The sequence below is a fragment of the Saccoglossus kowalevskii genome, chromosome 8 (genome assembly GCF_978046115.1).
Source record: "Saccoglossus kowalevskii chromosome 8, keSacKowa6.1, whole genome shotgun sequence".
NCBI classification, from domain to species: Eukaryota; Metazoa; Hemichordata; class Enteropneusta; family Harrimaniidae; genus Saccoglossus; species Saccoglossus kowalevskii.
The window spans coordinates 11,895,335-12,472,050 of record NC_140648.1 but is presented as its reverse complement, the minus strand read 5'-3'; the positions used below and the strand labels follow the sequence as shown (position 1 = coordinate 12,472,050).

At 34.9% G+C, this 576,716-nt stretch overlaps 29 protein-coding genes and 3 long non-coding RNA genes across 40 annotated transcripts in view; 14 read left to right on the top strand and 18 right to left on the bottom strand.

The window, feature by feature from the left end:
• Positions 1–823, top strand: part of LOC146739311 (uncharacterized) — an 8,335-nt gene extending 7,512 nt beyond the window's left edge. The window contains exon 9 of the mRNA XM_085502896.1: positions 414–823. Coding sequence (XP_085359022.1) covers positions 414–512 — 99 coding nt within the window. The 3' untranslated portion in view covers positions 513–823. The remainder of the gene's footprint in view (positions 1–413) is intronic.
• Positions 824–6,497: 5,674 nt separating this feature from the next.
• LOC146739310 (transmembrane protein 130-like) lies at positions 6,498–24,511 on the top strand. Its single transcript, XM_085502180.1, has 7 exons — positions 6,498–6,755; positions 9,124–9,453; positions 14,230–14,414; positions 15,612–15,750; positions 19,703–19,787; positions 21,283–21,497; positions 21,821–24,511. The coding sequence occupies exons 1-7, from the start codon at positions 6,623–6,625 to the stop codon at positions 22,153–22,155; spliced, it is 1,422 nt and encodes a 473-aa protein (XP_085358306.1). The 5' UTR covers positions 6,498–6,622; the 3' UTR covers positions 22,156–24,511.
• Positions 24,512–24,684: 173 nt separating this feature from the next.
• LOC102810220 (F-box and WD repeat domain containing protein 10B-like) lies at positions 24,685–58,236 on the bottom strand. Of its 2 annotated transcripts, XM_078012855.2 has the most exons (11): positions 58,120–58,236; positions 56,785–57,518; positions 40,380–40,840; positions 35,684–35,925; positions 35,223–35,258; positions 32,744–32,947; positions 32,125–32,246; positions 31,294–31,442; positions 30,298–30,440; positions 29,297–29,455; positions 24,685–28,173 (listed from the first exon to the last, which is right to left on the bottom strand). In XM_078012855.2, exons 2-11 carry the CDS (start codon positions 57,317–57,319, stop codon positions 26,484–26,486), a joined length of 3,741 nt encoding a protein of 1,246 aa, XP_077868981.1. In that variant the 5' UTR covers positions 57,320–57,518; positions 58,120–58,236; the 3' UTR covers positions 24,685–26,483. The 2 variants fall into 2 exon arrangements, with proteins under 2 accessions (XP_077868981.1, XP_085358305.1); XM_085502179.1 differs by lacking the exon at positions 35,223–35,258.
• A 1,857-nt stretch (positions 58,237–60,093) lies between these two features.
• On the bottom strand, positions 60,094–64,455 carry LOC144359957 (uncharacterized). Its single transcript, XM_078012850.2, has 3 exons — positions 63,943–64,455; positions 62,061–62,132; positions 60,094–61,861 (listed from the first exon to the last, which is right to left on the bottom strand). Exons 1-3 carry the CDS (start codon positions 64,445–64,447, stop codon positions 61,794–61,796), a joined length of 645 nt encoding a protein of 214 aa, XP_077868976.1. The 5' UTR covers positions 64,448–64,455; the 3' UTR covers positions 60,094–61,793.
• A 2,273-nt stretch (positions 64,456–66,728) lies between these two features.
• On the bottom strand, positions 66,729–94,127 carry LOC100377042 (uncharacterized). The gene is made up of 4 exons (XM_002738966.4): positions 93,496–94,127; positions 81,869–81,998; positions 68,606–68,723; positions 66,729–68,230 (listed from the first exon to the last, which is right to left on the bottom strand). The coding sequence occupies exons 1-4, from the start codon at positions 93,701–93,703 to the stop codon at positions 67,916–67,918; spliced, it is 771 nt and encodes a 256-aa protein (XP_002739012.1). The 5' UTR covers positions 93,704–94,127; the 3' UTR covers positions 66,729–67,915.
• Positions 94,128–99,093: 4,966 nt separating this feature from the next.
• On the bottom strand, positions 99,094–108,031 carry LOC100376892 (queuosine-tRNA galactosyltransferase-like). The gene is made up of 12 exons (XM_002738965.4): positions 107,863–108,031; positions 107,460–107,582; positions 105,764–105,863; positions 105,151–105,215; positions 104,290–104,355; positions 104,013–104,108; positions 103,399–103,494; positions 102,862–102,986; positions 102,377–102,512; positions 100,391–100,459; positions 99,597–99,671; positions 99,094–99,306 (listed from the first exon to the last, which is right to left on the bottom strand). Exons 1-12 carry the CDS (start codon positions 107,887–107,889, stop codon positions 99,226–99,228), a joined length of 1,059 nt encoding a protein of 352 aa, XP_002739011.1. The 5' UTR covers positions 107,890–108,031; the 3' UTR covers positions 99,094–99,225.
• An 11,425-nt stretch (positions 108,032–119,456) lies between these two features.
• On the top strand, positions 119,457–135,737 carry LOC100376741 (meteorin-like protein). 2 transcript variants are annotated; one of them, XM_002738964.4, is made up of 4 exons: positions 119,457–120,165; positions 122,746–123,182; positions 130,653–130,709; positions 132,919–135,737. In XM_002738964.4, exons 1-4 carry the CDS (start codon positions 120,026–120,028, stop codon positions 133,248–133,250), a joined length of 966 nt encoding a protein of 321 aa, XP_002739010.2. In that variant the 5' UTR covers positions 119,457–120,025; the 3' UTR covers positions 133,251–135,737. The 2 variants fall into 2 exon arrangements, with proteins under 2 accessions (XP_002739010.2, XP_006821826.2); XM_006821763.3 differs by having other exon boundaries at positions 122,743–123,182.
• A 2,199-nt stretch (positions 135,738–137,936) lies between these two features.
• LOC146739309 (uncharacterized) lies at positions 137,937–138,833 on the bottom strand. The gene is made up of 2 exons (XR_014930151.1): positions 138,773–138,833; positions 137,937–138,503 (listed from the first exon to the last, which is right to left on the bottom strand). It is a non-coding gene; the product is annotated as an uncharacterized LOC146739309 (long non-coding RNA).
• Positions 138,834–160,062: 21,229 nt separating this feature from the next.
• Positions 160,063–164,011, bottom strand: LOC144359961 (uncharacterized). The gene is made up of 2 exons (XR_013422105.2): positions 163,923–164,011; positions 160,063–160,379 (listed from the first exon to the last, which is right to left on the bottom strand). It is a non-coding gene; the product is annotated as an uncharacterized LOC144359961 (long non-coding RNA).
• Positions 164,012–169,139: 5,128 nt separating this feature from the next.
• LOC100376590 (diacylglycerol kinase epsilon-like) lies at positions 169,140–182,828 on the bottom strand. The gene is made up of 9 exons (XM_085502895.1): positions 182,676–182,828; positions 181,795–182,551; positions 178,940–179,083; positions 178,313–178,458; positions 177,816–177,870; positions 171,630–171,818; positions 170,529–170,659; positions 169,955–170,066; positions 169,140–169,788 (listed from the first exon to the last, which is right to left on the bottom strand). Exons 1-9 carry the CDS (start codon positions 182,702–182,704, stop codon positions 169,642–169,644), a joined length of 1,710 nt encoding a protein of 569 aa, XP_085359021.1. The 5' UTR covers positions 182,705–182,828; the 3' UTR covers positions 169,140–169,641.
• A 174-nt stretch (positions 182,829–183,002) lies between these two features.
• Positions 183,003–191,500, top strand: LOC100376437 (leucine carboxyl methyltransferase 1-like). The gene is made up of 9 exons (XM_006821762.3): positions 183,003–183,117; positions 183,272–183,360; positions 183,791–183,912; positions 185,721–185,865; positions 186,455–186,557; positions 187,342–187,564; positions 188,548–188,639; positions 189,486–189,583; positions 190,012–191,500. The coding sequence occupies exons 1-9, from the start codon at positions 183,065–183,067 to the stop codon at positions 190,035–190,037; spliced, it is 951 nt and encodes a 316-aa protein (XP_006821825.1). The 5' UTR covers positions 183,003–183,064; the 3' UTR covers positions 190,038–191,500.
• Positions 191,488–219,521, bottom strand: LOC100376284 (uncharacterized). Of its 2 annotated transcripts, XM_085502178.1 has the most exons (22): positions 219,256–219,521; positions 216,233–216,323; positions 215,308–215,421; positions 215,126–215,158; positions 213,012–213,107; positions 212,505–212,587; positions 211,800–211,913; positions 211,586–211,636; positions 210,061–210,131; positions 204,174–204,246; positions 202,212–202,264; positions 199,912–200,108; positions 199,741–199,799; positions 198,557–198,620; positions 198,259–198,412; positions 197,362–197,581; positions 197,013–197,036; positions 196,268–196,497; positions 195,998–196,086; positions 195,162–195,296; positions 194,957–194,988; positions 191,488–194,343 (listed from the first exon to the last, which is right to left on the bottom strand). In XM_085502178.1, exons 1-22 carry the CDS (start codon positions 219,268–219,270, stop codon positions 194,221–194,223), a joined length of 2,121 nt encoding a protein of 706 aa, XP_085358304.1. In that variant the 5' UTR covers positions 219,271–219,521; the 3' UTR covers positions 191,488–194,220. The 2 variants fall into 2 exon arrangements, with proteins under 2 accessions (XP_085358304.1, XP_077868980.1); XM_078012854.2 differs by lacking the exon at positions 215,126–215,158.
• A 3,235-nt stretch (positions 219,522–222,756) lies between these two features.
• Positions 222,757–256,996, top strand: LOC100376129 (sorting nexin-8-like). The gene is made up of 13 exons (XM_006821773.3): positions 222,757–222,822; positions 222,941–223,068; positions 231,084–231,216; positions 238,180–238,373; positions 244,013–244,130; positions 244,442–244,563; positions 244,940–245,020; positions 245,727–245,847; positions 246,470–246,642; positions 248,307–248,375; positions 252,645–252,797; positions 253,017–253,166; positions 253,718–256,996. Exons 1-13 carry the CDS (start codon positions 222,801–222,803, stop codon positions 253,859–253,861), a joined length of 1,608 nt encoding a protein of 535 aa, XP_006821836.1. The 5' UTR covers positions 222,757–222,800; the 3' UTR covers positions 253,862–256,996.
• A 632-nt stretch (positions 256,997–257,628) lies between these two features.
• Positions 257,629–266,387, bottom strand: LOC100374489 (DNA polymerase delta subunit 2-like). Its single transcript, XM_002738950.3, has 11 exons — positions 266,312–266,387; positions 264,267–264,488; positions 263,717–263,838; positions 262,913–263,036; positions 261,239–261,353; positions 260,822–261,017; positions 260,047–260,127; positions 259,404–259,561; positions 259,140–259,267; positions 258,314–258,415; positions 257,629–258,060 (listed from the first exon to the last, which is right to left on the bottom strand). Exons 2-11 carry the CDS (start codon positions 264,466–264,468, stop codon positions 257,891–257,893), a joined length of 1,398 nt encoding a protein of 465 aa, XP_002738996.1. The 5' UTR covers positions 264,469–264,488; positions 266,312–266,387; the 3' UTR covers positions 257,629–257,890.
• A 217-nt stretch (positions 266,388–266,604) lies between these two features.
• LOC100374335 (uncharacterized) lies at positions 266,605–270,083 on the top strand. Its single transcript, XM_002738949.4, has 5 exons — positions 266,605–266,785; positions 267,181–267,452; positions 268,005–268,391; positions 269,038–269,136; positions 269,427–270,083. The coding sequence occupies exons 2-5, from the start codon at positions 267,230–267,232 to the stop codon at positions 269,714–269,716; spliced, it is 999 nt and encodes a 332-aa protein (XP_002738995.2). The 5' UTR covers positions 266,605–266,785; positions 267,181–267,229; the 3' UTR covers positions 269,717–270,083.
• A 1,857-nt stretch (positions 270,084–271,940) lies between these two features.
• Positions 271,941–344,206, bottom strand: LOC102805227 (zinc finger ZZ-type and EF-hand domain-containing protein 1-like). The gene is made up of 75 exons (XM_085502177.1): positions 344,038–344,206; positions 336,468–336,583; positions 332,240–332,321; positions 331,713–331,784; positions 330,979–331,123; positions 330,651–330,712; positions 328,622–328,745; positions 328,123–328,228; positions 326,919–327,128; positions 325,802–325,933; positions 325,521–325,652; positions 324,917–325,033; positions 324,292–324,398; positions 323,054–323,134; positions 322,561–322,659; positions 322,150–322,241; positions 321,859–321,914; positions 321,472–321,561; positions 321,025–321,087; positions 320,470–320,629; positions 319,892–319,993; positions 318,771–318,806; positions 317,036–317,145; positions 316,548–316,671; positions 316,141–316,291; positions 315,960–316,030; positions 315,194–315,298; positions 313,664–313,729; positions 312,814–312,973; positions 312,596–312,723; positions 312,119–312,241; positions 311,022–311,194; positions 310,497–310,662; positions 310,064–310,175; positions 309,625–309,776; positions 308,731–308,819; positions 307,896–308,017; positions 306,928–307,007; positions 305,057–305,135; positions 304,392–304,465; positions 304,181–304,282; positions 303,372–303,472; positions 302,943–303,107; positions 302,426–302,551; positions 301,942–302,072; positions 301,267–301,421; positions 300,726–300,919; positions 300,296–300,409; positions 300,091–300,134; positions 299,387–299,503; positions 299,021–299,122; positions 298,150–298,341; positions 297,610–297,746; positions 295,900–295,982; positions 295,044–295,226; positions 294,546–294,717; positions 294,250–294,381; positions 291,422–291,533; positions 289,939–290,009; positions 289,435–289,554; positions 288,679–288,975; positions 288,202–288,302; positions 286,828–286,977; positions 285,703–285,753; positions 285,393–285,471; positions 285,093–285,188; positions 284,589–284,765; positions 282,164–282,307; positions 281,631–281,802; positions 279,862–279,949; positions 277,016–277,072; positions 275,757–275,876; positions 274,470–274,662; positions 274,044–274,115; positions 271,941–273,529 (listed from the first exon to the last, which is right to left on the bottom strand). Exons 1-75 carry the CDS (start codon positions 344,092–344,094, stop codon positions 273,437–273,439), a joined length of 8,769 nt encoding a protein of 2,922 aa, XP_085358303.1. The 5' UTR covers positions 344,095–344,206; the 3' UTR covers positions 271,941–273,436.
• Positions 344,207–344,238: 32 nt separating this feature from the next.
• On the top strand, positions 344,239–358,664 carry LOC100375982 (CMP-sialic acid transporter-like). The gene is made up of 5 exons (XM_006821758.3): positions 344,239–344,269; positions 347,475–347,812; positions 349,258–349,477; positions 350,350–350,526; positions 352,864–358,664. The coding sequence occupies exons 1-5, from the start codon at positions 344,254–344,256 to the stop codon at positions 353,124–353,126; spliced, it is 1,014 nt and encodes a 337-aa protein (XP_006821821.1). The 5' UTR covers positions 344,239–344,253; the 3' UTR covers positions 353,127–358,664.
• Positions 358,665–365,190: 6,526 nt separating this feature from the next.
• Positions 365,191–404,700, bottom strand: LOC100374187 (E3 ubiquitin-protein ligase SMURF2). Its single transcript, XM_078012853.2, has 15 exons — positions 404,553–404,700; positions 385,565–385,603; positions 384,389–384,497; positions 383,120–383,256; positions 380,449–380,626; positions 379,419–379,852; positions 378,062–378,311; positions 377,833–377,974; positions 373,323–373,541; positions 371,399–371,577; positions 370,730–370,867; positions 369,900–370,020; positions 369,388–369,589; positions 368,887–368,971; positions 365,191–368,385 (listed from the first exon to the last, which is right to left on the bottom strand). Exons 1-15 carry the CDS (start codon positions 404,605–404,607, stop codon positions 368,286–368,288), a joined length of 2,388 nt encoding a protein of 795 aa, XP_077868979.1. The 5' UTR covers positions 404,608–404,700; the 3' UTR covers positions 365,191–368,285.
• Positions 404,701–410,969: 6,269 nt separating this feature from the next.
• On the bottom strand, positions 410,970–416,304 carry LOC100375835 (uncharacterized). Its single transcript, XM_002738958.3, has 6 exons — positions 416,164–416,304; positions 414,049–414,272; positions 413,442–413,578; positions 412,971–413,141; positions 412,137–412,387; positions 410,970–411,648 (listed from the first exon to the last, which is right to left on the bottom strand). The coding sequence occupies exons 1-6, from the start codon at positions 416,278–416,280 to the stop codon at positions 411,367–411,369; spliced, it is 1,182 nt and encodes a 393-aa protein (XP_002739004.1). The 5' UTR covers positions 416,281–416,304; the 3' UTR covers positions 410,970–411,366.
• Positions 416,305–416,318: 14 nt separating this feature from the next.
• Positions 416,319–432,458, top strand: LOC100375687 (uncharacterized). Its single transcript, XM_085502174.1, has 8 exons — positions 416,319–416,503; positions 422,554–423,401; positions 424,045–424,341; positions 425,033–425,128; positions 425,475–425,606; positions 427,865–427,969; positions 429,485–429,614; positions 430,295–432,458. Exons 2-8 carry the CDS (start codon positions 422,573–422,575, stop codon positions 430,344–430,346), a joined length of 1,641 nt encoding a protein of 546 aa, XP_085358300.1. The 5' UTR covers positions 416,319–416,503; positions 422,554–422,572; the 3' UTR covers positions 430,347–432,458.
• Positions 421,545–422,351, bottom strand: LOC146739308 (uncharacterized). The gene is made up of 2 exons (XR_014930150.1): positions 422,164–422,351; positions 421,545–421,670 (listed from the first exon to the last, which is right to left on the bottom strand). It is a non-coding gene; the product is annotated as an uncharacterized LOC146739308 (long non-coding RNA).
• A 6-nt stretch (positions 432,459–432,464) lies between the features above and the next one.
• On the bottom strand, positions 432,465–436,348 carry LOC100374036 (coiled-coil domain-containing protein 166-like). Its single transcript, XM_002738947.4, has 7 exons — positions 436,091–436,348; positions 435,745–435,798; positions 434,994–435,048; positions 434,629–434,773; positions 434,211–434,290; positions 433,902–434,078; positions 432,465–433,165 (listed from the first exon to the last, which is right to left on the bottom strand). The coding sequence occupies exons 1-7, from the start codon at positions 436,228–436,230 to the stop codon at positions 432,896–432,898; spliced, it is 921 nt and encodes a 306-aa protein (XP_002738993.1). The 5' UTR covers positions 436,231–436,348; the 3' UTR covers positions 432,465–432,895.
• A 201-nt stretch (positions 436,349–436,549) lies between these two features.
• Positions 436,550–441,569, top strand: LOC102806831 (uncharacterized). The gene is made up of 5 exons (XM_006821755.2): positions 436,550–436,818; positions 437,846–437,981; positions 439,450–439,589; positions 440,257–440,340; positions 440,607–441,569. The coding sequence occupies exons 1-5, from the start codon at positions 436,564–436,566 to the stop codon at positions 441,558–441,560; spliced, it is 1,569 nt and encodes a 522-aa protein (XP_006821818.1). The 5' UTR covers positions 436,550–436,563; the 3' UTR covers positions 441,561–441,569.
• A 2,861-nt stretch (positions 441,570–444,430) lies between these two features.
• On the bottom strand, positions 444,431–470,909 carry LOC100375541 (TOM1-like protein 2). 3 transcript variants are annotated; one of them, XM_002738957.3, is made up of 13 exons: positions 470,798–470,909; positions 466,972–467,056; positions 464,859–464,937; positions 458,936–459,217; positions 458,533–458,784; positions 457,454–457,532; positions 453,767–453,894; positions 453,073–453,259; positions 449,895–450,018; positions 449,548–449,635; positions 448,911–448,973; positions 447,428–447,491; positions 444,431–446,148 (listed from the first exon to the last, which is right to left on the bottom strand). In XM_002738957.3, exons 1-13 carry the CDS (start codon positions 470,847–470,849, stop codon positions 446,000–446,002), a joined length of 1,632 nt encoding a protein of 543 aa, XP_002739003.1. In that variant the 5' UTR covers positions 470,850–470,909; the 3' UTR covers positions 444,431–445,999. The 3 variants fall into 3 exon arrangements, with proteins under 3 accessions (XP_002739003.1, XP_085358302.1, XP_085358301.1); XM_085502176.1 differs by having other exon boundaries at positions 453,073–453,154; XM_085502175.1 differs by lacking the exon at positions 448,911–448,973.
• A 223-nt stretch (positions 470,910–471,132) lies between these two features.
• On the top strand, positions 471,133–482,452 carry LOC100313649 (LRRC48-like protein). Its single transcript, NM_001168109.1, is given in 12 exon segments — positions 471,133–471,204; positions 472,670–472,871; positions 473,502–473,618; positions 473,886–474,052; positions 474,439–474,585; positions 475,061–475,180; positions 475,824–475,936; positions 478,190–478,364; positions 478,958–479,089; positions 479,896–479,966; positions 480,427–480,550; positions 481,349–482,452. Coding segments are annotated over 11 exon segments (1,572 nt in total). The 5' UTR covers positions 471,133–471,204; positions 472,670–472,711; the 3' UTR covers positions 481,595–482,452.
• Positions 482,453–483,196: 744 nt separating this feature from the next.
• On the bottom strand, positions 483,197–491,403 carry LOC100375388 (ATP synthase mitochondrial F1 complex assembly factor 2-like). The gene is made up of 6 exons (XM_006821753.3): positions 491,232–491,403; positions 490,401–490,591; positions 489,648–489,745; positions 485,723–485,916; positions 483,728–483,843; positions 483,197–483,455 (listed from the first exon to the last, which is right to left on the bottom strand). Exons 1-6 carry the CDS (start codon positions 491,323–491,325, stop codon positions 483,312–483,314), a joined length of 837 nt encoding a protein of 278 aa, XP_006821816.1. The 5' UTR covers positions 491,326–491,403; the 3' UTR covers positions 483,197–483,311.
• Positions 491,404–491,534: 131 nt separating this feature from the next.
• On the top strand, positions 491,535–499,796 carry LOC100373881 (glucose-induced degradation protein 4 homolog). 2 transcript variants are annotated; one of them, XM_002738946.4, is made up of 5 exons: positions 491,535–491,757; positions 492,542–492,709; positions 493,191–493,292; positions 494,181–494,311; positions 494,574–499,796. In XM_002738946.4, the coding sequence occupies exons 1-5, from the start codon at positions 491,611–491,613 to the stop codon at positions 494,635–494,637; spliced, it is 612 nt and encodes a 203-aa protein (XP_002738992.1). In that variant the 5' UTR covers positions 491,535–491,610; the 3' UTR covers positions 494,638–499,796. The 2 variants fall into 2 exon arrangements, with proteins under 2 accessions (XP_002738992.1, XP_085358299.1); XM_085502173.1 differs by lacking the exon at positions 494,181–494,311.
• Positions 499,797–504,398: 4,602 nt separating this feature from the next.
• Positions 504,399–511,755, top strand: LOC100375236 (kelch repeat and BTB domain-containing protein 8-like). Its single transcript, XM_002738955.4, has one exon. The coding sequence runs from the start codon at positions 504,641–504,643 to the stop codon at positions 506,546–506,548; it is 1,908 nt and encodes a 635-aa protein (XP_002739001.1). The 5' UTR covers positions 504,399–504,640; the 3' UTR covers positions 506,549–511,755.
• A 3,149-nt stretch (positions 511,756–514,904) lies between these two features.
• LOC100375092 (acyl carrier protein, mitochondrial-like) lies at positions 514,905–519,152 on the top strand. The gene is made up of 5 exons (XM_002738954.3): positions 514,905–515,119; positions 516,236–516,364; positions 516,898–516,985; positions 517,948–518,050; positions 518,824–519,152. Exons 1-4 carry the CDS (start codon positions 514,949–514,951, stop codon positions 518,037–518,039), a joined length of 480 nt encoding a protein of 159 aa, XP_002739000.1. The 5' UTR covers positions 514,905–514,948; the 3' UTR covers positions 518,040–518,050; positions 518,824–519,152.
• Positions 519,153–521,600: 2,448 nt separating this feature from the next.
• LOC144359955 (15-hydroxyprostaglandin dehydrogenase [NAD(+)]-like) lies at positions 521,601–531,955 on the bottom strand. 2 transcript variants are annotated; one of them, XM_085502171.1, is made up of 8 exons: positions 531,789–531,955; positions 526,432–526,584; positions 525,763–525,889; positions 525,438–525,544; positions 525,245–525,341; positions 523,624–523,700; positions 522,954–523,099; positions 521,601–522,145 (listed from the first exon to the last, which is right to left on the bottom strand). In XM_085502171.1, exons 2-8 carry the CDS (start codon positions 526,528–526,530, stop codon positions 522,019–522,021), a joined length of 780 nt encoding a protein of 259 aa, XP_085358297.1. In that variant the 5' UTR covers positions 526,531–526,584; positions 531,789–531,955; the 3' UTR covers positions 521,601–522,018. The 2 variants fall into 2 exon arrangements, with proteins under 2 accessions (XP_085358297.1, XP_085358298.1); XM_085502172.1 differs by having other exon boundaries at positions 525,820–525,889.
• Positions 531,956–533,128: 1,173 nt separating this feature from the next.
• LOC100374942 (15-hydroxyprostaglandin dehydrogenase [NAD(+)]-like) lies at positions 533,129–538,593 on the bottom strand. Of its 2 annotated transcripts, XM_085502893.1 has the most exons (8): positions 538,402–538,593; positions 537,069–537,195; positions 536,726–536,832; positions 536,533–536,629; positions 534,931–535,007; positions 534,400–534,545; positions 533,978–534,092; positions 533,129–533,569 (listed from the first exon to the last, which is right to left on the bottom strand). In XM_085502893.1, the coding sequence occupies exons 1-8, from the start codon at positions 538,498–538,500 to the stop codon at positions 533,531–533,533; spliced, it is 807 nt and encodes a 268-aa protein (XP_085359019.1). In that variant the 5' UTR covers positions 538,501–538,593; the 3' UTR covers positions 533,129–533,530. The 2 variants fall into 2 exon arrangements, with proteins under 2 accessions (XP_085359019.1, XP_085359020.1); XM_085502894.1 differs by lacking the exon at positions 533,978–534,092.
• A 6,471-nt stretch (positions 538,594–545,064) lies between these two features.
• On the top strand, positions 545,065–547,946 carry LOC102809423 (15-hydroxyprostaglandin dehydrogenase [NAD(+)]-like). The gene is made up of 7 exons (XM_085502692.1): positions 545,065–545,163; positions 545,405–545,471; positions 546,249–546,355; positions 546,454–546,550; positions 547,020–547,096; positions 547,524–547,669; positions 547,820–547,946. The coding sequence occupies exons 1-7, from the start codon at positions 545,065–545,067 to the stop codon at positions 547,944–547,946; spliced, it is 720 nt and encodes a 239-aa protein (XP_085358818.1).
• Positions 547,947–576,716: the final 28,770 nt, after the last annotated feature.

Below are 576,716 nucleotides of genomic sequence, written 5' to 3'. Positions count from 1 at the left end.
TTTGATAATTTGTGTTTTGAGAATCAAAATTGGAAATTGCGTACGAATTAAAACATTTAATGTGAAAAATGGAAAATACGCTTACAAAAAAAAAAAGATCTTTGTACAAATTACGGACGAATAAAATAGCAAGATTACATTTCACACCTTGCCCATGTCTACGATTTTACGTTTTTTATTTATTTAAATTACATTATTACAGCTTACCCCTTGCATTGCTCACACGCGAGGCGTCCAGGTAATTTACCCTACCAGCAATGTAGCAATGTACGTGGACTATGAATATTAACAAATATAGCGACGTCTTTCTATCGGAGCAAACGGAATCAAGCACTCAGTTGAATCTCAAACTAGTAATACAGTATTACTAGTCTGAGGTTTAATTCCATTTCTAATTGTTGTTTTTTTTACAGAAACTCCCAGCAGATTTGAACAGTGCTGCTTCGACCGTCCTCAACACATACGTTAATTTTTTTGTCCTCGCACTGATGTATGTTATACTCAAATATTGATATCTGGAGTTTTTTTTAGTTTTTTTTTATTTATTTTGGGTAACGCTATCCCTATTCATGTAATTATTTGTGTTTTTATCAGTTTCAACCTATCAGTTATGCAATTATAGAAATACTTTTTTCTAATTTCATGTATTATGACTATCTTTAATATTTTTTTTAATATTGGTTCTACGTTTGATTTATTAGTTGAAAGAATACTTATTCTTCTATGCTTTAAATTATGAAATTTATTTCCACTACTATATCCAATATTTTGTTACTGAAAATGCTGACGTATTTATGTGAAGAATAAATATTAATTATATCAATCATTATTGTAAATTTCATTTCCGCTACAATGGGGAAGCCCAAACAGCTCTACCCAGGGTCATATTCAAAGAGAATATAATGCCGTTGCCGAAGCCACTGTACCCAAGGCGGGTGGGGTAGTATACAATGAAGAGGCCAAAGCCACTTTACCCAGCGGGAAGGCATACATTTGAATTAAAAAAGTCCATGGTCGTAATGTAAAACTTTCATATATCATGTTATGATTTATCTGGTTCTTTGTACTTTCCAGTCAGCTGATTGGACATTGATCAAACCATGTATTCCCAAATGGCCAAAACAAGTATTGACAAACAGAAAACGAAATTCCAATTTTAACAGTTTGCAATAGGTCATACGGTCTACAATTTTTAACTAAAAGTAAGTTATCCTGCCAATTAAACCTTGCCTTGTTTCAATTAACACGTAACACGTGGTTGTTTGGTTGTTTTTCAAAGAAATTCCATGGTAGAAACCTCCCATAAACCCGAAGTAGCTTCGCCTTACAGCCAATCTGAATAACTCTATGTACAAAGTCTTCCCAAAAGTATCTGTAGTTTTGAGACGTATGGTGCATCATAATTTCCATCAATACACGTACAGTAAAGGGCACAAAGCTGGGGCTTTATTTGTATAACATTGTAAATACCGATCATCAGCTTTCATTTAAAATCAATTTTTTAGGTCACTTAATCAAAATGTTTGGGAAATATTGATCTAACTAACAATAATTAGAACTGACGTTAATGTCACAATATCATTCTGATTGGTCAATTTGAATTCTAACATCCATTTCGATTTATGAAAATGTTTATGAGACGTTTATAGCGACCCCCAGCTTTTTGCCCTTCACTGTAATAGTCGTAACGTAACCCTTACCCAATGACATCTGGTCTTGCCATACTGTTTTTTTATATCAAGATTCATTAAGGGACGTCCGATATCATTGCATATCTTAGTATTACGTGCAATTACATGTGAAGTTATGGATGAAAGGGGAAGACCGGAAAAACGAATTAATGCTTCCAGATGAAAGAGCTCCACAAATGTATCACTTTTTATATTCTCTAACTTTTCATCAATATTATGTGATCCACGTCGAGCAAAAGATTATGGGTATAGTATTACGCCAGATGAAAATTCACAAAAATGATACCCGGATGTTCAGACCAAGACATCTGCTCGATGAGCGCAGATGACGAGTTATTCCAGATACAACATTTGCAGATAAATTCACAACAAATGAAATTATCAAAAAATCATGGAGCTAAGTACTGTAAAATACTTTATTTTAGCAGGAATTAATTTTCGCTGAAAAGGCTTTTTGCGTGTTTTGCATGAAATTTATTTTCACTGATTTTTGACGAGTTGAATGTAAAATATAGGACAAAGGGTAGATTTTATTTTCACTGAATCATTCCTTCAGGGAAAATAGTGAAAATTAATTTCAAGCAAAAATACAGTATTTTACAGTAGTGGGATTGACGATTCACGAGTTTGTGACGTAATCTGTTGCGTCTGAATCGTGGTGCAGACAAGACCAGACATTGTCTAACAGGCATTGTGTATTCACACTATACATGTTGATTGAAATATACACAAAGTACATTAAATTCGGCCAGTCGGCTACATGTAAGACTTGTTTTCACATATTCGCACCATAGAACCCAGCATGTGAATATCATCTCATAGATTCTATATGCTGTTGGTGCCTTTTCTTGTCACAATGTTTATTTTTTCTAAAAATATCTTGTTTGAAAGCAAGAACTACACGACCAAACACAGTGGTCGATGTGAACGACATTGCCTTCACCCATATACGTCATATGACGTCACAGAGTCGTTCTATCACTAGAGGGCGCGATTTGTTGAACTGGTGTGTAATGTGAAAAATGATCGACTACCCGAATGCAGACTTACGGACAGGTCTTGCGAATATTATATTAATAATTGCCCTATATGCACTTCTTTTTCACTACAAGACAATTATGGCCACTGAGCGATGTGGAATTTCCAATGGTATGAATTCCTGGTATACCGTCCACCTACATTTGCATAATTACATTCGTCAATTTCAGAGTTTTTATTGAGTTATTACAGTATTTTGGACAGGGTTAAACGACCTTGCCGTAGAAAGCACTTTCACTTACGAAGATTGAGAATCGATAAGTCACTGTATTTGGAAGTCTGGTGAGCCAGGTAACAGAAGGGGCAATGAACACTGTTTTAACATTATGTCGTAAATTGTGTTTGCACACTTTACACTGACACGGACAATGTTTACCAATCATCCATGTTGTTTATGGCCACTTGAATTGATAAGTTATGAATTGAATTGAATTCAATGTTTATAAAGTAAACACAAATATTATGCTTGGTGAAGGTCATTCATAGATAAGGTGGACATTTCAGTATATAAATCAATATCATCCACATATCATTATCAATGTTTTTGCTGGTACAGTTTGAGAGTTTGTAAGTTTTACTATATTTTAAAATAATACTGATCTCAGCATTGTGTGTGTGTGTGTTATCTAACTATTTTGGGGGGTTATTTCGCATTCCTATACATGTAGGGTGTAACACCGTCACTAGTCAAGTATTACTATTTCTTGGCCAGTGCCTTGAGCAGTGGTATTGGCGTGATATGATTGATAGGCGTCGACACTGTCTCCCCCATATAACTCAATTCTTAAATATTAGTTTTATTCGGAGCAAACCTTTTTGTTACAGTGGCTGCGACACCGAGGGGCAGAGGGGGCGGTCGGCCACTCAAAAAATATTTGGGGCGTCCCCACCCAAACCAAGCTGGAACCCTTTGTGTCAGCAAAATGTGCCCCTCAATATGCAGGAAATATCGTTTCAGAGGGTCTAGATTTCATATCTCGCCTCCTCGTGCACAATTTCGTGCCGCCGCGTCTGTCTTAGCTGTAGGATCGAAGACAATGTCACTCTTAAATTACTTGGTGTCCCTCAATCGCAGACATTTCACAATTTCAGACGTAAACATTCTAGGTATATTCGTTTACGCGTATACGAAAACTTTAATTTACGCTGTACCACTCCTCTAGAAATGTAATCACTTTACTGACTTTAGCCTCACCGGGAGGGGGTAGTCACCTCGTATACCCGTAGATAGTTAATACAATGATAATTAATGTCGTTCATTAGGAGAATCAAGGTCTGTGCTGACATGCTTGCCAGAACGATATTCTTTCCCAAGTTGATTCACTTGCATTTCTGTGGGAGGGGTGCACTGAAATTCAGCTTGAAAATACTTTGTTAGCTGTATGTAATATGGATGTCAGTAACCATTGCACTAGAAACCTCGTTTTTACATAAACAGAAACATTGTTGCACTATTGTAAACACGGTGTTTATCGAGGAAATAATCCGTCATATTATTAATTTACACTCACTGTAACCGTTATTGGTGACTACGTCGAGAGGTCGTTTCGCCCCTCTCAGGTGTAACCGGAAGGCCTTTTAACGAATGGGTAATAGACATAAGGAATCTCTGAATTGTTGTCTTCTGACCGTGCATCCGCGTACTGGAAGAGTAACAATTCAGTATGGTATGTAGTTTTTTCTATGGCATTTGGAAAGAATGGTGTGTATGCCGTTGTGTTCCTGGAATTTCGCTAAAATTGTAGATTGTTGATCTATGTTTATTCGTTTCTAATAGAGGGAAATTGACAAATTTGACCCATGATTGATATATTCAGAATGTTGATCCATGATCATTATGAAAAATCAGAATAATAATCCATGATTGTTTTAACAAAATCAGAATGTTGAATCCATGTTTCATGTTAAATTCAAAATGTTGATCTACGTTAGTTAAATTTTAGATTTTTGGTTTATGTCTGTGGTAAAATTTTACTCAGTCTTTAAAAAGAAGTGGAATGTTTATGTATCTTATGTATGGGAGTATTTATTAAACTGTAAAATACTTTATTTTAGCTGGAAATATTTTTCGCTGAAAAGACGTTTTGAATGATTTCAATGGAGTTTATTCACTGATTCTTGATGAATTGGACGTAAAATTTAGGGGAAAATGTATATTCGCTGAGTTTTATTTTCACTGAAACATCACTTCAGCGAAAACAGCGAAAATAAAGTATTTTACAAAAAAAAGTAGTCACTCGAAGGCTGAAAATCTAAATAATCACATCTATACCATTTATTATAATATGATTTTACCGCTACGCTTCACTTAAAAACTAAACATTTTTTTTGTAAATATGGTGTAGCGACGACAAATCGAAAAAATAGTGCTGATCTATTTATTTGGGTTGTCATCCCCCAAGTGACTAGGTTCGCAGCTAATTCTCTAAGCCTCGACTAATTACTGCCGGTGGTGGCGTGATTGGGGATCCAGAATCACTGGTTTGGCGTCACAGTCCCTCACTGTGGTTCAGTATTTAAAATGATAACTATTAATTGTTGATACTATTAACATATGAAAGCGGGGGAGTCGTCACCTGCGCATGCGTCAGATGGCCATAGCGTGTCATTGTTTACAAACAAGCGTCTACCCATGAGCCTTTGCGTTTTAGCGTGTATTGTCATCATCGCCTTGGACTCAATTCCCGCGCGTGCGCAGGTGACGACCCCTCTGCTTTAAATTTATAGGCAATTTCAGTCATATTACATCGGATGTATCCATCGTCTTTCTAGTAAACTCCAAAGAGTTATAATAAATATTGACATCCGTCCATTTACATCATGTGTATGTCCGCGTACAGCCCGATTAATTACCATAATTGTTTGACCTGCATTCGGGAACTGACGTCACCACTTGGTCACGTGGTCGTAGTAAATAATCACGTGTCAGTTGTGTCAGCGTTATGCGCTTTCACATCCCACACAATGATCTCATGGTGGGTCAAAAATAATAATTTTTTTTTAGTCAATAGGGAAATGATTTGAACTTGAGAATAACGTCGATTTTGTTTTTTTTCCCCGGCCTATGTGCTAATCGTTCTTGTTTGGCCTCAATAGTATAATGATATATACTTATTTACATTATTTCATGTAACTGTATTGTAGTAGATTTTAGATATCTAACTTGTTATGTTTATTTTAACACCTTTATTGCATTTCATAAATCAAAATAGATATGTAATTCATTCTATAAGGTTGTAATAAAGAATTATCTTATCTTATCTTATCTTATATACTGACCTCACATGTACATAAAAATATATATGAAATTTATGCGATGAAAACAATTCGTTCACTAGCATTTTTCAAGAATATTTTTGGCAATCCTATCGATTTAGACCCATGCCACGATGTACGAAATACTAAGAACTAAACTGTTAATCTTTTGGAATAATTTTCACATGCATCCATGTTAAAGTCTTATAATGGAAGCCAAAAGTATTTCAATAAGAAGAAAACGTGTGAGAATAAAATTCCACATTTTTAAGAATAGTTTGGGCTGTACTAGCTTCTATTGCCCCCCCCCCCCAAGTTCCACCGACTAGAATCATTTTAACCGTCCCTAGTTTGTGTGTGCAAATAGTGCATATATTTGATAACTGGAGGTGTTCGATTTAAAATAATCCCAACGTACGAGTATAAAGTCGAAACACTTAAATACGCCACAGACAAAGTACGTAAACAGAAAAAGAAATCCGGATGTCCGCGTAGCTCTGTCCAATCACGGCACGTCATATTCACGTGACAGTGAGTGTGTATGTTGAAATGTCCGTATAAACGCCTGTGTCTGATAGTGGTATTGAGCATTTGGTGAAAATGCATCCCTGTGCAAAAGAAAGGTGATCTATTTTAATATGGTGGAATGCTATGCGATTATTATATTACTACTGACGTCGTCGGTAGATGGGATACAACGCCGTGACTGGCTTCAACGTGAACATCATGGAGGTAGCGGACAGGAACATAACAATGACAAACCAGATTCAGGTCAGTGTATCGGGCTTTTTATTTGGATATAGTTAGATAGTATAGGCTCTAATCCTTTCACGGTGTGTTGTGCTGTGTATAAATAAACCTGAAATTAGTCGAGGAGAATTAGTTCAGGGTAAAAATAATATTTATTGAACTAAATGCAATTCAGTTTCGAGCACTTCCGGGTTGAAGGATATTAACGTGTTTTGATGCGTTTAGCCTGTTTCACATTTAGCGTGCCTAAGGCCTGCCCAATTTGTTTGTTTGTTTGAGTAACCAAGTTTACTGTGGCCGCAAGAAAGAATGGAACCGAAATATTGCAGTGTCTTGCTAATAATAGTTAGTAGCTGTATTGGTCACAGTATGTCCATTGTTTACTGTGTAATGTAGTTATTTTTTTATCAAAATATTGCTGTTCCATTGTTTCTTGCGACCACAGAAAATTTGGTTTCCTTTCACACAGTCAAAATGTCATTATATATGCCGGCCTAAATCGCTATCTTTTGCAATACAGACTTCTTACGTCAGAACTGTCCAAAATGCCCTAAATAGTCCAGGAACAATTGGTTCAATTTGATTTTGGATAGGGTAGTTTTGAATTGTTGATCGGTAAATCAATGACAATGATGAGCCCCGTCTGGACACTAGCACAAGACATAAATTGGAGAATAATCACTATGATTGTTGCTGTCAACCGCAAAGTCTCAAATTTCTATTAACACTGCCGTTCTCTCTATTTCAATGTCTCCTAAACGAGCTACGATCTACTCGTGTGCAATGTTGTCTTTGGAAGTATTGTTGAACATTCTTTAAATTTGGTCTTCCTTTCAGATAACGTCTTAACGATCAATTATTTTGTTTCCTCTACAATCCAGTTAACTCCTCTCCCGGCCATTGTTGTTGTGATTGTGAAAAGGTTTTGAAACTGGAGCAACAAAAGTGGCAAACTTAATTTGCATATTTAGTCAATGATAGTGGCAATTATGTAATATGACTATTGTTTATACTGTAGTTAGGCAAGCTCAATTTTGGTGATTTAGATTAGGGCCAGCCCTGGCACCCCTTCCCAGGCGTGGGTTATTTAGGTGAGCCTGAATATTCTGGTTCGTGTTCACAAACAAAATTATTAATTTTGGGTAATCTAATTTTCCAAAGTAAATGCAACTTTTGTGTTTTCATTCCCACTCGTCCGTGTAGTACATGTATATAACATCAATTATTTTGTAATTAGTGTTACCTAAATGTTTTCTATGGTATAGGCCAATCTTTTTTTAGCTCCATGGGCCAATCAATTGAAAGAGCACACTGACAACAGCCAGCACAATCACAGTCTCAATAGCATAATTGCAGGGACAATCATTAATTAAAAGACTTTCTGCACATACCTAGAACTCAACACAACGAGGGCGTGGAGATTTAGTTTGTTTATACTTGAGTGGAATTTGTTTCTAATACAAACAGATTATTTGCAATCACATCCGCTACTGTAAAGTACTTTATTTTCACTGAAGGAATAGGTCAAATGAAATCAAATGAAAATACCTTTTTTCCTTTATTTTACTTTCACCTCTTAACAAATCAGTGAAAATGAACTTCATACAAAACTGTTTTTTTATTTTTGGTGGATGTTTATTGGCTGACATAATCCTCAGGAGAAAATACATGGTGTGTGAATTCTTTGGGATGGGATCCATGCTTCAGACATCTGGTGGTAAAAATTAAGAATTTAATAGATGATAGTATGCAATGAGTGTGAAATGTGATAGAGATTTCATGAAAATTGAAAAACGAGACAATATATATTCCCAGAAATACTAATGCCTGAGAGAAAGTCTGTTAAATAACTGATTAGTGTCGGGCTGTTACTGCTTGCATCCTTTCTTTTTTACAAAGCATTACATTATGTACGTTTTCCATTTCCAAATGCTGTAATAATATCACATGTATTTGTTTATCTTATAGATTCTTAATTTTATTCAAGTTTCACTATGAGATGAGACTTTTGGGTTTATTGTGTGACATTTTTTGGCATTAATATGTGCATTTTGTGTGACACAGTGGTTGTAATTACTTCAGCTTCCATTTTAGTTTTGTTTGAATTTTATTCACTCCTATATTTTATTTACATAAATTCACACAAATTTGTCCTTGTTGCAATCAAAATTCTGCGGCTCGCAATTTTATGAAACAAGAATAAATTCTCAAATTTTTCCTCAACTCATCATTCATGCTACCATATATGTCACATGTTAGTCCTAAATCACCAATAAACCAAAACGTTTCTCACAGTGAACCATTATTAATGTCTAATTTCTTGTCATTAGTGCTTAAACTAGCAAATGTCAGTAAAAAAAATAATACTTATAATATTTCTTTTCTACAGTTGAATCTGAAGGGCAGAAGTATTTTTTAACAATAGAAAATGACAGTCCTGTCATCCTTGGTGCCAATGTAACGTTCTTTGCAAAGATTTCATTGGATAGAAGTAACCATGGATACAGAGAAGATGATCCTCAGTTTAGTTACTGGTGGAGAGACGACACAGGAACATATGCAGTTTATACTGGAGGTTTACAGACAAATTTTAGTAGAAAGTACGAGAAGAGTAGCGTTTTGGGCAAGACTCACGATATGCGGGTACAAGTTCGCGAGAAATCTTTTATTGATATGTCTGGACAAGTTTTAAATGGGAAAAGTCCATTCACTATTACAGGTAGGGTTTACAATGGTTTGTATCGCAGTGTTATTAGCTGTGTTGGTTATTATTGATTCGTTGACTTGCGTTCATGCATTCGTTTGTCTCCAAAGTCATTTCTTAGACACACATTAATCAATTTCCTTCATTCTGCTATTTTTGAAAATTCTTTCACGCAGATAGAATATGGTGAAAAGATTTTGAGGTTATTAAAAGACTTAGTATTAATAGCATGTTTGCAAATTTTAGTAATCCAATCATATTGCACAAACTAGTATCATTTTCTTATCTGTGGATATTTCATGATTATCATTATAATCAGAACTGAAATCTGATTGGACAGTGATGCTTCATGATATTTTTCAAATGAATTTATACTTGCCTTTACAAAGTCATTGTTTGCCTCTCAGAAACAAATTTTACAACACACCTCTTGATAATTTTAATTACATTGGCTACCATTTTGGTCACCTTGTAAAAAGTTTTTCTACAATTTTTTTCACAGAATCACTCATGTGCATTAATTAGTACATCGTATTTGCACTTTAGGTGATTTTCTGTTCATTGCAAAATTTCGCATGAATGGCGCAGACCAAATGCTGTCAATGTTGAAATGTGGATCATTTAAAGGGGAATATAGTGTTGAGACTCCCTAACTTAATCAAAATTGACCATCCTCAAATGTGTACAGCACATTAAACCTTAGAATACATAAAATCTACTTTTTATGTTTGATGTTGCACATAATGCAGCACATGTACAATTGTATGTATTGTATACTAGATCACTAAAAATAGGATCATTGATATATATGGTACAAAATAGCATCAGTAGGCAGTATGGTAATGAACTTGACAGTAGTGGGTAGTTTTATAGTTTGCATTCATTTTGTAATGTTTTGATTATTTCAATATAAGTGACTTAAACTCAAATGGAGATCTTTATGATAATACATAAGTAATGTTTCCATATCTTATAAATACTGGCACTTTATGATGATTACAAAGAGGGGGGCAAGGGAGGATTGCTGGTACAGGTTACAGGAAATAAAAACAGCATTTTACGTTTTTACAGGAAATAAAATGAAAGTTTCATTTACAGTAAAAAATTAGTTTTTTACACTTTACAGATAAAGCAAATTCCTAATTACATTTTATGTTTTTATAATATTTTTTGATAATTTGAGTTTAAGAATCAAAATTGGAAATTACGACATTCAATTCAGAAAATGCTTTATACGCTTACAAAAATTAATATCTTTGTACAAATTACAGACAAATAAATTAGCTGATTACATTTTACACCTTACCCATGTATACAAATTTACGTTTTTTATTTATTTAAATTACATTATTACAAAAATAAAAACAATTGATTACAGCTTACGAAAATACCCCTCTTACAACGATTGTGATTCTGATTGTGTCTCGTCAAAAAATATTTCATAGCTTGTACATTTTACTAATCGGCTATGCTTCTACTCATTTCTAATATCATATTAAATTGACTACTGTAAAAGGATTAATTATTCACTGGGTTTTATTTTTGCTTATTTCCCTGACTTGAAAATGCACTAAATTAAAATACAGTGAATATAAAAAATTTAGCAGAGAACACCTTATCTAAATGATAAAACTGTGAATTTAAAACCCACTGAATATGCCTGAAATGGTAAATAAGCGAAATTCAAACCCAGTGAAAATTAGTCATTTTACAGTAATCCAACTGATTGCTGTTTACCTTACATGCATCCACATAAATGTGCCATCAAGCTCACATTCTAATATTTCCTGTTTTTATTCGTGAAATATTTATGTCATTATGTTGGTATGTGTATTGAGAAAGACGGTTTCGATTTGTGTGGACATTGAATACTAATTAGATGAAGAAGGAAAACTGCTTTTTACTCAAATCAACCATTGATAAAATATTTGTCGCATTCTTGGCTAGATTTTCTTAAATTGTTACCCGTTAATTTAGTTTCCTTTAAAACAAGCAAAAGTTAATTACCAGTACTCCCATTAATGAGAAAGAAAAAATGACATCATTGTGTTCTACATAATGACAATGTTGTGCGAACACTGTACAGGTATACACACAATTTACGCCCCTTTGATCTATTGAACCAGAAGAGTTTATCACAAATAAATTACTCTAAAGTATTCCTTGAACTTTGACCCCCTGAAGTTTGGAGTGTGGCAGTTATGTGCTACTTGTGACTGTGAGAAGAACTTCAAATCTAATCATTATCTAATCTGCTTGAATCACCCACTCAGTCGTTTCTTTATTGGGCCACTGTAAATAAAGGTTTTGTTTATGTCCCAAATGTATTTTTTTAATGCGTTTATATTAAGTTTATTTTGAAATTTCTATAGTTGTCATCAATACTGTAAACTATTATCTGAGGGAATTAACACCGACTATAGTAGATTTCTGGAAAGCCACTGCGACATCCCTGTCTAAAAAACTCCCAATGAATCACTGCAACAAAATTTTCACTGTGATAAAACTCATAACTTCAAAAGTCTTGTAATTATAAACTGGTTTATTCATTATTTACTTTATAGTTTTTGACTCCCGTGTGCGAAGCACAAAAGGGAGTCTTTGCAGTTACCCTGTCTGTATGTCTGTATGTATGTATGTCACTTTTTTTGTTCCACCGTTATCTCAAGAACCACTAATCAAATTTTGGTGAAACTTGGTACATAGATGCTCTGGGATAATGCGCAGAGTTGATTAGGTTTTGGTAAAAATCTATGAATATTAATTACCTAATTTGCATGATAATTAGCTGATTTTTAGCTGTTCCAAGACTGTTCCACTGATATCTGAAGAACCACTCATTGGATTTTGATGAAACTTGGCACATGGATGTTCTGAACTAGTGCGCAGATTTGATTAGTTTTGGGTAAAAATCTATGAATATTAATTATCTAATTTGAATGACAATTAACTGATTTCAAGCTGTTCCATGACTGTTCCACTGATATTTGAAGAACCACTCATTGGATTTCAATGAAACTTGGCACATGGATGCTCTGAACTAATGCACAGATTTGATTAGTTTTGGGTAAAAATCTGTTAATATTATTAATTACCTAATTTACATAATGATTAATCAATTTTTGGCTTTTCCACTGATATCTCAAGTACTAATCATAACATTTCAATAAAACTTGGTACATAGATGTCATATGACACTGCACAGACCTGGTAGTGTTTAGGGTAATATCAGTACATATTAATTACCTAATTTGCATAATTAATCAATTTTCAGCTTTTGATATTTCGAGTAGTAATGATCACATTTCAATGAAACTTGGTACATAGTTACTTGAGGACTGTGCAGAGACCTAATTAGTTTTTGGGTAAATATTTGTGCATATTAATCACCTTATTAGCATAATTAGTTAATTTTCAGCTTTTCACCTGATATCTCAAGTACTAATCATCACATTTCAATGAAACTTGTGACATTTTCCAGGACTATGCAGAGACCTGATTAATTTTATAATAAATAATTGTGCCTATTAATTATCTAATTTGCATAATTAGTTAATTTTTTGCTGTTCTATGGCTGTTGTACTGATGTCTACAAACCACTCATTGGATTTCAATGAAACTTTTAAAGAGTACCCATCACATTTCAATGAACCTAGGACTATACACCATATTAGTTTTTGGTAAATCTGTATGCTTCTTAATCACTTAATTAACATAATTAATTAATATTGATATCTCAAGTATTGATCATCACATTTGAATAAAACTTGGAACTTAAATGCTCTAGGACAATAGACAGCCTGATTAATTTTGGGTTAAAATCTGTTCATATTAATTCTCTAATTAGCATAATAATTAATATTTTTTGGGTTCTAATCACATTTCAATGAAACTTCAAGTTGGTACATTGTACAAACCTTATTAGTTTTACACTTAAATCTGTTCATATCAGTTACCTGATTTACATAATTAGTTTTCAGCTATTCCATCAATATCTCAAGTACAAGTAATTTTGAATTAATTTTTAATGTGTCTTCAATACTCTCAGCACACGGGAGTTCTTTCTAAGCTTTCTTTGAATTGTTAATGTTTGTCGTGCGTCTGGTAAAATTCCTTCATGCCAACAGTACAAAATGTTCCTGATGTTTAAAATTTCATTCTGTGTTAATTTTCTTCCTACCAGATTGCGCTGATACCCGCCCATCCTAAACCCCACCCATGGGCGATATATCAAATAGTGGGCGATGTTTTGGTCCACACATTGCCTGACTGAACCAACAAAATTTTTTCTTGCATCGAGCACGCTATTTCAAATATGACGCTAAAAATAATTCACTGTGAAGTCGAAACACGTAAAAATGTAATGCTGTATATGAATTGTTGTTGTGTGAAAAAATGGTATATGCTTGTATTTTATGCATGTATTTATCACCAATTTCAAGAGTAAGAGTCGTAACTTTAGAAGGTACGAGTAGTACGACTCGTTAATACATTTCACTTACATTTTTTACATTATTCATTTTTATTCACACTTACCGGGGTAACTATTACCATAAAATCTGTATTAGAAGCTGCATCCCTAATAGAAGTGCACCAATTCTTTTTGAATAATAGAGAACCAAAAATTCATTATTTCTCATATGTGTAGATGCTCTAGTAGAAGCTGCATCCCCTCTGTTGCATTGTACCATTTTAATAGAAGCCGCGGTTTCTAATACAGATTTTACAGTAACACTAAACACATATTCTATTGAGTTTAGCATTTCATATCTAATGTTCTTTCATTCATAGAATATATCAATGGCGATATGAAGCTCATCCAGCCCAACTCAACGCTGCACAAAAAATGGACGTATGCCACCAATAACAGTATTGAGTATATAGCCAATATTTATGATCCGAGTCACTATTTTGACGATGCTTCAATGCTATTTTCGTGGGAGTTTGGCGATAATAATACCAAGGTTACGGAAGAGGTGAGTTTACATCATAAGAGCGAGGTGGTGTCTTGTGGGATTTGTTTTGTCACTGCTGTTGACAAAGAACATTCAGAAATATTGATTAAACACAAACGTCATGGGAATTGGATTTGTCATCAAGTCAGTTCTAATACCAACACGTACTGTAATTTAGTTGGTAGATTAACCTTAGCAACTTTTACGCTTTTGGAATAATGCTTTTTTTTCACACACCCACAACAGACTATAGAGTGGCATATTCTATCGCTTACTCATTTCCACATAAAAAAAAACTTTCGGTACTCCTGAGATTTTCCCATTAAACACATTTTTTTATTGTGATGTTATTTTTTACGAAAAAATGTCAAAGATATACTACAGAGAACTGTACTTGTGTAGATTAAATTTTAAGTTGTCGTCACATGTTTGTATAGGTAACATGCACTTTAAGGATGGTATTTATGTTTTTATGATGTATGTGACATATTCAACACTAAATACCAGTGTTGTTATGTTGTAGAATGTAGTTTATTTCTCACAATCTTTCTCTCGCTAATAATACAAGTAGAGTATTGTTGTTCTTAGATTGGTGTGCAATCAGGGATATATTAATTCAGATTTCAATTAAGATTCATGAACAAAACTATTTTGTGATGACCAAAAACACATTCATGGTGTGATAAACAGAAAACTTTTTCAGTCAAAGTTCAAATCAGTCTGGAATTTGTATCGCTTGAAATATATATTGTTCAGTAGACTTTATATCATTGAAACACCACAGTTTGGCCAAGCATCGACTAATTTTGGTTTGACATTCACTCTAATTTTACACCCGGTCTATGCTCATTTTAAAATATGCTATATTATTCACGTTTCAACATTTCAATCACATCGAAAATAATGTAGACTATGCAAAAAAAAATAGCCACGAAAATGTTGCCCTTTTTTTAAATACATTGGGGTGGATGTGCCATATGGGGACTTTCCATGGATCCTTTCCAATCAGAAATTCATGTGAATGCCATCAGCAGAGTAATTTGAAACAAATTCCAAATAAAGCACTCAAAAAAAAAATTGTGTGTTCTAAATAAAATGATCTGTTATTTTTTTTAGTGTTTTTGAGGAATGAATTTATTTGCACTAATTATGGTACCGGTATTACATTATAGACAATTTTTATTCTAATGATTTCTTTGACTTTTTTTTTCTTTCTAGCCTAGAGTTTCACATACTTATTCAAAGCCGGCTTTCTATCCTGTGGTCGTTGTCATAACAGCAGACTTACCTGCCACAAAACACTCTATATGGGAAACAATTAAGACTGGAAAGTTTAGCCAAACTATTAACTTATTGGGTAAGTACAATTCAGTAATGCTAGTCTTTTTTTTACAGCAGTGTCAAATTCTCCTGCTAAAGGGTTTAAACATGTGACATATACCCAAGAGTAAAGGCTTACTGTCACTTTATTAGTTGACACTGCAAATTGCCCAAATACATGCTGAAAGCAGAAATCTGATGTGTTGAAGGAGAAACTTACTCATAAACAAAAATTACCCAGAATTTATTAATTTTTCAATAAATTGAACTTATGGGCAAAATAAGGATATTGAGTTAAAAAAGTTGAGGGTCATCGTCTTAATTTTTGAGAAAATGTTGGTTGAATTTTAGAGGATAGTGGTCATTTTGACAGTATTATATAATGTTACCGTATTACCCCGGTCACGTGCCCAGGGGCCAGAATATACAAAATCGAGAAAAATTGGGGGTGGGCGCTTACCTGAGGACCACCGCAAAAAAGATTTTAAAAAGTTGTTTTTGTGATCATATGATAATGTCAAATAAAGGAATGCTTTCGTACCGGTACACTTTGTACAGGGCTTTTTGGCAACGACCGCAAACGTATCCGTGTCCAGCCATTGGTTGGCCACGTAGAGGTCAAAATATGCGTTCTATTTTTACACGTTAAGTTTGGCTCTTCCGTTTCACCCCCTCCAGAATGTTCTATTTTCGCAGTCTAATCGCAGGTTTTTCAAAAAACGTCGAAAAAACACAAGAATTAGTAGAAATGTTCCTGTTTTGGGCGGATTATTGATAGAGAATAATGTCTTTATTACAAAAATGCTGAAAAACCGTGAGTTTTTGCCTTAGTTATTTTTTTATTGGCGAAAAACTGCGAACTCAGCAAATTTGGTTGCACAACTTCCCTTTATCATATACACCCAGCGACACCGATGCCAGCTGACTGTGCTCCTGTTGTAACACCAAGAATATTACACAAACAAGATGGTAGAGTTTAATGCAATGTCCTGTTCTTTTTATTTCTGGACCAGTGTAAACAAAAGCAAAAACAAAACCTGTGTATAATAAATAAATAATACAAATCAGTATACACAACATAAATACATAAATATACACAACATAAATACATAAATATACACAACATAAATATACATAAATATACACAACATAAATACATAAATATACACAACATAAATACATAAATATACACAACATAAATACATAAATATACACAACATAAATATACATAAATATACACAACATAAATACATAAATATACACAACATAAATACATAAATATACACAACATAAATATACACAACATAAATACATGAATATACACAACATAAATATACATAAATATACACAACATAAATACATAAATATACACAACATAAATATACACAACATAAATACATAAATATACACAACATAAATACATGAATATACACAAGAGGCACATTACCATTCAATGCTATGCCAAATAGGCTGTCAATATTGTCAACAATATAAACAAGGTGTTTATATGCTGTTGACAACATCAGAATAACACATAAAGTAAGTAACCTCACTAGAAAATATATTGTATGGTTCACAATAGTTAACAATACTATAAATATGTAAATAAAGAAAACATTTACTGTGGAATACTTTATTTTCGCTGGAATTAATTTTCACTGAAAAGGCTTTTGGGGCGTTTTGTGTGGAATTTATTTTCACTGATTTTTGATGAGTTTAATGTGAAGTATAGGAAAAAAGTATATTCGCTGGATTTTATTTTCACAGAAACATCCGTTCAGCGAAAATAGCGAAAATAAATTCCAAGCGAAAATAAAGTATTCAACAGTATATAAATAATCCCACAAAAAGTACAAAATCAAAACATACCCTGACTCAGTCTAGACAACCGCCACTGTAAACAGCTTCAATCAAATAGTGTAGTTCAGTTTCAGCTAACAGTCTAGGCACGAGATGAAAATGCATAAATTATACACTAAATCAAATTTACATCAAAACAGTCATAAAATATGAAATCATAAAGTGCGTGGTTAGAAAATGCATCAAGTATCACTCAAATGTCATCAGGAGTTCATAAGTATCTTGTTCTATATCATAAAGAACAATAACAAATTTCAATAAATCTTGCAGTCCATAGACGCCATGTATAAAATCTGTCAACAAACTTGAAATGTGAATTTCTCATAAAAAACATGAAATACAATGCTGAAGAAAATACAATATAAAATACATTGCTTACCAGTGACATTGGCATCAAAATGAATGATTGATGGCCAAAATTAACTCAGAAAAGAAGAAGAATCTTCCGCCAACCTAGCAGAAGACAACATTCAAAAATGGACAGATGCTGAAACATGACCTTTGACCGGTCAAAAGAAAGTAAATGAAGAAATTGTTCTCTGATAAAAATAGTATTAAATCCAAGCATTGCATTATCAAAGATAATGAAATTACAAAAATAGGGCAGTTTACAATGTCAGAAAAATCATTTCACAGAAAAATCTCAAAATTATCAAAAATCGTCTCAAGAGGGCGCTGTGTTCAATTTCATGTCTCACACTGTTATGGATTCACAGTCAGCGAAGTGCTACGTTTTGAAACCAAAGCTAAGTGCTTCAAACCACTCATCAAGGTATGGATTATTGTAATATTGAATTCATCGTGAATGAAGAGAAAGCAGAACGTGTGCGCCACATGCTGTGTGGTTCATCTTACGTCATTAAGATCCAATGAGTTTTTACGTAAAAACACAAACAAAACGGCCTTTTCAGGGCCACCACACACTCCAAAAAGAGAACTGCCGTAACAAACACACTATTTAAATAAATCAAATGCGTTCGTTTTTGACAAATAAAACTTTATTGTTGACCCCGTTCTTGGCTAAAAATCACCCTGGGCGTTTAACCGAGGATGTCCCCAACATGTAACTTCTTGTGAAAACAGGGGGGTGGGCGCTTGCCCAGGGAGGGGCGCGTGCCCAGGATAATACGGTATTACCTATACCATAGGTTCCTATGGCAGAGATATCATATCATATCTCAAATTGTAGTCTGGTGAAATATGCTGAAAAAATTATATATTGTGAATGATGGGGTACTTTTTGATGTCCTATGGAATTTTTTTTAAAATAGCGAAAAATATTTGGAAAATATTTCTCAAAATACGTCACTGTAACACACAAAAGAATATTTCATGGTGCCACGGGACAGTAGTTTCATGATTTTACATAATAAAGCAATTAACACTCTCGTGCGATTTATGACGATGAGTAAGCTTCTACCTTGACAACTATTACAATTTTGAATAAAATCCAGTAAACAATGTCTGTTTGGCCTAAAAATAATGTGTGAACGTATGTCAAAATTTTTTTTAGTGGTAAACAATTAAGTATTGTATTAGTAAATTGCATTAGTAAAAAAGTAAGACATCCAATTAAGTTTCACTGGGAATTTGAAATTTGTATTTAATTAAAGAATCCTTTCGTCGCTGCACATCATTTTCAATATATGACTTTTGTGACGCGTGTAAAATAGTAGATTGTTTGTTTACACAAAACATGTCACTTGATGACTTTGCTACTTTAAAAGCAGTGTTACACTTGTAGCAACTTGTTCCAAACAAGATATCTTTCCTTAAGAATATTAGTGCGGGAATTGAGTCCTAAGCGACGATAACAACACATGCTAAAATTGCAAAGGCTCATGGGTAGATGCTTGTTTGTAAACAATGACACGCTATGACCATCTGTCGCATGCGCAGTTGACGACGGACTCCCTCACTTTAATAACAAATACAAATGCTCATAGATGCGTTTTCTCAGTTCTATACAGTCGTTGCGTCGCATTATGTTTGATATAGGTCCCATTGCAACATATACCATGCATGTAAAACACGCTGTTTGTTCACACATTCACAATTTGAACACACACAGCATGACAACTGTAACACTTCAACTCACACCAACTGTGTTTATCTTGTTTATTTCACAGATTCTGTTTACAATGTGTCCATCTTAGGCGTCCATAACACTATAGTGAATCATCAGAATAACTACACAGTGTTATGTAATGGAAGGTAAGAAAGTTGAGTTAAAATTAAATCTTGACAATTTAAGGTTTTATAATAGAAATTAAAAAAGTAATTTCCACCTCTTTGTGAGATCTTGTGTGATTCAGTGTCAGGTTATACATACTCTAAAAGTTATAATTTACAAGGCATAAATTTTAACATTTTTGTGTAATTTGTTTAAATATATATTAAATTAATATTCAAATGAGAAATTTAACTGATTTTGAATGAAATATCATTCTTAGATTACTGGTATCGTAAAATCTGAATTAGAAGCCGCATCCCTTCTGTTGCATTGTACCATTTTAATAGAAACCGTGGTTTCTAATACAGATTTTACAGTAGTATGTATCCTAGATATTCTTTGAGTTATAATTGATTTAAAATGTTTCTCAGGTCAGGAACTCTTTAGTGTCAATGGGAGAGAAGTGGAACTGGAGATAAATAACTTGCTAGTTATAGTGCTGTCATTAATGATAGAAAAGTGTCTTTTTTTTCATGAACATTCTGAACTAGGTTCACACAGAAGCTGGTAATCTTTTATTTAAAGCACAATGCACAGAACATAGGGATTATAATTAAATATGTGTTTTTTATATTATAAAGTGTAAGCTTAAGGTAGACATGCAGTTTACCTGACAGGTATTTTAATTAGTTAATTAGGCAACCAAGGACCTCCCTTGTCTACAAAACCATTTTTTTTCAGAAAGCTTATTGTATGAATTTTAAAATTGTGTAAGTATGTTTTTTATGGAGACTGTAGTTTGAAATATGCACAAAAATGTGTTTTTTTTGGTCAAAAATTATTTAAAAAAAAAAAATTAGCTTCTAAACCATGCCTCTGTTTCCTGTCAAAAATGGTTTACGGGTACATCTGTTTACTATGAAGAAAGTGCCGTCTTGAAAACTGTCTACCAGTTGTCAATATTGCAGGGCAGCAGCTCAAATTTCACTACTTCAAGTTTATGCATAAATTAACACCCAGGCTTATCGTCTGTACGATTGTTGTAACACTATTCAACCAAAAACAATGACCCGACGGCGTTTTCAAGATGTCAATCATTTGTGAAAATTTCAAAAGAAAAGGTCAAAGCGTCTAGGAGCTAATTCTGTTTAAAATTCTGGGATGTGCAGTAAAAATATGCTGAGATAATTGCTAATTTGCATATTTTATAGTTAAGTAAAAATATATGCTGATTTACATCGCCATTGGATTTAACAGAGTTCGACTAATGATTTCATACAATGCCATAAAAAATGAAAAAAAGTGAAATTTGTCAAAATTTGCTGCAAAATAAACTGCATCGGTACCTAAACTAAAAAATTTCAGCATTTTTAAATCTAATTTGGCAGTAGTATGATTTCCAGTAAATGAAAATATATTGTATTTGAGAAAATATACAAATGTAGTGATCTACCAAAAAATCAACTTCAAAAATATAGTTCTGTATAATTGTTTTAATAAATTTCTCAAAAATTGAATTTGCATTTTTTTTTCTAGTTTACCAATCAATCTGTGTTGGTATTTCTCAACTGATAACTGTGAAATATCTGTGAATGAGTCCGAACCAGTTATCTGTCAAAAAATAACTGAAAAGTGTGAATTTTATTTGGTGAACCACTACAACTCAACTGGAAGCCATTGTTTGCGTGTCCTAGCAACCAATGATGTCAGCAGCAACATTACTGCCCTTTTTGAAGTCAGTGTCAAGGAAGGTGAGACTCAATCTGCATTTTATCACACAAACTTTATTCAAAATTATAAAACAAACCTGACTATTATTTTATGGATTTGATTTTATAGATTCCCAGAATGCTTCACTTCTACAAGCATTATTGATGGAGACAAATATTGTTGATTCATTTTGCTTTTATGCAGTTATGTTTCAAAATGACAATTTTATTCTTTTTGATTTTATTTGATTTTATTCTAAAAATTAGCTCATTTTTTGATGATTTGTGAAAATGTTCATTTATTTAAAATTATTAGAAGTCCTTAAAGATGATTGCAAATTCATATATTTCTGTCATTAATTCAGAGCCTAAACCACCAGATCCTGCAGTAACTGCTTCAGTGTCGACTTTTGCTGGATTAACTACAGTTGGTGCAATCGTTGTCGTCCTCTTTGCCTCATACCAGGTTGTGAGGGCTCGCAGAATGAGACATGTGGAAGTAGCCGACTTTGACTTTATGGGAAGCATCTCAAATAAACGGTCCCCCTCTACGTCACCGGTATCATCATCATCATCATCATCATCATCTTCATCTCCATCATGGTTTCCATTCTGGGCAAAGAAAAAAGAGAGAAGTCCGCTGATTAATGAGTACAAAACAACTGCAGCAAAATACGAGTCATTCTTGGAAATACTTTGAGCATCTTTGTAATAAAAAAATGTATGTTTCTCATCACATGCCTCACATTCAAAGTGCAAGTGTCTAAAATAAAAAGGTTTCAAAATCTGAAACCCCCAAAAAGTGTACTCTTCAAAAGAAGAAGCCTAAAGGCCATGTGTAGTTTCCATGGCAACAAACAGACATCTATATCATTTATCCCTTTATATTTACATAACTATATAACTAGAGGCTTATTCAGCAATTATGAATCCATTCAATTTTAATTTTATAATGCACTGGTATAGCATAAACAAAAAATTGCTTTAAACAATCATGAATGGGTATTTTAAGTTTGCTTTCATGTAAACACCACTGTCCAGACTGCAAGAAGCTTCTCCAAAAGATGGCTGTCTGGGAAGTGGCGTTTGTGCATAGGTGTGTTAATTGATGTTGATTCAATTCCATCCAGCAAAAATATGAAGAGATTTTTCTGTAACAGTTTAAGTTTTGTGTTGGCCATGTCAATACCATATCACAGGCATCTTTGAAAGTTTACAAAAATGTTGTAAAATTTAAAACTCTATTGCAAGTTCATGTTGGTAAAATTAGCAATAATCATTTTTTCATAATTTTATAAATGCTATTCCAGGTCATTTTACTATGATAATATGCAGCCTCGATTCAAAAACAAATTTTTTTTGTTAAATCTTTGGAGATTCCAGATGGGGGTTTTTGACTGGTTTCTCTGCCTCCAGTTATTTGCTGCATTCGGAGAGATGAAGGCAGCCATGTTAATAAATGCAAATTGGAATAAAAATTATATTTCTTTACTTACCTGTTATTACATAATTTTCAAAAGTATATTCAAGGAATTGTTTATAATGCCAATCAACTTGCCAAGAATTATTACATATGAATTTACAGTTGGGTAACTGAGTTCTATTTATTGTGTTCTCTCAACAAGGTATATTGTTAATAAAACATGCATCATTATTACCAATTATATTTCAGTCAAATTTAATTTTTTTAAATTTGGTTTCATAAAACTGTTGATATATACCCGGTATTACATGTGAAAATTCAAGCACCGATGTAAATGTGTGATGTTTAAAATTGGTTCCATGTGACGCATACAATGCGTGAAAAAAAAAATTAAAAAAAATTATTTGTACGTTGCACAACGACTATGATGGTTGAACGTTTTCCAGTAATATATTGTTTATTTTTTAGTTCACAAGGTATTATCTCTCCCACAATATGTTACTGTGTGTATCAAAGCAATGCTGTAGATTTTATTTCCATTTTTTTAAAATTGTATTCACATGTGAACAGGACTACACGTCATACAGGACTACATATTTCATTTGTGGTTTTATTTTCAGTTCTTTAAATTATTATTTATTTATTTTTAATTTGCTCGGATAATTTTCATTTCTGTTCAGCTTGCGTAGTTCGATCAAAATATAGTTTTAACAACAAGACTGCAGGACAAATTAACATAATTATATGGTGTAGCATTTCAGTAGTAACAGGCGATTACACAGAATATAATGGGAGATATTACTGCCTGGTCATGAGAAATGGCGACAGCAATAATGTAACAATATTCCTTCTTAGGTATCATCTAATATTTCTCCTGAATTTAAAAAGTTGGACACAACTTGCCATAATTAATTAGTTTTTGATATGAAAGGCAAATACCGGTCAAGTTTGTTGAAGATCTGTCAACAGCAAAATGTATTAATTCATATCAAAAACATAGCTCACCTCTCTAGTCTGAACTAATACTGGTACAGGTAAAACTTCAGGAGTTTCTGTCAATGTACTGCCCTCTAGTGTTCAAATGAAGTTTTTTATTCCTGCCAATATACTGCCATCTAGTGTTGGACTGAGTTTGTTTATTATTATTGATATACTGCCCTCAAGTGCAAGAATTTTTTTTTCAATATATTGCCCTTTTACTTTTGTGATGCATGCATAATCTCTGCTAGTTTGGATATAGGTTTGCACGAGGGCTAGCTATTTACAAATTTAAAGACTAACTTTGTTTTATATGTTAAAATATTATTAGAAAATTATTTTCTCATTATATGCAACAAGTATAACTCTTTAAAACTATGTACAAAATGACAGACTCAATGTTATCAGGAAATATGCTCGAGTGTGGTCGTTACAGTCTCTTATGTCACAAACTCTTCGACGCTTTTCCATGTTTTATCGCATACTTATTTCTGTGGCGTAATTATTTCATTCGTAGAAAATTTTGTTCTCTGCAAATCCCATCATCATCGTTGGTTACAAAAATAATTTTAATGTTGATTTGAAAAGGTCATGTTTTTTCTCATAGAGCATGTGTATCAACTTAAAATAAAGACAATTTTTTTCTCAAAAACAAGATTAGTGACCCTCTGTTCTTTATTATTACTAATAGAATTATCTTCCAGTGTATTAAAAATTCAGTTTCTGTGAAGCTGCTTTGAATATCCTTAAAAATGAACACTTTTATAATGGCACTGTTAATTATATGTCTGCATGTCTCTTGAATGCCAAGTGATTAGACTGATAACATTTCCAAGAAAAACTTGCACAATTTTTATTCTCTATACACATTTGCCAACAACTTTATGCAAAGTTGAAATATTCACAACTACTCCAAATTAATAATAAAAATTTGGTAATGTGTGTGTGAAAAAAAAAACTGTCAAACATTTTGTTAATCGCAGAAAGTGTGAAAGCTATACTTTTTATCTAGCGGAGTTGAAATTTGACATTTCTATGCATATTTGTAGTCTTGGTCGGCTCCAAAGTACATTGTAGGTTTACTTCGTATTCACTGCGCAAAAGAAAAAAAAAATGTTATGGTGGCATTTAAAGTGTACTGTAAAACATGTCTTTTTAGCGAGAGAACTGATTCGCTAATGACCTTATTATCAATTCGAAATGGCTGCCAAACAAAGAAATCAACAATGACAAGATTACGTCATTTTACCACAATTCGCTAAAATTGCATGCCGCTTTTTCAACGTGTTTTACAGTATATAGTCTAGTACTGTGCGAATTAGTTACTGATACGAACCGGAGTGTACGCTCAATGCATAGCTCATTTACATTAAATTACGAGTTGGTTAATCATGTTTTTGTTGCAGAAAATGACAATGTTTTGCCAAAACAATAAAATAAAATGCATATATACTGAGAGTGTGAATGACCTGCATAGTTAGAACACATTTATAAATGTGACAACAAATCTTGAAACCTTGCTAAACAATTTGGGTTCAAAATGTAGTGCACAACAGAGTTTTTTTTTGTTAAGTAAATTAATAATATTCCAATTAGAAAAGTTAGATGTAGAGCATCATGGGATACCATGGTATTTCTGTACAAAGAACCAAATAAATTACTAATTTTAAGAGTATGGCATTAATAATTTTTCTAAAATAATATTCTGATTTTTTTTTTAAACAAAACATACTTTGTATGATGTAACAAGCAGAGTATTAGGAAATAAAACTTTCAAATTTGTTGCTGAATGTTGCCTTGGACGGAAACGTGAAATCAAATGAGATGCTTAGTTACATTTCAAGTTCATTGTAAATATCACCATTTCATTATACATTGAAAAAGATTAAATACAATGTACTGTACTCTACTACATTTTTTAGACAAAGTTCTATACAAAATCAGGCAGCCCAAACCCATTTGCAACAACCTGACGTATTGGTCGACGACACCGATGTACATGTAACTTGCAATAACCAACATTCATTGAGATTTCAGTGGAAATGCAAGTTGTACAGGATTAGTCATTTCTGAATATTTCTATATTAACAGCACTGAGGTCGTTGCCCTAATATTTACATCTACAGGTCTATCTTTCATTCCTCAAGGTAAGAACCTTGTTTCATACAAAATTATGAAAACTGATAATTGACAACACCAAAAAAAGTGTTCTGAAATTCTCAAAACTTGCTATACCAGTTTTGTATTGATACAATGTATCACCTAGTTAGTTCCTTGACCAGATTTATCCTCACAAAAGAACCTTCAGTTTCATGTAAGCCTCATTTTTGGTACATGCATTTGTAGTGCAGAGCTTACTATGTATCTGAACATAGTGAACATACTCGGAGGAGTTGAGGTCAGAATACTGCAATTCTTTCTAAAATGGGGGAAAATAAAGCTATTTTACATTTGTGAGAAAATTAGTATTTAAAAGCTCAGGTTGTAAGATATTAAGACAGTAGACTGAGTTTACCAAGTAATTGTTGTAAACAGGATAAAGCAGCATATAATTATCTAAAATTAATAAAATATAATTTGAATATTATTTATTAGGTCTTTGTTTGCATAATGAAGAGTTTTTTTTGTTAAAATTCTCCTATTTCAGGTGCTATTGGTTTTGGTCGCTTGCTAAAATCTTCATGCGTTAGTCCTTTAGCCTTCGACAGCCACGCAGCCCTCTGTTTCTTCCTCTGTCCCAACGATCTCTCTCGCATATATTGTTCTTGTAGCGTAGTGATTTTCTCAAGGTAATCTTCAGTTTGTGTTCGTGTTCTCAACTGGAACTCTGACGTTCCACCGACTTTGAGCGGGTCTTTGACCGATGCCAAACTGAATCGTGAGGATGCCGTCATGGGACGTGACGGTGGCCGCTGTTCATGCTGCACAGATTTTGGAGTGCCAACTTCAATTTTGCTGGGTCCATGCATAAACATAGGAACCATAATAACGGGTTCAGTATGTGTGGTAGACATTCCGTTCTTTTTTTTCTTGAATTGCATGCTGACACCAAATGCCGCCGGCGTACTCGGCAAAGCGCCAACGCTCTTAGATCTTCTCATACTGGGAGATTCATTGACTGTTGCTGTCACCTGCTCGCCTGAATTGGTGACTGTAGACTGTTTCACAACTCGGGACTTTGCAGTTTGTGGTCTGAGAAGTGTTGGTTTTGGAATTGTAGAGTTTACAGTCTTTGAAAACATACTAAGATGCGGCTTAGCATCTAAAGGCATGCTTTCTATAGGAGTGACAACTGTCTCAGACGTTGTGACCTTTCTTGAGACACACGACCTGTAAGACGAAACACTAGAAGAAGTAGACGACCGACTTGCCTGAATACTAACAGACCTATCTTCCCTGGACACAGTTTTTCTCTCAGGTGATGGTTCCATTTTATACTCTATTTCCTGGCAATTGTGTGTTGTGTTTTTCACAAGTTCACCAGTTGTATCTTTGGAAATTTCAACAGCGTTATGCACCAACAAGAGTCTATCGCTTGGTGTCAGTCGGTCCTTTACTCGTTGGTGTGATCGCCACACAGCTCTCGCTTCTGAAACAGAGACCACTTCATCAGGATCGGGATCTGTTCGACTTGCATAAAAACGTCCTTGCACACTCGCTGGGGCACTGTGGCCCCTCTCTGGAAGCGTTACACGCTTGGTTTGTGAGACCATTTTAGCACTTTGCGTTGAATACGCAGTAACTGGTCGCGAACAGCTACTCAACACGCTATCAGGTCTTGATTTAGCACTGCAAGATGGTGGATGCATCGATAATGTTGTAACGTGAGTGTCACAGGTGCCTGGCCGTGAATACATCTTAACTGATTTTGACATTGAAGTGGTGGGACGTGATGAAATAGACATCCTGGTAGTCTCGGCACTTTGTGGTCGTATTCCCTGCACATTATGGTACACGCTGCCTTTCAAACTATTTGTCAGTTGCACTTCACGCATCGTACTTTGAACAAGCGCTGCTCGTTTCATACTTTTAGCACTAAGTGTTCTGGTACTGTGAGGAATTTGGGTATACTTCAAATACACCATGGCGCTTGGCGCCTGCTCACACCGATTGTGTTGAATGATTTTGGGATTGGCCGATCCAGCACGCTCCATTCTATTTGCACGGACATAGGAATAATTGTGTTTTCTCAGCGGGGCATCAGCATAGTGGTTGTTGTATGTCAGTATCTCTATTTTGTCGCTATCAAGTGTGTAGTCCCAATCAACACGTTCAAAGTTAAACACTAGCAAAGTGTTCACTGTGTTCAGCAACATTCTGAAAATGAAGCAGAAACGAACAAATTAGACATTTTGAATTCGCTAAAATAGATAACATGATTATGATTACAAATCACTGTGGACATTTTTATTACCATTTTTTTCCCAGATCACTACGTGTGGAGGAGTATTTCATTTAAGGGAACTTTAAATTTCAATGTCAATGTCATTCCCGTTTGTACTTTGCTGAAGTGACATTAAAGACTCCAAATTAGGTCTTATCTTTGTAACAGTTTTGAACAAAATTGGTCCAGGCGTGCCGAGAAATGATGTTATGCAACAGTACGGTATTAATGACAAGAAAAAACGTAGCTTCCTTGTTACAACGCAAGTTATGATTATACCACAGTGAATTGTATTTAATTTAGAATCCTTCCACCTTCCATAAAATAGTCCCCATTGAACATCATTTTTTCATAAATAATAATAAAAATACATTGATCAAAATCTATAATAACATTTTGAGCGTCATTTTGGGTAAAACACTTGAAATTTGAGAAAAATGTTTGCACCATTTTTGCAAGAATAACAAGCAACCTCTCGGCCCTGCTGTTAGCAATGCACATTTCAATTAGAGAATTGAAGTACCTATATGTACAATATCTAAGCAATCCCTTTTGATGTTTTTAACAAAAAGCCAAAAATATCACTTTTTACCAAAAATGACAAAAATATTCACAAAAATTGTAGAATTAAAGATATCATCATGAAATGAACAAATCTAAGAGAGGTCTACCCAAGGTACATATACACCATTCAAGTAGCAAAGCAATCGGACTTGTAGTTTTCAAGAAGCCAAAGAAGTCAAGAAAGTAATAAGTGGCCTGACGGTCAAAATAGCCACTGTCTTACAAGAACATTGTGCTAGTCTGATAGAGGTCCACACAAAGTACCTACATATCAAGTATCAAAGCAATTGAGTTTTCAAGAAGAACTTGAAAATGCAATTGTTAACGGACGATGGACGGACTACGACGGACAATCACCTATATAAACAGCTCTGAACTGTCATCTAACAGCGGAGCTAAAAAGTTGATATGGACGACAAACAAGCACTCATATGATAAGCTTCGATTGACAAAGTCGACAGCGGAGCTAAAAAAATTAACTGGTCAACCTACCTGTCCCCACAGCATAGAATGGTATCAACCGGATCAGATCGGCTATTCCCTCTCATCACACGTAAGCATTCTCCTTTCAAAAAATTCCATATTCTGAGTTTGCCATCAGCACAGCCAGAAACTAATCTCATGTAAGACATCTCTATACACAACACTTCTCTGCAATATATGCAATATATATAAATTCATGTATTATTGTTCTTATCACATGACCATAGTTCATATACATGCACAGTTTAGTGTGACATATGGCTAGTACGATAAACGTCACAATATTCACAAAATATGTCATAATTTATGCAGTTGTGGAGAAAAAGAAATCAACAAGTATTTATTGTAGTGATAATATTCATTTCAATCACATAATGGCGTAATGCTGAACTTTAACCTCAATGTATCAATGACCTCTGACCTAAAATGGCTGATGAAATCTGATAAGAGTTCTATTATTTTAATAGAAAACATAAAACAAAAACATTCTTCAACTTTGTTGTATGATCAGTCAGACAAGTAAATTTTTAATTGTCAAAATAAAAAAAACTATAAATAGTTTATTTTTATTTTGTAAAAACTTTGATCAATACCTAGAGACAATGAAGAATTGTGTCTATTTGGACCATAATTAAAAAAGAATTCAAAGAAAAATATTTAAAAATGAGACTTAGGCTTTGTAAAGTTTTCAATGGTTGACTCACTATTGTGATTTTTCAGAAGTTCTGCAAGAATAGATGCCCTCTCTAAATTAATTACTGTAAAATACTTTAATTTCGCTTGGAACTAATTTTCGCTGAAGGAATGATTCAGTGAAAATAAAATCCAGTGAATATACTTTTTTTCCTATATTTTACATTCAACTCGCCAAAAATCAGTGAAAATAATTTCCATACAAAACAACAAAAAAGTATTTTAGTGAAAATTAATTCCAGCTATTAAAAATAAAGTATTTCACAGTATCATTACATATATGAAGAAATCAAAAACATGTTTTACAGTAGCCTTACTTTGGATGTCTCAGAGCGCTCAAACATCTTTTATGCACACCAACGTTACTCCACGTCAACGCGTAGCAATCTTTACTGGCTGTAATTATATGCCATTCATCAATCTTGACTCCTGTTACTGGCCCATGGTGACCATCAAGTCTCTAAACATGAAAACAGTGATTGAAATTAAAAAGTATTTAAATGATAAAAGTGGCACGAAACAGTAAGACTTTTTTTTTCTTTTTTGCCAACTCGCGAAAAAAAACATGGAGAGAACACAGTGCAGTGGTATGTATGAAAGAATTTGGCTGATAAAAAGTCTCTCTCATCTTTGGAAGGTCGTGAGAAAAATAGTTGATCAAGATATTTCTGAAAATTTGGATTTTTAAGCTTTTAACAACAATCCCTTCACAAAACAATTTGGAGATCACTAGTCTTGATTTCAAACTATAGTCTGTATTTAGTATTACCGCATAAATTATGGAACAAAATCATAGTTTTAATTGAAACATCTTATATAAAGAATTTCCCAGGCATGAAGAATTTTTGTTGCAATTGACGTAAATTTTTTTTGTATTCATGCTTTTCTCAATTTTTCACACTATACAACCATCATAAACATTTTTATTTTTATTCTCTTAACTCATAACAGTTTTCAAATGAATGAAGTACTGTAGAATACTTTATTTTCGCTTGGAATTTATTTTCGCTGAAGGGATGATTCCGTGAAAATAAAATCCAGCGAATATACTTTTTTTCCTATATTTCACATTAAACTCATGAAAAATCAGTGAAAATAAATTTGAAGCAAAACGCCCAAAAAGCCTTTTCAGCGAAAATTAATTCCAGCGAAAATAAAGTATTCCACAGTATGTATTTGTACTTGGAGTGAGCTGGAAAACTGGAATTTTTTTCAAAACGTTTTCCATCATTTCAGGTTTTTCATGCCAAGTTGGAAATAGTCTGACCATTACTGATTTCCAGAACTAAATACTGATCTAAATATGACAATACCTTTAGAAGTGATGCTGATGGGATATCCCACACTTTGACCCGTCCACCTTCACATCCGCTCACTACTCGGCCATTCAGTATTGCAACCGCTAAAACTTGATGTCTATGTTTAAACGTGCGTTGACATTTCCCACTGACAAAGTTCCACACTGAAAATGAATTTGAGAAGTTATTTGGTGTTGACTTTCAATCAATCTACATCACTGGAAAGAAAAATACTGTTAGCTTATTATATCATCAAAAATACATTTTTCTAAGTCTAGTAAAAATGTCATTAGAATCATAGTGATTTTCGTGAAATTTAGTTTTCACAAATTGTGATAAATGCCCTCAATTTATTAAAGGTACTACCATAAAATCTGTGTTAGAAGTCGCATCCCTAATAGAAGTTGCGCCCATTTTTTTTTGAGTAATTGAGTATCAAAAATTCACCATTTCTCATAGGTGTAAATCCTCTAATAGAAGCCGCATCCCCTCTGTTGCATTGTATCATTTTAATAGAAGCAGCAGCTTCTAATACGGATTTTACAGTAATTTAGCATATTGTAAAACATGACATTGCCATTTTAGGAAACTAAGCTTATCAAATGTAATAGTGAAATGTGATGGCCATTTTGAATTTATAATGACCTGATACCGACATCATAAACTAGCTAGTTAGTGACCACACTAAAAAAGACCAGGTCGAAAAAAAACTTAAGTAAAGAATTTATTTAATGATATTAGCAATGATGTTCACATGCTAAATATATCAGTCATGAAGACTGCCAAGTCAAGTTAATTTTATTTTTTGTTGCAAATGAAACCCAAACAATGTAAAGTTGTGTATACCTTTGACAGCGTTATCTTTACCGCCAGACACCACGCGATCATCGTCCATGTCTAGACACATGACGGTATTACGATGTCCTCGGAATATCTTCTGACATTGACCAGTGTCCAAGTTCCAACATCTGCAAAAACAAATATGTTGAAAGGTAAGCAGGAAGTGAAAGCAGAGAAAGAAAGTTATAAATGACACACGCAACTTCTACTGAAATATTTGTAAATTTGAAGCGAGGGAGTCGTCACCTACACATGCGTCAGATGGCCATAGCGTGTCATTGTTTACTAACAAGCATCTACCCATGAGCCTTTGCGTTTTTAGCGTGTGTTGTTATCGTCGCTTGGGACTCAATTCCCACGCGTGCGCAGATGACGACCCTCTCGCTTTAAATCAATAAAGATTTGTAAGCACATTTCTGTCCACATGGTCAACAGAAACAAAAACATTTTTAATCTTCATAATTTTTTTTTTTTTTTTAACTGCTTGGCAGTTTTTTACCTTTGTTCAATTTTGACTGATATCAAACCTAAATCTGATGCAAATTGTGACTTACAGACCCAAGTTTAATGCCTTGTCTATAATTGACCTTTGACCCTATTGGTGATGATGATGATGATGACCTACCTTATACTGGTATCATAGCTACCACTGAGCACAAAATTTCTTTCTTCATCAATGTAGACGCATCTAACAGAACCAGCGTGCCCGGTGATGACTGGTCCGACCTCTTTCCCAGAGATAACGTCAATCAGATGCACTTTGCGGTCGGCTGAACCCATGGCTACGAGTTGACCATAGTTGTAGTGAACAACCCGACCATAATCATCCCTATTGAAGAACAAAACATAATATTTGTGGTTTTTTTCACTCAAAAGAAATATATTCTTGTAGATATTGAACAAGTAAAAAAAAAATGTGTATAAGTAAACAAAAACTTAAATGCACATAAACATAGTAAACAAGTGCCACAAACAATAATAATTAATAAAGTGCCATAGTCGTTCTGCAGTGTGTACAATTTGTTTACATAAATACTGTTTACATGCATTGGATGTCACATGGGACTCATATTGAGATGTTATAAAACTACTTTTTTCTCAATGGTTTGTATGTAATTTACTACAAATCAGTGAAAATAAACTACATATCTCAACCCAAATTGAGTTTTTCAGAGAAAACTTATTTCAGCAACAATAAAGTAACCCACAGTATACATAGTCTCAGCTTTTTTTCAGTACATTTTTGTTGTTGAAAAAGAGTAAATTTTACTCTTAAGGTACACAGCTTTTCCTCTCAACTTATTCAATAACTATTGCTCAGCTTAATAATTTTTAATTTTAATAATTTTTAATACATACATAAATTTTAGGAATAATGTTTAAATAATGTAATTTTTTTTTTTTTTTGCAACAAATACGTTGAAATTCAAAACTTTTAACCCTAAAATTGGAAGCAGAATATTAATATACTAGAGAACATCAAGCAAAGTACTACCGGGAAACAAGTCTCTGGCACATATTAACCCTACAAATGTTACTAGCCATTTTTTTCGCACATTTTTATTTATTTGTCTGTAATTAATGGACATATATTTGCACATAGACCCTCTAACAGTTAGAGGGTCTATGATTTGCATTATGAATATTGGAATATGAATATGAGAATTTATTTTGGGAAAGGTGATAAAGTTGACTTAACATTTAAAGAGGTTAAAGGTCAATGGTTAAGGGTCAATGGGTTAAACAGTCAGAGAAAATTTGCCATACGTGCACAGCTGACTGCCACCATATACACCTCCTGGCTAGTTTGCTTATGTATGTGTTATTTCATTTTTTTCCAACAACAAGGAGTGTGTTGGTACTCTAATCAACTACAAAATGTATACAAATATTGATAAATGATAAAGCAAAAGTCATAAACACGGATAACAAAACATGAAAACACAGAACAATACAAACATGCAACATTTTTTTTTTCTCACAAAGTTATTCAATCTTTACATATATTTCTTACTTCCATGACCAGATTTTAAATCAACATGTATATTACAGTGCAATGACAACAACAACAAGTGAATCTGCATGTATATCTGCATAAACAATGTAAACTTTCACTGGGAATTATGGAAACTGAGGGTGTTCACTGATTCCAAGGTACATGTACATTGTATACCTACAGAATGGTGAGTAAACCAAAGTCGAAAAAAAAATTTTTGATGACCTTGTGCCTTGAAAGCATCTATTAAGTCGTTTTGAATTTCAGATAAACAAACAACATTTGATATCTGCCTGCTGGTACATGAAATTCGATGTTTTAATTTGCAATTTTGCATGTGATGAAATTTTGTGGTTTCATATCGAACTAATCAAAATCAAAACGTAGAATAATGCATGTTCAAGAAAGAATTCCAGCCTTATTATGTTGACTAGATATGTGCAGCTGTCAAACAACAAAAATTAGCAAACTACAATTAGGAAACACAAAATGTTTGTGTATTTTTTTAATTTTGTGCTTTTTTCGTGAAAAATGCAAAATTAAAAACATGTGATATTTAAATATTTAATTTTTCTGTAGTACCGTATCTTCTTCAACTTACAACCTAAGATTATTGAGTCAAATTTATACAATGTACAAAAGTAATTTGTATTTGCATGAACCATGATTACTGTTAAATTTCTAAAATGTGTATGTCAAGTTGTATGATCACTGAGGAACAAACATTCCAGGAATGCATGCACATGCGTTTCTCTGTCCGGTGTTATCAGGAAGTATGATCTGGTAAATGTGAATCATGCCTGTGACAGTGACAAGTCTGGGGTGACATGAAACTGATCATAGTCATGTGATATGCATGCTTCTGTGTGATTGGTTGAACCATGCAACATATGTAGTGTAGTTCTACTAGAAAATAAGTGCATATTATCAGTGTTATAATAAACAGTTAAAGAACATTTTATCGAAAAATAAACGTGATCATTGTCAAGTTCAAGTCATCCAGTGCATTCAAAATTCAAAACAGAATTTCACTTCAAGCGACAATACCATGCATGTCATTTAAGGGATTAGTAGTTAGTTTCAATTCATCATCGCGTTTGAGCCTTACCGCCTCATACAATAACGTCCATCGTAATACTGCCGGCTGTATGATTGGTAGTGAAATGGGAAACAGTTAATTTAGATCAGCATGCGAAAATGGGTTGCTATAGCAATAAGAAAAATTATCATCCATCCATTAACATGCTGGTAGAGTTATTATTTCATGCCAGAGTATAGTAAATTGATAAAAGTATTAATTTTAGGGATTCAACATTATAAACAATTATTAATTACAAAAAAAAATTTGCACAAAAATACCCCATGACAAATACAAACATCATCAGCCAATCAGAAAAGTTCTTTCTTCAAACAATATTTTCTATTATGATCTGACAATTACCCCTGTAAATAATGAAATATTCCAATCTAGATATACAATGTAGGAGAAACACAGTGGCTGACATAATGGGATATTCCAAAGCTGCAAGAAATAGGGATGTGCAGGTTAATCTTGGAGGGAATACTTACTGATCAGATAGGACCATCACATTATAAGAACCACAGTAGACATTCCTTTCTTCCACGGTAATTTCTTCGGTGAGAATTCCGCTGTACGACTGCTGGAGCGTGATCTCACTTTTGAAATGAACATCCTGACGTTCTTCTTCCAGATTCGGGGCAATATCAAACGACTCATTGCTCATGAGCCGCGGAACTGCCACCTGAATCTTCTTAGCGTAAACTGGGTTACATCCCTGTGCCGAAGCCCCCTGTGGATACAAAGACAAAAAAAACGGGCGGCTTTCCCTCAAGTAATTGTGCTTGTTTAAACTACATATAATTATGGTAAAACAAGGATAAGGAGATGTATAAATAACCCTAAACGCAAAAAAACTTATTATTATTTTGATTATTGTGTGTGCAAAGCGTGCATTCAAATTCATGTAAACAAATAATATATTTACATGTGTTGTATGGGACCCATATTAAACGAGGCAAGTTGCATAAACCTCAGCCCTTTAAGTGAAAATACATGCTCAATACAAGTCCCATATAAAATTCTTGGGGAAATTGTGTTGAAATAAGGACCACTTTTAGTCACTGAAGGTGACAGAAACTGAGGGGTCACAAAAATTGTCTCGATGACATATTATTGAATTCAAATTGCCAAACCATGTTATGGACTTATTCATATTAACCCATATTCTGACCACATCACCTGGGTAATGTGGTTTTGCTAGGTAACACAGTGACTCTACGAAATTTAATTAAATTCAAGTTCAGCTAAATGACTGGATTGGAGCGTATCTACTGTAATTTGTAAATAGTTCAACTACCCGGCAACAATACTAAATATTAGTTTAAAATGATAAGAATTTCTGTACTGAATCAAAAGAGCAGTCAACTTTTTTCTGATCAGATGATGTGATTACACTGTCAACAAAATATAATCTTCGGCCTCAAGATTATTGTTCCTTCTTCTGTCATCTTTTATCATTTTATTGTCACATTTTAGTTGTCCTTTTTCAATGTCATTGTCATATTTCATTTTTGTAACCTTTTTCAAGACAAACCTAAAAAACAAACTCACTCCCATTTAATAGAAAATGTTGATAACAATCTGTCAATCTTGGTTCAAAAAAGCGAGATAAACAAAATAATGCCAATAATTTGAAATATTTTTACAAATTTTGTTGGGAGAACTTCTTTTCTTGTTGTTCAATATCTAATTTAGGTAGAGCTTTAAACAATTTATCTCCCTAACCAACAACCCTGGAATGGTCAAATTTTGATTTTTGGCATCAACATGCACATATAAGATGACTATATTAATACTCCGATTTTTACCAAAAAAGTAACTTAACACCCAGACACAGAAAGTAATTATTCATGCAATTGTTCAGAGTTAAAAGATTTAAAGAAATTATAGTTAGTATTACGACAAATATTGGATACATGTGTAAAAATATGAGTGTGTGTACTACATTGGTGTGCACTTAAAACTTGAATCTTAAAAAGTCCTACCACCGACATATCTACTGAAATAAGACTATAGTGTGGGGCTATCATTCAGTGTCAACGTATAGATCTGATATGATATAGTGAAGTAGCCATTCAAGTACACCAACAGTAAAGGGACGGAACGTGGATAGTGATAGGTGTAGATAGGTGAGGAAGCAGTGCATGGTGGGTAAATTTAAATGAGTGATTTGTGCTCTTTGATTGGCTGCTGTGCAACTTACTGCTCAGTCAGTGGGTGTTTCTAAAACGTGGCTAATTTGTATATTTAAAGCTTGTGGTAATTTGGAATTTTTTTTTTCTGGTGAAGTCGAGTGTAAATGACAACTCTTTCACCGCCATTGTGTTGTTTTCAACAAAAATTTTCATAACTTGTGCTGAAAATATGAAAATCTGTTTTTTTAGTCCAAAATTAACATTGATATTGAAAAAAATTGGGTAAAAGAAGAAAATATTTGGCATTGAAATTTTTGCGCAAAATACAAATTTGGCGGTGGAAGTGCTACGATGGTGGAACCATTTATGTGCAGATATGTATGTTTTTTACTCACTCACATCAGAAAGATTAATATTAAGCTGATAGGAAGAAGAAGAGGAAGAAGAAGATGACAAAAACAATTAAGAAGATTTAAAAATTAGTATTATAGCAACACTGTTAATATCATGCTGTATGTACAAGAACTGTATAACACACCATTAAAACAAGCAAGAATTCTGATAGTAACAACTGCAAAGTTTGAACTGTTGAACGGCTGCCAAACTGTTATCAACATTTTGGGTTATTTTGAAAACAATGATTTATAAGATAGGGTATGTAACTTTCGTAATCACGTACGGTGATACATTTGTATGCGATGAAGATTTCAGGATTTTTGAATATTTGAAAGTGCTTCCATTTTGTGCGTATCAATCAAATGTACTTTTAACCAATAGCGTCACAGAATGCAGGAGACGCTTTCAAAAACAAATGCGAATAATTAAAGACATGACCAAAAACGGTCTGAGATAAACACAAACCATTTCTTCCACAGACTCACTAATTTGCATTAGGATTTCTAAAAGTGTAGGTTTCACTCGCGATCTATATGATCATATCGCAATTTATGTGACCTTTTCAATTTATGCGAAATCTTCATCATATATCACACCTTTGCAAACCCTGATTTTAGCAATCCTTGATAAGATTTACAAGATTCAAGTGAAAAATGCAATGTGCATGTATTTGGACAATTTTTGAATCAAAATTTTTCATTAAAAGGCTTTGTTAAATTTGGACAAGAATATGTGATATTTTGCAGTTGTTTCAGAAGTTGACAGTATGGCAGCCAAAAAATAATCTGAAAATCACAAAATTTAATTTAATATTTTGAAAAATCAGCAAACAGCAAAAAAAATATAAAAAATTAGACAATTATATCACACGGGGGTTAATGTGCAGGCAGCAAACAAAACAAATGAAATATGCAATAACCATGGAGGTACAAGTGCAGACTTTATGGGTGGGGTGGGGGTGAGATTAATGACAATTGGTAGGGATAGAGAACATATATGTTCTGTTGAGGCATACAACACTCAATAATATACACAACCACTAAGATCCTTACAAAGAAATAGCACGTTCTAAATTGAGAAAAATGGTTTGACCCCCAAACCCCCCAAATGAATCATACACGAAAACAACTCACAAAAAAAATTATAGTTTTAAAGTTTTAATATTTTAATATCTTTGAAAATGTTTAGTTTTGTTTCTGATGGCAGTATTGTTTTTCACACATGAGAGTCGGATTCCATTATACGAAAAGTCTGAAATTAAATACTTGAGGATTGGCTGCCGTAAACGAAAATATTTAATTTTGGAATATCGCATTTTAAGCATAACTATAAATATATCAACAAACACTGCATTCAATACAATCTGCTTTTCATAATGGGTTTACTTTCTAGACGTCAATGCTTTGCACACAATGAAACGGATATATATACATTTTCAATTTGACTTCAAAGCTTTTCGAAATGGCAACTTAACAACAATAGCAGCACAATAACAATTTATAGTGTTGTATATTATTGTTTAGTTATCTAAGGAATTGTACAATTGTGAGTTTTAAAGTAATTAGTTTTACTCAATGCTGCATGTACTTTACATGTACTTTACTAGGGAACCTATTTTTTCACTTAGTCATTACGCAAATCAGAAATGCAACAGGTTAAGGAAATGTCTGAAGTCAAAATTAAAAATTTTTGAACATAACATAATGATTCAATTACAGAATTTATAGCCTTACAAGTCCCTAGTATCTTGGTTATCAGACTGATGGTGATTTCATTGGTGTTCTCTCTAACACCAAAATAGCCGAACCCTAGCGACCATGAACTGGAACAGCAATGTTTATTGATGGGTGATTCCATTTATAAATGGGTAGGTCAGGTGGGCAAGGTTTGTCACACCTTCAACACAGCTGGAAACAGTCACCAATTATTTGCACAAGGCTGTTGCTTGTATTCACATTTCAGCTATGAAAGAAATGACCGAAACAACTTGAACAAAGAAGAAGGTGAAAATTAAGATGGTGGACAGAAATATTTTTATAATTTTTTTTTGAATGCAGGAATATTTTGATCATAGTTTTCTCACCCTACAAATATGTGCTTTTTTTAAAGCCATAATAATTTTATTTTCAACCTCATTCACTTGAGTTTTTATTTTAACAAATACAAAAACATTGTTCTTAACTAATTTAAAATTAAAAAAATGTTTGCAACCCAACTGTGGCCTAGCTATTGCATTGCAATATATCAAACATGAATCAAAAATTTATCTAAAATGTGTGTATACCATATTTGTTTTATTAAAAGCACATGCGTTTGTAATTGACATTTAACAATTGTGCAGAAAATAAAAATCCTTTTTTCTAAATTTCCTTTAAACTTTCCTTATTATTTAACAACATGTACATTTGTGCATTTGACTATCTGATCGCCAAGTAAACGTTAATATGGCATACCGTAGTTTATTTAAATTGTTTTCTTAGCTTATGTAAATTCTATAATAAAAATCATCCTCTCTACAAATGAATATAGCAAATTACTTTAAAAAGAAGGGAGCAAACCATTTCTCTGACAACAAAGACGACAGCTTCTGGTTTGAAAGGATCTTAGTGCGGTATAAAATGAGTTATTCACTACTTCATAATATCATACCAACCTGCATTAACATGACTTCCTCCCATATTGCTTGGTTGAGATCCCGATCACGGTGAACCTCCTCCACGATAACTCGCCAGTGCTTGCTGACGCACAGACAGTTATACAGGTTCGGCTGGTCCAGAAAGCTGAGAATGTATTTTGACAAGTGAACGGGCAGATGGCGAATAAAGTCTTTGTACTTCATGACGCCCAATATAGCTCTGGTCGTCGTCGGAATAACAAGGCACGTTGGGTCAATAGACGAGAATTCCGATTGGCTGTCTAATATGCTTGATTCGCCGTCGTCTTCGACAATTTCATGATCAGAATCCTCAGGGAATTCCTCAGCGAATGGATTAGTGACGGGGACGGAATATTCAGAACAGGCCAACTTTAAGAGATCTATTTCCGGATGCTCTTCAGAGTCAAACGAATATACAGACGCGTCCAGAGACTGCGTGTCCGCATTGCATAGCTCATCTGCAAAAGAACACATAATAGTACGTCAATAAAAGTTCCTCCAAACTAGTCGGATTTCAGCAGCATTGGACGCATGCAACACTACAATTTTCAAATGTCCTGGCGTTGTTTTTGACAACTGCACTTAATAATTGCCAAACAATGAACACTCAATGTCACTTAAGCCCAATAAAAGAAAGATAACCAAGAATTCTTCTGTATACAAATGACTGTTAAGGCAACCCACAGTCACAGCACTCATTAGTAAACAAATTGCGTCAAATACTAAGAAACTGCAGTAACAAGGACACAATTTTGGAAACGACATTAGGACGTCATTACCTGAAGATCCACCAATAGTATGTTAGACGTAACATCGATTTTCTAACAACACTTAGAATTATACCAGGCTGCAAGATTGATGAATTATGTTACCAAGTTACCATGTAAACAAAGTGTATGCTGATGTAGGCTATGATACATGAAACTAACAACTTTGGACTCAACCATTTTTTTTGTAGGTGAGCTTTAAAAAAATGACTGGAAATATGTGTTATGTGCAGTATTACTGACAAGTCAAGTGAGTGGACTAGACATTCAGATTTTTTTTTGTTTTTCTGAAATTACAGATGCAGAAGTTATCATTTCAATAAATTTGTAAATCAATATAAATTTTATTCCTGTTGGAATAAAAAAATACAATATTTACTTTCTCACAATCACCACTAGGGGGCAGTATGCACTCAAAACCACCTCCTACCAGAAGAGCAGCAACTGATACGTTGACCGAATAACTTTTCTTTCTTCCTCTTTTGACTCTACTTCAATAAGCACAACAATGTGTTTTATGTTTGTCAATAAAGTGCTATTTAATCAGCTTGCCACTTCTTTTCACATAAAGTCATCTAAAACCTTGATAAAAACTTGTAAAGGGAAATTGAGTTCAAATTCCTTTTTTCTTTGAACGACTAAAACCACATGTAAAACATTTGTATACAAGTGAAAACTATCCCCTTATAAAGTACCTGCTCAAAAGCAGGTCTATTACTTTCTCTAACTAGAACAAAAAAACAACAACATACAGATGAGAGCAAATTTAATAAAAGCAGCATTTTTTTTTAATATGTAATTTTTCGCACAATGTAAAAAAATTGCTGCCATTGTCAACTTCCACAAAATAGTTCCATGTTTCCTCTCATTAATCAGTGAGAATGGTTCAAAATTTTCTGATAAAAAATTAACAATTAACATGTTTTCTCTGTTTGAATTTATGAAAAACAACATTTTGTAGGAAGAAAATAGGTTCATGGATGGATCATGCATGTTGACATTGACACTTATTGTCATTTTTACTTCAAGTCTAGAGCCAATAAGTGTTGCATAGTTAATGATTGTGGAAAGCGATTGCAGTTTTCTAGTTACGATACACAAGGCTAACACACTATATTGACACAAGAGTTTCCTGAGATTTTGTAAAGCTATCCTATTTGACTGGAAAATTAGAATAAAACGTTTGGTTTGATACATAAACTAGTTTTTGAATTCTCAGTATGCATGTATTTTGGTTGATTTCCAATGCAGAACGTCCGCTTAAATAGAGCAAAGCATTATGGGGAATTGGCAGTCATTATTTCCATGGAAACGCATGTTTAGATACATGTGTATGTGAACCTCCTCTTTATTTGCTTTTTGGTACATGTATGACATATTTGATGGAACTTTCCGTTCACCAAAATATCAACAATATGTAGTGAGATTAAATTTTTCAGCATTTTTACAATACAGTGTATTCAGCCATATTTATTGTTAACAATGTTGATTTTCATTCCAAGCAAACAAATGAAAAAATTAATGTGTACATAAATTTCGAAAAAAAAAAATTAACAGAAACAATTTTTTATTTTTACCTAAACTCAGAATCTGCAAGTTATAGAAAAATAGTTCATGTTACCGTATTTATTCTATTAGAAGCACAGCTCAAATATAAGTGCAGGTAAGCTAACACTTGGATTTCTTGTATACTGGATTACTGAAATATGACTTGTTTTGCTTATAGACACACCTTTGTTATTTGTGTGAGCATATGCAAATACTAATGAAGAAAATACAGTATTTTGATCATAGGCATACCTCAAACTATTTATATATTAAAGCTCATGCGCTGATAATAGAGTAATTATAGTAATAAGAATTTATATTTAGAATTTATACAAAAGATATATGCAAAACATTGGAGAGCATTTCACAAAAATGAGAAAAAAATAAATTGCAATTTTCTACATTTCAGGATTCAAAAATTTATGCACAAATGAGATTTAGCAAAAAAACTTTTATTCAAAAATATTTGTTGGTTGGAAGTAAGTTTAATCCTTAATATTTATCACTGCTGAGAAAAACAAAATAATGAACAAATGAAATATAAATTTAGTTCAAGCTACAAGTAGCCCTTAAAAAAATAAACCACCAGAATCCATCAATGACAAGAACCCCTGGATGCTCCCATTGAAACGGTTTTTACAACATAGCTGTAAAATCTATTGAAAAACAAATTACGCAGGGCATATTGTTATAAAAACAACAATACCCTCCTGGGTTAAGTTTAAAGTACAAACACTAATAACAAAGAACCATATACTTATATGGGCTGCACTTTCTAATGATACCAAGACAGGACAGCTGTTATTGAAAAAATTCAATCAAAATCCAATCAACTGAATATGTCAAGTTCATCTTAGGACAAGTTTGCCAGATCAAAGATAAAGTCACTATTCATATACCAGAAATGCGTAACAATGACCACAAAATGCGATTGTTGTGTGTTTTTCAAATTTAGTTATTCTCGCTAGGCACGTTATTTTCTGATATGTTTTTGTTGTGAATCTCTATAAAGGGATAACAAATAAGTTGTCTATTTAGACCTGAATTTAATTTTACTAATATACATGTTCAGGATATGAATTTAACGGGCCAAGGTCATTCCAAATGTTGTCGCAAACCATTGACATCATCCACTTATAGTACTTTTCAAATGAAACAAAACAAATGAACATCGCCCTCAACTGTGATGAATGGAAATGTTACAGAACAAACAAAATATTTTAATAACATCATTTTTAAATTGAGGATACATGTTGTATTAATGAATAACCTTAAAAAGATATACGTAAAAATAATTTATTTATTTGGAAATTTACTGGGAACAGAAATGCAAATTTTTGTGTGAAGGCTGAAGTACTATTTCAATGCCTGGTGCTGTCCTTATGCTAAAAGAACATTACTGTAGGGTCAAAGTCCACAACCATGGCAACCAGCCAAGTTCATTTTCATTATTATATTCAATACTCTTTGACAATAATTTATAATGATGAATGCATTGTATGTCTTAAAATCAAATCCCTATCCATTATACCAGTCACCATAGCGACAGTGATTGTATTGGTTGTTATGGTAAACAAATCTTTATCCAGAGGATTATTTGATATTTATACAGGATATTTACAATCATTGTGCAGAGAATAAAGTTGGGATTTTAAAGCGATATAAGTTTAAATTCTTGGGATAAGTTTACTTATTTATGTTCACTGTTGTTGCCTAGCAACTGGTTAATAATTATTAAACTTTGTATAGGCTTTTAAAGACCATGCATTTTTCTATGATTGTTGATTTTGGATACTAAACAAAAATAATACGCTAATATTAATTTTAGGCTTCTTTAACTAGTACTCCCAGCAGTCCTAATAAAAATTCAGTTTAGTACATAAGGATATGAAAAATTAATTGTCAATGTCAAATATTATTTAAATAGGCAGTACTGTGATTGGAACAGAAAAAAAAGACAGTGAATTTATTATATTGGGTAGCAATAATTCATGATTTGTTGTTGTAGAATAGAATAGAATAAAATGACTTGTACATATTTCTGTTCTTGGAAATCAGAACTTTATTTTCACTATGTTTTCTGAAGTGCCGAAAATTGCATCTATTTTACAACAACTCTATATATTACACGAGTCAACCCCATTTTTGTTTTAAGCAAAAATTAAAGTCAGTGGAAGTATAAAATAGTCCACAATATAAATGTATATTATTCTCAGAAATTAACCCCATAACTAAGACAGTAATAAAGCTACAATGACAAGTTTTCATTACTGGCAACCATCCATCAAAATCCAGGAAAATAATATATTCCAAGACACCCATAGTTAAATTGACTGACTCAAGTAATTTATTTTAATGTCGACAGACAAGCTAGGATACTCTATTCTAGTCTTCAATATTCAGTCAGACTACTAGTCTGCAGGTCTGCTGATTTGCATAATTCAATTTAAACGTGTTTTAGTTGTCATGGAAACAAGCATAAAAGAAAACAGCTGTTGAATACCATAAGTTCAACCCAGGTTAAAATTCATACTGCAATTTGAAGACGCATATTTTTGGCATTGAATGTTGCAGCCTTAACAGTTGAAAGGTCATGATAAAATAACATATTGCTTTGCAACAATAACAATTCAACAACCTGAATGTGAAACAAGGACAATTCAAATATGTGCTATCAATATTATGAAACCCATCATGGAATTTCAAATAAAAATGTCATTAAACATTGATGTGATTGACTGGTAAAACCAATAAAGGGTGTTTTATCTCAGTAATTACTATTCATGATATCCATGTAGTCATCTAATTTGCATATAGTTGCTAAGGAGCGTATAAACATTACATCAAACTGGTTGAAGAACCATTGCTTGAAACGTCTAGCTACATTTTGTAATTTTAATAGTTACCTAGGACAACGATTACCAAATGTTATCTACTATATATGTATATCATGGCTATCATTTTAGAGAGTGGACCATTATTACAATGGGCAGGATGGGCAGGTTAGAATCAAGGGAGGTGAACATTTATGTTTAATGGAAATTGTGTCATTTTGTCCCCCTCATGTAGATTGTGTTTCTGATTCCTGTGTGGCTACCTACACCAGCAATAATGGTCTGTTCCTGAACAGATTAACCTTAACAGACCTTACCATCCCCAATAGAGATAATAGTCCATCCTTCAGCAGATTTTCCCACCCCCACAGAGATAATAGTTAGTCCCACCTGTTGCCTGAGTTTACAGACACAAAACACAAGAGAGAAATGTAAAATTAATTTTAAATAACACATAACTCTCAATTAAACACATCATTAGGACAGACTTTTTTTTATTCCTTGTTTCTTGAATAAGACAATTTTTTTGAGGAGGGTGGGAAAAAAATTAAAAAAAAATGTTTTTCTATTAGATTTGTGTGATTCTCAAAGAATTGTAAGTGAGATCATTGATCTGAGAGAAGAAATTAAATAAAATTTTATTCCATGTATAACCTTGTTTCTCATCTGCACAAGACTTCGGTACTTTGATCATGATACTCCCACCAAAATGCAACTTGGGTTTGTCAGTCCAACAGTGCATTATATTGTCATTACTTGTAGTCTTTGTCGAGGTAGATAATACCTTGTCCATCCCAGCATGTATTGTTATGGTGTAAATTTTCTCAAAAACTTATTGAACAATTTTTTTTTTGTGTGTGTACAGGTAATTCAGTTGAATTACTTTTCTGAGAAATTATTTAAAAAGTAATCGTTTATTTATTTATTTATTTCAAAACATATATTCATATAAATCAAATGAAACAAATATAGTTTTATTTGTTAGTTTCTCAGGTATATCTCTAATTCAAGTATTCTATGATGATTAATACAGTGTATGTATTAGCTTGGATAAATATAATGGCACGTCTGCTGTATTTTGTCAATGTTTTAGGGATATATTTATATCTATAATTGGACATGATGCAATTTTAATCTAATAAGTCAAATTTTGGTGATTATTTTAAATTTGGGACAGTTAAAGTCACTATAATGAATTTTCTTGATTAGAAATCAATTTGTTGGGGTAAGGAACACTTGTGTATCTATAAATTACTACATCCTGTAATATATGTTTTCAATATCAAACCCCAATACTGTAGAATACTTTATTTTCGCTTGGAATTTATTTTCGCTGAAAGATGATTCCGTGGAAATAAAATCCAGCGAATATACTTTTTTACCTATATTTCACATTAAACTCATCAAAAATCAGTGAAAATAAATTACATACAAAACGCTCAAAATGCCTTTTCAACGAAAATTAATTCCAGCGAAAATAAAGTATTCCACAGTACTTGAAACAGTGCATGTCAGAACAAGTCCCCAATCACCATACTATATATGTAGGATAACCCAAATGTGTTCTCTCTTTTGATTTGTATAGTGGGTTGATTGCCTACATTACAACAAACTATAAATTTACTATATTCATTAATATGAAAATTACAGAAAATTACAAAATAAAATAAGTAGTGAAGTCATTGAAAATTTCATCTATTTTCATGTACATGTATACACACGTTGAAGTTTAAATAATGATTGATTTTGTTGCTTGGATTTCGAAATATGCGAGTGTGAACAACACAAACACTGATATTTTCAGAATTACATCACCCACAATGCATTAGGAAATGTCATCAGCAACCAATAAAAAAAGCATACAACTACATGCATATTTATGTTTCTCGTTTATGAAAGGAACCTGTCTAGCAAACTGTCACAACAATTACATGACTCAGAAATTCAATATATACCCATTAAGAAACATTTTCTAATAACTATAAAGAAATGTAAAAAGTTCACAATGAACACTAATAAAATGCTGAATGGTTGTATTCTGTGTGAAACTAATAAATGTCAACAATGATTTGACAGTTTCTTGCATGCTAAAACTTTGTGAGTTTGTAATAGAGAAAAGAAGGCACCACCTGTAGCTGCTGCGTCTCAAAGGAAAACACCTTAACTGGACTTAGATAAAGCAGGGGGTTATAATATATACTGTTTCTTTGTCAACTCAAAGCATGGCTTATGTGTTTTTTAACAGTGATGCGTGCTTGAAAGCTCTTAGAAGCGACACAATGGCGAACGATAAATATTGCTTCCTGTATGCAAGCAATGGTACTCAGGTTTGGTGGTGGATGACGAAAAATGACAGGGAGAGGAAACAAATTGATTGAAAATTACTATCAAAGAAAAAAAAACATATATTTTACAGGGGAAGAACATACAATTGAATGAAATTGCAAAATTAAATGCAGTTATGTTTGCAAACACATAGTTGTTATAGAAACATAGGTGTTCTCAGTTAGTGAAACTGAAATTATTAAAGCTCAGAACATATCTACGAAATGGGCTATTTGTTAGTATTTTCAAATAAATATTTTTAATTAAAAAATAAAACCTGTGAAAAGGGTAACTTCTATACTGCAGATTGAAAGTTACCCAAATGGGTTATTTTTTTGTCATTTCATGTAGCTTGGAGCTTTATTTTCATGGAATTTAGTACATTTTAGGATGGCCTGTTAATTCTCAGTTTCAATATATTTGTTTTCATTCACTCAATACCATTATTAGATTAATCTTATGAGGAAAATCTGGCCACGTACATAGAAAAATGTCATGGCGTATACGATTTCCTAAAAATCTGATGTGTTTTTATTCCCATCAAATTAATCTGATAAAAGGCTGTACAATCTGAACTGATGTGTTCCATCCCTTCAGTGTGAATAGCCTTAATTTCTTTACAATAATGTGAAATAGTGCAAATTTAGCTTACAAAATTAAGTCACAAGCTCCTTTGCAAGCACAAATCTTGAAATAAAAAAATAGCTTTGTCAAAGAATTTTTGAAATTTGGCAAATTTTTTTTATCTATTATTTAGTATCCAACATTTTGAGGCATATTTTGACACATCAAAAATAGCTAAACATAATTTTTTTAACATATTATTCTCTGCAGCTATCTATTTCAGTATTACTGAAGACTCATTATATCTACCCCCGGTATATATTCCCATGCCTCATAAAGCCGTGTTTTATAGAAAATCGTTTAGTTAAACTTCCGTACCGGTATGTAGAAGCCATTGTACATATTAGATCCCGTGGGATAGTAAGTACATAAAACAGTAAATATAACGCAGGACAAGATCTCTCCTGATTGGCTACCAAATCGATATTGTCTGGCTGTGAGCCAGACAGCAATGCAGGGGACCATTGATTTAGGAAAGCTGGTATTGATTCTGTTGCCTGGTGATCTCCCGAATCTGCCACCACTACATAGTAACAGTACACAATCTGCATGAAACATTCAGAGACATGTACACATATAATAAACAACTCTGTGAATGTACAAACACTCAATCAATTATTATCAATCATTTATCGGCAGCATGTAGCCTTAAAAAAAAAATCATTCTTTAGAATTCTGGCAGGCAGTTTTTTTTTTAACCCAGCAACACATTTTCCAGATGTTTGAAAAGCCTTCACAGTATTGAAACATTCCAAGCAAGCAACAGAGCAACACATTTAAACAATAAAACATGCCTTTTGTTTGACTTTTTTTTTCAGAAAAAGACAACAAATAACACATGCAACTACCCGGCCAACACATTTGTCTTTATGCCAAACCGATGAATACAACCACGAAAGATAAATTGATGACCCGAATTTAAACCGATCGCTGGGATGTAAGAACTCTCAAGAGACTGCATTGAGGTACAGAAGTCTTCATGTCAGGAATCACTTAGTCGTGTTTTTTTACACGTTGCTAAGGGCTTTAATACACCCTTCGCTGCTTTCTCAGGTTTATCTTTTGAGTTGACATCACAAATAAAAGAATAAAAACGACAAATCAACTTCTCATTTTAGTTGGTTCTATACATTCAGGAATGACCCATTTCACAGTAGAGGGTGTTGGCTCAAGTTGATTTCAAAAATAATTTATATATGTGCAGTACAATGTTTTCAATACATTGACGGCTGTTGCTGGTTTTTTCCATATCGCTATATGTGGAGATTCTCACCAATTGATGCAGTAAATCCTACTTCGAGATAAGTTAAGACGGTGTTAATAGAACCCAGAAACACGATTAATTCATCCCTTAATTTCTATTAGAATATTTTATAATTGCATAGAAGTGAATATATAATTTATAGCAGGTCTAAATTTACCTTCTACAGTACTTGTCAAATAAAATTTAAGGTTTCTTTATAGTCTAACTACCTTATACAGTAGGTGATTTTCCGTTCACTATGAGATATTGTGTAAAATGGGCTAACTGAACATCTGTCGCAAAAATAAGATGATTTCATTTTGAACTTGAAGTACTTTTTTATAACTTAAAGTCAAAATGCCGATCATAGAGAGAGGAATATTACGATGTGATACACTTATTTCATCAAAATTGACCATTATTAAGTGTGGAAATAACCCCAAAACACTTCGTGTCTATTGAATCTCACATGATAATTTGACGCCACTACAACGCTCGACCTTTTTTTGTCTTGCCCTTATATTTCATTTCACGCAGGATCTCGCAGCGAAGAGAAAATGGGTTATTGTTGTCATGTTGACAACTATGAACTTGACAACTTATATTTCATTTTCAACATTATTGCCAAATGTATGAAAACACACAAGTACATGTACACTCGAAGCTCATTTCTGTCTAAAAAGATGAAAACACACATTCACAAGGTTATTTTTGGAATGGATTTAGTTGTGTAGTATCCAGAAAAAAAAAACAGCAACCAATATATTGAAACACTCTGAACAGTAAATCTGAAATAATGTAACCACTGAATCCAATCATAATGGGGGCCATTACAGAATTAAACTATTTCGGCAACTTTGAGCAATTACCGTATACTCATTGTTCCATTCACCGATGTGTAAAGCATATGTGTGGTAACGACGTCTTGACGAAATTATTCGTTACCCAGTGATCATAGTTCGGCTTCGAATTTACAAAGGGGCAGCTCGGTTTCTACCACGGCAGTTAGTAATTTTGTTGGTATGCATGTGGACGTAATTTTACCGGGACTAAATATGCATACAAAAGTTACTATTCTTAGTATTTCATGTATTTACATGTTCATGTAACAAAGTGCTGGTCACCGAAAGATTCAAACCGTTAATGTGATAAGTAGTATAATTTATTTTGTTCACAAATACACAAAATGTTTGCAATATTTTTATAATTTTTTCAAAATCAACCATTTTTGAAATACAACAAGTAGCAATAGCTATGAATAACTGAACATTTTTTTTCTAGAGGGGGAGGGGTAATTTTTCATGGTTTTCAAATGGAAATATTAGGAACAAATATTAGCTGACACTTGTCAGTACACTACACTTGTCAGTAAATTAATTTATCGTGAGATTTTTAGTAATTTTGAAAAAAAACCTCAATTTAGTACATTTAATAATGACAAGAGAGAGTATAGGATACAGTAATTATATTTAGTTTTTAATGTCAGTAAAAGAATGAGCATAATAGGCATCCAACTTATAAAATACAAATACCATTAGAGGGACACAACACTTCTAAAGACTTGACAGTTAGCATGATGGGGTGTACAAATCCAATAAAAGCATACAAGAAAAACAATGTTTCAAGCAGACGATCGCAATTATATTCCAGACACATTTCTTTTCGTTCACCGCCAGCATTATAAAGAATTACAATTACAGATTCGCCAAACTGTGACAGTGAATAAACCCAGCGTTAATTCAGTACATTATATTGTGTGACTGCCATCGAGTATGTGAGGTATTAAACCACCTGCATATCGGAATTATTCATCAACTCCCGCTGACTTCATAAATATTTGATTAGATTTTGTACAAAGGAGAAGGAAATTGTCATTTTATGGACAAATCCTCTCAAACACACCACAGTTATTGTTTCAGTAATTATTAATAAGGTGATGCTTTGCCTGACAAAGGGTTCAAAACTGTCGGGTACATTTGTCAGACGTTCATGCTGTAACTAAGGGATTTAAACAGAACAAATGGCATTGACGACGAGATTTCACGAATGCATAGTTCGTGCGGCACATGTGGAGGTAGCATCAACATTGCATAACCATGGAATGCAGAGAAATAAACAGAAAATAGTAACATAGATCCTCTTGTTTTCATCTCATAGTTACTTCATAGTTACTAGACAGGTTTATTAAGACTTGGTATTATAATACATGTACTCAGTATCGCCTCTGAGGCAAATCAGACGCATGCATGGGGACAAGACGGGTGGGTATGAATATCATCAGACAAAGAGAACAGAGTCTGAAATTCATCGTGATCTCTTCCAAGTGGAACGCTCGCTGGCCGACTTTTAATTGCTACAGCTGAAGTGTAACACATGGGCAAAACAATAACAGATCACATGCTGTACACTATTTGTCTAAGTTGGTTTACCAGGGGGTTTCTTGTTCCAAGCCGTCGCTTCATTCATGCTTCAGTTCAATTTCATACATAAACACCATTTACGCAAACATATCTTGAACGATGCCAGAGTCTCCTTTTACACGACCAATTAAATTACTTCTACTTGTTTTTTCATATCTTCCTCAATCGAGTGACATTTCTCTTCCACGGATCACAGTCAAAAATCACTTAGTGAATTTTTCTGAGTGCTCACATTATAGAGGTGAAATATCAATTCATCACATAGCATCAGGGGTGTGACTGTACCTTTACCCATAATGCATTGCTCTACATGTTCTGAAGATGTCAGGATTAAATAATTCTTTAAACACAAGTCTTAAGCCTGATAATCAGATTTGTTATAATGATTGACATGTTGTTGGTATGGCAACCACAAACATGGCCTGTAGAAAACATGTTTTCATAATGTAGCAAAGCTGTAAGCACCACTATTTGATTGCAAGGCATGGATAACAATTGCTATTGTCCGGTAAAGTTAATCTACTGTAAAATTACTAATTTTCACTGGGTTTAAATTTCGCTGATTTATCATTTCAGGCATATTCAGTGGGTTTTAAATTCACGGTTTTATTATTTTGATAATGTGCTCTATGCTAAATTTTACATATTCACTGGGTTTTAATTTAGCGCATTTTCCAGTCAGCGAAATAAGCAAAATTAAAACCCAGTGAACAATTAATCCTTTTACAGTAACCACTTAATTTCCACCAAAATGTTGGTGCAGCATTTTACAAAATTTTTCAATAATAATTTTTTTTTTATTTTGGGCCAAATGCCAAATACATGTATCATTTAAAATATCCAGCATACAATAAATGCAATTTGTTTGTGTATTTTCAGTTCTATTGGAAATGCGTTTCTAATAGAGCAAAACTGGTACTCATGATTTTCTTGATGAAAAAATTAGTAATATGAAATAAACATGCATGCTAAAAGCCCTACAGTCGTCATGCAGTATGCGTTTAAATTCTGCATAATGTATTTTACACACATTGTATATGTCGTTATGAGACCCTTATCAAACATTACGCGATGCGATGACAGTAACTGCTTTAATTTGTGAGTGTTGGCAAAAGTTTACTCTTATGGTCAACGGTTGAAGAGACGCTTTCACACTAGCAATACTAGCACCATCCACCATTGTTTAAAATAGTTACGTCACTAACTTTTTTTGAAAAATGTTTTCCTGTCTTCAGTTTGAACACAGCACAAAGTGCATCTTGAAGACAGCGGTAAGATTTAAAAACTTTTCTGCTCAGGAATATTCATAGAGAACAGCTAATATCACTAACAAACTTTACAACAATTTACAACTAATATTGTAATCTGATTAAAATCACATATTTTTTTTCATTTTTCATTTTTTTCATTTTTTTTTATTTATGACTATTTTTCTTCGTTTTATTTGATATTATTAATTTTTTTAAACATTTAAAATAATATTTAATAATTTTTAGATTTTATATAAACAAATTCATAATTATTATTATTACACTGTCAATGGAAACTAATATTTATTGATTTTTATATTTTCTGAAGCAGGTCATACTTTGTGTATAAAGGTGGGAGCTGATAACCACAATCTTGAAAACAAGTACATGTCGTCTGCTCCTGATAAGAATGCAACAACAAAGACAACAATTTTGATAATTAGGGTACAAAGAGACAATTTGTGCATTCTTTCTTAATCCCAAGTCAAACACAAGATGGACTTTATTCAAGCTGTACATGGTGCGATTTTGAAAACATCAGACGATAACAATAAACCATCTTGCTGTCTGAACAAAATCATAAATATTCAGACAAAAAAGTTACAGCCACCAGCATTGCATTCTGGGTATAAAATAATTACAGTTACAGGTTGCTTGGCAACCGATAATGCAAATACGTTCCCCACTATCTAAACATAGCATTCCGGTTGAAACGCCATCAGCAATGTTTTATGTTGAGTGAAGAACTATACGTTGCTGAAGCGGATGACGATTTGGCAGCACGACAAAAGAGAGGAAATGCAGGTTTTTCATGTTGAAATGTGACAGTTTGTTTACAAAGAGATTAGAACAACAAAACATGACTGATTCATACAGAAGGTATTATAGTGCCGGGGATTTAACATGTATGGATGAAATATTGTTAAGTGACCACATGGATTTCACCTCTATGGGGCTAACCAAAGACGTCAAAGAAACGAAGCGTGCTAGCTGTTCAGTTACAATGGCGAAATAACGCCCAGCAGTCTGAGGCACGTTGGGTGAAGACGGCAATTCAAATTAAAAAATGAATAAAAAGAAAATTTACAATTTAAATTGGACATAAATGAATATCTGGTCTGACTTAACAGCAACAATTATGTTATAAACTTAGGCATGGCAATACATCTGACACTGGAGTTTCCTGAAATGTTTGGATAAACTATTGCATATGACTCGGTATCAAGAGTGGTATTAGCACTAGTTTTCGAATTAAGAATCTCACTGTTATGTATTTTGACTGATTTTCACTTCCCAATGAAATTTAATATTAATAACAACTACATGTATGGAGAAATCCCAAAGTCATTACTACCGGTGTATAATGGGGAATATTCATTTCACTAGGTATAATTTTAGTGGATTTGATGTTGCAAGATATTCACTGGATTATGAAGAAAACAACAAATTTTATTTTAAATATTTGTGCAAAAATACAAACCCAGCAAGTATTTAAACCCTATACAGTCTTTCCATGGAAACAAGTTTGGATTCCGTTAACTCTTTTTTTCAAATCTATATTATCGTTTATTTGCTAGAACCTTTAACTCGGCAAAATATCAAAAATTTGAAGTGCTTTTAAATCTTCAATATTTTTACTACTTTAGTTAGGCGTGAACATTGTTTTATGATTAGGTTGAGCAGTTTAATATTAGATTTATTGTTGAAAATACTTTTTTAGGAGGAATATAGTATTCTTCCCTCGTCTGCGAAGCCTAGGTTAACAAATTTGATATATATGATGAATTAATCTTATTTTTGTGTTTTATGTTAAAAAATGTGTTTCTTTTATGTTGAATTCTGTTTTATAATGTTTGTTAATGTAGAAAAGACTGTTAGTCAGCTGTTTGCAATTCAAGGTAAGCTCGTCATTGCCTGGGTGTTTCAATATTATAATACTGGTATCGCCTGCAATTCAGAATTACATTTTTCGGTTTTAATTAAACATCGCCCAGTGAATATAAGTACTCTGGGCTTAAAAGATTTGTCTGCAATAGTTTGTCCTTGCCATTCGCTGTTTATTTTTAATCAAATCTGTGAGAAAAAAAAACAATTTGGAGATTCCTGGTCAGGTTTGTTTTAACTCGCTGTATCAATTGACATTGGCTTAAAATAATATGTTTTTAGTAACTCCACAAAAACGGGCAATTTTGACAATCACTCACAATTGCTGATGAGGATAAAAGGAGAGCTCGGTATTTAAAATAGAAGCAATCTGATGTATGTTTGTGTAAAGATAACTTAAAATCTACAAAATACAGTCTGAGTTTCTACTAGCAGGGAATCTTTGTGTTTTCCAAGGTCTGCGAGATCCCTACAAACATTGCACATCTAAGAAAGCGCATGGATTAGTGAAGACCCTTATAACCAAAATTAAAATCAATTATCAATGTCAAAATTAACCTTGAAACTAGAAATCAAATCAGTAAAGTCAAATGATTAACCTTCGGGTGCCACATATGTTCCTAACAAAATGTTAGTGCAATACTTTGCACATGTATATGTATTTTTCTATATATATTTTTATAAAATTGTGGACCAAATAAGCATAATTTCCTACTGGCAACAGGTTTTGGTCAAAATTTTAGAAAAAATATGGAAAAAAAATTATTTGGGTGTTGTTTTGTGAATTGTGACAAAAGTTGACTTTGATGCTCAAACAATGACTATAGAGTCAACATTTGTACTGTATTGAATATTTATTCCATTGTACAAAGGAGAGACACAAAATGTGCTTTGTATTTTTCCCCATTAATTGCTCAAAAATGAATTAAATTTCATTTATACTGCAATTACAAAAACTCTGACTGTGCCAGAATGAAACTCTGACACCATATATGTGCATGTGCAGTCCTTTTAATAACTTTAAAAAGAATTTTAAAATATGGATTTGGGTTTTATTTGAGCTTGGCATTCTTATACTATTCTGATGAAAAATATTATACTACAAACTGAACATGGAGCAGGGTTCTTCCCAGGCCATTATAGAGTATGGGTTCCTACTTTAATTTCCGAGAAAACAATAGAGCCAATTTAGTATAACAATGAATACAATAAAGGTGATTAACATACTCTATTGTTATGTATATTGGCCAATACTCTATGCTTTTTTTCTGGGGAGATAATGTAATCAATGTTAGTGATGGCTGGTTTTTGCAATTCAACTGTTGGACAACAAAGTGAATGCTTACTTATGAAGTGGAATAGTTGCATTTCGGGGAGTAAATGCGAGTTGAGACAGGAAAGCGAAAAGACACAGATACTTCATACCATGAATGGTAATAGAAATAAATGTGTCAATCGCTTGATATTATTGAATAATGAATTATTAAATAATGAAAATATCACTGACCTTCTGGAGCTGTGTGGAATGATTTTTCTTCCGATATTAACATCGTTCTTGCCTGTGTTCCCATGACATACAAAAGCTCGGGCTCCGCCATCTGCATCACACCTAGTAAAAAATTTGCTTTGGTCCAGTATTTTGAGTTCAAAAACCAGTGCCACGTTTCGGATATTTCTTTGTCAACGGTACTGGGATTAAGTGCCCTGTCACCACACATGTCTGCTTGGTCACCTTTCGACGCAGGGTTTGTTCGAGATCTTGCATAGGTGAAATCCTTGCACAGTAATGGTTTCAGTAGCCCAATGATGTATCGTATAAGATCAACACTTCGGAATCTCCTGACCAGACCTAGGACAAACCGCCGTTTAGTATATTCCCCAGCACGAAGAAACCATTCTCTAGTCGTGGCCAGTTTAGCACCAAGTTTGCACGATTCGCACTCGCCACACGTTGTCGCCATTCCACTGTAGACACATCGCAGCTGCAGTGCTTTCCCTAGGTTGAACTCAAAGTTTTCTGAATTTTCAGATGGATGCTTCATGACTGTTATTCTTAAAGAGTGCCCTGTTAACGACCTGTCAGCATTCCGTTTCCACACAATTTTGAAAATTTAGAAGGCCGTGAGAGGCAGACATAGCTGCAGAGAAATGCCCAAGTTTACCAACTTAATCCCCTCCATTATGCGAGAGGGCTCAGGTTTTGTGAACACGTTGGCGCTGTCTTTTCCGGGGATTAATTACCTGAAAGGAAATCATATATAAGGATTGTTTAACAAGAAAAACCTGTGCACGGTAAACATAACTAATATTTACTCTAATTATAACTATCGGTCCGTTATATACGTTTATATCTTCGTAATCGTGATAGCGTTTGAGCGAGTGATATTGATACCAGCGTGGGACAAAGTCATCGTCGAAGTGAGTGTGCAAGGCAACCGTACGGCAAGCAAGTGAAAACGCCACCGTGCATAGATCCACACACAAGTTTTGAGTACATCACCTTTTGCGGCAACCTAGTATTATTCGTGGATCGTTTGTCTGGAGTGCAGTCCACCAAGGCCTATTTATTTAGCGAGGTTAAAGTTAAACACGTATTTTTCACACGTTTCTGTGTCTCCAAAATAATACAGTTTATCTGACAGAGAGGCGAATATTAAGAGATTCGAACGCGGCGGGATTAACTAGTTCCGCCATTGCTAATCAAATAAGGGTGTCTCACTGTATCTGTGCTATCAACATGTGTAACAACATTGAATTGTTATTTCAAAACTGCGAAAAGCCTCGCATGGGGTACGGATTCAACTGTAATTGGACTCACAGATTCACTTGTTCATATACTCACCGATGTCGTCTAGTGAGGAGAGTAATATCTACGCGATCTTTTACTGACAGCGTAGGAACAAGCCAACTGTAAATGAGAAAAGTTGGACGGGCCGAGTGTTCGTTCGTTCGATGAATGGTTGACACTCAGCTAGTATGCAAATCTGTTACCAAGGGCGACTAGATCGCTTGTGTTGTTGTTTACATTACGTGTTATCTATTTCAAACGACCAATTGCAGCGTGGCGTGTCGCTCTTCTGACAAGTCGTAAAATTTGACCAAAGCGACAGGTTTCTTGAGGTCTATCTTCCGGGGATATAAAAAGATTTTTTTAAATAGAATGTCGTTCTGGAACGCGGTTACGGAATTAATGGAGGGCGCGTTGAAAGTTTAACGGCGCTCTTCCGTACTGCTTTGCCTAGATCATCGACAACCCCTATGACGAAATGTAAAAATAAAATACAATTTTCAGTGTTCTAACAATCATCGATTTCTTATTTCAGTAGATTCTAATATCCTGAAGCATTTATTTTATGATAGAAATGCCGTAATTGCCTGACATATTTATTCAACAAACTTCTAATGTTTGTTACTGTGAGCTTGTTTTATTAAGTTAAGTTACATCTCAGACAACTAGTACAGATTTTGATTAGTTGTCTGAGGTTACATAAATATCGCGCGAATGGAAAACAATGTGACGTCCAGGCCAGTCCAGTGTAGTCTGACCTATTGTCCCCAGCCACAAAGGGAATTGCCACATTGTGTCAGTGTTTGGGTTATGTTCAAGGTAAACCCATTCATTGTATAAACGATACTATTACTCTGCCCATTATTTAATGTTTTTAATTTGTGAACTACATGGTATTTGTTGGTGATTGACTTTATTATCTCAAACATCGCGGGAGCAGGTGGCAACGCAGAGCCGCAGGTGAATCCATGCCATAAACAAAAGTGTAATGTGTGGCTGACACTTGGTGGCGCTTTACTGGAGATAAGTGGAAACAGACGGATTACAGTATGTACAATCTGAACGGATTCAGCATCTGGCGGCTAATTGCATATTAATATGGTTTAATATATTAATTCGTCGTTATGCAAACTAAATATGCAGATTGTTGTAAGAGAACGTTTGTACAATATATCATTTTAATAGAATTTATGATTTCAAATTAACATCCAAGTGCATTTTCTACACTTAGCAGATTTTATGGTAGTATCACATTTTGTTGTGGTCTTAAATTAAATTAGCCCAGTGCCTAAGACATGTGATTATTACTTAACTTGGAGTTGGGATATAAAAAATTATGTTCTTTGATATGCAAATTAAAATAATTATTTATACGATTCTGAGTGAGAACTGGCCTTTCTAGCTTCTCCACAACTACGCTCCGGAGATCGGCGCAAAAAAAAAAAAAAAAAAACACGCCCAAATTATGACCCAGTGTTAGAGCGTCAGTTTGAGTCACGTACCTAGTACATGTTTAATTTCATTCAACATGCCGTATCCAGGATTTCATGCGTTTCATCTGCAAGACAAGCATGGGGAAAATGTATTGGCTGTTTGTAGTAACAATTCATTAGACAGCGTTATTTTATTTTTATTCCCAAAGTATCAATAACTGAATCGACTTTGGAGCTCTTTGTGAAAACAACACGGGACACTAATCGGGAATTTTGAACACAGCACGACATGCAGTAACAACCACTTCTTTTTTACTTGTAAATGGATATCGGTTATGCGTTTATAATACTGACAGTAGAGGGCGCTATACAAGAATGGATTGGTATGCGGGACGATGTGAAGTATCACATGTTTAGGGAAAAAATGGTACAGAATTTAATGGCCGACATGATCCCACAAATGAAAAAAACTTGAAGGACTGTATTTCTTTACAGCATTCAGGGTTTACAGACTTATTTGCCCCAAGAACCCAGAAAACGCCCTATATGGTAGTACATGTAATTTCTTTTCAAATTCATTCACAGTTCACACAGGTGGCAGACAGCAGTATTTTTTTATTTGAAAAATCACGTGTAAATTCATATCTGCTGCACTAGTCTATAAATCTTCTAAAACATGTCTTAAAAACTTTAAAATAATATATAAAACCATGACGATTTGTTTTGTTTTTGACTTTGTTGATATCATTGAAATTTGGCTCCACTTGTAAGACATCTGATACTCAAATAAAATCCCATAAACACAAATTTAATGATTTATAGGTGAAAATCATATTTTCTTGAAGGTCACATTAAGGTCACCGATTCCTATTGAAGCCAGTAAGTATCAAATAGCTGCCGACATTACTATTTTTTTTTTCAGCGTGTTTTCCACTGAAATTTCATTTATCCTAAATTTCAGTGGGTAATAACTGACCCCCACCCCCACCAACTCTCCCAGAGCTGCACATGTTAAAAAGCCCTCACAACACATTCTGCAACTTTTTATTACGATGACAAAGTTTTTTCAATATCTGAGAAATACACATCTTCATCAACCACGTTAAAGTCAGCTGATGCCACACCCCTATACTTCTACATCTCAATATTGTGTTCTATCCCCATTGCTATGAGTTGCACCAACTCTGATTGGTCGCATATAATCAGATCTAAAGTATTTTACTGAGGTCCAATACTAGTGATCTTGGTAGAATCATGTAAGGAGTTTGTAGGGGGGAATAGATTTTTGAATTCTGAGATATACCAGTGTTCTAAATTACTCCGACCCAGGCTGATGAAAATTTAAACTTACATGCCCAGTGATCTGGTAACATTTTCTTCATGGTCTGCTTCAATTACATTTTTGAAAATACAATTCCACTAAAAAAATAATCTTGGATGAAGTTGAGCGCCACCCAACTCTTATATAAGGATTATAAAATGAAGAACACAATAATTGGAAAATCTGTTTTGCATGTTAGCTGATTGTTATGTTTTTCCAGGATTGAGCTCTGGGTATCTGTCCTGCCTAAGAAACCACAGATGCTCAAAAGGTAGCTGATGTGATTCTCAGAGTTCTCAGATTAAGATGAAATACCACTTGCATCATTCATACCATTGTGGTCTTTGTCTCCTGCTAATTAAAGTGGCTTGGTTTGCCCAATTGGAATGGGAATGGAAGCATTCGAAAATAATCTTTAATACAGGGCTGGTAACTTTCTGGCAGCGTTGGTCAGGGTTCTCCCCTGCAGACAGAGAGTGCTGGACGGTATGAATATTCATGAGCTCATTAATATGCATTAGTATTCAAAATGGCCGCAGGGAATGAGTATTTCTTTCAACAGGAGTCAAAACACTAATGAGAACACAGGTGAAATTTGAAAGTTTTTGCCCTGGTATCTGGTACACAATTTTGAGAAATTCCAAACGCAGGAAAACCATAGTTTGCTTAAATTTGTGTGGACTATGATAAATATTTTTTGAAATGAAGCAGATATTAGATTGGACTACCAACAGAAGACTGCAAAACTTGATATAGGTGATGAAAGGGTTTAAAAGTTAAAAAACAAAGTTTGTGATCAGTTTGTCAACAGGAAGCTATCAACTCGTGAAATTGCACCATGGAAATATTGTAATTTGTCATGGTATTATCTTCATTATTTAAATTTAAGTGATGCATTCTCTTTTAATGACAAGGAAGACTGTTTATTACACAGGAACTCGGAACCGACTAGAGTCAGTAAATGCACTATCAGGTCATCGTAAACTGTCACAGTCATCATAATATACTCGTTTACCGGTAGTCCCTGTTGGTCTTGGGACTTCTAAAAATAAAATAAAAATTACAAAATTAATATTGGATCCGTGGAGTATTTGCACCGAATATCACTTTTTAACAACTGTGTGTTTTACTGTTAATATTGTTATGCACCAATTTCGATGTAGTTGCAATTACAGCTATGTAATGGTCACTGTGAAAATAATAATCTACACTAAATGCAATATTAAGGTTGAGTCTCCTACCTGTAGGGCAATCTTTTTGCAGGTGAATATCCCCATCAACAGTTGAAGCAATACCATAGGCCAGCATGCTAGCTGCAGATATGAAAAACAAGACATTGATAAGATACAGTCCAGAAACTAGTAAACAAAATAATGCAATAGTAAACAATACTTTGTCAACAATTTTGAATCAGAATGGAATGCATGTCAATAACATGATGTATTATGTGTAAAGTTTAAAATTGCAATAAGGCATGATAGGGAAATGGCTCCACTATAATAGCATTTTTCCGAACAAAATGTCCACCAATCAGCCATTTTAAATCTGTTTAGTCAAACAAAATGACGGGAATCAAGGTTTTAAGATGTTCAATGCATATACTTGAACAAAATTTGTCCATGAGTAGACAAAAATTGGTTCTGGAATTGCAGAAATGTCCAATTTTTATGTTTTTAGCATTAAATGGCAGCCATTTGGCCATCTTGAAAGTGGATTGTGAAATGAATGCATGTGCATATGTGTGGTTTGAAACAAAATGGATGCCAGTCAGCCATTTTAAAAACTGACCATAAAAACACAATAACAGGCCCATTAAGTTTGAACAGAATCTGTCAATGCATGACTGAGATTCATGTTCAGAAGGGCTGAAATATTCAATTTTGATGTATCTTAAAATTTGGCCATTATGAAACATATGTATGTGCATTATGTATATGACTTTACGTATGTGTGAAGTTTGGTCAAGTCATGTCAGAGATACCAGTGGATTTGTTAAACCAAATGATCTGTAAAAGAAAAACCTTCATAATCTTGTTATAAATTTTAAATGACGGTTGAAAATAACAATGGAGATGAATACTCATCATGAATATTACATAAACATAAATGTTTTAAATTTAAAAGTTTTGTGCGAAATTGTAGTAAAAATACAACTTGTAATATTCAATGTATATTCTGTGAACTATTAGCCTCAAGTGTTTTAAGTATACAATAGATAGGATCTATTTCCTACTTTACGATTGAGAGAAAGACGCAGTATGTATGAGTCCCCTCAAGCCAATGAAAATGTTTTCTGCAGATTTGAATGTGGAACGAGTTCTTTAAGGCTCCCTAGGCACACCATTAACTGAACCCTAAAACACCAGCTTCCAATGTAATTGAATATGCCCCTGAAGAAAAGTATATCCAATTGCACTGGAGGGGTCGGGTTAGGAGTACAGTTATGGGTGAGGGGTCCCCAAGGATGTCTTCACTTGAAAGTGACATAGGGTACTAGTAAATGTTTTATAGACTTCCATAAAAAAAAATTTCAGTGTATTCATGAAATATACACAATTACATAAGATTGATAAACAGATTGACAATACTGTGTTTCCCCGGTCGCTGCCCCTCACGGTACCCTGCAAGCTCAGTACACCATCATAGCATATCTGTTATGCACGGAACAGAGACGGAAGAATATACATACTGCCACAATGACCAAGTGTACATGGACTGCGGATTACAGATGATGGTGTGTATATGTCTCTGACTACCATCCTCGACACATACACAGTGCCTGTACGCAGGGACATTGAAGCGGTAGAAAGAAAAGGACATGGGGTTGTCGGTTAATACATACATTACAGCTATAACCACGTTGGTCATTACATGACCAGGGACACCACACTTTCATAAAATTAATAACAAGAGAGATACCCATTACACTTTGTAATTTGTCAAAATTCCTATATCAAGATTTTAAGTTAAGGTCAGAGACACTAAAATTATCCTCTTGATGGGCAGTAATTTATGTTACAGTTAATTTATGTATTATTATTTTTTTCAAGAAATGTAAACTTGAGATTGTGATGGGCCGGTGGCCTAGTATGGCAATAAAGTTTATTCTTTGTTAATACATACTTGATACTGCGTGTTCTTGCACTGGGCTCGGTTTTCTATGGAAAGTGTATCCTAGTGGTAACTCCAGAGTTTTTCGGATTTTACTCATGAAATATTTGTTTTTAACTTCCATCGTAGAAAACACACGGAGAAAATTAGGAACTATGCCACCTTCGAGTACTAACGGCACCAGGCGATCACGATTTTCTTTGCGGTTCTCCTGTAAATATTTTTCTAGTGCGTTGAGTCCTTCGAAATAACTAAGTTCGCTGGTGTTCGTATGGTAACTGAGAACCACAAACGTCCTTCTACTGACAGTCAGGGCTTCTTCGAGATTGTCAAAGTCGTAGACGCCCAAAATGGAATCTCTTTCCTTGAAATATCCACGCCTTGAAGGATTTGATGATTCTATCTCCTCGACGAATTTTTGCACCCAAGGCAAGTCTCTATCGTGATATAGCATACAGAAATCAAATTCGTATTCGGGTGGTTTTATTTCCTCCGGCTTTGGCCTGTGCGCTGCCATTTTACCGACAACTTCTTCCGGGTGCATGTCTATTGCACTCAGAGGGCGCTGTAACTTAAACATATCTTCTCAGCTTCAGCTACAGTTAGATTTGACCATGTGCGCTTGAATCAATCATATGGAAATTAGCCCTAGACTTGTATTAGGCTTATTTGTTTTTTCATTTTTTTTAAAATAATAATATGTGAGTATGGCGAAAACTGGTTACCGCGAAACGAACAATAGTAAATAGTTATAGTATATTATATTATATCGTATCTAATTGGGTTCTTAACATTGACAAATTCCTGCTTCTTTATATAGGGAGGACAGATACAATATGTGAATGAAATTGACCGATCATATCCAGCTACAGAACTGGCGCCACTCATCGCCTTATCAGGAGAGAGGGCGAACCTTCTAACAATAAAATGCCTTCTCGATAATTTACATGTAATGTTGGGCGCATTCGTATATGATTAATATGTAGGTAGACAATATATATTGTTTTATACCAAAAACTCTTTTGTGGAGCTCTTAGTTCGATCATGGGTCATTCAGTTGTCTGATTGTTCAATATAACCAGACTTAGCTATTGCACCCATTTATTAATTTCATAATTACGGTCACAAAAGGCGAAAAAACAATTACAGGAACCAATTTATTGAGACACCAATTTTTAATGAAATTATCATAAACCTTTGAGAAGAGGGATTGGAAACTTAGGCAAAACAACAAAGGAAATCGGAATGTTTACTGTTCGAGCTTAGTTATAGTAACTGTAATTTATAATAAATAAACTTACAGTCGCCATACTTGTTGAAACAATGTCATTTTGGAAAACAACGATCCTAAATTGAGATAACTCGTCATTATTGGCGTTATGTTCATTAATAAGTTATTTAAAAACTTTAAAAAACTCAGGAGTTTGTTACTACTTTTACCAGACCCCAAAATGTAATATACTTTGCATATTAGTCATATTTGTTGACCTGGGGAAGATTCGGGAAGAAAATCAGCTGCATTTAAATTACTTATTTAGTCTAAGTAATATAATTCTAGCCCAATTTACTTCAAAAGAATTGTCCAGTTTCTTCTTCTTCTTCTCTATACAATAATGTATCAAAATAGTTTTTAAAATGTCATTTTGTGCACTGGGTAAAACAAACAAAGGTTGCTGCAGCAGGGTCCTTTCTGTAGGCAATTACACTCAACTCTGGGGAATATGAAGCATGGGAATTCATTTGGCGTTTGTGAGTAATAGGGTTGACTGCCGAATCAGTCTACGTTGCGAGTATAATTCTCAGTTTTACTGTTACAAAACACTGGTCCGCCATATTGTTGTACACTGTGACTCATTAACAAGTCACGTTATATAAATAAATAAATAAAAAATACATACCCACATATACCTTTGACTTCTTGGAATATACCTTCCCAGTGAGTCGTGCCCTCGAGCGCGCCCACAATGTTTCTGTGACGTCAAAATGACGTACATGTAGACTGGTGTAAAAATTGTCGGTTAAATATACAATTCTCTGCCCTCTGTCGCAAAGTTGATCGTCATTACAATATAACAAATCTCTAAAATGAGTATTTTTATTTATTTATGGACGGGCAGTTCAAAACAATACATACGCTGTCACGGTGAATGGGGTCTCTCACTGATTAGCGTAGTATAAGCGCTTCGTCACCAGCTAAATTATTTTCCTGATTAATTTATCTTCGTAATTAACGCACTTTGTGATGTTCGTGTTATCGGTGTAGTATTAGAGAATTCTCGTCATTTTCTGTGTCTTTAGTTCCCAGTGCCCTGTTCGCGCCCTCTAACGACAAAGCGCTCTGTGATGTCAAAATGACGGAGATGTCATTTGTGCAAGCAGCGGTGTTCAAATCGACATTAGATAGATATTTCGTAATTGTATTGACAGACGACCACAGGTCAAACAAAATACTATCTGTGGGTGGCCACTTTGTACCTCAACCAATTACGCCAGGGAAGCGGATCATCGCCGGAGGGGGGCGGACATCCGGGAATTTTCACCGTCTGGCAACCATCACGGTGAAAACAAAGGCCGAACATTCTCAGAAAACGGTACTTTGGGATGGTTGTTGAGACTGCCCTGTACAGTGTACATTACCCGTGTGTGTAACATATATAAATTCGGTTGTTCAGGATTACTTCAAAGTTGATTTTGTAGAACGTAGAACGTTCTGTGACGTAGCTCCGCCCCGAGGATTAAATACTATTTTACAGTATAGCAGATCATAGTGTATGGACAATATAAACAAAACAGACAACTTTGTTAAGAAAAATACGTTTTACTCATCATTATTAACATTTTCAGGTATTGATTGACCAATTTCGACAAGTATGGAATTTACCTTCACGGTGACAGTAAATAAACGCAACGTGTTTCGGTCACACATCACACAGATACGTTAATAAACTACTTAATGATATAAAAAAAAAAAAAAAAAAAAAAAACATGTCTATCGAGAGTAGAATTCAAAATGTAATTTCACTTTTTTTATCAATAAGATTTTGTTATTCTCTCTGCAAGTTACACTGTGCATTAGTTAACTGGTGGAACTCGGGAAGCGTCTCTACTTGGTATTGCTTCTTATTTTATTTTCTGCAAGCGTGTTTACCAGGACACCGGCGCAACACGGTTGTGCCTCCCGTGGGTGGACACCCGACGAGAACATATGATGTCACAGCGCCCTCTACTCGTGAAATTTGCCAGAAATAGTGTTGTTAGAAGGCATATGCGCCAATGTAAAACCCGATTATGTGCTTGATTATAAAAAAAAAACATACACACAGTGTTCTTACTTTGTTCATCACGGGAGGTTGTGAAAAACACGACCGGCAGGTCAAAACATGAATCTTATGCTGGTGATGCGTACAAGTAACGCACAGTTTCCCACTCCATAGAGTTGTAATATAAAAAGCCCCAGTACAAATTCATTGGTCATTGGTGACTATTTTGAACTTGTAAACGGTGGGTTGTTATGCGATGCCCGAAATATAGCTGTCACAATTACCCTGACATAGCCACATAAACAAATGACGAACAATAGTAAAAACATTCACGTCAGAAACGGTCAGAAACATCAGAAACGATACTGAACAGTCGGCACAATACACCAGACGAATAAACTATGTGGATATTTTTAATTGAAGTAGAGCACTGTTTTAAACATCGTGTCACGGATTCATAGTGAAAATCAAGTGTTTATGTAGTCAGTACGTGATTCGACCCCAAAAGTTAGGGTTATCACATGCTATGATTATTATTGTTATTGTCTCCTGATTTCCCACTACTCGTCACGTCACCGTTACGTACAGACGTCTTTAACCAGAGACGAAAATAAATAGTTAGTTACTTCCGAGGAACTTGCATAGTTGCTAATTGTGTGGCTTTCTCGGTGGTTAATTTATTCCGTCTTCTGATGCCACAGAATTCCATGACGACAGCTAAGCACCTAAAACGCGTTTTCTGTTTTTACATTAGTGAAATGTACACAGCAATTTGCAATAAGGCACATGGAAGTGAACAACACGAACGTTGCCGTGGCGACAGAGATGGCATACACAATACCATAGGTGAGAAACCACTCGTTGTCAATATCCTGGTGCAGGTCTGTCAAAACTATGACCAGCCCTTCATAGAGTCGGCTTTCTCCTGAATCGTCTTCGACGTTGGGGTGATGGAAATAGTCTGTAGTGTGATGGTAGATCTGTCCTAGCTCGATATCGGATACCACTTTCGCCGTGTTCGGGCCGATTGAGATGTAGAGCTGCAGGAGGAAAAACGAAATACGCCAGTAAAATATTGTTGCAGGTGAAGAAAATAATCAGTGTGTTGGATTTTGAGACAGATTAATTTAAAGTACAGATCGTTCACTATATTTCCATAGGCAATTCTTCTAAATTTTAAAATAATTAATCATCAACCTATCCTATAAATCGCGCCCTCTGGTGTCGAAGAATATCAAATATAACGTAAAAAGGCCGACTGGTGGTCATCTTGTTTGAAAGAATACCAGAGCTATATCTCGACATGTATGTTCATGTTTAAACTTCATATATATTTTTTAAACTTGATAACTGCAGGACACTTGTTATTTTTCTTGTAATTGACTAACATAATGAGCCAAAGAACATATAATTACCTCTTTCTCGGTAAATGCGTAGAACACGACTGCGTTGTCCTGACACTCTTGACCATCAAACCACTCTCGTCTCAACTCCTCGGCGAAGTCATGCGCCCTCTCGCGGTCTGGAACATAACTAAAAGTAAGAGAAGAAAAACATGTATAAGGTTTATGAATACCGCAAAAAATGCATAATTAAAAATATTGAAAAATATGGAAGTTGGTTTCACTCAAAAATACAAATATAATGCAAATGCAGGACGCCCTAGATACTCTATGATAAACTTGTACGAGAGCGCCCTCTTGCACCGCACCAAAACCAGTTCACAGAGGGCGCTGAATATACAAACGTAAAGTTTTTTCCAATGAATTTTGTCAATATATTAAAACGTATATTTGCACGACGTCCTACACTTTCATGGCAATCAATTACAAATAAACTAGATTTCATTGGGATTAAAAATAACTTGGAATCAAAGGTAACATCATGTAACACTAAAATATGCATGCAGTAACACGGGATAAAAGTAACGCAAGAAATCACACGCACGCGGAGGAGAAATGTCGGTCACACGGTGTTGCAAGGAGTTTACCAAAAAATGGCGCAATATGATAAAATATTATAAAAATAATTATGATAATAATAATGAATGAGGATAATGTAAATTTCAATGAGTCGCCAACTCGCCTGGTCCTATTCTTGCTCGTTAGCTCACTCCCCCAAAGACTTACTTCTGGAGATGATCTGATTGGCGGAAATAAACATCTGTTACAATACAGTACACTGCGACCCAGTCAGTGTGCGCGGGCATGATGTTAACCTTAGAGTGTTAAAATGGCAACGTTTCCACGAAAAAACTTAATTATTTTCTGTAAAAAATCGGACATTTTTGGGGTCAAGGTTGATCGTAATTCCGGTGCGTTTTTTTTTCTCGTAAAATGGGCATGTTTGCAGCTAGTATTTTTGGCGCATCAAAATTAGTGATTAACCACATACTTTCTGGACAGGGTAATAACATATGCAAGTCACATACATTCAGAGCCATGAATTAGGGCGATACATACGCAGAAACAGCGTAAGCAATTGCGAGGTGGAGAAAAAAACAGCGGACACAGCTGTTACCCCGCTGTTACTGAGTAATCGTCCGTTCTCATAATATAATGCATGCACGAATCTATGATGGGACTAAACGACATCTACCAAACTTTGAATTGGCAAATACAAGACACGCCACGTTTTATGTTGTTTGAATTGTACCACCCTGTTTATTACCCATAATTCAGGCCATTCGACTATTCCCGTAAAACACTTGTATCTTTCTGTATATACTGACTGAAAACCGCAACGACAGTGTTCCCTCGTCAGTAAGGGGCCACAAATAGTGGTCTCGGAGGTGTATTGAACATAACCTCAGGAATATTCATATAGAAACTCCAAACACCACGCGTATTCATGATAAGGAGACCGTCCACTTTACTTTTAGAGGTCGACGGAATATTTAAAGGGCGGCAGTCGTCGTGCCGCGTCCTGTTCGATATGGGACTCATAGCGACGTATACAACGCGTGTAAAATACATTGTTTATTTACATGAAATTGGAACACGCGCTGCGCGACGACCACCGCGCTTTAAATCATCGGGGTGACTGGAAGAAAGTGATCAGTGCGATTTTTTTCACGATGTCTCGTCAGTACACTTTTATTTCTAAAATGTGCCAATACATTTTTCTGCAACATCTGCCATGCCATTTTTTTCGCGGGGTCTACTGAGCTTGCACATTTTCAATTCAACACATCTTTCAACCATCTTTATAATTAATATGGAGATTGCAGATCACTCTAGTATTCATATGCAAATTGTAAACTTCACCTGTCACGTGATCGAATGGAGATTCAATGTAAGAAAAAGAGCGATATATATTCTCTATCCTTCGGTTAAAGGTAAAACAGAGAAACTGACAGCAAGTTATTTTTTCAATTATCGGGCAGGTGTGTCAGGTCAGACAGTTTTCTTACTGTATCTATCCCACCGTCCATCTTAATTATCTTGCAAAACGTTCACAAATGAACTTAAATATTAAATTCTCCATATAAATCAAAACCAAAATAGACATCGAAGATACACAACCGCAAGCAGGTTAACGCTGTTACTGAAGCGGGACTCTCTTTTAATGTGCACGAGCCACGAACAAGGCAAATGATGTCACCAGCCCCGAGGAGATTAATTTTTTTATGAAAAAAACAAAAACAAAAAGGTGCCATTTTGAGAACTAATTTAGTTCAAGTAACTATAAAGTGAATATAGGGGAGGTGTTATTTATCAGATTGCAGGCGTTTCGGGATGACAAGTGCACAGTGCCGTCGACACGCATAGAAACTATTGGATTCAGAAATAAAACTTCGAATATAATTTAAAACATTTGCAAATTTGTTGGAATAAAATGCGACGATCACTGCCCTTAACACAATAAAGCACAACTGTGAAGGGAATATCACGATATGTTGCCCGCTTAATACGGAACGACGATGCTCCAGTCGCGCCATGCACGGCAGGGCGCGTCGGTTGTTTTTGTGATAAGACCACATTAAGGTCGATGTTGAAAACCGTGTGATTTACATATATATGAACATTTATTTCATATCGTCATCCACTGGAAACGTGACGTATGTCATCGTGATCAATTCTCTTGGTGATTGATTGTTATATCGTTTTTTTTGTTTTCAATTTCGTTTTTCTCACTGTCTTTCTCTAAGAAATTTACAACCAACTTGAATTTGACGTGAGTAAACATAATTCCATGCCCGCAGCGTTGAGGTAAACCAAATATTCCACACGAATCCTAATAACAGCTATAGGCAACACAACTCCGCTTACAGAAGACATTTGGGATTGTATTTTAAAATCTCGATCACCGACTGTGACGTCAAGCATAATGACGCCTTGCAGTGATATTCAGCAGTTATATGAAGTGTACGCACGTCTACTTGACAACGAAGCAAAAGACGATTTCGGGATTCGCGGCATTTATTGAATTTTGGTATCTATTAACATGAATTTTACTTAAGGTGATCATAATCAAACAAGCCAGTTTAAAAAAAGAAAACGTGAGTGGGGACAGAAGCAAAAAATTGTCAATTTATGCTATGAAATCTGAGCAGCAAAATGATTCTTAGCGGGAAGTGTGAAATCGAGCGGGAAAACCGCTACTGAATTCACGGCACGTCCCGATTCTACGGCCGTGCACCTGATAAACATCAGTGCGATAACTCAACCACTTTTTTTTTTTTTTTAAAGAAAGCTTTTTTCTCTAGAAAATTCTCTCATGCTGTTGTCACTGCAGTTAACCCGTGCATGTTTTTAACAATCGAAATGAAAAAAAGCACTTTACTTGCCACTTAAAATCGCTGTTGTGGTCACGAAATTGAATGGCCGCCAATAACCCATTAATCTAGGTCAGCGCGCGAATCGGGAATTCAATTCGTGTTCGTTGCTTTGATCTTTATTTTCAGTAGGGGTTGACCATTCAAATCTCAGAAAGAAGACCGGATTTGGAGAATATTTACACAGAGAAACATGTGGGAGAGGGATTGCATGGGACAAATTACAGGTATATAAAATATTTGAAAAAAAAAAAATATGATAATACACGAACATCATCCTGAGGGAAAATGGCGCACTGAACTAAGTGTTGGTAAAAAATAATTTGCACAACAGTTTGAACCAATTCCTCTCCCAGAATCGCTAATGTTCCACCCCTAAACTAGGTTTTCATTCGCGTTAAATGTAGTTTATAGTAGTGTGGACCTTTGCATGAACCTTCAGTGTTATCAAATTGATTCCTTTGTTACTTCGGCGTCTGACGTCATTAGCATTTGACCTGCGCACCTGCCATGTAAATTGGGAGACTACTCAGACAGAGGAATCGCGTTTTCCGGCAGAGGGAGGGGGGTTCTACTGAACACGCTTACAACATAGGCTGACATTTCGCTACCAAAAAGCAACTGTCTCGAAACATAAGCAATATTTATTTAAGACGAGATTCGAAACAACCCAAATATACATTTCTCGTGAAAATTATACAGCGCCCACTAATTCAATCTGCGAGATGTTATTATATTTCAACATTTTTGTGGGGAATTAAATATAATTACAAATGGTGTTATTTTATATATCATCGTTAATACATAATAATGTTTCCAATCAACACATACCTCAAATTACAGCTGCAAATGTTAGCATACCAACTGTAAACCTAAGGCTGACCTTTAACCCTAACCCGACTATACAGAATTTTTGAAAACATACAAACACGTGGCATCAAACAATCGCCACGTTGTCTTCTTGAATAGTTGGCGGGTGGGGGGGGTGATACTAATTCGTTTTCTCCGCTCGGAGAATCAGCTCAAATTATGTAAATTGTATGACACAACGCATTCATTTTGACCTTTGCCTCAACTGAATTCAAGTTCTACTTGGTTTCTCCCGGCACAAAGAGGGCGTAGAGAAGTCCTACACGGCAGAACTCGGAGTACAGTTCGTGAAAAACTGTGACTGCACAGAGAACATATGGCTGCAAGATGAAATAACAGTATATTTTCAGAAAGATTGAATTCGTAACCGAATACGGAACCAATGTTGTGTAGGTTCGGGATCGTTGTTTATCACTTTTTTATTTCTGTCTGAGAAATGAAAGCTTTAAATTTAACTAAACAGGTCAAACAGTTGATTTGGTAATATAAATCTGACTATAATTAATGAGCAATTTGGCTAGCAGCGATGTAAGGGAATGTTGTGATGTCTGGTACACGTTTCATCACAGTGAACGAGCCCTATACAGATAAGCCATATATACTAGGTCATTTTATGTCCATCTGCAAACACAACGCCGTTAACACTGGCAATGAAACCTGGATCCTTTTTTAATCCTGAAAATTCATAATTTTCGGGGGGAATCGACTATTCTCGCTTTAATTTCTAGATTTCTGCTAATATTTGCGGAGAAAATCAACATGACTGTGTTGATGTGTGTTATTACTACACGTACCCATGGGGTGCTGAGTATGATAAAGACTGCCCTTGCAAAGCCGTTTTATGTCCATCTGTACACGCGCCATTAATGCGAGTTCCATTAAACTCTGGAAATGAGACATAGTTCCGCTCTTAATCACAAGTTGGCTGTATTGTGTATTTTTTCCTTCAACTAGCAAGGAGGCGCCTACCGGGAAGCGAAAATGCAATATTTCAAAAAAGAAAATCGGTTGTGCTCGTTTTAATTTAAAGACTAATGCAGAAATCATCGGGAAATGACCACAAATGAGTTTCTGTGCGTTGCAATTTCTACTTCTAGGTAGTATAGTGCGGATTGTCCACGAGACCTGTTGAAATCGAGCACATTGCTTGTTTCTCTGTACGTGGATAAAGCTCTGGAAAAACGGATGTACCAATACGTAGTTTAGCACACCTATAAACAACTTAGAAAATGTACCTGTTGGAATATGTAGATCAACCCCCAGGAGCGCGTTCGAAGACACAGTATGGTTTGATGACGTGGGTTTATATCAATAGAGAAGCTGAATTGTTACGGACATCGAGTTACAAACAAAAATGACCACACCCATATTTTAGAAACCACGCCCAAATTGTAACCCGATTTTTAAGTAACTCGAACAATTCAGCATCCCATCATGATGTGATGATTAGTATATATATCTGTATACTTTGACATCGTACAAGCGATTAATTCAAGTACAGCGCCACAGTCGTCGTGAAGCACTCGTCTGTGTAAAAACTGTTTTCACACGCGTTGTATGCGTCGCATGGGACCCATATCGAGCGCGATGCGACGCGATGCGACGCGACGCGACGCGACGACGCTGTTTATCTCGCCATTCCTGTTGTAACAAGATACATGCAACTACTATTGCTCAAAACCATCCGTAAGCCTATTAGTAAGTAAGCAGGCAAAATTCTGGTACCAATCTGATACATGTTTTGAAGAGAAAAATCATCTGTTTTAGCATGTTCATCAGTTAGAAGGTCAAGTTCACACATGTAGATTATTAGCCCTGTATCCACGGCGTTGTCAGTGAACGTTGTTTATATTCGGTCGCTGACTGCCCACTCAATACCGTCATGGATGACAAAACGGGGTGGACAGATGAACCAAACACAAAGTAATAACAGAACCACTAAATTACAATTTGAATTTCGCGCAGTTTCATTAAAACATCGTGTGAGCCGCGTATCGAGGTTAGGTTACAGTGTCTTGTTAATTGCGTTCCCACCTCGTTTTGCTATACTAGCAGGATCCGGGCGGCGTTGAGTGAGATGTGGACACCGAATATAAATAACACTCACTCAGACAATGCCGTGCATCCAAGGCAACTACATTATATAACCATAAATTTTAATTTAAACGCTGTAAAATAATTGGAATTAATTTTCACTGAAGGGACATTTTGGATATTGTGTACTGTGGGGTTTATTTTTATTGATTGTGGACGAATTGAATGTAAAATATAGGAAAAAGTGTATTTTCACTGGATTTTATTTTAACCGAGTCATTCTTTCAGCGAAAATAAAACAAACTGAAAATAAATACTTTACAGTTTACCGTGATTCATCATCAATATGTATTTATGTCGAACGTTTAGAAATAAATCAGAGTCCGGTTAGATCGCGGGATGAACACCATCAGAGCGACGTTCAATTCTAGTTCCGCATGTAAAAATTGACGAAGGCTTTAGGAGGGTCGTCAGGTGCGCCCTGCTAATGACCAACACGTCGGTTTCTTTGACTCCAATGCATTGGGATACAGCGCTGTAAGATGAAACTTTCATAACAAAAGATAACCCGTTGTGCACGAGCTGTTATTTCCCGAAGACCAACCAGAGGGCTAAGGAAATACTTGCCATTTCATCTTTGCGTGCCATTTGAATAAATAAATGAATATTTACTGGGGCAATAAATACAATCTTTATGTGAAAATTCGCACAAGAATTAACAGGAAAGCACAAATCATTCGTGTTTAGTGATTAATGTTTTTTTAGCTGATCAGATACTCTCCGGTCAGAGTATTTTTTACCTCTACATATCGCTCATGTCAATACATGCATTTGGGAACCATTATATGAATAATAATAACGTCATGAAAAGCAAAAGAACAAATTATCTTCAGTTGTTTTTGAAAGAGCACATGGATCGTCTGTTTATACAAATATGTTGATTGGTTCTCTGCAATAGAGCCGGAAGCACGCTGGTTGGTGCATTTGCAAGCTACAGTGTGGGTAGCCCTGAGTACAGTCCTGTCGGCTGGCCTTCATTCACTGAACATTCGGCCTCCGCAGTGTACTCGTACTATCAAATACCATCTTGTTTTTGACGTATGTATAAACAAAACGTCGTTTCGTTGCGTAAAACTAGCTTTCGCCAACGTCTCAGTTCTGTAGGTCCATTTGTTCGGCCACAAGAAAGGTATTTATGATCGCTAGATTGGTCGATAGATGTCTTGGCTGATTATAATCATGAAAACTGCAGAAAAGTTCTCCGCCATAAATCTGTAGCCGGGTGTAGAATGCCCGGTCTATACGACTTCTCAGGACTGTGGGGGCCAAATGATCAGCGGAAAGAGGCCAACCTACATGACTGTACTCAGGGCTACAGTGTAGGCGTATTTCCAACTGCTTTCTTGTGTGGTATGGAAAGACGCCGGTGACGCAAAACGGCTGGGTTTTTCTTCTATGCTATCGATAAAGAGCCATTTGCTCGAAACGTCTGGCTGTTTTTAATAGTTACTTAGGACTACGATTACCAAATATTATCTTCTATGGGTTTTACGACGATCGTTTATTAGCGACATTGATATAGGGTTCTGGGGGTGCAATGTTCTCTTTTAATTAGCTGAAACTCGAAAGTCTGCATTTCAGCTTGTTCGATATAAAACACGATATACACATCATTGTCTCTTATTTATAGCATCTTGTGGAGAGAAAAAAATAAGAAAAAAAATGCCTACGTCACGGTCTTAGTTTATAAATGGCGAGATAGGGGAGCAGTGACATAATTACATGCATTACCTGAACTGTAAGGAAAGATCACGGAGCATTGAAATGTGACGGTAAATCACACTCAGGGGTTAACTTAAGTAATTGTGACCGTGTGTTTTTGTGAATGTTTTACAAGATCGCTGCCGTGCTATGCATATTTCATGACGATGTCAGAGTATTGCCGTAAATACTTCAGAGCTCAGTTGTTCAAAAAATCGATGAGGACAAGTATACACGTTGCGCGATTTATGTTACTATCCCAAGCTGGGCAGTAAATTGGATCGGCATATGCGTCACTTTGAAACAAGGGATAATGATATGTATACTAATTACTGCAAACACATTAAACACCACAGGCGTATTTTTCAATATTTGAGCATATTTAAGCTTGGTTTGCATTTTCACGAATGTTTCCACTTGATCAATGGGCTCTAGTGTAATTTTATACTTTCACGTAAATTTAATTCTAATAATTAGAAAACTTTGGTGATCAAGGAAGAAAACAGCGTTTTTTTTTTAAATCTGCATACAATATAATCATCTTACCTAACTGAACAGTGTAGCTGAAGAAATCACCGTTCATTGATTTCCACTACATATATCATATAATCATAAGTTGAGTTTTGGGTTAATTAGGCATGGTTCGCGCATATGGTATATGGTTCCACCTAACGTTTCTCAACACAGAATAGCTGAAATGAAATAGTATACACAACGATCACATGGAAAACGCAGGGTGTGTGTTTAATATTGCATTCGTGCATATTAATGAGTTAATTAGTATAATGTTTACGCTATGGCAGTGTTATTGGGTCTATATTACCGATAGTTTTCAACTTATTCGCATGACTTAATGTAACATATCTTTCATAAAATTCGTGCCCTCTAGCGCCGTCAGTGCGTTTGCGTGACGTCAACATAACGTAAAAGAGTAAAGGCATTTCCAATCGAATTAGAAAATGTTCATTATTTGTGTAGACGTTCGTCATTTTAAATCTAGTAATTGCTCAAACATTTTTATTGACGGACAAAAATGTGAAAGACGCGTTTGTCGACATAGAACGCAAAAAGGAATGGTGTATTATTTCACTTTTACCATCTCTCATTAATGAAGTTCATTTAGATTAAAAATAGTCGCTTCATCCATACTGTGCTAATTGCATTTTGTTGAAATAGTTTTTTTTTCACTCTATAGTAATGTTAACATCTGATCCCACGACACTAAACGAGCATCGTGCACTCACCCGTTCAGAAATGAAATATCGATTATTTGTTCTAAATGATACAAATAAATATAGATGGCATGATTTGAGTTTTAAAAAAAAGATTAGTCTCTGTACCCAAACATAAATTGCCTGCAATTGATTTTTTTTTTAGATTTAGAACTGTCGGTTCTGATATGATATCAATTTGATTTGTGTATTTTTTTCTTCACATAGGTCTATTTTACTCTATTTTTACTTTAGTGATTAACAAAATTTAAAAGGCTACTAGTAAATAAATAATAAAATTAAGTACTAGTACATGTAAAAAAAAATAAAAAAATATTATATGAATAAAAAAAAAATATCAACTAGGATCTGATTTTTTTAATTAGATTGATATGATGTGAACGTTCAGCGTATTGTCGGAATGCCTGCTTTCATTCATAAAACGTTATAGCACAGTCTAGAGGGACTGTGGTTATGGCAATGGTTACCAGGATGCTAGACTTAAGACTTTGAAAATGTTGCTACGCAATACATATTGTCAATCACGCACTATAAACGGCGCATTACGCTTTCTGTATAGTGCAATTGCGTTATGCGAAAAGATAGGGCAAACAATAGTGGGTGTCAGTGTCACGTGATTTTTTGCTGTCTGAGTACTTCATCAAATCCACCATTTTAGTCACCCCATAGGCTATTTGCGCGGTTCAGTGTCATGTGATATTTGTGTAAGAGTACGTCATCAAATCCACCATTTTTTTCACCATTTGTGGGGTTCAGTGTCACGTGATATCGGTATGATATGTCCGAGTAGTTCATCAAATTCATCATTTTGTCAGTCATGTTTGCAGCTAGTGGTCAAAATGTCGACCTACCACCCCAGGTATAATGTATCTTGCGAAACGACTCGAAATCCTGCAGACATTCTAGTCGTTGCGTTTAAAATTGAATATGCACGACCCAGTAACAGCACGTGCGCATCATGAAGCCTCCAATTGACCATAATATAAGTATCAATCACCCATCCATATGCACCCGGGGATTTGAACGAAGCAAACGATACTCAGTTGCATCGTTTAGCTGCAACGCTCCCAGCGCTATCCACGCATTACAAATACTGCACAATATCCCCGGAATGGCATCTTGAAGTCTTAGGATACTATTGTTCTTGTTGTTTATACAACTTATTTTCTATTGTTAATCCAGTAAAGGAATAAACTGAAAATAATCCAATCAACAACCCACGCTTTATTACATAAATCACGCACGCGCACCTCATCCCCCCCCCCGTCTGACGTCATCGTTTCGAAAATCATCACGCGTCTATATCTAATTACTGATACAATGTCTGTATCTGGGTCCGTCAAATTGGACGTGTCGCGTGGTAACTTGCATATGAACAGGATTCTCGAAGACTCGTTGTGGTGACACTCGGATGCACTCACTGCTATTAACTAGATTGTACTCCAAAATCAAATAACTTCTAGAGTGAGTAACTGAATATGGATGTTCTTTCAATTTGATAAAGTGATTAGCTTCATGTCGTATTAAGGAATGTCGTCCATGTGCATTCCATTCCGATGGTCTATTTTGTTTGAGACCTTTCAACGTCACGTAAGTACACAAAGACCGAGGATGTCAATAGACTGAACGAGTGTCCGTGCAAATATTAGTCCGCGTATATTCTCTGTAAAACAAATTGAAGGCGATGCAAGAATAGCTTGAAAAAAAAGAGATAAACAAGTCACATGTGTCGCCACGCGTTTTAAGTGGCAGATGCATTACGCGAGACATATGCAACTGAAATACTAAAAATAGCATAATGACGTGTTCGTTGTCCATATAGTAGATACTAAAATAAATCTGGGGAGAGAAACGCGGTATTTATTATATATTATTAATAACATGAGTATGTATCCAATCACAAATCGTCTTACTTAGGTACGGCTATAAAAAATAGAACTTTTAGATTATTTACCAGTGACATGCTACTTTGCCCGAAGGCCCTGATCAGACGTGATTATAGCGGAAGCAGTGTTTCGCGACAGGAAGTCTATAAGGCATGCTTTTTAAGACCCACGTTTCTACATTATGTAAATACGGTCCATCAACATTTCGAAAATTGCAATTACAAATATAAACGCCATAGTTCCTGTTTGAGATCGACACCTGAGTGACTGTTTCATTTAAACTGCAAATGTCATATCCGTCTTACGAGTGACTTACGAATGTCCTTGCACTTTCGGGCGTATAGGAAATAAAGTTTGTTGACCTCAGTCGAGTATCTGCATGTTTCAACGTACGGACTTGCCTAATATATCGCACGCCAAGTGAAATGCCACCCATACAAGAACTGAAGTCCACTCCAAGCACATACATAATGAAAAATAATTTCTCAGAAGATCCATATTAAATGCTACTACGTAAAATGAATCAGTTTGGAATAGATTACATGCCAATTTCGTTTTCGGACGACAAACTTTCATTAAGGGCAAGGCAAATAATAGTCTGCGAAATACTAGTAATGAATACACCGCTGCGTGACGCCCCTAGACACGAAGTGCTTCTGTGACGTATTGTTGAATGGATGAGAAAACACGGAACGTACTCAAAGTTATCTATGTTTTCTTTTAGAGTTTGCTGCTGTATACACTTATAGTTTAATCATTGAATTATTAGTGAGCATGCCGGCAAAGAGCATACGGTAATTAGCGAAATGTGCGGAAGTAACATTCATACATTTAGTGCACGTATTAATCGCAGACAGTGCACCTACATTAATCATTGAACAGCGCTGCCATTTAAACTGTGATTAATATAATTTGTAATTCTGTAAAGTATAATTCAGCGATTTTTCATTATACTTTTTCAACACCATTTATTTTGTTCTTCTCTTAAAAATGTTGCTGCAGAGGCTTAATATATATATTTGTCGGATTTTTATAATAATGTCTTCGTAAATTTTGCTCATAAAAATTATTTTAAAAAATAAATAAAATCTTATTTCACATTTATCCGGACACACTGACAGGAGCATGCGGGAATTAAACATGTGTCGTCATAAAGTCAACTTTAACAGGCGCATTATAAAACTGTTCTTACTAAATTGCTTCGAATTCCGAAGGAGTGTACAAGTTTAACCCCTCTACATGGACATGTAGTACTCATGCTGCCATACTCGACAGATTTATTTGCGCTTCGTGAACTGTCGAAACGGACATGCTACCTTAGGAGCCGTAAAAAGGCTAGGTTTTACGACAAGAACATGTCGACCTAGACGTAAACAATACAATCACGAGCCTAGTGACAATTTGTTTGTTCTATCATTTCATTCAGTTTGTGTTTGCAGTTTGTCACACAAATCACGCCCTTTTAAGGTAGAATGATACACAAAAAATATTGTCATTTTTTTATTTTTACATAGTTTATATATTATGTTACAAGGATGAAGAAAATATGGAGTAATCATACTCAATTTGGAGAAATTCGATCAATAAATTCAGTGAAAATAGCATGTTTTTTTCTGTTTTAGGGTATTCAAGTTTACCATTGTTTCCTATGGCAAAGATTTATCTCAATATTGTGCTTAATGATAGTATTAAGTATTAAGAAATTGACGACCAAATGTGTTTTCATTGTGGTCCATGGAAACTGCTACAAGTATCCACTATTACTGTTTTTCGCACAAAAACAGATTGACAGTGAACCAAAAAAATTATTATGATTATTTGAAGACAGATTTTGACACGAAATTTCGTCACCTCTATATACGCTAAAAAAAACAGATTCTATCTTAAAAACAGCTCAATATGATATCATCATAATGTTCTTCGTTCAACAGTTCTGAATGATAGATTGCATATAGATGCCGCAATACTCAGTTTACATTGATACACTCTTTCAGTATACAAACTGTCCACCAATCCACTGCCCTTATCATTATTACGTGATTAAACCTTACCGACTGCAGCATTAGCATGCGTGCACAAAAATATATAATGAAAGCCATTATATGGCCATGTACTTACTTTCCTTGGATCCCGATCCGACCAACTAACGCGATAGCTACTTGATACGCACCAACAAGAGAACAGTTTTTATCGCACTCGCATCGGGAGTTCCACCTAAGAACCTCCAGGGTACTATCTAACTGTTCGGCTGGAAAATACATTAAAAGAGAAATACAAGCATATAAACAAATGAATTATTGAAAAAGGTTTTAGGGACCTGTTAAATTATTGACAACAATCTGTTGTATTTCTTCTTTTCCTCTGAGTATTATCACCGTGAAATCGTCAATTTTCACGATATCAGCTTAACAATTCGTCTGACATCGTTAAGTCAGAAACCACGATCAGTGTCATTTCCGACGACTGTGGAAGATTGACACAGCTCGTTGAGGACTGGGTGTACGTGTCCAAACAGCGCACAGACGATTTCCAGAAACTAAACCAAAAAATGCATTTTTGGTGACGTTATTTGACCATTTGGAAGTGCTATTTAATATACAACAATGGCACCTGTTAGTAAATCATCAGATTTCTTGATGATATCACCCCGTGATCATAACAGTTCGTCGACATACACATATATACATTTTAATTTAAAACTCACTTAAATTTTCAATAATAAGTCGGTGTACGTATCCTGTTCAATTTACATCAATCTCCCTTTGAGTTCTTTCCACGAGAAAATATGATCACAAATACACAATATAGACGATTAGACAGTGACACGCCAATAACATGTAGTCAGTTACAAATGTAGATCGCTTGATTAATAACATACTATAATGAATTATTATTAATATTGTCATTCTAAATTTCTGTGTCTAATTTGTCTATTGTGCTATTTAAGACTGTAGTACCAGATATTAATGTAGGGAATTGTAGTTGGGTTTGCACCGCGTGTAGCGAAGAACGCAGGGTACTTGTAAATTGCAGTTTATTAACACGTTTTTAATTACATTATTACGTATAATCATCGACTCGACAGAAAATCATTACCTCTCAAAACCCCGAGCCATATTGCACTGAAAGATGAATGTTGGTATTACGTGATATCGGTTTTAATGCCAGGAAAATGGTGTTTCTTATTGAGTGCTACGTAAATAGTAAAATATATTAACTCTTGTACATCGTGTATAATGTATGTACCTAAATACTTGATAATACTACAGTTCTTTTATGACATGAGCGAAGTACGCCGTCCCTAGAAGTCGCGCCCTCTTACGATGTATCTTTCCGTGACGTAAGTGGGTACACGGGGCGCAGTTTATAGCACCGACTTCTTGTTTTAATTTGTGCTTGTCTATCAAAAAAATAATGTTTTAATGATTATTAAAATGATGGCCGACTACACAACCAAACAGGTGTCCGTGGTTTATGAACAACATTTTGCTTACACATATCTACCGCAATGTGACGTCACGGAAGTGCTTCGTAGCAGGAGCCGAACACAAACATTGAAGAAGTTGACAGTCTCTTTAAACGTCAGTACTTCGTTTTAAACGTCGGCACTGACACTCCGAATATCGAAACCTATTGAAAAAGTGCACTGTTATGCACTGAAGTCTGGTAATTAGGTTGGAGTAGTTTTATGGAAAGTTTACTGTAATCCGCCATGTTAAATGGTGCCTTGTAAAATGAAATTTTACGCATGGGCGATCGTATGCGTGGGAAGACGAAATTAACATACTTAGCTAAAATGTCATTCAGAATAAAAACCGACTACAAGCTCCGATAAGAAGTCGTGTTTGAAGAGTTTGAACACACCATTAGCTCTAATCCGACCCGCCAAGTGCAACTGTTGACACGAAGGCCAGGTTTAAACCGGGCGATAAAAGGATAAAATTATCTATCGTGTTGCTATAATATGAAACGTCTTTTCCGGTACACAACAACAATATAAAAGTATCTTTCAAGAGAATATTACAATGAAGGGCTTCCTACGTATAAATATTGAAACACTTTGATCCATGAAAGAAGGCCCTGGGGATAGTTTTAACAAGAAGATTACATACAGAGCCGTTGGTAGCCCTCGGCGCTCGTCGTATATACAGCCCCGAAGCGTAGGTTATCTGACAAAACCGTGACGTCATAAAGCTATACGAGTATGACTGTTTTCTCTAGTGTAACATAGAATATTATATTTAATATTCAGATAGGTATTTGTGATCTAAGCTTCGGTGAAAATAAAAGACATCCATATTTCTCGAGTTAAATCGTGATGCGGTTGTCATGGTGATACATTGAGGAAATTGTCTACACGGTGTCGGTTTTTTCATCTCCTCTGAAGTGAATGCCCAATTTACTACCACTCAGCAAAACAATGAGAGCTGTCGTCTCGTTGCCATGGTAATATTTTTTTGACGACGTCACTCGTTATATGTATGTAGTAAGTGGCACAAAATGAAGAGTTGTAACATACACCTGTAGAACTTGGCGATTGACGATCGGAACCAGCAAAATCATAATCGCTAGGTTCAGCACGATATCTCGTTCTGTATGTTTGTCGAAATCACTCAAAATTATTTAAATTAATATTGAGACAGGAGTAAAGATGACTTGTAATGCTTAATTTAAAAACACCGGAGCACGTGACCTTACGACGAGACGATACGATCGGGTAGAATATGGTGCCGATTGAAAAAGAAAATTTTTCTCTGACGTCATGCTGAATTTGCCATATCAAATGGTGCAATTCCCGGACTATCCAATCTAATTACAGTCAAATGTGCTTTAATCATGTGTCCCGGATATTAATGTTTCAGGTTGCGTTGTTGATTTTTAAGACGCGGTCGTACCATCATCGAGATCGCCGGCGTATTCCATGGCAATCGCCGACGTCTTCCATGGCGATGGCCGGCGTCTTACATGGCGATCGCCGACGTCTTCCATGGCGATCGCCGACGTCTTCCATGGTGATCGCCGGCGTCTTCCATGGCGATCGCCGACGTCTTACATGGCGATCGCCGGCGTCTTACATGGCGATCGCCGACGTCTTCCATGGTGATCGCCGGCGTCTTCTATAGTGATCGCCGACGTCTTACATGGCGGTCGCCGACGTCTTCCATGGCAAAGGCCGACGTCTTCCATGGCGATCGCCGACGTCTTCCATGGAGATCGCCGACGTCTTCCATGGCGATCGTCGACGTCTTCCATGGCGATCGCCGACGTCTTCCATGGTGATCGCCGACGTCTTCCATGGCGATGGCCGACGTTTTCCATGATGATCGCCGACGTCTTCCATGGCGATGGCCGACGTCTTCCATGGTGATGGCCGAAGTCTTCATTGGTGATCGCCGACGTCTTCCATGGTGATCGCCGACGTCTTCCATGGTGATCGCCGACGTCTTCCATGGTGATCGCTGGAGTCTTCCATGGTGATCGCCGACGTCTTCCATGGTGATCGCCGACGTCTTCCATGGTGATCGCCGACGTCTTCCATCCTAGATGGTCAATTACACTCTGAATTTCGACAATACGATGAGTTTATAGTCTGTACCAAGTATTCTATTTTATTCTATTCTAATTGAGAAGACAATATCATTCTGATAATCACCGCCTTGATTGACTTGTATAGTGCTGTAACGTTTACATTTGTTTGTATCACGCATAATGGTTCCAGTAAATGGACGTATTATGCTATTATTATTACGCCGTACAAGACAATTACATTAAACATATATAATAACGAGTATTGGTTGGGGAGAAGGTCACGTGACAGCTTATCATATTTACAGTTGAGTTGTTGGAGATAAAGTAAGATTGTTTTCTGACGGTTAGCATCAACAACGAGAATATGTAACTCATTCAAAGAATGCTCTCAGCAGATTGTAAATATAACATGCACAAAGACGTTGTTTACGGTAAAATATTTTGTTTAGATAAATTTATTTTATTTCTGCTTAGAGACTATTTTACGCGTTACGAGGTTTGAAAAGTGTATCACGTATCGTGCAACGCACTTTTTTGGCGTTGAGTGCACACTGACACGCGGATCTCTGATTCACGTCGACGAGGCGTGCAGGGGTGCGAACCAAATCGCTTATTGTCCCCAGATGTAGCTCTAATACTAAAAATAACTGGTGATATCAAGTAATCGCAATGAAAGGCCGATTAAATTGCTTCTGCTTTTTTCTTTCTTTTTCAATGAAAGCGGACATTGAGCACCAAATTTTGTCGATGTAGCGTAACATATTTAACACTGAATTACAAAAACGACGATATTATTTTTGAAAGAGCCAATTATCCAATACCCGGTTTTCCCAGCATAGATCCTATTATGGGATTGCTTTGTATTATTGAGTATAAAACACAATGAATGCTATGACGTCATCGGTAAACTAATTTCGCTAAATGAAAATAATTGAGAAACGATTTATGATGCATTACAAGTGGGTTACCCCCTGTATCACGCACCAGGGCGGAACCATTATTTCAACAGGGATGCAACCATATATGAATACAGTCTGTCCCTGTATTTTACCACAATGACAATTATTCAGCATTCAACTTGTACCCCACCCCAATTTGAAATGAAACAAGTTACGACTGTCGCTATGGATCGAAAACGGCCATCGTACGTCATCGCAATTACGTCATAGACATGGTTTTCTTAAATCACCGTTAATATCGCCACGGTGACGAGAGATGTGAGCTATTGATGTATATATCGAATGATATAAAACTGTGGTGTGCACGGATATCATAAATTAGGAAGCTGACACCCATTACTGTCGCCCTGACGATGTACATCTCCGACCAATTTAGTAGTGGCTGTAATCATGCAAGCACCTTAGGATGTTCGCGGAGATAGTTCTTAATAATCTGAGCACAACTTAACCGCCAGCCTCATCGAGGCGAAGGCGAATATATGATCGCAATTACATGCAATAAACTAAATAGTACAATGAGTCGAAAACCCGTTAAATAAAATGTTGTACAACGAATACTGGTTGAAATGATAACGAACCTGTCACATTTTGACTTCTCGCCAAAATAATGAGTCACTACCCCCACTTCTATGAATGATGCCGCTACACTCATCGCTAACCACTGACACGTACGTGTGGAAACACGTATATAGGTGTTAATTAGATATTTCGCCACGCGGGAAGAATAACAATGATTTTTTTTCTTATTCAGACGACTGATTCTCAGCGCCAATTTCCCTTTCCTGGCACGGTGTGTCATTGCTGTGAAATCCAACTGTGCTAAAATGACAAGATAATCGGAAATCCGCTTTTACTATAAAATTATAACTTTTATTGAGATTATTTATTAGTTTGGGAGTATTACGTGTGCATTTTACATTAATTCGTGGTTGTGATTTGTTACAGCAGAACGTACGCTACCGTGACGAGAGGACCGTAGTGTGCGCGGAAACATGCGCAGATTACAATTTCCTGCTTGTAGAGCGCACGATTATTTGGCATGATCATGATGACCTCGACATTTTGGCGCTTGTAAGGATACGTTTCTTGCGAATTCTATGAGTTTCTGATACGTAAGTTTTCAGTATTTCAGCAGTTGTTCTTAGTTACTGCACTGGTCGAAAATTCGAGGACATCACTCATTATCAAATCAAAATTTTAAAAATTTTCGTTGCTAATGAACGGTGTTGTGCACCACATTCAGTTATAGCCTTTAGGTTTAGTTATGTTCGGCGAGTCCGCGGAGCAGAAGAGCGAAACAGTAATGCATGTCATGATACATCGTTGTCCATACTGCAGGTGGTTTAGACGTTTTGACAGCAGAATCCATCACTATCCACTCAGTGCGCGAATTTGGTATAAGACCAATAATTTTCTTTACTTTATAAAATACTCTCAAAGTATTTTATAGGGACAACTCTACTTTAATGGATTCTGCCGTATGTGCTTATGGGCTTGTCGTGGTACTAATGTCTGAGGGTTACCATGGAAAATCCAGCCACGTGTTAAACACATTAAAAGGGCCATTATATTTATCAAGGTGGTTATTTGCGTCTGGACAGAAAAAAATACGTTATCATGTCGACGTGAAAAGAATAAGTACTATGGCGAAATTTGATAGTTAGTTGCGGATGCTCGTTACACTGCGCATGACAGCGTCTCCGGCGTTCTCAGCTCCGAGATGTTTTCTCGCTAAAATTGCGATCCACGAAGTTTCACATTTTTTGTGTTATTTTCTCAATTTTCGATTTTAATTTTGGAACAGATAGGCTGAACTTGACATTGCTGAAAGAATTGCGGGTCAGGTGATATTTCTGAAAATTCAATATACTAGTAATGGGAATAACATCATAATGTACAATGTACATGGTCACAGGATGTGTCACACAACCAGAGATGCTAGAAAGTGCTCCCGTGCAGAGAATTTAATGTACAAATGTATTGTAAAATATGTTATTTTAGCTAATTCAAGATGTTGCTGATTTAAAATAAAGTATATTTTCACAATGTGATGTTGACCCGATTGTTGACACTTTAGCTAAATTAAGATTCTGTAAATTCCCTAAAATGACATGTAGCTATTTCAACGTGTTTTGCAGTACTTCGATATTGACTAAACAACCAATAGAAGACAATTTCTGACTATTTAGAGATTGATTCAAAACTAATTAAATTATTTAATATGCATGATTAACACATTAGAGAAAACTGTCAGAATATTAAAAAAAAAAATTCTGAAATGTTTTAATTAGTATGCAAACTAGCTAATTAACATGTGAAAATTTGTTATTAAGTAGTATTAGACATTCAACCATGGACAATATCTATGTAAAAGTTGAACCCATTTGAGGAAACTACTATTAGGATATTAACAAAACATGTCGAAATTAGGTAATTAGTATGCAAATTGCTCCATCTCATCTAATCTAGTCATATCTGGGGTTCATCATAAAGTATCTTTGCACCAAACATGCATCCAAATCTATCCACCCATTGTTTTTCGAAGTATTTGGTGGAATAAGACGCATTCACACAGACAGACGGGCATCTGTACACGGCCGAAATAACACAAATGTTAAAGCGGGAGGGTCGTCACCTGCGCACGCGCGGGAATTGAGTCCCAAGTGACGATAACACATGCTAAAACGCAAAGGCTCATGGGTAGAAGCTTGTTTGTAAACAATGACACGCTATGGCCATCTGACGCATGCGCAGATGACGACTCCCCCGTAAACGTAAATGCATCATACAAAGTGATAGAATGTGACAATAAGTAAATATATAGTCTCTGTTTGTTTTAAAGATCATATTATGATTTGATAGCGGGTGGTTACGAAACCGGAAATTACTGTCAGCAGACATATTGTGTCAATAGTTGCATTTCTCCCGAATACATGTCGAGGGTTTCCAATCACAGACTACCATGACGTCATAAAATGATAACAATTTGGGTGCATGTAGTTGTTTCCCCGCAGCAAAAATCATATACAAGCGAAAACAGAAAATAAGTTAATAAACTCAAAGAACATTCATAGACACGTTGTTCGATCGAGTATACTCGAAAAGTGATAACATCGCATGTTCTCGAAAAGCTCTTATTTTGTTAGAACCTTTCCATTGTTATCGTCACGTTTGTAAGCCACTAATGTGCTGCAACGCGATAAAGATCCAATGAAAATCACATGCTCGGCAATTATCCTGTCAGCTGATTCAATTCACAATCATCACATTTCATGATGCAATGTGACGTGTTTGCAAACACCAGAGTTACTTGAATTAACAGAAGTTACATAATTACTAGTAATGTGTATTATTGTTATAACGTTATTTACAGTAAGTGCATGGGTTATGTTTTACGACTTCTGAACTTTGGTGACATTCGTTAGAAAGCCTCTCATCCATGTTTGGTTTTGCTGAGATGAAGGTTGGTGGAGAATTCCTTTTATAACTTTTTGTTCTGGTATTAACCTCCATGTTTGAACCTTAAATGCGTCATATTCGTGCTAGTAAGGCGCATGCTCAAATTAACAACATTCACGCGAATACATTCATTAGATCCATTATCAATCTTTCTTAATTTATATGTGCAATCGAATAGAATAAAATAGAATTATATGTCCTACATGCATTTCTACATGCGTTAGTACGCCGGCCATTTAGAATTACATTCTAAATTAGAATTTGATGACTCGACCAGCTTTTACAGTCTATAGCAAGCACATATGCGTTTTGGATGAACCCAGTTTCAGCAATGATGACTAATGTATTAAAAGTGAAACAGACATTGGCGTGGCCGCGAAATCAGACAAGGGTTAATTGACTAGATTCGGTGTGATTGGCTTATTGTCAGTGAATAGCGGTGGCGCCGACTTGCGAGTCAATGAACTTTTGGCAATTAAATTAGGATGTACATAGCAGATTTTGTTTACCCTAGATGAACTAAAACACGTTCGTCTTTTTTTGAAGGTGGGATTAATTTCGTACAAAGTTGACGTAAAATACGAAAGGAATTGAACATCCCCATTTAATAGACAGGGAATGGTGTAATTAAGAGGCAGTGGCTAGTGTTTCAGGCTACAATACGAAAACAAGCAGCCTCTCGGCTGAGATAGCTCCGCTGTTAGCAATGCACATTTCAATTAAAGAACAGAAGATATAATTAGAAAATGAACAATATGTATAGTATCAAAGTAATGGGACTTGCTGTTTTCAACAAGAATTCAAAAATATCATTTTTCACCATAAATGATTGTGGTTTTTAACAAGAAGTCGAAAATATCACTTTTTACCAAAAAATGACAAAAATAATCACCAAAATTAGAAAATTAAAGATATCATTACAAAATGAACAAATCTGAAAAAGGTCCACATGTAGTACCTATATATGTAATATCAAAGCAATTGGACTTGCAGTTTTTAACAAGAAGTCGAAAATATCACTTTTTACCAAAAATGACAAAAATATTCACCAAAATTAGAGAACTGAAAATATCATCATGAAATGAACAAATCTGAGATAGGTCTACCCAAGGTACATATACACTCAGTATCAAAACATTCAGGCTTGTAGTTTTCAAGAAGAAGTCGAAAAAGTAAAACATTGACAAGAACGACGGACGACGACCGTGACGGACAATCACTCATATGATAAGCTCCGCTCGACAAAGTCGACAGCGGAGCTAAAGATGAGGGGCATGGTTAAAACGGACATCTTCGATGAAAACAGTAAAGGGCTATTTTGAAGACATGCCATATAGCAGTGACCAGGCCTTTTACCGCAGTTTGTCCGTCCCTGAGGGAAGAGTATATTAGGGATTCAATTAATCATCCAATACTAGTATGCACGTGTGCTTTATTACCAATATGTCAACAGAATAGAATATAAGGACCGACACAACAGGCGTATCATCGCGACTGGTTGCAGCTCTGCACACATGGGTCACAGGGACGGAACTGTGCTGATATGGGCGTATGTGCATACACACGATTACAATGATAGCTCCCATTTATACAAACGTTGCTTTAGAGGAACCATCGACCTTATGAAGAAACTAAATCGATTGCTTCGTGAATGTCATAGTAAAAAAAGAACCAGTCTTTTAGTTTTAAGAAAGAAACCAATTTTGCGTTGAGATTAAATCTATGTGAATGTACACGCGTTCTTTGTCCGATTGATCTCAGCTGAGATAGCGGTTGGATTATTCGATTCGGATAAAGGCTAATCTACACGTCTGGGTAATTTTAATAGATTATTTACTCGGTAAATATTGTATCATCGCGGGAAACATCACATTGATGCAAGTTGCAGAATGGCGAGTCGGTGACGTCACAACGACGACAATCGCCTTGCAGGCATACTTAGCGGATATTCGATTAGAGAGATTATTAAAACGAGACATCGTTGTATTTTTCCCTCATTATTAGAATTTTTCTACTGTCTATTCAACAGCTAGCATTATTTGTCAGTACAGTATTGTGCGCCCATCTAACGATCCCAGTCGAGTCCGACGTCTGCTCAAACATAAACGTAGCAGGTAAACGCACTGTTTCTGTGCGTGATGATACTGGTTTATGGCAGAGGGAGGTGAAATTTAAATCTCCTCCTACGTATATTTACAGCAAGTCAAAAGGTGAAACCCGTGATGAACCCCGCCTTGCACAAAATATATCAAGCCATTTAATGGCGACAGTTTCCATAATTTGCCCGATCTCCTGTGACGGCGCTGATGACGGTTAGTGCAGAATTCCCGAGAAGCAGAGCAAATAAGCCTGCTATGTATAGCATGGACTGAGCAAAAACAGGTGACGTATGCGAATAAACCGGCACGTCGGTACGATAACCGTGCTGTATATGTATCGAATTGCATTGATATGTGATGCGTCACGCCCAATAACACTGGGAAGAATCAGCACATTAATTTCAGAATATCAAGAACATCAGTCAATACAGATAAGAAATAACGCAAACTATTCTGTAGACCGTAGACATGGGGATACAGTTGTGTTTGCTGTGGTTAATAAACCACAAAGCCATGAACGGATGTGCCAAGGGTAAGTTGAAAATGGTTTCGTAATGTTGTTTTTTAATAATGCATGTAAACATTAATGTATTTCAAGAGTAAAATATTAACAAATATATATCCCATAATTCATATCTCGGGCACGTTATTTCATTGCTCGAGGGGTATAATATACACTGCGTGAAAACGACCTGTATACAGCAAATTGGCCTTTACGGTATAGTTAAAAAAACGCCCGAATTTAATGATTTATAACACTGACGTGTTTGATAAACACCATTGAAAAAAGTATATTATTTGTACCAGTCTTAAATTATAACGGATTTATTCAATTATTCATGCGCATTATTGAGAAGAACTTATGAAATAATTAAGTGACAGATATTACAAGGAAATCCATACGTGACACATCGCGCGCAATTGGCCTTCAATTATCGACGGCGGTCTGAACATGCCACACTCGTGGCGTGCTGGTATCGTACACCACGTTTTTATGACAGTTAGGAGTTGAACTGAATGATATACGGCCATGTAATGAATCTCCCCCACCCGCTATGTGTGTCATGTCACACAGTTTGGGTGAAAGTACGCGAATAAGCACGAAACAATGCAATATATATACCGTAGACAGCGACAAACCAGTAATATTTAGAACATCCGTAAAACGATCAGAATGTGACTTGACTGTATCCCCAACATACCACGACAAATATGTTTTCACTGCTTCGTAGGTCAGAATATTATAATACAATTATAATCGGAAAATATGATGTTAAATAATCATTAAAACAGAATGAGTTAATTAATCCAAGTGTTTCTCATCAACGGTGGTGTTCAGTTTTCGTCTGTATACCTCCTCGATTTTGGCTCCAACATTTCGTATATCAGCCTCGATTATTGACTCCACTAGAAATAATGAGTTGCAAATAGACATATGGCGCATCTAATGCGACTGAATTTGTTAGCACTATGTGGGAGATCACGCCTCATTGTACGCCACCTGTATCAACAATTCCCTGAGAATTCTACTATTATGTAAATAAAAAAAAAACGATACTTGTTTCTTCACGTAGGAATGATAAATAAACAAGCAATTAAAAATGCCAAATACATTATAACGCCAACTAAATAAAAAAAATAAAAAATACTGTCCCGGTGAGCTCAACAGGTTTAAATTTAAAGCTCGACGTTTACATACCTTGCTGGAAATTCAATAGACCATCGGGGTCGCACACCCAAGATGTGTTTACGGGGACACCAATCCGGCCACACTCTCTGGGATTGAGCTGGGGGTTCGGGTAGTTGTAGGCCAGTCTCCCGTTGGTACTGGTACTGATACGGATAGAAGAGACCGTTGCAATCAAAGCCCAACAACAGGTAATACAAAAATAACAGCTACGTGCCATATACAGTTCTTCAAGGCGGCACACAAAGATAATTAGCTAATAGGGTCCGCTCACGAAGTAGCAGACCCGGAAATCCACTACGACGTACTCAAATAGGTTCGTTTCATCTGTTCTAAAGTCGTGTTTTCCTCGCTCTAAAAACAACAACACGGCGTCTCATCCACGTAAACGGTGGCGATAGTCGTACACAAGCAGATGATGGGCAAGACCATTGCACGAACACATTCCGCGACGATTCTATTGCGGGGCTGACATCGTATCGAAAAGCATCATCAGAGACAGGTCGGCTGCAGTCTCTTCGTCGAAACAGCTCCGCGGCCAATCGTGGGGGATACTATCGTGTATCGTGGCCAGGTTATTACACAGTCGTAGTTTGCGTCGACGATTTTGAGAAATGCTAACTAAACATGTACGCCAACGTGTACATTGTATGCACGTCACACAACGAGGATGTGTGCACTTTGACCCAACACGCACTGCTATCGACGTATCATTTCAGACCCACGATAAACAAACAGTATGTATGTATACGTATTCAAGTGGAACTAATTTCAATGAAAATTAAAAATGTATTAGTTGACGAGTATTATATTTTATTATTATATTTAATAATAACCAAGTATATTATTATTTCATGGCAACAATTTTTAATTGACGTCGGCGCTCCAATAACAACGATATACTGTTTGATTCTACCAGTGAATAATTTGTGTGCCAAGCGTCGTGCTTAATTTCGGTTGAGATGCGCAACGTCATTTTGAATTTTCAAGTTGGAATTGTCCTGCTTTCTGCCTCCACATATACGTTGAGTGTGGGATGGACGAGTACGAAACCGCACAAGCGACCGATGACGGACGTAGACTTCCATCTGCCCTCAATATATCGATTGGATTTTCTGATTACTATCGCTGGTGGCGCTCTTCTTAAACGAGCGCAGATGGCTGAGTGCGAAATTCGTTCGAATTAAATTGCATCGCCGTTATCTCTGTCATTGCGCCCACTGATAAGATGCTTGGATAAGGAATAATAATGATTGTCTAGTGTCCCGATATCTCGAGTGCACAATCTACAAGATAACAGGACGCCTCTTTTTAGCTATCTGATTCAACAGCATGTGAAATTAGTATCGTTATTTTTTCCGTGACAATTTGTTGAACTGCTTGAAGAAGATTACTCCACCTTGACAATACACAGGAGTAGTAACGTCATTAGACATTACGCCACTGCGAAGACTATTTGCTACTGTAAAATGACTAATTTTCACTGGGTTTAAATTTCACTGATTTACCATTTCAGGCATATTCAGTGTGTTTTAAATTCACGGTTTCGTCATTTAGATAATGTGTTCTATGCTAAATTTTACATATTCACTGGGCTTTAATTTAGCGCATTTCCCAGTCAGCGAAATAAGCTAAATTAAAACCCAGTGAATAATTACCCCCTTTACAGTATTATTATCGCGTATTCGTCTATCCACATTTCTTCTCAGCACACGTGGATTTAATAGTGATTGGACTTTAGTTGATATATTTGCCCTGCTATTTAATACCTACGGCTAGCATATTTTACCGAATTACTTGTATTACCGTGTCCATCAAATAATTGTAAATATGTAAGGATATATATAATCTGTGAATAACTTATTAATGATTTAACGTGGTGGCGATCAATCTTTCACCAAGCCTCGTCTCGCGCACCCAGACAACGTAATAATGTGCATGGGAGAGGGGAGTTCATTATATTTTTTTTCGCCACGTGTACCTTAATATTTTCTACCCACTGGAATATGGTATGCAATGGTACGCAATAAGGTGATGGTGTCGGTGTCATCCGTTGTTTTCCGAGTGAGGTTCGAGTCTACTATGATGACTAACATCTGATGTATTGTACGGCGTGTATTATATATATTATATTTATTAGTACTATATTTTTTTTTCATTATTTTTCATTAATATTAAAAAAACTAAAAAAAAAACTGACAGCTAATAAATAATAAATCAAATAAAGTATATATAAAAAAAAATAGAGCCCAAATTAGGAGCTTATTTTAATCAAATTTATATAAAGTCTAGTTTATTCAAGCTGTCCAGTACAACCATGGCCTATATAAATATGTGTTTTATGACTTTGAATATGCATTCAGGGTCCTGCACCATATCGTCAAGCCTCAAATCGTAAGTAGAACACAATGTGTTAATAACGAGATAGTCTTTCACCTTTTCGGAGAGGCCCTGTGTTAGGGTCATCCGTTGTGGTACTTAGTTTGGACCCTGGAAGCTTAATAATCGTTTTACCTGTCAGGATAAAGTCGTAATCAATACCACAAGTATAAAACACCGAGAATATTTACTGTTTAAAATTTAAGTGGACTTGAGGTTGCAGAGGTATTCACTGAGTTTAAAATTCACTAGTTTGTAGAGGAAATAATACATTATATTGTTTAATTTGAATATTTACTGGGTTTTAATTTAGCGCATCAATCTGTCAGCGAATTTACGAAAATGAAACTCTATGTACATGTACATCTTTGCGACAAGTCGCGCATCTGTGACGCAGCGCCTCTGTGACGTACTGTAGTGGGGTGAAAAAAAGCCGTCTACGGCGTTGCTTTGGCGTTCATCTGTTGTCACTGTTAAAATAAGTGTTTTCTATATTCCAAATTATAAACGACTACACAAACAAACAAACAGACATAGTTATATTTGTGGACGACACCAGTTTACGTCATTTTTCGCCACAAAAACACTTAGCCGCGAGAGGGCGTGATTTATAGAAAAACGCTATTGAATGATATAGCGTTCACAATAAATGAGAATAAGCGAGACTTTAAAACACGCAAATGCAAATGTCTAGTTCAGGGTTACCAGGCTATATTTCGAAGAAATGATGAATGTATTTCAGTGAAAGCCAACCGTTTGTCAATATTAGAATGCTTTTACTATTGGTTTTACTATTGAAGACATACAAACGTAATGACTAGTTGTCACGTGCGCAAGATCAAATAACGTGTAAATGCCGATGCTCCACAAATACATATTATATAAATCAATAATTGTAAAGATACGTTAAAACAAACGACAGAGCAAATCGAAATATGGTTACAGCGAGTGTAGCTATCCGCAGTACACACGGTGAAATAGCTTCATATCCCACACAATGTTACTTTCATATTCGTACGCTATTTGCTTTTGTATATTTCATTCATGTTATTATAATGTTCGCATATTCATTTGGTGTAATCTGTCCCAATTTTGTTACTCTACACTGCTGGAACAGATCGATGACTACAAAATTCTAAAAATATTCCACAATCCATTCACTGGTGTATAAATCCTACACAATAGTGTAATTGAATTTGTGATTAATTTATTCATTAATACAATATACGATATGCATTCACTTCGATATAATCTACTGTTATCTCTCGAACGCGTAGCTATAGTGACGTCATAGGTTAAAGGTGAAGGAATAATATGGCATGAGATTTATCTTACTAGGCATTTCACTGCTTATAAATATGCAATTATGCTTTATTAGTTCATTTACTATATATCTATTATATGTATTCGAATTTCAGGCATTTCAACATGTGATTAAAAGGTGACCAACCTTATCTTCATCTGCATACCTGATAACATTAAGACTGGTACATGGCAGTAAGACAGATATTAATTCAGTATGTACTGGAGGTTTTTAGAAACTAAAATTCACACTAATTATTTTTTTTATAGAAAAATTGTTTTAAACCATATCAAACTATATATTTTATGAACGCTCATAATTTATACTAATTAAAAATCGTTGGATGCAAGTGTATGTTTTTTACCAGAAATAAAATGAAACAAGTCTTTGTCAATAATGTTCTGTTTTTTAGTGACTGTCAACATTAGTTACATGAAGACAGGTCAAAATTACGGTTATTGAAAAGCATTCTAATCATGGACCATAAATCTGGGTCCAAGATTCTATAAAACAATATGGTAGCCAGTCAGGGAATTAGGAATTCAATCAGGAGGTACAATTACATGCCTCCAGGTCCATGATATTCATTGTATGGACCAAGTTTGGATACAATCAGTTAATGAGTAAGTCTATTTCTAAAACAAATAACCTGATGTGGAATGTAGATGTGATGGTTTAACTTGTTTGTTCCTGGCATTTGTATAAGCAAGATGATCAGCAGTCAGTCATCTTGGATTTGTTGGTGACAAAACTGCATGTGGGTTGGTCCAATATATTTGATTTATGTGTGAGGTTTGAATTTATTATTACCATCCCCACCCTTCTACTGTCATGCCATATATGGACACACATACATATATGTTGTGAATTGTGAAATATCTCATGGTAATTCTGCAATTGACATGGGTTATTGCAATTTTCTGTAGTTTTTAACAATGAAAAAATTAATAAAATTGGGGAAACAAAAAAAAACTGCGACAGCGTGTAACATATTAATGGGCCTAGGACTAGCATTTTACTATTTGAAATAAATTCTAACATGCTGTTATTCAAATTGCATTTTTTTTCGTGAGGATAGATTTGATGTCACCTTAAAATATCCACTTTTAAATAAAACTGCATTTCCAAAGCGACCCTACAAAGCTAATATCTCATAAAATGAAAGTGAAAACTAGGTCACATGGAAGGGACCATAGAAAATTACGATGCATGATGTACACCATTATGGGAAATGACAAATCAAATCATTAATAAGAGGTGGTCAGAGAGACACAATGTAGGTATTTGTTATTTCGCACAGTGTCCCATAAGTTGTCATCTTGTACCGTAATCTCCAATGTTCGCTTGATAAAATTAAATTTCAATAGATGACGTCTCTGGATGAAACCTAGATGCAAGTGATTTAATGTCATATATAGTGTGTATGTTATGATTTAATGCTCACATTTCAGCGATTGCCATTACTAATGACACAAGAAATGTTTTATTAGAAATAAAAATTGCCATGAAACAAAACGAAACAAAGATATTCTATCTTCTACCCCATGGACATATGAAAGGAAGCAGACATTAAAGATTTACTTCAAAAAAATAACTTTAAGATCTACAAAGCTCTTACACATAGAGGTGACAAGCATTAGCATAAAGTGATAGTAAATGATAGTAGCCAATGTATGAGTGCGAAATATTTTATTCAAATATTGCAGTTAGATTTTTTTGTTTCTGATATACATACAATGTATATATACCATTTGTAGTTCCGGTATTCTATTTTCTAATGTATCGACTTTGACCACAGTTGCAGATTGCCTGTGTGAGTTTCACTTGTGTTAGATGTGACAGTTTTTCCAAACCAGTCATACTGTACACAGGTTGCAGTTTAGGAGGGAGGGTGTTCATGTGAAGGCACAGCAGCATTTCAATGAATATATTTTGGTGGCAATTTATTCTCAAAACCTAAAAACTTGAGTCGCTACCTCAGCACATTGAAGATGCGATACAGATAGAAACTACATGTCTTGAAATCTTGATTCTATGGCAACCAAATGCAATTGTTCATTTCACCCGAAGTGATAATAGTCAATTCCTTCTTTCAAATTCATCGATGAGAGATTTGATTCAAAACCACCTCCAGTCAAATCCTGTTGAAATAAACAGATCAGTTAAGGAATAGCATCGTCAAACATCCATAGAGGGCGCTGTTGACAACTGGCAAAAACAAAATGGCAGATTATGTGAGAAGAACATAACCACAAAGGGTTACTAAAATCATGTCCCACCTGAACAAAATTTGACACATTTTTCATCATTGGATATGAAAGGATGCCATCATTACAATTTAACTTACAAGAAACATACCTTGATTTGTTAATCAATATTAAATTCATAAAACTATGAATGATAAATATAAGATTGAAGGACTAAAACTCACCAATTTAACACATATGATGAATGGTGGCTTGGCGTCACTGAAATGGAGGATAGGAATCTGTGGTTTTGGAGTCTCCTAGCAACAGAGGAGTTCAGTGCAGATTATGCAAGATGCCAATACAATTAATGATGGTAAGTGATGTGTCTTTATTCATATAATTACCCACTCTAAATACAATGAACATTTTTGAGAGTGGCAGCAATTTAATTATAATAATTTAATTAAAATCTTATAATTATTCATTGTTTTGAACAACATTTTACGAACATGATTTGCATGGAATATATTTTCACTGATTTCTGAGAAGTTGAATGTAAAATATTGAAAAAAGGGTATGTTGGCTGGATTTTATTTTCACTGAATCATTCCTGCAGCAAAAAATAATTCCACGTGAAAATAAAGTATTGCACAGTAATTTAACAAAAGACGGAGTATTTTTCCCACAGTGAGAACACAGCTTTATATTGTATACAAGTTCTGTTTAGGAATCTTTAAGTGTTTTTATTTTGAACTTGTTACCAGTATGTGTGTTCTTGTTTGACTAGTTTCATTTTATAATAAGATTTTCATAGGCTACTAAAAAACAACCACTGCCCAGGATGTCCAACTATTATGAACAGTTATTTAGGACATTGATTACCAAATATTTATTCATTTTACTATTTTATGGACATCATTTTTTGTAACAAAATCTAGAAGTAATGTGAAAAGTCGATGGAAGCCCAGACTAAATTTCTGTTTCATTCAGTTGTTTTAATAATTTTGTCAAAAACTCAGATATGTGCCAGACTCACTTGACTTTCTTCGTAGTTATAAACACCTTTCCTGATCTTCTTGATATCTACGTCACAAAAAGCAATAACCTTAAAAAATGAAACAAATTGAGGGAGTCAGTAATCATGCAGTAGATAATGGAAGTTAAATAGCATTTGTTTTCTATGAAGTCAAAACTTGACGCACGGTCACATCCTTCTTACTATACTGTTCAAATCCAAACATTTTAGAAAAAGTTATTAAGGACAAAATTACATTTGAATACAATTTTTTCATTAACAAGCAGCCTATCGGCTGAGATAGCTCCGCTGTTAGCAATGCACATTTCAATTAAGAACTGAAGACATCATTAGAAAATGAACAATATGTATAGTATCAAAGGATTCGGACTTACAGTTTTTAACAAGAAGTCGAAAATATCACTTTCTACCAAAAATGACAAAAATATTCACCAAAATTAGAGAATTGAAGATATCATCACGAAATGACCAAATCTGAGAAAGGTGTACATGTAGTATCTATATATGTAATATCAAAGCAATTGAACTTTTGGTTTTTAACAAGAAGTTGAAAATATCACTTTTTACCAAAAATTACAAAAATATTCACCAAAATTAGAGAATTGAAGATATCATCACAAAATGAACAAATCTGAGAGAGGTCCACATGTAGTACCTATATATGTAATATCAAAGCAATTGGACTTGCAGTTTTTAACAAGAAGTCGAAAATATCACTTTCTACCAAAAATGACAAAAATATTCACCAAAATTAGAGAATTGAAGATATCATCACGAAATGACCAAATCTGAGAAAGGTGTACATGTAGTATCTATATATGTAATATCAAAGCAATTGAACTTTTGGTTTTTAACAAGAAGTTGAAAATATCACTTTTTACCAAAAATTACAAAAATATTCACCAAAATTAGAGAATTGAAGATATCATCACAAAATGAACAAATCTGAGAGAGGTCCACATGTAGTACCTATATATGTAATATCAAAACAATCGGACTTACAGTTTTTAACAAGAAGTCGAAAATATCACTTTTTACCAAAAATGACAAAAATATTCACCAAAATTAGAGAATTGAAGATATCATCACAAAATGAACAAATCTGAGAAAGGTCTACATGTAGTATCTATATACGTAATATCAAAGCAATTGAACTATTGGTTTTTAACAAGAAGTCGAAAATATCACTTTTTACCAAAAATTACAAAAATATTCACCAAAATTAGAGAATTGAAGATATCATCACAAAATGAACAAATCTGAGAGAGGTCCACATGTAGTACCTATATATGTAATATCAAAGCAATCGGACTTGGGGTTTTTAACAAGAAGTCGAAAATATCACTTTCTACCAAAAATGACAAAAATATTCACCAAAATTAGAGAATTGAAGATATCATCACGAAATAAACAAATCTGAGAGAGGTCCACATGTAGTACCTATATATGTAGTATCAAAGCAATTGGACTTGCGGTTTTTAACAAGAAGTCGAAAATATCACTTTTACCAAAAATGACAAAAATATTCACCAAAATTAGAGAATTAAAGATATCATTACAAAATGAACAAATCTGAGAGAGGTCGACATGTAGTACCTATATATGTAATATCAAAGCAATTGCACTTGCGGTTTTTAACAAGAAGTCGAAAATATCACTTTTTACCAAAAATGACAAAAATATTCACCAAAATTAGAGAATTGAAGATATCAACATGAAATGAACAAACCTAAGAGAGGTCCACCCAAGGTACATATACACCAAGTATCAAAGCATTCAGGCTTGTAGTTTTCAAGAAGAAGTCGAAAAAGTAAAACATTGACACGGACGACGACGGACAATCACTCATATGATAAGCTCCGCTCGACAAAGTCGACAGCGGAGCTAAAAAACAGAAACACCCCCTGTGGCCACTAGAGGGCAGTCAACTTATGCTTGGGCACCAGAATAAATAAGTATACTCATCTTTTTTTTTTTATTGCTCACCTTTTTTTTATTTTTCTCTGTCAATGACCTGTAGAACTTCCTGCCTTGTTTGCCAGCATTCCATATGGTAAGAGAACCCCACTGAGAAAGAACCCTTTCCTGGATTGCAGACATTCGGATTTTCCAGATGGTATCACTGTCGAGAAGGGGGTTCAGGAAAATTCACTTAGATGTATTGTACAGATGAAAAATAATAATAGGTCAGGTGACCAAAGAAGAAAGGTCATGTGACCAAAGATGAAATATGCCATTCAGAATATTCTAAAACAATTTTCAAAATGTTGATTGAGTGCAATGTCTGTTCAAAATAGCATTACTGGCCTCGGTACCCTTCGGAATTTCAAGTCATTTTAATATAGAAAATAGTATACCCACAAAATAACATAGAAATACAATAAGTCTGTAGAACATAGCTAGAAATCATGGATCAAGGATAAAATTCAATTCTGTGGCTATCATTAATATCTATGTTATAGTCAGCTTACCAATGTACTGAGTGTGTTGCTGCCTGTGGATGATACCGGTACATCAGAAGGCATCTATCTACTCTGTACACACTACCACCTTGTTTTAGATGCTCTAAGAAGAATATTAAATCTTCTGGCACACCCTACAGAATAATAAATATTACACAGATTCACAATGTGTTTGTGAAACCAGGTTTGTGACGTTGAATGTAGACGTTTAAACGTAAGTCAGCAACACAGGATGTCAGCAACACTGTAGTTCCCTGCCCTTACTCATCAACCCTTGAATAACGATCATTTACAATGTACAGCTCCATTCATTCCCGAGAAACACTTCTATACACATATAAATATTAGAATTAAGCAAATCTGAAGACCAAAATGGCCGCCAGTCAGCCAAATTTGATCAAATAGAAATGTGCATATGTAAGTCATTATACATGGTGTTGTGTTAGCGATTGGTCAAAGCATGCCTGAAAAATGGTTCTAGACAAATGCACACATATTGACATAACTAAAATTATTAGTCAGAAATTCATATCCTATTTGATCCACCTTTCCTTCTTCATTAAATCCACCGACTTTATTGAACACTTCCCGTGAACAGAACCATGTTGGCATGATGACGGTCGGACCATGTGATGTGTAAACCTTCAAAACAAACACCAGATCATGATTACTATTCAGTCAAATATCTGCATTCAAGTGAAATAACTCATAATGGCATATCAAAGGATGGTGATCACTGTGTTGCATCAAGTTTGGTATAGATCCCACTGCAGCTTATGCAACACATGTAAAATATATTGTTTGTTTACAAAAAAAAATGCACATAACACTCACTGCCCCTTAAGTGAATTTGTATAGCGTGAGGACAATAAAGACCAATCAAAAGTTTAACACATTCAATATACCTCTGTAAAACTCTTCAGTTGAAAAGATAATTTATAAATATCTTTACAAAGTTAATATTGTATGAAGGCTAAAATTGTCCATTTTAAATCAATCACTCCTAAACAAAGTGTTCTTTCTCTCGTGCACCTTCATAAACAGATGAACCATGTTTTATATTGAGCCCTGCAACTATACCTGTTTCCCACTGAATGTTCATTAGAGGTTTCACATACAAACCATACTGTTCACATCTTATGTAATATACATGTACAAACCTGCATGATAAGTTGTTTCTGTGTCAAGTTATTGCACCACTTTGTGTATCGTTTGGTAGAATCAGCTGGAGAGCGTCTGAAACGGCACCCAATAATCTGTAGAAAAAACAATACAGACAGACAGACGGGTGAATTGAGAAACAGCTCAACAAATGTAAAGCAAACACTAAGTAGATTCATTTTCATATGTATGGAGACTGTTTGTGGTTGTGCGTAATTAGGTACAATGACAATGCATTTTTCAGTGATAAAATTTTCGTAAAAATTGTAAACTTACAGAACTGCTATGAATTTTTGCTTCACCATACTGTAGTTCTATTCTTTCTTCTTCCATCACGTCATCCTACCCGGGAAAAATAACAGCATTTCATGATATACAGCCAATGACTGATCACAGCACTAACTAGGTACATTGGTATGTATCTAACTAGGGTTTCAGTTTCTTTCATTCTCACAAGCAGATTATATTCTCATCATTAATAGGATAAATTTGTTATCACTAAGGGACGACGTCAAAGATGGATGTCGAATAAAAAACTTATTTGCTATAGTTTGGGGTTGGGGTTTTTTTACCTCAAAAAGTTTCCATCCTACAAAAACGATTTTATTTTTTAATGAAGTTAAAAACATTTTGGAGTATTTATAGTTTTTTTTTTCTATCCAATCATGGACAAAAATAACAGAAAATGAAAAAAAACACATCCAAGACAAGAAAATGGTTTGGTCCTAGTGTAAATATGTGCGTCAAATTAACTGCTATGCCATACCACTATCCGATTATCAATTTGTATTTAATGGTGAATGTAGTCTGACGCCATGGTCAATATTTATCAATTAAGTTTCAGTGGGGGGTGGGGGTGGGCGGTTTGAAAAAAACTAAAGGAATTAAGTTTTTTATCCTACATTGAACAGCAATGAGAACCAATTCTCAACACCTATTAGCATAGTGGAATTCCAGCACCACCCCACCACACTAAATGGCTTTGCTCAATGTCCCTGTATTACTCACTGCATCTTGGGAAAAAAGCAAATATTGAATGGTTCAGCCCAATGTCCTTGTATCACTTATAGCATCTTTGAAGACACCACCTCATATACTAAATGGTTCAGCCCAATGTCCCAGTACTGTATTACTTACTGCATCTTGAAAGCATAGAAACCTGCCATGACTTTGACCTACAGCTTTATTCTTGGCAAATCCCACTGAAACATCAAAATATTGAAAATCATTCACAATTCAACACCTAAGGCTGTTCACAGGCATTCAACTTATCAAATAAGAGTGAAAAAAGTGTTTCAAAAGTGTTACCTAATTGTTAATTCAAACACAAGTCATTTTTTTACCCAAAACAAATTACTTTAGCATAATTTCATAAAATAAATAGCAATTTCCTAATATTTCAGGACAGCCACAAGTACCCATCTAATAAATACATACACATTTTTGACGATATGTTTCCAACAAAATTTGGGGAACGACATAACTTTAAATGGCTCAAAAATGTTCAAAGGTGTTTGACAAATTTTTTTGTGAAAAATAGTTCATATCTTTTTATCTGTATTTTGTGAGCAACAGCATAAAATAAAGTTAAGGAAATCTGGTGTTAAATTTTAATGGTAGGAAACTGATTAAATACCCCTACTTGACAAGAACCAATAAAGACTGTACAATAGTAAAACAGCCAAAGTGGGACAGATAATATTGATTCCATGATTTTTTTAAATTTAAATGATCTGACATAATTTCTCACCTCCTAAGGGTGATTTTGAGTGATGACTCCCTATCACGACCGATATTCCAGCATCTTCTAGTTTGGGTTTCCATGACTCTAATATTTCAGCGGAAGTATCCTGAAATTAGTAATTGATAATATCAATATTTAAAATGATAGTTAACATTGCAATGGTTTTCGTTTGTAAGGAAATACTGAAAGAAAAAAATGGCCTAACTTTTGAATTTATGCTATTCTGTTAACCCTTTTAATGTTATCATTTGAATTTGAATGAAAGCCCAAGCTATGTGCCTCAATCACTGTATTGTTTATGCTCTTTTATTAATATGGGTCGCTTGCACTGTATATAAAATATTTGTAAATACATCAAACATGGACTGCATGATGACCACCGCCCTTAAAAACAAGAGTGACTTAAAGACATAGTTGAAATTCCTTTCAATTTTGAATTACTTAGCTATACCATGGAAGGTAGTGGAATATGACATACCGTAACATCGTTGATTTTTTAATGTGACCATAAAATATATTCGCATTATGAAACTACAGTCATCACACATGCGCACTGGGTTTATTTAGGTGTGAAAGCTCATAATACGTATTTCACAACCGGAAATTCAACAGATGAACGTTTAATTTCACAGATTTCACATGTTTTAATTATTAGCAACTGTAACAACAACAAGATTTTGGGTGTCTACAGCAAAAATTCCTAAAGACTCCTAAAAAAATATTATTGCAAAGAAAGTGTCTAGGCATGCCCTGCTTTCGGTACTCTATTTTTTGGTGGTGTTCGCCGATGCCCAGTTTTGTGCATCAAACCCACGCACTGACAATGGTACCATTGAATAATGCAATATTTATTGTCACAGGCAATCATTGATTATTAGTCACATCACCATTACAAATAGACAAAGATTCACGATAGTTTACCAGTTCTTCTTCAATAAAGTTTGCCAAGATCTCCGGAAACAACAGTATTCAAACTGGACGTCATTTTCAGTCTTGTATATGCGCTTCCCGAACATGCTCCGAATATTATCGAATGCTCAAAATTAGCGTAATCCACTGTAAGAAGGTGCTAAGAGCTAACAGAAACCAATGTTTGTCAATGTTTGTGAACAAATGCGTCGTGGCTCCTTTTGTTAGTACCTTCCATGACTATACTAATCAAAACCTGACATTTTGCACTGTTTATTGACTAAGTTATTATTTGTCTTAACAACAATAACTCCTGTCTATGGAGCTATTGAATTGTAATGTTTGATAATGTTTCAGAGATTTTTAAAGCACAGTGTTACAACAATAATATGGTTAGATACCAACATTTATTGAGAACACGTAAAATTTCCCAAGAGAAATTAAAACGGCATGCATGGTAGCATAACAAACAGAATATGGTGGTAAACACTATCAAACATATACGCGGACTGAGTTGTCAAAGCACGCACGATAATTGAGTCCCTAGCGACGATAACAACATACGCTAAAAATGCAAAGGCTCATGGGTAGTCGCGTGTTTATAAACAACTACACGCTATGGCCGTCTGCCGCATGCGAGGTGAAGACTCCCTCCGCTTTAATATTTTCATTACTCATTAGAAATATAATTTGCCGAAAGGGTTGTGAAAATAGTAAAATTTGTCGTGCAAACTTAATATAGTGATTTTCTTTTATTGTGATGACAGTGGGGTTAAAGGTCATACCAACTTACCGTACTGGAGTCGTTGAAAACAGACAGTTGTATCGTTCCACGAAAACATTTTGGCTGGAGTGATATGGACTGCAAACACTCGTCCAACCACTCTTCTGCATTGTAAACCGGCAATACAATGGTCTGGAGAGTAATTATTCACAAAAGTATTATATAGTGAGTGCAAAATTGGCGGGGTCCAGGATAGCTGCGGTTCCGGAGCTCTTTGGTGCGACCTACAATCGAATTTCGCCCTAACAATTTCATTTGGACGTCTTTTTTTTAATTTTGTAGTTGTAAGTCGAACATAGATGGGCCGGCCAGAGTCAGTCACGTAAATAATGCGGTCGGCAACATAGGGCTATGATTCCACAGCTAGGTCCAGGAATGCTACCAGAATTGTTCATACCATGTTCATACGTACCACGTCAATAGTGTCATGTTCTTCCATTTATGACTATCTCTGCGAAACACATACCACCATGATGCCTAGTTGCTTTCATTTACACAAAGTATTCTTGCTCACGGCCTTCAAAACCGACGTGAGAACGAACGAGGCCCAGCATAAAATAATATCAGAGTACAGGGTGTCCGCCATTACCGATTGCGCCCTCAACACGTAAACCATACGAACCACTTGTTTTCACAAGCACTATTGACACCGACTCTGTCCTAAAGCCGAGCCGCTATAATAAAATCATAACCTGTCCCTCATTAATAATAATTCTTTATTATTACCATACTATACTACCAGAGAGTTGTGATCGCTTAGACAAAATGTTGACAGTCGTTTTATTATATTGAAGTTTTTAATGTCTTTCAAATAATTTTTAAAAAATTCAAAATTCACGTTTAAACAATTGATAAGTTCTTAGTTCTTCTGTCCCATCTTCACGACAGTAGACTTGCATACAGTTCCTTGTTTAGTTGTTGTTGTTATTTTTTTTTCAATAAAATAAAATGTTATTGGAGTGTATAAATGTCGAAAGCCGAGTTACCGAGAAAATCGGTTGTTTTTTCGCGGTAGCCCCGATTTTCGTAGATGTAGATCCCCCTCCCGTTACAACGTCATTATAAAAAAAAAAAATAGAAATAGGGCATCTCCAATATAAAATCTAAAACTTAACATATGTAAAAACGTTCTGTTTAGTGTCATTTGTACTTTACAATACAGTATCTACTGTTGTTTTAGTCTCCGTTTCAGACGAAGTCCGAAATCGTAGAATTGCTTTGACTGATTACATTCAAACTTAACACACAGAATGTATGACGACTTTCATACGCACATCATTTGATAAAGCATCTGCTCGATTCAGTGAAAGATTTGCATACAAGTGCTATAGTGACTGGTAAAACCATTATTTTGTGATTCTAAACTGGCCAACTTATTCATGTCCATGCTGATTCAGTTAAAAGTTTGCACATAAGCAATATACTTATTGATAATATCAAAGATTGTTTATTTTGTGTGACTTGGTCAAATTTGTCTTTTGTGTTTCGCAGTCTATAAAATGTGTCCGGAATCATTTCTCGCAGATGAACGGGGTGACCGTTTACTAGGAATATACTCTTTCTTTGTTCCAAACAGTATCCAGTATCTTTACTCTCAACAATATCAGTTTACTAGCTGAGGACTGTGCTTCAGAACTAGGTTGTTCTCCCGCGGGGTCACTCTATATGCTGTTACTACCCCATGTGCGTTCCAAATTTAGCGGGAAAGCGAGGTGTTTTTCACCTTCTAAAGCGGGCCCGCGTGAGAAGCAAATAGGCCCCCCTTTAAAATGCTAATGTCTGCAATAGGCCCCAAGAAATATACTCACAGGGCTGCTGCGCCCGCTGTAAGCCCCCTCTTGCAAAAATCACTCCCATACACCGCCCTAGGCCCCGAATTGGCGGACCCATAGCCCCAATCAGTCCGCAAACGTCCACCTGAACTTTCCCACCGGGACATTGCCGCCACTTCCAACACGAGCAAACGGAGGCTTATTGTAATCAAAGAAACGAAACAAAACGGAACGAAACGAAACGGGATAACACACATAATATAAATTAAACTGTATTCAGTGAAAATGGGTTTTATACGCACAATATTTACAAAATTTTGCTGAAAATAATATTTAAGCAATAAACCACTGCAGCGGCCGGAGACGAAACTTGACCAGTATTTTTATTTATTTATTTGTAATTAGGAGCTGCAATAGAATTATTGGAAAAAGCACATATTATATAAATGAAAAAAAAAATTTTGAACTTAAAGTAAATACAGAAAATAAATCCAACCTACATAATCTCTTCTATAATCCATGACATCAATAAGAAACCTTTTCACAATTCCATCAGTTTACCTTTCAGTCGTGTATTTAACACCCTAAAACATTTGCCGAAAACAACGGGATTTTAATTAGTCATGGAAAAAAAATAGTTCCATGGTTTCGCTAATTAAAGATAATCGGAAATCTGCAATCACGCGGCGAAAAAAGGGTCTTACAGGTACAATAATTACAACTATCGGACGAAACTTGAGCAGTATTTTTACCTTTCAGTCGTGTATAAAACTTCATAAAACAATTATTTATAATTAGCGAAACGAACCATTCACTAATTAAAATCCCGTTATTTTCGACAAATGTTTCATGGTGTTAAATACACGACGGAAAGGTAAATATACTGGTCAAGTGTCGTCTGAAAGTTGTGAATATTGTGCGTGTCAGACCGATGTTTCGCTGATTACAGATTTTCGACGGATTATCTGTAATAGCGAAACTGCATATGCGTATTAAATATTATTATTTTCAGCAAATATTTTGATTACAGTTTAATTTTCATTATGTGTGTTATCCCGTTTCGTTTCGTTTCGTCGATTACAATAAACCGCCTACAGAAAATCACCCCCCCCCCCCCCGAATCATCCACACATCCGAAACTCCTTTCGCGCCTCGGCCTTATTCGCATTCAGCTCCTGCTTTTTACTGGGTTTTCTTCCCTGTATTCATGCCAAAGTCACTCGGAGCTGAACATAAAAGTGCGTAATGGTATCTGATGAAATAATAATCCTGGCAAAGTTGTGTGCATTGTATCAAATACATGATCATATTCACTATCATGTCAATAGTTCTCATCTTTCTTCATCAAACAAAGAATGACACCAACAGGAGTTGCATACTACACAGTAACTTGTTTGAGTTGATCACACTCCACTTGAGTGCAAAAAGAAGAATCCTCGCAATAGGGGGTAGAATGTTCTCAATATATGTCTGAAATAGGGGTGTTTTTTCTTCAATATGTCTGCTTTAGGGGGTACTAAATTTACACTGCGTCCGCAATAGGGGGTATGGTTTGTCAATGTGCTGGTGTCAATGCACATGGTGTAAGGTTTTAATATTGAGTGACCCCCCCCCCGGTTGTTCTCATTGTCAAGAAGAGCACATGGCTTCCCCAGTATTAAAACCAGCGACTTTCTAGTCGACTTTTCAACAAATACTGCCATCATCGGGCCACTATAGAGATGACTTTTGTTTTTAGGCCAATTTCTCCAGTAAACTATCATCCATGCATTTTATCTATTAAGGAATGTCCTGGCCCGTCAGCCAGAACAAAAAATCTAAAATAGAAACAATGCATCAAAAAACGTGAATCATAAAATGATAAGAATAACTAATGTTTATAAAATTGGTTCCTCGTAGCATGAAGGTATTTCGTTTAAATCTTAAAACGATGGTAATACGGGGTGAGATAAAGCACATTGACTACAATCATCATCACGGAATGTTATACTGAATGTATGCCCAGTGACCCTGTGAAGAAGCCTTGACGAAGATACCGCAGTGACTGGCTACACTCCAATGCTAATCCATTGTGACAGCCTGAGTCCCCCGCCGTAGCTAAACACAAAATCATTTCCGCGGAACACCGGTTTGTTTTGTTCTTGTCAGTGGTTTTCCAGAATGTAAACTCAAACATAGTACCGCCGTTAATGTCTCTTTTACTAAATTGACACTCCTCTCAAAATTGACTCAAACTATTCAGTAGTCAAACATTCCCCTTATAAAGCCCAACATAGACCCTCTAAAAGATGAGCCCAATCGCTGTCCCTGACACTCGCGGCGGAACAATTAGACATGCTCAGAATTATTTATGCTCGATTTGGTGCTACCGTAAAGATTTCAGTCTTTGAAATCGTCTGCCTTTTTATGGTCAAATATCAATACACAAATACATCCGGTAGAAAAATATAAGTTTGTTTCTGTTTCCATTTACTGTACTTTGCTGTACTCTCTGAAAATATATGCACTCATTTCGTCGCTCAATCAGTGTTGTTTACTCAAATACACAAGAAAGTATAATACCATTCTACTACATGTGTCAAACGTCGTCACTCATGAATTTTAGTATTCATGTGAATAATTTATGCCCATTTTAACATTTCAAAAAAAAACAATCGCTTTCATTTCAAAACCACAGATTGTAGGTCATGATACTTTACTAGTTTCCATGGAAGTGGTTATCTATATTTCATGATTTCAAAATATTGCATTACACGAATCATAATATCGAAATATCCACTTTATGACCGGTAGCTCAGCTCACGTGTACCATGGGCGACGAGTATCCCCGAGCAAGTATCGTTATCGCTACGGCGACGCGGTAGATTAGATTACTTTGACCCGTGGGGCTTTGCGTTACACACGTGTTACACGAGTCTTTTGGCAGATGTGCGGAGCGTACCGACTTGCAGAAGTAGTACAGTCGCATAACTCAAAGATAATTTAGAGATCGCACTGTCGTCTAATTTTGAGCTGAATCACTAGTATTTATCTTACTATGTACTGAGTCAGATGTGTGCCATTGGGTATTTATATTATGTTCCTGACTACACACACCTGTGTTCATCGTCCGAATCGCGCGATTACGCGAGCTCGATGTGCCCGACGTATTCTCGGGGGCGGAGCTACGTCACAGACGTTCCACGTTGCTAAGACGCGCACCACTGTACATGCATTTCTATGGACTCATTGCGCGCTGCTGTGGAACGCCGGTCGAGTCGGTGAAAATTCGAGAAAACAACACAAACTCAACTTTGAAGTAATCCTGAACAACTAAATTTATATATGTTACACACGTAGGGCTAATCTTGTTACACTGTTCAGGGGAGTCTCAACAACCATTCCCAAGTACCGTTTTCTGCGAGTTTTTGGCCTTTTTCACCGTGGGGGTTGCCAGACAGTGAAAATGCCCGGATGTCCGCCCCCGAGGATATACCAAAATACAAAAGAACCACTCTTGGTCGTAAACCTCGTGTGATCCTGGGAGTGTAATCGCTAAAGCTGTATTAATAATCGCGACGGTACTGTAATCGCTACATTTAACAGCGTACATAACCTGTAAACCTGAATTGTATTAGTTACATAACTGTACATATTACATCATGATTTGAACCGCCATTACACCTTGTTTGAAGGAAACATCAATCCAAACAACATAATGACCTCTAGGGGAAAAGCTCCACAAATGTAGGAGAATGCAATTTACATTTTTTTTATATATCACTTTTCATTCTCTAGATATTCAACTTTCATCCAATTTGAAGTTCAACTTTTGAAGTTATAGATGAAATAATTTTGTCAATTTCTGACAACAGATTCTATGATGTCATAGTTTACCCATAATCCTTTGCTTGAGAATCAAGATGGCCGACTACTGTAACATAATACCGATGAAAAGTTGAATATCTAGAGAATGAAAACTGATATAAAAAACTGTCAATTGCATTCTCCTACATTTGTGGAGCTTTTTCTTTAGGGGTCATTATGTTGTTTGGATTGATGTTTCCTTTAATTTTTTCCTCAACCATTAAAAAAGTTGGGCAAATCAACCACAATGGGTATAGCTTCCAACGACTGGATTATTGTGGATTGCGATGAGGGTTCTCGGCGAATACACGCATTAGAATTATTCTTTCAAGATCACGTGAATCATTGATGATAACAAAAACAGAGCTTACAATACACCTTTTGTATCCAAGGAAATTAGGCTTAACTGCTCACTGTACAATATGCAAGGTAGTTTTCTGAATCTTCTTGTTTCGTTTTCGTCGTAGCATAAGTCAGAAATTCAAAACACATGGCCGTTGTGACCTTTGGTTGATTTTTTTGTAACTCTATACTTTGAAAATTCAAAGTGCATGAAAGCGAAAGATAATTGTAGGGAGGGGGAGTGTCCCTATACCTCTAATGTGAACTGTAAGGGGCGGTGGACCAATTGTATATTAGACCAGAGATTTAATAATATACAGTTTTTCTTGTTTCGTTTTCATTTACTAGTTTGAGATATTATTGCTTTCTAACATTGCCATTCGTAAGTTGTACGATTGACGAGTGTGGTGAGGGGTGGGTCTCACTGATATATCGGCGGTTCACTGGTCGTCTTTCGCACGTTGTCTGTGACTTTACAATGAAGTGCTCGATTGCGTAAGGAGCTAGCTGCTTTACCGCGATAGGGTGACCGCCTGCGTATCACAATTTAACACACACACCATGCTTGGACGTTTGCCATTCCTTTCAAGTCACAACACGGCCTGTTTTATTTTCCTCTGGCATTTTTTTGTTGTTATAGAAGACATTTTACTTGGTTGAATATAGGAACCGTGAACGTATAATCGATTTGCATAGACGTTGTCATCGTTGGCATTAGCTCGCTTCATTGCAGGGCCAGACATTACGTACACCCCAGGGCTCCGTCGTTAAACCATTTGAAGATGGCGAAATGTTTAGGGGGCATGTCAGTGACAATTGATCATTACTATTTTTATTGCGTTTGTCGTGTTTTATGACTAGTAACGCAAAGTTAGACAACAATTCCCCCTGTTCGATTTAAGGTAATTGTTGTTAGTTACGCGCTTTTTGGCCTATTTTAATGGTGACTATTAAAAGTTTGTTTTTAACTGTGTTGCGCCGAAGCATGTTCAGCCTGCAGCCGGCGGCGAGAAAGGCGGAAAACAAGATGTACTGTAGAAGTGGAATGGGACGAGAAAGTATGTGTTTGCCCTGAAGGGTAATAAGTATTTTCCTGCTTTGCGACACTCGTTGTTTTCTCACCCAATGTCGTTGGTGGCGCACTATCTTGGGTATGGTGGATAAACTGAACACGGAGCTCAGTAAATGTATATCGACTGCACGGTGGTTGGATAGAAGAAATGTGCGATTTTTCGTGCGGCGCCAAATTTGTAATATTAAACATTGCATGGAACCCACAGGGAAGAAGAAAAAGGGGCCGTCCAAAAAACACCTGGCAACGTAGAAAAACTGGCACAGGAACGGCCTGGTTGGAGGAATCTTGTTCGTGGCCTATGTCCCAAGAGAGATGATAGGCATAATTAACTATCTCAACAATAATTCAATTTCATTGGTTTTCAAAGTACAATATGTGTTGTCAAGTTGTTTGGGGGTGTAGAGTCGTTAAGATGTTTACCGTATTTAAATAATTGAAATTGTACAGATTTCTTTCCACTTGTTTTTCTTTTTAAAATAACTTAAAATCCAATGGTCCTGAATTATACGGATTGTACGTTCCGTTCCATCCACTTTAAATTCCACTCTAACCCAACTGTGTTAGGACACATCCCGAGAGTAGGTTGGTACAATTTGGTGATCAAAATGTTACAAGCCAGCGAGTCTGATAAACGGTGAACACAATTTCTCCATGAAACAGATAAAGGTATGGTACATGAAATAAACATGGTGAATATAACTGTTAATAAATACTGTCATATTAAAAAAAATAAAGTATACACAAATTTGTTTTGAAAAAAAAACTGCAAATCAAAAACGACGAGGATTCCTTATCTGACTTAGGGAGCAAAATATATGTCTGAATTGCGAATTGTTCCCCGCCAGATTTTGCTCACCACTCATCAAAATTTTTGACGATATAGTATCGGTAATCGGGCGTCGGGATCAGTAACTTTGAATCGGACAACGAGACGCCAGATCTCATGAGTTGGGGCCAGGATCCCGTGATGTTTTTTGCAAATACTGTACGATATCCCAAGTAGAAAGCAGATACATGTATATTAGTCCAATTTATTTACTTATTTACCATATCATTGTTAGCCAGACTTTAATAGATTTGTGGCTTTCTAGTCATGATTAACGATTAATTTGAATGTGTTAAGTGGTCATGATGTGTATATTTTCGAGTTAGGAAAAATGTTTGTACCACCTAATTCTACGGTCTCCCATTGAGACGTTTTGTGTTGTAGAGGGTACTAAATGTAACTATTAAATTAACAGAACAGTCACGTATACATCGACGAGCAATTGTGATATAGAGGCAGGCACGGTGAGCCCGCAGCCGAGGTTCGTCGCTCCTTTTGTGTGTTAGCGAAATACTTATACAAGAGCAGATAAAAAAGATTTACAGTTATCTTTGCTTTGCCAAACTAAAGTGGCACCTGCTAGCCCCAACAGATAACCGCTATACGGTAGATGAATCCCGAGGTATGTTGCCTGCGGGCGTAACGAACGTTTGTCTTTGAAAACGTTGAAGATTAATGAGGCATCGTTTCCGCCTTACCCGCATCCAACTATTTACTGTATAGTTTTGGCTGTCTATCCCCATTCATTCTTCATTAATAATTTGTATGTCTACTCAGAATGTTGTCGGCGCGTGTCTCAGTGCATCTATTTTTGTAATTTTCATTTTGAAAAGAAAGGACTGATCTGCTATAAATCGTGACAAAGCTGAAGGGGTGTTCGAACAACGGTCATTGTCCTTAGTTACGAACGTGCATTTCACGCATCGCCGGAGAAAAACAAAAGAGTACTGTCAGAAGATAATCTGAGCGAGGGCAGGCTTGCCGTAACTAAATCGCTTGGCAATGGCATTGTGGGGTGCTTGTCGCGGTTTGCGTGGCGGAGTTTGCTCATTATCATTACCCTATTACAAATAATTTAAACGATCCCAAGGTAGTCACACATAATGAGTAGTTCGTACTAACAAATACTCATAAATGGCTTTCTCATTTTGTTTTCTTTGATCGCGAATGTGACTGTCGCTGGCCCTGATCGTTCGGAGAAAGTTCAACCTCATACTACTAATACTAGGTTCAACTTGAAAACATTTATAACGCGCGGCACTAATCTTCTACGCCAAATACTCATTTGTTCAGTCATTCGTTCGTTTATTTATTTATTTATTTATTTATTTATTTATTTATTTATTTATTTATTTATTTATTTATTTTAAAAGTGAAGCCTTTTATTTGGGTCCCATAATCGTGGAAGTACAGAGACGTGTGTATTTTAATAGTCGCAATGAACGCATCGAAGCAAGCGCGTAAGCGCATCTAGGTTATTTTTATCGGAACATAAACAGGGGAAATTACGTCAATGCAGGCGGGCGTTACACGCCTTCGATTATGTTTGTGTTCAGATGTCGTTTATGCTATGTTACACACCTGGAGTCTTACGGTAGATCATGATTGATTCAGTGAATTGATTGTGGAAATAGAACTGCAATTAGAGTAAGAAAACGGCTTAAAATGCGTACGTAGTTTGTTATTTAGCTTTTTATTTGCACGGTACTTGTAGTCAATGTCAAGCCGTGACACGGCGACACTTGTCGCGACTCGCCAGCACGGTGTTTCCATTTCCACCAACGATTCTATACAAATGAAATACAACTGAAAAAAGGCATACAATTATTAAACCTGGTGACACGGTATGTAGAAATATGACGGACTTCTAAGTATACTACCTGGGTTTAGGGAGAACCTTTACCTTTACTTTGATTTATTTACTGTATTTTTATTACTTTCTGATTTTTTGTAGTTATTAGAATTTTCAAATTTGTTTGTTACTTTTAGTTGCTTTATTTTACACTATTTTTACCTTACTGTATCCACAGCAGATTACAGTTGCGTAATAAACTATTATTATTATTATTATACTGTACATATTCATTAGTTAAAACAAACACTGACTTAATTACTCTATCTTATTTTTCTTCACGATAATCTCCGTAAACTTCGTTCTAAATTAGCACCGGTGAGGAAAAAAAACGTGTATCGGGTGGATGCGATACAACCATTGGGTGGCCAGTCGATGGGTCGACTATGGTCGGACCAAGAGCAAAGTTTCTATATGCTCTATCGTCGCTACGGCGCGCGGAGTGGCAAGTCCCGGGAAAATCCCACGGTATTGCCTGACAGATGGTAACTTGGCAGCGGACGACTTTTTTAAAATAAAACCCCTCCAGCTGCAATGGCAAACACAGAATAAGATGGATACAATGAAGGCACGTGACTTAAACCATACCCATCCAGTAAGTGTTTGTGATTGTGCACAATTTGGGGGCGCACGCCATTGTCAATGTGCGCACACGAATGCCGTATAATCCAGCACTTGTGTTCCTTCACATTTATTCAATAAATTTAAATAAATACGTGTTTGGCTTTGGCGGTGTTATAGTGCAGTGTCATGGGACACACTGGATTGTTCAAATTTGTTCGAGGCGACCTGTCTAAATTATTATTAATCTACCTATACTAAAGTGTGTGTGTGAAATGAATGGAAAGGTCAACAGTTCATTCTTGTATGCGTAATTACATTCATGTCTAATACAGTATCAACGAGCGGCTTTCGCGGTGATTCGTCTTGAATGGCTGAGAGACGCGGAAATGCGTCGTTCCCATCATTTTCTCGGCTTACTCTTCAAGCACGCCAAACTGACGTGACAGGTGCTTCACCCCTCCACGCAAAGAGTATTTTACTCTCGAATTCCCGAACCACTCGACTCGTTGTTTACATCCGTAGTTATAAATTAATCAAATATGATTGTTATTTTTATTCAACGAATTACAAATATGTCAATCTAATGAATTATGTTTCCATCGCAAAAGAATGTCACAAAACCCATAGGTTTGTGGATATTTATTTTATCACAGAATTTGCTGGAGGAAAAAGTGAAAACGCGTATGAGCCTGGTCGATTTCTGGTTTCTTCGACGACGTTGCTAAGTAACGTATGTAGCTGCTTATCATTTCGGCATTGAGGTATCCACATTTTATAACTGAATTACACAATGTGGAAACAAAGGAAAGGTTAAAAGCATAAACATCGCGTGTTCTGATGTGACGTAGTCCCAGGGTTCTACATCACCTCGTTTAAAGGCGCAACATCGGCGCAGTGGACCACTGCTGTTTAGCATTGTTGTTGTGGGAGGGACTTCTCGAAATCAAAAATCAAAGTGCTACTACCGTTTATTTTAGGGATTATGAACAATGATGATTACGTAAGGAAAACAAGACTAGAATTTTAAATAATTGAGGGTGACAGCAGAGTTGACCTTTAGTGGAAGTGTTAATTAGTACTGCTACAGATTCTGTCTGTTTGCCTAATAGAGCACGTTTTACGAAACAAATGCAACACAGTTGCGTTTCCCATGTGTGTATAAATACGACTATAGTTCACCTCTCCTATAAGTAACGTGAGTTGTAGAAGTCACGAAATTAACTTCATTATCCTCACTAGAAGCTGGTTTACATGCATTGACGTGATTACCTAAAACACTCATTATATAGAGAAGTTGTGTTGTTGAAATCGGACATCGCAATCATGGTCAGAAAGTTTACAATAACGCAACACACTGATTGAGCTGTCAGCGAATACGCTGCGCTAAAGATCTCTCATATCGCATCGGTCACAGTGAAAACGTTTGAGCGTGTGAGGGGCCAAGTTATGGTTGCTGTTTATGTCGTGCGACGTTACTAGTGATCTTGGCAAGTTGCCATCGTTCGAAATCTCTAGTATAACACAAAATATTGTTCTCTAAAAAAAAAAACAGAAAAAAAGACATAGACGCTCGATACAAACAGCTGTGTGAGATTTTTTTAATGAAAAATGTTGTTTCAGTGATTTATTTAACAGAATGGCAAAGTTTTTGATTATAACTAGTGGTTTCTAAATAGATTTTAGCACGTGCCGAAGCGCGGGCTCAATCGGGTGCCAAACCCATTGACGACAGACTGGCTCGGGGCCGCCAGTGCTCAATCATCGGGCGATTCCATTCACTATACGGTGTCCACTATTTGCAATTGAAGACGTGTTTTTGAAGAAATTGGCAGATTTTGTTTTAAAATATTGTCGAAAAATATCAATCCCAATATGAACCAGTAAAATATATCACTACTACATTCTATAACAATAATATTTCAAAATATTCTCAACGGGAAAATGTTCAAATGAGCACTCGTCAGTAGTTCAGCTATACACCCTATTTAAGAATGGTATAGCCCAGGGAGCGTAGAGAAGGAGGGCCGAAGTTTGTCGATAACATACAGTCCCACATAACGTGTGCTACACTTGTGAGTGCGTTCTCGCCGCTGTTTACTACAAGTTGATTTCTCGGGATTGCCGTTCCGGCGGTCTAGGATATTACTGTCATCTCAAAAACGATATCAGATGTGATGTAGTGCTGTTGATCGTAGCTACTGTTGTCGGAAGCATGTTGTAGTTTTTCCCCGTGCGTTTTTAAAACAAACTTTTTTTAAAAACTTTTTACTTGTGTACTGCGGAGAGGTACTAACCCCTATGAATGACGGGATTGCATTACTACTACGTGTGACCATGCCGAGTGTACGTACCCAGGCCGTGCTGCTGTGGTGCCTCGTGAGCTGTGTTGTCAGGGTGCACTGTCATTACACCAGCGATGAATGCGACTGGATTGGGAGGTAGGACAACTTCATTTCTGTGCTTACTTTCTTCTCAGTAGACCGTTTCCTGAAAAACAAATTATGAAGTCCGTTGATCTGCCTAGACGAACGAACAGGTATCATTTGAATAGGGCCCTATTCAAGCATGTAAATCAATCTCGATGTTTACGTGTTCGCACTATTTACAATTACATGCGACTCATGGTCTTGGTGTGATGTGGTCTGTGGCAATTTTGAGGTGTCTGGTAGGGAAACGCGGATCAAGTCGCTACAGTAGCTGTCAATAATATGTACAGAAAGTACAGGCTATATTGAGAGTCAGTAATTCGGAGAGAGACGCTGTTCCATGCACTACTGGAGGAACACAAAACGACCTGTTTTGGGCTTTCTTCTCTGGCATTTGCATTGGAGACCTGACTGACGTGTTACTTAGAACGACTTCGGCTTGCATCCCTCCGAAGTTCGGCGTATATTTTTCTTCCTGTTGATAGAGAGGACGAGATAGACCCCTTACAGCGAGGTGTTATCTCTTTGCTGATCCTGCCTTTGAACAGTGGTATCACCTTTGTTACCATCACAATTAAAAAGTTGTTTAAAAGCCTTTTGACACCCCCATTTGATCCCTGCTCACGGCCGGTGGGGTATCTCACCCATGTCACACACTGAGCCCATCGTTTTCTTTTTTCTTAGGCGCTAATTTTAAACGTTAACGGTCGGTAATTTTTAAAAGGATACTATTTAACGAAGGCGTGATTAATTCAAGATTCTGTACGTTTTACGCGAATGCGAATGATAGCGTGGGAAAGTAGGCAAATTAAACGAAGGCCACAATGGAAGTACGTTAATGGAATTGACATGTTTGACATGTTCACCAGACGCACGGAAAACGGTGTCACTGTCCGCGTTGTCTGCTAATCACCCGAAAAATCGTGTGAACCATCGTTGAAAGAGAAAAATTAAAAAAGAAGCAGGAAGCTCCACTCATGGCGATTTAATTCCATAATACGGACATAAAGAGGACGACCGCCCTATAAGTAAAGTCTCATCCACACTGGTTTTCACTGTTAAATTTGGGTCTAAATACTAAATTCGAGTTGAATACTAGCGCTAACGTTCACTCCTGTGTTCGAAATTAACATCTTCGGTTGAGAACGTCGCCAACTATTTCTAATTTTCAAAGGTCCGCGTGTGTGACCCAGACGAGGCAATGCTCAGTGATTGGCCGAGTGTGAATGTTATCAAGGTGTTTTGGAACAGCACCAGGAGTCGTGTAATTTAACTTGTAAACACAGATGTTCTACAAGGCATCCTTGTGAGTTTGTTCTGTATGCTCAAACCAGATATCCATGACTTGCTTCGCAACAAACATTGCAAATACATAACCACATAAGCTAACAGCCTGCACTACTCCCCCTCGACGAATTCAGCGTAACTGGTTACATATGTGAGAGCTGTTACTGCGTTATGAAATCGCATTTTCCCATGGAACTCCCCCATGGTTTGTCTTCGGTAACCATTACCCGCCCTTTTCTGTCTTGCCCTTTTTCGTGTGAAGTTGGAACACTAAGTCACCTAACGCCCAAAGTAAACAACCATTCTCAGCGTGCTCCGTCACCCGGAGACCAGCTAACCCAGCAGACCGCACATATATTTTTATTTGTGTGAATGGAAGACGTCTAAGATTTCTAATTGAATCGGGAAATCCGATCAGCTCTTATGAAAGGAGAGACTAATACAGTTGAGAGGAAAGCGCAATTTTCCGATGAACTTTTCAATTGGTTCTAATGAGTGAAACCGGTATCATTGGATTCGCTAACGGCGAAGAGCATTCCTACATTTTAACAAAGTTTTCGCCGATAATGATATTTTCCTGTAAACTTTGTTCAATAATAATATTCTTATGCGCTATGGGTTTTTGATGATTGTTCTAATCCTATCGAATCGCGTCGAAGTTTATTTACCTTCGTCGCTCCGATGAGCTCACTCGAATTATCTACGTCCGTGACCACTTAGAATTCCAGGAGTTATTCCAACATCGCTTTTCGGTACAACACGCTTTATGTAGATTGACAAGTTCAAGTTTGCGGGCAACCTTTTGACGCCTCGAATATCCATCGACATGTTTTTGACATGAGATTTCTTGTCGTCACTAAAGTGTTTAAGATTCTCACTGCTTGTTTTGTTCAGTAGCAAATATGGATGTAACAAATAATCGATACATTTCAGTTGTGGTTCTTCAAAATTTTAGGAATGTGCTTTCTCGTATATCCGTTTCGATAATTATATGTAAACTGTTTGTTTCCTACATTTATTTTAAGACTATTCACAAAGATTAAATTTTCTGTTCAAATTTACTGAATACTTCGTGCTAGATATACAACATCAGGGGCTGACCATTGGAAACTTGGGGGGGGGGGGGTCATGATGGTGCTGCTGTAAAGTATGCATGTTTTTTCTGTAAAATTTTCTTCTTCTGAATAATTTCTCTGAGTGGATTTTACAAAATCTATCATCACTGAGTTATAATGGTTAACTCTTTAGATTATTATAATGGACTGACTGAAGGCTAATGCTTATATATTTCTTTCATCTCAGTAGTGGCCTGTCTGAGGATCCTGATAATAAAAGTGTACAACAACTCTACTTGGGCTGCTCTAAGGGCCGAGTTGACTGGGACTATGCCTATGGTGCAATCCGAATAACTTTTCAGTATGGAAACTCGGGAAAGGATTTCCAAGGATGCATCAAACCTTCCAGTAAATTCACAGGTGCAAACATCTATGTAGAAGGTCGGACAAAACTGGAATATTTGATCCATCCCAAACTCCAGGATAAGGATCATAATAATGCCGAGGATGAGGGACTATGGAAGGAACTCCTCAGTAGGACGCATTGTTTTGAGTCGCGAGATGGTAGAGCGACTCTGTTTGCAGAAGCCATGCCCAATATGGATGGCAAGAGGAAAACTGTCTCGTTTGAGTATGATTTAAAAGTGAACCATCACCAACAGGGTAAAAGTCGGGATACGTTTGAAGGTAAGCTCATCCATAATTAAGAAGTGTTTTCTGTAGCAGTGTTCATGCGTACAAGCATGTTGGCCCTTAGTTTCTGCTGGAACATGTCATTCTCTATGTTTGAATTATCCCTGAAATTATCAACAATACACAGTTAATGACAATAGTCAAGCTGCATTGTTAGGTTAATTAGCTGTACCCTCCTTCTGAGTGATCAAGTTCAGTGCTCAATAGTAATTTTCCAATTTGAAGTAGGTGTTGTAAGTTGCACCAAATGCACCTGTACAAATGGAGAAATTACGATATCTTTCATCACAGCGTACTGCCCCACCCCACTGTATAATGAGTTCGAAGCTCTGCAGCTCACTCGGACCATATAGTACCACAAATACACTGCACGAAAGGCTGCTTGTCAAAAGGGGGCGGGGCAGAGTTGTATTATAAGCCCAATGCATAATGAGTGACCTGTTGCAAGCGCCTATCGTTTTACATACTCTTGCTTGTCAGGTGATAAGACTCTGACCTGTTGGGCAGATCATCGGTTCTCCGATTTCATGCTCCCCCTTTTACCTTACTTTAGCCAGTTGATAGTCTGGTTTCAGAGTAGAGTGTTTTTCGGTTGGAAAAGTAATGCATTGGCTTCAAAGGAATGGGATAAGCAGCGTGTGCTCTGGTAGCCTTTCATACCGTGAAAGGTAATCTACCTAACATTATGAATGAAAGAAAGCAGACTTTTTACTGACAAGTGCGTTGGGTAGTGTAACAGGATTTTCATCTTAACGATTAAAAGAGGTGATTGACTTAGCATGACTTAAGAAACAAAGGAGGGGAGGGTAAAGGGTACACTTGTAAAGTGGATTCAATCTGACTGAATAGCTTTCAGGTGTTAAATGTGTTTCTATGGAGATGTACTTTTTTAGGTCAGAGGTCATGTTATTTGAAGTAAAAGTTGTCTCTACGTAAAATGTTTAAACATGCCCTGGCTTTTCTTGATGCTGTGTCTTCAGAGAAGTTATTCATGTTAAATCATGTCACCGGGGATGTGGGAGTTTACATACACTTAAATGCCGATAAGATGCATAGTCCAGATAGTAAGATAATAACTAGTTAGGAAAACAAGTTTGGGTTCAAGTTGCTATCATCGTTGAATCCCAATACTTTGGAAATAATCAATTTGAAAACAATACTCACCATAAAAATAAAAGAGTAGCAAATCAATGAGATAGCCTTGGTGATCTCTTTTTTTTATGCAAATTAAGGCATTCAACTTTAATTCAACCCACTTTCTCATTTCTCAAAGAATACATTAGTCTTTTTCAATTTTCTTGTTGCAAGATTTAGTTCCTGTTAGAAATTCTCAACTTAAATATGGATGAATTATATTGTAAAATATATAATATTAATTTCCATTGAAGAGGAAATGCGCAAACTATCACTCAACCAATTACTACATGGAAATTAGGGACGGAGAATAATTATAACATCTCAAGTGTAGGTTATAGTGAAACAGTTTCCCAGGGGATGGTTAATTATATATAGTTCAACCCTGGGTGTTTTCCTTGTGAATGTACTACATTCAGTTTATCCAGTTTAGTGCATAAAGAATAGTCCATATTGTTCCCTCGTTTCTAGCTCACCTATTCATCTGAACGAACCCGTAGGGCTGGAAAGCGCGGGAAGAACACATTCACACAGGTTCACAATTAGATTCCCTATGTCCGTGTTTTCCTTGTAAATTGCTGCAGTTTAAGAAGAAGAGGGGATGGGAGAATAGGAGCCGGCGTGTAACAATAGCAAAGATATGTAGTCGGCTGTGAGAAAATATGCTCCATGAATGGAAAGACGCGTCAAGGTTTAACTGGTATGTTTCTTAAGCGCTTTAGCCTATGTCATCCGCAATTAGGGGTCCTTTAATGCTGCATATATAGGCCATTCAAGTGATGTACCCGGCATGAAATTGGGTCAGCTAATTTAATAACCATTAAATGGATATAGCAAAAATTTAACATTATTATATATAAAAATAATTCAAGATTTGCTAACAAGATTCAAAATTTATTTCAAAATCACAAATTTGTCGTTAGATTTCATTGATGGTAGATAAACTGGGTTCTTTTGAAATAAGTGTATTATATAGAGGGGTGGAATATTCTTTCCCAATGCCTCCTCCCCCTCCCCCTTTAAATGCCTCAACATCCGCCTCTTCATTGAGTCCTTACAACTGAGATCTATTTAAACTTATTTCAATGCATAAGTGTTTACTTTTGAGCACAATGACTATAAAACAGATAAGCCAAAGAGGAGCATTAGAACTTGCTATGTGCTCCTACTCTCTATAGAGAAAGCTTGAAGAATAAGCAAACATGCTCAACCTGGACCAGCTCACAAAGGGAGCAAAGAGAATCGCTTGAAAGAGATCGGTGTCTCTGAAGTGGGTGTGTCAGTGTGGGAAAATGTGATATTCATGGGAAACCTAGATGAGCTGAGCGGGTTTCTCAACATTCATGGCTTTTCTGAGCACTGACGCTGATAAATCTTTTACTTTAGTTCAATATTTCTTGCTCATTTTGAACAAAATATTTGAATATTGCTATATCAGGCCCCTGATTCAGATATTAGGACCCTGGTCCAAAAGATATCCCATGTATAATCAGTAGTCCGTATTTTCCCCCAACTTCTGTTCTGATTTATTTATTATAAAATTTGTTGCTATGGTAACTTTATCAGGTGGTGACAGGAGTATGTCTGGATGACTAGAGATGTAGAGCAGTGTTGAGATTTCATTCTGGTTCTAAAAGCTTTCAGTAATTCCATGGCCATCCAAATATTTAAATATCTTGTAGATGAAAGGACACAAACAAAAAACTGTCAGAAAAGATGACTTTTAATACCACTCAGTTGGTGATCAAAAAGTCATCTGGTTTTATCATAAGAACCCAATGGTAACACTCCCATGTTGATTCTGTTGATAATACCACAGTGGTTGCTATGGTTATAAAGCTTAACATCCTGAACATCCAAATGATGGAGAAATAAATCTTTTCATATATTGTTTCCACGGTGACACCCTTGGTAGTCTGCGTATGGTTTAGATTTCACCAATAGAGCAGAGAAGTTTACACTAGTGGTTTGATGGATAGATCGACTGGGATTGTTTTCTGCAGAGTGTCAAACAAAAAAATTCTGTCTAACCTATGTTCTAATTTCTTATCAGATGACTTCTTGTGTTCTCCTTCCTGTTAATGTTAAGCCTAAGGAGGGTGGCTTGAGATGTTGGGCCATCGAATGTCAGAGACTTCAACCAAATTGTTTTTAAAAAAATCCACCTGTTTACTTTAAAAGTATAGGGTCCTTGTCGATGTTTGACGACTTGCTATTTATGTTACATTTGATGCCTTGTCTGTTAATTTCATATTTTGGTTGTCATTTACACAGGTTCCGGAGCAAACATTGTAATCACTAAGTTTGCCCTTTAGTTCTCGACTTGTTACACCCAATCAGATCGTGTGAGAAATAAATCAAGTCAACTCGATGTTGGTGTGTGCAACCGCGATGCAGATTCTTTAACTGCTTGTTTACTATTATAAATTGAGTTCCATACCCGAGCATGTAAAAGAGAATGATAAACTTGCGATGAGAACAGGCTGTCTTATTTAGGTCATGCCTCCTAAGTTGACTTTCAATCGCCTAAATTGCAGAATATTTTTTTCTGGGTTTATCGTATTCAATTAAAAGTTGTATTTTCAATTACTTGCACTATCGATGATCAATGCTTATTTCACGAAAATCACATCTCAATAAAACAAACATTTTTGTTATGCTTATACTATCCTCCTGTATTGTTGATTTTGAGCTGAAGTTAAATAACGCATCCTTACCCAAATGGCTATTTCAGCTGATACAAGATCTCGGTTTATTTTCATTGTAGGCTGTGTAGTTGTTACATTTCTGAGTGAGATGAGAACCACTAGCAGTGGTCTGATGCTGTGCAAATAAATCAGATATCTCAGAAATGTTTACATTAACTGTCTGGTTATCCTGAAAGATTTCATTGCCAAAATGATAGAAATCATTGGGTATTCAAGATGGCCGACCATCTCATTATTCTTTCTTTCACCCTTCTGAAAATAAAACCTAAAACTGAAAAAAAAAAAAATTTGGTTCAACCATTCACCGCAAGCCAGTATGTAGTTGTCTGGATGTTATAAGGCGTTAACAAATGACACATCGATAAGTGTTTTAGTTTTACTACAAATATTTTTAAATACATTATTGACAATTTTAAATAGACGGGAGATGTTTAATTCATTTGTTTGTGCGAGTGGAAGTTGAGTGGAGTAGAGTCCCAGGATGTCTAGTAGACAAGTTGAATCACTGTGCAAACAACCTGACTACATTATTTGCCATTGAGGTACAAACTACTCGAACAACGGGATGTATATACGATTTTACTATCTGTTTCTCACGAGCAAATTTGGAGAAACTGACGTTTTCTTTTCTAGCTACAATACTTAGGTATGATCATGTACAGGATATGATAGATTTCCATTGGCGGTTAGCCTGGTAATGTTCTGGTATGTACTCAGCACAGTGTTATCATTTAATGGCTATCCAAAAAAAGACACTCTTAAAATACAAAAAAGATAGTTGAGTGAAGGAGCTGCCCGTGATATGTGATTTTAATACCTCGCATTTATATGGTCACAAAAATCAATTCTCAACATTTGTTGTCAATGTGATTATTTTGCTTTTAGTGCCTATAAATTCATGACTGCAATATTTGTCACAAGTTGTTTTTTTGGGATTTATAAATCATGCGACACTACCCCTTTATATTCCACTGCCCAATGCTCTCGTCATTGGCTTTTAGTCGATCAGTTACCATAGCAAGTTGCATGTTTTCCACAAGTACTGAATTAATGCTCCATATGACAAATGAGCTGCGCTAAGTGAAAAGTGTCTTAAACATTGAAATTTTAGATTTTACCAAATATTTAGTTAGTCGGTCTATATTTGTTGACAAATGGGCCATGGTCTGTGATTTTTCTGTGCTGTTAAACAGGTAACCATACAACAATGTAATGTGAGAAACTTTACATGAGCTATGGGGGCAACCTAATCCTGCCAGTCTGTCTGCGGCCAACAAATGAGGGGAAAATATTGACAGCAAGTATATTGTTTATTGGTCAGTTGTCTAGATACAAAACATTATTTATTTCTGGTTTGTCAATTATTTTTATTCATTTGTAGATTAGCAACTGACTAGATCTTATCACGTCACCTGAGCGTGTCCTGTAATATGATTTATCTTTTTAAATCTCAATTTTATCTCTTTTTTACTAAAACATTAGTACCTCCAATATCAGCCCTATTTATTATAATTAATCTCAGAATAAAACTGCCCCAGAATTTTGGCACATGGATGCAAAGTCATGACAAATTTTTTCAAAATTTTATATGGAGGACATAAACATAAAAAAAAAAAAGTTCATGGGGATAAGGTCATGTCAGGTCAAAGGTTATCTCTAGGTATGCTAATAACTGCTTATCCTGTTTGCTTGTAGCACTCCTGCAGTTGTAAAAAATGCGTGGCTATGACCGGGGAAATTCAGAAAATTTTACTGTTATTGATATAATTAAAATACTGAAGTGTTGCATTGTTGGTTTCAATAACATAAAACTTTCAAACATAAAGAGCTGCAAAACAACAAAATTTATCAAAAGATCCTTGTAGTACCCCTTAAGTTACTGAAGATTAAAGGTAACAAAAAAAACACACAAACAATTCAGTATGTATGATTGAACCCTGAGATTTAAGTTTGCCATCCACCATGATAATAAAACTTCCAAATTCGTTGGAGTTTGTGGCGTGTCAGCCTAGGATACGGTATGTGCAGATTGAGTCAAAGTACTCCAACGGAAGAGCTCAGTACACTTGCAAAACAAGTTGTATAGAAAATTCACTGCATTCCAGAGCAAGAAGGGCCGGGAAGTCTGCCATTCACCTGTGCTAACCATTGTAAAGCGGGTATTATATTTGGAATTCGGTTCGATGCAAAAAATGTCATTCATGCGTTCGCGTGTTTTTAACACCGCAGCATTCATGTGCTTGCTCCACCTTCCACTTCAGCTAATTTGGCGTTGACTACGTGATGAATGGTGCCCTCATTTTGGGAGAAATATTGTTTTTAAAGCGTGCAAGGTTTCTTGCCCCTGCTGCACAATAAACAACACAACACTTCACGGTACTGTGGGTCATTAGACCATCAATAATAAGTATGCATTCACTGTCGACATAACTCAGGTGTGTACAGCTTAGTTACCTATGGTGCAAACCGTCCTGCATACCCGCAGTCACAGTCATGCATAACCAATAAGGTGCTTCTTTCTTTTAAATGCAAACTTTTTTAAGATCCCTTGTCGGCCGACTGTCAGCAGCACTTCTGGTTACAAATGAAAATCAACGTAGCTCCATTCTGTATTGTTTAACCATGTGCTTTGTTTGCCAAGATACGGTAAATGGTACTCTCGGCAACTGACCCCCGAGGTCCCCTGTCACCACGTTGCGACAAGACCAGTGTACGAATACTTTCCTCTATGTTTAACCAGCTCCAAATCATGTTGACATGTAAAGACTGAACTTGTTTCTTTCAAAGGCCAAGATAATAGCTGAACATGTTCTATAAAATAAATTACCTTGGGTACTTTAGTATTTTTATATGACTGGCACGCTTACTTTAATGAATTGTAAGCATTACCCAGACATCAAATGAGACGGGGGGGGGGGGGGGGGGCAAGCATGTACTTGAGAGAGAAAAAAATTATTCTTTTTTTGTACTCGAGTGTTGCAGAAAAGATGCATCATGCTGTTATGTCCCAAGTTGTCAATTATAACTTGCTTCATTACAGACAGCAATTGTCATTTCATTGTCAAATTAAGGCCATTTATAAACTTAATCCTGCTGTGTTGGAACTTCTAAAAATCTAACAAGTATTTTCAATGTCCTTAAATTGTGGTGGGAAAGTTATTTTGAAATTCTTGTTTTATTAAAAATAAACATGATTTAATAGGATTAAAAAAAGTACCAGTGTGGTGGCATGTCTTAATATTTGCTACAAAAACAATGGCTCTCTATAGTGGATTGTTTTGGACCTGTTTCAGGGAATGCTTTCTTGTCCTCGAAAAACAAAAAAAAAAACAGATTCACAAAGAGGAAAGCCAATAATGATATGCATAAAGTTATTGATGCAAGTAGTACAATTCAAAATTGAAATAGGGAAAGATGACTCAAAGTTCAACTAAAGTACGTGAACTATCGTATATGCACAACAAATTTTGAATCGGGTGGGGGGGGTGTGTTCCAGTACCATTGTTATATATAATCAAAAAAATCTGTTTATTATTTTACTTTTCAGTTATATTCATAATGAGCCATGTAAAGAAAGTTTAGTGTTCTTATCTCACTATGGTTTTTCTCTTCTTGTCCGCAGACTGCAGGCCTTGTAACGAGACTGAACTCATGACAGCATTTTGTGCCAGTGACTTTGGTAAGTATTCACCCAAGCATAGCTGACGAATCAGATAAACAGTACAGTCGTGCATTCCATTCTGGTCATAAAAACAGTTGAATATTTTACACTTTATTTTTGGAAACCCATTTCAAAATATTGACAGTGATTGTTGAAAATACCTTCCCTGTTGTATTATGCAGTATGTCACCGTCTGATGGAATGCGTGTCCGCTGGCTTTAATAGAGTTGAAACAAAAAAGTTTTAAATGCATGTAATCAATGACTTTTTTTTTTATTTAAAATTTAGAAGAGCAGTATTAAAATTAAAACTGATACTAGAATTACAAGTAGTAACAGATTCTATAAAACTTAAAATTGATCTTGGTAAAGAAGTTCGTTAAGTCCTACTACAACTACAGAAGATAAGAACCCTGCTAAACCCCAAAGCTTAGCATTACTGTTATAGACTGTGATCACAAACATAAACAAATGGTACAGCCTTTGCATTACTGTTATAGACTGTGATCACAAACATAAACAAATGGTACAGCCTTTCTGTCTAATGTTACAAATACTGTTTGTGTATTTGTCTTTGAGCTGAACTTTTAATTTCCCCTTGCTTAACCAGTGAAGTAGGAGCATAATTTGTGAACGGCAATCAGGTCATCTTTCTTGACGACACCGTACTGAACTCGCATTGCTGTGTTGTGTTGTGTTGTGTTGTGTAAAAACTGATATGTGTTTAATTTTAGAAGGCAAAAAAAAAAAAAAAAAAGAAATACTACAAAAGGTGATTTGAGAAAATTTCTAAAGTTTTTGAGCCAAGCTTTCTTTAAATGGCAATTTACATGACAATTCTGCTCCAGGTGTAGTTGTGAGCGAAGCATCCTTCATTGAATTATTGTTTAAAAAAAAAAAAAAAAAAAAAAACTATGGGAACAATCAATGTAATAGAAATTTTGACAGCATGCAAATTTCAAGAATTTAGAATGAATAGTTGGTTTCTTAAGTAGTGAAGCATGTCTGAGTCTTTGAGGATCAGCAGTGTGGTGTAAAGTCGGGAACGTATGCCGAACACAATGGAAAGCTGTAGACACACACGGGAGGTGCTCCGTTGTTGATCGGGACAATTCATTACATTGTTCGTATGCCGCCTTGTCGTATGCACCATCTATTGTCTCGCAAATAAAGACACTGTTGACACGAGAAAAATCATCTAACACAGGGGTATAGATCGGCGTCAATCCATTCTTGTGGGGGGGTGTCCCAATTTTCAGTTCAGTGGCACGAGCCATTTCTGCTGCACAACTTGTACTGCAGAACAATTGGGCATCTGTTAGCAGGTGCAATGTATAGTTATCCAGTCATTGTTATTCATTGATTGTGGTCGTTGACAATACTGTGAATTTGACATTATTTTTTGAAAAATCTCAGAATCATAGTACAAAATAGTGAGATTGAAATTATTTGCCTGAATTGAGAATAAATATGCAGATTTTCAAAAACAGAAAAACAAAGCTCACTAACTTTCCTGAAGTTGTGGCCTCAAGACATTAAAGACCTGGCGTACTTCTATCAGGTTTTTGTCGCATGGTTGATTTGTTCAGTGATTTCACTATTCAAATGATCTGAGATCATGTTTCAACAGATCATTTCTTCTGGTGCATATAAAAAAATCTCTTAAGAGTAGAGCCGAGGCCGACAAGGCCAACATTCCCAATTAACGAAAAAAGTGATACAATCGAGGACAGACTCATTATATTTTTGTATGCTAAGAATTTGTTATTAAGAACTCAATCAAAGTGGTCAGATAAACGGAGATGTTTCTCTTAGAAAATATCCAGCTGGAATTAAGTAATTTATATGTATGACATTTATCAGAAGTGCTAACTATGTTTGGTATGAGACGAAAAGTTTTCGTGAACGAGTTTAGTACCGTAGTTGTTAACAAATATTAATAAAAATGTCTTTGCACATTTATCTTTTGTAAGTAACTTTCACAGCTTTTTGTCAACTGGCAAAATAAAGTAACATTTTTTTTTCTTGTATTTTTGACGATTATAATTATTTTTCTATTGAAAAACCCAACTTCATACAAAACTTTTGGATTTGGGATGATGGAAATATCAGGAGAGAATTTATAATCACACTTGAGTTTTCATAAGCTTTTGAAACTTCAGTCAATAGCTTGAATGTTTTTGTTCTCTCCTCTCCTTGACATTTTGTGTTCATTTCTCCATTTACAGTTGTCAAAAGCAAGATAAAAGAAGTCTCGGATGACCTCAGCGAGAAGGAGACAAGAATTGAGCTCTCCATAGGAACCATTTACAGCCAGATTGAAGGAGTTTTTACAAATACTAAGCACGGCAGACACACAGGAACCGTTTCCATGCCGTTACAGTGCGGGGTCAAGCATGGGAGTGGACATTTTCTCATGACGGGTAGTGTGCGGCTGGGCAAGAACCACCTGACGTGTGCGCCTCGGTTCTCTGAGTTCCGGAAAATTGCGAAAGAAATGACTGAGAAAGGACTCAATGAGTGTGATATGAGTGATGTTATTAACTCTCCAGAAAACTAAGAAAGAAAGTGAGAGAGACGCACAGACTCTTCAAATACCATGACAACACTGCCATTTCCTAAATTTTATTCCATTTTTTGTTGTCCAATATGATTAAGGAGCCATTGTACTTGCTATAACCACTTTAATGGTACTTTGAGAAGTTGCACCTGCAATGATGTCACTGTAATTGGATGCTTGCCACAGAAAGTGATGTCATATACTTTCATGCAAAAAAACCTGTTGTCAAGGAAGTGATGTCATTCAAGTAATGTTGGGGACATTGACATTGCAAAGACATTTTGTACACAAAGCAAAAACCTATGTTGTTCATTTGATTGTTTATAGTTCAAAGAAAAGAGGAAAATAGTTAATTAAATAATTCAAGGATTATTGTTTGTGTTCTTTCATCAAAAACACACTGAACTGGTGGATTTTTTGATAAATATCATTCTTTATTTCCACATTCCCACTTGGAAGAATACAAGTTTAGTCTAATCTGACAAACATTAGCTCAGAAGAAGAAAAAGAAAAAAAACACCACCACCAGTGGAGTTGTTATCACATCACAGGCTCTGTGTGATATTCATATACATCCCCATGCTCTCTAGAAGCTAGAAAAAAAAAACAGTATAATTGGAGTTTCTGCTTTTAGAAACAATGTCTCATTAAAACAGACTTAATTATTATGACTACCTTACTGCTAACCCACAGGGGATACAGATTCAAGGTCAGTTTGTTGTGATTTGTTGTCTCCAACTGTGGTTGGCAAGTGGTTTCCATGACTTGGGTACAAGTTTACATCATGTTATAACAAGCAAATCCATAACAACCAATTATGGTATCTTTATTAATGACCAATAGTACTATTTCTGACACTTTCTTTAAAACTTCCGGTGTTCCAAGATTGTTAACACTAATTGGGGATAGGAGTCTATGACAGGCACACAATTATGCACGTTTTTGACGGATAATTGGAGTTTCTGATATTTTTTTTAGACAGGGGGGTTTCTTTGTAGCTGATATGATGAGAGTATTAGCATGGGAAAACTGGGTAACAGGTTTTCCCAGTTCTTAACAAGTGATCTAAGCTACATTGTAACAGTCTAAGATACACTGTTGCAATAACTTATGAGTGCAATATGCTATGGAGGCGATGTTAATGTTCTTGTTCTTGTTAAATAGTTTTATTCTTCTTTAATCACGTCTATTGTTAAAAACAAATCTATATTCTAGATCCAGAGTTTTTTTAACTGAAAAACATTTCTGGTTTTATATTTACCAATCGTGTTCCTTCTTCTATCACTGCCAGTAATTCATGTAATAATTTTGATTCTATTTTTTTAATACAAAATCAAAAATGTTTTAGTTTTTTTGTTCAAAAACTAAATCTGTGTTAATATGCACATTTATGCAAGTTTCTATGCCATATTGTAAATAGTAAAGTTTTCTGGCGAGGAACTTGCAGAATGCAGAAAAAATTGTTCTTTCTGTTGCATTTGTTTTTTCATGTTCAACTTCCAGTTTGTGTTTAAGGGGTAGACAGATTGAAAATCTTGTGCAGTTAAAACACTTTCTTTATCTTCCAAGTCTGAATCTAAATGGTCCACCCCTTAAAATAAAAATGCTCATCATCGTTGAGATGAGGGGAAAACCAAGACAAGCATGTATCATCTCCTGGATTTTTATGTGACCAGTATGACGGGAACAATGTTAAATTAATCTGCCGATTGTCTGTACCATTCACTCAGTCGTCACCGTAGGTGTGATGCAACGCTTGTTTCAAGTGTTTGCCGAGTACCTGCAGGTCAGCTATGTTTGACTGTTGTTGCATTCCAATCTTTGGCTGAAAGCGTTGCATTCCAATCTTTGGCTGAAAGCTTATCTATTTTTTATCACATTATATTGATTCATTCATTGTGGTTAATATTTAGCTTGTGTGACCTTAAAGACATGTGTCATAGAATTGAACTTGGTGGTTTGAGGTTCCACAAAAACGGTGTATAGGTTTCTAATAAAAAAAAAAAGCTATCTAAGAAAACTTTTAATAACACTGGATAAAACTTGCTTGGTTTTCCTTCATCTTTGTGTTCAGAGCAACATTGAAGCGCGGCGGTCGTCGCGCAGCGCGTGTTCGAATTTCATGTAAATAAACAATGCATTTTACACACGTTGTATATGTCGCTATGAGTCCCATATCGAACAGGACGCGACACAACGACTACCGCCCTTTAATTAAGAGTGGTCATCTTTTTAAAGACTTCCACATTGTTAAATTCAACTGATTTGTTTGATGTGTTGCAAGTTTAATGCATGAAAAACTGTTCATTGTCAATCTGTTATTTTCCATGTTTTGTCTGAAATTACCAACTTTGTTCACAACTTTTCAGGGCTTTTTCTACTTTTTTCCTTTTCTTTATTTCCTTGGATCGTACCAAACGTGTGCGATACGATAAAATAATAATGTACATATTTGCCAAATTAAAACGACTTTAATTATTTTCAAAATGAATTGTTTTGTTGTATAGTATCTGAGTGTGTGATTGCCGTGCCCATGAAACCCCACTTCACTGTATATACTGTAAAAGGATTAATTATTCACTGGGTTTTAATTTTGCTTATTTCGCCGACTGGAAAATGCGCTAAATTAAAACCCAGTGAATATGTAAAATTTAGCATAGAACACATTATCTAAATGATAAAACCGTGAAAACTCACTGAATATGCCTGAAATGGAAAATCAGCGAAATTTAAACCCAGTGAAAATTTAATCATTTTACAGTACATCAATGTTCCTATTCCATAATAAGTTTTTGCCAAAAGAAATTGCATCTTCATAGTATCATATTCGATACCTATAAAAAATGTTTACATGCAGTTCAAATACTGTTGAAAACAAAACAATTCTACATTTTTTAAATTGTAAAAAAGGTATAATTGTTTATAATTTTTAAAATCAAAGCTCTCTGATAAAACATGGTTTGAGGGCCAACTCTAACATAGCTCAAATGATTCTACCTCAAGACAATACTTCCAGACTCTAAAATGCACTTTGAGCAAAATATTGGGTTGCCCCAGCAATTACACTGGCAATAGACGTCTGTTTGGACAGACAAAAATGACCTTGCGGTACTACAAAAGTACCATTTACATTGTATCCAGACTCCAAGACCAAAAATACTTTTGGATTGTTTGTTTCTTTGCTATTAGTCTTCCAGTGCGTGACAGACAGCCCTCCATCAAGGACCACAATGGTATATCAGAGCATCATTCAAGGCAGTCCTATATGTAGAGTTTTTTTCAATAGACTCTTAACCCCCCAAGGCATCGCAGTGATCAGCTTACCTGCATGCTTAATCCAACCCAGTGTGGCTGTGCATGTATTATTTGAGAATCCTTGGTCTAGTGCCACACAAGACATGAATTAATCAGCACATGTACTGCTTATATAGTTGGTTGTATAACTGAATAAGGGAAAAGTCATTTCATAACTGGGGAGTGGAGTGGAGGGTCGGCTCTAGCAATACAATTTCAGTTGTCGTATTTACTCTAAAAATACACCCCAGTGAGCCACCCCACTTCCAAACTTCCAAATATCCCATGATGCACCCTTAAACACGACCTTAGAAAGGTATGAGACTGTATATTTGCTATGATATCTTTCAATCTGCTATTCAGCCCCCAACATTCTGATTTGCCATTCTCTGAGTGTCCAGGCAGTTCCAACCAATGAGAAGGAGTGTTTTAAATTTTGTTTTCTCCCTGGACAGTTGATTATGATGAATTGAGGTAATGGACTGTCATTAATTAGTGATGTTACCAAATAAACTGCAACACTCTGTACTTTGTAAAGTCAACAACGTGATATAACTAATGGTACAAGAAATAAAACCTATATGACCTGAGCTTTATCTAATCAATGATAAATGCATTTAGCAACAAAATTCTTTATTTCCACGGACCCAGACTATGTTGACCTTGTTTTTTCTTTTGACGTGTGGCTTTGCATGCACGAGTGAAGACCAGCTACGTCAAGACTCTTTCTAATGTTGTCTTCTTCTGCAATAAACTTTTATCTGTGGTGAAGTTTTAAAGAGAAAAGTATTACAAGTTTTATTCATCATGAATTATTGAAAGTTGTTTAACATCATAATATTTGAAGGTTAACATCATTTCGGATTGGGGTGTGGATTGGGGTGTCACGCAGTCTGCGCAATAAATGCATTAAAAAAGTGGTGACAAGCAAACGAATATCATGTGAGAGCAACAAAAAAACATATGAAGCAAATAATCTAGCTGCACTATCAGAAAAGCCAACACCCCCCTATCATTTTACACCCGAGAGACAATACCCTAATACCATGGTTACCAAAAGTGTTCCATTTCAAGCTTAATCATTGTTGTTTTTTACCTGTTGGTGAAATATTTCTTTTGTTAAAAACCGCTCCTTTGTACGTCGGTTGCAAGGACGCAACGATGACAATGACACCCGAGTGTTTGTGAATCAATAGACATATAACAATAGATAACCACTTGCATGGGTGGAGTGCGGCCGGAGTGTGGCGTCTTGTTGACAAAAAAACAAACGTGCCTTAAAGGAGGAGGTGGAGCTATAATGGCTGGTGAATCACCCTATGTAAAAAAGTTAAACCATTTTTTTTTATCTTTAGCTAAACCTCCCTCCTCCTTAGTCAATTCTCAACTATGTACTATCTCTGTATTTCACAGATAGCAGAATAAGAAGACATTTTTGTATAATCTTATTAACAGGTTGGCACACCAAGCATTTATTCACGCCATGTAGTTTACAACCAGAGCGGCAATTATGATCACTTCCACTGGTGTTTCATGATTGAACTAATACGATAATTCGATTAGTAACAGGTTCTGATAGCAATTTTTGAAAAAAATATTGAATAACTTTTTCGACTTTTGTGTCAGCTAGTTGACAAAAGCAGACTTTGGAATTCAAATAGCTAATAACTCATTAAGATAAAAGATGTTGTCTCTCCATCAAATATTTTGGAATAAGAATCGAGTAAAAAACGTTAACAACCCAATGTTGTTGTTGATGACTGTCCAATCCATGGGTACAATTCATATCCAATCTTTACCATCAAGCCATGCATATAAAATATCTTGAATGTAGATTTCACGCCCGAATAATTTCATCACTACATCTCATCTTCCTTGACAAATTTATCAACAGGTGTAGGTTTGAGGCTTGACCTGGGATGACCTGCAGTAACTGTCTAATCCATCCTGAAAACAGAGCTGACAAGCAGAAGCAGAGATCAAGGTGTGAGCGAAATATGACGGATTTATAAGTTTTGATACAAGCCACTAACTTGATCATTCATGGAATTTTGGAATTGCATCAACAAACCCTGTTGACTATTCAATCAAAAAACATTTTTAAATACTCAGCCAGGGTGTTGCAGACTTAGCAATTAAATTTTCTGGGTTGGAGGCAACAATAGATTTCCTGCCGTTTTGTTATTATTATTTTGAAAAGACAGGGCAGAGTTTATTTTGAGACATACCGCTGGGTGATTACTCTGTCTCCAGTAACAGCAGCCTAACAGAGGACCGAACGGCAGCCAAGCACGGGTCAGCTCTGGCATTCTGCCAGCCAAAAACAAAGCACTTAGATCTGAAAGCTGCAAAATCAATACAGAACAAATAGAATTCTGTCCCTTTTTTTTTTCTTTGCCTGCTTATAGGGTGTTTTTTTGAAGGACACAGCACCTGAAGTGGACCTGATGGAATTTCTTTTTATTGCTGGTTTAATTGTCAAATAAACCCTGTCGAATTGTCAGCGACACAATACATGCTTCAAAATAGGGAATTTGTGCGCACGACTAGACAAAGACTAATTGTATGGTAGAAGAACCAAACCAGTTGCCAACAGTAATACTAACAGTAATCACTACCACTGTTGTGGTGAACACAATTGGTGTCGTTTCATTGTGTTTTTTTCATAAAAAGATATCGCCCAAACCCATCGACCATGTTCCCTGTATTAGAAACACACTTACGCATTTGATGAAGGTTAAGGAATAATGGTTCTTCATTTCACTTCTAGTACATATCATTTCTAATTTTGACAACTGCGGTATCATAATTGTCAATAATGGAAGAAATACAAGCATTTTTATTATAGGTGCTACTATTATAATAACAGTACAATGTTGGAAAAGCGATTTTAAGAAAAAGTAAAGCACATTGAAAAAGAGCTTCTAATAAAGGGGATATACCAGTATACAGTACATTAATTTTTATCGGATACAGTGTCCGTAACATGTCACATGTTCCTTGGTGATTGAAAGACAATATCATGTGTCTTATGGTTAATATGCTGCAGACTGCATGTACTTTTATTGAAAAAGTACTGTTGTGCAATAGCTTAAAAGTACTTCTATTTGAGATGTTCCTCTCTTCAATAAAGGGAAATACAGCACTCTGTTTTTATTCATTTTGTTGTTCTATTTCAGTGCAGAAATGATGACCAGTGTAACCAGTGGAAAGTTTGTTTACCAAACTCTAGACTGTCTTACAGATTTCCGGCTACTAGTTCAATGAAGTTAAGGCAAATGTTATCAGTAGAAATATGTACGTGGGAAAAAACAGCAACTTCAAAATTTGTGAGATGCAATATATATATTCTATCTGTTAGTGAACCTTTGGTTTTTAGAAATGAAATACTGGTTTATGAATTTTTGTATACTGGTGATTCAGAATTCCTGATGCTTGGATAGTTTGAGCTCCTGGTTATTCTGGGTATTTTGAATCATTGATCATAAGATATTCTTTGTAACTAGTTATTCAGAATTCCTGGTGCTTGGGAAATTTGAGCTCCTGGTTACTCTGGGTATTTTGAATTAATGGTCATCAGATCTTCTTGTAACAACCAAGCTCATAATTACGAATAACTTTTAAACTTTCCATCAGTTTCATCTTCATCAGCCGAGGTTCATTTATTCGGCCGTGGATGTTCTGCCGTCCGTTAAGCTAAAACATTTTATAAGATGGCATAATTTATATCTGATTAATAGATCCAACTCCTTGGTGCGCCCAATCAAATCATTAAATTTAACAGAGTTAAGTCAAATACAATTCTCCTAACACGATCACACATGGGTTCATATCCTCGGGGGCGGACATCCGGGCATTTTCACCGCCTGGCAACCCGCGGCGGTGAAAACAAAGGCCCAAAACTCGCAGAAAACGGTACTTTGGGATGATTGTTGAGACTCCGCTGAACAGTGTAACAAGATTAGCCCTACGTGTGTAACATATATAAATTTGGTTGTTCAGGATTACTTCAAAGTTGAGTTTGTGTTGTTTTCTCGAATTTTCACCGGCTCGACCGGCGTTCCACAGCAGCGCGCACAGAGCCCATAGAAATGCATGTACAGTGGTGCGCGTCGTAGCAACGTAGAACGTCTTGTGACGTAGCTCCGCCCCCGAGGATAGGGACATGAGCCATGGATGACCGACTTCAGCGAAATCATGCAAAACAAAATGATGCAGTTCCATCTCTCAAATTTGTGCGGATGCCAATAACATTAATGTTTCAATTGTTTCTAATTTGGTCAAACATAAGTCCTTTATGGTTAAAACATTACATAATATTCTTTCAAACCTCAAAACAAAACTGATGTTATCAACATCCTGGCTACACCACTGCGTTCATAAGTTCAAATTCATAAACGTAGAAACATAAGACAATGCATTCAAAGTTGTTCACTCTCTCTAAGCTGATCATGTTGACCCAGTTATGTGCAGTATAAGGCCATTCATTCACGCCAAGACCAGAAAGCAACAAATATTATCATTATATTTCTAATCCATCAGCCAAGTTGTCTCTAAATATAAATTGAGGAGAAAAGCTCGCCAATACTATGCAAGGCTTGTGAGAGCTGCTGGCAATCAGCCAAGTGATGCCACAGACAAAATGCGTAGTAAAATTATATACACACATGTTATGACATTTTTTCGGTGTGAAATGAAATGAACACAACAATTGCATGGAACATAAATGAATGAGTCACACATACCGTACTTCCTGCAGCTGTCTCATTCATGCTCCGAGGGCCATCACGTTTTGAATTTTTGATTCCCTGAAATATTCTTGATCATAAATCATTGCTGTGAATGCTGCAATAGTGGTCACTAATACCCTGGTGGTGGTTTTCATCAAACATTATGATCGGGTGTTGAAATCTTTATCTCTATGGACTGATCAAATGTTGTGGTTTCCATGGTTACCATAATTAATAAATCAAAAAAATGTTGCAGTAATTAACTGATAAAAAAGTGTGACTTGTAAACCAGTAAAAGTGATGAAGTTCAAGATGTGAAATACCCAATACCCGAAAAGTTCAAGAAGAATGAATTCTCTGTAAAAACATGAAGGATGTTGATCAATGTTATTATAGATACTAAACTTTCGGTAATTGTCGATAATCCAATATATGTATGGCTTTGGCTAAATTACTTCAAGAATCTTCTTGAATTTATGTTGATTGATTAACATTTTTTTTCGGTAAAAAGTTCCCAAATTTGTATTTACTAGCAAAGTTTTCAATTTTGAGGATATTGAGGAGTATTAGTTATGTCACTTCAGCGAAGACAGTTAATTATTCCACGTTTCACTGATATTCATGTTGAGCTATCAAGTACATGTACATATTGCAAACAAGTGTAATCTCCCAAACTACAACTTCCCAAAGTATTTCTTGGAAAAATGTTCAATGTTCCATGAAACTGAGGTGAACTTCCTGAATTTCCTGATGGGTATATTTGCAGTACATGTAAATAGAAGTTATATGGTATTTATGGACTTAAAACATGTTTCAATTATACCATTTGGCCTCTGTCACACCATCTCATAAAAAATACTGAGAAAAAACATGTACAGTAAAAGTGAAATTAAGCTTATACAGGAATTTCCTGTTTGTGATTTGCTGTTTTTTCAATTTAAGTCTCAATTGCGTGCATTTCGTCCATTTTTCAATCAAAAATGTCAAAGTAGATAGAGTTCAATATAAGAAATTCAGGTACTCTCGATTTATATTCACTCTTCATCATTTTTTTAATGAAACATTTCATTCAACAAAATATCAAGAATTTTATGTGCTTTTAACATTTTTTCATTTTTTTTACACGTTAGCCGCCTTGTGCAAGGTGCAAACAAGAGTCTCTACCCTTTTGGTGAAAGTGTTGCAAACACAGAGAAAGATATTAGGATATTACCCACTAAAGATATAGAGTGGGAAAATTCCATGTTACCACTGAACCCTTCTCAAGTGTCAACCATTAATTGGATGCGTTGCTAAGCAACAAAGCTACACAGCTGTTTTTCTTATACCAATACTTGATGGGGGGAAAAGCGGGAAAAATAAAGTGTTGCCAGTTGGTGGGACTCATAAGACCTTCATGTCAAATGTTACTTTTATTCACAGAAAAGTCCACATGCAGCTGATTGTATTTCATAACAATAAAGAAAATCAACCCCCACAAAGATTCCATGTTTATTATGCGAATATAGTTGGTGAGGCAGCTACAATGCAACTCAATGAGAGACCACTCATCATTGGCTCCCAAACTCAACTCCTTAATGATTAAGCCAAACATGGGATACCTTATTCATTTTATTATAATTTGATTCAGCCTGAGTATTGGTTTCCTCGGAGATGAGAATGGATGGAGTTTGTAATAACGTAAACAACTTTAATTTTTGAACTTTAAGCTTTTTGAACATTACAATTTTAATTTTGAGATAATCATGAAGCAATGAGCTTCACTCACTCGGGCTTCTTTAAGCAAGCGAAAAAAAAATGTTAGTCACATTTTGAGTCCACAAGTTTTTTCTGCCAAAATTGTGTGCAACATTTTGTCTGTTTGTATCTATTTTTCTATACGAATAATTTATTTGGACAATTTTGGACGAAATGGACATGATTTCATAATGGCTACAGTTTTTGATTAAAATTTTGGAACAAGGGGTTCTTTTTGTGAAAGTGACTTTGGCCCTCAAATAGTTAAATGTCAAAAGGTTAGTATTTTACTTTTATATGTTCATTCTTTCAGTGAATGAATTAGTAATAAAGTATCAAACATAACAAAAATGGCAACTTGTAAGCCTAGCGAGTGAGTAAAAACTCTCATCCAATCTGAGTACATCCTTGGCATACCTGTATCGGCACGCTTACGCAATATAATCCCTAACTACATAACATGTCTGCTAATTTAATCTGAAAATAAAGACTTTATTACCGAATATAAGTTAATTTCTTCCGATGAGAATATTCACACTCAATAAAATAGTCTTTATGTGAAATCCTCAAATCATCAGAACGATATAAGATCATCGTTCAAACGACAAAACTACAACGAGTTTCAACGAAAATAAAAAATTGTTAATAAAATCAATAGCTTAGTACCAGTATTACACATCCAATCACATCAGAGGGAGGGGTTATCATACACCTCTGCGGTTGTAGATTTGCTAAAAAAATATTTAGGTAGAAAATATAAATATATTTGTAAAGAAAAATTAAAATAACAAATTTATAGCAACATTATAAAAAACAATCAAGCTAAAAATTACCGGTAAGTATTAAGGGAAAAAATATTCTGCACATTTTTTGTACCAACTCCCCACCCAGAGTTTGTAATGGACAACCCCTGAGTCATAACAATTGGTGACTTTGATTTCAAGGTTTATAATAAATCATTAAAGTAGCCTTGCTTGTAGTTGCAGTAACACTAACCACCATCATATGTTTAACTACATATGACTGATATCATAAAAAAAACTTCCCGCCAAATGGAAGCCTTTATAATTAAGGACAATGTATAAAACATAAGTTCAAGGAATCCGGGCAGATACCAGAGAAAAAAAAGCGGGAAAACTTAATTGCTATGTAGGTTAACTGCCTAGCGGTATCAAAAAACTTCGGTTGCCGATTAAATTCTAAATATTTACAACAAGTCATCTAGAGTTACACACGTAAGGCACGATTAGTTATTCTAAACAAGTGTTTTACGAGAATATAGGCTACACTGGAAAAAAAAAAAAAAAAAACCACGCCTGGGGCAGAGTCCATGCTGCTGCTGGTTTCCCTCCAAAAGCCCCTGGGAGCACTGCATGGTTGCTTCTTTGCAAGGAACTCTGGGATATTACCAGGGATTGAATATATGTAATCATAGTAAAAAGTTTACAGGCAGTTTTTTAAATAACTAATTTACATCATTGAAGTCTACACTTTCAAAAACGTTATTGTTGTTTAAGCAGTTGAAGCTTTGAATGCCATTTTATTAATTTTTTACCAAAAATAGACATATTTTCCCAATTACGACAGGTTTTGATCAAATTTTTAAAAAAAATATGGAAAAAATTATAAAGGTCCATTTTGAAGTCAACTTTGGCACCTTAAGGTTTAGATATCAGCAAATTATCGCGACTAAATGTCGGGAATTGAATTACCGGGTGCGCCTTTAACTTCCTCCAATCCAGGAAAACTAATTAATACTTTCTCCATGTTCCACATATAGATTTATTCACACAGAAGAATTATTTTTCCCACGAGAATTCTCTGCATCATCATCATCATCCCAGTAACTGAATTGTTGCCTAATTAGCTTAAAATTCTTCCCACAGTCTCCAATGGCAGCTGGACATCACAGTTACATAAGGATTTAACTTTTCACATCTTGTAAAGTAAACAGAATTTTTTTTTTTTACTTTGATTTAAATGTTGACCAGTAGAAACTCATGTGGGGTGGGGTGTTTTGGGGAGAGGGGAGTAAACAGGGTAAATTTATTTAAAGACTATTTTACAATAACAGAAATTTGTAAATTACTGTAAAAGGATTAACTATTCACTGGGTTGGCTTATTTCGCTGACTGAAAAATGTGCTATTTAAAACCCAGTGAATATGTAAAATTTAGCATAGAACACATTATTCAAATGATAAAACCGTGATAATGCCTGAAATGGTTATTCAGCGAAATTTAAACCCTGTGAAAATTAGTCATTTTCCAATAGTTAGAGAAAAACAAAACCAAAAATGTGCAATATTATCCTGAATATAAATCTAGCTCAAAATATGGGGAAAGAATGTAATTTGCAGTTCTACTGGGACACCTTATTTGAACACATTATAAGGGTGGACCATTTGACATTTAGGGGCCATTTTACCTAATATGATGTAACGTTTTTTGTTTAAATCTGACAGATGATTATATTGAATCCAATGTGGTTAAAGGGGAACCTTCCAAGGCCAGGGATTGCACCAAAGAATCATGGGACACTATTGTTTAGGTTGTTTACAATGTTAATCTATCTCTTGTTATCCATTGTAATTTTAATCTAGAAAGTAAATTTGTTGTGAGATTAAGCTTAACTGGAAGTGCCCCTTTGAACAAATGGCCCCCCCCATTAAAACATCCCCCCCCCCCCCGTCAAATGTGCCTATCCTTTCCCATATTTCTAAATGGTCCATCCCTAAAAATGTTTGTGTACATTTACATACAGGGCTGCAGAACATCAAGTTCAAATCACCTTTGTAATGTCAGGATGCAAACACTTGACATTTAACCTGACAGGAAATGCTCTTTCAAGTGGGTATATCTGATCTATATACCATCAACAACTATGGATACCCTTGACAGTAGGACACTGTATACTTTAAAACTCTTTCAACTAAACCAATTTAGTCCCCCCACTCAGTAACAGTGTAATGTCCATACATTACTAGTGTATATATACATTGTGGATGAACATTTTACAAAAGTCATTAGAACTCCCTAAGACACCGGTAAAAATCACTATTTACTCCTAAAGGATCTTTAGAATTCCATGATTTGAGAGATTTAAAGTGTGATTTGGGAAATTTTGTCATGAAATTTGAACAGAGCCTACCCAGGAGCAGATTAACATTCAGGGACAGGGTAGTGTTGTGATCAGGGTTACGGAGACAGTGGGGTGAAGTAGCTTACAGGAACGGAGTACCGTACAGGGATGTGTTAGCACTCAGGGAAGGGGAACAGTTCAAAGACAGGACAACAAAAACTTACAGTACTAAAACATATCAAGAATATAGAAAATAAATTTTGAAAAAATGCTATATGTATTAACATCACATTCTTTCATTATGTAGAGTTTTACTGTTTGAAAATGTTGTTTTTAACATTTTTTTCTAATGTGTATAAATCCCTTTTTGTGCTTTTGCATGTGTTTTTAAATAGAAAGTTCAAAATATCAGAAAATGTGAAACTGCATTGTTTGAATTTTTTAAATAAAGAATATACCGATATATCATTTTTTTTCATTCATACTTTCATTATTAGCGGTATGTGTTGATGCCATTAACGTAAAACAATTTTTCAAAATGAAAAGTATGAAATACCATGAAAAAACTATTTTTACTTTCATTTTAGCTAGTATTTCTGCATATACCTTTCCTTGGTATCAGGTCGAAAAAGTCATTCACCATATTTGTCAGCATCTCTCAGTTATGTTAGTGCATGCGCTATCAATAGAGCAAATATGGTATTGTTATTGGTATGAATTTTAAATCCTAATTAACATTTTCAAAAAATGTTATGTTTATTAACTTTTTTTCCAGAGAGTGTAAATAATTTTTACAATTCTCCCATAATGCACTACACACATGCTGAGTGACATGTGACATTTATTTTTACTTGCATTGAATTTCACTATTTTGATATTTTGAGAAATATCACTGGATTTTAAGTTCACATCAATTTTACGATTTAGCAAATTCTACTTAAAAATAGGGATATTGAAAACCAGTGAATAATTGATATGTTTGCAGGAGTGAAAACTGTTAATTCAACTAGAATAGCCTAGCCTATATCAACACCACAGTATTGTATCATGTTTATACAGATATGTGTATATGTTTTTTATCAAGAAGATACAGAAACACTCAGTATTTAAAAAAATAAACCAAAAAAGTTACAAAAACAGTTAAATTTCACTGAAGATAAAAGATAAAATTGTCCTTTAATTAAAATTGAATACAACAGTCAGCTGGGAATCCTTAAAACTATTATTATCTTGCTAACAAATCTGGGCGGATATATTAAGTTACCATAACAACAACACAATTGTTTTGGCACACTTTTAATGTAAATATTGGATTGTAATTTAGAACAGAGACCTATAGTGTTTATCAACATGGACTGTTTACCAGATGATTTGTGCAAAGTTTGTTTTCATCAAAATTTAAAAAACACACAGACATTGGTATCAGGTCTTGATCAACATGTCTCAAAAAACACCAATTATAGGTCTCTGTTTGGAATTACCGTAGGCAGAAAATGGGGACTTATAATTTCACCAATGTGCATTCACCCATGTCATATCATACATTATTTATTTTTATGTTTAGTTTTATGATACTAGTACAATTCAGGATGGCCAACTATGTCAATAGTAAAATTTCATCAAAATTAAGCATTTGTGCTGTTCTGGAACCAGATATCAGTCATTCATGGACATATTTTATTCAAACTTAATTGCCATGTACAGTCAACATAATCGGCCATATTTTTTTCAGATCAAATTCAAAATGGCTCACTGGTGGCCATTTTGACTTAAAGAATGCTATTCCAGCACCATACCTACGACCAATCACATTCAAACTTTCAATACACAAACATTACACATCATACTATACATAATGCAGTCATTTTATGACTCTCTGACATGCCTTGACCGATCTAACTCATTCAACACAAATACACAAATTATTAACTGGCTCCAGAGTGTCAGTCATAATAGATGTCTTGTATCGGCTGTCATACCACTTGCAAGAACTATATAACAACATTGTATTGTAATCTACCATCACTAACCACACCAAATTCAACTGACACATTTAAATAGGTCAATGCTTTCTTCTGCAATTGCACAAAATTTATCTTTAATATAGGAGGTTAAATTTAAAAAAAAGTTGTCCTGATTCCCCGGCACATTAATTGTCATATTATTATTTATCCCAGTAAAATCATTATCAAACCTGTTCTAACTAAACTGTCATTTTTTAAAACCACCAAGGTAGTCTGATTTTTGGCAAATCCAGATCTTTCAACAATATGCAAGCATGTATTGAAACAAACAGTGTGGGTATACAGTGTTACACAGCGTTGACGAAGTTTTCAGATGCCGAAATTTAAGCTATTTTGGTCTGATTGTATGATTTGGTTCTCATATCATCTGCTTAAATTAAGACATCTGGAAATTTGTTGTGGTTTTAGAAAATGACAAGTTGAATTAGAACACACTACTATGGTAATGTATCATCAAGAGGAGGTGGGAGGGGAATTTTTGGAACATCTGAAATTTGTTATTTTATGTCTCATTCATTATATCGGGTAGAATTCCTTTCCTGGAGAAATGGAAGTTGTTGGATTACTTATTAAGATCAACTGATAATATCTTGGATATATCTTGAGCTATTGGGCAAATTAAAATGTATGAAAATTTTGTTGCTTAGGCATAGTTACTAGAATAACCATTTATCAAATACAGGGTCCATAGCACCAAGAGCCAAACGATTTCCCAGACTTTCTTGCATATTTCCAAGACATTTTGACCCTTAATTCAGGCCAACATTATAACCAAAGCTTATCAAAGTTCTGAAGATATGGTAGTTCCCTGGGAAAACGGGCCTTTCTAAAATGAATTAATAACTATGAAGAAATTGAATGACTTTTCAATTTTTTTTTTATTTTTCCTGTAATTTAAAGACAACTCAAAGACTTAATTTCTAGACCTCAAAAAAACCCAAAGACTTTTCACAACGCTATGAACCCTGGAATAAAAATAATCTGCAAGTCTATACTGTGAATGACTTTATTTTCACGAAAGACACATTTTAGTATTGGGGGAAATTTGAAATTTTATTGTGAAGTGAAGATTTCAAGGGAATCTAACGTTATGACAGCAAAACTAACGTTTGTGATGTTTCGTCCTGACACATGACTTTAACTTATCAAATGACAAAAATTTTCTTTTCTGCATTTATTTTTCTGCTTAGAAAACCTGGAACAACAAACGGTTCATTGAAACAGTTCTAAATATTTAGCATCAAATATATTGAAAACATATGTCTTCCGTGCATGCATGTATGCAGGCCTTGATTGGAGTAAAGTATTATTGAATGTGTCCAAACAAACCTCCAGATTTGTATATGTGTGGATTCCTTTCTTGCCTGTTGTTATGAATACAGTAGAGAAGTTTTTCAACAAAAAGACGGTTAAACTACAAAAGATGTTCTGAGGTGATGCCAGAAAAATGAAGCACGCTGCCAACAATATATACTTTCTATAGCCGCGAACATCTGGACCGCATGCAGTCAACTTGACTCGGTCATTATCTTTCTCATCAAAACCCTATTTACAGAACTCGCTTTCATTATAAACATACGATTCTAAATTCGACTCACAAAAATTTGAAATCAAAAATTAACAAAATACGCCTGAAATCAATTTAACATTGGTTTTTAATTGCACACTGCCTCCCTGTGACAATTGGGTCCACTTGCAGCTTAAAACAACACAAACAGGATTCTAAAAAAGCTACAGTGTAGACAACATATGGAGAAGCTGGAGACGTCTTCCCGCTAAGGAAAACAACTCAATGTACCTTGAAAACAAACAGAAATAAATTACTTTTATTTTTAACCAATCAATTTTAAAATTAATTCAACATTGGTAAAAGCATGGAGCTCCATTGTAAAAGTAACGATGATAAAAAAAGTTTCACAGGAAGTGTGTCTTTGGAATTGAAAATACCGAAACAAAGACAAATGAGTAGGAAGAGAAGGATTTTGTTATTATTGTTGCATTTGCAACCAAGATAATTAGTTATTAAGAGCAAAGGGGAGTTGGACAATCCAAACAATTCGCACAAATAGGACTTCCTGTTCGGCAAATTAAAGGACAGCAGCAGGATTTGTTATTTAAATAAGGCTTAAGTTTTTTGTTTGCCCTCGCAGTTGATCTATATATAAAGTAAGGTTTCAAAGTCATTGACAGCCAGAGATGTAGTTCAGCCATCATCAGTCATTAGAATTTAAATAATTAATTTATATAACTTTCTGTTGGTAGCGTATTTGGTCTATTAGTAGCACATTCATATGCATAATGATAAGAGGTGTGTCTATGGTCATAACATCAAAATTGAGCTATTAATTGTGTCTATTGTCAGATCTTAATGTTCCAGTACACATTAAAAACAATTTTGTTTATACTGGTGATGTGCGTCAAATATAGTATATAATTTAATGCATACATCATTTTGACATTATGTTTATTTATATTTCTGCCCATGATAATAGCCACCCCACCCTGTTTTAAAATGGTTAACTCTCTTGGATCAGATATGTTTCAAAAGTTCCATATAATGTATACCTTATACTGCAGTTAATAATTAAGGGAGGCAGTAAACAATTGTGCAAATTTATTCACTTTCACTGGCTATTTTAAATTCTGAAGAAAAGTTTTTGAATTTTATGTATTTTGACAAATTTGAAAACACTAGAAACTCATGGGCACCCTGACTTATTTTTTCTTTGTCATTCATTTGATGGAACCATTTATTTGGCATTTTTATATTTTATTTATATTTAATAGTAACCTACTACTTATGAACTGTTGAGCAATAAGGGATTGGTCAGTTACTTCGGCCTGGGGGGGGGGGGGTCGGCAGATTTCATTTTGCCAGCTGTAAATCTCAGTTGACCCACCCCCTATCAAATAAAAAAAAGTGGGTGACCCCCCCACATTATATTTTAAAGCTTAAAACATGCTGACACCCCCCCTAAAAAAACAAAGAAACATTAACAGTTTTGGCTCTGACAAAATGTATTATATGTGCATGGAAAATATCATGGTTTGCCGTAATTTTGACATAATTTTTAGCGTTTGCATTTAATAGACCTGTCACTGTTCTTTGTACTAATTGCTGTGTTGTCTTTCAGTCTCCTGATAATCTGATATCAGCAGCACATGGACTTGGGATGTGTTTAAAACTTAACTGTATAATTGGGGTTTTTGCCGCATTGCATAATCTGTTAGTTTTTTTGGCAACTTTAACCTCAAAATATTTAGCCTATAACATTTTTTACATCAACAAATTTATAGGCAATATAAGTAATTGTTATTATTAAGAACACCCCCCCCTAGGCCGAAGTAACTGACCAATCCCTAAAACAATGAAAACTCAATATTTTACATATCATAATTGTAGACTGTTCCAAATATTTATATATTTTGCTTGGCAGACAAATTCAGTTTCTCCAGAATTTGTTTTAACAGGGAAGTTCTTTTTGTTGAAATACAATCTTCTGAGGTAAGGCCATAAATAAATTTTGCTGATTTAGCATTTCAGGCATATTTATTGGGTTTTAAATTCACGGTTTTATCATTTAGATAATGTGTTCTATGCTAAATTTTACATATTCACTTGGTTTAAATTTGGCTGACTTAGCATTTCAGACATATTTATTGGGTTTTAAATTCACGGTTTTATCATTTAGATATTGTGTTCTATGTAAAATTTTACATATTCACTGGGTTTAAATTTGGCTCATTTTCCAGCGAATAATTAACCCTTTTACAGTATCCAACTTCAATTTACACTTCATATACTGTATTTTCTATTAGTAGTGGACATGCTTGCATACATGACAGAGATGTATGTGCATTTCAATTAGATAAGTGCTTCTAATAGAGCAAATACAATAACTGTTTTTTATATAATCATTTCTCACTTACATTTTCTCAAGAAAGATAAGAAAATTAAATATGATGTAATACTTGATCAATCAGTAAAACTATAATTTAATTTCAACAATGCACTTTAAATATTTAAACCTCAAATATAATTTTCCCATACACATTCTGTTTCTTAAAGGGGCATAAGCTGCGTTTTTCCAAATTTTAATCAAACACCGAACCAAAATGACCTTTGTGAAAGGAATGAGTAAACACATGGTAATAGGTCATGTAACATGTCATATGTTTATAATAATATGATGCAAGCAGCCGGAAAATCAATTTTCGGTACACCAAAAACTTTCCATCTGTCTAGGTGCTGTTTACATATATATGTAACATGAATATCCTAATATTTTACCCCATGCGTGTACCAAAAAATTCCTTTTCGCTTGGTAATATTAATCGAAAATTATAGACAAAGTGACAAAAAACATAGTTTATGGCTTTTTTATAAGTTTGAAGAAAGTTTAATTCAAATCTAACTTTTGTGCTTAAGTAAGTATCCAAATAATCCCTATGGGGGTAGCCTATTAGTTTGTAGGAATCACAGCCGAAATACGATATGAGAGCAAAGATGACAGCTGCAAACATACAGTAGCAAATTTCAGATTTTCAATTTACTAATAATTCAATTCAGTAGTAGACCCTGTGATGCCCATTTAATCACGTAACCTATACTCGTGTGAAATTGCACTACCGCCAAAAATGGTTGCCATGGACGACAAGATCATAGGTCAGGATGTGCAGCTTAAAGGCATAAATCGGATAATCTTAGTAGTTTACGAGACTGAGCGGGAAAAAAAGCCATCGGGGAAATAGCCATCAATAGTGTAGTGATTGAGTTCGTACAACTTAAGGGAGGGTATTTTATTAAAGATACAATGATTTCGAAGAAAACATGGATGTCTTTTTGTTAGTGATTTTTGAGATTATATTGAGGCTTATGGTAAATGATTAAACCCTAGTTTGAAGGATTTTACCAGGCATTTTATTTCTTTCGTAGCACGCTCACTGCATATCTATTGACCATTGCAAGCTTGGGGAGTTAAACAAAATCTGCACAGAAAAAAAATCCTACCGAAACAATGACTGAAAACAATTTTTTTTTTAAAGAAAAGAAAATATTCTGGAAATAAGAATCAAGCTCTAAAACCAAGTAAAGAAAAAAATTGCATATTTTGTCCACTGTCTCAAATATGCTGGTCAACCCCTAATGTACAGACAAATGACCTATATACCTGCTGAGAAGCAAGTAATATGCATCCCTGGCGGTTACTGTGAATGTATTAATTATTCACTGTTTTTTTTTTTCGCTGATAATTCCGCTAAATTGAATCTACACGAACATGTAAAATAACGATAAAACTAATTGTTTCCTTGACAAACTCGTAAAATTAAACACAGTGAGTATGCTCAAAACACCAAAATAGTGAAATTAAATGTCAGTGAAAATAAATCATTTTACAGTACACTAAGATGAGAATTACATACTTTAATCAAATTTAAAGGCTACAACTACTACAACTTAAAAAAACACATGATATTATCACGAGAAACAATAATTTGCCAATTCTCAGTTTCCTGCATGAGAATGTAGGTTTGTCTGGATGAATGCCGTGGAAATGAATCCAATGTATTCTCATTTTTGGTGTATTCTGTGAGTTCCCTGGGTACGCACTATGTGAAGTATGTTAAGCATTCCCAGGTTGAGCCATCTTGGTTATAAACCCAGGCAAAGGTCAGCGTGTTCCCAGCCCATAACTGCTGGACAGCCATACCATACATTGTTTCTCACTGCTTAAATCCATTGTTATCGTTGCCAATCATAATTCTCAACCACTGATGACAAGGAGAAACTATTGTCTCTTGTCCAGTCATGAGGGGAATGGCCATGTAATCTGTATGGCTGCCTGCCGTGCTTGTATTGGTGGGAATCTCCACAGTCACTGTTTGTCTGAAAGTCAGAACCGTGCTGAAACGTGTCGATTTTCTGGATGATTTGATGTGAATTTCACACCCACGAAAATTGCAACAACCTCCGTGCCAGTTTTCCCGCTCACTCTCTACCTGATCTCCATCAGTGTTGGCATGGAAATCAATGGGTCAACAGTGATGAGAATTTTATAAGGACTGCTCGTCATGGAAACTGGGCACATCTTAAAGGTGGTGACAGTTCATTTTGTTTTAAATCAAACCACAGACTAAACAGATCGTGCAGTAACTTTTCAACAGTTGTCTCTTCACTGAAATAATTTCTGTTCTCTGGAAATACCTTAACCATCATCTTCAGATTAGGAAGTGAGATGCTTTGCCAGGATCAGAGAATGTGAATCCTTGAAGATAATTCCCATCATTAATGACAAATGAGAAAACTAGCTGTTAATTTTCTCACACTCTATATTCATGGCATTGACATGCAGCTTGAAAACTATTTTAATTACCCCGGTATCCATTCTTTAGAACATCATAAAACGCCTTGCGTGTGACAATGAATTAAATGTTAACAGCAACAAGACAACATGGGCCCAACCCCAAAATATAAAATTATTTTTTTGTTATTTCAATATAAATTATTAACACATTATTGCTATCAATTAACGAAAAATGAACATTGTTTGATTATAACTAATTACTTCTTTCTGAGAATTCTGAGGAATAATTATTAAAATGACATAAATTCTGTAACAACTAAAGACATTTCAAAGTTGCTGCCATCTATATTTCCAATTTTTTTTATTAAATGTAATTTCTTATGCAGAAGCCAAGAATAAACTTTTTACAAATAAACACAGTGTTTAGTAAGTTTGGAACAATTTCAAATAAGAAACAGTAAGTTAGTGTTATAAGTTGGAAACCAGGCCAGTCTGAGAATTAAGAATGATGTGATTTCGGGGGAGATTAGTCACACCAGTCCTGGAGTCACTGCGGTGTTCTTATAATTTAATCCAAAGATACAGTGCCTTAGGCTGTGACCTCACTGTTTCTTTTTTAACTGGTAAAGTTCCCATGAGTGAAATGGATAGTGTTGACTGTCTGAATGAATGAATGCAGCATTTGGAGGGATACATGAAAGCTACAAGTCATTTGGCCAACCATTGTGTGTGAGTGGTAAAGTTGCATTTATAAAATGGAGTGTATTTTACTGGTATCTGATTGGATAATCAGTTAATTGTGACCAACGCCCACCAAATCTGTCTTAGAGGTGATTTTACAGTTGAACGCCTGGGGTGCATATTGTTGATCAATCAATGAAAGTCATAGCTTATCACCTAAAATGTGTCACTGTTTATGTGTATGTTGTGCTCATTGATTTACTTAAACAGTGCATATTTAAGGTTAAGATGACTAAGTATATACTGGTTTAGTATTTGCAACTAATAAAATTTAAAAAGTTTTGTGATTTATGGAAAAGTCTTTTTTCAATGTCAGTATGGTGTACTAGATGGTAAACAATCATGCAGTACCCGCAATCCCTTGCATTTTTATGTTTCTGCACTCATCAGGTAGATTTGTGATATCAAATGATAAGATACAACAATACTACACTATCGTGTTCTCCTAAATCAGTCTGTAAATAAGGTAAAGATAAGTTTCTAGTCAATAGTTTCTCCCTTGGCACTTTTCACAGATAAATAACCTCCCAAAGGGATAGATCAAATTTGAAATTCCACAGTTAGGAAAATGAAGTGTGGAGTTAAATGTTTTTTTCTTCACCTACTAAAATGTTATATACATTTAGTTTTCAGGTTTTTTAAAAATCGAATATCCATTGCGACTATAAAGCCAGTTTGAATACTTCCAAATCTACCCCAGGATTATAAATGGTCCATCCTTAACCTTAAACTTTACATACGTAGACTGAACACCCTGGGCCACCATATTAATAAAATAAATTTGTATTCACTGGTAGCGAGAGAAAAAAAATAGATGAATTAAATACAAAAATAAAGGTTGGAGGTGTATTTTTAAATCAATGTTTGATCTACCAGTAATTATTATTTCTAGCATGCCTTAAATCCTCTTGGTGAGCAACAAAAATGTAGAAGTCTGTAAATCAAACTGTCGGAATGGAACAGCCGGGATGAGATTACTTTGCTAGATAAACATCAACCCAGATTCCTCATTTCTCATGAGTTTTTAAAGATCAATTAGACAGTGATGATATATGAGTTCTAACACTGACTGAACATCTGATGAGAGAATTACCTGTGAATTCTAATCAAGCCAGATCAACAAGATCAGAAAAAATATTTATTTAATATTTCTATAGTTTCTCCAATATCATCAGTGAGATGGGCAAACTCCAACGGTAACAGTTTATGTCAACCAACACCTGTAATTTTCAGCCAAATTTTCAGTTGAAGAGGGGATATCGGGCTAATATGGTAGCTTTCCGTTTCAGTTGAAGATATACTGAATTTTTTAAAATTTAATAAGAGGAATTAATTAACATAACATTATGATGTAGATGTATATGAGAAATGTTCTAGTTCTCTGATCTCTTTTATCTCATTCACAAACACTCAAATCTTGAGAGAACCCAGAATAATCTTATTTTGTTTTTTAACAGATAAGAATTATCTTATCTTATCTTGATTGAGGGACGAAAATGAGAGATACAACACCATTGTGATTAAGAAGTTCATAAAAATTGATAATATATGACCTTCAACGCCCCCATGTCCTTTTTATCCAGATCAGGCCCTTACAATCAGACAGTAGCTGTGACTCTGGTCTGTCATCAAGTCCTCAGTGATATATGGCGACTTTGAATTGGGGTCAAATTATCTTAAAGACTGATGGTAGAAAAATTATTCTGTTTTGTTTAATGCCTGTGACATGGGATCGCAGTATTTAATTAATTCCTACCACACTGTGTATACAGACGTAATACAGCTGGTTGGAGTGGGACTGGGGTAGTACAATTATATGGGAGGGGTGTGGGCCATCCTTATTTAATAATAATTATCATTAATGTATTTACTTTATTACAAGCATATTATTAAATATTAGTATACATAAAACAAAAATTGAATTCATTGTAAGTTGGATGATTAAAATATGACTCATTTTGACCATAGACACACCTATGTAGTTCACAGAAATTTATACTCCTATCACAATAAACGTGTTCCTTTCATCTTTATAAATATTTCTAAATTTCAAAATTAAAACTTAAATTCTATTGGCAGATTGAATAACACACTGTACTCATTGATTGAAATATATATATAGATGATGGTAATGGGTTTGTTAAGCCAAGAGTACATATCTTGAACTTTTGAGAGTTTGCACAAATCAAACAAATCCCTGAACCTGTCTAAGTTTTTGATCAATAAAAATGAAATGAAACATAAATATTTTTTCTGAACCCTTTTTCTTCCATATTTCAAAATGGTAAACTTAGATGATATGTTCAGTCCATGTTGCCATGGAAATAAGTTATACCTGATTTCCAGATCTAGCGAATACCTATAAATACCATCTACCGTATCACAATCTCTTGCAAAGTCATTATATAATAAAGCAATAACATTATTTTGTTAAGATGATAGCGTTCCATCATGCGAAGTTTAACATTCTTTGCAGAGTAAGTGGATTAAATTTGAAAACTTCAAGATAAATACACTCACAGCAACTTTCATTAGATTAAATTTAAAGTGATGAGAGATAATTGAAAGCAATGACATGCTGACATTTTAAGAATAATGCTGTGGAAGAAGATGATCAGTAAATAATAAAATATGTGAAGAAATATACCTTATACCAAAATATGTTTGGATATTTAGAGTACCGGTAGTAACAAATTCCCACTTCCGGTCCTAGACTTAAAATACACCCGAATAATCACTTTTGAGATATAATTTTCGGTATGTGTTGGTTCTTGGATATTTCAGCTTCGTCGTCCTGTACTTCGTTTAGTAATACGAACTTTCCAGATTAGGTAAAAACGGATAGTTTCCCGATTTCGACACTAAAAATGCCTTGTTCATTCTCATAAAATATTTACTTTCAAAATTTCAGCAATACAAATTATTAATGAAATACATATTGTACATTTCAAAGCATGATGCAGTTATACCACATTAGGTTTGTTACATTTGAATATTTAATGGTTTTTTATTGAACAGCAAAGCAAGGTACCAATACTCACTGATTGTTTTTCATAGGTTGGCAAACCAATCAGGGCCAGTCTTGTAAGTGACTTCTAACTAACCTAGTACAGAAGCAAAGCACTTCGTGATTGGTTTTTATAGGTTCTCGTGCTGGGAAACCAATCTGGGAGAATCTTGTAAGTGAATTCTAACTATCCCAGTAAATTCACATTCACAAGTCAATCAGTAATTCCCGGTACCCTTCAATCCACAAACCACTCATATGGTACAGTGTATATGGAAAATATTTTTTGTGCTTACTGTACATGAATGTCATGTTAAAACAGAATAGAGCTATGAGAGTCTGTAGTACTTGAAATCACATCGTAACAACTGTTCCAGGCACACATGTGCTCTATTTAAGAGATTGTGCACTTCTAATAAAGAAAATATGGTACTGTCCTCGAAAAGATAAACAGAGAAAAGTAACATAACTTAGGACTAATGATAGTGCATAGGTATGTTAAATGGATTGTATTTGGATACAAATTAGCAAAGATACTACTGGGTATTATATAAACCAATGTGATGCATTGCCTGTACACAGCTGTTGTAAACAGCTAGAGTAAATCAATTTGATGTGTGTACGGATCCACAGGGGGCACATGGTACTGTTTATAAAAGTTTTTGATATATGATGTAAAATCTGTCAAAGGCTAAAAGATCTATTTTCCTGACAAGAGAGGAAGAAGTTCAGGCAATGATGAAACAATTACAACTTTTCTATAGTGAATTAAGATAGGAATCTTGCAGACAATTCTGTTTTTTTCCCCATTTAAAGATAAAAAATATTGGCTGACTGTAAGTTTATAGATTAGTTCAAGTTAAGACCTGGATTAAGCCATGATTTATTTCATCAAACTTGAATCTAAAGATAAGTTTAAAGTGACACAATCATTGATCACCTTGTTCTCACTTCTTTTGATCCACTGATGTCCAGCTGCCATTGGAGACTGTGGGAAGAATTTTAAGCTAATTAGGCAACAATTCAGTTTCTGGAATGATGATGATGATGCAGGCAATTCTCGTGGGAAAAATAATTCTTCTGTGTGAAAAATTCCGACTTTGGGAGATGGAGAAAGTATTAATTTGTTTTTCTGGATTGGAGGAAGGAAACCATATAATTCAATTCCCACTCCAATATTTATTAGAGACCATAAGAAAATTAAGAATAGATTAATGTGTTTTTCCTCTATTGGAAGACGGGGTGTGAATGGTGGGTTGGAAGGGGGTGGTGATAGGGTGGGTTTTTTGATCAATTGGAAGTATATGTAATTTTTCCACTCCACTACTTACTTTTTCACTGTGTAGATTTCAATGAAATATATATCATGACACATTACAGTGACTGTGGTGCCATGAGCAAAGTGTGGGATTATAGCCTCAAGTTGAAATGTGTGTAAGACAAATTACCAAAGCAGTGATTTCTCCATGACAACACATTTCTCTTGAATATAAAATAAAGAAAGTGAATTAGAAGAAAGTATTGTACGGACAAATGAAGCGGAACATAAACAGACAAGAAGCAAACAATGATTTCCATATTGGACATTTTCCAGCATCTTGCACCCACATAAAGCTTAGAGGGTGTGTGTGCCCTGCTAGATTGAATTACAAGTACACTTAGACTGATTTAGTCTGAGACTGCAAGGGGAGGAGCATGATTTGACTAGAAGCTGACCCTTAAAATGGAAAACACAAGAACATATCTCCAACAAATCTGATCTTTTTTTTCCAAATATTTGGATCCAACTGGGTCGAATTACAAGCAGATGATAAAGCTGATCCAATTAATTCGTTCATTAAATGTATACATTTTTATAGGGACTAAATTTCCCTTGCTGAAATAATTTGCATCTTCTTTTTTTCCTTGCTTAAACTCGATCCCTAGGGCTTGTATAGCAACAGAATGTTTCCATGTCTGTCCTGGTTTTGGCAAAGACTGTGACGATGTCTTCATGGGAAAATGCACTGGTACAAGAATGTTGATCCAGTTTCAGTCACTTTATTTTATTTTGAAATTTGATTTTCCTGATGAACTACAGATGTTGAACACACTCCGCTGTCATATTCCTCTAAACAATCAGCTGACCCCTGCACCAGCTACCATGGAGACGGTTGTGTAGAGTACTAGACCTGTCACTCGCCTTGCCTGCCCAGTCCATTCATAAGAACCTGCTTTGACAAAGAAATATTTCCATAGTTATAAAAATAAACAACTCAGAATCGTAAATCGACCATTCAGTACACCACCAGGGCACTATCCTGCTGTCCAGCCAACAAGATCAGTTCTCACCTGGCTTGCAGCCAAACTGCTGATAAATTAAAAACTATCTCAAATTACACAGTCAGTGTATTCCCCATGAATCTCAACATCTCCCAGGTGCTGCCAATCACTATAATTTGTCCCACCATGCACCAGGGCGCTGATCGATGTATCGCCGTGGCAACATCGCCAACCCAGCTTGATGTCCAATTTCCCTGCTGTTTGAGTGTTTTCTTGATGAATATCATTCTTCTAATGATAGTTTGATGGTGAATAAGTTGATAGAACAAGAGATCACACTCTTCAGACACACTCAGACACATCATGGAAGCAAAAACAAAGCTCCAATTTTGGTGAAGTGAGATTTCTGCCAAATGAAGATTGATGGGAGTACATACATGACAGCAGGTTTTTTTTTATGAGAGTAGAACAAAAAAAATGCAGCAGTAACATGTTTGCAAATTCCTAGATGTTAAAAAAAAGTGATCCAAATTAAGCTCATTGTTGGAACATAGTTTGGTATCTGATCAGGAATCCCTCCCTTCATGAACACATATCTACCATAAAAACATAATAAACCATAAAAACTTCAGAATGGAGGATAGACTCATAATGTGGATGATAATCCAAACAAACATAGGGTTTGACATAACAATCATTGTGTTAAAAGGAGTTGACCATTTGAGAGGGGGGGGGGGGTCTGCACAGACAAAAAATAAATTAAAACAAATTCTACAGGGAATATGACCAGGTAAAGTTATCAGCAACATTTTTTTTTCACTGCAGCATCATTCTAACAAAATTTAAATTTAAAACTATAAAGTGAAGACAGACAATTATTTGCACAGCTTTTCTACAATATCCCCTCCCAGAGATTAAAATGGTCAGCCCCTAATAGCCTGGGAATTTGCCATGCAATCAGAGCAATTACAAAAATTAAGATACATCGGTCTGGGGTTAATTACGTAGTATTTTACTTAATCTAAAGAATCCTCATCAATTCAACCAGCACATATTTTAGAGAAAGTCTATTTTTACACGAGGATTGTCTGCTGCTAATGAATCGTTTAACCTTAATAACGTGCAGTTAAAACAAGAATCAAAACAATATTCGCTAAAACGACATGAATCCATATCAAAGTGTTCATTAACAGTTGTCAATTGCTTTGATTCTTTTAATTACTTCTTTCAATAGCGAAGCCTCCAATACCATTCTTGTCTTACTGATCAGGTGTCAATGACCCAGCCAAGCTCAAAACTCAAATTAGAAATCCTAGCATGTAGAATGTAGAGTTACGGGTACTGTAAAGGGATTATTCACTGGGTTTGCTAATTTCACTGACTGGAAAATGCGCTAAATTAAAACCCATTGAAAATTAGGAATTTTACAGTATTTTGCCAAATTCTGATGCAGATAATTCCAGTTATATGTCCATCCTTCATCAAGCTTTACCCCTGACCAGTGTGTATATCACACTCAAATGTAACAAAAGGACCTGCTCATTCACTTAGAGAAAAACAATAGAGACAGAGCATAGCATCAAGAAGTGCCATTGTTCGATTCAGCTCCTCTCAATAGTTAGTCACCTTCTATCAAAGTATGAAGACATTCCCACGACAATTAATGAGATGATTATAATCGCAAATCGGAAAACAATTGCTACAGATTATTTAAGAATTTATCTAATAGAACAGTTTCTTCCCACACTCCCACACTCCCAGTATTAATTTCAGTCTCATTGATTGCCAATTGCAATAAATTACAACCAAGGAAAAGTTTTAAATGAACTCTATTAACATGACCATGAGTTATGAATGAAATCATCAAAATGAGGAAATTTAAACCCATACAATAATAACTTCATTTTCATTCTGTAATTCACACATCTTTTCTAATAACGAGAGGTCCGAGGAGGGGGGGGGGGTGGGTGAGCAAAATGTCAGCAGATAAAGAAACTTTGCTGTAAATGTTGAGTCAAATTTTCACTTGAAACAGATAAGAATCCACATATTATTTAGTATTTATTTTTAAGATTTCTTTAAAATATATGGTATACCATATATATACCACTATATTGAATGAAAAAAAAGAATATTACGACCCAGTCACATGACTCACTTGATTGGCTAATAGCAGTCAAGTAGAAGAATAGTTTCAACCAATAGGAGAAAAACTAGGACACACAATGCAAGACTTATCCTCTGTTTTTGGTCAAACCCAAAATGCACTTATCAAGAAATTTGGGATATTCCACAATGCAAGATCAGTGTATCTCTATGTCTCCACAAAATACACTTGTCACGAGGCCAACAATCCTATGGATATTTATACAAGAATTACTTGGTTTCCATTCCCCAGAACTGTGAACACTAACAATTTAATTTATTTATATATACACAGTACTGTCTAGAGAAATGAATACCACCCAAGTACGCCAACCCAGGAGTCCTGTTGCAAACATAACCCTGCCTTACCCGATGATGTATTTGTTTGTGCTGGCACTCTCTCCAGTACTGGTAACCTTGATTAACATGAAGGTAGCAGCAGACTTTGCTACTGTGCTCACTTGTGTCTTATGTTAACTGAAGGCCGAATACCAGCATGCACCATGTCAACATCCACAACAGCGAAGACCAAAACAAAGATGGACCCAAACTGAGACAGATTTTTATTTAGAACAATAACAAACTATGGGGTCATTTTAGGTTGTATATAATGAGTTACACTCACAATAGATGACTCAAAATAACACCATTGCATGGGAAAATTGAAAGATTAGTTTCTTCTTGACAAGTATTTGTGAAAAGCGCCCTCAATCTATCAATCACAGCAAAAAGGAATACTGTAAAATGGCAAATTTTCACTGGGTTTAAATTTCGCTGATTTACCATTTCAGGCATATTCAGCGGGTTTTAAAAATCATGGTTTTATCAATTAGATAATGTGTTCTATGCTCCATTTTACATATTCACTGGGTTTTAATTTAGCGCATTTTTCAGTCAGCGAAATAAGCAAAATTAAAACCCAGTGAATAATTAACCCCTTTACAGTACTTAGTTCGCACAATTTTAATCACAAATAACTTGATTCAGTTCACTGGTTGAAACCAAACAATTCAACTATTGAAATATTTTTTTAATGAGGAGAAATTTTTTATGAAATCAAGAGATTAGACCACCAGACACACTTGGAATTTTGTTAACGAAAAAAATACAAATTTTCAGTCAATTTCAGTAAATTTTTTCATGCAGACATATTGAATAGTAGCCCCCCCCTTCCAAGTTATGATTCACCAAAACTACCATTTAAAACTGCATACTCATAATCTAAATTCAAATCGGCTCAATTTATTTATGGGATTTTATCTTCAAACATACAATAGACTTAAGATCCATAAAAAAAAAAACATGGCCTGGTAAACATTCTGCAAGTGGCAATAAAAATAAATTACCTTGCTTTATCACACCTGTAGAAGGCTGAACCCTTTGTAGTAATCTTGCTATCCATGAATGATTTGCAACCTATTGACCCCAGATGACCCTTGACCTACTTGCACATGTTGAAATTTGTTAAATGGTTAAAGGCTTGACTGGAGTATACATATGCTTCTAAACAATAGGGATTATTTCCTTGCAAATCTCACTGTTGTATACTGCTCAGATAAAAGCATGTTTTCTTCAACTTATAGACTGTGTAGTGCTAAAGTGGATGTATACGACTATGATTACCACAGTGACTGTATGTTTTGAGTTTAGCATAGCCACACTAATAAACAATTGGCCTGGGTGACTGATTTGGGCCTTTAATAACAGTTCAATAATAGACAAGCTGAACATATGGCGCCCTCTATAGTTAGTTAGATGTAATACCATCCTTGGAAGGATTCTAGAAGTGTCTGGTGGAATTCGGTATTATCTTGAAATATAATTTTAATAAAGGGAACACATGCTGTGAAGCAACTCTTTCCAAATGATCACAGAGGTGCCCTGGCTATATCCACGGTGCTAATTAGTTTTTGGACGATATCCATCATACTACCGACTTTTTTATGCAAATATATTCATTATATAGAATAATTTGCATAATTTAGGGACAATGTTGTAGTTTTATTACAAGAACCACTTGTACATCAATCATTTCCCTAAACCTAAAATTAAAAAGAGATGGTCAGGTTTGTGACAGATACCCCAATAAATACAGTACTCTAAAATACTTATATTAGCTGGAATTAATTTTTGCTGAAAAGACATTTTGGGTGTTTTGTATGGAATTTACTTTTCACTGATTTTTGATGAGATGAATGTAAAGTACAGGAAAAAAGGTATATTCGCTGAATTTAATTTTCACCGAATCATTCCTTCAGTGACAATAGCGGGAATTAATCCAAGCGAAAATAAAGTAATTTACAGTAGTACGTATATGAAATCATGAACTGCACAGTGTTGTTTTATACATCATATTTATCTTGAACCAAATACAGAATTAACATTTCACTGGATACAAAAAAAGTCTGAAATAAACACGTAATAATCTTTTAAATGTCTAAATCAACTTTTGTTCATATACCTAACCGATTTTGATCAAGACAAGTATGCATGTAGACAATGGAAAATTATTTCCAATTTAATGATGACATTATTGAAAAACACCTAAAAATGGTTTAAAATGCTGCACAACAAATTTTACAGGAAAAAACGACAACGTACAAAGGGTGGAGACTGGAAACCATGCCGGGGATATATGGAATAATTTGGTAATCAATACATGTTGGTTTATTAAAAATTAATAAATTAAAATTGTTGTTTGTATGCTATGTACAAGTATACAATACATGAATACACAATGCATGACTGTGGGACTCACAACTCAAAGCTTTTTTTAAAAAAGAAAAATCCTATGCAGAGGTAGAGTGCTTCTTCGGCAAAAAAATATTAAAAATATATAAATATTTATACAAATAATGCAATACAAATATTAATATTTACTCTCTACAAGCATTTTAAAGGTTTGAACTTGTTGTGGTCACATTACTTGGCACGTCACATGACTAGTAAAAATCTCACCATGCACTGTATTTATCAGCGAAAAATTACAGTTTTGTTGGCAAATTGCACAAAATTAAATTGCACAAAATTAAATTGCACAAAATTAAATTGCACAAAATTAAATTGCACAAAATTAAAAAGAAAAAGAGATAAATTTAAATATTAACCAAAAAAACCAATGATACCTTGTTACCTCATACACAACATACCAGTTGTTACCTCATACACAACATACCAGTTGTTACCTCATACACAACATACCAGTTGTTACCTCATACACAACATACCAGTTGTTACCTCATACACAACATACCAGTTGTTACCTCATACACAACATACCAGTTGTTGCCTCATACACAACATACCAGTTGTTGCCTCATACACAACATACCAGTTGTTGCCTCATACACAACATACCAGTTGTTGCCTCATACACAACATACCAGTTGTTGCCTCATACACAACATACCAGTTGTTGCCTCATACACAACATACCAGTTGTTGCCTCATACACAACATACCAGTTGTTGCCTCATACACAACATACCAGTTGTTACCTCATACACAACATACCAGTTGTTACCTCATACACAACATACCAGTTGTTACCTCATACACAACATACCAGTTGTTACCTCATACACAACATACCAGTTGTTACCTCATACACAACATACCAGTTGTTGCCTCATACACAACATACCAGTTGTTGCCTCATACACAACATACCAGTTGTTGCCTCATACACAACATACCAGTTGTTGCCTCATACACAACATACCAGTTGTTGCCTCATACACAACATACCAGTTGTTGCCTCATACACAACATACCAGTTGTTGCCTCATACACAACATACCAGTTGTTGCCTCATACACAACATACCAGTTGTTGCCTCATACACAACATACCAGTTGTTGCCTCATACACAACATACCAGTTGTTGCCTCATACACAACATACCAGTTGTTGCCTCATACACAACATACCAGTTGTTGCCTCATACACAACATACCAGTTGTTGCCTCATACACAACATACCAGTTGTTACCTCATACACAACATACCAGTTGTTACCTCATACACAACATACCAGTTGTTACCTCATACACAACATACCAGTTGTTGCCTCATACACAACATACCAGTTGTTACCTCATACACAACATACCAGTTGTTACCTCATACACAACATACCAGTTGTTACCTCATACACAACATACCAGTTGTTACCTCATACACAACATACCAGTTGTTACCTCATACACAACATACCAGTTGTTACCTCATACACAACATACCAGTTGTTACCTCATACACAACATACCAGTTGTTACCTCATACACAACATACCAGTTGTTACCTCATACACAACATACCAGTTGTTACCTCATACACAACATACCAGTTGTTACCTCATACACAACATACCAGTTGTTACCTCATACACAACATACCAGTTGTTACCTCATACACAACATACCAGTTGTTACCTCATACACAACATACCAGTTGTTGCCTCATACACAACATACCAGTTGTTGCCTCATACACAACATACCAGTTGTTGCCTCATACACAACATACCAGTTGTTGCCTCATACACAACATACCAGTTGTTGCCTCATACACAACATACCAGTTGTTACCTCATACACAACATACCAGTTGTTACCTCATACACAACATACCAGTTGTTACCTCATACACAACATACCAGTTGTTACCTCATACACAACATACCAGTTGTTACCTCATACACAACATACCAGTTGTTACCTCATACACAACATACCAGTTGTTGCCTCATACACAACATACCAGTTGTTGCCTCATACACAACATACCAGTTGTTGCCTCATACACAACATACCAGTTGTTGCCTCATACACAACATACCAGTTGTTGCCTCATACACAACATACCAGTTGTTGCCTCATACACAACATACCAGTTGTTGCCTCATACACAACATACCAGTTGTTGCCTCATACACAACATACCAGTTGTTGCCTCATACACAACATACCAGTTGTTGCCTCATACACAACATACCAGTTGTTGCCTCATACACAACATACCAGTTGTTACCTCATACACAACATACCAGTTGTTACCTCATACACAACATACCAGTTGTTGCCTCATACACAACATACCAGTTGTTGCCTCATACACAACATACCAGTTGTTACCTCATACACAACATACCAGTTGTTACCTCATACACAACATACCAGTTGTTACCTCATACACAACATACCAGTTGTTACCTCATACACAACATACCAGTTGTTACCTCATACACAACATACCAGTTGTTGCCTCATACACAACATACCAGTTGTTGCCTCATACACAACATACCAGTTGTTACCTCATACACAACATACCAGTTGTTACCTCATACACAACATACCAGTTGTTACCTCATACACAACATACCAGTTGTTACCTCATACACAACATACCAGTTGTTACCTCATACACAACATACCAGTTGTTACCTCATACACAACATACCAGTTGTTACCTCATACACAACATACCAGTTGTTACCTCATACACAACATACCAGTTGTTACCTCATACACAACATACCAGTTGTTGCCTCATACACAACATACCAGTTGTTGCCTCATACACAACATACCAGTTGTTGCCTCATACACAACATACCAGTTGTTACCTCATACACAACATACCAGTTGTTACCTCATACACAACATACCAGTTGTTACCTCATACACAACATACCAGTTGTTGCCTCATACACAACATACCAGTTGTTGCCTCATACACAACATACCAGTTGTTGCCTCATACACAACATACCAGTTGTTGCCTCATACACAACATACCAGTTGTTGCCTCATACACAACATACCAGTTGTTGCCTCATACACAACATACCAGTTGTTGCCTCATACACAACATACCAGTTGTTACCTCATACACAACATACCAGTTGTTACCTCATACACAACATACCAGTTGTTACCTCATACACAACATACCAGTTGTTACCTCATACACAACATACCAGTTGTTGCCTCATACACAACATACCAGTTGTTGCCTCATACACAACATACCAGTTGTTGCCGAACATCACATATTCAAATTTAACTTTATGCATACACATTTGTAGGACATAGGTGGTTATTGAAAGACGAGTTTCGCAGATCGACCCACATCACTCATTGCGGTAATTCCAATCACAACTGTCATTTCACCATTAGATTGCGCTCTGGTTTGTCATTATGCATAATTTATTCAAATCTATGTGACTGCATAGCTTTCAGCACAAACACAGAAGCAATGCATATTACCACCTGTTGGACAGAATCTAATGGTGAAATGACAGTTGTGATTGGAATTACCGCAATGATTATATGGTGCACACTATAATAAGTTATCTGTTGATAGTGTGAAAGTTGAAATATGAAAGTTTGAAGAAAATAACAAAACTGCAGTATTCTGTGTCATTGAAAAAAAATAATTTCAACTCAACAGATAAAGATATACTATGACAATGGGGAATCAACGTCGACATTGATCAGAGAAAATATAGATTTGATTGCGATACAATTTACTTAAATTGATATATATTTTGTGATTTATATAAATTAATTTCATTTTTGCAAATTTGATATCTACATAATTTCTTTGTGTACACAAATATACAATTTTAAGAAGACTACACCACTAGAGGGCTCACTAACAACACATTCTTTTTTTCACTCTCTTGTAACATGAGTAGTGAATTTGGCATTGAATGGGGTTATAAAATTGGCTTGCTCAGGAGAGAATTTTTCCTATGTATTCATACAGTGGAAAGAGTTATATAAGGTTCTCACTCCTAACTGAACCCGAATCAACACTCCAACCCCACATGCAATTGTATAAGCCCTTTCAGATAACTATATGTCCTGAAGAGGAGTATACAAGTTAAATAGGGTAGGGAAACAAAAGAGGCAGAGTTAGGATTAGAGTTATGAATGAGGGGGCGCTCTTTTAGGGTTAAGGAATTCTTTCCAGTTCAGCCAATCAGTGATCAGCCTACATAACAATATGCATAGAAGATCAAACAAAGTGTTTGTTTCATTCCATGTGACATTAAATTCAATTCTTCAGAGGAATCTGTTTTTCTGGATCTTGTTTCATCAGCATTAGAGCTTGATTTTTGAGTCTAATATTGATAACACTTGGGACCTGCTCCCAAGGCTCACCATCCACCTGCATGGGCATCTTAGATCCTCTCAAAGTGATCTGAAAATAAAAGCAAATTTGATCCATTTAAACCCACAAACACTTTTCACAGAATATACAATAAATACATGCAGTTACACAAACTACTGGGTACATAAAATCTATATTGTAAAAACAAAAGATTCCACACATTGCCACTGGTGGCGCTGTTAATAAATTTTCTCACCTTGACATGTCTTGCTTGGCCTAGTCTGATTGGATCGGCTAAACCCACATGTAACTGGGCCATGTGGAATGACGAGTAGAGACCAACTACCTCCATTAGACCATCATTGGAACTGAAAAGCAAAATTTGTGTGAAAATGAATCGGATTACAGACACCATTTTACAATTATTATTACCCCTCACACCATCAAGTCAGGCAATTGCCATATCTGTGTCCGAGAAATATTTTGGCAATAGAAACCACCAGACTACACAACAATAAAATTTCCTTCATAATAAAATGTTTGTTGAATTAATACTTTAAAACTGAAATGCTGTCACCAATAATTTTCTGGAATTCACCAAGAACTAGACACAAGGGTACTGTTTGTCTGAACATGGAGGTAATCTGTCTTTTACCTCCATGGTCTGAACAAACCAAAAGACATTTCCACTGCTTCAGCTTTAATTTCCCAACCATACACCCACACACACACACACACACACACACATAAATACAGAAAAATTTCTCACATTTACAGTATATCTATCTAGCATTTAAAAATAGCTAGGTAATTCACAAACAAGAACTGACCTTGATTTAGGTATGTTATTACCACCAGTACTGGTTCCCCACAAAGCACAACCAGCACCCCAGCTATTGATGTTCAGAACTACGATACCTCCTATTTCAGGTAACTGAACTGCAGCGCCGTCCAATTCCAACTGCAATTAACAAATAAATTATGAACATTTTCACTAAAAGCAGACATCCAGTTCTTCTACTGTTGGATTGGATTGCTATACACTTCGCTGTTATATAACAAAATACTACGGGTACTGTAAAATACTTTCACGGAAAAGAACTTTTGGGTGTTTTGTATGGAGCTGGATGGCTATACACTTCGCTGTTACTCAGATTATGGAGTACTATAAAGTTGTCTCAAGAGGGCGCTATAACAAAATACTACTATCCTCGGGGGCGGAGTTACGTCACAGACGTTCTACGTTGCTAAGACGTGCACCACTGTACCACGTATTTCTATGGACTTTGTGCGCGCTGCTGTGGAACGCCGGTGGAGCCGGTGAAAACTCAAGAAAACAACACAAACTCAACTTTGAAGTAATCCTGAACCACCAAATTCATATATGTTACACACGTAGGGCTCATCTTATTACACTGTTCAGGGGACTCTCAACAACCATCGCAAAGTACCGTTTTCTGCGAGTTTTTGGTCTTTGTTTTCACCGCGAGGGTTGCCAGGCGGTAGAAAATGCCCGGATGTCCGCCCCCGAGGATAAAATACTTTCACGGAAAAGAATTTTTGGGTGTTTTATATGGATCTTATTTCCACTGGTTTTGATGAGTTAGATGTAAAAAGAAAAGAAAAAAGGTATATTCATTCATATTTTAACTGAATTTTTTTTTTAGCAAATAGCAAAGTGGAATAAAAGTATTTTAGAGCAACACTGTATTAGTGATGTCTGACAGGACAAAATGCTCCTCATACAAGAAACTAAAAGAAAATTAACCGATGACACAAACTATGTTTACTACACAAGTTTCCTGGCAGTGGCTGAATTTTATCAAATTAAGGCAAGATTTTTCTAGACATTATCAGTTTTTAAAAACTACCCTATATTTTCAATAAAATAAGATGCTATGAGCATTATCGATCTGTTTTTAGCAACTTACTGTAACTTTCTTATGAAAGTTCTTGCATTCCTGTTCCAGAAGCGCATCTCTAGCTCCAAAAAAGAAGTACCATATTTTATTGATAACACGATTCTTAAACCAAGATGGCCGACTCTCCCTCTGACGATGAAATTTCAGTGCAATTGATGCATCACAACCCAATGAGAAATAATTGGTCATTGACAGCGCCTAAAATGATATAAAAAACACACATTTTTACAGATATATAATAATCCTATGAATTTATTTATTAATTTCAGAAATTTAGATTTCTAGAGGTACTGACACAAAATAAAACAAGATGAGTTGAAAAGAAGCCAGCATCAGGAGTTTGGTGGCAAAACGAATAAATTTTTAATATTATGTCCCAATCACATTTGAAGTACTAAATAGATTTCAGGCTAGACCCTCAAAAACTTATTCCCAGGATCTTTCAAGATAAAAATATGTTTTTACAAAAACGCACAAGAAACTCTAGTTTTAACCAATAAGTGATTTGTGTAAATGTCATCCAGTGATCTTCCAAACAAAAAAACAAAAATTACATTTGAAAATTTTACAAGTTGGAAATTTGCAAGCAATTATTTTTTCAGGCCTGGCCTTACATAAACCCTCACACTAATCCTACTGGTCAAAGATAGAACAGCGCCCTCGGGTGACAGGAAGGCAGGTGACACAGTCCAGTAATAACAGAAACGAGGTTAACATTATTAACAGATAAGACTGGAATTATGCAAGTTTTTCAGATATTTAAAAAAAGTCAGTGCTCAAAACTTTAGTTTATATATGTGCACAAGTTGCACTTTCAGAAAGTAGTTTTTTTTTTTTTTTGTATACCGGTAATCTTTTTTGATTTTTCACACAACATAAAAAATATACAGTAACAAAAGCATACATACACAAAAAAAAACTGAAACAAAAACAAGAATGAGATGTTAGCTAATGTGGTGTTTTCCATTTTGTACCCTTCAAAGCCAGCTGACATGTTTTGTTTGTACTATTTCAATAGCCAAAAAGAAATTATTTACAATTACAAAATAACATTTTAACCAGTTCGCTTCCTTGGTATTAATAAAATTGAGCAATGTTGACTGCTGGCTTGAATGAGTGGCTATCCGTTAATCCAAATCCTAACTGGCTCCCATTTCTGATAATGATATAATATTTTGTCTCTATTTAAAGCAAGTTGATGTACTATATGTTCATGGTCTTTTATGTATGCCTTGAAACCAAAGAATGATAAGATTTTCGCTTCTCCCCTACATTTGTATATGTATTTTTTAAACTATAAAATAAAATGATTCAACATAATATTTTTCACCTCATAGATGCCAAGTGTAATATTTTGTACATTACAATCTGTATTTCGCATCTCGCATAATCACCTGCCAACTGGCTTGGCCTCCCATGGTAAACTTTTTGATCCATTTAAACTTTTGGGATTTCAGAAATGAATCAATTACTATGTCAGCAATTATTGTATTGCGTTTTACTTTGTCTTTACCGTTCCATATAAAATTAAACATTATTTGTTTTAATTCCTTAATAACTGTCTTTGGGGTTTGAACCATTGTTGCTACACAAACTGTGATATTCCAAATGTTTTCAAAATTTGTATTCTCCCGATGATAGACAGCGTCCTCTGGGACCATAATCCACAGATTTGTTTTAGTCGTTTTAATTTACTCTTAAAGTTCTCTTCAATAAATTTCTTGACATCATATATTAGATAAATTCCCCAAATTTTGATTCCATCAGTCCAGATTAATTTTTTTTTTGGTTTATGGCCATAACCCATGAGCAGGGCTTCTGTCTTATCCTCATTTAGTCTTAGACCCGAGCATAATCCATATTTATTAATAATACAAAATAAAATTTCAATTGACTTTTCATTGGTAAAACAGGTGATATCATCTGCATACATTGCTAACTTGATATGTTTTTTTAAAAATTCATAACCAACTACTTGTGGGTTTCTACGGATATTGATTGCAAGCAGTTCTATAACTACTACAAAAAGGAACGGGGATAGAGGGTCCCCTTGACACACCCCCCTATCGACCGGGAAATAACCAGTAGAGTATCCATGGTTCATAACACAGGAGGAGATATTTTTATAAAATGTTTTAACCCACTTAATAAACGAGTCCCCGAAATTAAAAGCCTTTAATGCTTCCACAATAAATCCTTTGTCTATAGAATCAAATGCTTTATGAAAATCCAGCGATAACAAAATTCCAGGTCTGTTGTATTGCTTTGAATACCACATGACATCCAATACTGTTCGCACAGCATCCCCAATAAACCTATCTTTTACAAAGGCACATTGATCTGAATGGATAATTGTTGGTAGAACTTTTATAATACGCTTTGCCAGAGCTTTTGATGCAATTTTAACATCCACATTAATAAGAGTTATTGACCTGTAATTTTGGAGTAATGTTTTATCTTTTCCTGTTTTCGCAATTAAAGTAATGACGCCTTGTTTTTGTGTTGCTGTTAACTCCCCCTCTAAGAATGATTTATTTAAGCTCCTAACCACATAGTTCCCAATTATATGCCAAAAAGTTTTGTAAAACTCTGAGGTGAGACCATCATTGCTGGGTGTTTTGTTATTTGGTAATGATTGCAAGGCCATATAACATTCATTTAAAGTTAAGTTACCATTACACAAGATTTTATCATTCTCACCGAGTTTTGGTATGTCACAGTTACGTAAAAAATCATTTGCATTTTCATCTAGTAAATTGACCCTTTTCGCGGAATATAATTTTGAATAAAATTGTTTAATTTGCCTATTTATATCTAGTAGATCAGTTGTATCTGTGTTTTCCATAGATAAACGCTTTACTGTTGTTTTTGCTTTATTACTTTTTTCTAACCCCAACAAAAACTGTTTTTCTCCTTGTTCGTACCACAGACATCTAGAATGCATTATCGACCCACAAGCTTTTTCATCGCAAATTTTATCAACTTGTTCCTTTAACTGCACGTAATAATCCATATTATTGCTGTTTAAATTTTGTTCAGTATCGCTGATTTCGAGCTCAAGTTTTGAAAGTGTCTTTTGATTTTCTTTGGCCTTTATCTTTGAAAACTTTTTTGTAAACAATCTAATTTTCTATTTTATTAATTCCTAGATTAACCTCTCGTCAGTGTCAGCGAACTCATTACCCCATTGGTTAATGTTGTTAGTTAACTGGCTCACATACTCCCTGTCGTTACATTAACTATTATTGTATTTCCAGTAAGATTTACCGAAACTTGACAATATACAAACCACCTGTCTATAGTGACCAATTTTATGCAGTTCAAAAAAATTGTGTATGAGCAACCAGTGCATAAAGACCACTTGTATAAAGTGACCACCCTTTCAGCAATATTTTTGAAGATCCGGCTTTGTTTAGAGACCAAAATAATAATTAGCATTCTATTTATAAACAATTTTTATTTGACTTGATCAATATAAATATATGTGGTTTTGTTACAACAGTACCATCTAATTATTTTCTTTCTTGACAAATATGTCAAAATGTATAAGTTGGCAATCCAAAAAAATAAACCTGTCCATAAAAAGACTATTTTAATGAAATTTCTTGGATTGTGGCATTTTCTGCTAGATTTATGAGACTAGTCAGGTGACCCAGTCATTTCCTGTATCTCCGTATGGTACACATGGAAAACAAGTTACTGTATTTCCTTTATACTGTATTTGCACACATGTTTATTTAGACTAAAATATTAACTCATTTTGAATACAGAAATACTTTTTCCAAAAACTTGTAAATACAATATATTCTTCTTACTAAAGGGGCAGATATTGTAGTTGCCAGCAACAAGAAGTTTGAATCTCAATATAAAAAAAAACAAGGATCAGTAAGGGACAAAAACTGTAAAAATTTCACCACCACCACCACCAACACCACCACCACCACCACCACCACCACCACCACCACCTTCTGCTTGCCAATAATACAGAATACATGTATATGCAAAAGTTGAAGGATATACTGAACAAAGAAAACCTTGAATTCAAATAAGTTATTATTGTCTACGACAACAAACAAGAACAATTTATCACTTATATAGCTTAGAGGAGAGTAGGAAATCAAATGGGAGGTTCACCGCGACCGGTACCAGTGGTCCTAGGAAAGGTGTGAAATACGTACTTAACAGTTTCCTTTGTGATTCCATGAGTCTTTGTTTCAAATAGCTGTTTTTAAATCGAGTAGGTTACGAGCATTGTTGGCATGGAAATACTAAGCATATGGTAATATTATCGGCCCACATATTTTATTAATATAAAAATCCATAAGTTCAATGGTGTATACGAATTGTTGCTGCGTGAAACAATGTTGTATTTTATGCATGTATTTATCACCAATTCCAAGAGTAAAAGTCAAAACTTTCGAAGGTACGAGTATTATGACTCGTCCATACATTTCACTTACGTTTGTTACACTTGAATAAAGTCTACCACATGAAAAGAATGTTATTTACGAAGTTTTAAATAGTCGAGCCTTCCTGATTCGAGCCTCTTGTTGATTTGACAACGGTGGGTATCATTAATGTTTATTCTTTGCCAGTATCGCATTCCAGACAAAAAGTTCAAGATCAGTATTTTAAACAAGAAATAGACGAACTAAAATGTCTCCTGTGTTTCACGTGCGACATGATTATTAAAAAAAAGCGGTCATGCACGTACGTTCTATAAATCTAACCTTGCACACATAATCTTGTATTGATGTGTTTTTTGGGGGTCAAAAACAACGTTGCCTTTCAGTTAACTCTTCGCGTTCATGGTATTTGTGAGAGTTTATTAATTTTTTGAACAAATGTTAAGTAACTGTATCGTTTTGCGTCAAACTGGGTGGCCCAAATTTAAATGTCGGTGAGTGAACTCATTGAGTTCATTGCCCATTGCCGCACGTAATTCAAACACATGGTTATTAGGGTTCAGTCGAAATGTACGTGAATAATGCGATCAAAGTTTATTATAGAAAAAGTTAACATTACGCATGATATTGTATGTTATTGTATGGTTACATATTCACTTTAATAGCCCGGGTTAGTGTCCCAACAATAATAAAAATAACTCAGTTTGCGTAATTATTATAAAAGCAATACATTGCAAAGTTGAAATATTTAGAGCCCGTGCAATACTGTAAACATATTTGCGTTATTAGAAAAGCAGCACACTAAGTAAACGATGTTGAAATATTGGATACAGGTTGTGTTATTACAGTACAGTACCGCCTGATATAATTACAATTTTACGAAATCGACGTGCGGACCAAGAAAGAAAAGGGTTGCTAAGGTAACGCGCCAGTTCAGTGCATGACTTGGGGTCAAACTTCGATCAACACACACTAGATGTCAGCATCGCCGCGTAGCAAGTTTCGCAACGTACTTGAAGTTCAATTGTGCCCCAAAATGATGTCGACGATCACTCAATTGTCGCAGCGCATGTTGTACCAAGTCCATGATACAGCCTGTTTCGACTTTGGCTTGCTTTTCCTTCTTAGTGCATGTTCTTGTTCACGTAAATTCGACCTCTCACCAATGTATTAAAACACTTTGACTTTATACTTATGCGTGATTATATTTGGTCTACGCGAAACATCTTTCTAAACATTTTCTGAGATCATGCATGATATATATTCACAAAATAATGCGATCATATTTTATATTATGTTGATCTCTACGTCTTTCGGGATCGTTTTGTGATTTTATTCCAAGGCTCAGGCAAATAAAATAATGTCAACTATTATAGACTAGTTTTCTAGCTTTTGGCTCAGCTAAATTGGTTTAATTTTTCATTAGAACTTTGTGATCCTTTTAATTTCCCAGTTCTTTGTGTTCATTAATGGTCTTGACAATAAGTGTGAATTGCTGTGCGAGCCCACCGCGGTCAGCCGGCATCATGGAATCTATGCATAAATTTGCATAAAATGCGGTCGACAGGCGAGCACCCACCACCACCGCGGTAATGACCGCGGTGCACCGCCCGTTTGATTTCCTACTCTCCCCTTAGTAAACAAAACAGGACAAGATACAAAGTACATTCTCTAAAAGAAAATATCAGTTTGGGAAAACAATCAGCTGTTAGTGAAATACCTATTCTTACGTAAATATCAAGTTAGTGTGTTGTGGGAAAAATACTGACGTAAATATTTAAATTCTTACCTTCACTGGTTTCCGAAATCCAAATCTTCGAAGATTGACAATATTCAGTGACCACCTGCATAAGAGGCACAGAAATGAAGATACCGGTACTGCAGAATACTTTATTTTTGCTATTTTCGCTGAATCGAATGATTCAGTGAAAATAAAATTCAGTGAATATACCTTTTACCATATATTTTACAACTCACCTAAAATCAGTGAAAATAAATTCCATACAAAACACCCAAAAAGTCTTTCAGCAAAAATTAACTCCAGCTAAAATAAAGTATATTACAGTAGTAATACTATTGTAAAAGGCTGGTGCCTCCCAGCTTTTTTTAAAAATCATTATCCTTATATTGTCCTGGAGTGCAATTTATTGTGAAATGAATACATTCTAAATATTTTTATTTTTGATTAGGCTTCTACCTTAACAAATAAAACGATTTGGATGGAAAGATACAGATTATGGCTCTTTAATTGTAGATAATTTCATGATAGGTCTTTATATATCTTACCTATCTATGGGGGTAACTTTGGCATTCACAATAGAATCCAACCATTCATCAAGGTTCTCTTCTCCACTGTACCCTTCACCCCATCCCAACACCCGTGCAAGGTCATTACCGGTACCAAGAGGTAAAATGCCAATATTTGGCCGTGTCTACAGAAAAAACAAAACAGTACAGTTAGTAATTTAAGTCACTGTCAATGTGATTATGGGTAAATTTGTTATCATGTATTTTGCTCCTAAAAAGTCAGGTTTAAGAGCATTTTGCTCCATTTTTTTCAATCATTAGCAGCATTTAGCTCTTAGGCTGAAGGTAAACAAAAATGACATACTGCCAATGAAGAGTAATGAGCTCAGTTCAGTCATCAGCTGTTCTTTCTCACTGTGAACTCTTAATCACATATAAACTGAAACACAGAATAATTACAAATATCACCTCATAAAAAATGGCTGGGTTCTTTCACATGTAGATAGTACATAGAACTGACCACATGTAGTTATATTGTTCCTATTTGATAAGAACATTAGTCTACCCAATTTAATAGTATTTTTGCTGCACAACTTCCCTAATGCAGGACAAACATGCAAACCATTTTATCATATGCTTAGGGGGTTAAATGACCACTTAACTTACTTGTAGATTCATACTATCAATTGCACCAAGCACCCAGGCAATGGTACCATCTCCACCGCATACCAGTATTGTACACGTCCTATGAGGGATAAAATTACACAACTCTAGCGCTTTCTCTGGAGGGACTTCAGATAAATCAACAACCTAAAAATACAAAAACCAATGTGAAATTCTCAGCAGTATAGAATCAGAAATATTTTACTTATAAACATAATTGTTCATTTTAAAGGGGAACCTTCCAAACCCAGAGATTGCATTAAAGAATCATGGGACACTATTGTTTATGTTGTTTACAATGTTAATCTATCTTTTGTTATTATCCATTCTAATTTTAATCCAGAAAGTAAATTTGTTGAAGTGCCCCTTTAAAAAGCAGAAAATTACTTAGTTTAGTACAGGATTTTGGAATACGTTTACAACAAAATGGCTGCCAGTTGGCCATCATGTCAGCTCATTTCATTAAACCAATAATGATTTAATTTTTAGCACTTAGCAAACATATACCCCATATACATTATGTGTTGGCAGTGTTATCATATTTAAATTCTGAAAAAATAAAAATAAAAAATAAAAACTCAATGACAAGAAGTATTGATCGTTGAAAAAAAAGGTTAATTAGGCTTCTGTGGCTTATCCACTGCAGAAACACTCTGTGGTTAAAAAATATTAGTTGAATATCACACACTTATTTCATGTTTACACTGTAGATCTGTAGAGTGCCACCTGTGTGAATGCCAGACAAATACAGACATGTATGGATTAATAAGGTATATGGCAATATTTTCTTGTTTAGAATGGATATTTTACAATAGCACATGGCTGACAAGAATGTCAACATTTTTCCTGTTATCTTTTTTTTGTAATTATTTTGTTAATTTTGAACCAAATGAACATAGGATTTGATCAACATTTAAAAAATGTGTTTTTTGTTTGCATAAAACGTGACAAATGTTAACTTTGACATTTAAAGAGTTAAAAATAGATGGTATTATCTCCCATTAAAGTATTTAAAGTGATTAGCACTGTAATTTGTTTCTTTAGTTTACACATGAATTAAAAGTTTAAATCCAGAATTATATTTAGTTTCAACGCAAGGAGAGAATAAACAAAAACTTTGGCTTTACATTAAGAAAAGATTTATTTATGTTATTCAGAACATTAACTGATTTATCTTTACTGATATAAGTATTTTAAGAGGATTTTCAGCTTATATCATACTGAGAACAAATGTAGCTCAAACTAAACAAAAAAGAAACAAATAATTTTTTACCATCTTTTCTCTAGATTTGTTAATGGTCAATCCCTTATTACAAAATGTATGCCACAATTGATAAGGTCTAAAACTTATTTTTTTTGCTGTCAGTATCTATGGTTATTTATGAGAAAAGTGTCTCCCTACCTATAAGGAAAGGCAATAAATAAACAGCAATTTATCAGTACATCAGTTTAGTCAATAACAGTGTCTGCCACATGGATTGGAAGCAAGTACCAGGGTAATATAAACCTGATAAACAGTCGTGCACATGAGGGGACACCAAAGATGAAGCCAGTATGTTTTGTAAAAGCTCTGCTTCACTGAGTGTGTAAACGATAAAGGCCGGATAATAGGATGTTTCTGTCTAATTTGCTGTACAAAATCCATGCAAATTTTATGCAGGCATGATTTTTTTTAATGAAAATTTACAAAATATTTATAAAAGATTTATTCTCGAGTCTTAGCGGGTTTCCTTCAAATAGTGGCTGATGTGTGATTGTTTTCATTTGAAATTTATAAAACATTTATAAATAATTTAAAAAATAGCCATGCCTTCATGGAGTTCACTGTAAAGTGTGCGCCTTTATTTAGATTTTTCATGAAAACTTAATTTTTTCTTATTTTTGCTAATTTTCTGTCAAAAACTTTGGGAAAAAAGCTGTCACATGCATGGTGGGTTAGTTGGGTAGGGGCTGTCAGTAAGAAATCAGTGCTGTGGTCTGACTACTAAAATCAAGCCATTAATTCAAGCTATTAAAAAAACATATCCGAACTTCATGAGATACATTTATAAACTCAACAGCAGGAAAATAATGTAAATAATAAATCTAGGTCAATCCCTTCAGACAGGTGTATTTCCATAACACAACCACCACATTAGCAAAAATCATGTTTAAGCATTGTTATGGCTAACACATTTTTTTAAACAAAAATTTCCTCAAACTTTGCTGAATTATTCTTTGTGATTTGATGTTTTATTTAGAGGTATCTAAACTAGTTTTTGAATTATGAACCTTGATTGTATGTATTTTTTCATATTTTCAAAAATGGCCGCCAAAGTGGGGTTTAAACGTTATAGGGAAATCGTAAAGTCATCATTTCTATTGAAACAAGATTGGACACCCACTATTTTTATTTGTTGTTTGTCATTTATTTATAGAACTCTGAATTGGTAGTGCTTTTAAAAATTCCACATTATTAAACTATTTAACTGTGTCCATCTTTATTGACATAGTGAAAGTAGCCTGGTACTCAAGTGAGTCTCAACATACGGAATTTGTAAAAAAAAAAAAACTTTTTGTCAACAATGAATAAAAATATAAGGTATTTCCAACATTAATTACTTTATTACAAATCAGTTTAGGAGAGAAACCATGACAACATGAATAATATTTTCTACTTTATTTCATCTAAAATTGTAATATACCCATTTTTGAAGTCATTTAAATTCAGCTGGTGCAGTGAACATGAGACGATTGTGTTCAGAACTACAACAATTACTACAACTATTAATTTATTTATTATTTCATTAATTAGTATAGTTATTCTATAGGTAATTTCATAAATTATATTTAAATTATTTATTAATTCTTGTACTCACCTGTACTGGGTTAAGCATAGATCTGTATGTACTGAGAATCTGTTCTCCTTCATTGTTCCCACTTTTACGATTACAGAAAACCAAAATCGGTTTCCAGTTTCTGTCATCAGGTGGGCTGACAACTCCCGCCACGCTCCAATGCCTGCGCCCCTTCCAACCGACTAGTGTTAATGATAGACAATATGGGGGTATGATCAAGTTACAATATTTCCCGAAATCGCATTCTGCTGTCTTGACCAAATATAAACAGTTGTCGTGAACCGTCCTCTGGCACCACACACAGCGATGGTCTGACAGGCGCGGCAGATTCCCGCATTCTGCTTTACACACGCAGCAGGCGGTGAATAGAGGCAAATTTCCTCGCACCCAGTGGTGTTTCATTGATTGTGTCACTTGCTTCGACAGCGACAACGCTTTGCACGCGAATAACCTGTCCGCTGCTGATAAGCAGATATCGTCTGCGCAAACACTGCACGAATCGCACACTCCGCCATGAGTAATGAGCGATTCGCAAACACTACAGTAGGTCGATCTGCGAAACTCGTCTTTCAATAACCACCTATGTCCTTTCGTGATGTCGCGTACGGGTATATCATGCAGACGTCTTCGTCTTTTACATGTTTTCGAGAGAGTCCAAATTACAAAGAAAACAAGGGCTACGCACAGAGAGATCTGGTAGGGATATTCCTCCCACCATTCTTGAATCGTCGAAACCATTTCTTTCAAAAAACGAAGATTTCTACATGGACTACCGACACTGAAATAAGACATCATTACAAATTACTACAGACAGACAGATCTTCGCGACGATATTAAGTGTTATACCTGTGACCTATAGATACGACAGAGGATAAAATAATGCATACGTTCAGATAACTCACCTGGTATCTATCTTATCTTCCCACGTCATCTTTAGTGACGTTTACCTGCCCTGTTCGAACTGTCATCTTTTCTTTCTGTACTGTCCTCTCTCGGATGGGATGTCCCAATACCACTTAGGTTGCTTGAAAATTGTTTGTCTGGTAAGTCGTGGTGAAACTCATTTTCAATAAACAGCCAATTCGAATCAAACATCTCATTAACATAAACAATTATAATAGATTAATGTAATCCATGAAACTTTCAAAGCGATAATTCCTACTCAATATGACATGATACGATATTGGCCGTAGGTATGCAAATTTATTGCAGCTTATTTTAATGTGCTGGGGCGTCCTAGGTGATACCAAAATGGCGTTATATTGAGGTGACGATATCGCTAAATGAAAATATGGGTGACGAAGCCATACAAGCAACAAACGATGACGCGGCATCGTGCAAGAGGTCAGTTTAAGTAACAAAGACAGCAACTAACTTAGACTGAACACTTTAATATTTGAATGTGTGTGTAAATTAGTGGTCTTTATGAAAACAATCGATAGCTCAAGAGGTTACAGGTGATGCTAATGTAAACATTTCTCGTGTGTGTTTTCTGTAGATTTGCTATCCAGCAGGGATACTGGAGAGACCCATATTTACAGTTCCTCGTAAAGGCAGCTGAAAGGAAAGCCCCCGAAATAAACAGAGGTGAATAAAAAATAATAAGTATGCCACAAAGATATTCATATTTCGTCATGGTTAAACATTAATAAAAATATGCTCTGTCCGTTTAGTCTTGGTAGTTTATTTACAAACTGTTATCTGTAAACTGAAAAATATATATTTCAGTGCCGTGTGGTACTTTTTTCAGATAAGAAACATAATGAAGTCTGCCATTTTATTTAATCTAGATATTTATATCTACGACACCACTAGTAGCTATCTGTAAATGATTTGATTTACTGCATAGTCGACACCACCGCGTGTTGTTTTTCTTTCCCATTTCTCCACAAGCTATACTAGCTGGAATCTACTACCACATTTTAGCAAATGACACATATTGGTACTTAACTACCCCCTTTCTGCCCAGGGACGATGTAGTGAACTTTGAAAACTTTATATCTCAATTATTCTGCAGGTTACTATGTCCGGACTCATGGTATCAAGTATTTACTAGAAGATTTTATAAAAAAGACAGAATCCAATTGTCAAATTATCAGTCTTGGGGCTGGATTTGATACTTTATTCTGGAGGTTAAAGGTCAGTCTGACATGTACAAGGCTAATTTTTTTCAAATGGTTAAGTTCAAGAGCAGTGATTGTCATAATCACATACATGTAAATACGTTATTTAAATACGTTACATTTTACGTAAATCTATAAACAACACCTTTCACCCACATACTTAGCGGTATTTGCCGGTATTTAGCATATTTGCTCAATTAAAAGCACATCTACAATAGAAGGGCATATAAAACAAAAATCATATTTGTTGTATGCAGAATCATCAGAATATTTTGACATACCTCTGTAATTTACATAAATCCCATGCACTACTAATAGAGTGAATAGGGTATATGTTATTATTGTCATAGTTGTGACTAACAACATTATTTTAATCTTGTTTTTATCCATCTTTAATGTTATAAATACTACAATTAAAAAAAATATCATTATGAAGACCAGAATCTCAAATACATGTACAAAGTGAACAATGATATACTTCGGGGTCTGTCGATTCGTTCCAAATCACATTCGTTCCAAGTCAATTCGATCTACAAGTCAATTCTTCACAAGTTCATTTGTCCCACAAGTCAATTCATCAGATTTAATTCATCAGATTAAGATTTAATACACCCTACATGCAACATAGAGTGATGAGTTAATAAATACAAATATGACATAGCTACTTGCAAAGTTCAGTTATAAGTTAATTATTAATATAATAAATACATATACGCCGTACACGCAACATAGAATTATTAATTGTACAGCATACAAGTAAGTATGGTGGTGCTGGGTAGTCATATTTCATGGTACTTTTAGTATACCAGTATAGCAAGCGTGTCAGTAACTATATACTGTTGGCCAAACCCACAACAGAAACGATTTCAACTCCTTGCACACAAACATAGAAATCTATATCACTCTGCCCAAGATCGTAATGCTGACCACAAAAAAACAAACATGAAATGGGACGAATGTGAATTACTGAGGTAGGACGAATTGACTTGTGGGATGAATGTGTTTGGGACGAATGTGGATTGGGATGAATTTACTGTGAATCATATACGGGTACTTCATGTCCAAAGCCAATGCACCCATCAGACACATCAGAACCACTGCATTTCTAAATGTAGCAAATAACACTCATTGTTTTGAGTGTCCATTTAGCATTGACATATAAACATTGGCATGATTGTTATCAGTTTTGAAATAATTGTAGTCAAACCAGTAGACTTGATGTCCTCAAAATAGGCAGTACTATCAACACATGTTCACAATCGTGCCAATGTTTCAAATATACTTCAATGCAAAATCAAAGAATGCAATTGTTTCAGCATAGCATTGACAAAAAAAGACTTCATGAGTGGTTCAATAAAATCAGTGTATATGCAAAATAAAGAAATTAACTAAAATAATATATTTATATATATTCAAAAAATTATACTTCTTTTGATACAAATATCTCTTTTCGTTTTGTTCTGGTATGTTTTGTATATACATGTTTGTGCACGTTGACTCAAATACTAGTCATATATACATATTGTCCGTAAAATCAATTTTAGTGAAAAATAATAAAAATCATTTGTACCTGTACAGTGTGTAGGGGACAATTGGGGTGTGCTTCTGAAAAACAATATTCTTCACTCAAACTGATTGGGTAGCATAATAGAGGCTTGAAATCCAAAATGTTTTCAACTATGTTATTAACATCTGCATAACTTCAGTTTACAAATATCAACCCAACCTGTTGTTGTCTAGTCAGTGTAATGTTGTGTTTGAGCCTCTTTACGAATATAGAAAATATCTTGTTAAAAATAATGCTGTTCTCAATACCCACCTCAGGATGAAGGTCTTCTGCCAAAAACTTACGTTGAGTTAGATTTCCGGGCTGTAACCTCCAGAAAATGTTATTACATCAAAAGTAGAAGTCAGTTATTAGATCCTCTAATGGAATCTTGTGATGGAGTAAAAAATAAAATATCTATAGGTAAGATTTCTCATCAAACATCAATTATACCTGTATGTCTTGATTTGATTTCACAACAGTACAGGGTGCATGGTTTTTTTAAAGGGCGGTAGTCGTCGCGCTGCGCATGTGCTACATCTGATATAAATCACAAATATGAAGTTTGACCTGGGGGCGACTTATTACTAATTACCGTTAGTGGTTCCTTCAATACCTTCCAATCACCTGAAAATTCCTAATTAAAGCTTTGTAACGTCTCAGTTTGTACTCGTTGATCTGTGCAACAGTCAAAGTCGCCATCTTTGTTTATATGAGACCCATATATCACGTGCGGCGCGACGACTACCGCCCTTTAATGATATTTTTGTACCTGATGTTTTTACATGGAAATCACTGCTGGCTTTCCGGATGTTTTTTTTTTTTCTGTGCTGTACTCTGATTTATACTGCTGAGTGAACAGTAAGTTATGGGAATGATGTGTGATAGCATCATCTTTTCATGCAAAATAAAATGTTTGCTAAGTTACCATCAATGAATAGTTGAACAATAGTTCTACAATCACAATCACTAAGACACTAACTGCAAGTTGTCTATAAAATTTATATTGTAGAAAACGCTGAATTACACTCGCCAAGATACCATATTATGACTGCAGATTTGAGGGATGTAGCTGATGTGGAAAGTAAACTCACTGAAGCAGGTATTGATAAAAAGTGAGTACTCAAAATCAACTGTTATAAATGGAAAGAAAACTTTACTCTTAGGGTTAACAACACTTATAAACTTGTGAACTTATAAAAATAAAAATAAATTAGGAGCTGTTAAAGCTATATTGTCAGAAATATTTTGTTTTGACACATGAAATAGTCTGTGCTGTATAAAAATTGCAACAATTGTGGTAATCACAAAATACATGGGTTAAAAATTGTTAGCAAACAGCTGAACATTGCCAAGCATTTATGTATATTAGGCTGTGATCAAGTTTTCAGCATCTTAGGGCATCAACAAGTTTATCGAAAATCATGCAAAACTGGCGTCTCTCTAATGCCATCTACTTAAATCAATCGAAATTCGATGAAGTTGAGGGGATTTGTTTAAGGAACACCCACTTTTTAAGTTGTCCTGTCCTTTTCTTTCTAAATGTATACATGTTAGAGAAATCTGTCTTTTAAAAAGTCAGGATAAACCACACAAAAAACTCACCTCTTTGATCATGGGAATACAACCTCAAATTTGCATGAAACTTGTATCACATCTAGTAGTCTGATATTGGCAATCATTTCAGAAGTTTGTTCAATTACCTGCCCATACTGTTTACATGAAATCATTTTGAATTTAGAAATTGTTATTTTATAAATCACATCCACAGATAATCTTAAAGACTGTATAGCAAATGTTTTATGAACCATTTTGTATCAAGAAACTACTGGTAGATCAAATTGATATAGTGTGCAGGTTTCTACTACTGCTAACTAAAAACCACCTGTTTACTTGCAGCTTACCTACAGTGTTCATATCAGAGTGTGTTTTAGTTTACATGACAGTACAGAAATCCAGTGATTTACTCAAGTGGATTGGCGATTCTTTTCCCACCGTGTTGTATATCAACTACGAACAAGTGAACATGGCAGACAGGTTTGGTCAGGTCATGCAGCAGAATTTACGATCACGTCACTGTGAGCTTCATGGTGTTGATGCATGTGCTAGTATGGATACTCAGGTAAGAAATAATACAGTTTTTGATAAACTTTATATTTATAGAGTGAAACAGAATGCAAAATATTCTGTATATTGGTTTCAATGTATTGGTGTTTTCAGTTTCTGATTCATATTATCTTTCTGAATGTATTCAAATTTTTTTTTCAGTTATAGTTATGGATAAAACATTTTGAATAGTTTTGTGATGAAATCTATGCATATTTATAACCTAATTTTCATAAATTATTCAACTTTCTGATATCTTAGTAACCACTTATTAGATTTCAATAAAACTTGGTGCATAGTTTGTTGCTCTTGTTTTAATATTTCTAGAGTTTTTTCACAGTATTAGGTTTTAAGTAAACTTCAATACTGTGGGTCAGACATGTTTTACATTGTACATTTCATAGGCTGCTATATTAGCTGACAGATTTCTTGTTCAAAATCCAGTCTTAAATTTGTTAGTGAAGTTTAAACATTCCCTATTCTCACATACACTCTCAGCACATAGATTTAAAATATAATTCCCAACTCATATTGTTTCATTATCTTTCAAAACGGGAAGATTTAAATGGACCATGTTTTAGATTTTTGACATAGTCACATATGTTAACTCCACAAATAATATCAAGTTTATCTAAACAAATTGTCATCCCAATTTTTTGTTGCAATATGACCTTATGTAGCAATCTATCAACAATTATCAGCAATTCCAAAAGATTTTCATGAAACCTTATGTCCATGTTGTCATGACGATGTAAAATACATTGTTTGTACATTTCAGTAATAAAAATATGAACTGATATCATTCTCTTATACACATAGTGTATATATTGTTTGAGTTGCACTTTTAGTGACTGACAAAAAAAAAAACAATTGACAGAATCAATTTATTAGCCGGTCAGGTGATTTGTATAAACCAATCAGTGATGAGTCATGTAAAGTACAAATAGCCAGTATAATTTTTTTTTAATTCTGAAATTTGTTCATGATTCATGATTCCAGAAAAACAGATTTTTATCAGTTGGTTGGGAAGGTGCTGATGCCATGGACATGATGTGTGTTTATCATAAACTACCTCCAGCTGACATACACAGGTACTTTGCATCATTATCTGTCTCCTTGTCTGCATATTCATTCAAAGTTGGTCTCTTTTTCAAGCAATATTCAGTTTTAATTGTGGCATGTCTTTCATGATATATAGCGATATGATGATATAATTTATTTTAATATGTCAAGAGGTCATTAGCATATTGTTATATATTATGAAAACTTGTCTAGCTTTAACAGCTGGCACATAAAAATAATTTATTTGCATTCCGTCAATCTTTTTAACAAAAAAAATTGAGCCAAAACCAATTATTTAATTGGGCATAATTTATTCCTATCTCATGATGCATATTAGACTGTGTTCATCAACTGTACCTATTCTCGGGGACGGTGCTACGTCACAGACGTTCCACGTTGCTAAGAGGTGCACCACTGTACCATGCATTTCTATGGGCTCTGTGTGCGCTGCTGTGGAACGCCGGTCGAGCCTGTGCAAATTTGAGAAAACAACACAAACTCAACTTTGAAGTAATCCTGAACAACAGAATTTTATATATGTTACACACGCACGGCTAATCTTGTTACACTTTGTTTGTTTTCACCGCGATGGTTGCCTGGTGGTGAAAATGCCCGGATATCCACCCCGAGGATAGTTCATTGCTTTTGATGAAAAAGTTTTCCTTTCTGAGGCTGTCCCTCCAACAACAGTTTCCACACTAGGACAAGCTCCAACCTTCCTATCTCACTATTTACAGTTTCCTATGAGAGACTGTTCCTCTCTCTTCATTATTGACTGATCCTGTCAAGCATCGCAGTGCTTACTATCCCACATCAAATAGATAAGATTATTTGTATTGATATAATTGCATCACTTCTATAATTTTCAAATATAGGATTGAACGTCTTGAATTCTTGGACGAGTTAGAACTCTTACAGCAGTTGTTCCAACACTATTGTATTTGTTGGGCGTACAAAGACAAAGCCAACATAGGTGAGAAATGAGATGTGTGCCTAGTTATAGAACAAAACAGTAAATCACTACACAATGATTATCTTATTTCCTTGCTGATTTACTTCTTTACAAGCTGTCAAGCCATACTTTAAGTCACATATTTCTGATGTCTTTGGTTATCACAACTTTTTAGATTGAATGATAATATGTGACTGTGTTATTCACAAATTACACTTCATAGATCTAAATTTTGTTTCCTCATCAGTAGTAATACTATATATTTACAATTTTTACTATCACAACTTTGATGCAGTGAATCTTGGGATTGATACTCGTGTATGTCATACTCTACCTGAATTGCAACTGTTAGAAAATAAGAGACTCCAGATGTTTTGTTTTTTTCATTTGTATAGTTACATAAATTAGGGCTTTTATACTGGATTTGTTTTCTCTCAATTATTTTTTAGGTTTATCATCAATCGGCTTTGCATAAAGCCATACCACCTGATGATGCACCAAAGAATTCAACATTCTTTGGTGCATTATGGATGTGTGTCACCGTATATGTGGCTTGACTTGTCTGAAAAGGCTACCTGTTCTCATCTTGTATCAACCAATCTGTATGCAAGGTGAATGCAGAACATATCTTGGGTCATGAAGTGTAATCTTGCACCATAGCCACATGTCAATTCAATGGATACATTTTCAGTACACCTCAATTAGTGATCTACAAACGTACATGTAGTGTACCTCCCAACCAATTTACAGTGGAACACCAGCCCGCATTTCAAGACCAAATTTGATACTCTAGTGTCAGTTTTAATCTGTGATATAGTCCACCATTAGTAACTTCAATGATGACGTAAAACTTGGTGATTCTCCCTCCCTTATATTCATCTAGTTTTTTTTAATTTTTAAACTAAATTTTTAAAGATAATTTTTACACAACTTGAAATTGAAGCAGAACTGTTATTCCCAGCATTGATAAATTTACGATCATCCCCAGTGGATTAAGTTTGATTCATAATTCAAACCATTATAGCTACCATTGGCTATAATGGTAAAATCCACTATTAAAACGTATCAACAAATTTAAAATAAGGTCATATACATGTCTGGTCACATCTAATTGAAAAGGGCAACTGTATTGGGATGATTAAACATAGCTCATCTTTACTGTGCATGTTTCATATATGTATGTTTCGCTCTACAATTCAAAACATGAATAAACAAGTGCTATATGATTGTATTTTTATTTATCGATTCCCACTTCAGAAATCTTATTTACAGCTCTTTGCTTGACTTTCTATGCAATGCAATCACCAATGCATATACTAGTTGTAATGCTGAGTGTATGTTGTCTTGGCTACTCTTGGTAAACTTTTTTTGAAGCACACATCTTATTACAGCGGGTACAAACAAGATTCGTACAGGGAGTTAACAAACTGCCCAGGAAAGTCTCCATGAATATTGCAATATAGCGAGGGACTTTGTTTGTGCTATCAAATGATCCAATATTATGAAAACAATTTGCTTACATTTTGTGATAGTCTTACTTCCCCTGGCACCTTAATTTTGGACTTGAATTTTAATTAATTTTTGTCCAGGTACTTAATATGAAGTTGTTGTCTTGTTTTCATATTGCAATATTGATGCGACTACAGAAAGAATGTTGTAAATTACCAGTACGAATCTTCTTTGCAGTCATCTCAACTGTCTTGAAGGAAGTTGATAGGGATATTGTAAGGGAGTTTCCCAGTTGCAAGTTAACTTGCTGTAATCCTTTGAATGCAATAAATAAAGGTTGTCATCACTTTTTTTGAAATTTTTTTTAAAAACAATTGTGTGGGTTTATATTGTGTTAGGCCTTCAAATCTGTTGCTGTGTATGTTATATATTTATATATTTGTAAATTTGGTAAGGTTGAAATAAATTGATACTGCTTGATTTAAAAAATATTCTGTTTATTTTCTCTCGTGGGCTGGCAAATCGGAAATGGGACAAATGATAACATGCAAATATAAGAAATATTGATAGTATAATAAATTTTTTAAAAAAAGAAGAATTTTATTTAAGTACTTTTTACATATATTGTCTGGAACATCATTTTATAAATCAAAAAGAGGAAATTAAAATTTGAAAATATATGTATAATATAAAACAGACCTGTCTGCAAATTCATAAAAGAATTGTTTTACAAGGAAAAAACTATATTATGACCAATTACAATATATTGAAACTAAAGTTAATAAACTTGAAAATCCTTGAAACTGAAATAAATTGCAAAATAATATTGCATGGAAAATAAAATTGGTGCCATCTTACACTTTTATTGGTTGTCTGGTTTGCAATAGAATCACCTGTAGTTTATGCCGAGGCTACTAATACAGCAAATATGGTATTTTAAATAGACTGTGTATCCACCCTCTAAAGGTCACATGCAACATGCCAAACGAAACTGGCAAACACCAAACTATAATTCTTTCAATACAAACAGGCAACACTCCTGGACACAACCATTTTTCCTGGAGGTGATAAACAGTATGTTTTTAAATTTTTTTGTTATATCTATGTGTTGATGAAAATTCAATTTAGAATATTATTAGACGTTATCCATATTCAAATTACAACTGTGGAATATATCTGTTCTCAAATATTTCATGTTGCAGATGGTGCTCTGTGGACAGTTGATTTTGTGGCGAGTAATTGCATGAAATATTAAAATGATGATTTTCTTTTATCTTATGAGTATTCTACACTAAAACACGAATTATCATGTGATCACAAGTATAAAATTTGATTTCAAATTCAAACAGCCCCTATGAAATATAATATAATTTTCGATATGCAAGTTTTCAATCACAATAAATCTTCCAAGGGAAATTGACATGGAGATAGCGGTTTTCATGATCAGTTTATTTCGGTGCCCGCAAAACAAAAATGGAAGTACGATGTTCAAAATGATTCAAAGTACCAGGATGTGTGACCTTGAGAGAGGGGATGTCATTGAGGTGCATTTGCAACTTTTTATGGAAATATTTTGGTTACAAAATACACTATATACATAATATAAAAGTAAGTCTGATAGGTGCAAATCATCTGATTTAAATGTCAACAAAAATTCTCGGTTCTTGAAATACCACCATAAATTCTTGAAGTAGTAAATTTGCCGGCATCAACATGATTGTATAACAATCATGTGTTTCTCATTATTTAATTTTTCAGTAGTGTCTATATATATATAACAATAATTTACAAACTTGTAAACGCCAAAACAATTTTGGCAATGTCCAACAGACGCTAATATGCAAATTATCCAGCAGCTGTACTTTGATACTGTAAAACATGTCTTTTTAGCTAGCATGTTATTTTAGCTAATTTAGCTAATTCGCTAAATTAAGATGTCACTAATTAGAATAAAGTATATTCTCACACTAAGATTGTTGGCACTTTAGCTAAATTAAGATTCAGTTAATTCATGCATGGAGTCAAATTCGCTAAAATGGCATGTAGCTATTTCAAAGTGTTTTACAGTATACTACGTTCAATCCCTCTGTAAAAATATGTATGCAATGTATATAGAGGGAGTAAAATACATCATTTGTTTAAGTTTGAACATGCATACCCTTATTTTGGACACAGAGTAAATGAAAGTGGTACAGTGAAACATATAAGACTCCCTGAGTTTTCGGTGAGCAATCAGTTTGCAAATAAAATAGATCCATATCAAAAACAGACTGTGACTGTTTTGAATCTTGGTACTTCAGATATCGAAATATTGATATCTTCAGCACCATATGTATAGAAGAATCCCTTCTCTGTGATATTTGATAGTGTGTATTTATCTAAGTAAAGATGCTGGATAATCTGCAATGTTAGCAACGTTTATTGGTGAAAAAAAAAAAAAAAAGTATGATATAAAATTTATACACTTTGTAATTTATACATCTTTATACAAAGAAATATTTATACAGTGAAATTTATGGAAATAATTGGAAAGGAAAGAATGTTTAACTTTATCACTAAATATACAAATGTTGCATTATATTGCCTACAATCACTAGTAAATTGCAGTTTTCCACCACCTTGTGGTCAATGTGAGTCCCAGTGACATAAACATACAAAAACACGCAAAAAAAACAGATTGTTTACAAGAAATTTGTCATGTGCTGCACAGCGACTGTTGCACTGTAAAAATATAAATTACATTGATTTGTAGTTGTGATCACAGGTTACTATGGTAACAATTGTCACCAGATACTATATGTACTGTATTTGTTCGGTTATGCATTAAAAAGGTTTCAACACATAAATGTACGGTCATATTATAACAATGATGGTCTACTTTTAAAGTCAGAAATAATCTTTTTGGCCGATATAAATGCATTTATAAAAGAACAAATATGGTATTTGATTTTCACATGATAGCCAATAAGTCACAACCGGCATGTACACTATGCACCCAAATCAATGAGATAAGGGATTGTGTACGTACTCAATACAGCTCACGTTCAAATGGGCTTGACATGGAAAATGGTCTGCCACATCCCCCCCCCCAGGATGCCAGTAGATACAAAACTTGTTTCAATTTCTTTTTACTGCAGAACTTAAACTGCAAAAAGTATCAGTAGAAATTCTATCAGAATAAATTTCATCTTCACAGATTCTTTGCTTCATTAAAATAATTTAGATTTGGATTTGTAGCTGGAAGTGGCAATCACAAGGTCATCATCACTGTCGTCTTCGTCAGACTCTTCAATTCTTTGACTGTATTGGCCAAGTTCACCTCTCAGCGGACTCTGTGTTTGTGAATTACGGAGGTAATGTTACAGACAAACGCAAAAAGTTCAACACATATGAAATGGAACATAGATCACACATTGGACATTAGTATTAAACACATACCAAAAGAAGATACGTTGGAATTGGTGTAAGGACCAATTTAAATCTAATAATCACAATTCACAAACAACAGCGACAAATTAGAATTACAAGCAGCAAGTCTTGTTAAAATGAAATGAAAATGACAGAACAAGATATATTTACATGAAAATGATGCAATGATGCTGAGATGTAATTCAGGGTTAAGAGATAAATGCATACTTGGTACAAAATGCAGCACGCCACACAATGATAGAACATTAGTAAGGTCATTAGTAAGAGTAAAAAGGTAAAATACATTACAACATAAAGAACACTCAAAAAAGGAGAGATGTGAATATACAATTGATGATATCATGGACACACATGTAGACAGATACACAGCAGGGTGTCATGGTTACACAGCAGGTTGTCAGAATTACATGAAAGGGACAAACAAACAAATGTGGAGTGAATTGCAGCAAGTTATTTCTTTTTACCAATGCCAAAACATCCAGATTTTTTTACAACAGGCACAGTTTCAAAACTCACCTCACGCCCCGATTTAGAACCACTGGATCGAGCTGTTGGAGAAGAAAAACGGGAAATCAAAATTTAAGTCACAGATTAATAAAAAATAAAAGTAAAAAAAAAAAAATTAAATATAATTTAAAACACACAAAAAAAAACTCAGGGTCTATGTATACAATCTGTAATCTCTCTATACACCCTAATAAGAGTAAACAACTTGACCAACCTGATCCAGGTCTATTAGACATGCCAAATGATGATGTTGTTGTTTTTGTTCGTGAATTCCTGGTTGGTGTGGACATGATTAAATCGTCATCAGAATCAGATTCGGAATACGCAGTAGTTTTACTTCTGCCATAACCTATATAACCAATATAAAAACAGTTTTCTCTCCCTCAATTAAACTTTGAAATTTGATTAAGTGCAGTGTTCATAGTGACACAGCATGCTTGATAAGGGTCCAATGAAGTACATATATGTTATTATAAGGTTATTACGAAGATACCTCAAAGAATGCATGAAGACAGTACAGCGGCAGTATCGACCGACACGCAGCGGAGGTCGATGCGACAGCGCACTGTCTGAGTGCATACTTTGAGGTATCTTCGCAATAACCTTATTATTATACATCTTTTTCTGCAAGGATACATCATGGGAATGCCAAAATCTAAAAAGTTTAGAACAGAATTAGTGAACTTCTTTGTATGGAGTCTGGTCAAACCCTGGTGGCAGCCATGTTTGTATTTATTATTAGAGGACGCTTACGTGTGTAATTATTCCATATTTGGAATTTGCATTTCCCAATATGGTAGGATGAAAATACCCTGTAAAATACCGCAAAATTATGGCACGCTGTAACTTATAACTTTACAGTGACAGATGTATAATAATTGTAAAATACATTGTTTTTGTACATGAAATACATACTTCTCAAACCTACAGAAATTAACAGACAAGGGTGTCTGTGCAATGGAAACCATTTCAAAATTATATGATGACCAATGTCTTTTATAGATGATACAATCAGCAATGACATATCTATATAATTATTTTTAGGCTTACCTGACTGACTTGTTTTCTGGAATGTCCCTGAACGAGATTTAGAAGTGCGTATGTAGGAATCTGAATCAGAATCATCTAAAGGTGGATGCCTAGAAAATATAAACTTAGAATGTAAGGTGTTTCCTGATTGGTTTGTCAGTTAGGAATTTGGGTTTGATAACCAATCAAGATGATCTTAATGACAGCACTTTGAATATAAGACAGTTCTGATAGATCAAGCAGGACATTTCATAGGAATTATCTAATCAGGAAACAAATTGAATATTTTACCTGGGACTATTTTTGTTAATCTGGTCCTTTCGTGACCAGTGACCTCTCATCGCTGATTGGATGGTGGTAGCGGCATCATCTAATCCGCTTTCATCATCTTCAGATATGTGACCATGACTGCGACCAGACATGCTGCGACTTGGTGAATGTCGGCCTGATCTCTCCATTTTTTGCAACTGTTCTTTGCGAGACCAATGTCCCCTAACTGATGACTGAATGAGTACAGCAGCCTGGCAAGACCAAAAAATAAAGTGAAACGTGAAATACAACAACCAATACAAAATGTTTTGTTTTGTTTTTTGCCAGGCTTGAACTTTTACATAAATGCACAACTTTATAGTGAATCAAACACAGCACATCTCTTGAAGGCCCATCTCTTTACTAGATTTACTTAGAGACTTTAAACAGCTTACTATAAGCTTGTAATTAATTGTTTATAATAATTTATTTCATGATATGATATGATATGCATACGTAAATGACAGAAGTGTGCATATGATCGAAATAAGTCAAATTTTAAAGATGTATGCAATATAGACAATATATAGAATATGTACTTCTATTGGAAATGCGTTCTAACAGCAAATATTGTACTAATTTTTTACTCATAAACACTGAATAATTCAAATACAAGTTAAGTGATCCAAAATGCAAATTTTGCAAAACACAATGTTTTACGTTTTCCAATTTTCATACGACTACTGGTATTCCAGTTATATCACATAAATTTATCCAATAAACTTACATCATCAAGTTCTTCATCACCTTTCTGAAAATACAAATAAAAAATAAATAAATCAGTTCAGAAATATTTCACACATTGTTTTCAGGATGCAAATTAATTACCATTACACTTTAAAGCAAAATACAACTCACTTAATTTTTTTTCTTCAAAAATATTTTCCTCAAAAATATAGAAAAATACATAAAAATAGACAAAAACTTGGCTCCAATATTTGAGAGTTGATTTAACAGTTTAAAGTAAATACATAAAGTGTAGGCTACAATAAAAATACAAGAAGAATTGGTTTTGGTCAGTGGTACAAGAAGCATAAATGCATAATGTAATCCCCTTTCCTCTCTCTCACACCTACCCTCTCCTTGTGTCTTTTCCAGTTTCTCTGAATTGTGGCTGCTGAATGTTTTTGTCTCAACTCTTCAACTTTTCGGTTCCGCTCTTCTTCCTCTCTTCGTCTTTTATTTGTAGAGGATGATGAAACAGAGCTAGCAGAACTCGGTCGCTGTCTGGGTCTTGCAACTGGCTGTTCAGCCTCTCTTCGAGATAAATCTTGCCTCATATTCTGTATTTCAATTCTAAAGTAAGAGAATGAACTTGAGTTTTCACTCAAATCAAACGTCAAAACAGGACAAAGGTCGGAGCATCTTAGTGATGTCACAAACACGAAAATATTTGTGGGGTATTCCCATGCTTACAATTTTGTTATACATGAAATGATGCTCATTCTCGCATGCTTCTCCGTCATTATGGAATCAGTTACCAACAGACATTCGTTCTGCAGCCAGTTTAAACATTTTCAAATCTAAACTCAAAACTTGTTTCAAAGAGCATTTCTGTGAACTGACAGCGTCATTGGGCATCATCGTGATGGATATTAGGCGCTATACAAACTCTTTATTATTATTATGCTCAATTTTGAGAAGTTAAGTTATCTCAATGGCATATTCCACTCTGACATTGGGTTTTAAAGATCATTTGATTTTTGAGGCAATTGTTTAGTCTGCGTTTTTCACACAATACACAAGACCTTTCAGTGAATAGAAAATCACCTACTGATTAAATATTGAAGGTGTACACACACATGCATGCGCTGTAATTTACAAAATTGGCAATACATACACGGTAAATTGTTCAAATACTGAGGATAGTTGATCGTAGGGATTCAGCTTAACCCTCGGATGCATTAATTCTTTTACTGAGCAAACATGAGACCCTTGTGCTGAGAGCAAAAAACTATGTGCCAGTTACTTACTCTTTTTCTTCTATTTGTTGTCTGAGTTTTGTTTTATCAGTTTTAAGCCTAGACACTTGCTCTTCTAATTTCAATTTCTCCTCAAGTAACTCTGTCTCTCTCTTATCCAGCTGTTCAACTCGCTCAGATAAACCACCTTTCAGCACAATTTTACCTAAAATATGAGAAGATTATAACAGAAGTGTTTTTGGTTATGTTTTACTGACAACGAATTTCAGCACGAAAACTTCACCAATCTATAGAAGCAATTTTGAAATTTAATTAATAATAATAATAATAATAATACAATGTACTTTACCTTCCACATTGTGTGAACCTCTTTTAGCATCATGAAAGGAACCACTTTCATACCTTTGCAGTTCCTAATCAAAATATAGTGACTGAATTAACAAAGAGTTTCTAGAAGTTTTTAACAGGCTTATGTCATTCCATGTGACGCAATATACCTGACTGTCTTTACAATGTCCTTAATAATAGTCTGATATTCCTTCACAGGCATAGGCATATATAGAAGTCTAATAAAGAAGTTGTCATCGTTTCGACATAGAAAATGGGTATAAAAGTAATAACCATAAAAACAAAAAAAACTTACTTTGAAGTGACACTGTCATTAAAACTATTATATTGTTTTGTTATTGTTCTTCTGTTCCATGATTGTTTTTTTTTTTAAATTGTGCACTACAGTATATACAGTTGTAAACTTAACTTATGGCAGGGGCTCACGGCCGTAATTTGGATAAGTACCATATTGTCACAAACAACCTTTAATCACAAACAAGCAGGACAAATACTGTGGAATACTTTATTTTCGCTGGAATTAATTTTCGCTGAAAAGGCTTTTGGGGCGTTTTGCTTGGAATTTATTTTTACTGATTTTTGATGAGTTTAATGTGAAATATAGGAAAAAAAGTATATTCGCTAGATTTTATTTTCACGGAATCATCCCTTCAGCGAAAATAGCGAAAATAAATTCCAAGCGAAAATAAAGTATTCTACAGTAATTTTGATGACTCTGTCAATTTTATAGCATCCTGGTTTTTATCAGATCTCTAAGAGATTGTTCGCTGTTAATAAGTAAACATATATTGTTGTGAGGGTTCTTTCCACAATTATGGTATGCACAGTTTTAAATACAGTGTCACTTCAAGGCAAGTTTAACTGTAACCCCCCACTACTAGTACTGTATAATGACTAATTTTCACTGGGTTTAAATTTCACTGATTTAGCATTTCAGGCATATTCAGTGGGTTTTAAATTCACAGTTTTATCATTTAGATAATGTGTTCTATGCTAAATAGTCAGCGAAATAAGCAGAATTAAAACCCAGTGAATAATTAACATCTTTACAGTAGTTGTGTCTAACTTCCAGTTGTTAACTAGTCATAGATCATGAGAATAATCTGTGAGCAAAGGAATAAAAGAAATATATGCGAGAATATTGCAGATGCGGGGCTATGAATCATTATTTTGACTCGCTATTACCTCTTCTAGCTCCGCCACGGCTGCCAGGAGTTCTTTCCGATTCATGTCTTCATAGTCAACTGAAAAATAAACATTTCACAAATAATCAATTCACTTCACTGAGAAATATTGCTTGAGATCGTCAATGCAACTTTCATGGTCGATATCAATTTATGCTGTTTTCCGACTTACATTTGCCCTTCTTTTTCTTTACAGCCGTTTTCTTCCCCCTCGGTGAGGTCATTGTACCTTCCATGGCCGATTCTAAGTCCTGCTTTAGAAACTTGTTATCGGATTGAAGTCGTTGATTTGTCTCAGTCAGCCGCAATATCGTAGCGTTCAGGGCCTTCACCTTAGACGCCTGGTGACTAGCCGCAGGTTGGTCACTTCTATATAAATATAATATAAAAAAAAAATTTTGCTAAAAGGATACATGACAAATCTTATTGCACAGCAAAGGTACAATAGATGAGTACAATAATATCATTAAGCAGATAGCTGCAGTTCATAATAAAAGGCAAAATTTGCTATAGTGCCAACAAACATATTACCAGCCATGCCTTAAAGCGAGGTGGTCGTCGTAAATGTCATGTAAATAAACAATGTATTTTACATGCGTTGTATACGTTGCTATGAGTTTCATATCGAACAGGATGCGACACAACGACTGTCGCCCTTTTATTTTATACCAGTCTCTAAAGTCTCTCAATTTTTAATTTAAAATGGCTTTCAAAGAGCTACCATTGTCACCATAGAAACAAGCGGGAGTAACCCTGTCTTATTTTATGAAACTGTCAGGTAACAGAGGCAATAATAGACCAATTTCCTTTCACTGCGAGATCCTGTGTTATATGTGAAATCGAACATAAAAACAAACAAACAAGGTCATAGTGTCGTAGTGGCAACAAACATTACGTGGGATTCGACAAACGCGAAAGTATTTGCGGGGATATTTCCATGCTTAATAATGTGCTGTACACATTTGATGATGGTCAATTTCGATGAAGTATGGGTATCTAAACACAATAATCTTTTTTCAAAGATTGGTCTTTCAACTTTGAGCTCAAAATCAAATCGTTTGATTTTTGTACGCGAGATCTCACCGTTGAACGAAAAATGACCTATTGCTAGTAGTAGGCAATATGGACAAAGTGTATCCTGGTACCGACTGGTTTTCAAGTGGAGAAAATATAGTATCAAAGGGAATGCTCCTGAAAATTGTAGCAAACTATTAAGGGATGGGTATGAGTGATATCAGACGTCATAATCTCAGCATACAAACAGTGCGATTGCTGTGAATTACTATCATGAGAAACAAATTTTCATAAAGTTAGTTGAAGAAAGTTGCACAGCGACCTATATGGAATTTTAAGTCTCTGTGAACATCTTCATATAATGTTAATTTTAAATTACACCAATAAGCATAACTTGAGCTGATCAATTATTCATGAAAATGTTTAATTCTAACAAACAAACAAATAAGTAAACAAATACAGTGACACCCATATTTATAACTGCTGTGGCATTGAAATAGCAATGGATTTGTTCTAGCAATATACTAGAAATCACTGAAAAGCAACAGCGAAGTCACATGATTGGAATTGCTGTTTTCGCATGTGCACATTGTCTAAATTTTATCTAATTTACATATACAATGATGTTCTATATTTATGTCAATTACATTTTCAGTAAGATTTTGTAACCGTGACAAACGTTATCATCAAATTATGAACACTTCTGACAGCAATGGCAGAATAATAAAGCTGAAAATTAGGAGATACACATTTACACATGTGTATATCAGCACTGGCTAATGTTTGAATCTAAATGACTAAATAACATGATACTAAAGCATCATTGTGCCACGTCATGTGCAGAACAAATCCCATGCAATACATTTGTTGACACATAACTTGAACACATGCTGCACGGTGACTGTGACGCTTTCATGTGCAGAGACATCATGAATGAGGTGCTTATCACATAATACAATGAGACAGCTGGACAACTTATGACCATGACTTATGATGATAACACCTAAGCATGCCCAGCAGTGCTCCAATCACATTTAAACAGAAAAGAACCTGCTTTACCTTTTTCTACATAAATCATATAGGAATTAATGGGTACAGGAAATCATACCACAAAACGGTCACAGAATATGGAGATATAGAAAAAAATAATGAGAAAAGAAATTATATACTCTTGTACATCAAGTGTAAGCCTCACAATTTACAAGCTCTCACATATCCATCTAAGTTTCTCACATTTCACAAATGTTTGTGATCACTGCTAATTAACTGTTTTTTGTTATATACTCTATATATAAAAAGTGTTTTCAAAATTCAGTATGCATGCTTATCAACATACTGCCCTCTAGTGGTGACAGTGGGCAGGACATGTGTTTCCCAAATGTTCTCAGGTTCATGGCCAGCAATGATGTGCCATGTGTCTGAACAGCTTTAATACTGACTGAGAAAGCATTAACTTACCTCCTTTGTGTATGTTCATTTCCATGTGCACTGCGACTACGTAGTCTCAATATCTGGAAACAAAGTAATCAAACAGATTACATAACACGATTAACACTCTCTCACAACATCTTATTATTATATTACAATGGTTATCTCTCTTGACTGCCAATCACAAGGTTGTGAGTTTGAGTCCTGGCTATATCGTGGTATGGTAAGGTACTTTATAACTTCTACGAGCAAGTTTTACCAAACAATAAATGGAAATCTGGTTGGGAATGTAATAATCTAACTTCACAAACTATGGTTTAAAATATTCAAATCCTTGCATTACCGTACTTATCCGGGTAAGAGCCCATGCCTGGACAAACGCCCACCCCCCACTTTTGGCACAATAAAGAAGTTGAGGTCATATCCGGGCACACGCCCAGGGGGTCTTTTTCTACACAAAACAAAAAACAAAAAAACTATTTTCTATTTGTTGACTGTGGTTGTATTAATAGTTGACTTTCTTGAAGTCTGTCGTGATACTTATAATAAAAATTGTTAATTGCGCAAAACAAAGCGTAAACGCAAAATAGCTGTGACAGCTTTCTGCCTTCAGGGCAGCGCGTTCACCGCTGATTTTTTTCAGAATCATAGCAGTCAGCAAGTCTATAAAAATAAATATTAAAGCAGAAACGGTAGTTCTCTTTTTGAAATATGTTGTGGCCCTAAAAAGGGCCGGCCGTTTGGTTTGTGCTTCCTTAGAAACGATTCAAGCAAATCGTACAAGTGTCGCACTCGTTCGGCTTTAGCGTCGTCGACAATGAAAACAATGTTGCAATATTGTAGCAGCCCGTACCTGGGAGAAAGGTTGAAATCACGTTATTTTGGCTTTATAAATATTTTGTAGCAGCTTGCGAATCCATAACTGGGCCAGCAATTTTGCAATGTCACGCCGAAAACTGCCAACTTTTTTACCATCTTTTATCACCGCTATTGCATTTCTGTCATGAAAACTATTCTTCTGTCGTTGGATAAAAAAAACAACTTCCTATTTCATATCCATATAGTGAGACATTCCAACCGCCAGAACTTGCTGAATGATAACTTTCACCGTGATTAATAAGCGTCGAGTCTGATAAGAAAGCAATGTCACGATTTGACCTTCAAGATGAAATACAAGTAGTGATGTCATTCTTAGCCAATCAGTAAAGCAGATGCATAAAGGTCAAAGATGATTGCTAGACTGTAAACAAAAGCATCGTGTGCCATGGCAGCAGAGTGACCCCATTTTTTTTGTCTCTTTATTATGATTAGACATGAATGAAAAGTGCCAAGCTGACAGACTGCGAAATCCGTGGATTAAAAGTGCTATGTCCAAATTGTGTGGGAACTTCAGGAATAAGTTGTAGGGATTTTGTTCGACGGCTACAGTGGCACCGACTTGAACATTTGAGGGTTTTGAGTTTGACGAAGATGGCAAAGAACGTACAAATAAAGATCTGAGAAGTTTTTTCAAACAGCTATGAATTTTTATAATTTTTACTGTGTAAATTTGTAGATTATTATTGATCTTGCATGACGGTTGATTCGTAATTTGTCGAGACCGGAAATCATTTTACGCAGTTTAACCCCTGACATTTTAATTCATTTTGAGTTCACGCGTATTGGTCGGCGGGAAAATCCTAATTCAAATGATTTCTCACTGTTGATTTTTATTATTTCTGGTTTGTTTGTCACATTATAAGCAATACATTATTTTTGTTTTACTTCTAGTGTTGCATATTGTTCATTTATTTCCGTTGCATGTTTTCATTTGTCGTTCTATTCCCTGGCAAATGCCCACCCCTTCTTTTTAGCAATTTTCCATGTTCAAGACCCTGGGCTTATACCCGGATAAATACGGTATATGATTCAATATGGCGTCTCTATGGTAGATTATCGCATGTACCTTGATTGTCCAAAAAACAAACCTTGTAAATGGATAACATTGCTCACCTCAGAATAATACATCTCATTTTCAATCCTCATCTCTTCCATCTTTGTGCTCTTCAAATCATTTTGTAATTTACTGCAAAAACAAACATGTTATGATAATAAAGTTTATTCATTGGACAAACAACCTATTTTCGGACAGAACACAGTCAATATTACAATCAAGCGTTATATACAATTTGTATTTAGAGTTGCATGTGAGGTACATGTGGGATTCATGTTGGATGCATGTGAGGTACATGTGGGACGCATGTGAGGTACATGTTGGATGCATAGGAGGTACATGTGGGATGCATGTGAGGTACATGTGGGATGCATGTGAGGTACATGTGAGATGCACGGGAGGTACATGTGAGATACATAGGAGGTACATGTACATGTGAGATGCATGTGGAATGCATGGGAGGTACATGTGGGATGCATGTGAGGTACATGTTGGATGCATGGGAGGTACATGTGGGATGCATGTGAGGTACATGTGGGATGCATGTGAGGTACATGTGAGATGCATGTGAAATACATGTTGGATGCATGTGAGGTACATGTGGGATGCATGTGAGGTACATGTTGGATGCATAGTAGGTACATGTGAGATGCATGTGAGGTACATGTGAGATGCATTGAGGTACATGTTGGATGCATAGGAGGTACATGTGGGATGCATGTGAGGTACATGTTGGATGCATGGGAGGTACATGTGGGATGCATGTGAGGTACATGTTGGATGCATGTGAGGTACATGTAGGATGCATGTGAGGTACATGTTGGATGCATGTGAGGTACATGTTGGATGCATAGGAGGTACATGTGAGATGCATGTGGAGTGCATGGGAGGTACATGTGGGATGCATGTGAGGTACATGTGGGATGCATGTGAGGTACATGTGAGATGCACGGGAGGTACATGTGAGATGCATAGGAGGTACATGTGAGATGCATGTGAGGTACATGTGGGATGCATGTGAGGTACATGTGAGATGCATGTGAAATACATGTTGGATGCATGTGAGGTACATGTGGGATGCATGTGAGGTACATGTTGGATGCATAGTAGGTACATGTGAGATGCATGTGAGGTACATGTGAGATGCATTGAGGTACATGTTGGATGCATAGGAGGTACATGTGGGATGCATGTGAGGTACATGTTGGATGCATGGGAGGTACATGTGGGATGCATGTGAGGTACATGTGGGATGCATGTGAGGTACATGTTGGATGCATGTGAGGTACATGTAGGATGCATGTGAGGTACATGTTGGATGCATGTGAGGTACATGTTGGATGCATAGGAGGTACATGTGAGATGCATGTGGAATGCATGGGAGGTACATGTGGGATGCATGTGAGGTACATGTGGGATGCATGTGAGGTACATGTGAGATGCATGGGAGGTACATGTGAGATGCATAGGAGGTACATGTGAGATGCATAGGAGGTACATGTACATGTGAGGTGCATGTGGAATGCATGGGAGGTACATGTGGGATGCATGTGAGGTACATGTTGGATGCATGGGAGGTACATGTGGGATGCATGTGAGGTACATGTGGGATGCATGTGAGGTACATGTGAGATGCATGTGAGATACATGTTGGATGCATGTGAGGTACATGTAGGATGCATGTGAGGTACATGTGGGATGCATGTGAGGTACATGTTGGATGCATAGGAGGTACATGTGAGATGCATATGGAATGCATGGGAGGTACATGTGGGATGCATGTGAGGTGCATGTGGGATGCATGTGAGGTACATGTTGGATGCATAGTAGGTACATGTGAGATGCATGTGAGGTACATGTGAGATGCATGTGGAATGCATGGGAGATACATGTTGGATGCATGGGAGGTACATGTGGGATGCATGTGGGGTACATGTGGGATGCATGTGAGGTACATGTGGGATGCGTGTGAGGTACATGTGAGATGCATGTGAGATATATGTTGGATACATGTGAGGTACATGTAGGATGCATGTGAGGTACATGTTGGATGCATAGGAGGTACATGTGAGATGCATGTGGAATGCATGGGAGGTACATGTGGGATGCATGTGAGGCACATGTGGGATGCATGTGAGGTACATGTGAGATGCACGGGAGGTACATGTGAGATGCATGGGAGGTACATGTGAGATGCATGTGGGGTACATGTGGTATGCATGGGAGGTGCATGTGGGATGCATGTGAGGTACATGTGAGATGCACGGGAGGTACATGTGAGATGCACTGGAGGTACATGTGAGATGCACGGGAGGTACATGTGGGATGCATGTGAGGTACATGTTGGATGCATGTGAGGTACATGTGAGATGCATGTGAGGTACATGTGAGATGCATGTGGAATGCATGGGAGGTACATGTTGGATGCATGGGAGGTACATGTGGGATGCATGTGGGGTACATGTGGAATGCATGTGAGGTACATGTGGGATGCATGTGAGGTACATGTGAGATGCATGTGAGGTACATGTGAGATGCATGTGAGGTACATGTGAGATGCATGTGGAATGCATGGGAGGTACATGTGGGATGCATGTGAGGTACATGTGGGATGCATGTGAGGTACATGTGAGATGCACGGGAGGTACATGTGAGATGCATGTGAGGTACAGTCAAACCTCGTTAGTGCGAATATCAAGGCCCCAGGTGAATATATTCGTTATAACCGGTGTTCGTAATAACCGATCACCACTAGAGGGCGCTTTACAGAAACAAACTAATTACCATAAGTCAGGGTAAACAAAACTATGGCGCCATTTTAAACACTAGACCAAGCATTAAAAACACACAAATAGTATTGAAATAAACGTTGTCATGTTTATTAAAATAATATTAAAATGGAAAATACAAATGTTGAATTCGGAATGCTTCATTCTCTGTCCTAAATCTTCGGCCTTTGCCTGGAGGATAGGACCGCTGATTGGGACATTCATAGAACGGGCACTGGTAAACCATTTCCGCAATGCCTGCTCAACGTCGTCGACTGCTGAAAACCGCATTCGCTTCCGGCACGGCTCAATTTTGTTGTGTTCGAACATCTTCAAAACATCAGTTTTTTTCTTTAAAATCGTTGACAGTGTACTGGGTTTAACATCAAATTTTCGACAGACATCGCCGTGACGAATGCCCGACTCAATCGCTTTGATCATTTGGACTTTACAGTCCAACGACAAGGCACGCCGTTTGACACGAGTTGACATTTTGAAGTCAGGACGGAAACTGGCATCTCACTCGTAGTCGGCGTAATTTATCTAAAATTTACAGCGTCCATGCTTCACACTTTTTTATTGTGAATCTTAAAAAACTCGAGCAGCAAGGGCGTCGAAAGTGACTAGACACTGGAAGTCACGTACACAAAAGATTTTCATGCCCAGTGAATGGCTACATTGTTTTTATTTTACGCTGCACAGCTCAAGCCCACTGCCAACAGCGGAAGCGTAACACCGTGTATTTGGCGGTTCGTTTTAGGATTTCGCAGCTGTTTGAGCGAATGAAATGTTCGCTATAGGTGTTACAGACCATTGTTTTTCAGAGAAAATCCTTTCGTACTAAGCGGGTTTTCGTAATAAACGAGTTCGTTCTAAGCGTTGTCAATTACCATAGGGATAATGGATTTTCAAACGGGACTTCGGTGTTCGTTCGTTGTAACCGGTATTTCGTTGTAACCGAGTTCGTATTAACGAGTTTTGACTGTACATGTGAGATGCATGTGAGGTACATGTACATGTGAGATGCATGTGGAATGCATGTGAGGTACATGTGGGATGCATGTGAGGTACATGTGGGATGCATGTGAGGTACATGTGAAATGCATGTGAGATACATGTTGGATGCATGTGAGGTACATGTAGGATGCATGTGAGGTACATGTGGGATGCATGTGAGGTACATGTTGGATGCATAGAAGGTACATGTGAGATGCATGTGGAATGCATGGGAGGTACATGTGGGATGCATGTGGGGTACATGTGGGATGCATGGGAGGTACATGTGGGATGCATGTGGGATGCATGTGAGGTACATGTGAGATGCACGGGAGGTACATGTGAGATGCACTGGAGGTACATGTGAGATGCACGAGAGGTACATGTGGGATGCATGTGAGGTACATGTAGGATGCATGTGAGGTACATGTGGGATGCATGTGAGGTACATGTTGGATGCATAGTAGGTACATGTGAGGTACATGTGAGATGCATGTGGAATGCATGTGAGGTACATGTAGGATGCATGTGAGGTACATGTGGGATGCATGTGAGGTACATGTTGGATGCATAGTAGGTACATGTGATGTACATGTGAGATGCATGTGGAATGCATGTGAGGTACATGTGGGATGCATGTGATGTACATGTGGGATGCATGTGAGGTACATGTGGGATGCATGTGAGGTACATGTGGGATGCATGTGAGGTACATGTGGGATGCATGTGAGATACATGTTGGATACATGCGAGGTACATGTAGGATGCATGCGAGGTACATGTGGGATGCATGTGAGGTACATGTTGGATGCATAGGAGGTACATGTGAGATGCATGTGGAATGCATGGGAGGTACATGTGGGATGCATGTGAGGTACATGTGGAATGCATGGGAGGTACATGTGGGATGCATGTGAGGTACATGTGGGATGCATGTGAGATCCACGGGAGGTACATGTGAGATTCATGTGAGGTACATGTGAGGTACATGTACTTGTGAGATGCATGTGGGATGCATGTGAGGTACATGTGGGATGCATGTGAGGTACATGTGAGATGCATGTGAGATACATGTTGGATGCATGTGAGGTACATGTAGGATGCATGTGAGGTACATGTGGGATGCATATGAGGTACATGTTGGATGCATAGAAGGTACATGTGGGATGCGTGTGGGATGCATGTGAGGTACATGTGAGATGCACGGGAGGTACATGTGAGATGCATGGGAGGCATATGTTGGATGCATGTGAGGCACATGTGGGATGCATGTGAGGTACATGCAGGATGCATGTCAGGTACATGCGGGATGCATGTCAGGTACATGTGGGATGCTTGTCAGGTACATGTGGGATTCATGGGAGGTACATGTGGGATTCATGGGAGGTACATGTGGGATGCATGGGAGGTACATGTGGGATGCATGTGAGGTACATGTTGGATGCATGTGAGGTACATGTGGGACGCATGGGATGTACAAGTGGGACGCATGGGAGGTACATGTGGGATGCATGTGAGGTACATGTGGGATGCATGTGAGGTACATGTTAGATGCATTGGAGGTACATGTGGGATGCATGGGAGGTACATGTTGGATGCATGGGAGGTACATTTGGGATGCATGTGCATGTGAGGTACATGTGAGATGCATGGGAGGTACATGTTGGATGCATGGGAGGTACATGTGGGATGCATGTGCATGTGAGGTGCATGGGAGGTACATGTGAGATGCATGGGAGGTACATGTGATCCAAAATAATTAGTTTGGGTGGAAATTTAAGTACATCCATAGACCTTAAAATACAATTAGCCCATTTTAAAGAGGTCATTTACGTAAACATATCAAATAGAGCAAATGTGATGCTACAGTTTGTCGATAAGCCCTAAAGCCATTACAAAAAGACTTCTTTTTAAATCACTTTTTTTCTCCTTTTGAATATTTTGGTGACAAAAGAACGTCACAGGTATTTAAATTTGTCACAAACCAGCATGTGACTCACACTGATACACTGATATCTATGAATGAGTTTACTCAAGATAGCAAGCTATCATAGCTAAGTTGTGTAACAGTCACTTTCCATGACATATAGGTAATCCAGCACACTAGTATGTGACATCTAGCTGGTTTATAACAATCTCACATATTATTATTAGTTAAGTATATACTGTACATGCATCTTACCTCAACTGGGCTTCTTTGTCTCTCAGTGTCTGTTCTAATTTTAAGTTTTTCTGTTTTAGACTATTCACAACCTACAGAAATAAATAGTCAATAGAACTTACATTAGTTGTAGTGCAGTGAAGATTTGAATTTAATGTAAACAAGTCATTGAAAATGACACAGTCCCCGTTAAGTTCTCTTTCTGCTCGTCATATTAAAGTGGAGGGGTTGTTGCGAGCATGTCCTTGAAACTTGAGTTCCAAGTGGCGTATACAACAGATTGTTTATTTACATCAAAACACGTGTTTCGTGTCATAGTAATATGGCCAAAATAAAAACAGTCGTTATTCAGCCATCTTTGATCTGATTATGAAACACACTGATATGTATGATGTGTGTGCCAAATACGAATGAAAATGGTACATAAATTGTGAAAATATAGTAGTAAGGCCAAAAAGTCAGATGGCTGTCAATCGGCCATTCTTGACCAGATTTTGAAACGAATTGTCATGGACATGCATCCTAACATGTATAAAGTACATGTATGTGCCAAATTTGAATGAAAACTGACAGAGCACGTCCAAGATACTGCATAAAAAAACAAAAACAAGATGCCTGCCAGTCGACCATCTTTGATCCAATTGCAAAATAAATCGTCATGGACATGTATCCTAACATGTATAATCTATGTACCAAGTTTGAATGACAACTGACAAAGCATGTCCAAAATACAACATTTTCAATAAACAAGATGGCTGCCAGTCAGCCATTTTGAATTGAATCGCTAAACCACTGCATGTGCATATGTCCCACATAAGGTACTAGGCACATGCAAAGAATGAACGGAATCGGTCCACAGGATTCTGAAATATGACGTTGGATAGACTGACACACGGACAGACGGACACACAGACGGTCGGACAGACAAACTCAGGAACTCACGGACGGTTGGGGACATGTATCCTAACATGTATGATCTATGTACTAAATTTGAATGAAAACTGAAAAAGCATGTCCAAAATACGACATTTTCAAAAAATAAGATGGCTGCCAGTCGGCCATCTTTGATCCTATTGTGAAATAAATCATCATGGACATGTATCCTAACATGTATAATCTATGTACCAAGTTTGAATGAAAACTGACAAAGCATGTCCAAAATACAACATTTTCAAAAAACAAGATGGCTGCCAGTTGGCCATTTTGAATCGAATCGCTAAACCACTGCATGTGCATATGTCCCACATAAAGTACTAGGCACATGCAAAGAATGAACAGAATCGGTCCAAGGGATTCTGAGATATGACTCCGGACGGACACACGGACACACGGAGGCTGAATTATAAGACTAAAAAAACAAACATGCATTTTACATGTGGTGTATAACATGGCACTTTAAATAATTATTCAAACTTGACAAATTGATATATGATCTATTATGATTCAGTTGACACAAAATGAAATCTGACAGACATAGAAAAATCAGATTTGAACATTATGTTAAATACTAAATAGACAAGATAATAGGATATGCATGTAAACTTACAGCGCCTGCATCTGGCTTTTTCTCATTCATAACTCTTCTCAAGTCATCGCACTACAAAGCAGAAAAAATGGAAATCTTTACATGTGAATGCACACATGTTACCATTAGTACAAATAAATTAACACAAAACCCATAATTACATGTACACAACTCTTAAAATGATGTTCAACTCCTTCTCTTGCTTTCTTTCTCAAACAATTGATGAGGTGAATACCTTGCTGGGATCCAAGAGTTGTTCAACTTGCTTCTGTTTTTGTACGCTCTCTTTTTCCAACCTTCTGTTTCTTGTTTTCACGATTTCATTTTCCTCTTTCAAACCATTGATTTGCTAAAAAAAAGTGAAGGCATTTATTATTTTGTTTTAAACATAGATCTAGTGATTTATAATACGATAAGTCATTGCTAAAACTAGTTGCCTCTAGCAGTTGTATGATGTCCAGTCACACTGGAGTCAGAGCAGTGCCCCTCCCCCTCTCCCAAAGAAATAAAGAAGCTTGACAGCTAATCTGCATAATAATATACTAGGTTAGTGACCTGTCCTGAAAGCATTGTTATAATAATTACGGTGAGTGCTTTTGTTTATCCAGAATCATGGAAACAGAGGCCCATGCTCTATAACGCTGTTGGGGGAGATCTCTGGGTCATAAGGCATGCAGAATGGCAAACCTGAGATCTGAACATATGGAAGAGATCACATTACATGAGACATGTAAACAGGGATCATTTGCTTTATGATACTGTATATCACTTTTATTTTGCCATAGCAATAAGCTGGGCTTCTTTGGGACTGATTGTTACATATATCGCAAAATGTCCCAGTGACGTTTATGAAATGACACCCCCATGAAAATTTACACCGTAACATATTCAGGAACAGAAAAGGTGAAAGTACAGAGAACGGCATTTGCCAAGAACTTACTCTTTTCAAGTCTATGATATCATCGTACATTTCTTCCTGTGGCTTATAAGTAGGAGCACTCCCTCTACCTGATCTTGGTGTTTCTGAAAAATATTGAGTAACTATGACAATAATGATTACTACTATTTCTTCACTCTAACCTTTCCAAGCGTCCTTAGCATGTTATTGGTTTGTAAAGTTAAGTAGGACATGCAATGTGATCTTCATCACCTATTGGTCATACATTTTTTGAAGTTGAGCGAGTATAAGAAATGTATTAAATAGGATAGGAAAGTGATCTGTAACTACTGAAGCCACTATTGGTGTGTTAGTTTTCATATTAACACTACTAACAACAAACCAAAGAAAGTCTGACTCGCTGGAGTGAATCAAATTTTTAGAGTTAATAAATGGACCCTATTTGCAAATGGTTGCTGAGATATTGTTGTATTGAGTGACAGAGCCACACAACTTGTTTTTGTTTTTCTACTGGAACAGTGGACGCTATAAATCAATTGTGGTACTCACTGCCGTTGAGAGCATCTAACTCCCGACTGGTGTTCATCATGCCAGCAGACTTGGGTCGCTTTGTCATGTTCATAGTTGGACTTTGTGTTGTTAAGTCTGCAATGAGAAAATGTAACAAAAAATGTAAATTTATTATTACCGTATTGTTATTCATTATATTAGTGTATTCTGAGATTTTTTCTTTTGGTTTTCCATGAAATGAGCAAGCTAGCAAAACAATTCAAACAAAACCATGCAATGGATTTCTTTTTGTTTATTAAACTGAGCTGGAAAACTTACCACTATTAAAAAAAATTGATCATTGTCATATTGTGACATCTTTTAAAAGGTATTTAACTTATTATTGGTTCCACTCAAAATATCAGAAGTTCCTAAATAGTCTGATCAAAATATGTTATTATTTATAGTTGGCCAAGGAAAATATTCATGATGCTAGTCATTGCATGTATCAGTTAACAGTTGTAAAGTCTGAATAAAAGTAAAATTTTATGACCAAAAATTGTTAATTTTTTTTACTGGCTTATAATCATTTATGATATTATATGAAGAATTTTCCCTCAAAGAGACAATCATGTGACTAATATGTGAATATTTTGATGTAACCCTTCTTCTAATTCAAGTCTTAAAATAAGTCACAAATTATGTCAAATGTGAATAATCATGCAGTGCTTTCATAGTGGTCTACAACAATTGAACAAAATATTTGACAGATTTTGAACAAAATTTATAGTAAAATGACAAACACAAGAATTTACAACAGATTAGGAATGATTGAGATGAGCCAAATTGTTAGTACAGTATGACAACATATACAGGATAAACATCATTTTCCATATTAACATCGTAAGAGTAAAGCTTTGAAGAAACTGAAATTCAAACTTTTGCAGACCTTAATATAATAATTGTTGTCAATCATTAGTTAGTCAGCAGTCATGGGGCTGTATTTCATGTAAATAAGCAATGTTTTTAATAAGCGTCACATGGGACTCATATCAAACATGATGCGACACAATGTCTGTGGACATATGTGCATGTGTTTCTAATACTGTGAAATACTTTATTTTAGCTGGAATTAATTTTCGCTGAAAAGGCATTTTGGGTGTTTTGTATGGAATTTATTTTCACTGATTTTTGACGAGTTGAATGTGAAATATAGGGAAAAAAGTATATTCGCTGGATTTTATTTTCACGGAATCAACCTTTCAGCGAAAATAGCGGAAATAAATTCCAAGCGAAAATAAAGTATTCTACAGTAGATCAATATCATATTTCCTTTCTTAGAACTCCACAAATAGTATTATTACATGCAAGTTTAAATTGTTGTTTGAATTGCAGTTATTCAACAATGACATCAGAATAGCAATTCAACCATATTGATTTCAGATACATGATACATGACGAAATTGATACTTTTACAAAAAAATTCTTAGTTGATGCCATGGACAGTAGAAAGAGGTATACAGATAATATTTAATATTTTTCCAGTGTACTTCTTATATTTTAGTTTTCTTATTTTTTGTTGTTGTTGCTACTTTTAGATGTCTTTTGTTGTTGTTATATTTTGTTATCTTAGTTCATGTAACTTAATTTCTTTTTGTCTATCAAAAGTTTTTTTTATCCACAAGTCTTTGAGTGAAATGTATTTTTTTTATTTGGTGCAGCTCCTAGTTTACATAGTGAGCCCCTGTTACAAAAGGGATGCAATAAATAAATAAATAAATACATGTATGTTACTATGGAAACATCAAATGAAATACATGTAAAAAAATAACATTCATGGACAGAAGTTCTGAAAACCACAAGAGACCATTTTTTTTACAAATTTGGTAAATTATTGGAAATGCCAGAGAATTTTACAGACATTATGAAAATATGTGGTTGCTAAAATTAATTAAACGGCTATGAAAACAATAAAATTGGACTCCAGAATTAAAATGACACTACTAATAGAGGAAATACAGTAAACAATCTTTGTTTTGGCTTTGGGGAGGCAGCATCATGCATCAGTAACCCTCTTTTCATCTGCATGCAAACATTGTAAATAAATGAAGTCGAGCACAATAGGTAAAATAAAAACACCACAAGTATGCAGCACACTACATGCAATTACTGACCAGTACGAAGTAAAACCTTACGACTTGAAAAATCTAGACAGGTAAATAAAAACATTCAGACTTTAATGATGTTTATTTATTACAACAACAAACTTTCAAATTAATGTTGCTTTGGAAAATGAATTCATCATCGTAATTCAAAACAATCATAAGTTTAAAAGAAAATGAAAAGTTATACTTACACCCTGTTCCTGATCGCATGCCTTCAATCCAGAGATCCCTTGCAGTTTTATTGCGGGTGTCTACCACTTTCCTACCCTTGGTAGAAATACCTTTAGATTGTCCATAAGGTGAAGCTGAAACAAGAAAAGAATAGACAACAATTTATGCGTGATGTATTGTCAATGTTGGCACATTAACCTTTTCACCACTAGTACCTTCTTTTCATCACAAAATAGTCCTGTTTATAGTCTGCATATTTCTTCAGAAGATTTGAACGAAAATAGCCAAATTTTTAAAGGAAAAACTAAAAATTGACACAAATTATTTTGGGCAAGAAACTCTGGTGGTGAAAAGGTTTCAATTTTCCGCAATTTCATGTTTTTAAAGAATTCACAGGAACAAATTTCTGTCTTAATGACCCCAGTGAATTGTTCACTGCTATAATTTTTTGATTTTCCTAAAAAAAATTTCATTTGCAAAATTAAAGCGAATTATTGTACAAAAAAAGATGTTGCAGCCATAGTCATAGCACATATTGAAGACCAGAAGGAATGCCTTGTGATCCTGTTTTTTTGGTGAGAAAGCAGAAGTACCAGTAAGTTTTTTATCCAAACGAACAACAACAAAACACTTTATAACGAGCTAACTCCAGTGAGGTCACTGTATAACACAATCGGTATATGGGCAACACTGAGTAAGGTGTGTTAACAGACAATACCCATCGCTTCAATGACACCCAATAGGTACATGTATGTGTTGTGACTTCAAAACAGGGTTAGCATCACCCCTGATTGGTTTCCCAATTGTTCTGATCTCCACCACAGCACTGTCCAGCACCAGAAAGGTAATTGATTCAAGTGTTGTCACATTGCAGAAGCTAAACGATTCATTTTCTCTCAATATAAATTGTTACAATCATTCTCAGTCAAGTTAAACACTATTTACCTGTTTTCCTCTTTCCTGTCTTTTTTCTAGATTTCCGTGGGACGTACTCTTCTTCTTCTTCAGAGTCAGATAACGATAATGGGTCCAATTCCTGAAAGTAATACATCAAAGTTGTGAAAAAGGTGCTGCAGTGATAAAACAATTATAACTTTATCTCCATTCTCTACTAGAACATCTTCTAATATAAGTGCTTGGTGATTTAAAGAGTCTTGTAAAACATGTTCAAATGTTGTATCAACAAATACTGTATTTTAAACACATTGTATGTACACTGTATACATTACAATGGGTCTCATATCCAACACAATGCAGTGTGAGAACTGTAACGCTTTATGCAGAATCAAAGTCTCTCTATCATAAAAATACATGTAGGGACTGTGGCAGAATGTACCATAATTGTCTGTTAGAAGTACAGTGTGATTATGGTATACCTACTAAAACAAACATTCCATGTGCCTTTAAATATGGTATATTATTTTCAATTTCAATATTTTAATCAAAACTAATTAGGATATTATATACTGGAAATGAAATATGATACTATCAGTATAACGTATGGTTTTGTGTTGAATAGCCTATATTAAATGTCTCATCCATAACACACTAAATGATGTTGCCATGGCAATGGAAACTGTATACACGTCATTCATACAATGTCCCAGTAACAATTATTTAGGATGATGGATGTAATTTCAAACTTAATTTATAAGCGCCACTTTACATTACGCATCTTCTTTCCATATTTTTTGTCTCGCTGTATATGCTAATTAGCGTGCTGTCGTGAGCCCAACGCGTTCTCTTTTAATATACATACTCTGAAGTTGTCGGGGACTCCCGCTGAGCTAACGGCGACCACTTCGGAATTGTCGGGAGAAAATTTGAAGACAACGGGACTACGACAGTGGGAATTCTCTTTACACAGGGCTCTCGCTGGCCTAAGTCTTACCAGACATTAACCTAATTATATGCACTAAAGACACAATATGTTCTGGACTGTCAGTCACAATATTATGAGAATACTGTAAAACCATTTATTTTCATTGACATTAAATTTCACTATTTTGATGTTTTGAGCATATTCACTGTTTTTTTAATTTTATGAATTTGTCAAGGAAACAATGAGTTCTATTGATTTTTTTACATATTCACGTAGATTTAATTTAGCAGAATTTACTTATCAGCGAAAATAACAAAATTAAAACCCAGTCAGTGAATAATTAATAAATTTACAGTACCTTAAAGTAAGAATGAAAGCGACAGTCAGTCAGTGTGGTGATCATATCAACAGACGTGAAATCAAGTACTACTCGAGTGATAACTTTATTATTATACATCTTTATTATACATGCTTGAACTCATGATTTAGTGAGATACAACAACCAGAAATGTTGCGAAAAATATTTTACAAGATTAATGTATGTGTGACAATTCGTGTTCAGTGAAGTAATTCCATTCACAGCAGGCTACACAGTTGCTATGTCTGATGTAAGAAATGATCAAATGTGATGTAAATTAATGCACTTTTTACAAATATGAAAGACATTCCTAACACATTCAAATGCACCTGAACCCCTTATAAACACATTCTACAGGGTTTTATGGACGACTATATTCTACTATTTTCACAGCCTCGGTCCCATCATAGACCTTTTCTAAGGTCTATGGTCCCATGTGATACATATAAAAAACAACTACTGTAAAAAGGTTAATTATTCACTGGGTTTTAATTTTGCTTACTTCGCTGACTGGAAATTGCGCTAAATTAAAACCCAGTGAATATGTAAAATTTAGCATAGAACACATTATTCAAATGATAAAACCATGAATTTAAAACCCACTGAATATCCCTGAAATGCTAAATCAGCAAAATTTAAACCCAGTGAAAATTAGTCAGTATGTGAAATACAGCCTCATGACTGTGTTGCTTTGACAGTGGAAATACTGTAGAATACTTTATTTCAGCTGGAATTAAATTTCGCTGAAAAGACTTTTTGAGTGTTTTCTATGGAATTTATTTTCACTGATTTTTGACAAGTTGAATGTAAAATATAGGAAAAAAATGCATATTTATTGGATTTTCTTTTCACTGAATCTTTCCTTCAGTGAAAATAGCGAAAATTAATTCCAAGTGAAAATTAAGTATTTTACAGTACAGTATGTTTCGCTTTGCTGACAGACTAATAATTGACAACACTGCATATATTATAGTTACATTTGTATAATCAACTACCGAGGTATAACTTATAAACTCAAAAATAATATTCCAGCTAGGTTAATTACTAGTTTCAAAGTATAAATATGATTTGAAAATCAAAAATGGAACACAATTCACCAAATCTGAGGTCCAAACAATCCAGAAAATTATTTTACCTGTACATGTATTCATAAATGTATTCCTCACTACAAGACATCTAGGTATATGTATTATCCTACGTCCATGGTATCATGAAGCGAACAACTATTAAAAACATCTTAGTGATAATAATATTCTCGTCAAAATTTTGTGCATGTATGATTATATTATATTGATTATATTTGTTCAGGGAACACAGGTATATATTGTTTTTATTATCTATTTATTCTTTGTAATTTTTTTGTCTATAATCAATAACTCAGTAATATAAGTGATTGCCAAGTCCAATATCCAGAATCATGCCCAGAAAAACGCCTATTAAATCTACACACTGCATAGTACGTTTACGCATCCAGAAAACGGTGAGAGAGGGAACAGGATATTCAGCGGTCAGAATTAGCCTCTTTCTGTCAATAATGGTTGTAAAAGTTTCAGGTATTCTTAATTTGACACAATACATCAGGAGCTGTCAGTTGTTTGGGAGGGGTGAAAACGAAACTAATAAATATTGACAAACACCCTTTACAGAAGTAAATTAACGCCTCCACTGACATTAGATCCCGGGTGTTATTGATGTATACAATATTAATTCCCCGGAAATAGCAGAATTTATAATTGAACATGAATTTGTCGTCAAAGATGAGAGATGACTGTCGAAAAAGAAACTGACCTCTATCTGTGGCATGTTTACAACCTCCCCTGTTACACGGATCGGCGAAATAAACCAGGTACGAGCCCTACGCCGCGGATCCCACGACAATCAGCCGTAATCTGTGATTTAGGTGTCGATTCCAGATGTAAAACAGCCGAGTACAGCGTCAAGTATTGCAAATTCCCGGGTAGTTACCGCTGATCACACACAGTACTCACTCTCCATATTTAGTTGCTGTTGGAGTTCCCAAACACAAGGTATGTGATTTACATAGTCTCATGCTCGGATCTCGCGTGAAAACGCGGCAACTTGCCCGTTTGACCCCAGATTCGCGATGTGGCATTTCGTCACGGTACGAAGAGCAATACGATACAAGTTATTTTTTTATGAATACACTTCATGTATATGTATAAATTCTACAAATAATTTTAACTATTGTTTCCACTGTAATAATTGGTAATATAAATATATATAATTTGTTTCATGCGTATATATGTTTGTGTGTACGAAATTTTGTCTAGATTCGTAGAAACATGGAACTATAAAAGGGGTTTATAGTTCCATGGTAGAAATCAGGATCTCTTCTCGGTCGAAAATATAGAGGAACCGATATGTCTATTTTCCGTCTGGGATTCTATGCTATTTGGAGACGGCAACCATCAACAGCTTGCTATCCACACATCTCGGTCTTATGGGTAAAAATAACACCAAAAATAACTTCTAATATTCATACTTAATAACAGACTATAAATCAAAAAAATTGGTTCAAATATTGTGACTCGAAAAGTATGGTTAATGGACATTACGCCAACAACGACGAAAATTAGTAAACTTGAGTGCTTCGTTTTTACTACCTGCAGCTGCCGTATTATAAAGCAATGAGTGGTGCGGGGATAATATTCGGGTGGTTCAATGTTTCGGTAATTTCTTGCGTATTGCGTAATGCGTTGTGTATTCGTCACCTTGCAGGCCGATCAACATGCACAAACTCAAGTATTATCTTCTAATCTTGGGGAGTGAAAACCTATCGTCTGTTTTACATCTTGAAAACCCGAGAATTGCTTTGGGTCCATGAATCACTGATTCCAGTTCATTTATTGGTATATGCAGATAATATTGTAACATTCTTTTGTTCTAAAAAGGCATGTAGCATGTTCTTCAAAGATGTTGGTTTGAAATGGAATTTATCATAAAATTTGGTTAAAACAAGATTTTTTTGTTTATAGAAAAAATATTAACAAACTGTAGACCATTACAGATACTTGAAATAAAAGCTGAAATTTGGAAATCTCGAGTACTTTTACTCATTAAAGTTATAATTAACATTTAAATGTTATACAAAATATTTTACATTTTTGGGCACGCATTCTTGATATGGAAAAAGAAAGTTCATGCAGCTTTTAACAGTGAAATAAGTCATGATAAATAACTTGAAACTGGTCAGGGAATTGTTAAAAAAAGCTTAAGCTTGAACAAAAAATGTACAAAAAATATACCCAAAAGTAATTTTTAGATTGAGGGCTTTATATGTTAGCTACTGGCAGAATTACTTAAATAAATATAATAAATGTGAGGGGATAAGCTATAAAACCGTAGCTAAAAATGATTGCTTTTAAAAATGTCTCAACCGGAAAACTAAGAAATTATAAAATGCTTTAACAAAAATAAGAATTTCTACAAATTTCTTGCCTATTGAGAAAGGCCGATATTAAAATATACCAAATCACTCAGATTACTACAGAAAATGTGTGAAATGGAATAATTCATTCTAGATGAAATGCATACAATTATAAGCAGATATAAGCCCCCAATTACGTACTTTTGATGTGACGTGTGTTGTTTTGATAAGAGTGTTACGGCGATTTTGCCAAGTTCGTATTTTACATTTTTTAAAGATTGGTCCAGGAATGTTTACAATCAATACCGCATATCTTATCTTATCTATAAATTGATAATTATGCAACTTATGTTAAAATTTCGATATACACATTTATTAGAAATATGACAACTCATTCAGAAACGCCCATGAAGCATACATTGATGACAAAAGTTCAATGTCATAGCGGCTTTTATGTTGTAATGATAATATCATTACCATTATAAGTATAGGAGCTTAGTATGTAGATTTCAAATTTCTAGTGTGACAAATATGTTAACACAAAACGCCGGCGTGTAGCGCCCTCTATCGCCGACGTATTTATTTCAATCGAGTAATTTATATGAATTCTAATTTCTTCCATGTGGTTTTGCTGATATCAACTTATTAATAATGCTAATAATATTAATAATTTGTAACAACTAACAAAGAACCCCTTTTAAATTTACTCACATGTTAGTGGCTGGATGATTTACGTCTATGCAGAAATATTATTCGAATCATTGAACTATGGCAGTTTGTTAGTAGTCTATGGCACAGAAAAGAGCACCAAACAACGACGTATTTGCCGAAAAAAACTTGTTGAAACCAGCAAATTACAACTTGTATAGTAGTACATATTTGGTTGTTCTAAGTAAGAACAGAGGTACCTCTGGTAAGAACTATTCAAAATAACTCATACAACTTGGTGTAAATCTATGGAAACCTCCACGTCACAAATTAAAAACAGATTCAATCACTCATCTAGGAGTGACAATCGATTACAATATGATGTCACATGGAAATCTCATATTGAGTAAAATTGTCTTCAAAATTGGCATTATTATTCCCAATTTTTGTTCCCGGTCCATCCTATCCACCCTAAATATTAGTGTATAGCAATATGGTGGAATACCTACAAACATAATCCTACTTTTGCAGAACAAATATTGTATGTCGAATAACTCCATGCCTTATACAATTTCACAAGTTGCTTCTTCGTTTTCGATCTAAAAAATAGATGTTTTACCCCACAGCTACCAAACACGAATACTCGTAGAATGAACCTTACTCTAAACCCAGTCTATCTTTGCCTATCAGCAACAAAACACCGAACAAAACAAAACTGCTCTACCTTAATAACATCTTTTACAATCAGACACACATTAAAACATTACTTATTGAATAACTTAGTATAATTATGTGTTTTGTCTTAGTTGTTTACTCTATTATGTAAATAATAATTTTTTTAATTTTCCATAACATTTATAATTTTCGAACCACGTACTACAATGAACTACATACGTCGTTCACATCAGGCTATTCTTAAACTATAGTTATTATTGTTTTTTTAATTGAATGGTGGAATAAACCTGGTTGATAAATTGATATATATATAACTTACTTACTAACTTATATATATCCATTCACCGGCTATATTCGCACGGAGGTGTCAACGGACGCCGACTACGTAAATCAGGATAATCTGTAACGTCATCCCATCTTGAAATATTCAACGTATAATGTTTCAGCTGGCATTGTCAAGTTTTAATGGAAATCATTAGCAACATTTTCATTGTGTATATAATAAAATGTATTATTTTAATTCTTTTTTTATAAACTTGTAATTATGAATCTTGTTTGAACAATGAAACTGGGTTAAAGGTCACCAGGACGATGATGAATATCACGTGAACAGTTCCACAAAATGGCTGCCGATTTAGCATTTGGTAGGTGTAACCAGCCGACTGTTTCGTGCGGAATTATCACTTTTGTATTCGTAGTTAACGCATGTCGTGCCGTACTACGAAAAGTATAATATTGTTACATTCATCGTGCTTTTTACAGGTTCCGTGCCTCCGTATTATCGGGAGGTTTACAATATAGTGTGTCCCACTCAAGAAAGCAAGGTGGACCGTGATATGTTTGTGAGGCTGTTGATGAAGTCAAGTTTGCCAAAACAGACCTTGTCCGAGGTAAGCTCTCGCTAGAAAGTTCAACGACCATGCGTATTTTCGCACCCGACGTGTACGTAAAAGCTTGCGACTCCGGTCGCCACAGTTTGTTTTCTGTTAAGATTACAGCAACAGCTTGTTTGTGTAGTGCTTACCCATGTTATATGCGAAATGTATTATAGATTTCAGTGTTGTGGAGGACACCCCTATCCTTAGATAAAAGTTAACTAGAAAATTATACCAACAATCATATGATATTGATATACTTTGTTTTTATTCTACACACATATCATATTTTCAACCCTAACGACGTACTCGCCACCGCCGGCCGGAAATAAACAAAAAGAACCACTTATCTTTATGAAGCGGTGCTTCTATTTAAAACGATGTATTTGTTTATCTTTATTTAAATATGTCACTGGTAACAAGTTGCTTGGACAATTACACATGTTGATTTAATGTGGAGACAAGTCATGTGCTTTTTGACACACCCCCTCTAAGTTAATGCTATGTATGGTATTTTGATCTCTGGTTGAAGGTCATGTGAGATTCGTATATCATGTATTTGTTTTCAATTACAATAATCATTTTACCAAAGTTTTCTTTACCCTGGTAAACTTTTCTTTGAATTTTTAAACAATTTCATCTTTAAATACTGTGGTGGGGTGGGGGATATACAGATAAAAAAAAAGGCAGATCGTCTGTAATCATATTTGTTATATGGGGAACACTACTTTACCTAACTTACTACTTTACTAGGGTGTTGTGGGTTCAACTACATATTTGCTGTGAAATGTTGATACGTTTCTTAAGTATACTCTAATTAAATACACACTCAGATTTCATTCCTAGAAGTAACTAGATTACGGCCACGCTGAGTTTTTTCAGCTGAGATTTGTTTATTGTTTACCAAGTTTGTCACCAGTGTTACTAACAGGACTGTCTATGGTTTAATAATCCACCTTGCAATAAATGCAATTAATTACTATAAATGTGCTTTTAATAAAGAAAATATGGTATCATCTTGAGGTAATATAGAAATTAATAAGTTGAATAATCATAATTAGGATATATTGAAATTTGAGCCGGATAAAAAGATGTTTATTTCAACAGTTTGGTTATCACTAACATTTAATTTTTAGATTTAGTGAAATCATCAGATGGCGGCCATTTTTAAAACTTGTGGTTTTAAAAAATCTGGTTATGGACAAAAATATGGAAATACTTTTATAATGACAGAAGCAGGGGTTGAAATTCATAATGGCCATAAACAACCTTGATGATTCACCGAAAATAAACACTTGACGCCTTTTATAGTAGTCAGAAATTCTCACCACAATTTTAATTATTCCAGTGTATTATTAAAAATGTTTTTGCCTTGTAAAAATACAGGTATGATGAGATTCAATAGCAAATTATTTTAGTTCTCTATTGTTATAATATAAAATGTATGTTTTTGTTGATGTAATTTTGCTGTTACTTGTGGACATCTAGTCCTCATCAAAATAATTGATCCAGCATGGAACTAATTATGGGAGTTTACGTTGCATGGAACTCATATTACTAAATGATTGTGTTTTCAAACCAAAATATGCCATTTGACCCCATATTGAAATGTGTACTTTTGATTTTGGTGATACATGTATACAAATATAATACAACAGATGTTTGAAGTATGGCTGTATCACCCCTGTATCATTTGTTTTCTGGATGTCTCATTTTGTATTTAGCATATTTATTATAATGTCGCATTCAATTCATCTGGGACTATATTAAGGCCTTTAATTGTTTTCAATACAGCGAGTCAATATAATTGGTTGCAGTCTGTCCACACACTCGCTTGTTCCATTGCAGTGATGGTGGTATAATAATCTATAGGGTAAAATACGTCAACAAGAGATTGTAGGGTGTGATTGTGATTTTATGGTAAATCTTATCGAAACTTGTGTGGTTTTTAAATGTAGATTAATTTACTGTTAAATACTTTATTTTCGCTTGGAATTAATTTTCGCTATTTTCGCTGAAGGAATGATTCAGTGAAAATAAAATCCAGCGATATATTTTACATACAACTTGCCAAATGTTGAAACTTTTGTATGGAAAATAAATTCCATACAAAACACCAAAAAAACTTTTTTTTAAAGAAAATTAATTCCAGCTAAAATAAAGTATTTTACAGTATTCATTAATCATTTGTCATCCTTATATGCAATACATTCTTAAAATAACAGCTTTTGTGTAAGTTTATTTTATCCAGTGTATTGGAAAGTTTAATTTTAAAATAACATAAAAATGGTAGGTAAATAATAACAAGTCATTTTTAGTTTTTTAATACTATGTTTTACTGTTTGTTAGAATTTGTTGTCTGTGTAAGAAACTAATGAATCATAACAATTCCAGACTACAATCAATGATATATATAACTTCACATATTAAATCTGTTCCATATTTTTTTATATTATCTTCTCATAATCTATTTCAATCAAAATCAATGAGAGTTTGGAAATATTCTTGTTTTCCAAATTTTACATTACAATTTAGCAGGATTTGTACTATTAAACCCAAATTCTATGTATGTTTTTTTGTTGGGGGGGGGGGGTACATAAAATTACTACAATATGACTAATTATACAATTCTTTTATGGCAGGACACACTCAAAAATGCTAGCACTACCTCTAAAAATGGAAACAAAATTTAGCTGAAATTTTCGTGTGAAAAGTAATTAAGAATTGATAAATGATCTGGTTGTGATCATACTTTAATTAAAAAGATATTCATGTATACGCTGAGTAAATTATTACAGTCACTTTAGAGTCTAATTAACAGTGTTGTAATCACAATGTGATATTATACAAATCTTTTTTTCAAGATGGCAAAATAGATGCTACGAAACACAACATGTCCATTGTCACATTTTCCCTTGCTGAACCTAATTTGCATGTTTGTAGTTACTGTAGAATACTTTATTTTAGCTGGAATTAATTTTCACTGAAAAGACATTTTGGGTGTTTTGTATGGGAGTTAAATGTAAAATATAGGAAAAAAGCTATATTCACTGGATTTTATTTTCACTGAATCATTCCTTCAGTGAAAATAGCGAAAATTAATTCCGAGCGAAAGTAAAGTATTTTATAATAAACGTCAAATAATAACTCAAAGTGAATATTTTGCATTGACTGCTGTAATTACTCAAGTCTGAAGACTTGGTACAGAAATTTATAAAGTGTCTTGTGTTCAGACTGTTTTTTATGAATGTGAAAATGAAAAATATGATTAAAAGATTACTGAGGATGCATAATGATTATGTCCTAATATAAAACATCATTAATTGTCTTTAAATGAAGGCGTCATTGTGTCGTATGTGACGCCAGATATATTTCCCATATGAACAAGATTGTTACATTACCACTGAGCTCACACATGGGGAAAAAACAACTTTGTTGTTTTGTGCAGATCGGAGCTTCTCAAGAAACGAGACAGTACGATGCACTAGTAGGTAAATTACACGATTTTTTTTGCAATGCCCTTCAGCGTTTACACTGCCGCTTTCTCATACGAATTGAAACTGAGACTCGTGCCATATTGAATTCTTAGTAAACCATGGTTGTTTGTAGAAAAGTCGTTCAATTTATAAACAGAAATTTTGTTCATGGAATGTATGACACGACGCCTTTAAATATTCATGACTTGTTGTAAAGTTAATTGACGTCGGATTCATTTCACGTTTTGTGATTACCTGTACTCACTTGAGCTTTGGCTTTGGAAATTAAGGCATGTATTGAGTAGTTATCATGAATTGATTCCAAACAATAGGGGATACTTGTTTGCTTCATTTGAAACTTTAAATTTTTCCCGTTATTCGGTGTTCTATCTACCAGAGGAATGAATTTCTTACATTGGTATATTGGTGTATAGATTTATTCTGCACGTCTACATGTTTTCTGGATTGATCTAGCCATATCAGTAGACTGTAGATACACTGATATTGAATAAATTTTAGTGGATTTAATTCATGGATTCATTAGGTTTTAAATTCACTGATTCATGAAGGAAGCTGTATTGTATTTTGTTGTTTAATTTGAATATTCACTAGGTTTTAATTTTATCATATTGTTGTAACTATCGGCAAAATAAGTGAAAATAACTAGCAAATAATTAATCCCTATACAGAACTATATTTGCTATGTGAGAAGCGGATGTGCTTAATACATAAATGACGTGAAAAATGGGTAGCATAAACAAATCTGTGCGTTTGGTGTACTTTAAAATGTGTCTCTATGTAGATTTGTTTTTATAAAAGTGAAAATACAGTAAAGCTGTGTGGGAGCATCTCCTGTCTCTGACTTGAACTGTATTTGATTGCGCTCTAAAAATCACATTTCAGGTTCCATGGTGATATGTATATGTAATTGTGGTGAAATAACTATAAGCAGGAGTCAATTCCAAGTTAAAAAGAATTTTCTTTTTATCAGTTTTAGTCTGAAAATATATACTCCCACCCAAACACATATGCATTACTACTTTTAGGAATAAAAAAAATCATTGTACAGTTACAAGGGGTCTGTTTTTTAGATTCACAATTGAACTACCGGTTTATAAGGCTTCATCTACATTGGGCTTTGATTATTATATTTGACATTTTATATATAAAATTATTTCGCATATTTCACTAATCAAATTTATGTTATGCAATGTATTTTAAAATTTATTGTTTCAAACACAACTTCATTGTGACCACCACCCTTTAATATTGCACTACAATACGCATATACATGTACATGTACTTAGTAATCATATGTTCATAGTTTTCTGTTGTTATGATTGTTTCCATCACCAGTCTGAATATGCAGATTTTTTTATAGAAACTACTTACCGATGTACTCATTTAGTGATTTGGGCTTTATTATAAAATGAATTGAACATATGGATTCACTTACTGTAAAATACTTTATTTATAGCTGGAATTAATTTTCGCTGAAAAGACCTTTTGGGTGTTTTGCATGGAATTTATTTTCATTGATTTTTGATGAGTTGAATGTAAAATATAGAAAAAAAAGGTATATTGGCTGGATTTTATTTTCACTGATTCATTCCTTCAGCGAAAATAGGAAAAATTAATTCCAAGCGAAAATAAAGTAATTTACAGTAAATGGTATGCTAAAATAAAAAGAACAAATATTACCGTAGAAATTCTGTTGACCTTTAGGAAGTTTGGATAAATTGAAGATTAATATGACTGAATACTTCAATTGATATGAATTCTTGCATTTCAACAAACTTTTATTAGCTCCGCTGTCGACTTTGTCGAGCGGAGCTTATCATATGAGTGATTGTCCGTCGTCGTCGTCCGTCGTCGTCCGTGTCAATGTTTTACTTTTTCGACTTCTTCTTGAAAACTACAAGCCTGAATGCTTTGATACTTGGTGTATATGTACCTTGGGTAGACCTCTCTTAGGTTTGTTCATTTCATGTTGATATCTTCAATTCTCTAATTTTGGTGAATATTTTTGTCATTTTTGGTAAAAAGTGATATTTTCGACTTCTTGTTAAAAACCGCAAGTGCAATTGCTTTGATATTACATATATAGGTACTACATGTGGACCTCTCTCAGATTTGTTCATTTTGTAATGATATCTTTAATTCTCTAATTTTGGTGAATATTTTTGTCATTTTTGGTAAAAAGTGATATTTTCGACTTCTTGTTAAAAACCGCAAGTGCAATTGCTTTGATATTACATATATAGGTACTACATGTGGACCTCTCTCAGAATTGTTCATTTTGTAATGATATCTTTAATTCTCTAATTTTGATGAATATTTTTATCATTTTTGGTAAAAAGTGATATTTTCGACTTCTTGTTAAAAAACGCAAGTCCAATTGCTTTGATACTACATATATAGGTACTACATGTGGACCTCTCTCAGATTTGTTCATTTTGTGATGATATCTTCAATTCTCTAATTTTGGTGAATATTTTTGTCATTTTTGGTAAAAAGTGATATTTTCGACTTCTTGTTAAAAACCTCAAGTCCGATTGCTTTGATATTACATATATAGGTACTACATGTGGACCTCTTTCAGATTTGTTCATTTTGTGATGATGTCTTCAATTCTCTAATTTTCGTGAATATTTTTGTAATTTTTGGTAAAAAGTGATATTTTCGACTTCTTGTTAAAAACCAATAGTTCAATTGCTTTGATATTACATATTTAGATACTACATGTAGACCTTTCTCAGATTTGTTCATTTCGTGATGATATCTTGGATTCTATAATTTTGGTGAATATTTTTGTCATATTTGGTAAAAAGTGATATTTTCGACTTCTTGTTAAAAACCAAAAGTTCAATTGCTTTGATATTACATATATAGATACTACATGTAGACCTTTCTCAGATTTGTTCATTTCGTGATGATATCTTCAATTCTCTAATTTTGGTGAATATTTTAGTCATTTTTGGTAGAAAGTGATATTTTCGACTTCTTGTTAAAAACTGTAAATCCGATTGCTTTGATACTATACATATTGTTCATTTTCTGATGATGTCTTCAGTTCTTTAATTGAAATGTGCATTTCTAACAGCGGAGCTATCTCAGCCGATAGGCTGCTTGTTTTATTCCTTGTTTCTTGAGTTTTTATAAGGCATTTTTTTGGAGGGTGAAAAATAAATAAAATTAATTCTTTTTTTCCATGTGATTTCCATTTGTGTGATTCTCAAAGAATTGTAAGTGAGATCATTGATCGGAGAGAAGAAATGAAATAACATTTTATTCCTTGTATAACCTTGTCTCTCATCTGCGCGAGACTTCCATACTTTAATCATGATACTCCCACCAAAATGCAACTTTGGGTTTGTTATGCGGCGGGCGAAAAAAAAATGAAGATAAAAACAAGTTTTTTTAGCAATCTTTTGCACTTACAAGTCAGCGGGTGCGAGAAATTACGCTGAAATAAAATTTTATTTTTATTTTATTTTCGGCTCCTGTTCATTCGGCAGGTTCGCGAAACCAGGGATAATAAAAGTCTGGCCTAACTTGTACTTAGTTTCCAGTCTGAAAATAGTTTCCATTTATTGGCAAACAAGAATTCAGTCTGGGAGAATCGTCTAGCAGCCAAAGTCTCGGAACATTGTGACATGACCTATTACAATGGGAAGATATTTCCCATGATGCATTGTACCTAAGAGCAGTGACATGCTCAGTAGTGATAAATTTGATGCAAACTGTCAGAGACTTGGTGCAATTGAAAATTTAATATCACTTTGTGCATATGATAATATCGAGAGATAACAAAATACAATTTTTCTGAAATATACGAGTCTAAATTATGAAAACAAATTTTGTGAATATTTGTTACAAGGACAAGAAACCAGCCACATATTGAACTGAAGTAAATCATGTAAAAATCATTATAGCTCATTTTTATGTAATGGTACACAGTGTACTGAATTATTGTTTATGGTAGATCAATCCCTTGCTGACGTCAACGCATTGCGTTTTGTGTTCAGCTTTTTGACCATTTGTGTTCGACCCAAAATATTGAAGTAAACTATGAAAACGGTGAAAACAAGTCTGAAAAGCACAACTTTCTGGTGTGCTACACAGTATATGCTGATAGAGGACACGATTTCACATTGGCAACGCACTAGCATTGTCTATGGAAGCACTTACCATTATTTTAACTCTTAAAATTTTCTTGAAAACTGTTTTCTTTGCATGAATAAATGATTAATCAATTAGAATACCTTTCTCTGAAATTCATCATTTATTTATTTCAACCAAAGGAAACACATTTTCTTTGTTCTATGGTTAAATTTATTGTGTTTTGTCAAAGATTTGAGGATGTATTTATCTGTATTTAGATGTGATGTAATTTTTAGTCCCCGTTCGGGTTCATTTCTTGACCATGATGAAAACTGACTACAGTCGGGTTTCATTTTCACTTCTTGTTTCCTTCCTAGATATGTCATTTCTTGACCATGATGAAAACTGACTACAGTCGTGTTTCATTTTCACTTCTTGTTTCCTTCCTAGATATGGGATGTTGTAGACAGCAAACAAGGTTATCTTACAAGAAATGGTCTGTACAAAGCACTCGCACTTGTTGCATTGGCACAGCAAGGAAAATCAATCAATGAAAAAATATTGGAAACATACTCAGACCAAGGTAACTTTCATATATATTATGCCTATTGCTTGTGTTTCATTGTTTCTGTTTATTTATTTTCTGTTTTTTCTTTGAATTTACGTTTCTTTCAATTATTGTGATTGTGCATGCGTATGTGTGTGTGTGTGTCCATGTCTCATATCTTATACATGCCTGCATCGATTACATTAAAACTTTACACGTAGATCATACATAATATTATACATATGCATATCAATTCATTTCATGGTCTGATTCAAGATCGCGACCATTTTTGTTCTAAAAAATCATTGAAATCAAGCATTTCTGACATCCCGGGAACCGGATATTGACTGTTTACAGATGGTTTTCGTTCAAACTTGGTACATGAATTGGACATTATGGGACCTTGATGCACGTCATTTCGTTTTTCAGATAGGATTCAAAATGGCTGACTGGTGGCCATTTTGTTTTAATGAATGCGGTTCTAGAGCCATATCTCTGACATGCTTTGATTGATTATATTCAAATTTTATATACATTATACATCATGTCATTGTCTTTTTGTTTTAAGGTGGAGATGCAGTTTATCTGACAGGTATTTTAATTAGTTAATTAGGAAACCAAGATGACCTCCCTTGTCCACAAAATAATATATTTTCGGAAAGCTTATTGTATGAATTTTAAAATTTTGTTAGTATTTTTTTTTCATGGACACTGTAGTTTGCAATGTGCACAAAAATGTGCCTTTTTGGTCAAAAGTGATTTTAAAAAAATTAGCCTCTAAACCATGCTTCTGTTTCCTGTCAAAATTGGTTTATGGGTACATCTGTTTACTATGAAGAAAGTGTCGTCTTGAAAACTGTCTACTAGTTGTCAATTTTGCAAGGCAGCAGCTCAAATTTCACTACTTCAAGTTTATGCATAAATTAACACCCAGGCTTGTTGTCTGTACGATTGTTGTAACACTGTTAAATCAAAAACAATGCCCGACGGCGTTTTGAAGATAAACACATTGTCAATCATTTGTGAAAATTTCAAAACAAAAGGTCAAAGCGTCTAGGAGCTATTTTTAGCTCCGCTGTCGACTTTGTCGAGCGGAGCTTATCATATGAGTGATTGTCGTCCGGTGTCCGTCGTCCGTGTCAATGTTTTTCTTTTTCGACTTCTTTTTCTTGAAAACTACAAGCCTGAACTTGGTGAATATGTACCTTGGGTAGACCTCTCTCAGATTTGTTCATTTCATGATGATATCTTCAATTCTCTAATTTTGGTGAATATTTTTGGTAAAAAGTGATATTTTCGACTTCTTGTTAAAAACCGCAAGTCCAATTGCTTTGATATTACATAAATAGGTACTACATGTGTATCTCTCTCAGATTTGTTCATTTTGTAATGATATCTTCAATTCTCTAATTTTGGTGAATATTTTTGTCATTTTTGGTAAAAAGTGATATTTTCAACTTCTTGTTGAAAACCGTAAGTCCAATTGCTTTGATATTACATATATAGATACTACATATGGACCACTCTCAAATTTGTTCATGTCATGATGATATCTTCAATTCTCTAATTTTGATGAATATTTTTGTCATTTTTGGTAAAAAGTGATATTTTTTTTCTTGTTAAAAACCACAATCATTTATGGTTAAAAATTATATTTTTGAATTCTTGTTGAAAACAGCAAGTCCCATTGCATTGATACTATGCATATTGTTCATTTTCTAATATTATCTTCTGTTCTTTAATTGAAATGTGCATTGCTTACAGCGGAGCTATCTCAGCCGAGAGGCTGCTTGTTTTTTAAAGTTCTAGGATGTGCACTGAAAAGAAGCTGAGATAATTGCTAATTTGCATAACAATTCACTCAGTAAGAAGTTTACTAATGCTCATAATTAAAATGGCTGTAACAGTTCCAAAGTGAAATGTATTATCGTATTGTTAAAAGTTAAATATAGTGCATAATATGGAGATCCCGTCATTTCTTTTTTTCACCATGTTTCTTTTTTATTATTTATGTACAGCCTTGCTAAATCTTGCTAAGCATTCAAAAGAGAGAATGTTTGCACCTGTTGCTAAATCTTGCTAAGCATTCAAAAGAGAGAATGTTTGCACCTGTTATCTATATTTTAAAATCGTTTTTTGAGTATGTTCCACTATTCACAATTCTACAAAATGTTAACAGTCCATAGCCAAGACTGTTTGGATAATAAAAAGCAACAAAAAAAAATTTCACTCCCAAGTGCCCACGAACCTGCATCTCTACCTTAATTAATGCTGTTCCAGAGCAATATCTCTTAGTACATGTATACTCATTTAACGATCAGATACAAGATGACTGAATGTCGATCATTTTAATGTTAAAAAATCATCACCAAACATCAGCTTCTGGATTATCATATCTCTGACACGTTTATGTTCCAACTATATTACTACATTATAAACAAAACTATATATCTTAAATTTGAACTGTGCCATGCATGGCTTGTGAATTTCAGTTTTACCGTCTATATGTTGATGACCCTTAGGTCATCCCACCTTTTATTATATGGGTGATTTTCAACATTAATTTACTGGTACTTACACTCTATAATCACAGCCATGTCAAGTGTTACCTGAATAGAGGCAAATTCTTTCATTGTAGCGATACAATTTTATTGGTTACAACCAACTTTTGTAAAAAAAAAAAAATGTTCAGTTGCTAAATATACATTCAATAAAATATCCAACATATGGAAACCCAAATATTTATAGATATATGATAAAAAAAACATAGAAATATATGAGCTTGTTAAAATATTTTATACTCATAAACACTGATATTCAATTTAAGTGAAATTTTTCTTTTGCCTCGTCAGCCATTTCAATTGATAACAACTTGAAGTCAGCCCATGGCATAAATACTTTGTATTAAAATAACTGTGGCTGACCATAGAGGATATTGTTAATGTGCCCCTGGCTTAATTGTTTGATATTCCAGTCTCAGTTAATGTTGATATCGCAGAAACTTGAACATTGGTGGCATGTTTTTAGTTTGTTGCACTTGAAGATTATTTCCACTGTGATTTTGATATACCCCCGGTACAATTGTAAAATACTTTATTTTTGCTTGGAATTAATTTTCGCTATTTTTGCTGAAGGAATGATTCAGTGAAATTAAAACCCACCGAATATAACTTTTTTTCCTATATTTTACATTTAACTCGCCAACAATTAGTGAAAATAAATTCCATACAAATGTCCTTTCAGCGAAAATTAATTCCAGCTAAAATAAAGTATTTTACAGTATTTCGCAAATGTGCTCTTGTATCTATAAGGTCATCATTGTTATCCCTAATTTGTTATGGTTTAATCTGATTATAAGATAGATAGCTGTCAAGTTTTTGCTGTATGTATATACTTGTACAAAATATTACTATATACTTTTGACACGGGACTGTGCTTTTCATTATATTGTTTGTTATAATACATGCATTTCTATGGGTGTCCCACGGGATTCAATGTTCAATAATACATGCATTTCTATGGGTGCTCCACGGGATTCAATGTTCAATAATACATGCATTTCTATGGGTGCTCCACGGGATTCAATGTTCAATAATACATGCATTTCTATGGGTGCTCCACGGGATTCAATGTTCAATAATACATGCATTTCTATGGGTGCCCCACGGGATTCAATGTTCAATAATACATGCATTTCTATGGGTGCCCCACGGGATTCAATGTTCATTTTAACAACAGCATAAGTATTATGTTGTTTATATTTATTAATAAATCATTTCGTAAATTTTCATTTTTCACATTTTGTTGTATAATAAATTAAGGGACGACGTCAAAAGATCGATGTCGGATAAAAAACTTAATTCCTTTAGTTTTTTTCCAACCCCCCCACCCCCACCCCCTACTGAAACTTAATTGACAAATATTGGTCATGGCGTCAGACTACATTCACCATTCACCATTAAATACAAATTGATAATCAGACAGTAGTATTGCATAGCAGTTGGTTGTCGGGTGGGTGTAGAAAGAGTTTATAAATGCACCTCATTTGACGCACAGATTTACACTCCAACCAAACCATTTTTCTGTTTTTTCCCCTTTTCGGTTAGTTCTGTCCATGATTGGATAGAACTACAAATACTCCAAGATTTTTTTGACTTCATTAAAAAATAAAATCGTTTTTGTAGGATGGAAACTTTTTGAGGTCAAAACCCCCCACCCCCAAACTAAAGGAAATAAGTTTTTTATCCGACATCGATCTTTTGACGTCGTCCCTAACATTTCTACATATAATATTAAAATGTCAGAGAAATGCAAAATCACCTTTTGTCATTTTTCACAAAAATAAATCTGTATCATTTTCTCTCGCATATTCATTTGGTTCAAAATTAAATAAAAAAAATGAAAGGAAAATCATAAATATGCAAAATGTTGCATAAAAACGTTGACAATAAAAATAAAAAACAACTTCCAAATGGAAAAAACTAATGTTTACAATAATCTGACACAAATTTGAGACCTACCACCACTGGCCATTACTACTTCTTAGCTCCGCTGTTGACTTTCTTGAACGGAGCTCATCATATGATATCCGTGTCAATGTTTTACATTTTCGACTTCTTCTTGAAAACTACAAGCCTGAATGCTTTGATACTTAGTGTATATGTACCTTGGGTAGACCTCTCTCTGATTTGTTCATTTCATGATGATATCTTCAATTCTCTACTTTTGGTGAATATTTTTGTCATTTTTGGTAAAAAGTGATATTTTCAACTTCTTGTTGAAAACCGTAAGTCCAATTGCTTTGATATTACATATATAGGTACTACATGTTAACCTCTCTCCGATTTGTTCATTTCGCGATGATAAGTTTAATTCTCTAATTTTAATGAATATTTTTGTCATTTTTGGTGAAAAGTGATATTTTTGAATTTTTGTTGATTGTGTCTGATTGTGTTGATACTATACATATTGTTTATTTTCTAACGATATCTTCAGTTTTTAATTGAAATGTGCATTGCTAACAGCGGAGCTATCTCAGTCGACAGACTGCTTGTCTTCCACAACTAATATGTCAAGTATTTCACCAGCATTGACAGTATTTGCCACAATTCACAATTTAAATAAAAGTTGATAAATGTGTCGGCTTGAATAAAAATTGACATTAAAATTCTAAAAAAAAATGTTTGAGAATTCTAAATGTCGTGTGGAAAAGGCTGCTTCAGTGACGGGGTTAATTGTATTTCTTTTATTCAATTGAAAATATGTGAACCATTCCAAATGATATACTTTAGGACCTCTCTAGAGTGTAGAAAGTTCAACATTTAAAGTGACTCCTGCTTTGTACATTTCACTCTTTTATACTCGCATGCTTCTTGGAAAAAAGGAAAAGAATATTTCTATCAGTTTTAGTGATAAATATATACAGACAAAAACTATAAAGATATACATGTACAAGAAACATTATGCAATATCATTTCATTTCTTGCAATTTCAAAACTTGCAATGCTTTTGATCATTTTGTCATTTCTGTTTTTATTTACTGGGAGATATTCATGTATGAAATGTTGTTTCACTAAAATCTCATTAACAGGTTTACTTTGTTTTTAGACACTAAATCTACCAACATCATACAATATCACACTCGGTAACAAACACAATTTTTCTATAGACCAATAAAATATTACTAAGGAAAAGTGTTGATGTAGCTTCAATCAATAATTTACAATGTTATTCTCAGTTCATTAAAATGAAATGAAAATCGAAATGTATCAAATTGCTTTCTTTAATTATAAATAACTTGAACCATTCTATTACTGTCAATATTTGTCTACAGTAATAATTGTGACTCAACACACAATGAAAATGTTTTTTTTTTTGTAATTTTATTGAAAGCTTTGCCTGGTATTGACATATCTCTGCATTATGAGATCTCAAATGGCATTATAAACAGTTCTATTATGTACCACAGCATCCCCCCCCCCCAGCCTTAATCACAAGATATAAAGGGTAATATGTTGTGGTGTTGTCGTCTTCATCGTTAACTTCGTGTGGCAAATAGTTGATATGCCTTTGTTGTGTTTTTTATCACATTGCACACATTTTTATTTGGCCCACCTTTTAGCTCCGCTGTCGATAAAGTCGACACAGCGGAGCTGTTCATATTCCTGATTGTCCGTCGTCGTCAACTTTACAATTTCAACTTCTTCTTCGAAACCGCAAGTCAGAATGTTTTCAAATTTGATATGCAATTACCTAGAGTAGTTCTTTCTCAGATTTGTTCATTTCATGTCAAAATCTCAAATTCTCTATTTTTGGTGAATATTTATTGTAAAAAGTGATATTTCCAACTTCTTGTAAAAAACAGCAAGTCTGATTGCTTTGATATTGCATATACAGGTACTACATGTGGAACTCTCACAGATTTGTTTATTTTGCGATGATATCTTTAATTCTCTGATTTTGATAAATATTTTTGTCATTTTTGGTAAAAAGTGATATTTTCGACTTCTTGTTAAAAACCACAAGTCCGATTGCTTTGATATTTCATATATAGGGTACTACATGTGAACTTCTCTCAGATTTGTTCATTTCGTGAGGATATCTTCAATTCTCCAATTTTGATGAATATTTTTGTCATTTTTGGTAAAGGGTGACAATTTCGACTTCTTGTTAAAAACCTGATTGCTTTGATACTATACATATTGTTTATTTTCTAACGATATCTTCAGTTCTTAATTGAAATGTACATTGCTAACAGCAAAGCTATCTCAGCCGACAGGCTGCTTGTTTAAAATTGCTGAGAAAATTGACAACATTTTTGTTTTCCTGTACTCGACATAACTCCAGCAATAATATTACAGTTAATATGACAGTAATATTACCAACCACACACATGGCATTTTAGTTCCTTCATCCTTACTTTGAGATTTAGCCAAACCATCATTATATGATTTCCCAGTGCTTTTGGTTCCTACATTCATTCTCATTTTTTTTTTTCAGAGTTACCCAAGCCATCATTAGGTGATCTCTCAGACCTGAAATCACTTAGTATTCAAGTGAGAAGAGAACACAACCCTAACTTACTGGGTTATTCATACCATGAACTATGCGACTTAGACAATATAAAAGTAGAACTAGCACCAGAAAAGAGAGGATTAATTTTAAAACATAACGAGTATGAAGTCACTAGCCAGGTGAGTCAACTATTTTTTTTTTTTAATGTTCGTGATGATATTCTTGCTGAAATCATGTTCTCTTCAGACCACCACATTCCTAAACAGTGTAAACAAATGTCTGTGTTGATACTAGGATTTAAATGAACATTGTTACTGCAGAGTAACCACTCAAATTGTACTCGTGTGATTCACCATGCATGATGCTCAAAGCAAGAAGTAAAAGGTAACATTAGTCGACAATAATTTGGAAAATGTGGAAAATTTGTAGCTGTGTATTCTTATTATCTTTAAACAAAGTGAGAATGACCTTTGTGAACATTCGGACAAAATTAAGAAAATTGTCGGTAGCCAAAATTGTTTTCAGTATTGCTCAATTCAGACATATTTTGAAATAATTAAAATGTCAGGAAATGAGTGAAAAAAATATACAATTTTTTTTTTAAATAAACATTTTAGCCTACATATGTATTCCTATCTTGTAATCACATTAATTAATTCCATCTGGCGGCTGTTTTCCTGCATGTAAATATTAATCTTTATAGAGTGATCGTTGAAACAATACGCATATCAATTAAGAAAATATATGTATATGATATTTAGTATTCATATACACTGCTTAATTGATATAATTATGAGATATTTAGTTATTAGAAAGACATATTTTTTACAGCAAGTCACTGAAGTATTAGGGCAGCCAGTTTGCAAGCTTGCCAGCGAAATGTCTAAATGCTTGGGTTTTGACTGAGCAGTTGGCTTTCAATTATTGTTGGCACCGGCTTGTGGCTACTGTAAACAGTAGGTCAGCGAATCCGAAATGTTCCTATACATCATGGAGACAAGTTGAAATTTGTTATCTCCAGTTGTTACATGTTTATGTAATAGTTGCTACAAAAATTAATCATCTTTCTCATAAACAGCTGTATTTTGTACTCAGTCCACAGTATTAATACTTTTCGTATGAAGTAGCATACTAAACTAAAATAATCTAGCCAAATCGTTCCATATATTTTTTCAAAATTAAACTAGCTCAAATTCTTCCATATTTTTTGTCAAAGTTAATTTAGCCAAAATTGTTCCATATTTTTTGTCAAAGTTAATTTAGCCAAAATTGTTCCATATTTTTTTAAAGAAATTATAGAAAATAATAAGAAACATATTGTAGGATTGAATTGGTGAACAAAACGATGTCCATCAAAGTGTTAAACATTTTTCTACATTTTGTTGAAATGAAACAATTTCTATATTAATGTTTCAGTTATTAAAATGTTTGTTTTATTATGATTTTGATCACTTTTTCCAAATCTCTTAATAAAAAGTGGTTTCCAGCTCTGAAATAGCTAAGCAACTATTTTTTGCTTCTCACTTTATAGAAAAATAATTGATTGAATGTTAAAAATAGTGTGGCATTTCCTGTTGCTGAACTTACTCTGTGTTTTTCATCACCACTCTGTGTGTCACGGTAATCTTAGTTCTTAGATTTGACACCTGGCATCTTCACTCAAATGCTATTGATGGAGCAGTAACCTTCTGACCTTGGGGATTCTTCCATCTCTGGTTTGACTTCAATTGATAGGCTGGGCACATACACATAGGATTAGATTTTGTATCCACTCTGTATTGCTGTAACATGAACTCTTCAGGTTCTGACACAAACAGTAATATTTTAAATTCAAAACATGGAATTGGTTGAACTGGTGACGCTTAATACTTGTGTTTATTTCATTGTCTGTGTCAACCTTAAAAGAGTTTGTATATAAATGCCAAATGCAAATCTACTAATTTAAAATAGCCATGAATATTTAAACAATTTACTCATTAGATGTTCACTCATTCACTTGTTAATATATGATATCCATTTCTTTGTATTCTGTGGTACCTAAAATTATTATGAGCAACTTGCGTTCCATTATAGGGAGGCAATACAGATACCGGTACTAGGTAATTTGTTGTATACATGTGAGATATTACATAATAGTTGTGTTGTCCTAGTTGTCACCTATGCCACTATCTGTCTCTTAGTTCTTTGTTTTAGCGCCTGTCAATTAATAAGAGGTCTCTCAATAACAACGGCGGGACATCTTCCGGGACTGTGAAACAGCCTGTCACCGAAAACAAAGAAGGGTGCTGAAGATAAATAGATAGGCGCTACAAATTGAAGAGGGGCGCAAATAAATTAAAGAGCTCTTAAACCCCTCGTGGAGAACACTGAATACTCAACTAACAATACAATGTATTTGATCGAGGCGGGAAATGTGAATGCAGGGCGCTTGTTGACCGATGCAGGGCGCACGACTACCTATGCAGGGCACACGTCTTCCTATGCAGGGCGCTGCGCCCTGCTAAAACCCCTCGTGGAGAACACTGAATGTTTGTATTCATATTTCTGCCTGTTATGTAAAAATACGGCTATTTATTGTGATTAGATTTGTTGTCATGGTTACACAGACAAAGTAAAGAAATAATAAGGGTTAATGTCCTGTAATGTTCTCATAACACCATTAATTAGAGCAGGTTGTGATAGAAATTGATACAGTTGCTGAAGGCATGTTCCTGTTGAATTGTAGGAAAAGTCGTATCAGTGACAGGATGTCTACCAGTAACCCAGGGCACAAGTGAAAGACTACTTGTCCCAGTCTACCAGTAATAGACAACTGTTGGGAATAGACATGATGCAAACATTACTATTACATAACCACAGTATTATCAGATACAAGGCCGAACGGCTTAATCCTCTCGACACCTGGGTCACATTTAAGTTTATTTGCTATTTCACGTGCTATCACGTGCCTGTACTATTATTTAATCGTAGATATCTTAGTGAATAAACCAGTTGTTTTTTGACTGCAACAGTGAATACGTACATACCATCCCTTCTCAACCACAACTACCTGTCCCATTCTACCAGTGATTGACTACTTGTCTCAGTCCTACCAGTGATAGACTACCTGTCTCAGTCCTACCAGTGATAGACTACCTGTTCCAATCCCCCAGTGGTTGACTGCCTATCCCAGTACACCAGTGATAGACTACCTGTCCCATTCTTCCAGTGATAGACTACCTGTCTCAGTCCTACCAGTGATAGACTACCTGTCTCAGTCCACCAGTGGTAGGCTACCTGTTCCATTCTACCAGTGATAGACTACCTGTCCCATTCTACCAGTGACAGACTACCTGTCTCAGTCCTACCAGTGATAGACTACCTGTCTCAGTCCACCAGTGGTAGGCTACCTGTTCCATTCTACCAGTGATAGACTACCTGTCCCATTCTACCAGTGATAGACTACCTGTCTCAGTCCTACCAGTGATAGACTACCTGTCTCAGTCCACCAGTGGTAGGCTACCTGTTCCATTCTACCAGTGATAGACTACCTGTCTCAGTCCTACCAGTGATAGACTACCTGTTCCAATCCCCCAGTGGTTGACTGCCTATCCCAGTACACCAGTGATAGACTACCTGTCCCATTCTTCCAGTGATAGACTACCTGTCTCAGTCCTACCAGTGATAGACTACCTGTCTCAGTCCACCAGTGGTAGGCTACCTGTTCCATTCTACCAGTGATAGACTACCTGTCCCATTCTACCAGTGACAGACTACCTGTCTCAGTCCTACCAGTGATAGACTACCTGTCTCAGTCCACCAGTGGTAGGCTACCTGTTCCATTCTACCAGTGATAGACTACCTGTCCCATTCTACCAGTGATAGACTACCTGTCTCAGTCCTACCAGTGATAGACTAGCTGTCTCAGTCCTACCAGTGATAGACTACCTGTCTCAGTCCTACCAGTGATAGACTACCTGTCTCAGTCCACCAGTGGTAGGCTACCTGTTCCATTCTACCAGTGATAGACTACCTGTCCCATTCTACCAGTGACAGACTACCTGTCTCAGTCCTACCAGTGATAGACTACCTGTCTCAGTCCACCAGTGGTAGGCTACCTGTTCCATTCTACCAGTGATAGACTACCTGTCCCATTCTACCAGTGACAGACTACCTGTCCCATTCTACCAGTGATAGACTACCTGTCTCAGTCCTACCAGTGATAGACTACCTGTCTCAGTCCTACCAGTGATAGACTACCTGTCTCAGTCCTACCAGTGATAGACTACCTGTCTCAGTCCTACCAGTGATAGACTACCTGTCTCAGTCCTACCAGTGATAGACTACCTGTCTCAGTCATACCAGTGATAGACTACCTGTCTCAGTCCTACCAGTGATAGACTACCTGTCCCAGTCCTCTTGTGGTAGACTACCTATCCCAGTCCACTATTGGTAGGCTACCTGTCTCAGTCCACTTGTGGTAGACTACCTATCCCAGTCCACTATTGGTAGACTACCTGTCTCAGTCCACTTGTGGTGGATAACCTATCCCAGTCCACTATTGGTAGGCTACCTGTCTCAGTCCACTTGTGGTAGATAACCTATCCCAGTCCACTATTGGTAGGCTACCTGTCTCAGTCCACCCTTGATAGGCTACCTGTCTCAGTCCACCCTTGATAGACTACCTGTCTTAGTCCACTTGTGGTAGATAACCTATCCCAGTCCACTATTAGTAGGCTGCCTGTCTCAGTCCACTATTGGTAGACTACCTGTCTCAGTCCACCAGTGGTAGACTACCTGTCTCAGTCCACCAGTGGTAGGCTACCTGTCTCAGTCCACCAGTGGTAGACTACCTGTCTCAGTCTACCAGTGGTAGGCTACCTGTCTCAGTCCACCAGTGGTAGACGACCTGTCTCAGTCTTCCAGTGGTTGGCTACCTATCTCAGTCCACCAGTGGTAGACAACCTATCTCAGTCCACCAGTGGTAGACAACCTATCTCAGTCCACCAGTGGTAGACAACCTATCTCAGTCCACCAGTGGTAGACAACCTATCTCAGTCCACCAGTGGTAGGCTACCTGTCTCAGTCCACCATTGGTAGACGACCTATCCCAGTCCACCAGTGGTAGACGACCTATCTCAGTCCACCAGTGGTAGACGACCTATCTCAGTCTACCAGTGGTAGACTACCTGTCTCAGTCCACCAGTGGTAGACGACCTATCCCAGTCCACTATTGGTAGACTACCTGTCTCAGTCTTCCAGTGGTAGACTACCTATCCCAGTCCACTATTGGTAGACTACCTGTCTCAGTCCACTTGTGGTAGACTACCTATCCCAGTCCACCAGTGGTAGACTACCTATCCCAGTCCACCAGTGGTAGACTACCTGTCTCAGTCCACCAGTGGTAGGCTACCTATCTCAGTCCACCAGTGGTAGACTACCTGTCTCAGTCCACCAGTGGTAGACTACCTGTCTCAGTCCACCAGTGGTAGGCTACCTGTCTCAGTCCACCAGTGGTAGACTACCTGTCTCAGTCCACCAGTGGTAGGCTACCTGTCTCAGTCCACCAGTGGTAGACTACGTGTCTCAGTCCACCAGTGGTAGGCTACCTGTCTCAGTCCACCAGTGGTAGACTACCTGTCTCAGTCCACCAGTGGTAGGCTACCTATCCCAGTCCACCAGTGGTAGGCTACCTATCCCAGTCCACCAGTGGTAGACGACCTGTCACAGTAGGCTACCTGTCTTAGTCTACCAGTCTTAGTCTACCAGTGATACTAGCTTAAACTGCCACAGAAAGTATGTGTACTACTTGTTGAATATTTTATTCTTTTTTTTCCAGGCATTTAAATCTACAGCAATGCGACGTTACAATGATTTTTTAGCTTTTCAAGAAATGTTACTGCAGAGATTTCCCTATCGACTTGTACCAAGGTTACCACCAAAGAAAATGCTTGGAGGTAAAGGACCGTACATGTATTTTTCTTGTAGCAGCTCTGTGATACATATATTATTAGTTCACAGGTTTCTGGTATATTCTGTTCAGTTGCCTCAGTCGGCTTTCCAAGTGACAAGAAAAAGAATGATGTGTAAAAAAACAATGTACAGCCATTAAATTTTTGCAACGTATACTGTACTTCGTTTTTCAAAAGTCACATTAACTTTGAATTTATCTTCACAATTACAGTATTTTGACTTAAGACAGTTTCTCATTATGATATTTTTAATTTATCATAAATCTTTATTCTAATCTTCAACTTTTTTTTTTCAGCTGATCGTGAATTTATTGAAGCGAGAAGGAAGTCGCTGCGTAGATTTCTAACGTTAGTTTCTCGTCATCCAGTGTTTCGTGATAGTCCTATTCTTAAATTTTTCTTCACGTTTCAAGGATCTGTAAGTATTCTGAAATTGATATTTAATAATTTTATTATTTTATTTTCATTGAGTCTTGTTTATTGTGGAATGTGCATCCAAATTTTGTATAAACAATGTATTTTACTCACAATTCATGAGACTCATATTACATACAGCTTTTTAAATAAATTCATTACAAAAGTCTACGTCACAAAAGGACAGTATTATATGCTAAAACAGGAACGAAAGAAAAGACATCATGAAGGAAAATAAATCTCCATTGCAGTTTTAACCATTTCCCAGTGTGATATGTTTTCTAACTTTATACTGTCAAACTGACGAACGTGTTCTGTGCACTAACAGCTTTTTTAAATATTCATCAGTTTCATCCAAATGTATTTTTTCTCATCTATAGGATATGCAACATAAATTGAAAGAATTATTTCGTGGAATTCCAGATGAATTCATGACTAGTTGTCTGGCAGCGCAAGCCAAGGTAATGAATGTGAACTTAACTCTTTGAAAGTCAACATTTATCAACTTTCACAAAATAAACCACCGCAATTTTGTCACTCTGTGCAAACAATTGAAATTTCCAAAAAAGAAATTATAGAAAATGCATAAAATTCTGCTGTTCAAAGTTTAAATACTACTTCTGATGATTGCTTAGATATTACAGTTATTAGAAATGATGTGAATATCTCTAGTGTTGTAAACATTCAGGGATGAAGCTTTGGAAACCAACTGTGCTATTTTTATTCATATTTATTAGCTCCGCTGTCGACTTTGTCGAGCGGAGCTGATCATATGAGTGATTGTCCATCGTCGTCCATGTCAATGTTTTACTTTTTCAACTTCTTCTTGAAAACTACAAGCCTGAATGCTTTGATACTTGGTGTATATGTACCTTGGGTAGACCTCTCTCAGATTTGTTCATTTCATGATGATATCTTTTTTTTTTCATTTTTGGTGAAAAGTGATATTTTTGAATTCTTGTTGAAAACAGCATGTCCGATTGCTTTGATACTATACATATTGTTCATTTTCTAATGATATCTTCTGTTCTTTAATTGCAATGTGCATTGCTAACAGCGGAGCTATCTCAGCCGACAGGCTGCTTGTTATTCATATTTATTATCATGTTCTCAGAAAATTGCTCAAAAATGGATTTTAAAAAATGATTTGAATTCAATTTTCTACAGGACTTGGTTCCCCTTGATACTCAGCTTCAGTTTGGGAACGCCAAGGAACAAATCCGTGCCATGTTTTCGGCATTTACAAAAATGAAGGAAATGGCGGAGCGAATGGCAAGAAGATCAGCAGGTTGGTACAATCCTTTCATCATAAAATTATTGCAATCTTCATCAATTTATTGTTGTTTTCTTCTTATTTTAATGTTAACTTTCAGGTTATTGTTAAAAATTCACTGTCACTGCCATAGCAGCAACATTGCCAGCTAAGTTGCTTACTTGTTTGAAACGTGCATCTCATGATTAGAACTGTGCGCCATTTTGCACACGTTTACGAGCATTATGACACGCACCAGACACACCTAGGACTGTGTTCAGTACATAAATTTTGTTTGCATGATTTTACCTTTTATTATAGAGCAATTTACACGATGAATTTATTTCCTGAATGAAATAAATCGAAATGCAATTGCATCGTGACCTTTTATTTATATTCAACGTGTCTGAGTCCCCCACTATTAGTTTGATGTCTCCAGTCAAGGTTGGTTTGATCCAACTTATTGTAATCATGTAATGATCTCCATGCGCGCATAACAAACCAGTCAGCAACTTAGCTGACTATATTGCTGTTTTGATGTTCAGAACAATATGATGGTGACAGTAATGATGACCAACATTTGGTATTGAAACAATCACATAGAGTACTATATCAAGCCATGGCCCTATTACTAGTATAACGTTGTTTTCTTTTGTAGAACAAGCTAGTGATATGTTACTAGTCTGTAAAGAATTAACTTATCTTTCGCAAGACACACCACCTTCGTCAGCCTGGGCATGCGGTAATAACGACACATGGTCTGATTTGAAAAGAGGATTTAAACCATTATCTGTGGAGTTTGCTGGCATTGCAGATAAATGTGCACAACAGGTGAGAGCATCAGGTGTTATCTCAGATATGGTATGTTATGTTCAAGCTACGCTCTGATCCCACATTTATATGACCAGGAATGTCTTTACAAACAATGTATATTTGAAACAAGTTGCTGTGTATCCAATGTTTGTAGTGTCATAGTTTCTATGACTATTAAAATGATGGCCATCTTGATACAACAATGAGGACTAATCGTCAGGACTAATCACTAGATGTGTAATTTCCATTGTTTCAAACCCATGTCTGCATTTTTGCTTCCTGACTCTTACCCTCTCACACTCATGGAATGGACCTACACTTAGTATGGTCTAAGGGACAACCAAATTCACTACGATTATACAAACTGTCTCTAGTAGAAGCAGTGCCTGCTGTAAAGGGGGTAATTATTCACTGGGTTTTAATTTAGCTTATTTCGCTGACTGGAAAATGCGCTAAATTAAAACCCAGTGAATATGTAAAATTTAGCATAGAACACATTATCTAAATGACGAAATCGTGAATTTAAGACCCACTGAATATGCCTGAAATGATAAATCAGTGAAAATTAAACCCAATGAAAATTAGTCATTTTACAGTATTCTTTTTGAACAATTGAGAACCAAAAATCTCTCGTATATGTAGATGCTTTAGTAGAAGCTGCATTCCTTCTGTTGCATTTTAATATCATTGATCCGTTTCTTTCTTGAAAACAAAGTTTGGATCAGTTGTGCTCATTTTGCTTGTAATGTTGGAAATGACATAGCAAACTAAATAGTTATAAATATTTTAGTAAATCTTTCAAATGGACAATGAATATAGATTGTCTTTTGTTGCCTTCAGTCATCTCAGAAAGCGCATAATTATTAGCCCATACTATGGGGCTGATAAAGCGGTAGATTTAGTATGTACTAGACATTTCCTAGCCCATACTAGGGATTCACACATGTTTTCTTAGTACAGGCTAATGATTTTGACCTTCTTTGCTCTGAGAAAACACAAATATAGTATTTTATAGTAAAGTAAAGGAGTGGAAACAAAAAGGGGCGTGGTCATAATCATGTTTTTAACCTAAAATATTCTCATTGGAGATAGTTGGTTGCATGGTTTTATCAGCTGTTCCAACTGAAAGGATTATCTGTGATGGTTTTACATTCATTTGATCTATTAATGTGCTCATAAATGATGCAAATCCACATCAGTTGTTTGTGACATGTTTCCAAATTGATTGCTGGATATTAACTGTAACAAAGTTAACCGATGTGTTTAGCTCATTAGCATATGTTGCATTATGAATTCATTTCTTTTTCTCAGAACCATTCATCCATCATGGTGCTTGTACTTTTGCAAGACAAAATAATAAGACATTATTTAAAATATATTTCATATGCAAATTAGTTATAATTTGCCACCCAATGAGGAGAAAAGTGGGAGGCTGCCTGTTTCTGTCAACCAGGGCCATAAAGAGAAATGATTATGGTCAATTAAGTTTTCAAAAATATGTGCTTTGATGTTTTATAAGAATTGAATTTTCTTTTTATTTATTTTTTTTTGGTAAAATTCTGACAAAAACATAAAAACCAAACTGTGTGATGATCTCATTAACTGATGTTTATGAACACAGACTATGAATAGTTTGCAGTTTTTAAATCGCACTTACAAAGTATTTCTTCTTTTTTTTCCAGAGTGCAAGAGAAGAGGACACTGTAGTGGAAATGATGAATTTGTTTTTAGATCTTCTCACATCATTTAGGGTAGGTTCAGAGGTTAAAGGTCATGTGTCAAAGGTCACATGTGCCATAAAATCAGTACTTTCAGATGTATTTGCATGACACACTGCATATTGTAGTTGCATCAAGAATCAACTGAACTCTGTATTAAAATAATTGATTTACTTTAAAATCTGCACTTGCTGTGATTTCAAAATTGCAGCATTTACTTATCTAGTTTTTCAGTTAGTTTCTTCGAATCTATGATTATATTTCTAATAAGGTGAATATTAATCGTGGTGTATTAACAGCGGTGTATATTAAAATTTTTAGCTCCGCTGTCAACTTTGTCGAGCGGAGCTTATCATATGAGTGATTGTCCGTCGTCGTCCGTCGTCGTCTGTCGTCGTCCGTGTCAATGTTTTACTTTTTCGACTTCTTCTTGAAAACTACAAGCCTGAATGCTTTGATACTTGGTGTATATGTACCTTGGATAGACCTTTCTCAGATTTGTTCATTTCATGATGATATCTTCAATTCTCTAATTTTGGTGAATATTTTTGTCATTTTTAGTAAAAAGTGATATTTTCGACTTCTTGTTGAAAACCGCAAGTGCAATTGCTTTGATCTTACATATATAGGTACTACATCATGTGGACCTCTCTCAGATTTGTTCATTTTGTAATGATATCTTTAATTCTCTAATTTTGGTGAATATTTTTGTCATTTTTGGTAAAAAGTGATATTTTCGACTTCTTGTTGAAAACCGCAAGTTCAATTGCTTTGATATTTACATATATAGGTACTACATGTCGACCTCTCTCAGATTTGTAAATTTTGTAATGATATCTTCAATTCTCTAATTTTGGTGAATATTTTTGTAATTTTTGGTAAAAAGTGATATTTTCGACCTCTTGTTGAAAACCGCAAGTCCAATTGCTTTGATATTACATATATAGGTACTACATGTGGACCTCTCTCAGATTTGTTCATTTTGTAATGATATCTTTAATTCTCTAATGTTGGTGAATATTTTTGTAATTTTTGGTAAAAAGTGATATTTTCGACTTCTTGTTGAAAACCGCAAGTCCAATTGCTTTGGTATTACATATATAGGTACTACATGTGGACCTCTCTCAGATTTGTTCATTTCATGATGATATCTTTAATTCTCTAATTTTGATGAATATTTTTGTAATTTTTGGTAAAAAGTGATATTTTCGACTTCTTGTTGAAAACCGCAAGTCCAATTGCTTTGATATATTATACATATTATAAATTACATCACATACCAAGAACATCACGCATGGGCGGCGGTGTTGCTGTTTTGTCAAAAACCAACCTGAAAATTGCCAAGGAAAAACAACAACTTATTGTTAAATCATTTGAATATATGCAAGTGCACCTAAGCTCCGATACTGACCACTGGAAGTTGATTATCATCTACCGTCCACCACCAAGTCAGAAGAATAAATTTAAAGCTAGTCAATTCTTTGATGAATTCACCACTCTATTGTCGTACCAATCTCTTTCAGCCGGCAAACTTTTGATTGCCGGGGACTTCAACTTTCACATGGATAATAAGAACGATATTCATTCCGCTCAACTAAACACAATTCTTGAAACTGCCAATCTCATCCAACATGTCGCCATGCCAACACATCATAAAGGTCATATCCTGGACTTATTAATAACTCGTTCGTCTAATGACATCACTGACATCATTATTAGCGACCTTGCCATATCTGATCATTATGCTGTTATATTCAAACTTCCCCTGACTAAACCTTGTGCCGAAAAGAAAAGTGTTACATCACGTAAATACAAAGACATCGACATTACAGAATTCTACAACGATCTCCGTACTACTTCAGTTATTACATCACCAGCTTCAACTGTATCTGCTCTTATTACTCAATACAACTCTTCACTGTCAAATGTGTTGGACCGTCATGCTCCAGAAATAAGAAGAACTGTGACAATCAGGCAAAATACCAAATGGTTTACAGAAGAAGTTGCATCTATGAAAAGGAAAAGAAGAAAGGCTGAGCGACGCTGGCGTAATACACAGTTGACGGTGCACAAACATATCTATTTAAGTCAATGTAAATCTTTGCATCGATTAATCAACTCCAAAAAGACAGAATACTACTCTACATTGTTAGAAGATAAACAATCCGACCAGAAATCCATGTTCACCATAATTAACACTCTATTACACAGGAAACACGAATCACCTCTACCAAAACACGATTCAACCCAAGAACTTACAAATAGGTTTGCTACATTTTTTGCTCAGAAGATCCAGGCAATATGGACCGACCTGCAAAAGAGTCAGCCAAACAATAGACAACATGAACAATGCAGAACAATCATCAGCCCACTAAAAACTTTCCAGCCTGCCACCAGAGATGAAGTTAAAGATATTGTAAATAATTCACCTAATAAATCATGTGGACTTGATCCTATACCAACTTTTCTCGTTAAGAAATCCCTGGATGTACTACTGCCAAGTATCACTACTATTGTCAATTCATCGCTTTCTACAGGTCACGTTCCAGCCCTTTTTAAACTAGCTCTTGTTTCTCCTCTTCTCAAGAAGTCACATCTTGATCCTGATGTCTTGAAGAACTATCGCCCTGTCTCAAACCTTACATTTCTCTCAAAAGTCACAGAGAAAGTTGTCGCTAAAAGATTGATCTCTCACTTGCATTCCAACAGTCTTATTGAATCTATGCAATCAGCATACAAACAATCGCACAGCACAGAAACAGCTCTAATACGCGTTCAAAATGACATACTCATGGCACTTGATCAACAGAAAATTGTGATGCTTGTTTTATTGGACTTATCTGCCGCTTTCGATACGGTTGACCATTCGCTTCTTCTAGAACGTATGTCAAGTGGTATGGGTGTGGCAGATACTGCGCTATCCTGGTTTGAATCATATCTCTCAGATCGACAACAAAAGGTTTGCATCCGTGGATCAGTATCATCACTACACAAGCTAAAGTATGGCGTGCCCCAAGGATCTGTACTGGGTCCTATCCTTTTCACTGTATACACATCACCACTTGGTGACGTAATCCGGCATCACAACATTAACTTTCATCTCTATGCTGACGACACACAACTATATTTATGTTTCAAGACCAAAGATATTGACATCAACATTCAACATATGGAAAGTGCGATCAAGGATATTCATAATTGGTTAACATCGAATTTCTTAAAACTCAACTCGGACAAGACGGAACTGTTACTTTTTGGATCTCGACCAAATCTGGCCAAGTTAAATTTACCATCTATACAGATTGAGGGTTGTACCATTGTGCCAACAACATCTGCTCGTGATCTTGGCATTGAGTTCGACAAGCATATGACCATGGAAAATCGTGTGAATAGTATTTGTAAATCATCATACTTTCATATACGCAATATTAGTTCCATCAGGAAGTACCTAACTAATGTAACCACAAAACATTTAGTACATTCATTTGTTACATCAAGGATTGACCATGGAAACAGTCTCCTCTTCGGCATTGCCCAGACGAACATTCGTAAGCTCCAACTCGTTCAAAATACTGCGGCACGCCTCATCACAAGGACCAAGAAATTTGACCATATCACTGAAGTTCTTTACAACTTACACTGGCTTCCTGTTCAACAATGCATTAATTTCAAGATCATGTTAATCGCCTTTCGTGCAATTCACAACACCCTACCATCATACATTTGTGAACTGTTTGCATCTTACAAACCTACCCGCTGTCTACGCTCCACTAATAATCTTCTCCTGAACGTTCCGAAAATTAATACTAAATCTCACGGTCAACGCGCCATCTGCCATGTTGCACCTGCCTTATGGAATGAACTACCTCTACATATCAAACTATCTGACAATATTGACGTTTTTAAGAAGAAACTTAAAACTCATCTTTTTATACAGACTTTTGAAACTCAGTAGTTTTTCTTTGTTGTTGCTATTAATGTTTTATTCATGATTTAATATTTTTATTTATTTTTTGTCTTGTAAAGCGCCTATGAACATTTATTTTGGATATATGGCGCTATATAAGTGCATACTTATTATTATTATTATTATTATATAAGTACTACATGTGGACCTCTCTCAGATTTGTTCATTTTCTAATGATATCTTCTGTTCTTTAATTGCTATGTGCATTGCTAACAGCGGAGCTATCTCAGCCGACAGGCTGCTTGTTTGGACATGGTATATATCAAATATATCATATCCTAGATGGTATCAAGCATTATAAAGTTATTGTGATAATCACTATTTTTTTTTCACAGGACTTGTGTGAAAGACATGAAAAAGGTGTGTTAAAAGATCACCAGACTGCCTTAGCGAGGATAGGTAATATGAAAAAGAAAAAGATGACTGCAACCATAAAAGGACAGGAACAGGCCGGTACTGTGGAACAGTTGGAGTCCAGAATTATTGAGGTAATTGTTCTGTGTGTCTCATAGTCGACAAACTGGTGTTTCTTAGTAGCTGATCAGTTTACTCCAGCCAGCCAGTCAGAATGATACTTACTGCATGCTCATTGATAGATCAATCCACTGTTTTCTCTGAATGCAAATCAACAATGTGTACTTTCAGATGTTATCCACAATCAATTGATCAGCCGATTTCACTTTTAATTTGATCTTTTTCTCACACAGCAAGAGAGTGAGATCATGAACATGGAGAACAGGAATTACTTTTCATTACATTGTTTACAAATGGAAACGCAGTTAATACATGCCAACGTGGAGGTCATTGCTGAAATATTTCAATTATTGGTTCATATTGAAGTAAAAGGATCACGAGAAGTGAGTAAAAATGTTCCTACATCCCTTCTGTTTGTTCTTAAAATATGCCTGACTTTCAGACATCAGATTTCCATGCTTATGAAAGCCAGCCACCATTGCAGGTAGAACAGATTGTTATTACCTTAAGGCTTCCAGCAAGTTTGCTTCGCAACAGGAGGTTGGTAGTTGAATCCTCCAGGTTTTATTTTATAGAAAAAAAAACTGCTTTATGACACCCCCCCCCCCCAAGATGGAATTAAGTGCCACAGATCGATTGTTAATTTCCTTATGCAAATCAGCACAAAACTGGCTTGTGATTGGCTGAGGCTGCCAAGCCCACTTTAGCCTCAAACATGATTGGCTCTGGTAGGAACGCCCACAATTGACCTTTCGAGGAGGCAGGCAGCGGATTAATTTCTCTGCATTTAAAACATGCTAATAATTAACATAGCCAAAATAGGCATCTGTATGACATTCTGTACCATTAGTTAGCATAACAGTGATATTTCTAGCGGCTAAAATTTTAACTTAATAATTTATATTGTTTTTTTTCCCTAATTTCTACTTCATAGATCAATTCATTATGGGAAGATCTTCAACCTAAAGTCAACAACCTTATACCACGGGATGTCAGTAACGCCACTTCTAACCCCGGTAGTCCCGTCACGTCACCTCTCGCATCGCCAACATCAGAACGCGTACTCTCCTTTCCTTAGAACACAGGAATGGTATCCATGTGCAATTTGTATGATAGTTACAGATCAACTTTTAAAGTCACTAGCGAAATATGTTTATTTTAAAAAGTGAAGGAAGAGAGGTTAATTAGAGTGCAGGGGGAAAATTTTTCTTTAAACATCTGGGAAGACATTTTATTTAAATATCTTATTTTATGTTTCTTATATTTGCAATGCAGCTGGAGTACGCTTAACTTTTCACAGCCTTATTTACTCTATTGAAAGTATACAATGCTATTACGTAATAGGTGAGCATAACCTGTAGGTGTAGGTTTGTACACTAGTAAGACAGCTGAACTTATCTCAGGAGGTACACTGCTATTAGAGACAATTTTGTCCTGCCCTTTTAGATGAAGTGTAGTGTGCATACTGTTGAAAAATAATAATTTATTTTTTAAGACTGATTATTAAAACGAGATGTTTTCAGATAAAACAGATTGTTAAGCAGGATGGCGGTTGTCACGCAACACGTTGTAGACACATTTGATCGTCTCAGGTCACATTACGATATTCCTTGTTTTTAATTTGTTTTTGCGGCTTCTGTATGTGCAAAATACGTTCTTTTTGTTTATTCGTGCATGCACCGCCTGATGATAGACAACTTAATTGACAGATACATTACGTCGTCATGATTGATGCATCCAGTCATATGTTAGCATGAGAATATGATTTTTCTCAAATATTTTGTTTCCAGAGCTCAACAAAAACGCATTATTCTGCTGACCTCTGACACTGTAAATCATAAATATACTCTCAATCCTACTGGATTCTCATTGACTAAATATTCTTTTATTGAGGCTGCAAAAATACACTTTCACTGAGACAAGAATAATGAATGTATTCAATGAAATTACCAGGTTGCAACCTAACTGGTTTCTGATGTGAATAAATTCTTGATGCAAATGGTGGATGATTAAATTAGACCATGCATGTATATATAGTTTTACCGATGTTAATAGAATGGAAAATATAAATAATACGCAAAACTAACAACATTTACAATCACTGTACTGAGGTAGCGGATAATGAAGGTTTTTTTGTGCCATCTGAGACTGGTCAGTGTTTGAACAAAATAATGTTGAAATGGCAACATGAATGAATTACCCCCTCTGGTGGTCATACTGAGAAGGTGTAGTGATCAAAAGTGTTGCTACCCATGAAGTGTGCTGGTAATGGGATTTAATATTAAAGGCTCGCATGTTTCCATGAAGATCACCTTGATGGATAATTTTTTTTTTTTTTTGAAATTTGTACATCCATTCATATTAATTTTGCCGTGAAAATAAAAATTGTACATTACAACTGATGCGTTTTTTGGAATAAATTATAGAAGGGTACCGGGGTACTATTCATGATAATATTTATTCTTCGCATCTTGCATTAGTTTCATGTTGGTTGCATATACATCAAAATACATGTTAAATGTTTTAGCCTGGTAATTGAAGGCTGTAAAACAATTATTTATTCAATCCAAGATGGTTGATTGGTAGCCATTTTTGTGTGTACATTTTAGATTATACGTCCATGACATTTGAATCAAAGATGGTTGACTGGCAACCATCTTGCTTTTTGACCATACTACTACATCTCCATGGCTCAGGGACCTTTTTCACATCAGTCTGTTCCGTAATCAGATCACCGACTGATGATTGGTTTTATGTTTGAATCCAAAATGACCAATTGGCAACAGCCTTGTTAGAATACATGTCTGACAATTAGTTTCTCTACTGAATGAGCCAAGCAGGTGGTTTACTATATGTACAACATGAAACAGTTGCCATTTCTGCAGGTCATTCTATACAAAATGAGTTGAATAACACGCATGCACTGACAATATACAACCTAGGGATGGAAACTACAAAAAAACTTTGTTAAAGTTCGGAAACTCAGATGCTAATGTTTACGAGAACCTTGACCCCCAAAACAGGCTGTTAACTACCATATGTATGGTATCTTCGTAACTGTACTTTCAGTTTTTAGCTCCGCTGTCGACCGGAGCTTATATGAGTGATTGTCCATCTGCGTTGTCAGTGTCAATGTTTTACTTCTTGAAAACTACAAGCCTGAATGTTTTGATACTTGGTGTATATGTACCTTGGGTATCCCTCTCCTAGATGTGTTCATTTGGTGAAAATTTTACTTTTTCGACTTCTTGAAAACTGCAAACCTGAATGCTTTGATCTTTGGGCAGATATCTTCAATTCTCTAATTTTGGGGAAATATTTGTCGTTTTTGGTATATTTTCGACTTTTTGATATTACATATACTACACTACATTACAGGTACTACATGTGGACCTCTCTCAGATTTGTTCAATTATCTAATTTTAATGAATATTTTTGTTGAAAACAGCAAGTCCGATTGCTTTGATACTATACATATTGTTTATTTTCTAATGATATCTTCAGTTCTTTAATTGAAATGTGCATTGCTAACAGCAGAGCTATCTCAGCCGACAGGCTGCTTGTTTGAAATGTCACACAATACGAGTCTTTGCAGTTAGTGCGTCTGTATGTTCCAATTGATATTTAAAGAACCACCTACTGTATTTCAATGAACTTGGTACATAGATGCTCTGGACTAATGTGCACGATAATTCACAAATTTTTAGCTGTTCCTCTGATATCTAAATTACTCAATGGATTTTGACGAAACTTGGTACACAGATGCCCTGGAACAATGCACAGGTTGAAATCTATGCATAGTAATTGCTTAATTTGCCTAATTACCGAATTTTCTACTTATATCTAAAAAAAAAAATTACATTTCAATAAGACTTGTATATGAAATGTATGGGGAACAATGCTAAAGACCTGATCAGTTTTGAATTGAAATTAGCACATACTATTAACTTACTGTGCACAAACATCACATTTCATCGAAATTTGGTTTATAGAAGCTGAGGTAATCCAGACATTAGTTAAGAATAAGATTAGTTAAATGTTGAAAAACGTGCATATTGATTATCTAATTATTATTGGCCAATTTCTGATATCTCAAAAAATCAGATTTAAATTGAACTTGTGGGAGAGGTGCTCTGGGATAAATTATACTGAATACCACAGATGTAAAATCAAATTTATTTTCTGTATGTGTTATAAACTTCAATAATGTTAATCACATTGTTTTCATATTATGCATCTCAAATAGCAGACAAATTAGTTGCCAAGCTTCTTGATTGAAAGGCTAATCTTAAATTTTTAATTAATTTTCAATACATGTCCAATAACTGACAGGACATGCGAGTCCTTTCCAAGCTTTCTTTGATTTTTTCGTGGTGCAAGTCTAAAATACTCACTTGAAAGTGTGGGTTTACAGAGACAAACCCCTAGTTTTGGTTAGAATCTAGTAAATTTCTCTCAGACTTGCGACCTTGTGCAATTTACTTGACCAAATCTGTTTATATCTGTAAACCCACAGCCACAGTATGAGAAGAGTTGAACATTTATAAGGTAGGGATAAGTGCTTACAAACACTAGCTCCTTCCAAACTCGCCAAGCTGATATGGGCAGATATTTGGAGACAGCATACAGAGTCTGCATCATCTAAGAGACTCTCTAGTCTATTCACATTCCTGGGGGCAATGCACATCCTGGTTTTGGAAACAAATTTGTATTCATGAATCCTGGGATAGAAGGTTCTGAACTAAACCTGCAAGTTAATTGGTGACAAATTACATCATAATTGCAGATGTACGGTAAGAATAAGCACTTCCTGCCTAGTATTAATTATTGACAATGATCCTGGTATGAGGTGCTTCAGAAATCTTTAATTTGACTACAGACCTCTTAACAGTAGGTGAGCAAGTCCTCTTGGCCCAACATCAAATTAAAAAGCTAATTTCATGATATTTGATTGTTTTTTTGTTTTTTTTTAAAAGAAAACATGATTACTCTGTGCAGTAGAGATTAAATTAATTAAACAGAATTATTGATTCTATGATGGAGGGCTAGAATGAGTATAAACCATTAAATTTCAATACAATGTAAATCTTGCTCGGTGATAGAATTTCTAACTTTCATCCATTTCGTCGTCGGTATGGAAACCATTTGATGGCGGCGTGAGGTGACTTGCAAACTTCATTGGTTGACATTCCAGTGTGCGTAGATTTACCAATACACATGTGTAGGACTCTGAGAACTTGGGAATTGTCACTAATAATACCTTTTGTCCAGTGATTACTGAAAGACAACATAGACATGATGAACATGATGGCATGTATCAGATATTCCATTCAAACGTACGGTTTTATATCAAAGAGTGTTGCATTTCAGATTTTCAACGAAATGACGGACAGAATCCAATTCATTGTACTAAATTAATGCTACTCATACTATGTTTCAAAGACCAGTGAGGGATGGAATAGAGAACCACAGTGAAAATTTCATTGCTAGCATATTTAATAATTTAATAAGTCAGTATTAATGATCTTACGGTCCACGGTTTTTGTTTTAAACTCCGATTGATTGCCAGCAAAGTAGATATGTGGACATTGTGTAATAATAAAAGGGTCCTTTTCATAAAACGGATAACAACCTGTTGAAAAAACAGATGTAAAGACACTTCAGTTCACACACACATGGATTGAAGAATGGACAATGTTATAAGTACATTGTACCCTATCATATACACAGGGGTTTTCTGATAAAAAGCAAAAACATAGACAGCATATGCACAGTGCATTGTGAAATTCCTTGCCTCCATTTATTACCCCCATCAATACCATAAAATAATTTCAATTTTCTTATTTCAATTAGGGACGACATCAAAAGATCGATGACGAATAAAAAACTTATTTGCTTTAGTTTGGGGTGGGGAGTGAGGGTTGTTGATCTCAAAAAGTTTCCATCCTACAAAAACGATTTTATTTTTTAATGAAGTCATAAAAATCTTGGAGTATTTGTAGTTCATTTTTTTTCTATCCAATCACAGCCAGAAATAACCGAAAAAGAAAAAACAAACATCCAAGATGAGAAAATGGTTTGGTTCGAGTGTAAATATGTGCGTCAAATGAGGTGCATTTGTAAAGTCTTTTTACACTGACCCGACAACTGCTATGCAATACTACTGTCCGATTATCAATTTGTATTTAATGGTGAATGTAGTCTGACGCCATGACCAATATTTATCAATTAAGTTTCAGTGGTGTGGTTTTGGAAAAAAACTAAAGGAATTAAGTTTTTTATCAGACATCGATCTTTTGATAAACTTATCTAAAATACAATTGAGTAGAAATTTTAAAATGATTATAAATTCTTACCAAGTGTATCCGGTGCTGTGGGAGCTATATGACAAGTCAGTAATGTCTTTTCTAAAATCTCTAGCTTATCCTCCATTGCACTGAACTGATATATATCGTGAATATTTTGACCGGATGTGCCGAGAAACCTACAACAATAACAAAATTTAAGTATTAAGAGAAAATGAAATCACTGCGTTAAACAGAGACAATATTTGGTGAAATCTTTCCTGTATGTATGGGCGAGATGAAAGTGGAAATGTACATGGATGGTTTAACGTTTACCTGATGCCTGCAATTTCAACATCATATGGATTAGTGACAGGTTCTAATGTTGGATAGCATCGGCTCTGTGGAAACATACATCGAGGGAATGGCTGTTGTGGCATTGTGTAATTAGCGGGATCATATTCACCAGGCATAATGTCCACTGGCAGGCAACTCTGTAAAAACAAAAGTATCCATATTATTCTAGGTTGAGGGCACTACACTGACAACAGAAAATCAATTCAGGTTGGTTAAAACTTGAAATGATCAGCAAATTATTCATAAACAATATCTTTATTATTCTTATGACAAGGCATCAAGCTTTGGCAACCCATCAGATTGAACATATAATCAGAGATTACTGAAGCACAGCATTGAATGATAATTATCTTTTATAAGAAGATTTCACTGGTAAATATTTTGTTTGTTTTTCAAGAATAATCACTACTTTGAGCACATCTTGTAATATCAACTCTTTGACCACTAAAGCCAATTTTTTCCAATTTATAAAAATAAACAAAATAAATCAATAGAATTTGTTAATTGTTTTTTAAAAACAATTGATGAAACCCATAACCAATAAAAAAGCGAAAGTTGCACCAACACTTTAGCAGAAAAATTAGAAAGCTTAATAGGTGAATGCATAGATAATTGAGCTTACTGCAAGTTCTGTGAGAATATCATCCAATCTCTTGACCCCTTCAACACTGCCTGGCTGACTCTTCTTCGTCAAGTATCTGGCCTAATGAACAAGCATAGTTATTTTATTCCCTCCTGACAACACACAATTATGAAAATTACAATTATATATTTTTGACACATCAAATGAATATGGGTACAGCACTAGAAGATATACTATAGAAGCCATGCTGTTTATCAAAGAATGGACACATATTGGCAGATAGCTTGAACCATTTGAAGTCGTACCAATTGTAAAATCGCATAATTGCTAGATAAATGTTTTTTCAGTAAAAGTTTATTAGTGTTCATCCCAGGCTGTTTTTTACGAGTAAGCTGCAGCATGTGTATCACATGTTTTTGTTTCTTTGTAAAAGGCAATAACCTCCTTCCAATTCTGTTTCCGATGGTCACCGTTTGTCAGGTTATCAGAACAAGTTTGAACACACATCGATGGAACTCAAAAAGAATATGTGAATATGAAATACAGACAATGTACGAGACAGCCGATTTTTTGCTAAAAAGTGTCATGACCCAAGTTTTGAATTAAAGTAAAGAATTTTATGAAAATGAGGACAATGTGATAAAGCAGATTGTAAACTTTAGGCCGAGAAATAAATGTTTTTGGTCATCCTCATGCATCAGAGTTAAGAATATGTGTCTTGAAGTTTTTTTCTCGAATTTTTAGAAAACAAACTGACCAACAAATTCTTCTTTTTGACAATACTGTTATCCTGTTGATAACAATTTTAACTTACTGTAGTGAGTGCGTCCTTGTCCTGCATTTTTCTACTCAGTGAATTACCAGCAATTATAACACGTACAATATTAGAATTCAATTCTTGGTCGTCCACACCACCAAGCTGTCCAGTTATCGTGTCCACAAACATCTGCAGTCCCATAAGATGATGGCCTTCTTGTCCGATACCTAGGCCAGATACCAAGGCAACAAACCTGAAGTACAAAAGTAACACTTTATCAACAATAGAGGACGCTAGGTAACATTTAATTAACAGAGTAATATTTTATTAACACAAGAGGGCGCTATACATAAATATGCATGCCATTACATTACAATTACAGTCCAAATAGCAGTATGTAAGCTACACAAATAATTTTGATTCAGTGGAGGAAATATTACTAGAATTAAAGACAAAAGTAGAAAACCATCTTACTTGTCATCCTTCGACAATGATGGTTTTACTTGTTCTGGCAATTCTGCGTAACAAAAATCATCCACTTGAAAGAGTCCGCCATCTTTTTCACATCCATAAACAGCAACAATTATCCCTACAAAATTTTAAACGTAAATTTATTTACAAATTTCAACCCACATTTCAAAATCCTCTAATCAAAGAAAGCTTAGAAGGAACTCCTGTGTGCTGAGGGAATAGGGATCATGATGTAATATTCAGGAATATTTGAAAATGATAAACAAATTATGAATAATCTATTAAACCAGGAGCCACCAGTAGTCATCTACACACATAGACATCGTATACCTACAATAAGCCTACTTAAAAATATGCATAAAAAGTCTACACAAAATTGAAACATTAAAAAGAAAACTGAAATAATTCATAAAACATTGGGGAAAATGAAATGCAACGAAAATAGTAAACAAATAAATGCCCAAAATAAACTTATAGGGCATTTAAAAATATTTTAGAAATTTAGTTAACACGGAAAACGTAAAGTAGCAAGAACAACTATGTAAATTTCTGACAAACAACCACTATCTTAATATCAATATGTGTGTCAATAAATATTATATTTATTTATTTTCAGTTACGTATATTAATAAGGGAGGCATCACAATCTTTTGGATTGGTTCGTATATCCCGAAAATCGACATGGTAAAATTACAACCATCGTACAGCTCAGTACCATAACAAATATTAACAATTTACGGCAGACGTACTTTTCGGTACATAAAATTCAAAGTAATCCCCAACGCGTCTCATTTGTTACTGCATATAAATTGACACTATCTGGGGCACGTCGCACGCGATGAGTACCAACCAAAAATACACACATGACATTTTAAGTTGCTCGAAACAAAACCTATTCGTTAATTTTCGTTTCGAAAACATCTACGTTGGCTTAAAACTCTGCAGCCCGTCCCGCACGTTTTTTTTTTTTTACCAGGCAGGAGACGCCGGTCAGCGTGGCATTGCCACAGTGGTTTCCACTGTGCATCCAGTAGTTAATTCCGAAATCACGGTCTATACATTCCACATGAAGCATGGTATTCAGCTTAATCATATTTTCTTTTTTGCTCCATGGCTTAACTTAATAGGAACAGTAACTCAAGCAATAAATGTGCCTTCCGATTTGAGGGATCAACAATAACGACAATGCCAGACAAAATTTTTCCCTTAATATACCTTTTCCTTCCATCTTTGATGGTACGGGCAAGGTAAAAATCGTTTTAATGCTTCTTGAGATATAACTGAAATAGCTTAAAATTCACACATTATTATGCAGATGAGCTCATTAATATGCATGGATGTCAACCAAAAACTAATCAAATCTGCGCATTGCCCCAGACAAGCTATATACCAAGTTTCATTGAAATCCGAACATTGGTTCTTGAGATATCGATGGAACAGACAGACAGACAGACAGACAGACAGACAGACAGACAGACAGACAGACAGACAGACAGACACACTAACTGCAAAGACTCCCTTTTTGTGCTTCGCACACGGGAGTCAATAAAATAGTACCTGCAGATAACACATACCAGTATAAAGGATCCACACACAAGTAACAGCTTTTCTGATTGGCTGGTATAAGACCTTATAAACCAATCAGCTTCTGCAAATCAAACGCGTCATGTAGCCTACCTGTAACTGCAGTGTGTACATCTAACTTTCCAACCAAGGTTATTCTTTGTAATTCATCTTCTAATATAAGGACATCTGATTCATCTGTATACTTTGATTTTACGGGTTGCGGCATCAAATTTATCTAAAAACAAACGATAGAATAGATTATGTACAAATGTATGTATGCAAGAAGTCACCATTAGGTGGAGGGTAATAGTGTACATGTAGCCATGGTTTGTACACCTGGAATGAATACAATTACGGAACTTTTTCAAAACACGTTTCCAGGACACAACTTTGGTATCTTAGCGACAGCAATGGATTTTTGTGTTGATTGCCATGTTGTCACCAGGAATTAAATATGGGATAGAATCATTCCATCAGTTTAGAAAGTATGAGACAATTACACATCCATGTGGAAATACAGTCAGAAATAAAGTATTTTGTTCCCCTTATAGTGAAGACAATGTACTCAAATGTTTATTATGTTTGAATTTTGTTCAACACTTGTATTTTTTAAATTTTTGTGGGACAATTGTTTGCAAATGTTTCATGTCTCGTCAACACTGTGACTGAATTACATTTTAAGGATGATTCCAACAGACGCATTTGCAGCAGTAATGGCCTTTCATCCTGATTTTTATTATCAAAGATGCAAAGGCATTTTCCCCATGACATCTTCCAAATTCCAAGACTTAGCCAAAACTGTTCCAACCTTGGGTAGGTAGCCTGTCACAAATGATCAGGGCATAGAATTATACCATAAACCATAGTATATCGTTTATGTGGCACAACACACAAGTGTGTTATCAGATACCTTACCTCTTCACTGATTTCCTTCAGTATACTTGGCTTTAAATTCATGTGTTTAAATAAAGTTCCAATAACACAACACTTCTCTCCCAGTTTCAAATCACAGAGCTTCTTCAACCGAATAGCATCACCTAAAAATACAATTGTTACCTATCATTTTGTTTGATATTGATCAAATGTAATTGTTCGCACAACAGCACACTCCGTGAAAAACAATGGCTGTTGGCACAAAATCTTCGTTGTTTAATCCAGAGATGAAGGTCGCAATGAATAAACCATTCTAGCACCTTGAGACAGATTGCGTAATTTGGCAATTACATATATTGTGTATTTATTCAGATGTAAATTCACTCAAAATATTTCTCAGCTCAAGAACTTTTCAATGAGAAGTCAGAAATATACAAAGAAGTATTAAAATGATTGTAAATATCCTTACTCACAATGACAGTGCTGTCAGTGAAGTGTTATTCCAAACTTTCTCAACTTGTACAGCAAAATTCACAAAACTTGTCTTTTGTAAAAAGTGTGTTTTAATATACTAAAAGTAAATTCAACATACCCCATTTCTTTTTAGCTGCTCTCGTCAACATCGGTCTCATTGACAGTAACCTTTCAGCATACAAGTGAGCATACTGACGACTGAAACTTCGATTTTTTACTCGAAAGCGATCAGACAAGTTTTTATATGAGCAAGACTGTCTCTGAAATTCAGCCTGGTCCTCTGTGGGTTCCCCCAGTAAGGACATCTTTTTAACTGGCATTTGGTTACATCAATGTGTGGCTGAAATATGAGAAGACAAACACACATTAAATTACTATAATATAGTATAATAATCATAAAATGATAATCAAAGCAAGCTAGAAAAAAATGTGTGTGCGCTGAGCATATTGGATGCATATTGAAAATTTTAGATTAGGTTTTCAAATAAGAAGCTCAGCAACAAAATTTGAAAATGCACAAATATGTATACACATATGGAGTAGGTTCCACACTGCATATCATGAGCACCATACATAGATGACCTCCAATGATCATGACTTGCAATCACCAATTTTTGATGTGTAAATCATCAGCTGGCATTTAATACCGTACTCGATCGCGTTAGTGCCCATGCTTGGCTAAGCGCACATCCTCATTTTTTGGACATTTCTATTTTCAGGTTCACATTCAGCTAAGCGCCTATCCCCTTCAAAATGCTCCTAATTTGACTGTCTAATCATACTGGTAATCGTTTTTATCAATATTGACCACTGTGAATATGTTGTGAATGCGTAGACCGGGTGCGTAAACTATGCTGTTACCTGTTGATGAAAGTGAAATGCAGTAAATACTTCATGCCATATTCAGTTTACCTATCAAAAATTGCTAGTACCGGTAACCAATTTTTGAAAAAAATCAAGGAGTTTATTGGCCGAAATCAATTGCAACAGATCGTACTGTAACATCAATGAATCACTTCACCATTACATTACAAGAAAGTCTTCATGAATTCCCGAAGAATTGTGTCAGAACAACACAACATTCTGATTGGTTAATAAGACCCATTAGGTCAAATGACTTTGTTGCAGATCAAATTGTGCAAGAAAACAACATGGCGGAAATTGCTTTTCATCAAGAGTTTACATATGATCCAACAAATTTGACAATGAAGATATTGATGAAGATTTTGACTTCGACTGTGTTCCAACAGACTCTAATTTTTTTTTGACCTTATAAATTCGGGTGGTACGTAATTGAAAATTAATATTGTAATAAAATGTGCATATTGTTTGTGACCATTTCTGTTTAAAAGTCAACGACGTGGCAACTAATTTCATTTTCCGCCAAAGTTGTAATATCCCCTTAATTTGTCACATGGTGAACTAAAATTGTTATTTGCTCAGTTTTCAGTAGAGACCCACCCCTAAAAAATTCTAAGTTGAGGACACTGAGCGCTAATGTGGTTGATTATGGTAGTATTAAACGGCCTCAAATTTGGTTTAACCCCATTCATTTATTGATTCTCTGGACGGTTTGGAAAGCAAGGTTAGGATTACGGTTATGGGTGTGAGGCCCTATAAACTCTTACCCTGAACGGGGTGGTAAGGGTTAGAGTAAAGGGTTGGGCCAATGGGATAAATTGAAAGTTTTTCTGACGTTTTAATGTCTTAGCATCAAACCTCTTTAGTTCAATATCATACGATTCCGATAATAAATATTGAGCAAATTAGTAGTTGAGAAAAAAAGTTGCAATATTGATTGATAAGTTATTAAGATTAGAAATTCTTAACTTAAATGAAGAGGTAAATTATTGACCCGCATCAAATCGGATTAACTCGGACTCATTGCCAAATGGTGGTATGGTGAGTATATTCTGCAAGGAAATTAAAACTGATTAAATTGGTGATCGATGCTAGGATTCTGCGTACAATATTGTTACTGTGTGGGTGTCGACAAGTTTCAATGAAAACGAGCACACGAGTCCTGCATTCACTATTCGCCAACAGACACACCAACTAATTTGTAGACAAAAAGAAAGTCCTATTTCACTCGGGCGCTTCGTAATGACATTATGATACTTTTTTCCAGAAGTATCATTATCTTATAATGATATATCAACTTACTTTTCATCCATCCAAGTTCAGCTTGAAGCACAACAATTTCCCGCCATCTTGTTAAGATTTACATATGTGACAACCTTTGACCTTTAGCCAAGCTAATACTTTTCGTTTGTTCGAGTAAAATTAAACACTAGCATTGAAAAAAAATGTAATATATACATTTTTACAATAAGATACATATTTTTATGCATGAATGATAGTTTCAAAAGCGACACAGGACAGCCTTTTGGGAACTTTTTAATTTGATTCCCGAAATCTCGCATTCTAACGCGGGATCGGGGATTCCCTCTTGCGTCATTGAAAATAAAGTTCATTGTTTACATCGTATGCGCCTTTTTTCTAGGGCTTCTTTTTTGGGCAAATTTCGGAATTTTTGTTATTTCATGTAGAAAATACTTGTTTTTGGATACTTCTAACTGCTGGAGAGTTTCTGGTGACCTGAATAATGATTCGGGAACGGTTTTTCGCCTTTTTATGGTAAGATTTTCTCTGTCTGTTTCATTGTTATTGTTCTGTCGATTTCACAACACAGCTGGCATCCTGTCACGCACTGAGACCGTGCTTGCTACAACACTCGAATAAGAAATGATGAAACCCAAACCCTCAGATCAGTTACATGGTCGCAAAAAAACCTACTAAATTATAGCGGCAATAAAAAGCACTTCTCCATTTTACGTATTTTCCATCGAACGCATAAAATTAACTGTATTTTTAGAATGTAAGTCATGCACCTTTTTCCGTTTTGTAAGTATAACCACAGTCCCTCTATCACCTGGTATAACGGTTCGTCACTGTTGTGTCTAATAACAATATGAGAAATGATGAAGTTTTGAAAAATCAACATTTTAATATCGCCTACCTGTTTTTTTTAGACCAACCTAAAGATCAATAGCTACAACAACACCTCGGAACCACAGCACAATGTTTGGCCTTCAGAGTCGTCTCGTCCAAGCTCAGCAAGCGAGCAGCCCAACGCGCTATCTTGAAGAAGAACATGTGAAAGCTGGTCGTGAAGCCGAGCAAATAGTGTTTGAATTGTTAAAAACCGAAGGTGGTATTCACCCGGATGATATGTTCTGCAGAATACGCATTCCATCTGAATTTCATACACGCCGGTATGAAATCGATATAGTGATTTTAACAGGTAAAGCTTCTACAAAACTATTAACTGTTTACAACATTACACTGGTGTATTTGCACATCATGTAATAACACTGTTTGGCTTCAGGGCGTATCATGATTTTACGTGCATTTGTAATGTTTATATTATATTATATTTTATGAATTATCGTTTTATTGTGTTATAATATGTATAAGTTCAGTTATTCAGTTTATTATATTTATTTCTTTCAAAAGCCACAATGTAGATCAAATAAAAAAAGCAAAAAAAACCCCATCAACTCGTGTCTGTTCAAATCAGCTAAAGCTGTTCAAATATCGAGGAATGATTAATAGTGCTGTGGCTAATATTCTAAAATATTAAATATTGAGGTACTGTTCATGTTCTGGTCACTCTCTAATGTGATAAACTATATATGTATTACACATATGGTGGGTTTACTTTTAATAATGGCATTATTCTATCTTACATTGATGAGATTGACCTACAATGCACTATACAAAATCTGTATTTAAGAGTCGACCTTGACCGCCTGAATTGTTTTCACTTCATTCTATGTATATATTGTTTTCTCAGCATATGGACTGTTTGCTGTGGAAATCAAAAACTGGTCAGGCGAAGTCAACACAACCAAAGATAAAGAGTCTTGGGTGCAGCGAAAACGGAAGCATGGTGACAATGGGGCATCTGTGGAGTACGAATTACAGCATAATAATGCTGCCGCCAGTATCCAATCCAAGACACAGCTTCTCCGAAACCACCTTATAAGAAATGGCTGCTGTCTCAAAGAGAAGTTTTTCCATCACAGAGTCTTGTTTGTTAACAAAAACGTCAAGCTACATGAAGATATTGCATCTATACCAGAAGTGATATTGCCAGAAACAATGTCTTATTTCGTGAAGTCATTCCAGTGGAGTTTGCTGGGTAAAATAACAAGCGCCTTGACACCATCTTTACTTTCAGGTATTTATTTAAACTCGTATAACTCTTCTCCATCATTAATCACATGCTCTTGTTCTCATTGGTTAGTTTAAGTCGCATGAACTTAGAGATTGTAAATTCCCCTCTAGATATAAATAACTTCGTCTTGTCTCATTAGAGCACAGACATTTTTGAAAACATTGAACAATACCCATTGTGCATGTCACTTAAATTTATTATTCGTATCATGCACTGTTGAGCCACACAGGAATGTTGATAATAAAAACTAGTCGGTCCTCTGGTACTAACAAGGTTTGTACTAAAATGTTTCAGGAAATGCCAATACTTTTTCAGCCAAAATGTTACTTTTTGAAAATTTCTTCGTATTTTTCTATCATTTTGACCAAACGAACTTAATTCCCATTGACTATAAGTGTTTATAATCAAAACTTTTGAAAATATATAAACAAAACATTATATGTTTATTTTGTGAAACATGGCATAAGCTGGCATTGCCACCCAATAGTTTAAGGGTTCACAGTGCAAATACATGTAGTATTTATTAAAAGGATTTGCACATTAATGCATGGATCTGCGTATATGGTTCATAAAAACCTTGCACAGCATACAATGAGCTTATAGGGTTTCTAACGGTGATAGAATAACAAGTCAACTCTCATGCATATAGGTCAGTTGTCGTACAGCGTAATGGACTCAGCTCGGAGTATCCTGAGTAAAACTGGTACGTGGGATGTTATAGAACTACATGGTGGCAAACAGTTACAAGGTATGTATGGTGTATGTTTTTTGAATTTTTAAGAACTATTAAAAATACATACTAGATGGATATGAAGATTTAGAGCATAAGAATGAGTTAAAATTAATAATTTTTCAAAATAATAGATATGCCTGCACTGTCGTTTACAGCTGTGCCAGTGTTTTACAAATAATTATAAATATTAACAACTGTTTGATCATTTGCATACTATTCCATACAACTATTTTAGTTTCTCTGCTGCTGCAAATTACTGAATTAAAAAAAAAAGATTACTGAAATATTACTTTATTAAATTCTAGGTGATTTCCGAGGATGCGAGCATTTCACCCCAAACAGAGCGGAAACAGAGATACTCCAGTTCAGTCATCAGCGCAGCCCCAAACTAAGCAGCACCTGGGCTGTGCTGGGTTACACACCACAAGTTGAAGTTACGATGTTTACTCGTGACGGATTGGGATGGTTCTGGAATTCCACAGTGGGATCTGTTAATATCCCATACAACTCGGATGTTGTATTTCGCGTTGCTGATGAAAACACAGACTCAAAAATACCTGCACACGAAATTGATAAAATCATACTCAGTGTTTGAATGCAAGAGATTGCATAGTCATGAATTTTTCATTTTTTGTGATTTTTTTTTCTGACTGTTACGCAGTTATTATTACGACTTTACTGCTTAGTTAATCGTTCAAATTTATGTGTTGTCAATGATCTCCCGTTCTATAAGAATGTATATATGAATAATTGTAATTTAATTGTACTGGTAAGTTTTTTATATTTAAGTGTGTTTTTTAACAGAAAAGCAGAAATGTGTGAAAAGTCTCAATTTAAGTTATCAAGACAAAAAGTTGACAACTGCCAGTGTATACGTGTGAGTGTTTTGTGCATATCTGTTGGCCTGGCCAAATCATGTTTTTGTACATGATGTAATAATAACAAACTCCCATGGCGAATAATTAATATCCTGTAACCCATCTGTACAGGGACATTGTATTGCGTGGGAGATGTCCTCGGTAATGGAATGATTTGAATGTGTCAGTGGCAAGGTATGGTTGGATCAAAGTTGTGTGTAATTTAACTTTTTAAATTCATCTATATTTATATAAATTACCATTATGTGTGTCAGTTTTATCACTCGCATTGGTGAAAACAATACATTTTCTGAATCTGTAAATAATACAAGTTTGATATCAGATTTTTAAATCAGAGCATGATGCTTTTTCCTCTATTTAACGATCCTTTCTGTTAGTGAAAAGTGTTTTTGCATCAGAATTTACCTGAAGCAAGAGTAAAACTTTAATTAAAATTCCAATTCTACTTGAGGTGATAGGAATGACAGTACAGTACTGAACTGAATATGTTACAGTTTATGTAATATACACTTATTGCATGTGATGCATAAATCCTTTATAAAGAGATATATTTGAAAAAGATCAACACCACATTTTCAAAACACTGTGAAGTGTTAACTTTCTTTTTTTGGCAAAGGTATTATCGTATGTTTCATATATTTAGTTTTCTTCTCATAACAATTTTTTATTTATTTATGGCCTAGTCTAACAGTTTTGTGTATCTATTATTATATGCTGATTTATAAATCATACTAATCATAATGCACTTTGCATCAGATATCTTGAAATTAAAATTATAGCCCATACAGGAGTTTTGGGTTAATGCAGTTAACCATTTCACAGCATTAGCTGTGATAATAAAAGCTATAAAAAATAAACTTTATTAACCATTCAAGGTCTTGAATAGTGCATGCATTACCGGTATCAAGGTACCTATTTTCTTTATTAAATATCTTAATTATTGACCCTATCAAAGTAAGTTCAATAATTGATTCTGCTCAGTATTACCGGTACTATTACAACAAAGGATTGGCATCTACTGGTATATCATTAAAAGCAAAAACAAGTCTAAAACAGGCAATAAAATATGGACATTATTGTTAATTGCCTTTCTGATTGACTCACTATGATAATTCTGTTGGTGAATTTTATCATTTGTTTACATTGTGTGGTCATTTACAGTCTTTGTTGCAGGTGTGTGTGTCTTTCTAGAGCTATCCCAAACACGGTTCTCTTTTAACAGTTTTGTATTGTTTAAATTTCATAATAAATAGAATGATTACTCATTGCAAATAGTAACAGGCTTAGTTCTATCTATGTGTGAAGAATTGTATGAAAGTTCTGATATTATTATGTATGTGAACCTTTTAGGCCAGACTTCTATTATCCCTTGTTTCGCTAACCCGCCGAATGAACCGTAGCCGAAAATGAAATAAAAATAAAATTTCATTTCAGCGTAATTTCTCTTCATTTTTTTTTCGCCTGTCGCCCAATAAATCCAAGTTGCATTTTCATGGGAGTATCATGATCAAAGTACCGAAGTCTCGCTTAGATCTATACTTTATGCCCGTTGGCTGACAGTGAATCTCGAGTATTAGCCTCTCTGCGTGCTGCTTGAGACTACTAGGCAAACATGGCGGGGGCGTGGTTTGTGGTGACACGCTGTGAAACTCTGTCATCAAAAACCAAGAAATTCCTTATTAATGCTGAAAATTGTGCCACAATTGGCGACATTGCCAACCAGGTTATACATAGAATAAAATTTTATTTCATTTCTTCTTTCCGATCAATGATCTCACTTACAATTCTTTGAGAATCACACAAATGTAATGGAAAAAAAGAATTAATTTAATTTTTGTTTCGCCCTCCTCAAACAAATTGACTTATAAAAACCCGAGAAACGAGGAATAAAAAAAGTCTGGCCTTGGTTTGTAAAACAATATTAATAATCATTCATTACAATTCTTGTTTATACATGTAACAATTTATTTACAAAAAAGTCAAACTGCAGAAGGGCACAGTAAGTGTACATATTCCTTGGGGCTACCGGACACACCTGAAACTAACGGATGTCCATATCTATCAGTGTTTTTTAAACACAAATCTATTTTCACACAATTTTAAAGATATAAACATAAAAATTGTATACAACCATGCAGCTTGACTAACTTTTAAACATTTACAAATACATGTATTACTATTATCAACATCATATATCACTTATGATAATTTAAAAAGTATATAATAACAACAAAGGCTCTTTATACATTACACTGATGTGTTGTTGTATTTTTTTGGGGGGGGGGGGGTCGGATACTAGCGATTAAAGTCCAATGACTTCAATAATCTAATCTTGTGTATTAGTACACAGGACTTTTAGTTTAAATATTGCTATAACTTCAGTCTGCCTTCTTACACTTCACAAATCGAAGGAAATTTCAGTACATTAATGAAATCCTGAATTTGCTCTATTAGAAGCACATTATCATTTACCGTCCACTTTAACAACCAAAAAAGCTTCAAATAGAGCATATATGACTCAACATAATTAATTTTACCACTGACAATAAAAAATCAAAGAAAATTGAAATTCTTAGGCATCCATGGTGTGCAATAATACACCATGGAGGTATGTTTTTACCTACATGGTTACACCATTATAGCTAGCCATCTGAAGTGGGGAATAATATAATCTATATTCATATGTCTATATGAAATATTTCACTGAAATCTTTAGACTGTTGAGAGTCCTCAGGCCTAATTTGTTAGTATACTAAATCAGTCGCGGAAATGCACACAGCATAAATCTGTTTACAATACTACCGGTAGGCTTAGAGTACAATACAGCACCATATGCCAGTCTTAAATACAGAGCAAAGAAAAGTAAAACAATGCAATAAACACACAAAACAAACGTAAACAATTCTGACTACCAGTATTTAAATCAATAGAACAAGAGATCCAATGGACAGTAAGAAAACCTGAATAAATACATTCAAATAATGTACTCCACATATATGTAGAACCGGTAAACATTTGGAAGTAATGTTAACTGTGTAAAACTGCAGCTGTCATAATTTCATAATTCTTCATGACAATTCTTAAAGCATTATTGGGGTCTTGGGAATATTATTTGAAATATTTGATGGTCTGAATGAATGTGCATTCAATTTTTGATAATTTTCAGCATGTTTGAATGTTGATGATTGTTTTATCTTGCCATTTGATTGTTTGCGCAAATTTCTGGTGGCAATGCTCTATATCAATAGAGTTGAGTTGTGTATGTGGAAAATTTTCAACATTGTTGGCTATGGGGAGTTAAATTGTACTACGAGACGTGTATCTAACATTAGTTAAAAAATACCCAATTAATTGTATAGATCCAGGCAATAATAGCCAGTAAATGTAGGATTAAAGCAAGAAATAAAACCAAGTGAAGACCTTGTCCATGACTGATGTTACACTGACACAGGTTTTTGTTTACGAAAGGCTTCGCTGGCTTTGTTGGGTATGCCCATAGCCAGCCCTGTTGTCGCTATATTCTGTATTGCCTGTAAAAAGAAAATATGTGTGAGTAGACAACACACAGCCTGAAAGCTAACTATTAGAAAACCAGTTTCAATTCAAAATGACCACCAGAGTTGAACATTATGTTATTAAAAGATTTGCACTTTTTTTTATTATTTGTTCTTTTCCATTTGATGGAATCTTTTTGACAGCTGAAGAATTTGTAACTTTTGTACATGTTTACTAGTTAGTTATGTCTGTTGACAGCAGATTCAGTGTAAACGTGAGGAGTGGTACCCCACAATCCCATATTTCATTGCATTGGCTGAGACCATTTCAGAAAGGAGAGGGAATTCTGAGGTAATAATAAAGGCTCTCAAGGAGCAAAAAAAAACGACCAAGATATTGATAAATGAAGCAAGACTGAGGTAGTCATTAACTTCAACTGCAAAATGAAGGCGTAAATACAGTTATTTTGTAGCTGTTTTGGTGCTATGACATTCATGAGAATTTGGATCATGAAATTATAACTAAATGAAAGTATAATTCTTCAATTACCTGTGCAGCTACCTTCTTTAGCTCTTCTTCATCTACCATAGCAATCATATAAGCTTCTTGTATTCCCCACTCCTAGAAATAACAATGAAAACTTCTCAATTTAATTTCATTTCTGATAACTGACTCACCTCAAGTATTCATACTACCGATACAGAAAACAATGTTACAAAAAATCCTAGGATTACTGTCTTTCAATTCTGATCAGAATTTTAAACTAGATATTTGTTCCAGGAAAAGTTGCAGGTCCCTAAAATTTCTGCACTGATGCGTAATTTAGTAAAACTGAAAATTTGTTAATGAATCATTGAACAATTGAATGTGTTATGCTCACATATGACTAATGAACAACTTTAGAGAACGGCGATAGGAATATCGCAGACATTACAACAACACTAACGTATTCACAACTCAGTCAAATTAACTTACAATAGCAAGATTTTCTGCCAATAAAAATAATTCAGTCAAAGCTCTCTGTACTGGTGGTAATATTTTAGCTGCGCTATCTTTTGGTGTCTCCTTTGCCATCTTGTTTAGTAACAGCCACAGTGGTCTCAATAATGTTAAATCTGGTGTTAGCGACTTATCGATGGGCATGGCTGCAGTCATCTGCTGTGTAGACCTGTCAACAATCACAAAAAGAGAGAGGTTCATATATCTTCTAAATAGTGTAAACTTGAAAAAGGTTAAGAAAATAGTTTGAATCACCTCCATTATCAACTTATTGTTTTGCTACCTAAACTTGTCTCGATAGTAATTCTCCTCACATGATTTTTTTTTTATAAAACTTAAATCTCAAAGTAAATATATTTATGATATGGTAATTGAACAAATGATAACAAATCACTGACATTACACAGTCTTCGTCATGCAATTAAGTTAGACACTTCAAATCTGAATTTGACTGGATTTGATTTTGAAATGCTAAAGGTTTGATTTTGATGATTTTTGGCTATCTTGAATTGAATCATGAAACAAATGCATATGCATATGTGTGTCAGGATGTATATGTTAAGTTTGACATGTCAAAGATATGGCTCTAGAACAGCCATTAAAACAAAATGGCTGCCTGTTGGCCATTTTAAATTCGAACTGAAAAAAATGACGTGCATCAAGTTTCTATAATGTCCAATGTATGTATGAGTTTGAACAAGATCTGTCCATGCATGACAAAGATCCAGTTCCAAAATGGCAGAGATGCATGATTTTGAATTTCCCGCTAATTTTGAATCAAATCATGAGATGCAAGTGCATATGTATCCCATGAGATATGATGCATATGTGAAAATTTTTGAACATGATCGGTCTAATATGGCTCCAGAACAGCATTCATTAAAACAAAAATGCCACAAGTCGGCCATTTTGAATCAAAGTCACATATTGTCCAATGTATGTACCAAGTTTGAACAATATCTGTCCATGCACGACTGAAATCTAGTTCCAGAATGACTAAATATCAAGTGACCTCACATATGAATTGGAAACCAATATTTACTTAGTTTTACAGTTTTCTTCATTCTTACTAGTATAGTAAACTATATTTTTTGAGCTATCTTAGTTTAAACTTTTTTCATATTTTTTTTCAAAAACAGGATATTTTAGAAAAACACATAGAAAAGTGCAAAATGATGCACCCAAATTTTGCCGAGTAAAAAATTGATGGCATTTAATTGTGTAAACAGAAATTGATATGCAATACTAGTAAATAAATCTTACTTTGATAGTAGTTGTAATATTCTGAGCATTAACTGTATTACTTTCAATCTCTGCTGTCCAGTTTGTCTGCATGACACATACACTAACCAACACCATAACTCATCCTGGGGAAGCTTTCTGCTGAAATATAAATACTTAAAATAAATCACATTGAAATTACCTGATGTACTGGTATAATACAGTAAATCCCAAATCTTGTCATAGCTCCGCATATCAAAATGCATTGAATACATTTTTTTCACTCTTGCAAAATCCTTAACGCATATTACAAATCAAACATTTTTCAGCCAGGACTTCAGACATCAATGATGCAAAATGCTAACTTTATCGTAATCATATTGTTAGCATAGAAAACTGCTGCATAGGTATAAAAGACTGAAACACAATTGCTATTGTATTGATTAAACTTAAGCTTAAGATGTACAGAAATTCCATCAACAGTTAGTCCAAACAAAAGTAATTCTCATATTCACATACATGTGCATCTTTAAACCCTATGCTATAAATGGTATGCCCCAGTCTAGATCATCTGTACAGCGCAAAACAGGAAAGTGTTTTGCACCATGTTATCAGACAAGTTACAGGAATACGTATTTGTTTTCAGCGTTAACAAATAATTAGCCATGATGCAGTTTATAGTGAAATATCAAAAAGAGACATGCTATGTTTGGTATACCCATGGTTCTGCTTCACTTTAGATCAAGATAAGGCATCGTCTGTCAGTATACACAGTAGCATCAGTGTACAGGCCGTACACTAACGCAGCTGAGCAAACCCTATTCCCAAAACAGTAAAAGTGAAGAGAGTATATATTTCTGTACACAGCTGCTGATGACTTGGGTTTTTACAGATGGCATACCAGACTTGCTGATGTCAACAAGTAGTCACATCCATTCTGGACCAATCCATACCATTGCAGTCACAAACAGCATAATGAAACACAACCCCCCAATAGGTCTATAAAACTATAATACTATTTTGTATGTTTCTATTTCAGTCCCTTAAAAATTGTATAATATATTTTAGGAAATAATTGGGAATAACAGAAAGAAAGCCCATGTATCAGTGCCATATATCTCTTCAAAATACAACTGAAACATAGCCTTCTTTCCATTACTAAATCAGTAACAAAGGTATCAATGTAACAAAGGCTTAGGTACAACCCTGAACACTGCTTCTAATAACATAACCCTGTTTCACCAGCAAACAGGTATATTATCCCTGCATCCATGAAATTAAAAACAAGATAGTGTACTTACTGTGGTTGTAAACTTTCTGTTAATATTGTATTTAACATCACATACCCAGTCTCAAATCTGAAAAAAAAAAGAAACAGACATCACAAACAACTATACATGTACCTACACGTGCATACTAGCAAATATGAATGGAATGTACCAGCTAAATCACATATTAACAGAAACTCTTGGCTTCAGAACAGGGTAGGCTTCTGCTAACCCTTTACCAATCATCACTGGCAAACTACTTTTCTGAGAACGTACTTATGATTTGATTTAAAAACACCTTAAGGTAGCGAGAAGGGAAATTTTCACTTTTTTCTTGATTTTTCAAAAATTGATTAAACGTTCACTTTAGACCTTGATACATCATACCAGGTTTACAAAAGATCGAAATTGCGAAATAACGTCGCTCAAATCAGTGTTTTAAAACGCTAGTAGAAAAGACTACAAATGCCGTTTCGTGGATATTTGCACATTGTTTATCTTTGAAAGGGTTTAAATGATAACATCTTATCTGTATACTCTGTTGTTGACGATTCTGATATAACGGGTGATAAGCTTCCCGTCGCAAACAATGCGTGTTTATCTAACGTCCATTGTCAGCATTATTGTCAGTCGAGACTTCGTCGGAGAAACATGGTCATACAGTACCCATTTCGCCCAACCTTCCGCTTTTAAATGCGTGCGAGCGAGCGGTGATATTTCGGGGTTTGCGCGGTCGAAAATAAAGCGGAAATTGTCCGGTCAAATTCAACAAGCGGTCAAAAAAGCGAGAAAAAAGGTGATTGGAAAGCGGGAGCGGGCGGGAGGTAGTGCGAAATGAGTACTGTGAATTTGCGCAACTTTCTTTTAAATCGTTTTATTTTCCAAGTCAATATTCTATTTTACTAATACCATGTTTCTAACGCAATGGCAAAGAAAAGAAAGAAAGCGTTGACAGATGAGGCAAAGAAAAATCTGCCACTCAGTGTCACACTCTGACACAGCAATTTTTTTTTTCAAACATCGGCCATTTTGTTTCACCATGAAAACCGTTTTATTAGATCACTTATCAGAGACACTTGAAGGATTAGCTTGTTTGTAAACTGTCAGCGTGTACAGTGGGACAGTAATGTTTGTCAGAGGATTATCCCTCGTTGTTCGTTTGCATAACAATGGAAACCCGAACGTTCCTGGAGTGGGGACTCAAATGCCAGCAGTTTTCTTCATTTTTCACGCTCGAGCTTGAAATTATTCATTATCTGACACTCTTTATGAGCTCTATGATATCAGTGGTTAATATGTTTGGCCATTTTTAGTGTATATTTATAATAATGCAGCAAATCTACAGTGTTTTATTAACCAAGACTGTTTTTTTGCGTTTTTCTCGAATTGAAGTTTCGATTGAGTACGACTCATTGGGACCGCCGCCAAATCAAGTGCGTTCGGACTAGGACATTCAAACTCGCAGTTATCGTTCAAAAGATAATGATGGTGCGAAATATGTCTGGGTTTTTAAAGAAAATGCTTTGTCACAGAATAATAGTCTGTTAAAGGTGCCAAGTATGAAATAATTCGAGGACAAAAAAACAAACCTGCATAGAAATCGGAATAATAGGTCTTTTGATTATCGGAGACGCATTTCAATGGACTTGATTACGGACAATGCATGACGTAAATTTCACCAGGAAATTCCGCAGTGTGCTCTCGCAATCGAGGACTTAGTCATTTTTACAAGATTCGCCATTTTTGATGTCACGTGATAATTATGTAAACAATGACCGTCCAGTTTGTGCGAACTTGTACCTCTATACTTAGTCTTTTGAAATATATAAGCTAAATTACTCTTCTGAACAAGACAACAGACAGAGAATGATTTATTCGAAAACGTCACAAAACCCTTCTCGCTACCTTAAATGTTTAGTGTATTTATCTGATGAAATATTAAATCTGGTTTACAAATTAATCTAGACAATACCGTAATATGACTCCACCTTGGTTAATATAGTAAAAGGTTATTAAGAAATCCATTTAGCGATCTTAGCTACAATCATTAGCAGATGTTCTGACAGGGTTCAAAATTTAGTTCAAATTCACTGCAATTATCAATTCTTTACCTAGACTGTCGTCAGTCCTTGGGCCTAATGTAATTGTGTTTCCTAGACATTCAAGCGCCGAAGGCATTTGATTGGAAATGCAAAGCATTTCACGCGAGGGACTTTAGTCCCGAGAGACTGTCCCCGTCTGCAGGTTTCTAGTTGATATGAATAATTCATAGTTGATGCCGACATCACGAAATAAATTATATTAACATAACGCATGCAAATTTATTCTAAATGACCCCCTCAATGCATTGGTTGTTCACGCCAAGATTTCAAGTTGTTAGTGACATGATATCAAAAACTGCTGTGGAACATGTCGCGATCGCGTATAGTACAGCCAAAACAAACTTCGTGTAAGTCGTGGGCAATCCTAGTAGCCGGTGATCCCTGACACATTTCACGATTGGCCACGCTAAAATGATAGACATCTGCGCGACTATTCATTTGCATGTGAAGTACCCGGATCTGGTAAGAAATGGAATTAATTTTTGCTGAAAATACTCTTTGGATGTTTTGTACAGAATTTTGAATGTAAAATATAGGGAAAAAGGTAAATTCGCTGGATTTTATTTTCACTGAATCATTCCTTCAGCCAAAATAGTGAAAATTAATTCCAAGCGAAAATAAAGTATTTTACAGTATTGGCAGCCATGTAGAAGTCTCACTAAAAGTTCCCCACTGAAGTAACATGTAAAATGTCTTGAGGTGGTGTCATACGCATAGGCTCTGTACTGTATGATGTTTTTCACCAGATGCTTTAAATAAAGTATATTGTGTTCTTACCTTCCCATCTTACCCCCGGTCACAGTAAATTTAAATCCCCAGTCATTATTACTACAGTCAGCTGAGAACTTGTAATACAGCGTATCACCTGCAATAACAATATTCATATTTTAACAGTCTATGACATGTTTTTTTCAATTTCTATGCCAAAAACAGGGTCAGTTGTTTTTTCACATACCATACTTATCTGAGTAAGAGCCCATGCCTGGACAAACGCCCACCCCCCACTTTTGACACAATAAAGAAGTTGAGGTCATAATCGGGCACATTGGTTAATATAGTACACAAAAAAAAAAAAAACTATTTTCTATTCGTTGACTGTGGTTGTATTAACAGTTGACTTTTTTGAAGTCTGTCGTGATACTTATAAAAATTGTTAATTGCTTAAAACAAGGGGTGAACGCAAAATAGCTGTGACAGCTTAGCAGAAACGGCCCGGGTAGTTTTCTTTTTGAAATATGTCGTGGCCCTAAAAATGGCCGGCCGTCTGGTTTGTGTTTCCTTAGAAACGATTCAGGCAAATCGTATAAGGAGAGCCGCTAAGCAAGTATCGCACTCGTTCGGCTTTAACGCCGTCGACAATGAAAACAATGTTGCAATATTGTAGCAACCCGTACCTGGGAGATTGGTTGAAATCACGTTATTTTGGCTTAATAAAATATTTTGTACAAATTGTAGCAACGGGAATCTTTTATCACCGTCATGAAAACTATTCTTCTGTCGTTGGATAAAAAAAAACTTCCTATTTCAAGTTCACCGCGATATCCATATAGTGAGACATTCCAACCGCCGGAACTTGCTAAATGATAACTTTCACCGTTATTAATAAGCGTCGAGTCTGATAAAAAAGCAATGTCATGATTTGACCTTTATGATGAAATACTAGTAGTGATGTCATTCTTAGCCAATCAGTAAAGCAGATGCATAAAGGTCAAAGATGATTGCAAGACTGTAAACAAAATCATCGTGTGCCATCGCAGCAGAGCGATCCCATTTTTCTTGTCTCTTTATTATGATTAGACATGAATGAAAAGTGCCAAGCTGACAGACTGCAAAATCCGTGGATTAAAAGTGCCAAGTCCAAATTGTGGAACGATATCGACGAACTTCGGGAATAAGATTTTGTTCGACGGCTACAGTGACGCAGACTTGGACTTTGAAGGTTTTGAGTTTGACGAAGATGGCAATGAACGTACAAATAAAGATCTGAGAAGTTTTTTCAAACAGCTATGAATTTTTATAATTTTTACTGTGTAAATTTGTAAACTATTATTGATCTTGTATGACGGTTGATTCGTAATTTGTCGAGACCAGAAATCATTTTACGCAGTTTAACCCCTGACATTTTAATTCATTTTGAGTTCACGCATATTGGGAGTGTTTGTCGGCGGGAAAATCCTAATTCAAATGATTTCTCACTGTCGATTTTTATTATTTCTGGTTTATTTGTCACATTATAAGCAATACATTATTTTTGTTCGACTTCTAGTGTTGCATATTGTTCATTTATTTCCGTTGCATGTTTTAATTTGCTGTTCTATCCCCTGCCGCAGTTCGAACTGCGTGTTGTCAATTTTCGCGAATTTTCGGTTTTTTTGCCGGGGATCTCCTGGCAAACGCCACCCCTTCTTTTTGGCAATTTTCCATGTTCAAGACCCTGGGCTTATACCCGGATAAATACGGTACATGTTTAATCTACTACCGGTAATACACTTTATGTCAGATAGCTCAAATAGTGACAGGGTGAAGTAAAATACAGAGTAACTAACCAGGTATATCAAAATCAATCCATTTATCCCGTGCTGAACCGCTGAATACACGTTTGTCTAGTTTAAAATCAGGACTTGACGCGATGGTCAACTCATCACAACCTTCTTCTGTAGAGCATCGGGGATCAAATTTCACCGTTAAAAAGACAGCATTGCTGATATGGACTTTGTCCTGAAAAAACATTCAATCAAAATTACATCCATATTAAAGCACAATAACGGCAGAAGAGAGAAATTATAAACTATTACAAATGTTAAGTAGGTACATGTACATATACTATTATCATACCGACTGATCAAGCACAAAAAACAATAAAACTTCATTCCATACAAAAAAATATAACTATGAACAGGAAGTATGTTATAATAATAAGGTTGTCATGGGAATACTGTCACAGTGCGTACGGTATCTAGGAAGTACAAAAATGCACAGACCTCCATTGCATGTTGGTTGATATGGTTGGCATATTGCTTTCATGTATATATTTGCTTATCAATATATTCATAATAAATTCACAATATAAATATCTTACCTGCAGTGTGGTGTTATTTTTATAGTTATGTTCTGATTCTATCGTCTCTGTACATAAATTTACTTCTTCCATAAAATGACATGACGCTAGCGATAATGGTGTCAATAAATCGTCTCTACAAAAGTGTACTACATTACGTACAACCTAGAAAAATAAACGTGTAGGACTTTATCAACACATTTCGCACCTATTTTTGGGGGTTGTATTTATCAAATTTACTGTTGAATATTTTTATTACAGCAAAATTGACGGCTAAATTGCTGACTGCTTACATGTTTAGAACTGGTTCGTTCAAATCTCTTTTACGAGGGTGCAGCGATCAGCTTAAGGCGCTCATTTACGAGTGTTATGACAGACACACCATCGACTGTGTCCTGACATTTGTATTGTAGCTAAAAGTCACACATCTGGAAATTTTATTTATTTTTCAATCAATTAAAGTGCCTGTCCAATGCCCACCCTCACGTTTCCCATTTTAGATCTGTATCCCACTGAAATGGGCAGTTATTGATTTTTTTGGTGAAAATGATTACTCGTATCCAAGTAAATTTGGGATATTTCTCGTGTTGTAGCCACGTCCATCTATCCTGAAACGGTCGACTGTTTCCGGATTTCCGACTCTCGCCGAAAGCGCGCCACCAAATGCCAAAATGTGAGAGGAAGTCATACCCCTGAGCCGTAATAACACTGATCATTCAGTATACTTTTAAACGATATACATTTTTCCGTCGGTGTTTTTTTTCTTTCTTTTTTTGTCTATTTTCTTTTTTTTTTTGACGGAGAGAGTTTTTAGATGTTGTGTTGTGGGCAGTTGCAGTGAAACGTATAATCATAGTGTAAGTATTCACACGTTTCTAATCGATCCGAAGTGGACGAAAACCAATTAACCTCAGATTATTTTTTTGAAAAACTGTCCTCGTCCATGAAAAAAAAAACTAGGTTTAAAGAGAAACACCGACAACATAAACCTGGCGCAACACTTTTGAAAGAAATAGATTCCGGACCATGATCACCGAGGCGGATTTCAGAAGAGAGAGACGTCCGGCAAGTGTTTCAAATGAGTTGACTTTTTTGCGATCCTGATTATCGTTTTATAGAGACCATTTAGTCCCTGATAAGTAAAAGGTAGCAATAATTTTGACAGTGATACGAAAACGAAGCGTCGGACAAACAGGAAATTACACAGCCCTTACACACTGCTAATTGTTTTCATTTTCGAAGGCTAAAAGTTTCTGAATTGTTTGGTGGATTGTGTTGAATGTCGAATTCACACCTCTGTTCTTTTTTTACCTCCATGCTTGCAGCTTGATCTGCGTAATAATTTCTGAAATAAGAATCCGGGCTTGGTCAATGTGTTTCCACCAAATAAAGTTTTAATATGATGTTATAATTATGACAATCACGCCATGGATCACGCTAACTCGAATCCACTCTGAATTTATCTGTATGTGTGTCGATCTCGATCATTTTTGTTATCCAATTAAACGCCGCTTTTAACGCACTTGCCCTCGTCGTGACCCGACGCATTCACCTATTTCAAAAAAATTTCAATTTATTTCCACGCGGCTGCCATTTATTTAGTAACTGTGATTTGTCGTTTTTTAAATTATTTTATAGTGATCACTATGGTCTAATGTTTAGAATGTCAAAATATGTTCTCTTTTATTTTAATTTTGAAAGTTTTACTCAGACGATCGATGAAATAAAACAGTGTAGTGACGTGCCTAGTAACTTGCTAAATAACGAGATAATTCCGACGTCAAATTCTATTTTGTCCAGCGACAGTGTACAAACGTGCACCGCTGACGATTACGGTGACCAGCTACACCAGAACGAACATATTTTGCATCTAACTCAACCCCATGCAACAAAAATTGATACTATGTGTACATAATGGTCCATTCCTCTTCGACGAACAAGTACATAAGTGAAAATTTAGTCAAAAACGAGAAAACTGCAGAAGCAATTTGCCTTATTTACACGTATCGGCAATGCAAGCTGCCATGCGACTTCCCCTTCTGACGTCACAAGGGGAATTTCTGTATGCAAATAAGAAGCTAATGAGGAGCCTCGTTTTAAAATACACAAAAATAAAGTTGCCGTAGATTGAGTTTAAAACACATTTTTTCACTTAAAAAAATAATTCATGCTTAGAAACATAAAAAAATAATAATATTTATGTATCAATGGATAATTCTAGGCGTGAAAATAGCAGCCATTTCACAGGCACTTTAAAGTGTTTAATTAAAGTCTAAAGTATTTCATAAGAGATTACAAAGATGGAAAGATGTAAACTTGCAGTACAAGGATGTTTAGGGAGTCTGCGTCTATGAGTGATTAACTTTTTTTTCACAATACAATCGAAAACTATAACTACCCCGGTATCTTTCAGATATTGTAGATCTTTTTTTTCCCAAGACTTTACCTTCAGGAAGTTTTCCTTCTCCTCAGCTCTCTGTAGGAGATCTATAGTGCTGACTAACTGTGCATGATCACTGCATCCAAGAGATTCACAGCTGATGACGTAATCACTAGATGGCCACTCAGCAAGCACAGCAGATAGCACATGTCTGGCATACATTATAGCCATTGCACTATTAACCTACAAATTAAAAACACATGTGTCATATAGTTGGCATCCCAGTAGAAACAAGACAGCAGTGTAACACAAGAATTATACTTCTGTACCCAGAAATGCTGGTTTCAATGACAGCAAAATTATATTATACAAGATGTCCTTCATTCGTATGATGAATAGAGTTGATTTTGAAAATTTTTAAAAAAAAAAGATTTCAAATATATGTCAAACAAAGCTCAAAGTACATATAATTACATATAAGTCTTATTTTTTCAGTAATGTAATTTTCTTCTCCAGCAAAATTAAAGTAGTTTATACAAATTGGTAACTATGACAACACCTGATACTTACTTTCAGCAGGTACTGTCTAGAACCAGACTTGCCATGTGTTTCAAGTTCTTTCCGTAGAAGTGCAGAACTTTTGTTGCGTTGCTGTCTACCATAGCTCTAAAAAGCAAGAAAACATATCACACATTTTGATACAGCTTTTATTACAGACAAAAATGTTCATTTTTATAGTAATCCTGTCCATAGCCCATGATGATCACATGTGTACACATAAAAGATAGCTGATTTTGAATACTTCCCTAAGATGTTAGCAAAAAATTTGTACATGAATCAAGTTTATTTGTTTGTAATTCGTGTACTCACCTGCTTCATTTCATTTTCTGGTGTTGATATCAGCTTCTGTATTCCTTCATTTGGTTCAACAATGGCAACATTAACTGGTCTGAAAAAACAAAATAGCACAGAACAGAAATGGAGTCTGTAAGATTTCCTGGAACGACATCAATTTCAAACAATTTTGTTTTGTAACAGTAACTTTTTTTAATCAATAAAATTGTTATGAAATTAAACTTTACTGAACCTTTAACTTAACAAAAATGTTTGATTATGTAAATGAACTAACAACACTAAATGAAATGATTTGTTTTCCACTCGCATTTCACACAAATCTTACCGCAAAGTGATGCTACTGGACAAGTCGTTTTTGAGACTGAAGTTGAACATGCTATAATTAATCAATCACAGAAAGGAGGTGTAATTAAAATATGCACAGATTTAAAGCAGTTTTATTGGCTGTAATAATTTTAACATGAATCGGTCATGTTATCATGCTAATTCTTTTCAATTTGAACACACACTGTTTTCTAATTTGCAGTGCTTATTGTATATCTTAAAGACACAAATAGATTTTTGCAAAATATAGTCTGCTCTTTTTTGTTCGAAAACTTGAAGCAATTTTTGCTCCTGTATTATCCTTGAATTCAGTGAAAATTAAAGAAAACGTGAACAAATTTACCCAAAGTTAGCAGGAAACAATTTGGTGCTCAAAGGGTTAATACCTTCAATATTACTTTTGGTCTGATGTAGCAGTTTTAAGAAATTCAAACATTATTATATAGTAAATTGATAATATGAGGGAACCGTATTACGAGAATACTGGCAAGTATGCACGGAGACAATACGACAGCAGTATTGACCGACTAGCAGCGGAGGTCGATGCAACGGCGTACGGTCTGTCATAATATTATTATACATCTTTTTCTCCCAGGAATCCAAAACATTTTGAACAGATTTAGCTTCTTTGTGTGGGGTCCAGTAAAACCCTGGGGTCAGGCATGTTTGTTTTTTTATTATTACAGGACGCTTATGTGCGTAATCCTTCCATATTTGGAATCAGAGTTTCCGAATATGGTTGGATGAAAAAACCCAGTGCAATACCGCAAAATTATGCCACACTGTAATTTATGGCATTATTGTGACAGATGTATAATAATATACATTATCAAGGAGCATTTGAATGTCAAGTCTTCATGATATACCACACACTCAGAGAGAACCACAGATTGAACCACCATTCTTAAGCAAAAACTCCTTAATTTGGTGAATGAGGTCAGAGGTCAGTAACACAGTGACTAACATTAAAGTTATTTTAGTAGATGAGCTAAAGGATCATAACAAAACTTGAGCTAAAAATTGACTACTCATAAATGCAACTACTTTTGTTAGATGATCTAAGGGGTCAGCAACACAACTTTTTTTAATTTGATGGATGAGCTAGGGAGTCAGTAATACAACTTACTTTGGTAAGTTTTTCTTTGGAGTATAACTAATCACACCAGCATCAATAGCTCTGTTTTCGATTTCCTCAACCACTGGTCGTTTTGGTGGTTCCCACTTCTTGGCAAGTTCTCTTATCAAATCACTGACATGAAACACATCACCATCAAAACTTCAATGTAACAAGAACAAATATGTGTCAATTCAGAGAACCAAGATACATCAACATATGAATGATATTATGAGGTTATTACGAGGATACCGAAAAGTATGCACAAAGACAGTACAGCGAGAGTATCGCTGTTCGATGCAACTGTGCACTGTCTGAGTACATACTTTACAGTATCCTCGTAATAACCTTATTATTATACATCTTTTCCTCCCAGAAATCAATAACGTTTAGAACAGATTTAGCAAACTTCTTTGTGTGGGGTCCGGTCAAACCCTGGGGGCAGCCATGTTTGTTTTTTATTATTAGAGGACGCTTAGATGCATAGTCATTCCATATTTGGAAAATCGAGTTTCCCAATATGGTAAGATGAAAATACCCAGTGCAATACCGCAAAATTACGGCACACTGTAATATATAACTTTACGATGACAGATGTATAATAATATATATATATTACTGAAAAAATATGGAAGTTTGTGCTAGAATGCAGAAGATCATTCACATTTGGGCTGTGATATTTTACTGTAAAAGTTTACTCCTCAGTAAACTCTAGATGCAAATGATCACAAGATCTTGTTAAGAACTATAGAGACACAAGACTTGTTTTTGTCTCTCAAATCATGTTCCATTCTCTGCACCATTGTATCCTCTGCTCCAAATACCATGGTAACATAGGTCATGAGAACAGCGGACATGATGACAGGAACGAATAGAAGATTATGTGATGGGCAAAAACATGTCTTGCTACTCTCTTGCTCTTAATCTTTTCACCACTTGTTCCCTCTTTTCTTCACAAATTCAAAAAATAGTCCTGTTTATAGTCTGCACTTTCCTTCAGAAGTTTGGGACAAAAATAGCTGAATTTCTTTTTCAGTAAAGACTGAAAATTGACACAAATTTTATCTTTTGGCTACAAAATTAGAAGTTATTTCCAGAAATATTGAAGAATATTAGAATAAAGTGGAGAATAATTTGGGCGAGAAAGTCTGGTGGTGAAAAGGTGAACAATATCTTGTGGCCATCTGCATCTTTGGTTTATTACAACCATTAAGGTAATATAATACGTCTGAGATTTGGTGTGTATCGCCATCTTGTCCACACAAGGTTATGCAGGGTTTAGTACATTTTATTGCAACAGATGACGACAATCCATTATTCAATAAAAAAAACAGGAAAACTTATAAAATGTGCATAATAAAAAAACAGAATTTGTTAGAGTCTTACCATTTCTGTACTTCATCTAACAACAAATTGGTCTGTCTACCATTGGCTTCATAGATAGCTCTTAATACTGACAGTGGTGCCTTCAACGCATCATTAGTGATCTGAGAACGCAATAACAAAATGAGAACTGGGTGGAAGGACAAATCAATGGATAGATCAACAGACAGAAAAGCAGGATCTAATCTATAAGCCACCCCATTCCAGGCAAAGTTTACTGGGGGTAATAAAAACAGCACTGACAAACTGACTGATAACACAATCAATACATCAACAAAGTCAACTTATAATCAAATAAATTTTCCTATTCCACCCCCTCAAGCATTTTTAAAAGCAACATAACACACAACTGTTATGTTCCTGAATTCCTAGCCTCCCAGGGTTAGAATACCAGTCAGTAAAAAATTCTATTTTTAACTAAAACCATTGAACACCAAAAGTAGCGAGTAGTAATCAATTCTATGCATTTGTGATACCAACCTGAAAACATATTTTTGTATTCTCATCCAGCCCTTCCATTGGATCCAACCCAACCTCTGTCACTTCAGGGGTTTTGGTGGGTGATGCAGTTTCTTGAGTTGGCGTAATTTCTTCATTACTGCTGCTGCTCGAACTACTGCTGCTACTGCTACTAGTGTCGCTCCAATCATTGTCATTCAGCAAATCAGGATCCGCAATGGTCTCAAGATGTTGTTTGGGAGATGGTTTGATTTTAGGTTCGTGAGGTGGTTTAATTGTCTCAGACTTATCACCTGTATACAACATCACAGACATAATCTGTGAAGAAAATATTATAATAGCTAATGTAAACAACACCAGAGTGTAAGCAATGGAGTAAATATCAAACCTCTAAATACAGAAGGAATTTTTTGAAAACAGAATCATTCTCGGGCCAACTTTGAATTATGAAATGAATTATAATACACATAATACTACACATAAAATGGTCTCCAGTTGCCTGACTTGTAAATTGAGTAAATAAATCCGTATTTCAGCTTCTGGTAATTCAACATACAAGTAGTACCCATGATCAAATTACTTACCACACCCCTAATGATGAACAAGATGAAAACCATGTTGCAACTCAAAAACTCACATCAACCATGCAATATACATGTATACTTGTTTTATACTTAGCACAGGAACAAATACAATATCATAATCTGTACTAACAGAAGGTTTTGATGTTCACACTAAAACAAATTGTTCATACCAGGGTCTTGATGGAGTATTTACCTCTAGGTCTTTAAGCAGCCACTGTCGACTGAACTCAGTGCCCTTAGCTGCCATATGAACTAATAGTGGTAGTAAGCCGCTATCTAATACTTGTTTTACACTCTCAACGCCTTTGACACTCTGCAACAATAAAATAACACCAAAAGATTGCATTAAAAAGTTAAGAAAGTTTGTACAGAAAAATAAAAATATGCATTAAAAAGTTAAGAAAGTTTGTACAGAAAAATAAAAATATATGTCAATGGCAAGAAATAACTGGGATACTTTTTTTTTTAAACTGTTTTACTGGTATTGGTGGAATACATGCATCAAAGCAACTGTTTCTCTCCATCACAACCATGACGTCAGTTCAGTCTTCTATAATTCAAACTAAATAACCTATGGTATATTTAAAACACACTTCAAACCATGCAAAAGTCTCATAATGTCAAATACTAGTAGAGTTTAACAGCAATATCTCACAACTTTGAAATTTCACTTTCATTAAGAGAATTGACAGCTTACCTGTAAATTGGTCAAAACTGCTTTCAACGTCAGACCAAGAACCCACATTATTTCAACACTCAAGGATTTTCCTAGACAAAACAAGAGCAATGTAGATGACATAGTAGACCTCTTAAATCATCCACTATATAATATTATTATATAATACATCTATCACCGTAAGTGCCATAAGTTACAGCGTGCCATAATTTTGCAGTATTTTACGGGATATTTTCATCCTACTGTATTAGGAAATACATATTCCAAATATAGGATGATTAGCACGTAAGCGTCTTCTAATAATAAAAACAAACATGACAGCCCTATACAAAGAAGTTCGCTCAACCTGTTTTGAACAGTGCTAGTGACGACACATAGCGCATTTTGCCACAGAAGTCATATTCATGTTTGGGACTACATGACAGGGCTGTGTGGCCATGGCAATTCGTTAGTGAATGAATCTCGGCCAGTGGAATTGGCCTTCCCATTGAGTATGTGGCACACTCACCCAGGGTAGGGATCGACCCTTTTGGTTCAGCCTAAGGTAGGATTTGAACTCTGGTCTACCGATCATGACTCTGATGCGACAACCACTATGCTACCAGTGACTAGTTTTGAACTTTTTTGTATTTCGGCATTTCAATTATGTCTTCATGCATGCTTTTCGATATCCACGTAATAACCTCATATTACTGACAAGTTGTAGGTGTTGCAACCTAATCACAGACATGAACAGTGGTGCTACAGACTTGGAAAGTGATGCTACAGACATGGGAAATGATGCTACAGACATGGGAAGTGATGCTACAGACATGGGAAGTGATGCTACAGACATGGGAAGTGATGCTACAGACATGGGTAGGTGATGCTACAGACATGAGAAGTGATGCTACAAAAAATGAACAGTGATGCTACAGACATGGGAAGTGATCCTACAGACATGGGAAGTGATGCTACAGACATGTGCAGTGATGCTACAGACATGTGCAATGATGCTATAGACATGTTCAGTGATGCTACAAAAAACTGGACAGTGATGCTACAGACATGGGAAGTGATGCTACAGACATGGAAAGTGATGCTACAGACATGGGAAGTGATGCTACAGACATGGGAAGTGATGCTACAGACATGGGAAGTGATGCTACAGACATGGGAAGTGATGCTACAGACATGGGAAGTGATGCTACAGACATGGGAAGTGATGCTACAGACATGGGAAGTAATGCTACAGACATGGGAAGTAATGCTACAGACATGGGAAGTGATGCTACAGACATGAGAAGTGATGCTAGTCATAGACAGTGATGTACAGAAATGTCCAGTGATGTACAGAAATGTCCAGTGATGTACAGAAATGGACAGTGTTGCTACAGACATGGGAAGTGATGCTACAGACATGTGCAGTGATGCTATAGACATGTCCAGTGATGCTACAAAAAATGGACAGTGATGCTACAGACATGTGCAGTGATGCTGCACAAGGTATCATCTCATTTCTTACCTTGTTTAGACATTGTCAATATATCCTTAGCAATGGTCAGAAATCTCTCAAACCTCTCTGAATCCAACGGCTCTCTCGATGGGGGTTTACATTCCACCTGGTATTCTTTCACCTTATCGATAAAAAAAATCTATCGTCAATCAAACATAAATGTACCATGTGAAGTGAAAAAATAACAAGCGACTTCATGCTCTTCTTCTTGTAAAAAGTTGATAATGTAGTGCACAATGAGGTATTAGCTATTTGCCATGGTGTTTATTTCTACAATGTTCTTCACAAAAAATCTGGTTACAAATCTCACAGAGGAACACCAATGGTACCTACATACCAAGTACAAAAAATGAGATTTTAGCAAAATCAGTTTTACAGCAAGTCTCATAAGTATTGGGGCAGCCAATTTGCAAACTCGCTAGCAAATTGGCTAACTGCTTTGGTTTTGACTAGCTGGCGCCGGCTTGTGACATTATAACATTGTAACATTATGCCAACCGCTGAAAAAATCGATCTCATTCGTCGTTTTTGTGTAGACACAAAGAACATAGAGCACTTTCCTTGGTATATTTGAAAGCGAATTCGCTCTCCAACTGTAAAGATAGTCGCTGATTAGCTCCTAATATATGAGGATCATCCCCTACTGTTACATAGATTCGCCTTAAGTGGGCGTAACCGCAAGACGACGCCAGCGAGATTCGAAAGCCAACTGTTTAGTCAAAACCAAAGCAGTTAGCCAATTCGCTAGCGAGTTTGAAAATTGGCTGCCACAATACTTCTGAGACTTGCTGTAAAAAAAATGACAACAATATTAGCTAAAAATAGGTACAAAACAAATCTGACAGAGGTCACCCCATGGTACACCAACATACCAAGTAACTCTAGTAGTTTTTGAACAAGAAATCAAAAATGAAATCGTTGACAAACAACAAACAGAGGGCGACATACAATCACAACAATTATTATAAACATCTCCACTCTGTCATCTTCGAGGACAGTAGTGCTAGTAGAAAAAAAAACTTGTAGAGTTTAAGCAATCGTATGAGAACTTTATCAAACACACACACACATATATATATATATTTACGACACAAACACTCAAGTTTCAGTATAAAATATTTTATTGGCATAAGGGACGCTCACCGTGTCCCACCTATTAAAGCTGCACTACACAAGACAAGCAGCCTATCGGCTGAGATAGCTCCGCTGTTAGCAATGCACATTTCAATTAAAGAACTGAAGACATCATTAGAAAATGAACAATATGTATAGTATCAAAGCAATCGGACTTACAGTTTTTAACAAGAAGTCGAAAATATCACTTTCTACCAAAAATGACAAAAATATTCACCAAAATTAGAGAATTGAAAACTTCATCACGAAATGAACAAATCTGAGAAAGGTCTACATGTAGTATCTATATATGTACATGTACATGTAATATCAAAGCAATTGAACTTTTGGTTTTTAACAAGAAGTCGAAAATATCACTTTTTACCAAAAAGGACAAAAATATTCACCAAAATTAGAGAATTGAAGATATCATCACAAAATGAACAAATCTGAGAAAGGTCTACATGTAGTATCTATATATGCAATATCAAAGCAATTGCACTTGCGGCATTTAACAAGAAGTCGAAAATATCACTTTTTACCAAAAATGACAAAAATATTCACAAAAATTAGAGAATTGAAGATATCAACATGAAATGAACAAACCTAAGAGAGGTCTACCCAAGGTACATATACACCAAGCATCAAAGCATTCAGGCTTGTAGTTTTCAAGAAGAAGTCGAAAAAGTAAAAAAACATTGACACGGACGACGGACAATCACTCATATGATAAGCTCCGCTCGACTAAGTCGACAGCGGAGCTAAAAAAACAGCGAACAATAGGCGATACACACTGCATGGTGACACGGTGAGCACCCAGACATGAACATAACACTAGGCGATACACACTGCATGGTGACACGGTGAGCACCCAGACATGAAACATAACACTAGGCGATACACACTGCATGGTGACACGGTGAGCACCCAGACATGAAACATAACAATAGGCGATACACACTGCATGGTGACACGGTGAGCACCCAGACATGAAACAGTAGAATAAACACAAAGAGAAATAAATATTTAACTGAAATAAAAGCATGTAAAACGACATTGTTCAAAAAAACTATACTAGCCCTCAAATGATATTGTTAGAATTAGTAAATGTAGGTAGAAGCAGTGTGACTGCAACTACAAGGTAGAAAAACAGCGTGCCTGTAGCTCTACAAGAACAAGGATTAGTAGGTAGAGGTAGCTCTACAGGTAGAAACAGCGTGACTGCAACTACAAAGAAATCAGTTAGCTATGAGGTAGAAACAGCGAGCACTGCTGTAACTACAATGATATGAACAATGAGATATGAACCAGTATTGAGGATTACAATGTTTATCTTGGGGGGAAAATTGCCCATCTAAAAGCAAAGCCGGTGGTGACTGGGGATGGTGGAGGGTTCAAGTAAATTTAAACTCTGAGAAAATCAAAACACTGGACTAAAAAACTGAACTGTTCAAGATGGCTACAAACTAAAGACTGCGTCACACGAAATCACGTGATAACCACACGAGATTCATGTCATAAACACTGTTTAATGCATACACAATAAACATGTATATATATATATATATATTTGCTGTTAACATATCAACTTTTTATTTGTTTTTTGGACAAATTGTACCCATGCTTACAAGTAAACATATTAAGAGCTGTGTATAACACAGAAATCATACGTTATAAGTTTTGTAGTATGATATCAAAGTTCACATGAATGTTTCAATCCTTACATGTTTCCTTTTCCTCAGTTTGACATCAACAATAATAGCTCTCCCAACATCTGGAATATGTTTGAGAATGATAGCATCCCTAGTATCACCGCTAGTTTCTCTATGCACAGCTGGGGTTCCAAGGCATAACACCTGCAAATGTAAAAAATTACATACATGGTAATACAAGTCTAGAATTTAGTGAGCGTCTCCTCTTTTATTCTATAAGACGGCCAAAAAAACAGTGCCCTCTAGGGTTGCCTGAGCGCCTCTAACAATGGCAAAAGTTTCATGTCAAGAATGGTAACAGAACTCACCTCAGGAAAGCCAGCCACTACAAACAGGGCGAATATACTTGATAGTTTAGGTGAAGAAGGCAAATCTTGTAAAAATTTACTGATATTGTCAGCTAGAGCTGATCTCCAGTGAGGAAAATGACACAGTCTTTGTAGGATGTCAGACATGATAGACGCCCACTCAAGTCCACTCCTGAAATCATAAATGGATTTAAGTATTAATTCAGCAAGTACTTCGAAGCACATATTTACAGACATTATTCCCTAAAGCCACAGGATTTTAACCCTTTGAGCTCAATATTTTGCACATGTGTATTTTTCTATTTGAGATTCAATGAATATAAATTCCCATGGCAACATGTCTTGATCAACATTTTTGATAAAATGATGTGCATTTTCTTTTGTGATAAAAATTGACTAAAAGGATAAAAATATTTAATGCCACCTTCTCATGTGGAATGACAAACATTAATAATTGTCAAATGTTCTGAACAAATATTTATTTACAAAAAAACTCACCTTTCCAGACACAACGCTCCAAACGAGAATAAAAACTGAGCTGTCTCTGTGCAATCATGTTCTAATTTTGATAATTCATCAACAATAGCTTTATCACATATCTCTGGTGTTAGCCTTCTTAGTAGCTGTCCTAACAAGCCGACAGCGAGATGCTGAGTGTTGTTATGATGACCTTTTCTGCCCCTATACAAAGAATGCAATCAAGTACTATAACAAACACTATACACAGGTATGTATGAGATGTGAAAAACACAGAAGGCGGACACAAGGCGTGGATCAGAGTTTCAGAATGGAATGGATGTGAAAATGAGAAAACAAGAGAACACAGACACACTACGGTAATAGAATAGAGTACAGATGGCGAAAAAACCCATAACCAATCTCCATGACCTGGAAAATAGTTGGTCAAAAACTATGAACACCAATATATTTGAGCAGCAACTAGGCAATCGTCCTTATGTTTCCCTAACAGTTGTGGTTTTAAATAAATTGTTGACCTACACTTGACTGTGACCCTTATACAAGAAATGTAAAAGTTGTTTATATTCACAGAATTGAAAGTTTTGCATCGTTTAATTTGACGTACATATGGCTGAGATTTTATTACATGCTTTAAGGCATGATTTATTGAAATTTGGAAATTATTTTCACTGACATTTAATTTTACTATTTTGATGTTTTGAAAATTTCACTTGGTTTTAAGTTTACGAACATGAACAGAAGGAAACAATGAGTTCTATTATTATTTAATTATGAATTTAATTTAGCAGATTTTACTTATCTGTAAAAATAGTGCATTTACAGTAGTCAAGTCGAAAGATTATAATGCTTCACACTAGAATATAAACATACTCACCTTGCGACTATAAATAACAAAGGTAACATTGTGTTCACTTGGAAACTCTCCATCACTTGAGCACATACTGTACTTGAACCATTCTGAAACAGAAAACATTATAAACATTTGTTCTATTATTTTCACAGATAATAGCTATTTTGGCTAATGCATTCTTCAAGTTATTAACCACAGATAATATCTATTTTGGCTAATGCATTCTTCAAATTATTAACCACAGATAATATCTATTTTGGCTAATGCATTCTTCAAATTATTAACCACAGATAATATCTATTTTGGCTAACGCATTCTTCAAATTATTAATCACAGATAATATCTATTTTGGCTAATGCATTCTTCAAATTATTAACCACAGTCAATATCTATTTTGGCTAAGGCATTCTTCAAATTATTAACCACAGATAATATCTATTTTGGCTAATGCATTCTTCAAATTATTAACCACAGATAATATCTATTTTGGCTAATGCATTCTTCAAATTATTAACCACAGATAATATCTATTTTAGCTAAGGCATTCTTCAAATTATTAACCACAGATAATATCTATTTTGGCTAATACATTCTTCAAATTATTAACCACTATTATTTCTCTAATTGTGAAATAAAACAATCCATAGTAACCCACCATGTGTGATATTCATACCAAGTTTGATTAAAATTAGCAGTGAAAGTGTTCTATATTCACACATCCACTCAGGAAAACAGTTCATTCATTACACTAGCTTCTGTTTCAAGCTGTGCTCGACGAAAATAATACTGTAAAATGACTAATTTTCGCTGGGTTTAAAATTTCGCTGTTTTACCATTTCAGGCATATTCAGTGGGTTTTAATTTAGCAGATTTAATTTTCCAGTCAGCGAAATAAGCAAAATTAAAACCCAGTGAATAATTAACCCCTTTACAGTAGTAGAAAGTACATCAACATAAGCAGTTCAATGGTTGGATACATGGTGCTATTTAAATGCTTATGGTAGAGCAAACTGTTTTCATTTTACACAGACTTCGTGAATTTTAGTTATCAAATTACAAAAACATTCTGGCAGATCAAATATTTTACAGTATTCTTCTTTTCTTAAGCCTTGTGATACACGTATGTCCGATTGAGCATGTATGTAAGGGGGGTCTAAAAACTAACTCTGCGACGCGATTGTGCGACTCGCCGAATGTTGATTATTGCACTCTGCGAAAGGGTTGCAGTGTCACTCTGGGAAGAGCATGATTCCCATTGATTGGTTGGTCGAAAAGCGTGAATACCAATGGTTGATCGATGCCCATATTACTTCTTATTGACAGTGTAAGGGTTCACCGCATGCCTTATAGAAAAATTAAGTTATTTCGCCGACTGCTTGCGAACTACAGTAAAAAAACTATGTACCGGCATGAACGTTCATGGTACCGACGACATGCCGCACTTTTCGATGATCGGCAAGCACATGGAAGACAAATTGTGGGACCAAACAAATGTCACATGATTTACACCGCTGGCTAGGAAAGTGAAATAGTGTAACATGCTTAGGTGGCAGCTTCAAAGAGATGGCTTCTCAGAGTGACACTGCGATCCTTTCGCAGAGTGCAATAATCGACATTCGCGTCACAGAGTTAGTTTTTGGACCCCTTACATACCTTGATTGAGGGCATTTCTTATCAGCTATTCCTATGATATTTTTAACACTTAACAATTTGGCTTATGACTAAAAATCTTACCTGTGGCAGCATAGAGCCCAATAATCCCAGAATCCTCTCTTGAGAACATTCAGCAAACGCTACCTCATGGGCAAGTAGGACTTTATTTTTGGATTCATCAATTTCAGAAACTACTTCGGCAGCGTCTTTAGAAGCATCTGAGGATATACAAATCGGATTTCAGTTTTACTTGACTTGACAAGAAAAGCACAGAATCAAATGTCAGCTTGATTGTGTTGTGATAAAGAGAGATTTTACCAGATAGGACCATACAATGCCAGCTTTGATTGCGTGGTGGTGGTGGTGTGGGGTTTACTCGATAACCGGATTGGATAATACAATGCCATATGTCAGCTTTGATTGCATGGCGGCGGGTTTACCAGATAGGACCATACAATGTCATAAGTCACTTAGCTTTGATTGCGTGGTGGTGGTGTGCTTTGTGTGTGCTTCCATTGGACACACACTTCTACTAGAACAAATGCACTATATAATACTGCAACCCCGTCTGCATTAGAAATCATGAAGAGCTAACAACCAAAATAAAATACTACTTATTACTTTTTGCTTTTTCATCTTCTTCCATCTCCTCTACTGTTTCCCCTGCCTTTGTTTTCCCTTCAGTTTTTAGTTCATCTTCTTTTTTTAGCTTCTTAGTCTTTGGTTCACATGCCTCCTCTCCAGGTTTATCTTTTGCAGCAGCTTCATCAATATCTTTCTCATCAGCATTCGTAGTTTTCTCCTTTTTCTCTACTGAAAACAGGGAACATACGGTTTGAGTGCAGACAGGTACTCATGACAACTGTATCATTATACATCATTACTCTGCTTGTCGTAATAAGCTGATATAAGATACCAGCCAACGAAACAAATTTGTAGTTGCTTGAATGTGTAGGGTGATGAGATTCTATTTCTATTACATGTTAAAAGCACATCTACATGCAAAGGTTTATATGAACACAGTAAGTTTTAAAACACTGTCTTCTTAAATTCGGGGAGTCGTTATTTGCGTATGCGGCAATATGGCCATAGCGTGCCGATGTTTACGAACAAGCATCTACCCATGAGCCTTTGCATTTTTAGTGTGCATTATTAATTTTGCTTAGGACTTAATTCCTGTGTGTATACAGCAGACGATTCCTTCACTTTAAAACTTCACAAAACAAACTAGCATCATTATTCAAAAATATTTTCAACAATTATGATCAAAAGCCGTATGTAATGAAAAATGGTATTTAGTCTAAAATTCACAAAGAATATCAAATTTAAATATGTACGGACCATAAGAAAATGAAAAATGGTGCACAAAAAATTAGCCAAAACAAACTGAAGCATGCAAAGACAAATGACTTATATTAATTATTATATGGAAATGGAGATAATTGCTTTCCCTTGACACACATAGCAGAAACATGTTGGTCTCTACACTCACCTGTAGGGGTGGCAGCTTGTACATGAGTGAGGGACGCAATGACAAGTTCTATACACTGTTCATGTAAATGATTAGCGACGTGTAAATATTCACTGCTGATATCTAGAGTAAAAAATAAACAACAAATTGAAATATATCCAACTGAATATATAGTATAAATTATGATTCATTTACTGTGAATAAAATAGAGCTCATCAAACCACCATCACTAAATCAGTTTCTTATCTACCATATGATTGACTGTGAATTCCACTGCGGATTTGTTTGATATATTTTATTTATTCACAAAATATTTCATTTCACTGCATAGCACCCTCTATCATCATCATGAGAGAAATTCCTTTGGATAATTAAATATAGACTTACCTGTTGCGTTGGGATTATTAATCATATCAGCCAATGAGAGAGCCAACGCAGCAAACTGAATCCATGAATGGTGGTGCAGGTAAGTTGGTAGTGTACTCAGCTGATTGGTATTACTCACTGAAATATACAAATTGAAAACACTGAATATACCAAGATTGCAATCCAATAAGAAATATAAAGGTGGTTTACAACTGAACTACTTTGGGTATGGATAAAGTTTATAAATGAGAATGTAATCAGCACTCAGTGTATATTACTTTGAAAGCAATAAATACATTAGCATTATGCTGTTTCTGTTTGTGCCCTTGCATACGCATTTTTGAATTCTGCAATAAACTTGCTTTGTAAGCAATACACAGTCCAGTACCTCTGTAGAGACCATGGACAACCATTCCAAGCATCCACTGCAGTCTGTTATGCCATTGGTTAAAACGTGTTCCATTGATATGTGCATGGATACCAAAGTTGTTTATCCTCATTTTATAGTGTAATTCGCTTAATTTTCGCTACACTGCATTTTTGCAATTTAATGGCATTCATGAAGTCCCTGACCCTCTACACATGTATGTGAAATTTTCACTGCTATAAAATTTGTTCTGATTTTCATTGAACTTAAAAAGATTTATGTGTTTTTGTTAGTAATTTTAAAACATGTACATCCATTTAGCTGTGATTTACCAGGAGTAAGTTGGTATAAATGTTACCTTTTTTCAGTGGCATGATAGTGATTTCATGGGTACTCTTGTGACTATGAAAAGAAATGAAATATATACATAATACTGTTATTCATTTTAAACATTCACAGTCAAGTATATTATAACAAATATTATAAATAGGATTAAGATATAGAACGGGATTTGGTAGATTGGGATAAATATCAGGATATGTATTTGAAGGGTGTATGTTTACCTGTTGGGATATGTCTTGGCATCATAACATCCATAACAAAGATCAAAGTCTTCACAGACATTACAATGTATACGGGTTCCCACAATAAATGCCTGACACTGATCACACTTGTACCTGCAAAATAACACATGAAATGACAAACAAATAACAAATTTGTAAAACAAGTCAAAACTGATTTTCATAAAGCATAACAATATGATTAGTTAACTTTTGGCTGAATCTGAATATTAGATGCAACAATCCTGTAATCAGGTCTATCATCAAATTTTATCAAAATGTCTATTCAAACTTTAACTGTGTAGTGCTAGTCAGAATTTCTGTTATTAGAAAATTATTTTTGCTTTTTTTTATATATTTTGATCAATAACTGTACCAAATGGCAAATTTAGTCTATTCATTTCTTAATGAGAAAAATGTGGCTACAACTTACATGAGGTGAACCATTTCATGATAGTCTGTGTGACCATCTGGTTTGACACCACCCAGGTAACAAGTATTACACAGATCCATGTCTTCACATTGTAAACATCGATAACGTTGTCCTGGTAACAAGACAGCACAACCATCACATTTGATTTCCACATCCAACATGTCACAATACCTGGCTACAAACATGTGTATTGCCTACACAGGGAAAGATAAGATGGGAATGAATGAGAAAAACAGTGTTCTGTTAAATTTTGTATAGTAACCATAGAGTAATAAGTTGTCGCTACATGATTATATAAATGTTTTCAGGATTACTTTATTTTATGCATCACATACAAACTCTTGTAATGATGTTATATACCACCTGATCACCCAAGTGTATGGATATGTAAAAAGTAGTACTGTTGGTGTAAATAAGTCAATTGTGAAAGCTCTCTGGTTTCTTTGATGTTTTGCATATTCCTACATCAACCATCATACTGTTGGTATCATTTTATATATGACCTGCTTACTTAAAAACAAATAAGTGTATTCAAACTTACCCGTTTTTCTTCCCCTTTGGCACGCTCAACCAATGTATACCACTGCATAAATTCTTCAGTACATGAGGCTAACCATGATTTGCATTGTTTGTATATCTCTAACTCTTCAGTATGATCTTTACCACTCTCAATACTATCTCGTAAACTTACAGATTCTGAAAAGAAAAATAAACAAAAACATTAAATTTTGGTAACTGATTTTTTGGCTGCCAAACTGAGATGCAAATATCTGTAAATTTCTCTCTTAAATTTTGTAGCAAACTGACTGAATACTGCAAAGTATGTCATTTTTCTTTCTATCAATTAAACATTTTTTCATAATTTTACTTTAGAGCCAAGTCCAACTTTAACACATCAGTTGTCAAGTAGGGCACTTTCAAATTCTCTATAAATAAAAAATGTCTTTACAAGTGGTATAAAATATAACGCAGCACAATGACAGTTTTTAATATTTATAAAAAAAACTGCAGTTAAAGAGCAAATATTCATTGTGTGTCACCGGCAATTAGATCAAATATGAAATAAATTGTTGAAGTAGATTGTTGAAGCATTACTGTCATCTGCAGATGCTGCTCGATTGAAATCTGGTTTATTAGCTTTTTAACATACAATAGATATTATTTTATTTATAATAACAATGGCACAATCATAAGAAACACTATAACACTAACTTACGCTTTGATATATTAAGCAGGAGTGCAGGTATTTTGAGATCAGCTACAAACTGTAGATCATACAACTGCCAATCAATGTCTAATAAATGAAGTAATAGAGCCTGCACACATTCATATGCTGATTGTGTGGATCTGAAATAAGAATATGGTAAGAAAATAAGAATTTGATTTTTCCTGAGACATCATTAAGATTGTCCTGGAACCTTGAGTACTGTAAAAGGATTAATTATTCACTGGGTTTTAATTTTGCTTATTTCGCTGACTGGAAAATGCTTTAAATTAAAACCCAGTGAATGTGTAAAATTTAGCATAGAACACATTATCTAAATGATAAAACTGTGAATTTAAAACCCACTGAATATGCCTGAAATGGTAAATCAGTAATTTCACAGTAAATAAGGAGAAGGGTAAGATGGTAAAGAGTGACATTAAAAACAAATATCTACACTTCAAAAGCAAAAATGGTAAAAGGATGAAAGACTTGCCTTGGATATGTGGTTCTATCAAATGTAGTGACAGCATCTACCAGTCTTCTTGTCAAAGAATAATACGACCTACGCACTCTGCTTTCAAGTTCTAAGCCACAACCTTCAAGTTGAATTGCATAATGACTGAGAAAGAAAAAAACAAATAATAGTAATTAGCACATATTTGTCACTAGAAATTATGTAATAAGAAAGTTAAAATGATGAAAATCATCAGTTGCACTTTGTGTCATAATACTCCTCACAGAATGGAAATGGCCCGGACACAGAAGTGTTATCAGGCTAAAACAATATCCTTTAAACTTCACCCCAACATTCAAAGCGAGAGGGTCGTCACCTGCGTACACGTGGAATTGAGTCCCAAGCGATGATAACAACAAGAATGCTAAAAACGCAAAGGCTCATGGGTAGACGCTTGTTTGTAACCAATGACACACTATGGCGCAGGTGACAACACCCCCGCTTTAATAATAGTTGCTGCTCATTTCCATAAATGTTACATTGCTGTTGTACTTACATTGGAAAGTAGTTCTGAGTGCCAAGCATTTCTTGTAAGAAGAGTACATTAGGAACTTGGAATAAATGGGGATTGGCGTTGATTCTGATGAACTCGGCAGCAAACATGAATACATCCGCCAGGTCTTGAGCTCTGTGACAGCGCTGATCAAGCAATTTGTGTACCCTGTAATTATTCAACACTAATATTTACTACAAGGATGGTATATGAAATAAATTACTGCAAAGTCAACTTTTTCCATATTTTTCAAAAAATCAAATCAAGACTTGCAGCCGATGGGACATTATGTTAGAAATTTTTAGGTTTTATTGTGCATATTAATTGACATGATCAAAAAATAATACTTGTATATAATATGATCTCCTATTAAACATACTATATTTGTTACATATAGTAAAATATTGCCCATAATTAATCATACATTCTTACCTTTGTTTGGTGAGAGTAGCATTCTTGACAAAGTCCATGATTATTTTGAATGATGGGAATCTCTCGTACACACTCTCTTCCTCCAGCATAATGTACCGACCCTACAAACAAATACAGAATATTGATATTAGGAAGCAAAGGTATTGGTCAGTAATGTAAGCAAAAAGGACAGCACAAGTAAAGACATCAAATCAAGAATAGCCAAAGCCAGGGATGCCTTCATAAAACTAAATCCAATTCGGAAATCCAACCAATACAGTCAGAAGCTTAAACTCAAGCTATACAATAGCAATGTAAAATCTGTTCTTCTCTATGCATCCGAATGTTAGCGTGTAACAAACTCCGACATGATCAAGTTATCATCTTTCCACAATAGTTGCCTTAGGAAAATTTGCAAAATATTCTGACCAGTGATCATATCCAATGAAAATCTCTATAGGCAAACACATTCTAAGGACATTATTATTGAAATTAAGAGCCGAAGACTGAGATGGTTGGGCCATGTTCTTAGAATGCCACAAGACTCAATCCCCTTCGCTGGACACCACAGGGTCAACGAAACAGAGGGAGGCCAAAAACCACATGGAGAAGAACCATTACCGCAGAACTTGCCCAAGCAAACCTGACCTGGAGTAGAGCAGAAATGGTGGCCAAGGATAGACAGGAATGGAAGAACCTGATTGCAGCCTTATGTCCTGGTGTAGGATGAAAAGGATCAAAAAAAAAAAAAAAAAAGCAGAGGTATGGATCAAGCTTTGGCTTTGTGGGGGTGAATGAAAACTAATTAGAGAGCCAATCAAAATACTAACCTTCAAGTTTGTATCTCTCTCCGTTGAATCCTGCGATGGTAGACGACCTCGGATTTGATATGAAAGACTTCTCATCAAGTTTCTTTTACTCTTCACTATCTCCTACACATACAAAAAAACAATAATAATAATAATTTTTAATACTTTATACTTCACAATGTACTGAGAAAAATAATTAAAGAAATGTGATAATAAAATAACAATGCCTTACCTCTTGCTTGGGTTCTTGTTTGCTGAGACCAGCAAATTTCAAAAGAAATACAGCTTTCTCATGACATATAGTAACTGCAATAGCACAAAAGAACTCAGTAATATTAAAATTGTTTCTAGTCAACTGATAATTTAACAACTTGATCATTGTTGGGTAGATAGTTACTGTCATTGTTTTGTATAGTAAGCTGCGCAGATTAGTATTCACCTATTTATATGAGATACACAACTCTACAAAACTGAAGGATTATATAGAAATACGCTATGCACACTCTCTCTTTCATAGAGGAACCGTGCATTATGGTTGACACTGTAGACAGCTTTAATTTTATGTGACTTTTGCAAAATTCTGTCTTCACGAATGTTAAAAAATCATCAAATTGCAAACATTTCTAGCAGTGAAAATTAAGCAGTTTACAGTACCTTGTTGAAACATATACCGGTAATACAGAAAAATGTGTGTTATTTTGAACGGTGCAAGGTTTAATATGAGTTAGGCCAGACTTTTTTTATTCCTTGTTTCTCAAGTTTTTATAAGGCAATTTTTTTGAGGAGGGCAGAAAAAAAAAAATTAATTCTTTTTCCCCATTAGATTTGTGTGATTCTCAAAGAATTCTAAGTGAGATCATTGATCGGAGAGAAGAAATGAAACTGGTTGTTGCATACCTGGTTCTTCCGGATCCTTTGCTTCTTTACCTTTCTCTTCTTTTTCAGTGGCAAGTTTTAGCTTTTGTCGTAGATCAATCTAATGAACACATTTTAAATCATAACTGTCAATTAAGATGAAGCAGAATATGCAAAAAGACAGCAACCGAATTTCAGTTTGCAATTCACACTCCATGATGAGTGCTCAGCAAAATGACTCTTTTTAATAATTGGAATTCACAGGGTACTAGAGTACCTAAAAGTTGACGAGAAGGCATGTTTTAAACATCCATGAGAGACTTCAAAATGGCTATCTATCACTGGTTTATTCAAATCAAATTGTTACCGTAATAAGTCCTTATAACACAGACAATCATGTACGTAAAATGTCAGCACATATTATTATCACATCTGGTGAACTTTGTATGCATCATAGATGGGCAGCCATTCAAATTACACTTCCTATAAATGCACTGGTATCACTTTTATAATGCAGATAATCAATATTATTTAAAAATATTAAACATTCAACATATATCTTATTGTTTTGGTATTGAAAAATCTTAATACAAAAAAAAAAATAATCGCACCACCACATCATTTTTCCCTAGGATGAGAAGCAAAACTTATTTTATCTAATTTTGCTACAGGCCTGGGTGTAAAAATAAAGTGATAACAAGTTTAGTACAGTGGCCCCTCGCTAAGTCGCGCCTCGGTAAGTCGCGATTCGGCTAAGTCGCGGGTACTTGGATGGCTCCCAAAATTTCTATTGTGTTTTGACAGCAGTTTTGAAGTACAAAGACTAATGTTTCGTGGCATAGTATTTTTAACTAACCGTTAAAGAGACAACTTAACACCTACTGTCCGTCAATTGCTGAGACGCAATGGGTGACGGCAGCCTTACTCAAGGTGTCAACAGGGGTGTCGAGTAGTGACCGTACGTACTTCTTGGCCGGTCCCATTTTGGTATACCTTTACAAAAACTCGCTACAATGAGTTGAATTCATAGAATTCTGATCTCTATTTCTCAATTGAGCAGCATGTCAAAGCGAAAGCTACATGTATACAGCCTGTTCGTACGCCATAAACTCACGGCGATCGACCGTGTCAAACCAAGTTAAGGGTTGCACGTGGTTTAGCCCACTATTCGTGGGTGGGTAAAAAATGAAAAGTAAATTTGTTTTCAAAGTTGACCAAGAGGCGGGACTGAACAGAAAAACAAGCGAAAGTGTCCGACAATGATGACACCGATAAAGCTGTTTACGTTTCTTTAAGAACGGTCTGCCGGAACTCCACTATCTGGTCCCATCACCCAATGCAAAGCATACAACTCAGATATGACGACTTTGAATTTAAGGCCAGTTCAGGGTGGTTCTTGCGATGGCAAAGAAGACACGCTATCGACACACGCAGTCTCAATCCAAGACGAAGCTCGATCTGGGAACATTGACGCTGTCGGAACTTTTCCCGAAAAACTGAGAGAAATTATCTATGAAGGTGGTTATTTTGACGAACATGTTTATAATTGCGATGAAACTGGTTTATTTTGGAAGCTGTTACCGTCAAAGTCGCAAGCAACAGCAAGCGGCCCACATAATATCAGACCCAAACAAAATAATCAACGCAATGTTTACAGCAAACATAATCATGATTTTATTCGAATACTGCCTGACACATGTGATGATACATCAATTAACTAAACCGAGGGTTTATATGTGCTTTTTATATGTTTTTAAATGCACGACCTCCCTCTTTCACGACGTCCCTCGGTAAGTCGCGGCCCTCGATAAGTCGCGGTTTTTGCTTGGATCCCAACACCCGCGACTTAGCGAGGGGCCACTGTATTTAATGAAGAGCAAAACTAAACCTAAAGCCTAATAAAGACTACTTACAAGGAATGTCCTCATAGTTTCAGCAGTTGTATAGGCTTGTAATATACCATCAGTCACATTCATTTCACCATCACATTTAACTGTAAAAAGAAATATAGTGAAACTATTGTAACCTTGCTATGTAGGAAAATATGATACACATAAAATAAATGCACAATTCAAATATGGAAATCAGCATCACATTTCACATGAAGTTGGCTACAAATGACCCCGATTATGCAAACAAAGGCAGTACCAATGGTGTCAGTCAAGGATATAAGATAAGATAAGATAATTCTTTATTACAACCTTATTGAATGAATTACATATCTATTTTGGTTTATAAAATGTAATAAAATAAACATCAAGTTAGATATCTAAAATCTACAATACAGTTACATGTAATAATGTAAAAAAAAAATATTAATGATCCATTAGGTGGTTTTCTCTAATGGTATTTGCTGTTTTTATAAATTTGATAAGCTCTGTTAGTAAATATTTGTTGTTTGTATTCAATATATGAATGAATTTGTTTGTACAGTGTTGAAAATTGTTGATTTTCTTTGAAAAATGTGAATATAACAACGTTCTTTCATCTGTGTAAAGTTTACATTTTGTGATGTAATGAATTTCATCCTCAAGTACTGTAAAATGACTAATTTTCACTGGGTTTAAATTTCACTGATTTACCATTTCAGGCATATTCAGTGGGTTTTAAATTCACGGTTTCGTCATTTAGATAATGTGTTCTATGCTAAATTTTACATATTCACTGTGTTTTAATTCAGTGCATATTTCCAGTCAGCGAAATAAGCTAAATTAAAACCCAGTGAATAATTACCCCCTTTACAGTAGGTTGCATTTAGTACTTTTTCTGTCCTCTGTTTTTATATGTAAAAGCAAAACACATAAGTGAGAAATATCATCTTTTCTCTTCAAATAGATCACTGTTGAATGTTGATCAAATAATAAAAAGAAAAAAAACATACTGTATTTGTCAATTTCCTCCCTGAGTTCCTGTGTATGCCACAATACTGCGGCAAATACCGCTTTCACGGCTGTATCAATGTTAGCACCACCCATAGAGGGTAAGGGACGTAGAACACGGCATCTGAAAAGAACACAAAGCATGAATAAATGTGATTACAATTTCTTAAATTTGTGACTTTGAACTATTAAGTGACATATAATATGTATTCCACAAAACATCTCAGAAATACATCAATATACAACATTGAACTTTGGTGAATTGAAATTAAACCAAATCATTATGCTTTGAAGTGTGAAAAGAGTAACCTAGGTAACAAAGTTTCAGTTTGTCACTAATGTCAAAGAGTTGATGGCTGCAAGTTGAAAAGTTGTTAGTCCTGCTTTAACATTGTTGGCCAAAAAAAAAAAAATATATGAAAATGAAAATATGCACACTGAGATAAGTTTTTCACCATAATTGTGTCATTGTGAACAGTATGTATCATTTTCACGTTCATCAACAGATTCAAGAAGCATGTCTGTCGGGTCAGCCTTGTCAGCCCTAATGTAAAGTTCTAGGCTTTGACTATTTTTTAAACACTGCTAGATATTATGAAGACACATTGATGACAGGTATTATAATTATTAAAGACTTTTCACACAGATTGGACAACAAAAGTGTAAAGCACATTTAATATTGAGACGACAGATTATTGCAAAATTAAGTAGTAGTAAACTACTCATTGAGGTCCTAGAGACAAAAAGTCAAAGAGACTTTCATTAAATTTCTAAAATAATAACAATGAAGTATACCACCAACTCAAAATCATACACACATAACAAAAATAGTCTTACTTGTTTAACAGTTCTGTTGACAACCCTGCTTCCTCCTCGGCTACATTAGTAAGAAATGCATTGACAACTGACTCAGATGAGCTGGTCTCCTAGGAAAAAATTACAATTAATTAATAACATAGTTACACTATTGAACACCTTACCCACGATGTCGTAAGAGATATGTTAATACGATGAAATGACCATAAAACAAAAACTGTAAATGAATTGTAATCACTGTAGAATGAATCAAAAACAACAAAATTACCACCTATCGACCATTTTAAATTAAAATGGCCATTTGTGCCATATTTGATTATTGCATATGTGTATGATTTTGACGAATTAAAATGGTCTCCATTCAACCATATTCAGATGCATCTTGAATTGAATCGTAAAAAAAAATGTACATATGTGTTATGTATGAAGTTTGGACATGATAGATCTGGACATGTTACGTGATATAGATAAAGAAATGAATATCTAATTCTAGGCAAATTTTCATGTATATACACACTAGTCACTACAAAATTGAATTCTTCAATTACAGATTCCTCCTTCTGTTTAAGCGACGGGTAAGAGAGGATATTTTCACCAACATCTCGAAAAATATATGAGCTAGCCCCACCAAAATTGAACTGCAGCAAGATTATAAATAAGTTGATAATATCGAGTCTGAGAAATGATTGAACACAAATTTTCCTGTCGCCAACAAAAAACAGCGATGACAACAATTGAAACTACATGTAATCCTGTTGCCAATATTAATTGAATTCTAAAACTTTATGTTCAGGTGTTTAGATCACCTTGCTCTCTCCTTGTGAACATGACCACCCAATCACATCTCCCACAGTTAAACCACCAAGCTGCAATACTAGTCTTTTTTTCAGTTTTTTAGTAAGAGAAGAAACTCACAAAGTTTCCAGATAGTGATCTTGTAATTTTTCCCACCATGTAACCACCTCGAAACAATGTGCTCCAGATATCACTTCTTAAGAGTGATAATTCATCATCATCTTGTCCATCGATTGACTTACTGCTCTCAGTAGTAGCAATCTTAGCTACCCCTGATACAAAAATAGAAATGGTTTAATATGAGTTACTAATAGGAAAACAGTATGTTGTGAAGCACTGACCACTTAGTTTTGTAGATATCAGAGTACATTTCTCTAAATCGATGTATAATCAGGGCTGTAAAAACTATCATGTTTCAACCTACATTTGCAATACAATAGTTTGGCCCAGAATTGATGCACAAAGAATATAGGGCTCTCCAAACATGGATGAATATAATTTTAGTAGTGTTTACAGAAATGAAATCTTGTACACAAATGTAAAGTGGGGTTCTATTTACCTTGTCTTGTGTCCATTGTTGAAGCACAAAGTTTACCAAATAATTTGGAAAGACCAAGTTGTAGATCAAACAACCAAGATAGAGAGACATCAGGACAACCTTTAGCAGCCACCTGGTAAAAAAGAATGTACTTTAATGGTAACACAACTTCCTTACAAAACCAGGCTTATAGAACAGGGTAACTTGGCTTAATTGCTGCTTGTCTTAAGTTATAACACAGCACAAGTCATACACGACAGAGAACAATGTCCTAAACAACATTCATGCAATCTTTTAGGTATCCAATTTCTACATTAATTATATATTTTTTATATTAATGTTTCAAATCACATAGGAATCCTATTGGACATTTTTATGAAGAAGTTCATTTCCTAATATGAATTCAAGTTTTTACAGTAACAAATAAACCACCATGTGGTTAAAATCTACTCACTGTGAATTTATATCCCCATTCATTATTACTACTATCCGAGTGAAAGAGAAATTGCAGTCTGGGTCCACCTTTGAATTTGATTGACTTCGGCCACTTGTCACTGCCAATCTTCTGATCAAATCTCTGTTTGACTCCTCGGGCATCAGTGAACTCTAGATAGTCATATCTGCAAAGAAAAGTAATGTGAATTGCAGAGAAAGTTTTGAGAGAAGAGGAGGAGTGATGGGAAATGAATAGAGTTATAAGAGAGTGAAGTAAAGATAGATATGACAGGAGAAGTAAAGGCAGTTGTAGAGGAAGAGGAAGGAGTAAGATAGATGAGAAATAGGGGAAGAAGTAAAAAAGACAAGAAGTAAGCAGAGTTATAAGAAGGGCAGAGAAAGATTAAAAGACGAAATTAGTGATGAGAGCAAAAGAGAGGCACTGTTTGTGCAAGTACTGGAAGGGTGAGTATTCTTTCTCCCTCAATAATAAATGTAGGCACATTCAAACATGTGTAATTACTGATTCTGGAGTAATTCTAACCTTTTCTCAGTTTCACATCTGGAGTCAAATTCTACATGGAAAGATGAGGCACCGGGACAGTAGAATATCTGAGTAATGTGTAGATTGTTTTCATAATTATGTGTAGACTCAATATTCCATGTACGTAAAGTTACACTTTCTTGATTCACATTCTTCCAAGCTATACTGTCCACCTGTGTAAAGGAGGAAGGGCATAAGAGAAGTCATGGTGTTCAAAAAAGAAAAGGATTTACTTTGATCTGCTAATATTAAGCTCACTAATTAAAAGAACATGTTTTATAAGTACAAACAAACCTACGTCTTTTTATTACAGCAATTCCTCTCAGCTGCAATAATAATTGAGAACTACCTGCACAATAATACAACAGTAATAAGGTATCCATTTGCTCGTTTTATAAAACATAAAATAAGCAAGGAAAGAAAATATTCTTCATATCAGAAAACATAGATATGATAATACAAGTTATTTTTAAAAATTCTTCAAGAAGCCAGCTACATTAACCTAAAAGAATTTGAAATCCAATATGACCACCATACACACCTCCCACCTAAAAATTCTTCATAAGTGAAGAAGCTGATAACAATTATGTGATAAAACAATAGGTGATTTTCTGTTCAACTGCGAGATCTCACGAGTTGCATGAAAGACGTGCGTCGAACGTCTGCCGCAAAAACTGAACGATTTGATTTTGAACTCGAATTTCTTTATTTCATAGCTCACATCAACCGGCTGATCTTCAACAGAGGAATATTGCTTTCGAATACCCTCACTTAATCAAAATTGCTCATCGTCAAACGTGTACAGCACATTATTAAGCTTGAAAATGTCCCCCAAAATACATTTGCATTTGTCGAATCCCGTGCGAAGTCTGATGCCACTACGTCGCTATGACCTTTGTTTGTCCTGTTTTTACGTTCGATTTCACGTATAACGTGTGATTCTTGCAGTGAACGGAAAATGGTCAATTCCCATGTGGTCAAATAACAAGTGTCAGTGACATTGCAATACAACTTCACAAATGCCAACAAATCTTCAAATCAAGAAAATCTATAGCAGCAAAAAATAATCGATAAACAGTAATATGCCATGTACTTACATCATGGAATATTTTTGGCAATTCAGGTGCGATGCATCTCAGGTTCTCTGCAACGGGTTGTAAATTGGTTATCAGTTGAACAGAAGGTAAATGCTGGTCACTGAGTAATGTGAGAGAAAGAATCTGAAAAGAATAAATTTATGCAAAGTGTTGAATCAACATAGTAATTTAACGGTTAGAAAAACAAGAAATACAACATGATAACTACAATTCTGTTCTGTAGTATAAATGCACTTATTAGCTGCAAAAAAAAAAAAAATGGTCACGATGTAAGATCTTCAAGCAAGGTATACACAGGAATTTATTTTACATATTTATATATATGATTATTGGGTTTGTAGACTTAAAATGGTTGCCTGCCAGCAAAATAAATAATCATGAACTAAATTTACATGTATATGTTAAAAATCATTGAGGTTATACCAATTCTGACAGAAGGACAGTACCTCAATAACGAGTCCCTGTTTTCCAACTTACCAACTGTCTTAGTGTCGTTGCCAAGAAGGAATTCTCTAGTTTGGCTACAAGACCTGATTTATCATCTGAATCTATTTTATGTAGAATATTCAGTACAGTACATGATTTCTCACTATGCATGGCAGTGTCTGTAATAACAATGAGATAATGTATAATTATAGTTATACATGGTTAGCAGAAAGTCCTATGTAAATCATAGTTACTATGAGAAAACTTACATCTGAGTATCATAGCAACAGCAGGCTGTCTGTGTTTAGTATTCTCTGACTGTAACTGCTCACAGCACCATGACATCAAGCTTGTTTGTAATGCACATAATAATTGGACTAGATTAGATGAGGCATCTTTCTGTTCTTTCCCAGCCAACAAGCATTCACACTGAAATGAAGAAAAAGAAATGGTTATGCATGTTGGAAATTCTGATTATTTGGTATAATGTGCAAGACAAATGAAGGCACGATAGATTTTTCATATAGCAAATACCGGAGTATTACTTATTTGGCTTAACACATAACTTTTGAATTTAGATTATAAAGATAAACATTATGTTATCCTGTTGGTTTATAATACAAGTAATCGATTCTCGGGGGCGGACATCCAGGTATTTTCACTGCATGGCAACCATCACAGTGAAAACAAAAGCCAAAAACTCTCAGAAAACGGTACTTTGGGATGGTTGTTGGTACTCCCCTGAACAGTGTAACAAGATTACCCATGCATGTGTAACGCATATAAATTTGATTGTTCAGGATTACTTCAAAGTTGAGTTCCTGTTGTTTTCTTGAACTTTCACCGGCTCTTCGGTCAGCGTTCCTCAGCAGCGCACTCAGTGCCCATAGAAATACGTGGTACAGTGGTGCGCATATTAGGTATGTTGAATGTCTTGTGACATAGCTCCGCCCCAGACTGATGGCATCATCATAAAATGCCCATGCGTATGCTGCCCTCTGGTGGGGTAGACTTGTAATTCTATTGTTTTTTTTATAAGAACTGCTGATTTTGTATTAATTTTAACATGACATTTTTTAGAATAAATGTTTTAATAAAAATGAAAGAAAAAAAACCTACCTCTTTGAAAGCAACAGATAAGAGTGTTTCCATTACAGAGAGAACAGGTTCAACATCAAAGTCCTCCTGGTGAGATCCGGTAAAGCAAAATGAGTCCCATGTACAATTGCATGTACAATTGAGAAGCAACAGCTGAATGGTAAATGTTATTTGTGTGTATGATTGAAATTTGCTCACATAACTTGTTTAATGATACTGTGAAATCAGCTGAACACCAGCTATATATATACATGTATTAGTTATGTTTTATGTGCTATACTATTAGTGGTGTTTTATGTGCTACATTAGCTTTGATGTTTTTGTAACAATGTGTTGTGCTACATTGTGCTAGTAGTGTTTTATGTGCTGCATTAGCTTTGAAGTTTTTGTAACAATGTGTTGTGCTACATTGTGCTAGTAGTGTTTTATGTGCTGCATTAGCTTTGATGTTTTTGTAACAATCTGTTGTGCTACATTGTGCTAGTAGTGTTTTATGTGCTACATTAGCTTTGATGTTTTTGTAACAATGTGTTGTGCTACATTGTGCTAGTAGTGTTTTATGTGCTACATGTACTAGTGATGTATTATGTTCTACAATACTAGTGGTGTTCTATGTGCCACATAAGTAGTGATGTTTTATGTGCTACATTAGTGTTGTTTATGTGCTACATTAATAGTGATGTGCTATGTGCTACATTAATAGTGAAGTGATATGTGCTACATTAATAGTGATGTGCTATGTGCTACATTAATAGTGAAGTGATATGTGCTACATTAATAGTGATGTGCTATGTGCTACATTAATAGTGATGTGCTATGTGCTACATTAATAGTGATGTGCTATGTGCTACATTAAGTGATGTGCTATGTGCTACATTAATAGTGATGTGATATGTGCTACATTAATAGTGATGTGATATGTGCTACATTAATAGTGATGTACTATGTGCTACATTAATAGTGATGTGCTATGTGCTACATTAATAGTGATGTGCCATGTGCTACATTAATAGTGATGTGCTATGTGCTACATTAATAGTGATGTGCTATGTGCTACATTAATAGTGATGTGATATGTGCTACATTAATAGTGATGTGTTATGTGCTACATTAATAGTGATGTGTTATGTGCTACATTAATAGTGATGTGCTATGTGCTACATTAATAGTGATGTGATATGTGCTACATTAATAGTGATGTGATATGTGCTACATTAATAGTGATGTGATATGTGCTACATTAATAGTGATGTGTTATGTGCTACATTAATAGTGATGTGCTATGTGCTACATTAATAGTGATGTGATATGTGCTACATTAATAGTGATGTGCTATGTGCTACATTAATAGTGATGTGCTATGTGCTACATTAATAGTGATGTGCTATGTGCTATATTAGAAGTTATTTGTTACATTAGTAGTAATTTGGTATAAGCTACATTTAAGTAGTGATGTTTTATGTGCTGCATGAATAAGAATTATGTATGTGCTCCAAACCCCCTTGTACTTCATTGTGCTTATTTTGTTACTCTACATTTCAAAGTCCATACCTTTGGTGGTGATGTTGGCAATGCAAGTAAGCCACTGGGATCCACACTACTGTAATATCTACACAGAGAGCGGAATGTCAGAAAAGCTGAAGTCTGCTGTGGATTCTGAGAAATGAAAATTATATACATTTAACAGAAACAATAGCAAGAAGTGTATCAACTAGTTATTGATGAATTGTTGCTGTACAAATATTACAGACATATTATGTGTGGCTCCATAATTCAATGTGATAAAAAATATGCAACAAAAACATTGGGATCATCAAAATTTTAAGATCATATAAGTGTAAATGTTCACTATTTTATAATTCTAGGTATGCAAAAATCACAAAATTGTTGTCACTATAAATACAAGCTTGAGTAACCTCCACTATTATACTTGCATTTCTGGGAAAGGGAGGGGGGGGCCAGTTTCCTAATTAATATGCATTTTGAGAAATCACTGTGTGTGTGTGTATTACAAACATGTGTGCAATCATGCAGAGAACTACACACGAGTAGTGCCAAACTGGTTGACGATTGAATTGTTTTGCAATAGTCACAATTTTATGGCTTTTATATTTCTATGTAATGTTTGTAAGTTTCGTAGAGGTTTATTCTGTAAAGAAATCACCGAAATGATTTCATCTATTCGTAAAAGGGACACTTCGAGGATGGCCTACAAATTGAATTGAAATTTTTTTTCTCCATTTTTACCTTTTAAGCCAAGGGGGTGTTCAATCACAGAATAATTGTATTTGAGTAAGATCATGAAAGTCACACTCACCATTACAAACTGCATCATATTAAACAGCTCTTGTCTTCGTCTTTCCTTATTTGGAAAAAACACTGCAGCACCTGTGACCAAGAAAATTAACATCAATTAACATTGGTCTGGCAATGCATCATGGGAGATGTAATATGCTAATAAAGTGCCGTTTCTAGAACCCCATGACTCTGTTTCTTACCATCTAGTATAGCAATTTTGGCAGCTTCATATCTCAATGTTGTAGGTGGATCGTCATCACTTTCCATGGATGTATCAATGATATTACGCAAAGTATCAAACATATCAGCTGCACATTTCAGCTCAGTCCTAGCTGCTTCTTTGGTAGATTCCTACACAGAAATATAAACATACATCAACATTGTTATATTCTTTATGGCTAATCTCAGTGTATATAACATAAAATACAACAGGGGCACTGAGACATTATACTTTCAAACTGTTTGTGTTCAGTGGTGTTGAGATATGTTTGCTGAATAACATTCAAAGTGGACTTGAGATGGAAATCGTAGGGCTTTGATGAACGACAAACAAATTCTTTAAGAGCATGGACCCTATCAGCTGAAAGAGTGAAGAGAAGACAAATACCTTTATGTCTCTGGAATCACTGCCGATTATTTCATTAGCTTTCTGTATTTCTTTGTTTAACTGCGGCAAACACAGATGTAACAACCTTAGCGTCAAAACCTTAGAATACAGCCATATGCTCTCACTGTAAAATAAACATATCCACCATCAGTCACAGTACGATTGACCATGTTTGTTCTTGTCCAAAGCTAATCCAAACTGAACGTCAAGTTTCAACGTATTCAACAACATTCAGTATACATTGAAACTATAATATGTTCTGAGCTATAGATATTATGCTCTTGAGTATTTACTTCCTTGCGAAAAGTTGAATGATATGTACATGTAGTAAGATGCAGAGGCAAAAGTAGAGACATGTTACTTTGCCTCACAGAAATAATAATCATGATACCACACATTCCCTCTATTTTCATCCATGAATAACCTCTAATTACTGCACTGACTATCCCTCTAAGCACAAAATCCTAAATCATGCATGGTCATCTTACCTTGTGTCTGGTATTTGTTTATGCAGATTAGATATTATAAACATGGAGATTCCTGCCAGATCTAAACTAGTACCTTTCAAATGCTTGTCTTTCTTCTTCTGTATATCCTCCTGAAAAAATCATTTGACCAATATTCATTTTGGGTGTCTATTTCAGAAGATTTCCAGTATACCACAAGAGGGCGCTCTTCATGGCAGTGGTTTATTTTTAGAGGAAATATGTAGGACTGTTTAGAAAGTACAAGACAAATTAGCTTTCCACACACCCATGTGTAACTTAGGATAGAGACACGAGTAATTTCATTTATTGAAGATAGAGCCCCTCAAATGCACACCACATCCATGAACTATCTTTTTTAAAATGACTTTAATAAATATTTATGATATACTGCTAAGAAAACAAGATTGTTTCATTTCATTTTAAATTTACATAATTGTTACTTGTATTCCCACACATGTTTATGAGTAAAAAGTAAAAACCTGCATCAAAAATATAAATTGTGTAATAAATATGTCTGGTGACAACCACAACATAAGAGGTCTGATTGTAAACAAACAATATAGAACAAGAAAACCTAAGTGCAGAGATCAACATATGGTACACATAAAGGTGTCACACAATGTAATTGCATATGGATAAAAGTTAATTTAAATGTGTGCAACTAATGACTGCTGCTATTGAAGGGTAGACAGACCTAACGCAAAAAATAACTGCAAACAGTTTTTCACGAAGCATAAAATATTTCTTTGAAGAGTAACTGATAAAAAATGAACAATTCATAGTAAAGCATTATTTCATAGAAAATAAACAGTATTTGTCAGGATTCTCCATAAGTAGCAGTCCCATCTTATACTTGGGTAATCACAATATGTACCTAATTGAAATTTTGAGAAAAGACGAAACTGTTTTATTATAGGAACAATCATAAATGGCTCAAAAATCACCTTTTCATGGATGTTTGACAAATTATTTGTGCAAAATTAGATATTTTTTGTGAGCAACAGCATAAAATAAAGCCAAATTGTAAAACACAAAAAATCTTTACACTATTGGGGAAATCACCAAGTCATAGATGTTATTTCAGCCAAATATAACAAATCCTTAATGTATCTTTTTAAAGTGCTTTTACTAGTTAGCCATGTCCACCCTTACATAGAATTCTTATTTTAAGAAACTCAAGATTGTCCTAGTTTTCCAATTCACCCATCTTCCAGGCAAGTATGGCAACATGCACTGCCATATTTCTGCTGAAAGTTGTGCTACACATGTACACATGCCAAAAAAAAAAACTCTCACTAATTTTAGTCACATATGCATGAAGCATTGATCTCTATTTCTATGAGCTGCTGAACTGCAAATATTCAAATTTAGTAACTTGACCAAAAGTGATCATAACAAACCACTGTGTACTGTGACATGCTCAATCAATGGTCAACCAGGATTATTAATTTTACAACAAAAACACAATGAAAACAAGTGAACAGATTTTCCTTGGGTTTTCCTGGGGCATTTTTCCTATGTGCCCTGAGGGAAGTAACTATGCAATAAGCAGAGTATTTGTAGCAAGCAAGTATGCAAATAAGTATGTAAATTAGTTATGCAAATCAGTATGTAAATAAGTTAAGCAAATATGTATGCAAATCAAAATGCAAATTATCATGCATATGAAATTAAAATTAGCATTCTCCGCCCACCCAAAGTCTTAAAAAAAAAGTAAGGGGTAATCAGAACTGACCTGTACTTGGCAATCTAAATTACTGTAATGAAGATACTGGCAAGGACAGATGCAGACACAAATAAAGAGGGAAAAAAGTGCAGTAAATAAGAAATGATGAAAAGGTATGAAGAGAAATAATAGCAAGGGGAGTTTTATTATGATTACAAATCATATAGCAATGAGGAGCATTATGCAAGCAAAATGTCACCAAGGAAAAATTATGGTACCAGTCAATTTTTGCTTATATCGCTAGCTCATAGTTGAGCAAATCTTTAACTCTTTGAGCTCCAAAGTTAACTTTTTTCACCTTCCACAAAATAAATTTTTCCATATTTTTTCATGTGATGATTTATTACGTCATTTTTGGTTTAAAATTAATACAAAAAATAGAAAATTATATAGAGATGTGCAAAACGCGTTTTAAAAAAATTTCAGCAGGAGAAATTATTGGCGTTCAAGGGGTCCCACCAAATTACTTACCACTAATATTATGAAAATTACAGAACAAATTGCAATACAAATCTTTTTACCAGTGGTGAAAAAGATTAAAGAATGATTTCAGCGAGACAAGTCTTACTTTGACGTAGAAACGGTATTTCTTTCACATCATACCACTGGTTAGATTAGGTTTTATGCAATGGTCATTGCAATAAAATATCACTTTTTAATTTATTTAAATATTATGTTTAATACATTGAAATGAAAATAGTACAGATACCAGTTATACTAAGGTCATGGGTTTTTAAAGAGACAATTATATAATGCATAGTATATATTGCCACGGAAATTATTCATTGCGAGGTCAGCATATTAACCAAGATACTTGTTTTTTATACACAATGGGTTATATTGTGTGATCATATTTCACCATATTTTCTCTATTAGAAGTGCATCTCCAACTGAAGCACATATAAACCGAAAATTGCATTTGTTTAGAATGTTACTTATTTTGACAATACGTCTGTGAAGTTATCCAACATCGTGATAATTTTGTCAGCTTCCATTACCGCAGTGTACATAATCTGACAATTTACACCACTGTGGGCAATGGAAATTTAAAATATTGACAAATTTCAGTTTGGTTACCTCATCTATTATTTTAGATTAGGATTAAACTTTTAGAAGAGAGTTTGACTTACCAAGTCTCTTCCCATCTCTACTATAAACTGTAAAATCTTTAAAAAGACTACACTGCATTGTACAATACTATCAGGACTATCAGGAATATGAACCAGTGAACCCTGTCAAAGCAAACAGTAATATTAACAGTACACCAGATTTTCTCCTGAATTATTTATGTATCATCAACTATTCTTTCAGATTGATTCTTATTGCTGGCTTGTTTCCATCGCTATCTACTTGGCTTCAGAACATTGTATCCCGAGCAGATCAATCTTGGACTAGATGATAGAAAAATACTGTAAATGTAATAATTATTCACTGGGTTTTAATTTCGCTAAATTAAATCTTATGAACATGAAAAAATAACAACAAAACTCATTGTTTCCTTGACAAATTTGTGAAATTAAAACCCGGTGAATATGCTCAAAACAGTAAAATTAAATGTCAGTAAAAATAAATGGTTTTACAGTATTCAAGGCCACAGTAAACAACTGTAAGAAATAAACATTCACATAAGGCTATTCACACTAAATTAAATTGTATTGAGTGTGACTGAGTTTATGTTTCAGAGCCCGCAATATAATACAGTACTTACCATGTCCATGTTGTCCAAAGCTGATGAGCTTCGATGATATCCGTACAGTTTGATTCCCAGGATACCAAGTCGTTCCGCTGAATCACTTCTTGGTTCGATAAGCTTTATAAGTATATATTTACCAATTTGACAAGAATCCACAGGTATGTCCACCTCATCCCTGATTAACAGATATAAAAATAGTTTATTAACAAATTCAAGTCTTCAAAAAAATCAAACTTTTTTGAATTGAGAAATTGTATCTAAAAAAAAAGCGACGAAAGTTGCTGAAAAAGACGTTAGCAACAACCCTCAGTTTTCCATCCACACAGACATCCTTATTTGGTTTCTATAAAAGTTTTGAACTAAAAATAAAACAATATCACTCAGAGATTTTAATTAAAAGTTTAATATTTTGATTAACATATTTTATTTTAAAATACTTCAAAACGAAACTATGACCGACATCATCACACTGGCAAGACAGCATCACAGTGTTTCATAGAGCATTAAACAAACACACTACGCAGTGAGGGAAAGCAAAGCTACATAGTAATGATTTTAAAATTAATTTACCAGTCATCTTCAAGAGTAAAGTAAGCCACAGGGTTATCTGTCTTTGATATGATAGATGCATTCCTGTAATCAATATGAATTTATCAGGTTACTTCAGAGTACTTGCATATCACAAACTAGAATACTATAAACTTTAAAATTAATGTTTATTATTTTAACATTTTATGCATAGTTCCAATTGCATGTCTTGAGCATGAAGACTAATATTCTGAAGATCCATACGACTTAAATTTTTCTATTCGTTTCTCCTGGTTAAATCGATCACTTTGAAAAAGATCAATAACAATAAAGATGGAAGTATTATTGCAACTGCAGCCAATTTAATATGAACAATAGAGGCTCTACATCAAACCAGAAATCAAAATCCAGTTATACATTATAAACTAAACAATTTTTCAATCATGGGTGTTTTGTTTTAATAGTGTTTATTATAGATATCCATAATACCTCATTTTATTCATAAAATTGTATGCAGATCCTGTCCAGGAATCATATGCCTTGAATCGCTCAAGATGTTTTTGCTGGTTGAATTCATCACTATGAAGAAATACAAACATGTTTTAGATATATGATTATATGTAGATTGTGTGTGTGCTAATGGTATGGTTGTTGACAGGTATTGCATTTTATTTGTATACTTTCCTAACGAAGACTGGAAGTAATTAATGTACCGGTAACCACAATTGTTTCTTCTGTTTAACAGCTGCAGAATACAGTTTTCAGTCTGTCAAGAAGTAATCTTACAAAATTATTCACCAGTATGCTTTTAATATAAATATATCTATACTTGATAGTTTTGATATAATATGATATAAAACTGAAATATGTACTCACTTGCAGTTGTACACAAATATACAGCCAGACTTTGGACCAATTCCACCTTTGTAAACCTATACAAGCAAAAATAAGAATACCGATAATACAAAAATACTTAAATGCATAAAATAATTAATGGAAATTAATAAACAAAAATATAGTGGGTAAGAAAGTCACACTGTGATTTCAAGAACAAGCTGTATAAGCTGTAAACTTTCTTTGTGCAATCTCTCTTGGTGTTATACCTCAGTAATATGAAAAGCAATATGTTTTTTGGTATTATCTCTTTATTGATTTGTATTATTCTACCTTTATTCTTATTCTTGTGACTTGTACCAAGTCGGAATCTTTACTTGTAAAGATCATATTGACTTTAGTTTTACTGTTTTCAGACAGGTAGGCTGAAGAAAACAAACAGGTTTAAATATGAAGCTGCAATTAAGATGCCGGAGTTAAGGAATAATGAGCACATAAAATGTTGTTGGGTTGTTGGAGGTATATTAAATTCAACCAGGCTGTGAGGGCTCTGAATACAACATGGTGCACAATCTGAAAATTTCGGACTCAAATAGGAAGATATCATTTTATGTGTATGTTTATGGAGCAAGTATACAATAGTTATGAATGGGAATAAAAACACATATTTTAATTCAATCTATCCTGGAAAGTTTCTAAAAGTTGCCTCTGTTTTACGAAAGGGTATTGCATTGAACATCTTACCTTCTGTTGACCAGTTATCAGTGAGAACATTACTGGGTGAAGAATTACTATCTCTCTGACCTCCATCACAGCTACACAGTGTTAACTGCAACACACTCCCTGAACACGTCAAAAAAACAATTAAACTCAATAATATGCATAATTGATAACCCTTTATAAAATATAGGGGTACATGTAAGTATAGTGTGCTCACAGCTGATTTCTTTATTAAATACATTTTGTATGAGTATTAAATAATGAAATTGAAACCAATACAGAAGAAATATATCCAAACGTATTTAGGAGTAGCTAGCCTTGTTTTCCTACAGATATCATGATGGATATATGTTTGGAATGTTCTTAGACAGACATTAAGGGTCCAGCATAGTTTCCAAATGCACAAAGTCTGAACCCATGACAACTATTGAATTCTGGCTACAATAACCCACTGACATGTGGACAAGCCTGTCTAGTATAGAAGTCATATGACTGCAAATTTAAATTATTCACTTACCGTATTTCTTCAACACCATATCTCTGACATTCTTGAGGGATTTCAACAATGGCACAACTTCCAAAGTACCATCAGCATTTTCTGTATCAACACACAAATATAAATATAATGTAATAATCCAATCCATGGAAAGTGATTAAATACCATATTTGCTCTATTAATAGGTAAATGACAGAGGTGTGTTCAAGTACTATTTTATTGGTCCGTTAGTTGATGTACGCCTTTTTTATTGCTTCTAATAGCTTTTGCAATTATGGTACATGGATAAAACAGTAAAGGCACTTTTAACCTAGCTCTAAGCAAAAATACAACCTACAAAACGAACATTCCCCGTAGACAAGGTTCTTTCCATCAAATGGATGTGAAATTTTCAAGTTGTTGTAACCACAAACAAAATTTATGATATAGACGGGCTAAAGAAAAAACCTTATAAACAGGACAGCTATGTAAGCTGAAAAATGTTTAATGTTTTGTTTTCAATAGATAGGTTTACAAACCAGTAGGCATTATTTGTTAATTCAAAATTAATAAATTAAGACCTGTATTAAAATCAACTTTCTGGCCCATTGGTTATCTTTTAAATAAATATATTTTTTTGAAAATTAACACGGGAAACATACAAATGCATTACATAACCACCACAAGTTTTCATTGCTTCAGAAGAAGACAAAGCAAAATTGTTTCTGACTGATTGACAGGTACTGTAAAATCTATATTAGAAGCTGCATTCTTTTTGAACAATTGAGAACTAAAATTTCACCATTTCCATATGTGTTGTTGCTCAAATAAAAGCCACATCCCATCTGCTGCATTGTACCATTTTAATAAGAAGCCTCAGTTTCTAATATTGATTTTACAGTAGATGAGCAAATACAAATTTTGAACGATTGCTATGGTGAATGGTCATGATTGCTAAGAGACAAAAAGATCCTTATATTAGTTTGTATGTTTGATGTGGACATTCTTGTCTACTCCAGTGGACTATGTGTCACGAGCACAAGTTTCAATCTCAAGCTATGAATTCCCTATGTTATAATATTGCCTATTAAGTATATAACAGGGATGCATGTTTTACAATCATAAGTAAATTCATGTACTCTTCCAGACTTGAACTTCACAAAGGCATCAGACCAAATTGACTTGATGCTCTCAGAGTGTGCAGAAATACAGAATATCCCCATACTTTTCTTATACACCAACTTGAAGGTAATTTTATCAAATTTAGCCTAGATACTTACCCTGTAAATAATTCAATGCTTTCAACATACTTGGTACATGTCCTCTAGCCAAGGCAAATGATAGCAGAACATGTATACCTTCAGAGCTCACTTTGCCATCTAAATCTCTGTACAGAATAAATAAAAAAAAAAACATTAAGAGGAATTAAAGTCACCATAGATTTGATGTCTTAGCAATATACAAAAGTATCAGTCCATCATAGTACACTGCCAAGTAAAAATCAACTACTTTTAAAAAACTAATTATTGAGAGGGTAATTGAATTAAAAACAAGATACAGTAAAAACATTTATTTTCACTATTTTGATGCTGTGAACAATTGCACTGTGTTATAAGTTCACAAACTTTGCAAGGAATCAATGAGTTCTATTGCTATTTTTATATGTTCATGTAGATTAAATTTAGCGAATTTTACTTAAGTAATGAAAATAATGAAATTAAAAACCAATAAATAATGCATGTACAGTAAAGCACTAGTAACAAGAAAATAGTCAACAGGACTAACAAATCCTGAGTTGTCACCATTTTTTTAAATATTCACAGAGCAATTACAAAAGGGATATACCTTAAACTTGCATACCATCCAGCAAAAAACAACAAAAATGCTAAAAGCATGTATACTTACAGGGACACAGTATGTAAGAATCTCTCAATTTCATCTAAGACTGGTGGAGTCAAGAAAGGTGGTCTATCAGATGATGCAGAAGACAGTGATAGAGGCGGCATATGAGATAACGCTGCCCTGAAAAAATACACACAAAGAAATTCTTTCTCGCCTTGATAGAAACATATTTATCTTGAACAATTGTATTTAAGAAGGTTCAAACTGAATTGAAAATTATATATCATGATTTAATATATCATGAATTCATACCATCAGAATACCAAAAATGAAAAAAAAATTGGGGTGATTATTATTATTGATATGAAATCTAACATTTTGAATTCATTTAAAAAAATTGACATATAGTGAAGTCAGTTTCCAGGGTGATAAATGTACTAGTTTTCCATTATACACATATATCTCCAATAATGCATTGCATATATGTGCAGTAACATGCCCAGCAGTTAAAAATTCATATCTACGACTCAATTTTGCTAAATGTAATTGGGACTGTAATTTACTGGCTGACTTCTTATACATTACACAAAACATGAAAGAAGAAAGGAATTTTGACTGAATTACAGTCATTCATCCAGTAAAGAGATCAAAGATAACATAATCTTACTTTGTATGTTGTATTATTGAGGATCTCAACTGTGGGGCTGTAGGAATTGCTGCTGTCGCTGTTGAGGCTAATACTGATAAATACCAAACTGCTGAGGCATCAGCCACACTAATGCCACCACTTTGAACCATTCTGCAAAACAAAACAAAAATTAATTTGAGATTGTATTATATTTTATCACCATAAAAATAAATAAACTCACATCCAGTGAACTAATCTGCTGCAAGAGTAAGATTCTGATTTCAAAAACAAAAATATCAGTAAAGTGAAAATGACTGTACCTATATCCTAATGTTTTGACACCATGTACCCTTGTATCACACCCATCACTATGACAACGTTTTATGTTGATCTGGATATATGGATAGTTCAACTTGGCATTCTCAATCAGCACGACGTCCCCAGTAACGTTACTAAAGTGTGCAATTAAAAAAATGACAACACTTGTAATTTTGAGCTCTTAAGAAAGCTGAATATTCAGATCAATCATTATGTTAACTCGTCTGGATTCATGTATTTCAGACTTGTAAAATATACAACTACAGAGACACCAGTCAACACAGGCCTGGCAAATAACTTTACAAACCAAGGCTTTAGTTTTAAATTTAAACTATATAGGTAATTTCTGAACTTTTTGATGTACTTTATATTCATTACCTACCACCACTCTACTATTCCTTTGTGGTTAAATAGGGCTACACATAAAATTATGTACCCCGGTAAGCCAATAGACACAGAAGTTATGATTAAATGTATATTAATCTAGATCCAATGACAAATACTTTTTATCAGCTGCAAATAGAGAATGCAGAAATTCAAGTTCTTTCTTTTTTTTTTTTTTTTTTCGTATTAATTGTATATTAAAATGTGATGTAATAAATACAATGCACAGATTTTAATTATTCGTATATTGCAGTTTGGCATAATAGATAACTAACAGAATACTGATTAACTTTTTTTTTTTTTTTAAATACAAATACAAAAAAAATGAACAAAATAGTTGAAATTCTAGTTCTTTATAAATTGTTGCACTATCCACATGTAACACTCTTAGCCAAATACGTTTTATTTTGGCTCCTATAATGTTTTTCCAATTCAATAATTTGAGAGCGTTGGTGAAAGTCACTGACTTTAAAGATCCCAACAAATTTGCACTGTTACAAAATGTTGCCAGACTCTTGAACATTTACCGGTACTTTGTCTCAGACATTAATTTAGGAAATTGTTTAATGGACTACACATAACTAGTACTAATAATACTGAACTCCATATGGCAGTACAGCTTTAATGACACAAAAACATACACAAGCAAGCATTGTTCTAATTGGCCAATAACCAGTCATACAAAGAATATCATTGATTTTTAGCCAATTAGTAAAACTGATACAATCTTACCACGGTATTCTGACTTCTTTAATTTCTTGTAATGCTGATGGGGCTTTCCCGACAGACACACTCATTAATTGTGGCATATAACTCTGATCACTGCTGGCTACATTCACTGACAGCTGTTTTAATACAACGTTACTCTTCATCCGTAATCTAATCCAGTGGGATCTTGCAGAGCCGTCTGATTGCCAGTAAGAACTTGGATCTCCATTGGTTAACCTGAGATAAAAAAAATTTCAATGAATGAAGATAAGATTTATAAAGGAACCGAATGCCCTCTAGCAGTTGGCTTGGAAGATGTAGTTAAGGGAGATGCCTGAAATCAATTCACTGTTGTTTATCACAGGTAAAAGGTATATTTGGAAAATTTGTCAATAAGTTTGGCGTCAAACATGATGTTATCAGTTAAAAAATTACCGAATATGTACATGGTGATCTGTGGAGAATTATATGAAGTTATCAATACTTTGTACAGCTGGTTGATACAAGTGACATTATGGGCTAGTTTTACTCACCAAGTAACAACCAGCTCTACAAATAAGCAATATCCGGTGATAAGGTACTGTTAAATACTTTATTTTAGCTGGAATTAATTTTCGCTGAATAGACTTTTAGAGTGTTTTGTATGGATTTTATTGATTTTCACTGATTTTTCACCGGTTGAATGTAAAATATACAGAAAAAGGTATATTCGCTTGATTTTATTTTCACTGAATCATTCCTTCAGTGAAAATAGTGAAAATTAATTCCAAGCGAAAATAAAATATTCTACAGCATCTTTTAATCACATGATTAATCCAAGTGCCAATTGTAATTTTATGTAACTATGAATTAACTATGAACCTACGAATTTATGCTAATAAGGCATGGTATCTGAGAAAATTGCAATTACGGCCGATGACAGATAATAATTGGCTGAAAATTACCTTTTCTTCGATATCTTTTTTGAAATTAAATGTTGATAATGTATAGCTAGTATCATTACACCTCATGTGTCACAACTGTGAAAAATATTGCAGTTACGGCCGTCGACAGATATCAATAATTTGCTTTAAATTACCTTTTCTTTGATATCTTTTTTGAAATTAAACGTTGATATTGTATAGCTAGTATCATTACACCATAAGTGTCACAACTGTGAATGATATGCGCCAGTCATGTGACAGTATAACATATATGTATATGATAGATCGACAATACAATATTACCATACCTTGAAGCGTCACCTTTATTAGTAGACGTTTCTATAGATCGGAAACATTTGTGAATGACTTTTAATTCTTCACCACTGCTACCCACAGCTTCCTGTTGTTCTTGAACTGAAAATTATTTAGAACAATAATGACATGCGTTCAAATACAAACTGAAAATAGAAATAGATACCATGTCAACATTTGTTCTCCCAAGGTCCTGTAAGCATGGCTGTATGACAGAGGTTATTGCATGTAAATCTATCTACTATAATGTAAAAATAAATCATATGTCATATTCATATCATATTCTTCTTACTAACTTGTTATATTCTATTCTATTTTTCTGTATTGATTAATATTTCTATTGCTATATACTGAAAGAAATGTATATAAACAATTATTATTATTATGTCAATTGCACGTATCTGTGTGAGAAAGGCCAATGAACAGACGTGTCAGAGACAAGAAGGGCAATTTCTCATTCCTCGTATTTTAAGGCCAAAAAAAACATTTACTCACCTGTCTCTCTTAATTTTTTGAAATGATTCTTTAAGACTGATAGCCTCATGGATGAGGTGTTGTTAAAACCATCTAGTAAGGGAAATGGAAGGCAAGTACTCGGAGCTCTGTTCCTCAGTAAATACTGTCGGTAAAGAACACAGATGCTGGCATGGTAAATAACAAAATTTAGTAGTTGTTTAGACGTTGACCAGTTGAAATTCTGGGTAGGAAGTTGGTGAGAAAAAAAAATGTTGGTTTCCTTCACTTATGAGAGGATTTTTATTTTCAAGATGATGTTGCAAATGTTTGTTTTTTTGGGGCAAATTCCTCAAATTAGCATGGATTGTTTAATATAGTTTTTTATAAATGTTGACTTTGAATGGTAAAGCCACATTACTTCATCAAAAACACTCATAAATGTAAATGAAAATATGGTAGATTTGTAATAAACAAGTCATTGAAAATGACACAGTCCCCGTTAAATTTTTGAAAGTTGTCTGTGCTCGTCATATTAAAGCGGAGGGGTTGTTGCGAGCATGTCCTTGAAACTTGAGTTCCAAGTGGTGTATACAACAGATTGTTTATTTACATCAAAACATGTGTTCCGTGTAGTAGTAATATGGCCAAGAATAAAACAGCTGTTATTCGTCCATCTTTGATCTGATTATAAAACACACTGATATGTATGATGTATGTGCCAAATAAGAATGAAAATGGTACATAAATTGTGGAAATATAGTAGTAAGGCCAAAAAGTCAGATGGCTGTCAATCGGCCATCCTTGACCAGATTTTGAAACAAATTGTCATGGACATGCATCCTAACATGTATAAAGTACATGTATGTGCCAAATTTGAATGAAAACTGGCAGAGCACGTCCAAAATACCACATAAAAAAACAACAACAAGATGCCTGCCAGTCAACCATCTTTGATCCAATTGCGAAATACATCGCCATGGACATGTCCTAACATGTATAATCTATGTAACAAGTTTGAATGACAACTGACAAAACATGTCCAAAATACAACATTTTCAAAAAACAAGATGGCTGCCAGTCGGCCATTTTGTATCGAATCGCTAAACCACTGCATGTGCATATGTCTCACATAAGGTACTAGGCACATGCAAAGAATGAACGGAATCAGTCCACAGGATTCTGAAATATGACTCTGGACAGACTGACGCACGGACGGACGGACAGACGGACAGACTCAGGAACTCACGAACGGTCGGGGACATGTATCCTAACATGTATGATCTATGTACTAAATTTGAATGAAAACTGACAAAGCATGTCCAAAATACAACATTTTCAAAAAACAAGATGGCTCCCAGTCTGCCATTTTGAATCGAATCGCTAAACCACTGCATGTACATATGTCCCACATAAAGTACTAGGCACATGCAAAGAATGAACGAAATCGGTCCAAGGGATTCTGAGATACGACTCCGGACAGACGCACAGACGCACGGACGGACATACTAGTAGACCAAATTGTAAGTCCCAAATTTTCAGACTTCATTCGAACGTGGACTAATAAAGTATGCATTTCCTGATAACACCCAATTGAACACATAAACCACAATAGTGCTGCTTTGAGTAAAATTGACATAACCTCTAACATTGATGAAACAAAAAAATTCTGTAAAATAGCCAAAACAAATAAGCTTACTGATGTATTTCTGATGATGATATTATGTTGGGTGGCTTAACAGTTACATGTATGTCCACCCATTATCAGGGAGACTGTGGGTTTGATTCCTAAAAAAAGAGCACATTCTGCTCACATTCTGCCCCATGTGTTATTCCAGTCCTTGGTGCACATAAAAAATCAGTGTCATTGTCGCATCGAGTAGCAAATCCAAGCCGAATAAGTGAAACTTTCTCTCAATACAATCCCCTCTGAATTAAATATTTGCTGCTTTAGGGCTACTGAATACAATGTTAACTAAACTGCTTCAGAATGTAAAGACAGATAATGTGAATTTTGCATAATGACAGAAAAATTGACACTACAAGACTATATATATATATATAAATATACCTTAAGTAGCTTCTGGCCATGCCCTGTTACATGATTAGATGTGGAATAGACATCAACTAGTGCTGAAAGTACATATCAAAAGATTTAGTTACGCTATATCTATACAAACATATGATAAAAAATTAATGAATGTAAAATGGTGGCAAGTTCTCTACTACATGTAGGTAAACAGTGCTTTGCCCAGTCTTCCACCCTTCAAATTTGGGGTGGCATCACAGTCAGTGAAAGACCAAACATGAAGTAAGACATGGAGAAAACCGAATCCCTGACAGCAAAAGGTACATACCTGGGTATCCAGTTTTACTCATTGAGATTATAAAATACTAACCTGGAGTTAATGAACATCCTTGCAGGGTCCTTATCACATAGTTAAGTTCACCTTGCAAATTAGCACCATTTGATGATTTCAATGCATCAAGCATGGTTTGTACATCAGCACTGCCATCACCTTCAGTATCAAACTGACTGAAAGCCTGCCAAGAATGGATTTAAACAGACATTTAAAATACAAGTCTAGGGGGAACAACTTAGATAAACAGACTATTAAACAGAGAAGTGTCACATTTATGGTGTGTATTTTATGACTACAGGTAGCCAGACATTCTAATGGTACCAAGGTAACACTGTCAACTTTGAATGGCAATGGTAACAAGAGGTCCCATAGTTTTAGCATTTTAAGTGTGATATTCGTTTCAGACAAATTTACATGAAAAAAACAAAAACACGTTCCGCCCAATACTCAGGTTTGTCAGTTACAATGTTGTCACCTGCGAGCATGACACACATATTTCTATGTTAAAGTTTCCAGTATGAAACAAAAAAAGACTACCTGTGTGAAATAACCATTGCATCATGCTTTGGGTAGAAATTTATTAATTAGATTTTTTGATTTTATCATGGAAGTGCTTTTGCACTGCAAATTAGTATAAAGTAGTATTTTATTACTCAGTTACTAGTAGCACAGCATGTTCAGTCTGGCTACTATGGGATCATACATAAAAAATCTGCCTCCATGAACTAATAGAAAATATCGTGGAATTATACAACGTTAAAGAAACATACCTCGATACATTCTTCTCTGCCAACAGAACGGTTCATAAGAAAATCACAGAACTGAGATATAGAAATAGCTTCCTGTAAGGCAATTTGTCAGATGTTAGTTTGGTTCAGTGGATTCCTGAATTAAATTATAGGAGACACAGACATTTCTATGTTTTACACACATGTTCAAGAACCAGTTATTCACTATGCAAGGGAAATAAGAATAGTGTTTGCTGTTGTTATTATTATGTGTCTTGATTATTAAAAGAGTATTTGGTACAATGTTGTCACAGTAGATCACAAGCTACATGTACCTGGCTAGTGACATGATGCTATGATGAAATATTTAAAATAATAACAGTGTGCCAGCCTATATACCAATCCAAAATGACAGGAGAATTTGCATAAATGGGGAATGTAATTTAGAAAAGATTAAGCATACAGCTGTGTAGTTTTTTAAGGGTCGTGAGTTTTTAGAGAATTAAAAAATTATGGAAAGTATGTCAAACTACCAGCTACAGTGTGTACAGTAACCCCCCTCCCCTTACCTCATTTCTGGTTTGTCTGTCTTCCAACCATCTCACTAAGTGACTGTGGTGCTGCTGAACAACATTTTCCGGAACATCGTCTCTGTTGAATAAAAATGACAAAAGTAAATACCATGCTTGAGGGAGCTGTACACTATTACAACTCAGCAGATTGAAGATGCATAGATAAAGTGTCTGGATTCTCAAACAGGCTTGGATTTCGAAAAAGAGAGAGTATAATGTGTATTTGTGATTATATACCATGTAGAACAGTTCAAAACTATAAGCAGGTTGTGAGAGCAAAACAAAGAATTTAATATTGTTTCACACATCCAGCCATGTAAACTTGACACTTTAAACCAAGTGACGAAATCAAGGACTATGATTTATTCATAAAATTATATTCTAATCTTAATAAACAAGACATGAAATGTCACAGTCCCCGTTATTTGATTATAAAGTACAGGTAATACAAGGAACATCTGCAAACAGGTGAATAAATATGTACTTTTTGTGGGTACAACTCATCATAAAGTGATTTCCCATAATCTAGTTTTGTACTGACAACTAAAAACTTCCACTGATCCATGTTCAGAATCTCAGAGTACACAAGTGCAACAAAACTATTTGTCATACATGTATACTTGCTCAAGAAACTGCATTCATAAATCTGAGTGAACCTTGATGTACATGACTTCTTTGTTAATCAAGTCTTAGTATATTACCAGGACCTGAGTTTGTTTCAACATCACCACTGGGCATCAGAATCATTCTCATGTTGTCAAATACAATTTGTTATTAATACAGTACGGTTTATTATATAAAATGTATTCATTGTACATAGAACAACATCTGTTAATTTAAACAATTGTAAAAGCTATGTTTTCAGAGCAAGTACATGTAATAATTAAGAAAGCCAGTAGTGATAAAGGTTGGTCTGCTCATAACCTTCAATGGAGAAGTAACAATAATTGTTCGAAGTCTTTTTAGTGCAGTGATATTATTACATTTCAATCATTATTAATGGGTATAAAATACTGTAAACCATTTAATTTTCACTTCTAGATACATTGTATATTCAGGATTTTATGAAATTTGTGTACAACATTTCAATAAAGTCCCTGACACTCCATGTTGTAGGAACCCAAAAAAAATTGCCTTGCGAAATTGAAGCAGTTCACAGCACCACTGTAAAAAAAAAAAAAAAAAAAGTTTAAAATGAGTATTGTCCAAGATATACACATGTGGGTTCATAAGACATATGTACCAATCTGAGTGGTTCTAGAGATTAGTATCACAAGATTTTACTCTCAGTGATTCAATAACAGCCCTATGTATAACGCTGTGTTGATCAGGCGAACTAATTGACAATGGCCCTACAGGTATCGCTATGCAATCACAGTAGTTTTGTATTCTTGCATTTCGACCATGGAAAAATATTTGTTTTTGAGAGTGGCCGAGTTATTAGAAGAAAAACAGAAACTATTTTTTTTAGTATAAATTCTAGTAACTGAAATGCAGGATTGAAAAAGAACAAGACAATACGCAAGATTGATAAACCTTCAGCGAGCACTCCTGAAATTTCAGATCATTGGTACCATGTTTTTTATTGCTCATACACTTGACCCTGTATGGCACAAGATCGCAAGCTTCTATCATAAAATTGGGTTATTTATTTGATGCAACGAAACATGCATTCACAGCAGACGGAAATTCGTTTGAGATGTTCCTGGATTTTTGTATTCAGTTTTCCATTTCAACCACCATCATCACTTAGTAAGCTGAGATCGCACATTGGGATACTGACTGTGCATAAATGCGCAGTGTAGTGCCACCAGAAGACCGATTGTTTGAGAATATTTTGCACCATTACGCCATTTCAAATATTATATTAATTCACAGACAACAAAATAAAAATTTTCAATAACATACAAGTTTTCCCACAATTGATGATTGTATGGCAATAACATGCCTTCGCCAGTTTTACTTTGGAAGAAGTTGGAAACATAACAGAAAAGGGGCTACATGGCTACATCTTGTTTTTTTTTTGAATTTTAATCAAGCATGATTTTTTAATTTTTTTTTTACAAATGTCTATTTTAGAAACAAAAACAATAAATGTGTAGATAGGCATTTTAACAATTGCACAATTAATATTGGATGAAAACGTCATTACCGATATAAATCATTCTGTTCAAACAATTAAAAATAAGATCACATTTAATTTAGTCAGTTTTCATAATGAAATACATAATAACATGTACTTATAAATTTGAATAAGGTTCAATGGCCTTTTCATTTAGTGCCAGTTTGTACACCATAAAACCTCTGGTTTAGGTGTCACACTCAGAGAAGAGTGAAAGGCCTTTGGTTCATAGGCACTGCGAAATGTTGGAATTGAATCCCCCCAAAAAATCACATAATGTAATATGCATTATTTTTTTTATAATTTTGTTGATAACGAAAGTAAAGTATGTTCTAAAAGAAGTTTCGAATAAATACAAACACGAATACCGGTACATTGCTTAGTGGTTAGTACCGGTAGCAAATGATCACCGTAGCACAATCTGGTCATTCTGTGTTTCGCAAGTGAATAACTTACTTGTTTTCGAAGTATTGCAATTGTTGATTATTATTCAGTAATGATTATAATAACGCACAAACAATTAATTCGTTGAATTTTTATGAATTGGAAGTAATATTCAACTTAGCTTCATCGTAAACGAATGATTTCGGTCGAATGTAATTGCTCGATACCATACAATATCCGCCATGTTCCCATTTACACGTGGCTCATTTAAATATGTTAATGACGGCTCAGTGACCTCGTGGTGAACGCAACGCGGTACTGTAGAGATTCACCGATGTTGTAGCAAGATCTTTATGCTATTTTGACTGGGAAAACGGCATGATTTTTTTTTTTAATCCAAAAATTAGTTGTTTTCAAAAAATAAACTGAGCATTCAAAGAATAATTTAACATTGTTCACAGAAATAACAGCTCATTGTCGAAACGAAGCTTACCCATGAAATATCCAAAATATTAAATATTACCGTCCATACACGTGTTGTCACTGTACATCCGCCATGTTGAATCGCAGGAGATCGGCAAAATCTTCATTACAACTAAAATACGAATATAATCATAGGCCACATACTATTATATAATGAATAAATTGATCGATACAGGGACACACCCCCCCCCCCCCCAGAGTTGTGCTTATTTCGGAAATCGCCACACAAGCAAAAGACCGGATAACGATTTACCGTAGTTGAAAACTATGTCCCCCATGTACAATAATTTGACAGTTTACGAACTAGTTTCGTGGATTGGAGACAATTGTTTGCTTTTTTGGCTTTTCACAAGAATATAAAGCTGGCAATCATCATAATATTCACGTCCGTACGTCACGGAATGTACACCAATCGTACCCCAATATACATTCAATTTTGTTGAAACTGGAGAACTTACCTTTGCAAACACATCTCTAATGCCGCCTTCTTGAAGTTCTTGAAATCAAATAAAGTTACTAGTTCTTCTAGTAACTAGTGAATGAGACCACTGAGCCAAACAGAACACATGTATAAACAGTACTATAATAAATTGCACGCAATGGAGAAATCACGTGCTGTAATAACAGCAGCGTAACTCACAGATCTAATCTACTGTAAAATATTTTATTTCAGCTGGATTATCATTCGCTGAAAAGACTTTTTCTGGGTGTTTTGTATTGAATTTATTTTCATTGATTTTTGACAAGTTGACTGTAAAATATAAGAAAAGGGTATATTCGCTGGATTTTATTTTAACTGAAACATTCAGCGAAAATAGCAAAAAAATGTTGCAAGCAAAAATAAAGTATTTTACAGTAATTAATTTATTCTGAGCATGCGCAGACGTTCTGTCAATGTTGCAGGGAGAGGTAATTTTTGATGAAAATCGTGAAAAAGACCCACTTGGGATTTTCAGATCTGGAAAAAAAATTACGTGCATACTCAGCAGAGACTTGTTCATCAACCTGCCAAGTTTCACTGATATCTGCTGTAGAATTTCTGAGAAAATGTTGGAGACGGAAAAATGGACATAACCTGAATTATAAAGTCCCCTTTTCAGGCTGCGCCTGAACAGGGACTAATGAATGAATGAATGAATGAATAAATAAATAAATTAATAAATTAATTAATTAATAGAGTATATCTTATCTGATTTTAACCTTAATAAATAAATTAATTAATAGAGTATATCTTACTTGATTTTTGAAGCTGCCTCTCTCAGGGATGTATGCTCAAATAACAGAGCTAAATCAAAACCATTAAAGTCATCCAGACTATTAGTACTCAGACTAAGGTCTTCATCTTCTGGAGTCTGCTGAATAAAAATGATATGATTAGAATGAATAGAAATGCACACATGTTTAAAAACAAATGTTGTCATAGACTTGATTTGGAAATGTACTTTTATGTGTGTTTTAGTCATGAAAGACTTGTTTTAAATGACAAAATTAATAAAAAACTTATAAAAGGAATCTTATGGTCGGAATAGCTGTCTTTGTAGAGTTTCTTCCAAGAAAGTTAATAATATTCTATACAATGATAAGATAAAAATAAAAAATGCTTTATTCCAACAGTTCAGAAAACTGACATTTCTCATTTGATTACATTCAAAATAATGTTAATGAAAATACAATAATGAAATATATCCTATTACAAGATATACTTGTTGAAGGTTTTCATTATACAACATTGATCCTGATCCCAGGACCAACTAAGACCAAGTCAGAGGATTCACAGTCAATTTGTTCCAGTCCACATTTGTCCCAATTCACATTCGTCCCACGAGTTGATTCGATTCGTTCCAATTCACATTCGTCCCAATTCACATTCATCCCATTTTTTTTGGTTAGCATTATGGTCTTGGGCAGGGTCAATTTCTGTGTTTGTGACGGTGACATCAACGTGCGGTTACTGACACGCTTGCTATAAACCATGAAATATAACAACCCAGCACCACCATATTTACTTGTATTAATCGTGGGGTGGCAGGTCAATCAGGTCATTCGCACCATATTTTTTGGCATGGTGTAATAGTTTATATTAAACTTGAATTTATTGTTTACATCCATGTGACGATTTAAATAAACAATGAAGGTATGTCACTGAATACAGATGGATAAAATACAAGAAAGGTTATTCATAAACGCACCTAGGAAAGTGTGCTAATGGGACGTAACATGCCGGTGCAAACCATGAAATGATTACTTGAGGTTGATTTGAGACAATAGTTTGTTTCTTACGAATTGACTTTTGAACGAATCGACTTTGGAACGAAACTCTATAAGTTGTGATGAGATTTATGATTTGTATTCATTACAAATGTATATTATTAGACTTGAATATAAGTTCCAACAACATATAATGTACTGTGGAATACTTTATTTTCGCTTGGAATTTATTTTCGCTAGAGGGATGATTCCGTGAAAATAAAATCCAGTGAATATACTTTTTTTCCTATATTTCACATTACACTCATCAAAAATCAGTGAAAATAATAATTCCATACAAAACGCCCAAAAAGCCTTTTCAGCGAAAATTAATTCCAGCGAAAATAAAGTATTCCACAGTATGTATGCTATTTAATTTAATAATGCTATGCCATGCTATTTAATTTGTATTTTTGTTTACTTATACCGAAGACATTTATTTGAACATTAGTAAGATATTCAGCCAATTTAACCTATTGATTCTCATAAAATTGCGTTAATCCTCTTTCACCTCTTTGACCACTGAATCCATCATTCGGTAGTGTTGTAATAGAATAAATTTACAGCAATTCCAGACACTAATTTGACGCTGAAGTAGTGCGAGATGTTGATAACCTACTACAATAGGTTACACCCTTTGTTTTCAAATTTACATAAGTTGTAACTAGAAATATAAACATCGGCTGCAAATCAGATGAATGATTGACAGATATTGCCCACAATGTTTTCTATTTTTGCTACAAAGTCCGGTACACCTAGACTTTGAGGCGCGTCTGTCTTTCATTCACTTTTGGTCGGTCATCGTGTCGATTGCGTGTCTACAAATGGGCGTTTGTCCAAGTTGTTTAAGCACCACGATTGAGAAGCAAGGAGTCGAAAAACCAGTTGAAGTGAGAACAAGAGTTGTCGATTTGTATTTTTGTGGACTGTCATTTGCTGAAATTGGAGATCCATATGGTGTTTCAAAGCAGACAGCTTATAATATCGTCAAACAGTTTGTTACCACCGAGAGTATCCTGCCAGGAAACTGACAACGTTATAGACTATGTCGAATATTATAAAACATTGCGATCGCGCATTTACGGATGGGAAATTCGACAAAAACTACTTGTGTACGGCGGCAGATTCACAGTCAATTCAACCCAATTCACATTCGTTCCAACACTTTCGTCCCACAAGTCGATTCCTCCCAAGAGTTGATTCGTCCTAATTCACATTCGTTCCATTTCACATTTGTCCCAATTCACATTCGTCCTATTTTTTTTTAAATTTTTGATCAGCATTACGATCTTGAGCAGGGTCAATTTTTATGTTTGTGTGCAAGAGGTTGACATCGACGTGAGGTATATCCTATGTCTTGTCGGTTTACGTTGCAGGTTCAGTCAACTGTTACTGACACCGTAGCGCTAACTAATAACTCCACGTTGCGTGTACGGTGTATTCGTATTTATTAACTAATATCTTGTACGTTGCGTGTATTTGTATAAATGCTATGAATTATAGGTATCAGATGTACCGGTAACTTGCATTTCAATTTCTCGTGAGCTTTCCACCATTCGCTACTTCTCACTTACATTTTATTGTCAAAGGTGTGTTTTACTGATCTTACCGAATTATTAGATTAAGTTCACGTGTCGGCTGTCAACCATAGTATTGAATAAAACTAGTCGTTGCTTGTTGTTAATATTAACAGTTTATTTTTCATGTGATAAATATTCGGATGTAACTTTGTCTGTACCTTTCATATTTTATTTTCGCGTTCGAATATGTTCGAGAAAATTGGCTTGATTTGTTTAATATGACATTTTATTTATCTTATAAATATATACAACTTCCGTGGACTGGAAGATAGTAGGGGAAAAAAGAGGAACAGTTTTAATTCAGATTTAACTTTTTTTTTCAAGTCTCATAGTTTATTTTTCCTTTCCATTACTAGAAACCGTGGTATAACCCAACGTCGGCAAAAACAAAATGGCGTAACGAACAATTACGCATGCCAGTGCATGACGAGCACGTGAACAGTTTGTTGTTCAGATCTTGTTGTGCTTATTTGGCGAGTTAGTAGAGGGCTAACCTTAAATCTGACGAATCGACTTGTGGGACGAATTAACTTGCAAGGCGGGATGAATCAACCTTCCCCGGACGTGTGATCGTGTGTGCCAGTGATAAGCTTTTTAAAGCGATTATTTGGTGGCACATCAACCTTTTAGTTCTCATCGTCGAGAACTAATAATTGAACAAGTAACCTGTAGAATACTGTGTGGGTAATATTTTTTATATTGATTTTTGTTGCATTTGCAGCAAATAGTTACCAAACAATGAGAAATCTATAGGATTGAATATACCCCACAGCTGGCTTCACATGCATTGTTCATAGTTCATATGGTGCTTACACCAGGATTTAATTACAGCACCTAGGCGGTATGTGGTTACAGCTTAATGTTCGAGTAATCGCAAGAAATTGACATGACAATAGAAATTTATTAAAGACTGCCACTCCCATGCAATTAACAGCGAGTGAAATTCCTGGGATTGAAACATATATTTTGAAGTCACTGGTGTAGGCAACGAATAACTGCAAGTTGACATAAAGACGAGGTAGTTTATTTAATCAGTGGTCAACTAGAGGCTGAAATTATAATTAATTTGTTTATTTCAATTTCTCCTGACGTCAAATAGAATACACTGGTGAAACACGGTAGTAACTGTGGGTGAAAGGATGTTTTGGGGTGTAGTTTACATTGTATATAGAGTGGTATGGTCGGGTGTAATGTGTTCATTTCCAACTATTATGAAGTCACGTAGAATTTCACTTAATTTATTTTTTCTGACATGTTTTCAAGCATTACATGTGAATCCAATTTTCACTGCGCTGTGTCTCAATAGAGTATGAGGGAAATGGCATATTCACTGGAATTTATTTCAGGGGAAAAATGTTTTCAGTGATAATGAAGTATTATGACAGATACCCTCCCCGTGGCTTTCATTGCGTATGAAAGTTATTTTCACGAGTGATGCGGTGTATCCTGCTGCCGTACTTTCACGAGCGAAGCCACGGGGAGGGTGTGGGGTTCTGTTATTATACACATGTCCCATATTTGATTATTTCATATTAAAAAAAGAACGTGCAACAAACCGGGATAGAAATTTCGATCGGGGAACCCAATTGCCCATTAATATGCTCCAAGACAGTGCTGCGACCTAGCAACGCTTGTCAGTGTAGAACGCGTGTCGCTGTACGTGTGAAAATAAAATAATCAGACGTCTAATTTAAGTCATTGTCCGAATAAATAACTCGTGGATGTTTAAGCGCGGTGGTCGTAGCGCAGCGCGTGTTCGAATTTCATGTAAATAAACAATGTATTTTACACGCGTTGTATACGTCGCTATGAGTCCCATATCGAACAGGACGCGACACGACGACTGTCGCCCTTTAGTTGGGACCACGACAGAACCAGAACTTAAACTGGGCGACTACGATACACGGTTGATGTTGAAGTTAAAAGTTCCTCCACAGATCTGTGCATTGGCAAACATGCCGTGCAACTGCAGTACTCCACTGACGGAATGACTTTCGTTGAAATCGGTCGTCGCTGACTCGTGAGCTGCACACTACAACCTCGTTTGTGATGTTGCTTGCTTGTCGTGGATGGACTGAGTCTTGGTTACCGGTTAAATTTTGCTAATTTGGCGTTGGTAATCTTTATTTGGAACTGAGTAACGCCGCAACGTCGCCAACAGAAACATCATGGTATATCGATGTTGATGGTTGCGGCTCCATATTAATCGGAGATTTCACTGCGGGTCCAGGCAGCGGGTGGATCTTCCGAGAGCCCTTCAAGATTTATAAAACTCAGATTCCAGGTGGTCAACAAACATTAAGTTCTCCCAATCCTAGTATTCTATGTGATGTACATCTAACATGCCAAAAATGCTGGTGAACGATTTGAACCTGACAAAAATACTTGAAATAGATACCAGGAAGGGGAGGGGGGTAAAAGAAAAGTTATATAACATTTTATTATTCAATAATTTATTAAAATACATAAGTTTGTCCAACTCCCTGTGATACAACACCTCAGACATAGCTCATTGTACTCGGCTTGAGTGTGGGAAAAAAGTTACTATTTGAATTTTTGATATCTGTTTTCATTAATGAGAAAGTTGACCCCGAAGTTAGAGTAACTGTTCAGCAGGAATGGCTTTTTAACTCTTCTGTGATTTTTTTTGGCTTGGCTGATTTTGTCACGGTTCATACTTGACAGGCAGGTCGTACCATCACTAATTGGAAAAACAATCCTGACCCACCGCTACCATGGCAACAGCCAAAGTCTTGTAATAGCAGTGCCCAAATGATCATGCCTTTTATTGTGGCTACGTTGCGCACTGGTAAGAGATCACCGGCGCCGACAGTGTTACCACTGTCAACGGAATCCCAACGCAGCTTTGAACTTTGAATAAAATGTAAATGCTGCCTCCAATCTAGAAAATACTATCGCAAAACGTTTGGAAATAATACATTTAACGGCTGAATACGTCCTAACAATAAAATACAGTGACTTCTAATGACTGCCATGTTATTTTGCGAACCTCGTATAAGGTGCCCGGTTTTAGTTATAAACAGACGTTAGCTTCACGTTCATGTCCCTTCCATGATAACAGCCGAAAACATATTGCTTGTTTTTTACCGGTTTTCATTGGCAACCGAAGTATTTTTATTTTGTAAACAAATTTTCGTCTGCTATTTTTATTCAGTTCAAATCGTTCAGCAACATTTTTGGCATATTAGGTGTACATCACATGGAATACTACGATTGAGAGAACTTGATGTATGTTGACTGATTTTTATCATAGTACGAAGTACCAGGAAGTTACTCAGTTCCAAATAAAGATTACCAACGTCAAATGAGCAACATTTGACTGGTAATCAAGATTCATGTAATCCATGGCTAACAAGCAACATCACAAGCGAAGTTGTAGCATGCAGTACCAGTAAGTCATCCCGTCAGTGCAGTACTGCAGTTACACGGCATGTTTGCCATCAGCATTGTATTCAAACGAATCACGTGGTGTGCCGTTCTCGTTCAAACCCGGGATTCGATCAATAGGGGAGTCCCATTAAAAAAACACATTGCAAATCATGCAAGTTCAACATTTTCAAACCAATATACTAAAACAGAAATGCTCAGAGATGCAAATGAAGGATAGATATTACTTTTCACTATACACATCTCTGTTGATACTATCCCTCACATATTCTACTCCCAATTACTCCTGCGTAAAATGGACTAGCCTCTTCATGTTGACATTCAGACTAAAATCACGTGACAGGCTGTTAAAATTGGCTGTTGTATACTCTTTCGCCGGTCTGGAAAAGGTGTTTAATTAACTCACATTCAAGCAACAATGCAGATTTCCCAGTGGGAGTGAGACTATTCGACTCTGCCACTAAAAAAATAGGGGTGTTTTCAGCAAAAAACGAATAACCCTGGAATACACACAATATACTGAATTTCGGAACAAATCGTGCATTACTTACAGCAGCAGAATACCACAGAAATATCAGACGAAACATGAAAACACTATATATTGTATTTCAGCTTGAACCCTCTATATTGCAATTCAAGGAATTAACCCCATATGTGCATCCATTTCCCACCTTGGTATCACCCACCCCTGAAAACAAACTCTTAATACCACGCTGAAGCGTTTGGTAATAACACCCATTCTACTTATGTATTCAATTTCATTATTGATGTACTGGATGAAGTCTTCATAGGACATTTGTTGCAGGCAGCTTTCAGTTATATACATCGGCGTGATACGGATATTTCCACAGTAGGTATAATGCACTTTGATGAATAATTCTGTCATGATCAGTCGGTCAGCTGGTTCTGTAAAATAACGTTCTTTGCAGTGCTACCACTTTATGCGCCCCTCTCATTGAAATAACATATGACGCAAATTGAAGTAGGAAACTAAATTGAGAGCCTCGATTGTTTATTCGAGGAGAAATTCAAAACTAATGTACCGCCTCTTTTATATGCTGTCTGCATTATTTGAAACAACTTCTGTAATTGTGAAAATAAAATATGTAACCTATTGTAGTAAGTTATCAACATCTAGCACTACTTCAGCGTCAAATCAGTGCCTGGAATTGCTGTAAAGTGACACTGTTTGGATGGATGGTCAATTGGTCCCAAATCACATTCGTCCCATAGGTTGATTTGCGAAAAATCGCGAAACTATCCGTTTTTACGCAATCTTGGAAGTCCGATTTACTGAACGAAGTACAGAACGACGAAGCTGAAATATCCCAGAACCAACACCTACCAAAAATGATATCCCAAAAGTGAATAAGTCTAACCGGACCGGAAGTGGGAATTTGTTACTACTCTAAATATCCAAATATATTTTAGTATAAGGTAGTAATAATAATACGTTTACGATCAAAAGTTTCAGAAATCAGAACTTTACATAAAATGTAAATGCCAATATCATTTGTTGCATTCTGGGAACTCATTCGTCTGTGATCAGAAAGCAGGTAATATTTTGTTACCTCGTCAACGTTCATGAATTCTTCGTCGCTGTCACCAGTACTACTCGTGTTTCCCATCGTATGTGTATTACTTTTACAGCCTGGCCGGAGAGACCTCGCATGAGAAATTGAAATTACTAATCAAGTCGTAGAAGTACTGACATTGCTATTCACTACCAGGAAGTAGCCATTCTAAGTTTGCTTGTTTGACATTTCTTTACTCATCTACAAATCAACATGGCGGGTGCCGGTGGTAAGTCAATCTGCCGAGTCAAACATATTTCCATAAGTTAATCAGTTAATAGTATTTATGCCAATTTCATATAGTGTAGACTAAATGTACCATAAACTTAAAAAACGTTAAACTATGTAAATGCCAAAACGTTTCAACTGCGGCTTTTAGAATCGATATTCGCCCTGCTTAGATTGACTCCAATTCCAAACTTCAGATTTCATTGGTTTTCTTGTGTGGAATTTCGGGCTGAGTAGAAGTCACCATACACGTTGCACTTTTATGAACTGAACACATCTAACACACCGATTTCGGTGTTCGTTCCGGGAATTGTCGTCATTTGCGTTGTGAAGAATAACAATAATTACATTGATTGATCGAGTCCAATTTTTAAACAGAGCGAAAATATAATAATTTTTTTTAATGTCAGTCGTTGATGATGCTCGGTTTTATATACATGTAGTAGCCAGTAATAATATAGATCTGGTGTTAAACCATCTTGTATCATTATGCACAAGTTTTGCACATTGCGATCCCCTTTACTTGATGGTAGTTGAAAACATGTGTGTTGATGAAAACAGTTTGTTTCCTTGGTAATAAAGTCAAACTTTAGTTGTGGCGCCGCCCTGGTGTGTAACATATGTTTCAGGATTATAATTTTATTATTAATCAGTAATATGTATGCTTGAAGTGACCATTTTACTCATGGGGTAATGCATGGATGAAATTGAAAAACATAATTTCCAATCTGTCACCTCATCTGAAATAGTTAAGCTTACCAGCCACGTAGCCCGCATTTTATTAAGGGTCTAGTCATATGACAGAAAATTTGGAGTTGGATTGACTGTTAGTTGCGAAGTCCCTGTGTAAAAGCAGCATGTCTAAAATAGAGGAATCTTCGACTTATGTGCCAATGCAGCCAGACCCAGGTCAGATGTGTATATTTGTATTCTCCCTCCGTCTTCTATGATGGAAAATTTCACATGTAATGGGCGTAGAAACAACTTTGTGGATGCAAGATCTAATTTACCTGTCTTGTGTTTTATTATTGACAAGTATTTAGTTAGAGTAATCAAAAATGGTGTTCGTATATTTATCGTAACAGGTATGTGTTATTTGTGCTGGTAAATCATGATAAGTATACATGAATAATTAAGGATATTATAAGTGAACATTGCAATTAATACCCCATTACAATGATGAATTCAATAATTACAGATATTTACAGTGTTATTATGTTGTAAACTGTTTTGTAATGTCAGCTTCATTATATATAGTATAGATTAAATATGTTTTTGTTTGTTTTAAAAAAAAATTAACAATTCGCTCAAAAAGAAAATATGTTGAAACCTGTTTATATATACATTTTATACTTCAGTTGCTATTTGACTGATTTATCAATTAATTTTACACTGTAGAATTTTATCTCATTATGTTACTGTACATTATTGCTTACTCCATTCAATGAGTTGACATGTAAATTTGCTTGAGGTAGAAGCCTATTCATAAATAAAAATACTCAGAATTTATACAATTTTCACTAAATTCTACTACAAGGCAATATAAAAAAAGTTTTGGGTAACCAGCCTTATTTAAAAAAAAAATGATTTTGTGTTTCACGGAAAAGTTTCTATTTTGGCAGTAGTAAAACACTTTTACTGTAGATTCCTATGGCAAAGATATTATGTCTTGAATTATTTCAGGGTTTTAAAAAGTGTCAAAAAAGCAGTTTTTCTTTAACATTGTGTCATATGGAATTGTTTTAAAAATAGCAATTTTTTAAAAAAATATTAGGACAAATTTCTCAAAATGCATCACTGTGACAGACACAAAATGCTATTTCATGTTACCATGTGAAAAGAGCTCCATGATATTACATAATAAACCTATGAACATTGTCATACTATTTATGTCCAACATTTTCAAAATAATGTAGTAGGCTTCTACCTTTAACAAAATTCAGTGTATGCTGCAAGAATAGCTTTTGCTTCCCAAATAGTGTTTATTTTCTCTGTTCTATGTTGCCATGGTATTTAAAACAATGGATCCAATTATATGAGAGAATGAAACATTGTTTAAGGGGCAAAAACAAAATCATGTTGCTCTCTCACTCTAAACAAGATCTCAGTGACTATTTGCATTAATTAAATATTTATTCAATAATTCTAGGATATTTAAAATAAGGGGAGAGACGATAATCAAACAGGTGGTGCACCACAGTCATCATCATAGTGGTGGCTAACAGTAGCAAAGTTACCACCTTTTAGGCAAGTTTATGGATAGATTCCATAACACCTGCTATGTGGGGCGATGTCAAGATAATGAATAGACACAAAAAGACTGGGAAAGTAAAATAACTTTATTGCAACAAAGTTTCAATGGGAAAAATCGAAATTAAATGTATTTAGCTGCTCCAGAAGTCTAGTATGTCAGGTTTAATAAGTATAACTCACGAACGTTGTGACCTTCAGATTTGAAAGTTGCGCACTCTGGGCATTCAGCCATATTTCACTGATAATACAAGTTTGAAGTAGACTTAGTAAATATGAAAATTCTAATATCAAGATCAAAAGTTAAAGGCCTTGTCAGTTTACTCTTTATAACAAAAGTGGCTTTCTCAGAATTTGAGAACAGAAAGAAAAAACAGTCTAGTCACAACCTGATAACTTGTGTTATGATAGTAAATGTTGAACTATGTTCTCTCCAGAAATTTAAACCACTGTGGCTGTACATAATTATTTCAAACAGTAATTGTGATGATTGACCCACTCAATGCGATGCACAAAAATATTGACTTACAAAACTGTTTTAAAAGTGTTACAACTACACACAAGTTTTAAGTTTTCAGCAACTTATCAATTTGATTTAACAAGTCGGCAATGATGCAGTGGAAATGGCATTGTCGCAGTCAAGATAGTAAAACAAAACACTGTGGCGGTACCACTGTTTGTATCCTGGAGAGAACATTGTAGTATGTGTCTCAACAAAAATAAATGCCACCTTTAAAAAAATAAATCTGCAAAGTTATTTCCATATTTTTGGAAAAATTAATTGAGTATTTCTAGAAAAATACATACCGGGTAAATCTATTGTACCCGAATTTTGCCAAAAACAATTGGCAACATTTTTGAATTCTTTGATCCCTGAGTTGACAACTAGAATGCATTATATATTCAGTACTTCTACTTTCTTTCTTTCTTAAACTGACTTCTCTTGATTATTTCAGATACCGTAAGTGTGCGCTTCAAGCTCTATGCATTAACTGTTATGACAATAAATGCAGCGGGGTATATACTCTTGTTACGATACACAAGGACTGTTGATGGACCCATGTACTTCTCCACAACCACTGTAGTCATGACAGAAGTATTCAAACTTTTAAGTAGTATTTGCATGCTGTTCTCAATGCACAGGAGTTTGTCAGCTACGGTAACTGACATATATCGCAATGTCTTTTGCAATCCCATGGACAGTTTTAAGATGTGTATACCCTCTATCATCTACATGGTTCAGAATAACTTGGCGTTTGTGGCACTGTCAAACTTGGATGCTGGTACATATCAGGTGAGATTCACATAATGTGATTGAATATTCAATTAAAAAAAGAGAACTGATTTACATATTATATCTTATGAATATATTACCAAGTGTATGAGGATGCAGTGTCCGGTGTCCTGTTCATGCATGAATAGCTGTACTGCACATGCAATGTACTGTGTGTAGTGTAGTGTAGTTGTGTGTAGTGTAGTGTATTGTGGTGTGGTGTGTAGTGTAGTGCAGTGCAGGGTAGTGGTGTAGTGTAGTGCAGGGCAGGGCAGGGCAGGGCAGGGTAGGGTAGGGTGTAGGATAGTGCAGTGTAGTGTAGTGGATATGCGAACTGGCAGCGAAATTGGTTGCAATAGTTGGTACCATAGTAAATCTGCATAGTATAGTTTGTATTACAAAGCATAGCATTGTTTTTTATACCCCATTTGTTGTAGTAGTAGTAGTGCATGTGATTAGATAAATTACCAATGCATGTCTTGTCAAACTGAATCATATTTGGATGATCCTATGTGTACATTACTTGCAAGTTTTGCTTTAAGTCTGTTTTTAAATAGATAATGAATTTTAAATAAATAAATTGGTTGTGTGATCTCCCAAAACAAATCACAATTTTCTATGTGCATTTAGATAGCCTCTTTGACATTGTGGAGATGTTCTTTATTTATGACAGTAGAGGTCAAAGGTCATGTACAGTACTGTGTATAAGATGGGCACACCCTGACCTATGACCTTGTCCATTTCAAAGCATGCAATTCATGCCACTGTGCTATAAGCTGTGTTATACTAAAGTCAAGCCAGTGTGTCCACCATTGGTTTTTAACAACAGCTGGTCCTTATATAGAGGTTTATCAATCAATCTGTGATTTATAATATCACCAACAATTTCTCGTGCTTTTTATCAAAGGATGTAGTTGAGAATAGAAATCATTAAATATCAGTGTGTTCTCTTTGTACCTTGAATAGAAAATTTAAGAAATTTTCTTTTTCACTCAAGATATCATGTAATGCGTTAAAACGCTGACTGAACGTCTGCCATAAAATTCGAATGATTTAATTTTGAACCTGAATTTTGTTTCTTATAATGAAAGTATGACATTAATATTTTCTTACTTCTTAAAAATTATTAATCATCATCAAATATGCATAGCACAATATTAGGCATGGCAATTCCTCAAAAATACATTTGTTTTTGTTGAATCCCATGCTATCTTTTGACATCACTATGACACTTTGACAAAAATTGCCAAACTTTGTGTGACGTCACTCTAAAGTATGCTTGTTTGTGTTGATGTTAAGTGTTGAGACTAGTATAACACACTGTAATATATTTTTGTGCAATTCTCTTCCATCAATTGGTGGATTCAATTTTGACTTGGGAATCCTAAAATGTCAGTTCTGTTAGAGGGCACACTGTTCCACTGTGGGTTATTTACGTTATATACCTTTCTATTGTTCCTCTGCAGGTTACATACCAGTTAAAGATAATATCTACAGCATTGTTTTCTGTTATTTTACTGCGGAAACAAATCAGCGTTATACAGTGGATATCGTTGGTGACGTTATTTGCAGGAGTGGCATGTGTCCAACTACAACCTGATTCATTTACAAAGAAAGTTGAGCATGTGAATTATACAGTTGGGTTAATTTCAATCCTCTCAGCATGTCTCTGTTCAGGCTTTGCAGGTAAGTGTTGTTCGTATATTTATTTCAATCAATTATACCTGTCAGGAGTTTTTCTAGAAAAAAAATGCAAGAGGGAGCACTGCAATTCAGCGGAGCCACCAAGTGGGGAAAATAGGGTTCTCCCTACCAGGGTGTGAAGTTTTTGATAATTCTAAGTTAAAATTGAGCATTCTATGGCTTCCTTGGGGCCAAAATTACTATCAAACAGGTCACAGTTGAAGACTGTGGCCACATGTGATCCATGGTCAATCAGAATTTTATGGTTGCCAGAGGATCTGCTCCCCAGAGTAAGGGGGCGCATGGTCATGGCATGAGGGTGCTGCACCCCTCTTCCCTGCCTGTGTTCTCAATACTTTTCACTGCTAGAAATTTTCACAATTGTATGGCATTCTTGCAGGACTCGAGAGTAATTTTTCAGGATCTTCACTCACTGACTTGCAAAATTCATGAAATCTTGTCTCCCATGAAATAAAAGCTGTTTACATTATCTTCAAGTTTGCCAAAATGTATTACGTGGGTCATGTTTTTGTCATTAACTAAAAATTACCAAGCGTTTCCACAGATTTTTTTCTGATTAAATTTCAGTATATCAAAAGCATCATCAAATACATAATCAAACAAATTCTTGTTTTTTCTTTCTAATTGTTATTCTTTCTATCTGCCCAGGATTGAAACAAACTGAACAGACAAAGAGAAAAAAGTTGCCTCTAACTTAACTAACCCATATTCTAAGTATTTCTGGGCCTTTTGAGTCTCACTGCTCTAAATTAGAATGTTACAGAATCTTATGTCTCTTCAAACTACCGGTATATTCCTTGAGTTGAAATCAGAGTTGGCATTTGTGATAAAAATGATTTATTCCAATCATACAGGTGTATACTTTGAGAAGGTACTGAAAGGATCAGATACATCGCTATGGATACGGAACATTCAGATGTATTTATTTGGCATTGTAAGTGGTCTGATCGGTGTCTACACAAAAGATTTCTTTGGAGTAATTGAAAAAGGATTCTTTTATGGATATACTCCCTACGTGTGGGCCATTGTTGGTAAGTAAAAAAAAAAAAATTCCACAGTCATCCTTTTCATATCAGTATAGTTTAATCCATGTATTAGTAAGTATTACTGGTACGTTATGTTTTCAACTATTTATGAGGTCATCAAGGTCGTTTGGTCGAACAAAGTGAAAGTTTTGATCTTCAATGCACACATTCATGTGGTATTCAGTATTTTCAAATAAATTCTCATGTACTGTGATTGGTTAATCCTAATGAATGCTGTTGCATATCTTCCTCAAAAAGATTTGTCTTTTTCCAGAATTTTAACACTTGCCCAGTATTTGGCAAAACAAATAATGTCATTTCGACCATCACCTGATATTTGGTTCAATATTTTTAAAAAATAAAGTAATTTTCTGAGATTTGAATTACTGTATTTGCTCTGTTGTACATGCATCTTGTGTAAATGAAAAATTGCATTTGCTAATTCATTAAAATATTACCAATACCATACTTATTTTTCTTCTATAATAGAGCAAAAAATGTTCCCAGCAGAATACATATGCTTCAAATTTACTCACAGTTTCTGTAAAAGTCAACAATTTGTACCCTAAGGGACGACGTCAAAAGATCGATGTTGGATAAAAAACTTATTTCCTTTAGTTTGGGGGTGGGGGGGGGGGGGGGTTTGACCTCAAAAAGTTTCCATCCTACAAAAACGATTTTATTTGTTAATGAAGTCAAAAAAATCTTTGAGTATTTGTAGTTCGTTTTTTTTTTTCTATCCAATCATGGACAGAAATAACCGAAAAAGGGGAAAAAACAGAAAAACTGGTTTGGTTCGAGTGTAAATTTGTGCGTCAAATGAGGTGCATTTGTAAAATCTGTTTACACCACCCGACAACCAACTGCTATGCAATACTACTGTCCGATTATCAATTTGTATTTAATGGTGAATGTAGTCTGACGCCATGACCAATATTTATCAATTAAGTTTCAGTGGGGGGTAGGGGGGGTTTGGAAAAAAACTAAAGGAATTAAGTTTTTTATCCGATATCGATCTTTTGACGTCGTCCCTAATTTTGGATTAGGCAAACAGAACTGAATGATGTTTGCTGGTTTTGATTGAATAATTTCAGAATTTAGATTTATGAGTAAGTTTAAATAAATCTGTTTGATATTTGATAGCAACAATATGGTATGACTTGTCATCAAATAAAAACCATGTTTTAGCAGCAAACAGTGTTCATTCAATAAAATAATGGCACCCAGGGCATGTTACTTGTATGTACATGCACCGGTTACTCAAACAATACACACACTTGCTCAAAAATACCGGTACTTTATTGATTTCCTCATTAAAATTCATGTAGGTGATTAGATCCAGAAAACTACTGTAGAATACTTTATTTTCGCTTGGAAATTATTTTCACTGAAGGGATGATTCCGTGAAAATATAATCCAGGGAATATACTTTTTTCCTATATTTCACATTAATCTCAGCAAAAATCAATGAAAATAAATTCCAAGCAAACCACCCAAAAAGCCTTTTCAGCGAAAATAAAGTATTCCACAGTACTTTAACCTGTTGAGTGCCAGATATTTTTCCCGCTCAAAATGCAGTACAAATATTTTCACATTTTGAAAAGTTGTTGCTAAATTCATCATAATTTTTGGATCATACAGACAGTTTTGAAATATTGCTCTTAGTTTTTGATCAAAAAATTTGTCAATTTTTATCAACACACGGATGAGCAGACTGTACACACTCATTTTGTAGATGGTGCCACAAGTTGATATTGGTACTCAAATAAATACATATTGTGATAGTTCTCATGTTTAACCATTTTTAGTCCCGCTGTCGACTTAGTCGAGCGGAGCTTATCATATGAGTGATTGTCCATCGGCGTCTGTGATCATCCGTTGTTTTAGTCAACTTTTTACTTTTTCTTCTTGAAAACTACAAGCCTGAATGCTTTGATACTTCGTGTATATGAACCTTTGACAGACCTCTCTCAGATTTTTTCATTTCATGATGACATCTTCAATTCTCAATTTTGGTGAATATTTTTGGTAAAAAGTAATTTTTTCGACTTCTAAAGTTCTTGTTAAAAACTGATTGCTTTGATGTTATACATGTAGGTACCTCAGATAGACCTCTTTCAGATTTGTTAATTTTCTAATAATATCTTCAGTTCTTTAATTGAAATGTGCATTGCTAACAGCGGAGCTATCTCAGCCGAGAGGTTGTTTATTATAATTATACAACGGGTGTGCTTAAACAAACTGTCTCAAAATCTGATCGTGACATCTGATAGTCCATATTATATATTTGTATTGTTTACCCTGGAATTCATCTAAATTCATCTTTTCATTTTTTTTTTTCAGTTGCTGGTAGTGTGGGCGGATTGTACACATCCGTGGTGGTCAAGTACACCGATAACATCATCAAGGGATTCTCAACTACCATATCAATTATCCTTTCAACGTTAATGTCGGTTTATCTCTTCGGCAAAGAGATCACCGTGTTATTTTCATTAGGCGCTGGTCTTGTAATCCTGGCTATCTTTCTCTATGGGATGCCTGCACGAAAACCACCACCATCAGCGTCAGACAGCAAAGCATCTGGTAAACTTGCACAAACAGTATGAACATGACATTTTGTACTTTGATAGAAATGTAAGACATTTGTAGTTATACTGTGAACATGTAAAACTGGTGTAACGTTGGTTAGTTCTTTGTGGTAGCTTATACATGCATTCATACAGGATCAGGTTTGTTTTCTATAGTGGTCTCCCGTTAATCAGTATCATGTCTTCACAAAATTGACCATATTTCAGTTTCATCCAAAATTATCTATTATAAAAATTTTGAAAGTATTAAGAATTTTTTTCATAGAAATTTATGGTGTGGAAAATTCCTGGAAGTGAAAAAGATAAAATGCCAACCAACTTGGAAAGATATCCACCAAGTGTGTGTTTGTCTAATTTGAAATAGCACACAAACATATATATTTTGTGATACACGTTTTGTTAAACTGTTAGTCTGGTTAATTGTTTGAGTGTGGACAGGCTTATTGGACAATTTGACTAATTGTGTAAGTTAGGCAGGTTTTGAGTAAGTTAGGCAGGTTTATCTGTAAAGTAAGGTGACATGCTTGGCTTGTTCTTGACGGTCATCATGGTATGGTGTGGTATCTGTATTCTGATGACTTGACTATGAGCTGAGTGGTTATCCATAAACCTGAAATTTTTCTCGAGGAAAAATGCAGATAACTAGATAGTTTAGATTTAATTTGTCAAGCACCCTAAGCTGTGCATTATGTAAAGGGTTACAATAATATATATTTAATATAATTTTTATCAAATTTGATAAATATTCAATTATGATAATTAATAATTGTATTTGTTTTTCTCACTCTTTGAATATTTGGACCATATTCATCTTCATTGACAGTACACAATCTTATCCGTTTTCACAAAAGTGTTGAAATTATGATCAATATTATTGTTTTGGTGGCATTGCAATTGATAAAATCACTGAGACACTCACTCAATATGACATTACTGGGTAAATATAAAACAAATATCTTTACATAAGAAATTTTGACTTGCTTTCAAATACTATCTATTGCTTTGTTCATTTTTTGACCTAAATTGGGACTGAATTCTTTCAGATCATTACATTCTGTAAATGGCTTACAGTTGGGAAATCATCTCTGATATATTTGTATACTTTTTTATTAAAAATGGAACTCGAACACTAAAGTGATGAGTTGTGCATTCCTCAGAGTTCTGCCATGTACATATAGTAGGAAAGCTGTCAGAGTAATTCTGATGGAGAAATTGTAAATACTTTCGCTTGAAATTTATTTTCACTGTTTTCCCTGAAGGGATGATTTAGTGAAAATAAAATCCAGCGAATATACCTTTTTTCTTCAATTTTGCATTCAACTCATCGAAAATCAGTACTCCATACAAAACACCCAAATATTTTTCTGTGAATGTGAAAATCATGAAGTTTTATCGCTGTAAAAATTTCTCTGGCATTCTACAATGTGTGGAGGTGACTTTTCACAAGATTGCTATAAAACCATCAAATCATATTGTAAAAAAATTCTAGTAATGAAAATTAAGAGATTTACAGTATTTAATTTCACTATATTGATAATTCAAACATATTCACTGCAATAGGTGATTTTCCGTACAATTGCGAGATCTCGCGAGATGCATGAAAGACGTGCGTCGAACGTCTGCCGCAAAAATCGAACGATTTGATTTTGAACTCGAATTTCCTTATTTCGTAGCTCACACCGACCGGCCGATCTTCGACAGAGGAACATTGCTTCCGAATACCCTTACTTAATCGAAATTGCCTATCATCAAATGTGGACAGCACATTATTAAGCATGGAAATGCCCCCAAAATACTTTTGCGTTTGTCGAATCCCACGCGATGTTTGACGCGACTACGACGCTATGACCTTTGTTTGTCCTGTTTTTACGTTCGATTTCATGCATAACGCATGATTCTCGCAGTGTACAGAAAATGGTCTATTTAAATTCATGGATTTTTCAGTGGAAACAATGAGTTCCCTATTATAAATTTTACATCTTCATGCAAATTTAATTTAGTGGATTTCAGAGAAAAATGGAGAAATTACAGTATTTCATACTACAATATGACACACTGCCACTATGTCGGTGAAGTCAGAATGTTTAATTAGAATTTTTGCATTAGTATTATTAGTTTTTCCAATAATAATGCAAAATATGGTAATTATTTTTTGGTAGCTAGCTGAGAAGTTGTTGAACACATTCTTGATTTCACTTAAACCATTGAGTACATGCTTTTTTTAATTCTTTGGGACCATTTTTAAAGTAGATATTCATGGTAGCAATCTTCGTGACTAATGTTTGGCCACATTCATTTCAACCAAGGGTTAGTTAGTTAGCTTTAGGATTCTGTAGTATCAAAGGTCTGTTTTGTTTCTTACTATGCTGTAGATGTGGTATGCACAAGGCTCACTTGTGCAAATCACTAGGGGGCGGGCGGGTATATATTGCTTTTAATATTTATTTTTCAAATAATATATTTATAGTGTTCCTCTGCTTGTCTTAAACATTTGGCTGTATGAAAAATCAAATTTGTAATGAGAGCTAGATCAGTGTATTGCACATACATTGTTTACAGAATCATAGGAGACAAAAATAAAAAGTATTTTTTCGATCGGAAGCATAATAAAATTTGATAAGGGACAATGATAATCTTGGCACAATATCAAAGATCATCTAATTATCTTATCAGCGAAAACTGCTAAATTGCAGTGCTATGAATAATTAATGTATGTTATTGTTACAATAAGCCAAATTAGTGGTCAAAATCCCGAAAAGATTAATACTAAAGTCTTCCAAATATTAAATCACCTGTTAGAAGAAACTTTTAAACCATAAAATGATATATACAAAATTACTGTAGGTGGATTAAACATACCAAAAATATACAGATCACAGTCGAGTCAAAGTAGGGTGTAAACTGTGGATGATAGTTTCAATAAAAATGAAAAAAGTGAAGAATAATATTACATAAACTGTGTTAACCATAATGTCCTTTATAGAGTATACCAAGTAACATGAATTGCATACAAGTTCCATAACAATAATATGTACCAGGGATAAGTAAAATTTTACTGGGTGAGAAATGACATTTTTATACTGACCAAAATATAGTGCGACGAGTACTGTCTGATGATCAATGTTTTGTTTCCTCCATTAACTGCCTCTCTTTTTGTGAACACTATAATACTAATAGTTGAAAATATGTTTATGCATTTGTCAGATTTGTAATCTTGTAGAGATTTGTTAAAATGATTGTAAAAACTAATTTTTTAGTCAACATACACCACTTAAATAGAAGTTTGTATGAGCATTTTCTTTTAACAAATTGTCTTCTTTTTGTTTACACTTTTTTTTTACACTTTTTTTTCTATATTTGTGTGTATAGTGTACTGTACTTGTTCTATCAGTAGCGCATTACATTCTTTGGTTTATGTGCACTTCTCATTGAGCAAATGAACTACAGCATTTCATTATTTATTTTTCCAAGAGATGTATTTACTAATTTAGAAAATAGTTCTGTACCACTTGACCATTTCACCACCATTGTAACTTTTGTCAGCATCCACATATAAAATATAGTCCGGTTTAACATGAAATAACGTCAGTATTTGTGACCATCATATTCTGTCTCCTTGTCACTCAAATTTTGGTGACAAAATGTCTGTACCGGTATATGTGGAAGATTTTCAAGTTATACTTGGAATCCTGTTTTTGTTTTGTTTTTTGTTGTATTATTTTTTTTGTTCTTCCGAAATAGAAAAACAATGCCAACAACCATGAAGCATATACTGCATGTTAAATTCTTAAAACTTTCTGAAGTGGTACTGTATTTGCTCTATTAGTAGTGCATACAGTTATGAAAATTACAGAGATGTTTCTATGAGAAAAATAATGAATAATTATTCAATGAATCAGAGAACAACAAATGAATTTTTTGGTTTGTATGCACCTCTATTGGAGATGCACTTCAAATAGAGTAAATATGGTAGATTCATTAGAGGCCATCTATGTTTCACAGCTTTTACGATAGATGGTCAAATTAACATAATTTGAGTCTAACGTCTTTATTGTGTAGAAGAGCGCCAGAATGGTGTTAAAGCAATCTATTTATAATTGTATCTTTAGTTGAGCTTTCAGTTAAGTACATTAAAGTTCAAATTTTTCAAAACCATTTTTATCTTGGGAACAAAAAATCTTTCAAATTGTTGGTAAATATGTGCTCTGGTGTGGGGCAGTCCTATATTGCATTGTATTTCCCATGAAATATGTTAGACATTTGAAAAACAGTTTATGGGCAATGGTTTTGCATAGGACATGGTAAATGCATATTCCCATGTAGAGTAGTTTCAAGCTATCGTACCATCATTTGGTTTCCATGCGAGAATGGGGGGGGTGATTTCTAGCTCACAGTTTATTCACTGGTTTCCTGGTTCCTGTGTTCTGATGAACGATTGAATGTTTGTGGCAAAATACCCCCCCCCCCCCAACACAAAGGAAATTGGAATATTTTTACACCAGAGTGGCAAGTTTCTAAGGTACTGGGGGGGGGGGGGTAATAGCGGTCCTATTATCATCATAACTTGAAAAATATCTGTTGAATTAGTCCTGCATTTTGTAAATTAACTCGTCAAATATTATGAAAGAACCCCCTCAGTTAGTGGGAAAATCCAAAACAAATCTTTCTTCACAAACTTAGGTAGTCATTTTTTTAAAAAAACCTTGTATTTTGAGAATTAAATAACCTACTACTAATTAGCAAACATGTACTCTATAATTTTTGTTATGACCTAATGTAGCTTTTATTTATTTACATAATTTCTAATCAGTTTGATTATTTTTATATATTTTATTTTGTATAATTATTTTATTATCTTTCAGTAATTTTGTTGGCACTTTGTTTATTAATAACAAATTCTTGGTTAAGACTAATATTTTTGCATACTGGTTTGGCAGGGTTGAAAAGATGTGACAGGGTTTACGTTATGTGTTGATACCAAGATATGCATACCCACTCTCACATGAATAGGAGAGTTAAGACTTAAAAGCTTGAAACAATAGACAAAAACTCATTTTCATTTCAATCTATATTTTTTTTTTAGAGATCACTGCTAAAACTGTATATAACATACTCTTATTTTAATATTGTAATATTAACAGTTTACATGTAACGATATTGTATTCACTCTATTAGTAGTGTATTTGCTCACATAAATGATGGGGGTGTATCTATGGTCAAAATAAGTTTCAATTATTCCATACAATTTGTGTAATGTTGGATATATGTGCTTCTAATAGAGCAAATAAGATATTCAAAATTGTGTACTTTTTTTTCACCACCATTGTCAAATGTTGCCACCTTGAATAAAATCGTTTGAATTTTCAAAACCTGTAAATAATCTTAGATTCTGTCAATTTACACTGAAATTAATGTTAAATTTAGAGATCATCTGCATATAAGTGTAAAAATATCTTACTAACATATTGGTGAGAAGAGGGTGTGACATGTGTATGTGTTGTTTTGAATAATGGTTTATTTTGTTTTTGAATAAATAATTTGCATAAAATGTGATAATGTTTATTTATTTCAGTTTGTCAACTTAAACCTTGTGAGGGGCAATAGCCACATGCCTTCAACATTTTAGTCCAATAAGTTGGCATTGTCCAATATTTATATTTCAGGGGAGAGCAGTCAGCTGACCAATTTACAACTCCATATATATTTAAACTACAAAACACCAATTTTCAGATGAATTTCAGACTCACAAAATTTTCACTTGGGTCCTAAGATGTAGAGTATTGGTGACTTTCACAAAATATTGCTTTCACCAATGACGTTCAATTATGTAATCGCAAAAATATTCTAGCAGCGAAAATTAAACAGTTTCCTGTAGTTAAATGTTATTCATAAATTTGCATAGCAGAAAATTGTAAATATTCATATTTTTAGCTCCGCTGTTGACTTTGTCGAGCAGAGCTTATCATATGAGTGATTGTCCGTCGTCGTCGTCCGTGTCAATGTTTTACTTTTTTGACTTCTTCTTGAAAACTACAAGCCTGAATGCTTTGATACTTGGTGTATATGTACCTTGGGTAGACCTCTCTTAGGTTTGTTCATTTCATGTTGATATCTTCAATTCTCTAATTTTGGTGAATATTTTTGTCATTTTTGGTAAAAAGTGATATTTTCGACTTCTTGTTAAAAACCGCAATTGCAATTGCTTTGATATTACATATATAGGTACTACATGTGAACCTCTCTCAGATTTGTTCATTTTGTAATGATATCTTTAATTCTCTAATTTTGGTGAATATTTTTATCATTTTTGGTAAAAAGTGATATTTTCGACTTCTTGTTAAAAACCGCAAGTCCAATTGCTTTGATACTACATATATAGGTACTACATGTGAACCTCTCTCAGATTTGTTCATTTCGTGATGATATCTTCAATTCTCTAATTTTGGTGAATATTTTTATCATTTTTGGTAAAAAGTGATATTTTCGACTTCTTGTTAAAAACCGCAAGTCCAATTGCTTTGATACTACATATATAGGTACTACATGTGAACCTCTCTCAGATTTGTTCATTTCGTGATGATATCTTCAATTCTCTAATTTTGGTGAATATTTTTGTAATTTTTGGTAAAAAGTGATATTTTCGACTTCTTGTTAAAAACCACAAGTCCGATTGCTTTGATATTACATATATAGGTACTACATGTGGACCTCTCTCAGATTTGTTCATTTTGTGATGATGTCTTCAATTCTCTAATTTTGGTGAATATTTTTGTAATTTTTGGTAAAAAGTGATATTTTCGACTTCTTGTTAAAAACCAATAGTTCAATTGCTTTGATATTACATATTTAGATACTACATGTAGACCTTTCTCAGATTTGTTCGTTTCGTGATGATATCTTCGATTCTATAAATTTGGTGAATATTTTTGTCATTTTTGGTAAAAAGTGATATTTTCGACTTCTTGTAAAAAACCAATAGTCTGATTGCTTTGATATTACATATATAGGTACTACATGTGGACCTCTCTCAGATTTGTTCATTTTGTGATGATATCTTCAATTCTCTAATTTTGGTGAATATTTTTGTCATTTTTGGTAAAAAGTGATATTTTCGACTTCTTGTTAAAAACTGTAAGTCCGATTGCTTTGATACTATACATATTGTTCATTTTCTAATGATGTCTTCAGTTCTTTAATTGAAATGTGCATTGCTAACAGCGGAGCTATCTCAGCCGATAGGCTGCTTGTTAAATCATGTACCTATATTATGGTTAATTCTGACTCATTCAAATAAATTCAAACGCTGCACTTCCTGAATAAATAATGATACACTGTGCTGTACACAGCTGTCCTATTGCTCTGTGCATAGAATATTGAACCACAGATTATCAAAACTGAAGAGCAATTTGTTTTCAACACAAACTCGAAATTTGTCCAACTATGTACTCCAGCACATTAAGTACCTTTTAGAATTAAATATCCCAAGTTAATTCAAACTTTCTGTGGCTATAAATACACATTTTTCATATTGTTTAATTACCAGTATTCACAAAATTATAAAAAAAAATAATGAAGGGTTAAAATGAGGTCAATGTTAGTACGCCCTCAGTGTCAGAACTAAGGAATATATTAAAATCAGCAATTAGATTTCCAAAGACAAGAACGTTAATGTTTTGGTGATTGCTACAAAAAAAAGTTTCAGACCAAAATAACACCTGTTGTCTAGTTCAAACTTCTACAAAGTCAAGAGGAAAGAAAATCAAAGAAAGCTTAGAAAGAACTCCTGTGTGCTGAGAGTATTGAAGACACATTAAAAATTAATTCAAAATTACTTGTACTTAAGATATTGATGGAATAGCTGAAAACTAGTTAATATGTAAATCAGGTAACTGATATGAACATATTTGAGGGTAAAACTAATAAGGCCTGCTAATGTAATATCTATGTACCAAGTTTCATTGAAATGTGATTAGAACAAAAAAGCTATGAAGAATTGGAGAATTAATATGAACAAATTTGAACCCAATATTAATCGGGCTTGTCTATTGTCCTAGAGCATTTATATACCAAATTTTATTCAAATGTGATGAAAAGTAATTGAGATATCAGTGTTAATTAATTATGTTAATTAGGTGATTAATGAGCATAAATATTTACTAAAAAAACTAATTGGGTCTCTGCATAGTCCTAGGTTCATTGAAATGTGATGATGAATACTCTTTAAAAGTTAAATCCAAATAGTGGTTTCTTATATATCAGTGGAACATTCATGGAAAAAATTAACTAATTATGCAAATTAGGTAATTAATATCCACAATTATTTACCCTAAAACTAATCAGGTCTCTGCATAGTCCTAGAAGATCTATGTTGCAAGTCTCATTGAAATATGATGATCAGTACTTGAGTTATCAGGCGAAAAGCTGAAAATTAACTAATTATGCTAATAAGATAATTAATATGCACAAATATTTACCCCAAAACTAATCAGGTCTCTACACAGTCCTTAAGTAACTATGTACCAAGTTTCATTGAAATGTGATGATTACTACTTGAAATATCAAAAGCTGAAAATTAATTAATTATGCAAATTAGGTAATTAATATGTACTGATAATACCCTCAAAAATATCAGGTCTGTGGAGTGTTCCATGACATCTATGTGCCATTTTATTCAAATGTGATGATTAGTACTTGAGATATCAGAAAAGCAAAAAATTGATTAATCATTATGCAAATTAGGTAATTAATATTGCACAGATTTTTACTAAAACCTAATCAAATCTGCGCATTGGCCCAGAGCATCTATGCAACAAGTTTTATAAAAAATCAATGTATGGTTCTTGAGATATCAGTGGAACAGACGGAAACACACACACATACAGACAGACACACTAACTGCAAAGACTCCCATTGTGTGCTTTGCGGGAGTAAAAAAAACACAAAGATTTCAGTCGCCAGTGTCAAGTTGACAGTTGCCCCTATACACCAGCCCTCGCTAATAAACCACCATACCCACAGTCTTCCAGATAAGTATACTTCTCATGAGGGAAAATAGAAGAAAATGCTCATTGATTAAAGAAATGACGTGCACAAATTGCAGGTATTTATTCTCTGAATATTTAAAGCATTGTTTATTTACACTCTGTTTTTTTCTTTCAACAAAAAATTTATTCAGACTGATTAAAATTTGGGCTTTTTAAAGTATATACTAATTATTTTTTTTAGATATTTTATTTCAATTTATTTCTGGTAATTTGTTATAGTTTTCGTAAACATGAAAGCTGATATAAAGCAATAACACAAAACAAGATGTACATAATAAAAAATATAGTAAAAATGGGACAGTCAAACCTTTGTATAGCAACCACTGAAGGGACAGTCAAACCTTTGTATAGCAACCACTGAAGGGACAGTCAAACCTTTGTATAGCAACCACCCAAGGGACAGTCAAACCTTTGTATAGCAACCACCCAAGGGACAGTCAAACTTTTGTATAGCAACCACTGAAGGGACAGTCAAACCTTTGTATAGCAGCCACCCAAGGGACAGTCAAACCTTTGTATAGCAGCCACCCAAGGGACAGTCAAACCTTTGTATAGCAGCCACCCAAGGGACAGTCAAACCTTTGTATAGCAGCCACCCAAGGGACAGTCAAACCTTTGTATAGCAGCCACCCAAGGGACAGTCAAACCTTTGTATAGCAGCCACCCAAGGGACAGTCAAACCTTTGTATAGCAGCCACCAAAGGGACAGTCAAACCTTTGTATAGCAGCCACCCAAGGGACAGTCAAACCTTTGTATAGCAGCCACCCAAGGGACAGTCAAACCTTTGTATAGCAGCCACCCAAGGGACAGTCAAACCTTTGTATAGCAGCCACCCAAGGGACAGTCAAACCTTTGTATAGCAGCCACCCAAGGGACAGTCAAACCTTTGTATAGCAGCCACCCAAGGGACAGTCAAACCTTTGTATAGCAGCCACCCAAGGGACAGTCAAACCTTTGTATAGCAGCCACCCAAGAGACAGTCAAACCTTTGTATAGCAGCCACCCAAGGGACAGTCAAATCTTTGTATAGCAGCCACCCAAGGGACAGTCAAACCTTTGTATAGCAGCCACCCAAGGGAAGTCAAACCTTTGTATAGCAGCCACCCAAGAGACAGTCAAACCTTTGTATAGCAGCCACCCAAGGGACAGTCAAATCTTTGTATAGCAGCCACCCAAGGGACAGTCAAATCTTTGTATAGCAGCCACCCAAGGGACAGTCAAACCTTTGTATAGCAGCCACCCAAGGGACAGTCAAACCTTTGTATAGCAGCCACCCAAGAGACAGTCAAACCTTTGTATAGCAGCCACCCAAGGGACAGTCAAATCTTTGTATAGCAGCCACCCAAGGGATAGTCAAACCTTTGTATAGCAGCCACAAAAAGGACAGTCAAACCTTTGTATAGCAACCACCCAAGGGACAGTCAAACCTTTGTATAGCAACCACCCAAGGGACAGTCAAACCTTTGTATAGCAGCCACCCAAGGGACAGTCAAATCTTTGTATAGCAACCACCAAAGGGACAGTCAAACCTTTGTATAGCAACCACCCAAGGGACAGTCAAACCTTTGTATAGCAGCCACCCAAGAGACAGTCAAACCTTTGTATAGCAACCACCCAAGGGACAGTCAAACCTGTGTATAGCAACCACCAAAGGGACAGTCAAACCTTTGTATAGCAACCACCCAAGGGACAGTCAAACCTTTGTATAGCAACCACCCAAGGGACAGTCAAACCTTTGTATAGCAGCCACCCAAGGGACAGTCAAACCTTTGAATAGCAACCACCCAAGGGACAGTCAAACCTTTGTATAGCAGCCACCCAAGGGACAGTCAAACCTTTGTATAGCAGCCACCCAAGAGAGTCAAACTTTTGTATAGCAGCCACCCATGGGACAGTCAAATCTTTGTATAGCAGCCACCCAAGGGACAGTCAAACCTTTGTATAGCAGCCACCCAAGGGACAGTCAAACCTTTGTATAGCAGCCACCCAAGGGACAGTCAAACCTTTGTATAGCAGCCACCAAAGGGACAGTCAAACCTTTGTATAGCGACAACCCAAAGACGACATTATAGATGGGCGGTTTTTATATGAAGGTTTGATTTTGTTGGGGGGGGGACGCAAACATTTGACATATTTGTCCAGAGTTGATTAAAATAAAATAAGTTTGACTTGAGGAATAAAGAGAATGATAATTATTTTGGTTACTGAACAATGAGGAATGTGAATAAATATTGCTGAAAGAATGGTCATATAAAACATATGTGGGCTTCATACTCGTGCGTTAAGCAGTCACAGTGCCTACAAGTTATCACTATAGGCAGGTGGGCTTTATATAGAGGTGGTTACCAACACAGGTTTTACTCTACCCAGGGATGGCAGAAGAGTTTATACTGGCACTGTTCACAGAAATCTGAACATAAAACTTTGCATTCAACATAAACACATTGTTATGCTACATAAATACGCAATTTAAAACTTGTTATAAACACATTGAGCTACCATGTAATTTCAGTATTAAATTCAACAAAACGTACATTTTACTGACATAGTTATTAGTACCTGCTAGCGATAAATTAAATTTCTACAAAATCTAGTCAAATTCACTAACGACACATCTCTCTTTATAGCCCCAAATAGAAGACGTTGGAGGATACTTTTCCTACACCATAATAATGTTCAATTAAGCTTTCAGAAGATATGTGGTTTTAAAGGACTCTAGATTTTTACAATTAACATAGAGATGATAGTTGGTTTTTATGTAAATGTATTCACATTATATACTGTGGGCCAGCTTCAAGACAATCAAATCATGTGATCTCAATTAGCAATTACAGAGTTTTGATGAGTCAGTCAACAGCTGATCTTGACAGTTTGGCAATCAAGCTCATGTGTTTGAAATAGAGTTCATAGAAAGTGCATAAATTCTAGGCTATGCAAAGTTGGATACTGGTTCAAAAGTTATAATTTGGTGCAGAAAACATTGTTCAACAAAGCAGAAAATGCATATATACACAATAACTCAAGAGAACAAGTCATATTATTTTATATTTCATTATGTACAAAATGCACAATTTATTATCATTATTGTAAAGTAAATAAAGCTGCAAAATTAGCAAGTCTTTCTCTGTATTTCAACTTCTAAAAACATCGATAACCGACCATAAGAGCATCGAATAATCAGACCTGCCATTGTATCATATGCCCAGTCAGTTTTAATGCTTTAAATTCAGGGTTGACTGAAACCTCATTTTGATACAGAGTTATTGTTAATCAGTTTTTTTTTTCTTCTTAATTTGGGTTTGATAGTTTCTATATCGTGGGGAAAAAACCACATGGTATTAAAATTGCTACAAGTAAAGCAGTACTTCGACTATTGATCTTATCAAATCGTAGCTTACTTAGAATAAAAAAAAAAAGTTCACAAAGGCAAGCTTGGTCCATAATGTCTATAACTATAAATATAAAATGGTTGACGTAATGTCTGTACACAAATAAAAATGTCAAACCAGAATGATAAATTGGGATGGCTTCATATACTACCCTGGAAAACCATTAAGACCAGCACGACTGGGAAGCTACATTGGACTGGACTATGTGTTACAGCACCCTCTCCAGGTGAGAATGATCAAAACACCATGTTCGTGAAAACTTGTTTCTCATCAATCACAGGATTCAATATTCATACGAGTAAACTTTTCACTTTTTTTGTCTTTAAATAAAATCATTCAATTGTACAGAATATAAATATCTATGATAAAAGTGAGTTTGACATGTATGTAAAGAAAGAAGGCGCAAAATCTAATGTATGAATGAAAGCCAGCTTTTTCTCAAATGAATTTTTACCCAGACCATTTTATCAATGTCTGCTGATATCTGGTAATAAAATTCTAGCTTTTAACAAAGTAAACCAAAAAAAAATTGACAAAGAGGTTGGGTTGCTGGAGTGAAAATGATTGGTTGGTTGGTTGGATAAAAATTTAAAGAAACTTGTATTTAAAAAATATAACAGCAGAATGGTTAAGTAAAAATGTACAATAAAAGCAAACTCAACTTACTCATTTACACAATAGGTGATTTTCCCTTCACTGAGCAAGGAATGCATGAAAGGCAGAAATCGAAATGTTATTTTGAACTTGAATTTCTGTTTATAGCTTAATGTAAAAATGCTGATCTTTCAGACAGGAATATGACGTTGAGATCCCTTACTTCATCAAAATTGATTATCTTCAAATATGTAATGTATGGCATATTATTAAGCATGGAAATACAACAAAAACACTTTTACGTTTTGTTGAATCTTACGCTGTGTTTTGACGCCACTACGTGCTATGACCTTTGTCCTGTTTTTACATTTGATTACATCCATAACGGTGGATCTCACGGTAAATGAAAATGGTTTATTATAAGAATTAGATATCCAAAGAACAATATTTAATACATGTTTTTTTTTAAAAAATTGGTTTTCTAAAAAGGCAACCTCAGTATGAGTTTTTCAAGCAAAATTTAGTAAAGTAAAATTTTCTGCAAACACAAAATAGTCAAGCTTTCCCTTAAATTGAAAATTCTCTGATTGGTTCAAACACTGTAAAAAACATAAATGTAGACCAATCTGAGCACTGTTTACATAAAGGCAGTTGGATCACCATACTGTGGAACCAAGCATGCAATTTGAAAGCGGAAACAGCGACTGGCTGAAGCAATCACGTGATATTCAAATAGGGATTAACAAATTAACATAAGGTGAGATACTGATTACTGTAAAATACTTTATTTTAGCTGGAATTAATTTTCGCTGAATGTCTATTTTGGATGTTTTGTATGGAATTTATTTTCACTGATTTTTGACGAGTTGAATGTAAAATATAGGAAAAAAGGTATATTCGCTGGATTTTATTTTCACTGAATCATTCTTTCAGCGAAAAAAGCGAAAATTAATTCTAAGCGAAAATAAAGTATTCCACAGTACTTTATTTCAGTTAAAATTTATTATCACTGAAGACCGTTTATTTATTAATATAAAAACCATAGGGAAGAAAGTATTATTACTGGATTTCTTTTTTTAAATAAATAATAAATTTCAACTGAAAATAAAATATCTTACATCAAGTCTCTATTGTACAAGAGAAGCTCACGAATGTACATACTGAATCCTGTTTGAAGTAAAAAATACAAGTAAACAATCACATGGAAAACCATATTAGGAAAAACAATTTTTTCACTGATTTATTTCTTTCAGTGAAAATAAATTACCAGTGAAAATAATTGTAGTATTGGAATTTGCCGCAAAATGAACATTTTGTGCTGGGCCAGCCACGCTAAAAACAATGCAACCCTACTCTAAAAGTACATTTTTGTAGTTTCTGCACTCTGCAACACATTAATACATCATGGGATAAGCAGGTGTAAAAAAAAATAACAATATTTAAAGTCTGTGTCGAAAAGTGAATATGAATTTCTGAGTTTCTGTATAGGTCAATATTCAGCCTAATAGCACGATGACAGAAAAGCAAAGCAAGCACCTATGGCAGTGTAGATGAATTATAATTCCAATGTGAATTCTTCGTTCAAGCTGTTAACTATATGGTGAAATTTCCTCCAGTTAGTGTAATGATGAAAAATGTCCACCCATTAGATTGAGGGCAAGATCTTCAAGAACCTGACCTTTCAACAAAGTTGTCACAGTAAAGCGTACTCTGCTTCAAACAGATTTCACCTTTAAGCTGCTTGTCAATTGAATAAGTGAGCACCTCTAAGTTAAGGCAAATTTGTAAGCAGGCCATCTCTAATCTGATACAGATACCCAACCGTGTAGCTTTAAGCTTTGAGAACACATTAAAAATAAATAAAAATATATCAGTATCTTTTTAACAACGAAGTCATCACATTAACCATACATAATTTTGTTGAAATCTAAAAAGTCTTTTATTTACATAACCTGTCATGTTTTTTGTTTTTTTTTCGTTTGGTTTATGTATACTCTTAACCAACCCTTTAATAAATAAGTATGTCAACAAAGTCTCTAGATTAAGTCAGCATATTCACAGCTACTGTACAAATTCTTAAATCTCCTAAAGTTTGCTATGTCTTTACTCCAGTTAGTAAAAGTTCAAAAAAGTCCTGTTGGTACTTTGTTTACTCCACTGTAAATCCGCATGTTTCTTCCACGGCGCATACAAGTTTTTCGTAAAACTTCTCATAGTTTTCATATGGTGGAATGTCAATTCTGTTAAAGCTGCGAAGTGAGAAAAAGGAAAAAAACATTTCAAGAAAATTTTAAGGCAAGAGTTGCATGGTTATACAAAACCATCCATTCACTGAGATTTTGTGTGTTGCGTGAATGGCACAAATCTACCTCAAAAGTCAAATGATATGATTTTGAATTGCATTTTTGTAGTTTAATTTTGAAATGCCCATCTTTCAGACAGGAATCTTGTTACTTCATGAAAATTGACAATCAACAAATGTGTTTCCATATTATAAAGGGTGGAAATACAATGCTCTAACCTTTGCTTATCTTATTTCTAGGTTCAATTCCATGCACAACGCGTTATCTCGCAGTGAACAGAAAAATGGTCTATTGTACTGTCACAACAGTTGCCATGACAATATTAGCACGAGTTAACACTGTTGTCAAAGTGATGATCTTGTGATCAGATCATCCAGGAGTTCCATGATTGGCTAGACAGTTAACTATAACAGCCATTCAGGAGTGATCTTGTAAAAATTAACTCACCATGTATGTGCTTTTGGAAGTGCATCCGTTGGACCATCAATCTGGTGTATTGTAAATAGCCTTGGTCCTGCAGCACCAGTTGATCCTGTCAAAAAAGATGATAAATCACTACAAGGTTTTTCACACGTAGATATATCAATTCAAGCTGAATATCAAGTAGAATACGAATGTCAATTAAATAAACTCAACAATACGATTCAATCAACATAAAGTGGTTCAATTTATTTGTATTCTAAATCATTTTCTGCGTGGATAGCAATACACCCGGAAAAACTAAAATACTGTCAACTGTTTTTTTCTACTGGAAATTTTTTTTTTAATTTAAAGGCATCTATGAGAACCACATTTTTGCATAACATTTACAGTAATCATTCAATTTCAAACAAAAACCACAATGAATGTGGCACCTATAGTGGATTGTTTCTCAACACTCTGATTCTAGTGCTGACAGCCAAGAGCTGTGAGGCATGACAGTTCAACATTAAAAGTATCTTAACTTGCCTTGAAGTGCTTTGAAACCCTGCAATGGTACTTTAGAGGTGCCAGTCACAAACTGTAATAAACGAGCCCTTCTTTCTTCATCAAATGACTCCACGGCTCTCCAAAACCATTTAACAATATTACTGTCAGGTGTACAATGCTTTAGTCGTGTATGCGATTTCCAGTCGTTAACATCTATTTTGCCTAAACCACTGATTATTAACTAAAACAACAAAACAAAGAATGCATGAAATCTTCACATTAATAAGAGCCAGCGACATGAGACAGGCCAAGCTGGATAGGAGTCAACAAGAATGTTGCAAAAAATACACAAAAGCATACACACAAAGATCTTACAAAGACCATGCATATTATGTGGTACTGTGAAGTTAACTTTAATTGCACACTTGGGGTTCAGGGGAAACTGGTATAAAAGCACCATAAAACAATCACTTTATGAAATTTCAAACCAGCTCACGACAACAAATATTGCTAAATTTAGAAAATATGTTTTTTTGTGTGGAAAATCTCACCTCTAATTCTCGTTCATCAAACGCTCGTAAAAGATGAGGTGGTATAAGTTCCTCAAATCCTTTTTTAAGAGCTTGAAACTGAGCATCAATTCCTCTCATAAACCGCCACTGAACATATAATCTGAAAATCAACGTGATAAAAGTATGAGAGCCAAGTAGTTTAATATGATACAAAGTAAAGACATTACTCTGAAAATGGTTATCTAAAAGTGGATTATCCACTCATTATTACTTAAAAATGAAGCACCAGAAGGAGTCATTGAGGTTCTTCTGTAATATTGCATAGCAGAATTGTTTGTGCAGTGAAGTCAGCTTCACAAATGATGCATTAGTCGGCAAAATACCTTAATTGCAAAATGGTTAATTAGATTGTTAAAATTGCCGAGAATTGTTTTTATTTATCAAATAGTATTCTATTCTCTCTCGTCTTCAAGTCAACTGTCCGAATACCACGATTACATATATTGTAAATCAGTGGGTGTGATGTGAGAGAATCAAAATCTAGTAAAAGGACAAAAATAAGATCTTGGCAGCCATTATGTCTAAGGTCTATTCCATGTATGGTACAGTTATAATTATACAATTTGTTACGCAACTGACAACAATGTAGGAAATATGAGAAATATAATACACTGTAGCCTCGTTATAACGAACTCTTTGGGAGACACACAATTAGTTTGTTATAGTGAAATGTTCACTGTAATGAAGCACATAATACATTGGGTTTGTTGTGAGCGGGAGACACACTATGTGTTCATTATATCAGGAAATTCATTATAAAGGTGTTCATTATATTGAGGTTACAGTGTACTAGTATACCGACTACTCACCTGACATATTCTTTTTTGTTCTCTTCCGTCACAAGTATATCCTTGCCGTTTGCCTTGAGATCATAAGTTGTAATTTGTCCGAAGGCACTGTGCTCCACACAGAACGAGTTTTCTATAATACCAGTAATATCATTTTCTCTGTAGAATACAAAAATAGTTAGTCTTAAATCTTTAATCTAAAATTCCTGCTTCCTTGACCCCCTCAGTAGAAAAAAGGAATGCTCAAATTTGCAACTGCTGCTCGGCAACCTACCCGTAATTTGGCACAATAGCGAAATGTGCTTCAAATTAGCTAAAATGGCATGCAGTTATAAATTTGTTTATAACCTTTTCACCACCAGACTTTCTCGTCCAAATTCGTCTGCACTTTTTCCATATATCAATATTTCTGGAAATGAACCCTAATATAATTTGAGTCAATTTTCAGTTCTTTTTCAAAATTTGTCTATTTTTGTCCCTATCTACTGAAGGAGTATTTTGTGAATTTGTGATGAAAAGAGGGAACTGGTGGTGAGAAGGTTAAAGAGAAACAGCAAATTCAGTATCATCACAGCCTGTACATAGCAATGATAACAAAATCGTTTTCTAGGAAGTTAAGAAAAATTTCAAATGAATTGAGAATGAATTTATTCTTTACATAGAGAAAATTTATCGAATTACAGTACTTACAACATCCAAATGAGACTTTGGTAATGTTCGGGATCCACGTCTTCGATGTCATCTAAACTAACAGGTTTGCCTAGAAGTTGCTTGTAGAACGGCATAGTAAAACCACCATCAATGTAATGTCCGTGGAACACCGCCATACCGATAATACGACCAACAAAATGGAAGTAGGAGAGGTGATCCTGCAAATCATAGCAATGAAACAAACACTGTTTACAATAACAATAACACATCCTACGCAAAACTACTACGCTGTCAAGCACAGTTGTTATATGTAATCACACATGCAAAGCGATCCAATCATGGCTGGGCTCAAAGCAAGATTAAAACAGAGATGCATAACTAATTATAAAGATATGAACATGCATTGAATCTTAAAGTAATAGAAATGTAACGGAAACTCTTATTTTAGATGCTAAAAATGTTTTATATATCATAATTTGTGAGCATTTCTCTTGAGAAATGAACACCAGTTAAATTACATTCAGTGAATCAAAAGAAAGTTTACGAGAAATCGTTTGTGGGTGGCATTTCCGATGAGAAGGAGGAAATTGTCCTTACATGCCCTACTTAGACGTGTTTAAAAATAGTACAACAATGCAAGCGATAATTAATAGTCTTATAAAAGAGAAGTACCGTACTTATTACAGAATTCTTTGGCATTTTTACAAGATATCATATATGTAACACTAGAGGCTTCACTTCAGTTATGTAATTATTTATAGCAAAAAGGTAACAGAATCTGAGTAAGGGTCAAAATAGGGTCAATGACCCCCATACCCAAGGACATGAGAATACCCTTTAATACAAAGAGCTCTATCATCTTTTAACAAGCATAATGACACGTCTCGTCTGAATTTGTCGGTTAATTTTGTATCATGTGCAGTGCGTTTTCCTCAGGGTCTTCAAGCACTGTGGTACTGCCATGCGTAAATAATGCAAGACTTAAATTTTAACAATGTAAGTTATAGATGGAAATTATATTCTAATTGGTAAATGTGTTTTGGCTAAATTTGAAAGTTATATTTCCCAAAACTTACACCTACACAATTTTTATATATTTTTTTTAAATATTTTATCAGGACCTTTATTTAATGAAAAAACAAGCAGCCTCTCGGCTGAGATAGCTCTGCTCTTAGCAATGCACATTTCAATTAAGAACTGAAGATATCATTAGAAAATGAACAATATGTATAGTACATGTATTAAAGCAATCTGACTAGATATTTTTAACAAGAAGTCGAAAATATCACTTTTCACTAAAAATTACAAAAATATTCATCAAAATTAGTAAATTGAAGATATCATCACGAAATGAACAAATCTGAGAGAGGTCCACATGTAGTACCTATATATGTAATATCAAAGCAATCAGACTAGTGGTTTTTTTACAAGAAGTCGAAAATATCACTTTTTACCAAAAATCACAAAAATATTCATCAAAATTAGAGAATTGAAGATATCACCATGAAATGAACAAATCTGAGAGAGGTCCACATATAGTACCTATATATGTAATATCAAAGCAATTGGACTTGCGGTTTTTAACAAGAAGTCAAAAATATCACTTTTTACCAAAAATCACAAAAATATCCACCAAAAATAGAGAATTTGAGATTTTGACATGAAATGAACAAATCTGAGAAAGAACCATCCAAGGTACTTGCATATCAAATTTGAAAACATTCTGGCCTGTGGTTTTGAAGAAGTTGAAATTGTAAAGTTGATGTTGCTGCCGCCGCCGCCGACGGACAATCAGTAATATGAACAGCTCCGCTGTGTGGACTTTGTCGACAGCGGAGCTAAAAAAAGATCTATTTAGCCCCAAATTAACAAAATAATTACAGAAAAGATATACACAAATTTACAAAATGTTGACCCAGAAATTTGGTGGGGGAAAAAATGTCCTTTAAAAGTTTGTACTTACTGGATTAACTGCTGAATCTGGATTGATTTGAAGCGTATAGATGTCATCTCTTGAATACTGAAAAAGTCCATAATATGGATTCAACATCTCGTGCGATAGTAAATACAACCACTCTCTCGCTATGCCGCCATAATCCAAGCCTTCTTCACCGCGAAACTTAATCATTAACTTCTTGCGCAATTCTTTCGGTCTCATTTTCATTATCTGCCGATATGATTCCTGAAAAATAATAATATTTTGAAGAATCAAAAGATTAGACATAGAAAAACAAAACTGAGTTTCAAAAAAAAGGCATCTGTTATTTATTGTATTTCAATACTGTCGCAAAAATTGGGCTTTTTTTTATAAATTCCATGGAAATTAAACATTTTTTTTTTGTTTTCTCAAAAATTCTGACAACAAATCTTTTGAAAACCTTAGATGTGCACAATTTGAACTGAAGTGCACAATGGTCAGAAACTTGAAAATATTTATATTGATACAAACCAGATACAATACAAGTCTGGATCCGCCCCTGACTCTAAGGTACATACTGTAAAACCATTTATTTTCAGACATTTAATTTCACTATGTTGATGTTTTCAACAACGTATTTGATTAGTTCTATTGTTATTTTGCATAATCATGTGCATATAATTTTGCGGATTTTACTTATTAGCAAAATTAAGACTCAGCGAATAATTAATGTATTAATGCATATTCACTGTGTTTAATTTCACGAATCTGTCAAGGAAACAATGGGTTCTATTGTTATTTTACATGTTCATGTAGATTTAATTTAGCGGATTTTACTTATCAGCAAAATTAAAACACAATGAATAATTAATGAATTTACAGTACATGTACAAGTAGCAGAAACCCGGATATGATTATCAATTTACAAAAATAGAAACACGTATTAGGTCAATAAAGGCTGTGTTAATTATCTTACATATAAATCTGTATGGATGAATGGGGCAACTAGTCACACAATAAATATAGTCTTGTGAACTGTGTAAAGTACCAAGTAACCATGGTAACATAACAAATCCCAATCAGTTGAAGAGTATATGAAGTAGGCATCTGTCTAACACATGCATGTTACATCTATTGAAGGGTCAATAAATTCAAACCAAAATTATTTCATTGCTTTTTGAATTAGATTTCCAGCTGTAATCATGCACCAATTTTCACGCACTCAATCATTAAAACCGAACCACACGAGTTTTGATTACATATTCACGAGATGGGAATTGATAACACATGACTGCTTTAAAATGCAATGTTAGATGCTGAATAACTTGGAATTATCTGAAAATATAGCATAACAGAATGTGTAAAAATAAGACTTTCATTCACACTGGTTTCTGAAACCTTATTTTGATATAATAATAGATAATAACTGGATTTTAATTTCAAGAGATATTCTGTAGATAAGCAGCGCGTGTTCGAATTTCATATAAACAAACAATGTATTTTACACATATTGCACATGACACTATGGGTCTCATCTCGAACGCGACGCGAAGCGAAGTGACAATTATTGCACTTAAAGTTCAGGATTTTCTAAAAATAAGTCAACATGATCAATGCATAATTCAATTTAGCGAAGTGAAATAGGTCGTTAACAACAATTAAGTGTGTAAAACACTGTAAACTGCATTAATTTAACAAAAGAATTTAGTAACTACTGTAAAATGACTAATTTTCACTGGGTTTAAATTTCACTGATTTAGCATTTCAGGCATATTCAGTGGGTTTTAAATTCACTGTTTTATTATTTAGATAATTTATTCTATGTTCCATTTTACATATTCACTCTGTTTTAATTTAGCACATTTTCCTGTCAGCGAAATACACAAATTTAAAACCCAGTGAATAATTAACCCTTTTACAGTACTGTAAAACCTTTTATTTTCATTGACATTCAATTTCACTATTTTGATATTTTCAACAACATATTCACTGGATGCCATTGAAACAATTAGTTATTTTGCATATTCATGTGCATTTAATTTTGCGGATTTTACTTATTAGCAAAATTAAGACTCAGCGAATAATTAATGTATTTACAGTACTTATTCGACAGAATCCTGAAGTCAAATTTAGAAGTAACCCCTAAAATACAATGAAATGATGTTTGATTTAGTAATAAAATACCACAACCCTCAGACTAGCTCTTAATATTTCTGGATTTGCTGCAAAATTGATTTTACTATTTTTTTAATGGTGATTACAATAACTGGTAGGAGATATTCTGCAAATGATGCAAAGCGAGAATGCAACTTGTAATATATTTGCAATGGACTAATGAAACATACTATTCAAACTGCACATAATTGTAATGTTTGAAATTTCACAAAATTGTACACCAGGATAACTATTTTTTTTTTTAAATTTTACCAGCCATGCCAGAAAATTACCAGCCCTGCATTAAAGTTCATTTGAAATACTTTCGCTCACATTCCTTACCACCACAAGAACTCAAAAATTTGCGGGAACACAAAACGATTGATTTAAATTTTTCATTTTGAACTGTTGCATTCTTTGGTTCACAATTTTTGTTATCAACCATAAAAAAAGAATGGCATTCAACTTTACTTAATATTATTTATTAAAATTCGATGAACAAATTTTACTAGCCCATCATGGGTGCAAGTTTTAATTTTTACCAGCCTGACTGGAAAGTTACTAGCCTCTGGTAGGGGGAAAAGCAGACATTGTAAACAGCGACGTACATGATTCCATACATTTCATACAAGACATCCATAGATTGACAATGATGACTTTGTGTATCTGATCTTGTGTACATGAAACGTGGAGCTAATAATAACGTATCAATAACCAAAGTGACTGTCTGACATTTCATAAGGCAAGATAATGATCAAGGCTATGGACATCTGTCACAAACAGTTCATCATCTATACTCTAAAATTTCCAGTCTAATTTTAGAACAGTCTACAAAAGACCATTCTTTGAATGTTTCTTGTTAGGCATCTCAAATCACATACATGTACTGTGTTATTTTCCAGATTAAATATGTAACAACAAAAACTGTTAAGATTTGACTTAAGAATAACCAAATGAAAACGAAAATTAATTCCAGCTAAAATAAAGTATTCTACAGTATATTATTTTAGATAATTTAGCTAAATTTAAGATGTAATAGAGAGTATATTCCCAGAGCGAGATTATTGGCACTTCAACTAAATTAAGATTTTGTTAATTGATGCACTGAAATGGCATACAGCTATTTATAAGTGTTATTCAACAACAGTTTTTTAAGCATTTCGTTGTCGGACTTGTATATCACTCCCACTGCCACCCGACATTTACAAATAGGATTTATTTTATTAAAACTTAATATAACCAACAATGAAAAGCAAAGTAAAATTAGAGACAATTTCTCTATAATAAGCCTGTACTACGTATGACCTCAGAATAATGACCAAACATTTTCATAATTTGATTCTATTTAAGGCTATGAACTCCAAGTTTAAATTTTAATATAATTGCTCTTTAATGTAAGCCAGCAATAAATTTGTGTGCATAATAACAAAACTAAACATTGAAAAGTCAAGGCAAAAAAAAATGTATTTAATTCCTCGAGCTCTCAAAGTATGAGCCACAAAAGTAACAAGTATTGCCACCTGATTCGTTATCTCATGTTGAATTCTGTATTGATTTCTACATCCCTAAGTATTTAAATGCCTCATTTTAACTTTGAATACCCTACTGGCGACATAACGAGACAATTCCGTCTTACAACCAGTTAGCGGTAACTTGCTTTTGATTATTGATCGTAATCTGCTCGTCTCTTATTCCCTATTACACCTGCTGAATGGGGTATTTTTGACACCATAATAAGATCGGTGGAGCCAGACGCTATTACAGATGGCTCCAATGGGTTCGAGCATGATGACAGTGAACCTTCAAACTGTGAATAACCAATCAGTAGTTTACTGAGCCAACACATATTCAGATCAGATATACACAAAAACGCATTTATTTTGTTGTGAGATACATCAAAATTTGAAGGAGATACCGAAAGCATTGTTTCAGATGAAAAGAAATTTATAAATGTTCCAATTTCTACAGCATTTCAAAAACTGTTGTAATTTAAACACAGCTAGGAATATTCAAAATCTTTTCTTATGGACAATGTTTGTGTGAATCAAAAGCATAATGGGCAAAAAATTCTCCCTGTGAAAAATTGTCTTTGAAATATGAGTGCAGGGTCATGGGAAGGTCAGCTAATATTAGCATAGCATAATTTATCCATATTATGATACAATATCATGATCTGCATACAACTAAAATATATATGCACAGGGAATGTTAATTAGTTATTTCATCATTACTGATTTACTCTATTTTAAAATGAACTTTACTTTAAAACTTGCCATTTCACAGATTAATGTGAATAGGTATGAATTTCAAAATTGCACACAAATGTAAGGGGAATGTTTTTAAAATAATTCATAGCATTGGGTCAAAAGTTGCATGATAAAAGTGACTATTATCAACTCACCTCAAAAATTTCTTCCCTTGACACTTCTAGCCTGCAGTGCCCTGTCTGTGGCTGTAATGTCTGTAAATCTGTCCTTAAATTCTTTGTTTTTTGTACTAAATCTCTTTTATATTTTGGTGCCGGGCTTGAATCCTCAGTAATCCTGAAAATTACACAGAAAAAACAACACCTCAATAAAAATCCAATCAACGATATTTATAATAATAATTTTAGGATGAATGCAACTTACTTTGCAGCCATTTGGTTGATCACTTGTGATGACAATCTTGGGTCAGCAAACTGAGTTGTCCTATTGATATGATCCACAAAGTAAACCCTGCCAGTTGCGGTTGTTCTCATTTCCCAACCAGGTGGCATTGGTCCTAAGTCCTCAGAACTGATATTCGTCAGATCTCGAGGTACCCGTGGATCATGCCACGTGCTTACACCCGTCTGAATATGCAAATAATACACCTGGCCCTGTGCTGTTTTTCTTTGCTCTGAAATTGGATGAAGTAATGGTTAATGCAGTGTGACAAGATCTTGTCATGATAGATAGTGATTTGTAGCCCTTAAAATTCCTAGTAACTTTAGCAAAATTCATCCATGTCTTAATATGATATTTTTTCCCAATTGGTTTAACATTTTGCACAATTTTAGGTACGTAGTTGTCTTCAATTATTTTGTTATTTTTGAACCGAATGAACATCTAGCTACAGGTTTTGTTTACAAATTTTGAGTAAAATATATAAACTGGTATTTGTGTTTATTATGTAAAAAGTGAGTAAAGTTGAATAATAAAAACAAGGAAAAATTTTTAGCAGAAAAAATGCAACCATTTACATTGATTATTAGCAATGAGAGCACATGGCAAGCAATAAAACAATTTATCATTTTAAGTAATGGTAAATTTATATAACTCTGTTGGTATTTGTCAAAACCATGTTGGATTTGGAGTGGGCACTGGTGCAATGGCCAGATCTCAAGCTGACTAGGAATGATTTCAAACCATGAATTATTCTGTTTAAATGGCTATTATTTAAAAGCATGTCATTACTCACAGACATGTGTATGTTACAGTAGCACATTTCGATTTTCTGACAAATTTATGATTTTTCATTTCTCCCCATCTATGAAGTGGCCAAACCAGTTAGAAATTGGGTGGGAAAAACAATGTAGTATTAGCCAATGTGACTCAAACTATTGTATCATCCATGGAAGCCAAATGTTTCATTGTGATAAATCGGTTTTTACATAGATTGAACTGTAAAGAATCATTTACATATGAGGCGATACATTTGTCACCTTGTTAAACTAAAAAGTCACTAGGCCAATACCAAAATGCTCTGATATTGTGAGTCTTAAGCACAAGACCATACTTGGTCACTCAAATGCCATGCTTAAACCATCCTCGGAAATTTACCTGGACAGAACACTGATGATATTTCCAATCTTTGAAATTATAAGATTATTTTTAGTCACTGGAATGACTGTTAGTTCAAGAAAATGATTGAACCAAGTTTGAGAAATCATTTTGTAAGTATACAAATGAACAAATGCATAAAATTTTTCTATAATAATCTCAATATATAATACACACTACATACCATAACCTTCAGGTAGGTCCTCTTCAGAGTGTAAAGCTGTCCTATTCATAAAATTCCTAAGTCTTGTTGATCTTGATCTCCGCACTCCAGAACTGACCGCGCTACCAGACGACGATGACAACGCCGTCGTATGTGGGGCATTTTCCGCATTACTATTACTCCCTCCAGAGGCAGTTGAAGTGCCAGCTTGGTGAATATTGTCCAACGCCATTGAAGAGCTACCACTACTGTTTGTTATACTTTTACTATTGCGCCTATTTGAACTACTAGAAGTACTGTTACTGGCACGACTACTACTAATACTACTACTAGTGCTAACAAGACTAGTACTAGATGATTCATTTGCCGGTCTAGTGGGTCTTTCCCACTGTGTAGTCCGTGTTACATGGTTAATATACTGTACTCTTCCTGATGGTGTTTGCCTTCCCTCCCACCTGAAAGGGAAAAAAATAATACGTGAATCAAGAAATTTAAAATAGTAGTAAGGTCTGAATACTCTCATTTTTTTTTAAATTCCATCAGTGACTAACCTTTTTTTTATAATTGGAAGACTGTATTTGCGCTAATGGCAGTCTTTTGTAAATTGTTTTGATAGGGTATTTACATAAGCAGGAGCGATTCAAATAGAGCAAATAAGGTAACCCGGACATCATTTCAGTTGCTGACCTAAAATAAGGTCAAAGAAGAGACCAGACCCCCCCCCCCCTCCTATTTCATGACAAATACATATGCATTATTTTAATTATTATTTTAAAACAATGTGTAATAAATTATGTACACCATTAAATATTCCCCAGTGAAACTAGTATTTATTGCTTCCCATAGCTTTCTTCAGCCATAGCATAAAAACATTTTCTGTACAAAGCTATATACATACCTTACACGTTCTTGGTAACATATTGCACTCAGCACAGTCATATAAATTATAGCAAGCAGTGAAACATAAGTGACTAGAATGTTTTAGCATGTTTACCATATAATCCCACAAACAATCACAGACACGCCCAGGCTACATTAAATAACTACTCACCCCTCCGGTAATTCATTCGCCCCATTAAAAATAGCTGGTATAGTTGCTGGCACGCCCCGCGAATCAACAACCGTTGATAAAGAACCTCCCCTATCTCGAGACATTAAACTTATAACTACTTGTCCACGTACACTTTCGCCGTCATCTTGACTACTACGACACAAATCTAATTTTTGATCTGAAAGGAAGTGAAAATAGATGTTTAGTATCCAGGGAGAAAACAAATATTATAGAATGCTTTGAAGTGCAAGAGACAAAATATTGGCAAATTCGGTCTCTCTGAAAATTTCTTTCTAAATGCCAACTCATCAAAATTCCTAGCCTCAATTATTAGGTAGTTAATTTGAAACAAAGCTGGGGCATCAAGGGGAACACTGAATACCAGTGTTGTAGACTATAACGCATGTAGGTAGATCTAACCTTCACTGAATTAATTTTTATATTCAAACATTATCGGTTGGACTTATTAGTTGAAAAAGCATGAACAACAATATAGACACAAATAATGGGACTACTTTCTATAGAGAAGGAAGCACCCTAAACAGCAGAGGAATAACAACAGACGTTAACAGGCACCATGTCACTGTTGTGTCTGAGAGAACAATACATAACTACCCAAAATATCAGTGACATCAAGAGTATTGTTATGTTAAATGCACAGAAATGAAGTGTTTATTCCATGGTTCAGCAAGTATCGACAGCGAATCAGGGCAGGCATTCTTCAATACTAAAAGGCATTGTACGATATGTTTACATCATTCTAGACTTTTGTATGCAAATTAATAATGAAATCCTTTCAAGAATGCAGATTGCTCTTCTGGAAATAAAACAGTATGGCAAAAGCTGTGTTAATTACTTCCCTCATTACTTATTCTACTTTATGGAAATTGTACAAAGTATTCTCAAATGTAGAGTTCACACCAGAAAGACTAGCTGCGAATCTGTATACCAATTGTTATTGTAATATACCTATTGTTTATCAAAATTATACACTAGTGGGGCCACTAATCAGATATGTTGCAATTAATTTTATTGAGAATTTACCAATTCCAGTAATATAACAGAGGCTGTCTTCCAAATCCAATAGACTATGATATTTGATGAGTTGAATGTAAAATATAAGAAAAGGAATATTTTCACTGGAGTTTTTTTTCACTGAAGCGAAAATATGAAAATAAATTAAAAATAAAAAGTGCTTTATAGTAACTGCCTTCAATTGCTAATTGCTATGAATTGGTGAGTCATAAGTCTATATTATTTCTTTCATCCTGTCATGAATTTCAACACCATGTGGTCTAGACTATAAAATCTAGTTGTAAGAGTTAAGTTATCAATTGAGACAGACCACCACATTGAATGCTTGATGAAATACAGCAGCTGCAATATGAACGAGTGATGAAACGAAATGATGCAAGTTTCCCGATAGAGAATTATAAAGAAGCTTGTGAATGTTAGAGAGAAAATATTTACAAAAATTGATAGATCTTTAAGGCAGATTATTTTAAATTTGTTTGCAGCAGTAATTACAGATAAAATATTTTTGCCAGGTAAATTATATATTGATTTGCAAATAAGTTTACAATACAGTATTCTCTCTAGTAGAAGAACATGTAAACCAGGAATTTATTGTATACTATATCATTAACATACGATTTAATTTTACCACTGATACATTTATGTGATTGACCCATAGCAAATATGACACTGCTACATCACCAATTTTTTTATCTAAGAATTATGTAACCAAAATCTCTTTAACCAAATAACGTACAGATCACGTATAGTCACTCAAGAATATTAGTTTATTCTGGAATATTAATTAGATCTTGAATATTAACCACCTCGTTAACAGTGAATAGCACTAATGTCTCAAAACACGAGAGAATCCAACAGCTTGTTCTCATTGCAGGGAAACAGAGCTATCAACATAGCATTATAACACTGCAAAGTACAATGACTACTTTGTTCAGAAATCCAGGAGTCTGTACAGGGATTGCCCAGTATGATCCTTTTTACATATTTAGCTGATCCATCATCCAAGAGAGGTTAATAAGGGTCAGTATTGAGGAGTGAAGGCGAGAACAGGGTATTACAAAATGTATCAGTATTCTAGGAAACATGCCGAGTGAATTATACATGCCGTGGTCGAAGAAGTTAAAAGCATGTGCGAGTTCAACAATGAGCATCGAGACTGCAAATTTTGGAAAGCTTTTATTTGTTTATTAGAGCGTAAAGAGCAGATAATTGCATTTAAAATCTTTTTATCAGGTGGAAACAGTGAAAAATGATGTATGTTACTGTGCATTGATCAATTTATTAACAGCTTTAAAAGCACTCCAAGACTGTTTAAAATATCACTGGCTATGTATTCTGAAATGACATCATATACACTGCATTATTTAGCAGCGAGTGTTAATTTACAGTTAAGGGGTGAGCCATTTGAAAGGAGGGTGGAGCTATGTATTCTGAAATGACATCATGCACTGCATTATTTTGCAGCAAGTGTGAATTTAAAGTGCAGGGGCGAGCCATTTAAAAGGTGGGTGGGGCTGCAAAAAATATAGGGACATGCAATAAAGAAACATGTTTTTGACAAACAATGCAAAAGAAAAATCAGCATAATTGTTTCACTAACAATTAAGTGTGACGAGATTAAAATGACTATACTTACAACCAGTATCTTTCAGCCTCTGTATAGTGTTTGCTATTATTTTTACACAGCCAAGGAAACCAGCTCCTTGCTTTTTCTTATGAATCTTTCGATGATTCCAAATACTAATTGTTATACAATCATTTCTTCCAACAAATCTACAAGGAAAAAATTACATCATGAACAGAACATGTGTGATCTAATTGGCAACATAGCATAAAAAGCAGATGTGATACTAGTAGAGGGATTGTGGCTAATACGAGCCACTCAACTGTTTGTTCATAACACATTGAAAGTGCCTGCTCCTATTTATTCACACCTTGAAGTGAATTAAATCAATCCATCCAGGTTTGAGATTGGTGAACATGCTGGATTTTAAAAAAGTGGTCATCATATTGGAATTCAATGGATGAAACCATGATGGGAATGTATGTGCATGTGATGTTTGTGTGCATGATGCGAGTACAAAATGTGAAAACAAGGCATGTCTGATATATGGCTGATAACATATTAAAGTTTGAAAACAATCTGAAAGTTATAGGATTTATTATAATCACATGAAGAAAGTTTATGGCGAGGAATAACAAAGACGTAAATGAATGTATCAAACTAAAAATAGTGGTTCCAGTAACATTAAAATAAAGGCGCCATTTAACTAGAAAAGTGTTGTATTATTTGAATTTGTAACACCCTACTGATTATACGGTTGACATTTCTTAGATTCATTGCACATCAAGAAGATTATTGTCTATAGGGGTATGCACAATTATTGGAGAAGTTGTTCACATACGTGACCAATATTGCTAATGTATGCTGATAATATGTAAAATACTTAAAATGATTCACCATTGCATTCTTATATGACAGACATGCATAATGGTTTGAAACCATTTGTAGTCAACCAGGAAAAAATGGTTAAGTAACCAAGCAGACACACACACAGATTCTGTAGATTGCTTTGATTTTTTGGAAGACAATTTGTCAAAAACAAATATTCATGATTTAAGGACAGACACATTTTTTAGTGGCAAACACCTTACAGACTTTCATGAAATTCTTCAAGTCAAGAAAATTAACATTTACACCAAAATTTTAGTCCAACATTTTACAAATTATTTATTTATTTTTCTGTAATTTTGAAATAATTGGACATTATTTTCTCTTAATAGCAGATCTTGATCAAAATTAATGAAAAAAAATAGACTTTCAATAGCACAAACAGAACAGATGTGACACTGTTTATTTGTAACCAGCTCAGAGTAATGCATACATCCTGTTTACAATACTTACAAGTCGTAATGTTGATTCCATTTAGGATCTAATGTTGCCCTGCATGTATCTGTAGTGTGGCACTGTCCAGAACCGTCAACTATTATTTTAGCAAATGGGTCAGGAAGTCCTGAGAGAGAGAAATAAAGAAACTGAAGTCAATACACATTAGTCAGTAAAAAGCTGCTTTCTTATAATTCTGAGTTGGAATTTCAAATCATATCCACATAAGCTAAGGAGTCGACCATTAGAAACTCCAGAGGGGGCCAGAATTTTGCAGAAGAAAAATTTTGAGGGAAAAAATCATGCAGGGATCAATAAAAAAATTCCTCATCATAGGGGGTAAAAAACAAGTGCTGAAAAGAAATATTTTGCACACTTTTTGAATAACCTCACTGAGTTTTTAATGGTCCACCCTTGAATGAAAAATAAAATGATACTGCAAAAGAATTAATTTCACCTTTTATTCAATTGTACTACACACGTATAATCAAGTTCTATTGTAATTTAAACATGCACAATCACATATTTTAGCTGGGACAGATTAATACAGAAAATGACTGGTTCCATGGACAGGTGAAGGATTTTACATATTTACTAACATGCGAAATGGAGTTAATGTGTTACTGTTGGTATGTACATGCGCTTTCCTTGCCCTGATCAAAGAGGGTCATCAAATCTTTGCATCTCCAGGCTTTAGTAATTGTTGTTTAACTGGTATCAATACAATTTACATATACCAAGACAAATAACAATGACAAGATCAGAGTGAATGAGCACCATTGTGAACTATTTCTATTGTTTTGAATCATGATAACGCCCCCCCCTCCAGTTGAGAGAAGGGAATAAACCATATATGTATGTTATTGCTTAACCACCTTCCATCATTTCACATATTCATGCTGTATTTTATGTCAGTTATCTCAAAAACACTGTATTACCACCCAGTCCTTCTATCTCTCCATGAATGTCTGGTAATACATTGTGAAAACCTTGTTAATATTTATGGTTGTAGTTCAGTATTTTATCACCAACTAAAATGGCTCCTTTTTTTTTTTTTATGAGGCCATCAATTAAATTGATGAAAATATTATTGATTTCATAACATTACAGTATCCTTGCAAGACTCTTGTGAAGTAATCAATTCATGTACACATTTCCCCCTGTACAGTATTGGGAAAGTAGAATAGTACTTACTGAAAAAATCCCTCTTTGCAATATTCCTAGCACACAGAACTGCAAAGGAAAAACAAAAATTAGTTAGTGTGACACAATGCAAAGGTTCATTCCTATCGTACATGATACATTCTACGTAATTCGAATAGCCTTCATGAAGATTGCTCATTGGCCAAGGATTTCATTAGAAAAAAATTTGATGGAACAATGTATTTTTATGTATTAATTTTGGATCAAACGGACAAAATTTTCTAATGGCAACAGGTCTTGATAAAAAAATTACGAAAAAACGCGTGGGTTCAAAATTTTTGAATGGTGGTGAAAGTGGACTTTAGCACTCAGAGGGTTGTGAAAACAAACTCTAGCTCTTACTATGAAGTCTATAACTGCTTATGCAGTCACACAGACACATCTGATCCAATGCAATAGGCAACAACATACTACTCTGAATACAGTGAAGATCACAAGACAGTGACAGAATGCTTATTAAGCCTTCTAATCCCAATACATATACACTGACAGACAGAACACCCAAGTGTTCTCAATGTCTTTACACAGATATTGGAGTCAGCCTATGAGTATGTGTTGGCAGAGGAATGACATCTAGGAGACAGCAAGTAGACCCTGCTGGAATCAAGGCTTGGTGCACAATAACAGTTACATAATAGTAATCCCATAATGCCCCACATATGGAAAGGAAACCCAACAGCAGCACCTTGGAGACTTCCTGTGTTGTTTAACCAGGGAGGTACTTTTGAAAAGAATAGACTATTCATTGATAGCTAAAATAAAACAATAGGTGGGTTTAACATTTGACACCAAAGAAAGAGTGAATGGTTAATTACATGGATAAATAAGCATAGACTTGATAAACATAAGACTTCTAACTGAAGAAGGAAATCTTCCAAAATCCTGCTTTCATCTGGTTAAATTACTTCAATTACAAACCATTACTGTACCAATTACTTCTTTGAAAGCATGACATTTCCATACACTGCCCAGTAAATTAACAAAAATCAGACTAAGATTTAAATTTATTGTTAACCATTTTCAAATCTAAGGGATCTGACATGCTGACACACATCTTGGTCTTCTCAGTGACACTAGATTGATTTCACCATGGAGCTAGAAAGGGAAGGAGAGAGGACACTGTTTAATCCTGTTTTAAGCTATTGACATAGCATAGTTTTAAGCAGAATTAATCCTATTAAAAATAAGCCTTTTACACCATGATTGAGACCGCATATTTACTTTCAAGATATGTTTCAAGATATTGCTGAACGAGAAAATATTTTTTGTCCATAAAAACGAATATGCAGAAGAAATAAACAATACATGTACGTGTTTTCTTCCAAGTGACGTCAGAGGTCATTCAGTGACCTTTGGCACTGGAAACAACACAGTCCTGGATACATTCTCAGCGAAGTCATGGCCGTGTACTTGTCGTGCATGTGGGAAAGAACTCAATACTCAAAGTTAAATATTTTTCTCCCGACAATTTCTCTAAAAGATTTTAAAATTTGTATGGGTTGCTTGAAAACAGGCAGTTATAGTGAGATATTTCTTTTAATTGTGCGCTGATGTGCGTTTGTGAAAATCAAGTTTGAAATCACGATAGCGTTACCATTTTTTACGTTTCCATTGTTTGTCTAGACGATGTCAAACTTGGCTAAAAGATTTCGTTTTTACATGAAGGTAAAATAGGTGGTTTTTAATTATGGTTGGTGAATGTAGATGGATTATTTTTTAGGTCATCGAGTGTAGAGCGAGAAAATGTACAATTCATGACGATATTCTAGCAACTCTGTTCGTTTTTTTTTACTGTAAATCGTTTATTTTTTAAACACAAGTTGTTGCTTATCCGTGACCAATTTTATTAATTATAACATTTATGTGAGGAGAAGTTTTCACAATTGAATATTTCATTTCGCAGTAATTATATATTTTATGATAGCTACTTTACTTTGTTTTTAAAGTATAACATGAAAATAAAAATTCCTATTTCAAATAGCAATTTGATGTAGTTGATGAAGTCTCCGAACTTACTGTGAAGGGCTAATTATTCACTGGATTTTAATTTTGCCTATTTCGCACTAAATTACAACCCAGTGAATATATGTCTGAAATGGTAAATCAGTGAAATTTAAACCCAGTGAAAATTAGTCATACATTCAAGTCCACCAACAAAAGATTAATCCCTGTTAATCTTGTTATAATGAAGTGGTCAATACAAGTATCTAATGAGCAAATAAACTATAACTTTCATAGAACAGGCAGAAACAATGGTATATTTTCTCCTTCCCTTTCTAGCTTCATGATTTCACATACAGGACACATGAGAGCAATGTTTCAAAATTTTCAGTTTATAACAGAATACTAATAATATAATCAAAGAAGGTCTATTGACTGATTGATTGAAACCCATGTCAGTTTTAAGTAACCTAGGGGGTCAGTGGGCAGAAGTTTCAGCCACACAAATTTAACCATATAGATTAACCAACATTTGCCACCCGAGATTTTATATCTAAATTATATTTTAATGATTGAATTCTTGTAACTAATAATTTTCCGTTATGCCTATACATTTATATTTATCAATGTGTTATTTATATGTTACAAGTACAGACTATTTATTATATTCATTAATTCAGTTTCAGCCACACCATTCATTAATTGCAATGAATGTAAATGTGTCGTACTTGTAACATACGAGCTGTAAATACGTAAAAAAATATGCTGTACTTGCAACGTACTTGTTAATAAATATAACAAGCAGCCTCTCGGCTGAGATAGCTCCGCTGTTAGCAATGCACATTTCAATTAAAGAACAGAAGATATCATTAGAAAATTAACTATGTGCATAGTATCAAAGCAATTGGACTTGCAGTTTTTAACAAGAAGTCGAAAATATCACTTTTTACCAAAAATGACAAAAATATTCACCAAAATTAGAAAATTGGCGATATCATTACAAAATGAACAAAATTGAGAGTGGTCCACATGTAATACCTATATATGTAATATCAAAGCAATTAGACTTGCGTTTTTTTACCAAGAAATCGAAAATATCACTTTTTACCAAAAATGACAAAAATATTCACCAAAATTAGAGAATTAAAGATATCATCATGAAATGAACAAATTTGAGAGTGGTCCACATGTAATACCTATATATGTAATATCAAAGCAATTGGACTTGCGGTTTTTAACAAGAAGTCGAAAATATCACTTTTTACCAAAAATGACAAAAATATTCACCAAAATTAGAGAATTGAAGATATGATCATGAAATGAACAAATCTGAAAGAGGTCTACCCAAGGTACATATACACCAAGTATCAAAGCATTCAGGCTTGTAGTTTTCAAGAAGAAGTCGAAAAAGTAAAGCATTGACACGGACAACGACAGACAATCACTCATATGATAAGCTCCGCTTGACAAAGTCGACAGCGGAGCTAAAAATGACAAAAATATTCATCAAAATTAGAGAATTGAAGATATCATCATGAAATGAACAAATTTGAGAGTGGTCCACATGTAGTACCTATATATGTAATATCAAAGCAATTGGACTTGTGGTTTTTAATAAGAAGTCGAAAATATCACTTTTTACCAAAGATGACAAAAATATTCACCAAAATTAGAGAATTAAAGATATCATTACAAAATGAACAAATCTGAGAGAGGTCCACATGTAGTACCTATATATGTAATATCAAAGCAATGGGACTTGCGGTTTTTAACAAGAAGTTGAAAATATCACTTTTTACCAAAAATGACAAAAATATTCACCAAAATTAGAAAATTAAAGATATCATCATGAAATGAACAAATTTGAGAGTGGTCTACATGTAATACCTATATATGTAATATCAAAGCAATTGGACTTGTGGTTTTTAATAAGAAGTCAAAAATATCACTTTTTACCAAAAATGACAAAAATATTCACCAAAATTAGAGAATTGAAGATATGATCATGAAATGAACAAATCTGAGAAAGGTCTACCCAAGGTACATATACACCAAGTATCAAAGCATTCAGGCTTGTAGTTTTCAAGAAGAAGTTGAAAAAGTAAAACATTGACACGGACGGCGGACGTCAGACAATCACTCATATGATAAGCTCCGCTCGACAAAGTCGACAGCGGAGCTAAAAAGCTATACTATAACATACTAATAACTCGTTAATAAATATAAATATATATAACAGCAAGTTATGAGTACCTAGAACTCAATCACCAAGATTTGAAGCATGAGTGTGGTTGAAAATTCTGTGGACAAAAAGTTGGGGTTGCAAATGGTGGTCAAAACTGAGAACCTAGCAACACATCATAGCTGCCGAGGTCAGATGAAGGTTGGAATTGTAGAATAATGGTTAGACCTGCTGTGATCAAATCACATACTGTAAAACAAAATTTATTTTAGCTGGAAGTTATTTTCACTCATTTTTGATGAGTTGAATGTAAAATACAGGAATGGAATATCCACTGGATTTTATATTCACTGAACCATCTCTTCAGTGAAAATAAGTATTTTCCAGTACTCAATGATTAAATATACACAAAAGGTAAATATCATTGAAATAAACTCAAAAGCCTTTGGTACTTTCTCTCTCTGATGCTATAGTTATAGACCAGAGATTCCTAGTGACAACAAATAATCGTTCATTGAATTTGAAGTGGGATGACATAGGCAATAATATAATACATGTATACCCAAGACTAGGTAGTCATAATATTGATCATGATTTGATCTTAACCTAGACTAATGACCTTCAGGATATAAACTTTGGACAAGAGGTCACCCAGTTCAATTTGAGATCAAATTTGATAAAACTGACTTAGAGTAGGAATAACATAGATAATATAATGTAAAACATGTCTTTTTCACAAGCATGTCTTTTTAGCGAATTCAGCGAGAGAACAAATGTGCTAATTTAAGATGTTGCTAATGACTTTATTATAAATTCAAAATGGCGGCCAAACAACGTCTTTTTCTCCACACACACACTTTGTAAACACAAAAAACGTAATAATCTGGAGCGCTTCCTAATTATACTTGACAGTTTTTCTTTGTTTTTATGGAGGTGATAACTGCACATTTGTTTTGGCAGGCGACAGACAAGTATTGTGAAAACAGGAAATCAACAAAGATGAGAGATTCGCTAAATCAACATTTCGCTATTAAGTCATTTTACCACAATTCGCTATAATAGAATGCTGCTTTTTAAACATGTTTTACAGTATTGAGTTGAAAGGTACTAAAGCAATCGTCTTTGAAGCGTTAGTGAAGATCAATTCCTAAACCTATGTAGCTTGTATTTATTACAGTATTTATTCAAATGAGAGAATTTTTTGTGAATTCTAGTAATTTCACAAAGGTCACAGTGACTTTTACAAAGATGCTGTCATTAGATCTTTAAAATTCCTTTGAGTAAAAATGAGTTTACAGTAATCTCCATGGGTCTGGATAAAAAATTAACCCCCTAAATGCCAAAAGTCTATTTGCACCACAAAAAATAGTCAACCCTTTTGAAAATATCACAGATGTTTTGAACAATCAAAATGTTATTTTTAATAACAATTTAAGTATAGTATTACAGTAAAACCTATTTTAGTAACAACCTCTATAGAGACTATCTGCCTATAGTGACCAACTGTAGGCTGTCCTAAGGCATAATGTATGAGCAACCTGTGTATAAAGACCATCTGCCTATAGTGACCAACTGTAGGCTGTCCTAAGGCATAATGTATGAGCAACCTGTGTATAAAGACCATCTGCCAATAGTGATCAACTGTAGGCTGTCCTAAGGCATAATGTATGAGCAACCTGTGTATAAAGACCATCTGCCTATAGTGACCAACTGTAGGCTGTCCTAAGGCATAATGTATGAGCAACCTGTGTATAAAGACCATCTGCCAATAGTGACCAACTGTAGGCTGTCCTAAGGCATAATGTATGAGCAACCTGTGTATAAAGACCATCTGCCTATAGTGACCAACTGTAGGCTGTCCTAAGGCATAATGTATGAGCAACCTGTGTATAAAGACCATCTGTCTATAGTGACCAACTGTAGGCTGTCCTAAGGCATAATGTATGAGCAAAATGTGTATAAAGACCATCTGTCTATAGTGACCAACTGTAGTCTGTCCTAAGACATAATGTATGAGCAACCTGTGTATAAAGACGATCTGCCAATAGTGACCAACTGTAGGCTGTCCTAAGGCATAATTGTATGAGCAACCTGTGTATAAAGACCATCTGCCAATAGTGATCAACTGTAGGCTGTCCTAAGGCATAATTGTATGAGCAACCTGTGTATAAAGACTATCTGCCTATAGTGACCAACTGTAGGCTGTCCTAAGGCATAATTGTATGAGCAACCTGTGTATAAAGACTATCTGCCTATAGTGACCAACTGTAGGCTGTCCTAAGGCATAATTGTATGAGCAACCTGTGTATAAAGACTATCTGCCTATAGTGACCAACTGTAGGCTGTCCTAAGGCATAATTGTATGAGCAACCTGTGTATAAAGACCATCTGCCAATAGTGATCAACTGTAGGCTGTCCTAAGGCATAATTGTATGAGCAACCTGTGTATAAAGACTATCTGCCTATAGTGACCAACTGTAGGCTGTCCTAAGGCATAATTGTATGAGCAACCTGTGTATAAAGACTATCTGCCTATAGTGACCAACTGTAGGCTGTCCTAAGGCATAATTGTATGAGCAACCTGTGTATAAAGACTATCTGCCTATAGTGACCAACTGTAGGCTGTCCTAAGGCATAATTATATGAGCAACCTGTGTATAAAGACCATCTGCCAATAGTGATCAACTGTAGGCTGTCCTAAGGCATAATTGTATGAGCAACCTGTGTATAAAGACTATCTGCCTATAGTGACCAACTGTAGGCTGTCCTAAGGCATAATTGTATGAGCAACCTGTGTATAAAGACTATCTGCCTATAGTGACCAACTGTAGGCTGTCCTAAGGCATAATTGTATGAGCAACCTGTGTATAAAGACCATCTGCCAATAGTGATCAACTGTAGGCTGTCCTAAGGCATAATTGTATGAGCAACCTGTGTATAAAGACTATCTGCCTATAGTGACCAACTGTAGGCTGTCCTAAGGCATAATTGTATGAGCAACCTGTGTATAAAGACTATCTGCCTATAGTGACCAACTGTAGGCTGTCCTAAGGCATAATTGTATGAGCAACCTGTGTATAAAGACTATCTGCCTATAGTGACCAACTGTAGGCTGTCCTAAGGCATAATTGTATGAGCAACCTGTGTATAAAGACCATCTGCCAATAGTGATCAACTGTAGGCTGTCCTAAGGCATAATTGTATGAGCAACCTGTGTATAAAGACCATCTGCCTATAGTGACCAACTGTAGGCTGTCCTAAGGCATAATTGTATGAGCAACCTGTGTATAAAGACTATCTGCCTATAGTGACCAACTGTAGGCTGTCCTAAGGCATAATTGTATGAGCAACCTGTGTATAAAGACTATCTGCCTATAGTGACCAACTGTAGGCTGTCCTAAGGCATAATTGTATGAGCAACCTGTGTATAAAGACTATCTGCCTATAGTGACCAACTGTAGGCTGTCCTAAGGCATAATTGTATGAGCAACCTGTGTATAAAGACCATCTGCCAATAGTGATCAACTGTAGGCTGTCCTAAGGCATAATTGTATGAGCAACCTGTGTATAAAGACCATCTGCCTATAGTGATCAACTGTAGGCTGTCCTAAGACATAATGTATGAGCAACCTGTGTATAAAGACCATCTGCCAATAGTGATCAACTGTAGGCTGTCCTAAGGCATAATTGTATGAGCAACCTGTGTATAAAGACCATCTGCCAATAGTGATCAACTGTAGGCTGTCCTAAGGCATAATGTATGAGCAACCTGTGTATAAAGACCATCTGCCAATAGTGATCAACTGTAGGCTGTCCTAAGGCATAATGTATGAGCAACCTGTGTATAAAGACCATCTGCCTATAGTGACCAACTGTAGTCTGTCCTAAGACATAATGTATGAGCAACCTGTGTATAAAGACTACCTGTCTTGTGTGACCATATGTTCAGCCATTTTTTTTTTAGACGCAAAAATGGTGGACAGAAGATTTACTTGTACATTACAAGTATGCCATATCTATAATTATTTACTACCGATAATGAATTATTAACTCGTACATTAGGTGTCTCATATTTTTACTTGTGTCATTATTTTCTAAATATACATATAGTCCACAGATGATGGAATGTAATCAATTGTAAAGTCCTCTCCACAGGAAACAAGATCTTTGTCGCTATTACGCATATCAATGAAAGTGTTGAGACGATGTTTAGCCAGACAGTCACAATCACTATTCGCTCCATGTAGTGACAATACGGCAGACGAGAAATCTGTCTGAAATTACATATACCCTGCTGCTGCACATTAAATTTTCTTAAACACTGCAAGGAATTTTTGGGGAACTTGTTGAGCAAATAATTGTTGGAAATTGCAGTGGATAAATTTATTGATCCTTTATAATAAAGGGATAGGATAAATATTTACCAGGTTTAATTTTAGCGGATTTGATGTCTCAGAGATGTAAACTAGAGTTCACAAGTTTGTTAAGGGAATAATGTACCGTAAAATACTTTATTTTCACTTGGAATTAATTTTTTCGCTATTTTCGCTGAAGGGGTGATTCAGTGAAAATAAAATCCAGCGAAAATATTTTTTTCACTATATTTTACATTCAACTGGTCAAAAATCAGTGAAAATAAATTCCATACAAAACACGCAACAAAATCTTTTCAGCAAAAATAAATTTCAGCGAAAATAAAGTATTTTACAGTATTCTATTGTTAAATTTAGTGAGCTAGCTATCAGCGATTAAGCAAGAATCAAAGATAGCGAGAATGAAGCTTCAGTAATCGATTTATATTTTTTTCCTAATTCAAGATACTGATAATTTAGGTACCCAACAATTCCTCAAACAAGTCAGTTCACTAAAATTAACATGCAACTAATTCCTTACACTGAGCAAAATCAGCAGAAGAGCTTGCACCTGTTTCAAAGTATTTTACCAGTACAATAGCTTTATTTTCATCCAGCCCTTTATCACCATAGAACTGAGACACTTCAAAGATGAAAGAACCGAAGGTTGATGATTTCACAATAGTAAACCAGTTCCTATTTAGCACGAGGTCACCTTGTCTGATGCAAATCCTTAAAATCACAACACAAACTCCAGATCTTTATTTTGACACTAGCGAAGGTGGCCGTCAAAAGGAGATTCATAATTATGTGGACCACTCAACACTGATAAGATCTTTCCTGGAACTTGTGGAAGTCAGAACTGAGATGGAAAATAACTAGACTTGCAACTAATTGACTGGGATATCAGCAGGAAACATTGCACAATAAGTGAACATCTCATCCAGCCAGCCACCCCATGCTGAGACTGTAAGGATCTACAAAGTGGGTTGGTTGAAGTATTTTAAACTGGCATACCATAAAAATCCTATTAATTCGTGCAGCCAGTTTAATTTCAAAAATTAATTATTAAATCAAATGTATCCATCACAATTTGCAACATTTAAAAGGAGGTTGGAAATTGTATCTTTTTAGTTTACATGGTCTAAAAATTGTATATATTAAGACAATTAAAAACAAATTAAGCATGTTGCAAAATTTTAGTCTTGTGTTACACCCCCCCCCCCCCAACATGAACTTAAATCTTTAATTCAGCAGACATGGATAGAAAGCATCAGCAGGACTGCACCTCAACAATTATCTTAATTTAATTACTGAGTTTTATTTGATAGCTAAATCAAAAACTTAACATATATTCAACGTATTATTTCCTTCACAAATTAGTGATTTAAAACCTAGTGCACATCTCTGTAATAACAAATTAAAAACTGGCCAGTGAGATGCATTAACTATTTACATGCTGCATATGATGCTGCATCTCAACAAATATTTGCAAGCTTCATCACAACAGGTATTTGCATGCTGCATCTCAACAGGTATTTGCATGCTGCATTTCAACAGGTATTTGCATGCTGCATTTCAACAAATATTTGCATGCTGCATCACAACAGGTATTTGCAAGCTACATCTCAACTGGTATTTGAAGGCTCATCTCAGCAGGTATTTGCAGGCTGCATCTCAACAGGTATTTGCAGGCTGCATCTCAACAGGTATTTGCAGGCTGCATCTCAACAGGTATTTGCAGGCTGCATCTCAACAGGTATTTACAGGCTGCATCTCAACAGGTATTTGCATGCTACATCTCAACAGGTATTTGCATGCTACATCTCAATAGATATTTGCATGCTGCATCTCAACAAATATTTGCATGCTGCATCTCAACAGGTATTTACAGGCTGCATCTCAACAGGTATTTACAGGCTGCATCTCAACAGGTATGTGCATGCTGCATCTCAACAGGTACTTGCATGCTGCATCTCAACAGGTATTTGCATGCTGCATCTCAACAGGTATCTGCATGCTGCATCTCAACAGGTATTTGCATGCTGCATCTCAACAGGTATTTGCAAGCTGCATCTCAACAGGTATTTGCAAGCTGCATCTCAACAGGTATTTGCAAGCAGCATCTCAATAGATATTTGCAAGCAGCATCTCAATAGATATTTGCATGCTGCATCTCAACAGGTATTTGCATGCTGCATCTCAATAGATATTTGCAAGCTGCATCTCAACAGGTATTTGCAAGCAGCATCTCAATAGATATTTGCAAGCTGCATCTCAACAGGTATTTGCAAGCAGCATCTCAATAGATATTTGCAAGCTGCATCTCAACAGGTATTTGCAAGCAGCATCTCAATAGATATTTGCAAGCTGCATCTCAATAGATATTTGCATGCTGCATCTCACCAAATACAATGGCTGCATATACACCTGCAACACATGACCTCACTAGTACGCCAAGTACAAATGGTACATTCTACACTATACAATGACCCTGACCCTAGTAGTATGTCAATTGGCTTCACTCATGTGCAATAAATTACAGGACCCAGTATAACAAAGAGTGCCTAAAATAGAAATGGCACAGGTTACACAAACTCATAAATTACATCTAGACCCCCTAGCCAAAGAAAGAATCACTAGACTTTTGGGCTAACTAGCTTAGTTAATTAAACTAGTTAAATGGGTTAAGTTCACATTTTGTACATGGTTAGTAATGGAGAATTTTAATGTTCTTCAGAAAAGAATATATTTTGGTACACCATTTTGCACATTTTTATGAATTGTTGGTTAATTGTTTTGGACCATATGGATGTTATTACATACTGGCTGCAGGTCTTGAAGAAATGAAGAAAAGTATGCAGGTTTATGACTTGCATGTTGCATAGGTGTTAAAGGAATGAACATAATATACACAGCAACATGACCACTTGCAGCCAACTACATGTACACAATGATAATGGGTGATCGTTAGGAATAAAACCTAAACAAATACAAATGGTTCAGTTGTTATTGCCATTATATTTATGTCTTCACAATAATACCTTGAGGAAGTATTCTCAAAGAATGAAATTCAATTAACAGCCAATGGGCTACCACTCTAAATCAAATGTTAAGTGGTCCTCATCTGGTTGTTTTGTATGCAATAACTTTGTATGCTATTCACAACTTTAGTTCCTTCTGTGACAAAAACAGCTATGGAACAGAAAACCATTTTTTTTACCGTTCACAATAATCTTTCCATCAATTACAGAAAATACACATATATAATCTTTAAGTTTACAAGAGTTACTTGAAGTGGCAAAAGAAAAATTCAAACGTATATTCTCAAAGTATATTCTGTGAAAAGGCACCAGTTCACTACAAAGGTTAACTGGTTGTTTGTATTGAATTGCAACAACAAAACATGTTAGGATAAATTCAACAGTACCGGTAACCATGTATGGTCATTGTACTTTTTAAAAGCAAGCAGTGACCATTGGACCAAGATAATAAACAATTTAAAAGTGGAGACAATATTAGAAGACATTGTGATTTCGAAAGGAAAGGAAGAAAGTAGAACCTAATTTCAAATTTGTCTTGCTTTAAGACGGGAAAAATAAATTCTAGATTATTTTCTACATTTCTGTCAAATGATAACTATATGCGTCATGATGCAAAATGGATACTAGCAAATTGTTATTCATAACCAGAAAAGCAGGAATTCAATGTGTCTAAAATTGTGCAGCGATTGTCAATTACTGCTAACCTAATAATAATTTTAGGTAATTCACAGACGATACAAAGTTAATTAACAAAGAAACAATGGATCATTAATCCAAATTATTCAACAAATCCAATTAACCATTTCAACCACAGGGGAGTAAACTATATCTCATTAGGAGAAAATATGATTCAATTACTAAATAGCAGTAATTGAAGGCATATCAGATTTTTCCAGTAGAGTTTTTTGCAAACTCTAGGTCTTGGTTTAACCTGAAATGAGAAACTCTAGAAATAATTTGTTCAGAGACTTGTCTCTTAGAAGACATTTCTTAGTTGCCATACAGGGCTTTTATTAAACCTTTGGTTTTTGGTTACAGCAAATGACAAATTATGTAATTTCAAACCAAATATCGTTCTAAGAAACTCGTCCTAATTTAAAAACACCAGCAGAAAGGCAAAGCAATTAAACATCAGAAAAAAACATTATCTAGTATATGAGTCTGAAATTGCCCCCCCCCCCCAATTTAATTCTATATGCCCCAGTCTACTCTGATTGTATCCTGGGGAGAAACACTGTACTTAACTATTATGATTAAAACTATCTTGCCATTTAGCTGAAGCCCAGTGACATCCATTATGATATTTGATGACTACTTCAGTTATAGTGCTTGTATTACCATGGTAATTTTTTTTGATTAACACAATATCAATTTTTAATAATTGGCTCTCAGATGGAAGAATTGTTAATAATATGAAATATGACCTGATAAGTGTCATTAAATTTATGAGTGGAAAAAGCTGTCAGTTTTTAAACTATTTAATTTAAAATTTGTTCAACATGATAAATTGAGGACATTGATGGAGACGCAACTTTATGATAGTCACTGAGATTCAGTCTTAAAGATCCCAATGGTTGGTTTTCTTGGAAATTGTTTTAAATGGTTTACACAGTGTATTACAATGAAATAGAAAGTAAACCGCTAATTAACATGTAGACTTGTATGCTAGTCATGCCATCAAGCAAAATGTATCATGAATACACAAACTGAATGATATCAAAAACATTCAACACCCGGTAATACTGCATGTACAGTACATACTTTTATTAACAGCTTTGTCTATCAAGAATAGTCCAAAAGAAAATTGAGATAGAGAACGCTTCAAGTGAATGATTTCACAAAATTTAACATCCCTGTGACTGCTAGATAAGAAGCAAGACATTTCTGCGTGCATACTAACGTACAAATACTGTGAAATACTACGTTTTTGCAGGAATTTATTTTCAACTTAAATGATGATTTTAATTTCGCGTAAAACATTGTCACTATATTTTTTTCTCTTGATGCGTAGATTTCATTGTTATTTTCGTTTTGTGGACGATAATAAAAAAACACATCTATGCTGTAAAAACTACAATTACTGTACCAGTGCTAGCTGAAAAGCATTGCGATACAATGGACAATCATTGGTGTTGTTGCGATCAAAATACACAAAAGTAGAACTCCAGGTTATTAAAAAATGAAAAGTAAAAATTAACCTGCAAATTACACCAAAATCAGCAACAAGATGTTTTTTTAAACGTTATGGACAAATCGTGTACTATGCAACGCCATCTTGGTTACCTCATCCCAATCTCTATTGTCATCCTGTATGCATTGGTCATGATGTCACGAAGTATAGCAATAGTCTATGATCTCCTGTACTAAGGCACTATGAATGAGGTATTTCCGGAGGTCAGAGTTGGTTATTGTTTTATCGCCCTTCTCATCAGCAGTAGAATTAAAAAAAACCTGCCTCGATTTACAGTAGTTTTACTTCTAATGCAACGTCATTTTGAATTTGTTTTCTGTCTGATTTTTTTTGTCACCAGCGATTAATTAGTGAAAACTACAAATAGCCGTTATGCAGCAAATCAGAATAGATCTTCATGGTGTACATTGCATTTTGAGATTTGTTTTTGCCACATTGTCAGAACTAATAGGCACGATACTGGGATTTAGAGATGCCGAAAGACTTAGTAACTCCTTTCTGACATCCAATTTACTATCCATCGTCTTTGTAATATTTGCAAGCTTCTTTGCTAACAAAGACCGATTTAAATACATTCGATCGATTTATTAATTTAAATTTGTGCCACATAAGACAGACACTCAGACGCGTCACAGGATTGTTTTAATATTTATTATGCGTATTCAGATATTAATTTAGGACTGTGTATGGGTGCTTTGTTTTGCATATACTTCATCATTCATGACACTTCCTGTGAAGCTCATTAATATTCATGAATAATGTTAGAGTAGAATTTAATTCCATGCAAAAACAATAATGTATTTCACAGTACTATATACATGTACTTACGTAAATGCGCAAGAGGTGTGGCCATGGTTAAAAAAGGTGATGAATGATCCAGCATAATAAATTCAATTATTGTTATATATCATGCACTTCTATTAAAGATACCACTTCAAATATCAAATATGGTAAGCTCTACAAAATACTCTCAGTTACTCATTATTGTAAAATCTGTATTAGAAACCGCGGCTTCTATTAAAATGGTACAATGCAACAGAGGGAATGCGGCTTCTATTAGAGCATCTACACATACGAGAAATGATGAATTTTTGGTTCTCAAACATTCAAAAAGAATGGGTGCGACTTCTATTAGGGATGCGGCTTCTAATACAGATTTTATGGTAACAACCACAATGTTACAACAAAAATACTACACAATGCTATATAACAGCAGCAGTGTCTCAAATTCCAGGGAGAAAAGCAGAACGATCAAGTTTTTCGAACCAGCAAAAATTCACATTTAGTATATGCTTACACATGTGCTTTGAATAGAGCAAGTATGGTACATCAGATGAAAAAAAAAAAACGACAGTCAAATATAACTTGAATAGCTGTAACATCACCAAAGTAAAGGTGTTCATGCAGGATAATAAACATGGCTACGAACGGCAGAGCCATTCAATCTGTCAACTGCAGTTGACTGACAGAACTTAATAGGTGCAAGTCCATGTTGTGTGTTAAGGAACTGAAAAAAAGAGACAATACCAGCCAAAAAAACAAGATTAAAAGTAAAACCATATACACACATTTGGTTTATTTCTTTTTTTCTCCTGACATGAATGAAACTAGGCAGGACTATGAAGACAGTACTGAAAACATCTATTGTGTTTAGATTAGATCAAGGTTCTTTCTAAAAATAACAGAACAGCATAAGCCGAGCAGGTCAAAACATTCTTTCCACTTCAGAGCAATGCCCAATGTAAATCCTCAAGCCTACGGACACACAGGGGAGCTCTTAGTACCAAGACAAAAAGAAAATAATCAAACATATTTGAGGGTTTTCCCCAATGGGTCATTCATGAAGTTTCACAAGAAGCACAATTTCATTATCTCAACTTGGTGTGGAATCTCAAAAGAATGTGTGTGCATGTTCTATAGGATGAAGGATACAGATCCTCATAGGAAAGTTAACATTCAAATATGCAAATTAGACTAACACAGCACATGGATCATGCTAAAAAGCAAGATATTTCACTGATGCAGGGATTGTCATAGCAGAAAATGCGCTTAGTTCCTCCCATTCATTCAATAATACAGAAGCAGGAAAGATTTTTTTTTAATTTCATCACATTAAATTTTTATTCACTGGGATTTGCTGAAAAGTATGCACATACAAGTGTACTTGAGTCTTATTTGTACAGCGCAAGCCCTGAATCAACCACTCTCCTGTCTAAGTATTTGAGTCATTTACAAATTCTTAATCTTATTTTTTTTACTGTCACTTTTGAAGTTAATTTTTTTTATTCAAATGCAAATGTTAATAAACTAAGCATGAGCAGGTAATGTACACATATAATTTGCTACAGGCATTTCAGCTAAAATTTAATTTAATTTAAATGAACAATCAACATAAATTTCATTTATCTCACACTACACATTAATTTTTAACCACACCCAAACTAGTACATGTATATCAGATATGGCTCTTAACTCTGCTTTCCAGGCGCCACATAAACTAAGCAGGCATTCTCAATTCAGGACAGATTGAAGAAAATATTCTCTTACATTTCGTATAAGAGTTGCTCCATATAAATGCAGAAGAGAACTATAAGCGTAAATGGTTAGAGGTCATGAACTAGAAAACTGAGGACATGACCTAATTTATATTTAGTGTGGAGTGTGTAGCAGCCTGTAGAGATGATTACACACAAAGCTTTAATAATACTGTAGAATACTTTATTTTCGCTTGGAATTAATTTTTGCTATTTTGCTGAAGGAGAGATTCAGTGAAAATAAAATCCAGCGAATATACCTTTTTTCCTATATTTTACATTCAACTCACCAAAAATCAATGAAAATACAAAATACCCAAAAATTCTTTTCAGCAAAAATTTTTTTCCAGTGAAAATAAATTATTTCACAGTATATTACAAATATAGTTGACTATTCTAAACCAGTATACAATGCAAGATCATGTGTAATACTATATATTGTGCAATATGGCAAAGACTTTTGGGCTGCAGTGCCTTTGTAGTTGTACATCATGCCTGGGTAAACATTTGTCACAATGGTACAAAACAAGATACATTATATATATTAAGGTTGCCAGTAATTTTCAATTCAAAAGGGAATACTTGTAATTGGGAATACTATAGTAACGTTTATGGAATTTAGGGATGGTGACCTGTTTGACCATGTGGGTGTACCAATATTCTCATCACTTTGCAACAAGTGAGTAACACAGTAAAGAGGTCATGAGGTTACATGGCTAGAAATTAACAGTAAACTAACCTGAACAAACTGTCAATTCTCATCCTATGGTTACAAAATGTAAAGTTGTTTTTTTCAGATGTAGTGACCCAGAGATAGTAAACCAATTAGTCTTTATAACTTATGTGCATCTTATACAAAATGAATAATGTTGTTTGTTCGTTTGTTTATTTTATTTATTTATTTTATTTATTTTGTGTTCTGATTGTATGGCTGCAAGTACCAACAAAACCTGATAGAGTACCCAATATTACCATGGGACAAACAGAAACTGAAAATCATAGCACTTGTACGGTTACACTTTTTTTTTTTTTATTTCAACCTCAGATTAAATATTAGGAATGCTGTATTATCTCCTCTCTCCTAGACATGGGAAGTGGGGGATTTATATAATCTTTATCTCCTCTATCTTTAAATATATCATTAAACAATAGGCGCAGTCCTTATCATTGTGCCTGCAAGTGGACAATCCATTAGCCAGATACTGAACTGCTATTGTCTGCACCAAAGAATACATACCAGACAAGGAATTTGCAAAAGTTCACAGGCTAAGAGATAGCTGATTGTGACACCCAAATACTAACTAGTACATTGACTTCACTCTGCATTAAGTTAATTCACACACACCTGATTTCGACCATACATTTTACAGTATTGAAAGATTTGCGCTAACAGTTTAGCTATAATTTACCATTCACATCCTAGGCAATAGTGTTAATTAACACCTAATCTGCATCTAATTAAACAACTGAATTGGCTCAAGTGTCAAAAAGCCAAATTTTTATATGAACTGTTTTACATACGATAATAATAATTTTAATTACATTTGAAACCTTGGGAAATGTATCCAATTCAACTCTTTTGAAACATACAATCATCTGATTCAATGCTTTTAAAACCCATACTCGGCACATAGCAGCACCAGTTCAGAAAGAAATCTGCTGTTCAGTACCAGCACACTGACATTTGACAACTCTAAATTTAACAAGAATCCTCAGAAATCATCTGTTGACATTTATCTCGAAAGTGACCTGTTAACATTTAAGTTTAACTGCACCTTTTGTTAGAGAGATTTCTCCCAATTAAAGTACATAGACCTTTTTTTCACCCCAGGTGACCTACCATTTGCAGGTGAACGCTACAATATTCCAAACATTTCAGAGACTTGAATCACATTGCCACAACCCACTGTCATTTTTAAAACCACCACTAAATCAGCTGATCAAAGAATAACAAAGTAATTATTGGACCCGAATAATTTCACATGGATTCTCCACATGATACACGATAAGGTCAAGGAAAGGTTGAGTTGCATTCCAATATCTACAATAACACAATTGGTTCGTCTGATATATTTATATATTGAATACATACAACTGTCAGGACTGGAGTTACACGGACGAAAACCGAAAATTCACAAGACCGGAAGTGTCATTTGTGTAGGCAATAGACATATTTGGAAACATCGCAGAAAGAATGTTGTGTAGTAACTGTAATTGAAGGATTTACAGAGATCGTAAACATTTCAAATCGGTCTAGCAATAAATACGATCGTCCTGGGACTGTGTATATTTCCTTTCACTGAACTATTTGCTCGGATGCCATGACCTTCGCTGTCTACACATGTTTCTCAAGATCTTATAGTTGATGTTAGAAGATCTACTGTGTTGGAATAATTCGATCCACACCAAAACAATTCTAAACAATTGGCTACAATTCTGTTTCGGTGGCGTTTTACTTGGTGTTTTACAAAATACGACATATTTTGCGAATCGGCCGTATCTAACAAAAAATAAAAACGGTTCGGTTATTCACGTAAAACGTTCTGGAGAACATTTTTTGTAAATGAGCTGGGCCTCCCTTGTACGTGAATCATAGAAATTATATGGCCGAGCTGAGAGCAGCCATGTTTCCGAACGCACACCACAAAGCGGCCTTTGACGATCGTTTCACTAAAAAACCCGACCACGTTATCTTTCTTGTTTGTAATATTATATTAAATGGATTATCCGTTTACCTGTGAGTCTTATCTTGGAGGGACCTTCCCTCCGAGGTCCGTGGCTTAACGGCATTTCCCAGCAACGTCTCAACCTTCATACGTTCGCTCCACACACAGTACACAATGCAATGGCGGATCCCACTTTACGTCATGAAATAGTTCCCAGGCTGTAGGTTGGTGACTGAGTAAATCGCTGTACCCTTGCGCATTTATTTTCAACGCTAAGTAAAGGGGCGTAATGATATCTAACCACCAGACAAGAGTGATTTGGCGACTAGACGTATATCCTGGCGTTGCGACGTAAAATTCAGGAGAAAATGTAATCTGTGTTTTTATTCCAATGAAAACACTTTTATTTATGGTAAATGCATATTACCATAATATTGAATTGATTTTTTAAAGTTATATTCGGAGATGAACTTGAAAAATATGTCATCGGTTTACGCCAACCCCCAATACTCAAAAAATTCTTTCCCAGGCAATTCTTCACGAATAAATCATATAATAACTGTGTTTTCATCGAAAGTAACCTCAACACACGTATTACACCAGAATTTACGTTGTGTATATCGCCGGCCGATTTTATTGTTCTAAGGTAAATGATTTTCGGGTCGTAGACGTTCCTATCAGGATCTATGGTAGGTAAGCACGGATGATGTTTCGGTATACAACGATGGCAATTCGATACCGGTGACTCGTTTGTCCTATCTCAATCATGGAAAGTACCCCAACAAAGAGAACAGGAAATAGTTACAGGAAACTGGAACGCGAAACCTGTTTATTCTTTCATTTTAGTCATGATCATAGTACAAGTAGTAGTAATAATAATGTGTAAGGTTTAAAAGAGTTATTAAAAGAAATGTTCCAAAATAACTAATATGACAGGTTCCTTTTATTTCACCATGTAAAATGGGGGGTGACGCCGCGGCAGTTCCGAACTTAAAAGTACCCCGGCTAATATTTGCGTATTCGGAGATCGAGGTTTGAGCTACAATTATTGTTTCTTTATAGCACAGTTGCAGCAACGTTATTCAATGTATGGCGGTTTTATTATAAATTTACTTGTTTCTGTAATTTCCATCTGTACGATCATCTTTTCCTGAGAAGCTGGTCTGTCATATTTTGTGTTGGAAACGTATCATCTCACCTCTCTCCAGAGTTTCTATTGGTCAGTCTTATAATACAATGTATATATATTTTGGTTTTCACTTTTGTATGTTACTGTCGTCGTACCGCTTCCTGTCCGATATGGGACTCATAGCGACGTATACAACGCGTGTAAAATACATTGTTTATTTACCATTGTTTACATGAAATTCGAACACGCGCTGCGCGACGACCGCCGCGCTTTAAACTGTGTTGCATCACTAAACATGTTATACCATCGTCCATCAGACTGTTAGACATTCTCGACAGTTTTGCTCAGCCGAAGATGAGTTTCAGACCGTCTTGACAACATTCCAACATTCGCTCGATATTTTCTTTTCAAAATCAGACAGCACAGGCCCCACGAGACTACGGATTACTTGGATATGGAGAGGTGTATGCTGGGTCATTCAAGCATTCAAATCAAAAGGGTTTTGAACGTGCCCTACATTGAACCACAGTCCCCCTATAAACTATTGAACAGCGAGTTATCTTGTATCTCAATCGGGGATGCCTTTACCCGGACGTATATCATTTCCCCGGGGAGCGAATGCTGACTGATTGATCATTCGGAGACAATTTCTTTCCGTTTCCCTGCATTGACGTTTTGTACGTAGATTATCCCGGGAATGTTCATGAAGTCGTCATATAACAACGCACCATACTATGATTAATCGTGATAAATGTCTAACCGATATATACAAACATTGACCTTTAACCCTAATAAAATAAACCAATAAATTTCATGCCAATTCAACCCCGATCCAAAGAATTTAAAATGGTAATTACGTTTTGCTTTGTATTCACGGTAAAGACTTTAATGCAATTAAACTTGGTGACTTCTAGAGGGAAGTGATTAGTGAGCAGTCGCTAAGTCTTTTGTTGCACCGTGTGACAATATAAGAACTTCACAATAAATCGATTTCGACGTTTTAACAAAACATATGACAGACAGAGAAACAACCACCACTGAGTCGCATGACTATATACTATTATATTTCGATTACTTTTCCTCGACGACCTATCGTGGTATAGATAATCAACCCATTCAGATATTGCAACCCTAACCAGAATGACATTATCAGTGATATCAGTCATATATCTTGTGTGAGCTATTTATAGCCTCCTGCTGCTTCGGGTTATCTCGGGAGCGCTCGGATATTCGACTTGTATTATGATGTACCGTTACTTGTTGGCTGATAATAAATCTGGATATTCACCTTTATCCTGAAAGTCCGGGTCTGAGTTATTTAATAACACTACATGGTACAGAAGTGGACCGGGGCCCTCTTCGTTTTCTGGCCAGCGAGGGCGTGAGTTAAAAGAGGCCGCTCATAACTTTTATTGTTTGAGTTTCAACCAAACCATTGTAAAACTGAAATGCATTTCCATCTCAGGACCAGAAATGCCTTTTTTTTCTCAGCCATATAGTTTGATATTTGTTAGCCTGATCTGTTTTATTCCATTTCATATTATATTTTCTGAATGAAATAGTAGTTTACTTGTAGTTAAAATTATATGACAAGCATGATCTGCCTTTTTGAAAAAAAAAAAAAAACTTTTTAATATTGCTATACCGAATGGCCAAAGCTATATCAAATGAGTGAACACAAGGTAGTATGTCATATCACATCGCGTATGCATATACTAGTACGTATATTTTGAAACTAATATCCCAGCCATTTACATTCACATTGCATTCACAGCCCAACATTTCCCTCTAATTTATTTGGAATGACAAAAATCAATTTTGGCTCGGATATTTTATGAATTGGAAAAAAAAAACAAAAAAATGTGAGAGAGAAAATGTAGCTCATACGTCCTCAAGTAATGTGCTGCAAGTAAAATAACGTCGGTGTTACCCGTATGCAGTCTTGAACTTATTTTGTCAAGTAGAAACATGTGTATCTGTCATTACCGCACAGTGTCTGGATTTAAGGCAGTGATTAATCAAGTCAATGTCCTAGTAACTGAACAACTACTAATGAGAAATCAGTTCGCTTCGTTTATTTACAGTCATATACTCCTGGACCAGTGCTTCGACATTTTGAATGTAAACTCCTGGAATTTTATAATTATCTCTATAGACAACCCTTTATGTCATTGATACTAAACGCTTTGAAATGAGTGGATATCACATTGATGTTCATACAATAGTTCAATTTGTGAGTAGATCGATCGGAAGCACCCAATAGCACTTTCTTTAATGTGAGTAATTTTGTTGTTTGGTGGACCTTCCCTGTTTATTTTGGCTGGAAATGGTTTTAAAAATGTCCAACAAGTAACAACTAATGTTAAACGTATATGCCATCAAGAAGAAAAAAATGGGTGTCAATTCATTGAAAAAGTGCTCCGCTGTCCGTCTAAATTTTTACAATATACTGGGTGCATTTTGCCACAAAACTTACAGATACTCCATGACGGAGATGTATCTTTTATCATGATAAGGGTTGCTCAGTAGACGGGTAATTAATAATTGAAGTCCCCCATAATTCGTATCCGTTAGTCAATTATTCAGAAGTATGACGAGTCCGCTACGCTACACATGGTCAGTTTGATGTAATTTAATCCGTTCATTTATGTATTTATTACGGATATTACGGATAAATTTCCAATGTAACTCCTTTAATTATGTATTTGTAGTTGTTATATGGTAGTTTGTACAATATTAGAACAGTCCATGTGGGGAGGGGGGTCAGTTTGTCAACTCTTGACAACGCTATACAGATGTTTTGAGATTTACACATTTAACATTAATTAACTAACCAAGGGCACATGACAACAAAATGAAATAAATACAAAAGCAAAAAATAATCATATACATTGTGACACTAAGTCCGAAACTACCAATGCATTTTTAATCACGGAAAGCTTTTTTGAAATATTTTTTTTGAGGTTCTGTAAATTACAAATAGTTGTACTGTATTTGATAGCGTATGTTAAGTTGTTCCATAAACGTGGGCCAGTAACAGAAAACGTCCTATCATCGCAAGTTGAAAAATTAGGTTTTGGTAGAACAAACAACAACTGATTAGAGGGACGTAACCCATATTTCAGTGGTACATATTGTATCAACATGTCATTCATATACACTGACGCCTACCAGGAATGTTTAAACACTAGTAGTAAGATCTTGAACTCTATTCTAAATTTTACAGGCAACAAATAATTGGAGTGATATAGTCATATTTTTTACTGCAATCTGTTCTTAAACTGACAGTGGCCTGTACCAACATTTCGGTTGTTTCAATGGATAGACATTTCCTAATTTGTGATATTCTTTGCAGATGACAAATGTATGCAATGTGATCGCGCATCACCATCTCATTGTCAAAAATGACACCAAGGTCACGTGCATTGTGTATCACCGAAACCAATGTATCATCATGACTAACAACGACAACATATTCCGAACTATTTTGTCAGCATTTAGTTTCAACTTATTTATATACGTTCATGACTGCATGAATGCAATTGGCCAAATTATCCGGTCATTCATAGAATTTGGTTCAAAGGGCCCGGCATGTCGTTTGCATAAAGAAGACATGAAAGACCATAGCGCTCAATGATACCAGAGTGGGGAGGTGTACATACTAAGTAAAATATAACCCATTACAGACCCCGGGAACACCCGATATATTGCCAGGTATTAACTAAAAACACGAATGAACTGCACCGGTGATACAACGTTTCAATCGATCAAGTAAGATATCAGTATCGACAGTATCAAATATAACCCAAACAAATCATAACCATAAAAAATATTTGAATCTGAATATCTGTGAATTGTGAATATCATTTTTAACAAAATCAGTTGCCAGATTCGTTTTCATGGAACGCCAACTTATACAAACATGTTCAACACTTCTTGTTTGGGAAGATATGTTTTGTCATCGAAACTTCAACAAGACACTTTTCAGAAATGTTCATAACTACCTTTCAAATTTCAATTGTAAATACCCTGGTCCCCTGATGACGAGTTCATAACTTATCTACATTTACGTTAATTATGAAGGAAAATATGGAAAATGGCTTCAGTGAATTGGGCTCTGAATTACTAAGCCCATCGCCACGTATCAATAATTTCAATACACTTTACCAAATGAAAAAACGAATCATAAAGGAAATGGTACGCCTGATATCGACACAGTGGGGCCTACCAGTGAAACGCCGAAATGCTGGTGTTATAATAGCGATACGCCAATGCCGACATCATAACAGCGATATGTCAATGCTGACGTCAGTATTATCTGGCGGTTTCCCGTAAAATGTCAAGAGTTTATAGCAAAACATGATATAAAATTGAGTGGTTTAAGTAGTATCTATACTGGAACTCGAAATTTCGACAGGAAACACAAATCAGCGAAAACATTCCAAAGCGTCATCAACATTCGGGCATTTTTACTCACTAGAGATAATCTTTTTAGAACTATTTCCACGGTTATTTCATAAAAATAAATAGTATTCGTTAGAATAATACATCATATAACTACATAACATTTTTTCACCACACCTGTACCTGAAAAAAAAACTTTTTACCATTTTCACGAGTGTGTGACACATTGTTTGTGTGAAAAGTAATTTAATTATACTTTTTTTTTAAAGTTTTGAGAGCAGCATTAATTAAAGTTTACCTTAAAAGTCATGAAATCTTTCGATAAGTTTTAATGTTAGTCAAATTCCTTCAGATTATAAAACTGTGCTAGCAATATTTATTCTATCAAATTAATGCATTATAGCGCCCTCTGTAGTTCACAAAAAGAAAGACAATACTGCCCTCTAGAGTTAGTCATCAGAACACCAAACCTCAAGTGGAGAGTAATCCCTTCAGATGTTTGTAGATTATCATTTAGTGAGGATCACAGAGTTTCCTTTGTTATTTACCAATTCTTGTTAACTAGTCACTGAAGTACAGTGAACATTACATAGTTGTATTCATAAACATATGCACAATGTAACCATGTTGAAATTGTTTTGTAAAATGTATTCTATTCGGAGAAAACTTTTAGTTAGATAGAATCTAGCAATGGACAATAACACTTTCACTAAAGGTCAACTCTGCTGTTACTCTCCATTATTCAAATTCCAGTCTTGTTTTCCTTATGTAACCATATTGTTCATAATCCTTAAAATAAATGATGGTAACATCTTTATTGATTTTAGTCTCACAGAATCCTCTCCTACAACAACGCTATACAATAGCACTGTACTGATACTTTGCTAATGATAATTTAGATTTCTACAAAATATTTTTTATTTAAATACATGAGAATAAAGGAAACTATTCAGTGACACTTTATACATATGCGTTTTATTAGTAAACTCCTACCATCGACAGATATTATAATGATAATTTGGTATTTCTATGTTTTCTTTATTGAAAACAAAAAAACAGAATTCTATTTTAATGTATTTTACGGATGACCAATTGGAAATCATTATGTATATGAACTGGTTCACCAAAAACATTTAAAACGTTTCTTACTTACTGACTAGTTGTGTATATACAGTGTATTGAGTATGAGACACACATGCCTGATTACGTAACATGGGACTCACATTGAATATATGGTACGGTGTGATCAAGTTAAAAAAAAATGTATGTCAGAAAGAAACTAAATTAAATTTTGACATTCAATTAGTCAAATCAGTTTACCATATACATGTACATATACTTTTAGTGATTTCACAATTTGGCATTTGCGATAGCCCTGTGTAAATGAACATTGGTTCGCTCCACTCGACACTGACTCAGATCTACATTCAACAATTCTCTTCCGCCTTTGAACTTGTCTAAAAATCTATCTACGCTTGATTTATCGATTGAAGACAGTCCATGATAATAGTCTGTTATGCCTTGTAACATCCAGATAGGGTAGGGGAATATAGCTCGCTTGCTTGATGCACTGTTGATATGGAAAGTGTGCATTCCAATCTGCCTGGGAATATCATCTTCCTCGGGATTCTCCTGGAATAAAACATAAAATATGAATCAACAATCTGGTAGTTTTTTTTTTTACATGATGATTTTGTTCTTTCCGTATGTCCTCCACTTCCTCTTTCAGACTTTTTAATGGCCCAGAAAAAAATATTTATGTGCATCACACGTGTAATATAATTTTTTTGGATAAAAGCACAATTTAAAAATTTGTGGTAATACTTTTTTTTTTTATTGGACATTACGCTAATTCTGTTTACTCAGAGATTGTTTTTCTTCTAATTGATTGTCCGGAAATTTTAATCTTAGATTTTGTAAGAAAATGTTAAACAGTCATTATTGTTGAATTGTCACAGTTGTCACTATGCATAGTGTTCAAAAGTGGTTCCAAGTGACATATACAATAACTGTAAGATACCTGATTCGTTTACATAAAATTTGAATGCATGCATTCTTCCAATTTCAAAATGAAAAAATACAATACTCTTTTATAGAAGATGACAGTGAATAATTATTACCTTCAAGTAATTGGTCAATTCATTGGCTGTGTCAATCAACACTGCTCCTTGATTGGTAAACATAGTATCGAGAATATGATTGAGCGTTTCAGGCACTTCGTCATCTGGCAAGAAGTCAGTGTGCTCCGGTTCTTGTTTCACTATCCGGCCGTCAACAACTGTATGGTTATACTGTCTACTTTCTGTTGTAAATTGATTCATGGTTTCAACCCATGCTGCCACAACAGGAGCTCTTGTTTTCATAATTAAACCTAAAACAAAAACATACATTTTCCAGTGAATGCAGAAACTATGTTTCTTATGTTGAAAAAGGCTTTTACTTTTGTTCAGCTGTAATCAGGCCATATACTGCAAAATACATTATTCATTTTTTCCCCCATATTTTACAAACTTTATACAAAAAAAATCAAAATTTCTTTTCAGCAAAAATTAATCACAGCTAAAATAAAGTATTTTACAGTATTTTTATTTCCCCTGGTAAGTTGAAAAAAAAAAAACATCATTCAAGTTTTGATGAATTACTGTAAAACTGTAGTGTCTGATAATTTTCATTAAATTTGTCATGCATATGCTTCACTTTTTATGAAACTTTAATTTTGAAATCATAGATGAACTATTTTGTGGATGGTTACAAAGCTAGTCAGTGGCAGTGAACAAGTTAATTAATATTCATCTTATCATGCCTGCAAGTTATAAGTAAATTGGTTAACACTGAGGTGTTACACACCAATCGGTAGAAAAACAAATATAAACAAAATTTGATTTAGGCATTAAACATTAGTAGTATAAATATCAGGTGTTTTTGTGTGTGTGGTGAGAATATAGATGGCATACCTGGTGCTGGATCTCTGAAAAATATTGCATATAATTGGCCGAACACAGCAAAGTCAGCAATGGAGGGTTGGTATCCCAGCAGGTATGGGTACTTATCGAGATGAACTGATAAGACATCTAGTAGTTTAATATAACCTTTTTCTAATTCAGGTATGGTTTCCTCATTGATGCCTACAATCAATAAAATGAAATTACATATGATTAATTAAGCTTTGGACCATAAGTTACAAATATATTCATTAAAAATAGAGAATTGAAAATATGATCACAAAATGATCCACCCAAAGAACATCTGTACCAAGTATAAAAGCAATAGAGTCAATAGTTTTCATGAAGAAGTCGCTTGAAAAAAAAGTTGATGCAGGAAGATGATAACAACAGAAAAAATCACCTATACCAACAGCTATGTCTGTCATTTTCGATGACAGCACAGCTAAATATATAGAAAACTTAATTTTAGCATACGCCTACCGATAAAGGGACACATTTGTTTGAATCGTGAATACACTCTTCGTCCTCGTTCTTCCTGGATGTCAGCAGGCTCCCCTGGAAATGAGTTTTTCCCAAATTCTACATTCAAGAATTTTGAATTTTCATTGAAGTTCCACCTGTAAACATTTTCAAGACATTTTAATTAGAGAAGTTTGTCTTTCTGTGTGTATGTTTGGTCAATTTAATGAATGTTAAAAGTATGTTAACAGTATGCATGAGGGGACAAGCTCTGCTCACCTACCTCGTGTCGCAGGTGCCACCTTACTAGGGGGTCCGGGGGCATGCTCCCCCTTACAAACTTTGAAATCTAGACTTTCTGAAACGCTATTTCCCACATTTTGAGGGGCAAATTTTGCTGACACAATAAGTTTCAGTTTGATTTTGGAGGGGCGACGCCCCCTCCCCCAATAATTTTTTTGGTTCTTCCCTCCCCTGTGCTGCCACCGCCACTGCTACAGTGGGTGAAGTTAACATATTCAAGGTTACACCTGCATGTGTTTTTACAGAAGAACTTTATTTATCACACTCTATAGTCAGAATTAATTTATACTTTTGTTTTCATCTCCAATTATGACTCTAAAATTACCTATAATGCATTGCGGTGATAAACAACCACTCATCAGCGTAGAGTTCCAGTAAAAGACTAACAAGTCTCTGTCGCGGTGTCTTGGGATATATTGACGGGGTTGGATGTTGTTTCTCTAAGTTATTTATGATATCTGTGGAGTCTTGTATGAATTTGTTATCTGGCGTCACCACAACGGGTACAACACTCCATCCAATGCCCGGTTTCACCACTTTCTGCATTACCTGAAACAGATGACACATCGCGTCAAATATAAGCTTCATCATTTTTCCTGCCAACGACGTGAGTGATTACATAATTTGTAAATGAGCAAAGACTACAATTTTAAATTTAAAAGTGGTTAGCAGAAACTCAAAAATTGGTTTATAAATGAAAACAATAATATACTGGTATGTTCAGCTATTTTTATAAAAAACTAAATTAAACTGCTTTAATTTTCTCAGATAGCATAAATCTGAAACAATCCAGACATTATATTGGGAGTCTTTAGTCAGGGCACCAAAATGACTTCTGGAATTCTGTATCTGTGAATTCCATTAAGGTTGTGAATGTGCACTATTTTGTTTTCAAAAATGTAACATAATTATTGATTTAGACTCAAATTATCAACTTTTTCAGGTTTTTCACCCATTAGAAAATAATATTTAAAAAAAAATAGTTCATTTAGATATTTTTTGAACAATTTCCAGAGGAATTTATATTAAAGCGAGGAGGGGGGGGGGGTTGTCACCTGCGCATGCGTCAGATGACCATAGTGTATTTTTGTTTACAAGCGCTACCCATGAGCCTTTAAGTTTTTAGCATGTGTTGTTATCATCGCTTGGGACTCAATTCCAGCGTGTGCGCATGTGACGACCCTCTCGCTTTAAAGCATTATTTCATAAAAAATAAACAATACTCATCAGAACTTTTTAATAATTTGCCACAATCATACATACTGGTACCTATCTAAGACCTTTGTATAACATATGTTTTGTGTAAAAAAAAGTAGTTCTATGAACAAAAACATAAAACAAACTATTTTGTAAAAGACAAAAAACATGTGTACCAACTAATGTCTTCTTCATATATTCAAGTCATGAATTTTTATTTATTCAACCTGTCTTTGCATTAAAGATTTCATGAAAACAGGTCAATAATGAGTCTCCTTTATAAGTTAGTTACTACAAAATTCAATTTACATATATACCCTACTGGAATAAATAAAAATATACATGTATTTGCCACACATTTGATCTTCCAAGCCCCATTCTAAATGGCCCCGTGCCACATGCCACATGCCACATGTGCTGACTCCCCCGTTTTTACATACTGTGGAATACTTTATTTTCGCTGAAAAGACTTTTTGAGCGTTTCGTATGGAATTTATTTTCACTGATTTTTGATGAGTTTAATGTGAAATATAGAAAAAAAAATATATTCGCTGGATTTTATTTTCACGGAATCATCCGTTCAGCAAAAATAGCGAAAATAAATTCTAAGCGAAAATAAAGTATTCTACAGTAGTTCACATGAAAATTAGAATTTGGACTTTGCAATAGATGTACAATACTAGTATGCACACTGCCAGTTAATATTAATGAGTGACCTGCATACTTGACAACCTAAGCAGAACTCTGGCCACACAATGACTGTAGAAATAAGACTATTTTACATGAACACATTAAAAACCCAAACCACAACTGTACGCACTGTACAACTGTACTGTACGCACTCTATGGGCGGGGGGGTGGGGGTGGGGGTGGGGGTGGGGGTGTTATCGGCTGGTGTCTAGTGTAAGAACTACCGGTATTTCTTACACTAGATACCAGCCGATAACTCCCCCCCCCCCCCCCCCCCATAGGTAGTGCGTACAGTTGATCATAGTTCCTGGGCTCCCTGTGGTACTACCGGTATTTTTTTATTAATTTTGTTATCGATTTTATCGAAAAATCGGGAAAAATCAATAAAAATAGTATTGATAAATTTATTTAGATTTTCATCCCTCAACTGACTGGACATAATATCAGATATAACGTCAGATTATAATAAAATTGATAACAAAACGAAGTTAGGCTATAGGGGGCGTAGTGTAGTGCGTCTTTCTTTTTTCTTGAGCGGAAGTTCGTAGCTTACCTCTAGCGTACATTGAACTGGTTCAAACGGAATCTTCTTATAGCGAAGATATGCTCTTACTTTGGCTGTATATGGCGACAGTTCGGCTCCAATGAATTGTAGCATTCTGGTAGTCATTTTTGCAATCACTCTTTGTCAAGAGGTCAAAAGGGCAAAGTTGACAGTGAACCATTGGTGACACGTGGTTAGGGCGCCAACGAAAACAAACAGCTTCCAAATCTGACGGGTTGTGTGTATGGTATTTCTTATCGATGACTGAATCGTTTTTCTTGCGAATACAAAATCAGTACTTGGTAAAATCGGTCTGTGGATTTGCAGTATCGTCGAATGTCACTCACTGGTACGTATTTTGTCTGAACTTGAAGTATTACTTCCATTTTATGTCATTTTGGACTTGCTGTCTGTTCAGAGTGGCACGGCCAATCATGACCGATAAATCATTTGAATGTCAAGATCCAGGCGCCATCCCGGTTTTCTCTGTGTTCTAACCACAGGGAGTTGGACAAACTTATGTATTTTAATAAATTATTGAATAATAAATTGTTATATAACTTTTCTTTTACCCCCCCTTGTTTATACCACCCTTTTCTTTATCACAACTTTGTTACGCGCTAATATTATATGCAAATTTTAACGCGCGATGTAGACACGCCCTATTATAGTAAAATATATTTATAAAATATAAATTTATCAATATTTTACTATAATAGGGCGTGTCTACATTACATAAATTTGCATATAACATTAGCGCGTAACAAAGTTGTGATAAAGGAAAGAGTGGTATAAACAAGGATCAGTGATTACTTGAAATAAAAAAAGAAAAGTTATATAACAATTTATTATTTAATAATTTATTAAAATACATAAGTTTGTCCAACTCCCTGTGTTCTAACTCGCCAATGGCGTTACATGCACAAAAAAGAACGGCTGGTCTGAGTTGACTGCAATTTATTCTAATGTGACGGCAGAGTAATGCAAGGGCATAGTTGATAGTTGATATCTACATGTTTTAAAAACATTCTTGATTTGACCATGGAGCTAAAAAAAGAAGGAGAGTGAACTCCCTTTGATGCTATTGTTACCATGACTTCTGCCGACTATTTGGTCAACAGATAACACTTGACAGGTTTATGGGGGGATTACTGGACGTGAATATTTAATTAGTCATGATCGGACGTTCTCGGATGAGTTCGGTCGTTATTACAAAGCAGGGTGAGGGACGAAATTTTTTTTATAACGACTCAAGTAGGAAAAAAACATGGCCAGAATTACACAGTAACTTCTAAATTGGTGATGTGTAATACACAAGTAATTGTGATGGAATCAATGTAGTGGGGAACAAAGTATCGTTAACTTCCAACCCGCCACAATATAACTATCCCCTATCCATTAATATGAGCTATCAACACAAATTAACGCAACGCAACGCATGTCAAATTCAATCGGCGATTGCCGGTTTGGCCATGATATGTCGCTATTGGCATCTACCCTAGCATGACGTAGAAGAGGTCAGCTTACTATTTAACTAAATTTCGGCGTCCGCGGGAAAAGATTTTACGAAAAAAATAGAATTTACGGTACCAGAGCTCAAATTTAACGCGTCGTTTATCCAAGGCACGTGTTGTCTATGAGGGCCCACACAGGAAGTAGGACAGATGAACAGAAATGAAAAACGTGATTGTGAATTTGGCTATGGGAGCTCGAACTTCAATTCAAGCTTGTTGGAAAGTACATGGAAAACACTATATATCGGTAGTAATTTTATCATCTGCGACCAAGTATTTTATTTTAAAATCAATTTCTTGTGAGCAATGTTTTCGACATTACGAGAACCACATACATTGTAATAACTTGCTGAAAACCCGTCCGATTTCCATGACTCAAACGCAGACCTGTAGAACTGACAACACTCTTCCATAATTACCACTACGCGCATGTTCACCGACCTTTGACGTCAACTGCGCAGAACAAAAATGATCGTTACACCTCAGGAAAGCGGTGACGGCTGAATAATCAGTGTGACGGCAGCCAGCAGAAGTCATTGACATGAAAGGCGCGTATACACAAAAGAATAATCAGCTTAAAACAAAAGACTCAAGTAGGATTAAAACCAGTTCAGTCTCCTTTTTTTAGCTCCATGGTTTGACGTTCAATTCTCCCAACAAATTAAAAAAAAAATATATAAATTTCGCACGTATGCCCTGATATAAACCTCTAAATACGATTTTCTGTTACCCAGTTAAATAATTAAGATAAAAAACCAAAGTATGTACCAATTATGTAACTTCTTTCCATTATGCTCTTATCAAGCATTTGCTACCTTCGCATTACAGGATCTCACAGAATTTTTAATTATTTGTGCTTGCAAAAAGATTACAGCAGTTGCGGTCATGTTAGTTGGGACCCACTTGGGACCCACTCGGCTTGTGCCGAAATCACACCCTCATTCTTCGATCAGTTATTTGACCTAAACAATATGCATATGATAACAATAATTGTGTTATTGAAATTATATTCATTTACTATTATGGCATTTAAACTATTCATCGTGCACATGAACGGCGAAGAAGATTTGAAAAACAATTATTTTTTTACGTCAATGTAGAATTTCAAGAAAACCGGTTGCCCATAAATATGCGTCTCTGACGATGGTTTGCATTGATTTCATTCATTCATTCATTCATTCATTCATTCATTAATACAGCATTCAACCATATCTAGATGCACTACCCTTCATCGTCATGTCATACTAGTAATAATAATAATCTTTATTGCATAATCGTATCCTGGGTATCCTATTAATAAGTATATGCTCTTAAATTTACCACAGAGGGCGTGATTTCGGTCCGAGTGTCCAGGCAGCAAATCTCGGCACATGCCGAGTTTCAGTCCTGAGCATCTATCGGGATAAAGTTTTTTTTGGCACGTGCCGATTCTACCCTGACTGTTCACACACGTGAACACCTAACGTGAACACCACCACTGAACTCAGTCGAAAGTACATTCTAAGCTAAATCCTTGTAAGTCTTGTAACATGGCATCTAGAGCAGAGGTAGGTCAATATCATTAAATACTAGCTGCACATAAAGGAACTCTCACATGATAATCTAACAAAACAGGCTTACGGATTCCTAGAATACAACAACATAAAATATAAATGGTTAAATTTTTTTAAATGCAATACAATCAATTTTGCAAAAAAAATCTCTTAGTAGAAAACAAAAAAGTCAAATCAATAACATATTTCAAACGAAAAGTGTAAACTGAGAACTTATGCAAAATGTAAAACAGACTACAAGTTAGAGATATATTTGAATAATCTAGACTGTGGGAAAACGAAATGGTATACAAAATTTAGAATTACCAACCACAATCTGGGAATAGAAAAAGGTAGACACACACAATGAAAAACTCTAGTAAATATGCCAAAGATGTAATGACAATTTGATCAGAGATGAGGAACACTTTCTATTGTCAGAAATATGATACTGAATGACAAGTATTCTTTAATAAAATAAAAATTCCATCAAAGATGAAAGACAGTAAAAATCTATTCACATATTTACTTTCAAGTACATTTGTAGTTATACTAACATTATTTTTAATTAAAGCTAAATATATATGCACAACAATGAGGCTCTTGAACTAATATTATTCATTTATTTACATGAATTCTATCACATTTCATAAAATATCATATTTATATTTTACCAAATGTAAAATTATTTACAAGGAGGCAATAATGTTATTATTATTATTTGAGCAAACGCATAAACTAATGCATGTAACAGAGCAAATATTAGTATAATGGTTTTCTAAACAAGCTAAATTAACTTCATGGAAGTTAGTAGGAGATGAAAGAGGTCCGTAAACAAATACTACCGGTAGTTGTTTTCCAGTGCGAGTAGACTATAGACTGCTCCGTTTCTGTAGTAAATTAGTGTCCTCTCTCCTTCCTACTACCTTTCATGTTACCTAATTTTAAGCCAGTTGAAAGCCAGCTAAAACTCTCAAATGATACTGTATCTGCTTTTGTATTGGAAATGCACTTCTAATTGAGTAGTAGTAAGTAAAGTATGTAGATACAAATAACTAAAGGTATATAGTAAGGCTGAGAAAAAGAATATCTCTGTTTCTCGTTTCCGCGCGCATCATTTTGAACTATGCGCCTCGAACGTTTTTTTTCCTTCTAAAGCATTCCAAAATGCGCTTGTACTCGCACTTGTCCCAAATTTCCCCTATTTTAGCTCAGTATTCAAAAAAAAAAAAAAAAATATCGCCTCATTTTAAAATTTCTATGAAACGAGAAACAGGGAATTTTTTTTTCCTGGCCTAAATATATGGTATTCTGCTTGGTAACAGCCCTATCATCAGACTTATGTGAATTCTATATTCACATAAGAAATGTACAAAAATATATTATTCGATATGTGTGCAGTCAGATAATTGAAACACGACTCTAGTGATTTTAACTACGGTATCGTCATACTAACCATACTAATTGACACATTTAAATAGGTCATTGCTTTCTTCTGTAATTGCATGAAATTGTTTAATCCTTTTCTTTGGGATGTCTGGTATATAGTTCATCAAACATTACCAGGGAGTTAAACAAGGGAACTGGGGCGCAGCGCCCTCATGCCATGCCATGGCTATGCGCCCCCTTACCCTGGGGAGCAGATCCTCTGGCAACCATAAAATTCTGATTGACCAGGGATCACATGTGGCCACAGTCTTCAACTGTGACTTGTCTGATAGTAATTTTGGCCCCAAGGAAGCCATAGAATGCTCAATTTTAACTTCAAAAGCTACTTGGTGGCGCTGCTGAATTGCAGTGCTTCCATCTTGCAGTTTTTTTTTCTAGAAAAACCCCTGATTACTTTTTTGAAATGCATTAATCCATATATGTTTTTGTGTTTGGTGAAAATGTCAAATTAGGCCAGAGTGAGTGACTATTGCCAGTCCAGGACAACTATAAATTTTGTAAATTAGGAAATGAACAATCTGATTAAAATCTGATGTAGTGTACAGGCTTTAATTATTGTGGCTATAAACTTATTTTAATTTTATTTTTTATTACTTTTGTTATTAATGCCCTTTTATTTTATTATTTTACTTTGATTTTGATTTTGTGATTTTTTTTTAATTCTGCCCTACCTACATCTGATCCGACGCCTATGTAAGTCCTGTTCAAATCTCGCATAAGTAACAGCCAATCACAGCCCCCCTTTTATACAGGCTGTCGGTTGCTTACTTTTCAGTGTAGCGATACTCTACGGGCAATCTTTCTGTACATTATATTTTGCCCACTTGAATAAACCATTAATAGAAAATTGCTAGTATATTTTTATTTGCAAAAGAAATTCCACGGCATTTTACAATTTTTGTCATTACATTGAATATTTTTTTCACTTCCAACAAATGTGTACACTTCCAGATACATCTTCGCCAACCAAGGTTCGTTCATTCAGTCATCGCTTCAATTTTACATCACTGAGCATAATTATCTAGAATGGAAGCAAAAAAATAAGTAAATCGTAATGATTAGAACACTGTAAACAGCTATAGTAAACAATGCAAACTGAATTTAAATTGTATAACGGTCACCGGCCCACGGCATCAACGCAGAAAATTGGAGCAAAAAAATATTTCCTGATCAATTGCGATGTGTTCCAATAAAAAATATTTTATTCCAGTCCAAATCAGCTCAATTACTTTAATAAAGAGTTATTGTATAATGTACAAATGATGATACAATTTGATGAATATTTACAGCTACGGTTTCAATACCGAAGACAATGTTGGCCCGATCGTCAACAAAACATCACCCGTCTCCAGGGCAGGCGACTGGAAAAAGACACTGGTGTTCGGTCGAAACGGCGGAAACAAAATCGTCACTCCCAGAATAACTATGCAAAATAACGATCTAAAGTCGAACCATTCGAGCCACAATATTAACATAAAAATGACTTTCGTTGCATTTGACAATGATAAACTTACCGAAAAGCCGTGTTATTCTCGGTCGCTAACGTCGGTATAATCCGCCATTTTATTTGAGTGTGTTTGCCACCCGACTCCGCCCGGTGACGTCATCATGTGCGCTATAGAAGGAGGTATGTGATTCGTTGACTAAAATCGTCGATAGTGGGTCTCGTTGAAATCTCGTTACATAGGCATCGGCTCAGATGTAGGAAGGGCGGAATTAAAAAAATCACAAAATCAAAATCAAAGTAAAATAATAAAATAAAATAAAATAAAAGGGCATTAATAACAAAAGTAATAAAATTAAAATAAGTTTATAGCCAAAATAATTAAAGCCCGTACACTACATCAGATTTTAATCAGATTGGGAAATGAAGACATTGACAATGAATTTTTCATTATTTGCAGAATGGTGATCTAAGTAAACATGCCGCAAAAAAAGAGAAAGCCAGCGACTACAATGCCAACTACTCCAAGAAAGCAGAGTAAAGTCAGTGAAGCATCAGCCATTGTCAAAGGTACACCCAAAAAACCTAAAAATACACCCAAAAATACAGCCAAGAAAGTTACATCACCTGTGAAAAAAAAGGTCTCGCCAAAAACAGTTTCCCCTGAGAGAAAAAAGTTTTCTCCTAAGAAAAATACATCACCTGAAAAATTAAAGTCATCACCAAAACAAAAAACACCAGAGAAAAATCAACATGAAAATAAGACTTCTGGAAAAAAGCCAGCAACATCGCCCACGACTGGGAAAAAAATAACACAGAAAAGACCCTCTTCTCAAACCTTGAAAAGCCATCCAAAGAAGAAAACAAAAACCAATATGGACATAGGGGAACCTGCAAGGAGGGGTCGAGGTAGGCCACGAAAAAAAATCAAGGATACCCAAGATACACTGATTGATGCAAAACAAGTGAAAACTGAAAGGCCTCAGGAAGTCAGTTCTTCAACCATTCCACCTTCCTCAGTTCCCACATCCCCTAAGCCTTACAACACTCGTGGAGTTTGGAGAGGTCTAGATAACAAACAAACATTTTGTGAGCAGTCACCCATAAAAGCAGTGGAACAAGTGATATCAAATGATCTTCACAAAAATGTCACTCTCACTGATCAGAACAGACAACCCAGTGATAATAATGCTGCCATTAAAGTAGAAGCTGATGACAACCAGATTAAATCTACCAGTCTCAAACTTGATAAAGTGTTGCATAGGAACACTGGTAGGAAATTTGTTGGAGCTCATACATCCATTGCAGGTATGTAGCGGTCTCTTATATGTGATAAATTGAAGCAAATTTCTCATGAATGAGTCATGAGTAAGTACCAGGATGTATGACCTATCAGGATCATGTATAGGTGCCAGGATGTATGACCTATCAGGGTCATGTATAGATACCAGAATGTGTGACCTATCAGGGTCATGTATAGGTACCAGGATGTGTGACCTATCAGGGTCATGTATAGGTACAAGGATGTGTGACCTAGCAGGGTCATGTATAGGTATCAGGATGTATGACCTATCAGGGACATTGTTGTTATTTTGTTATTCTTTTTTGACAAAAGAAAAGTAAACAAGGTCTATGAAAGCAAACTGTATACAAAAAATAAAATAAACATTACAAAAAATAACCAACAAGTAGCAAAGCAAAGTTTTCATCTTCGAGTAAAAGCTTTCCAAAAAAGTTGCAATTTGCAAATATCAATAAGAGCATACATGCCATTAACCCCAATGCTATGCAATTGCTATGCTATGAGTTTGTGCTGGTAGTTCTTCTAAAAGTTTTGTTGTGTATTTCTGCACATTCTCCAGAAATTTCTGCATTTCTGTGTTATGTAAAAAATCAGGCATATGCTTATAGTTTTGTGTTTTCATCAGATTTTTTTTAATTTTATTGACAGGAGGCATAGAAAATTCTGTGATCAATGCTGTTGACATCGGCGCTAAGGCGTTCGCTTTGTTCTTGAGATCACAGAGACAGTGGGTCACCAAACCATTAAAAGAAGGATCAGTGGAAAAGTTCAAAAAGAATTGTGAGAAGTATAACTTTCCTCCCCATTTAATCATACCACATGGATCTTATCTAATGAACTGTGGATCACCTGATCCTGAGATTCTGGAGAAGAGTCGGAGTACTCTTGTGGAAGAATTGGAGAGATGCAAGAGTCTTGGTTTGTCCATGTTTAATTTCCATCCAGGTGAGTAGTAGATTATATATGATTTATTGCTCTGTTTATAATCACATTTGTATACAGTACTCATTCGACTTAGCTTCCAAAATCATGATTTTCAAGGTGTGGAAGGTTAGTAAAGCACCCCCATAAAAAAATTAAAAAAATTACGAAATGAGTTGCATCATCATTGATTTCCACAACATTTTTACAATGAAGAAAAAGAAATGTTGTAAAAATTACCAAGATCTTCATCATTATCTTTGTTTTCGATTGTATCATGCGAAGTACTTTCCACCATGATGATTTTCTTCAAGATTTGACCTGCAACAATATCCTCTGACCTGATAGGTCAAGTCTGTTATTAACCAATCAGAATGTTGTGTCATATTGATACAATTTCCTGAGAATTTCCAAATTTGTTATGGTATTTTCAAAAACACCTAGGGATGATGTGACTAATATCTCATTACAAATTCAAATTTATGCAAACATTACATATATGGGAGTTCATAGACATATATGCAGCATTCAACTCACTATATGCCTAGGTACGGTGCTGGTAATATCTCATTATCAATTAAACTTTATGCAAACATCACATGTATGGAAATACTGTTTTAGACACAATTGTACGGGCAAAGTGAACTTCCTAAAGGCTAATGTCGCATGAAATACAATGTGAGAGGTTCAGTTGAATTACTGCTTTTGTTGACAGGATCATCTTGTGGTGAGATCCCAAGAGAGGAGTGTCTTGATAGAATTGGTGCAAGTATCAACCAAGCCCATGAAAAAACACAAGATGTCATTACTGGTAAGTGAATTGGTGAGAGTGTCAGCCAAGCCCATGAAAAAACACAAGATGTCATCACTGGTAAGTGAATTGGTGAGAGTGTCAGCCAAGCCCATGACAAAACACAGGATGTCGTTACTGGTAAGTAAGTGAATTGATAACGATACTGAAATGTCATAGTGGTCATGAAGGGTAACAATGGCGAGACATTACATTGTCATTGAAAGGTCACAATGAGATGTCAAACTTGTAAAAGGCCACAACGACGAAAGTCACATTGTGGTAGGTCTGGTAATGACATGGTGAGATTTTGTAATATTTTTTTCCCCGCACTAACTAAATTCAACATATTTGGTTTTTTTCATAGTTATTGAAAATATGTGTTGTCAAGGCAACACAGTTGGTGGAAAGTTTGAGGAACTAAGGGGCATCATAGACAGAGTGAAAGACAAGTCACGCATTGGTATATGTTTGGATACTTGTCATATGTTTGCTGCAGGTAATGTGGACTCTGAGAACCTATTATTATACATCTGTCATCGTAACGCCATCAGTTACAGTGTGCCATAATTTTGCGGTATTTTATGGGGTATTTTCATCCTACCGTATTAGGAAATGCAAATTTCATATATGGAATGATTACACGTGTAAGTGTCCTCTAATAATAAAAACAAACATGGCTGCCACCAGGGTTTGACCGGACTCATACAAAGAAGTTTGCTGATTCTGTTCTAAACTTTTTAGATTTCGGCATTCCCATGATGTATCCTTGGTAGGAAAAGATATACCGGTATAATAATAAGGTTATTACGAAGATACCTCTAAGTATGCACGAAGACAGTACGCTGTCGCATCGACCTCCGCTGGGTGTTGGTCGATACTGTCGCTGTACTGTCTTCGTGCATACTTTGAGGTATCTTCGTAATAATCTTATAGCATGGAAGGTACTAACAGAAGGAGCCATGAGCCTATTATTTTAGCTTTACCCTATGATCGTTTGTCAATGTTTGTTCACAATTGGCAGATATAACACCGATCGAGGAAGAACTAATGAACTATCGTGAATTTTTGGTATTTGTAACGGTGATGAGACTTAATCAATGATTGCCTGTGACAATAACGATTGCATTATTTAATGGTACCATCATCAGTGCGTGGGTTTGACGCCCGAAACTGTTTGACATTTTCGACCACCGGGCACCGTGAACACCACCAGAAAAGATAGTATCTAAAGAAGGGCATACCTAGACACTTTCTCTGCGATAATATTTTTTAGGGGTTTTTAGGAATTTTTGTTGTAGACGCTCGAAATCTTGTTCTTGTTACAATTGCTAATAATGGAAACGTGTGAAATCTGTGAAATTAAACGTTCATCTGTTGTATTTCTGGTTGTGAAATGCGTATTTTAACCTTTCACACCTAAACAAACCGAGTGCGCATGTGTAGTTTCATAATGCGCATATATTTTATGCTCACGTTAAAAATCGGCGAGGTTATATCATATTCCGCTAACTCGTTACTTGTGTAAACAATCGCAAACTATCATCGACATCAAAGTTGAGCTAGACAATGTCCTTATCAGGATTAACTTGGGTTGAAACAAAAGGAAATATGCCAGTTAAGGTAGAGATGCAGGTTCGTGGGCACTTGGGAGTGAAATTTTTTTTTTTGCTTTGCTTACAAACAGTCTTGGCTGTAGACTGTTAACATTTTGTAGAATTGTGAATAGTGGAACATACTCAAAAGACGATTTTAAAATATAGAAAACAGGTACAAATATTCTCTTTTTTGAATGCTTAGTAAGATTTAACAAGGCTGTACATAAATAATAAAAAAGAAACATGGTGAAAAAAAGAAATGACGGGTTCTCCATATTATGCACTATATTTAACTTTTAATAAAACTAAAATACATTTAAATTTGGACCTGTTACAGCCATTTTAATTATGAGCATTAGCAAACTTCTTACTGAGTGAATTGTTATGCAAATTAGCAATTATCTCAGCTTCTTTTTAGCGCACAACCCAGAACTTTATAGCTTTATAACTAAATAGCTCCTAGACGCTTTGACCTTTTGTTTTGAAATTTTCACAAATGATTGACAATGTGTTTATCTTCAAAACGCCGTCGGGGGCATTGTTTTTGGTTGAACAGTGTTACAACAATCGTACAGACAACTAGCCTGGGTGTTAATTTATGCATAAACGTGAAGCAGTGAAATTTGAGCTGCTGCCCTGCAAAATTGACAACTGGTAGACAGTTTTCAAGACGGCACTTTCTTCATAGTAAACAGATGTACCCATAAACCAATTTTGACAGGAAACAGAAGCATGGTTTAGAAGCTAATTTTTTTTAAATCACTTTTGACCAAAAAAGCACATTTTTGTGCATATTTCAAACTACAGTGTCCATAAAAAAATACTAATACAATTTTAAAATTCATACTATAAGCTTTCCGAAAATATATAGTTTTGTGGACAAGGGAAGTCATCTTGGTTTCCTAATTAACTAATTAAAATATCTGTCAGGTAAACTGCATCTCTTTAAGTGGCCGCTTGAGAGGTGTCGTGGCTCCTTCCATTGTTACCTTCCATGCCTATAGTAATACCAAAATCTAAACATCAGAAATTATTTTATTAATTTTTTTTATACAACCTATTCTATGATTTATTTGTCATGTGGGATATGGATTATAAGCATTCATTAAGCAATTTTTCTCTTGATTCACAGTAATGCTGATATATTTGTTTTCCATAGGTTATAATATTCAGACATTAGAAGGCTATAATGATGTGATGAGTAATTTTGAGAATATTGTTGGATTAATGTATTTGAAGGCTGTACACTTGAATGATTCTCTGGGTAAGGCTAAACATTCAACAATGCTGAATTTAGTCGCAATTGCATATATTGGTTTAATTTTTTGTGTTTTTAGTAACACATATGCTTGGTTAAATAAACAGACGTGTGTTTATGAGCAAAAAAGGTCATATCTGAATTTAGCATATGATATGTCAGGAGTTTTTCTAGAAAAAAACTGCAAGAGGGAGAACTGCAATTCAGCAGAGCCACCAAGTGGGGGAGATAGGGTTCTCCCTACCAGGGTGTAGAGTTTTTGATAATTCTAAGTTAAAATTGAGCATGGCTTCCTTGGGGCCAAAATTACTATCAGACAGGTCACAGTTAAAGACTGTGGTCTATGTGATCCTTGGTCAATGAGAATTTTATGGTTGCCAGAAGATCTGCTCCTCAGGGTAAGGGGGCCATGGCCATGGCCCCTGTTCCCTTATTTAAAAAAATCCCTGATATGACATAATGGGCATTTTCTGTTGTATTTGTGCTTCTATTAGAGGTGTGCTTATAATAAAACAAATATGCTATAGGTAATAGCATTGCTTCATCGCTGCATTTCTATAGGTAATAGCATTGCTTCATCGCTGCATTTCTATAGGTAATAGCATTGCTTCATCGCTGCATTTCTATAGGTAATAGCATTGCTTCATCGCTGCATTTCTATAGGTAATAGCATTGCTTCATCGCTGCATTTCTATAGGTAATAGCATTGCTTCATCGCTGCATTTCTATAGGTAATAGCATTGCTTCATCGCTGCATTTCTATAGGTAATAGCATTGCTTCATCGCTGCATTTCTATAGGTAATATCATTGCTTCATCGCTGCATTTCTATAGGTAATAGCATTGCTTCATCGCTGCATTTCTATAGGTAATAGCATTGCTTCATCGCTGCATTTCTATAGGTAATAGCATTGCTTCATCGCTGCATTTCTATAGGTAATAGCATTGCTTCATCGCTGCATTTCTATAGGTAATAGCATTGCTTCATCGCTGCATTTCTATAGGTAATAGCATTGCTTCATCGCTGCATTTCTATAGGTAATAGCATTGCTTCATCGCTGCATTTCTATAGGTAATAGCATTGCTTCATCGCTGCATTTCTATAGGTAATAGCATTGCTTCATCGCTGCATTTCTATAGGTAATAGCATTGCTTCATCGCTGCATTTCTATAGGTAATAGCATTGCTTCATCGCTGCATTTCTATAGGTAATAGCATTACTTCATCGCTGCATTTCTATAGGTAATAGCATTGCTTCATCGCTGCATTTCTTTAGGTAATAGCATTGCTTCATCGCTGCATTTCTATAGGTAATAGCATTGCTTCATCGCTGCATTTCTATAGGTAATAGCATTGCTTCATCGCTGCATTTCTATAGGTAATAGCATTGCTTCATCGCTGCATTTCTATAGGTAATAGCATTGCTTCATCGCTGCATTTCTGGTATACTCTCTGGGTCTCCCACTGTCCTGTAGATTTTGTACACAATACAATGTAACACAAACCTCTTGTTTGTTTGTAGGGGAACTTGGTTGTCATAGAGACAGACATGAGAACATTGGCAAGGGCAAGATAGGTTTGTCTGGTTTTCGTCATATCATGAATGATCCACGTTTTGACAACATACCCTTAGTTTTGGAGACACCCATGGAGTAAGTATCATCACTTCAATTTCTTAGAAATTGTTTTTTGTGTTAATTGTGAATGCCTTTTTTTTCCCCTTATCAAAAGTTATTTATATTTTTCTATAATTTCTTTATTAATTTTGGATCAAATAAACATTAACTTTCCATTGCTACAAATACAGAAAACATTTTATGGGATTATTTTTGTGATTTGTGACAAAAGTAGACTTGCATGTTCAAAGAATTGGCCGACTGTCAAACATAGAATGTTGGTGTGATAACATTTGTGGGATCACCTCAGGATTCTTGTATCAGTAGATATTTATAAACAGATACAATACAGTAGATTTCTAAAACTGGTTTTGTGTTATCTCAAGATCAAAAGTTGATGAAGAGAAGTGCGTGCAACTTGCCATGTGCATACTTGTGCTAGTGTCAGTTTTGTATGCTGATGGGTTTGGGTGATAATTCAGTCAATTATGTACATTCGTAGAATGTGCAACTTTGCTTTTAAGTTGCTCACATGAGATAATTGTAGAGGTTACATTTACTGGAACAGTCATAATTGTGAAATACAGATTCAGTCGATACATTTGGGGTATTCATCAAATCGAGTATTCATGCCCTCATCTACTTTGGGATAAATATCAACATCACTGACATTATCTTGAACATTTCTTTTCTTCCATGTGTTGTCATGGAAACAGCTTGAGTGATGAAGAGGAAATCAAAATTCTCAACTCCTTGATCACAGACTAATTTATCTACACAAACTAGAATGGTTCGAATTATGAAGACACGTTAGTTTTTTCTATTTTCATCTGCCAGAAAATAGAAAACTTAGTGTATCTAAAAAAAAAACTATAGTAAGAATAGTTGCTTTTTTTCACAATTAACAGTGTTAATAAAGTGGTCAATAACCTGTATTCTCTTTCAAAGATGTTGTTTTCACATTGCCGAATTTACATTGTTTTTCCCCTTTTCTTAATGTGAAATCTGTACAAGTAGTACTATATTCCTATGTACGATAGTAAGTAATTTAGTAAGTAATTTAAATAAAACTCCCATAGTGCATTACATGTTTTTTGTCACTAACCACAAAGTTTTTATTACCTGTATGTGATACTCTTATTTAATGTTACACCATAAACCTGAGAAATATTTTTGTTAGCTTTTCAGGTAAATTTTATCTCTAACTTAACACAGAGTTTTCAAAATTCTTTTATTATAGATCTAACTTATATTAGTTAATTCAGTGTTCTCCCCAGGATGTAAACAGCGTGGCGGTCCCGCCACAGTGCTTCGATTTGCCGCCACACCGGTCTGACACCGCCACGGTGATTAGCAAGACCGCCACAGTGCTTTTTTCATTGGGGATTTCGTCACGCTGGTCGGCCCGACCGGCACTCAAAAATAGCGACCACCACGGAAACGCGTCCGACTATTGTCATATTGTTATTATACTTACGTACCGACCGACAAGCATCCTGCCAGTCGTGGATAATAACTTGTAAACAAAAGACATAGTCGTGCGATGTGGTATCGGCTTTAAACAATACAAGTCAATTTTGTAAAATTAGCACCTCTTTGTTTGTAAGTAAATATTTTCTGATGATAGATGCAGTCTTTAGATTGATAGCTAAAATTCATTCAAAATCAATTCCACCCCGATGTAACATGGGCAAAGCGGAGTTCACGATCAGTTTAATACGCTACTCAAGAAAAAACAAGGTGTTTATTGCGTGATTGGGTAAAATACATTTGAACTGTTATCATCGTGAATCATGTAAAAATTCTTCTTTCAAGACTTCTTTTACCTTTCAAAAATTGCTAATCACCTCTTTCGAATACCATCATGCAGGTTTCATCTAAAATCCATACCAACACATCGTGCTACGACATCGCTTTACTTCCGCAATGTAATTTTTATGATCACGATCATTCGGAAAACTTCGGGTTCTACCGGCATTACCATGCGGCATTCTGATTGGTTAATGGCGTTTTTGACCCACCGGGTCAAAGGACATATGCGGTCAACTAACGCGTCACAGCTATCATGGCGGGTCTGTGTTTTTCACGAAGTGATCGAGTGATCAAAAATAATTTCTCCCGATAAAACTAGTTAAAATTTTACGTTTTATTCATATAAAAAAAGAAGTATTTAATTTTTGCATGGCATCATGACCGAGTAAGAGGAATTATTGGTATAACCGGTGTATAACATCGCGAAGTAAGTTATGTCACGCCGTAACTTTGATGATTGTTTGGAAGTGTTATTTGTTCGTTCATTTATTGTAAATGTAAACGTTGTAGAAGCTGATGGTCGGAATAATAACCAACAATCCGCCAAATAATTACGTGGTCGATTTTTTTGGAGGAGAATTTTGTAGTAAATAAGATCATGAAAGTCTTGAACATAATCCTGGCTGGAACGTTTCAGATGAGTTTCATTTAATCTTTCACAATTTATTTGTTTCTTTTTAGTCTGCAGTATTTGCATTTTGAGAATGTTTCATTTTTAAATTCAAACTCTTCTAAGTTGTGAAACGTAATTTTTTGACTCCAAACAAAAATATTTGCACTGTGACGGAGCTCATTAATATTACAAAAGTGCCCAAAATAAAAGTGTTTATAACACTGTGTAAAGCAAATAAATATCTGCCACTTTGTTTTTGAAAATATATGTTGTTTATTGTGTGGGTGTAAATGTGCTTTGGTAAATTTCTATTATTATGTAAATGATATGCAAATTAGGCCGCCACAGTGGTTTAAATTCCTGGGGAGAACACTGTAATTATTTGCGTGATATAGTTTTAACGCTATTTTTCTATTATAACTTGTGCAAAATAAAAGCATATATTTTGAAACACACACTCATTGTCTCAGAAGTTTATTTTTAATCATTAAATGGACGGTAAAAATAAACTGCACATTACAATTAATTCACATTTCTGTTACAGTGTTAGGACAAAATTGCCTGATAACAATAAAGTTATTTACAATACCAATTTTAAATTTATGGTAGAATGAACAGTGACATACCACAAGCAAATTTTTGTACAAAAGTAGATAAATATCAAAACATACCATGAACATTTTGAAACATAGCTTACATAAGATCACATAACATTTTTACAAAGGCTGAAGGGACAGTCGAGCATGCTAAGATGTGTAAAAGCTCAATCCCCTTGTGTTCTATTTGCATTGTGCAAATGTAATATAAAGTGGTATATAATTTGAAAGATTGGAATATTATGGGTAGACACTAATTACTTGCTGTGTCCCTCAGTACAGCTAATAGCTAATGTTTAGCTACATGCACTGCTCCCCCTCTCCGAATCTTCATCTCCCAACAATCCAAAAGATTTCAATACTTTATGTTGACGGCTATTTTTCAATGTTTTTAAGTCATTGCCATATTGCTGCTCTCTCATGAGTTGCTTTCTTTGATCTTCCAGTTCTTGTTTATGTTCATGGAGTGCTCGAGTTGTCTGGATCAGTTTCAGTAATTCTCTTCTGAGCTCTCTGTTTTCATCTTTTATCCTTGACGTGTGTTCATTCAGACAGTGCAGAGCTTCCTGCAAAGCAAGACCAGAAATAACATTGAGTGATAATACACATTTATTATCTTGCCAATAATCAATGTCATTTAAAGCAACAATAGCTGTAACTGTGGATCCTTTTTCTCTGATTTTATAAAAAAAACATTTCCTGTGTGACTGTCATTAGTTCCAATTAGTAACAGTCATCGTTGAAATGTGGACATGGGAAGCATACCATGTACGCTATATACCAACATTGTATATTAAATCACTTGCAAGTGATAAAATATGGCTGTGGGGTGTGACGTCTAGGTCTCCAGAGAGCGCCATCTATTGAAAATCAGATTGAAAAATTTTTGTCATGTAAACATAGGTTTGAGGACAAAATGTCAAATACATTACCATCTTGAGCGACTAAGCCTCTCTCTCTCTCTCTCTGACCACCGCTTATGATTTTGTGTCTTTTCTCATAATGTGCATCAACACAATTTTCTATTGTTATCATTGTGTGACTATTTAGTTGGCATTTGATAAACTACTATATTTTAGCTGGAATTAATTTTTGCTGAAAAGACTTTTTGGGTGTTTTGTATGGTATTTATTTTCACCGATTATTGATGACTTGAATATACCATCTTCCATACAAACTGTCCATATGATATTGCAGCTCATGAATATTAATAGCAATCAATCACTCACCACACTGCATAATTTCTTATGTTAGTCATCTTTTTATTGTCAAAACAATAACAAGACTTGAAGAAAATCTTACCCTGTTAGCTTGTTTAGCCAGTTCGTTGACTTTAGACTCAGAATCCTGTTGGTAATTCCTCTTCTCGGACAAGAACTGTGTTTTGAGTTTTTGTATAGTATCAGTGTGTTTACCACGCATTTTCATCACTTCTTTCTCAAGATCTTTTATTCTTTGCACCTGATCAGCTTGAAGCCGCTAAAAACACAGTAAAGATCAACAGTGAATAGGATTGTTATTTGAAAACTAGTATTTATTAGAATCATATTAATACTGTACAGCTGATTAAAACATAAATGAGCAGAAAAGAATGAGGTTGGGTTCTATTACCTTGAATTCCTCCAAATCATCAAGTTCCTTTTTTGTCTTGGCTAATTCTGCTTCTTTTTCCAGAAGTATGTTTCTAAGGGCTGTTGATGTAAAAAAAAAATCACCAAATTTAAGTAATAACTAAAGAACATTGCAGTGGAGTTGAAGCATATACACAAAGCATAATTATATACATGAAAAACCTATCAACAAAAAGCTGATCTCTGATTGGTCTGACTGTTGGCCAGCCAATCAAGAACAAGATACCAAAAATACAATGATTACTCTTGACAGCATCACTGAGATTGACTTTATGGTGGGCAAAAATGCTAAGGGCAGTTAACACGATCAATTAAGTCTGGCAGTGTAAGAAATCACCAAATACTAAAGAAGCAGATATCATACATTTATACCTGATCTGAAAAATAAAAAGATATACCTTGTTTCTTCTCTTCATATTCTTTTAACATTTCTTCTTTCTGTTTGTTAATGTCTTCTATTTCTTTTTGGTTTTGATCTGTTAATGTGATGATAGTTGTTTGTCTCTTGTGGGTTTTCTTTGACATATAAGACATGTACTCATGCTGTTGACAAAGTAAGAGATTTGCGTTATAACATTGCACCAATCGGCATTCAATAAAAGAGGAATGGCATTCCTAGCCGAAAATCAGGCTGACAAAATACTACATGTATATACAAACTGTGAATTGGCATTAAATTTATTAAAATATACAATATATGTTTACCACCTGGTGCCAGAACAAGTGTTGACTTGATAACAAAAATAAGGGACATTATACTTACACTTTCCACTCTAGTTTGATGGGCTTCCTGTTGTAACCATTCATTTTCATGACGTCTGTCAATTTAGTTAAGAGACTAAACTGTTTCATGTAGTTCAATTAACATGATCATCCAACCAATCCCTTCAATCTTTATGAAAGTCTAATAGCTAAATGAGGTATGTACACATGCATGTACAACTGAACTTCCACAAAAAGGTGGTATCCTAGTTAATACCAACAATTAATAGAACTCTGGGTTCAGTTCAGACACGGTTTTAGTAACCGTGGTTCAGAGATACAATGACAGTTTTTTGTGACTGTTTCAGACATCAACAACAACTGTGCTTATTGCATATGCACATGCAAACTGGTCACCCAAACCAAATACCGCATGTTTGAAAAGCAAGACAGATGTACTGTCATCTGATTTATACTGCTGAGTAATGTCCACTTTGAAAATATAACCCACAGCCTTCCTGGTGTGTGGCAAACAGGCAAACCACTGTACTATTGCTTGGGTCAGACCCTGGAGGTAAAAAGAGAAGGTCAGACACAGCTTACAGTACTAGTATTAGCGGTGGGTGGTCAGTCAGTTCGCCCCAATGCACATTCGCCCCAGACCAGTTCGCCCCAAAGTCAGTTCGCCCCACAGTCAGTTCGCCCCAAAGTCGGTTCGCCCCAAGTTTACTGGTGTTCGTTTTCGCGGTTATGCGTGCAAGGCAATGTGGTTTTGAAATATTTTAAAAAATTTATTTTTATTGAAAGGATACAATTCTTCCACTCTTTTCTTTAATCCAGCTAATTCCTCTGTCAGTGATTCTAATCTGTTTGAGAAAAGTTTACATCATCATTATGCATACATTTTGTTTGTTTGAAGTTTAAGTGGGGTCTTGAGAATATTATGTAAAGTATTTGTGCAAATTGCGACAAATAGTAAATGTCGGATTTTTATTGTTTATTATGTCATTACAAGACTCAATGTAGAAGAAAAAGGGTTTAATAATAGCATTTGATTTAATACTGCATATTTCCTGGGAATCTACCATTTTAATCACATATTAAACCACCCATACATTTAAATGGTTCTCTTGAAAGTCAATTTATTTATTTACTTACTCTGCTCGGAGAAGCAGTTCCTTCTCGGTGGGCTTTGGTGGCTCAACTGGTCCCTCGTCTCCACCTTCTGCAGCTGCTGCAGCTTTCTTTCCTTTTTTGCCTTTTCCCTTCCCTTTCCCCTTTCCTTTCTTTGGTGGCATTGTCGTCAGTATAAAAGCTCAAGTCCACAAAAAAAACACAGGAAAATTAGCGTTGCCAAGGCAAAACAAACCTTTTTGATACCGAGATGATTTACTTCTTTGTAGCTCATTATCCTTGATTGTAATTTGTATTGATAGTCATGTTTCTTGGTGAAAAAATGAGAAATGTGCTTATAAATATTCTTGGTTTATTAATTTGTTATTGACATTCATAAAATATAGCTACAGTGGATAAATCGATTTGAAATTAAATAAAGTTTAAATTTTCAAATGTGAATGAGTAGACTGTAAAATTGTGATTGCCTTTGGTATCACTTCTCGCGAAATCACGTTATGAGCGAGACTCAGGAATTCAAAATGGCTGCGCCCGACGACGAGGAACGTGAGAAGATAGATTTAACTTCTCCGAAATTTCAGCCTCTTACTGCTCTTTACTCCAAAGACGTAACTGTGCCACGCCCAGCAGTGAGGCAATTCAACAACGTTGCTGAATATGAGAGGTACATGCTTACCGGAGAGGTGCCAGGAACGCGGAGCAAGAAGCCGGCGAAGACTTCGGCGACCAAAACACGTGCCGAACTGTTGCAGGTAAATATTGTCTATTACAAGTTTATTTTCCCACTAACATCAAAAGCATGTTCGTCCTGCGTACTATTTACATTGTAGTTTGTAATGTTTGCGTTATATTATATATATATTATATGCAATACATACAACGCAGCACCTGCGCTTGGACAATAACAACGTCACGCCCACTTTCCACCAGGGATCACGCATTACGTAATCTTTCACTTCTCCATGATTGACTCTCAGACCACTAAACGAATGCCTCGACAAAATTTAGATTACATTTTTTTGTCAAAGTCTTTTCTGTGATCAAACATACTCAATAGTGACAGTCTCAACAAATCTCCACAAATAATTTGGGAAATTTAATGAAAGTAATTTATTAATAAATAAATACATTAAAGTCAACAAACCCATGTTTATACATACCAGCACAGTACCAGATTCTGCCATAAATTCGGCAGTTTTTTAAGGCGTTTTTTTATTATTTTGGTGTCATTTTCCAGATTTTAATCTATTCGTGACGCCCAAAATAGTCTAATTTAAGTTTTCTATAATCATTGACGTCTATTCAAGAGTATGAATAATTATAGACCTTTTATTTGAAACCAGTCTCATTCATTGGCTAGGTAGGCTCCCATCAAATTCCACAAAGTGATCACACATTTAGCAGACAACAATTTTAGGAAATGTATACTAGTGTTTGCAGACAAATTTAGTCTACTGCTATTTACAATAGTTGCAAGATTGTACATTTTGTTTTTGTTTTTAAGAGACGAGGTATACTGACAACCTGTGTATCAGCCATATATTTGTTACACGCATTAGTAAAATACTGAAGAAATGTGGTATATGTTTACAAAAAAGATAATAGTATTTGTGATTTGTTTTGTTTTAGAAATGCTGTATTTTAGTCATTTTCACCACAATCCCACTATCATAGATAGAGGGACTGTGCTTGAACCCCAGGGCATCCTCCGGTTCTTAGATTTAATGTCAACAATACATTTCTAATTTCTAATTACCAATAAACTTTGTGTTCTGACAGAGAATATGCACAGAGCGTATAATTGACTCTACCAAAAGAGACAGTGACAATGATGAAGATATTGAGCCTGGAATGGCGAGGGCTGGTCAATATGGTCGTTATGCCAGTAAAAGGAACGTCCTCAGTAGAATGGAAGGTTTGTATTCAGTTATTTTTAATCTAATTTTTAATGAGAGTGAAAAAATTATCACTTTTTTTTTGTTTCATTTTTGTGAGTGTTTGAAATTCCATACCATACATATAGGTGACCATACTTTTTTATCTAATTCATGTGAGCAACAACATACAATAAAGCCATTCATTTGTATGTTAAAAGTCAAGGAAATGATAGCCAATGGCGTCTGATTGTTTTTACAATATTCGCAGCAAATATGATGGTCAGGCAAGGCTTGAATAAAATAAGATAATCACATATTTTTAAAAATTGTTTGTTTTCCCAGAGAATTTTCTTTGCCTGCAATTTTCTGAAAGAAAAAACAACCTTAATAGCCCAGATATACTATAAATATGCTTCTAAACAACAAGAGTTATTTCCTTGCATGTTGCACTGTAGTAAACTGCTCCAGCAAAGTTCCAGTAAACATGTTTTCTTCAACTTACAGGTCAATTATGTCATACCAAAGTCAATGTAACCATGAATATCACAGCAATGATTATATGTTGTATTTTACAATAAATAGTGTAATTTTTATTAGTATTTCCAGGAATGTGATTTGTGATTATTTCATGAGGCTATATATCCAGATCTTCATCACATGTTGCACCAGTTGCATACCCTCATCCCTCGTCTTATAAAACTTTGATTATGTATATACAGTACAAGAAAATGTGTATCAAAACTTCCAATTTGTCAACTAATTTGATTAATTGATCCCCATAAACATTGAACAAGTTGGAAAGCATGGGTGTAGGTGTCTACCAACCTATGTTATTGGTTTATAAGAAAGCTTTCCATATTTACTTGTACACTGTTCTAACACTTTTACAGCCAGTTACCGTAGTTACCACTTTGAATTTGAATAGCCATAACGTTGTCCAGGACACTTTGCAAAAGCCTTTGACTATGCCAAGCATAAAACACATTTTTTAATATTTTAATTTTCTAGGTTGTCTGTAAATGTGCAACAACAAAAACTGGCAGCTATCAAATTTATAAACATGACAACGGTATCACTCTAATATCATATATTAGTAATAACAATATTATTAGACAATAGATGAGAAATATTTGTATCCTTGGGGGGGGGGGGGGGCAGACATCCAGGTATTTTCGCAGCCTAGCAACCATCACAGTGAAAACAAATGCACTTTGGGATTGTTGTTCACACTCTGCTGAACAGTGAAACAAGATTACCCCTACATGTGCAACATATGTGAATGTTGTTGCTTAGAATTAATTCAAAGTCGCATTTGTGCTGTTTCCTTGACTTTAGCTAGTTTCACCGGCTCTTCGACTGGCGCTCCACAGCAGCTCGCGCAGAGCCCATAGAAATACATGGTAGAGTTGTGTGCATCTTAGCAACGTACAACGTTCTGTGACGTAGCTCGCCCCCAAGGGTAAATGTATTTAAAAAAGAATCATTTTTAACAATTTTTTTTCACAGAAGAAAACCAGGGACCAATGTCAATGCTATATCGCTCAGTGGAAGATAAACTACGGATCCGAGTATGTACTCGTACTTTCAAAGGTCTCCGTGGAATGTGCACTGGGTACTTAGTAGCTTATGATAAGTATTGGAACCTGGTATGTTTACTTTCATGACCGTTTTAGCTGATATATTTCACATCTTTGTGAAAGTCACTGTGTATCGTATAACAGTTCTATGTCAATGACTGGTTAACACATCGCCATCTACTATGCCACAATTATTGAAAAGCAATTTGATTTTAAAACTCCAAATGTTAGCAGTACCTAATTTGCATATTACAATGGTTTCTCTGCAGTAACTGTATTTACTTTGTTGGCAGTTCATTCCCACTAGGGGTGTGTGAAAGCTGAAAATTGTTGTTGGTGGGACACCTAATGCTCACAGTAATGTGTTGATGTCAACTTTTAATGGGACTTTTACATGCACTTCAAATAGAACAAATATTATATTTTGAGACACAAAAAATTATATTTTAACATTCTTTTCTTAATAGTTTTTTGGGATATTGTCATTAGGATGTTCTGCATGTTGAAAGTACGCTATCATGTTTATACCAATAGCAGGATAACAGTTGTATCATAGGCACCACCTACGATAGACCATGAAGGAAACTTTCACATAGGTGTCGCAAAACTATGGTGTGGACAGTGCATAAAAAACACATAGCCTTTCATATAATATAATGACCTGCTGTTGAAGCAGGTAAGTGTACACACTGTAACTAAAATAATGTGATTCATCCTATTGCATCCATTCCCTCAGGCAATGGTTGATGTTGATGAAGTCTACAAGAAACCATCTTTAGGAAAGAAATTGTACAATGAAGAACGCCTTACATGTAGGAAGGTAGGCTAGCCAATACATTTCCTGTTGGTCAACGTTGAACAGCTGCAGAAATATATGTAGAAATAATCAGTCCCATAAGGTACTCAGAAGTCTCAGTTTCCATCATTGTATGACAATTGATAATTCATAATTAAATTTAGTCTTACTGAAAAGTCTTAGAAACAGTGACATCAATTAGAATTGTACATTGTACTTGGGATACATCTTCTAATACAGATTTTACGATACTTTTTTTTTTTTTTTTTTCCCCCTCTTTGTTTTTCCAGCTAATCGAGAACAGTGTGTATAAAGAGGATATTGGTGGACAGTCAACACCAGCATCAGATGATATCAGACCCACAGAGAAGCAAAGAACAGATGCTAAGGATGATAGTTCTGCTTGTGATGTTGACAAAAAAACTGTTACAGTTGATGCCCCTCATACAACGCGGGGCAAAAAGAAAAAGGAAAGGCACAATAGGAAACAGAAAACAGACACACATCAGAACAATGGGAATAAAGAACCAGATGATCTGTCTGTTTTAGAAAGTGAGCTAGCTTCACTTCAGGAAAAGCTTGCTCTGTTGGGTCAAGATGAGGAGAGTAATTCTGACGTTGTTATAGCGATGACAGATGATGCAGTGGAGGAATGCGAGGATGAAAAAAAGGATTTGATAACGATAAACCAAGGTGATGAAGATAGGGTGGTAGAAGAATGTGTGGGTGAAAAAAACGATTTGAAAATGGGAACTCAAGCTGATGAAGATGTTTTGAAAGATAGGGAGTCAGAATTGGACTTTTTATCTACAGATGGCACACCAACAGAATGTAATGATTCAAGTAAAACGATTGTTGAAAAAACTAAACTAAAGGAAGTTGAGTTTAAATCAGAAGGGGAATCAGCGGTTATCAGCAGGAAAGAGGAAAATACTACTGGAGTATGTAAAGCATCTGGAACAGCCACTGCAGGGGTATGTCGCGCATCTAGAACAGTCACTTCAGAAATAACAACTGCTGGGAGTTGTACTAATACAACAACTTCAGAAACTGTTTGTGTGGGAGAATCAAAGGAGACTATGGGTGGCTCTGTGATGAGTACATTTGAACAAAAAACAAACAAAAATCATGTACAGAGAAAGAGGACAATCGTCAGAGGCGATTTTATTCGCAGACATGTGAACCAGATGCTGATAAGAGGCGACAATGTTGTCATGGTTATGATGTGTTCAGATAAAACATAGTTTACAAAACCAATGCGTCTTTGGTGTTTTTTTTACCCACTGTATAAATATGACTACAAACAATTTACATAAATTATTGATGATGTCATGACATTTATCAGAACTAAATTTAATGGTAGTTAATGGCCTGTTTGGGGTCAAGGTGCTAGTAAACGTCCAAGGTTTGACTCCAAACAGGCCATTAACTACCGTTAATGTAAAGTAATACTGCGAAGAGAGTGAGTTTTAGGTCGTATAGGACAATGGGCCAATGTCATGTAGATGTCATACCTGAATCATGTACATATCATAGTAAACAACACTTCCAACCACAAGCAACCTGCTTTTCAGTCCCCGTTTCAGGTGCAGCCTGAAAGGCGGACTATTAATTTTTTATTTCAAGTTTTCGTCTGTGACGTCTAACATTTTTCCGGGAATTCTGCAGCAGATATCGATGAAACTTGGCAGGTTGATGAACAAGTCTCTGCCGAATATGCACACAATTTTTTTTTCCAGATCTCAAAATCCTAAGTTGGTCTTTTTCATGTTTTTCATCCAAAATTACCTCTCCCAACACCAATGAGAGAACAACTGAGCATGCTCAGAATAAATAATTAGCTTAGATTGTTATGCTAGGGTTTTTAGTGATGTCATAACCTTGATCTGAATCAGTGACAGAGGGATCATACCATTACCAATCTCAGTGGAAACCTTTAAAGAGGGTGTCAGGGCTACATTTTGATGGGAATTATAGTGGCGATACTGAAACAAACCCAGGTCCTGGTAATATACAATGACCTTGAGCATGTATCATAGATAGTTTGGTTGCACCCGGGTCAATGAAAGTTCAGTTATCAGAATAAGGGAAATCACTTTATGATGAGTTATACCCACATAGAGTACATATTAATTTAATTGTTTGCAGATGTTCCATGTATTATTTTAACAGGAGTATTTTATAATTAAATAACTGGGACTGACATTCGTGTCTTGCTAAATAGCGAGGGGGGGGGGTGTTCTGCTCTCCACTCGAGTCCTCTTCTAGTACATGGGTATTAAAAATAAAGAAACAAGTAAAATGGTACTGGAAGAAAGTATTTTCCTAGTAATTGCTGAATGAAAACCGCTGTAGTAGATTAGTGGTCTGTTAGAACGATAGCTGCTAGTTGAAGGATGGCTACAAGTACATTAATGGTAGTTGTACTTTTACTACCATTAAAAGCGAATAGCCAGAATAATTGGTCACATGACCAAAAGTGGTATAAACCGTCGCACTCGTTTTGTATGCGTACACAGGGACTCGTTCGCACTCTCTAAGATAAAATAATGGTGTTCAAGGTTCTATTAAATACACACATTTGTGTTAATGAAACATGTGGACAACGTTTTTGCATGCCACACCAACTCTGATGTATTTGCAAATGATAAAAGTATAGCTCCACATTAGTCACAACTTTTCAACAACCTTTGAATATTGATCATTACATTCAGCTGGGAGAAACCAATTGTTGGCAAGATTGGATTGGCATTTTCAATATTAAAATCACCTTTAACAGATGTCTAAAATTTCAGTACATTCTAGAAACATTAAAATTTGCATTTAGTATACGGTATATTGTCTCGTCGGCAAATGAGCAATATTTTGGAGTTTCAAATTTTGATAAAGTGTATAATATTAGCACAATATCACATGGATGATCACATGTGATAAATATTCATACAACTCGATGTCTGAGTAACATGCAGAACTCTTCATTCACAAACAACCAATACAATGAGATGGTGAATCATTTATTGATACTTCCCTGCAAGGCAACTCATTCATATATTAAGATATTAAAGGTATGTAAGAAAGAGAATACATTTAAGGTATCAGTATCATCACAACTTTAAGATTGTGGCCATATAATTCTACATATAAAATACTTTATATTTCACCAAAGGCAATTAGTGTAATCAGAAAGTAATGACTTATTCAAATCAAACATTTTAACATGTGATGAACTGTTCCGGCTGAAAACTTGAGAATGGACATGGCTTAACACAATGTAATTTCACTGAATTATTCCCTTCTGTGACTGCTACAAACCCCAATTGTATGAAAATTGTTCAATTCAAAAATTTAAATCTTTCACTCTGCAAAATACCAAGAATTAGAGCTGTAACTGTCACCACTATATTGTTCTAAAAACCAAAACGGCAACATCAGCAATGTTCCTGACTGGTTTGTAATGTGTGCATGGAGATTGATATTTGATTAGAACATATTGGGATACAGGATACATCAATCTAATAGTGGGCGAGTCAGACATGTTGAATATAAATAGATGATCACGATGCAGTTGCCTTTCATTTCATTCAATCATGTACATTGCTATAAAATAGATGGCAAAATGTTGGTGTTCAGAACAATATGGCGACGACAGTAAATTTTCCACATTTTAACTAGTTGCCTGTGTCCATCATTAATCGGGGATTGGAAATGTCACTAATAATAGAATACTAGTATGGCGAGTTTTTTCAGAGATGTAAGAAAATAGACCAGTTTCCATTCACTGAGAGATCCCACGGGATGTGTGAAATTGAATGTAAAAACATGACAAACAAAAGTTTAAGATTTCACAAATGAGAAAGTATTTTGGGGGTATTCCCACGAATAACGATTACTGTACACTTTTGATGAAGGGTATCTCAATGCTCTAATTCTCCTCTGAAAGATTTGCATTTTGGCATTGAGCTATAAAAAAAGAAAAAAAATTAAAGTTCAAAATCGAATCAATTTTTGCGAGATCATTATGGGAGATCTTGCAATGAATGGAAAATCACCCATTGTTATTTTTGTTAACTGCTTCCAAGCAAATTATGACACTTTAATAACTATATACAAGAACTGACTGGAATATTTACTTTATTTCAAGCTAGATATTTAAACTGTGTATATCATCCAGCAAATTAATACTACACATCATCATCATCATCATCATCGTCATCATCATCGTCGTCATCGTCATCATCATCATCATCATCATCATCATCATCATCATCATCATCCAGGCTTTAAGTGTCCCAATGTCAACACGAGAATAGGGTACTGAGAAATACTTTATTTTCGCTTGGAATTAATTTTCACTATTTTCGCTGAAGGAATGAATCAGTGAAAATAAAATCCAGCGTATATACCTTTTTTTCTATATTTTACATTCAACTCATCAAAAATCAATGAAAATAAATTCCATGCAAAACACCTAAAACGTCTTTTCAGCAAAAATTAATTACAGCTAAAATAAATTATTTTACAGTAATCATATTGCATTCAGCTACCATTTCAGAAGCATTTGTTTGTTCCTGCCTCATCTTCATGACCTCAGGCTGAAAATCAAATCTTTAGATGTGTTTTTTTTAAAAGGACAATATTCAACCATAAGAATTACATTAATATTTCAAGAAGTAGCAGCAGCAGCAGATTTTGATGTTCTCAGTTCCTTACTCTTGATACAATGGTTTCTGTTGTGCGGTTTTATACAACTATATGAATTTCTATCACGATTATTAATTATTGAACATAAACTTCAATAGTTTTACTGAAATTTTTTTAAAACCTTATTTACATCTGTATTTTTTTTTTAAATTAAAAAAGAGTCTTTTATGGTTTTCTTAGCATCAGAGTATACATTCAAGGTTACAAAGTCAAAAAATTTTTTTTTTTCGTTTTGATTTGGTATAGAACATCTAAAGCCCACCTACATGAGGATATAAGTTGGAATTTCTTTGAATATAATATGTTCTGTAAATCGTTTAATTTTCACAAGTCTCAATTTTGCAGTTTAATAATTTCAGGGCACATGTCATTGCCAAAATATTTAGCACTCTCCTAAAGTCGCAGAAAATTACGAACATTTGTCCCACATGGAACTAAAGCTAACAGTAATTTTGACAAACTGCAAATACTGTACATCAAGTTGAAATTGAACTACCAGAACCTTAATTTTATAGCTAAAGTGCCAAAAATTTCAACGTGTGAATATATTTTATTTTAAATTAGCTAAAATAACATTTCAGCTAAAAAGACATGACGATCTTATGGACCTCTACCCTAATTTACACTGCAGTGTTCAGTACTATCTCGATCTGGTTAGGTCGCCCCTCAACTAAAAAACTGCTTTAAAATTAAAAATTTGACAAATTTCATTCGATTTCACACAAAACTGGAAAATCTACCAAGTGAGGAAATTATTGCAACTTGTCCGATGGAAGTCACATATGTTGAAAAAAACAGATTAGCATCACTGCTTCCAAATGAAAGAAAAAAACAGACTCACTGCAAGTCAATATATTCTTGAATTAAAATATACCATCAAAAGAATCTTGATGTTTCCTTGATGTAAACTTTAATATCATGCCTGTTCATACCCACCCATACCCCGATCTAAGCTAACCATTATTTAAATGGATATTTAAGTCTATAGGCCGAACATTGTATTATCTGTTTCTTCCATCTGTATTTGTCTCCTATTTCGGTTGGCAGATACCGGCTGGGATGCCGATCTATCGTTGATATCTGGAAGTGCGTCAGCAGCTGCAGCCCTCTCTGCCAAAAACCTGTCAAATTCTGGAATGCATAAGGCAAAGAAATTACAGGTTAAACTCACTTGTCCAAATATATTTCGACACTATACTTACTATACCAGTAGTCTGATATAAAGGGAAGCGAATATTCAGTTGACTGAATGTCAATTTCATTTGTTTCTTGGCTATAGGACAACCTTTAGTGTCTAGCCCTGTTTTAATATACCAGTAGTCTGATATAAAGGAAAGCGAATATTCAGTTGACTGAATGGCAATTTCATTTGTTTCTTGGCTATAGGACAACCTTTAGTGTCTAGCCCTGTTTTAATATTATTGCAAGTCCTTTAGATCACAAATTTCAGAACTTCACCATCGATAGACACTGTGTTCACTTACAGTGAATACAATTATGTACTGCAAATACATAAGTTTTAGGTACTCCATTTTCATACCAATCCACTAAATTAAATCCATGGAATGAGCAACATTAAAATAAAATCCAGTGAAAAAGCACAAAACAATGGAATATAAAAGTCAGTGGAAATTAGTGCTTGTACAGTATCATTTCAGGGTTCTCCTGGGGACTTATAGAGTAAGGGCTTCCTACTCTTTAGTTGTGGATAAACAACAGAGCTCTTTTATTAAAACGAAATCAATACAAGTGATTTACATATGATACAAATTATTCTAGGAAAAACACTTGTTAGGCCAGACTTTTTTTATTGCTTGTTTCTCGAGTTTTTATAAGACAATTTTTTTGAGGAGGGCGAGGAAAACAAATAATAATTCTTTTTTCCATTAGATTTGTGTGATTCTCAAAGAATTGTAAATGAGATCATTGATCGGAGAGAAGAAATGAAATAAAATTTTATTCGATGTATAACCTTGTTTCTCATCTGCATGAGACTACTTTGATCATGATACTCCCACGAAAATACAAATAGGGTTTGTTATGCGGCGTGCAAAAAAAAAATTGAAGAAAAAAATAAGTTTTTTTCAACAATTTTTTGCACTTACAAGTCGGCTGGCGCGAGAAATTACGCTGAAATAAAATTTTATTTTTATTTCATTTTCGGCTCCTGTTGATTTGGCGGGTTTGCAAAACAAGGGATAATAAAAGTCTGGCCTTACAATAGTCTTACAAAATCAGGTACAGTATGTCAGTAAAATGCAAATACTTTTAGTAGTACAATAAAACAGAAATAAACATCATGCATGCACGCAAACATGCACACACACTCACACTACATTGATTTAAAGATGTACTAGTAGAAAGAATTACAAATGGAACAAAAGTTGCAAAAACAGCACATGTTACTCACCAGAACTTGTAAGTGGTTCTTGATTTGTATTTGCTTCTGTCAATGAATCGTCTTTTTTCTTGTCCTAGATAAGGAAAATGCAGTAGTATTTAAGGATCACAAAAAAGTCCTTTCCCTGAGCAAGATCTAACCAATGGCAATGTGACACCATGTGTAACATACACAACAAATGTTCTATAACGCTCATGGCTACTGAAGGTCAACATTAGAAATCAGGGGGAGCAACTGGAAGAGCATGACCAGTGCAAATGTTTTCCCGCGGTCTTGTTTGAACATTCTTATGTTTCTTGAATTTGTCAAAGTGTTTACCTCACAACACATTTTTTTTAAACAAATCTTCCAGCCACCCCCACGATTTCAAATGGCTGACCCCTAAATCTACCTATCTATATGCTGTTATATCAGAAAGAAGAACACCACAGGTGTGTGTAAAAACTACACAAGTTTGCTTTTAATATAGTATACAAGTCAAAAGCAGAAATGGTTTAGTCTTGGCATGCTCCTTTAGATTATTTTGAGTTGAAAGATGTGAACACTACAGAAAGATAGCAGCAGCAAGAAATTACTGTGTATGATATTAAAGTCACACACTGCAATTTTGAAAACATTCAACAATTTGGGTAACAAATTTTGTAATTTTTAAAATTTTTAATATAGGTTTGTCTGTCTAAAATGTTTTATAAAACCATCGAGCTCTCCTCTCCAGTTGCAAATCACCACTGACATATTACACAAATGCATTACACAAGTACTTTTTTTTCAAACATTCCTGTCAAAAGTATAGATTTAATGAACTGTGATTGGTTGAAAGCTGTATGCAAATGTATGTAAATGATTTCTTTATATGGAAAGACTAGACTGTTGACAAATTGTAACACTGGTCAACATACACTGCATGTAAAGTGAACACCATGTGGTAAACAGTACACGTACCATCAAACAAAACAATATATAGCAATAAATAATCAAAAGAAAAACAAAACAAAACAAACCAAACCAATTCCACACTGAATGTTAGTGAAAGTTCACAGATAAGACCAAGCATGTCTGGTTAAGGAGAACTACTGATTAGATTAAGAGACAAGCATTAAGTTGGATTCAGATCCAGCCTCAGATTCAAAACCCAGCATCACATTCAGATCCAGACAACCCTGCTTCAGATTCAAATGAACTACAATACTTCTCCTAGTCCCTGTTTAGACTTTAATTTTTTAATTGTTTTTGAGAAAATATATTTAAAAAATAAACTTCAGCAATTTATTTTTTATGATGATCAGTGTTGAGAATTAATTTCACACCACATAATGTGATAGTAAGGGGGGCTGGGTTCTGAATCTATGTTCACACTCATGGTTAAGAGGTTTGTGTATGAATGAATGCCCCCTAGGCCACTGTAGAAATGCTACTTGAAGAATGATCAATGCACACCAGTGCTGTTGGTGCAGTTAGAGGTGATGCACAAGCAAAGGTCATGATATCTTACCATGTTTGTTTGTTGTAACCATTGTTCAATTTCCTCCAGTTGTTCTGTACTGGCTGGGGGGATCTAGCCACACATGAAACAGCAATATTCCACAATTTTTAAATCTTAACTTAAACAACTGAATTTCAAAATTAAGGGAGGCAAGCATTACTTTTTTCCATTTTGTATTTTGTTTTTTAGCAATCAGTAGTGCTTCATGGTTGCCAAGGGGGTCAATTTTGCAACCAGTTGTCCTGTTTTTCATGAGCTGAATATACATGCTTGTTGTGCCCAAAGAAATGTTTTACAAAGGCACATACAGATTCTTATTCATTTTGAGTGTATATATGTAAAACATGTTTTCTATATTTTTTGAAAAGTTTGTGAACTTTCAAAATAACTGACTACAACTGTGTAGTTCTGGTGACAGGAAGTGAATCCATGTCAAACACTTGTCTCACTGCATAGTGACACTTCAACTGACTTTATATAAATAACAATATCATTGTTACTTAATTTTGTTTCGCTTTTTTTAAAAATACAAAATATGCAGTTATCAAATAAATATAATGGAAACAAATAAAGTGCATAAATAATAACAAATTAAATCACATTTAAAATTTCACAAATTGAAATGTAAGACATGTTTCAGACTTACCGGTTGCCCATTGTTGTGCTTGGAATTTACAATGCCAGCTATTCCACCAGACTGATCAATATTGGTGTTATCCGAATATGTGCTACCACTGAAAACATATGAAGGAAAACATTTATGTCATATCCTAAATTAAGCAGAAACCAAGGAGATTGGTTGTCTATTTTTATTGTGAGTAAAACAGTCTACTACAACAATTTCAAGTGACCCATCAAAAGACACCTAAACAACTACTGAATATTAGGAAAGCTGATAAAAACAAAATAACTTTCAATACCCAACAATGAGGGCGCTTAGAATACAGTTACTAGTAATTTACTGTTAATGACTTTGTCCTTTGATAAACTTACCCTTTCCTACTGTCTTCAAAAGTGTTTTGCCTGGCTTGTGCAAACATATCAAATTCATCTTGTGTATTTGCTGGCATAGTGTTCAACTGACCTAAAGTACTACTCACACTTCCTCCTGTAACACCTGAAAGAATGGAGGAGCCATGTGTCATGAAAACGAGTCTAGTTGACTCCTGTGTGCAGAGAACAAATGGGAGGCCAATATCATACTGATGTGTTGAGGGATTTGTATGTGTGTGCATGTCACTGGGTACATTTTGATACATACCATATATATTTCGTGACAGATTAGCTAATTTGCATAATAATCTAATTTCAGAATGTTTTGTTGATATCATTACAATAAAATTGCTCAAATGAATTGAAACTTACATACTGTTATGTAGTTGAAAATCTAACACAACTATGAAAGTAATCTGCATATGTTAATTTGCATACTAATTTCTAAACTAACTAAGCATATTTTGTTGACAATTTTGTTGACACTCACTGGGAGATCCTGCGAGATACTCTGACAACGATTGTCAGCTTTGTGACACAGTCAAACTGTGGCTCAAAATGGCGTCCTTGCATAATGTTGTGCGTTTTTGTTGACCTTATTTCCACGCTTGCGATGCGTTTGTTTTATTGTTCTTTTTATGTTTATATGATGGAAGATGTCAACAACACACAGTGCCATGGCTCAAGAGCCTTTTACGTAAATTTGGTGTTTCAACATCGAATTCTACACCCCTTGCAGTGAGTGGTATTGGGTCTAGATGTGACAATATCAGAACATTGCCTCCGATAAAGTGCTAGTTACCAGTTTTTGAAAAAATCTATTTCAACAGATCGTACTTTGACATTGATAATTCACTTCCACACTGCGTTACCAGAATTTCTAAAGAACTACAGCATTCTGATTGGTTAATAACAGACTTGATCCATTAGGTCAAATCGTGCAAGAAGATGTCATGCTTTTCATTGAGAGTTTGCGTACAATCCAAAACATTTGACAATGAAGATAATGATGAAGATTTTGACTTTGAATGTGTTTCAACAGACTAATATTTTTAATCTCGTAAATTCGAGTGGTACGTAACTAATATTGTAATAAAATGTGCATATTTTTTGTGACCATTTCTGTTTCTTCATTCAATGACATCGCAATTAATTTTGTAATTTTATTTCCCTCAAAGACATAATATCTCTCCCAATTTGCCGCATAGTCAATTAAAATTGTCGTATGCGCCCACTCCCTAAATAATTACGATTTTCTGAGTGAGGACAGTGGGCGCTAATATGGTCAAGTACTGTAAGTGTCCTGTGTGATCAAGTGCCTTTCAACGTCATGGTCATTGGCATGAGAACAGGCACTGATCCACCGATCATATTTCCCAGGTTGTGTTTTTGGTTTTGGGAAACGTGTAAAAAAACAACCATTCTTGTAATCCTTTTAGATGAAATCGAGAATTGCTCTTGAATTGCTCATGACCTGTGTCAGGTGATTGAAACTGGTTGCTAAGGACGTAAAGCTTGGCCACGCAAGATCTCACAGTGAGCGGAATATGGCTTATTGTTCTAATGGATTAAAGGCACAACATCAGCGTTGTCATCCACTATTGTATAGCATTATTGTTGTAGGAGGGGATTCTGTGAGACTAAAATCAATAAAGATGTTATTAGGTTGGCGAGGGTTATTTTTGTAAGCAGTATCGGTAATCAATTGTTTAATAAAAAAAGTAATTTCGTTCATGGGCAAGTATAAAATGTGATCAGCTATTTTATTCGTCTGTAATTTGTACAAAGATCTTATTTTTTGTAAGCGTATAAAGCATTTCCCAAATTTAATGTTGTAATTCATACGCAATTTCCAAATTTGATTCTTATACACAAATTATCAAAAATATTATAAAAATGTAAAATGTAATTAGGAATTTGCTTTATCTGTAAAGTGTAACAAGCAGCCTGTCGGCTGAGATAGCTCCGCTGTTAGCAATGCACATGGCAATTAAAGAACAGAAGATATCATTAGAAAATGAACAAATCTGAGAGAGGTCCACATGTAGTACCTATATGTATAATATATCAAAGCAATTGGACTTGCGGTTTTCAACAAGAAGTCGAAAATATCACTTTTTACCAAAAATGACAAAAATATTCACCAAAATTAGAGAATTGAAGATATCAACACGAAATGAACAAACCTAAGAGAGGTCTACCCAAGGTACATATACACCAAGTATCAAAGTATTCAGGCTTGTAGTTTTCAAGAAGAAGTCGAAAAAGTAAAACATTGATACGGACGATGACGACGGACAATCACTCATATGATAAGCTCTGCTCGACAAAGTCGACAGCGGAGCTAAAAAACTATTTTTTACTGTAAATGGAATTTTCATTTTATTTCCTGTAAAAACATAAAATGCTGTTTTTATTTTCTCTAACCTGTACCAGCTATCCCTCCTTGCCCTCCCTCATCTATTTAAAGGATTATAAACAATAGGAATTATGTAAGTAAAACAAAACAAAAATTTGAATAATTCAAAATGACAGCCAAGCTGACCTTTAACAGAAGTAAACTATTCAGTGTTGAGACATATTACGTCTGTTTTCTTTTATACAGTCAAACGTGTGTCAGTGACCACTACGTTATAAAGACCACCTGCCTATAGTGATAACCAGGCGGTGGTCATTGTGTAGTGGTCCCATATTGCACATGAAATAGCAGCGGCAACCACCACAATTTAACATATGAGCAACCTGTGTATAAAAACACCTGTTTTATGTGACCGCCTTTCAGCAATACTTTGATCAACTCAAATAAATGTGTTTTTGTTTCTACAAAACCATCTAATTATTTTGTATACAAATAGTATATAAAATTCATCCAACCTCCATATGAAGACCACAGGTCTATAAAGACCATTTTAATGAGATCCCTTTGGTGGTAGCTATACACAGGTTTGACTGTAGAAGACATTTTGCAACACCACTTACAATGTTAGAAAAATATGGCGCTCCAATGGTTAAAAGAAGCATTTAAAAGGTAAATTTAAATCTTATTTGTTAATCCAGTCTTGACTGTATTCATGACTTTTGAAGCACTACTGTCATCAGGTTAGATTTTCCTGTAATCAAAAATTGCTCATGGGTATTTAACATGGTGTCTGATGACATAGAGCCCGAGAATACTTACTCATTCCAGCTAATTGTTTCGTCAAGTCGGTGTTGTCACCAGGTAACTGCGTAGACACTGGCATTGCTGCCGCTGCACTTGGCTGAGGGGTTGGAGGATCGAAACCTAGATCGATTAGTTGGCCCATGGCTGGTTCAGATTCTGTTGGTTGTGGTTGTGGGGTTTGTTGGGGTTGGGGAGAAACAGCCTGGACGGAAAAAAATATAATACACACACAAAATAAAAACATAAAAAAATTATGACAATGGACAACACAGAGTTATTTTAGTTCCCATAAATATACACAGGTGTGGTAAGGATTTCAGGATATACTAACTAATTGGGGTTACCTTTACACCATATACACGTGCATACATGCTATCATAATTGATATGCAATGAGAACTGTACTGATATTTTGAATGGTACTGAATGGTTCCCGTGTTTCGTGTAAAAATACATGCACCACACGAAAAGAGGTACATTTGTTTTCTTTAATTCAATAGCATGTGTTACTGATATTATGAGTAATATAACTACGCTAAACCACACATGAAAGTGTGCTGATAAGAATATTTTGGGAATCCAGTTAGTAATTTATCCAGACATCGAGTAATAACAAGCCAAACACATTAGAATCACATGCACTTATGTATATACACTAACGAAAGTATAAAATAACAGTATTAGGTCAGTATGCATCTGTTAAGTAATACCTTTGTGTAGGCAGGAGGCAAATCGGTAGCTGGCGCTTGAGGGCCAGATTGACCAGTCCTATACCTTTCAAACCTATCATACCTTACAAAGACATTATTCAAATCATCATTGATATGTAGTAATTCTCCTGTAAATGAAAATGATACTGTGTCATGAATATTGACAGCTTTAAGTATATGGAATAAAATAATGTCTGTGTCAAGCGACCAGTGTTCTCCCCAGGCCTTTCAAGGACTGCGGGCCCGCGTCGCTTAGACAAACAGCCGCGTCGCTTTTGTTTCGCCCGCGATCCTTGAAATCCTGCCCGCGATGCTTATTCACGTTGTATTGTTTACAAGTGTCAGCCTCGTCTAGCACATCTTTAAAACAATAACATGTATTGATCGAAAGGTAATCCCGCCTTTGTACATAGTTAGCCTTACAAAAACAGTGATAAAAACGGAAGTCTACAAGAAGTTACCAAGTCTATCAAGGGTGCGGAGCTGGCAAACCCAAAATACTAGGGTAGTAATAATTTGCCAATTGCGTCGGGATGGTCTATCCCGAGTTGCTGCACTGCGATTAATTGCGTTTTTACTACTTCATCGCCAGTGACACTAATTACCAAGAATTAAAAAAACAAGTGAAATTAAGTCGCATCGGGAAAAAAAGCTGTAAATAAATCGAAGTAAAAATTATTCAACTGCAGACGAGACGGACGAGGAAAAAACGAACCCTGACCTCTAGAAATACCTCATTCATAGTGCGTCATTACCGAGGAACGCCACCCTAAGGCGACGTAACGCATGTAGTGACATCACAACCGATGCATGCTGGGTTACAACGGAGATTTTGATTGAGGTAACAAAAATGGCGGCGCAGAGTGCATGTTTTTCCGCGATGTTTAAAAACAACATTTCGTTGGCGATTTTGATGTATTTTCTAAGTTAATCATCAATGAATCGTTTTAATTAAGCAAAAATTCTAAGTTTGTGTATTTTTAAACAAAAAAGTCAGGGACCGATGATCGCAACAGCAGCGTTCAACGCAATGCCGTCAGCTGACAATGTTACGGTGATCGTAGCGTTACACAAATAATAGATAGATCAATGAAAATCGCTGACTTTAGTTTTGAAATGCCGTTATAGAAAAAAAAATGTCATTATTGATTTATTAATTTCTTCATACAGATTTAGCAAATTTAACAAACAACCCCCCCCCCCCCCGTCGTATGAACTGACAGTAACATTGGCACTAAAACTGACTACTTGTACACAAAATAATGATGAACCGGTTACCTCCACGGATAAACAATATATTTACTGACTGGCTATAAGTATTTCCATTTCTTTCCTGTTCTATTTCAAACTGTATTTGACTTGATGCACACATAAAACACAATGAATGTAAATGATAAAAAATATATGAGATATGTATCTCTTCTTTATTTCAGTTATAATGTTTGTTGGGGAAACTAATTATTATGCAAACAAAATTATGCAAATAAGATGTATTGTTATATAAATTAGCCGCGATGCTTGGCTTAGAGTCTGGGGAGAACACTGGCAAGCGATATGGTAAAATGGTGCATGATAAAAATGGTACATGTAATAATGGCACACAGTTCTATTGTAAGACTTAATCATACAAATAAAATATATTTTTTAGCACTTTTAATAAAGTTTTATCAAAGCTAATCTGATATTTTTATTTATTTATTTACTAATAAATCTCCGGTTACAAGCACAGTATATTAATATTCATATACTAATACCTTTTACGTTACAAGCATGTTTTATTATACATGTATTAATTATTTATTTATAAATTGTATTCAGCATACTAATATTTGTTTACTAATAACTTGTCATGTGTGAGTTATTAATAAATAATTACAGCTAAAGTATGTTACAGTGCATATAATGAATTGATACGTCCAAGTGTCAAGATTGAAATTAAAGCATGGGAGTCGTCATCTGCACATGCGACAGAAGACCATAGTACATTGTTTAACGTACATTTTACAAACATTTACCCGTTTTAGAGCGTGATATTGTCGCTTTGAACGCTTTATCATGTATGCACAAATGACACCCCTCCACTTTACTGAATTGATTTTCAAAACAGATTTATTTGAAGATGAATTGTGCATATAGCAGTGTTCTTCCAAGGATATAAACAGCGTGGCGGTGCCGCCACAGTTCTTCGATTTGCCGCCACACCGGTCTGACACCGACACGGTGATTAGCAAGACCACCACAGTGCTTTTTTCATTGGGGATCTCGTCACGCTGGTCGGCCCGACTGGCACTCAAAATTAGCGACCACCACGGAAACGCTTCTGTACAGGACTCTGACCTCTTTGTTTGTAAGTAAGTAAATATTTTCTGATGATAGACGCAGTCTTTAGATTGAAAGCTAAAATTCTTTCAAAATCAATTCCACCCCGATGTAACATGGGCAAAGCGGAGTTCACGATCAGTTTACACTGCTCAAGAAAAAACAACATGTTTATTGCGTGATTGGGTAAAATACATGTGAACTGTTATCATCGTGAATCATGTAAAAACTCTCCTTCAAAGACTTTTTTTACATTTTAAAAATTGCTAATCACCTCTTTCGAAAACCATCATGAAGTTTTTATCTGAAATCCATACCAACACATCGTACTACGACATCGCTTTACTTCCGCAATGTAATTTTTATGATCACGTCATTCAGAAAACTTCGGGTTCTACCGGCATTATCATGCGGCATTCTGATTGGTTAATGCCGTTTTTGACCCACCGGGTCAAAGGACACATGCGGTCAACTAACGCGTCACAGCTATCATGGCGGGTCTGTGTTTTTCACCAAGGTGATCGAGTGATCAAAAATAATTTCTCCCGATAAAATTAGTTCAAATTTTACGTTTTTTTCATATAAAAAAAAGAAGTATTTAGTTTTTAACATCGCGAAGTAAGTTATGTCACGTCGTAACTTTGATGATCGTTTGGAAGTGTTATTTGTTCGTTCATTTACTGTAAATGTAAACGTTGTAGAAGCTGATGGTTGGAATAATAACCAGCAATCCGCCAAATAATTACGTGGTCGATTTTTTGAAAGAGAATTTTGTAGTAAATAAGATCATGAAAGTCGTAAACATAATCCTGGCTGAAACGTTTCATTCATTCACCGTCCCTGTTGAGGGACGGTGATTCATTCAAACTTTTTTTTAGTCTGCAGCATTTGCATTTCGAGAATGTTTCATTTTTAAATTCAAACTCTTCTAAGTTGTGAAACGTAATTTTCTGACTGCAAAAAAAAAATATTTGCACTGTGACGGAGCTCATTAATATTACAAAAGTGCCCAAAAAAAAGTGTTTATAACACTGTGAAGCAAATAAATATCTGCCTCTTTGTTTTTGAAAATATATGTTGTTTATTGTGTGGTTGTAAATGTGCTTTGGTCAATTTCTATTATTATGTAAATGATATGCAAATGATATGCACATCATGCCACCACAGTGGTTTAAATTCCTTGCGAGAACACTGATATAGCAAAAGAAGTACAAATGTCAAGTTAAAAAATTTCACACATAATAGATAATCAAACATACTCTAATTCAGACCCATGAGGGCCAATATTATGCAATGAATTCCGTAATTATAATCTGACAGGCCTGTTTATATATTGAGTTCTACTGTGACAAAAACCAAATTATTTACCTGTTACTTCCTCATTTGCTACCTTGCCTATTAGTTCCACAACTCGAGTCTGCATTGCCCGACATGCCCTATTGAGTTCCTATAAAGCACAAATCAAGAATACAGCCGGCAGAAGTGATGAGATGCAAAGAAAAAGAACATTTTATCACAGGAACATCATAAATAACATGAATTGTTGTTTTGAAAATCATATACCGGTACATAATGCATGGGTTTATACTAGACAAAACAAGTGATCATGCGGCCAAAAGAGCTCAAAAAGAACAGTACAGCGGAGCTTTTTCAGCCACAGGGTGTGGCATTACCCTTGGTGTGGCATTAATGATTGGAGAGGGGGGCATTCTGTCGTGCAATATTACACAGCCTCTCTACACAATGAACATGTGACCTTGTAATGACCTTGACCAAACCCTGAAGATTGGGCCCTGGTAGTTCAGAACCAAACACAATGTGTACTGCAAAACATATAAACATTGAAATGACTTTGACCTGAAATTCAACATTTTTAAAAAACATTGGTCCTCGTAGTTCAGAACCCAACAATAAACTTGTCTATTACAGAGCATGTATTATACATAGCTCATATATATTGTATGGAAAAGTGGGGGGGGGGGGGGGGTATTCACCAAAAAATTCATTACTTTCACAAAAATAGAGATATCTTCACCAAATGAACAAATTTGAAGTCTTGCAGGCAGTTTTGGAGAAGAAGTCAAAAGTATGCAAAAATGAGCATGCCAAATTTCAATGCGATCTGACAAGCAGTTGTAGAAAAAATATTCCCTAAAAACAGAGATTTGGATGTGATGTCATAAAATGAACAAATCTGACAAGAGGACCACCCTAGCAAAATGATCTAGTTTACGGTTTGGGAGAAGAAGTCACTTGAATAAAAGTTGACTGACGACAGCCGATGTACGACGGACAGACTGCAACAGGTTCAGTCAACCCACGAGCACTGCTCGGCCATCTTCCCGGCGCTAAGAAATGAAATTTATTTTATTCATAGCACACTATTCACTAGTGTCATACTGTCTAAGTTTAACTGCCTCATTCAATTAAAATATTACATAACATACCTGCAGTAGTTCTACGTCACTAGAATCAGAACTATTTGGCTGCATTTCATTTAACATTTCGGACATGACCCTAACATTGCCTCCAACTACATCCAATTCACTACGTAATTTGGCCATCTGTTCAGCTGTAGGATTCACAGGGCCTTGAACGAACTGTGCAGGACTAGCGGCACTTGCTGGCCTCTGTTGTTGAGTAGGTTGTCTAGTAGGCGGTCTGCTTTGAGGCGGAGGAACTGCAGGTTCTGGAACAGTCTGTAATAACGTTAGGATATTTAGTTATGTTCAGAAATATTTATTTCAGACCAGAAGCAGAATTTAAAATATTTTGGCCTTCACTTTCATGAAAACTAGCAAACACTAGTGTCAACACAGCAGGTAACAAATTAATGTTATTTTTACTCACCCTATCTGGTGTATAAATAGGAGACATACAATCTAAATCTGTAGCTGGAAATTCAATCCCTTTTTGTTTTAGTTCATTGTACATCTGTACAACCCCTTGCAAATCAGGAGAACTACGAAAGGCATCAGCCCATGACTGAATGAGACTAAGAATCTTTTCTTGAACACACGTTGGTGGATTGTTGTTGGGTTGAATCAGCTTCACCAACTCTTTGATAAAGTCATGCTTACACACCAATAAGTGCAAACGATGACCACAGTTCTTCACACATGTTTCCATCACCTGTGGAAGAGTTAATATGTTGTTTTCAATGTACAATCAGTTACAGTCTAAACAAGTCATTGAAAATGACACAGTCCCCGTTAAGTTCTCTTTGTGCTCGTCATATTAAAGCGGAGGGGTTGTCGCGAGCGTGTCCTTGAAACTTGAGTTCCAAGTGGCGTATACAACAGATTGTTTATTTACATCAAAACACGTGTTTCGTGTCATAGTAATATGGCCAAAATAAAAACAGCCGTTATTCAGCCATCTTTGATCTGATTATGAAACACACTGTATGATGTATGTGCCAAATACGAATGAAAATGGTACATAAATTGTGGAAATATAGTAGTAAGGCCAAAAAGTCAGATGGCTGTCACACGGCCAGCCTTGACCAGATTTTGAAACAAATTGTCATGGACATGCATCCTAACATGTATAAAGTACATGTACATGTATGTGCCAAATTTGAATGAAAACTGACAGAGCATGTCCAAGATACCGCATAAAAAAACAAAAACAAGATGCCTGCCAGTCGACCATCTTTGATCCAATTGCAAAATAAACTGTCATGGACATGTATCCTAACATGTATAATCTATGTACCAAGTTTGAATGACAACTGACAAAGCATGTCCAAAATACAACCTTTTCAAAAAACAAGATGTCTGCCAGTCGGCCATTTTAACTCGAATTGCTAAACCACTGCATGTGCATATGTCCCATATAAGGTACTAGGCACATGCAAAGAATGAACAGAATCAATCCACAGGATTCTTAAATATGACGTTGGATAGACTGACGCACGGACAGACAGACGGACGGTTGAACGGACGGACAGACTCAGGAACTCAAGGACCGTCGGGGACATGTATCCTAACATGTATGATCTATGTACTAAATTTGAATGAAAACTGACAAAGCATGTCCAAAATACGACATTTTCAAAAAACAAGATGGCTGCCAGTCAGCCATCTTTGATCCAATTGTGAAATAAATCATCATGGACATGTATCCTAACATGTATAATCTATGTACCAAATTTGAATGAAAACTGACAAAGCATGTCCAAAATACAACATTTTCAAAAAACAAGATGGCTGCCAGTCGGCCATTTTGAATCGAATCGCTAAACCACTGCATGTGCATATGTCCCAGATAAAGTACTAATCACACATGCAAAGAATGAAGGGAATCAGTCCAAGGGATTCTGAGATATGACTCCGGACGAACGCACAGACGCACGGATGGAGACCGAATTATAAGTCCCCGTTTTCGGACTTCGTCCGAACGGGGACTAATAACATGACATATTTACAAATTACAACCCAATATCTTAAAAGAAGTGAGATAAGACATCATATATTGTCAACAAGTTTCAGGAACACATCTTATGCTGTTTGATTACATAAATAATGCTGCAGGCTTGTTCAAATTTCGTGAATAATGTACCCCGTCAACAGCTGATGTTTACTTGAATTTGTACAATGCAACTGCATATGTTCAGAAGTTCACAGCGCTATAAGCCAAGCGTTTAACTGCAAACACTTAGTGTTCACAGCAATATAAGTCAAGCGTTTAGCTGCAAACACTTAGTGTTCACAGCAATACAAGTCAAATGTTTAGCTGCAAACAGTTGGTGTTCACAGCTATACAAGTCAAATGTTTACCTGCAAACACTTGGTGTTCACAGCAATACAAGTCAAATGTTTAGCCGCAAACACTTGGTGTTCACAACAATACAAGTCAAATGTTTAGCTGCAAACACTTGGTGTTCACAGCAATATAGGTCAAATGTTTAGCTAGAAACAGTTGGTGTTCACAGCAATACAAGTCAAATGTTTAGCTGCAAACACTTGGTGTTCACAGCAATACAAGTCAAATGTTTAGCAGCAAACAGTTGGTGTTCACAGCAATACAAGTCAAATGTTTAGCTGCAAACACTTGGTACTCACAGCAATATAGGTCAAATGTTTAGCTGCAAACACTTGGTGTTCACAGCAATACAAGTTAAATGTTCAGCTGCAAACAGTTGGTGTTCACAGCAATACAAGTCAAATGTTTAGCTGCAAACACTTAGTGTTCACAGCAATATAGGTCAAATGTTTAGCTGCAAACACTTGGTGTTCACAGCAATACAAGTCAAATGTTTAGCTGCAAACACTTGGTGTTCACAGCAATATAGGTCAAATGTTCAGCTGCAAACAGTTGGTGTTCACAGCAATACAAGTCAAATGTTTAGCAGCAAACAGTTGGTGTTCACAGCAATACAAGTCAAATGTTTAGCAGCAAACAGTTGGTGTTCACAGCAATATAGGTCAAATGTTCAGCTGCAAACAGTTGGTGTTCACAGCAATACAAGTCAAATGTTTAGCTGCAAACACTTAGTGTTCACAGCAATATAGGTCAAATGTTTAGCTGCAAACACTTGGTGTTCACAGCAATACAAGTCAAATGTTTAGCTGCAAACACTTGGTGTTCACAGCAATATAGGTCAAATGTTCAGCTGCAAACAGTTGGTGTTCACAGCAATACAAGTCAAATGTTTAGCAGCAAACAGTTGGTGTTCACAGCAATACAAGTCAAATGTTTAGCAGCAAACAGTTGGTGTTCACAGCAATACAAGTCAAATGTTTAGCTGCAAACACTTGGTTTTCACAGCAATACAAGTCAAATGTTTAGCTGCAAACACTTGGTGTTCCCAGCAATACAAGTCAAATGTTTAGCTGCAAACAGTTGGTGTTCACAGCAATACAAGTCAAATGTTTAGCTGCAAACAGTTGGTGTTCCCAGCAATACAAGTCAAATGTTTAGCTGCAAACACTTGGTGTTCCCAGCAATACAAGTCAAATGTTTAGCTGCAAACACTTGGTGTTCACAGCAATACAAGTCAAATGTTTAGCTGCAAACAGTTGGTGTTCACAGCAATACAAGTCAAATGTTTAGCTGCAAACAGTTGGTGTTCACAGCAATACAAGTCAAATGTTTAGCTGCAAACACTTGGTTTTCACAGCAATACAAGTCAAATGTTTAGCTGCAAACAGTTGGTGTTCACAGCAATACAAGTCAAATGTTTAGCTGCAAACAGTTGGTGTTCACAGCAATACAAGTCAAATGTTTAGCTGCAAACAGTTGGTGTTCACAGCAATACAAGTCAAATGTTTAGCTGCAAACAGTTGGTGTTCACAGCAATACAAGTCAAATGTTTAGCTGCAAACACTTGGTGTTCACAGCAATACAAGTCAAATGTTTAGCTGCAAAAACAAACTAATCCTTAGAGTGTTGAGCTCATTATTTATGAATATATTAGTTTACAAGAAGCTGAATCATTCATAGTTTTATTGGAGTATCAATTACAAATCTAAAATGCAGAGGGATACAACATGTTCATTATGGGTCCCATGTGACGCATACACTGAGAAATACATGACATGTTCGTTATGGGTCCCATGTGACGTATATTACACTGAGAAATACATGACATGTTCGTTATGGGTTCCATGTGACACATACACTGAGAAATACATGACATGTTCGTTATGGGTCCCACGTGACTAATAAACTGAGAAATGCATTGTCTGTTCACACAAAATTTGAAAGCAGTACAGGCTGACCATTACCACCACCACATGTTATGATAACAACTGAACTATTTAGCTCTATCATGTGATATGCAGTTAACAGGGTACTTATAAACTGTAACTTCCCTTGTTAACCTTTGTCAATAAGGAAATTATCTAATTTGAACCTTCTATTTTTTTTTGTCAAAAAAACAATTTGTGAAAAGTTACCAAAATAATACCAATATATCATATGAATGTATTGAATGATTTCATGTATTTAAATTTGAATCATGTTGAAAGTTTTAACTGGTTGAATTTATAGAGTAATCAAAGAAAGCTTAGAAAGAACTCCCGTGTGCTGAGAGAGTATTGGAGACACATTAACAATTAATCAAAAATTACTTGAACTTGAGATATTGATCGAAAAGCTTATGCAAATAAGGTAACTAATATGAACGGATTTAAGTGTAAAACTAATAAAGTCTACACAATGTAACATCTATGTACCAAGTTCATTGAAATGTGATTAGAACAAAAAAATTATTGATTATTATGCTAATTAGAGAATTAATATAACAGATTTTAACCTAAAATTAATCAGGCTGTCTATTGTCCTAGAGCATTTATGTACCAAATTTTAATCAAATGTGATGATCAGTATTTGAGATACCAGTATTAATTAATTATGTTATTAGGTGATTAAGAAGCATAAATATTTACCAAAAACTAATATGGTGTATAGTCCTAGGTTCATTGAAATTTGATGATGAGTACTCTGTAAAAGTGTCATTAAAATCCAATGAGTGGTTTTTTAGACATCAGTGCAACAGCAAAAAATTAACTAATTATGCAAATTAGATAATTGATATGCACAATTATCTACCCACAAATTAATCAGGTCTCTGCATAGTCCTAGAAGGTCTATGTTTTTTTAGACATCAGTGCAACAGCAAAAAATTAACTAATTATGCAAATTAGATAATTGATACGCACAATTATTTACCCACAAATTAATCAGGTCTCTGCATAGTCCTAGAAGGTCTATGTCACAAGTCTCATTGAAATGTGATGATTAGTACTTGAGATATCAGGTGAAAAGCTGAAAATTAATTAATTATGCAAATTAGGTAATTAATATGTACTGATATTACCCTAAAAACTATTAGGTCTGTGAAGTGTCATATGACATCTATTTACCAAGTTTTATTGAAATGTTATGATTAGTACTTGAGATATCATTGGAAAATTGTATAATTATTATGCAAATTAGGTAATTAACGTAAACAGATTTTTACCCAAAACTAATTGCATTAGTTCAGAGCATCCATGTGCCAAGTTTCATCAAAATCCAATGAGTGGTTCTTTAAATAACAGTCTTAGAACAGCTTAAAATCAGTTAATTATCATGCAAATTAGGTAATTAATATTCATGGTTTTTACCCAAAACTAATCAAATCTGCGCATTAGTTCTGAGCATCCATGTGATAAGTTTCATCAAAATCCAATGAGTGGTTCTTCAGATATCAGTGGAACAGTCATGGAACAGCTAAAAATCAGCTAATTATTATGCAAATTAGGTAATTAATATTCATGATATTTTACCAAAACTCAATCAACTCTGCGCAATATCCCAGAGCATCTATGTACCAAGTTTCATCGAAATTTGATTAGTGGTTCTTGAGATAACGGTCGAACAAAAAAAGTGACATACATACATAGACATACATACAGACAGACAGACAGACAGACAGACAGACAGACAGACAGACATACAGGGTAGCTGGAAAGACTCCCTTTTGTGCTTCGCACACGGGAGTCAAAAATAAGAAAAGCAACATTTCCTTCAAAACATAATCACTTGCGATGATTCATGGCCACACATGTTCTTTAGGTGGACCAAATTGCAAAAATCTGCTAATTAGGTGGTTTCATATATCTGCCATATTTTGGGTGTAAAACAATAAATTTTAATTAAAAACACTTAGATCCTTTGACTGAAAATGATCGAACAAAATTAGGACATGTTGAAAAATTTGCTGATTATAAAAAATAATAATACATAACAGTTTTTCCACATATATTGCAATTTGAATACTTACAGTCAATGTCAACATAACTTCTTTCCATTTTTTACTTCCTATTAGTCTTTTCTTCATTGCTTTCATGGCATCTTTAGGCCTTTTGAAAAAAAAAATTACAAGAAGGTCTTACAAACTGACATGAAGCTCATCCCATAATACAGTTGCTATTTCGACTAAACAACATTTAATAGATTAAGGGACGACGTCAAAAGATCGATGACGGATAAAAAACTTAATTCCTTTAATTTTTTTCCAAACCCCCCTACCCCCCACTGAAACTTAATTGATAAATATTGGTCATGGCGTCAGACTACATTCACTATTAAATGCAAATTGATAATCGGACAGTAGTATTGCATAGCAGTTGGTTGTCGGGTGGGTGTAAAAAGATTTTACAAATGCACCTCATTTGACGCACAGATTTACACTCAAACCAAACCATTTTTCTGTTCTTTTCCCCTTTTCGGCTATTTCTGTCCATGATTGGATAGAAAAAACAAGCAGCCTGTCGGCTGAGATAGCTCCGCTGTTAGCAATGCACATGGCAATTAAAGAACAGAAGATATCATTAGAAAATTAACAAATTTGAGAGAGGTCCACATGTAGTACCTATATGTATAATATATCAAAGCAATTGGACTTGCGGTTTTCAACAAGAAGTCGAAAATATCACTTTTTACCAAAAATTACAAAAATATTCATCAAAATTAGAGAATTAAAGATATCATCATGAAATGAACAAATCTGAGAGAGGTCCACATGTAGTACCTATATATGTAATATCAAAGCAATTGGACTTGCGGTTTTCAACAAGAAGTCGAAAATATCACTTTTTACCAAAAATTACAAAAATATTCACCGAAATTAGAGAATTAAAGATATCATTACAAAATGAACAAATCTGAGAGAGGTCCACATGTAGTACCTATATATGTAATATCAAAGCAATTGGACTTGCGGTTTTCAACAAGAAGTCGAAAATATCACTTTTTACCAAAAATTACAAAAATATTCACCAAAATTAGAGAATTAAAGATATCATTACAAAATGAACAAATCTGAGAGAGGTCCACATGTAGTACCTATATATGTAATATCAAAGCAATTGGACTTGCGGTTTTCAACAAGAAGTCGAAAATATCACTTTTTACCAAAAATGACAAAAATATTCACCAAAATTAGAGAATTAAAGATATCATTACAAAATGAACAAATCTGAGAGAGGTCCAAATGTAGTACCTATATATGTAATATCAAAGCAATTGCACTTGCGGTTTTCAACAAGAAGTCGAAAATATCACTTTTTACTAAAATGACAAAAATATTCACCAAAATTAGAGAATTGAAGATATCATCATGAAATGAACCAATCTGGGAGAGGTCTACCCAACGTACATATACACCAAGTATCAAAGCATTCAGGCTTGTAGTTTTCAAGAAGAAGTCGAAAAAGTAAAACATTGACACGGACGACGACGACGGACAATCACTCATATGATAAGCTCCGCTCGACAAAGTCGACAGCGGAGCTAAAAACGAACTACAAATACTCCAATATTTTTTTTACTTCATTAAAAAATAAAATCGTTTTTGTAGGATGGAAACTTTTTGAGGTCAAAACCCCCCACCTCCAAACTAAAGGAAATAAGTTTTTTATCCGACATCGATCTTTTGACGTCGTCCCTAAGCAGGCATGTCAATGTGGAGTTTGTATATAAATCAAATCTGTTCCTCTTAATTCTGATACTGGAAGATAACATACTGTAGAATTCTTTATTTTCGCTTGAATTATTTTTCGATGAAAAAACATTTCGGCTGTTTTGTATGAAGTTTATTTTCACTGATTTTTGATGAGTTGAGTGTAAAATATGGGTAAAATGGTGTTCTCACTGGTTTTTATTTTCCCTGAATTATTACTTCAACGAAATTAGCAAAACAATTAATTCAAAGTGAAAATAAAGTACTTTAGCAGTAGTTAAAGCCAGTGTTTTGATAAGGTTCCCATGAAATGTATAGAGAAGGGATTGAAAATATTGTTCACACAAAATTCAAAGCCTTTGTAGCATTAGTATCCTGATGTGTCAAAGTAGGTAGGTCACCAGACACAAGGTCAAAGGTTAAATAGACTTACCCATCCTCTGTCTCATTTATGATGTCACATATTTCAATATTTAAGGCCCAATCCTCAGATGCCAAAGTCTCATTGGTAGCTCGTTCTGGAAAAAAAAAAAGACATTGTCAAAATGGCATGAGGGTCATTTAGAATTCTTGGAAGGGTTTTGCAAACTTTCAGAGAAAAATATCCAGCAACAAATAGATCCCATGCATTTTGTCATTTTAAAATGGGGAACAATTTACTGCAGGAAATGAGAAAAGTCAATAGAAATTTGCTCTTCCCACCAATCAACCAGAAAATACGAAGCAGCTCACTTTAAAGTAACATACAACAATTCACACCCAGTTGATTAAGAAATACAAAAGTTTTCCAAACTTTCATATGTCATATAATTAGGTGTGAAATAAATGACCCATATAAATGCTAATTTATGGTACAATGGAGATGGTGATCAAACTATGTATTGACAAGCCCATTAGCAGTACATTGTATCTTGTATGACTCACAACCACATGAATGACTTAAAATGTTATTACTACCATGTAACTATAAACACAGTTCCATGGTTCCATTGATAAACAATTACTTGCAATAGTTTCACTATAATGAATGTTTTCCTGTGTATAAAGTATAACAGTGTTCATGTACTCTCAATACAACATAGGCATTCCCTTCATTTTTATAAATATTTATTAATTTCAATGGCAGTCCAACCAGTCAATCAAACAAACGCCAGTGCACATCAATATCATTTAAAAATGTTATTCAATCAGTCAATAGAAACTCCTTGTTTCAGTTTGAATTGTAAAATTAATAAACATTTATAAAGATGAAGAAAATACATTTGTTAAGCCTGGAGTGAACCAGCAAATTGTACAATTGTTACAAAAATAGTTTTCTTGGAAAAAAATAACATTTTTAAACATTATTTCAATGCATTGCGAATAGACTAATTTTAAACATACTGCATGCCCATAAACTGTCCACTTTAAAAAATAAATAAATAAATAAATCACTTTATCTTTGATCTCAGAGATAAATGAAAATTAAATTGAAAACAAAATCAATGATATTTACCAAGAATGGATATAATGAATCATGCATGGGACAGAAACATTGAAAGAGCAATGATCTACTGTAAAACCATTTAATTTCACATGCGTTTAATTTCACTATTTCGATGCTTTGAGCAATTTCACTGGGTTTTAAGTTCACAGTCTTGGCAGAGAAATAATGACTTCCATTGTTTACATAGATTTAATTCCACGCGAATGGAACAGGGAAGTATATATATACAAATTTGCTAGCCTTGAGGATGATATGTTGGGTATCAGATTTGTGGGTGTTCAAATTCATTTGAAACAATGTAAAACTAAGTTGGTGACTCCAGAAGTGATAAAGCAATATTTTATTTCGCCAAGATCTGAAATTTATCATGTTAAAACATTGAACTCCAATATTAGCACCATTTAGACTCACAATAGAGTCAAAGCTCAGGGAATTTCAATGGAAATTCAGCCACAATATCCTGGTAACCAACTCTGTTCTTTGTTAGATGACCCCACCAAAAATTGAATCAGGAGGCTGTAAATTCTGTAAGGAGCCTGACGAAAATCTGCATCATCTTTTTTATGAATGTCCAGTAGTAAAATTATTTTGGGATACCTTCTTTGAGATATGGGGGACAAAACTGAGTTTCCGTCGGGTAAACGACCCAGAATGCTTTTTGTTTGGTGATAGTCTTTTCTCCCTCCTTTTAAACTTTTGTTTTTAGTCGCCAGGAGGTTTATTTATATTTGCAGATGTCAGGGTAAAAAGCCAAAATTTGAGAAATTTAAGGACTTTGTGCAGAAGGTACAGAAAACTGAGTACTTGATTGCAAACAGAAAAGGTAAATTGGGAAAACATTTAAAAAAATGGGGAAAATTTATGAAAATTGTAGAAACGACCTAGCATATCAACATGACTACCTGAAAAAAAATTGTAATATTTTTGTGGAGACTTTGTACTTGTTTGTTGTGCAATGTAATTTTTTGGTACACATACATGTAACTATGTAAAATGTTTATGTAAATTGACTCAATAAAAAAAAAATGTTTTAAATACATTGATTTAATTTAGCTTATTTTACTTTACAGCAAATCTCAGAATATTGGGGCAATCAATTTGCATACTCGCTAGTGAATTGGCTAACTGCTTGGGTTTTAACTGAACAGTTGGCTTTTGAATCTCGCTGGCATCAGCTTATGATTGCATCCGCTCTTGGTGAGTCTATATTATATTAGGGGACATAGAATGTTTTTACGCAGCCTGGTACATGTCTGGATTCCCTTGAATGATTTGAGCCGTACAAGTGATAATATGATAAATGTGATTAATCCACCAATGTTTACTATATGAGGCTAACCATCTTGAACACTGCATGAAACTAAATAAACAAGTTGAGAAACAGTTTTCTACAAATCAGGGAGAAAGTAACAAACTTTCACATCCAAACAATCTGCTAGGGTAACATTGAGCCAATCGCTGACAAAAATCTACCTCATTCGTCGTTTTTGTGTGTACACGAAGAACATAGAACACTTTCCCTAGTATATTTGAAAGCTGTAAGACTGTCGTTGATTAGCTCCTAAAGTATGACAATTGCCTTCAGTGGGCATGACCGCAAGACGACGCCAACAAGATTCGAAAGCCAACCGTTTAGTCAAAACCAAAGCAGTTACCCAATTCGCTAACGAGTTTGTAAATTGGCTCCCCTAATACTTCTAAGACTTGCTATAAAAATATGAATACCGAAATTAAAAACTAGTGAATAATTAATGCATATCTGGGTGTAAACATCAATGGATTCAGCTATGACTAAATGTCAGAGAAAGCTAGAAGAGCAGAAAAAGCACAAATACCAATCTTCAATACTGCTAGCATTTCAATTAAAACACAATTTTTTAAGTCCACTCAAATTTCAATTTTGACATGTGCAGGTGCTGTGGGGCGGCTGAGGCCTGTGCAAAAATACATGTACGAAATGGGATACAACATGTACTGATATTTAGTGTGGGAGGCGTTGTATGTCTATTCAGTCACAAATTCTTAGTCTTTGCCCTATGCCACCTGTGTGTTGGGTGATGTTGCCAAAAATGTATATGGATAAGGCTTCATTCAACAATAAATATTCAATAGTCATTGATACAAAAAAAAAAATACTATTATTATTATTTATAATTAACTTTTAAAGTTATATGTGCAATGCCAGTTTTGTTTCTATTTTGACGCGTGTTTTTTAATCATGACTTTTCACCTATGTATTTAATGGGTTGGATAATGGCCTTGATAGTTACTATGAACTACAAAATCACGTCAAAGTCTATAATCGTTTAATTTTTCTCCATGCGTTCATTCCGTTCAGCGATTTCAACGCAAGCACTTTATGGGTTGCAACGTTTAACTGGTTGACTGATAGTAGACCTCGATCGCAGTTGCATTGCAAAACAATACTTGCAAGTGCGCAGACTGCGATCGGGATTAATATTGCTCTCGCATTTTAAACCGTCGCTGCGTTTCGTGAGATCAAGTTTTACGGAACCACCAGTGCACATCTTTGGACCCTAGATGTCATAAATGATTGCATGAATATTTAATCAATATAATGCACAAACAATATCAATTATAATGTTTGGGATTGGGGGACTATTAAATACAAAAGGTGGGGTCGCCAAATATCCCAGTTTTAAAAATAAAATAACTAGTGTATGGTGAGAGTGAGTGGGAGGACAATGAAATAAGCGACGGTAAAATCTGCGAAACAATATCCTGCAAACAGCTCATACGGACTTCGACCTACCTATTCTTTGGCCAACTTGGGAACTGAACGGATGGGTACCAAAGAACGACATCTTGGATTTTGTGTGAGCTGAGCGCAAATTGATTACGTCATGTGACCAAAATAACTTACAAAGGATGATGGTCACCCAACGCACCTTTTTATTTTGTTTTCACATACGGAATTACATTCAATCCAATAAATAAGTCACAATTAACATTTATTCAAAAAATTAATTTCAAAATAATGATCCTTAAATATGAATAAAATGGTTTTATGCATAGTCTGTTTTGAGATCAAAGTTGAACAGGTCAAAGGTAAGTTGAATGCATTCTGGGATACATGTTGCTTGACAACAACAGCCATCTTGGGAAAGCCGTGGTTCTGGATGAAAACATTCAATCATACACTATTTTTTACATAGTAAGGTTAGTAAAACTGTAAAATATTACATGACAAAGTATCAACTCAATGAGCTGCGGTGTATTGGTGTATTTGATACAAGAATCGTATCACACATATTTCTTTACAGAAATTAACTCCCCATAATAAGTATGCATTGAATTTGCAGTAACTATATTTACGGTATATGTATTATAACTGTCATACTGTTACCACCAATAGTTGGATGGATTAGTTGTGTAATAAAGTTGTTATTATTGTTAGTATATATGCATCTGTCTATGCTGCATGATATTGATCGTGAATCGTGTTCCCATTCGCATTTTACTGAGCTGTGTACAATGCAGTCATGTGTATCACAAGTATGGTCAGGTATTATTAGGGTCCCAGTCCCTCTATAGAGGAACTGTGTTAGGGTCTAATATATTCAGTAAATTGCGAGATCATTGTCAGCCGAACTGTCGCAGATTTTGGGCCTCCTGGTCTTAAATGACGATTAATTTCGTAAAGTTATGTGGTTATGATATGTAATATGTAATAACAACCTTTATTGATATCGTATCCCTTCTGGGATCTAGATTAGAATACAATAAGGATATAAGGAACAATAAAATACATAAGTAATAATAATAATAATAATAATAATAAAAAAGAAATAAATAGTAATACTGTGAAAATATTATTATATAAATATTTTTTTGGTGTTATTTTGAGGCAGCTGGTAAATTGCTTTTCATGAAATTCTCTCTTATTTGAGTTTGGAAAATGTGTGTACCATGTGTTGTAGAATGGGGGGGGGCACTCTAAATTGCTGCTTATGTTGTGTCTATCTAAACAACTACGTATAAATCGTTGACTCCTGTGATTATTCTTATTATATTTATTGCATAAATAAATTTATTGTATAAATAAATTAAAAAAATGTACTTCTCTAAAATAATGTGTGTAATGGGGCCCATCACAACTGCGAGTGTGGCCACTTTCCAGGAAGGCATGCTCTGATTGGTTGACAAATTCTAACTAAAGAAAGGTTTGTTAGATGTGATATGCTACCAACCACAATTTTAAATATCAGATTTTAATATTAAAGATTTATTTTTAAATTAAAAATCTATTTACAATTATTTTCCTGACAAATAATTATTCCATTAATAATTTAGTTATTTCAGGGCTTAAACTTTGAAGTTGAAGGAGCCCCCATAAAAATGCCTTAATATAGAATTAATACTGGTATAGAGAATATTCAAGGGGATAAAGAATGGGGTTCATTGGGAATCAAGGCAATTGTGTTTGATGCATCTGTGAAGTTCAAGCTCTGTATAAAGTTGATATGATCAGTTTTAAATGCTAATGTATATACCAGTACCGGTACTAGCAATTACCCTAATTTTCATTAGTTTGATAGAAATGTCTGTTATAATATGATTAACCCACCAGCCCTCATCTTAAGTCTTAACAAAACTTTAACTATCAATATTTTGTTATCATCAGTCAAACTATTCAACACTCCAGTGATAAAAAAAAAGCTGCAATATGAGTCGACTGTACGATACAGTGGAACCTGCAGTGATAGATGAGGAGATGCTGCTGAAAGCAGTGGAGGAACAGGGGCCCAAGGAAGAGGCTGGAAGAATTGCTAAACAAGAAGGAATTGATTTCTGTGATGTTGTACAACTTAGATTAGATTTCAAAAGTAAGTTAGTATGACACTTCTGTATGTCATGCATCTGTTGGTCTACATACTCAAGTACCTTTTGAAAAAAAAAAATTAGCACAGTAAGCAAAACAGTGTGTTATTGCACTCAACTTACATCTGTTCACCTACAAACCAAAATGCCCTTAAAAAATCAAATTGAAATTGATAATTTTCTTGCTATGGTTGCATTGCTAAAAATTATTTACTAAAATCAGTTCACCAGTCTATCTTAAACTGTACACCACACTGATTTGTTACCAATGAAATAAAGGGTGATGTACTGCAAAAAGCAAAATGTGCTCAAATAATTGGAGAAAGATCAATAGTCATTGTGGATTTGTTGTTTTGATGCCCAATCATGTGAAAACATTGGATATTGATTCATGCACTATCCTTGTTTATTATAATTTGATGGTATGTGCACTGACCTCAAGCTGCGCTCTGTTATCATCTGATATAATCAGCAGTGCACAGTATTATAATAGAATATCATGTAATTATCATAATATCAATCTGATCTGATATGAACATGTCTGGCTAAACTAAAAGCTATTCATTCCATAAACATATACGTCTTATGTTGACATTACATGCTTTAATTGACAATCTTGATGATTTGAATTTCAGATATCTTGAAGATTGATAATTTGTGGCAATTCACGCGCCTCACCAAACTACAACTTGATAATAACATCATCGAAAAAATAGAAGGACTTGACCAGTTGGTTAATTTAATTTGGTTAGGTAAGAGTGGATGAATTTGGTTTTTAATATTTCTCAACCCCTGGATGTGGCTTATAATTTTGCTGCATGGTGTTTATAAATAGATTCTGAAATGGATAAATACCAGTATTTTTTTTTATTATGTTATATTATTTTTAACTATTGCTGAATTCATCATAGTGATCAATCCAAAAGACCGTATATATTGTATTTCACTTTCTTCCAGCTTTGATATATTTACTGGGAAATCCATTTTCAGGAATAAATTTATATAGTTTTTTTCTTCAGATCTTTCATTCAACAACATAGAAATTATTGAAGGTTTTGATAAGTTGACAAAGCTTGAAGACTTAACACTTTACAACAATAGAATTTCAGTTATTGAAAATATGGATGCTCTCACAAAGCTACATGTGCTTTCAGTTGGCAACAACAATATTGAACAGTTAGAAAATGTAAGTCTTAATGACATCTGAAAATATATCAACTGTGGTTTAATGTTTTATTTTATTATTATAAGGTTAATGTTGTTATTTACCACCTAATTTAATTATGAAAATGAATTGGTATTGTTTACTCTTTTAAATAATATATCATTGACAAGTCAAAGCAAAGGAACTTAAATTCTTTTTAATAGCCGACTTGTTCTTATTACATCATTGAAAACTACTCGCATCATAAAAACGTGTTATATTTTCGATTGAGTATAGTTCATTTTTATATATGTTATATTACCAGTAGTTACCAGTAAACCAAACCTTATTAAATTATTAACAAACTTCATACAATGAGTTCATTCTGTATGACTCTGGGTACTTAAAAGATATTTTTTTATTTTCAGGTGAAGTATCTAAGACGGTTTAAGAATTTACAGACACTTAATTTGAGTGGTAATGAATTCTGTGATGATGGCAATTACAAAGCATACATAGTAGCACATATTCCAAGTCTTGTCTACTTAGATTTTAGACTGATTGATGAAAGTACAGTGAGTATATTTACAGAATAATTTTTAGTTCGTAATTACATTCTTTTTAACTGGGAGATTTATTATACCACATCTGCAAATTCTTAGAGCATCCCACCACATCTACAGAGATAATGGTTCAACACCTAGCATTGGCAAGTCTTTATAGAAAACAGATTGGTAAATGTATAATAGTCGGTTCATGCGAGTAGGTGACAGTTTACGCTGGCTGGTTTACAGGAGGGCAGTAAAATATAGGGTTGGGTTACTTAGGGGTCAGTTTTCACATGGATGGTTTTGCAGGTCAGTTTAAACTCAATTTAATTCAATTGACATATTTTACACATTGTTGTTGTTGTGGAATGCTAATAAAAAGACCAAAATGCTGTTTTCTATTTTGCATTGCCATTTTTGAATTTGAAAATGACATTTCATGCCATTTATTCTAAACCATATTTATGTTTGTTTGTTTGTTTGTTTGTTTGTTTCCACACAGAGAGTGGCAGCCAATGAACAGTACAAATATTCAATTGAAGAACTTGAAGCTGATGAAAATGCAGAAGAAAGAAAAAGAGTCAGTGAGAAAGAGAAACAAGACTTGTTTGAACTACACAAGGTGAGTCACTGCCAACAAAACTGTTTGTGTGCACTTGTATGAGGAAATAAATTTAATAAAATAATGTCATCACAAGAATACTGCAAAATGTACACGAAGGCTAATTGTATATGGCTATCATATTGACAAACACAGTTCGATGCCTGAGTTTATATACTTAGTGGCATTTAAGTGATAACTTATTACAGTGACTGTGTATAATACATTTTCTTTCCTACTTGTAGTAATAATGTAATAATAGATAACAGCCCTAAATGCCAGTGAAAAATGTTTTACGAGATCATTTCCAGGGAAATCATTTGCATTGATTGACATGACTCAATGTCCATCGCACATTATATTGATGACATGTCTGATGTAATCAAAAGAAATAGTGATTTGAATTTCGGTGACATACTTTAAAGGAAGTTTTTAATATTTGAACAAGTGCAAATATGATGCAAATGAAAGCAAATATAGCTTTATAACGTAAATTGTTTGTAATTTTATTTGTATTTGTAAATTATTATACTGTACTATACAGTGCTAACTGTATACCATGTATATATATATATATATATATGTACACTCAGTAAATAGTTCTACATGCAATTTACATATTGATGATTTGATAATGTTATGTGTATGTTTTTCTTCTGTACAGAGTGCCTATGTAGAGAATCTGAATGGTCCATTTCTATTTGATAGTATGTTCTTTGATGACACAGAAGGACCGAAGCTGGCGTCATTGCCCGGAGTAGAAGAACTACTTATAACATATCCTTATACTTATCAGGCCATGTTCACTGTCTAGTTCCAATTCCCGATTTGTGTCACCAGAGGTTAACAAACAGATTTACTGTAGACAGAATGTTTAAAACAAGCAGAGTCACAGTACACCATTTGCATATTCCCATCTCACAGCGTAAAATATCCCCTCAAATAAAAGTGTCGTCATATTTGAAGTATCAGCCTCTGACAATTTGCACACCTTTCTGCTTAGGTAAAATAAATTAATTAAGCATGTGAAATCTTTTAATTTATATTCACTCACAGAGTACATTTACCAAAATGTCATAAAAAAGACGCCACCGGCGGTGCGCGTTGCACAATCTTTTTGCTAGCTGTCAAAACATCTACGCGCCAAAGTGAAAAGGTTGACACGCGAAAAATTAAAAGTTAACCTGCCAACCGTATTTTCTCTAAACGAGAAGTCATACAAAATGGAAACTGACGGAGGTGACTTGTTCCGAACGCCTCCTACAGAAAATCAACTCCAATGGTTGCTAGAAAATATTGACCACTAGCTAGAGAAGTATGTTCATGCTCTGCGAAGTTCTGGATATACCAGTTTACGTGCAATAACAAAAATAATGGCATAAGATATTCAGGAAATTTTTACCAGGAATTCCATCAGGTCACAAGAGACTCCTACTTTATGAAGCAGCTAAGTTACATACAGCAATCAAGCTGAACTTTATAATGCCAACGTTGCATCATGCAACAATGACAGTGCTGGTAATTTGAAATGTCAAGCAGTTTCTATGCGTGGGATAGGCAACAAAACAAATCGCAAACATTGTTAGCCAGACAAGACCACTGTTACGTATACCGCTGACAGTGCACCACATCAACTTAAAAAAATGTATACTTAGTCTCCCCAAAATTTATGATCACTCCAGTTCTTGTCACGAGAAGTATGTGCCATCAATTGAAAGAATCAAAGCCGATAAAGAAATCTCTTCAATGTTTCGATCAACTCTAAGTCACCGTCCTCCAGTTATGGTAATATCCTCTGTTGCCTTTGCTTGCGGATTCCTTTGTCGGTGAAACAAAACTTTTCTGCTATTTCACGAAAAGAAGAAAAATGACCAGTGATCGGATCACTGCCACACAATATAATTTCGTTAGCAATCATATTTTCTACTTCTTCTGATGTTTTTGACTCTTCAATATTTTACTGACGACAGTAACGGTATTAGCCATATTTCTGGCATTTGACCGTCGGATATCGTGAGAAGCAACGCAAATAAACTTATTTATTCTGTGGGCATTGTTCAGAGTGGAGACGGTTGGCAGGTTGACTTTTATTTTTCGCGCGTCAACCTTTTCAGTTTTGTGCGTAGATGTTTTGACTTGACAAGTTGTTTGACAGCTAGCAAAAAGATTGTGCGGCGCGCACCGTCGGTGGCACCTTTTTTATGATGTTTTGAACACTTAGTCAATTTGAGCAGTATATGTCTACATTTTGTTATAAACTATAAAATCTGAATTATTCATTTTGATTAAAACAAAGATTTAAAGGCCCAGGTATACTATAAATACGCTCTTAAACAATAGGGATTATTTCCTTGCTTGTCACGCTGTAGTAAACAGCTTCATCCAAGCTCCGGTAAAAACGTGTTTTCTCAAACTTACATGTCTATTATGTCGTGCCAAAGTGGATGCATGTGACTATGAATATCACAGCAGTGACTGTGTGTAGTATTTATGGCAATAAATAGTGTACGAGCTGAGATTTTGGCGGATAAAAGTAAAAAAACATGAACCGGGGAAAGGGATGCGCGACTAATCTTGAACTACTGTCAATCAAAGTCACGTGATGTTGGACCGCTGAAACAGGATGCGTCATAGGCTATGCAAGTGATTAACACCATGCATTAGAATAGCCACACCTCCAATTCACACTTGCCCGGGGCAAGTGAATTGGGCCTTTAAGAAACTGAATTGGAAACTGTATCCTAAGACTATTGACTTGAACTTTTTTTATAGAGGGTAGCCTTGTATGTTGTGGTAACATGTTCATCTTTATAACAAGGATATGGCATTTTTTTTTATGTGCACTGAGGACATATAGCATATATTTTCCCTTTGACTAGTTTCCATATTTACTGCTAATGTTTACTCCTTGTGATTCTATCAAATGGCAGAAAAGGTGATGGGTCTGGGGCAAGTGCTTTTGGATTAGAAAACATCCTGAGCTGCTGCTTGGTTTTTTTTTCAATCGTTATAATTCTTAACTGGTATCACTTTCAAAGAGAAGTTCACAGAAATCTGCCAACAACTGTTTGAGTTTGGTCTTCAGGAACATGCCAAAAGGAAGAAAGAAGTCAGTGAGTTCTTTGAGTGTATAGAGGATGCCAAGAAAGAAAACAAAGACATTGCTGCTGAGAAAATTGATGGCTTTCTGGCTTACAAGAAAAAGGTTAGTTCTTAAAATGCTTAGGTACCCTCCAACCAATGGACATAATGTTTTAACCGCAAGTATTTTTTTTTTGGTGGTTATAAAAATAAGTAAAACATTACAGTGAAATGATATTCTTACAGTGAGAGTGACATCAGTGATCCCCCAGTCTCTCTGAAATGCTGGTCTCAGAAATATTCATGCTCGATAACTGCAGATAGATAATTTTAGTTCATGTGGATGATGTACTAACCCTGTTAAATATCTGCATACAGTTAGTTATAATTATTTTATAAAAAGTTGTAGCCTTCTCACAATTGTCAATATGTATAGAGAGAAGTTTGTGCTACCATATTTATTCCATGATATTGCCAATTGTGTTGTGTTCAAGGAAAGCTATACTAGTAACAAATTCTTCAGTATCACTCTCAATGCTGTGAGTCTTATTTTTCAAATAAAAACTGCATTGTTTTGTTTCAAAACATTTTTTTTTTGCAGTAATATTGATTTTGAGTTGAAACAAGATACTATAGTGATGCCTTACAGTCGTGAATATACTAACTCTGAAAGCCAAAATGACATACAAATGGGAAACTGTTTTTATTATTTTCTAGTTATTCAGTGAAATACAACACATGAGTGACCAGAAGGTGTTAGATAGTCGAATTGAAGAATATCATAAAGAAGTGAATGTGATATGGGACCAACTAATGGGGTATGAATTACAGTTGGTTGATCAACTTGAGGTAAGACGAGTCAATGTATTGTGCCATTATACTGTATGAACTACTGTAGAATACTTTATTTTCGCTTGGAATTTATTTTCGCTATTTTCGCTGAAGGGATGATTTCGTGAAAATAAAATCCAGCGAATATACTTTTTTTCCTATATTCCACATTAAACTCATGAAAAATCGGTGAAAATAAATTCAAAGCAAAACGCCCAAGAAGCCTTTTCAGCGAAAATTAATTCCAGCGAAAATAAAGTATTCCACAGTAATTTATAGTGTATGTATAAGAAGCATAAGAAAACACAATGGACATACTCAGTCATAAAAAAACAGATTTTACTGGGTAATATGCATGAATGTAAATAGTTCTGTAGACACTAATAAATTTAATATCATGTTTTTATGTCATTGTTGATACTGATATAAATTGTGCCTTTTTATGTTGAGAGGGTAATGCATTTTCTGGACTATTACTGGTAGCAGTATTAGCAATAGAACTTTTGTATACATGTACAATGTTTGCTGTTGTAGCACTAGTATACAGTAAATTAATCGGCAAACTTGATTACGGTATACAAATGTAATAGTTCAATTGATGAACATAATTAATTTTATCTGACAGTTGTGCGTCTAAAATTCCCTGATCAAGATACCAATTCTGTCCCGATTAGGTAAATAAAGGCACCATGACATGTGATCATGTCTTCCAGAATGTGCATTAATCACTAGTAATCATGTTTGACCAAAGGTTCTGTAGTGATCATGCCAATTACTGTGAGTGTTATACACTTGTCATTTATGAATTCAATTTTATTTAACAGGAAACCATCAAGGAGTTTGATCGTAATATGGCAGATATGGTGTCTTTGTTTGTGGAGAATGTCCAAGCACAGTATCCTTTTACACATAGCTGCAGCTCGTTGGCCATGTGGGCTGTACCAATTAAAACATCCTTCAGTTAAAGGGGCACTTTCAGCAAACTTTGACATTTATCAAATTTGAATGTTTAACAAAATGAAACAGGTTAAATCGCTGAGGGAATTATCAGTTGTCATTATGGCGCCAAGAAATCATTTCGAAGACAAACATGAAATTCAGTTGATTGTTTGATTCATCACACGTTTAACAACTTTTGCCTGGTTACTAACAACAAATAAGTCCTTGTTCTTATTTTGTATGGGTAGAGAAATGGCAACTGAATATTCATGGAGAGTGTCATGTGAAATGTACTGTTCAGTGCAGTCTGTAAACAAATCTCAAACGTATTCGTCATGTTTGAAATAATTGCATTCTGCAAAGCTCAGTTGAAATATGCAATTTATTCAGCTTAGGTTCCTTGACTCTGTACTCAGAATTTCTCAATGCCGTGAACTGGAGAACCAACACCATGAGAAATTACTTGAAATTGCTGTCATCACACTGGAGAAGTTTGTCAAGAATGAACTGGATGATGATGTTCCAGACGAGACTAAACTGGTGAGTTGGTTTCTTTATTTATCTGTACAAACTCATTTCTGGAAAAGTGTTGAGAAGTATGTAAACTGAGAACAGACTTCTCAAGGTAGAGTGAACCAATTGTGGGAGGAGAATAACGCACTGGAGAGGAGCACTTGTAGCCAAGGTGTTTATTGCTCAACTGCTAGGCCTGGAACTGAGTCTAAATACTCACGAGATGTTCCATACAATGTATCAATATCATTATGCAAATAACTAAACTAAAGGTCATAGCCTCAAATCATTACATACGTCATGAGAAATTAATTTTAAAAGAGAAATATTCTGTGGGTTTTAGATTATTTGATGTTGTATGGATATTCATTGAGCTTCCAATTCACTGTTTTGTGAATGGGACATTCATTGCTTTCAATATTCACTAGATTTTAATTGAGAACATTTAAACCAGCAAATAATTACAGTACTAGTAAATACATCATGGTAGTTGCACTCTAAGATCATTCACATGGATTTATTCGAGATTTTGAAATATGATGTAAAATATTTAATGATTTTGTTTATCGGTATATATGCATGAATTGCCATCAATCTTGCCCAATATTACTGTGGACTGCATATCATATCGTCAACTAGGTATTTCACATCTTAGTCCCAAAATCTCAGCATTAGGAATGATCTCAGAGTGCAACTTCAACACATCATTAGCCGACAGTTTTTTCCCCATTTCCACTATTCATGGATGCTTTCTGCAGGCAATGAGTTAAGATATCTTATAGTAGTACCAGTCAAATATAATTGTGTTTTCACTTTCCTATACAGCTACTTGTTGACAAAGACACAATACAGAATGCTGTCAGTGCATCTCACGATTTGCATCTACTGAAGATAGACAACCGAGAGGACGAGATTATCACAAGAGCCAACAACTGGATGGCGGCTCTAATGGAGCAAATCCATCAAGATGAAGAGATTAAGAGGAACCGCGACAGAATTTGTGAAATTAATAATCTCATTGATCATCTCAATGATGAGCTTGATAATCTGGATCTTCATGGTGGACTTTGAAATGTCTATTGCAAAACAAGATGGCCACAGAAAAATAATGGATCTGTATTAATTTTGTGGTGTTTGAAGCCTATTGACATATTTACCAATATAAAGGAAGAACATTTTTTAATTGAGCCAGTTAGCAGGTTTTGGAATTGTTTGTTTTTTAGGTATATACATATGTATTTGTATATATGCTACAGAGCCAAACTATGGTAGATTCAATTTATTTTGTTGTCATATGACAAAATAAATAAATTTTAATGTCAGTTTAATACAGCTCTATAAACCAGAGACAATTGAGTTTCAAGGTTTTTTATGAAATCAGTAGGTTTTTGTAATTTTTGTCATGCATGCATGTCTGGATGTAACAGACATGTTATTGACAGAATGACCTGCCTGCAATGTCTTGACCCAGTTTGCCCCAAATTATTGATCATTCTAGTGTTTGGCTAAGAAATCATATATGTAAATACCGGTATTATCAGGCGAGCAGTGTTTAAGATTTGTAAAACATGTTACTTGATCTGCTAGAAGTGCTTCTCTATTAAAAGTGTACAGTCTATGCAAACTACAAAGCTAGTGATCATTTTGATGCTTTGAATAGAGCCAATACAACCGTCCAACCGTCGCTGAACTAAAACTTGGTACATGTTCGTGAATATATTTCGCCCAGATACTTATATTGTAAATATTTTAATTTCTGAATTTTGTGAGAAACAAATAAGATATTTATAATCTTTCTAAATCACCTGTAAATACTGAATATGCATTTTAGTGATGTTTGTAACCCACATGTACAGCACTTAGACTTACATGTATTATAGTAATGCTTGTCTGATGATTCCAATATTTTCCAGCAAAATAAAATTTACTACAAATAAAAAACATGCAAGTTTCTAATAGTGAAGTCTATTTATTAGCCATCAACTGGACAGGGACCCATCATGCTGAATGTTTGCTCCCCATTTTCTCACTGGGTCATTAACCAAATGTCTCCAAACTGGGTACATGCGGTAGTTGTCACATGATGCTCTAATTCTTCTCTTCAAAATGACCGACTAGCAGCCATATTTTCCAAAAAACCTACATTTTATATATAGCATTATTCCAAAGTGTAATGTGCCAAGTAATGTCTGTTAAATTTTGTCCCACTGATATTCACAGACTGGATTGGAATCCATGTATATTAAACAGTTTCTTATTTAGAATACCATTGGTTCAACACTGTTTTGGTCTACAGGTAGTTTTCATATAAGTGGTAAGAAAAGACGACCGGCTCTCACTAGTGGAGGCTGTATCACAAAACTGAAACATGTGACGTATCGTATTCCAAATATACTAGTTGCTCAAATGAATTGTAGTTTGGTACATGCATATTACTAGTACAGTTCAGATTTAATTCACATCTGGTTAGAACACCTTTCACACATTTTGTTATGGTTTGAATTCTGCCCTATCTTTATGACATGTGAAGGGCATATTGATGTAATTAATCTAGAATAGTTTCCCCGCAATTTACTGTACAGGTACATTTCTCATTGAATGTGCAAATTGCAAGTGTGAATTCTGACATAACCCATTCTACAATTTAGCATATTTAAAACAAAGACAATAGAATTGTGAAGTATAACTTGGAATCTTAATAACAGAAACGAATCCACAAAAACAAATATGGTATTGTTTTAATTAAAACCTATACAGGCAGCATTTAATGAATCTCAACACATGTGTGTTATTGACTGGCTTTGTCTAATTTCTGTACAACTTTGTCACTCTCTGTCGCCAGGTGAACAAACAATGTAGCCGCTGCAACCCTTGCTTTCAAGTCAGCTTCATCTAAATCATGTGACCATTCCACTCGACCCCATCTCTGTGTCTAAAATAAAGAGCACAGGAACATTGCAGATATGAAAATGAGAAATGAGTTATGCATTTACCAATTGACATTAAGAACAAATACCAATATTATTATTAGTATCCCACATCTGAATCAGCCAATAAATATAGGTTATATTCATATAATGCAATCTGATTGGCTGAAGCACATTAATAAACATCTACCGTATATAATGCCTTGTGATTGACTAATCCATTATGTGCACTTTGATTGGTCAATGAAAATGTGCATACAAATATAAACCAACATACCTGGTATGTGAATTCTAGCCTTGACAAATCAACTGCCTGATCCACTGAGATACACCTATCAATCAATGCAGCCGTCAATATTAATGATTTCAAACATTGTACAGCTGACTCATAACCTAGAAAACAGATAGTAGAAAATTGTTTTCAACCATAACAAATTCCCCAGAAATATATTAAATACCCAAAGATGGGTGGATGAATCAGAGACAGTATGCAGTGCTACATCTGGAGTCGAGAACTTCACACAAAAAATGCCTGTTGTCTGTCTCATACCATTTTGATTAAAATCCAATGTAGGTATAGGCTCAAATTTTATTTTGTTTAAATTTAATTGCTGTTATTCATTTTTTTTTCATATTTTGCGTCCCAGTCGCGATAATTAGTAATATATAAAAAAAACAAGTCATTGTCAATGACACGTCCCCGTTCCGTTCATATTTGAGTGACATATACATTCAAAGCAGATCATGACCGAAATGCACCTGCATATGTACAACACATTGTACTAAATCTGAACAAAATCCATCCATGCATGACTGAGATCTGGTTCCGGAATTGTGAAAATACGTGATTTTAATGCATTTTCGGTCTTAAAATGGCCATCATTCAGCTATTGTTAAGCGGATCATGAAACAAATGCACATATCTATTTGTGACATGATGCACCATGTGTGTGTGAAGTTTGAACTTGATCAATCCAGACATGTCTTGGATACGGATCCAGAACTGAATTCTTTAAGAAAATGGCCGCCAGCCGGCCATTTCGAACTTGATCCGGAAAAAAAAATGACGTGCATCAAGGTCCTATTATGTTTAATGTAAGTACCAAATTTGAATGAAATCCGTCCATGCATAACTGAGATCCGGGTTCGGAATGGTGAAAATGTGCGATTTCAATGCATTTTCGGCCTTAAAGCGGCCGCCATTTGGCTATCGTTAATGGGATCATGAAACAAATGCACATACATATTTGTGACATGATGTACCTTGTGTGTGTGAAGTTTGAACTTGATCAATCCAGACATGTCTCGGATACGGATCCAGAACTGAATTCTTTAAAACAAAATGGCCGCCAGTCGGCCATTTCGAACTTGATCTGAAAAAAAAAATGACGTGCATCAAGGTCCTATTATGTTTAATGTATGTACCAAATTTGAATGAAATCCGTCCATGCATAACTGAGATCTGGGTCCGGAATGGTGAAAATGTGCGATTTCAATGCATTTTCGGCCTTAAAGCGGCCGCCATTTGGCTATCGTTAATGGGATCATGAAACAAATGCACATACATATTTTTGACATGATGTACCTTGTGTGTGTGAAGTTTGAACTTGATCAATTCAGACATGTCTCAGATACGGATCCAGAACTGAATTCTTTAAAACAAAATGGCCGCCAGTCGGCCATTTCGAACTTGATCCGAAAAAAAAAATGACGTGCATAAAGGTCCTATTATGTTTAATGTATGTACCAAATTTGAACGAAATCCGTCCATGCATAACTGAGATCCGGGTCCGGAATGATGAAAATGTGCGATTTTGATGCATTTTCGGCCTTAAAATGGCCGCTATTCGGCTATCGTTAATCGGATCATGAAAAAAATGCATGTGCATATGTCCCATATAATGTGTGATGTATGAGTGAAGTTTGAACATAATCGGTCCATGCATGTTCGAGATACAGGTGATCACGGACGGACGCACGGACGCACGGACGGACGCACACAGGGCAAAACATAAGTCCCCGTTTTCGGACTCCGTCCGAACGGGGACTAATTACTAAAGACAAAAATAAATTACATTTGAACTGTTCATAAAATACATAACAATGTATAAAGATTACCCGGTAACAAAGATAAAAGCAAAATGTGCATTTCAACTTGTATATCGCCCTCAACGTGTCAAATTCTTAAAAACAAGGATCATCAATGAAAAAATCAAATTGGAGAACACAGTTTGAAATTTAATAATTTAATTTGGAATAAAAGTATATTTACCAACAATTGCCCAACTGTTATAACTCAGAAGATGTTGTTTGAATTTATCTTGTGTTTTCTGTGTTATTTCTGGCCCCATTAAGCTAGTAGTACTTTCTATGTTGACTTCATATCTTCGATTGACCCATTCTAACACTGGATCCCATTCTTTTTGTTGTAATGCATAAAATTCTGGCGGTTCTTCTTCTCGAAAACTAAAGTAAATTGAAATATAAATATTGATAAACCACAACTAAAGCAAGCACAATATTATACTGGATTCTGTCATAAATTCGCCCTGGGTCGTTAAACAGGGCGATTTTTCAGCAGTTTTTAAAGTTGTTTTTTTAAATATTTTGGCGTCTTTTTCGGACATTTCAATCTTTCCTGATGCCTAAAATAAAGTCTAATTTAAAGTGCCTGTGCAATGCCCACCCTCACGTTTCCCATTTTAGATCTGTGTCCCATTGAAATGGGCAGTTATTGATTTTTTTGCCGAAAATGATTATCCGTATCCAAGTAAATTTAGGATATTTCTCGTATTGTAGCCACGCCCACCTATCCTGAAACGGTCGACTGTTTCCGGATTTCTGACTCTCGCTGAAAGTGCGCCACCAAATGCCAAAATGTGAGAGGAAGTCATATCCCTGAGCCGTAATAACACTGGTCATTCAGTATACTTTCAAACGATATTTATTTTTTGGTCGGCGTTTTTTTCTTCTTTTTTTTGACTATTTTAATTTTTTGAGAGAGAGTTTTTAGATGTTGTGTTGTGGGCAGTTGCAGTGAAATGTATAGTCATAGTGTAAGTACTCACACTCTTTTAATCGACCCGAAGGTGCGACATCAGTGGACGAAAGCCACTTAACCTCAGATTCTTTTTTTTTTTTTTTGGAGAAACTGTCGTCGTCCATGAAAAAACAACGTCGACAACATAAACCTGGCGCAACACTTTTGAAAGAAATAGATTCCGGACCATGATCACCGAGGTGGATTTCAGAAGAGAGAGAGACGTCCGGCAAGTGTTGACTTTTTTGCGATCCTGATTATCGTTTTATAGAGACCATTTAGTCCCTGTTAGGTAAAAGCTCAGACTAGTAATACTAGTCTGAGGTAAAAGGTAGCAATAATTTTGACAGTGACACGAAAACGAAGCGTCGGACAAACAGGAAATTACACAGCCCTTACACACTGCTAATTGTTTTCATTTTCGAAGGCTAAATGTTTCTGAATTGTTTGGTGATTGGTGTTGAATGTCAAATTCACACCTCTGTTCTTTTTTTACCTCCATGCTTGCAGCTTGATCTGCGTAATAATTTATGAAATAAGAATCCGGGCTTGGTCAATGTGTTTCCACCAAATAAAGTTTTAATATGATGTTATAATTATGACAATCACGCCATGGATCACGCTAACTCAAATCCACTCTGAATTTATTGGTATGTGTGTCGATCTCGATTTTTTTTGTTATCCAATTAAACGCCACTTTTAACGCACTTGCCCTCGTCGTGACCCGACGTGTTCACCTATTTCAACAAAATTTCAATTTATTTCTACGCGGCTGTCATTTATTTAGTAACTGTGATTTGTCGTTTTTTTAATTATTTTATAGTGATCACTATAGTCTAATGTTTAGAATGTCAAAATATGTTCTCTTTTATTTTAATTTTGAAAGTTTTACTCAGACGATCGATGAAATACAACAGTGTAGTAGTGACGTGCCTAGTAACCTGCTAAATAACGAGATAATTCCGACGTCAAATTCTATTTTGTCCAGCGACAGTGTACAAACGTGCGCCGGTGACGATCACGGTGACCAGCTACACCAGCACGGACATATTTCGCATCTAACTCAACCCCATGCAACAAAAATTTATACTATGTGTTCATTATGGTCCATTCCTCCTCGACGAACAAGTACATAAGTGAAAATTTAGTCAAAGACGAGAAAACTGCACAAGAAATTTGCCTTATTTACACGTATCGGCAATGCAAGCTGCCATACGACTTCCCCTTCTGACGTCACAAGGGGAATTTCTGTATGCAAATGAGAAGCTAATGAGGAGCCTCGTTTTAAAATACACAAAATAAAGTTGCAGTAGATTGAGTTTAAAACACATTTTTTCAATAATTCATAATAATTCATGCTTAGAAACATAAAAATTAATAATATTTATGTATCAATGGATAATTTTAGGCGTGAAAATAGCAGCCATTTCACAGGCACTTTAAGTTTTTATTCAACACTGTGTTTATTGTGACTAGCGTGAATGGGTAAGCTTCGTTTCGACAATGAGCTGATATCACTGTAAACAATGTTAAATTCTTCTTCTATGCTCAGTTTATCTTTTGAAAACAACTATTTTTTATTTGAAAAAAAATCATGCTGTTTTTCCAAAATCCAAGCCAAAAGGTCGTACTACAATATCAGCAAATCTCTTCCGCATTGCGGTCAATAACATTAACATATTTAAATGAGTTATGGTGATTTGAACACATTGGCATCATCCAGCATTTTGATTGGTTAATTAGCGATTTGACCTATTTGGTCAACTCATGCAAGAGAAAGAACATGGCGGATACCCTACAGTTTCGGGCGTTTATATGCGACCGGAATCATTTGCTTACAATGAAAATAAGTTGACTTTTATTTGCATTTCATAACAATTCAATGAATTAATTTTTTGTGCGTTATTAGAATCACTACTAAGTAATAATCAACAATTGTGAAACGCCACATTGCGCAACAGTAATCATTTGCTGCTAAGCAATGCAGTTGTGTTTGTTTATATTTGAAACTTCCTTTAGAATATACTTTTGTTACCAATAAAATTAAAATAAAATGATTAATTATTAATTAACGTACCAGGTTCATTAATGTGATTTTTTTGAGAAAAATTACACTGGGTGATATTGTAATGAAATTTTAGGCGATCTACTTTTTAATTCAACAAGGAAAAAATATATCAAATTTTAGATTAGCTACTGCAATAGTTTCTTTCGTTTTGGGTGGCCCAACTGCCGGCATTGACATTCGACGTAGTTGGATTTTTTAATGAAAATAGAAGTTCCCCTAAAATATTTGATGATCTTTTTTTGAAATTTTGAACCCTAAATAAGTGCCAACCAACCGTCAAATCGCTCAGGGCGATTGTTCGGATGTGCGAATTTATGGCAGAATCTGGTAGAGAATATGAGCAGGAAATTATAATTAATAGTGCATATATTATCTATGAGATTTCCTGGAACAGAAGGTTTGAAGTCAAATTCTCCTGAGCATGTGTGCAATGCATTATGGGAGAGAAATTGTCATCAAACAATGTAACAACATAATCGCACAGGATACTCACTAAATTGAATGTAACAGTCAAAAATAATTAGGATTTATATCAACAGCATTATTCTAGCCAACTTTTTTAGCCCATGTGACTAAGCAAAATTTTGAGGAAACCAATGAAAAAAGAAAATGATATTTTTCATTTTGGAACTCTTGTTTACAGAAATTTTGTCCTATGACCCCAATTTGATTTTAATTTCTTGTATCCAAATGACATGTACCCATATGAATGAAAATAATTAATATAATCTTCAATTTAATTCAAATGTCCTTAATTTGGTACTTAGGGACGACGTCAAAAAATCAATGTCGGATAAAAAACTTAATTCCAAACGAACTACAAATACTCCAAGATTTTTTTGACTTCATTAAAAAATAAAATCGTTTTTGTAGGATGGAAACTTTTTGAAGTCAACGCCCCCCGCCAAACTAAAGGAAATAAGTTTTTTATCCGACATCGATCTTTTGACGTCGTCCCTTACTGAATAATATTGTAAATTGTTTTATTTTTGGTGCTGAGAGAAGAAAATTTCATGCTGTGATTTTCTGTCTTAAGGACAAACTAATTAATTCATTTCACCACTACAAAATTACTTTCATAATACTCACCAGACAGTGTCTGTTTTCAAATAATGAAGTATCGTTTTGATTATTGTTTCTTTGTTCTTCTGAGCTGGATTGTCCAGTACTGCATTGCATAGATTACTCTAAAACGGTACAAAGATGTATGATACCAATCTGATTAAAATCTGATGTAGGTATGAGGCTCCAATTTTTTTTTATGACTCTTTATATAACATTTATTTGTATTTTAGTCTGAATATATTGATTTTTTAGTTTTTCTTGCCGTTAATCAGTTCTCTAGGCGACTGGGACATGATTTTCTAAGAACTGATTCACAGCAACAACAAAAAAAGACAAACAAAAAAAACAATTGGAGCCCCATACCTATTGGATAATATATTTTAATCAGATTGATATGATACATACAGTACATTCAGTGGTAGAATGTTTGCTATTTATAATAATTTGTGAGATCCTGTGACAACATTTTGTAAAAGCAGTACAGCTCTGCTTTATTGATAGATCTGTGAAATCTACACTACTACAATATCAACTAGCAGTTGTTGTTCCTGAACATCATGGCTGGCTGGCTATAAGCCTCTTTGCAAGTTTCACTATCCCACATTTACTGACAGATTTCTAAACATTCAGTTTAACCTTTCAACAAAATAATTTGTTTTATATTTTTCAAAAAAAGATAATCAAGATCTGTATTCGATGGGTAATTACGTCCATTTGGTCCAAAATTAACGAAGAAATTATAGAAAAATATTTACATATATTCAATATTTTACTTACCAAATACATGGTATGTCTCTGTATTAATTTGGCTTGTGAGTCCCATTCAGTTGCCACGGCAATAGCTAGTGGCTCATTAGGGACAGTGAAGATATTACCCATAGGTGTCTTCAACTTACGATTATCAAGATTAATTTCGAAAATACTATCATTTTGGGTCACGCTAACATTCTTGTAAAATCTTTTGATATCTGCGAAAAATATTTAAAAAAATAATTAAATTACTTTACACATTTGAAGATGAGATGCATCTTTTTGGGAATGATTTGATTTTGTTGCTTTATGAAGATATACAAAATAGTGAATTACTTTTACATTTATTCCAGAAATACCGGTATACCTATAAATTTTAAAACTCAAAATGGTGGTTGAAAACCCTTTGACCAATCACAGCTACAGTGAATTTGACATCACTAGAACCAGACTTTTAGCAAACCGCTTATCATAATAACAGCCAATGAAAATATGGCTCATGTCCCCACTTTATATATAAACATAGACCTTATATATATAGTATGGTCCATGATATGAACAACATCAGTTAGCATCCAATCAAACACATTTGTTATTGAATTTTTAACAAAAATTGTGCTTTTTAGTGCATCTCATTCCTAATTTTACATTTTGTTTATACTTGTCATAGATTTCCAAATATTGTAAATTTCCTTTAGTTTTAAGACTTTCATATTGATTGTAACTACATTTTGAAAAAAATGATAAATTCTTCTTGGTTAACATACTTCTACCAAAAACAATATTACAGTCAATAATAATTTTATATGGAAATGGTTACAGCAACCTATTAATATTATGGATAAATGCGGAATTTACCTCTGAACGATGACATCTGACGACACTGGCGCACTTGCTGAGCTAATCTTTCACTATGACATCTAAAACAGATGGCTGAAAATCGGACAAGCATGGTGATATTTGGGGTAGGATGTTCCTGAATTTACACGCCGGCTAAATACGAGAAAGCCATGTGTCTCAATTTAATGCCCCCTAAGCGTCCGTTATTTACTACTTTCCCCCACCTAATAAAGAAACTGTAGTGTTATTGGCTGGATCGGATCGTCTCAATAACGATGGACCAATCAAAGTTGTTGTAACATGTGAGAGAGCAACGTAGGTGAGTTGAGTGGGAATCCTCAGCGGCCATTTTTACTTGGGAAATCCCTTAGGTGGAAACACGGATTGTACAGGTAAAATGCCTGGCAAAATCGAACTAGTCCCGCCTCCCCCGGCGAACACGACGCAGCCAGGAGTAACCAGATCACTTCTTTACAGCGGTTCGAAGTTCCGAGGTTATCAGAAAAGCAAGGGTAATTGCTATGACGTCGAAGTAGAGTTGCAGGTACAGTTGCGCGTTACGTTGCAAAAAAGCGTTGATTCTGTTGTAATGTCTTAGTTCGTACGTTTGTTTACAGTATGTGACATGTCGTGCTTTTACTATGCATGTATTGGTGCCTATATGTAGATGTAACAGTGTATTTATGCCAACTGTCAGCTTGTCTTTTTTGTTGTTGAATTATTGTCTGCATAATATTCAAACTCATCGAAAACATAGCTGTATATGAACTGACTGACAATAAAAACAGCAACAACAAGATAATAAAACAATTCATAAAATTACCCGGTAAATAATGTTAGTTACCAGCTGGGTTTTATTTTCGCGTATTTCGCTGTTTAGTAAAATAGATGCACTAAATTCTGTGAATATTCAAATAAAAAAATATTTAACTATAAAATGTATTGTTTCATTCACAAAGCAGTGAATTCTTATACGTATCGGTAGGCGGAACCCAGTTGTGTGAAAGCTCTGGTCAGCGACCTCTGTCACTTTGGCTTAGAATGAAGGTGTTCAAAAAATAATTCATATCATTACTCTGAACATAATAAATAGGGCTTTGCTTCTCGCCTGCAAAAACACATACTAGTACTGTTTGTCTAGTGTTGTTTGTTCTTTGACCAGTAAACATATTTTTTCTGTTTGATTCATAATTGAATGCGACTTATTTCTTCTATGTTTTCATAAGACAGGAAACAAGCTTTTACAGATTACGATACATTTACATGTATATTTTACAATATTTTTAAAACTTTAATGAATTATGACATATTTCATACTGTTATTACAGCACGTAGACGAAGCTAGTAGTTTCCTTTGTGGATATCTTAAAATCAAAGGATTGACAGAAGAATTTCCCACCTTAACAACTTTCTTTGATGGTGAAATTATTAGCCAAAAATATCCATTTTTAACGAGGAAGTGGGATGCAGATGAAGAGGTGGATCGAAAGCATTGGGTATGTTTAAAAGACTAAATTGTCTATGTTTGTAATTATTAGATTGCCCAACTTATAATATTATCAACTACAAGTATTTTTTTCCCTTCTACATTTTATTTATTCTCTTCTCTCGTTTTCCCTCTTGACTCCCTGCATTTTTGATAACATGGGCAGTGTATTGTTATTACCGCATAATGTGTACAGATCTGTAGTACAGTGTGATGGCCTGGCCAGAAAGTCACTTTTAGTTGTCTTAATGTGTGGTATGTAAAGACTAATAATGATTATCAATAAATCCCAAAAAATATATATTAGTATCTGCTGGCTAGTCAAGTTAGTTGAAGCACCAGCTTTCTGCATCATATCATTGTATTCTTGCTTAAAATTTTGATAGACACTGCGCAATGACTGTAGCATTTTAAAACAACATGTATATTATTTATTTTTTTTATATACTCCAGTTCATTTTCTTATATGGTTTTAAACTTTTTGTTTTCAGGGAAAATTTTTATCTTTTTATCAATATGCCAAAACTTTTAATTCAGACTCCTTTACTTATGAAGAATTAAAAAACACAGATTTTGTATTTATGAGATGGAAGGTGAGTACTGAATTATGCATGCATTACATTATTATTCAAACTTTACCGTAGTATTGAATCGTCTCTGCCTTCATTTGATAATGTTTTAAAAAACTGAAATTCCTCCTTTGTAATATGTATAGCAGTATTTCAGAATGCAATTCCATTTAAATAAGTCTAATTTAATTTTGGGAAAAAAAATTTTGACATCCAGAGGTTGGTTTTTGTTTATTGTATCTTTTTGAAAAAGTATTTTCTTGTTTAGATTTATACTTAACTCGAACACTGGAGGATGCCATAATCTCTCATGCTCCAACAGGGACATCTTTGTCATCATTATACCATAGCAGAATATGTTCATCAAGTGTGTTAAAAATTAAAGCGAGAGGGTCGTCACCTACGCACGTGCGGGAATTGAGTCCCAAGCGATGATAACAACACACACTAAAAATCCAAAGGCTCATAAGTAGACGCTTGTTTGTAAACAATGGCACGCTATTGCCATCTGACGCATGCGCAGGTGACAACTCCCCAGCTTTAAGTAAATCTTGACACAAAATTTCTACATCAGTCAGATTCTAATTGACAATGGCTGACTGATTTCAGTATTGTTTACTATTACATGATGGGTACTGTGTCAATGACTTGTTATATTTCCACTGCCAAAAGTTGCACAAACTTTAATTGAATGCATATTTTAAAGGTCTGTGCAATCATAGCTATTGTACACGGGTTCGTTGGGAGAGTATGTTTACATTGAGTTTGCAAAACCATGCAATTCGAATGATGATACATACCACGAATAATGAGTTGTTTATAATTTATAAATATAAGTGTCAAACTTGTTGTTGTTGTTGACATTTACTTTTTGATACAACATCAAATGTATTTGATTTTTTTTTATTTCAGGAGCATTTTCTTGTCCCAGATCACACTATTAAGGACATTAATGGTGCATCATTTGCCGGCTTTTATTACATATGCTTTACTAAATCCACCGCAAGCATTGAAGGCTATTACTATCACAGGAGCTCAGAATGGTGAGACTCCCTGCCATTTTGTTTTTGTTTGCATGTGAAAAATCCTATTCGGGTCCTAACTCCAGCGAATTCAAACACTTCCTTCTGTTTACATGAGACAAAACAACAATGTAGCATTCAATGGAAATAGAATCCCTTCACTGATTGCAAATGATTGCTGCTATATTTCACGTAATTATGACTTCATCTGTCATTACAATCACCATACTACCTTTGTTTCAAAACTTCTTAATGTTTGCCATACTTTGTTTTTCACTTGTAGGTTTCAGTCTTTAAATCTTACCCATGTGCTAGAACACAGTGTACCAATCTACGAGTTCCGATAGACACCTACCACAGTTTCTCATTTACGAGTCTCGATAGACGCCTACTACAATGTACCATTTCCGTGTCCAATAGATGCCTATCACAGTGTACCAATCTACGAGTTCCAGTAGATGCCCACCACAGTGTACCAATCTATGAGTTCCAGTAGACGCCTACCACAGTGTATCAATTTGGCTTTCGATATTCCAGATACAAATGTTCAAGTTTTGAGCTTTTGTGTAAGAAGTGTGATTCACCAGTTAGACTGTGTCAAAGTGAAAAGTTACCTAATGTGCCAGTTTGTATGATAATAATCAAAACTTCAAATATTTACTACCAATTTTGGTGTAGCTTACTTTGTCATGGTATAACTTACTGTAATTGTAGTGTTTAAATTGATTTATATGAAACAAGTGTTTCTTTGTTTTCTTGTCATATCTTATCGTTGAAGGAATGATGAAGTTAACCATTTTCCATATTGTAGACAAATCACACATCTATGTTATCGACTTGACACAGAACATGGTGTTGCATACTCTTTATAACTTAACTATGAACATAAAAGTTACATCATAGCACTAGGGAGTTGATAAAATACAATTACTAGACATTTTAATATGTTATCAATGCTGGTTTTATAATCTGTTTAAGTACAAAATAATGTTTTTCTCAAAATAAAATCAGAACCTTGGTCTTAATATTTTGATTGCTAGAATTGAGTTATATTTAATAATTTCTTTGGCATTTGTTTTATTAAACTTTTTTTTAATTTTTCTGTCTTTGCGAGAGTAAGAGGTTTAATTATATTTTTTTTAAAAGATTATCTATTTTTAAGATAACTCTCAAAGTCAGTATGAATGGTATATAAATAAGACAGCAGGCAATGTGTTAATATAAATGTTTTTTTTTTGTTGTTTTTTTTCAATAAACTAATTTATTTCTGCATTTGTTTTAGGAAGTTTTAACATTGTTCTTCCAATGGGCATCACACACATGTTCTAACTGAACTGATTTGAATAATTTGGATTCAGATAAAAGATTGGATTTACTTACAGTGTGTTAACTCTGAATTGTTATGTTAATCATGTTATTAGTACATGTACTTGATGTTAGTTTGATATTTTGCGCATACAGTTATACAGGTTTTGTTTGTTTTTGTGTAAAAAAAAAATATCTTGTATAATTTTCCCCAATTAGAGTATCATCTTTGATTACAAATTATAAACATACCTGTACATAAGTAAGTTAACATATAAAGAGTCTTTTATTGTGGTCCTGATATTCAGGGTAACATTCGTCTCGCATGCAATTTTTCACAAAAATAATTGCAAAACTTACTTTTCTCACTTTTCAAAAAAAAAAAAAAAATGGTACTTGCATGTATTACACTCAATGTTTTATCAAAAGAAAGGTACATTGTATGTTTATGAGATAATTGTCTGAGAAAATATTCTTTAAAGGGAATCTTTTTGTGTTGGTAATCAGCATGTGTAACCGAGTGGCAGTTATGAGGTTTCAGTTTGGATCTAGTAGATTATTTTATTTCAATTTTCATTGGTTTATTTTACAATGTTCTTATATACATGTTTGTAGTTTTAAATGTATTATTTTTGAAAAAAAAATGATAAAATAATTTACATGAGCTAAAATTAAATGGTGTTGAAATGTGATTTATCTTATTTTTGTAAAGTCAGAAAAAGATGTCCTTTTTGGGAATGTGCAGGTGATAAAAGTATCAAGCCTGAGTTGATGTTTGCTTCCAAGTATATTGTCGTTCTAATGTGGCCTCTCAATTCATTTTTCTTGTAATTTGATTTTTCTGGTAAACTTACAGAAAAGGAAGGTTCCATTTCTTTGAAAGAAGTAATCCCAAAGATTTTTTTTGTTTTTGGTGACAAATATCATTTATTTTACACTGTACATTACAAATGTAAATTAACTTGAATGCATCGCTATTTTAAAAGTCATTTGTAACAAACAGTTTTAAAGTTTGCGTGATGTCATGGTTACAGTAATGTTATATAATTAGTTTAGTTGTATATTATTTTTTTCTTTCAAGACAAGTTTTTCTGTATTTTTTGTTTTAGTGTGTATCAAGACATGCTTCAAGAAGTGTTCTGTGGTTGGTCAGCAAAATAAAAGATGACTAACAAATTTATAGAATTGTATATAAAATGGCACTAAGGGTTTAGATAACATAAAACAGCATTTTTGAAACTTGTGGCAGAATTGAGAATACCCAGGGTAGATTCTGAAAATATCTGATTTGTACATAAATTAGGTGATTTATATATTTAATGCTACTCTGATCTCTGCTTTCTGAAATTTGTTTATGAAAAATAAATTCTAATATCTGTCTTAATTTATTGTTTAGTGCACTATTCCATTCAATATACACTGCTCTACCCAACACCTAGGTATGATACTAGTAATATTCCATCACTCATTCAAATGTTTTACCTTCAAAGGACACATTTAAGATATACCGGTACTAAATTATATTTTATCAAATTTTGATATAGTTGCATTTAAATTGAGTTTAATTAAATGAAATGTACTGGTAACACTATAGAAACAACATGATACAAATTGCATCAAGCAATATAAAAACTGTAACTTTATTAGCTCTGCTGTCTACTTTGCCGAGCTGAGCTAATCACATGAGTGATTGTCCATCGTCCATGTCAACTTTTGACTTTTTCAACTTCTTGAAAACTACAATCCTTATTGCTTTGATACTTGATGTATATGTACCTTGGGCAGACCTCTTTTAGATTTGTTCATTTCGTGATGATATCTTCAATTCTCTAATTTTTATGAATATTTTTGGTAAAAAGTAATATTTTTCGGCCTTTTGTTGAAAACCGTATGTACCGGTATATAGGTACTACATGTGGACCTCTCTCAGATTTGTTCATTTCGTGATATCTTCAATTATCTAATTTTGATGAATATTTTTGGTAAAAGGTGATATTTTCGACTTCTTGTTGAAAAGTCTGATTGCTTTGATACTATACATATAAGTACCTCAGGTAGACATCTCAGATTTGTTAATTTTCTAATGATATCTTCAGTTCTTGAATTGACTCGAAATGTGCATTGCAAAAAGCATAGCTATCTCAGCTGAGAGGCTGCTTGTTTAAGGATTAAGGAAAGGTTATATAACTTGTATCATACCTTGCCCCTTTCTGTAAATCTAAGCTAGGTTAGGTTAAAACTTGGGTTAAAATAAAATACCTTGTGTTCATTGGCCAATGGGAATTTGTCATAATCACATGATCTTCAGCGTTTACATTATTCTCATTCAGTTAATCAAATCTGTGGTTATTTATTATCTGAATGTGAAGACATTACAAGCACCCAGGTGTATAATGAAGTAGTGTATAATGAGTGGAACATTGCATAGATTATAGACTAGTGTTTAGTGTATATACTATGTTTTTCCCCAATATACAATGTACCTTTAGTATTATATCTATCGTATAGTGTTTCTGATAATATTCTTTTAGTTGTGTTATCAACATGGCGAGTGTAAAAGTTTACTTCTCTTGTCAAATTTAATCTAACATAACCCTATCATAATAAATTTTTTTCAAACCAAAATTATTAACAAAAATTTAAACCAAATGAAGCCTTATGACACTTTCCGGGGCAAAAATTCACTTTCACCAATAAGTTTCTTTTTCTCAAAAAAATTCAAGCTTGTATCACTTTGGAATTGATGTTTATGTTAAAGGACACCAATATCACCAGAAATTACCAGGATGTATGACCAGTCGGGGGTTGTGTCCAAATATCAGGAGGCATGACCCCTAGAGGTCATCATAATTACCAGGATGTACGACATGTAGGGGTCATAATTACCAGGATGGATGACATGTAGGGGTCATAATTACCAGGATGTATGACATGTAGGGGTCATGTCCAAATACCAGGATGTATGACCTTTAAGATGCATTGCTGAATGCAAAAACTGCTGTGAATATAAGCAGACAGAATATAAACCGAGACTATTTGCCAGTTGTGAAGGAGTTATTGTTCTAACTATTCATCCAACGTGCTGAGGGTTCTAATGTTACATGTGCCTTTGTTGAAAACTATGACTTTAGCAGATTGTTAGTGTTGTGAAACCAGTAAAAAAAATTATTTTGAACAATTTCTTGGTTTCACATAATATTCTTTATTAATAGGACCAATCAGCTTTCAGAAAAGTGTTTGTTTTTTTAACCCAGAAATATTTGTTGCTTTGTATGATTTACATGTATATGTTTGCATATACATCTTTACTGTTTTATGAGATATGTACATGGTCATATTGCTTGTTGTTTTCAAACATTAATATTAATAATTATTTATCATATTTGAAAGATAGAGTTGTACTAAAGTTATTTTGTGAGTGATTTGAATTGTGGTTATGCAAATGTGTTGAAATGTAGCATTCATTCTACTCTCATTCAGACAAAAGGTCTATATAATGAACAAAATACAGTAAAATACTGAGTCAAATCAATATGGTGAAGTTCAATGTGGGTCCCATGCAACATCTCCACTGCATGTAGAATACGTTGTTTACACAGATTATGAAACATGCACTGCACAACATCTGTGGTTGGCAGGTTACTATTTGGTTAATATTAAACTAATTATACTAATTAGTTAATATTTTGTGTATTGATTAATGGCAATTTGTTTTCCAAATGTTCGACCAGTATTGTTGCAAATCGCATCAAACGGCGATACCGATAAGTGAAATAGGCTCACAGTCTAGCATATTAGTACAAAGAAAGATCACATATATGTGTTATTACATATTCACAGGTTTGCTTGAAATGATTGAATGGAACACATTGGAGAATATCTTGTATCAGCATCAGTGCAAATCGCAACCTGATCAAAACTAGTGTTCATGCTTGCCACTTTGAAAGTTGAAGGCCTCTACGAATTCTGATGTTTTAATTTTTAACATTTCAACTATTATATTTTGTATTTTACTTTAACCTTATCCCATTCCTATTTACATGCATATTTTATTCCATTTACCTTATTAATCTACTAGCCCTATTTCCTGCATGAATACTTTCAATATTTGACTTATGTTTCTGCGAAAAGTAGTTTTTTGACAATATATTTTATCTGGGTTTTGTAAACATAAAATAAAACCATTATAGTGTAAATGTCACGGAAATCTTATCATTTGTTTTAATAGTTGCCATCTACGTCTTCGATTCTAATAATAGTCTTAGGAGAACTATAAAATGTATTTTACAATTCTTGACAATTTAAACACTAATTTCACGTCGTATCGAGTCCCATATTGAACAGAACGCGACAACCACCGCTCTTCAACGATTATTTCAAACCACGTGACCATTCTCGTAATATTCGCAACAAACGCAAAACCTCCGCATTGAGCAGTTTTGAACTGCAGTCGGCCAGTTCTCGATATCATACATAGGGTCTAAACTATAGAACAGCATATCATTTGAAACAAGATCAATTTTCTCCCGCAGATCATTCAAAACATCTACAAAACAAGTACTATTGTAAAAATATTAAAATTTGCCTAATTATTTACTTTTATTTAATTTATTATTCTGTCACTAATGTCTTAGTTATGAATGCTATCTTGTTTTTCTCCAAATTTTCATTTTCCCCAAAAAAATGCAACTTCTGTTCAAGTATTCACAGGAAATTAAACAAGCTCTAAGCAATTTTCTGATTTCTCTTTCATCCAACAACATACTCCTTAACTTTTACTTATCATCATTAGTTTTATTTTTTATTTTATTATTCTTGTGGTGATCGTAATTATTATTGGGTGAATAAACATTTATATCTAATAAAATTACTGAACTTGGAGTACACATTTCAACATTTCGGAATGGAATACATAGATACGCGTCAATAATTAATCGTGATATTCGCCCCATCCGTTGTTACCTAAGTTCAACTACTAGTATTATACCCGGTATGTGGAATCAGACTGTCTTTGAAATATGGCAATGATGTTGTTTGTAGATCAAAACTATACATTGTGGACCCGTTTCAGACTACTCACCTTTTCGTTCTCTCAATATGTTTTTAATTATTTATTTTTTATCATACACTTTATCTTATTTGAATTTATTTTTTATTGGCTGTCATTTTTTTGAAAGTTTTGGTGAACGCGAAAAGCGATGGTTAAAGTAATACAAAATAGGATATACATTTTATTCAGATCGGGACGTACTAAGTTGGCGATATTTTGCGACATGTTTGTCCGGGTGTGAATTAAAAGACAACAACACTTTTTTTGCTCGAACATTTTTCTTTCAATTTATATCTTCTTGCGATGAATTTTTTTGGAAATCTACAACCAAACATACCTATGTTCCTATCATGGTGTCACGGTGTATGAGTCTATATTTTGTATATCTATATTTTCAATGAAGTGTATAATTTATTATTTAAAACATCGATTTGGTTATTTATTAACTTATATTAGAAGTTTAATTTCAATCGAATATATTGTACCTTCAAGTGAAGCTTCCTGGAATTCAGTGATACTGCCGGTGACACCTGGTCGCTGATCGGGGACGGTATAAGCCTTGAGAAATAACTTGCTCCTTAAAAAAAAACGTTTAGAAGTGGGACTCAGGTGTACTTGAGAACATTCAGAGATTTTCGGAAAATGAGAATTAGTGCAGGGAGGGGTTAATACCAACGTGGAGAGAAACAGAATTTAGTCTTGTAGGATTTTTAATTTATGGTCATCAAAGTTTTTAGTTTCCGTGATGAAGTTTGTGCGCTGTCTATTTGTCCGTGTCATCAGTTGTTCAGGTCGAACTGCCTAGGTCGATTCTATTTTCAGATTGACATGAACATCGCACACGATGGGTTACTGATATCCACAAGTTTTGATTGTAATTTGATTCATAATGGACGACTGGTGCCATACATGCTTTTTGTTGATTTTTTTCATATGCCTTTGACCATTTCTCTTCTCAAAAGAAGTAAAAAACTCAAGACATAGTGATATACATACACACACGTATTTCAATAGTTTCTCAGTGTGCTGGCCTGGTGTCATTCCAATTTGGTATTGTCTTTACAGACAGTGGGTTATGGATGCACGTTATTTATCATTTTCCCGATTTTAATAAAAAATCATGCGTTCTATCTTCTTTTCGTGCAGACACATTTTCACTTATTTTGTATTATTTTGGTACAAATGCAAGACATTCCGTTGTGATAGATACAATGTCTATGTTGGTCTCTCTTCTGATATCGCAACCAGTCCTACATGTGGTCTGGGAAAGTTTCATATGTCATTCAATGAAACTTATTTTTCAATAATTCTATACAATCAAACTTATCCAGTTTTATTTAGTTATTTATGATCTCCAATACCACGTATTTCTTATTACCAGTATGTCTTGTTTGTTCCTGGTACTGAGTATTCAATAACAACAAGGATATTTCTCAGGCAAATGCAGCTGAACGAGGCTCAGTTTACTGCAGTGTGTAACTGTGGCGTCTTGTCTGAAATATAAACTGGCAAATTATTAAAAGCAAAGACTAGATCACTTCAATGGTATATTGTATCAGCCGTTGATCAGATGAACTTTGCAGTTTGTCCTGAAAACAAACAAACTATTAGATGATATGCAAATGATATTTGATGATACTCAAATGCCACCAATCGGACCAAGATGGACAAACTTCACATATAGGAAACTTGGTATTGGCCGCGTAAGTTGATCGTGGTGTCAAATCTACGAACGTTGTCCTCAAGCAATGCATATCGTCATGATCACACCTTTCACGGCATGAAGGTAGATGTGTCCATCATTGGTCGATTTACTGTATGACAGTAGATAGACACACATTACATTCTACAAAAACGAAGGATATTTAATTTATTATAAAAATTATATTTTCTATAAAAAAAATATATCTATTATAAAAATTATATTTTCCCAAAGAACCTTAGAATTCTGTCTATGGCTTCGAACACCTTCTCGCACTCACTATATGGTGTGAACGTAACATTTTTACATTTATTTTTATTTCTAACGTCACACCATTGCGATGAGTAATTTTGGTGAATTATCAGGGGGAAATTCTCTTCACGGGGTTCTCTACACTTGCCAGGGGGGAATCTCGTCCCGTCTCTCTATCTCGTCCCCTTGAGGTACGGGATCGGGAAAGTCACTTTAGCTTTACAGTCAAATAAGACACACACAACGAAATACGTTTCAACTCTCGTCTTAGTCGATCTTTTGGAGCACTCTATAAGACACAGCGTCCTGGGGAAAAGTCCCCAAGACTCTCACAAGGCTGAACCAAGACTCGCCCAAGACTGCGTCAAGGCTCGCCCCAAGTCTCTCCAGGACTCGACTCGACTCTCCAGGACTGCACTCTCTCTACTGCGTCTATCGTGCTGTGCTCCCCAAGACCAACTCAAACTCTCTTTATTCATTTTCAAAACTCTAACCAATTACAAAACAGTAAAAGACTCTAGGGCGTAACCTTCAATCATAAAGCCAATCACACTAAGTACTGAATACGTCATATCTTTTGATTAATCGTTCACTACATTAATAACTACGGATATAAACTGTCAGAATGGCGACGGTTATCTGGTAATAAGTTCCAAATCACTGAGCCAAGTTCCGTCCAAAACTTCAAATAGACCTAAACGATGACAGACATAACACAGCAATTCAGCTAATAATCAACTAATTAAGTCGGTTAACAGATACGCGAAAACAAATTCATGACAGAATACTTAAAATTCGCAATTTAGTCACAAAAAACGACCCCCAAAAAAATATTTCTCAGACCCATTCCACTGAACGTAGTCCCCCCTAAATCAAGCTGAAATCTTTTGTGTCAGCAAAATTGTTCTCTCAAAATGCAGGAAATAGCGTTTCAGAGGGTCTAGGTTTCAGATCTCGCCCCTCGTGCAAAATTTCGTGCCACAGCCCCTGCCCAACCTGTTACACACTGTTTGTATAATAACGGTAGGATAGTATCAGTTCTTTATTGAATTGATGAATGTCCCATAGAAAAAAAGACAATTGGTTTTATTCACTTCACCATTTAATTGCTGCACTGCCGTGAAATAAGTGTGAGTGACAGTATCATGAAGAACGCCTTTGATTGTGTCAACGCTCAAGTCAAACGAATACCATTCAGCAAGTTCTTTCCATTTCACTATGGTAAGTAAAATAAAAAGCCCATGACATTCAAATATACGCCACGGTTACTTCTTTTTTAGTAACCGTGTATACGCCAAAAGCTGCAAAGAACGTTGTTGATGAACACACCCCAGTTTACTTTGAACATGGAAAATACCTTCCATTCTTTGAAAATGTGTCAGGGAAAAAAATAACAGGAATTTGAGATGGTCATTGAGACTCTCACCGATTCATTGTCAAGTTTTTGCTAATGGGGTCAATAATCTTCTTAGGGCCCTTTGTTGAAAGTCGTTAACAATTAACGAAGCAAACCGTGTTATTGTCGCTATTGTCCCTGCATTTATTCAAGAAATAAACTACATTCCTTTGCCTTAGGAATCGATTTGGTCGGCAATTCATGATTATGATTATAATTATGACGTACTGTAATCCTATAATCTGATCCATATTTCCTATCATCGTATTTATAAATTAAAAATAATTCACACATTGTTGACAGACAGAATACAATAAAATAGGTGTTGAGCGATTATATTGTTTTCCAGTTGGCTGGACACCCCATAATAAATATGCAGTGGCTTAGGGAGTATTATCAACATTCAAGATGGCGGTGCTTTGAAGAAGAAACAGTTTATGATCCGCTCAGCTTTCTTTGGACGGTTTTACTGCGGTAACAATGTTACTGTCATCTCTATAGAGTTCAACACTACTTCCATCGTTAACGCGTCAAGTAAATACACTAGTGGTGAAGAACAATAAGGTCAGTTGGTGCTTTTGATCGATGAAAATATACGGTGACTGTTTAAAAATTCAAACTGACGAAGCCGATAGGTGATGCAAGATGGCAGCCGCGGCAGCAGCACCCCTGCCGTCAATGAAGAAGAATCAAACCGTAACTACCGTAACTACTGCAAGGAGCATGTCGAATCCTACTACAGTTGGCTTTATATCAAACAAACGTGACAATCCATGGCATGCCAAATGTCTTCTCGATCAATTCAAAGCCATGTTCGACTCAAAGGAGTTGATCGACGTGGTTGTGTGCGTAGAGAACAAACAGTTTCCGTGTCACCGAGCAGTATTGTCGGCGTGCAGTCCGTACTTCAAAGCTATGTTCACTAGCGGACTTACTGAATGCAAGAAACATGAGATCACCTTACATGAAGTTGATGCTCATTCAGTGAGCGAAATCATAAATTATGCGTACACCTCAAAGCTCGACCTCGCCATGGAAACTGTACAGAACTTATTCATAGCGGCTAACATGTTTCAAATTCAGTTTGTACAGGAAGCCTGTGCACAGTTTATGTCAGCACATGTAGATCTGACAAACTGTGTGGCCCTCTTCAGCTTTGCTTGTTCATACAACTCAACGTGGCTGAAGCGCGTGACCAAGGAACTTATTGAACAGAATTTCCAGTCATTGTCGCAAACTGATGAATTTATGGAACTACACGGTTCTGAGCTATCTTTAATTCTGGCAAGTGATAATCTGAATGTACAACGAGAGGAACAGGTCTACGATGCTGCCAGGAGGTGGCTTGAGTTTGATTCACGTGACACCACTCGAGTGAAGTTTCTGCTAGAAATTATCCAGCAAGTTCGCTTTTCATTGATGGTTGATACAACGGTCGTGCAGTCGCTGCGACAGAACGAACTGATTCGAAAATCACCTGAAAGTATACAATATCTTGCAAGGCTGAGTGAAAATGGTCTTCCAAGAAGCGTTAAACCCAGACTTGGAATGGGCGAGAGTAGCATGATAGTGTGTTTTGGCTCCAGTCCAAATTTTGATCCAGATGAGGTACATAGGGTGCCTTGTTTCAGTATAAAGTCAAATGAGATATTTACCATGGCAGCACCACCTAGAGGACTGTGGGACTATGGTGTCGTGGTGACAAAGCTGAATGATTTAGTCGTGGCGGGGGGCTGTCTCGTTGATGACCATTCTGGAAGCGAGGATTCTTATACTTCACAAGACTTGGGACTGCGACCACAGAGAGATGTCTACATTTACGAGCACACACATGATAGGTGGCACAAGCGTGCACCGATGTTAACTGAACGATTTGACCTGCATTTAGTTTGTACAGATTCTCATGTCTATGCTATAGGGGGTATGGGAAGAGGAGGGCAGCATCTTGATGTTATAGAAGGATATGATTTGAAGAATAACCAATGGAAATACGTCACCTCAATGCCAGCTGGGCTGAGTCCATTATGTGCAATTGTATACGGCTCTTGTATCTATGTAATCCAAGGAGACACATTTCTATCATTTGATACGGAAGCCAGTATGTGGTCGGCAAGGTTACCGAGTGGTGGCTGTTTATTGGTTCCAAGCGCAACTGTGTTCCAGGATGAGCTGTACTTCGTGGCTGGTTATAATCTCCCTAAAAGCGGAATTCCAGTGCAGGTGTACGACCCAAATGCAAAGCGATGGCATAGAATAACGTCAATACCAATCCGCAGTGGAGACTTCCTACATTTTACCTGTCGCCCAAAAGTGATGGTGATTGACAGCAAACTGCACGTGTTAGTGAAGCACGAGGATGACGAGGAAGATGACGATGATAACGCAGTCTTTTCATTGTACCAGTATAGTAACAGTGAAGACAAATGGAATCTGAGTCATTCATTTTCATTTCCATATAGCGTACGAGTGGATGTACAATTTGTAGTTGCAGGGCTGAACATTAACTATCTGTACCCTGCTGAAAGTGATGATAGCGACTCTTCAGAGGAATAAAAAAAAAAACATAATAGAAATGTTGTTCGTACATTTTAACACATCTTAGCCGAAAGCGTCCATGGATAATCGATATGAATAGTATATAGCTGCATCAGCACATGATGTATTGAACATTTGCTTAGTAGGGCAGGTTAGATCACTGTAAACTGCACTAATTTTGTGACAAATATTTCTGAAAAAAATGCAAAATGTTGTTTTAGTGAATATGTCACTGGGGTTCTCAGGACAAAGAGACACAGTAACTCACCTGCAATTTTGGCTTCACTAACCCCCTCAAATTGAAATAATAATATTACAGAAATTTCAAAGAGCTAAAATTAAATGGTTTAGAGTGTCCTCCACCCTCGTTTGACGTCTGGTGCCAATGTATTCTATCACTTGTCTGTAAATAATTCAATTACAAACCAACTATAGTGGAAAACAAAACTAATGTTCCCACATTGACAACATTTTTGTTTAACATTTGTTACTGTAAAATACTTTATTTTCGCTTGGAATTAATTTTCGCTATTTTCGCTGAAGGAATGATTCAGTGAAAATAAAATCCAGTGAATATACCCTTTTTCCTATATTTTAGATTCAACTTGTCAGAAATCAGTGAAAATAAATTCCATACAAAACACCCAAAAGGTCTTTTCAGCGAAAATAAATTCCAGCTAAAATAAAGTATTTTACAGTAGTTTTATTTGTTGGCACCTAAGATGTGTTTTATTTATTTACATTGATACGAAAGATTTAATGCATCTGTGGCAAGAGGTCAGGTGACATTCACTGTAGTATTTCACTCCTTGGTACAAACATGTTTTAATCAAACATGAAGCAGGTACACTGTAGTTCCTTGAAATGATGTCCTTGTGGGTTGATAAGAGACTGCTACTGTGTTACTTGTTTTGTTGGTGATACTACATGTATATGTTTGTACTGCAAGAAATCAAATATTATTGCGTCACATGTTGGCACCAAACTAAATAATGCATTAGAGATTGCTACAGTTTGTTACCATGCTTTATAGCGCTGTGTAGATTTGAGCATTATTGCCATCGCAAATGGAACTTTTCTTTGATGATGGTTTGTTCAAAATTCAGTTAGCCATATTTGGTCGTATGAATGCCAAGTAAACTTTGTAATCTTTCACAAACTACTGTAAAACATGTTTAAAAAGCGGCATGCAATTTTAGCGAATTGTGGTAAAATGACGTAATAGCGAAATGTTGATTTAGCGAATTTCTCTTGTCATTGTTGATTCCTTTGTTTGGTGGCCATTTTGAATTGATAATAAAGTCATTAGCGACATCTTGAATTAGCGAATCAATTCTCTCGCTAAATTCGCGAAAAAGAGATGCTCGCGAAAAAGACATGCATGATTGTTATAAAAAATCTGATGTAGCCAAAGAAAATTATGTTTATTTAGCAAAAAATTAATTAATAAATGAATTTTAGATTATTACATAAAATGTTACGTCAAAATTTTAGTCAAAAAAATTATGGTGTTCAATTCAGTGGTACATCTGTTTTCATGTTGTGGGGCACATACAATTAGACTTCAGTTTACAGGTTTGTCTGTAAACATGTTAATTTAGCAAACTTTACTGAACCAAATTCTGTGGAATACTATATTTTCTCTGGAATTAATTTTCGCTGAAAAGGCTTTTCGGGCGTTTTGTGTGGAATTTAATTTCACTGATTTTTGATGAGTTTAATGTGAAATATAGGAAAAAAAGTATATTCACTGGATTTTATTTTCACGGGAACATCCCTTCAGCGAAAATAGCGAAAATAAATTCCAAGCGAAAATAAAGTATTCTACAGTATATAAATGCACATATCTGTATTATGGATGTCAGTTCATTTATTAAATGATTTTAAAAGTAAACTAATAATTCATAATTGTTCACTCCAGTAAATACTGGATCAAAATGGCTCCATTTTGACTGCTGTATTATAAGGCTTTAATAATTATTTACATATTTTGCTTCAGTGAAATCTAATGCTAAATTAATTCCCTGTTTAGTATGCAAATTAACATAAACATCAGAATTTAAAAATTTAACCCAGTGAATATTCCTTTTTCTCTAATATAGCAAAGTATAATACTTGGTATAAAAACATAAAAAAATAAATATTTGTATGTGTTGATTACACTCTGATCCATGTTGTACCATGTGTTGTATGTTTTGCTGTAATATAGAATGGAGATATGAGTATTTACACTTGACCTTGGTTTCAGTATTTCATCTGTCACTCTAAGTCTAATCAGATTCAGAAAGGTCAGGGGTCACAGGTCACAAACATACATACTGTATATAATTAAGAATCCCTATGCACCAACACTGCTTCAAATTGACCCAGAATGTATATTGCTAGTAATAAGGGATTTTTGTTATTTTAATATTTAATATAAATAGATCATATCACAATTGTTAACATAGATATAATGATCTCCACTAATTATGTTTATTTTATGCTAAGCTTAGAGCAGTGACTCTAGAAATCATAGTCACTGGGATGAATATCATGTTGAGAAAATTCCAAAACATTAATTAACCTTTTTTAGTACTGAGCACATTACATTTTGTTCTCTGCCATTATTTTTATTTTTTTAAAACTTTTTTCTTTGCACATGCTAAAGCAACTTTATTTGGATACTTTACAGTGTATTTTTTATTTAGTGTAACTCATTTTAACTAATTTTAAAATTGCATCACTATGGTAATTACATTTAGGTATTAAATCAGGCGTTTACCATAGGTGATGTTAATTGTGGTGACATTGATCATTAGCATACAATTAGTATGCACATTTTATAATAGGTGCTTTCATGTATGGCTAGGCATGATTGATTTTTTTTTTATAGATGACTGACTATTCTTATACTCAGTGTTTGAACTAATGTTACAGATTTCTAAAGGTTTCCCAACTTAAAAATCAGTTCTCTTGGTCATGAGAAAAATAATTGTATGAAATTAATCATTATTTGCCCTTTAAAATAATGTGGCTTGACTGCCCAATTTTATGATACCGAGAAATATGATTATTGTGTTGATTTCACTGCTTTTTGTAGATTATTCCATATGGATTTATTCTTAAAATACAGAATTTAATTTTAAATGTTATGGAAAAAGTAGAGTGAATTTTGTCAGTTACCATATTTACTGTCAGTTCATGCTAAAATTATATTTGATGTTTGTCTGGGAAAAACAATGTTTGTGTAAAACCACCATGAACCATTGAAGAATTTTTTTCTGTAGTCTATTGTAAAACTAGAGGTGAAAAGGTGTGAGAACTACAAGTGTCAAGTTACATTACTGGTGCTGAGATACTTGTCTGTATCATTGTATATGTACGTTTTGTAAATTGTATCTTTTATGTGATGTAATTGTATACACTCTGATGAACCAATCGGATCAAGCCTTCACACTGATTGGGTGACCATCAACCAATCATGGAAACACTCACAATACAGTCACTTTGTTGATTTTCTCAGTGGCATATTTACATAAGAGCATACTAATAACTAAATTAGATGTTTCGTGGAATAGTTTAGAAACATACAATGAAATCATGCTACTTTGACTTTGTGAATTTAGACAAATTGAGCATGATTATTTATGTTCTAATTTTAGTATAGACCGAATATATAAGGAATGTATAAAATTAATATTGTGTATATATTTCCAATTATTGTATCATGAGTTATGAAAAAAAAGTTTGACTTTATGTTAAAATTGATTGGTTTCTATTTTGTGCAAATTATCTTTTATGTTTAGAGATATTATTTCTGTTTTAATCAAGAAATATTCATAACAGCATTCAAGTTTTTTGAAAAATGTGTATTCTTTTAAGGTCTGGCAAATTATAAGTATTTTATTTTTCAAAAAAAAATGTAGGATTAATGTATGTTGTATCTGAAGCACCTTTTATTTTTTTGTACTGCCAGATATTTTTGTTTCTTTGTTCCCTGTGTTCATGAATCATTGTTGAAAGGGAATGATTCACAAGTCAGAAAAATTGTGAATTATTCAAGCCAAAAATATTTAACCCTATGAATGGCATTCCTCACAAAATAAACTCGAATAATTTATTTCATATTTTTACAAAAATGATTTGAACAATTCATTTAGCCATTGGGACATTATCTCCATTTGAACCAAAATTTATACAGAAAAATAAAGACAAATTGAAAAATGTTTCTTCAAAAGTTTGTGAGAAAAAATTATGGCACTCAATGGGTTGAGATTTTTTCTTATGAAAGAATCAATGTAGTTTTGTAAATCATTCGTAAGTATGGTTATATACAGGTTTTTAAAAATGTTATATTTTGTGAGGTTTTATCCAGATGGAAAACTGAAAAATGTGTTTATTGTAATTGGAGAATTGCAGGAAAAAAATGTTGAATATCTTTACTAAAAATGAGGAACTAATGTTGACATACCTTAATGACAGCTTATTTTTTTTGTGAAACCTCAAAATTTTGAATTGGGAAAAATACACATCATGCTCTATAATGTAATGAAAGGGAATTAGACATTTCTAACAATCTATTTTTATGTCTGTTTTTAGAGGTCACAATTTTCGATTTAAAACTATCGCCTTTACGAAGTTACACAATTTGCCCCCAAAATTGCTGCCTTTTGGAATTTGGGGGGGGGGGGGGTCTATAGACATGTTTTTGAGTCAATTTTAAATTTTATCTCCAAAAATTTTGCTATTTTTGTCCCAATCTTATGAAGGAAATTGCAGACTATGAATGGGAATATTTTGTGATGAAAAAAAGGAAACGGTGATGAAAAGACTAAAATGCTTACACTGTGTGTTTCTTTGGTGTCACAGAGATAGTTTTCGACTTTAAAAGGGAATAATACCTTCGATTTTGTATTGCTTTGTTGAAAATTTGCTAAAACTTATGTATACAGTTGTCATGTGAAAAGTTAAATAGATGTGAAGTTAATTGCAACATTGCACTATAGTTTCTGATAATATAACAAATATTATGGGGATTGGGAATCCTCTATTAGACTGCTTGTCCCTCCCACTTGTTTTATTACTGTGTTCTGTATATAAATACATTCCATAGGGAGTGTGAGTGACTGAAAAATAGCATGACACAAGTGCGCAGAATCTTGTTTTGTAAACTTATTGTTATAAAACTTGTACTAAATTATGTTAAATATTGTAATAAATATGTTTTTAGTGGTGAACATGAATATCTGACTACTATTTCAAATATAAACTGGTCTATGTGTATTGTTCACCCGCGTCACAGGAGTCCTCCATACAAAAATACCATGGTTACGGTTATTAGAACAAATACACACAGTGGCTCAAGTTTTTTTTTTGCTGCCTCTGTAGTTGGAATGTAATCCTGTCAGTACCGTGACGTGAAATTGTGATTTGGAGAGAGATTTTGTATCTCAGGTTTGGAATACTGTGACATACTGTTTATTTTACAGTCACCAACAATGGAGTTGAATTGTTTTGGAATGAGAATGCCATGCACCAATGGAATCAAATTAGGTTGTCTGGAACACTGCATTTTAGAAATGTTGCTCTTTTACGGAATCTGTTGCAAATAATAAAAAAAAAAGCCATTTCAACCTGTCTTCACTTTAGAATTGCAGCAATCTGCCTGAAATTAGATATAGATAGAGGTCCTGGTTACCGATTTTACAGTTTCTGGTGTACACAGCCACAATAAAAAATTCAGATGAAAAATTTGTCAAATAAAACAAGTAATAAAAACAAAATTATAACAATAATAAAAAAAATATGTATAATTTATTTATTTACAAGATTCTTATTTAAATAAGGTTAATGGTGCTGTGAAATACTGAAGTTTTGATATACAGTGCATAGCAGAAAACTTTACCATGGTTTATAGATAAATTACATAAACCATAGAGTTTTACCTCCATGCATTTACCCTTTTCACACAAAGTAAAACAGCTCTCTGATGGCAAAACTTTTTTTTTTATTAAAACTCCACCAAATTTGATAAAGTAATGAGTAAAGTAATTAGTATAAAGGCAAATGAGAACTAAGTGCTAAATCAAGAATTACAGAACAGTTTAGGAAAAACATAAATGACTGAGACAGCAAAGCTGACCCTAGATGTCGCACTAACAGGAAGGAGGCCTTTTCCTTTTCAACATGTTATGGTTGCTTTGCTCACGACGCTTGTTTGTAAACAACGATACGCTTTGGCCACCTGCTGTGTGCGCAGGTGACGACTTTCCTGCTTTAACATAAATTACGAATTTAAAGCAAATTCATAACTATTTGTGAATACCTTTTGTTTTGCACTCACCATTGTTTATGTCCAAACTGCGCTGCTTGCCTTCAATCTTAGACTACTATAGTAATCTGAGATTCAATCATATCTGAATGTCACGGTGACAGTGTTTTGACCACCCACTTATGCAAATTAAAACGTGCACTGATTGAATGAGAATGTAATAATTCACTATAATATAATATAATATAATATTACAACACCATTGCTGGATTTTACGAATAAGTGTCAATTATTTCACATTTTGACTGCATATATCGCTATTCTGTGTGTTGCTCAATCAGCTTGTCCATGTAGAACAATGACTTATTTCTTTCAAATGTTTCTGTCTCTGTTATTCTTTGTGAAACTATCAAAACGGCAAATATATTATTTGGAAAGTTCAAAGTGTGCTAAAATAGTCGGATGGTTGAAAGTATAATTTTAAAGATAGTTTGTTCCAAAATACGTCTGCATTTTAGGATAATACATATAAAAGTGTTTGTGAAATCAAAATGGCGATGCCTTCCAATATTTATGTTAATATTGATACATGTATTATTCTTCAAAAATAAATGCCATAAAAGCTCAGACCACTAATTTTATCAGGTTTGAGATTGCAGTTTCCACAACATACGCATAAATAACGCAAGTTTCAGTACCAATTAAAGAGTAAATGACGTAATTCGGTCATACTAAAAATTTTTGGTGGTTAGAACGTGTTGAAATCAATCGACAACACCCCCAAATAACTTCTGTATTTCTTGATGTTAGTATGGCTATCGACACATATGCATGCAGACTTCTAATTTAAAGGGAACCTCAATCCAAACAACATAATGACCCCTAAAGAAAAAGCTCCACAAATGTAGGAGAATGCAATTTGTTGTATTACTTTTCATTCTCTAGGTATTCCACTTTTCATCAGTATTACGTAGTCAGCCATCTTGATTTTCAAGCAAAGGATTATGGGTAAAGTATGACATCATAGAATCTGTTGTCAGAAATTGAGAAAATGATTTCATCTATAACTTCAAAAGTTGAACTTCAAATTGGCTGAAAGTTTAGAAATTGGTAGCATACATGTACTGGTGCCATCCATGCTTATAAAATAGTTGTCATGGAAACAGAACTGAAAATATTTATTTTTATGTTTTTCTACCAAATACTAAAATTTCCTTATATTGTATACAATTTAATAACGTGAGTAAGTTATATAGGTGATATATCACATGTTGAGTGCAAAAAGGGGACAAAAAAGTGACATTCTATATTTCACAACTAAAATATTGATTTTTATTTTTTTAACGTTTTCAACAATATTTTCACTTTATGTGTATTTGTAAAATTCCCATTTCCATTACTATAATTATATACATGAGTAATATGTACAACGAAAATTTGAACTAATTCGCATCAGTATTTCTCATGTTATAGATGAAATAATTTTCTCAATTTCTGACAACTGATTCTATGATGTCATACTTTACCATAATCCTTTGCTTGAGAATCAAGATGGCTGACTACTTATTAACGATGAAAAGTTGAATATCTAGAGAATGAAAACTGTTATAAAAAAAGTGTAAATTGCATTCTCCTACATTTGTGGAGCTTTTTCTTTAGGGGTCATTATGTTGTTTGGATTGAGGTTCCCTTTAATTATATGCAAGCTAATTTTTGGTCGCATCATGGATAGTGATGGTATAACTTCTGGAATACTTGTTGGAAGGTTATCAACATGTTATTTATCCGCTACAAGCATTGGTACAATATATTTCATTTCGTTTGTAGACGGGGATAGATGGACTGTGATTTGTTCATGTGTTATTTATCCTCTATTTATGTGTCCGTATTTTATTTTTTATACATGTATTATAAAACGTGGACAATACCATAATTTGTGAGTCAGTGTGAAGCTACTTACAAGATTGTGTACGATTGGTCACCCAACCCTAACAGACAGACATATCAACCAGCCTATTTAATAAGTAGACAGGTATTTTCAACGAATCGAATTCTGTGTATGCTTCGACCCATCTGCAATTTTTTGCATAATAGCGCCACCACGTGTCCGAATGCCAGTAGCTTGAGGGCGTACTCACCTCAACTTCTGAACCTAGATTTCCAACATGGCGACCATGCTCCGCTCTGCTGCCCGACTTCTTCAATGCCGGTGTTCTGCTGCCCTGACTGTGAGGCCGATGACTTCGAGAACAATATTACCAGGTGTACAAGCATGCAGTAAATTTACACAACCAGATAACAGGAGGGACTTCTCTGCTTTTCAAGTCGTTTCTATGGTAAGACTGTACGTGCCAACTGAGAGGCGGCCATGTTGAAATTGAATTCTTGGCAGACAGGTCAAATCAGTTCACACAATGCTCTGTACAATTCAATAATTGCACTACACACGCTTTCGTAACGGTGCTACTTTTTTCCTCAGCATATTTGTACAACTGTTAGTCAACAATTTAGACATTGAATTTAAAAATGGGAAAAATAATCCTTTTCCCATGTGCAATTCTGAAGACACGATACGATAGTTCACGTAAATGTATAAAAATAAACTTGCGCGTTCTACAAATAAAAAAAATCTATATCTTGAATATATATAGTCATATCAGAGGAAGTCAGTGAGTGAGGTTTTATTCTACTGTGTTATCCTATGATTTATACATGCTTGCCATATGTACAGATCAATATGTACATAAATATCCAATTTTTTTTGGTCCCTCAAAATCGTATTTGTTTACAACTTGGATCTCACGAAAAAATGTCATAAAAATTGTGATTTTTTTCATGTCATGAAATTCAGTATTGTGATGGCAATATTTCTAAAAATGCCTTAGATTGATTGAAATTGTGAAGATAAATTATTTTGATAAAGAAGTCATCTATGTAATGGCCTCCATTAATTTAAGCCCTGCTTTCCATTTTTAGCTCCGTTGTCCACTTTGTCGAGCGGAGCTTATCATATGAGTGATTGTTCGTTGTCGTTCGTGTCAATGTTTTACTTTTTCAACTTCTTGTTGAAAACCACAAGTCCAATTGCTTTGATATTACATATATAGGTACATTGTACTACATGTGGACCTCTCTCAGATTTGTCATTTTGTATTGATATCTTCAATTCTCTAATTTTGATGAATATTTTTAAAATTTTTGGTAAAAAGTGATATTTTCCACTTCTATATTTTCTAATGATATCTTCTGTTTTTTAATTGAAATGTGCATTGCTAACAGCGGAGCTATCTCAGCCGGGAAGCTTTTTTTTTAAAGTTGTAAGTTGAACTTGTAGATCTCTGTGCGAGACGTTTATATAGTTTTGAAGTGGAAGATGATTTGTGCTATGGATATATACCTGGGTTTTACATCGCCTCTACGGCAATACTTGAAGTATTAGTATTATCTTACAGTGCCCTGCGAACAGCGTACAAATAGGCGGCATCAGAGGATATGCTGAATTGCCAGATCTTACGTTAGAACAAGTTAAGGAACGTGTCCTATATGTTCTAAAACTTTATGACAAAATTAACGAAGAGAAGGTGAGTAATAATACACTTAATGAATAATGATCCTGATGTACTTGTTTGTTAATTTGAGTTCTCAAAGGTATTGGCAAGCATATTTGATTGGGTTGACTGACAGCTTTGGCAACACACATATCTAGAGAACAACTGGAAAAAAACACTTGCAGGTGACATGTACCTTAGAAGACCCTTAACACATTGCTTGTTGACATGATTATAAACCATTCATAGTGGCTATTTTTTGGGGGGCTTTTAGCTAGTGATGTGTTCATGCAAAATTCATGATGATGGTAAAGGCATGGTGCTAACATGATATACCGTAATGTATGCTGTCATGGGATGTAAGAGGTTATGATGCATTCTTGAATGTATCAATATTGAGTGACAACAGACCTCAAAGTCACATTGCCTTGATACATCCTAAATTTGCAATAAACTTGAACCCTGGACACAGATACATGTACGTCTGTCTGTAAATCTCTGCCTAGTATCCAGAATGATATGATTTTGTGTATTTACATTATTACTATGTACTCTCTGTTTACCAGTTGTCAGTTGATAGTCATTTTATGAATGATTTGGGATTAGACAGTCTGGACCAAGTAGAAGTTATAATGGCTATGGAAGATGAATTTGGTGAGTTGTAACTACAGTTATTGTGGAATTTGTGTCATCACAAGATAGTACTTTATTTTAGCTGGAATTAATTTTCGCTAAAAAGACTTCTTGGCTGTTTTGTATGGAATTTATTTTCACTGATTTTTGACGAGTTGAATGTAAAGTATAGAAAAAAAGTATATTCGCTGGATTTTATTTTCACTGAATCATTCCTTAAGCGAAAATTAATTCCAAGCGAAAATAAAGTAATATAATAAATTCTCCAGTGTACGACTTTTGTTTAGAGCAATCCAAGAGCTGTTTACATCTAGGTACTTTGTTAACCCCGCTAATGTATCCTTTAAAAAACAGTAACTCAAAAGTTAAGAATTTACATCTTGAGAACTTGATAAAATCTGCAAAAATAAATAAATTTTTGTTTGCAAACATCACTCTTGTGTGCAACATTCACTGACCCTTGACAAAATGTATAAAGCATTTCATGTGATCTGCCAAAATGAGCTTAGGTTTGGCCTTATCAGCGAATTGAAGTAACTGGTTATATTTACAAAACTAGGAACTGCCTATGATCATGAAACTTTGAACAAATGGACTATTGAATTGGTTATTCTTGGTTATAGGTGAACCTTACTTGTGGTCAGTGTGAATGTGTGTGCCCATGGTATTGTACTGCAGGCATCATGTTATTTGATTTGCTTGGATGAAATGGTGATGAATATTCATAAACAATAACATCATGATATGTTGTCACTCCATGCTTCTAATGAGATTTGGATTATTTATATCAACGCATCATTTTTACACATTCATTGGGGTTATCTATGGGGGCTTTCAGCAGGCACTGAGTTAACAACTATCAATAGCTGTTATTTTACTCATCAATAGCCATATCCCCAAATAACGCAGACAAGAATTGCTGTGGTTCTGATGCTTGACTGCTATTATCCTAGTTCTAAAATAACTTTTGCCTTTATTACTAGGTTTTGAAATCCCAGATTCACATGCAGAAAAGTTGATGTCACCCAAGCATGTTATTGAATATATTGCTGATAAAAAAGATGTGTTTGAATAGAAGTATTATAAGTAAGTAATTTGTATCTTGTAGATGGCTGAATGGCAGCCATTTTTGTGCTGAAAATCAAAATCGAGCATTTCTGGCATTCTGGACCCGGATCTCGACTGTTTACAAATGGTTTTGTTCAAACTTGGTACATACATTGAACATTATGGGAGTCGCGTCATTTTATTTTTCAGATTTGATTCAAAATGGCCAAATGGTGGCCATTTTTGTCCTAAAAAAAAATCATCAAAAATCAAGCATTTCTGTCATTCTTAAACCAGATCTCACTCATTTGTTGATGGATTTCATTTAAACTTGGTACATACACTAGTCATGGGTCCCTGATGCACATAATTTAGTTTTTCACATCAGATTCAAAATGGCTGATTGGCAGCCTTTTTGTTTTAATGAAAGTGGTTCTAGAGCTATATCTCCGACATGCTTTGACTGATTATGTTCAAATTTTATATATTCATTATACGTCATGTCATAGATATACAGATATATTGGTTTGACGATCTGATTAAAAATGGCGAACGGATAAAAAATGACTGAATGTAAATCATTTTATGTTAAAAAATCATCATAATCAAACATCAGCTTTTGGATCCTTAGCTCTGACATAGCTCTGGCGCTACTTTTTGAATGTTGCATTGATCAGGGTTTTATTATATGCATTCTAATGTATGATGTGCATGTATTGTTTGTTCATTCAATATAATATTTGCAAGGGAAGATGAAAGGGAAAGTTTCCCTTCATCATTTTGGACTAAATTACTTTTATTTGTCTTTTTAGGTTGAGTGGTGTACAAGAGTTTTATTCTCGTAATAAAGTGAAACAGTGCATAATACAAGTTGGTTTGTGAAATAATATGGTGTTCCATAGACATAGCACTGAAGAAACTAAGAATATGGGACTCTAGTTATTGCAATCAAATCACCCATGTGTGGCACGTTTTTATCATCGGCATTTCTTAGATCCCTTCTTGTTGGTAATCTTGTAGAAATTTACTGGTAATTATTACACAGCTGTAATTTTTGTTCTCATTCACTAGTGTCGGCTTTTATAAAAGCTACTTCATTGTCAATTACTGCACTAGAAATAAAAGGCTTGGTTTTGTTTGATTTGGTTGTGTGTAATTGTTTTAACAAGGATTTATTAGATAAGGGCATGCATCTTTTATATACTGTGAAATACTTTATTTTCGCTTAGAATTAATTTTTGCTATTTTTGCTGAAGGAATAATTCAGTGAAAATAAAATCCAGCGAATATACCTTTTTTCATATATTTCACATTCAACTGTTCAGAAATCAGTGAAAATAAATTCCATACAAAATATTATTTCAGCGAAAAATTAATTCCAGCTAAAATAAAGTATTTTACAGTATACTGTATCTGTCAAACAAATGGCATAACATGATGCAGATAAATGTACGAGCAAGATTAGTCAGATTATTAGATTTGGAATTTACCTTTACTGAAATATACAATATACAGCAACTTTGTACATTAAATCACAAGTGAAAAAAGGTCGATTGGGGCAGAGTTCTCCAGTGGACGCCATCTATTGAAATCCAGTTTTGTCAAGTGAGAGGTTGAGGGGGGGGGTGTCACAACTTGCCGAGGACCTGGGTGAAGTGTAAATACACTGTCAGTTTTTGAGACAAAGTCTTGCTATTAGCCTCTCGCAGGTAATTTAATGTGCCAACTCCCATGGTAGTATGCATTATAATTTTTCTAAGGTTCCATCGCATGATCGATCTCAACAAAAATTGTGATTGTTTGACCTTTAGTTTTCACATTGCATTTCAATGCAGTTTTCTGAAACCCCAATATTTTGCTGTTTTATTTATTACAACAAATTAAAATCCCCTGAAATCTGGCATATGGTGGCCATTCGTTCATTGTATAATGCATTAATGAACTTGAGATTAGGGCAAACTATTGAATTCCAAATGTTGAAAACAATGTTTTCTAAAACACCAGTACCGGTATTTTGCTGTTTTATTACAACAAAACAAACATTTAGCAAAAGGCTTATAAGAAGTGACTGAAAATATGAATCTAATGACGATGAATTATGATATATTGAACGCAAATTGTTGGACCTGAGAATAAAATTTGATTACTATTTTCAATTTTGCAAAATAATGCAATGTAAGGTGGAAAAAAGAAAACTGCGCGTTTTATGCTGATTGGTTCATACTGTAATTACCAATTTATCTATTCTCGGGGCGAAGCTACGTCGCAGAACGTTCTATGTAGCTAAAACATGCAACACCATGTATTTCTTAGGGGCACTGTGCGAGCTGCCTGTGGAATTGATGAAAACTATTCAAACTATGGAACAATCCTGTTGTAGGGGTAATCTTATTATACTTATTCAGGAGAGTCTACAAAACTAGTCCAAGCTGTCCCTGAAATGATAATGGAATGTGTGGGGATTGTGGCTCCTCCTAGGTCTTTGGGATATGGATAAATTGTTGCAATGTTTTGTTGCAGCTTACTTAATCAATAAGCAAAATGTTGTGTATAGCAATGTAGCAAAATAGCGATGTAAATTTCAAAATTGCGCGAAGATAAATAATTCGCCACGGGAATTGAGACCTAAGCGATGATAACGACACTCTATCACAGGTGTTTTATTTTATTTGTGAACAAAACATTTGATTATATTGTGAAAGTAGTGATGATATCTTTTCTAGAAATGGTAAAAGTCAAATGTTAAAATTACAAACATTGCAAAAAATAATCCAAATCGTATTCTACTCTTATACAGTTGCTTTGTATACCATATACTATAAATGATTGAAATTATCCACGAGAATAGTCACGATTCTACATAAAAACAAGGCATTGTTGTAAACATTGGTATAACATACATTGCTTGTCCATGACCACATTGACAATATGAAAACAAATTTGATTGACTAAATTGTTGACATTGAAGGGTATATTTTCAACAAATTCTGTGCCTTTGCTGGCTGATGCATTTGTTTATTAGTATGAAAAAAAAAACTCGGGGGGGGGGGGGGAACAACAAATAAGCTAGAACTTCATATCTATAGTGATTATATTCATACTACATTTGCTTGAATTTTACTAAAATGGTCTGCATTTTACCAGGCAGTATGATTTAAAATTTACAATCCTCATAGTTCCACCGCCAGCGTATGGAGGGGAAAATTGTACGAGTCACTGATGCAACAAATACAGTCTTTCTTCTATCTAACCCATGATACTAGTAACTAGTTTTGTTGTCGACAGAAAGACTTGCCATAATATGCTAATTTATTTTACAGATATATAACACCTCTGTTACACAGATATTGGAAGACCCAAGCCAATCTCTGACGTAGACAACGGTTTTCGAAAACGAATTATTTGATAATGTATTGGTTGATATCAGTGGATTTGTTTGTCTACCATATTTGAAGACAGGTGTTTGTCAGGTGCATGTTATTGAACCTATAAATCCATTTTTACTGATTTAGAAATTATATATATAGTAGGAATGATATTATTTCTACTTTCTAGATTTATGAAATAATGATCACTGCCAGGCTCCATAGAAGTGTTGAACAATAATAACTAATAGTTATTCAAACTCAAAATATAATCATATCACTATGAACCTACATACCAAGCTCAAAATCCTAAAAATACCGTTAAGAATTTGACTGAAATGGTTTTAAGTGTAAATTGGGTAAGCATAAAGTGACAATTAACATAACAATCATTTGTTTTTTTCGACCTGTATAATGTATCATTATTTTGGCACTTTATAATATGCGCACTGTGAAATATGGTACCTGGGAAATGACGTCATTTGTACACAGCATATACATGTGTATCTAATGACGTCACTGCGTTTTTTTCAAGTGTACTTCCCTGTGGATACCAAAGTTCGAGAAGACAGGATAAAGTCATGGTTCCGGGTCAGAAGATCTGGCATAATTGGGATCCTAGCATGACTCAGATGTCCTTTGTTAAACCAATGTTAATGTTTGAGGTTCAATAATCTTCATTGGGTCATCTGGTAGTACAGCACATATGGTACCATTATATTCAGTGTTCTCAATTAGCTTCACCACGGTGTCTGTGATGTGTGATTTCCTGCAGACGAAATAAATAGTAGTCAATTGGTGGCTCCTTTATCCATTTTGAGAATAACATACCGGTATGTATAGAATAATGAATTAATTGTCCCCTAATAACTGAGGGAATAACACATGATAGATAAAAAGTAAGTTTAACTTGAATGATACCCATGCTCATTTCTTCACAATTTGTTTTATTTTAGTGATTGCAACTGAGCTTGAAAAATAACATAATGTCAACAAGATCATGTATGAATAAAATGCTGCCATTCTTCACAGGCAAGCTGAGTGAATATTTCCAATAGAATGTTAGACTTTGAACAATATCAGAAACTGTTACAGTAATGTATGCATCTTTGTTATAATAATATTAAACCTTCACATTCACATTCATGAAAGGGTAACTCAGAATTGAGGTTAACGAACTAACCCAAATGCACTCACATTCACCTAGTCTACCTAGTTTGTGAATGTCAAGTACATCAGATATTGAGGAAAACTTTGGGTGATAGCCTACCAACATGGATCTATCCTGAATAAGTGCGTGTATCAAATATTCAAATGCAATCATGTCAGTTTAAATACATTCTTTGAGAGAAACTATAACATAGTTATAATATTAACTCTATGTGATGTTGTTTGCATTATCCAGTCTCAAAATAATAAAGAAAACGTAACTTTAATATGTGGAACACGTCATTATTATTATTATTATCGGATGAGAAAAATCTGCGAGAATTAAGAATATTTGAATGTTTGTTAAAGTGTATCTATTCCTCAAATATGTTCTTGCAAACAATAGATTCAGAGTATTGTAATCTTACGGTGTCCAAGAGACGGAGTCATTTAGAGCCTGGAAGTCTTTAAAATCGGGAATCGTTGCTTCGTCGGCGTCTTGTATTGGTGTATCCACTTTGGCAGGACAGAAAGCTGACACACGGATTTTATTTTCTTTGAATGTACGGTTGCTCTGTTGACGATATATTATATATTCGGCTTTATAGATATATGAAATTGGTAGTGATTTTAAAAAAATCGTGGTAGTATAAAAACACACACTATAATAAGAACTAATGACGCTGTGCCATACAGGCAGATATAATAACGGACTGCCTTAAATTCAGTAAAAATGAAATGCATATACATTTCAAATATCACCCACTAACGTTAACATGTGTCGGTTAGATTACTTTTATGATGTTAGAAAGCTCAGCCAGGCATTGAAACAGATCACGATCAAATCACATGATGTACTTGTCACATGGTTTACCTCAATGTTTAGTTTTGGTTGTGATGAGTTTCACAAAGATCAGAATTTACATCAAGCAAAAAGTATAACATATGTGTAGTCAAATTGCCATCTTCATTTTGTGAAATGTAAGTTTGAACATAAACGATCTCGAACCTGGATACCATATATCATCACTTTTTCACACTGTGTCGTGGACACTAACTTGCGTTTACATTCACTATACAACTTAGAAATTCTCTTACTGCAATGCTACGTGTGAATGCCACTATCCCATGTTTCGATGCACCATATACTGGTAAATGAGAGGTTGTCATTATGCCTGAAATTAAGAAAATAGTTACTATTACAAACTGTTTTGTTTGAGCAGCATGAAAAACAAATATATGTCAAGGCTCCAACCATTAATATTTTGTTTATTCCAACAATTAATATCGTAATTATAAAGTGATTGTACTGATGGTTCTCTTGATATCATGAAAATCCAGGCAACAGTACCCAACTATAAGATAAGCTCGTTGCTCAATTTCTAAATGGTTCGTTTGAACATAATTACAGAGCAAAGTGTGACATGTTTGTAAGTTATCAATAAACGTATTTGTGATAATTTCAAAGCTTCATTGCATGAGTCGTTGGCAGGGATTGTTAGTGTTAAAGCATGTTAATCCGCCTGAACAAATGGTCCAAGTCATATTTACTGGTCAAGCCAGCTAACAAAACAAAAACTCCCCAAACAGCTTATTCAACCAATCAATATGGAACGCCGTAACTGTCTTATGTGATGTTTTATTATGATGTTATGTTGTTCCATTTTTATGTTATGTAGTCCCGTATTTGTGTTATGTAGTCTCTTCTTTATGTTGTACAGTTTTACCCCTGTATTATGCAATCAAGTGGTTATGTTATGCAGTCCCGCGTTTATATTATATGTAGTTTCGTCTTTATGTTATTCAGTTACTCCCTTATGTTATGCGGTCCTGCATTTATGTTGTGCAGTTCAGTTAGTCACTATTAGCAGAATTAGTAAATTGAAGATATCATCACAAAATGAAGAAATCTGCGACCAGGCCACCTGAAGTACCTATATGTAAAATATCAGAGGACAAAAATATCACTTTTTACCAAAAATGACAAAAATATTCATCTAAATCAGAGAGTGGAAGATTTCATCACGAACTGAACAATCTAGCCAAACTACATACACACCAAGTATCGATGCAATCATATTCGTAGTTTTCAAGACTAAGCCGAAAAAGTAAAAACGCGGACGACGGTCGATCACATATGATGAGCTCCACTCAACAAAGTCGGCAGCGGAGCTAAAAAAGATAAATGAAGCAGAGCATCATGGGAGTAAATTTCTTACAATCTATAAAATGGCAAGGTAAATGGCTTGGCCATTGTAAAATTCGCCCACATTTCAACATAACGCACTGCATGTGAACTTTTCAACGGTTTCATGTCCATGCACATATCACCCTGCCCATAAGTCGGAGGGGCTGTGCACCGATCAAAATGTCGATAGAGATAGATTTTCCGCACTCAAATTACCCATGAACACTTGGTGAAATCTCCGGAATCAATAGCCTACTAACAGCTAATATGTGCTAGTGAGCAAACTAAAAATAATCCACCGATTTCGTTTCTATGGGAATTCAACGTGGTGGCCATTACCTTAGAATATAAAATGAAGTGTATTTATGCCAATTGCAATAATAAATCAATAATTCTTAGTAGTTAATTGCTGTATAAATGTTTCATTGTTTGAGATGCCACAATAATAACAGTAAAATTTAACATATTTTAAAATTTATTTTTAAAAACGAAATATTTAACATCACAAGATGGGCAAGTCTTTGTGCTTACCCGCGATAGATGCCGTGTTGATAACGATTCCACCGCTGCCACCATAGTTTACACCCATGTGTTCAAGTGCCAGATATGTGCCTCTGATGGTATCCATCTAAACATTAACATAAAAATGTATTAATAGCATTTATTTAGTCTTAACTGATTAACTGATGTACAATGTATAGTTTAGAAACATAAATAACTGTACCAGATTAATGTTTAGAGTTAACTCCCAGTTGACCTCATTCTGAATCCCAGCATTATTGCATACAATATCCAGTTTACCAAAATGGGTTTTCACTTTTTCAAATGCACCTAAAAAATAATATAATAATTTATTTGTATATGTGAAGTATCTATTATCAATTACTCTCCTATGACCTCGAGTAATAGACTGATTTTTTGGGCGACCTAAAATAGTATGTAGGACTTATTGTGTTGCTATCTTGACCATTTAGCGTATTTTTGTTTATTTGTTGTATAAAATATAAACTCTTCCGAAAATGTTTTTAAACAGAAATGGTAATAAATACCTTCTAAGTCAGTCTTCGACGTAACATCACAATTAACATATATCACCCTGTGCTCACCAAACTCGTTCTGCAAGATATCTAATACTTCTCGACCGTTCTCATCATTGATATCTAGAATCCCAACTCCCTAAATAAATAAATAAACAAATAAATAAATAAATAAATAAATAAATAAATAAATAAATAAATAAAGTTAAAATATTGTGACAGGAAAAGACTATGGATTCATAGTGCATTCAGCACGGACATCTCTACAACAACTGCGGCGCAAACCAAAATATCTTTTATAGGGGAGGATTCATCTCATGTCAATCACTCATACTGCACAAATAACTGGGATATTTTTTTAAATCACCTTTGACCAAAAAAGCACATTTCTGTGCATATTTCAAACTACAGTGTCCATAAAAAAAATACTAACAAAATTTTAAAATTTATACAATAAGCTTTCCGAAAACCTATAGTTTTGTGGACAAGGGAGGTCATCTTGGTTTCCTAATTAACTAATTAAAATACCTGTCAGATAAACTGCATCATGTAAATATGTTCACAAAAGCAACGATATTATCAAGTTTAGTCGGAAATATCAACACATTATTAAAGTACGGTATTGGGGTAGCCACATTGCCAACATATAAACGTTCACGCTATAGTGGGAGTGTCACCCACCTTTACTCTTTTACCGAGAAGCTGTCGCACTATGGCATATCCGATTCCCATTACGTGTCCTGCCCCTGTGATCAACGCAACTTTTCCTTCAATGTTCATAATTAACAGACGGTGCCTTCTCGTCGTCCGCACAAACAGTACAACGTGGACAACCTAAGCGGATTGTTTGATAAAAATAGCAAGTTAAGGCCAGGAGGTGGTCTGTACACTCATCCGAGTTCGAGTAATAAATTACCCTGACAATGTGGCATTAATTAATTTTATACAAATTTTTTGGATCACAGTATTCATTATGATCGATTGAATCCGTGCCCGTGTTCTTCACTGCTTTTAAAATGTGATGGATACAATTTGATATATGCGACGATGTGTTTTTGATCTGCTGACCTTTCAACTGTCACATCTATAAAAACATAGCCTAACTATTACAATCTTGTTCATTGAAAACCAAAATAAAATAGCAATTATATGAATAGACGAATAAAGTGAGTATCAAAGTACTAAAACTAAATACTGGCTAAAATTTAAGTGGCGACAATTCTGACTGGAAATGAACAAGAACAATGAAGTCACCATAATTACATAAACAATAAATAACACTCATGTTCCTCAAATAACACTACAGGTATATATATATATATATATATATAAAATAAAGAATTGGCAAGAAAAACACCAGACAACGTGTTCTAACGGTATTATCTAACCCAAATTACAAAACAAAAACTAAAATTTTGGAAAGTTTGATGGGTAAAAACCAGGTTAGACTAAGCCCTGGTTTGTTTGATTGCAAGCTACATTAAGACCGAACATAAACAAACTCAAGGTCTAACACCACTCCACACCAAAACAGACTTTTGACGTTTTCTTTCTTTTTTATTCAATATACCACAGCCCCTCTATACAGGATAGAGCTAGGGACTGTGAATATACACTAGTGGCAAATTATTCTGTATTGTTGAATTTAAATTTTTTTATACTGGTACCCTTGAACTCGATGAGTAAATGACAGATAAAACCCATTATTTAGTGATTTGTCACCTTAGATTGTTCAAACATAAACAATCCAGGTCGAATAGACAAAAGGTAAAATATATTAGAGGCAAAAACATCGCAAAAGCACTACAAATATCACAGTAATACATTGACAGAAAGTTGAAGGGAATATTGTACTTCATAAATATTCATTTTGTTGGGTTGTTTGTGCATTTATGAGTTTGCTGATTTTTTGTGGTAAAACAAGCATGTCTATGTATTTTGTTTCGCTACTGGGCACTCGTGAATATACTCCCCACATAATACAGATATTGATGTCAAAATAGTTTGTAAAAGTAAAATCTTTATAAAGTTGTTCCCTTTCACTTAACGAGATTTATTTTCAACAAAATGTTTCAAGACACATTTTTGCTCCTATTTGTGCGCTCTAAAAACAAATTTGATTGACTGCATTGTTGAGTTTGAAGGGTACATTTTCAACTTAGTATTAAAAACAAATTTTGTGCCTCGGAAACTAAAAACAAATGGGCTAAAACTTCGAATCTTTAGTGATTATATTATTATATTCACACTAGATTTGCTTGAACTTACTAATTTAATGGGAAAGCCTTTTACCAGGCAGTATGATTTAAATTTTACAATCCCCATAGTTCTATCAGGCGGGAATTCTTTTCTCTGGGGTTCTCCACACGTGTCAGAAGGGAATCTCGTCTCGTCTCTCTATCGCGTCCCCTTGAGGTATGGGATCGGGAAAGTCACTTAAGCTTTTCAGTCAAATAAGACACACACAACGAAATACGTTTCAACTCTCGTCTTAGTCGGTCTTTTGAGCACTCTATAAGACACAGCGCCCTGGGGAAAAGTCCCCAAGACTATCGCAAGGCTGACCCAAGACTCTGTCCAAGACTGAGTCTCAAGAGTCGCCCCAAGACTCTCCAGGACTGGACTGTGTCTGTCGTGCTGTACTCGCAAAGACCAACTAAAACAACTTTATTCATTTTCAAAACACTAACCAATTACAAAGCAGTAAAAAGACTCTAGGGCGTAACCTTCAATCATAAAGCCAATCACACTAAGTACTGAATGCGTCATATCTTTTGATTAATCGTTCACTATATTAACAAGACATGAAATGTCACAGTCCCCGTTATTTGATTATATATTAAGTTGTACAAGGAACATCTGCAAACAGGTGAATAAATATGTACTCTTTGTTGTTACAACTCATCATAAAGTGATTTCCGATGATCTAGTTTTGTACTGACAACTAAAAACTTCCACTGACCCATGTTCAGAATCTCAGAGTACACAAGTGCAACCAAACTATTTGTCATACATGTATACTTGCTCAAGAAACTGCATTCATAAATCTGAGTGAACCTTGATGTACATGACTTCTTTGTTATTCAGGTCTTAGTATATTACCAGGACCTGGGTTTGTTTCAACATCACCACTGGGCATCAGAATCATTCTCATGTTGTCAAATACAATTTGTTAATAAAACACAGTAAGGTTTATTATTTAAAATGTATACATTGTACATAGAATAACATCTGTTAATTTAAACAATTGTAAAAGCTATGTTTTCAGAGCAAGTAAATGTTGGTCTGCTCATAACCTTCAATGGAGAAGTAACAATAATTGTTTGAAGTCTTTTTAGTGCAGTGATATTATTGCATTTAAATTATTATTAACGGGTATAAAATACTGTAAACCATTTATATATGTAAAATTAAATAATTTTGACTTCTAGATATATTCAGGATTTTATGAAATTTGTGTACAACATTTCAATAAAGTCCCTGACACTCCATGTTGTAGGAACCCAGAAAAAATTCAGTTCACAGCACCAATGTAAAAAAAAAAGTTTAAAATGAGTATAGTCAAAGATATACACATGTGGGTTCATAAGACATATGTATCAATCTGAGTTGGTTCTAGAGATTAGTATCACAAGATTTTACTCTCCGTGATTCAATGTCAGTCCTATGTACAACGCTGTGTTGATCAGGCGAACTAATTGACAATGGCCCTACAGGTATCGCTATGAAATCACAGTAGTTTTGTATTCTTCTTGCATTTTGACCATGGAAAAACATTTGTTTTTGAAAGTGGCCGAATTATTAGAAGAAAAACAGAAACTATTTTTTTAGTATGAATTCTAGTAACTGAAATGCAGGATTGAAAAAGAACAAGACAATACGCAAGATTGATAAACCTTCAGCGAGCACTCCTGAAATTTCAGATCATTGGTACCATGTTTTTGGATACATTCAATGACCTAATACATAAACTCACATTTGTTATTGCTCAATCACTTGACCCTGTATGACACAAGATTGCAAGCTTCTATCATAAAATTGGGTTATTTATTTGATGCAACGAAACATGCATTCACAGCAGACGGAAATTCGTTTGAGATATTACTGGATTTTTGTATTCAGTCTTCCATTTCAACCACAATCATCACTTAGTAAGCTGTGATTGCGCATTAGGGGTACTGACTGTGCATAAATGCGCAGTGTAGTGTCATCAGAAGACCGATTGTTTGAGAATATTTTGCACCATTACGCCATTTCAAATATTATATTAATTCACAGACAACAAAATAAAGATTTTCAATAACATACAAGTTTTCCCACAGTTGATGATTGTATGGCAATTACAAGGCTTCGCCAGTTTTACTTTGGAAGAAGTTGAAAACAGGTAACAGGAAGGGGCTACATGACTACATCTTTTTTTTTTGAATTTTAATCAAGCATGATTTTTTTAATTTTTTTTTTTTTTTTACAAATGTCTATTTCAGGGCAACAGAAACAAAAACAATAAATGTGTAGGTAGGCATTTTAACAATTGCACAATTAATATTGGATGAAAACGTCATTACAGATATAAATCATAATCATAATTAAAAATAAGATCACATTTAATTTAGTAAGTTTTCATAATGAAATGCATAATAACATGTACTTATAAATTTGAATAAGGTTCAACAGCCTTTTCATTTAGTGCCAGTTTATACACCATAAAACCTCTGGTTTAGGTGTCACACTCAGAGAAGAGTGAAAGGCCTTTGGTTCATAGGCATCGCGAAATGTTGGAATTGAATCCCCCCAAAAAATTCACATACTGTAACATGCATTATTTTTTTTATTTTCTTGTTGATAACAAAAAGTAAAGTATGTTCTAAAAGAAGTTTCGAATAAATACAAACACGAATACATTGCTTAGTGGTTAGTACCGGTAGCAAATGATCACGGTAGCACAATCTGGTCATTCTGTGTTTCGCAAGTGAATAACTTACTTGTTTTCGAAGTATTGCAATTGATGATTATTATTCAGTAATGATAATAATAACGCACAAAAATTTAATTCGTTGAATTTTTATAAATTGGAAGTAATATTCAACTTAGTTTCATCGTAAACGAATGATTTCGGTCGAATGTAAATGTGCGAAGCGATAGGATATCCGCCATGTTCTCATTTACACGTGGTCATTTAAATAAATAAATATGTTAATGACGGTTCAGTGACATCGTGGTGAACGCAACGCGGTAGTAGATTTACCGATGTTCTAGCAAGATCTTTATGCTTTGATTTTGACGGAAAACGGCATGATTTTTTTTTTAATCAAAAAATTAGTTGTTTTCAAAATATAAACTGAGCATTCAAAGAATAATTTAACATTGTTCGCAGAAATAACAGCTCATTGTCGAAACGAAGCTTACCCATTCGGGCAATAGGTGTCAATGACTACGGTAAATATATACATTAGACTCTTTTAGGTGCCAGGAGTGAATGAAATATTAAAACAAAACTAAAAAAAAATGCCAAAAAAACACCGGGCGATTTCATGGTCCGTTGCAGACTACTCGACCGACCGTCCATACACGTGTTGTCACTGCACATCGGCCATGTTGAATCGCACGAGATCGGCAAAATCTTCATTACAACTAACAGTTTAATGCTCACAACATTAAAATACGAATATAATCATAGGCAACCTACTATTATATAATGAATAAGTTGATCGACACAGGGACACCCCCCCCCGAGTTGTGGATATTTCGGAAATCGCGACAAGCAAAAGACCGGATAACGATTTACTTGAAACTATGTCCCCATGAATTAATTGTCCGTGTACAATAATTTGACAGGGTCACAGTCGTGATAGAGGGACTGTGACAGGGTATACAATTTACAAACTAGTTTCGTAGATTGGAGACAATTGTTTGCTTTTTTGGCTTTTCACAGGAATATAAAGCTGGCAAGCATCATAATATTCACGTCCGTACATCACGGAATGTACACCAATCGTACCCCAAAATACATTCAATTTTGCTGAAACTGGAGAACTTACCTTTGCAAACACGCCTCTTATGCCGCCTTCTTGAAGTTCTTGAAATCAAATAAGGTTACTAGTTCTTCTAGTAACTAGTGAATGAGACCACTGAGCCGAACAGAATACATGTATAAACAGTACTATAATAAATTGCACGCAATGGAGAAATCACGTGCTGTAGCGTTACTCACAGATCTAATCTACTGTAAAATATTTTATTTTAGCTGGAATTATCATTCGCTGAAAAGACTTTTTCTGGCTGTTTTTGTATTGAATTTCTTTTCATTGATTTTTGACAAGTTTGACTGTAAAATATAGGAAAAAGGGAATATTCGCTGGATTTTATTTTAACTGAAACATTCCTTCAGCGAAAGTAGCAAAAAAATGTTGCAAGCAAAAATAAAGTATTTTACAGTAATTAATTTATTCTGAGCATGCGCAGACGTTCTGTCAATGTTGCCGGGAGAGGTAATTTTTGATAAAAATCGTGAAAAAAACCCACTTGGGATTTTCAGATCTGCATACTCGGAAGACACTTGTTCATCAACCTGCCAAATTTCACTGATACCTGCTGTAGAATTTCTGAGAAAATGTTGGAGACAGAAAACGGACAAAACCTGAATTATACAGTCCCCTTTTCAGACTGCGCCTGAACGGGGACTAATAACTACGAATACCAACTGTCAGAAATAGTAGTCCGAATAGCGACAGTTATCTCGTAATTAGTTCCAAATCACTGAGTCGAGTTCGTCCAGGACCTCGCCTGCCTAAACGATGAGAGACGTAACACAGCCATTCACTAATAATCAGCTAATTAAGTCGATTAACAGATACGCGAAAACAATTTCATCATAGTTCCACCGCCGGCGTATGGAGTGAAAATTGTCACTGATGCAACAAACACCGTATCTCTTCTATCTAACTCTGATACTAATAACTATGTTTTGTCGACAACACGACTTGCCCTAACATACTAAACTTATTTTACAGATATAATGCTTCTGTGAACAAATTTAACAACTCTGTTACACAGATATTGGAAGACCCAATCCAAACTCTTTGATAATTGTTTGATAATGTATTGGTTGTTATCAGCGGGTTTATTCGTCTATCATATTTGAAGACAGGTGTTTGTCAGGTGCATGTTATTGAACCTATTAATCCAATTTCACTGATTTAGAAATTATATATATAGTAGGAATGATATTATTTCTATTTTTCTAGTTATATGAATTAATTGTCAATGCCAGGCTCTATGAAAGTGGTGAACAAATAATAATCAATAACTATTCAAACTTTAAATAATATCATATCACATTTAACCTACATACCAAGCTCAAACTCCTAATTGATATCTGTTAAGGGATTGAAATGGTTTTAATTGTAAATCAGGTAAGCATAAAGTGAAAATTAACATAACAATCATTTGTTTTATTCGACCTGTATAATGTATCATTATTTTGGCACTTTATAACATGCACACTGTTAAGGGTGATACCTGAGAAATGACGTCATTTGTACACAGCATTTACACGTGCATCTAATGACCTCAACGCTTTTTTGAGTTTACTTCCCTGTGGATACCAATGATCGAGAAGACAGGATAAAGCCATGGCTCCGGGTAAGAAGATCTTGAATAATTGGAATTCTAACAGAACCCAGATGTCCTTAGTTAAACTAATGTTAATGTTTGTGGTTCAATCATCTTCATCGGGTCATCTGGTAGTACAGCACATATGGTACCATTATATTCAGCGTTCTCAATCAGCTTCACAACAGTTTCCGTGATGTGTGATTTTCTGAAGACGAAATAAATAGTAGTAAATTGGTGGCTTCTTTATCTATTTTGAGAATAAATTATGAACATGCATAAAGAATAAATTACCCCCTAAAATTGAGGGAATAACCGAAGATATGATAGATAAAAAGTAAGTTTAATTTGAATGATACCCATGCTCATGTTCTTCACCATTTGTTTTATTTTAGTTATTGCAACTGATCTTGAAAAAAGACATAATGTCAACACAATCATGTATGAATAAAATGCTGACATTCTTCGCAGGCAAACTGAGTGACTATTTACAATAGAATGTTTGACTACAAACAATTTATGCGACTTTGTTATAATAATATTAAACCTTCAAACAACTCATTCACGGAAGGGTAACTATAGCCTTTCAAAATAGAATTGAGGTTAACGAACTAACCCAAAAGCTCTCACATTCACAGTGTAGCCAGTTTGTAAATGTCAAATACATCAGATATACAGGAGAAATTTGGGCGATAGCCAACAAACATAGGTCCATTGTTTCAAATGTTGATCTAAATAAGTTAATAAGGTATCAAATATTCAAATACGAACATGTTAGTTTAGATACATTCTTTGAGAGAAACTACAACATAGCTAGAATAGAAACTACAACATAGTTACAATCTTAACTCTATGTGGTGTTGTTTGCATTATCTAGTCACAAAATAATAAAGAAAACGTAGCGTGAAACACTTCATTATTATTATTATCAGATCAGAAAAAACTGCGAGAATTAAGAATAATTGAGTGTTTGTTAAAGTGTATCTATTCCTCAAATATGTTCTTGCAAACAATAGATTCAGAGTATTGTAATCTTACGGTGTCCAAGAGACGGAGTCATTTAGAGCCTGGAAGTCTTTAAAATCGGGAATCGTTGTTTCGTCGGCGTCTTGTATTGGTGTATCCACTTTGGCAGGACAGAAAGCTGACACACGGATTTTATTTTCTTTGAATGTACGGTTGCTCTATTGACAATGTAGTATAAGGCAAACATATTATAATATGAACCAATGCCAATGCAAGCAGATGTAATGGACTGCCACAAATTCATAAAAAAATTAAACGTATACACATTTTAAATGTCGCCTACTACCGTTATCAAAACCTATGATGTATATTTTTCAAATGGTTTACCTCAATGTTTAGTCTTGTTTTGGGTTGTGGTGAGTTTCACAAAGATTACCATTCACATCAAGCAAAATGTGTAGTCAATGGCCATCTTCATTTTGTGAAATGTTTGAACATAAAAGATCTCGAACCATATATTATCATTTTTTTCAAATATCACACTGTGCCATGGACACTATAACTCGCGTTTACATTCATTATACAATTTAGAGACTTCCTTACTGCAGTGTTTCGTGTGAATGCCACTATTCCATGTTTCGATGCACCATATACTGGAAAATGAGAGGTTGTCATGATGCCTGAAATTAAGAAAATACTTTCTAATACAAACTGTTTTATTTGAGCAGTATGAAACCATTTTCAGCTAATGTTCTTTCATTTTTTACAAAACAGGCTCGTGCAAATTTAACAATTTAATACACAGAAATGAAGATATAATATGAATAAAATGAAAATCAACATTCTAATCCGACTCGAGCAAGTTATTATGGTGGAATGCTCTTAGATACACAAAAAGGGACAATATGTCATGTATTGATTGAACACTTATTATTAACCTGATTAACGCCACTCATGATTTGTCGGTTTATTGTTGTTTGCAATACAGATGTTGTGACATATGCATTCTCATGTGTTTGGTTGCGATGAAGTTTAATTGACATCCTTCTCCTTTCAATTGCCAATTATGCCATCAATCGCCTGTATTACAGCTCAGAACAAATTTATTTTAAGGCTCCATGTTATATGTAGTTTCGTCTTTATGTTATTCAGTTACCCTTTCATGTCATGTGGATCTGCATTTATGGTATGCAGTTCAATCTTTAGTCACTATAAGGGACGACGTCAAAAGATCGATGTCGGATAAAAAAAACTTAATTCCTTTAGTTTTTTTCCAACCCCCCTACCCCCCACTGAAACTTAATTGATAAATATTGGTCATGGCGTCAGACTACATTCACCATTAAATGCAAATTGATAATCAGACAGTAGTATTGCATAGCAGTTGGTTGTCGGGTTGGTGTAAAAAGATTTTACAAATGCACCTCATTTGACGCACAAATTTACACTCGAACCAAACCATTTTTCTTTTTTCGGTTATTTCTGTCCATGATTGGATAGATAACTACAAATACTTCATTAAAAAATAAAATCGTTTTTGTAGGATGGAAACTTTTTGAGGTCAAAATCCCTCACCCCCAAACTAAAGGAAATAAGTTTTTTATCCGACATCGATCTTTTGACGTCGTCCCTAAGCAGAATTAGTAAATTGAACATATGATCACAAAATCGAGAAATCTGTATAATATCAGAGGACAAAAATATCACTTTTATCTAAATCAGAGAATTCATCACGAAATGAACAATCTTATAAGAGATCTAGCCAAGGTACATACACACCAAGTATCAAAGCAATCAGACTTGTAGTTTTCAAGACTAAGCCGAAAAAGTAAAAAAGATAAAGAGAGCATCATGGGAGTTAATTTCTTGCAATCTATAAAATAAAATGGCAAGTTTATTGGCTTAGCCATTGTAAAATTCATCCACCCTTCAACATAACGCACTGCATGTGAACTTTTCAACGGTTTCATGTCCATGTACATATCACTTATAGATGTATTATATTTAATGTTTTTTGGTGGAAAGCAGTAGATGAGATGTCGGAGGGGCTGTGCACCGATCAAAATGTCGACGGAGATACATTTTTCGCACTTAAATTACCCATAGCCTAATCAATAGCCTACTTTACTAACACTCTACTAAACTTCATTCATTTTTAAAGACGAAATATTTAACATCACAAGATGGGCAAATCTTTGCGCTCACCAGCGATAGATGCCGTGTTGATAACGATTCCACCCCTGCCACCATAATTTACACCCATGTGTTCAAGTGCCAGATATGTGCCTCTGATGGTACCCATCTAAACACAAACATAGAAATGTATTAATAGCATTTATTTAGTCTTAACTGATTAACTGATGTACAAAGTATAGTTTAGAAACATAAATAACTGTACCAGATTAATGTTTAGAGTTAATTCCCAGTTGACCTCATTCTGGATCCCAGCATTATTGCATACAATATCCAGTCTACCAAAATGGGTTTTCACTTTTTCAAATGCACCTAAAAAATAATATAATAGTTTATTTGTATATGTGAAGTATCTATTATCAATTATTTTCCTATGACCTCGAGTAATAGACTGATTTTTTGGGCGACCTAAAATAGTATGTAGGACTTATTGCGTTGCTCTCGTAACCAGTCAGCGCGTTAAATAGTTTAACTTTTATTTATTTGTTGTATAAAATAAAGTTTTTGTGCATCAGAAAAGGTTTTTAAACACAAATGGTAATAAATACCTTCTAAGTCAGTCTTCGACGTAACATCACAATTAACATATATCACCCTGTGCTCACCAAACTCGTTCTGCAAGATATCTAATACTTCTCGACCGTTCTCATCATTGATATCTAGAATCCCAACTCCCTAAATAAATCAATCAATCAATAAACAAACAAACCAATAAATAAATAAATAATCATTATAGATGTATATAAACCCAAAAAATAAGTAGATCGTTGCATTGTCTTACAGTATCTATGTACCAAGTTCCGTTGAAATAAGATGATACGTATTTGAGATCTTGGTGGAAAATCTGAAAACTGACCAATTACTTTGTAAATCAGTTAATTAATATGCACAGATTTTAATATAAAACTAATATGATCTGCGCAATTTTACAGAAATATAATTTGAGATATCGATAGAAATGCCGATGAATAGAGAAATAATAACTAGTCTGTGTATTGTACCACGTTTCATTGAAATGTGATGATTAATGCTTGAGATATCAGGGGAAAAGCCGAAAATTGACTAGAATTTTTTACCTACAACTACTCAGGTCTACGCATTGTCCTTAGAGCATCTATGTTTCATCAAAGCCCGATGGGTCATGGAACAGCTAAAATATATAATTATCATGAAAATTAATTAAGTAATTAATATGCACGCGATTTAATCCAAAACCTAATCATATCTGCGCATTTGGTCAAAAACAGGCATATTTTGTTCCCCATTTATTTAATTGTTTTTCGATGAGCTGTTTCAGAGACCAAAAATAATTTGAATAAAATATTTTATGATAGAGCTTGTTGGTATTGGTGAAAATATACCCTAAGTTGTAAACTGTATCTAGTAATCAAAGTTAGTTAAAATATTGTGACAGGACTATGGTTTCATAGTGCATTCAGCACGGACATCTTTGCAACAACTGCGGCACAAATCAAAATATGTTTTATAAGGTAGGATTCCTCTCATGTCAATCAGTCATACTGTACAAATAAAGACATCAACGATTAATCCATGTATGCCTTGAACATTATATTCCAAACATTTTTTACTGGTAAAGGATCTGACAAAAGGTGTCAGTAAAACAAATAACACGTGTACACACCACTGCATAAACACTTGGGTATGACTCTGTGACGTGGCTAGTGTGCAACAACATGTATAATATTAATATGTATATACACATTGATTATTTAAAGTACATGAAAACATGAAAATATGTTCACAAAAGCAACGATATTATCAAGTTTAGTCGCAAATATCAACACATTATTAAAACACGTTGTTGGGGTCGCCACATTGTCAACATATAAACGTTCACGCTATAGTGGGAGTGTCACCCACCTTTACTCTTTTACCGAGAAGCTGTCGCACTATGGCATATCCAATTCCCTTTACGTGTCCCGCCCCTGTGATCAACGCAACTTTTCCTTCAATATTCATAATTACCAGTGCCTTTTCGTCGTCGCCACAAATAGTACAGCGTTGACAGCATAAGCGGATTGTTTGATATAAATAGCAGGTAAAGGTCAGGACGTGGGTTGTACACTAATCCTTGTTCGGTTAATAAATTATCCTAACACTATGGCATTATTTAATTTTATGCAAATTATTTAGATCACAGTATGATCGATTGAATCCATGCATATGTTTTTAAAATGCGATGGACACAATTTGATATATGCGACGATGTGTTTTTGACCTGGTGACCTTTCAACCGTCACACCTGTAAAAACATAGCGTAACTATTACAACCTTGTTCATTGAGAACCAAAATATTATATTATTATATTATTATATGAATAGATGAATAAAGTGAGTATCAAAGTACTAAAACTAAATACTGGCTAAAATTTAGGTGGGGACAATTCTGACTGGAAATGAACAAGAACAATGAATCACCATAATTACATAAACAATAAATAACACTCATGTTCCTCAAATAACACTGCAGGTACTTTATTAATCACAATGTCCCTCACAGACTAATATAACACTATTTGTATACAAGTTTCTAAAACACTTTGGCAAGAATAATATTACTATCTTATAGTACTAATATGAATGTATTCTATAGCTCATAGCATGGATTGAATAAGTTGTTTAATAGTGCTGTAATATACATAATCAAGAATTGGCAAGAAAAAACACTAGACAACGTGTTCTAACAGTATTGTCTAACCCAAATTACAAAACAAAAACTAAAATTTTACAAAGTTTGATGGGAAAATCCAGACTAAGCCCTGATTTGTTTGATTACAAGCTACATTAAGACCAAACATAAACAAACTCAAGGTCTAACACCACTCACAGTCCCTCTATAGAGGGATAGAGAGACTGTGAATAGACAAAAGGTACAATATCTTAGAGACAAAACCATCTCAAAAGCACTACAAATATCATAGTAATACATTGACAGAAAGGCGAAGGGAATACTGTACTTCATAAATATTCATTTTGTTGTGTTGTTTGTGCATTTAGGAGTTGGGTGGGAGACAATGTTTTTGGAAAAACATGTACCGAAAATGATTGGCAGCAGAGACCAAAGCATTTCCCAGGATGCCTTCCAGATTATACATTTTACCATTTTTGTGGTAAAACAAGCATTTCTACGTATTTTGTTTCACTACTGGGCGCTCGTGAATATAATCCCCACATAATACAGATATTGATGTCAACATAATTTGTAAAAGTGAGATCTTTATAAAGTTCTTCCCTTTCACTTACTGAGATTTATTTTCAACATAATGTTTGAAGAAACATTGTCGCTCTTATGTGTGTGGCATTTTTGTGGGTTCGGTAGTTGACCGTCAGAAACTCTTGGACAATTGCAGAATTGGAAACATGATATTCAACTTCAAAACAGCTAATTTTAGACGCTCAGTTTGGAGCTCAGTGTCGGCGCTCCAACTTTGTTTGAGCTTCCGCTGTAAACAATATTCCAAGCTCACGTTAAATATCAGGGTGGAGCAACGCTCAGGTTCAGTGGCGGATCCAGCAAAATGTATTGGGGGGGTCCAAGCTTCTCTCATTATAACCCCCTAATTGGACACTAATTAACCTAGCCTTTGACGTCACAGTGCATAAACGAATTCCTCTCGCATTCTCGTCTGACCCAATAAAGGGCGCTTGAAAATTGCCAAGATGGCGGCGACCATATGACATAATATATGGGATTATAACTATCTTATTTTTTTTTTTCATTATTCAAATAAGTGTACACAACTGCTGCTATGTGGCCAACAATATTGACAGGATTGACCTTTCCTTTAAGATATACGGAGCGTAAATCGCAAAGAAGCTATGCGTAATCCAGATGATATGAATCGTCATGTGTTTGGGGTGGGCCATGGCCCCCCCCTGCCCCCCCCCCTGGATCCGCCACTGCTCAGGTTTTCATGGAAGGTAGTAGGGGTCTCTCTATAGTTATTTTAATGATCTTCCACTTTTGTAAAGTACTGGGGTAAAATTATTCCCCGTTTTGGCTTCTATGTCCAGATCGTAACGCTCAGTTTTGTTGCTATTTTTTTTTATTTCAATCAATTTTCCCATCCAATGGGAGACTTCAATTTACACACCATACAATTATTTTCGATGGCAAGTTTAAACTGTGTTTAGAGATATGTGCGTTTTTGCTGGCGAGTATGTTTCTTTCGCTTGCTTTAATGACTCAAACCGAGCTGATTTGACCTCAGATGCTCAAGTTGGCGCTCCAACTTCGTTTTGAGCTTCTGCTGTAAACAGTACTAGTGTTCCAAGCTCAAATTAAAGCTCAGGGTGACACTGCGCCTATATTTTCATGGAAGGTAGTAGAGGTTCTTCCATGTTTATTTTAACGGTCATCCACTCTTGAAAAATACCGGGATAAAATATTTCCCGCTGTGTCTTTTATGTCAAGATCGTATTCAATATCATTACCGAGCGCTCACATTTTGTTGCCATTTCTCTTACATAAATTAATTCTCCCATCCAATGGAGAGTTTAATTTTTTTGAGTTTCTGTCGTAAACAGTTTCCCAATCTCAAGTTGAAGCTCAGGGTGGAGCTCAGGTTGACTCTGAGCAAGTTCAGGTTGAAGCTCAAGATTACATACCTCACAGTGGAGGTACTTAATTGATTAGTCACAATTTAAAAATACAGGTTTCGTATTGCAGTCAAAGCAAATAACACTATAATGTATATAATGAAGAAAAACCTGTGGTACGAAGTAAAATGCGTTTTCTCTAGCAGTACTTCTCTCATGTCAATTACCCATATGGTACAAATGCACACATCATCGAGGAATTCATGAATGCAGCAAATAACACCTGTATACATCGCTGCATAAACAAGCTTATGTGACGGGGATAGTACGCAAGAACATGCATATATGTATATATACACAATGGTTATTGAAATTACATATATGAAATCATGCAAATGTGTTCTCCAAAGCAACGTTAATATCAAGCCGAGACTGTTATTAAAAGGACGCATTGTTAAAATACAGGGATCATTAGACAAACAACACCACGAAAGATTGTATTAAAAGTTTGGGTGAATACCAAATGTGATGGGTTACTTATGCAATAAATGATTTGATTCAAAATTACCGAATTGCAGCTAGTTGCTTTTATTTCCATGTGCCCATGAACATTCTTGGACGTGCCTTTACTGAATTTGTTACAGTTCCAGTTTGTTTGTTTTTTTAAATTTATATAGTTTTATTCGGTAACTTCTTAGAAAGGATTACATAGCAGTAAACAGTAATACAGGTGCACATAACTTGCATTATATGAAACAAAAAACAAAGTTACGAGGTAATAATCTGATGGATATTGATCCATTTACTGCAGTAGACTTCTAGTTTATCTTTATTCAGTGCTATATCGTATTCAAGGTGGTAGTTATATTTTACTTGATTCAGGAATACTGGGAAGTGTGGTTCATGGTATAAATATGCTTTTTGCCAGCAAAAACAGATGGTTATATAACTTCGGTAGTGAGATGTCACCAAATATCATTTCATCAATTGTTGGGTGTCCCGAAGCATGCAAGAAACTGAGCCCAGAAACGTTTAGTATAAACACACAACAAAAACAAATGCTCAAGTGCCTTAGTCTCTATTTTACAGAATTGAGGCACCTAATTTACTGATCTCCATTCCCTTCCTTTTAAATATTGACTGGTGTAAAGAATATGATGGAGCAGCTTGAACTGAAAATATTTTGGCTGGTTTGATATAATTACAATCAAAATAACAAGCCTCCAAATCTTATTGGTCTGGAGATTCATCACATTCCAGGGTCTGACAGTGGCAGGCTCTTTATGGCTCCGTACAGCATTAACACATCAACCTGATCAATATTTACTCGATGGAGATCCTCCCATTCCATAAGATAACCATTTTGCTACAAATCATTAATATACCTAAAAACCTTTTATAATCAATCTTTTGTGAAAGACATACTTTCCATTAATTAATATATGTTGATTATTCCATATCATTTGATTACATATGTCAATTGAATCAGTTGAAGTATTAAAAAAGGACCAAGCCTTCAATGCCTCCATGTAAAACCGTGGAAGAGATCCATTGAGAAACCCTGGGAGAAAATCACACCTGAATAAATAGTTGCCTCCAAAAACGTTTAGACGTTCTGCCAAGAACATTTTCCAGGGATGTTGAAACTCCTTATCTGAATATTGTTTAATAAACATCACTCTGAATATTTTGTGTGTTGCAAAAATGTATGGTGCACTCAGTCCCCATCTCCAATTTCTTTGATCATTGCCTTTCTTGATACTCTATCACGTCCATTCCATAAAAAATGAAAGATTTGTCTCTCGATTTGATGCAACATTTCCTGTGGTGTGTACATCATTCTCATCACATAATTCAGTTGAGATATTGCGAATGTTTTTAATATTTGAATTTTCCCTAAAAGAGTGAGTGTTTTATTTATCCAGCAATTTAATATATTTTCAATTTGTTTCAGATGTTTCGCAAAGTTCAACAATGTGCTGGTTTCAATCTTATAGGACATTTGTACTCCTACAATTTTAATGGGTACACCAGGCCATTTAATTCTGAATGGTGTTTTTGATCTCCTTATCCACAACCCAAGCCACATAGCTTCTGTTTTCCCAAGATTGATTTTCAAACCAGAGAGTATACTAAAATAATCCAATATCTCAAAGAATTCAATACAGGAGTTTTCTGAATGGTGTTTTTGATCTCCGTTTCCACAACCCAAGCCACATAGATTCTGTTTTCCCAAGATTGATTTTCAAACCAGAGAGTATACTAAAATAATCCAACATCTCAAAGAATTCAATACAGGAGTTTTCTAAATGGTGTTTTTAATCTCCTTTTCCACAACCCAAGCCACATAGATTCTGTTTTCCCAAGATTGATTTTCAAACCAGAGAGTATACTAAAATAATCCAACATCTCAAAGAATTCAATACAGGAGTTTTCATTGCTCACAAAATATGTTAAATCATCTGCGAATGAAGAGTATTCCACTTCAAGAAAATCCCTGAATATTGGGATTACTTCTCATATTAATCCCAACAAATCCAGAGATATGATGAAACGATAGGGAGACATAGGGTCACCCCTCGTTTACGAGAGAAACAACCAGTTGTAAACCATTATTCATCACACAAGCATTATTGTAACACACTTTGATCCATGTTTGAAATACAGGTCCAAAATCAAATACATTCAAGCATTCAAGCAAATAATCCCACTCCATCAAAACACCAGGCACTCTATGTTACTCAGTATACCACAGTATTTCCTCTATCAGTCTAACACGGTCACTTATGTCTCTCCCCTTGACGAATGCACCCTGAAGGTGGTGTATTATGTGTGATAGAATTGTTTCTAATATTTTATCCAAAGATTTAGAACCTATTTTTGCATTTACATTAATGAGAGATATTGGTCGCCAGTTCTTAATGTATTTATTATCTCTACACTTTTTCTCTATCAGTGAAATAACATTATGTCTCTGAGAATTAGATACTTCATCATTTTTATACCTATAGTTCAAGGCGTCAACCACTAATTCACCCACACGTTGCCAGAAATGTCTATAGAATTCTACAGGTAGTACATCATGACCCGGGGTTTTATTCAGTGCCATATTGTTTAGAGTCATAAACGAGTCATTGAAAGTAATTTCCTTCTCACAGTGGTTCCTCATATTATTAGTTATGACTTTTATCTCAAGGTTCTGAAAAAGGGATGTCTGTTGATGTCCCTTTCTGAGTTGGTGTTAGTTATACAAGTCTGAATAAAAGTATTTAAGTTCTTTTAAAATTTCATTAGAACGAGTTTCCATAGCACCGTCTTTGCCTGTGATTTTAGTAATGTTGGACTTCTTTCCCCTATGTTTTTCTAATCCCAGGAAATACGTTTTCTCACCTTTTTTCATGTCATGTTACTCAGGAACACATTATCGCTCTGTCAGTCCTATATTCTTATTCTAAGTCAAGCTTTAATTCCATTTCATCTAATTTAACATAACTATCATTTGAGGGATTTTGACTGAATTCCTTCTCTAAGTATTCAATTCCTCTTTCTAATTTCTGGATATATTCTTTTTTCTGTTTGGCTTTATCTTTCCCAAAATTTCATAGAAAACTTTTTAATTTCAAAGTTGATTAAGTCCCACTTGAGTCTTTTATCCTCAATTTCAATGTAGTTTCCAGTACGACGGCCCAGGGACACATAATTATACTCTAGTGTTAAAGTAATTATGGTCTGGGCTATTTCGTGATTCTGGCAACGAATCTCTTACGCCGCAAACATCATGCAGAAAATAAATCTGTACACAAAAGCCTAGTATATTCATGGTCAGAATGACCTACTGAGTGTACTTGAATTGGTTGATGACCGTGAACTAACGACATGGATACGATAAGGGCTGACCCTTCACTGTCAAAAACAATCATGGTCAAGTTGGCAACATTTACATGATACTAATCCACCAAACCAAACCCACACGTCATTGTTACAATGGACATCGAAGGCAAAGTTGCTTTGATCACGGGATCTGGGCAAGTTAAAGGAATTGGTTATGCCATAGCACAGGAACTGCTCAGGAAGAATGCTAAGGTAAATCCTACAATTTAGAGACAATGAACGTCCGAATACTTCAGTGCTGATCCATGAGAAATAATTTGACTGAGGGAGAAAATACTAAAATTTCATAATTAGTTAGACTATATGTATTTGCCGTAATTATTGATTTAGGATGCACACTATACAATAACATTCTGTAATTCCTACCTACCCTAGTGTAGCCATATTGGATATTCACGATGGAATGGGACAAGATGCAAAGAACGAATTGCAGAAACAGTTCAGAAAAGCAGTAGTTATATATGTACACTGTGACGTCAGTTCAAAGTCAAGTCTGGAGGGTATTTTATTTATATACTATGAAATACAAGATATAGCTTGGCCTTGCGTTTGGTGTCATGTTTTGTCCTTAACATTCCTAATTCTGTAGTTTAAGTTGAGTAAATAATAGGTGCTTGATTATCTACTTGTGATATCGATCTGCGAGAAGTGCCCACCCCGCCTCCCATTATTCAAATCATGTTTGCACATTGAGATAAAATGTCACTTTATTTAAAACAATATTTGTTAACATGAGCATTCGTTATGACGTTTGTTTCACATTGATGAATTCGTTAAAATATTCACAATATTTCCTTGTTTAAAACTTGAATTTCACAATAAAGTAATATTATATTTATATAAAATGTTACAATTGCCAAACAGACAGAACCAGTGCAATGGGAAGAACAACAACGTTAATTACGTAGAGACAACAAAAACTTCTAATAAACATAAGATTATACACATATATTGGTTGAAATGACCTTTGGTAATCTTGATTGTAATTGGTCCATTAATAACGCTAACGACCAAGCCGTGTAGGTTGGAAAACGTGATTTTAGTTTCCGATAAAAGTACTGGTCGAAGCAATGTTTTACAATTCAACCAATCACGTGACTTCCATTCATGATTATGGTGATACATCCAATATGCAAATTAATTTGGCAATTGCTCGCGGTCATGCGTGTAATACTGCCGCAGTAAATGCATATTAAATTACGTGTAAATACAAGGTATTATTTAATTACTTCCTATTTCAAATATTTCTAATTCATGAAGTTTTGTTATTTTCATAGAAGCATTTGAAAAAGTGAAAACCCATTTTGGTAGACTGGACATTGTATGCAATAATGCTGGAATTCTGAATGAAGACAACTGGGAGCTAACTCTAAACATTAATCTGGTACAGTTATTTATTTATGAGTTTGGATGTGAAGTCAATACACATGTATTAAGAAATCGAAATAACCGTATATGTATATATTGTTTGTTATCTATTAGATGGGTACCATCAGAGGCACATATCTGGCGCTTGAGCACATGGGAGTAAACTATGGTGGCAGCGGTGGGGTCGTTATCAACACAGCATCTACCGCCGGTGAGTGTGAGTGCTGGAGGTACATTTGTGTGGGGCTTTCGGCTAATTGAAGTTGTCCCAATCACAACAACCGCGATGCAATCGCAATCGCAATTCCAATTCAAATCAAATAAAACTATGTATATGATGACTTGCGTACATATACGTGAAGCCCTAGTGACGACTAACTGTGTATCTGTCTTACTCATACATTGAGTTAATATGCAAATTATAGTTAACATCAACCCTGGATTACGTTGAATGTAAATATATATATATTATCTGCATGTTGATAATCACCGCGATAAATTCTGAAATAACAAACAATATTTTAGGTTTCTTGACTATTTATTATTTCAATTCCAAGATTTTAATAATTTAAATTGAAAATTCCCGGCACATTTTATTACAACGAGTTAATGATGTATGTTTCATGCCACCCAAATGAAACAGATTGTAACATAATCATATTATTATTTCCCATGCATAGATGTCATGACAACTTCTCTTTTATCAGTATATGGTGCTACCAAACACGCGATAGTGGCATTCACGCGTAATGTTGCAGTAAGAGTATTTAAAAACTTCTTTGTGTAATAATGTATACACGTGTTTGAGATTTTGTGCCATTTAGAAAACAATGAACAAAAATGAGCGTCATGTAATTATATCAGTCATAGTAAACACATTGGTTTCCACAGGTAACTAGATATTAGAATGGTAATTATACACTAACAATGAACACTTTATATTTCATTTCGTCATCGATTTGACACGTCTTGGATAAATAAATGAAGCCATATGTTATGATTTAATAGAGAGGTGCATTGGCGTCGTGAGGAATATCTAATAGCGCCATCACCGACAAAGAACGATCTCCTCTTTTTTTTTAATGTTCACGTTTCACTGAAAGACTATACAATTATATTATTAAACTACGCACGTACCATTTTTATGTATTTTTAAAATGACATTTTCACCATCTTTTTCATAGGATAACAATAAGTTTAAGAAAAATAAAGTTCGCGTGTCAGCCATCTGTCCTGCGAAAGTAGATACACCGATAGAAGATTTCGACAGAACCATGATATCTGATTTTGAAGAATTCAAAACACTAAATGATTCATTTGCATGGACACCGTAAGATTTCTTTATTATGATTTAGATTATTTTTTAGCGATAATTTGTTTTTATTGACACGCATTTTAATGTCAATTAATTTTAATGTCAATTACCATATATCTTAGCATATTAGTGACAGCAATTTATTACTAATTATTTTTTCTCCAGGAAATCACATATCACAGACACCGTGGTAAAGTTGATTGAGAACGCTGAATATAATGGTACCATATGTGCTGTACTACCAGATGACCCGATGAAGATTATTGAACCTCAAACATTAAAATTAGTTTAACATAAAACTGTATCATCTGGTTGGATCTCAATTTATATTCACATCCAGGTACATTTCATACAAACAATGATATTTTGACATGCATTTTTATTCACTTGTTTTATATAAAAAATGAACGTGTAATACAAGAATTAAATATTGATTTATTCACAACTTCATTATGTTATTAGTTATTGCTCAGGACGTTATCAAATATAATCTCTTGGTAATAATGTCTAGTCCGTTTCACGAAACCATGAACAGCTTTGACGAAAATGAATGAAATATTTATGAAATATTTATAAAAAAAATGCCAAGTTAAAACGCTTTTTCTACATTAGAAATCAACGGAAGATTATTTCATTGGCCACAAAAGCCAATCGGTACAACTAGTTTTTGCAGGTTTCTTTAATCACTTGTCGATTTACTGACACATATACGAAATATATTATATTGTAAAGATGTATAATAATAAGGTTATTACGAGAATACCTCAAAGTATGCACTCAGACAGTACGCCGCGCATCGACCTCCGCTGCGCGTCGGTCGATACTCCAGCTGTACTGTCCGAGTGCATGCTTTGAGGTATTCTCGCAATAACCTCATATTATTATCATTACGTACATCATATTTTGTATTACTTGCATAATTAGCACCACAACTTGGTGGCTTTCGCGATTACTAAAACTCTAAAAACGCCAGTATATAAATAATAAATTAAGATGAAGTAAAGGAAAAGACAATGTATAATAATATAAATAATTAAACACATCTTTAAAAAAATAAATAAAGCCCAAACAAGGATCTTATTTTAATTGTTCTACGGAAGTTCCTTGAAAGTTGTTCTTCGAATCGTTTAATAAGTGACCTGCAGTTTTTGCTAAGCCGGGTAGGCTGATTTCAGTGATTTACTTTTTTATTTATGACTTTTCTGTCCATTTCAGCGATAATTACAAACATTTATTTCGATTGAAAGCGTTTGGGAAATGAACGTCAACACAACTACAATAATATTATTGGAATCATTATTATTGCGAGGAATATTAGATTTAAAAGGAAATAGTGATTGCCTGTTCGTGCGTTACTGAAAATACGTTCAACGTCTTCTCGATTTGCAGTAATAATCTGACAGAACCAGGAAAGGTGAATTGCTCCCTCACAGGTGACTTGAAACACTCACATATCGAGATCGCGAGATATATGGGTCTCATATAAACAAAGATGGCGACTTTGACGAACACAAACTGAGACGTTACGAAGCTTTAATTAGGTATTTTGTTAGGTGATTGGAAGGTATCGAAAGAGTCGCCACCAGTAATTAGTGCAATTCGCGTCCAGGGCAAACCTCATACTTTTGATTTCCATTAGAAGAGCGCATTGGATTGTGGGAAAATAAATGTTTATCAACACAAATATCGCATATGCGCAGCGCGACGACCACCGCCCTTTAATATTGTACTGCGCTATTTATGGTAGGAATCCAAAAGAACCAACCAATAAAACAAGCGTGCATATCTTAATGTAAATATTCAAATGACCATGTGTTGCATGTATCATATAAGAGTGGTTTGGGATTTTAACTAATTTAGTCCTACTACTAACTTTTCACGCTAATTTAAGAATATTGTGCTGCATGCTCAACTGCTTAACCTATTAAATATGCGCCCTCTATGGCAAAGTTGTCCGATGGTCCCAGCTCTCGAAACCCATAACGTTGATGGCGCCCTGTAAACAACTCATGCAGTTGCAATAAGATGCAGAGCCACTCGAACCACTAAATTTATGTTTTGCTCATTTTATATTTGGACAGTCTTGGCTATACACAGTTCAAATTATAAAGCTCTACGACAAATGGAACATATTTTAAAAAAAATGGATTGAAAACTATCAAAACTCAACAGTACACATGAGATTAGAAATCGATATTATCTCCGTTTCGGTTCTTCAGTTGGGGTTTCAAACTTTTTATTTAATTGTATAAGTAATCTAGAAGATATATTCCAGGTGTTTTATATCGATTTTTGTTCTCATGAAAAGACGTCAATTATTGATAGGTCAATTACGTAGCTAACTAGCGCCGAAATATTTAATATGGGCCCGGGGGAAATTCATTGTTTGATATTGGTAGTCTATACTGTAGGCAAAATCGGATTATGATTTATCATTAACTAAAAATGTTGCATTTGGAGACACGCAACAGTATTCGTTTGACGAAGTTTCAAAATCCCTAATACGCATGTGCAGTGATTGTTATTTTCACGTATTAGAACAACCGATGCGCATGCGCAATGGAAAGTGTAATTGTTTCATCGAATGAATATTCAGATGTGTGTTATAAGAACAGTGTTGTACAATACTAATCAGCAATACTAAAACTTACAAGAAGTTCTCACCCACATTGCATTTTTAATGTGAGCCCAAGCTCTTCTAAATAAAAAAGTGCAGGATCATACCGGTGTTATTAATTCCAATTGCTGTTCGTACTCATTTATATGTTTGTATATTGTATGGGACGAACTCGCTTCCCACATTATCTCGACCAGTTATTATAAAGTATAAAGAGTCCTTAAACATCTTCCATCTCACCTTCCACTATCCGAGAAAGGTGTGTTCTCACGGGTGTATACAACATTGGCGTACACCTCGTCGTAAGTGTCGATTCCGAAATGAGTGTAGCTAATGTATGCATACAAAAGCCGCTTATAGATTATTAAATATGCCTTAGTCACATACATTAGATTTAAATTTCGGTTGGGCAAGGTTTTAATCAATCTGATTAAAATAAGATATTCGTGGGATTTCACGATCACGATCTTAAAGAAAATAAAGTGACACTAGTAATTTGGAAAAACAACGGAAATTACTCCCACAAATATTTTATTTTGATTGGGTTTTAATATATTTTTGAAATTCGTAAATAAGCACCATTATTTTATCACCACCCATCCATCGTGATTATAGCGATAGAAAACCGTAACACCGCCAATCTCATACGCCATGGACATTTGATACTGCTTGCGTGCTGTCTGTAGTCATTTATTTATTTGGTGGAACATATGGGCTTCTTTAACAGCACAAAGCAAAGGATAGAAATATCATGTTTCTTTAAATTAGAAAGTGTAATTATTGGCGTTTTATTTCTGGCGGCTAGACTGGTTTAGAACACTGATGACTTAAACCCTTGTTTACCAGAGAATTTAAAATGCGCTCAGGAATACGCTGGTGTGAATTTATTAAGGCCAGCGCTGCGTACACACCTCATCGAGCACCTCCAAAGAGACACGGCGCTGCGTATACACCTCGCCGAGCACCTCCAAAGAGACACGGAGCAGATCGTTGCTGGAGGGGTATTGATACAACAGTACAGATTCTGCGGAGGCTGGGTTCGAAAAGATCTCAAGTAAGCCAATCGCCTTATCTTACAATTAAATCAATCCAATAATTATAATTACAATAAATTTGATTTAGTTAATGAGGTAATACGTTTTGTCCCTCGTACGGTCAATAGCTGAGGATAATTCTATTCCACGTACGAGCTAATGAGACTCACGTCCAATCAATGTAGGCAGATGCGTTGTGCATTTCAATGTCCATTTCATTACCATTATATCATTATACAATAAGGGACCGTCTCAAATGTGTGTTTTTCCTGGCAAGAAATGACTAGGGGCCGTCTCAAATGTGTGTGTTTCTGGTAAGACATGATACGAATGTCTCATATGTGCAATGTACACCCGCGACGGACGGACGACCTCTGCTAGGTGGAAAAGACACGTGGTATGACACTAATTACAACGCATTACCATTTTCAGTCACGATTCATTCTATGACGTCAGCAGCCCATATTCATGAGATTTTGTCATTATGTTGCAACACGGAACTATTAAGTTTCAGAATCATGCGGAATTCCCATTAAATACTAACTACCGAGATGATGATTGTACAACTATAATTTGATTAGTAATTAATTAGTACGTATTTACGTAGTTAATTAATTAATTTTGTCATTATCAGTGCTTATTAGTCAGCATGTGCGCCAATTACTGTATATTTTTTAACTCAATAATTACTTTCCGAACTAATTCATGCCTTATAAAATTTAACTCTTATACCCGACATTTCTTCGATAACTTCGAATAATTGCCGATGCCCTCCCTATATAGTGCTTGATTCTATGTGAACTGTCAACGTTTCGTGAATCTAGCAAAATCTGTTAAAGGTCAGACTTCAAATGCACCGTGAGCATGCGCAGTTACATCTGACGTAATCCTATGTTTTGTTTTCAATTCTAGCATTATTAACTATTTACGCAGTGAACACGGACCACTACCCGCTGCCAAGACTCGCTCACTGGTCTTTCACTTTTAGCCTCAGAATAGTCACCGCGTCTCGTATACCAACATGTATGCAGACATTGTGTCTACATCGTGCGCTTTCTTGATGATTTTTTTATTTTCAAGATAAAAAAAAAATGTTGGATACATCGTTTTATCGGTGTTATCGACAGGCCGACACATCGCATCAACCCCCAGTTCACCCGTACATAGACTCTCCTCCGATGTCCGCGGTTCGATGCACATACTTAAGTTCACAGCATCTCTGCCGCGAGAGCGTCGTCAAAAATTTGCGCTTCAACTGCGCGTGCCGTTTTTGAGAATTTACCTGTAATGACAATGAACTGCCGTTATACATGATCGTAAATTTTCTTCGGTTGTGTTCGAATCATATTTAAGATTCCGAGATCAGATTTGTCCGGAGCGATGCCGACGGGGTGTCAACTGACATATACAGCAATATGCATCAACGCAATCACATATTTAGCATGACATTTTTCAAAATTGTTATATTCGTTAAAACATAATTGTTCGCATAGCAAAGCATTTAGTATACTACTTACTATCTATTTGCAAGTACGTCTGCTCTGACGCATAAAAGCGGTGCCAGTCTGTCGTTTCGTTCTCATTGATATTCGATTTCCCATATCTTTCATATCAAACTTGTCAAATCTTGCTTTATTATGCTTTCCTTTAACTTTAAAAGTAGTCTTGATTGCAAACTTTCATTATTGCATAGTACGACGTTAGCGATCTTATCTTCTGACGCTAATGTTGTTCTTATATTAAAACCAATTATAATAAATACTTCTCAGAATAGTTAACACAACATGTTTATTTCGATGTATATTTCATTTACAATTTCCGTTACTTTGATTTCTGTTTTTCAACTTCGATATGTGTCCGTGGCACTCGTTTAAGGACAGTTGCCGCAACCATGTCCATCAGCTGGCTATGCCTCAACTAAATTGGCTAATTTGGGTATAAAGTTTCTCAAGTGACGCATACGAACCGGCAAAGAAAGAAAGGTATTTAAGGCTTTCTTGGACGGAGGGTCATTCATTGCTGATATGAAACGATGTTGGCAAATTAATAGGAATTCACCCAGCCGGAGAAAATCTTCGTTAAGTACGTTTAATGCTTTCTTCAAAACTGACAACCTTTGATAGATACTTACAAATAACTTTCTTTGTTAAAAATTGCAATTGAAACCAACTGTTTTTGTTTTTCTGAAATTTGTGCAAAAGTAGAGTAATTTGAAAGTGAGTTTTGGTTTATTGACGTGTTCTCAGTTGAATGGAGTCCGCTTCGAACAAAGCATCGCGTCGGTGTTACCAAACATAACGGTCTGTTGCTCGCTCTTCGGACCCCGAAGGACTATCGTGGTATGCGTGCCATCACGTATGTTTCCAGCGTAATATGTGGCAGCGTTTAACGTTCTTTTGCAGAGTTGTGTAGTCTTGACAACCGCGTAAACACAGGAACGGCGTAGACAGGGGGTAAAGCCAAAATGTTCACTTTACAGCGACACAATCTACCGCTAGGGTGTTCACCAGAGATTGTCCCTATACACTTTGATATTACTGATTCATAGTGCGATTAAAGTCACTTATATGGCTACGAGTATGCCAAAAGTCATATAAAAGCAGAAATACATGAGAATATCGAAAAAAAAAAACTAAAAAAAAAAAACAACTGGAAAAACGAAAACAGTGAGAGCCTGACTATATGTAATTACAAAGTTCGTGCTACAACATCTGCAATATATTTATATTAATATTTATAATGTAATTCATAGTACGCGTTGCCCCCTTTCTACGTATAAGTATTGAACTACAGACCTTTCTGAAAGTCGCTGTAAATTTTGACAACAAAGTCTGAAATATATTTTCATCCCCCGTAAGTTAGCATCAGGAAAGTGTGCACTATAATATATGTTGTGGAAGTGTTCAATAATGTATTGGAAGTGTTCAATAATGTGCTCACTAGTGTATTGAAAGTGTCCACTAGTGTACTGGAAGTGTTCACTGATGTACTGGAAGTGTCCACTTGTGTATTAGAAGTGTTCACTAGTGTATTGAAAGTGTTCACTAGTGTATTGGAAGTGTTCACTAGTGTATTGGAAGTGTTCACTAGTGTTTTGTAAGTGTTCAGTAGTGTATTGGAAGTGTTTACTAGTGTATTGGAAGTGTTCACTTGTGTATTGGAAGTGTTTACTAGTGTATTGGAAGTGTTCACTAGTGTATTTGAAGTGTTCACTAATGTACTGGAACTGTTCACTAGTGTACTGGAAATTTCACTAGTGTACTGTTCATTAATGTGCTCACTAGTGTATTGAAAGTGTCCACTAGTGTACTGGAAGTGTTCACTGATGGACTGGAAGTGTTCACTAGTGCATTGGAAGTTTTCACTAGTGTATTGGAAGTGTTCACTAGTGTACTGGAAGTGTTCACTGATGTACTGGAAGTGTTCAATAGTGTATTCGAAATGTTCACAGATGTACTGTAAGTGTTCACTGATGTACTGGAAGTGTTCACTGATGTACTGGAAGTGTTCACTGGTATACTGGAAGTGTTCGCTGATATACTGGAAGAAGTGTTCTCTGATATACTGGAAATGGTCACTGATGTACTGGAAGTGTTCACTAATGTACTGGAAGTGTTCACTGATGTACTGGAAGTGTTCTCTGATGTACTGGAAGCATTCCCTGGTATACTGGAAGAGTTCTCTGATATACTGAAAATGGTCACTGGTGTACAGGAAATGGTCACTGATATACTGGAAGCATTCACTGGTATACTGGAAGTGTTCTCTGATATACTGGAAGCATTCACTTGTATACTGGAAGTGTTCTCTGATATACTGAAAATGGTCACTGATGTACTGGAAGTGTTCTCTGATGTACTGGAAGCATTCACTGGTATACTGGAAGTGTTCTCTGATATACTGGAAATGGTCACTGATGTACTGGAAGCATTCACTGGTATATTGGAAGTGTTCTCTGATATACTGGAAATGGTCACTGATGTACTGGAAGTGTTCTCTGATGTTCTGGAAGCATTCACTGGTATACTGGAAGTGTTCTCCGATGTACTGAAAATGTTTACTGGTATATTGGAAGTGTTATCTGATATACAAAAATGTTTACTGGTATATTGGAAGTGTTCTCTGATATACTGGAAATGTTTACTGGTGTACTGGAAGTGTTCACTGGTGTACTGGAAGCATTCACTGGTATACTGGAAGTGTTCTCCGATGTACTGAAAATGTTCACTGGTATATTGGAAGTGTTCTCTGATATACTGAAAATTTTTACTGGTATATTGGAAGTGTTCTCCGATGTACTGAAAATTTTTACTGGTATATTGGAAGTGTTCTCTGATATACTGGAAATTTTTACTGGTATATTGGAAGTGTTCTCTGATATACTGAAAATGTTCACTTGTATACTGAAAGCATTCAATGATATACTAGAAATGTTCACTGGTATACATATTAAAACCAGTCGAACGCCAAAGTCAATTTTAGTCTCCTTTCACAAATAAGCCTACTGATTTTTTTAATAGAAATTTATAGCCAATAAAAAATCATGTTAATTGGTCCAAAAGACGTAGCAGAAAATTACTTTAAAATATGCAAAATTTTTCACCCAAGTCCAGACAGAAAAAATGTAATTGTGACGGCAGATATGTGAAGTTGATTCATTAGCATTGATTTTTACTGTGGGAGGAGGGTCAACTGGCGTATATAATAATATTCAACTGTAAGACTTTAGCTATGAAATTAAAATCCTATTCAGTGGGTGTGGAGGGTTTCGTTTTTCTCGCTGTCAGAAAGTCGGTAGTACACAATAACAGTAAATAGTAGAGACGAAGACAGTGAAACGCAAAATTAGATATTATAAATGTTTCACAACGGTCAAAGTTCTGAAAATGGCCTTGAGGTTATCTGAGAAGACAAAATAACACGACATGATTGCTGTTTCATCATTGTGTGTCAAACACAAAATAGTCGTCTTTAGTTCAGATCAGTTCATTGTAAGTTTATGTATTCTATTCTCATATCTATACGTGTGTCCAGAATATGTCACTGTCACTGATGTGGTTTAATCCTGAAACTCACACCTTAAAATAAGTTCATATATGTGTATGTATGTGTATCTCATTCGCACGCTTCATTTGACCCGGAGGTCACGAGGTCGGACATTAAGACACAATGCTTAGTCAAAAAGATTATTTTCAAGCGGGAAAGCAATTAATTAAAGTCTGGTTTATTCCCGATTAATTCCTAATTACATGTACTAACACATATCTTTGTTCGCGATGTTTTCATAGCTTTCATCTTGTTTTCTCAACTACGTCCGATCCTTGCAAACTCGCCTCTGAACGCGGATTGCACTGAAAGGAACAACTTTTCACTGTTATTGTGATCAATGTCATTTGTTTTGGTGTTTGACTGTGCAGCCAATTAGACCTGTGATCGGATACACGGTGACGTCACTGAATCGGGACATTGAAACTACCACCCCAGGGCGTACAAGCTGGAACTGAAGCCGGTCGGCAGGAGGAGATTCGACCGTCTATTGTCGAGGTGCGAATAGCATCCATGAGATCCATACATATTGTCACAGCGGGAGTTTAGAACAGTGTGCATCATTGTGACAGAGGCATCGAAATGACAAAAAACTGCTGCATTTTTCTCACGCTATTATTAAAGAAACTGCAGCGTGTATGCCTTAAACACGCCCGTGGTGACGTGAAATTAATATACGGTGTTCTATGGTTTTGATTGAGACGATAAATATACAATGATCGTTATCATTTAGGAAATATAGCGACAAAAAATGGAACTTCAAAGGATATATTTGTTTTTATGCTGATAAATCTTGGATTTTGCCAAAAATATGTTATCTTATTTTAAAATTGTTAATTTATTTTAAATGAATTCTGTTACCAAATCTTGCATTTTGTATTATCTCTTCCGTAATAAATGTGATGGTTTCATCACATTGACCGACTCAATGGTAGCCTTTAAAATGCACTATTTATTGAATTAGTGGTTTTGATCGCTTAATTTTGTGCCAAGGCTACATCATTATCAAATCTATTCCTGAGCTGGAAAAATATTTTTACTTTTGATGGAAGCATTATTGTAAACTTGACTTGTGTACATTTTTAGTTTTGTGCTATTAATTTGGGTCATTTTCCCACGTTATGATATGTTGCGTGTTGTTGAGACGGGGTTATGATCATCAATACACACCGAAAGACGTCATTTTAAAGCACTTTGATAGTGGAACGTCTCTCGCCAATCTTGTCAGCTGCACACCCAAGGCCACCCAGATATATAGCATGAACGCAAAGTAAAGTGATATCGTGTGTCTCAAATCACGTGCACGTACGCAATGAGAACCCGGCAAACGCCGCGACGAGTGGGAGGTTCTTGAAACCCGGTCGCTTAGTCTCGAGAGAACTTGACAGATGATCTCCGCCGTGAAACGTATACCCTTCGCCTTCACCCGCCAGCTTTATCGACTGTATTATTTTGTCGTTTTCTTTCAGAAGTCAATTTTTAAAAATAAAAAAAAGGGTGTCGCGCAGCGTGCTTTGTCAATTTCGTTCGATGATTGATGTCGCAATGGTCGAGAGATAAGAAATCAGCACCGAACCTATTGATTACTACACAAGTAATAACAATGTATATTTCATGGGGATTTATTATCAAGATTGGAACGGTATACAAAGCAAATTAAATCAGCAACACTCATGGGACGTGTTCGTTTCCGGATAAAAAAAAAATATACGTTCGGAATTCAACACAGAGGCAATGAAAAAACAATAACGTATAATAAATACTCTTTAATGACAATATTTTAAATACTCGTTAAAAAAATAAAGTGATGCTAACAGTTGGAAATTACTGGAAATTGCACTTGATGATTTTGCGTGTGGCGTGTTTGTAGCATGTACTTCATGTCGTGTATGAGGCGTGTATGTAGCTTGCCCACATGAACTGATGTCTAGTTAATTTCAAACTGACGCGAAGTTCAAACTTTAAAATGCAGTTTTTTAAACAAATAAAGTAGCTTATGTCACATGTAACGCCATATTCATTAATAACTATCTTTAACACATTTAGTATTCCTTTGTTATGTTGCATGCATCCTTGCTATGAGACATCGCATACATATATTAAACATGAATAAACAGTAACAATTTTGCCAGAAATTATGTGTATTGCTTTCTTCATGTACTTCACATCAAGTGAACACGTGTATTGTATTGTAGCATGTACTTGACCACTGTTCACGTTCAATGGTTTACTTAGGCTATCAAGTTCATACACGTGCCTCTGTACCACCGTGTTATCACTCCAGTAGAACCACCCCCTCCTCCCTCAGTTTAACCCGTTGTATAAATGAACGGGTTAAGAAATAGGAAATAAAACGTATGTACGTCACCGTGGCAACAAATGTGACCTCTCCCTCTCATCAAGAAAAGTTGTTTTGAAGTAAATATTGTTTTCATCACGATTGTTAGTGAAGCAAATTGACGAACACGTACATGTTATGCAAGTGGACGACTGTGCGTATCTCGCGTTACTGTACATGTTATCAACACATTAAAAAGAAATAAACATATAAACTCAAAGTGTGTTTTGTTTCATTTTTGTACCATAGAACTGACAAGTGGATAATGTTCAATGCGTCGAGATATTAAAGAGCCACTGAATTATTTAATAATATCAACATTTCCTACCAGTTTAATGTTTACATGATTATTGTTCTTTTTTATTATTGCCAATAAGATTATCGATCAGAAACATTTGTCTACAGGAATATGACTCATAGGCAAAACAGTATAATCCGTCAAGTCGTGTGACCAGTTTTAGCAAAATAAACAATATTAATATTTGACAAATAATGAATAAAATGACAGAACAATATGCAGTGGGTTTCATTATTTCCATTCTAAATAAATAAAAAAACGTGCGTTGTCTGTACAAAAATAATCACCATGTTAGGTTATTTCGTAGTTAGTGACGTGGTTAGCGTCCTTATAAGTGTCTTTAAACGTCGATTTCCTATCCTCTGGTAAATTAACATAGATCGGAGACTCAGAATATGCCTATTTCATGGATGATAAACTGTCTAAATTTAATCGTCTATTTTCGATGATTAGTAAACAGGATATAACGAAATAGCCAGTCAACCGTACTAAAGCCAGGTCATGAAATTATACGACGACTGACGACCTTGGGAGAGTTGACATTGACGGGCTTTCTGTAGTTTTTATCAAAAACCAACACCTTCTGACTTCAACATGGGAGTAGATATTATTCAATTTTTGTGCCCAAAATTAAGTATCATACGTTGTAATTAAGGTATCGTTGTTCCAAGTTAGATAAATGTATGAATGGGTTATGGAATTGAATTTTCATTGTAAGCCGCTGGATAAGGTTTTATCCAGTGGGGTGTAGCCAAGTCTATTTAACTCAACTAAAACTGACAACAATAAACCATCGAGCGTATAACAACAGCAATCCAAACTTGTTCGACACCTTCAAAAATAAACTCTCTATTACCACGCGTGCTTGTTATACAGCTCGTATTGTTGATTGTTCACGAACGAGACGCTTCATAGATTTTTATCCTTTAAAAATCAGACCACTTTTATTTAGTGAAAAGTCTTGTGTTAGTTGTATAAACACTGGGGCTCTTGTCGCCCATTCAATCCATGTCAGAAAAAGTCATTGATAACCATATAATTATTGCAATCATTTACCGAATGAATCAAATATATAAGCTTAATAAATGTGAGGGAACTGAACTTAAAGGTCGAACATAATTATCGGCAGTTAAACCATTAGTAGGAAAAAAAAGTGAGCTCTTCATTCTTTTCGTGTCTCAGCTGGTACATCGAACACTTGGCACGCTGAACTAACATTGGGTAACTATCGTATATCATTACGGCAGTTAAGAATTTAGCAGATCAACAAAGTGTCTCTAAACAGCGTACTGAATAATTTAGAAAATGGTTTGCAATTCATTTATGTGGCAAAATTAAAGCTTTTCAAAAAAACAAATACAATGTAGATTCTGAGCTCAAATGTTTGCGGCTAACGCCACTCCACTTTCACCGCATGGTAAGTCTCGTTGTTGTTGCTCGAGAAGCTGAACTGTAAGATCGTACAAGTTGGAAAGATTGCTATCACGACTGATCCAGCCGCTTAAGTCGCTGTACATGCACGGCGAAAGCTCCGTATATTCCGTGACCGTGCCTTGATGCTGTCCAATGTGTTGCTCCGATGTCGGAATGTCGTACTCAAATTCGGAAGATTGTTCCGTGCTATAAGAAACGTTAGATTCTGTCGGCGAGTCGGCGTAATCCCGACCGGTTTGGTAGTCCACATAGTTCAAAGCCGTGTTAGTGGCACAACAGATCGAAGACTTCGACATTTCCGAATTACTCGAACAATTGTCGCGGTATTGCGTAATTCCAGTATCGGCATCGGAAAAAATTGGTGTCAGGATATCGGTGATTTCCTGGAAATGTGGCCCTGAAATGTCAACATCGTACATAACTTCAGATGCCGAGGCCACTGGAGAAATCACTGAAGGTGTCGCCATTGAAGTCGATCGACCCAATTTGACTGATCTGTTGTAAAAATTATTATTTTGACAGTAAAACTCACCATTTGACATAGGGGGGTGAGTTTGTCCACTAAGTCTGCAATTTTGTGTTTTATATGCGCAGCTTGATGTCGTGTTGGATCCAAGAACGAATGCATGATCAGCTTCGACATAACTCGGCGAAACTTTGTGCCTCGGTGGTGGTTTTCGGTACATAACACCGTTTGATCGTTCGATAAATTGTTTTTCATTTTTCATAGCGTTCCTATCTTTGCATGTGCCGTTTTCTCTGGTGCAAATGTTATTTTGGCTCGGCATAACTCGAGAAATCTTCGTATCTTTGTCTATCGAAGCGACGCTGTTCGAGTCTGTGGCATTCTCCTCAACCAACTCGACTTCCGTGACAACAGCCGCGACCGGTGTGCTGTATTTTTTACAGAGTTGCTTCTCAAGAAACCGGCGGTGATTAACGTTTCTTTTCTTCGATCTTCCTTTCTTTGGTTTCTGTAAAGTGCGCATTATATGCGACGATGCAACGTTGACAAACGTGAGCAGGTCCTTCCCCTTGTCTTGCTGGCAAGTAGGCTGTGGAACAGGGTATGTTCCCCCGAGCAAAAAATTCATATTCGCCATTATACAAAAGATTTCTTTTAAAAACACGATTAAGAGTTCACAAAACTGTGAAGACACAACAATTATCAGTCCTGGGCTCAAAGAAGTTACACTCGGTTGTTGCTCAGAACTGTTTCTCAGATCGCGAATGCATTTGCGTACACTGTCACCAATGACTTGGTTATGCCTTGATTGGGGGTGTTCTCCAACTTCTGGCACTACACGTGTTGATTATACTAAACTGTCTTCGTACCCTAAACAGATGTCCGGTATAAAGCGCCTTTTATTCTGATCTATTCCCACGGCGCCAACGCGTGTTCGGTGCACTGTAACAGTAGGACGGTGTAGTACGAATGTTATGCACCCTTGCAACTCGTGTCCTGAACTTGATGGCCACGATAGCATTTCCAATACAGACGTGTCGGGTACAAAATTACCATTAAAGACAGCTAATAAAAGAAGCGTTGTAAACAACTCCCACCGTAGAGGTATGTATGTAGTTCTCACAGCGTGGCGTCGTCAGTGTTCAATCGGCACTTCCATACACACAAACATATATATATATATATATCATATACGGCCAATCCGCTTGGGCGTACTGAAGGCGAATCTCCGCCACTAAATAACCGTTCCTTTCACCGCTGTCTTTCTATCGCTTGCTTCCTTTGTACTTGATTTATCGGCGGCTAATTGGGCTGTTGTGAGCGCATATGTGACCGAGCGGACATCACGTTCAGTCGATGTCGTTTTATAAGAGCGCTATTAAATTGCAACTGCTTGGCGTTGTCACTTATACTCGACCACTCACCGGTAAGGGTTTCTTATTGGAGGATGCTTTCCTCGAATAGCCCGCCCTCCTATGTTGCGAGTTGAAAAACAGAAAAGTTCTTGTTGTACAAAGTGCTTCGATCCTTTGTAATTGTCTTCAAAACGATTTTGTAATATCTCTGTGATATTTAGGAACATTTAGCGGTGTAATGATAACTTCATATAAACATTGTCGTGCTCGTCTGATTTTCCATCTTTGGGAAACCATTACTCGCAACCTAAGAAAAAGGCACAGTATCATTCTCGGACATACAGGTAACCATAGTAACATATGATGTCAATAAGAGACATTAAAAAAGCGTGCTGTCGTCGTGAAAAAAACAAACGTGTTTTAATACAGACAATTCTGTGGATTTAAATGTATTGCTATATCATACTATATAACGCTGTTAACCTTAAAATAGCCAGGCTGTCTACACTGATGAACAACGACGTGGAATCTCTAGTCAATATGCGTGAGTTATTAGGCTGTTTAACTGCATGTAAGAGAATCATATTTATTATATATTGTTACACTGTTTCTAAGTTACCATGGCAACTGTAGACGTCAGTGCAAAACACGTCACAATTACGAGTACTTAGGATAATTATTACATCAGTGTTTGAATTTCATTATTACTATTACTTCATATTTTTAAACAAGAATGATATGTGTGTTTGCTAAAAAGAGTTGTTAGTGATTTTCGCAGATTGTTATATTCATTCTAATCGTCTTATATTGTTATTTTTGAAGGGAACAGGTGATGACGACATGGAAGAGCCAGCTTTTGTATCATGATTCACACGCAATAACGGTGTAGTAAAAAAAGGCTACTGAAATATAATATAAACGTTAGTTTTGTTGTTGATTGACCAAGCATTAGACCATGGTTCCATTATCCTAAAAAAACCAGGGCAAAACCGGAACTCTGTGCAGTCACTCCTACCAGAAGACTTAACACCGCCGAGAGCAACTGGAGATTTTTCAGCCCAGCGAACACATTGGCTTGCCCTGCCATGCGTTTGACACATGGAGCGGCGCTTCGCCCTTTACACGGTAACTCGGTGCGCTTCAATGGGACAACTCATCCGAAAGATGCTGGCTTTAGAAAACAACAAATTGCTAGCGATGGCTGGGTGATCTTCCGTTAGAATGGAATTGGTTAATAGAACGATCGAAAGCGATCAGATTATGACAAATTTTTTCCACACTACGGTCTTGCACCCCCTACCCCAAGTGCCAATTAAAAGGACCCCAGTACGCACCAGCGAGAGGAGGGTATACGACAGCCGCCATCGCAAGTCGACAACACCTGGCTGTGGAATTGAAGGTTTGTGGTGCATGATGGTACTTTGTGATTGGAAAAAACACAGCCGGCAATTTCTGAACAAATGGGTAAAAAATTACGCCAGTACCTCAAGTACACATTCCCGGCCCGTTCGAAACCACTGACAGAATACTAGTATATTTCTGTAAGACATATTCATTCGTTATTTTGCGTCCAATATTCGATATACGCATTCATTGTAAACGATCTTCATATCGTCTGCCCTATTTGGTAGGTTTCGGATATGTCTTGAGGCTGGCTGAAATGTATGACTATTTTACTTTTACATTCGCTTTGAAAAACGTAATCGACCTAGGCACACACGCGGCGCTCAAGATATGTTAAGTCTCATTTTCGCATTAAAACTTTTAAGAAAACATTGTAAACTGCAAAAACAAAACAAAAAAACAATTCAGTGACTTTTGTGAGATCGCCCACGGCACTGGATAAAAAGCCAACGTCAATATCTTATTTGGCAAAACAAGCTAAACAACAGATCGCGGAGGTTTATGCTGTGAAAGTAAACCCCTGCAGCAATGCTTCCATTCTCTCGCAATACAACTCAGCCTAGAAGCTGATAAACAAAAGTTTGCAACACACAAGATGGCGCCGTTTTTTTTTCTTCTCTAATGCTATCTTGCTTCGGGGGGAAATGCATTGTTCCAAACACTTTCTTATCTCAAGCTGGTTTCTTTTCGCACGCACCCACAACAGTTATTCCATCCACCTGGATAATACGCGTCATTTCAATATAATTCTCGTCCAGTTTCAGTCACCGCTTTTTTTGGAGGTCGTCATTTCATTTGTCGCGGACACTGGGCGTTTTTTTTTTAAACCGCGCTGCAAGCCCCTACTTTAGAGGTATTGTTCATGTGAGTTGAGTCGATCCTAATACCCAGCTACACTTCATGACGCATTGGACCATGTAGCCATCAAAAAAAGCGTTTCATTTGAAAAAAAAGTAGTTACTACTAAACGAGAGCTTTTGATAAGATCCAAAATAAGATCCAATGCCCTATTAAAGGGTACAGTGACATAAACTAAGCCAAGGCCGCCTCAACTTAATGTGAATTGAAGACCCCCCCCCCGTGATTAGGCTGAATGTCACACAAAGTATAAAATCGAATGAGCAACATACCATTCACTGTGGAACCAATATGGCCTAATACGAATGCACAGAATTATTATAAAGCTGACCCCAATTATATTTATTACATAATAATTCAATTTCCATAATTAACAAACGTTTTAATGGTAAGCATCTGTTGGTTGGTGTATCTCACTTTGCATCCCATTAAAACGATCATTGATGTATTGCAAGGAGTCGAACAAGACCATAAGTAGACTGGTTCCTGAAAGTGAGCGCCAAGGCTGAATAGTAGCGTACTGATTATGTATGATACATGAAAAACAGCAACCAGAATCTATATCATTTGATGTCCACCAAATGTTACTTTCTATAAATCACATAAATTTTGACAAACATGTTGGTTCGGTTTAAAGACCGTTATGTTTCCAATCAGATATTATAGAACCAACTGTAGGCAGGAAAACTGTTGAAGGGTGGAATTTGAACTTAAAACAGATATTTTATTTTGTAGTTTTCCGTGTGTTATCCGAGCTATAAAAGTAAAAGTGCTGAACATTAATTACTTTTTCCACGGCAGATAGTTGATACGAAATGCAGTCAAACTCCAGCCAAACATATACCGCATATCTAATACATGTATTTTATTTTTCCTTTTTGAAACGCAACATTTATATTTACTTCTTCAGAAATATCGCATTAAAGAAACAAAAATTAAGTTTCAGTTTCGTCCCATGTTGATTTGTCCTGTTACCAAGGACAACCAAGTGGAGGAAGAATGAAAGCGGACAAAGCGGCATTAGGGTATAGCGGCGTATGATTCGAGGAATCGCCATCGCCAATTACGGTACTGTACTGAGTGTGTAGTACGCGTGACTGACGTTTACGCGTGCGACTTGTTGTGTTGGGCTTTTGGCGTTGTGACCCATGCTATAAATCTACCGGTAGTTGTAAAACGGTGTGAAACTGCGTGGAATACCCCTGATGCAGATATATGCATATCGAATGACCTCTAACGGGGAGACTTTCATCATTTCCGCACCTCCTGTCGAACGCATGCCCGGAGGGTATGTGGATGGTTAGTGCTTCATTACCGGGACACCTTGTCATTCGTGTCAAGTCGTGCCGTGGCGTTTCGGAGGGAGTAATTCATTCCAAAACATCGTAGAATTATTTCTCAGTCTCATTTTTTCATCACACGGAATTATAAAACTTATGACGAATTATGGTTTGACGCATAAGAAACCAGGTGTTGCATGATTATTAAAATTAAAATGGGTGATTTCTTCAGTCGGAAAATGGAGACGGGGTTAAGGACATTGTAAACAATGATGATGACGGAGGTGATTTATGTGCTACGCTAAACACACTTTCCAAACGATCGTGATAGCTTCTTCCCGTGTGGTCCCAAGTGTCCAACACACTACACAGCTGACAGGCGTTCTCTGTGTGTTTTTTTCCTACCTCTTTGTTGTTCCGAACTCTGACCGTTTCCCGCGGCGTGTGAGCACGAACAGACTGGTGTACACGTAGGCTGCTCACGGTCCACCGACACTGGGCCTGCAACGTTCCCAACGCGCTACGTCATTCATTGATAACGATTTAAATCAAAACGCTATTTAATAAATTGTGAAAAACAATTTAATGAGAAAATAACAGAATGAAACGCGTGTCTAAACACGGGGGCGATGATTGCCAGAAAATGATTATGATAATGTATATAATATCGTTGATGTTGTTACTCCTTATGGCTTTGCTATTGCCATGATATTTTCCGCTATTTGGAAGTTTACAATTTTAAGTAAAAGTATGATAATTTTGTTGATTGTGCCTTCCCTTATTTAAAAATCAGTAATAGTATAGTTTTGTCCACGTATTTTTTATTGCAAAACTAGGAATATAAATAAATATATTTTCTAATATCTTATATTTATATAATCTCCTGTCTGTCATGTATTTGTAAAAAGTGAATCTCGCTTTAATTTAAATTTTGAATGAAAACTGAAAATGTGTATAGCAAATTATAAGTATGCGCAAAGAAATGTTTACATAATAATGAAAACAATTGTTGGCTAGTGTCGCATTCTCTATGATACGATGCTCAGACCATACACAATATAAGCGAAATTTTGGAAACGGTCATTTTGGTGATGCCACTTCCGGCTTCTCTGAAGAATCGTATTTGTAATTACCATGAAAAGTACTCAATGGGTACTCATGTTCTTGATTAGGAGGGTCGTTATATATGGCATGATGACGTCACAATACTTATCCCGATTTGCAACGTATTCTGAACATTATGGTTTCCTAACGCGAACAAGACTAGTCATTCCCAAGGTACAACACACGGCTAAAATACACAGGTAGATCTCGTTTCATGTTACATACCGCGGAGAAAAAAAATGCCCAGATATAATGATCGGTACGATTAAAGTCAAAACATTTTTGAAAAACGAATCAGTTTCTCGGTGTGTCAAGATGTAGTCATACTGGTGTTCAAACCCAAGGCTTAGTTGACTTGGTTCAATATAAATGTCAATACAAGACGATAGAAGTGTGTTTTGTCATTTTAATCCAATCCAGGACTGTTAGATAACATCATTAGATAGTATTGATGTATTATCATTCAGATTTAGCTCGATGGACAGAGCTTATTGCTATGACGTTTCACGGGCTCGTATTGTGTTATTTAATGAGCAGCCATAATTATTTCATTTGGAGGAATAATTGCCATAATTAAATATATGTATGTAAATATATAGATCGAAAAATCGGTCAATGATCAATAATTCCAATGTTATTCGAGATATTATGATGTGACTTTTTCCCTCCTAAAATTTGCAGCAACTATTAAATTTGATTCTATGAATGCCTCATAATATTCGAACCTTTCACATAGGATTACGTGAGTTAACATGAGACTGACAAACAATTAATATCATCGAGGTTCGCTGTGAACGACATGATATCGGAGGCTCTACCCGTACACTGTCAAAGACCACGATGAACCGAATACGCCTATGGATGGTCTTTCAACAGACGATCGAATCTTCCCAAATTTAATTAAAAAATAAAATAATCATCAAAGGCACGTTTATACCATCTCTCTATAAATATATTGTGTCGATATTGTGAAATGTATTTACGACGTTGTTGCTCTCGATTAATAACGAAACCGCAAAAAAACGAATCTAAAAAGTCTAAACAGTTCGATTTTAGCAGGAAGTCGCTTCGTATTCATTTAGGGTGCACTATCCGTGGTTCCGGTTGATCTAGGTTTGTCGCGCTCTCTATGTGACAGGAATGTGATCTCATCTCAAAACAAGCACTCCATTCCGCTCTTCTGGAAAGTAATTAAAGATTATGTTGCCAATTTTGATGGGAATTAATATGATATCCAAATTAGGTTGTTTTTGCTGTCTCCCGGGACCCCTCGTTACCATGCACGCGCGATCATTAGAAAGCTTGGGTTTTTTTCAGATAGCACGCCAATAGGCATATCCCCGCGACAAATATTTCCTATATTTTTATTCGAATACGTTTATTGTCCTATTTTAAAAATAAATTTATTATTTAACCCTTCAGGCTTGTGATTGCACTCAAAGTCAATAAATCACAGCGAGTCCCTGTCAAACGTGTCAAAATAAACTATGCGTTCGTAACATCGCTTTGACACGGATGATTTCGTTTAATTTTTATAACTCGTATTTAATACGATTATTTTTAACATGGAATTCATTTCTACTGTTTGTAGTTTTTATTTATCATTATTTTTTATTAATTTTTAGTCGAATTTATATTCAATTAACAGACGAACAATATTGTAATTGTGATATATTATTCCGATTTTACGACCATGGCTAATTATTTCATGTTGGCCTTGATTTTCACTGCGACAGGGTCGTCGCATTGTCCATTTCCTTAACTTTTGCACCGGCACCATAAAACAAGATAAGGTGGTAATAAATTTGTTTTAACTACGAATGTCAAAAAGATCTCATTTGGAAAAAAGACAAAAGCCGGTGAGCATAATGGCAAAATTGTGACAAGCAAGATTCGTTGAACTGAAATGCTACCCAAAAACTTTTTTTTTTAATTCTCGAATTCCAAAATTCAGCAAACTTGTTCTTCAGTAGCGGTCCCATTCTTTTCTTAACAAAGAACGTCATTACAGAGAATCGACTATACACAAAGAACATTGCTTACGTCCATTAAGATGAATTTACTAAGTATTTATGAAAATTAGTGCTCTGGTGACAAAAGCCCAAAGTCAACATTAGAAATAGTTGATGCGGTGATATGGCGTTTGGACGCCGTATCGATGGACTTACAATAACCCTAATCTTACTGCTTTCGATAATGCTGTACCCAAATGTGATGTCAGTGATGGCGATGACCTCATTGACAAAATCACACTTTCATGAAAGAAAGTATTTAAAACCATTTAAACTATCTAATTACCTATTACATTTGAATTTTAAACTGACACATTTCGATTTTAACAAAAGTGATCGTCAATTTGACTAATCATAATACCACTAAGTTCGCAGCAACTGCTGTGAAGTCACTGCCAAACATTATGAAAAGAACAGAAAATTAATATTACAGAAATTTGCTGCCTGAAATACCAAGACCATAGATATTTTTTTGTTGGCAAGGCGATAGAAACATGATGGAATTTGTCAAAACTGACGTTTTTGTATATTTGCACCAAGTATGAACAATATAAGTTATATTGTTCGTTCGGTTGATTTGAAACCGTTGTTTGTATCGCTTGTATCTGGTTGGTCATTTGGGAGGAGGGTGGGTGGTGTAATGAAGCACAAGGTCAAATGATGTTACTGGGTACATTCAGAACTAGTTCAATGAACGTCATTCCAATTTCTCTGTTGAAAATTTTGTTTTCTACTGTTCATACATGGCATTTAAATCTTGGAGTTTTTTAGGTTACCATTAATTATTCAAATAATGATTTAGATAAGATTTGTAGTTATTATTGGTATCTAGTAACTATTTCACTCTGCATACATATAGAGAGGTTATCATTCACACACACCCACAATAGTCTAAATATTGGTTGGTAACATCGACACAATTTCAAGGTCCGGCAGCCAATCGTATAAGCCACTGTGTTCACGAGTTCGTCTCATTCAGCAAACGAAGTGTTACAGATACACCTACGTCCTTAAACAAATTAGATACGGATGTTAAAAAAGATAAACTCAAGCGATATATCCGTTGGTAAAAGTCCTCCGCTGGTTATATACTTTATGTTAATATTTACGAACAACAACAACACAAACAAACAACAACCTGTTATTTACTGTACATTGATAGGTGAATTTATTATGAAAGAATAAATAGTTGATTGTGGTCTAACCGAATATCAATCCGATGATGACGGCCGTGATACATAGTTGATATGTTGAGTACAGCCGACCGTGTTCGTAGTCGTTTTATTCAACAAAATGTGTTTGCAAACGATTCGACCATTCGCTGTTTTCGCGGTAAACACGGTATGTATGTTGACAGAAATCGAAATAAACCAGTCAGAAAAACGTACACTTCTTTGACATGTTTGATGATATTAGTGCTTTACGTAATTCGATATTTGCCACCGACCCTCAAATAAGAAATATTGACCGCTTTAGATTTTAAGCCGCGGAACCCTTGAACACGAGCAGATAAATTGGTATTGATAATTTTGGTGGAAATGTCAAGTCTTGCTTCAGAGGCACGACTATACTTAACGGTCAAGAGGTGGAAATTGTAACGCGGTATAATTGTTATATTTCGAGAAAATAACCCAATATTTAGGTTATCTGGTGAATATTGATAAATAACGCCCATTCTTAAAGTGATAATTAGAAATAGTGAGTTTTACCTTGTGATTAGCGCTTACGGCATTCACCTGTTCACCCAGTAAGTACATTTACCGTCATGTAAAACTCTTGTAGTTGCCTCTGCATTGGTTTCTTTAACAGTAAACGCTGTAACCACTCTGTATTTTAGAAACATGTGTTCTCTAGATCAGGTTTATAGTAAATACAAAAATTGAAATGTATGCAATTTGATGGTCGTGGTTGCCGTCGTGATGTGCTATGCCAATGCCATATGGTATCACATCAATGTACTCGGATGCAAGCCAATACAAAGACAAGCAGGCTAACAGTGTCTAGTGTAAATCTGATATACGTTATTATATTTTTGAAAGGAGCTTGCTAAAGTAGGAGAAGTAGGAAAGCAAAGCACTTGTTAATTTTGGGCTCTTTAGCGACGGCGACGAACCGTTCTCGTGATTTTTCCAGCGCCCGTTATACGGTGAAACGATGTTAATTCGACTTGGCAGGTTGTCCGTTACAATCGCTGTTGTTTTCATTGAGATAGGGGTTATCAACAGCAAACATTTCGCCTGAAAGATGTTGGTTTCAGGGTCGATGCGCAACTAATTTGATGTCAGTTTCACCCATCCCAGCCCTTGATAACAAACAAAGGGACTAACGTAAATTAGAAAACATTGTCACGATATGTCAGTTTCTCTGTCTTACACAGTTCCCGGCAGCTGTTTGGTGCTGATTGGTATTAAATTGGAACTTAGGTACCGTTATATGAGCCAAATGATAAGATGAAATGGCAACAATTAGAACTAGTCATTCTTCTGACGGCGAGTCATGCCAATTTGTATTGAAATGTTGTTAAAAGAAGCAATGTGTGCAATTTGTCCGCTATTCCACGACTCCGGGCTTATTAGTTTTTTTCTTCTTGTGATGGCAGATTGACAGGTAATGTGATGTGCTGTCTTGGCGCTAACTTTGATCGCTCAGGCCGTGGTTGATGTAATTGTCTATCCACGTACGATGTGTTTGGGGAAAAATATCTTTTATAATTGTTGGGGTTGGTTTCTATCAGGTATATATATATATATATATATATATATATATATATATATATATATATATATATATATATATATATATATATATATATATATATATATATATATATATATATATATATATATATATATATATATATATATATATATATATATGGGATTATAAACAAGGGTGTCTCTGCTATTACCATGGTTTCACACAGCTTTCTAAATTGTCGTAATTCGCAATGACGCAGTCTGATTGTTTTCCCGTCGTTAGCGGGGAATTACGTTTTCGATCTCTATCGTACATTTGCATTTGATACATGAACCAGTGTGCCCGGATACAAGTCAAGACAAAAGACATACACGCTAAGTGTCTAGCGTAAAGAGATAAAAACTGTTGAAGCAATCTGATATACGTTATTATATTTCTGAAAAAAGAGCTAGCTGACGGCGACGTCAGATTTGGATGGCCTGTTTTTCGATTACTTATTAATTCGGCTTTGCAGATTGTGCGTTACAATCGTATTTCATAATGGCTTTCCTTAGCAGTCTTGGTTTGTTCCCTACTTCAGCTTGGAGTTTCGTTAACGATTTCCACTTTTGTTACATATGTTGTTCCGTATTTCCTTGAATATGTACCCTCCCAATATGTTGAACACCGAGATAGCGCATTTGCATTCGATATAGCATGAACCCAGCTGTTTAGTAGTTTATTGTGACTCGCGGGAGAGGTGCTCGAAAAAAAAAACGGGCGTGAAACTGTGTCATGCAATGTGTAAATGTATGATGTTGATACAACATTTGGTGATGCCTTAAATAGACGGGGTGGTGCTGGCGGGGATAGACGTGGACAACCACACAGTTACATAATTGCGCTGTGTTTACCAGTCGCTACACAACAACACGATGAAGCTGGTTCTTGCCATGCTGTGGCTCCAAGCCACGCTAGGGCATATGGCAAAAGTCAAGACACTGGAAACGTAACATACAGACACACGCGGTAAAGTATACGCGTTATAAAAGAAGTCCTATCGGTGACAACCAATACAATGAGCCAACTCTTGCAATTAATTAAATTCTCGTTTGGGGACTAATGTTAGAGTGTGGGAGCGAGGCCCGCACTATTTCCCTGTAAATTAACTGCGCTTAGAAGGCGGCAGGCAAAAGCTGAAAGGGCGAGGTAACAATATCGTAATTTGTTCCTCTTAGCTGGCGATTTAGTTGAATCTAATTGGCTGGCGGACTAATGGAGCACCAACGTTAACACTTGCATACTTCTCTGCGCTGAAGGCCGTAGTCGGGATACAAATGTGTTTTCCTTTTCGAGGAACAGATTTCTCTGCTCCAAAGAAAACAAACTTAATCTGTTTCTGAAAAGTTTGAGACTCGCTTGTCTTGCAAAAAAAGTTGTAATTTGCATCTTCGTTTACATCCGTTCGTCATGCCTTGTTTTCAAGATTTGAAAAGGAATTCACATTTTCCCTTTATCATGACCGAAAAACATAAATAAACAAAGGAGTTAAAACATAGTCACATTTACGACGTCGGATTGAGATTTTGATCCGAAAACGTTAACCCATTACATAGCAAATCCTGGGAAAATTTGTGCCTTGTCAGGCTGAAGTTTACGAGGGTAGCACGTAATTAGAGAGTCGATAGGCAATCACTGTTGGCTTACAGGACACTATCAACGCCAGTTCGCCCAAAGAAAGGCAGTAACGGACCCAGTCCGCTGACAGTTTTCAATCACTTTTCCAGTGAAGGCCATTAATTCTAGTACATTTTATCCTCTAACAATTAGACAAAACACATTGGATGACTGGAACGACAGTAGACAAGGACCCGCCCACCTCGACCATTTCACGCCTGGTCGAATCGCATTGATAGATCCGATCTATGTATGCCTATATTGCTAGCAAATCTAGGTCTGCGAGTATTAAGAAATACGGAGCGTTGAACCTACAACAGACTGACCTCCAACACAACTTATTTTCTCCTAAATCCCAGTCACGGTGTTTTATAGCGAAAGCAAAATCGGAGAGTGAACATACTTTCTACCTCCGCATACATAACTAATATTAATAGGCTCATAGATCAACGTTTTCACACAAATATAGATCTCTCGCACAAGTTATTTGTCGACCGTGTTCTATCATTGACATTCATCATCAACATAGCCTCGGGTCATTTTCTCCCCTTCATAAAGTTGGTTTTTGTGTTGTTGTCGAGATGGGAGAATAAGTGATCACGTCAACGCCTTGTATGACTCAAATGCGCACAACGCAATCATTCACTTGGGGGACTCGCTGCCAGTCACCAAACTCGCCTTGGATGATTCGCGAAGTGTCCCACGTTTAAAAATTAACACCCATGTTGACGGGAAGACGCCTTATTTATCGGCTCGTATGTTGAATCGATGAGTGTATCACTTTGTGTCAAAGTGTCTCATTAAATAGATATAATAACGTATGCGTTTCAAACCATAAATGTTTATCGCTTAGAATTTTTGTTTCCGGTCGACTCATTCACTATGAGTGTAACAATAACGTCAATACTAACTTGAAATTCAACGCTCACACGCCGTCGAATCAAACACAAAACATCATTTTTAAATAATAAAACTCCTCAATCAATGGGATGTCGGCGACTTAAATTGGCGGTAAATCATCGCCAGTCAACATGGGGAATACGACTATAATGACGAGTCACTCATAAGTAATAGATAATCGAGTTTGACGTTGAACTTTGAATTGGATGGAAGTGGAACTTCGTATACACATGAACTTGAAACCACTACCTGTAATATTTCCACGGCCAATTTATGCTATACTTTTAATAAAAACAAAAACTTCATGATTTGACATCTAAAATATACCAAAGCGAAAATATTGAAATGCGTCCAAATTATGAAATGACATGTCAGAACTGTTTAACACGAGTATACTGGTGAGTTGTTAATTCGACAAAACGTCACTGTCAGAGGCAAGGGCCAACCACGCGCATGGCAAACTTAACACAAAAAACATCTTTGTTGTGCATGGGAATTGAACATGTTGCAATTGACATTGATCTACAATTGACGTCATCAGCTATGTAAAAATTGTTAACGAACAAGAACGCGGCCATAGTACTATCCCCGGGCGACTGTCAGTGTGGTGTACTATAATTATATTCATAAAACTTTGAAGTAACAGGTAACGGCACAAGCAAGACAAGAGCATTGCTATTAACAGCTATTTCACGCATGGTTCTACATAAAGAGTCGATACCATGGACCTCTCACCTGTAACAAAATTCATACTGGAGAGCAACGCAGTATGGTGGATAACTTTAAGTAAAAAAAAATTGAAAAAAAAGTCCGTCTGATATTGCATTTAGATAAAAACATTGTGGTAATATTCTGACTGAAAAAATAGCAAGTTTTGTTTGACAAAATATTTACAAACACAGGTTTTTTAATTACTTAACGTATAATCCGGACCCATGTGCATTGGAGTTTTTCAGTACATTTGTATTTCTTTTAACATACACTGCTATGTCACTTCAAAACTATCATAAATAATATTAGATTATTCTTCTCAAGATAAAAGATCAAACACAGTCACTTATAAAATATTTTGAAAAACACTCAAATTTATCTTTATTGGCCCTTTAAATAGAAATATGCCCACTACATGTACACATATTATCTTATCGATGTAGAAAACCGAATTGGTCGAGTCTTACACGCATCATCGATCGAGACGTCACGTATAGTCGAGACTAATGTGTAAACATATATGTATTTTCCCGTAAAGTTACGCGTCTCTTTATTTTCGAGTATTTATCCATCTTGATACCAGTGTTGAGGGACGATGATCTGCGTAAGGCCAGTATCAAATACCTTTCATATACAGAACGTGTTAGGATTACGATAAAGAATTATTGTTGAATGGGCCATGAAATAAGATACTTCATTTTCTGTAGTTCAGGTGGTGAACACACTAATCACGTGACTATGTTGAGACGAACACCCATCTATATCAACAAAAAGTGTAACTCGATACATTTTATTCACAAGTGAAGCAAAGCTTTGACACCAATAATTGTGGTTAATTTTGGTAAATATGGCGTCGAGGCTGAGGTCTGTACGTGACATACTCATACGAGGACATATATATGAGCAGGCAGAGATTACATGTAGTTTGTTTAATTTACACTTTAATTTGAAATAATACCAATTGAAGATGATGAGCCTCACAATTTACAAAATTGGCAAAATCAGTTTCATACTCAGAAAGCATCATGTCTCGACAGTTATATCGAAACGGGAAATACCATCCTTAATAGTATTCAATGGTTTGTTCCAACAGTATAATAGTTTGTTATAATAGTATAATGGTTTGTTCTGATAGTATAATGATTTGTTCTGATAGTATAATGGTTTGTTCTAATAGTATAATGGTTTGTTCTAATAGTATAATGGTTTGTTCTAATAGATAATGATTTGTTCTGATAGTATAATGGTTTGTTATAATAGTATAATGGTTTGTTCCGATAGTATAGTGGTTTGTTTTAATAGTATAATGGTTTGTTCTGATAGTATAATGGTTTGTTCCAATAGTATAATGGTTTGTTCTAATAGTGCAATGGTTTGTTCTGATAGATAATGATTTGTTCTGATAGTATAATGGTTTGTTCTAATAGTATAATGGTTTGTTCTGATAGTATAATGGTTTATTCCAATAGTATAATGGTTTGTTCTAATAATATAATGGTTTGTTCTAATAGTATAATGATTTGTTCCAATAGTATAATGGTTTTTTCCGATAGTGCAATGGTTTGTTCTGATAGTATAATGGTTTGTTCTTATAGTATAATGGTTTGTTCTAATAGTATAAGGGTTTGTTCTGATAGTATAATGGTTTGTTCTAATAGTATAATGGTTTGTTCTGATAGTATAATGGTTTGTTCCAATAGTATAATGGTTTGTTCTAATAGTGCAATGGTTTGTTCTGATAGATAATGATTTGTTCTGATAGTATAATGGTTTGTTCTAATAGTATAATGGTTTGTTCTGATAGTATAATGGTTTGTTCCAATAGTATAATGGTTTGTTCTAATAATATAAT

Coding starts and splice junctions, on each gene's coding strand:
- LOC100373881 (XM_085502173.1), top strand. CDS start 491,611: ATGCCTGGCAAAATCGAACTAGTCCCGCCTCCCCCGGCGAACACGACG. Junction 491,758..492,541: donor ACGTCGAAGTAGAGTTGCAG/GTACAGTTGCGC, acceptor CTGTTATTACAG/CACGTAGACGAAGCTAGTAG. Junction 492,710..493,190: donor AGGTGGATCGAAAGCATTGG/GTATGTTTAAAA, acceptor TTTTGTTTTCAG/GGAAAATTTTTATCTTTTTA.
- LOC100375236 (XM_002738955.4), top strand. CDS start 504,641: ATGGCAGCCGCGGCAGCAGCACCCCTGCCGTCAATGAAGAAGAATCAA.
- LOC100376437 (XM_006821762.3), top strand. CDS start 183,065: ATGGGTGACGAAGCCATACAAGCAACAAACGATGACGCGGCATCGTGC. Junction 183,118..183,271: donor GACGCGGCATCGTGCAAGAG/GTCAGTTTAAGT, acceptor TGTTTTCTGTAG/ATTTGCTATCCAGCAGGGAT. Junction 187,565..188,547: donor GTGCTAGTATGGATACTCAG/GTAAGAAATAAT, acceptor TCATGATTCCAG/AAAAACAGATTTTTATCAGT.
- LOC144359957 (XM_078012850.2), bottom strand. CDS start 64,447: ATGGCAGCGCACAGGCCAAAGCCGGAGGAAATAAAACCACCCGAATAC. Junction 62,133..63,942: donor GCAAGAACACGCAGTATCAA/GTATGTATTAAC, acceptor TCATATCTGCAG/CTAGCATGCTGGCCTATGGT. Junction 61,862..62,060: donor GCAAAAAGATTGCCCTACAG/GTAGGAGACTCA, acceptor TTTTATTTTTAG/AAGTCCCAAGACCAACAGGG.
- LOC146739310 (XM_085502180.1), top strand. CDS start 6,623: ATGGTGGAATGCTATGCGATTATTATATTACTACTGACGTCGTCGGTA. Junction 9,454..14,229: donor AAGTCCATTCACTATTACAG/GTAGGGTTTACA, acceptor TTTCATTCATAG/AATATATCAATGGCGATATG. Junction 21,498..21,820: donor TGAAGTCAGTGTCAAGGAAG/GTGAGACTCAAT, acceptor TCATTAATTCAG/AGCCTAAACCACCAGATCCT.
- LOC100376590 (XM_085502895.1), bottom strand. CDS start 182,704: ATGACGTGGGAAGATAAGATAGATACCAG. Junction 182,552..182,675: donor GAAGATAAGATAGATACCAG/GTGAGTTATCTG, acceptor GTCTTATTTCAG/TGTCGGTAGTCCATGTAGAA. Junction 171,819..177,815: donor GATTTCGGAAACCAGTGAAG/GTAAGAATTTAA, acceptor ATATCATTTTAG/GCGCTGTCAATGACCAATTA.
- LOC100375541 (XM_002738957.3), bottom strand. CDS start 470,849: ATGTCGTTCTTTGGTACCCATCCGTTCAGTTCCCAAGTTGGCCAAAGA. Junction 453,895..457,453: donor AGCAAATGAGGAAGTAACAG/GTAAATAATTTG, acceptor TTTCATTTACAG/GAGAATTACTACATATCAAT. Junction 448,974..449,547: donor AGCACAACAATGGGCAACCG/GTAAGTCTGAAA, acceptor ATGTGTGGCTAG/ATCCCCCCAGCCAGTACAGA.
- LOC102805227 (XM_085502177.1), bottom strand. CDS start 344,094: ATGGGAAACACGAGTAGTACTGGTGACAGCGACGAAGAATTCATGAAC. Junction 312,724..312,813: donor TGTTGCTATGATACTCAGAT/GTAAGTTTTCTC, acceptor TTGTTATTACAG/ACACTGCCATGCATAGTGAG. Junction 307,008..307,895: donor GGAGGAAATTGACAAATACA/GTATGTTTTTTT, acceptor TTCTTTTTACAG/TTAAATGTGATGGTGAAATG.
- LOC102806831 (XM_006821755.2), top strand. CDS start 436,564: ATGAGCGAGACTCAGGAATTCAAAATGGCTGCGCCCGACGACGAGGAA. Junction 436,819..437,845: donor CACGTGCCGAACTGTTGCAG/GTAAATATTGTC, acceptor GTGTTCTGACAG/AGAATATGCACAGAGCGTAT. Junction 437,982..439,449: donor CGTCCTCAGTAGAATGGAAG/GTTTGTATTCAG, acceptor TTTTTTTCACAG/AAGAAAACCAGGGACCAATG.
- LOC102809423 (XM_085502692.1), top strand. CDS start 545,065: ATGGACATCGAAGGCAAAGTTGCTTTGATCACGGGATCTGGGCAAGTT. Junction 546,551..547,019: donor CAACACAGCATCTACCGCCG/GTGAGTGTGAGT, acceptor TCCCATGCATAG/ATGTCATGACAACTTCTCTT. Junction 547,097..547,523: donor CATTCACGCGTAATGTTGCA/GTAAGAGTATTT, acceptor TCTTTTTCATAG/GATAACAATAAGTTTAAGAA.
- LOC100376892 (XM_002738965.4), bottom strand. CDS start 107,889: ATGGAAGAACATGACACTATTGACGTG. Junction 104,109..104,289: donor CAAAAATTCATAGCAGTTCT/GTAAGTTTACAA, acceptor TTTTTTCTACAG/ATTATTGGGTGCCGTTTCAG. Junction 103,495..104,012: donor AGAAACAACTTATCATGCAG/GTTTGTACATGT, acceptor TTTGTTTTGAAG/GTTTACACATCACATGGTCC.
- LOC100377042 (XM_002738966.4), bottom strand. CDS start 93,703: ATGGCACGTAGCTGTTATTTTTGTATTACCTGTTGTTGGGCTTTGATT. Junction 81,999..93,495: donor TCTATTGAATTTCCAGCAAG/GTATGTAAACGT, acceptor TGTATTTTCCAG/CCGAACAGTTAGATAGTACC. Junction 68,724..81,868: donor CGGATCGGGATCCAAGGAAA/GTAAGTACATGG, acceptor TCTTACTTTTAG/TTATGTTCCAGACCGCGAGA.
- LOC100374187 (XM_078012853.2), bottom strand. CDS start 404,607: ATGCCGTTAAGCCACGGACCTCGGAGGGAAGGTCCCTCCAAGATAAGA. Junction 379,853..380,448: donor GCGAATGAATTACCGGAGGG/GTGAGTAGTTAT, acceptor TTTCCCTTTCAG/GTGGGAGGGAAGGCAAACAC. Junction 370,868..371,398: donor CAAAGTCTCATTTGGATGTT/GTAAGTACTGTA, acceptor TGTATTCTACAG/AGAAAATGATATTACTGGTA.
- LOC100375092 (XM_002738954.3), top strand. CDS start 514,949: ATGGCGACCATGCTCCGCTCTGCTGCCCGACTTCTTCAATGCCGGTGT. Junction 515,120..516,235: donor CTTTTCAAGTCGTTTCTATG/GTAAGACTGTAC, acceptor ATTATCTTACAG/TGCCCTGCGAACAGCGTACA. Junction 516,986..517,947: donor GGCTATGGAAGATGAATTTG/GTGAGTTGTAAC, acceptor CTTTATTACTAG/GTTTTGAAATCCCAGATTCA.
- LOC102810220 (XM_078012855.2), bottom strand. CDS start 57,319: ATGAAGCATCCATCTGAAAATTCAGAAAACTTTGAGTTCAACCTAGGG. Junction 35,259..35,683: donor GTGATGGTCCTATCTGATCA/GTAAGTATTCCC, acceptor CCAATCATACAG/CCGGCAGTATTACGATGGAC. Junction 31,443..32,124: donor TAAAGATAACGCTGTCAAAG/GTATACACAACT, acceptor ATTCATTTTCAG/TGTGGAACTTTGTCAGTGGG.
- LOC100375388 (XM_006821753.3), bottom strand. CDS start 491,325: ATGCTTGTCCGATTTTCAGCCATCTGTTTTAGATGTCATAGTGAAAGA. Junction 489,746..490,400: donor AGAGACATACCATGTATTTG/GTAAGTAAAATA, acceptor GTACCGTTTTAG/AGTAATCTATGCAATGCAGT. Junction 483,456..483,727: donor GGCTAGAATTCACATACCAG/GTATGTTGGTTT, acceptor TCTTTATTTTAG/ACACAGAGATGGGGTCGAGT.
- LOC100374036 (XM_002738947.4), bottom strand. CDS start 436,230: ATGCCACCAAAGAAAGGAAAGGGGAAAGGGAAGGGAAAAGGCAAAAAA. Junction 434,774..434,993: donor ATCAAACTAGAGTGGAAAGT/GTAAGTATAATG, acceptor CTTTGTCAACAG/CATGAGTACATGTCTTATAT. Junction 434,079..434,210: donor ATGATTTGGAGGAATTCAAG/GTAATAGAACCC, acceptor CTGTGTTTTTAG/CGGCTTCAAGCTGATCAGGT.
- LOC100375687 (XM_085502174.1), top strand. CDS start 422,573: ATGCCGCAAAAAAAGAGAAAGCCAGCGACTACAATGCCAACTACTCCA. Junction 425,129..425,474: donor AACACAAGATGTCATTACTG/GTAAGTGAATTG, acceptor TTTTTTTCATAG/TTATTGAAAATATGTGTTGT. Junction 425,607..427,864: donor TTGTCATATGTTTGCTGCAG/GTAATGTGGACT, acceptor TGTTTTCCATAG/GTTATAATATTCAGACATTA.
- LOC144359955 (XM_085502171.1), bottom strand. CDS start 526,530: ATGAACATTGAAGGAAAAGTTGCGTTGATCACAGGGGCAGGACACGTA. Junction 525,342..525,437: donor TAACTCTAAACATTAATCTG/GTACAGTTATTT, acceptor GTTAATGTTTAG/ATGGATACCATCAGAGGCAC. Junction 523,701..525,244: donor CAACACGGCATCTATCGCGG/GTAAGCACAAAG, acceptor TCTTAATTTCAG/GCATAATGACAACCTCTCAT.
- LOC100375982 (XM_006821758.3), top strand. Junction 347,813..349,257: donor TGGATGCTGGTACATATCAG/GTGAGATTCACA, acceptor GTTCCTCTGCAG/GTTACATACCAGTTAAAGAT. Junction 349,478..350,349: donor TCTCTGTTCAGGCTTTGCAG/GTAAGTGTTGTT, acceptor CCAATCATACAG/GTGTATACTTTGAGAAGGTA.
- LOC100374942 (XM_085502893.1), bottom strand. CDS start 538,500: ATGAATATTGAAGGAAAAGTTGCGTTGATCACAGGGGCGGGACACGTA. Junction 536,833..537,068: donor GTCGAAGACTGACTTAGAAG/GTATTTATTACC, acceptor ATTATTTTTTAG/GTGCATTTGAAAAAGTGAAA. Junction 533,570..533,977: donor GTGAATGTGAGAGCTTTTGG/GTTAGTTCGTTA, acceptor TTTCGTCTTCAG/AAAATCACACATCACGGAAA.
- LOC100374489 (XM_002738950.3), bottom strand. CDS start 264,468: ATGCCAGTTAAAAAGATGTCCTTACTGGGGGAACCCACAGAGGACCAG. Junction 263,037..263,716: donor TGAAGGAAATCAGTGAAGAG/GTAAGGTATCTG, acceptor GTTTGTTTTTAG/ATAAATTTGATGCCGCAACC. Junction 258,061..258,313: donor TAAAACAAAAACCGTGGACC/GTAAGATCATTA, acceptor GTTGTCTTTCAG/TAATCACTGGACAAAAGGTA.
- LOC100375835 (XM_002738958.3), bottom strand. CDS start 416,280: ATGACTACCAGAATGCTACAATTCATTGGAGCCGAACTGTCGCCATAT. Junction 414,273..416,163: donor CAGTTCAATGTACGCTAGAG/GTAAGCTACGAA, acceptor CATCTGTTTCAG/GTAATGCAGAAAGTGGTGAA. Junction 413,579..414,048: donor ATCACCGCAATGCATTATAG/GTAATTTTAGAG, acceptor AAATGTTTACAG/GTGGAACTTCAATGAAAATT.
- LOC100376284 (XM_085502178.1), bottom strand. Junction 204,247..210,060: donor GACAAAGAAGCCCAGTTGAG/GTAAGATGCATG, acceptor TTGTTTTTGCAG/TAAATTACAAAATGATTTGA. Junction 196,087..196,267: donor ATTAACAAAAATAGTCCCAG/GTAAAATATTCA, acceptor TATATTTTCTAG/GCATCCACCTTTAGATGATT.
- LOC100376741 (XM_006821763.3), top strand. CDS start 120,026: ATGAATGACGGGATTGCATTACTACTACGTGTGACCATGCCGAGTGTA. Junction 123,183..130,652: donor AAGTCGGGATACGTTTGAAG/GTAAGCTCATCC, acceptor TCTTGTCCGCAG/ACTGCAGGCCTTGTAACGAG. Junction 130,710..132,918: donor ATTTTGTGCCAGTGACTTTG/GTAAGTATTCAC, acceptor CTCCATTTACAG/TTGTCAAAAGCAAGATAAAA.
- LOC100376129 (XM_006821773.3), top strand. CDS start 222,801: ATGGCTGCCGATTTAGCATTTG. Junction 223,069..231,083: donor CAAAACAGACCTTGTCCGAG/GTAAGCTCTCGC, acceptor TTTCCTTCCTAG/ATATGGGATGTTGTAGACAG. Junction 231,217..238,179: donor GGAAACATACTCAGACCAAG/GTAACTTTCATA, acceptor TTTTTTTTTCAG/AGTTACCCAAGCCATCATTA.
- LOC100374335 (XM_002738949.4), top strand. CDS start 267,230: ATGTTTGGCCTTCAGAGTCGTCTCGTCCAAGCTCAGCAAGCGAGCAGC. Junction 268,392..269,037: donor GACACCATCTTTACTTTCAG/GTATTTATTTAA, acceptor TCATGCATATAG/GTCAGTTGTCGTACAGCGTA. Junction 269,137..269,426: donor TGGTGGCAAACAGTTACAAG/GTATGTATGGTG, acceptor ATTAAATTCTAG/GTGATTTCCGAGGATGCGAG.